Source organism: Myotis nattereri, assembly GCF_964212035.1.
Source record: "Myotis nattereri genome assembly, chromosome: 5".
NCBI classification, from domain to species: Eukaryota; Metazoa; Chordata; class Mammalia; order Chiroptera; family Vespertilionidae; genus Myotis; species Myotis nattereri.
The window spans coordinates 86460454-87023888 of NC_138080.1; the positions used below are offsets into that span (position 1 = coordinate 86460454).

The 563435-nt window shown below is 42.4% G+C and overlaps 4 protein-coding genes across 12 annotated transcripts; 2 read left to right on the forward strand and 2 right to left on the reverse strand.

The window, feature by feature from the left end:
- The first annotated feature begins 10619 nt into the window (after positions 1–10619).
- Positions 10620–70371, forward strand: TCERG1 (transcription elongation regulator 1). Of its 4 annotated transcripts, none has more exons than XM_081091200.1 (22): positions 10620–10746; positions 21130–21355; positions 23974–24126; positions 25021–25492; positions 29681–29923; positions 34539–34601; positions 35776–35976; positions 36705–36817; positions 37603–37691; positions 41843–42003; positions 43634–43690; positions 43839–43905; positions 46365–46500; positions 47312–47401; positions 53030–53148; positions 57373–57523; positions 61759–61923; positions 63310–63492; positions 65728–65907; positions 66452–66535; positions 68062–68162; positions 69315–70371. In XM_081091200.1, the coding sequence occupies exons 1-22, from the start codon at positions 10688–10690 to the stop codon at positions 69514–69516; spliced, it is 3315 nt and encodes a 1104-aa protein (XP_080947326.1). In that variant the 5' UTR covers positions 10620–10687; the 3' UTR covers positions 69517–70371. The 4 variants fall into 4 exon arrangements, with proteins under 4 accessions (XP_080947326.1, XP_080947327.1, XP_080947328.1 ...); XM_081091202.1 differs by having other exon boundaries at positions 10649–10746; positions 29765–29923; XM_081091201.1 differs by lacking the exon at positions 34539–34601 and having other exon boundaries at positions 10629–10746.
- Positions 70372–73738: 3367 nt separating this feature from the next.
- Positions 73739–75007, reverse strand: GPR151 (G protein-coupled receptor 151; the record flags this gene model as incomplete). Its single annotated transcript, XM_081092292.1, has 1 exon — positions 73739–75007. The coding sequence occupies one exon, from the start codon at positions 75005–75007 to the stop codon at positions 73739–73741; it is 1269 nt and encodes a 422-aa protein (XP_080948418.1).
- A 22849-nt stretch (positions 75008–97856) lies between these two features.
- LOC308520299 (mediator of RNA polymerase II transcription subunit 15-like) lies at positions 97857–99526 on the forward strand (the record flags this gene model as incomplete). Its single annotated transcript, XM_081092792.1, has 2 exons — positions 97857–97872; positions 98433–99526. The coding sequence occupies 2 exons, from the start codon at positions 97857–97859 to the stop codon at positions 99524–99526; spliced, it is 1110 nt and encodes a 369-aa protein (XP_080948918.1).
- A 17821-nt stretch (positions 99527–117347) lies between these two features.
- On the reverse strand, positions 117348–480066 carry PPP2R2B (protein phosphatase 2 regulatory subunit Bbeta). 6 transcript variants are annotated; one of them, XM_081091205.1, is made up of 11 exons: positions 479663–479888; positions 479465–479542; positions 338743–338936; positions 196967–197064; positions 193944–194109; positions 186881–186993; positions 159042–159219; positions 147218–147382; positions 125742–125911; positions 119937–120028; positions 117348–118070 (listed from the first exon to the last, which is right to left on the reverse strand). In XM_081091205.1, exons 2-11 carry the CDS (start codon positions 479512–479514, stop codon positions 117791–117793), a joined length of 1506 nt encoding a protein of 501 aa, XP_080947331.1. In that variant the 5' UTR covers positions 479515–479542; positions 479663–479888; the 3' UTR covers positions 117348–117790. The 6 variants fall into 6 exon arrangements, with proteins under 6 accessions (XP_080947331.1, XP_080947332.1, XP_080947330.1 ...); XM_081091206.1 differs by lacking the exon at positions 338743–338936 and having other exon boundaries at positions 479663–480066; XM_081091204.1 differs by lacking the exons at positions 479465–479542; positions 479663–479888 and adding an exon at positions 452025–452483.
- Between the last annotated feature and the right edge of the window lie 83369 nt (positions 480067–563435).

A 563435-nucleotide genomic window follows, 5' to 3' on the forward strand; every position in this document is an offset into this window, starting at 1 on the left:
TGCTAAGTGTCCAACCAGTCACTATGATGCACTCTGACCACCAGGGGACAGATGCTCCAATTGGTAGGTTAGCTTGCTGCTGGGGTCTGGCCAATTGGGACTGGACGAGACAGGCCAGACACACCTGGAGCCCTCCAGCAATCCCTCCCCGGCCCCAATCATGCACCAGTGGGCTCCCTCGGCCTGGCCTGTGCCCTCTTGCAATCCAGGACCCCTCGGGAGATGTCAGAGAGCTGGTTTCCGCCTGAACCCTGCAGGCCAGGCCAAGGGATCCCGTCAGTGCACAAATCTGTGCACTGGGCTTCTAGTGAATTATAAGAGACATACTTGTTGATAAAATAAGGAAAGAGAGAGAGCCCCACCCCCATTCAATAAAAGAATAGTGTTGACTTTACACAATGGATTTGGTTAACTGTTTATGTTAATAGACCAAGAGATTGTAAATGTCTTATTAGATATTTTGGGACAAATCCAAAGTTTCTTACAGTTAAACTAGTAAAATATACACACCATGAACATAGATATAGTCATCTATGTTAATAAACCAAGAGATTGCAAATGTGTGATTGATTGTTCCAGAACAGGGCAAATCAAAATTGGGGTAATCTTAGGGAATACAATATCCTATTAGATATAATCACATGGTATCCTATTAGGATAAAATTGTGGAAACAAAACATAGAAGGTCATCCTAGAGCAGTGTACTCTACTTTCTGGCTCACAGATTCAAGGTGGCCCATGGAATTATCTTAAGGATCTGCAAATTCATGAGCTCATTAACCATTCATTGTTGACTGAATCAGCCAATGGTGTCAATAATAAAAATTCCTTCCTTCCTGTTTGTTTCCTATAGAGCAGAATAGAAAGGAACACACAGTGGGGCCTTGACTTACGAGTTTAATTCGTTCCGTGACAGAGCTCGTAACTCAAATTACTCGTATGTCAAATCTTAAAGTGAACGAGTGAGACACGTGATGCAGGGCTGATGTTATGGCGTTCACTGGGCCAACTAGTGGTGGGGTATCTGAAGCTGGCTTGTAACCCAAATTTTAGCTTGCAACTCAAAGCAAAAAATCGGCCGAGAGATGGCTCATATCTTGAAAAACTCGTTAGTCGGGACACTCATAAGTCAAGGCCCCACTGTACTTCTTTATTTCCTTCTGGCTAGAGGAGTAGGCTTAGCTATGTATGCAAGGGAGAGGTTCTTGGGTAAAGCAGAGAGTTCCCAATGCAAGGAAGGGTAGGCACAGATGGTCAAAGTGGAAGGCATTTCTCTATTTGGAATAGTAAATTATCAGGCTCGCATGACCCAATGCCATTAAAAGTTTAAATAAAATAACTTACTGCCTTGTTCTGCTTTCAATCACATTGAGCTGCTTTCTCATGATTTTGTTTGCTTTGCAAGTTTGCCTACAGAGAGGAAAGGAAGGAATATATGGTCCACCTGACAGTTGGAAATTTTTTTTGTAAATTAATAAACTAGCATTCTGGTTTATAGAGCTGGGTCTTTAGGTGCTCAGTTTAAAGTGAGTGTCCTTGAATTTGGGTCCAGTCTTATTTATTAACAAAATATATTTAGGGGACTGTAGAGCTTGGAGTGCAATTCTTAACCCCATTATTTCCCAAGGTTGAGGGTTTCCCTTGAGAGCTCTCTAGGTGCTCATATAGCTGAGCCTTTTCTAAGGACACCCCTGTGCACTGTTTGTCCTTATCAATGGGTGAGTATCTTGTCCAATCCTCTCATTTTGTAGATGGACAATAAGGCATACATTACAATATGGTAGTGGTTTCCACCCTTACACTTAGCATCATTGAGAACTAGCTATCTGGGAACTTAAAACATATTTAAAATCCCTTTACCTTTAAACCATTTTGGCTTTACTAGAGAGTTGCAAAGTTAGTACAGAGATGCTCTGCATCCAGCTTCTCTTAATGTGAATATAATTACACAACCATGGTACATTCATCAAAACTAAGAGGCAGTTTATTCACATTTTCTCAGGCTTTATCCACTGGTGTCTTTTTTTCTGTTCCAGAATACAATCCACAATACTACATTGCATTACGTTGTCATATTTCATTGGTTGCCTTAAACCTGTGACAGTTCAGCTGTCTTTACCTGTCTTTCATGACTCAGATGCTGAAGAGTATGGATCAGGAATGTTGTAAAATGTCCCTCAATTTGTGTTTGTTTAATGTTTCCTCAGGTTTAGACAGAGGTTATGGGTTTTTTGAAAGAATGCCACAGAGGTGAAGAGCCCTTCCCATCACATCCTTTCAGGGGTTCATGTCATCGCTGAAGATGTCAACCCCAATCACTCGGTTAAGAAGGTGTCCCCCAGGTTTCTCCACTGTACGTGTAAACTCTGCTAGGTAGGGTCACTAAGTTCAACCTGTGATATTGTGATTTATAGAAATATATACTTGGTCACTCAGATTGAAGAACGAGTAAATATAGAGAATATATAAAATGGAGTCATTTTAACCAAGCTATTAAAATTATGAATATTATGAAGGTTGAGCCCTGAGGAAAGACTTCATGCTTATTCTACCTAGCCTGGGAACTAAACTTTTTTGAACTTTCCAGTCCTGTGTCAATGCCTAAATTGGCAGCAAGAATGGCACCAGGTATTAGACCAGTGGGGTCAGGCTGGACCTTGGTTCAGCAACCTCAGTACTTCAGTTCTGGCTAGGAAAGAATTCAGAGCCAAGACTCAAACCATAAGGGAAAGTTTATTTAGAAAGCCACAAAGGTGGAATAAGTGAGCTGAGAGGTAGAATAAATGGGCCCAACAAGTTAGAGTGTTGGGGTCCAACCCCAGCAGGTCCAGGGGTCCCCAAAGGTGTGGATGGAGTCGGTGAAGAAGGAATGACACGGAGACAGTGTTCAGTTGATCAGCAGCCTAGCCAGGATCTCTAGCCAGGATCTCCAGCCAAGTTCTGTCTTTTTTTTTTTTTTTTAATATATTTTATTGATTTTTTACAGAGAGGAAGGGAGAGAGATAGAGAGTCAGAAACATCCATGAGAGAGAAACATCGACCAGCTGCCTCCTGCACATCCCCCACCGAGGATGTGCCCGCAACCCAAGTACATGCCCTTGACCGGAATCGAACCTGGGACCTTTCAGTCCACAGGCCGACGCTCTATCCACTGAGCCAAACCGGTTTCGGCCAAGTTCTGTCTTTTATTGTCTTGTTACATCTGTATTTATACCAGTTGATTTTAATCCTGTCAATTTCTTTTCCAAAGGTTAGGGCATTTCTTATCTCCATTCCAGGGAGTAAAGATTATGTAGCTTAAGGGTGATTGTTTGTAGTTAAAGTGATTAACTACCCGCCTGGCATTTAGTTAAGGGATTTTATTCCCTTCCTAACTTCAGGGAAAAATCCCTACCTGGGGAAACAACCTTTCTCAGAGAGATGACCTTGGTTAAAACACATAGCACCAGGAAAGGGAGCAAACATATTAAGAACAGTATGCCATATACTCCAGGTCCCTTGAAACATATGCTGTACAGATGTTTCTTCCCTGTAGCGACTGTGTCAAGCAGCAAGGATGGACCGGCTTCAGGCACTAGAGAGGCAAAAGAAGGGCCCTTGGCGTTTAGGAGAGATAAAGGTAAAGGTAACACCCTAGCAGTGGTTCTCAGCCTTCTGGCCCTTTAAATACAGTTCCTCATGTTGTGACCCAACCATAAAATTATTTTCATTGCTACTTCATAACTGTAATTTTGCTACTGTTATGAATCATAATGTAAATATCTGATATGCAGGATGTATTTTCATTGTTACAAATTGAACATAATTAAAGCATAGTGATTAATCACAAAAACAATATGTAATTATATATATGTTTTCTGATGGTCTTAGGTGACCCCTGTGAAAGGGTCATTCGACCCCCAAAGGGGTCACGACCCACAGGTTTGAGAACCGCTGCTCTAGATAGACTCTGAGTTTGCTTGATGAGATGACCAAAATATAATTAATTCTCATTTATAACTGGCTCGCCCTGGAACTCTTGGAATTTCTTAAGTGTTGAGAGTGAAGCAAAGATATCTTTTATTATGCTGTTGAGTTGTATTTTGGAAAATACACAGGAATGGAAACTGGTTGCTAATGGGACTGACCATGTAATTAGAGGGTTGGAACTTTCAGTCCAACCCCAAAACCTTGAGAGAGGGGAGAGCAGCTGGAGGTTGAGCCAATAGCCAATAATTTAATCAATGATGACTGTGTGTCAAAGCCCCCATAAAAATCCCAGAGTATAGGGTTCAGAGAGCTCCTGGGTTGGTGAATACGTGGAAATACTGGGAAAGTGGCACCCTGGAGAGGGCCTGGAATCTCTGTGCCCCTTCCCACTACCAGGTCTTATGCATCTGGTTCGCCTGGCTGCTCCTGAGTTATATCCTTTTACAATAAACCAGTGATCTGGTAAGTAACATGTTTCTTTGAGTTCTGTGAGCCGTTTTAGCAAATGAATCAGACCGACGGAGGGGCTTGTGGGAAGCTCTGATTTACAACCACTTGGGCAGAAGTTCAGGTAACAGACTGGATTTGCAAGTAGCATTCTTGCAAATGAGTTGGAGGGAGTTGTTGGAACCTCCAATCTGTAGTCAGTTGTTCAGAAGCACCCAGAGCCTGGGACTTGTAGCTGGTGTCTGAAGTCTGTGTGTGTGTTGGGGTGGGGCACAGGGCCCTCTTGTAGGACTGATTCCTTAACTTATGGAATTTCATGCTATTATCCAGAGTCGACATAAGGAACATCCAAACCTGTAGAAAATTTTTATGAGTTTATTGGAGCCAAACTGACAATTACCGGGAATGGATTGAGAAAAATGCCCCAGAGAATGGCAATTTTGCAGTTTATTCCATACATTATACTCAAAGGAGGAGACCTAAGGAGGGTTACACGGAACCCATTGGTGGTAGATTAGGGGGGCAGCAAAGCAGGGGGACTTCTCTGGGATTGGATTAAAAGGGAAATGGAGAGGCACATACTTCTTTTACATTGGTGGCTGCAGGATAGTGAACAATGAACATTTACAGCACACGGAGATGGTATGTGGGGATAACAGATTCCACAGTCTGTGCTCTGGTGGGAGGCTGTGCCCTGAGGGGTCTGGAAAAAAGGGGATTACTCTAACATTTTAAAGATAAGTTACTGTAGATGCAAAAAGACAATAGATAGGCTCACATTAGGTAAAGATTGGTCTTTGTCAAGGAAAATAACTGCTCAGGACACCATACCTTCAGCGACTTGCTTTCAGTTAAGAGGTTTTCATTTGAGACCTTCCTATGTGGTTACTTCAGGTCTCTGAGATTGTAAGACCCACCATACAGGCTTCTCCTGAGCTTGTTAGGTTTAGCATGTGACCCCAGGGTAGATAGTGTCAGAATTGAATGAATTCCTAGACACCCTGCTTGTGCCTGAGAATTGCCTGTTGGTGTGGCGACCCTCGCCCCACTCTACCCTGCCCCACCCACCCACACACATGTGGGGAATTAGAACTCTGGACTCCAATTTAAACTCAAAGAGAGGGAAATTAAGCTCTACCTTTTGGAGGAAGGAGCATCAAGAAATTCGTGGGCATATGTTGAAACCACTACAGTACTTTATAGATTTTGGATGGGGGTATTTTGCGCCTATGCAATACCCTGTTCTTCCTTGAGGTTTCACCCACTGAATTTAGCATGCATCGGTAGGCTTCACCGCAGCAGTGATTATTGTGGTGTTCTCATGGTGATTTTGTTTTCCTCATTCCTTCTACATTTATCCGAAACGATATTTTTAGTGGATATCTATTTTTACCCCAGTGTGTTTCGTGGCCTGGCTCCTCAACTTGGTCAACCTGGACAAAGCCTTCTCTTGAGAGTATCCTCTTCCCTTCCTTTTGTAGTCATCAGATTTTCTGTAAGTTTTGGCATTAAAAAAAATCACATGTGCAATGGGTTTAAGATAAGCGTTCAAAAATAGTAGATGTTAAGCCTGGCCGGTGTGGCTCAGTGGTTGTGTGTTGGTCCATGAACCGGGAGGTCACACGGTTCAATTCCTGGTCAGGACACATGCCTGGATTACGGACTCAATCCCCAGTGGGAGGCATGTAGGAGGCAGCCGATTAATGATTCTCTGTCATCATTGATGTTTCTATCCCTCTCTCCCTTTCTGAAATCAAGAAAAAAAAATTTTTTTTAATGGTAGTTGTTAAAATGAAAAGCCTGATTCTACATTTGAACCACTTCTCAGGAGTCTCTTCTAAAGAGTGACTTCATGGCCAAGATGATAGTAATTAGTAGCCTTAAGCCAACACTGTTTCTTCACCTCACTTTGATATACCAAGTTCTAGGGTCTATAATTCAATTACCACCAATTGGGCAAGGATGCTATTTATGTTTTTGTTCTGTACAGCTATGTACATTTTTAGTATCCCTAAGAGTTTTCATGTTTTGCCTATAGGAAAATCCATTTGGTTTCTTAAAAGACACACTGAGTCTCTTTAATTCAGTTTTTACATTGATTCAATAAAATGATTCACTATAGGCCCAGCTCAGATCATATATTTGCAGAATTTTTTATATAGCTATTGAGTACAAAATATCTGACTTTCAAGGACATGTTTATGTGAGTAAATTATAGCAATGAAATAACAAAATGACTATATTAATCATACACATATGATACATATCCTATATAATAAAACCCTAAAATCCTAATATGCAAATTGACCGAATGGTGGAACAACCCGTGAAATGACTTAGTTGCTATGGCATGAACTGACCACCAGGGGGCAGATGCTCAATGCAGGAGATGTCTGCTCCCCCCACCCCAAGAGGGAGGCAACCAACCGCAGTGATTGAGGGGCAGGGCGGGCCAGTGGGCGGTGCCAGGCTGCCAGCCAAGGTGGATGCCAGCGGTCCCTCCCCCCACCCCCCACCCCGATTGTCCCGCCTGCCAGTCGCCCCACAGATGGCTCTGATCACCAGCCAGCCCTTGGGACCCTACCCTATATATTGGGAACAGTCTCTTAGATTTAAAAATTAAAACCTGGCAAGGCTCCTCTAACGCTGAAAAAAACAGGTTGATGCAGCAATGACAAGCATGGACTCTGGCTTGCACATTTTGTGGTCATTCCTGATTCTAACACTTATAACTGTGTGACAAAGCCACTTACTTAACTTCTCTCTGCTTCAGTTTTCCACCCATGAGATGGGGAAAGTGGTACTACTGCCTCAGAAGGATCATGTTATGCACTACTTTTTATAATCAGGGCAAAAAAATGTACCTGCCCATACAACAGCAAGATGCCTTTCACTTGTATGAAAAGTATGGTCACTGGTACATGCAGTGTCCCGGATTGCAAGAGGAATGTCCAACTGCTGGTGTAGGCCCGTCATCCCCCAAGGGGTCCCGGATTGCCAGAGGACACAGGCCAGGCTGAGGACCCTTCCCCTGCCTCCCCCCGGCCCCCGTGCACTAATTTCATGCACCAGGCCTCTAGTATATGTAGATATACCTGCTCTATATATTTAAAAATAAAACAATAAGATATAAATATCTTTAAATATATATATATTTCAATGAAACCCGAGGGCCTGGTGGGGCCTGGAGAAGGGGCTGGCACCTTGGCCTGGAAGGAGGCCTGACTGGAAACTATCAAATAAAAACCTTGTATTAAATCTACAAGGAGTTTCTTCCATTCATCCAAACTGACAGTTTGTTTTCATCTTTTATATAAACACCATTGACTTGGTTTCTATAAAGTATTCATTTTTGTTGGGGTCCAGCCCCAGCAGGTCCAGGGGTTCCCAAAGGTGTGGACGGAGTCGGTGAAGAAGGAATGACACGGAGACAACATTCAGTTGATCGGCAGCCTAGCCAGGTTCTCCAGCCAGGTTCTCTCTTTATTCTGTTACATCTTTATTTATACCATTTGATTTTAATCCTATCCATTCTATTACAAAGGTTAGGGCGTTTGTTATCTCCATTCCAAGGTCACTACTCTACTGTTCTGTTAAGCTACAAGGAAGTAACTAAAGGAGATTATCCTAAGTAAAGATTATGTAACTTAAGTGTGATTGTTCGTAGTTAAGGTGATTAACTACCCGCCTGGTACTTAGTTAAGGGATTTTACTGATTTATTCCCTTCCTTAGTCCTGTTAATCCCTAACTCCAGGGAAAAATCCCCACCTGGGGAAACAACCTTTCTAGGAGAGGTGACCTTGGTTAAAACACATGACGCTAAGAAGGGGAGCAAACATATTAAGAACAGTATGCCATATACGCCAGGTCCCTTGAAACATATGCTGTGCAGATGTTTCTTCCCTGCAGCGACTGTGTCAAGCAGCAAGGATGGACCGGCTTCCGGCACATTTTGAATTTTTTTCCAGCAGTGGGAATTAGTTTGTCATGAGCCATCTATGCCAGTATTATTTTTGTAATAGTTTGCCAGGACTGGGGGATGCACACCAATGTTGTTAAAGGGATGTAACCGCCTACTCTTAGACTCCAGTTTGTTTGAATGTCACATATTTAGTGAAATTTCAACCATTCTTTCCTTTACCAATTGATCATGCTCAGAATTTTGTTCAGTTCTTATCACGTATTATCATAATTAATTTTGAATATTGAACTAGGGTTCAATATAGCACAGTGTTTATTGAAATATAATGCACATATGCCCAGCTGGCGTGGCTCAGTCATTGAGTGTTGACCTATGAACAAGGAGGTCATGGTTCGATTCCCAGTCAGGGCACATGCCTGGGTTTTTGGGCTCCATCCTCAGGGTGGGGCATGCAGGAGGCAGTCAATTAATGATTCTCTCTCATCATTGATGTTTCTATCTCTTTCTCCTTCTCCCTTCTTCTCTGAAATCAATAAAAATATATTTTTAAAAACATATAATGCACCTATAATACAATTCATCCTTTAAATTGTATAATTCAATGTGTTTTAGTACATTCACCAACTTTTGCAATCATCACCACTGTCTAATTTTATTTTTTTATTTTTTATTTTTAATATATATTTTATTGATTTTTTACAGACAGGAAGGGAGAGAGAGAGTTAGAAACATCGATCAGCCGCCTCCTGCACACCTCCCACTGGGGATGTGCCCGCAACCAACGTACACGCCCTTGACCGGAATTGAACCCAGGACCTTTCAGTCCGAAGGCCGACGCTCTATCCACTGAGCCAAACCCGCCATGGCACCACTGTCTAATTTTAGAACATTCTCATCATCCCAAAAGAAGTCCCATCGGCTTTAGCAATCACTCTCCCCATCTCCTGGAAAACACTGATCTACTCTGTCTCTAAGGATTTGCCTTATTCTCGACATTTCAAAGAAATGGAATCATACCAAAAAAAAAAAAATGGAATCATATAATATATAGCCTTTTGCGTCTGGCTTCTTTCACTTGCATGTTTTCAAGGTTCAGTATTATAGCCTGTATCAGTACGTCATTCTTTTTTATGGCCAGATAATATTTCTTTGTATAGATATACCACATTTTAAATAGAGTCATCAGTTGTTTGGACAGCTTGGGTTGATTCCACTTTTTGGCTATTATGAGTACTGCTGCAATGAACATTTGTGTATGAGTTTTTGTGTGGATGGGGGTTTCCAATTTTTTCGCATCTTGGTGTTTAGAAATGGGCTATGCTGCCACACTGCCATTCTCAAGCTGTGTGAATTTGGACAAGCTACTTAATTTCTCTGTGCCTCAGTCTCACCTATAAACTGGCTATTCTTACTGTATATGAGGCCTAAAAGACATCGAAATTACTTGGGATAATGCCTGGTATATAGAGTTAGGTCTGAGTAAAATTTATCTATTATTTTAATATTTTGAGCAACTTATTGATAGGGTTCATCGTCACTGTACCTTTGAAAACCCAGAACCTAAAGGTGTTTCTTTTCCTTTAATAAAAAAGAGAAATAAATATTCAGAATTCCTTCTGGGTATCAGGATGTGCTAGTTTCAGACAAATGTATTTTGAAATTGAAGAACAGATGCTTGAAACTGTAAATTGCGAAGGGGCTTGCCTTCCCCAACTTACTTCATGCAGCAATTTATAACACTCATCAGCCTGCAACTAATTATTTAATACAATTTAGAAGATATTCATGTAGCCGGTAATATATTATTTAATAACATGGCTATAAACCGGTGATGCTTTAAAACTTCTGCTTCTGAAAAGCTGGGAAATAGCTCATTTCCACACAAACCCTGTGGTTGCTTGTAGCTCTACGCAGATCGATTTTTGATTGGCTCACGCAATGGAAATGGTCTCTGGCCGAGCCAATATCGCCAGCGTGTGGCCAATGTTCTCCACCATTGCCTTCCTGGAAGCCGGCGGACACGTGGCTCCTGCAGGCCGGGCAGGACGTGGGAGGACCTAGTTCTGGTTACCGCGAGAGGGCGCTGGCGGCTCCTCGCCGCTTAAGTCTCATTTCCCATAAAGCCTCCGAGCGACCAATCAAGTGGCTGTCTCCATACCGCTTTCAAAGTCGGCGGGCCCTTCCACCAATAGTAAGGCAGGTGCCGCCCTCAGCTCGAGGATTGATGGAACGCTTCACCATTCATCTCACAGATCTCTGCTGTCTCCGCCTCTCTCGCTCGAGATGGATGACCTGTCTGACCAATAGAGGACGCCCGGTCGGCGGGTGGATGAACGCGGTCTTCTGTAATGGCGGAGCGTGGCGGGGACGGGGGGGACGGCGAGCGCTTCAACCCGGGGGAGCTCAGGTAAGGGGCGCCGCTCTGTCTTTCTTCTCGGCATGCGGGAGCCCCGCGGGTGGGCCTGCCGCGGGGCTGCGGGGTGGAGGGCGGGCCGGGGCCCCGCGGCGGCCCGGGTCCAGGACCGCATGGGGCTGGGGAAGGGGGAAGGGGAAGGCGGCTTGAATGAGAGAGCCGGCCTGGGGCTGGGCCGCGGCCTCCCGTCCGTTTTCGGGGCGCTCCCAGCGGTTTTCGCGGGGCCCAGCGCCCCTGGCGGCTGCGGCCCCCGGGCCCGGCCGGACGTTCCCGCCTCGGGGCGACGCCGCGGCCGCCTGCAGCCTCCGCCGCGGCCGCCTGCAGCCTCCGCCCCGGCCGCCCTCAGCCCTGCGCCCGGCTGCCCGTCGCCGCGGGCCCCGTTGTCCCCCGGGCGCCCCTCCGCTCCGCAGGGCACTCCCCGGAGCCCCTCACTCCTCCCGGCTCCGCTTTTGGGGTCTCCACGTTCGCCCCGTTCCTGCCCGCCCGTATCGCTTGCTTTTCTTCACTAATTGCGGCCTTTCTCCCTGTCTCCCGTGTGTTCCTCCCTTGGCGTATTTGTGGCCAGGAGCCGTGGCCGCGGCCGTTGCCACGTCCTGGTGGGTGTCGGGAAGCGCGTCCTTGGGGGGGGGGGGGGGTCTGCTCCGTCCTCGTCCCCCGCCGCGGACTGGTTGCCTTTCTCATTGTGCAGCCGGCCGACCGGAACCGTCTTGAGGGAAGCCTCCCGCCCGGGGCGCCGGCGGGGAAACGGAGGCAGGCGGACGCCGAGGCGGCGGCGCGAGGGCGCGGAGGCGCAGGGGGAGCCCCGGGAAGTGGCTGCCGAGCCCGGGCCGTCGGGCTGCGCGTCCCGCCTTCGCCCTGAAGGAGGTCGGTGACCTTTCGCCTTCGGTGTCTGAGTGCCCGTGGGGTTCGTCAGGCAGGTTTTGTCAAGTGAAAGTGTCTTGGAAAAAACACGCCTTCAGTCAGGGAGAGTACAAAGAGGCGCTAAGCTTTCTGGCTACTATTTGAGGCTTTTTTTTTCTTCCCCCTTTTCTGGGTGGGGAAGATGTCATTTCAGATGTCCAGCCCCCGTTCCGATTTGTGCCACGGTCAGCATCCGCGCGGGGGACAGCGCCGGGGCCGAGAGCAGCCTGGGATTGATTGTCTGGCGCTCGGGATGAGGTTGTGTCGGGAGATGGGGGCCGTGGTTTCTCCGGGTTTTAGATTCTGGGTTGTCGCACACAGAAATCCCTACTCGGGCAGGAGCAAGATCTTGTCATATTTCAGAGATGAACCTCAGATCCCTTGCGCCGCATGTGTATGTTCGCGTGGGTCATGAGCGATGAAGGTGCATGGCCAGGGTCGCTCAGCGCCAGTGATGGAAGGTTTATTCCGGCTTCTGATCTCAAGGTCACCCGAATTGATTTGCGTTTCAGAGAGCCTAGCATCTTCAGCTTGACCATGAGTAGCCTGTTAGGTTTTTAGTAACCGTTGTCTGGACGTTGATGCAAAGCTGATTTGAGAGGGGCCTTAAATTCGGGTTTCTGTTGCAAATATGTTATGCCTGGCCTCTTGGGTTGGAAGTTGCTTCCAAAGCATGTTGTACAGACCATTATTTTAGCGCTTTTCATGGTTTAAGATGAATTGGCTGTTTCTGTGGGCTTTCTGATGGCAGAAATCGGGGCTTAGTTTTCGTATATGGATCATGTGTATCATGCGGGCATTTTGCGGTGTGTCTGTCTATCAGTGTCTGGCAAATAAAGTGTTCAGTGGCTGTATGGTAGTAAATGGTATAGGTGATTTCGAGACGGTTCGCTTCTTAGAACCAAAGTTATTGTGCTGTGTGCCAGTCACAGACCTAGGTGCTGGCAGTAGAGTCTTGAACCAGACCAAAATCCTCTAGAGCAGTGGTCCTCAACCTTCCTAATGCCGCGGCCCTTTAGTACAGTTCCTCAGGTTGTGGTGACCTCCAATTTCATTGTTACAAATTGAACATAATTAAAGCATAGTGATTAATCACAAAAACAGTATGTAATTATATATGTGTTTTCCGATGGTCTTAGGTGACCCCTGTGAAAGGGTCGTTCGACCCCCAAAGGGGTCACGACCCACAGGTTGAGAACCGCTGCTTTAGAGCATCCGTACTAATTAAGATCTGAATTTTGAATTAAACTAGCCACATCAAATGAGTGGGAAATGACTTATACAAGGTCGCTGAGTAATTGGCAGAGTCTGGATTTGCCTCCCATATGTATCAGAAGCATCTTTCCATTTTGCCTCTCCTGTTAAAGAATTTGCAGTCTAATCTTCACCAGTGGGGGATTGCATATCTAGATAGAGTACCTCTAGCAGCGGTTCTAAAAACCTGTGGGTCGCGACCCCTGAAAATACATCCTCCATATCAGATATTTACATTACGATTCATAACAGTAGCAAAATTACAGTTATGAAGTAGCAACAAAAATAATTTTATGGTTGGGGGTCACCACAACATGAGAAACTGTATTAAAGGGTCATGGCATTAGGAAGGTTGAGAACCACTGCTTGAGAAATACATTTGTTCTTATAAAAAAAAAAATTGTTTCTATTTTTGCAAGTAGTCTTCTGTTTTCTAAAAGGGTTGAAAGTGGTAGGAATGCAAATAACCTGCAACAGACAAAATTTATTTGGAGATCCAAATGCTATTCATCCCTTTATGTTGAGGACTGTTAAGATAACTTTTAGAGTCATGTTTGTATAGATCAGTGGTTCTCAACCTTCCGGCCCTTTAAATACAGTTCCTCATGTTGTGACCCAGCCATAAAATTGTTTTTGTTGCTATTTCATAACTAATGTTGCTACTGTTATGAATCGTAATGTAAATATCTGATATGCAGGATGTATTTTCATTATTACAAATTGAACATAATTAAAGCATAGTGATTAGTCACAAAAACAATATGTAATTATATATATGTTTTCTGATGGCCTTAGGCGACCCCTGTGAAAGGGTCGTTCCGACCCCCAACGGAGTTGCTACCCACAGGTTGAGAACCGCTGGTATAGATCCTTTACCCAGGGCCTTAGATTACCTATTAATACCTTATGACAAGGTACTTTCAGTCTAAATTTCCTTAATTGTAAAACAAGAATAAGACTACACTGGTGTTACCACTGACTAGTACCTTAAACACGTTATTTTTTCTGTGACATAGTTTCCACTGTAAAAAGGGTGCCAAACTTACCTCAATGTATTGCTGTGAGGATAAAAAGAGTTGGTGCAAGTAATGTCCATGTAATCGTTCTTGGCATATAGGCAATACCCAGTATTCACTGTCATTATTAAAACAATTTTTTCTCTCTTTTTTAAAATATATTTTTATGATTTCAGAGAGGAAGGGAGAGTGAGATAGAAATATCAATGATGAAAGAGAATCATTGATTGGCTGCCTCTGCATGCCCCCCACTGGGGATCAAGCCCACAACCCGGGCATGTGCCCTTGACCAGAATTGAACCCAGGACCTTACGGTCCACATGCTGACGCTCTATCCACTGAGCCAGACCAGCCAGGGCTTCTTTTTTTAAAACTGTATTTTTATTAACACTATTGAAGGTGTCCCCATTCCTTTCCCTCCTTGCCCATCTCTAGCCAGTCCCCACCTTCCTCCCCCCTTCTCTCTGGCCATCAAAACAACAACATTTGAACACTCACCATCCTCTACGCTGGAAAGCTGCAGTATACTAAGGGAAAACTACATATTAGTGGGTATAATACAAAAGTAAGCAAGTGAGAGGTTTCTTAGCATTTATCATGATTTAAAACTCAAATTGGGCCCTAACCGGTTTGGCTCAGTGGATAGAGCGTCAGCCTGCGGACTCAAGGGTCCCAGGTTCGATTCCGGTCAAGGGCATGTACCTGGGTTGCGGGCACATCCCCAGTAAGAGGTTGCAGGAGGCAGCTGATCGATGTTTCTCTCTCATCAATGTTTCTAACTCTCTTTCCCTCTCCCTTCCTCTCTGTAAAAAATCAATAAAATATGTTAAAAAAACACACACACACACAAAACTCAAATTGGGCCCAGCCATTGTGGCTTTGTGGTTGAGTGTCGACCTATGAACCAAATGAACCAGGAGGTCACGGTTCCATTCCTGGTCTGATCACATGCAACATGGTCTACGGGCTTGATCCCCGGTAAGGGGAGTGTAGAAGGCTGCCAGTCGATGATTCTTATCATTGATGTTTCTATTTCTCTCTCCCTCTTTATTCCTCTCTGAAATCAATAAAAAATATTTTAAGAAAACTCGAATTGTGTAATGAGCCAGAGAGGGTCTGGGAGAGGCTGAGGGTTGGGAAGGAGTTTGAGGAACTAAGACTGATATGAAGGAGCCAGTTATATAATGATCTGGGGAAAAGCATTCCAGGCAGAGGAAACAATAAGTGCAGAGGCTTCAAGGTAAATGAACTTGAAGTATTTGACCAAAAAAGAAGGCTGGAGCCCGGTTTGGCTCAGTGGGTAGGGCGTAGGTCTGCGAACTGAAGGGTCCTGGGTTCGATTCTGGTCAAGGGCATGTACCTCAGTTGCAAGCTCCCATCCCTGGTTGGGGTGCATGTGGGAGGCAACCAATCAATGTCTCTCTCTCCCACATCGATGTTTCTCTTTCTATCTCTCCCTCTCCCTTCTACTCTCTCTAAAAATCAATGGGAAAATTCTCAGGTGAGCATAAAAAAAAAAAATTAAAAAAGGCTAGAGTCTATAGACAGGTCAACAAGAGGCAGGTTATGTAGCGCCTGATAATAATTATAGTAATAGTAGCTACACTATCTACACTAATAAAAGACATGCAAATTGACCGTATCTTCGTTATACTGTAAGCCACGCCCACCAGCCAAATCAGAGCGACTATGCAAATTAATCCAACCAAGATGGCGTCTGGCAGCCATGGAGCTGAAGTGAGCAGGAGGCTTGGTTGCTCCAGTGATGGAGGAAGCCAAGCTTACCGGCCAGCTCTGAGCTCCACTCAAAGCAACAAAGTTTCAGTTATAGAAGATAAATAAACCCCAGATACCTGCTTTCAGCTGGCCGTGGCCATGGAGCTGGAGCAAGCAGGAGGCTTCTCTCCCAACCACCCTGGCTGGCTCTGAGCTCCTCAATTATAGAAGGTAAATAAATCCCAGAATTAAAAAAGAAAAAAAAAGAGGCCGGGAGCTTCCATTGCCTGGGGGCTTGGCCAGCCTAAAAACGGCCCTCAGCCCCTCAACCAGACTGGCCAGGCACCCCAGTGAGGACCCCCCCCCCCACCCTAAAGGGGGTGTGGCCAGCCTGAAAACAGCCATCAGCCCCTCACCCAGGCTGGCCAACCCTCCATGGGGTGAGGGTCCCCACTGGGGGGGGCTTGACCAGCATGCAAACACCCATCAGCTCGTCACCCAGGCTGACCAGGCACCCCAGTGGGGACCCCCACCCTGAAGGGGGTGTGACCAGCCTGAAAACACCCATTAGCCGCTCACCCAGGCTGGCCAGGCACCCCAGCGGGACCCCCCACCCTGATCCGGGATACCCTTCAGGACAAACCAGCTGACCCCCACCCGTGCACCAGGCCTCTGTCCTATATAATAAAAGGGTAATATGCAAACTGACCCTAACAGCAGAAGGACTGGGAATGACTGGTCACTGTGACACACACTGACCACCATGGGGCAGATGCTCAATGTAGGAGCTGCCCCCTTGTGGTCAGTGCGCTCCCACAGGGGGAGCTCTGCTCAGCCACAAGCCAGGCTGATGGCTGCCAGTACAGCGGTGGTGGTGGGAGCCTCTCCCCCTGCCTCAGCAGCGCTAAGGATGTCCAACTGCAGCTTAGGCCTGCTCCCTGCTGGCAAGTGGACATCCCCCGAGGGCTGCCGGGCTGCCAGAGTGATGTCTGACTGCCAGCTTAGGCCCAATTCCCCAGGGAGCGGGCCTAAACCAGCGGGTGGTCATCCCCCAAGGGGTCCCAGACTGCGTGAGGGCACAGGCCGGGCTGAGGGACCTCCCCCCCCCCCCCCCAACCAGTGCACAAATTTTTGTGCACCAGGCCTCTAGTTACTAATATTAATATCGTTAAAACTTACTAGTACTATTACTAGACTGATGTTATAGCAACAGTAATAAAAGCTATATTTAGAGAGCACTAATGTGCTAGGTGCTATTCCATATACTTTCTTAGCTCATTTAATCCTCACTGCAGGTTCTGGTAAGTTGCCTGCGATGAAGCAGTGTGTGTGAAGAGCTCAGCACAGGTACTATACACATCTGGCATCAGAAAATGGCAACTTTAAGATGCTGATGGAGGAAATTATGTGAATTCTGTCACTATTTTAATAACAGACTTTTGAAAGACATTTAGTCAAATTGACAATGAAGTGCCTTTAAAAAAGTGTTTTTATTGATTTTTAGAGAGGAAAAGAAAAAGAGAAAAACATCCATCGGCTGCTTCTTGCATGCCCCCTACTGGCAATTGAGCCTGCAACCCTGGCTGGGAATCCAACTGGCAACCTTTTGGTGCATGGATGGATTTCATTGATCCAACCGAGCCACACCGGCCAGGGCCCAAGTGTCTTTTATAGGTAGAGCATAGTCAAGGTTTTTTTTGGGAATGAAAGTAGTGATAGTTAAAGTGGTTTAGTGTGTATCAAGTACTCTAAATGTTTCACAGGGATTATCTCATTGAACAGGGATATGAGACAGGTTTTATTTTTATTCCCCAGCTCATTTACATCTGAGTATACTCAGACTCAGATATTATGTAACTAGTTTGACAGCAAAAGGCAGAGCCATGATTTGACTTTTTCATCATTCTAGAGCCAAAATGCTTAACTTCAAGCTATAACTAAGAAGTGTGAAATTCCAAAGAAACAAGTACTGTCGATTTTTTTTTAAAGGGAGAGGCAGATTCAAAAGAAATCTAAGATTAAGGTACATTATTAACTCAAGGCTGAAATAGAATATCCTTCCTTGATAGTTAACCTTGTTTCTGCACAAAAGGTTAAAATGTTTCTTCAATAATGGTAGCTATGTGTGTTTTAGGAATACATATAATTTGAAAAAGAGTAATTATTCTAATATAATCCATACTCTTTTCAGTCATTGTTTTTAACTTATACTTTGAGATAGGATCATTTGCAAATTTGGTTAAATACAGTTGGTATATGCATTCTGGATGTTTACAATCCTAGTATTCTAGAAGGAAAATTGGTTCTTTATTAGGATTTTTTATGTCAGAATTAACTGTGATATGGAAAATGTAGAAAAACTTCAAAGTGTAATTTTAAGCCGAGAGTTGAAATATAGGAAAGTTGGGAGAGCCTGGTGAGAAGAGAATATAAGAATGATTATCTTTATATATATATAAAGAATATAATTGTTGCCGTAACCAGTTTGGCTCAGTGGATAGAGCGTCGGCCTGCGGACTGAAAGGTCCCAGGTTCGATTCGGTCAAGGGCATGTACTTTGGTTGCGGGCACATACCCAATAGGAGACGTGCAGGAGGCAGCTGATCGATGTTTCTCTCTCATCGATGTTTCTAACTCACTATCTCTCTCCCTTCCTCTCTGTAAAATCAATAAAATATATTTTTTAAAAAAAGAATATAATTGTTGGCCCTAGCTGGTTTGGCTCAGTGGATAGAGCATCGGTCTGGGGACGGACCAAAGGATCCTGGGTTCGATTCTGGTCAAGGGCATATATTTGGTTGCAGGCTCCTCCCGGGCCTGGGCCCTGGACAGGACTCGTGCAGAAAGCAACCAATCAGTGTGCTTCTTTCACATCAGTGTTTCTGTCTTTCCCTCTCTCCTCTCTACTCTCCCTAAAAATCAATGGAAAAATATTTTCCGGTGAGAATTAAAAAAAACACACACAAAAACACACACACACACACAAAAACAACCCAGTGTAATTGTTAATTTTTTCTTGAGCACAGAAATGTACATTTCATTAATCATGGAGAGATTTATAGTAACTACTGGGAAGACTGATAGGTAGGTACTCAATTGATTATGGCAAATTATAGTAAACATGCCAATTTTACATGATAAAAGCCTAATATGCTAAGTGTCCGGTCCACCGGTCAGCTATTCAAACAATCAAAGCATAATATGCTAATGATATGCTAAGGCCAGTCATCTGCTCGCTATGATGTGCACTGACCACCAGGGGGCAGATGCTTTGACCAGTAGGTTACCTTGCTGCTGGGGTCTGGCTGATCAGGACTGATCGAGATGGGCGGGACACACCCTGTACCCCTCCCGCAGTCCCTCCCCAGCCCAGTTGTGCACCAGTGGGGTCCCTCAGCCTGGCCTGCACCCTCTTGCAATTCGGGACCCCTCAGGGATGTCGGAGAGCCTGTTTCAGCTCAATCCCGCAGGCCAGGCCGAGGAGACCCCTCTGGTGCACGAATTCATGCACTGGGCCTCTAATAATGTTTATAAGATTCTACATACCCTATTGTGAGGTAGTGTAGGTACAATATCACCTAGGTAGGTATTCATTGGTTCATTCAACAAATATTTGTTTAGGCCTAATATGTGCAGACCTAACTATGTATAGGGGTTGTAAGGATGAACAGGACAGAATTTCTACTCTAAAGGAGCTTAGTATATACACAGTGTCGGGTAGTGTTTAAGAGATATTTGCTTGTGTTTGAATCCTGGCTTTTCCACTCAACCAGCTTTGTGGCCTTGGGACAAATTATTTGACTTCAACTTGCTTTAGTGTCCTCATGTATAAAATGAGGTTGATAGTATCTATATATATAAAAGCCTAAGTGACAGTTATGACCAGTTGACCAAACGATCAGTCGACCAATCACTATGACACGCACTGACCACTAGGGGGCAGACGCTCAATGCAGGAGCTGCCCCCTGGTAGTCAGTGCACTCCCAAAGGGGGAGCGCCCCTGAGCCAGAGCTGCCCTGGGCTCACAGCTGGCAAGCACAGCAGTGGTGGCAGGAGCCTCTCCTGCCTGCAGTGGTAAGGTGCGAGGGGTCCCAGACTGCGAGAGGGATGTCTGACTGCTGGCTTAGGCCCCATCTCCAGGGGCATCGGGCCTAAGCCAGCAGGCAGACATCCCCCGAGGGGTCCTGGACTGTGAGAGGGCACAGGCCGGGCTGAGGGTCCCCCCCACCCCCCAAGTGCAGGAATCTCGTGCACCAGGCCTCTAGTATATCTCATAGGGTAGTTAATGATGACTAAAGGACTTAAAAAGAGCTTAGAGCACTGCCTGACACATAGTAATTACTTTTAAGAGTGAATAATTTTTATTTTTTTAAAAAGCACTTGTGAGAGGGAGATAGATAATAACATGTAATACTATGTATCTGCTGAAATACCATAGAGAAAATAAGCCAGGGTGTTTTAGCTAGAGATTGAAGGGTGGGGTAGGGTGCAGTGTAGAGAAAGGCTTTCCGTTTAGGTAGAGAATACTAGTAATCTCGTAAGCCTGCTACCCTCCGCCCCTGTATGGAGGTACAAAAAAACTTTGTATTTAGAAGTAATTTCAAACTTACCAAAAGTTGCAAAAAATAAAGATAGTATACTTGGTATTAATATTTTACCTCTTCTGCTTTATTATTTGCCCACATGCATGCTCTGTTACTCTGAACTTTTTGAGGGTAAGATACATATACCATAGCCCTTTGCTTTTAAGTACTTAAGTATGCATTTTCTAAGAATAGAGATACTTTGCCTAAATACAGTTACCAACTTCATAAATTTACAACGATACAATACTTTAATCTGTTGTTCGTATCCTAGTGTTGTTCGTTAATCCAGTGTTTTTTATAGCATTTCTTCCCTTTAGGATAGGATTTGGTTTAGAATTAGTGTTGTGTTGTCATGTCTCTTTAGCTCCTTTAATGTAATACATTTCCACAGCCTGCCTTTGTCTTTTATGTATAATATCCACATTTCTGAAGAATATATCCTCTGCTTCCCCCTTTTAAATAGAACATTCCATTTTTTGTGTTTGCCTACTGTTTCATCATTAATTTGAGAATATACATTCTTGCCTGAAATAGGTGATGTGTTCCTCTCAGTCACATGATGTCCATCTTGTCCTTTTTCGATGATATTAATGAGATCCACTGGTCAAGATGTTGCATGATTTCCCTGTTACATAGGGTTTTTTTCATTTTCCCTTGCAATCATAAGCAGCATGTGAGGAGACATTTTAAGATCATCTGGATATCCTCTTCATCCAGCTTTCCTCCTAGATTTGGTGTCCATGGATCATTCTTACTGATGCACTTTTACTGTGATGGTTGCAAAATTATGCCTTTCCAACTCCACTTGCTCTTAAGGGCCCATTGAATTTGATGTAATTAGAGATCAGTAACTACATTTTTGTAATTTTGAGAAAGAAAAACTAATTCATTGTTTTTCCCACAGGATGGCTCAACAGCAGGCCTTAAGGTTTCGAGGCCCAGCTCCCCCACCAAATGCAGTGATGCGAGGCCCACCACCTCTCATGCGACCTCCTCCACCTTTTGGTATGATGCGAGGCCCTCCTCCACCACCTCGGCCCCCCTTTGGACGTCCTCCTTTTGATCCTAATATGCCACCAATGCCTCCTCCAGGAGGGATTCCTCCACCTATGGGCCCTCCACACCTTCAGGTAAAGAATATAGAAGTTGTCATTCCTTCATTGTTGTTAATATTAATATTGTATGTCAGTTTTGCCTTAAAAACTGTGTTCTTAGTTTCACTTTATAGGAAAATATAATCCATATATTAATTTGTTGTCCCAAAAGCAGTGGTTTTGAGTAGAAATTCAGAATGGGAATTTAGATAGAAAAATATACTTCATAGGAAACAGGATTAAATAGAGTATTTCTTACCTGCCTTTATTTCTGAGAATTGTCTTTAGTAACCCATCTTCTTTATGGGAAATGAAGTTTGAATTTTAAAGGTATAATTGTTTTAGTTATTGCTATTTATTTTTTAATATTTTATTATTCTTAAAATATATTTTTATTGATTTTAGAGAAAGGGAGAGAGAGAACAACATCAATGATGAGAGAGAATTATTGATTGGCTGCCTCGTGCACACCCCCTACTGGGGATCGAGCCTACAATCCTGGGCATGTGCCCTGACCAGAACCATGACTGCCTGGTTCATAGGTCAATGCTCAACCAGTGATACATTTTATCATTAAGTATATATACATACATAATGTATATATGTTCTGAGCAATTCTTGCCACAAATGAAGCTTAGGATAGAATCTAGAACAGGGGTCCTCAAACTTTTTAAACAGGGGGCCAGTTCACTGTCCCTCGGACCATTGGAGGGCCGGACTATAGTTTAAAAAAAAACTATGAACAAATTCCTATGCACACTGCACATAACTTATTTTGAAGTAAAAAAACAAAACGGGAACAAATACAATATTTGTATATGCATGTGGCCCGCGGGCCATAGTTTGAGGACCCCTGATCTAGAACAAATGCATTTTGTAAGCACATTGTTTGAATATTTTTCTTCCCTGGGGGACAAAAGAGGTTATTTTATAATTTTAGAAATAGAATTGTGGGATTTCTTTAAATAAAAACTTTTCTGGTATTTTAACCTGAGGCACAGATCCCTCTCTAGGATATATAGACTCAATTACTGTCTGAAATGAGGTCACGAAGGTGGCCTCTCTCAAATGTCTACTTTTGAGGTTGTATTGTTTTTGTTTGGGTATGTATCTCTGTTTTTCTTAGTTTATCCAGCCTATACTATTCCGAAACCAAATAGATATAGTGGTATCATCTATTTCCCATTAGTTTAAATAATCAAGAATGAACTCACTAAAAATAACAAAAGATAACAAAGTACTACGGGAGTGATGTTAACTCTATTTAGATAGGGTCATATTTATGGAAGAGACACAGGTTTTAATATTTAATAATTTTATTGCCTTCCTAGTAATGAATAGCCCCTACCCCCTTAAACAAATCGTTAAAGAAGTTTTATATTTTCTCTGAGATTAGAATAAGAAATAGATTTTTGACTGTCTCTGGTATAACTTGTTACATATGAATTTATTCTAATTTGGGCCTTTAAGAGTTAAACGTACTTGCAGAATATTATAAAATGTAATGGACTGATGTAACCCTCTAATGGAAATATATCAGATGTTGTAATGGGATACTTTCCAATGTTGTGATGTTTTCTTGGTCTTAATAGATAATTGTGTGGTTTTACATTAAATCCAAGTGATATCCAGTTAATGTGCTTTGGGGTGGATATTTTATAGAATGTGGGTCTGTGTGCTGATGCTTGAAAGACACTAAACTGAATTTTTTTAAAAAAAATCTGAAGTCTGGGAAAGAAAATGAAGTACTGTTTCATATTATTAGCATGGTGTTAGTTCCATTATCCAGATTAAGATGCTTTAGATAACTGAAATTTATTGTTACTTGTAATTAAAGAGGATGTCTTTGAATCCCCATTCAAAATCTGTTGTTAAAATGTTATACCACTTGTCTGCTTTAGTAAGTAAGGTTAGTAGTTACAGTTGAATTGTGTGGCTCAGAATGTTAATGTTGTGTCAATAATCATTAAAGAATGATAGTGATAGGATTGAATTAGTAATAGCTCCAGGAAATTAAATAAAAAAATTGTAACATATACCATTTAAATTCTTATTTTCCACTAAAAGTAAAATGGATAATTATTTTACTATATCTTTTAAACTTAACTGATGTTCATGCCATTGGTGAGCTACTTATTATTACTATTATTTGAAAAATAGAAAATGATGAATATTTTTCTAGCTAATATTTTTTTCTTGTAGGAAAAGGGATTAGCTATATTCAGTTTTTCTCTTTTAGTTGTTGCTATGTTATTTGTAAAATAATGTTTCTCCTTTGCTTGGTTCTTATTGTAAGTGAGAGGTGGAGGCATTGGTGTGCCTGGTATTAAAAAAGATACAAAAGTCGCTTATTTTCTTCTGAAGGTAATCTAGTACCTAGTGTGTGAAATATGCAGTTAAAGTATAAATAATAAAATGAAATTCGCCCATAATGCTATTACCTAGAGATAACTACTATATGTTGATGTATTTCTTTCCAATCTGTTTTGTTCCAGAGAAACTTTGCTTATGCATCCTAGATGAGTGTTTTTGAATGGACTGTAAAGCTACTTTGGTTGCTCTTATAATACTTTCCTTTGGGGTAGAATTTAGTAATAATTTGAAAGGAAAAAAGATAAATACAAGTGACCATTACTGTTCTTGCGAATTAACAGAGACCGCCTTTCATGCCTCCACCCATGGGAACCATGCCTCCTCCTCCGGGTATGATGTTTCCACCAGGAATGCCTCCTGTGACTGCCCCTGGTACTCCAGCACTGCCTCCTACTGAGGAGATATGGGTTGAAAATAAAACGCCAGATGGGAAGGTAAATTAGAAAATATATTTAGGTTATTAACTCCTTAGTGACAGAAGAGTAAAACTTAAAGAGTTCTGGTAAATTGAGATCAATGACAATATTCTTGCCAATTAAGAATGAGCCTGGGGTAAGCAGGGCGTGCGGTGGGACTTGATGAAAGGCTTAGTGGATTGGACTTCCATGCAGACTAGAATGCTTACATCTGTTTACCTGTGATTCTGGAAGCTTGTATTTTAAATATGTATTATGGGTCCTCAAAACAACTCTAAGGTTTAGTATTCACCAGGAGGACTCACAGGACTCAGCATGTAGTTGTACCCACAGCTAAGACTAATTGCAGTGAAGGATACAAAGCAAAACCAGCAAAGAGAAAAAGGTAATGGGACGGAGTCTATAGGAAATGAATCACAAGCTTCCAAGAGTCCACTCTTTGGAAGCACATGGAGTATGTATAATTTCTCCAGCATGGAATTGTGACAACATACGTGAAGGGTTGTCTATCAGAGAAGCTCATTTGAGCTGGGGAGTCAAGGGATTTCATTGGGGACTGGCACCCTTTGCCCGGCACATAACAAAATTCCAGACTTTCAGAGGGAAAGCAGACATTTAGCATGAATTGCATTTTTGTGTAAACAATTTAGGCACAGTGAGCTGCTGTTCTTACCAGTTAGGGAATGGTGGTAACCCTCTCCAAATCCAAGTTCCCAGATGCCAGCCAGGGGTCAACTTTGCAGGACAGCAGTGTTAACTGCACAAAAATAATATATGTGTTAAAAATATAGCATGCTCATTATAGAAAATTTCCCCCAATAACTTAAGTTTAAGGCAAAATATAGTTGCATTATTGGTTTTTAATGACAGTTGACAGATTCTATGATACCAGTGATTTTGCTTCCTCTGCAGGTTTATTATTATAATGCTCGGACACGTGAATCTGCCTGGAGCAAGCCAGATGGAGTTAAGGTTATTCAGCAGTCAGAACTGACACCTATGCTTGCAGCCCAGGCACAGGTTCAGGCCCAGGCCCAAGCCCAAGCCCAGGCGCAGGCCCAGGCCCAGGCCCAGGCCCAGGCGCAGGCACAGGCACAAGCCCAGGCTCAGGCCCAGGCCCAGGCTCAGGCGCAAGCACAGGCCCAGGCCCAAGCACAGGCCCAGGCCCAGGCCCAGGCGCAAGCACAGGCTCAGGCTCAGGCTCAGGCTCAGGCTCAGGCCCAGGCCCAGGCCCAGGCGCAAGTGCAAGCACAAGCAGTAGGAGCTTCCACCCCTACGACTAGTAGCCCAGCACCGGCAGTATCCACTTCAACATCATCATCCACCCCATCCTCTACTACTTCTACCACGACAACTGCCTCTTCGGTTTCGCAGACAGTATCAAGTGAGTACCAGTCAGCATGTGTTTTTATTTAGCAGCTAGGGAAATGGACAACTAGGCACTGCATTCCAAAATGATACTAGTGTTTATATATTATCCTTGATGTTATTTAAAAAATATTTTTGACATAAGACTTTTGGTTAAAGAAGAACAGAAATTTACATTAGTAGAAGAAATTTTTTGCCCAGTTGCAATTCATGAAGCTAAACCGGGGAAGTACAGTTAGCTATTCAACTTGGCAAACAGTAATGCTGGGTGCTGTGAGCTTTGCAAAATAAGTGAAAGTCTTGTTCTCTATCTTATAGAACTTCAGTTTTTCTAATTGAGGAGGCCAGCATAATGCATGTAAAATAGTGTGCAAAATTTACAGCGAAAATAGAAGGTGTAACAATTTGAGAAAACGGAGAGACAGGTTGGTGGATTGCATGGGTATTAAGGCTGATCATGCAGGATTTGTAGTAGAATTTGAGTAAGTTCAAAAGTAAGGAGAAGTCTCTTAAGTAGAGAGGAACAGCATAAAGTTCAGGAAATGAGTGTAAGTGTAGTTTGGGGGATTGTTAAGGTACTCTTTTGAGGTGGGACGGTTTATATTGGTTAGTAAATTGAATAAGAGTGACATCAGATTATGAGTTTTAAGAACCAGGCAAATGGGTGAGTCAGGCAGGTAATAGGGAGCCTGTAGAAATGCAGTGTTCTGGGAGATTTTTCTGATGCTCATTTTTTGGGTAGTGTTGAAATTGGAAACTTACTAGGAACTTTTCAGTACTCATTTAGAGGTGAATAGACCCTATAACGGGACATAGGCAGATGAAATGAGGAGTTGGAAAAGAAGTGGTCAAAAGGGTAAGAGAATTTTCAGGTATAAAGTTATAGAGGCCCAAAGGTTAGATCTTTTCTAAAATATGAGAGGTGCTTAATAGCAGTTTTTAGGGATGAAGAAAAAATAATATATTAGTATGCTTAAAAGATTGCCATTAATATTTATACCACTACTTTTTATTTGTTGCTACTTATTCTACAAGCTGAGATTGAGCCTCAGAATATTTAAATAATGATTTTATTGTTTTGATTATTTATGGTACTGTTATGAAAATACATGTCTCCACAAGGTTATTACAATTTTGGATTATTTTGCTACATGGATAATAGAGATGAAAACAAGAAAATAAAAAATGTCCCTTTCCCCAATATTTTAGGGACTTGGGCATTATTAGTATATAGTACATTGTAAGGAATATGTATATGAGAGAAATTTAATAATAGATTTAAATTTGACTTTATTTTATTGATACAAGAAATAACCTATAAGAATAAGATACGTGTAATGTGGAGGCAGTTTTTTAAAGGCCCTACTTGATAATTTTTAGACGAAAATATACTTAATAGGAAGATAAATTTTGATATGGAAGTATAACAGTGAATTCTTATATGGAAGTTAACAGCTAGCTGTTTGAGGGTCTTTGCCCTTCTATAGGCTAGTGCTTCTAAAACCTATGTGGCAGGGCAGAAAACTGCCAGCTTTTATGGGGTACCTGTGGTGGTAATGGGCGAGGGGGATTAATAAAAGCAGTGTGGTTCTCTGTGGAGGCTCTGCTGTTTTGTTTTCTGCCTTAGGAAGGAGAACTACTTTGTTCTAAGGAAAATGGGTAGCCAAATACTTTATCCTACATACATTCCATTTCTATATCAGGGTGGTCTTCAGGCCCATAGCTATCTTGTGATTATCAACTATTCTTGTCAGAACACTCCAATTTGTCATTTTTTGCACTCCCCTTCAGTTACTGGGAGGCCTTTATTCTAAGGACAGAATAGCAAAATCACGTTCTTTTTACTGCCTTTAAACATCAATTTTGATGTCTTTCTGAGTATTCCTGATGTCTTTTTATTTTACTTGACTCATTGTGATGAAGTATTGTCATGCTACAGTATTAAAACTTCTCCATCTGTTGTTGCAGTCACTTATCTTTTCTAGTTGAGATCTGAGGCTGGATTAATAATATATTTTGAGACCTAGTGTTTCAGTTATTTTAGCAGATAGAATTAGTAGGAATTTATCTACTATAAAGTCCTAGCTGTCATTTTCCCAGTTTCCATTTAATTCTTTTATTGCCTTTATCCTTTTTCTCTCATGACTTATTTCCACTAATCAAATCAGAAAATCCTGTATCAGCAAGAGAAATGGGTTGAATTGAATACTTTTTGCCTTCTCCCTTGGTGTTCCTTTCCACTTGGAATTTGATGCCTTTATAACATTTTATTTTCTGACTACAGTAATTTGTACAAAACTTTGGTAATTATTTCTACATACTATTATCATTATATTTAAAAAAAATGTAATTCTGTGAACTGCAGTATAGACCTGGGCAAATGGAAATAAAAATTAAGATATTTATAATTTGAACTCCAGTTGAGTATAAACTCATTTTATCCTCTGCAAGATTGTGAAAAATGCTAATAAATCCTACTTCTCAGGGAAGTTGGGAAGAATAACTAAATATATTTTCAGCCATTACAATAGATTACAAATGCTAAATGGTATGTGTATGGGACTGGGCAAATGTTGCATGTAATTTGTATTTTTCACAATGTTATAAAATTATATTAATATGATACTGTACCCTAAGGCTAGGTCTATGCTAGACCAACAATTCATTCCTGGGCCCCTGAAGATACTTGTTTGGCCCTGCTGTCTATTTAGCCAAGGTGAGTCCCTTATTAACAAGTATGAAATTGCTCACATCTTCCCAGCCTAAGTGAGTTTTTTCATTATTAGGCGCTGAAAAAGTTACTGACCAATTTTGTTGTCAGTTGGAGTACTGGGTGGTTTGTGTTAAACAGTGTGCTTTCCCTTAGAATAAAATATTAGGAAAGCACTGCTTTATTTTATTTAATTTGATAAATTCTTAGTTCAATATAGGTAGAGTTTGACATTTTTCTTTATAACAAGAGAAAGATGAAGTATTTTTTACCAGTGAATCACCACAATGAATTTTTGTTTTGAAATTATATGGGTTATGAATAAATAACAAAAATGTTTTGTAATATTTGAGAACTGAAACTTGAAGAAATATGAATTTTATATTTAGGTCACAGTTTGATTTTGATGTAATTACTAGGGATAAAATGTTTTAATTTTGATATTTAAAAATAACATATTAGCCAAACCAAATTATCCTGAATTTCTCATTCTCCTGGTCTCTTATACTGGAAACCGGAGTTTTTTGTTTTTCATTTTCTTTTTTCTTTTGAAATAATTATAGAAAAACCAAAGTTGTTTTTTATTCTTTTTGTTTCTATCCAGTCAGTCATTAGTTATTGCATTTCTTTTTCTATCTGTTCTTTTTTGCTTGGACAAAATTCCAGATATGTTGAAATTGGTTTTCCCACCTTTGTTATTTCTTTTCTTTTTCTTATGCATCTGCCAGTTAATTCTTCAAATGAACATTGATTATTCTTCAAAACAGAAACCTTAAATCAGCCTCCCCACACCTTTTTAATATTCACGAAATCATACTAGTAATTACACGTGAATACATTCTTGTTAAAAATTCAAAGTCTAAAAGAAGCATATGTAAAAAGTGAAAGGCATACATACACTGACATAATGATACAATATTTTGGTGTGCATTCTTATAGATCATTTTTCTACATTTATATAAGTTCTTTCCTTCCCCTACCTAGTAAAGTACATACTTTTGTTCAAGGCCTACTTTGTGCCTCTGGCCTACTTTTCCAGCCATAACTCACTAGTTCTGATGGTATGCCTAGTGTTTTACTGGTTGACTGCTTGCCGTCTGTTTTATAAATAGTTCCTGGTTGTTTCCTATTCTTTGCTTTTATTTATTCCCACTACTTATTTTCTCTTTCCACTTTGTCATTTTCCTTGTTGAAATCCTAATCTATCAATGCCTTCCATCACAGCATAACATTTTCTGTACCTCTCTGTTAAAAATGGTCTTTGGGTCTTGATTTACATGCCTATACATTTATTCCATTTCTCTTTGTATTTTAGTTACTTTTTATATTTCTTTTAACTATTTTCAAGCTTCTTGAAGACAGAGACCTTGTTACAAATTTCTTGCAGTGCATGGAATGGGCACTTAAATACTGACTGAATGAGTGAATGATGAATGAATAGAGTAAAGTGGTTTATGAAGGAGTGATACATATTTTTGTTTTATCTTTTATCAGCACCCACAACACAAGATCAGACCCCAAGTTCTGCTGTTTCAGTTGCTACGCCTACAGTTAGTGTTTCAACTCCTGCTCCTACAGCCACACCTGTGCAAAACGTTCCCCAGCCGCACCCCCAGACGTTACCTCCTGCTGTCCCTCATTCAGTACCTCAACCAGCAGCAGCAATACCTGCTTTTCCACCAGTAATGGTACCTCCGTTTCGTGTTCCCCTTCCTGGCATGCCAATTCCACTTCCAGGTAAACCAATAGATTATAATAATATTTCCAGCTATGTTTTCATACTGTCAATTAGTTTGTTCTCATGTGTCTGTTGCATTTGGAATTTGCCTTGAATCTCACCTGTTTGAAACGTTTTTGAACGATTCATGGCTAACTGCAATATTTTTTCTTCAGTTTTGATAAATGTCCTTTTTGTTGTTGTTTACATGTCTTAAAATCAGAGCCACATTTAAAGCTACACTCCATTTTGAATAATGGCCTCAATGAATTAAAAACAATTATCTTGTGTAAATATGTTCTAAGTGCAGTATTTTTAAGGGATTGAATCTATGAAGTTGAGAGATCATAAGTCATTGATAGGTAACACAAGTTCAGTGATTTATTATATATTGTGCATGATTCTGAGCACTTTACATGTAATTAATTTAATTTTCACAACCATCTTTGAGGTAGGTACACAGAACTCATAAGTGATGGTGCTGGATTTGAGCCTGGGCATTTCAGATCAAAGTACCATGCTCTTAATAACTATGCTATACTGGAATGGAAATGTGAGTCACCTAACTGTAAAAAATTTATCTAAAATAGAAATCAGAAGTTTCCCTTGTAACAATTGTGAAGTGTAAAATGCACCATTTAAACATTTAGATAATTATGGTGAATTCATGGTTCTGTGTTGTGTTTTTTTGTCTTAGGGGAAATCGTTACATCTAGAAAAGGAATGAAAAGATTGTGGAGTATAATTCTCTTGTATGAATTAAGCAGTGATAATGTTGGGCATCCTAATTTGAATGCATTTAATCCTTAATCCGAGGTCTATTTTAATATTATAGTTGAAAACTATATGCCATAGGTCAAGTTCACAGGGCTAATTTGTAGCAAAGATGAATAGAACCTAGGGTTCTTGTATCCCAATTTTTCATTTTTCCCACTATCTATTACCGCTTTGTTGTACTAGCTTCTGTGTAAGGATAGGATTGTGATACAGCTGTTTCTTAGACTTAAACACATTTTAATTATCACTCTCTGGTCTTTTTCCTGTGACTATTTTGAAAAGAGCACTTTCAGATATTGCATCTTGCAAGAAAGAAACCAAAAACTTTCAAGAATTGGTGATGTGTGTTGTTTTTTGGGGGGTACTTTTTACACGTTGACAGTGTTAGATAATTAAATGCCCAGTACAATGTTTAAAAAACCAAAAATGTTTTCTCTAATAGTAGGGATTACTCACTTTCTAAATTAAATTTAAAAGTAGTTGGATTACTTTCCTCTTTGGACATACTTTTTGTAGAACACTAACTGATAGAGAATAGCTTGATATTCTTGTTAACATCGTGCAATCTTGGTCTTCTTTAGGGTCAAGGACAGTATTAAAATCAGATCCTGGATTCTGAGTGATGTCTAAGAGCTGGGGTTATTGATTCTGTAGAGAGAAGATTGAGAGGTTGCATAATAACATTATTTGAAAGGCTATCATCTATGAGAGGACTTTTCATTTTGTTTTAGAGGTTTTAAATAGGACCAGTGGGTGAAAGGTACAGAATAGCAAAATTCATTTCTATAGAAAGTGGACTTTTTGTCACAATAAAATTCTTCCAGTTACAGTTCCATTTTGATGTCATGGTCTTTCTCTGACCCTACCCATCAAATGTTAGAACAGATGGTGGTGACCATTTGACCAAATGTGGTACCTGTGAAGTTTGTAAGTAAAAGGCATTTAATAAATGGCAGACACTAATGACATTTTGTAGGTCAATTGGAAGAGAATTTGAGTTACTCTGTAAAATTTTGCTCAAGATAACAAGATTCTTTGGAGAGGGAGCTAGTGTTCTATAGAAAGTATTATTCATATTTATTTATATAACAAGGCATCTTTTATATCAATGTTCATTCATTTTCTCATTTTTCCTTTAATTTGTTCCTCCAAGGTACTTTACTAGAAAAGAAAAAGACTTACCTGGCTGGTGTTTCTCAGTGGTTGAGTGTCGATCTGTGAATCAGGTCACAACTTGATTTCTAGTCAGGGCACATGCCTGGGTAGCAGGCTCAATCCCTAGTAGGGGGTATGCAGGATGCTGCCACATTTCTGTCTCTTTTCCTCTCCCTTCCTCTCTGAAATCAATAAAAATATATTTAAAAGAAAAGACTTGCTTTTCTCTTTTCCAGATCTTTGGTTTTATGTACAATGACATCTATCTCATTGTATATAATAGGAATTATATTAATTTGGCATTAAGGTGAAAAGGGGGGATTTGGATGTAATTTATCTTGGAGCTTTAAATGCTGCTGAAATAGCAATGTGTAATTCTAATGGGGATGATTATAAAGAAGGGATAGGCAAACAAGATGAAGAAAAAGAGGCGAAGAATTAGGGAAAATATTGGTATAAGAGGTGGAAATGGGCATAGTAAATTGGATTAGGATTTTTATCTCTAAGACTAAAATCTTATTTGGAATTTTAAGAAACTTATTGTCAGTGACAGAATTATCCAAAATGCTAAGTGGAATTTTTAATTTCCTAATACAACATAACTTGAGGGTAGAGGTGTATCTAAGTTGAACAGATGCTTTCTTTATTTTGTTTTATTTTACTTTTTATGGATTAAAAAAATTGAGAGCCAGTGATAGAGAGAAACATCAATTTGTCGTTCCACCCATCCACATATGTGTTCATTGGTTGGTTCTTGTATGTGCCCTTACTGGGGATTGAACCCACACCTTGCTGTATTGGGACGACGCTCTACTGAGCCACCCAGCCAATGCTTCCTTTTAAAAGAAGGTTAAAAATTTAGATGTGGGGTTATTTTGTGTCTTCATGATATGCATGTAATAATCACCCAAAGAGAAAACCTTCTCTTTTAGCATGAGAAGAAACACGTGACCTTTCAGTGTAGTTTATATGTTGATAGTCAATAACAAGAGTGTTATGTTGCCCCGATTGATATTTAACAATGACATTTATGCCTAAAATACAAATACAAAGAGATTTTATTTTCTTCTGTTTAAGTCATATAGTTAAAATTACTTTGTGGGGGGCGGGGGTTGGTTTTGGAGAACAGTCTTTGAGGATAAGTTTATATACACAGTAGGGCAAAAGTAGGTTTATAGTTATGAGAATGCAAAAGTTATTTTCTTGTGTGAGAGCCCCAGATCTGAATACACTCTATTTATTAATTATTATATTACTTATTTGTATTACAACTGTAAATCTACTTTTGCCCCCCCACCCTGTATTTTGGGATTTGAATTTCTAGTGCTGACTTAATAGGTTCAGTGGTCCTGCAGATGGCAGCATTTATACTGATTTAAACTTAATACATGTAACTTTTTTACCAAAGGAATTTTTCATTGCTTTCTTTAAGCAGAAAATAAAACTATACATATAACTTTACTCAGCATGCTTTTATGATCAGTGCTTTTTTTGTAGTCGCAGAGTTAGTGGAAAGTTTAGCTTTAATGTCCTTTATTTAAAATAGTTAAAAAGAAAAAAGGCACTTTTTAAAAAACTAGCAGTATTTTTGTGTGTGTGTGCGTGAACATAGGTACATTATATACAAATCCAGGGGTTTAATTTTTGTCTCTGAATGAGGAGAAATTTCTTTTCCAGTACTTTAGTGGGGAAAGAAAATAGTTCGTTATTTTAAATGTTATTGGTACCAAACTAGGTTTCGTTTTTTTAGACAAAACAAATAGAAAATAAAATTAAATTCCCTTTTACTTTATCCTTTAGCTTTTTCCTTTAAAAATATTTTTAATTCATTCTTAATTTTGAATGTCCTCAATTAGCCTTAGTTTTTCAGCTTTTCTTTTCAATCCCTTTTTATATCATCATCATAATGCATCATGGGTCTTTATTCTTCTAAGACCTGTACATAATTTCCATTCTTTAATACAAGTGCTATGTCTTTAGCTGGCTTAAATGATGAGGTTTCTGAAGCAAAACAGCCCATGGAGTTATTAATGAGATTAAAGGGCTGTGTTTTCCTTAACCTGTTAGCCTGCCTTCACAGTGTTCCAAGCCCTTGGCATTGAATAGGGCAGGCACGGAACATGGATATTCTGTCATTAGTTGTAAGCTATCCTACTCTTCATCTTTGCCCTTTTATTTATAGTGGGATATTTGAATTCATCTCATATCCTTTTTTCTTTCTTTCCCTCCCATCCTTTTTGTCCTATCTTATCTTTTTTTATTCTGCATGGTTATGCTCCAGGCCTCAGCTTCTGCTTTAGTTCCCACATAGAAGCAGCAGAGAAAGTGTCTTGTCAGTGTCATGCTGCATCTGCCTTTCACTGGTATCTAAGCAACAGCAGCATGGGTTTGATGTCCTGTGAGAAAAGGTCCCAGTGAGAACCTGTTATGTATTGTAACGAAGGGGCTTTCCTTTGTTGAATTTAAACTCTCTAGACTCCTTCACATATCACAGCTGGTTGATAAAAAGGTAATTGATGCTATAATTTAGAATTATCATTGGATTTGGCGCCACTTCCCACAAAATGTCAAACAAAAAGAAATTTTATTCCATTCTTGGAAATAGCATTCTAAATTGTAGTGGTAAATTATTTTCCTGAATCCCAGTGGTAGCCGACATACAATGGCAGCTTTCCAACATATGCTTGCTTATCCATTTTACAGGTGTAGCAATGATGCAAATAGTAAGCTGCCCGTATGTAAAGACAGTCGCTACCACCAAGACCGGTAATTTTTAAAACCATCTTAGTTTGTTTTGTCTGTAAGTTGGCATGGTAGTGAATGTTGTTGTTTATCCTTTTATTTATTTATTTTTGCCCAAATGAGTGGATTTTTTTATATTTTTCTTTTTAATGAGCAGTATAAATGCAGTTGTCATATTTGGCCAACACTTGATTTTCCCAATTGCCTGTAGTATTAGCTTCTTTGGTTCACAAAAGCAAATAAGGTCAGATCACTTAATTTGTATAATAAGTGTAAACAACTTCATTCTCATATTCATAACATTTAATTTTGTTTTTTGATGTGTGTTTTTAAGTTAAATATAAAAAAATCATTTCCATGTGTAAAGTGATGTGATTATGCTTGCATGCTAGTGAGTATTTGTGTGTACGTGTGTGTATGTGTGTGTGTGTGTGTGTGAATATTTGTGTGTATTGTACAAATTTACATTTTAAAGTTATTGAAGATAACTACCCAAAACCTAAATTCTAGTATAGGACTTGAGGATTTTTGTATTTTAATTCACATATTCTTAATTATATTATATTATGTAATGTCAACTTTTTTAGCTATCTTGTAAAAATACAAATTCTGGCTTACCTTTTAAAAAATAGAAACTTTTTATTTTTAAGGAAAAGTCTAAACTGACTGACAGTTTATAGGGATATTTGACTTAACCACTTAATATTTAAAGTAGATTTGATAATAAACTCAGTAATTTACTTTAAGCTGAGGATTTTATTCATACCTTTTTAGATACCTTCGAATTAGAAAATAATTTTGTCTCAGGACATATACTCAGTTAATATGTTCATTGCCTTTATTTTATTACAATTTGAGAAGTCCTTATAAAATATATTTCTGTTAATAAGTAGAGAATGTACCATGATTTTTATAATTTATTATGTTGAGAGTTCATCATAGGTGTGACTCAAATTTCTGACTATTCTTAAGGTACTTCTTGGGTTGAATATATGCATCTAATTGAATTTAGCCATTAGAAATAAACCAGGGAAGTCGATTTGAGTAATTAAGTCACATTTTATGTGAATTTTTTTTTTATTCCAACTGGCTTATTCTTTTATTAATATTTAATAGAAAGATTTAGCTCATATTTTAAAGTTTTATTTTGAATTGCAATTTGATACTTGGGTCTAACTTTTTATTCTTCTTCTTTTAGGTGTGTTGCCAGGAATGGCTCCTCCTATTGTACCCATGATACATCCCCAGGTTGCTATTGCAGCTTCACCTGCTACCTTAGCTGGAGCAACAGCTGTTTCTGAGTGGACTGAATATAAAACAGCAGATGGGAAGACATATTATTATAATAATAGAACATTAGAATCAACCTGGGAAAAACCCCAAGAACTGAAAGAAAAAGGTATAGTTTAATGACTTGGTGAGACATAATATAAACTATGATATTATAAATAGAAGGCTATTTGAAATTCTGAGTTAATTCCTTTCTAACACATTTGAGGGATTTTTCTAATTGCATAGTTGGATTATTTATTCTTACTGAATAAACATCTATTTTACTTAAAAAAGTTCATCTACTACATATTTGTCCCATCATTTTTCCATAAATTAAATTATACCTATATACAAATACATATTTTTACTATTATCAGGAATTGCATAACTTTGTATAATTATTGATATCATTATTAAGATTGATAGTACTGATCAGGAAGGAATGTTTGTATTGTATATATTCTGAAATACGGTAAAGAATTTAGGCCCTTGAAGTCTTGGATGAAGAAAACTCATAATTTTCTATACCGCAAGTTTGTTTCTGTTCCTAAGTATCTTAATATTTTGTCCCTTTTAGCAAAATGAATGCTACAAACGATGTATGAATGAACTGAAAGACTTTATATCCCTCTGAAATCAGTACTTCTTTTTAGTGACAGTTTCCTGATTGGCATAGCAAGGTATTTGAAGTTGAGCATTATAATAGATTCAAATTAATGATATTATAAGGAAGAACATTTTATCTTTATGGTTAGTAACTTCTAGTTATGGAATATCTTAACTGCTTAGTCTCTGAAAGCTTTTGGAAAATTACATCAAAACCATGGCGTGACATTATCTTAACTTTTTAAATAGAAAAATTAGAAGAGAAGATTAAAGAGCCAATTAAAGAACCTTCTGAAGAACCTTTGCCAATGGAAACAGAGGAGGAGGATCCTAAAGAAGAGCCAATAAAAGAGATAAAAGAGGTAAAGGGCCACAACCTGGTAGCATGGCAGCTGACATTGATTGTTGGGTACAAGTTACTTGTAACTGAAGAATCATTTGAAATAGTTTTAGGTAATTGTTATACATTTGATTTAAGAAATTTTAGTGTTCTTTGAAGTTTCTCATCCAGTTTTTCCTTTGAAAGTTTCATTAAACTACTTATAGTAAATCAAGGCCTGTAGAAAGAAAGGGCCTTAGTCCAGAGCTTGGACCTGATATCCAACCTTCTGACTTACAGACTGGCATGTGTTAAAGTCCTTCTGACTTACAGACTGGTATGTGTTAAAGTTATAAGTACAAATTCATATTTGAGGAATGTTCATTATATTTCATCTGTCCAGGCATGGAATGGTCTCCATACAGTATTAAAAGAGCTCTGGTTTTTAGAAACTTTCTTTGGTGAGGGAACAATAGTAGTCATGTTTTATTAGTAAGGAAGTTAGCAAAAAAAGGAAATGACCTTAAATGAAGAGGTCTCCTTTCATTTTGTATACTGTATTCCCCATTACTGCTTCTAGCAGATGGTTAGTTAATCTGTGAGATAGGACCATCTGCTGTTGCCAGTGTCTGCTCTACTGGAATTTGCCTGTGTCTAAAGGGCCAGGATTTAGGACATTATTAAACATTTCTACTTAGTCTCCCCTTCCTGTGCTCGTAGCAAACCTCCTATTGGTTGCACTTTGAGGTATTTGCAGATACTTGTATTTTTGGAACATTCTAGTAAACTTTTATGGTATTAATAAAGGAGTAATATCATTTCCCATAGGAGCCCAAAGAAGAGGAGATGACCGAAGAAGAAAAGGCTGCCCAGAAGGCAAAGCCAGTAGCTACTACCCCTATCCCTGGTACTCCATGGTATGTACTTGGTTTAATTAGAAAGTATTTATTTATTAAAATAGATTTTTATTGATTTCAGAGAGGAAGGAAGAGGGAGGAGAGAGAGAGAGAAACATCAGTGATGAGAGAGAATCATTGATCAGCTGCCTCCTGCACGCTTCACACTGGGAATCAAGCCTGCAACCCGGGCTTTTGCCCTGACCAGGAATCAAACTGTGACTTCCTGGTTCATAGGTTAGCACTCAACCACTGAGCCACGCCAGGAGGGCTATTTATTTATTTGCCATACTTCTTTGTTACATGGCTTAGCCTATAGAAAGAAAAAGTATATGTCAAATATGTATTTTTATCTACTGAATGTTTTGGGTTTTGTTTGTTGTAAAACTCAGTTGCTGTGGTGTCTTCCTCCCTTCATGGTGCTTTCTGTTAATGTTTATTTTTCTTAATTATAGACTTGAAGCACACTGTGAGATTCTGAATCTACTGTTTAGTGTTTAAAATTGTTTAAATTTGCTTTTGTATATATACCTACATTTGATTATGTTTCTAGAACTATGTAAAATTGTGTCTTTGTATTTAATTGTTGAATAATCTACTTTTTCTTTTGTTTTGGTCTGGTTTTTCCGTTTCTTTTTATATTTTTTTAATCCTCACCCAAGGATCTTTCTTTCTTTCTTTCTTTCTTTCTTTCTTTCTTTCTTTCTTTCTTCCTTTCCTTTTCCTTTTCCTTTTTCCTTTTTCCTTTTTCCTTTTTCCTTTTCCTTTTCCTTTTCCTTTTCCTTCTTTCTTTCTTTCTTTTCGTCTATTTATTTATTTTTAAGAAAGAGAGTGGAAGGGAGAGGGGAGACAGAGAAAGACCCAATGTAAAATGTAAGAGAGACACATTGATTGATTGCCTCCCACATGCCCCCAATTAGGTCTGGGAGCCTGCAACTGAGGTACATGCCCTTGGCTGGAATTGAACCTGGGTCCCTTCAGTCTGCAGGCCAATGCTCTATCCACTGACCCAAACCGGCTAGAGCTGGTTCTCCCTTTTATTTATCTCCCCACATCAGTGCTTTCTCTCCTGTTCTTGCTGCAACTTAATCCATATACAGTATAGTCCTCACATTGCAGTAAGTTGACTTACAATCTGTAGCTTCCCCTCCAACTTGTTTATTTTGCTTTTTCCTCCTTGTTTTTGTTGTAAAAAAAAAAATAAACATGTTTATTCTATAGAGTCCTACAGTTTGGATTTTGTATTTGCATCTATATGCTGTTAGAGTTCTCCATTTCTGAATTTTCTACAAACTAGCAAGCAGATACAGAGATGTGATCGGATTCAGGTTTGATCCTTTTGCAAGACTAGTTCGTAAGTGATGATGTGCCTTTTCCTCAGGGTGTATCTAGGTGTTTCTTTGTGTGATGTTACCAGTCATTACTGATTATTTGTTGCCTAGATCAGTGGTTTTCAATGAGGAGTAACTTTGCCACTCCCTCCTCCCCATCCCCCCATCAGTGGATGTTTGGTAATGTCTAGATGTTACTAGTAACATCTAGTGGGTAGAGGCCAGGGATACTTCTTAAACATTCTGCTATGCACAGGACAGCTCCCTTCAAGAAGGATTATTTGGCTCAAAATGCCAGTAATGCTGAATTGCAAAACCTGACCTAGATCCATTAAATCAATAAGTGGTGGTAATGTGTTTCTATCATTCTTTTTCCAGGTATTAACTGGAATACTTGAGAGATGCTTCCCCTTAACAAATGGCATAGGAAAGAAAGGATAGACCAGTTTCAGAATAATGAGTTGGTTTGAGTATTACAAATTCATAGATTTAAATATATTTTATGTTTCTGTCTATTGCAATTATTATCCTTGTTGATGTACAGTTTCATCTTTGGTTAGGTGAAGCCTCTTAAGATGGACTCTTAAGGTTTTTTTGTTTAGTTTTGTTATAACCCTGTCTTTGATACCTTCCTTGCTTTCTGCTCTTACAAGATGTTCCCAGCTTATCTCATATATTTCCTGTCTCAGATCTAGATTTAGCCCTTTCTCCAGGGAGCACTGGTTTCTTTTTGTGGGAAGTGGCATTAATAGGCCTCATTGTGGGATTTAGAGATGTTACTTTACTGAATTAGTCATTATTTTGTGACCTCTTTGGTAGACACAGATGGAAGATACATATATTTATTTATTTATATATTTATTTATAGGTATGTTTTTATTGATTTTTTAGAGAGGGAGGGAGGGAAGGAAGGAGGGGGAGAGGGGAAAAAACGGGAGAGAGGGAGAAACATCGATGTGAGAGGGAAACATTGATTGGTTGCCTCCTGTATGTGCCCTGACCTGGGATCGAATCCGCACCCTGGTTTGTACTCATACCCTCCCTGGTTATATGCCTTGACTGGGAATCGAACCTGGGATGCTTTGAAGCATTCCATTCCCTTTCCCACCCACCAAAAAGCAACGATATGTTTTTACTGCTTTTACAATCTATCTGAATATAGGTATTCTTTACTTTTTTAAAGTTCATCTTATTCATTTTGCTTTTAGAAAAGATCTACATTAGTACCTGTTTTCACTAACTAAAAGAAATCCAAAGAGGATTTTCGTTTTTTAAAGAAAAAAGGCGAAAAGCAAAAATAGTGTTCAGCATTTGTTTTCCAGCAGCTAGAATGGCCTCAACCAAGTTCTTTCCCTGGGAAATACATTCAGCATCTCAGCATTAAGCTGCCATAGCTTTCAACTGTGCATCTGTGAGCATCTGTAGTATTTGTTTTATGCATCTGTTAGCAAGATGTTTCCTAAGGTGTCAGAAAAGACACTCAGGAGAGCTCATAAGGGTGTGCCACAGCATAAAACTGGATGTAATTAAGGGTTTTGCTCCTGGCGAACAAAATAAAGACCTTGTGTGTATCTTGAATTTTGGGTCTGGGAATGCTCAAAATAAATTCACTGACCTTTAATATTAATGTCTTTTACCAAATTTGGGGAGTTGTTTTTTCTTTTGTTTTTTGCCATTATGCCTTCAAATTTTTTCTACCCAGTATCCTTCTCTTCTTTCGGGATCTTGAGTTTCTGGTTGTGCTGTATATTAGGCATTTTGACATAATTGCCCCGGTCTTCAGATGGGATAATTATTTGTCTATCTTCTGGTTGACCGAGCATTTCCTCTATTACCACCACCCAGAGAAATTTAATTTCAGTTGTATTTTTCATTTTTCTTTTTTAAATATTTTCTATTTCTGTGCTGAGAACGCCTATCTTTTTATTCAAATTTGTTTTTCTTTATGCCATAAAACCTAATTATTATAATTGCTGCTTTAAAGCCTTTGTCTGATTATTTCAACAATAGAGACTTTGTCTGATAATTTCAACATCTAGGTCACCTTGGGTTTGGCAGCTGTTGATTAACTTGATTGTCTGGCCAAAAAGACCTGGTTTCTATTGGAGTTTCAGCTGCCTGTGCTACTGTCATCATGCCACTGTGTGTCTAGGAGCCACCCTCAGGGGAGAGGTTTGAGGGAGGAGAAATGGGAGGTTTATATCCTTGCAGTTGTTTCTCTAAATTTTGACTCCTCTATACTTTTTTTTAACTTTACAGGGTCCTCATGTAATTGTTGTTTTTTTCCTATTTTGCCTGAGTGTCTGGTTGTAATTAACAGGAACAGTGAGCTGCAGTGGGCTACAGTGCCATAGCTCAGTCAGTACTTTATTTTTTTATACTAGATGAAATCAGATATAAAGGCTTCATAGTAGGTTACATTTGAGTAATTCTGGTTTAGTAAGAAATATTAAGAAGTATTATGTAAAGCTATGGTCCTATAGTATGTTGGTTAGCTTTAGAATGCTTAATTGCATTATTGTTGCCATGAAACATATCCTTTGTGATAGTTTAAAATGTAGCATTATCAATTTGAGTGTGCCAGACCAAGTGTCTGAGCATTTTAAGTTGATCACAAATTGCTTTGCTTTTCCTGGTTTTCTCAATATATGAAACTGCTGTTTTAACCTTAGTCAACTCTCTTCTAAAAGCCATATTTGGTTCCCTATAAATAACTATAAGTGATATAAACATGTCCTTCCCCTCCACCACCACCATCCCTTTTGCCAGGATGACAGTGAAAGACGTACCTATAACATGTGTTCCATAACCTAAGGTCATTATGTTTGAATCACTTATTAGGTGTGTTGTTTGGACTGGTGACGAGCGGGTCTTCTTTTATAATCCTACCACCCGTCTGTCTATGTGGGACCGACCTGATGATCTCATTGGAAGAGCGGATGTTGACAAAATTATTCAGGAGCCCCCTCATAAAAGAGGAATGGAAGAATTGAGGAAGCTAAGTAAGTTTTAATTTAGGAATTAAAATCACAGAATGTTAACATTGTTTAATATTTCAACAGAAAATGTTGATGATGTTTAGAAAATTGTTCTGTTTTCAAGGAACATAAGGAACTTGAGAAGTGGAAATTAGATTGCTATGCTAGTTTGAGTTCAGTGATAGAGATATAAAAAAATAGAGAATTTGGGTTAAATTATTTTTTTGTAAAATATTTATATGTAGTTTTTTTCCTTCTTATCCTTGTCAAGATTTCATTTAGTACAGGATGGGTTGGTACCACTGATGTTGTTCCATATTTGCTAGTAATACTAAAACAATCTTCAGTGAACCTTTTATTTTATTTTATTTTATTTTTTTTAAATATATTTTATTGATTTTTTACAGAGAGGAAGAGAGAGAGATAGAGAGTCAGAAACATCGATGAGAGAGAAACATCAACCAGCCGCCTCCTGCACATCCCCCACCGGGGATGTGCCCGCAACCCAGGTACATGCCCCTGACCGGAATCGAACCTGGGACCCTTCAGTCCGCAGGCCGACGCTTTATCCACTGAGCAAAACCGGTTTCGGCCAGTGAACCTTTTAAAAAGCACCTTTTGTAATTAGCAATATATTTTCTGAAATAATCAAAACTCTGTTTTTAAAATATGTTTACTAAATTTTTGTAGAATGCAAAAACACAAGATTTTGTGTACATACAGGAGGTTATCAGTCTTTTTCAGTAGGTGAAATTTAGGAAAGGGTAAGCCTTATGCCTGAGAATATAGAGACACATAAACCTTATTAAGAGATTATCTTTAATCTACCTCATATTTAGGTAGCATTTTAGTATATATAATGAAGACAAATATTTGTAAATAATTTTTGTTGCATATTTTTTGTCAGTAGTTTGCTCTTGTATTGATGTAATTGTGTTTGTGTAGAATCACATGTCATGTAGAAGCATGATGAATGAATCATTTAATACATACTACAGATGAAGCAAACCCTAATATATGTCGTTTATGATGATGGAGAAATCTTCATAAATTGTGTATATGTGATACTAACATTTTCTGCTTATAACTGATTTCTAAATCAGTCAAACTTGCCCTACTTGGTGCTAAAAATACTAGACACCAGCTTTTCTCCTTCACCAATATCTGCTGCATAGCTATGATATTGATAATACTTTATCATCACCATAGTATTGAATCATGCCAAGAAAGTTTTTTGAATCTGTTTTCAAGTACTCAATCCATTTATTTAATAAACTAGAGGCCCGATGCACGGAATTCATGCAAGGGCTTGGCCCCAGTGCTGCGGCCCTCTGCCACCTCTGCCTCAGCCCCCACCTCCTGTAGCTTTGTCCGGAAGGAAGGACGTCCAGAAGAATGTCCGGTCTAATTAGCATATTATGCTTTTATTATTATAGATATGTGCATCAAAGGATCATTTCAAAATGAAGTGAATATTTAATGTAAAGGGGAGGATTAGTAGAGGAGGTATAGTATTACCATGCTTTGTTTAGTGTTTTACAAAGGAGTGCATATCATGGGATGGATATTTTATCTAAACAGTAATTTTATAAAAGTAGGTTGTGTAATATATGCATACAACTATTTTTCTTAATATTTGAAATACTTTTGCCAGGACATCCAACCCCGACTATGCTGTCCATCCAAAAGTGGCAGTTCTCTATGAGTGCAAGTAAGTGAACTGTCAATTGCAGCTTCTTTGTAATAACTGTTAGAGCGAGTATTTGGTAGTGGCTAGCAGAAGGAGTCACACTTAAACATTTCAGTTGTTGCTTGCTTATTTGTATTCTGACAGAGGTTAATTAAATTTTACCCTACAGTTAAGGAAGAACAAGAATTAATGGAAGAACTTAATGAAGATGAACCAGTTAAAGCCAAAAAACGGAAGTAAGTAATACTTACAGTTTATGTAATTCAGGTAGATTGTAGCTTTTAAAAGTTGATTAGGCCACATTCAGTTCGTGATTGGGAACAGGTAATGTGTATATGTTGTCAGGTGACAGAAGTGATTGTGTCTTAAGCCAAAAGGTTTTGCTATAGAATGTAGAAATGGTGTGTGTCCCTTCTGTTATTAGATTTGCAAAAGATTTGGTTATTCAAATACACATTATGAAGCCAAATGACATTTTAGGAATTAGTTGATAAGTTATTTTCAGATATTCATTAGGCCTGTGTTTTATAAAAAATAAACTTCCTCCCTAAAATAGACCCCAACAGACACCATTCCAGGAATCTCATAAATGCAGACACAGACTTCTCTCTCTTTTTACATACTTCTCACTTCCTAGTACTAGTCCTGGTAAAGAGGGAACCTAGGAGCTTAGAAAGTGTTCTGAAAGGAAGAGAGTGCTATTAAGTAGAAGTATTAGCTTGGCCAATGCTCTGGCGTTGGATAAAATATGAATGTTACTATTATAAGGAGTAGAAGGGTGGGGTAGAGGGTGTTTGTGTGTGGGTGGGGTGGGGGGATGGGACCATTAGCAGCAAAAAGGAAAATTTGAGGGCATTAGGGACTAGTTTATCTTAGTCCTTATCTGAAAAGGACAGATTGAATGCAGCCACATTATGGCAAAAAAACCAAAACAAAACAGTAAGGCAGGCCCTATCAAGGGTGTGTGTGTGTTGTGGTGATTTTTAATGTCTTTATTGGCAACAACATTAAAGAAATTAAAATATTAAAGAGAGTCACTTATGATCAACCATACATTTTTCAGTTGACTTTTTAGTTCTTGACCAAATGTATAAGTATTTTTATTAGTTGTAATTAACTGATTTTGTATAATTTTAATCTAGAGTAAGACATTTGTTTTCTTAGTTATTATAAGTGACTGTATTCATTCTGTTTATGTTCCGTAATTTCGGATATTCCTGCAATGTTAAACTTTTAGGTTGTTTTTAATTGTTTGTTCTTATAGACAACTCTGTAAGGTTTTTAACTGCTTTTATCAGGAGAATGTCAAAGAAGTCCTTTATGTGGATTGCCCGAGCTTCTCTATTTAGGTACAAAGCTAAAAGCCTCTTTTTCCTGGCTTAGTTTCTCTTTATTTCTTTTATTGAGATAGATAGTGATAGTTTGTATTGTGACATTTTCATTTAGTAATTCTGTAAAGGTTGTTTTCATTAGTTATATTTCTTGGATGTCTTTTAACTCTATTTAAATAGTTCATAAATAAATTATTATAAGAGGGTATATTGTTTGGCAAATTGCTTTTACCTGTTTGTTTTGTGCATATCTTAGGTCACAGACTATTTCGCTAAGTTCCTGCAGGTCATGGATTATGTCTTCTATTTCTTTTGATTCATTCCCTAAGTTGTTAATTACCTCTCCCTTACCATATTTGAGGGTTAGCCTTAGTTTCATTTAAATTTCCTGGGCTACCTTCACTTTTGAATTTTCTGACGTTCTGTTTTCCTAATTCCCTTAAGTTTCTGTAGGGAATCTGAACCATTATTTTTATATTTAGCAGATCATATTTAAGAAGGAAGATCTGCTCAAACACGCCCAACTACTATTGAATTACTTAATTTTTTATTATTATTCACATGGACGGGCCTTCTTCATAGTGCAGATGTTTGAGAGGTGACTGGATTTCATGTTCACAGTCTCCCTTGAGTACCATTCAGCAGCAGGGTTGCCCTTAGCCCTGAGGTGCATTTTTGGAGGAACAAGTAGTTTAGTCATTGATGAACAGTTCTAATTCCACCTAACTACTCCTGGGCCTATGTTGCTCTCTGGGACCTGTTCTTCAACTTAAATCTCAACTTATCACCCAGAAAGTGAGTAAAAAAAATGTCAGGTAGGTAAGGTATACATCTCACATATCCATTTGGCCAAGTTTGCAGATATTTTAATTTTATTTTCAAAATAAATTTGAGATTACTAAGACTTATACCAACTCTTATTAGATTTAATAAATATTTTATGCATTTATAACATAAAACATTCTAGAAAATGCTATTTTTCCTATATCATTTCAAGAACTAAAAGTTATATTCTATGCTGTTTAATTCTAACACATAGAGTTTGACTGCAATGTGAGATAAGTGGTTTTTTTGTTTTTTAAGTAAGGTAGTTAATTTTGTATATCAACTAGTGTCAGGGAGAGCAAAAGTATATATATTCTCTTACAATGTAGCCTTTGTACATTAGAAGCTTATTGTAACTTTATTATTAAAATGAAAGTTGCTTAACCCTTAGAGTTCATTAGATACCCTCAATATAATTTGTTTTTGCCAAAAATATGCTCCTCAGTAGTGAGTCTTGAACATTCCATTTATTTTAAGATTTTAGTAAGATTTCTTATTAATATTTTGTCAGTTGATGCCTTATCTTTTATTTTTTATAGGAGAGACGATAATAAAGACATTGATTCAGACAAAGAAGCTGCAATGGAAGCTGAAATTAAAGCTGCCCGAGAAAGGGCCATTGTCCCTCTGGAGGCCCGAATGAAGCAGTTCAAGGACATGCTGCTAGAAAGAGGGGTCAGAAAACAATCTTTGGGGGAGATATTTCTGTTTTGTATAAGTAATATAAATATGTCTTGCTAAAAGGTCAAATCTAAGGTTAGTGCTCATGTTGTGGGGTGGGGGGGAGAAGGGAAGCCTATCAAATTACTGTATCTTTTCACTCAGCCATTTTCTTGGCTAATTATATGTTTAACTTAATGCCACTTACTATCCTTTTAAGTACAAATGATATTTAACATTTATTGGGTCATTAAATTTTGGTGAGTAATTTAAGACGAGTATTAACATTGCAGAATGGCGGACTACTCAGGATAGGTAAGGTATATACGATTCTTCCTTTAATATCTTCATAATGGCCTTTGGTTAAAGAACTGGTACTTTATGATCTTATTATTAATGAACCTTGATTGAGAAGGAATTTCTTTTGGTTATATTCAGACTCATTTGAATAACTAAAATTGGTGCAGTTTTAAATCACAATGTTGTTCACAAGATTGGAGCAAACATGGGAAATCAAAATACAGATCTTCAAGGCTTTCTCTGATGTACTGATTTTAAAATGTCACACAGTAGTGGCTATGTTAATGAGTAATTAGGTGTGTCTTATTTTTATATAATATAGAAATGTTCAGAGCCAATTAGTGTGGAAATTTGCTATTACTCACCTCCCACTGCTTGTCATTTATTAGTGATGGAAAATTCAGGGTGCTTTTTATTATGTCTCCTTTTTAAGCAGATGTCCTGTAGATTTCAAGCAAAATTATATGACCTTTATGTTTTTAGAGCCAACTTACTTATGAAGGGCAATACATTTTTTATGTTAAAGGTGTCTGCTTTTTCAACATGGGAGAAGGAGTTGCACAAGATAGTTTTTGATCCTCGATACTTACTTCTCAACCCTAAAGAACGAAAACAGGTAAAAGGAAAATAACATTATTTTAAAAGTGTATATCACTTATAAGTATAAATTTTAAATTGAAAGGAATAATGTATCATCTTTTTTCTTTCCTTTTCCTAGCACAGTGCTTTAAAAAAACACAGTCTCATATCTTAGAACACAGCCATCCTTTCTCTGTGTGGACATTTCTACCTTAGAAGTACTTGGATATTTTTGCCCTTATGGATGTAGCTATTGCCTCATGAACATTTATTCTTATGCCTCATACAAACTGAGGTTATATCTAAAAAGGTTTCAAAATGCATTCATTTCAAATGCATTTATTAATTTATTAGATAAATGATGCAAATTTGGAGTAGAAAAATAGCAAACTATAGATGAAAAAAAGGGGAAAATGACCACTTAAAGTTCTACCTAACAGGCAGGATCAGCATTGAACACTTTGGTTTATAGCCTTCCTGGCTGGTACATACTAATACATGTGTGTGTGTGTCTTCTGAACAGAAAAAACTTGGAGGCATGTTTATGTCTTACACACACTATACACACCAAGTTCACATCTGAGTGGCATCTCTTAAGATGGACACTCCATTGCCACTTAATCCCGTGATGATTCAGTAACACATCATCTCAGGGTGATTTCTTCTTCGTCTAAAGTATTGCACACTTCTAATTTCTATAATTTCTGAATTACCTGGATTACCCCGACACTGATCTCTCTAAAGTGGTGAGTATATTGAACAGATGTAAGTGCTGTTGAGCTACAAGATTTCATTTGGTAACAATAGTGCCATCTTCCATATTTATATCTTAATGGTTGGAATAATTCTATACACATTTTGTGTCTTTCTGTATGTAGGTTTAGTTGTAGACTTTTTATGAAAAGAGGAAAATTACAGTGTGCCAGACATATTACAGTGTGCTTGTAGTAGAAAGACATGGCTTTCTAAATATATTTGCATTATCTGCATTTCAAGCACAGTAGTCTTTAAAAAAATTAAAACAAAACACAATCGATTAGTGTGTGATGGTCTCATTCCCACCTGAGTTATGGCTCTATCAAAACCCTAATTGTTAAATTTGTAAATCAACCTTAATTCTTTACTTGAGACCCAATGTACATTTCAAGTCTATCAGCAAATCTACCTCCATAAAGTCATCTAACTTCAAGTGCCTAATACCCTAATCCAAGCCATCGCCATGGTCAACTTTCATCATTGTGTAGCCCCTCATTGAGCTCCTTGCTGCCTTCCCTTTTTGCTCCTCCGAAGTCAAGTTCTTTTTCCACACAGCAGCCAGGCAACTTTCGAAGTTTAAGCAATAAATTAAGGTAGTATTGTTTTGCTTAAAATCTGTGCTATGCTTCCACTTTGTTTAGCATAAAATGAAACTTTATCATGGCCTATAAGCTTCTACATACACTTAGGCCTGCAAACTTCTTGAAGCTCTTTTCTTAAATTTATTCATTCTAGGCACATTGGCCTTGATATGCCTTGAACAGGCCAGTTAGGTACAGTCTGGCACTTTCTATTCCCTCTGCCTGGAAATTTTTTACCCCAGATTTTTCATGCAGGTACTTGTCCAAATGCCTTCTGATCAACCTATCTCTGCCTTCTTTACTATTGTCATAGTATGTATAGCTCTTATTGTCTAAAATTACATCTGTCTCTTGCTTCTGCAGAATATAAATTTTGTGAGAGGAGGAATGTGGTCTTGTGCATTGCTCTAAATGTAGTTCCTAGAACAGTGGTTTTCAACCTTCCTAATGCTGCGACCCTTCAATACAGGTCCTCATGTTGTGGTGACCCCCAATTTCATTGTTACAAATTGAATATAATTAAAGCATAGTGATTAATCACAAAAACAATTTGTAATTATATATTTGTTTTCCGATGGTCTTAGGCGACCCCTGTGAAAGGGTCGTTCGACCCCCAAAGGGGTCGCGACCCACAGGTTGAGAACTGCTGTCCTAGAATAATGCTTAACCCAAATATCCTTGAAAACTTCAAAATTTTTATGACTTGAGATTATTTATAGCACTGATTGTTAGTTTCTGAGTAAGTGAAATTACAAGTACATAGTCTCATGTTTGGAAATATTTTGTAAGTTGATGGTGTTACCTCTTTACTGGAGTTACACTTAAGAAGAGAAAAAGTATTAAGCATTCTTTTCTTTCTTTCTTTTCTTTCTTTTTTTTTCCTCCTCACCCAAGGGTATATTCTTATCAATTCTAGAGAGAGAGGAAGGGAGAGAGAAACACTGATTAGTTGTCTCCTGCACACACCTTGGTGGAGATGGAATCTGCAACCCAGGCATGTGCCCTGACTGTGAATCAAACCCACAATAGTGCATATTGTTCGGTGCACAGGATCATGCTTCAACCAACTGAGCCACCCGGCCAGGGCAAGCACTATTCTATTTTAAATAAAAACTCCTCTTAGAATTTTTTTCTTACAACTGGAATGTAAGAAATGAGAGAAAGGAGAAGTTAACATTTGAATTTAATATATATATTTTTCAATACTCTGTGTGAAATAATTCTCTTGGGAGTATAAAATCAAGGAGTAGCCAATTAAGTCCTAGATACATACTTGCATGTGATAACTTCATATCTCAAATTTGTGCTTTGATTTGAAAAACCTAACAATTTCATTAAAAATGCCTCAATGTAAATTACATCTCGTTCAGTTTTGTCCTTTTTAGTTACCTGTAGACATATATACACATCATTGTAAAAGACATGTTTTATATAATTATTACCATAAATTTTAACGTGTGATTTTTTTTAATTTAATCTTATTTTTTATTGAATTTATTGGGGTGACGTTGGTTCACAAAACCATACAGGTTTCAAGTGTACAACTCAACAAAACATCTGCACGATGCATCATGCGCCCATCCACCCCAAGCAAAGTCTCTTTCCATCCATTTCCCCCCACCTTGGATCAGGCACAGTTTTGTTTTGACAGATTAAAATGTGTGACATTTTTCGAAAATAACCAGATCATTTCTGTACAGGATGTTAAGCTCGGGTTTAGGGAGAAGTTATGCTAACATTTCAAAATTTAAAATGAAAGTATTTTCATATAGTGCATATTGTTCAGAGTTGCATAAGAGTGACAGTGTTACAATATGGTAATACATTACCAGTATAATTACTCATGATTGTCAACTGTCCATCTATGCCACTGTTCACCAAATCAGTATCAACTTATAAATTGTGTTACATTGATGTAAGAATCAAATAATGGAGATCTATTGAAAAGGAAAAACGATTCCCCTATACACTGAATACTTGGACATCAAATGTGTACATTTTTTTCTCTGAACCAACCAGTACTCCAGCACCAGCTTGGTGTCCTGCAGTTAAATTGAATTCTGACACTGTCTATGAGGAGTTAGCATCAGATCTTACAGATTAAGGTCTCAGTCCCACAAGACACCAGACGCAAGTAGTAGGTCCCCAGCTTACCCACACTCTTTTTTTTTTTTTAAATATATTTTATTGATTTTTTACAGGAAGGAAGGGAGAGGGATAGAGAGTTAGGAATATTGATGAGAGAGAAACATCGATCAGCTGCCTCCTGCACACCCACTCCTGGGGATGTGCCCACAACCAAGGTACACGCCCCTGACTGGAATCGAACCCGAGACCCTTCAGTCCGCAGGCCGACGCTCTATCCACTGAGCCAAACCGGCCAGGGCAACACACTCTTTATCTTGGCTGCATTTCAGGGGTTCCCATGACCCTCTCTTCGAGTTTGTTAATTTGCCATAACAACTCACAGAACTCAGGGAAATGCTTCCTTCTTTTGACTGGATTTTTTTTTTTAGTTAATCCTCACCCTGAAGATATTTTTCCCTTGATTTTAAGTAGAGTGGGAGGGAGGGAGAAGGGCAGGGGAGAGAGAGAGTGAGATGGATTTCTTTTGCTTATATTGCCTTAGGAGTAAGCACTTGCTTTTTACTGAAGTTCAGTAGTGGCAGTGCCCCCAGATACCGTAAACTTGGTGAGGGGGGGAACCTAGTGTTTGTACCACCTCCTAAATAGCCTTATTGTGGCAGTACCCCCACTCTCACTTCCATGTGTGTCTGGTACCACTAATTCCTGAGCTGTGAGGATTCTCTTAAAAGAAAAAAAGTTCCTTTTTCCTCCCTGGCTGCTTGAAGATTGGCCTCATCATCAACAACACAGTAAGTATCCGAACCAAGAAGTTCATGACAAACTGCTTTAGCGGAAACAAATCATCATTGACATCCTTCACCTGGGGATGACAACAGTACCCAAGACAGAAATTCAGGAAAAACTAGCCAAAATATGTAAGACCACACCAGATGTCATCTATGTGTGTGGATTTAGAACCCATTTTGGTGGTAGGAAGATAACTGGCTTTGTCATGATTTATGATTCCTTGAATTATGCAAAGAAAAATGAACCCAAACATAGACTTGTAAGACATGGAACTGTATGAAAAGAAGACCTCAAGAAAACAGAAAGGAATGCAAGAACAGAATGAAGTTTCGGGGAGCAAAGGCCAATGTTGGTGCTGCAAAAAGTGAGCTGGAGATGGGACAAGAAGGAGCAAAGATTATTCAGTGGCTTTATCTGTGGTGATTGTGTACTTTTTTCATGAGAGGATTAATAAACTAAGAACTTAAAAAACTATTTCCTGTTTTTCTTTTGAGTATCTAGTGACTTTAATCAAAGTTGGTAAATTCTCGGTCTTTAAGATAAATTATTTTTCATTAATTCCTTTGTTTTCTTGACTACTGGTTTAGGGTTTGCTTTCTTCTGTCTGCCAAATCCTGTACCACTTGTCCATTTTTCAACTTCCAGCGTTTTTGCCATTTTCCTGTTCTTGTGACTTTAAAAAAGAAATTCCTCTACTGTCATTTTATTAGTATTTGTAGAAGGCAGGAAATAGATGTGTATATTCAGTTTATACTTGACTGTGCATTATTAAATGGGGAAAATATACAGTAGATGTAAAGCATGGTTATTTTGGTGAAAATTATATCTTAAAGAGAAGCACAGAAATAAAATTAAACTGTGGATTCCATACTGTTAATGTTTTATCTAGAAGGCATTTGGGAGGATTGTTAAACATTTCTAAATTGCTTGAAATTTTTTTTTTAATATTTTATTGATTTTTCACAGAGAAAAAGGGAGAGGGACAGAGAGCTAGAAACATCGATGAGAGAGATCGATCAGCTGCCTCCTGCACGCCCCCTACTGGGGATGTGCCCACAACCAAGGTACATGCCCTTGACCGGAATCAAACCTGGGACCCTTCAGTCCACAGGCTGAAACCGGTTCGGCCTAAATTGCTTGAAATTTTTTAATAAACATATATTCAATTTGTAATAAGGGAAAATGGAAATTAAAGGGGCTTTTAGCTTTTTTTTATTCTGGAAGCCTAAACAGAGGGCTGTATGCTACTGTAATACTGTCATGTCAGCTGAAGCTTTAAAATGAGACTTGCTAGAGATAATCTGCATATAATTGCATCACCTATATTTTCTTACTATAGATTGGACTAGATAGGGACTTAGTGTGTTGGTTTTTTTTTAATAGATTCCATAGTTTGGTAGTTAAATTACCTATATGAAAGACTAACTTGTCAAATTGGTTTATTTTTGTGATAGGTATTTGATCAGTATGTAAAGACCAGGGCGGAGGAAGAACGCAGGGAAAAGAAAAACAAAATAATGCAAGCCAAGGAAGATTTCAAAAAAATGATGGAAGAAGCAAAATTTAATCCAAGGTATGTGGTCATTATTGTCAACTGTCAAAATATGTGTGTTTTCTCTTAAGATCGGCTAAAAAAATTTAAATATATAAATGGTCTTTTGGAGATTTGGATATGAAAAGCTTATTTGATCATTGGTTTCTGTCTTTCTAATGTTCATTCCTAATATGTTTACTGAGGATTCCCTGGAGCGCTCTGAGAGGCATTGGTTTTCAGAAGGGCACCTTTGTTTTACATGTTTTCCTGTGGGAACAAGTTTTCTTCTATAAAAACTGGTAAATCATAGAAAAGATGTCCCTGTCTTCTTAGTTTTACATACAATAAATTGCAGAGCAGGGACATTATTTTGATTGAAGTGGTGAAGGGACCTTTCAGTTTTCTAAGTATCTAGATTATGGTTTTGTCCTATGTCTTCAACTAATTGTTGATATGTATTGAATATATGTAATGGGCTAAAGAAAATGAGACATTTTAAACTTATGTACCGAGCATTATAGTAATAGCATCAAATACTGGTTGTTTTTTATGTGCTTAAAGATACATGTATATACTAGAGGCCCGGTGCATGAAATTTGTGCGGGGGGGGGGGGGGGTCCCCTCAGCCCAGCCTGCACCCTCTCCAATCTGGGACCCCTCGGGGGATGTCCCAGGATCGGGCCTAAACCGGCTGTCAGACATCCCTCTCGAAATCTGGGACCGCTAGCTTCTAACCCAGGGGTGGGCAAACTTTTTGACTCGAGGGCCATGATGGGTTCTTAAACTGGACCGGAGGGCCGGAACAAAAGCATGGATGGAGTGTTTGTGTGAACTAATATAAATTCAAAGTAAACATCATTACATAAAAGGGTACGGTCTTTTTTTTTTTTTTAGTTTTATTCATTTCAAACGGGCCGGATCCGGCCCGTGGGCCGTAGTTTGCCCACGGCTGTTCTAACTGCTCACCTGCCTGCCTGCCTGATCACCCCTAACCACCTCTGCCTGCTGGCCTGGTTGCCCCTAACTGCCCCCTGCCACCGGCCTGGTCACCCTCAACTACTCCCCCCCGCTCCCCCCCCCCGGCCTGGTTGCCCCTAACTGCCCCCCCGCTGGCCTGGTCACCCCCAACTGCCCCCCTCTGCCAGCCTGGTCATCTCTAACTCCCCCCCCCTACCCCCGACGGCCTGGTCGCCCCACGCAGCCTGCTGTTCAGTCATTTGGTCGTCCCTTACTAACCCCCCCGCCAGCTTTGTCGCCCCACCCAGCCTTCTGTTCAGTCGTTACTGTTAATGTGACGGTATCCCGAACAATTTGCATATTCCTCTGTTTTTTATATATACACATACATACATACACACACACATACATACACACCTAAAGTGCTTGTGTGTGTATGTAAATATACACACAACACACACATATTATCTCATTCAATCTTTAAAACAGCCAGTATGATTTAGGTACCCATATCATACCTATTTTACAGATAAGGAAAGTAAGACATAAGCAAGTTGGGTAACTTGCCCAAGTGAATGTGGGATTTCAACTAGATTCCAGTGTTACACCAAAGAGCCCAGGCAGGGACAATTACTTTCTTATTTATAACTTAGTTGTTGTAGTAGGTGGTGTGAACACCTCAGAACATGGAGCATTTCTAAAACTGTAGGGTAGATTTAGGGAGTCTCTCAGTTAAGTGGCACTTTTTATAAAAGTTCATCTTGTTTAAACAATTATTTTTGTCAGTGGAGTTATGTTGTTTGAGAAAGTACACTTGGGATTACAATTGTATATTTGAAATATGAAGAGAACACTCCTGTGACATTAATACAAACGTCAGAAAACAAAGCCAGTAGAGGAGTTGTGGCTGTGAAGAAGGCAGTGCTCTTCAGGGGTGGTAGAGCTTCAGACTCTCCAGTGGGGCTCCAGAGGGTGAGTTCATGGCTCGCAGTAGTTAAGACTGGGTTGTAAATAACATTTTTGGAGGCAATTGAGGAAATTAGAACATGGACTGTTAATACAGGATAGAGAATTAGTAATTTTCTTGAGTATTGTGGTTATGGAGCAAAAGGATTTACTCAAGAGATGCATTCTGAAATATTTATAGATGGAGTTCCATAGTGTCTATAGCTTATTTTCAAATGATTCAGCAAAACATAACTATTAAAACCCTTTATGGATCTGGGAATAATTGAGACTCCAAACGTATTTTCCTTTTGTAGGTTTGACGTATTAAGTCTTGCTTTATCTCAGTACCCTCCTGATGTTCTTTTGGAGCAGATAGAATTGTTAGTGATCGGAACTATGCAAGTTACTTTCAGAAAATAAAACCATCAAGCACATAACTAGAAGTTGTAGCAGTTGGGGCATTGTGCTGTATTGCTATATCATTACATTTAATGCTAGGACAAAGATTAGGACCCCTTTTGATTAAGTAGCAGAAAATGAGGAATACTGTCCACTGACCTAAATTTCTCTTTGATTTGGAAAAAAGACTACTATCACCGAATTCTTTAGTAGAGTCTGTAGATTAAAAGCACTGGAGTTTGTTCCAAGGGAAAAATGACTGGGGAGAATTACTTAACATTAGTGCATATCTTTTCAATGCCTTTTTTCTTTATAAATAGAGATTTCAGGTCTACTCCTGATCATTGTAATGTTCCCAATCCCTTACCACCAACCACTATCTACCCCTCTCCTCCTCAAAAAACGCACAAAAACCCAAAACTCTTATTCATATATCACTGCCTCCAAAATGGCTGTCACTGGCTAACTGCTTTTCCTTTATCCAATCAACAGCAGTTTTTCTTTCTTTTTTTTTTTTTTTTAATATATTTTATTGATTTTTCACAGAGAGGAAGGGAGAGAGATAGAGAGTCAGAAACATCGATGAGAGAGAAACATCGATCAGCCGCCTCCTGCACATCCCCCACCGGGGACGTGCCCGCAAGCCAGGTACATGCCCTTGACCGGAATCGAACCCGGGACCTCTCAGTCCGCAGGCCGACGCTCTATCCACTGAGCCAAACCGGCTTCGGCAACAGCAGTTTCTCTACCTCTTCAGTTGTCTGTTAGAAAGTAGTGCTTTTTAGAGTTAAGAGATGAGTCAAATAAAAACATTTCCATGGGAACTTAATGCTAAAACTTCATTTTAGTCTGTTCTGGTAAAACATGTTAATTAATTTACTTATTTTATAAGCAATATAAATAAGTGTAAAATAATTGAGTTTTCATTTTTACATGTTAATTTTACATTTTTTTAAAGGTTTTTTCTTTAATCGTAGTATTGCTTTTTCTAAAATTATAAAGTAAGGTGCTTGATTTATCATGAAGAGAAAAATATATCTAATGGACTACATGCTATGCCTTTTCTGGGATACACTTTTATTTTACCTTAGCATTTCATTATGGTTATGTATCCATTGTTCAAACCAGGTTTACAATATATCCTTTTGTTAGAAATGTTGAATTAATGACATTATATATTGTAATATCAGTTGCATATAAAAGATTATCAGAATCGATAACTTTGGTTAGCAAAGCTTAAAAATAGCAAATGTGCTGAAACCAGTTTGGCTCAATGGATAGAGCAGCCGTGGGCAAACTACGGCCCGTGGACCGGAAATGAATAAAACTAAAAAAAAAAAAAAAAGACTGTACCCTTTTATGTAATGATGTTTACTTTGAATTTATATTAGTTCACACAAACACTCCGTCCATGCTTTTGTTCCGGCCCTCCGGTCCAGTTTAAGAACCCATCGTGGCCCTCGAGTCAAAAAGTTTGCCCACTCCTGCTAACCACTGAGGTTAAGTCTCTTGAAGCCCACACATTCTTTGCTCTCTGATGTGTGGATCTTTCTACCACCATTCTGATATTAAACAAATCTCTAACGACATTTTCGCCCTTTAGCCCAGGGGTTCTCAAACTTTTTAAACAGGGGGCCAGTTCACTGTCCCTCAGACTGTTGGAAGGCCGGACTATAGTTTAAAAAAAAACTATGAACAAATTCCTATGCACACAGCGGCGGCAAGAACAACCGGCGGGCTGGATAAATGTTTTCGGCGGGCCGCATGTGGCCCGGGGGCCGTAGTTTGAGGACCCCGGCTTTAGCCCTTTTTACTCCATTCTGTAGCTCAGTGTTTAAGCAGATATTGGGACTCAGTGTCTTGTTGGCACACATTCTTGCTGGAAAAATGGTATCTTCTACTGTACCTTTCTACAAGCAGAAATAGCTCTGTCAAAGCACACTTGCCATTTTGTTACAGAGCAACTTTTAGTGAATTTGCAGCCAAGCATGCTAAAGATTCAAGATTCAAAGCAATTGAAAAGATGAAAGATCGAGAAGCCTTGTTTAATGAATTTGTGGCGGCTGCAAGAAAGAAAGAGAAAGAAGATTCGAAGACCAGAGGTGAGAAGGTAAGATGGTTTTCGTTCCAGTGGTGTGATTGATAGGAGTGCGAATAGAGAGGGACTAAGCTGGTGCTATGTTTCTAGTTTCATTCATGAGCATAAGTAATAGGACCCACATTTACTGTTTAGCCTTTTAAATTGACTTTTATAATTGTTGATATGTGTATATTCTATCACTTTCCATAATTTTAGTAGCTTCACTAAACTACAAGGGTTGCTTTAAATTTTATTAATATTGAGATGCCCGGTAAACCCAGAACTGGTTGTTAGGCTTGTCTTTTCACTGACCAGCTAAGTGCCTGCTAAGATTCCAAGATTCTTTATAGGTGGTAACATTTAAGTTTCAGAGCCTTCTTTATCCTTTTTGCTCTCCAAAAGCATTTTAGTGACTTTCTAATCTTTTAGAAAACATGTCTTACATATAAATTATTGCTTATCAGAATTAAAGGTCAGCTATAAAAGATTAATGAATTTCAAATGTCATTGATAGCAGTGTCGGGAGTGGAGAGGAGCTCACCACTGGGGAGGCCGACGGGTAGGGAGATGGCACCAGTGGTGTGTGAGCCATCAAAACAAGCAGCCACTACCCTTAGTGCCCTGTGTGCTTTGTGCATGGGCATGGAGGAAAAACCTCTGGAGCCTAATCATTCTTGACCTTTAGGATTGCCTCTTGTTCCAGGAAGTTAAAATATTACAAATTCTATTAAATGTTGTTAGGGAAGTAATACCACTCTTGTTGGGAAGAAGTCTTTGTCATTGAAAATAGCAATAGTATTAGATGAAATGTCTTTTGTCAGAAATCATCTGAAATTTCCTGATTTATTTGGCTTCAAAAGTATGTTTTTCCAGAATTATTTCAGTATTAACAATGTTTGTTTGTAAAGCGATTATGCTTTGCCATGGAAATGTGCAAAGTTGAATTCTACTTAAACATTTTATGTGTTGTGTTAGAAACATGTTAATGAATTGTTTGCTAATTTTGACTTTGTTATAATTTATTTAAGGGAAATCAAGTAAATAGATGATTGATATTGTATGATTTATATGATTGCTTTTATACAAATTGAATGTTTTTCTCTCTGCATTTGTAACTGTTTTTTTTTTACCCTAAACACTTTTTTATGTAACTATTTTATGTATTCTGTTTTATAACAAGTGGATAGACTTTACAGTTTTGTGCTGTGCAACCTGTCAATCAATTCAGTCTGACAGCTGTCAGTCACTGATACGCAAAGTATTATGGGATTCTCTAGTGAGGAAAGAGTTAGTATCTCTCTGTGTGGTGACTTTAGCCTCCTGCAGTTCCGGTACTTGACATTTTTTTAGTCTTTTTCCTTATAAAGTGATGACAGTTGTGCCCAGAATGTGTCAATTAAAATAAGAAATTAAGTAGATATTACATCTAAATAACCCTAATATAGTCAGCTTTATTTTCTTCTGGTTGTAAAATTTTAATTCTTTAAGTTATGGGCTTGGTTCTGTACCATTACTAAATTTTAAAATAAAGTAAAACTTTCTCAGCCAGTTTAAAGAATGCATAATCAATTACTCACTAGGCCATGAAAGCAGAAATCTTTAAAGTAAGGGTTTAAATATAGTAATATTAAATTCACATTCTGAGAAGTGGTTGGCTAATGAAGTTTTATCACATTCTTCATGACTTTCACTGTAGATTCTTATGAAGTATATTGTTTATACTGTTTTTTAAAATCACATTTTAACTGTGTAATTGAAGAGTAAGATCAGTACCAGTATCATGCTGATATGTTGAAGTTGTTCTTTGTTCTTTGGATTCTCTAATCGAATCAGTAGCTGCATGGTAAAAATATAAAGGCAACTACTTGCTGAGCCAAAAGCCTGTGAAGGACATTGACTTTTGGTCAAATACTGTGTTTTCCTTCAGTAGGCGTTTTCAAGCTAAAGGTTACAATTATTTTCATGTAGCCTTCACTGGTAATTTTCCATTTTATTAAAAAAAGGCCCCAAACTCTTCATTTTTTTTTAATATATTTTATTGATTTTTTTTACAGAAAGGAAGGGAGAGAGATAGAGAGTTAGAAACATCGATGAGAGAGAAACATCAATCAGCTGCCTCCTGCACATCTCCTACTGGGGATGTGCCCGCAACCCAGGTACATGCCCTTGACCGGAATCAAACCTGGGACCTTTCAGTCCGCAGGCTCTATCCACTGAGCCAAACCGGTTTCAGCTCAAACTCTTCATTTTTACTAGACTGTTTTATTTACCACAGTAGCTACCCTCACATTTTTTGTTTATTATAATTTATTACTGTAGCCCATTTTTATAAAACTATGGTTCAAATAATTTACTTTTTGGAACAACATATTTGAAGTTATACATAATGGAGTTAGTCTTTTTAGGAAATTGGCATTTTCTCTCTTCCCTGTTTCAAATTTCCTGCTGAACAATTTAAATATTTTTATTACAGTACATCGTAAGGCTAAAGAGACAATTTCCCTATTAATTTAACAGCTTAGATGGGAAGGCACTTTCATATTTGGAAATAAAGTGGGTTTTTTTTTTTTTAAATATATTTTATTGATTTTTTACAGAGAGGAAGGGAGAGGGATAGAGAGTTAGAAACATCGATGAGAGAGAAACATTGATCAGCTGCCTCCTGCACATCTCCTACTGGGGATGTGCCTGCAACCCAGGTACATGCCCTTGACCGGAATCGAACCTGGGACCTTTCAGTCCGCAGGCCGACGCTCTATCCACTGAGCCAAACCGGTTTCGGTGGAAATAAAGTTTTATTTAAAGTTTACTTTGGCTATATATCACACATTTAAAAAACTTAGATGATTTTGACTTTATAGGCTTTGTTTGAAAATGATTTTAAGTTCATGTAAATTCCTATGGCTTAGAAAGATTCGGGTTTGCTACAGCTTGCATGTCTTTATTTATCATGAATTTTATAAATTTCGCCTTTTAGTTTTGACATGCATCTAGGAATTTGGTGTTTATCATCTCAGATACAAAGTAGACAAGATGAACAGTAAATTTATGTCATATTACTACATCAAGTGGTTTCTTTATCACTGTCTGCAAATGCTGGGTTTATGATCTAAACAAAGCCACTGCTGAAATCCACAGCTGATTAGTTCTTGTCTTTTTAAAAATTCTCTAATGTAGACACAGTTTCTTATGATCTTACAAGTGTTTTCCAGAAAGGACATAAACCTCCCTTTTAATCCTTTAATAGGAGAAATGAGGTTTAGGAGGAAATGAGAGGGTTGGAATAGGCAGAAAGAATGATTCATTTATTTTGTGCCCACACATTTGAAATTCTGATTCCATTCCTAATTTATCATTCCCTTGGTCAGGAGGGAATGCTTAATCTCTATGGAGAGAAAAGGTTCTTGACATAGTCAGAATCCTCTGCTGAAAGGACTTTGGCTATCTTGATATCTTTCCTGGAAGGAGCACAGAATAATTTAGATGAGCCTAGTTTTAAAACAGATCCTCAAAAGATCATAAAATAAATGCCTCATTTATCTCTTTCTTTCTATATATATATATATATATATATATATATATATATATATACAGTTTGAGATAAGTGTTGCATATTTTGATACTATAATACCTTTGATATAATGTTACTAACTTAGTACTTCAGTTGTTAAGTATGTTATTTCGTTGATACATATTCTGAGCTGTGTAATGGTGAAGGCATACATGTTTAATGGCTAAGAAGTACAGGAAATCTGAATGCAGGGGTTTTTTTTTGTTTTTTTTTTTAGTAATGATTAATTAATTATGACCAACATAGAAATTCTATAATTTTCTTGTATATAAGGTTAAAAATACCTTGCCTTTCTTTAAAAAACATAAAAATTGGACTTATTTTTTTGTTTTTAGATATTTGATAGTTTCAGGTTTGTAATAAATAAGACTTGCTATTTGTGCTCAACGGTTTCTAAATCCCCCTATTAGTTTTAACAAACAAAAATTTTATTCATCTACTTTTTAAAATAAAGCATTTTTACCAGCTTTATGTTGAAGTATTTTGAAATGACAGCCTATATGTGTGTTGATTTTTATATTTCTCATGAAAGAGTAATTCTGATATTCCCCTTTACTAAAACTTACTGTATCCTGAGTAAGTGCATTTAAAAAGTTATTCTTATTTTTAAGGTAAATGAACTTTTTTTTAGTTGTAAGCATTTAGATATGAGGAATTTCTCATTGTTTTTCCTTCATCTTGTTTTGAAATGTAGATTAGATCGGATTTCTTTGAATTATTATCTAATCATCACCTGGACAGTCAGTCTCGATGGAGCAAAGTAAAAGACAAAGTAGAAAGTGATCCACGTTACAAAGCAGTGGATAGTTCATCAATGAGAGAAGACCTTTTCAAACAGTATATTGAAAAAATAGCCAAGGTAACCATTGGGCCACTTGTCCTTTAACCATCTACACTAATAAAAGAGAAACATGGTAATTGGCGTATGACCGCTACCCTTTTCATTGGCTAATCAGCGAGATATGCAAATTAACTGTCAGCCAAGATGGCGGCCAGCAGCCAGGCAGCTTGAAATTAACATGAGGCTTGCTTGCCTCAGTGACAGAGGATCGCTGCGGCTGCAGGCCTCTGAGAGGGCAGTTTAAGAAACATTGTAACAAATACCGCTGGACTTCAGCCAGCAGATTCACAACATTGTAAGCAAAGGCCAAAAAAAAATAGAAAAAAAAGGAGCAGTTGGGAACTTCAGTCACTCCCAGCCTGAAAACAGCCCTCAGCCCCTCACCCAGACTGGCCAGGCACCCCAGTGGGGACCCCCACCCTTATCCAGGACACCCTTCAGGGCAAACCAGCCGGCCCCACCCATGCACCAGGCCTCTACCCTATATAGTAAAAGGGTAATATGCCTCCCGGCACCGGGATCAGCGTGACAGGGGGCGGGGCCCCAACCCCCTGAGCAGCCCTGCTCTGTGCCTGATAGGGGGGAGCTCCCCAACCCCCCCACCCCCCACGGGCCCTGCTCTGTGTGTGGTGGGGTAGAGCCATAACCTCCCCATCGGCCCTCCCCTGAGTGTGAGAGTGGCGGTGCCCCAACCCCCTGATCGTCCCTGCTCTATGGGTGATAAAGGGCGGTGCCCCAACCCCCTGATGGGCCCTGCTCTGTGTGTGACGGGGGCAATGCCCCAACCCCCTGATTGGCCCTGCTCTGTGCGTGACGGGGTGGTGCCGCAACCTCCCCATCGACCCTGCCTTGAGTGTGACAGGGGACGGTGCCCCAACCCCCCAATTGGCCCTACCCTGAGCATGACTGAGGGTGGCATTGCAACCTCCGAGTCCGCCCTGCTCTGTGCATGACGGGGCGGCGCCCCAACTCCCCAATCAGCCCTGCTCTGAGCCCGACCAGGGGCTGCATCTAGGGATTGGGCCTGCCCTCTGCCACCCGGGAGCAGGCCTAAGCCAGCAGGTCGTTATCTCCCGAGGGGTCCCAGACTGCGAGAGGGCACAGGCCGGGCTGAGGTACCCCCCCCTTCCCCCCCCCCCCGAGTGCACAAATTTTTGTGCACGGGGCCTCTAGTGGAATAATAAAATCCTTAATTGCATTATAATGGTATTCGCTGCTGTTTGGGGTTTGGCATTTTTCTTGTTGATATTCTTAATACAAGAATCTCTAGTTATTGATTTGGAAATGGGGTACAGTGTTTAGGTCTATGGTATTCTTGGTAGGTTTAAAATTTTGTATTTGAAAAACTTTGTGGAAACCTTTTTATGCAGTTGGTAAAAGGATAATGTAATTTCACTTTTACAGAATTTAGACTCAGAAAAAGAAAAGGAGTTGGAAAGGCAAGCCCGCATTGAGGCTAGCCTTAGGGAACGAGAGAGAGAGGTTCAGAAGGCTCGGTCCGAACAAACGAAAGAAATAGATCGAGAGAGAGAGCAGCACAAACGGGAAGAAGCTATCCAGAACTTCAAGGCACTTCTGTCTGACATGGTATTTATTGCTCTTTCACTATTTTCTCTGTAAAGTACTGGATGTTAGAAGTCCGTTACATTACCTCAGAGTGAGCATTTTAATATTCTTTAAGTTGACTGTGAGGGATACAATTTGGTAAATTATTTATAAACTTTTAAAGTTGAGTACTTGGTATGAGCCCTGTGGGAACAGGCAAACCCTAGTTATTTAACATTTTCAGAAGTGAGATCATTTATTTATATGAAAATTCCTAATCTTTCAGTGTCAAAGCTTTATTTTTATTGGTCTTGATAAGTCACCTTAAAGTCACACTTATAGGCCATAGTAAGAAACAAGTGTGCTGAACATGATTTACCCCTAAAAAAAAATTTTTTTTTAAAGTTTTAGAGGAGGGGGGAGAAAGAAAAAGAGATAGATAGACATCAATCAGTTGCCTCGTGTACATACCTGGACCAGGGATGGAACCCACAACTTGAGTATGTGCCCTACTGAGAATCGAACCCAGGACCTTCCACTGATGTTTTTATTTATTTTAGAGAGAAAGGGAGAGGGAGAGAGAGAGAGAAACATCAATGATGAGAGAGAATCATTGATCAGCTGCCCCTACACGCCCCCCCTCTGGGGATCGAGCTCGAAACCCAGGCATGTGCCCTGATGTGGAATCAAACCGTGACCTCCCAATTCATAGGTTGACGCTCAACCATTGAGCCCACATCACCAGGCTAATTTATAATTTACCCTTTTTGTTGATGATTTAGAGTCATCATTGTGATGACCAGTTATTGTCTCTATAGATGGTATGAGAAGTAAGACTTGGGGGGTGCTGACTCCAGGAGATACCCTGGAACTTTCTTGAAAATACTTCTGCATCACCCAGGTTGTTAAGATAAGTAGAGTATGAGTTCCCTACAGAGAATACCCCAGACTGCTTTGCTGTTCTATTGTTTTTTTCCCCTTCTTTGTTGCCATCTTTCCTGCTGTTCTGTCAGTGCGGCTCTTCAGAGCACTCCAGTTGAGTCTTCAGATTTCTTCCCTTGCTTCTGCTGATCAGTTTTTAATTTCCTTCTCTTCTCTGGACAGTCAGTCATTTCCTCATTTCTCTACCTTTTTCTGTTTCCCCCAATTCATCTTTATTACAACAACAGAAATCTTTGTAAAAGAGAGATCTGATTTTATGACTCTTCCCTGTGCTTGCAGAAGATCAAGGTCTTCCTTCCTTTTAGCAGTTGCCTACATTTCAAACTCAGTCTCCTTAGCATGATATAAAAGACTGTTCATTCCTTGACTGCCTCTCCCCCACCACCCATATTACCTTACCTGCTTTGGTTTCCTTTCTTGCCCCCTAATTAGACTCTAGCCTTGCTGAACTTAACCTTTAATGAACCATACTTATATTTAACAAATCCTGCCGTTGCTCATTCCAGTCCTTCCACCTAGAATGCTTTCAAACTTCCCACCATGGTGGTAAACCTCCTCATTCTTCAAGAGCACACTCAAAAATACCTCCTCTGAGGCTGATCCCAGCCCCTCTGGGCACATCTGACCTTACTGCTGCTTTTATTACCCTGTGCTCAGCTTAGACCTCTGCAGCACTCCCTGCATGTTACTGCAGTTGTTGGCTTCCATGCCTGTCTTCCCTAAAAAGAGTGAGCCCATTAAAGGAAGGGGTTTATTTATTATGTATTCCCAGTGCCGAGCATAGTGTTTACCTGACACGTATTTAGATGCTTGATAAATGTTGGTTAAATAAATGTTTTTTGTATTTTTTTTTCTTAACGTTCTTTTCAGCCTCCAAATTTCTTAGCAATTGGCAGCAGTGTGACTTAACTGCTAATGCCATTCCCAGCATTGAAGCATATCTTTTTGCTGGTTGGTGAACCAGCTAGCCCTGTCTGGTGGTCTGTTTTCTAGTCTTCTTAACCAAGTTAATTCTTGCTTATTCTTGGAAGTGTCAAAGTTGGTAAGATGTTAAATAGAAAAACCTAACTATTTACTATTAAAGTGATTACAGACCATGGGTGGCGGGAGATATCTTGTCTTCTTCCTTCTCCACCTCTAAACCAACATTTGACAACTTAAGTGAGGTCTGAGAGGTAAGTTTTCTGGCCTAAAGAAGCAGATTTTCAGTGACTTCTTCACTAAGGTGATGTCACCATCAGCTTCTGTTTTTTAAATGTATGATTCCTAAACAAAGGAGCCTTTCTTGAAGTGTGAACAGGTGGGTCTGGTGTTAGATACAGATCTCTGTTTCAGGTTCGTTCTTCGGATGTGTCCTGGTCAGACACTCGCAGGACCCTCCGGAAAGATCACCGCTGGGAGTCTGGATCCTTGTTGGAGAGAGAGGAGAAAGAGAAGCTTTTTAATGAACACATTGAAGCACTTACCAAAAAGAAGAGGGAGCACTTTAGGCAGCTTCTGGATGAAACTTCCGCAGTAAGAGTTAATTTTCCTATTCTAATCTGCACGGATCGTTGTTAATCCCAAAGTAAAACATGGAAATGATTTTTAGTGTCATGGTCTTTAGATCCATTACTGGAATTCATGCAGTTTTCTAGTTCATATCTGCTCCTGTGGCTGTTCAGAATGTCCTTAGCTGTGTGTGATCATTGGTCCCTCCTGATAATTGATTTAATAAATTCCTTCTTTTGCCCCATTTTCAATTTGGCGCTGTAGCCCCCTTGTTTGGCAGTGTGTACACTCTCCTGTCCAGGTGCTGCTCCTGTTGGGCTGCTTCTGGCTTCTTCAGAAGTTAGGGTATTGCGCCTGGAGGTATAGGGTTGCAGGGCTTAGGCCACTTTGGAAATGTGTCCATGAAAATAACTCCTGTAGCATGAAAGCTGCTTCCCTGTCCCTGACTCATCCAGTTGTGTGTGGGAGCTCGCAGGGTCGTGAGGAGTGCTGTGTGCCATACAGGCTGCAGCTTGACCCCTCAGTAATAACAGCGTATTTATGTTTTTATTCCCTTGTCTTTTCAAAGATTACCTTAACCTCCACGTGGAAAGAAGTAAAAAAAATCATCAAAGAAGACCCTCGGTGCATTAAGTTCTCCTCCAGTGACAGGGTAAGAGGGTTTTGTCTGAGCTTTTTTTAAGTGTATGAGAAATTTGAATTTTAAGTTAACATTTTTTTCTTGCATGTATATATTAATAAGACAGCACAATGGAAACTTTAAAAAGAATCCTTGGAGTTAAAGCTGTGTTTGGGGATTTTAGAGATTTAATAAAGCCATAGGGTTTTGGGTGGTTTTTTGGTTTTGTTTTTTTTTTTACCCCCCCCCCCCCCCCGGGAATCCTTCAGTCCATTACAGCATGATCTCTAGTTCTTACGTGCTTTTGAAACTCGGATGGAGGAATTGCGGATGTGGGAAGTTTGTGAGCTGAACCCTGCTCTGGTGCTCTCTAACTCCTGTTTAGGAACAAACTCAGTTGGGAACTGAAATAGTGAACTATGTCAAGAAAAGTGTTTTAAAAAAAAAATCAATAAGCCCACCTGATGTAGCTCAGCGGTTGAGCATCTATCTACCCAGGAACCAATAGGCTACCGGTTCGATTCCTGGTCAGGGCACATGCACAGATCGTGGGCTCAATCCCCTGTGGGCATGCAGGAGGCAGCTGATTGATGTTTCTATCTCTCTTTCCCTCTTCCTTCCTCTCTCATAAAAACATCAATAAAAACCACCTCGGAGTTCCACTAAATAAACATAAAAAAAGAAAGAAAGAAAGAAAAGTGTGGCTTACTGCAGTCCATTTTATACCTTGGACTTCTATTGTTTTTTTCTCCCCACCATTCATTCTCCTTTCCTAGTCGGTTTCTTTAGTATAGAGTCCAGAAACCCACAGATCTAATATTCTTCCTTTTCAAACCCTGTTAAGTTGTGTTCGGGGTGTTTGGATAACAAAATATACGGGGCTGGGTTAGAGTGGTAGGCTGATAGCTGAGAGATCCAGTTTCAGTTTCTAACTTTTCTGATTATTTAGAATTGATGGTAAAGTCTTTTTTTTTTTTTTTTTTACTCCAAAGAGTTTATACCTATCATAACAATTACTAGAAAAGCTAAATGCTCAGTATAACTAAAGTTCTGAGTGTTATGGTTGGTGTATCCATAAATTATACCACATTAGTGTTTTTGTACTGGAAGATATAAATACAGTCTACAGGAAATACACATTTCTTTATTTCTTAAAAGTGTCTGTCTACCACTTAGCAATTGGTACACAGAAGCTAAAAATCATCCTTTTATGAGGTGTGGAAGTCAGTGACTTTCTAGCAGGTTCTTGTGAAGATTAAAAGGAATAGCCTCATAAACCCTCAGCACAGTGTAGCAGATAGCAAGCCCTCAAGTCTTACCTGTCACTAATATATTATATGGTTCTACGATCTTGCTTTCTTTTTGTCTTGAAAATGTACATTGCAGATTTTCTATTTTAATGAATGTTACACGAACACAAATAAATGTACCTTACTGCCTTTTTCTTTAGAATTTTCTAGTTGACGGTGTGACTCACACATTTCTAGTTTTATAAATGACATTAGTTTTGGAATTAGTGGACTTTTTATTTTCTTTCTAATCTTATTTTCTTTTTTCAGAAAAAACAAAGAGAGTTCGAAGAATACATTAGAGACAAATACATCACTGCCAAAGCCGACTTCAGGACGCTTTTGAAAGAGACCAAATTTATAACATACAGGTGTGTGCCATGGAATGTTTCATGTCAGCAGTTCCTGTCTTTGCTAGTTCTTACTCGAATGGCCAAGGCATACTTTGCATTCACACACATGTTGACATTATTAGCTTCTAAGGATAAGAAGAAGCCAACTTTTATCAAAGACCAGAGACAGCCAATCCATCTCTACCTTACTTTTTTTGTGTGTTTTTTTTTTTAAGAAAGGGCCCAGATGCCAATTCTTATTTTGTGTTACCCACCCATCAGTTTTTTAAACAGACGTCTGTTTTTGCTTCACTGCTTTCTTAGGAGTGCCCCAACTTTAAATAATCCTTCGCTGTCAGTTGTCTTCACCTCCTCTGAGGACTACTCAGTGTTGCTTCCCTGAACCAGCTCGGAAGCTTGAAATCATCCAAGCTCAGTAAAAACATTTTTTTTCCTCAGAGGAAAGCAGTTTGCTGGATAGTTTTAAAGAAAGATTTTAAATGATAAACTCGGAGCTTTAAAACAAGATTTCACTGTAGCATGCCCAGTCGTCCCCACCCCAGCGATTTCTCAGCAGGGGAACAAGTTGACATTGGTTAGTAGTCTGTGCAGGAAACCGTTGTTGGTTCATGCTCCAGCTCTTCCTATAAGAGAAAAATTTGAAGCATTTAATGAAGGGTGTGTGCACGGGAGGCTAGGTAGTGCTGAGGGTGTGGTTTTTAGGTACTTTGTCATTGGATTTTTTGGTCAGGATCCTTAATGTTTTGCATCAGTTTGGGCTTTTAAATTAGATGTGAAGTAAGACTTCTTTCTACATTTTTGTAGTTAATTTAGTGAAAGATGTGAAAGTGAAAGCTTGTGAAAGATGCTGGGATTGGCAGCCCCGCAGACTGAAGTCCTCTGTTCATCCACAGAACAGGTACAGCACGGGCAAGATTCACCCACCCACCCTCAGCCCTGGTCTGGAGGGACCACCAGTAGGGGTGGGAGGGTAATTCAGCTTCTGAGGCCCTTTCACTCCCTGGAGTCTTTGCTGAGGCGACTTACAAAGGTGACCACTGCAGTGAAATTTTTCTTAAAAAAAATTTAAAAAGTGGAAACACAATTAGGAACTAGATGGACATTTCCAGCTCATATCTGAAAGGCCTGTGAACAGCAGTCAGTAATTCTGGACTTCTTTTCTTATTTCAGATCCAAAAAGCTAATCCAGGAATCTGATCAGCACCTGAAAGACGTAGAAAAAATTTTGCAGAACGACAAGCGGTATCTAGTACTAGACTGTGTGCCAGAGGAGAGGCGGAAGCTGATCGTGGCGTACGTGGATGACCTGGACCGCCGGGGCCCTCCGCCCCCTCCCACAGCGTCGGAGCCCACCCGACGCTCAACAAAATAACCCTGCATACTCTTCCATGGGGTATCTATTACTTCAAAATGCTTGCATGAGCCAATTTTCAGGTTTTTTACATGTATGTGCATTAGTCAAACTATTGCAAAACCATCTGACGAACAGAAGGAGAAGCATTCGTGAACAGTTGCTGAACAGAGAACACTTGGAAATATTTATGCTTTTCTTTGTGTGGCATGACTGACATACATACTCAAATATAGGCTGTCTCTAGTAAATCTAAAATCTTGAAGCTAAAAATCATCCTTTTATGAGGCGTGGAAGTCAGTGACTTTTGTTGACGTACTTTCTAGCAGTGTTACACATGCAGGACATAAGAGCATTTGTGGTTTGAACTTGCAAGATACAAATACCACAGGCTCCCAAAAAATCTAGGTTGGGGTTTGTTTTGATTTTGTTTTTCAAAGCGGGTAAAAGAAAAAACACTGAAAATGGAATTCTTATCTTCCAGAGGTTAAGATTATTATAATGGACATACTTTTACCTTTGTCTTTAAAGAACACTTTAGTTTTATTTGTTCACTTATGAGCTTTGATTATCCCCTCTGAATTATAGGCCAAGTCTTGTTTAGCCTAAGAGAAGATTTATTTAGGAATTTCTTCTCAGGTATGGAACCACGGTCATAACTAATATGTTGGCCAGAATAGAACTGCTGGTTAAACACGTTCACCATTAATTGATCTTTATCAATATTCTGGATTAGACAACAGATTCTTTTTGGGTGTTCCCTGTAAACTGTACTCCTGTTTGAATGTTAAACTTTTGTTTCTAAAGTTTAATTTTAAGATGTTTGAATGTTCAGTTTATGTATTTGAACTACAATAAACCAACCCTTTTTCTATATGTGGATTGTATATGATTACGTTACATAATTTATAAAAACTTTTTTAAAACCTGCTCTTAAAAGCAGCAGCAAATGTAATTTGGTACAAAAGAAGGCTGACTTTAAGTCTTGGGGTATCACATAGTTTTGAAAGGCTTGAATATAATAAATTATTTACAGTATAAAAGAGATGGGATTTGTAAAGAACCATTTTGGTGCTCAGTCTCTTAGCAATATCTTACTGCTTTATAGCAAGAAGCTGCTTTTTGTGTTCTTGTTTTTGCCTTTTATATGAAAGGATTTGGTAGTTAATGCTTTTGGCGTCCTTTCAGTGTATCATGCACACCATGCATGGAGCTTCGCCTTGGATGCCTCCCAATTGCTCTGCGTAGCTTGGCCCCCAGTTTAAAAAGACCCTCTGTTCCATCCTTCATAGGTTCCTAGTGTCGGTCGGTGTGCCACATAAATAAAATGTCTAGAAAAATACGTCAATAGGATAATTATTTTCCTGTTAATCTTACACATACTGTGATTGTAGCAAAACCTAAAAAGAGGGCATACCAACAGGTCTGCATTTATATGTTCCGTGCACTGCACAGCACACAGAGACACATTCACATCTGGGCTACTTAGTACGGAGCCACAAAACGTGCATGAATTCGGCATGTAGTGGCCTGGGATTATTTCACTAAGGTCTTACCCTGTAAAATTGCTAATTAACAGGACTTTTTTCTTCTTTTTCCCCTTCTCTCTTTTTGAAGTTCATTTTTATAAATTTATTGAGTGATTTTTAAGTTCTGTGAGGAGTGAAAGGGAAGTGTTTGACAAAAGGAACACAACTAGGATAGAAATGTGACTGTCCTGCAGAGGTGGAGCCTGTGCAGTGTTTTGTCGTTTCCACTTCCACAGAGCATTCTTCTGTTCTCACAGTAGGGAGTGTGAAGAAAATGGTCTGGTGATATCTCACTTCCTACTTTTGCGGTAAAGTATTTGGGATTAAGTGCTGAGCCAAGTCACAAATCAAACTCTTCTATACAGGTTTTTTTTTTAAATAAACATTTATTTTTTTATTTTTTAATATATTTTATTGATTTTTTACAGAGAGGAAGGAAGAGGGATAGAGAGTTAGAAACATCGATGGGAGAGAAACATCGATCAGCTGCCTCCTTCACACCCCCTTCTGGGGATGTGCCCACAAACAAGGTACATGCCCTTGACCAGAATCAAACGTGGGACCCCCACCAGTCCGCAGGCCGATGCTCTATCCACCGAGCCAACCCGGTTAGAGCTATGCAGATTTCTTTAAGGAATCAAGTCAGGACTCTGTTCGGTACTTAATGAAAGGGTTGTTGTAATTACAGTTTCAATATCTGCAACTGGATTTGCTGCTTATCAGCAAGTTCCTTAAAAATTAATGATTCAAGTTACCCAGAGACCTGTGTTAGGTCTGACCTCCCCCTAAAACCCAATGATGATTTTTGAAAGGAGCATTCAAGACAAAGACTGTAATTCTCCAAACTATATGAAGTGAAACAATGCCTTTTATTTTTGTATGTTAAGATATTCAATACTGGAATCTTACATCCTACATTTACTATATATAATGTACATAAAAATCTTCAAATAGTTCACCACAGACAATCTTAAAGGTAATCCCTGTGTATAACTCTCTGATCACAAAAACAATATTTTGGATACTTAGGTTAAGTTGTAATTTGATCATGTGAGCCTTAGAATAAAATTTGTAATGAACCAAGTAAAAAGAAAACAGCTCTATCTTCTGTGTTAAAATAAACGATGACCATTTGTACAAACAAAAACCAAAAAAAATCCAGACAGAACATTTTTTAAAAAATAAAAATTCCATCCACAGTGTATTTTTTGTATTTCAAATACTTCATTGCTTGCCCTAAAGACAGATTTCCCCCCCGAGGGGTCCTTCAGTGAAAATACCCGAGTCCATTACAGAGTAATCAACAATCATGGATAAATGTCCTTATTATATTTCATAGGGGAAGAAATGTATCATAATCATGCCTTTTGGGGTGTGCTTTAACTTGCTGTGAAATGAACAGTCAAGCTATACTGGATGTTTGGGAACACAAAGTTTAATTTTACTGCTTTTCTGCATTGCCCTTGTGTGTGTTTTTTCTTGTTACTCTTGATCATCTTTATAACTTAAAAACAGGCATTTAAAAATACATTTTTTTTTATTGATTTCAGAGAAGAAGGGAGAGGGAGAGAGAGAGAGAGAAATATCAATGATGAGAGAGAATCATTGATCTGCCTCGTGCACGCCCTCCACTGGGGATCAAGCCTGCAACCCTGGTATATGCCCTCCTGGTTCATAGGTCAATGCTCAACCACTGAGCAACACTGGCCCGGCACTCTGAGGCATTTTAAATGTTGAGCAGGGTTCAAGTTCAATGTTATGGGTACATTTAATGCCATTTAACAAGAAAGTTCATCTCTATCCCCCTTTTATAATATTTGATTACTGCCTTCAGTAATTAACTATATCACTAGACATATAGTTTTATCTTGAGAGAGAGGAGATATTGGGAGGAACAGATTGATTTCAACTTGCAGAAGAGTAACTGTCTCCTGTATTTGGGAAGAATCGATAATTGGGAAGAGAAAGGGGTAGTTTTTTAAAGTTCTTTCTCCATATCAGAATACAGAATGTCGTAACTAAGCTGCTAAAATCCTTAGACTTAGAAACTGAGGGCTCAGGTGGCATTACAAAGATCAACCAAAGCAGGGTTTAGTGTAAGGTGAAGTTCGAATTTACTTAAACTTGGCTATGATTTGAAATTAACCCAGAATCGGGATAAGGTTATGTTCCTTATTCTGCAACTTCAGTCGTTTTCATCAAGTAAATGTACTTATTTTAAGCAAATGAAGGTAACTCCTTGAAATGTATTCATTAACATGTTAAAGAACAAATCTCATTCCGTGGATGTGGATTTTGAGCTTTGGTTATGTGACGGGAAGTGAGGGCCAGCAGGCTCAAGAGGAAACTAAAGGAAAGGCTTCATCGTTAGACCAGTTGCACTCCAGCCAGCACAGGGCTGGTCCCCAAGAGAACCCAGTGACTCAGCCCCTGTGAACCAGGACCACAGAGCTGGGCTCTCTGGTCCCTGTGGTAGAAACACCACACAACGCAACCCTTTGGGCAGCCAGGTGTTAATTCTGAGACATAATTACTGCTCCTAATGTCGCGTCCTACTTACCAAATGGCACATTTTGAAAATGCAGACTGTGAAGCAATATTTGTAATTCCTAAATGTAATCATTTTATGTTTTATATGGTAAAGTCAGCCATGAGGATCAGCAGCAGTACAAGTACATACAAGAATCACAAATTAGTTTTGTTTTGAGATGTAATCATTTACCACAGTCTCCTGTCTCTCGATCTTCATGCTCCCAGGGGATAGGGTCATTGTCTTGCTCACAAGGGTTTGTGTCCCTCTCGTGCCAGAACTGTTCCACGTCGGGGAGGATGGGCAGCTCTGCCTTCTGGCTTCTCTCTCTTCTGGAGGCAGGAGAGCCGGTCTCCTCTTTCTCTGGTGTGGATACTGGGGACCCTGGAGAGGGAATGTTGTCAGGAAGGGCCTCCGAGTGCCCGGCTGGTGGTTCCTGAGACTCTGCGGCAGCTGCATGCTTTCTGGTCATCCATTTCCATAAGCCTTTCAAGCTTTCCTTGAACTCCCCTGACATCGCTAGAAAGATGAGAGGATTTGCTGAGGAGATGGAAAACATCAGGACTTGAGACAGGGCTGTAAACCCCTGGGGTGGGGCCGGGCCGCCAGCCTTCAGGTGCCACCTCCACAGCCAGGCTGCCCATTCAGGGAGCCACAGGACAGCCGAGGTGATGGCCATGCTGAGCAACATCACCGTCAGCCGCTTTGAGCGCATCTGGTTCCTAAGATGCCGGGTCTTAGTTCCTCGTCTCTGACATTGCCCATAAGCTCTCCAGAAATAATAGCTGGCAGAGAGTACCGGCAGGCAAAATACCAGGAGAGGGTAGAGCTTACCAAAGATGGACATGAACACTTCAGCCACCGCGGGCACATCCAGGAGGCACATCTCCACGCCTGCGTGCAGCCTGGTGGTGCTGAAGAAGCATTCTGGCAGGGACAGCAGGCCAGCCACCGCCCAGATGGCCGCCAGCACCGACCAGATGGTGCAGCTGTGGATACTGACTTGCTTGGCTGGGTCCCTTGCATACAGGAAGCAGACTTTGGCCATGGCGACAATTGTCAGGCTCTTGGCTGCCATGCACGTGTGGGTGAACCAGTCAGAGGATTTGCAGATAAACCAGCCCAGGTCCCAAACACCTCTGGCGTACGCGGTAGCTCGGACAGGCGCAGAAAACAGCAGGAGAGAGAGATCCGCCAGGCTGAGGTTCAGAATCAGGGAGTGGATCAGGGATGGCTTTCCCTTGCAAGCTCTGTGAAGGAGGATGCCGAGCACACACAGGTTCCCCACGAGGCCCACCAGGCAGACGGCCACCAGGAGAGCCGGGACGATGGTCCTCCAGTGCTTGGAGTCAGAGGGCAGGTACCCTCCGGCAAAGAGGAGGTGAGCAAAGGACACGTTCATGGTGCTGGAGTTGGAGTCTGCAAAGGCGGCCGCAGCCATCGCCTTTCCCATCCAGCGCCTCCTTGCAGAAGTTAGCTTCTCTGTCTTTTTGCCTTGGCTCTTCTGCGTAGGAAATAAATACGCCGTCGGCGCTGCCCAAAGACACCTCTGGACCCTCCCCTTGCTTGTTTTCTGAGAGCAGAAGGTGGGAGAAGGTTGGCTAAGCTGCATGGAATGTACGTTGACTGGGCTGAATGGCAAGCAGCAGGGCGCATGGTGGCTGCTCATTGGCAAGTCTAATATCAAAGTGTCGCTCCGTGGAGAAAACCCCATATGCCCATAAATGATAAATGAGGAGAACATACATGCAAGTGGGGTGGGTTCCTGGGGGGCCACTAGAGCCAGCCAAGGCAATTACTTTCAACCAGCTGTTTCGAAAACCCTGACTGCGGTCTGTTACTCAGTAAACATGACGTCCGAACTACCAGGTCCTTGAAACCGAAGCACGAGAGAGCGCCAGAATCACCCGGAGAGCTTGGCCTAGTGGATCTGGTGGGGTTAGAGCAGATCTTTGCTCTTAGCATGCTGAGCAGCCTTCAGCAGAGGGGCGTTCTGAGTCTGCGATTGAAAAAATAAATGGAACCAGGGAGAGATTGTGGCTTAGAAGGACCAAGCCAAAGGGCAGTACTAGGCAGGCAGGAAGGAGTCAGAATGCTGAGACTCAAAATTTGCTGCCTCTGGTGCCTGGCTTCAGTGCCCTAGCAATAGGGCCGCCCCCACCCCCACCCCCCTCCCCCCACTCCCGCCTACACACACACACACACACACACACACACACACACACACACGCCTCCGCTGGGTCCCAGGCTGCTGTTCCTGACGGGACGGGGACATCACCCATAGTGGGGATGCCAAGGGTACCCCTGCAAACTCAAAAGTATGAATGAAAAGGGGAAATCAGAGCCACAGATCAGATATTTAAAAAATACATTTAAGTTGCAAGGGACTTCCGCCAGCTTAATCTTCAAAAGAACCTAGACCAAGCAAATGGGAGGCCAAGTTTTTAAGTGGCTTCTGATAAAAGCAGCGCTGAATGTGATCCTCTTACCAGGCCTGGGCAGAACTTAAAACCTATAGCTCAGTTCCAGGCAAAGGTGAATGACACAGGCAAACCTCGGAGATAGAGGGGGCTCGGGCCCAGGCCACTGCAATGAAGGATCGCAGTAAAGCAACCATCGTCTATTTTGCTGGTGGGTGGTCTTGATTTCAATTTGTAAAACAAGCAACATCTGCCCTGGTCTGTGTGCTTAGCTCGATTCCCAGTCAGGGCTTGTGCCTGGGCTGTGGGCTTAATCCCCAGCAGGCAGCCGGTGTTTCCCTCTCACATCGAAGTTTCTCTGCCTCTCCTTCGTGCTTTACATCAATAAAAGCATTTTAAAAAGTAACATCTGTGGAGCATAATAAAAGAGGTATGCCTGTCATAACACTCCTATACCCAGTGAGTTCTAAGTGCCCACCTCCGTGCGAAGTGTTCCATGCATTGAATTTTCAGGTTAACTGGAGAGGGTGCTGTTACCACCCCTTCTAAAGACGAGGGCGTGGAGGCAGAGAGGTGAGACAACTAGCCCTGGCTCTGAAGGCCACACAGCCAGTAGGTGACAGGGTTGGGAGAGGGCCCCGTGGGTCTCACCCAGAGTTGGCATCGGTCAGCCGGCTGCCATCCTGCCCGCTGAGGAAGGTGTGGGCTACTGACTGTAAGCACCGCCGGTGAAATGGCTGTATTTCAGTTCAGTGCTCATATGTCGAGACCTTTTGCGCGGAACACAAAGCTACAGGCCCTCCCTCCTCTGCGAGCCCCACGCACGGCGCCGGCCCTGGGAACCCAGCGTGGCACAGCGTCCATTCCCTTGCGGACCTACAATCTCGCTGGAGAGATGACCAACGAGAAGGTTCAAGGACAGTGCTCCCGAGTCCTGGCTGCGGGTGCCTGGCAGAGGGGCCCGGGGAGCAACCCGAGAGCTGGTGGGGAAGCGTCAGGCAAAGGCTTCCTTGGAGGAAGAAATGGGAGCCGAGACCTCGCCATGCGCCCACCTGCTCCCCTCCACCGCAGCCCTTTCAGGATCCCTGTATTCCAGTGGTTCTCAACCTTGGCTGCACATCAGAATCACCTGGGAATCTTTTTAAAATCCTGGTTTCTGGGCCTCATCCTCCGGAAATTCTGTTTCTTTGTTATGGGGTGGGGCCACAACATTAGTAACAAAGAAACAGAATTTCCGGAGGATGAGGCCCAGAAACCAGGATTTTACAAAGATGCGCAGGTGATTCTGATGTGCAGCCAAGGTTGAGAACCACTGCTGTATTCAACGCGCCAGAAAACAGCTGCTGCTCATCAGAGACCTCAGCACGGCTACCCCAGGCCTCTGCAGTTGACCTCTGAACCTTGCAGGTGGAGCTGGGAGAGGGGCCTCGCGGGCCGGGCCAGCTGCGGGCCATCGGCGTGCGGTCAGTGCGCCCTCAGTGCGCAGTCGCGTTGCCTCCCTCACGCCCGTCCCAAGCTGACAAAAGGCCGCGCCGCACGGTCGCAGTGTGCTGCCGTGTCCTTCTCCGACGGCCTGGCTCCGCCGAGGCTGACGGCCCGACCTTGTGTTGGTGGAATATCTCGCTGCGGCGCCTGCCCGAGTGGCGTCTCCCTGCTCTCCGGCGTCCGGTGCCTTGGAGCGTGGTTTCGGGCTGCAGGTGCGAGACAGTCCATCGCTCAGGTAAGTGTGCGGTGGGTCTGCCAGGCCCCCCCTGCAAGACAGCACCCCTCGGGTCCCCACCCCCTTTTCTGCTGTTGGGTCGGTAGCTCTTAAGGCCACTTGTAGGGAAGATGGTGGAGGAGGATGGATTGTGCTGTTCGTTACAAAGTGCCCAGCAAGTCGGGAAACATGGATGGCGACGTTGTCCTGTGTTTGTCTACCATGTGGTTGAGTGTGTTTCCAGACCCCACGGCCATGCTGTGTTTTACAGATGCCACAGGCGGGGCTCAGATCTGCACCCGTCCCGAAAGGGTGAGGCTGGGAGCTCTGGGAGGGGAAGTTCGGATTGTCCGCCGGAGCCCGTTTCCCAGGCGTGGCAGATGCTGACGGTGTGAGTGGCGTGTCCTGGGTCCCTGGTCCCTTGGCAGCAGGGCACCAGCGGGGCTCCGTGAGTCTCGGCCGCCAGCGTGGTGCGTTTTTGTTCTTCACGCGGTTTTGCACCTCTTTCCTGCCGGGTTTTTGCCTTCGTAGCCACGTGTGTTTTGACTTGGTGGAGGATACAATCTGGACATAGGTGTGAAGGCTCCTTGGAAAGCCAGAGGATGGTAAGGACACCAGTAGGTAGCTGCGTGGTGGCCGCTTATGTAGAATTTGCAACTTTCTTGAAAAAAAGAAATCACGGTTCTATCAAAAGACAGCTGTGGTCGATACTGTGCTGCATTCCCTTCTTACCTCTCTCTCTCTTCCCCCCCCTTTTTTTATATGGGCCCCAGATGGTTAAAATCATGCTTTGGACATAAAAACCCATCCCTGGCTACGCTGTCTTGTTTTTGTGGGCTACCATTTGCTTTGGGTCCTTACTGAGTGACATGTGCCATCATTTAGAGAAAAATCTAGGTTTTTTTTTTTTTTTTAAATCAAAGTTCCATTGCCACGATCACCTTGTGGAATACTGTTTTCCATTTTTTAAAAAAATATCTTTATTGAGATATAATTCACATACCATCATCCAATTTTCCCATTTAAAGTGTCCGATTCAGTGGTTTGGGTATTTAATCTTTTCACATTGTTGCCCATCCTGAGTGGCTAGTGACGTGATCCTCTCTTCGGAGCCGCTCCTGTGCTATGCCTGCCAAATCCAGCAGGTGGCGCGGCATCTTCACACGTGTTTCCAACCTCCGGGCCTGGAAGAGTCTGGGAAGGCAGGCAGCAGGCTCAGTGATGAGAGTCCCTCCGGAACCTGATGTCTCGGTGGCCTGTTAGGAAAGGAGAGTACATGGCCTTCCCTGAGTCCCAGACTTTGCCTTCCTTTTTAAAATGGGCGATGCAGCCCTTGCCGTCTGTAGGTTTGCCCTCCATGTTTATTCTTGGGAGGAAAAAAAGAATTGTTTTCAGTCATTCCCTCCAAACAAGACATCATACTCTGGCTCGTGGAAAGAAAAGATGTTTGGTTGGGAGGGAGGGAAGGCCACAAATACTTCAACCTGTGCACGAAATGTTTGTTGATTGGCTTTTCTGCGGAGTGCATTAAAACAAAAAAATGTAACACTTTTCAGTCCCTCATTACAAATCCTTGTTGAAAGTTGAGGAAATTCTGAATTGTTTCTTCTAAAACTGCCTTATGCATTGTTTTACCCCTTCGCTCAGTAGTAGCAATTGAGAAGTTGAAATGTGCAAGTTTGAGTTATTCTCACAAAGCATGCCTATATTTTTACCCTCGTTAAACATGTTAAAATTAGGCAGAGGGAGAATGCCACCATTTTGTAGAAGAAACCCAAGCAGCCAGAGGCGTAGGCTTGCTGGGAGTTACAAAGCTGCCCAGCTGCCGGCTGATCTAGGCCCTGGGTTCCTGCGCTTCCCCGGGTCGGCTCCCATTGGGAGTTGTGTTCAGCTGTCCTGTGTTTGTGTCTATTGCTGCTGTAATAAGTACCACGGAGTTAGCAGCTTAAACCGTGGTCGGCAAACTGCGGCTCCCGAGCCACATTCGGCTTTCTGGCCCGTTGAGTGTGGCTCTTCCACAAAATACCACGTGTGGGCGCGCGCACAGTGCGATTGAAACTTCGTGGCCCATGCACAGAAGTCGGTTTTCGGCCTGGGCGAGTCTATTTTGAAGAAGTACTGTTGATATTTGGCCCTGTTGACTAATGAGTTTGCCGACCACTGGAGCCTTAAAACGACACAGATCGTCTTACAGTCCCAGGAAGAACAGTCCTAAGATCAAGGTGTGGGCCGGCTGCACTCCTGGAGGCTCTTGGAGAGAACCCACTTCCCTGCCTTTCCCAGCGTTTGGAGGCTGCGCCCACACCTGACTCATGGCCCCTTCCTCCACCGGCAAAGCCAGCAGCACAGCACCTCCCCTGCCCCTCCTCTGCTTCCCTCCTCACTTCTCCTTCTTCACTCAGACCCTAGTGTCTCTCTTATAAAGGACCCTGTGACCACATTGGGCCACAGGATAACCTCCCATTTCACAAGCCTTATCTCTATCACATCTGCAAGGTCCCCTTTGCCCATAAGCAAATATTCACAGGTTCCAGGATCAGGGCAGAGACCTCTTGTAGGGAGTGGGGGAGGGGGGCTGTTATACTGTCTCCCACATGTTCTGAAAAAGTTTAGTGGCAGTAAATTTGGGAAATGCTGCACTAAACGAAGTAGGATAGGACTTCTCTGTACTTAAAGAATAATGATTACGATAACTTACATTTGTTGAGACTTTAGTATTGCAAAGCACTTTGCTAAATTTATACCTCTTAATCTCATTTTGTTCTCATGACAATACCCAGGTGTTCTGTTTCCACTTATCAAATGAAAAAAACCTGAAATTAAGTAACTTTCTCAAGTTCTCACCACTAATAAGTGGCAAAACTGGGGTTCAAACTCGGATTTCTCTGATGCTGGAGTCTGAGTCTTGGAGATTTGTAATATTAACATTCTGATAGGTAAGGCAGGGGGTTTAGGATGCAGAATTTTCCAGGTTAATTTAGCCAGGACCATAGCATCCTTCCCAGCTAGTGTTCTTCAGAAAACTTTATGAATGATAAACTCGGTGGCCTGTATAGCAATGTTCTCCAGTAGAACGTGCTGTGATGATGGGAATGTTCATAGCTGCACTGCACTGTCCAACAGGGTAGCCATGAGCCACACGTGGCTACTGAGCACTTCAGCTGGGGTTAGAACAACTGAAGGACTGAATTTTAAATTTAATTTTTAAATTATTTAAACTGAAATACTCACATTGGAAAACACAACTCTTTATTCTTCCACATCTGATGTTGAAGTCTAGCCCAGGCCCATGTGAGCATAGGACTGTATTTGATAATTAATTGCTACCTAATGTCACTTGAAGAATGGTTGTTGAAAGCTTTAGAAAATACTTCTGAAAAGGAGGTGTCTTTGTGGTGGGAGATGGTGTAGAACAGGAGTCCTGGGAGTCACTAGTGGGAGATTGTAGACCGTTGAGTCCTAGACTTTGATGGAACTGTGTGGGGTGTTGGTTAGAGCCTGGTAAACTCCACTGAGGATAGATGTCCCAGTTAAAGAACTCTTCAGTCACTTAGCAAGAATCTATGAAGCTGTTCTAGGAATTGTGGGAAAGCCAAGGAAGTGGGACTGAGGACCTGCCAAGTCTCTGAAGCCACTATTTGGGGGAAATAACACGTGCTTTGGTGAAAAGATCATCCATAATGCTACATAAGAAATGTAAAAGCAAGTAGCAGGTTAATGACTGTTATGGCCAATGGTGTCCACACATGTATTCAGTCGGAGGCCGAAGCTCAATACCAGCATCAGGGAAGTGGGGTGCCTGTGTGTTTGAAGCAGTGTTGGGTGGAATCATGGTCCTATTTTCTGAGACCCCGCCCATCACTTACTGCTGAGGCCCTCGAGGTGCCTCCCTGAAACGCTAGGCCAGGGATCCTCAAACTACGGCCTGCGGGCCACATGCAAATACAAATACTGTATTTGTTCCTGTTTTGTTTTTTTACTTCAAAATAAGATATGTGTAGTGTGCATAGGAATTTGTTCATAGTTTGTTTGTTTTTTTAAACTATAGTCCGGCCCTCCAACGGTCTGAGGGACAGTGAACTGGCCCCCTGTTTAAAAAGTTTGAGGACCCCTGCTCTAGATTATACAAATCACACATGGAATCAAGAAGAGAGTTTCAAAGCTCAGGGGCAGGAGGGTTCCTGGGTTCCTCAGGGAAGGCTGCCGGGGAAAGGGGAGATGGGATACCTCCCAGATATCTCTGTGTATTTTCAAATACTCTTTATACATGTCTGTGATTCTGAAAAGCTCCCACTAGATGCCACTGTAAATTTGCTTTTTCTTTTCATATGATGCCATAACTCTCATGTGTTATCAATAGATCTACATCTTTAAAGCAGCTGTTGAGGGTTCTCTTGTGTATTTGCAGTGACGGGGAGGGCTGTCCTTAGGCTGCCATGTCACTGTCTAAGCCAGGCCATTGCCATTACCTTGGGTATATTCTTTAGCCTTAGCAATTACTGTTTAGAAAACACCATCCTTGCCGATACACTCCAAATGACACAGGGGATACTTGGCGTAAAAGCTGGCTGCAGTATTTTGTATTTGTGTCATGCGGGCACAGGGATTCCATGGATCATTGGATTGGATTAAGTCCTTGTGTGCTTCACGTGACTGTTTCAAGGTCTGTCCCCAGTCAGCGTTTCCTTGCACAAAGTAACTGAGTCAAGTAACATGACTAGTGAGTGACAGGCCTGGAATTTGAACCAGGCTGTCTGGCTTTGACACTTGGCTTCAAAGCGTTGACCTGCTTCCAAACTAGGCTTTCTTTCCAACAACTGTAATGCTAGTCAATGAGTCATCACGGGGAGGTATGGGACCAGCCCTGGTGCGCGGTGAGAATGTGTATCATGGGCACTGTCTGTGTTTCTGATGTGGTTGGTTATTTCTCATGTTATGGACCACAACCCAGGCATCTCCTCACTGGGGTCTTATATGAGCCCCACTTACTATAAAAGTAATTAAATATTGGGTAGACACCCTTCCATTTATCTCTTTATGCATAGTTACAAAAATTAGATACATTATGTAACTTGAATGGGATCCTCCTAGATTCCATCACCAATGAATGCCCTCACTCGCTTGCGGTGCAGTATGTGTACTGCAGTGGCCTAAGACACTGCGAGGCCTGGGCTGTGTGGCGGTGGCCCATGGGGAAGACGAGGCAGAGCTGCTCGAAGTGAAGTCAATAAATGTTATAAAATCCCCAATAATAACCTGCCCTTAGAATCAACATTTGATCTATTTCCTGGAATCAGACACGTCCTAAATTTTATTTTTGTCTTTCTTAAACAGTTGTTGTTTGCCACAAAGCCTCCACTAAGGCCAAATAGTTTTTATTTCATTTTGACATGCTTAATAATGTCTGTTGCTATTTCCATTGTGTTATGTTTGATACCTATACTTCTGGCCACCACCTGCAATTTTATTTTTCTAGTTCTCTATTTTTAGTTTTATTTATTTATTTTTAATATATTTTATTGATTTTTTACAGAGAGGAAGGGAGAGAGATAGAGAGTTAGAAACATCGATCAGCTGCCTCCAGCACATCTCCCACTGGGGATGTGCCCGCAACCCAGGTACATGCCCTTGACCGGAATCGAACCTGGGACCTTTCAGTCCGGAGGCCGACGCTCTATCCACTGAGCCAAACCGGTTTTGGCTAGTTTTAATTTTTAAAAAAATATATTTTTATTGATTTCAGACAGGAAAGGAGAGGGAGATAGAAACATCAATGATGAGAATCATTGATTGGCTGCCTCCTATACGCCCCCTACTGGGGGTCAAGCCCGAACGCTCTATCCACTGAGCTAAGCCGGCTAGGGCTCTCATCCATTTTAAACAATATGTTCATGCAGTCGCAGGATTGCACAACTCTAAGACTGCGGCTGAGAGGGAACAATTGCTTAGCAGGCAGCGCCCCCTGGCGACGACTCAGAAGACTAGTTGTTGTTCTGATGAAGTGTGGCGTTCCAAAGGCAGTTTGTGGGTGTCCGTGACTCACAAGAAAAAATACAGGTTGAGTAAAGATTAGGAACTTTTGTTGACTAGGACGTGGATAAAAATACTTTAATTAGGAAAAGGATATTTGAGTATAGATAGAGGAAAATGAACACAGAGATTAAACAATGGGTTAAAATACCTGTGAGGGGTGAATCTAAAAAATGTGGATCAAGGACCAGCAGCGTGTGCCCTGCTGGGGAGCTTATTAGAAATGCAGAGCCCAGGCCCCCCAGACCTCCTGAACCAGGACCTGCGTTTAACGAGAACCTCAAATGACTCACCTGCTAGGTAGAGTGAGAAGCCTGGTGTGCAGCATCGTAGAGCGGAAGTGTTTGCCTCATGGACTTAAGACTTAGAATTGGGTGAGGAGCCCAGCTCTGCCATTTACTGGCTGTGTGAACTTGACCAAGTAACATTTCTGTGCCTCAGTTTCCTCATCTGTAATCGAGGAATAATCTCAGTGGATCCTTCAGCCCAGGGGATTAGTGTGAGGCACGAGTCACCATCATCATCGCCGACATTAATGAGGGCTTGCCACATTCCAGACACTGCTCTCAGCAGTTTTATTAATTCATTAAGGGGATAATGAAGGCTACATGCCGGGCACATGGTAAACGCTCTTCCAATTAAAAAAATGATGGGCTGTGATGATGATAATCACTATAAAATACGGGCTTTGAGCGAGTTGAATGGAATGGGATGCCTCCAGTGAACTAGTGAAGGCTGTAGGGTTGGCAAGTGGAGGTGGGGATGGTGAGGCCTGCTGGGAGCTTTGAGGGCTGAATTCAGAACCCGTGACCCACTCTTTTGATGAGCGATGCAACAACAGTTATTTAAGATAAAACCCGTTTTCAGAGAGCTTGCTTAACCTTGTCAACGACAGGAAGACTGTTTAAAACAGTGGCTCTCAAACGTTTTGGTCTGAGGACCCCTTTACACGTTTAAAACATTATTGAGGACCTCATAGAGCTTTTGTTTATGTTGGTTCTATCAACATTTACCTATTTTGAAATCAAACCTGAGGAAAATGTAACATATTAATTAGTTTATTTTAAAACTAGAGGCCCGGTGCACAGATTTGTGGACATTGAAAGGAAATTAATTAGAAGAAATATTTTAGAGGATGGGGAGGGACAGCGGGAGGGCTCCAGGGCAAGTCTGGCCCGGCTCGCCCAGTCCTGATTGGCTGGACCCCAGCGCAAGCTAACCTACCTGTCGGAGCGACTGCCCCCTGGTGGTCGGTGCGTGTCATAGCCACCAGTCGAACCATCCCACTGTTGGACACTTAGCATATTAGGCTTTTATATATATAGATAACAACAATCAACCCATTACATGTTACCTTAAGTAATAGTTTCATAAGAGATAACTACACTTTTTAAAACAAAAATAATTAGTGAGATGAGTGTTATGATTCTATGTTTGTGCAAATCTCTCTAGTGCCTGGCTCAGTATCTGCTTGTTCATTCAGTCTGAAGCCTCACTCATCAGGTAGCCTCTAGAAAACCCTGCTGTACACTCATGAAAGAAAGAGGGCCAGGGGGGTGAGGGCATGAGTGGGGAGGATGGGGGGGGGTAATGTAGGGATAAGGACACATATGTAATAACTTAATACATAAAGAAATTTTTTAAAAAAGAGAGAACGAGGGCAAGAAAGGAAATCACATTTTAGTATCATTAGAAAATAGTTTCGGTCTTGTGGGCCCCCTGATAGGGTCTCAGGGACTCCCAGGACACTGGTGTCTTAAAGGTTTAAGGACACTCATTGTAAGCAAATATGTGTAGTTGAAGACGATTATTTATTCTTCTACATTAAGTAGTTGCTTAAAGGGACAGAGCTTTGGGGGAATCCCAAGATGTATTTGATATGCACAAAGCAGAATTTCTGTAAGAATTATACCCTCCATTTTTGCTCATTTGGATCGGTCTTACCCACCTGTGGGTTTTATTGTATTTCCATAGGAGTGTTTGATTAGGAGCACTTGGTGATTACCTTTCAATTTCCAGTTCAGCTGCAAAAAATTGGGCATTTTGCATTCTTTGGCTGTTGCTGCTGCTGGTTGGGAATGGGGTGATTAAGTTGCAGGTGCGATCAAAGAATTGCTTGGCTTTCAAGTCCTATTTTATCTACTAGAGAGAAGACCATGGTGGTAAAATATAAAGCAGTAATCTCTCTAATTGAATGTATGTCTTTCAAAATAGAGCTGTCCGAGTGTGTGAAGTTGGAATGGCTCTAATACCTTTGTATGCAGATAGGGATGTCCTGGGAGGTCTCTCGGCTGGGAGGGCGGCACTTTGCAGGAGCCCAGTGACAAAGAGCCTCTTGTCTTGTTTTGGGCTCCCATGATGGCTAGTGTGAGCGCCATGAGTGACAAGAAGTTTACCTCATGGAAAGTTCAGGACCAAATGAATATGCTTGAATCACACTCAGAAATATGGTGAAAAATGATTTTATAAGCTATTTTTTGGGGAAAACTAAAGCTTTGTTATGTAAATGAAGCAATTCTGAATTCTCTTCACAAGTAAATTGAAAGCATAATAAGAGAAATCTGTATTTGGTGTTGGGCATTCCTGTTCACTTTTTAAGTCACGGTCTGGTAAAGTCAAGTCCAGTTTGCATTTCTTGCATGCGTATCATCTGATGCAGGAGAGGGTCAGGAATCTGGGTAAAGAGGATTTTGGTTTTGAGTGGCTGACCTATTTGCAGGTGGTGAACAGGCTGGCTTAATTTGGTAGTTGTGTGCAGTTTCATGGAACTGCCAGCAGAGGGCGATAAAATAAAGTATGTGCCTTGCAGATGGTAACAAATAGTGGTGTAACCTGTGTGAATTCAAATAGGGAGATGATGTGTAGTGGAGACCTTCGTGACCTGGAGGGGGTTTCCAGGTCTGAAAGCATCCGCTTGCACTCGGTTCCAGCTGATGGCTATTTGTGGAAGAAAGCCCTGGTGTTGCCTAGTGCTCTGATTTTTTCAAGAGAAGAAAGCATTCCAGATTCTCTGTGAAATTCTCTGATTTGAAATATTGCTTGATTTCTTTAAAAGCATCATTCAGCGCCCCCACCCCACCCCATCACATTATTTGAATCCCAGGATTATAAATGACCAAGACTTACTTGTTTTTATAAAAGGAAATCTCTGTAGTCGTTCTTTAAAGGGAGGAGAGCTGTCCAGCTGGTGTGGCTCAGTGGTTGAGCGTCGACCTATGAACCAGGAGATCACAGTTCGATTCCTGGTCAGGGCACATGCCCAGATTGGGGGCTGGATCCCCAGAAAGGGGCATGTAGGAGGCAGCCGATCAAGGATTCTTTCTCATTATTGCTGTTTCTATCTCACTATCCCTCTTCCTTCCTCCCTGAAATCAATAAAAATACTTAAAAAATAAATAAAAGGGAGGAGAATAAAATATTAAAACAAAGGTGGGGTGGCTTTAGTATTTCAAGGGAAAGTCATGCAGTCTCCCTGGCGATTAACATTTCAAGGTGATAATACATTTTTGTTTTGAAGTCCTGAGGTAGGAGCTGACCTGCCTGGTGGACAGGAATTCCCCTTCAAGTTACAACTTACATTTGAGTCCTGATAATAAGTGTCTGTTATCAGTGTTCATGGTAAGCCCACCGCTGTGGGGGTGATACACCCGCCAGGTTTGGGGGGATTGTTTGACTTTTCCACATTCTGCCTTGTTTCCCCCTGAGTGACGCAGAGGCAAAGGGAAGGTTGATCTCACCAGAGACGTGGCAGCAGCCCACGGAGTGGCAGTTGCTTTGGGAAGAGACGGGGTAGGAGGTCAGATCCTGGGGGCGGGGGTGGGGGGAGATGGGCCTTAGATAAGAGGAGGGCAGCCCTCGGCAGTGCTAGGAGGCAGAGGTGACAGATGGGTGCAGACACGGGGACGGTTTTCCATTTCGAGGTGGCAGCTCCTGTAAGTAGCAGGGACAGAGGGTGGAAAGCCGAGAATTAGGATAAACTCGGTTCCTCTGGAACAGCAGAATTGCTGGTCTGGTCCGAAGCCTGTTCGAAATGAGGGGTGCTGACTGACAATGATACCCACCTCCCCCCATCCAGGCTCTGCAGGTGTGGGCACAGAGGATGTGGATGTGGGGCTACTGAGGCCTGGGGGTTTGCCAGATCCGGGAACTGGTGAGGACAGGGAACCGGTGAGGACAGACATGTTGAAAACAGGAAAGGCCGCTCTCCATGTTCCCCCATCGTTGACTCGTCTGGGGTTTCTTGCAAGTAATCTGAAGTCGGTGCATATGAGTTGAATATGGACTTTAAATCTCAGGGACATGCCCCTATCCACCGACACCTGGCTGATTCGCTTCCCATGCCTGCTGTCTGAGGGATGCCTATGACCAGCAGAACACGTTAGTCCTGGGCCCTTGGCCGGCGCAGGATGAACGGCCTGGCGTCACTCGCACCTCACAGCGTCATCGGTCACACCCTGACCTCTCCCTCCTGACTCGGGGCAGTGATCACGAAAGAGAAACCAGTTCCCTGTCAGGGCCAGTGCTTGAACCCGCTCTCCCTTCTGAGCCCTGCAACGGTCTCAGCCGGGGTCCTTTACTGGGGACAGAGCCAGGCTTATGGCCTGCTGGTGGTGCGTGGTGGCCAGCCCACAGGTGAAGTTTCTCTGGAGGGGGTGCCGGGCTGACTGTCTGAGTAAGAGCCCCCCGGGGAGGTGGCCGCTGACACGGCCCAGCCCTGACGTGGGGAAAGCAGCTCCGTGGCCCCTGAGGCCCTGAGCCCCACCAGCCGCTTCCCCGGACCCTCTCCCTCTGTAATTTTGCATGGGTGTTCCCCTTTGTTTTAAAATCAATTCTTAGATTTGTACAAATACATGAATGAATTCTAAAACATTAAATACGAAAGAGCTCATTTTCCTTGGACTTCTCTCTGTAATGCCCCCCCCCCCCCACTTTCCCCAGAGATGATCGCAGAAAGTAGTGCAGTGTGTATCTTTGCAGACTGCTGGACTTTTCTACAGTGTGACTTAGGATTATGTCTGGCCGCATAGGTAGGAAAGCCTCAAATAAAAATAGCTGAAATAAAGCAGAAGCTTCTTTCTCACGTAAGGAAACAGTCCCGGATGCAAACAGTTCAGGGCTGGCCTGGTGGCTCCATGGTGTCATCAGGGATCCAGGCACCAGTGTGCCATTCTCTCCACCTTCAAGGTCACCTCCTGGCCCAATACTTCCAACTTCCTGTCTATTAAGTAATTTTACCACAAACCTTGCTTCTAGTTTTGAATGTAACCGTCTATTTTACATCCACATCTTGGTCACCAGGGGAACAGGATTTGTGTTAATCACGGAGAAGACCTTTGTGTACTGAGGGCCAATACTAAGAGTGAACATTTGTTGAGCACTTACTATATGCTTGACATGCTCACGTCCACAGATCTTTCCCTGTGTTCTTGTTGACTTTCTCGATAGCTAGGCACTATCCTCTCACTTCAAAAATGGAGAAACGGACGCACGAGTGAGGTGAAGTAAACTGGCAAGGGCTGCACAGGTAGGAAATGGTAGGGCTGGGCTAAGTCTGTTATCCATCCTGAAATATTGCATATGCCTATGGTCGTTTAACATTTTAAACACAAACCATTGTTGAGTCTCTCCATATGCAAAGCACTCTGATAACGAGATTGGGAGAAGGGGCAGAGATCAAAGAGTGAATGGAGGGGGGCTACAAGTTCTTATGTGCAGCCTGGTCATTGCCTTCAGGCCTGGCTCCCAGTCCTTGCTATAGCACCTGTCAGTAATGACCTTGTATTTTGTAATGAACACAGTGTGCCACAGGGGTGCCCGCGGTGGGAGGATCCCTTGGCATGAGCAGAGGTGGCTTGGGGCAAGGCCTGGAGAACTCTAGTTGAAGCCACCGTCTGCAAGAGCCTCCTGACTCACCGCCTCCTGCCTTTGTCCCTCTGGGCACCCAGAGTTACCTTTTAAAAATGAAATCAGCCCTAGCTGGTTTGGCTCAGTGGATAGAGTATCAGCCTGTGGACTGGAGGGTCCCAGGTTCGATTCTGGTCAAGGGCACATGCTCGGGTTTGTGGGCTCGATCCCCAGTACGGGGCGTGCAGGAGGCAGCCGATCAATGCTTCCCTCTCATCATTGATGTTTCTCTCACTCCCTCTCCTTTCATGCATGTGTTTGTGGTGCGTTGGGCCCACTGGCAGAGCCCTGTTCACGGTGGCATCCCTGCCAGGAACAGGGTCTGGCACCATAAAGGAGGTTGTGTGAATGGTGAATGCCTCCAAAGCTCATGCCCTACCACTGCCCAAGAACTCAATGTTTCTAGCAGTTTCCTATCTGAGACTCTATGCCAGGGATGGCGAACCTATGACACGCGTGTCAGAGGTGACACGCAAACTCATTTTTTTGGGTTGAATTTTCTTTGTTAAATGGCATTTAAATATGTAAAATACATATAAAAAATATTAGTCTTTGTTTTACTATGGTTGCAAATATTAAAAAATTTCTATATGTGACATGGCACCAGAGTTAAGTTAGGGTTTTTCAAAATGCTGACACGCTGAGCTCAAAAGGTTCACCATCACTGCTCTATGCAGCCGGGTTCTTTAAAGATCCATGTGCAAATAGTAGCCTAAATAAAAGCCAGGATGGTGGGCAGGCTGAGTGTGTCGTCATGGAAACACCTGGGAAACACTTGCACAACATTATTCCACTTTTGGCAAAATGAAATTACTCCCTTCTCCCCGGTGTTTGGATCATAGTCAGTCAGCTATTTTTACTTTTTAAAGAAAAAGCCAGCAAAGCCATCATCCATTCTCTTGGTTCCTTCAGAGTGGGTGGCACAGCTCCCAGGTTGCCCTTTTTTGCCACTAAATTAATTTTTTTAGGCTGGCCTGGCTTGGCAGGAGATCACACATGTTATGTCCGCGCATTTAGAAAGTGGGTAATTCATTTGTTAAATGAATACTGCAATTATTAATTTCAGTTTATCCTGTTTATTGGGAACAGCTGTTCATTAACATTTATTTAACTGCAAATTTTAGAGCCAAACTAATTACCTCCAGCACACAGTGCTGTGGTATCCTGTATAGAGAATCCTCTCCCTGCCCCACCCGCCCCATGCCAGAATATAAAAATAGCCCCTCTCCAGGGTGCTATTCTACAGGTGGCCAGGTGGGGGCTCCCCTCAATTGGAGCTGAGATCACATGCTGCAAACTGGCCTCAGGACCAAAAAATGCTACCAAGCACTCCAAGGCCAGAGTGGCAGACTGTCCTCAGGGGCCAGGCAGGCAGTGAAAATGAATGAAGTGGGAAGGTCTGAGCACTCACACAGCCTTATTGGTCTGAGTTTGTTTCTGTACTTTTGATCGACATATAGTTAAGAGAAATCTTTCTTTACAGTAGAAAGGTCTACTTCGAGCATGGTGCCAAATGGACATTGACCCTCAGCCTGGCATCCTAGGAGGCAGTCAGGAGTGGTGGGACTGCAGCAAATTGGAGAGTGTGTGTTGGAGGTGAGGTGGGGTCAGGGACGCTGCCTCCCAGAGAGGCCAGTGGCAATTGGGAATGTGAGCCCCAAATGGTCAGCTCTTCTAATTGTTCAAGAGAAACCAGATGTATGGGTTTTTATATGAAATCTCCCAAATCTTAAACATTAGCTCAAATGTTAAAAGAATACATCGTGTATCATAAAAGAAGTCATCTGCGGGCTACCCGTGGGGCTTCTGGATTAAAGGTTTCCCGAGATCTGTGTTCTCTGTGGGTTTCAGTGTCTGTGAGGTCTATAGCTAACTTTTATGACCCACACTTTAATATGAATTCACACTATCCGAGAAACACGAATCCTCTAGGGAGTGTTAAAATATTAAAGTGATTCTCACGTGGGAGCCATTTTGCTTTGGACCTCTTTTCTCTCTCTCTTATATAGAGATCTCCAGTTCAGTGTGTGTGAGGATTGCCCAGGGCCCTTGTCAAAAAGCAGATGCCCAGGCCGCTGAGGTCCTGACCGTGTGAGTTTGGCCTCTGGTGGCAGGCACACCAGTGGCCCCGACGCTGAGGGTCTGGAGCACACTGTGAGCATTTGTGCTAGAGCTTGTGTTTTGTACCTAGTGTCTGTTCCCATCACCTTGTATCTTCCCATCCGTGTCCTCCATCACAGGGACTTGAAGACTAAAAACCACATTCTCCTGCCCTTTGGTTAATAGGATTCTGGATGCCATTTAGGCTCTGGCAAGGAGATAATCTTGATATCTTTAAGGTAGAAGGGATGCAAAGACCATTCCTCCCCATCCCCCAGAGCTTTTTGTGCTGCCAATATATGTGAAATATTGGCAACAGCCGAACTCATGTTCACTGTTTATTCTTAGCGTCATGGGCTGAGGAAGCGGTGGCTTCGGCAGTGTGGTAACCATGGAAACAACATCTCACTGACATCTCACTGGCAGTAATAGTTCCTGCCCTCCTATTTGTGGCGGTGGGAGTTTATAATCTAGAAGTCAGAACCTGCTTCAGTCAGTATAGGTGAGGTTCTGCTGGGGTAACAAACAACCTCAAAATCTTCAGTGGTTTATAACAACAAAGTTTCATTTCCTGTGTATGATACGTCCCCACTGTGGATTGCTGAGGGGCTGAGCTTTGTATGTCTTTGCTCTAGGGTCTGGACTGCTGGGACAGCCATCAACCCAATCTTTGCCGGGTGCCATGGCAGAGGGAAGAGATGTGGAGGGCCATCATGCTTGCACTTACGTGCTCTGACCCGGAAGCAATACGTTATTTACTCTAAAAAAGTGATGGTCAGAACTAGTCACAAGTGCCACCTAACCACAAAGGGGTTAGAAAGTGCTCCCAGCAGGTGGAGAGCTAGGAATACTCAGTGAATAGTACTTATGACACCCCCAGAAGCCTGGAGGCAGCCTTTTAAATTCCATTCAGCTAACTCTTCCAGTGATTTTGCAGGCATCTCATCCCTGAATTAAATCCCATTCTTCTCAAGATATCTAGAGTGGGTTTTGTTTCCTACACTAAACTCTGACCAGTAAATAAACATTACCTTAGACCAGTGGTTGGCAAACTGCAGCTGGCGAGCCACATGCGGCTCTTTGGCCCATTGAGTGTGGCTCTTCCACAAAATACCACATGCGGGCGCACACGTACAGTGCGATTGAAACTTCGTGGCCCATGCGCAGAAGTCGGTATTTTGTGGAAGAGCCACACTCAAGGGGCCAAAGAGCCGCAGTTTGCCGACCACTGCCTTAGACCTATTCAATCTCTTCCTCTCTCTCTACACACACATACACATAATCTTGATAATGCTTAACACCATAGTATTCTCATACATGGAGACCTCGCCTTAACATTGTCCATTAGTTAAATGCTATTATCTATGTTCATGTAACTATGGGGTATATGCCACCCATCAAAACTCTGCATTTCCAGACACCTTTCACTCAGTCCATGACACCTTCCCATGACATCGCTCTGCAGAGATGTCCCACTCTCTCTGGCCAGCCAGCACAGTATAATAATTAGAGGATGGCTGCGGGAGCTGGGGTGACTGGGTCTGAATCCCAGCTCTACCATTTCCTGGTATTACGACCCAGGCAAACTTCTTAACCTCTCCATGTCTCATTTTTTCTCATACAATAACTGGAGGAAATACTTTCTATCTAATCGAGATGTTTTGAATATAAAGCTGTGAGAATGGCGACTGGTGCACGCTCAGTAAACTTTAGCCAATTATACACCATCTAATAGTTAAAAAATGTGAGACATATAGGGTACAATAAATTTTTTTGTGTGTCACACAGACCTAACATAGGTAGCATTGAACTCATACAGGTATAACCTCTTTCAATTCTTTTTATCTTTCAAGGACAAAATCCTGGTTAGTTGCTAGTATGTCTATTACCAGCTCTTTTAGAATCACTAACAGTAGTTGCAGAAATATATATATATATACACACACTGAATGGCCAGATTATTATGACCACCCCATCAGTACTTCATTGGACCACCTTTTGCCTTCAATACTGTGGCCATTCTTCTTGGCATTGATTCCACGAGATGTTGAAAGGTGATGTGAGGAATCTGACACCAGGCCTGATGAATAGCACTGACCAGTTCTGTGAGATTTGATGGTTGTGGAACCAGCTGCCTGATGGCTCTTTTAACTTCATCCCACAAATGCTCAATTTGATTGAGATCTGGTGATTGTGGGGGCCACCTAAGCAAGGTAAAGTCTCCCTCATGTTCTTGAAACCACTCCTGCACAATACTAGCACCGTGGCATGGTGCATTGTCTTGTTGGAAGAAGCCATCTCCATTGGGATACACCATCAACATGATAGGATGAACTTGATCAGCAACGATACTTAGGTATGTTGTGCTATTCAGACGTTGTTCCACATGAATTAAAGGGCCCAAATCATGTCAGGAAAACATGCCCCAAACCATAACACTGCCCCCACCAGCTTGAAGGCTTACACTCATGCATGTGGGGTGCATGCTTTCATGCTGTTTCTGCCAAATTCTCACTCTGCCATCTGCATGATGCAACTGGAAACATGAGTCATTGGACCACATGACTTTTTTCCAATGCTCGACTGTCCAATCCTTGTGTTCCTGTGCGAATTGTAGATGTTTTATCTTGGTAACTGCAGACAGCAAAGGTGTTTGAACAGGCCTTCGGGTTCCATATCCCATACGATGCAGTGTACGGCTAATTTGCCTACAAACCTCAGGTGATCATAATAATCTGGCCACTCAGAGTGTGTGTTTGTGTGTGTGTGTGCATATAATATATTTAAAAATAAATAAAAAACTCTGATCCAGTCCATTAGCAGACTTCTGTAATCACTCAGTTGGCAAGCTGGTCTCTAAAATTATGTAGCATCTTCAAGGGAGAACTATTCATACCCATCCAAAGTAGCAAAAAGGCTCAAGAGAGTGAATGTTGCCCTGGCCGGTTTTGCTCAGTGGTTAGAGCTTCGACCTGCAGACTGAGAGGTCCCAAGTTTGATTCCGGTCAAGGGCACATGCCCAGGTTGTCAACTGTCCCCAGCAGGGAGCATGCAGGAGGCAGCCAATCAATGCTTCTCTCTCTTTATTGGTGTTTCTATCTCTCTCTCCCTCACCCTCCCTCTCTGCAATCAATAGACATATGTATATTAAAAAAAAGAGTGAATGTTGATCTAGAAGCACCATTCTGAGGCTGATTTCTAGATTAATAGGTCTTGCTGAATTTTACTAGTTTGCTCCTAGACACATCCTTACCAACCAATTAAGTGGACCCTCCCCACTTCCCTCAAAGCTCAGCTCTCTTTCCTGTCTCCCTTCTTTCTGTGAATGGAGCCACCATCTTGCCAAGCGAGTTTCATATTTCGACTTATTGGGAGCGGCTGCCTGGAAGGAAAGATTCCTGAACTCTGAAGAATTGAATGGAGGTCAGTCATTATTGTCTGCCCGGGGTTCCGGGTGAGCAGGAATTGGTCAACTTTGTCAATTCTTCAGCCACAACCAACCTGGAAATTCTGTCCCTTTTCTCTGACGTTGTTTCCTCTGCTATATCTCCCCGAGCTATCTTTCTTCCCTTTCCCAATAATCCAATTTCTACTTCCCCTGAAGACCCAACGAAAACCCTATCTTTTTTTTAAAGACATTTTTTTAAAAGCAGTTTAAGTGTACAACAAGGTTGAGAGGAAGGTACAGAGATTTCCCACATACCCTCTGTCCTAACATAGTCATGGCCTCCCATTATTAATATTCATCAGAAAGGTACATTTCTCACCAAGGACGAACGTACATTGGCACATCACAATCACTCAATTCTGTTGTACATGTTGTGGGTTCGGACAAAATATATGCCGTGTATCCATCAATATATCACAGAGTGTTCACTGCCTTAAAAATCCTCTGCCTATTTACACACCCCACCTCCCCCACAACCACTGATATTTTTATTATATTCATAGTTTTGCCTTTTCCAGAATGTTATATTGTTGGAATTATGCAGTATGACTTTCTAAAAAAGTAGCCTTTTGGGATTGGTTTCTCACACGTATTTGACATTTCTCCATGTCTTCTCAGGGCTTTATAGCTCATTTCTTTCAGTGCCAAATACTAGTCCATTGTCTGGATATAGCAGTTTGTCTGTTCACTCACCCACTGAACGACATCGCGGTTGCTTCCAGGATGCCTTTGGTTGGCAATTATGATGAAACATCATGTGTAGGTTTTGTGTGGATAGAAGTTTTCTACTCCTTAGGGTAAATACCAAGGTGCATGATTGCTGGTTCCTAGGGTCAAAACGTGTTTAATTTGGTCAGAAACTGTCTTTGAGACTTTAGAAACTGTCTTCCAAAGTGGCTGTGCCATCTTGCATTCCCTCCAGCAATATATCCGAGTTCCTGTTGCTCCATATCCTCGTTAGCATTTGGTGTTGTTGGGGATTTGGATTTTGGCCATTTGTAGTGAGCCCCATTTTTCTTGACCCAAATAATGAGTCTTAGTCATTTTTGTTTCCCACGCAATATTGAGTCCACAATAATTGCTAAATAAATGCTGAATGCATGAAAGAATATGCCTTCTCTCATTGCATTGAGCATCCTAGGTGCTTTTAAAAAATATTTATGCATTTGTCTTGTCTTCAGAAGTAGATTGGGTACTATGGAGGGCAGGGATGAGCCATTATTCTTATTTGTATAATCTTCATTGTCTTGTTCATAGAGGCTTAAACAAGAGTGTTTGACTTGAGAATTTGTGTGCTCTAGATTGTGGGCATGCTGGGGGTGGGTCTGTGGACAGAGTCGGGGTCTATTTCCCAGCCTGTTGTTAACGATGACGTTCAGAGACCTTTGCACTTCCTAGGAAGGAGTGGGGTTACGTAAGGCAAGCTGAATGACTACCGGACAAACACCCTCCTTCCCCCCTACTCTATCCATTCTCCACCCAGGTACCTATTCACATTCGTTGTGTCTCAGCTTGTTTGTCACACATCCTTACTCTAGTAGCTTACCCTTCTGATAACTTTTACCACTTCGCATTTCTTTATACAGCCACTCTTTTCCTTCCACTCCCTGAGGTCCCTGACTGCCTTCATTCTTCATTGCATCCCAGAACTCAGCATGATTTCTGACATATAGCTGGCACTGAATGGATAGTGTTTGGATGAAGGAATGACTACCCAGCACATTAACTTTTAACTACATTTTAATTAGTTAATCCCCATTGCTTAGCATTACCACCATCACAACTTGGATTACAACTTTAATCCAAGGTGAAAGATTTGGTATGGGGGAAATGGAGTTGGGCATCCTATATAATAAAAGGGTAATATGCAAATCAACTGAACAGCAGAATGACTGGTTGCTATGATGCGCACTGACCACCAGGGGACAGACACTCAACACAGGAGCTGCTCCCTGGTGGTCAGTGTGTTCCCACACGGCTCATGGCTGGCGAGTGCAGGGGCGGTGGCAAGAGCCTCTCCAGCCTCCGCAGCAGCTCCCCAGGGGCCTTCAGTTGGACATCCCCCCAAGGGGGGGGTCTCCTAGACTGTGAGAGGGTGCAGGCTGGGCTGAGGGACCCCGCCCCCCCTCAGTGCATGAATCCCTTGCACTGGCCTCTGGTTTCTAAATAATGGTGTACTCTACGTTACCATAACCTTAAACCCACTACTAAATTTTCTATTAATGTCACTAAATTTTACCCAACACCAACTCTGGTTTCTTTCTTTAATTTCTTTTACTGGGGTGGCCCTTCTGAGCCTTCCAAGGCCTCAGGTTCATCATTGGCAAACCATCATGCACCTCGATTGGGAGGAAGGATCAGGCATTACAAAGTCAGCTTAGGAAAAAACAAAACAAAACAAGGTCAGCTGAGGACCGCCAGAGGTAACACACCACACGCCTTTAAGAGGACACTTCTCGTCTCCCGTAATATCTGAATGTCTCGGGACCACAGTTTCCAAGGTCCGATTTCACTTTCGATTTAAGCTCTCAGCCACTGACTAATATGCCTTGAACTTGTGGTGAGAATTCTGCCCTTTAACAAATAAATCCCCACTGTCCGCAGCAGAGAGATGCAAAGACTTAATGGCCACGTCAGGCCTCGTTTTCTGCGGTTACACTGGGCGAATAGTTAGCCTCCAGCTGTCGTTTTGACTCAAACGATGCGCAAGGATACCCGTATCCCTTTTAAATGACAAGGCTTGAGCCTGCGCATTAACCACAGGAGGACCGAGGTCTGTCTTTCCTCTACCTGAGACTTGAGGCAGGTCATCAAGAGGGAAGAACCTCCTGTGTAGGGCCGGCTGGTGGGGCAGGGACACCTGGACAATGGAAGGGAGGCCCTGGCCACAGCAGCAGTTCTGCTGGCGACGGTCCTGCGCCCAGGCTGACAGGGATGTCAAGGGTAGTTCCCCAGTGGCCTTGCATCCTTAGCTGTCCCTCCTCAGAGGCGCTGGCCTCTCTGCTCACTGCCTATCCTTCCTTCTGCCCTCTCCCCAGGATCCCTCATCACGAACTCATCGAAAATGAGTCTATTTTTATCATCTGCCTGTATCATCCCTGGTGGCCAGAGCAGTAGCTGCTAAAAATACTGCCAAGACACAGAACCTGGCTGGAGAGCCTAGCTACGATAATCAACGTTGCCTCTGTGTCATTCCTTCTTTGCCAACTCCGTCCACACCTTTGGGAACCCCTGGACCTGCTGGGGCTGGACCCCAACATTAGTATTTGAGAAGCAGGGCATCAAAGAAAGACAAGGGTCAGCCAGAACAGCCTCACCATGCTGTCCTCGCCGTCGCCGGGCCAGCAGGTGCAGACCCCGCAGTCGATGTCCCCTCCCCCACAGCCGTCCCCGCAGCCCAACTCCAACGTCAGCCCCGGCCCTGCCCCATCGCCCAGCAGCTTCCTGCCGAGCCCCTCACCACAGCCCTCCCAGAGTCCAGTGATAGCGCACACTCTGCAGAACTTCAGTGTTCCCTCCCCGGGACCTTTAAACACCCCTGTAAACTCCAGCTCAGTCATGAGCCCAGCGGGCTCCAGTCAGGCCGAGGAGCAGCAGTACCTGGACAAGCTGAAGCAGCTGTCCAAGTACATCGAGCCCCTACGCCGCATGATCAACAAGATCGACAAGAATGAAGACAGAAAAAAGGACCTGAGTATGATGAAGAGCCTTCTGGAGATCCTGACTGACCCCTCCAAGCGGTGCCCTCTGGAAACTCTGCAGAGGTGTGAGATCGCCCTGGAGAACCTCGAGAATGACATGGCGGTGCCCACGCCCCCACCACCCCCGGGACCACCAACCAAGCAGCAGTCCTTGTGCCAGCCGCTCCTGGATGCCGTCCTGGCCAACATCCACTCGCCCGTCTTCAACCATTCCCTGCACCACACATTCATGCCAGCCATGACGGCCATCCATGGCCCACCCATCACGGCACCGGTGGTGTGCACCCGGAAGCGTAAGCTTGAAGAGGATGAGCAGCAGAGCATCCCCAACGTGCTCCAGCGGGAGGTGGCCAGATTAGACCCCAAGTTCCTGGTGAACTTGGACCCGTCTCACTGCAGTGACAACGGCACCGTCCACCTGATATGCAAGCTGAATGACAAGGACCTCCCGAGTGTGCCACCCCTGGAGCTCAGAGTGCCCGCTGACTACCCCGCCCAGAGCCCGCTGTGGATCGACCGGCAGTGGCAGTACGACGCCAGCCCCTTCCTGCAGTTGGTGTACGAATACCTGACCTCGAGCCTGCTGAAGCTCCCCGATAAGCACACAGTTACAGCCCTGCTCAACATCTGGGCGGAGAGCATCCACCAGGCCTGCCTCTCCGCTCCCTAGCCACCACCACGGCTGCATCTCGGGCCGCCAGCCCACCAGGGACCACGGGTCGGCTGGCAGCCTTGTTGGGGCCACAGAGGACACACACCTTGTGTTGGACCCTTCTAGGTGTGGGTTCCCTAGAGAGCCCGGGCTTCGGTTAGCTTTCCTGCTTTTATCTTCTGCCTTGGGGACCTACCAAGCGTTCCCCGAACTTGAACCAGATGGGACAGGTACCAGATGGGACAGGGGCTCTGGAGTCCGTGGTGGTAGGAGTGGCAGACACGCCCCGGGCCTGCGCTCCTCTAGCTGCCGTCCCTTTGGCACCTGCAGAGCCCCGTCCTCCCTGTCTCCAGGGAGAAGCCAGGGCCCCGCTACAGCCCTTGTGTGTGTGCCAGAAAACACGCCCCCTGTTTCTGTAGGAAACCCTGAGGACACACAGAATTCCCTGCTCAGTGTTGGGTTCATACGGGGCCTGCGGTAGGGAGGCTCCTGTATCCAGGGGCACCCGTGTGTCTCGGAAGGAAGTCTGGCCTGTGGATAGTTTCAAGTCACCACTACCAGCTGGACCTCACACCTCACAGCATGTTCCCTTCAAGCCCTGGGGCCTGCTCAGCACTGGGGTCCTGGGGAGCAGAGGATTCTGGGGGAACCCTGTCCCTGGCACCATGTGTTCTAGCTGGGCTCACTTTTGGGCCAGGGTGCCATCCTCTGGACCTGGTATCCTCAGAGCCACTCTGGAGACGGAGGGCTCCCTGATGAAGCATCAGCCAGCCCTCTGGTTCAGAGGTTCCCTCTTTTGTATGTGCACTATTTTACCTTCTGTGGTTCTTATAATAAATTTATTATTCCTGTTTTTTAAAAAAATATTGCCAATTATAGCAATAATAATAGCTGCCATGTCTTGGCCATCTGCTGCGTTCTGGTAGGTTGCTAAAGGCTTTCTGTGCGTTCTGTCGTTGATTCTTCACAACCCTCCTGTTGTCATAGCTATTTCTTGTTTGGGGGAGAGTTGCCCTTGTGCATAGCATCATGTGACTCTCCCTCATGTGGGGGGCTCCAGGCAGTGCCCAACCTCCGGGGTTCCCAGCTTCCCTCTCCCTGCCTCCAGCAGGCAGGTCAGCAGGGGGGCACTCATGTTAGATTATCTGAGTGTGAGCAAGAGACAAGAGGGCAGAGACGGGGCAGTGGGCTGTGTGCTCCTGCCAGCAGCACTGTAGACAGACTGACTGCCCCCTCGTCAGAGCATGGGGGGAGGGGGTGCTCCCGCTGACCCTCCAGCTGTGCACATCTGTGCTCTGTAGATTCTTCCTGCTTGCAATCAAGCACGCTGTCACACCGATGCACTGAGTACTGTTGTTATCCCTATTTTGCAGGAGAGATGATGCAAACTTACATAAACTAAGTAACATAACCAAGGTCACTGCAGGCTGGGACTCAGATACCGGAATCTGATCCTTCCATTGGCCGTCCACGGCCACCCGAAGGGCCTCTGGCCTCTGGTCCATTAGACGTGGTCACAGCACCTGAGAAAGACAACGGAGTGGCCTACTCTTCAGAAAAAACGTGACTAGGTCTTCCCTACATCTGACAAGAGAAGAGCCTTGGTTGTCTTTACCCGGGTTCATCTATTAGGTTCCCCCCCTCTTTCTTTTACTCCTCTTTTCCCCTTTTGATGCACCAAAGGATTGAAAACCCAGGAGTGATTTTAGTTTATTTATTATTTTTAAAAATACATTTTTATTTTATGTATTTATTTAAAATATATTTTTATTGATTTTAGAGAAGAAAGGATAGGGAGAGAGAGAGAGAGAGAGAGAGAGAGAGAGAAATAACAACAATGAGAGAGAATCATGGATTGGCTGCCTCCTGCGTGCACCCCACTGGGGACAGAGCCTGAAACCTGGGCATTTGTCCTGCCCAGGAATTGAACCACGACCTCCTGGTTCATAGGTCGATACTCAACTACTGAGCTACAGTGGTCAGGCTGTTTTTATTGATTTTAGATAGAGAGGAAGGGAGAGGGAGAGAGAGAGAAACATTAATCAGTCGCCTCCAGGCGGTGCCCAACCTCTGGGGTGCTGCTGTTACTCATATTATCCATATTTTATAGGAGGAACTACCCGAATGGGGATCAAACCCACAACCTGGGTGTGTGCCCTGACCAGGTATCAAACTGGAGACCTTTTGGTGCATGGGACGATGCTCAGCCAACTGAGCCACACCAGTCAGGGCAACCCATGAGTGATTTTAAATTAAATACTAATTATTTTCTTCCTTAGAATTTAAGGCTCCAATTAAGAGAACAAAAACACAACTGCATAAAACTTCACACGCGCCCCAAGATAAGCAGCAGCCATAAGACAGTGACGTGCTGGAAACGAATCACATGCATTTATCAGTAAATGGGGTCGTATATGCTAATGGGTTCGGCTTAGGAAGGAGAGGCCTGGTTGTGTCAGGCTGCTTAAAAGCACAACTCATTACCAGAAGCGGTGAAGGACACACTCGCAGTGTCTCATGCCGGCTGCGGGGCCCACAGGAGCCGCTGGACGCGGGGATGAATTGACTTTGGGAATGAGTTCTGTAGAACTATGGCTGTGAAGGGCAGGGACTGATGGAGAGATGTCCAGGAAAAGACGTCCACGGCAGGGGAACCTGAGACCGGCACTTGCCAGGCTGTCTCTGGCATGCTGGTCCTGGAGCCCTTTGAGAAACCGTCCACGCTGTGGACTTTCATCCCAGAAAAATCCATGTGACTTTAGGTGGTTCATAGATGACCCAGAGCTCATTGGCAGCAATTTCCTAAAGCAGAGTCAGCTCTGATCCGGCCAGGGAATAAAGGAAGTTTGTGTTCTGTTGTTTGGCGATCCCTTGGGATGATGAGCACCGACCCTATCATTTTAATGACTTCAACTGTTGTAAATACACAAGTTGATGGCAACTTTTGGGAGGGGGCACATGTTAGAATTCATAAGCCTACCAATGATTTCCTTCCACCATCTCCCCTCCGGAGGCCCCCCCCCCCAAATAATGTGTTTGAGTTTTGTCACTTAGAAATGCCGTCCAGTAACACGGTTGTTAAGGGCTCCATGCCAAATTGCCAGGGGACAGTGAGCAAGGTCCAACTCCGCTCTGCCACCTACCTGCACTCTTTGTTGGCCTCGCTTTCTTTAATCTGGAAAGCAGGGTTAGCAGAGCATTTGTGGCACGGTGTGAGGAGCACATGAGATAAAAAATGAAGAGCTGCCCTAACCGGTTTGGCTCAGTGGATAGAGCGTCGACCTGTGGACTGAAGGGTCCCAGGTTTGATTCCGGTCAAGGGCATGTACCTTGGTTGCAGGCACATCCCCAGTAGGGGGTGTGCAGGAGGCAGCTGATCAATGTTTCTCTCTCATCGATATTTCTAATTCTCTATCCCTCTCCCTTCCTCTCTGTAAAAAAATCAATAAAATATATTAAAAAAATGAAGAGCTGTACACATAGTGTCTGCCATGAATAAGGATTCAGATAATATTATCTGTCAATTCTGCCCTCATGACTACGTTTCTTAATATTTTGGAATTGTATCAGATGAATCTCTAGCATATTCTCCTTATTTAAAAAATTTTTGCCCTGCCGGTTTGGCTCAGTGGTTAGAGGGGTCAGCCTGTGGACTGAAGGGTCCTGGGTTTGATTCTGGTCAGGGGCACATGCCTGGGTTGTGGGCTCGATCCCCAGTAGGGGGTATGCAGGAGGCAGCTGATCAATGATTCTCTCTCATCATTGATGTTTCTGTCTCGCTCTCCCTCTCCCTTCCTCTCTGAAATCAATAAAAATATTTTAAAAAATAAAAAATTGTTAATTATTGATTTTAGAGAGAAAGGGTTGGAGTGGGGGGTGAGGGAGAGAGAGAAACATGTTGTTCCACCTGACATTTATGCACTCCTTGGTTGATTCTTGTGTAAGCGATCTAATCACCTGAAAGCTAATTGAGAAGTTCAAGATCATGGGTTATCAAGTGGCAAAACTGTAGTTAGAAGCATGTGGTTGGAGTGTTCTTGGCTGCTTGAGGAAATGGGTTTTACAGGGATTCCACAAATGTTCAATAAATTTTATGGAACAGAATAATTATTGCAACAGTAACCTCAATATCCTGTATTCGTACAGGTTGGTCTTTTCACTGCTAAGGAAGCTTTTATTACATTACTATTAAACAAACAGGTTCAGTGGATCCCGTTTATAAAAGCAAGCTTGCTGGGGTCCAACCCCAGCGGGTCCAGGGGTCCCCAAAGGTGTGGACGGAGTCGGCGAAGAAGGAATGACACGGAGACAGCGTTCAGTTGATCAGCAGCCTAGCCAGGATCTCCAGCAAAGTTCTGGTCTGGATCTCCAGCGAAGTTCTGTTTAGGATCTCCAGCCAGGTTCTGTCCAGGTTCTCCAGCCAGGTTCAGTCACCAGGTTCTAGTCAGGTTCTCTTGCCAATTTCTGTAGTCAGGTTCAGTCCAGGATCTTTTGCCAGGTTCTCTCCAGCGAAGTTCTTCTGTCTCTAGAGAACGTTCTGTGTAGGTTCTGTGCCTAGGTTCTGTCTCTCTGTCTCTTGCTGTCTTGTTACATCTGTATTTATACCAGTTGATTCAATCCTATCAATCTCTATTACAAAGGTTAGGGCGTTTCTTATCTCCATTCCAGGAAGTAAAGATTATGTAGCTTAAGCATGATTGTTCATAGTTAAAGTGATTAATTACCCGCCTGGCACTTAGTTAAGAGGTTTTATTCCCTCCCTAACTTCGGGGGGAAATCCCTACCTGGGGAAACAACCTTTCTCAGAGACCTTGGTTAAAACACATAGTGCCAAGAAGGTGAGCAAACATATTAAGAACAGTATGCCATATATGCCAGGTCCCTTGAAACAGCAAGCATGGACTGGCTCCCGGCACAAGCTGAGAAATTTTCTAAAATTATAACGTGCGCTTGTCCTCTACTTGGTCTCATGGTCCTTGAGAATTAAAAGGAGCCTCAGGAATATTCCTCAATACCTAGTTTGAGAAACTTATTCATATTCACATAAGACTTATGGAAAATACCATATTTCCCACATTTGGGAGATTCTCCCCATCTTTTTTTTTTAAAAATATATTTTATTGATTTTTTACAGAGAAGAAGGGAAAGAGATAGTTAGAAACATCGATGAGAGAGAAACATCGATCACCTGCCTCCTGCACATCTCCTACTGGGGATGTGCCCGCAACCCAGGTACATGCCCTTGACCGGAATCGAACCTGGGACCTTTCAGTCCGCAGGCCGACGCTCTATCCACTGAGCCAAACTGGTTTCGGCTCTCCCCATCTTTTTAATTCCAAAGACAAAACTTATTTATATTTTAACCTAAGCAGGCTTCCTAAGCTCAGATTATGTGTAGCTATGGATGTATGTCCATGTATATGTATCCATGTGTATAATTACCTGTGTATGTTTGTATCTTTGTGTACTTATATCCATCCATGTGTGTATGTATCCATCTATGTCTATATGTATGTATCTCTGCATGTGTGTTTCTGCATCTGAATTCTTTCCCCACCATGTTAAGACTGAGAAAGGACACTAAGAAATAAAGACACAAGAAGTCCATTCATTACCAGGATGCTTAAGAGTTCAAACTTGAAATCTAAGGAAGAAAAAACTTGCCCCTGTGGCAAGGCCTCTCTTGGTGGAAAAGTAATGAGAATGAACAAGAGTCCTTTTCTGAGATATCAGCCCCTACCTTGACCAGAGACCCTATATATCCTATGAGATAACACCTGGAATTTGTTTCTTGTAAGGGCTGGGATACTTTCAGATTTTCCTTTGAACTGTGGGGCTACAAAAGGCCCATGCATGCCAGGGAAAGGGATGCTTGTAGAGCAAGCATGTCAAACTCAAAGGCTAACATGGGCCAAATAAATGCGGCATGCGGCCCACGGGCTGCGAGTTTGACATACTTGTATAGAGAGAACAGGAAGGCTCAGAGGATGAGGTGTCAGTGGTTTCTCCAGCCCCAGGGCCTGAAACCAGTCTGGTGCAGAGGTGGTGCTGAAGGTGGACCTCACGTGAGGCAGGTTGTTTGAGGCCAGAAGTGACCTTTGAGGGGAGTTGCCAGGAGTTGCTCCCTTAGGTGGTGGCTCGGGTGGGCCTTAGGCCTATTCTGTTATGAACTTTCAATATCCCATCATCTGAGAATAATACTATCAATACCATAAAGGGTGGTGATAGATATTCTGATGGGATCTGACACATAACTGATGCTTACTGAGCAGGTAATATTGTTATTACTGATACCTGGTCAACTAAAACTCTTAGGATAGCACATGGTGGGTTTGTGGAGAGCTGCTTTTTTTTTATTGACTAAAGTTTTACATGTCTCCTTTTTCCCCAATTGACCCTCCTCCCCCACAGCCATTCCCACCCCGGGCAAGCCCCCACCGCCCCAGTGTCTGTGTCCATTGGTTATGCTAATATGCATGCATACAAGAGAGCTACTTTTACTAAAGTAATTAGAGATATTAACTACTCTAGTGTACTTTTATTTCATAGGCAGCATACAAGCAAAGCCAACAAAAATTATCTTAGATCGCTGTGAACTCTAGAATAGTGGGGTTGGAATGGATATTTTATTCTGTTTTTTATTCCACTGGAGTCACCATTCTATAAGTCTGTTCCTCACCTCAAGGCACCTAGTGTTCTTGCGTTTATCTTTGTTCACGGCTGGGATGTCAGGCATCCTGCCTGGAGCGGGTATGGAGGCCTAAATCCAGAGTCTGCTTACCCATAAGGCCCAGAAAGATGGATGACTTCAGTCACCTGAAAGTGTTATTGGAAAACAGGTGCACTAACCTATCCAGAGAGTGGGAGGGAGGGAGAGGGCTGCATGCCCTGCAGAGGGAGGGAGGACACAGCTTCACGGGGGTGTGATGGATGGGTTAGCACCTGTAAACAAAGATCGGAGCCCCAGGCTCTTCTGGCGGTTGGGAACCCCACCCAGATGTACAACAACTCACTCCATCGCTGTTCAACTGAAGTCCGTGCCATTTGTACATTTGTCGGGATTTTATGAGACATTTTACAGCCGTTCCCTGCCTCTGCTTGGGGAAATAACATCATAGTCTCCAGCCTTCTTTCTTGTTCCATTTTGTGTGATGCTTCCTGCAAAAATAGCTTTTATGTGGCCCGAAGCACTTGGCTCCTGCTGCTTTCTACTAACCAGCACAGGCCGGCCTCCCTGAGCAGGAGGCCTTTGCAGTGGATGTAGAGAAGGAAACGTGCATTTGAAGGCATTTCCAGGCCCTTTGTGCTAAGAAGCAGAATGGGTGGGCCTGAGTGTTCTGGGTGACCAAGAAGATACTCATTCATTGAGGCCACCTTTGTGTTCCGCTGTGTTCCATGGGCAGTTAAGGTGTGGGTTTGGGGGTAATATATATTGAGATTCATGCCTGCCTTTCTGTCTTCCCAACTCTGTCTTGGGCAAGTTAGGGAACCTCCCTGAACTTTTATCCCCCATCTCTAAAATGGGGTGACAATAGCCCTCCTAGGGCTATTCCGAGGGCACTTAAAATATTTAGCAGGCCTGGCACCGGGTTAGGCTTTAATAAATGACATTTATTATAATTCTCAGTCTTTCATCTCTGCCTCCTTTCCTTCTTGTCTCAGCTGATAGTTTGAGTGTTTTCCTTGTCACATATATATTTTTCCCCCTGCATGTATCACTCTCTGGAATGATCTGGTTTATTGATTTATTTGTTGTCTGTTGTGTCTCTCCCACTATGAAGTGAGCTATGTGCAGCAAGCCTATGGGCATCAGCTCACAGTGTGCATGCAGTGAGAGCGCACAGTAGGCTCTCCATATATAGTAGTTATCAACTCACTCTCATCTGTTTCAGCCATTACCCTTCTCTGTGCTCTCCATGATTCCTACAGAAAGAGCCCTTTTATTTTAAGGGTCTAGTTAAGGATGAGAAGGAAAAGGTGATTGTTTCTGTGGATTGGCTGATGGGGAAGGAGGATGAAGACTGGTAGGGCTTTCTTCCCCCTCAGAGACCGGTATGGGCATATTCACTAGGATTCTAGTTTCAAGGCCCATAAAATCGCCTGAGCAAGCTTCAGCAAAAAGCATCACCCACAAGGACCCAGGGATGTGTTTTGGAATCTAAGGGCACAGGTGTCACCGGGTCTCAGGAGTGGGCTGGAACCAGGACCCCTTCTCGGTCATCTGCCTCTGCCGTTTCTCTCTGCAGATCGACTTTGCCCCTCTGAAATCCAGTGTTCCTCAAACTGTCTGTGCTAAAACACAGCAACAATGCTTATACCCAAGTGAAATAAAGGCTACTTTTTAGTATGAGAATCCAGAGTCATAGAATTACTCCGACAAAGTGCTCTAAGGACTCCTAAGAGCTTTTCATTTCTGTACGTACTTCCCCACGGACTGCTAACGCAGCTTGTAAGTAGGTAGGCTGCGGCTCACATGGCAACAGTAGAACACCGCCCCAGCTCTTAGGTTTGCCGTGTCTACCAGAAACCAGACCAATCTGACCTGTGGTCTCCGAGCCTCCAAGTGTGGCTCGGGCTTGGCTTAAGGGGCTTGCACTATGGTCTATGCAGCCATGGCCACTAGGTAGGGGCAAAGAGTGAAAACAGGGCACCCACCCTAGTAGGTGGCCCCACCCCAGACTTACTGAAGCAGAACTTCTGGGGACGGGCCCAGCGTTATGTTTTAACGAGTCTCCAGGTCATTCTGATCCACAGTGGAGTTTGAAGCACCACTAAGATGGACACTTCATAGTAGAATTACCAGGGAGTTCTTTCTTAACCAACAGATGGTAACTTCACTTATTTAAGAAGAAGGAACGCATCAGAGTAATTTTTCAAGGAGGTAGTAATAGTATTCCCACCGTCTGTTAAGAATTTGGGAAGAACGGAATATTGCTAGCAATAAGCTAATTAAATTTTAAAGAAAAAGGAAAGTATGCAGGTTCTTGGCTCATTTGCATTCTGAATTCAAAGGCTCTCTATGAATGTAAAACAAATCAAGTTAATTATGCCATTGTTTTCCCCACAGTAGATTAGGGACCTTACATTCATCAGTGACACTGTACAGTTTAAAGTCTATTAATTTGATCACTTCTGGAGTAGAGGAGAAACTTGTTCTTTTTTGTTTTGCTTGTTAATCCTCACGCAAGGATATTTTTTCCATTGATTTGTAAGAGAGTAGAAGGGAGGTGTAGAGACAGAGAGAGAAACATCGATGTGAGAGAGATGTATTGATTGGTTGCCTCCCACACATGCGCTGGAGCCAGGGATTAAGCAAGGGAGGTACTTGCCCTTGACCACAATTGAACCAGAGACCCTTCAGTCTGTAGCCCAATGCTCCAACCACTGAGCCAAACCAGCCAGGGGGTAAACTTGTTCGTTAGCAGCCTTTCCTGCCTTCACTCATGCAAACAGCATTTATTGACCCTTCGGAGAGAAAAGGTACTTGGTAAAGAAAGGAGGATTGTGGGAGGATTTCAAGGATTTTGTGCAGGCAGTTTAAAGTGTATGGATTTGAAAGGAATGAAGACTCATAAATGAGAAGTTAGAAATGGAGACCGCACATCTAAAAATGTATAGGTCTTTTGGCAAATTTCTTTCCCTGTCACAAACATACACTTAGAGAACATTCACAAAGCTCGTCAGTATTACCAGGGATCAGCTCCTAGAATCCATGACCTCCAGCAGGCATAGAGAGGTTTTATTTCACAGGCGACTTTGATTGATTGATAGGCTGCTTGGGTCCTGTTTCGTTGGGGGTTGGGGGTGGGGCGGGGGGCGGGCGTACATGTCTGTCTTCATTAACCTGGATTCCCATCACAAAATACCGTGGACTGGGTGGCTTAAACAACAGGAATTTATTTCTCACAGTTCTGGAGACTGGAAGTCCAAGATCAAGGTGCCAGCAGGGTTGGTGTCTGGTGAGAGCTCTCTCCTTGGTTTGCAGGAGGCCACCTTCTCGCCGCGTCCTCACTGGCCTTTTCTTGGTGTGTGTAGGTGGAGATAGAGGGAGCAAGCTCTTCAATGCCCCTTTCATAAAGGCACTAACCCCATCACGAGGGCCATGCCACACTCCTGATTTCAGTTAACCCTAATAACCTCCCAAATGCTCTATCTCCAAATGCCGTCCCTGCAGGCGGGTAGGGCTTCAACATACTAGTATAAATTTGGGGGCAGGGGACATAATTCAGTCCATAGCAGAGGCTAGGTGAGAGAAACGCCCGTGGTTAAATGGTGATGTCTGTGACGGGTGCAGAAACGGTGTGTTAGGTAACTGTCATCCCTATCCTGATTCATTAATTTTGTCAGATGAAATAATTTCAGTTATAAGAGAAAGGCAGCTCAAACTGTTTTAAGCAAAAAAGGAATATTATTACTTTATTGTAACTGGATAGCCTGGGCCAAGAGCTTTCGGCCTCTTTTGATCTTGGGCCCAAATGACACAAGACTGGGTTCCTTTCTCAGCACCATGGACCATGATGATGCTGGCGACGGTAAAGCAGTTCACACACTCGGCCCTTCACTTCGCCAGGCACTGTTTTAAGCACTTTACATTTACTAATTCATTGAATCCTCATAATGAGTCTGTGAGGTGGGGTATTATTATTTTCACTTACAGATGAGGAGAGTGAGGCATAGAGAGATTAATCACTTGTTCAGGACTGTGCAAGTAATGGAGCCTATGTGATCTTTGCAGACTCCAACCTCTAAGCCTGGGGTTGGCACACTGAGGCATACCGGCCAAAATTCTGCCCCCACCTACTTTCTAAATATGGTTTTATTGGGACACTATTTCCTTCATTTGTGTATTGTCAATGGACGTTTTCACATTGCAGCAGCAGAGCTGAGTAGTTACAACAGAGACCGGACAGTCTGCAAAGTCTAAATTACTTGCCATCTGGCCTTTTATAGGGAGGGTTGACTGACGTCTGCTCTAAACCAGATCTTTGCCAACACTTGTTAGCGTCAGTCCTTCTAATGTCTCTCATTTTGTGGTTGGATAGTAGTAGTTACATTTCCCTGATTACTAAATAGAGCACATTTTTTATGTTCATTGACTTTTCTGGATATCTTCTTTTGTGAGTCGCCTTAAGTCCATTACCTACTTTCTACTCGGTTTCTATTTTTTGTTTGTTTTTAAATATAGAACCATAGGAACTGTATTTGTCATTGGGGGAACTCTACTCTCTTATCTCCACAACATGTTTTGCCCATGGTTCTTATGACTCCAGTGCTTCCTCCTCTATTGCGTTGGGTGTGCTTACCACCCCCCACCCTGCTCTGATGTGAAACATACAGCTCCCCAGGGCCCTCTCCCCAGCCAACAGAATCTCACTGTCTGTGCCAACTTGTAGTCCTCTGTATAAAGGCCAGAACGCATTGATGACTAATTCTCCATCATATGTAGTGACACGTTGGTCACTGATTGCTCTGGCTCCTCAAAGCCATTATGTCCAAAGTCAGACCCCTTATCTTTTTTTCCTCCCCCTAAGCCCTACTCCTGTCCGTTTAGTCTTCGTCTCTGCTCCTGACATTGCTTATCGTCTTAACTACCCACCTAGGCACCTCCATTAACTTCTCTTTTTTCTCTCATCAAGTCCGTCTCTAACTTACACAGATCTTACCTCTTCAGTGTTTCCTTTATCCCCAGTTCAGGCCCTCATATTCTCTTTCCTGGACCCCTTCAACAGCTTCCTGAGTAGACTGCCTGCTCTCAATCTTGTCCACTTCAAATGTGTCATTTACACAGTTACCAGAGGGATCTTCGAAAATGTAATTCCAACGATGTCAGTTCTCCCGTTAGAAGTCTCCCAGTGGCACTCCAGCGATGTCTGAGCCCTCTAAAAGGCCCTGGGCTCCCTCACCCGCACTCGAGCCTGTCCTCGCCGAGTCTTTGCTTTCAGCGAAATCGAACTGCTGGTAGTTCTCAGGACAGGTGGGGCTTCTCAGCCTTGTGCCTTGGCTCATGTTCGTGCTCACCTGGGTGGACCCTGTCCTCCGTTATGATTGGACTCATTTCATTCTGGAGGGAGATCAGATGCTCTGACTCTATATACCTGTGAGAACCTATGCATACCTCTGCCATTGCATTAACCAGGCTATTTTGAGCTCACCTGTTGGAATGGCATTTCTTATTAGATTGTAGCCCTTAAGGACAGGGCTTGTGCCTTGATTATCTGTGTAGCTTACTGTGTGGCACATGGTCACATGTGAATAACTGTTGGGCATAGAGATCTGCAGGAAGGTAAATATTTAGTAGCATTTAATCTTGTGGGTCAATGATATTGAATGTGGTGGATAACTGCAGTGGGCCGCCTGTGCAAATCTGTGCCAACACAGACGCCAGGGAGTGTTGGCGTGAGGCAGTGCTCCTAAGACCCCTTGCAGAACTGGCTTTGGTACAGAAATGTTGAATTCTCTTTGAGTTGGAATTGACATTTTTTATCAAGACCTTCAGCCTAGGTTTAAGTAGACCCACAAAAAACAACAGCAACAAACAACACAAACCCAACAATGAAATAAGGCTGATCGTAGAGATTTGAAAGACCCGGCGTCAGCCTTGGTCTCGGAGTTACTCTCCATGTAACCTGGGGCAGACTGCATCACCTGTCTGGTGGTGAAAGTGCTGGAATAAGTTGAAATGGCTCCACAAAGAATAATGTTCAACTGTTGCTCATCACCAGGACAGTTATTCCACCCAAAGTGTCATTGTGACTGAGCAATGTAATGAGCAGGTGTAGAAGGAAGTTGTTACAATCTTATGTGGCGTCATGTAACTTTATTATCAACCAAGCCAGCGGGGTGTTCATTTGTAAATGGATCCCGGTCCTGATATAAACTACAATAAGAAATTGACAACCTTTGTTTCCAGCAGGGGAGCAGCCATCATTCAGACAGAAGAGTCACAGAGTCTCTGAGAAAGGAGGGTCTGTTGAGGCCGTGTGCGTGTGTGTGCATGTGTGTGCGTGTGATGTCATGTTAAGAAGAATCCATCTTGTGTTTAATGCTGGAGAACAGGAGGAAGCTATAATCACCGTTCTTGTGGGCGCCTCCCCAATGTCCCTCTTGAGACACCGTTTGAGGCTGATGGAGTTAGTTAACCGTCCCTGTGCCGGTCTGTCCCCGAAATGCATGGTTTTTGTGCATTGGAAAAGTTAGCTTGTGAACTGAGCTTTCTTGTTCCATGATGGACAAATTTCTGAGTTTCTATGACATTTGTCACATCTCCAGTGAATATACCCATCTTCGAGTGTTAGCTGATTTCTTTGATCAAGAAGCATCATAACTATAACTAATTAACCTGTCTGCCTTTTCAAAAAGAACATGAAAAATAAGAGCAATATTCCTCATCTTGTCAGGAAGGAAGTGAAAGGCTGAAGAAAAAAAAAGCCTGCCATTAAATAAATTCACTATGGAATTAGGAAAACATCCCTGGCATCCTTGCCCCGCCTACTTCCTGTTAGAGTCCTGGCACAGGCTGAGAACCATGTGAGGGTGGATTTAGCAGCAAGGCTGTGTGCAGCCTGACCCGCTCCCCCTTTCCCCACTGAGCAATGGGTGGTGTTTAACATGCACTTGTTTGCTGTTCCCTTTGATAAATTCCGGCTGACTATTCAGAAGCCACCTGCACTTAGAGTTGGAAGCCATTGGCTTGAATGAAATATGACCTTCAGTTATGCCACAGTCAGAGAAGCTGAAATAGGAAAGCTAAACTGTGTGTGTGTGTGGGTGTGTGTGAAGTTTCATTTTATTAGAGGGACTTGGGCACATAGAACACAGCCCAGCATCCACCCCTCACACATTCCCCGCCAACCTGGGTGTGTGTGCGGGATCATCCACCCCCCCCTCAGCCGCCCAGAAAGCCTCCCCTTCTATATCGTGGACACCCAGACAAAGTGGAAATGCCAGTCTTCTCGCACCCCTGTCGTGCTGTGTCAGGCCTGGGATCAGCTTCGAGCGATTTCTTGGGGGAACTGGCTTGCTTTCCCCTAAGACTATCCAGGGAAAGGTTCGCCTCCCCTCTTGCTTCCAAGTGGGAGGGTTGAAAATAATAGCTCTTGTCACTCCCCTTAGCCTTGTTATGGGGAATATTTAGTGCTGGAGCGGGATGTGGGGGCAACATCTTGGATGTGATAATGTTGCTCCCTGCATCAGTGAACATGGTATTGATTGTGAGCTGTCAGCCTTTCTGCACGCTTTGCAGGGTCCCAGAAGACTGACTGCTGCTGGGGGTTGTGGCGATGCACCAGGCAGGGACACGTGCTCTATTAACTGCGGCTGCAACCTGAGCTCCGCCGCTGGTTCTTAACACATCTCGGCTCACTGGCGCTCCATTTTTTTTCTTTTTAATTCCTCGACTCCTCTGGGCAGTGCTGTGAGGCCGTATGCCAGGTTCCTTGTAACTCAAACTCCCTGATCATCTTGTAAGCTTCCTGAGGGCAGAGGCTGTGCCTGTCTTCCTCACTCCCTTCCTTATTTGTTCATTCCTTCAACAAATATTGATTGAGCACCTACTGTGTGCCAGACACTTCTCTCTGCTCTGGGGATATGAGAGTGGACGAAATGCTTCAGGCCTCGGGGAACGTAGGGTGGTCAGGAAAGGCTTCTTTGAGGAGGTGACACTGAGCTGAGCTTATTGATACGTCCTCTGCGCCCAGACCATATGCATTTGCTAAGCTATGGGAACCATAATTTCTCAATCAAGCGGCTCATAGCCTGGCTATTGGAGAGCCCTGGTGTGCGAGCCTCACTGAGGCCGTGCATTATTATGTCTCATGTTATGTGTTATTGCCCCTTTACGTCCCCTTCTCTTGGTCTGCAGTCCTGATTTTTTTTTTTTTAATTCTCACCAGAGAACATGCTTTCATTGATTTTGAGAGAGAAAAGGAGATGGATGGATGGAGGGAGGGAGGGAGGGAGGGAGGGAGAAAGAGAGAGAGAGAGAGAGAGAGAGAGAGAGAGAGAAACATTGATGTGAGAGAAAAACATCAATTGGTTGCTTCCTATACACACCCCATCTGGGGATCAAACCTGCAATCTGGGTATGTGCCCTGACCGGGAATGGAACCCCCATCCTTTCGGTGTATGGGATGATGCTCCAACCAACAGCCACACCAGCTAGGGCTGCGTTCCTGTTTTTCCCAGTAAACACAGTAGGTGCTATTTTCCCCTTTTTCATATACAATCTCGGCACCTGGACCGCTCTTTCCCTTTCTCTTCACCTGGATCACGTACTCCTTACTGATCTGTCAGGTTTACCCTAGGAATCGCTCCTCTGGATGAGGGGTGCTTCCTGCTCTCTCCCGGCGCCCGCTGTAGCCATCACAGCACTTACGCCGGTTTACAGAGCTGGGGGAACAACAGCAAGAACACACACTGAATGTTTATTGTTGCCCACGCACCATTCTGAGAGTTCTGTTATATTAAATCACTCAATCTTCACAGCAGTTTTATGATATAGGTGCCATTTATATCCTTATTTTTATCAATAAGCAAATTGAGACCCAGAGAGGTGAAGTGATTTGCCAAGAGTTCAGCGTGTAAGTGGAGGAGCTCAGCGTTCCACCCAGCAGGTGCCCCAGACTCCGCACTGTAACCTTCTCCTGCTAACATCACCTGCATCCCCCATGGCAGTGTACGCCCTGCTTCCCGGACCACCCGGCACAGGGCTTGCAGGTAGTAAAGACTGACCATGAAATGTTTGAGTGAATGAATGACCGCATTCATGAATATCACCCAACCGAGCGATGGTTTGGAGTGCCAAAATACTACTTTTCCTCTGCTAATGAGGCAGCCCTATCCCCTCCCTTCTACTCCAGCTTCCCTCGGGTTCTCTTCAACTCACAAGTTACTGCTCTGGGTGGGAGGGAGTGTATTGTTAGCTGCCCAGAGCAAGAATGCACATGACAGTGGCCGCCCCCACTTTCCTGTGATATCGGTATCAGTACAAGGATGAGCTCTAGAGAAATGCTCCTTCCACTCTCGCTCAAACCTAATACGGCAGACCACATGGGGGGTCCTGAGCTGGGTCAGCAGGCAGGGCTTTAGGGCAGCTGTCTGTCTGAGACCAAGGTTAGCTTTTCAGGGGATGAGGGGTAGGGAGTGGACTGGGGATCTGTCACTAAACCCCCAGTTCTGGCCTGGCAGCGTTCATTAACTTGACAGCGTCCAAGGCCAGAATAGGCAGAGAAGGCAGGTCACCTTGTCCGGCCACCAGCAGTTTAGCTAATGGGGCGTGGAAGATCTAAATTGGGGGATGGTTAAAAGGTAATAAAAAGGTCCAGGTCAGGGGTTAGAGGCCTCTGGGAGCTACTTGACTTCACTCTCTGCTTTGGTGACCAGATTTGTATTCCTGCGCAGCTGTCAGGCAGTATTCGGTCGCAGAGAGACGGCGTGTTTGTGAGTGTCCTCGCCAGTGGAAAGAGACAGGACAGGGCAGCTCTGTGTTACCCATCACTGTGGTGGGAGCAGCACGGACCTGGGAGAGGACAGCTCCAGATCGGACTGTGGCTGTGTCACCGCGACGGTGCCATCGAATCCCTTTCAGTCTGTTTCTCAGCTGTAAAAACGGAATAATGTATTTACCCATTAGGGGGTCGTAATGGTTTTAAAAAGTGCCTTGCTCAGAGGCTGTCACATAACAAGTATATATGGTGTCCCTTTACTCTATTTATTTTATATATAAATACTGTACCTGGGTCTAGGGGCTTCATAACTGTTTGTTATTGGATGCACGAAAGAAAGAGGGGCCAGGCCAGTTCTGACAAATTGAAGTGTTTCTAATCTAATTAGAAACATTCATTTCACGCTGCCGTGCGTGCAGCATCCACGCTTGCTTCAGACCTCACCTGTGATGTTCTCTCTACTAGAAACGCCATAATATGCTTGGCCTGGTGGGCGACCTGCTTTACAATTCTGCTTATGTGTTGCTTATTCTGAGAAACCTTTTGCTTTTCAGTCCTTTGAATTCACTGTGTCTCCTTTCCAGAGGTGTGCCACATTGAACCTTCTGGAAGTTTTAGTTTGAATCTTCAACTTGGGGGAAGGACGAACCAGCCTCCACAGGTTTAAGCCAACGTCACTCTAATGTCAAAGCATCTCCATTCCCCCGGATTCCATTTTTTTCAGATGGTGAGCTTGGGGAGGGTTAGAAGTGCTCAATTAGACTGTACAAATCAGCATTTTTATTGGCTGTATCAGTTCTAGCGACAGTGGAGATCGATGGGTTGTTCCATTTGGTTACCAAACCCAGGAAGAGGGGAGGGGGCCTGCTCAGGGAGCCAGGGCTGGTCCCCGCAGCCTCCAGCTTCATGCAGGACGCCAGCTAGGAAACAACCAGGGCCCGGCCTTTAGAAGTCAATGGAGTAAGTAAGCTGGAAAAGGGTGAAGAGAAAAAGCCAGGGAACGTGTAAGTAGAGGATTATATGGAGCCATTTAAAATGACAAAAAGCAAGAGGAACAGAGCGGCTGATGGAATCTGGCCCCCGTGGCCTTGCCAAGCCAGCCCTGAGAAGCGCCGTGTAGAAGCGCTCCCTTTATGTCCCCTGAAGCACTCGCGGTGCTTCCCAGCCAGATTCTCAGGCTCTTTCTATGGCGCTTACAAATGAAAGACCATAGCGGCGCTGATGCGGTCCTCCCCTTCTCATTCAGCATCCCCTTCACAGCCTCATGAGATAAATCTCTGGCTCAAATGAAATTGTTAAAAAAGAAAATGGCAAAAAAAAAGTGCTGTTGGGGCAGGAGATGCTGACTAGTTCTTTTTTTTTTCTTTCTCACAAAACAAGGAGCATTTCTCTAAAGAGTAGAGTAAACGGTATTTATTTTTTTGTTGAATTTTTCAATCAAAGGGAATTGTTTAATTAAAAAAAAAAACGTATCCCCTTTCACTTTAAATACTACAGACAACCTCATTTTATCTCAGCAGACACCTAGCAACAAAACACGGGACCCACCAGAGAAAACTGGGCAAAGAAAAGCATCAGAAATTCAGGTCAACTATGGAAGAATTACTGTTAGCTGGCAGCTCTCAATTCTAAACAGAAGTGTCCGGGACCTATTGGGTTGGACAAAGTGTCTTAGAACTGGGGATATGGGAAAGTTGGACTCCTTTGAATTCTATCCCAGTTGTTTTCCGTGTAGGGAAATGAAAGTCAATGCATCAAATGAAGACCCAAAGAAACATTTAAAAACGTGTTTGACTAGTATTCAGTATGTGAGATTATTAAGCAATAATAACTTGTCCTCCTAGTTAACCTTGTCCTGGAATATATATAGGTTATTTGTAGCCGCCACTGCTATAATATTTTCTGAAGGATGCCAAGCTGTATGCAAGATCTTTTTGCTAAAGTCCAGGCTGTCGACGCTGATCTCGTCTTTCCTCCGCTTGCCCCCCACGCACACTTTTCGCGGTTTCAGGATAGCCCGGGGTTTGCTGTTTTCCCTCGAGGCCTCCAGGGTGACATCACGCTTCGTGTTTCGGTCAAACATCCTGAAGAAGTTGTTGTAGGAGCCGGTCATGATGACGCTGAAAGGCAGAGAGGAAACGGTGCAACTGAGTGCTGTGGGGAAAGGGCCGTCGCACGTCCCTGCGGTGCCTTTCAAAGCACGCCCCGCCCCCCTGTGGCCTGCTGATGGCCCCACACATTTTATTAAAAACAAACACCCAAACAGGCTCTGATGTCCTTCGCAGTCGCCAAGAGCAACCAGCCTTGGACCTGGAAATAAGGATCGTGATAAGCTTCCTTGTTAATTACTGCTGTTCCCTAGATTCCTTTCTGTTCTGGGGCTCAGTCAGTGAGCCACAGGGTTGTGGGGCTCAGGATTGTGAGGCTGGAGAAGGTGAGGAGAGCAGGAGCACTTTGAAACCATGAAGCATTGTGCATATTTAAAGCTGATCTCGAAGGCCCTCCCCAGCTGGGGGCGTTAGGATGGGCCGGTGAGCTGCTTGCATGGCTAGATGGATCAAACAAGGTGGACAGTGGCACCAAACGGGGCCCAGTAAGTGGCAGAGTCCCATTTTCTAACATTTTTATGTTGTTTATGTTAAATAACATTCTGTTATTTAATCCATGGTCACGATTAAATAACATAATGTGTGTGAAGGTGCCTGGTACACAGTAGGTGCTTAATAAGTGTAGTTTTTGAATCTAGGCTAAGATAGAGGGGAAATGAGAGCAATGACAACAAATACACAATAATATGTACAATTAATAAGTACATTATATATAAATAAGTGATAAAATAACAGGGCTGGCTAGCTTCTTTCCCCTGTAGGAGCTTTTGTTCATATATCACAATTGCTTTGCGCTCTCCTCACCGCCCCCCTCCCCAGGTCCTATGCCAGCTAGATGGTCTGACTTGGGCCCTCTGCCATAAGGTGATTTCTTCCAGGCTACGTGGAGGGCGCTCTGGTTCATTGGCTAAGTAGGCCGAACAAGGGACAGGGACAGCTCCCGCTCACTAAAGGTGTGACTCTCCGAGTGCTTTGCCACCATCGATTTCTGTGCTTCTAGGCCAGTGATGGTGAACCTATGACACGCATACTCATTTTTTTGGTTGGTTTTTCTTTGTTAAATGGCATTTAAATATATAAAATAAATATCAAAAATATAAGTCTTTGTTTTACTATGGTTGCAAAGATCAAAAAATTTCTATATGTGACACGGCACCAGAGTTAAGTTAGGGTTTTTCAAAATGCTGACACGCCGAGCTCAAAAGTTTCGCCATCACTGTTCTAGGCAATACTGTAGTGCTGGTGCCGCCTTCACCAGGGACAGACCCTGGAAGCCTGAGCCAAGTTCTCCTGGAACTCAGAGATTCATCTGTATTTGTCAAACTAAAAATGAACTATGGGGAGGTAATATGAAGCATTGTTGAAATCAAAGGCCTTAAAACAGTAATAAATCACGTAGAGGGAATGTGATAAATGGGGCCGGCTAGCATTCAGCTAATGAGCCGCCGGGGCCTTTGGCCAAGTCTACACTAGCAGCTTCAAGAAATAATTTTCGATCTAGAAAGTTTGCAGTCATGTGAACCATTCGTGCTGGGATTTGAGGGAGGATCATTAGTGCTCTCCATTTTTGGCATGCTGGCCTGGCCCTGGGTGTGTGTGTGTGTGTGTGTGTGTGGGGTGGGGGGGGGGGGGCGGGTCTTGTGTGTAAAAGATCAGATTTTCTCGTTGATGTCAAAGGGTCACCTGCGCTGGTCCTGAAAGAGGAGTCAAGGGTCTCACTACGTCCTTCCCTTCTTCCCAGGCCTGCCCCAGGGGCATCGGTGACCCACAAGGCATCCTTGCCAGGCCTTGGGACCTGACATTGACATCCATGGAAGAGAAACCACCCAGGCCTCCGCCTGGAGAGGACCGGCCTTTGGGAGGCTCCCGGCCACTTACCTGTCTGACCCATTCCACACGCACTCGAATTTATCAAAAATGCAGTCGTTTTCGTAGAGGGAGCACAATTTGCTGCGGAGGTAGTCATGAACCTGAGGAAGAAATACATCAACAGAGTCAATTATTTTAAAAAAGGAAGATGTCTGTGAATACCTCCTCTGTTGACGTGAGCTGTTAATTCTTTCAGTGTAAATGTGCCTTGATCCAGGTGGTCCCGGCCTGAAACCAGGTGCGGCCCTTTCCAGCTGTGGGGCATTAGGATGGGCTGCTTATGTGGCTAGATGGATCAAACAAGCTTGGTAGGTGGGCAGTGGCACCCAACAGGGCCCAGTAGTAAGGAGTGGTGATGATAATAATAGGCGTACATCGTATGTTACTTGTTATTAGCCAGGTGCTTTATCCATAAAATCTCATCTCAGGATGTAGGGACCATCATGCACTTCATTTTAATGAAGTGCAGGGTATGACATCATGTGTCCAAGATCTTGGACACATCACACAGGAAAGAACATGACAGGATGGGAACTGAACCCCTGTATTCGGGTTCCAGGGCACCCACTCTCTACTCTAGCAATCTGCCTCCCCCACTCACTCTGCCTCATTAGCCTCACTGTACTATAGTACACGGGGTCTCAGTCCCACACAGAAGCTGCGATAATGACCTGAGATGAGGCCCACGGGGAGACAGACCTGGGTGAAGGTAGAAGGATGGTAGGAAAAGCATGTGTCACTGTGTTCAGATTTAGAGTGACGGTTCCTTCTCCCTTGTCTTGCAGCCTGGGCCCCTCGCCTCTCCTGAGTCCAGAGTCTAGCGGGATGCTGACCTCGGGCGCAGCTGTGTGCTGAGTACTGGGCAAAGGACTGAGGTAAGATTCATCCCATGTGGCCTTACACGTTTTGGGTATTTACAAGCTCGCTGAGTCATGGGACAGTGTATCGCTAACTGCAAATCAGTTTCCTCCACCGTGGCTCTGTTGTTCCCCCAAGGTTCTGGGCCTTGCCAGGGTGTCTGCTTCAGGGCTGTGGGTGGAGAAGGGGGATGCAAGAATGAGACTTGTGTTCTGTACTTGGTATCTCTGCTGCAAATTAACTCATTCTCTCCCTTTGAAGTGGCTCAGAAGGCCATTTCTGTTTGTAGGGATGAAAATCTTGAGTGATTGTTAAGAATTTTTAAGCATAAAACCAGAAAAGCATCTGAGGGCAAAAGAGGGCTGATTCTGGGTATTGACCAGGGGCTGGCAAACTTTTTACAATATAAAGGGCCATATGGCCTCTGTTGCAACAACTCAGCTCTGCCCCTGTAATGCAAAAGTAGCCACAGGCAATACATAAACAAATGAGCAGGGAACTGTTCCAGTAAAACTTTATTTATAACAGGTGGCAGACAGGATTGGTTTCTGGGCCATACTTCTGTTTACTCCATGTCTTGACTGTTCTCCCCATTCCCTCAAAGCACAGACTACTTTCTATGAAGAAGGTGATGGTGGAGTTAAAGGACTCAGCATGGGTCTCGTTTCTAGAAAGTGTTGATTCTGGCTGTCATCACTGACTTGCTTCTGGGCTGTGTGTAATGCGTGGGGGAGGGAGAGGAGTTGGGCTGGGAGTGAATCCAGGGGGCAATGGGAGCCAAATCTCTGATCCTGACGCTCCAGCTCTCCTGCTGTTGGAGGGGAAAGATGAGCAAAACAGATCCTTAGCCTTCTCTCCTCCTTCCTCTTATCTGGTATGGAGCACTTTTAAGGCCAGGCACAGATGTGAGTATTCTGAGAAGGGGAAGTAAGTTTTGCAAACCCTTGGTTAAGCAGGTTTGTATAATGCAGCACTTCTCAGAGTCCCACAATGGTTAAAGAAATCGTAAGTTATAAAGAAGGGGATAGAATATTCTTTTGCTTCACTATGATCATCAACTTCCTTCCTTTGGTAGGAGAAGTATCAACTATTATCTTTAAAATAATTAGGATTTTGATAGGGAGGGAGGGGATAGAGCAGTAAGGTTTAGAAATAGGGTGGAGGTATGCCTTTTCAGGCCTGACCCAGGCTGTCCTCTCCTTGATGAACTTTTCCTGATCCTTCACCTTTGCTTATAGAAACAGCACAGGTGAGTATTAAGTGTCAGAATGTGTGAGCTTTGGAAGGAAGGGGCCCACTAGTGGGAACCACACCACCAGTAACTCAATAAATAATTTTTAAATTTATTTTTCTGTTACAGTTGACATGCAATATTATATTAGTTTCAGGCACAACACCATGCTTAGACATTTCTATAACTTATTAAGTGATCACCACAATAAGTCTGGTACCCATTTGACACCATATACAGTTATTACAATATTCTTGACTATTTACTTTACATCCCTGTGACTATCCACAGGTAATTCCTGAAGGATAAAAGTCAGGAAGGACTCAGGGGAAAACCTTGTCTGAACTAGTATTTTCTCCTCCCAGCATCGATATTCTGGGAAGCTCCTGCCTGCCTCCAACTGAAGGCATCTGAAGGAAAAGAAGAGCTACTGTGAAGGTATGTTGCATTTATGTTCTGTTGTTAAAAATCTTAGACAAAGAAGATGCATCTTTCTCCATCAGAGGCAAGAATAAGGTAAGATATATACACGAGAAACAGAAAACAGAGCAAGAGAGAACTTAAAATTCATCTTATTCGATGCTCCATGTTCCAAATATTTTGCTTTTGTGCTCATATTAGATTGTGTTTGACCTTTTTGACACTGAGTCTTCCAACCCAGGGGTTCTCAATTATGTACTTGTGGAAGTCTGATGTTGGTAGTTAATGGTCTGCTCATGAGGCCTACCAAGAGCAGACTCTATTGGTTTGTTCTTATATTTCAGGGGTTGACACATTTTTCCAGTAAAGGGTCAGATAGTAAATATTTTAGGTTTTGTGGGCCACATGGCCTCTGTCACAACCACTCAACTTTGCCATTGTAGCATGAAAGCAGCCATAGACAGTATGCAAAATAATTGGGTGTGGCTGTGTTTCAATAAAACTTTATTCACATAAACAGAGGCAGGGCTGGATTTGGCTCACAAGTTGCCATTCCTTCTTCTATAGGAAACCCTGAAAATAGCTCATCATTTTTAAGTCTACAGCTCAGGGCAAGCCTTAGTAATTGATTATGGGATTCTTTCTCGTTGGAGCAGGCCTCACAGTCTATTTTCAACAGTGTTCTAGACCAGCCGTGGGCAAACTACGGCCCGCGGGCCGGATCCGGCCCGTTTGAAATGAATAAAACTAAAAAAAAAAAAAGACCGTACCCTTTTATGTAATGATGTTTACTTTGAATTTATATTAGTTCACACAAACACTCCATCCATGCTTTTGTTCCGGCCCTCCGGTCCAGTTTAAGAACCCATTGTGGCCCTCGAGTCAAAAAGTTTGCCCACCCCTGTTCTAGACACTCAATCAGCATTTATTTACCATCTTTGATATAGTATATAAATGTAGTGGTATTTCATTTCTATACGTGTGCTAAAATATCTATTTCTTAGCTAAACGTGGTTTGAAAACCATGATCTGAAAATGCTGATTACTCCATGTTAGTGGTCAGCAAACTTATTAGTCAACAGAGCAAAATATCAACAGTACAACGATTGAAATTTCTTTTGAGAGCTAAATTTTTTAAACTTTATAGGTAGGTACATTGTTAAGGCTTAGGAAGAGCCACACTCAAGGGGCCAAAGAGCCGCATGTGGCTCACGAGCCGCAGTTTGCTGACCATGGCCCTAGTCAATTCACTCTCTTCATGAGAATTTTACCCTTTTTTTTCACCCTCACTCAGCTGATGACCTTATTTTACTGAGAAAATCGACATAAGAAACTGTCTATAGTCCCATCACATAATTTACAAGCCTACTGCACTCTTCTTTCTTTGATAGATGAATTGACCATCTTCCCCTCTAAGGCCAATTCTGCAATGGACCCTCTTCCCTCAAGGACTTTGTTCCTTTAGCTGTCTCCCTCTCCAATGGCTGCTTCTTCTTGGCATAAAACTTCTTTAAGCCTGTATCCCATGTTTCTGTTCCCCTTCAGAATAAAATTTCTTGAGTTATCTGTATTCACTATGTTCACGTCCTCTATTCAGAGTCTGTCCTGAACCCACTCCAATCAGACATTCATTCATCACCCACCTACACCTCTTTCATGGAGGTTCCCGAGAATCTCTACATCACTAAGTCCAAGGGTCACGTCTCAGTCCTTACTTGATTCAGCAACAGCAGCTGATGACTCCCTCCTCAGGACAGTTTCTGCTCTTGGCTTCTAGGATATTCCTGTGTTTTTCCCCTACCTGCCTGGCCACTTCTTCCCAAGATCTCTTGCCAAATCCACTTTCTCTACCCAACCTCTTCTTTTCTCAGGCTTTGAAAACCTCAATATATTCATGAGTGTCCAATGTTGTTCTCTAGGCAAGAGGTATCCAGACTCATACTGAGCTGCCTACTTGGTATTTCTGGATGTTGAGCCAATTAAAAATGTCAAAGCCAAACTCGTGACTTCCCATCCAAATAAAATGGCAACTCAACTTTGCTCAGCATAAAAACCTTGGGAGTGATCCTGGGTGCTTCTTTTTCTCTTACATCCCATCCTACTGGTTTTACCTTGGATATATACCAAGACTCTGACCACCTCCATTGCTAATACTGTCATCTAAGCTACTTACACCCCTTGCCAGAATGTTGCAATAACCTCATACCTATTCTCTCTGTCTCCTCCCCAGCACAACCAGAATATTTATTTTAAAATGTTAGTCCCACAACTTTGGGCACAGACCAAACCCCTCTGTATTGTACACTATGAAAGCGTGAATATTATGGCATGCACATTATATCTCAAGAAGAAATATGTAAACCAAATTTCTCTGTCTAGAATTTCCCCACTTCTTTTTATCTAACCCAAGAATCTTTAAAATAAGACTAGTTTATTCCTGCCTCTTGACCTTTGCTTCCATTGTACTCTTGCCTAGAATTAGCTTCTGCAAATCCTTTCTACCTCAAAGTCTAGTCTTCCTCTTTAAAACAACAACAGCCAACCATTCTAAACAGTACTGTCTCTTTTTGTCAGTAAGTCTACAAACCTCTACACAGCCTTCCTGACTCCTCTTTCCTCCACACCCAATCAGTTAGCAAACCTCACAGACGCTCCATCCTCCCGCCTTCTCCACCTGCATGCCACCATTGCCTCCGCCCTAAATTCCTTCAATCCGTTTGGCAAGTTGAACTATAAAACACATGGTAAAAACAAAATTCACAATGGCATTTTTAATGGCTCTCCACTGTACTCAGGCTAAAGACAAAATACCCTAATCTACTTTACCAGAGCCTACATCTCCAAGCTCTTTCTGCCCCCGTGTTCCATATTCCAGATGCAGAGAGTACCTTTCTGAACATACCGTGTTCCTCTTGATTCCAGGCCTTTCAACACTCTATTCTAAGAACATAATTTTTCTGGCTAGTTCATGGAATCAAGACTCAGATGAAGGGGTACTTCTTTAGGAAAGCCCTCAGTATCATCACCGTACACTCAATTCCCTGCTCGTCATCTCACTTCTCTACCAGACTGTCAGGAGAGCAGGACCACATCTGAATCTACGGTATCCATCACACAGTAAGTGCTCAGTAGATAAGGATTAAGTTCTAGCCCCTCCATATGCAGCTCCTCTTAAATCCTGTGGTTCCCACAGGATATACCACTTTAATTCTTCTGTGTTGTGATAAGCCCTTGTGGGCAGAGGCTGACTTGGAAGCCCACAATGGAAGTGTGCGATACACCCATGGGTGGAGGGTGGTCTGTACCTGGTAAGTCTCGATGGGGCGGTTTTCCATGTTGAGATCCCAGACTTTAACGGTCAGATAGTCCCTGGTCATGATGTACCTCCCACTGTGGCTGAACTTCACATCCGAAATCGAAGAGATAATTTCAGAGAAAAACGACCGGTTGCTTGGATCTTCCGGCTCCTCAAAAACTGCAGAACAAAAGCAAAAGAAGACAAATTTAGCCCATTCTTACCAACATGTTAGTCCGTTGATAACAGAGAACTGTCAGCTCTTTGGCAGCAGAAAAAGCTGTCACTGGTTTCTGTATTTTCCTTCTGATGGGAGGACTGGCATGGGGCCTGTCCTGTCCCATCCATTTATCTGGCTTTGACCATTTCCGAGCTCCAGGTCTATGCACCTATCTCTGTTTCACATTCCCCCTTGTTTCTGGTGCCACTGTACACACCAAAACCTGGAGTGATCTTAGATGCTTAAATTAAAAAATTTTTACTACCTTATCAAGATATAATTTGTATACCATAAAATTTATTCATTTAAAGATTACAGTTCAGTGGTTTTTTCTGTATAATCATGAGACCATCACCCTAATCTAAATTTAGAACATTTTCCTTTACCCCCTCAAAAAAACTCCATGCCCATTAGCAGTTACTCCCCATTCCCCACCCCTATAGCCCTAGGCCACCACTAATCTATTTTCTGGTTCTATGAAATTACCTATAAATGGAACCATAGAATATGTGGTCCTTTGTGTCTGATTTCTTTTATTTAGCATCATGTTTTCAAGGTTCAGCCAGGCTATAGCATGTATCAGTACTTCATTCCTATTAACAGCTGAATAAATATTCCATTGTATGGACATACCACATTCTCTTTACCAGTTCACTCATTTATAGACATTTGGGTTGTTTTTACCTTTTGGCTATTATGTCCATACAGAAACTTGTACATGAATGTTCATATGTTTTTTATATTTCCTGGATTGTGGTGCTTAATAATGGGGCTTTGCTGTCATTTACTAGTGTGTGACCTTGGGCAAGTTACTAAACTGTGGCTACAATGTCCTTTGTATATAGGATGGGGCAAAAGTAGATTTACAGTTGTTCGTATGAAAAATACAATAAATAAATAAATAATATAAGAATAGCCTGCTTGGAGTGGCTCAGTACACTGAAAGGTTGTGGGTTTGGGTCAGGGCACATATGAAAGGCAAGGGATCAATGTTTCTCTCTCTCTCTAAGCATGTCCTGGGGTGAGATTTAAAATAAAACAAACCTACACAAAAAAACAAGAATAAACTGAGACCTACTTTTGCCCCACCCTGTATGTTGTTCGTTTGCTCCGATACCCAGCCAGGCACTTACCATGTCTTTATTGCTTTAGCTAATTTCCACTTACAGGACTAAAAGACAGCTCTACAGTTTGATATTGAGCCTGTCATAAGCTGCATTACCTTGTCTTTTACCTTGACTTTGAACTTCTCTGGTTCAAATTGAATGTACAGAATATATCTTGTTATCCCATTTCTAAGCTCTGCTTGGTCATTCCTTCCTCACTGATTCAAATGACTCATCTTTTACATATTACTTTAGCCCCAAATGATCTTTCTCTGAAGCCCCATCATGCTTGGTCTGGCTCATTCATCTAGAATGTGCTCAGGGACTCTTGCCTTATTATTTAATAACCCACAGATTTGTCTTACCACAACTAGGATGTGAACTTAAAGGCAGGATTTTGCTTTTTCTTGTCTTTGTACTGAGAGTTTTACTCACAAATGTTCAATAAATATTTGTTGTTTGAGTGGAACCAAGGCCAGCTAAATTAATGAATTCTTTGCCTTCTGAGTGCTTGGCATATATGATGTCAAGCTACACATCTTTGCCAATATTTAATTATTTTGGACCCCCAACAATGGTGACTAAGTATGGCCTACTTCGTAAGTGTTTGGTCCAGCCTAAAATTTTGATACAAACAACAGCCTGCAGGTTACTGAGTTAACTTGTCCTCCAAAACTTCCTCTTTCCTGCCTGCTCAATGCACTCACAGTACCATCAAATTCCAGATAGAAAACCTAAGATATCGAGCTCTCTTTCAAACCTCGCTACATCAACCCACCAGCCGAACCCAAAATACTTCTTTTCACAGAACCATGTAAGAGAACAGCAAAACAAATGATCAATCAGAATTAAACTTGAGATTAAAAGGAAAAAACCAAAAACCATTGAAACAGAAAAACATAAGCTTATTATAGTCTCTGACCCACTGTTTGAGTCTCTGGCATTGTATTTATATCAAGCACTAACGAAGGCCCCTCCCTGGATTCTGACTGGTACCCTCATAGCTGAAACTACATTTTCACATTAGTTTCCATATAAGGCAATCTCATTAGGACTGGAGACTTAGAAACAACAATCACACCCCATACAAAACACATACACATCTTAACAGAGGGCAGTGGGAGCCTTGAGGCTTGGTCACCTGATGTAGTGAGGGACAGCTTGAGGCAGTAGGTGGGAAGGGCTTAGACTGCTCTGGAGTCCGTCAGTTTCTGCCTCTGTAACTTACCAGTGGTTGACTTTTTCTTTACTACCCCGAGCTTCAGTTTTCTCAGGGGCAGAAAGGGGTTGTATGTGGCCTGACACATATGCTTGGCACATGGCAGGTTTTTAATAACTGTCAGTTGATATTTTTATCACCATTAGCTTGTACTCTTCTGCATTGGCCAATCACATTTCATTCATTGGGAATTTTGAGAATTTGGGACTGTGAACTGTTTATAAGGAATCTGTTCTCCAAACACCTGGCATATTGGGGCCCAATGTAGCAACATTAGAAAGCCTCAAAGTGATATCCCCAGAATATGGAGGTGAAATAAAAGGACAGTTCTTTAATCAACCCATCACTAAATATGTATGTGGGACAGGACAGGATATAGATAACATAGCATCACAGCACTTTGCAGTTCATGACACATCTATGCCTATCTGAGGTTTAATATCAACTTCATGAATTCCATTCATTCAGTAACATTTAATAGTGCTAATAACTACTGTCTGTGGGAAGCTTAGTATATTCTAGGCCCTGCATTTTACATGCTTTATCTCATTTAATACTTATAACAATACTATGAAGTAGGATTGATGATTCCTTATTTTATAGATATGGAAAAGTAAGGCACAGAGAGGTTTTGTAACCTGCCCAAGGACACACAGCTAGATCTGCCTTTTGAATCAAGGTCTGACTTCAAAGTCTTTGTTCTTAATCATGATGGAAATCTTCTTGGTACCATCAATGAGACCTTATTTTAGGAGCTATAAGGTGGTTCCAGGTTAGAATCTACACAGAACAATGGAACTGTAAAGTGGAACAACTCCTAATGACTAGATCTACGCTTCCCCTTTTATACAAAGTCCATTTAAACAGACAAGGAGCATGGTTTCTACACCAAGAACTCATGGCGTGAGCCATATAACACCAGTGGCAAGCATAAGGTGGGAACCCCAGGACTTTGCATGCCCTGTTAAGACCCTTACCGTAGAAGAAGCCCAGCCTCCAGGCCATCTCTCACCTCCCAGCTCTAATCCCTGTGGCAAGCAGTGAGGCAACCTTTCCGCTCCCTGTCCCTCTCCCTCAGCTTATGTACACAGACATTTGATTTATTTCACTTAGTTGTCTCCCCTAATAGGATGCAAGCTCTACAAGGGCAGGTTTTTATTATGTATTTTTGTTTGTTTTTGGTCTATTTTGTTCTGCTGTAGTCTTTGGAACATAGAAGGTGCTCATAAATATATGTTTAATGAATGAATATGGACAACCATTTTAATTTTAAGTGAAAATAATATCTATCTAATAATTAAACAGGCCCTGAAAAGAACCTATCTAAACAATGCTTTATTCAGCTCAAATTTGTTTCTATTTAGGCCCTTGAAAAGTATGGGAAAAATTCAGGGTTTTTACTAATTCAGGCTGAGCAATCATTTGTGGGCTATTTCAGTGTATTTTATGTGCATGCACACACATGCACCACACTTGGTATACTACCTAGAACATACAAATAAAAAGTATTTGTTGGATGGATGCATGCCAAACCCTGTACTAATGCCAAGGTTGCAAGGAACAAGACAGATCCAGTCCTACTCACATGGTGCTCACAGGCTAGAGGAAAAGACAAATGCTAAACAATTCTTCACATTTCATTACAGATGTGAAAACGTGAGATTTTACTGCATTAACAGAGGGGAGTGAAGGTGCTGGGGGGCCAACAAGAGGAATGCAAATGGAACATCACCGTGTGTTCCATGTACGTTACTGAACGTGTGGTACAAAAGCATCTACTGCTTGAGTGACAGATCTTGAGACAAATCAAAACTGTGTCAGATTCACCACGAGGGAGCACGTATCTTGGAGACCCCAGTAACAACAGTCAAAAAAACAATGACATCTACCCCATTTCTTGGCCCTCATACTTCGCATACATTATCCCATTTAATGCTCAAGCTTATGAGGAAGGTATGCTTACTGTCCTTACTTGTAGATGAGATAGACCAGAAGAGGGTAACTTGCCCAGGATCACAGTTAAAGAGTAGAAATGGGTTTTTGAGGGACCATGTGTCTGTCTGTGACACTGCCACCACAACCAGACCTTCCTTGCTTTGTCAATATCATCTCTCTGTTTAAACAATCTCGTTAAACTGGGCTCCCTCATGTTCTAGATAAGCGGTTCTCAACCTGTGGGTCGCGGCCCCTTTGGGGGTCGAACGACCCTTTCACAGGGGTCGCCTAAGACCATTGGAAAACACATATATAATTACATATTGTTTTTGTGATTAATCACTATGCTTTAATGATGTTCAATTTGTAACAATGAAAATACATCCTGCATATCAGATATTTACATTACAATTCATAACAGTAGCAACATTACAGTTATGAAGTAGCAATGAAATTAATTTTATGGTTGGGGGTCACCACAACATGAGGAACTGTATTAAAGGGTCATGGCATTCGGAAGGTTGAGAACCACTGTTCTAGATAGACATGGTGCTCTCCCACTTTCATGCCTCAGCTCCTCCTCACCGCCTCCTGTGTCCATCATGGGATACTGGAAAGAACACCAGACTGGGAGTCAAGGATGCTGGGTTGGAATCCAGGCTGGACACAAATTAGCCAACTCTTAACAATACTATCTATTTGTTGAGCACTTATGCTATGTGCCTTACGTGTAGTAACTCATTCAATAGTCATAGATATGATGATTTCCCTTTTCCACAAATCAGTCAACTCAGGCACAGAGGTTTTATAGCTAGTGGGAGGCAAAGCCAGGATTTGAACTTGGTCTGCTTCCTATGCTCTTAACCTCTGAGCTTTTAACTTCTGTCCTACTGTCTTTCATTAGAATGACTGGGCAACTGGCAACCGCCTGGGCCTGTTTCCTTGTCTGTAATGTGAAAGAGGCAGGATTGCCAACCAGGTCCCTCCCAGCTCTTAGATGATAAGATCTGTGAAATTCCACTAGTCTTGTCTTTCAATTTCCCTCTACTGACCCCTGCTACTGTAGGGTAGCCTTCCCCAAGTGACAGCAGCAGCACGCCCACCCCGTGATATGCTGGGCATTCCAGATTCTGAGGCCAACGAACTTGGGAAACTCCTACCCAATTCTGAGAATGCAATTCGCTTATTAAAGGTGCCGGGAAGTCCCACAGGTAAAAACTAACATTCTTTACTCCAGGTTTCTCAGCCTACGCACTGGTGGATTTTGGGCCAAGTAATTCTTTGCTGGTGGGCGTTAGAGGGTGTTTAGCAATATCCCTGGCCTCTACGCAATAAATCCTCAATCTCCACTTGTGATAACCCAAGTGGCTCCAGACATTGCCAGATGTTCCCCGGGGGAATGGCTGCCCCTGGCTTTAATCCCGCTTTCAAGTCTTACTGGGTCACACCTCCTCCCTCTCCACTATTCCGTTTTTTTTGGGGGAAAATCACTTGCAGCCCATTGTTTCTCTAGTTATTGTTGCTTAGAACACACTTGGAGTTACAATGCTCTAGTCAAAAGCAACTGATACTTCCTTTGAAATCCCACAGGCTAAACAGTGGCCCCCCCTTATCTGCCATATTATACTGTACATACAGCATGGATGTGCTTGACAAAGGGATGATTCACATCCTGGATGGGGTGGGTCGGCACAAAGTTTCATCACGCTACTCAGAATGGTGCACAACTCAAAACTTATGGATTGTTAATTTCTGGAATTTTCCATGTAATATTTTAGGACTGTAGTTGAGTGTGGGTAACCAAAACCATGGAAAGCAAAAGCGAGGATGCGGGGGAATACCACATTCAGTGTCCCGAGCAGGCAGTGTTTTGTGTTATAACTTGTGCAAATCTGAATACGACTCTACAGAACTGTGTTTGATGTTATCCTTCCGGGTGCTGGCGCGGGCTATGCACCTGAGAGAGCTCCGATGACTGATGGACTGAATAAGGTCCCAGAATCCTGGGAAAGAGTGGAATTCACAAATAAGAGAAAGGCAGTGTCAGGAAGAAAACTGCTGACTTAGAGAAACCTAAAGCTAAAACTACATTCATTACAACCGGGAGGCAGGGGAGGAGGAGAAAGGGGAGAACAGACAGGAAGCATGCAGTGTGCCTGTCGTTGGGTTGTGGGACAGGAGAAGGGAGGATGGAGGGAACCCATAGGGAAGGCTGTTTCTGGGGAGGCTCCCTTCTCGACCTCACACTGGACACTGCACAGAAACTCATGCCTACGATGAAGAGTCAGGAGGGGACCCAAGGCCACACAGCTGATCCTGACGGCCTCCTCACACTCCGCAGCTTAAGGTACAGTGGCTAAGAGGACAGGCGGCTCTAAGCTTAGCACGCCTGGTTGAACTCCGACTTTGCTGCTTATAAGCTATGAAGCCTTGGGCATGTGGCTTGACTCCTTCCAAGCTTCATTTTCCTTACCTGTCAGAGGAGTTCCTACCTTTTGAGTGGTGGTGGGACAGATGAGCCCTCCATGCCAAGCGCTTAGCATTGTGCCTGCACACCCAGAATAACAGGGAAGGCAGCAGCCGTGCACAGGGGGGTGGTGTTTAAGGCAAACTTGGTGCAAACCAAGTCCCAGAGCCCGAGGTGGGGCCAGATCTTAAGAGCTACCAGTTGTAAATCGATTTCTAGGTCTCCGAACTGGACTGTGGCACAGACACACAATAGCTTGTCTCTGGACTGCCACTTGAAATTCGCCTTTCTTGGTCCAAGTGTCTTTCATTTGGTGCTGAACAATGTCACCACCACCCACCCTGCCTTTGATGACTCAGGCAGATGAGAGGGAGAGTACAGGAAACGAGGCCGGGGGGGGGGGGGGGGGGGGGAGGGGAAGGTTTTTTCCTGATGAAAAAGGAACCATGCACAGGGTTTTAAATTGCTCACTTCCACTGATGTTTCTACTATGGAGAAGGGGCCACGCTTTTTTGTTTGGAGACATGGTCGGCTACTTCCCCATCATGGGGACACAACTGGCAATTTTCCCACAGAGCGAGGCAGATGGCAATTCTCCTTCAGAGATGTGCCGGCAACAGTTTTGCCCCTGGAGAGAAAAGGCTCGGCAATTGAGATGCAGCCAGTGATTTTTACTATACAGAAGACACAGCCAACAATTTTGCCCAATGAGAGAAATGGCCAACGATTTTCCCACAGAGAGTAAGAACTCCCACGGATAGACAATGCTGGCCTCCATCCAGCTGAGGACAGAGAGAGAAGTTTAAGATTTAATTAGTGGCTACGGTACTACCATGGGCCCAAAGACATTGTCTCTGTACATGGGCTGGAGACTGGGAACTTAGATCATATCAAACTCAGAGGGTTCTGAAGTGGGAAACAGTGGTGCCTCATTGCCGAGCCTGTGCTATTTGCTTTTCATAGAGCCCTCCTTAGTTCTGCAAATAATTGTCAGCAGTGAACACTGTAGCAACACACGCATAGATAGTATGATGGAGAATGAGCAGTTAAGCTAGAAGAGATTACATTGGTCTTTGAATTTTGTATAATTATTTTCAAAATACATATATTATACTTCAGAAATATAGCCTCTTCAATAATCATTCAAAGATAAAAAATGAGTCAAAAACATTTTTTTTTAGACAGAAAAAAGGACCAAAAATTCCCTGGGTAGAAAAATGACTAGATGGTCTGGGCTGGGGTGACCAGGTAAGGCTTAAGAAGATGCTGAACCTATGATCAATAAGCTCTGGATAAATCAGAGGTCAGCAAACTTCTCTTGTAAAAAGCCAGATAGTAATTTTTTTAGGCTTTGGGGATCATTTGGTCCTTGTTGCAACAACTCAACTCTGCCTTTGTAAGCAGCACAGACAATATGTACACAGATGAGTGTGTATTTCAATAAGGCTCTATTTATGGACATGGAAATTTAAATTTCATCTAATTTTCATGTCACAAAACAGTATTCTCCTTTTGATTTTTGTTCAATAATTTGAAAATGTAAAAACCTCATTGCAAAGAGCCAAAGCAATCTTGAGAAAAAAAGAGCACTGTTAGAGGAATCATGTTACCTGACATCAAACTATACTACAAGGCCACAGTAATCAAAACAGCATGGTACTGGCATAAAAAACAAACACATAGATCCATGGAACAGAATAGAGACCCCAGAAATAAACCTACACCAATATGGTCAATTAATCTATGAGAAATGATATAAGAAAATACAATGGGGTAAAGACATTCTCTTGAATAAATGGTGCTGGGAAAACTGGACAGATACATGCAAAGAAATGAAACGACCATTTCGTACACTATATACAAGAATAGGCTTAAAATGGATTAAAGACTTAAATGTAAGACTCAAAACCTTTGAGTCTCTGACATCACTCTTAGTAATATTTTTGTGACTGTCTCCTTGGGCAAGGGAAACAACAACAAAATAAACAAATGGGACTACATCAAACTAAAATGTCTTTGCATAGCAAAAGGAATAATTGACAAAATGGAAAGACAACCTATTGAATGGGAGAAGATATTTGCCAATGATACATCTGATAAGGGGTGATATATAACATTTATAAGGAACTCATACAACTCAACACTAAAAACAAACAAAAAACACCCTCAAAACAATCCAATTTAAAAATGGGTGGATGACCTGAATAGATACTTCTCCAAAGAGGACAACATACAGATGGCCAACAGACATATGAAAAGACGCTTGACATCACCGATCATCATGGAAATGAAAATTAAAACCACAATGAGATATCACCTCACATCTGTCAGAATGGTTATCACCAGTAAATCCACAAACAAGTGTTGGCGAGGATGTAGAGAAAAGGGAACCTTTGTGCACTGTTGGTGAAAATGCAGACTGGTGCAGCCACTAGGAGAAACAGTGTGGAGGTTCCTCAGAAAAACTAACAATAAAACTACCATGACCCAGCAATTCCACTTCTGAGTACTTATTAGGAGACAAAACACTAATTCAAAACAATAGATGCCCCCTATGTTCACTGAAGCATTATTTCCAATAGGCAATAGATGGAAGCGCCCTAAGTGCCCACTGATAGAAGACTGAATAAAGAAGATGTGGTACATGTATACAATAGATCTTACTTTTCCATTTGTGACCTCATGGGTAGACCTAGAGCAGTGGTTCTCAACCTTGGCTGCACATTAGAATCACCTGGGAATCTTTTTAAAATCCTGATTTCTGGGCCTCATCCTCCAGAAATTCTGTTTCTTTGTTACTAATGTTGTGGCCTCACCCCATAACAAAGAAACAGAATTTCCGGTGGGTGAGGCCCAGAAATCAGGATTTTAAAAAGATTCCCAGGTGATTCTAATGTGCAGCCAAGGTTGAGAACCACTGACCTAGACGGTATTGTGCTAAGTGAAAAAAAGTGGCAGATGACCACTTTCTCGTTGTGCCCAGCTGGTGGAGAGGATGCGCGCTCTCTGGGTCTCTTCTATAAGGGCACTAATCCCACTCAGAGCTTTCTATCCTCCGACCGAATCACCCACCGAGGCCCCACCCCCTAATACCATCACGCTGAGGGTTAGAATTTCAACACGTGGATTTAGGGCAATGCAGACATTCAGTCCAGAACACCACCTGCCTCTGCTGCCCGTTCCTCTGACTCCTATTCAACCTCCGAGCTCGCTGTCTCCAGGGAGCCTTCTTTGACCACCTCAGCCCACGGCACCCTTTTCTTCCCCTTACTGGTTCATCTGACCGCCCTCTCCATGTCTCCCTGTTATAAAATACATCCATTATTCAGCATTTACAAGGCGCTAAGCAATCCTAGTCCAGGGAACGGGCTGCACAGAATGGCGGGCTGGTGATCACAGCAGCGAGTGGTGCCTGCAGGCCTGGTTCGGGGGAGAATGATCTCCGTTTCACAAATGGGGAAACAGAGGCTCGGCGAGACGGGGTCCCCGGCAACGCTCCGGGAGTGAGGCCAGCATCCCCCAGGCCCCTTAGCTCTGGGGTTAGACCAGCGGTTCTCAACCTGTGGGTCACAACCCCTTTGGGGGTCAAACGACACTTTCACAGGGGTCGCCTAAGACCATCAGAAAACACATATATAATTACATACTGTTTTTGTGATTAATCACTCAACTTGAAACAATGAAAATACATCCTGCATATCAGATATTTACATTACGATCCGTAACAGTAGCAACATTACAGTTATGAAGTAGCAGCGAAAATAATTTTATGGTTGGGGGTCACCACAACATGAGGAACTTTATTAAAGGGTTGCGGCATTCAGAAGGTTGAGAACCACTGGGTTAGACCTTTTCTCCTGAAGACGCTTCAGCTGGAATCTGGGGTCTAAAGAGCTGGGAGGCGGGAACCCGTGTGTTGGCGGAGGGCATCCCTGTCAATCTAAAGGCCGGATTTGGGTGAACACCCACAGACAAGTTCATTAATTGGGGGCCTGTTGTCCTTCCTCAGTGAGGAATAACCCTTTATTAGCCCAGTGGGGCCGGCGTTTCTGAGAGCTGTCGCTCTGGAGAGATACTGATTGAAGAGGCCTCTGCGCACGCCCTCTCCACAGGCGCAGGGAGGGAGGCGGCTGCAGGCCGCACCGATGATGAGTGGCAGTGGGTGTCTCGACAGGAGCCTAATGAAGAAATCTGGCAGCAGCGAGGCCCAGCGTGACAAGCCCTCACATTCGGTCTTTCACTCCATTATATCCGGCTCTCTGTGAGGCGGGCGAGTGGCAAAGGCATGGGGCGTTCTGCTCCTTGGGTGGAATGACACCTTCCTGCAGCCAGCAGGCTCCGGGGGCTTGGGGGCCATGTCCCCAGGCCCACGCTGTACATCACAGGTCAGGCTCTTCGTGTCTCCCTTTCTCTCTCCTCTCTCTCCCCTCCCTTCTCTTTCTCTCTGTTTGTTCCCAGCAGGAAGCTCTGCAGCTGTGCCAAGAGAGGCTCACCTCCCCGGGGAGCCTGGCCAGGTGGAGGAGGCCGTGTGTGTGGCTGTTATTAGGGGTAATTGCTGGGGAGCTGGTTGTCATGGTGCCGCAGAGGCCAGGGCTGCACTCCCAGGATGTCCTGGTTTTCTGGGTTGTACAACAATCACTGCGGTGAGAGGCACACACGGGGAAGGGAGAGAGGAGAGCTCCCTGCTGACAGTCATCTTGCAGAGTAAGGCGAGGGGTCCGAGGCCGAGTAGGAGGGTCCGTCGGGCACAGGCTGAGCACTGCTGGGAGAGGGACCCTGGCGGGGATGGGTCACTGCCTGTTGTCTTCGTGTGGCTCCGGTGCGCTGCTCGTGTTCCCAGCGTTGGCTCCAAACCCACGGACAGTCAGGCCTGCCCTGAGTGCTCCTGGGACGTGCACACGTGGAGTCACAGGAACCGGCTGGAGTGGACGGAGTAGCAGCCTCCCATCTGCCAGGCACTGTGTCGGCCAGACTCCCTCTGTGATAGCCATGCCACCCTCACAACGTGCTTACTTTACAGATGGAGCAATGAGGCTCCGAGGGCATGAGCCCTCGCCACAGGCCAGGAAGGGGCAGAGCTAGGATGCAGGCCCAGCTCCGGCTGCTACCGAGGCAGTAACTGCATCTTCTAAGTCTGCCTGCCCATTGTGCTGACGACACCTTGTTCACATTTATTGACCGATTCCTTGCTTCCTTTGTCTCACCATTTCCCTAAGCTTGATGATCCCATTTTCTCACATGTAACTAACTCTTCAACGACAACTTCACGACATTGTAGGGATTTTCAAATGACACCAACATTTCAGGTCATCCATCCCAGGATGAAGGATCCCCATCCACGAGATAAAATTCTATTGAAATCCTTATGTTCAGGTTCAATATATAAAAGATGACAAAAGCAAGTATCACTATGAGCATCGCGGGGGTGCACTTCCCTGCCCTCCACTGCCCCTGGGCTGCACCTGGTGGTGAGGGGAGGCCAGCAGGTGCTGAGTAACTCAGCAGATAAAGGGACCTACACCGATGGGGCGGGGAGCGTGGGAGTGGAGAGCAGACCTCACAGTTCCGTTACTGGGGCTACCTACCGAGCTGTCACAATGGAATTATATGAACTGCACAGGGGCTCGCATTAGCCGGCATCCTTAGACATGGGCCAATCACACATGTGACAGTCCCCTGCCCTTCTCTATGTTCTAGTGCGGTACTGAGGGTACTCCTATTCATTATATGAAGTAAAACAAGATGAACCCACAGTCTTTGTCAGCGTGTCAGACCTATCTTTTCTGGACCTTGATTTCCTCAAGCTACAAAAAGGAAGAAATACTCTGAATGCATAGGGCTTTGTGAAGATCAATTAAGATAATGGATGAGAAGGGGCTCTGTAAATGGTGATGTTCTAAATAGCAAAAGGTATCAATGTAACCATTTTATGCTTTTACACACACACACACACACACACACACACACACACACACACACACACCCTGCGTCTTTGAGTCCACAGAATTTGTGAGTTTCCTCCCCAAACTGCCACTCCCCTAGTCTTTGCTCATTCAGTGCCCTTCATCCTCGGCATGTGCTCAGGTCAGAAAGCTGGGAGTCTTTCTGGACGCCTTCCCTGACCTCACCTTCCACACCTGGTGTCCTGTTAACTTTACACTCAAAGCTTTGCCCAAACTGGCCCAATATTAGTCTAAGCCACTATCATCTCTTACCTAAACCATTTTGGTAGCCGCCTAACTCTTCCTCCTGATGTTTCATTCTTTACATACTCTGTGTTGTATACTAGTATTTATAAGTATAATCACATTACTCCTTTACACAAAACCCTCCTAGATTTTCCCTTCCTAAGTACAAGAAAGGCCAACTTCCTGACCTTGGCCCACAGGCCTATCATGTTGCCCAACTCCTAAGTCCTTTGCATGGTGTACAATGGGAATGGGGCTCTGGGGTTATGCAAGGTGCCTGTCCTGAGTGTGGAGTCTCCCATTGCCCCTCAGCTGCTCCTTCTCCTTATAGACACCTAAACTGGTCTCCCTTCTGCCCGCCACGCCCCACACCTGCCAGGCACAGTCCAGACTCAGAGCCTCTGCATTTGCCTCTTCTGCTTCTCCATAAACATTTTTCACCAAATCTCGCATTACTTATTTGCTTATGTGTTTGATGTCTGTCTCCACCTACTTGGATTAGACTGCCATGAGGGCAGGAGATACCATCTTCTCAGTGTCTGCAACAGTGCCTGGCACATGGCCCCAACCATAAACATCTGTTAAGTAACTGAATAGACATGGGTTGATTGTCATACTCAGAGACTCCTCTTCCCTTTACTTTGCCTACAAATGCCAGGCATTCCCAAAGCTAGAAATGAGTGAAAGGGCAGGGTCAACCACTCTTTAGTGTGAGCCTTGTCATTGTGTAAAGAGAACTCCCAGGCGCAAACTTGTCAGAGTGCATGACCATTGCTGCTCCATACGCATTCAGTTAGCACCTCCTTATGCTAAATGCAGAAAGGGGAGACTAAAGAGCTTCAGCCACAATGGAAGAATCCTTTAGCAGAAGAGACAGAAATGGAAACAGATCGTTTCAGCCTATAACATCAGGTGCTCTGATGGAGGGCACCTGGTCCTACTTGGCGACACATGAAGGCTATGGTTGGCAGAACGATGACTCAAGGATGTCCGAGTTCTGATCCCCAGAACCCGGGAATATGTTACCGTTAATGGCAAAGGGGAATTAAGACTGTAGATGGAATTAAGGTTGCTAATCAGCTGACCTAAGAAAAAGATTAGTCTGAATGACCTGGGTGGGCACAGTGTGATCACAAAGGCCCCCAAAGGGAAAGAGGCGGGCAGAGGAGGAGAGTCAGAGAGATGCAGCGGGAGCAGGACTTGCCCCACTGCTGCCGGCTTTCACATGGAGAAGAGGCCCTCAGCTAAGGAATGTGGGCAGCCTAGACGCTGAAAAAGGCAGAGTCTCCCCTAGAGCCCCCAGAAGGAACAGGGCTCTGCCGACACCTTGATTTCCGCTGGTGAGACCCACGTCAGACTTCCGACCGGCAGAACCGTAAGATGATACCTTTATGTTGTTCAGAGTCACCGTGTTTGCAGTAATTGGTAGGCATAGGGAACCAACACAAAGAGGATGAGGTGCACTCTCTCTGTCAGCTCTGGTGGGAAGGGACAAGCTATCGTAAGGCCCATCCTGCCCTGGACAGAGCCCTCACTGACAGGCCATGTTCCTCCCTGAGGAAAATTCCTCCCAGTACTCCCTTGACTGGGGTTCTCTCGTACCTCAAATTCAGGATGCTCACCCCGTGCCTACGACTGCTTTGCCAGCGATGGCTTGTCATGGACGATAATGATGGGCAAGTTAGCCTCGATGCGTCCCAAAGCCCAGAGCAGCCAGAGCCACCTATAACCTCATGGCCAACCTTTCCCGCTCCATGCTCCGTGTGTGTGTGTGTGTGTGTGTGTGTGTGTGTGTGTGTGTGTCTGGAGGCTGCAGCCATGTGCCTGAGCTGGTGTCAGCCTCCATGGCCTCCTCATCCAAGGCCCCTAGGGGGGAGAGGGCAAGGCCTGGGGAGGTGTCAACTGCTAATGAATGATACTTGTCTCCAAAATTAATACGCTTCCAGTTCTTAGGAAAATCCACTCAACTGGAGTCAACAGGATGACTAATGGACAAAACTGGTTAAATTAATCAAAAATGGAAATGAGGATGGGGGAATTCTGTGTTCACTCGTGGCTTGGGCCTTGCCTGCTCTGCTGTTAATTGCCGCTGAGCTTGAATGGGGTAGACACTGGGCTGGGGAGGGGGAGGGGCTCAGTGAATTCCACTCCCTGCAACAAGTCTGTGTTTTGGCTTTCCTCCAGGAGGGGTGGGTGGGTGTCTGGGTGTGTTTATAAGCCTGTCACCAGCCAAAAGCCTTTTCATAAAGGGCCTTGCCTTTTTCACCTAGCCAAGCTCCCCTGCAACAAACACTGTTAATGATGCCCCCAATCAAGACTGAACCCCGTTTGGAAGCGGTGCCAAACCTCGGAGGTTTTAAGATTCACTGCAGCTGCCATCTCAGCTGATGTCTTTGGACACATTCCATCAGAGACCCGAGTGAATGAGCCGTGGGTTTATTAAGGGATCCAGCGGCCTGTGGAACCAGGACACGGCAGTTAAGCTTGTAGATGAGGGTGAAGAATAAGACAGTGGGTTTCATGTCTGTCCGAGGACAGGGTTAGTTCTGCAACTGAAACTGTTGGGACAGGGGATCCACCTGGAGGAACTGTCACTCTAGGGCCTGTGCTCTGGATTATTTTCATGTCTTCTGTTAGGGGCTAATTGGTGTCCCCCAAATTCATATGTTGAAGCCCTAACCCCCAAGACCTCAGAATGTTACCATATTTGAAGACAGGGTCTTTAAAGAGGTAATCAAATAAAAATGGGTGGGCCCTAAAGCAACGCGCTGGTGCCACAGAAGGCGAGTTTTAGACACGACGTGTGCAGAGAGAAGATGATGTGAAGCCGAGAGGACAGGCATCAGCAAGCAGAGGCCTGGAATGGGTCCTGTCTTCGTGGCCCTCAGAAGGAACCAACGCTGCTGACAGCCTCATCTCAGACTTCCAGCCTCCAGAACATCAAGTCTTGTTGTTTAGGCCACCCAGTTTGTGGCCCTTTGTTACAGCAACTCTAGTAAATGAATACACTGTCTTCTGTCCGTCTTTCCCCATCTGCCTGTCTCCCTACCGCTGATGTTCAGTAAAACACCCCTCCATGCTGGGCACTAAGCTAGTATTGGTAATTCAGTGGTTGGTAAGGTAAGTAAGGTCCTTGCCCTCATGGAGAGGACATTCCAGTAGGGGAGACAGAGGAAGAAAAGCAAGCATCTATAGGTGAGTGCTGCGGAAAAAATAAAGAAGTAAAATTTGGTGTTAAGATGGAAATAGGGTGCAGAAGGGGTGAACAGAGAAGTCCTCGCTGAGGAGGTGACATTTTCCCAGAGACCCAAACAGTGAGAACAGTCCAAACAAGTGGGGCCCACGGTGGGAGAGCATTCCAGGCAGAGCAAAAGCCTGTGCAAATGCCCTGGGGCAGGAAAGGGCAGGGGTGGTGCAGGAAGCAGGCCTGTGCGGCCAGACTATGTGGAGCTGAGGTTCGAGAGGGGTAGGGATCAGATTCAAACAGGGCCTTGGAAAGGCGTTCAGATAGAAATTTCTCTTTCATTTCCTCGGTTGCCATTCATCAGACCCGGCCAGTGTCTTCACTCAACTCCCAATACTCATGCATTGAAAGGGTAAAGCACGATTCCGACCAGCCAGTTGCCGCTGCCATCAGCACCCTATTGTTTTAGGCGTAAGAATCTCAAACTGCAAACCCACCCGTCACTACTGCCAGAAGCCGTAGGGGGGAAAATAGAGACATGAGGGAGCGAGGCATGCCTTCTACCCCCTGCTGCGTACGCAGAGTGAGGGACATATGGGAATTAATATATGCGGCGCTGATAACACGGATCTCCTTGGCATTTTGATTAAACGCCGGCGGTTATTAAACACCCTCCTTCTCAGAGCTCATCTCCGAGAGCCAATGTTGCTTTTCATTTTGAACTCTGATGAACTGTCTCAATTCCGATCGCACACCTCGGCTGCACCGTGGTCGGCTGGAGGCTGGCGTTTGAGGAGGATGGAGAAAATCAATATGAAATGTCAGGCGAGGGGTCAGATTGAACTTGTTTTCCCAGCTGGCAGGAGCCTGGGGCCACCGCGGAGGCAGCCGAACAAAGGGAGAGGTGCAGTGAAGAAGGTCGCCACTTTGGACGAGTCAGGAAAATGAATTTCATTCACTTCTTAATTAGATTAGGAGGCTGGCGGCTGGCGATTCAGAGCACTGCCCGGGTCGGGATGGGCTGTGGGGAGGCAGGGCTGAGGCAGAGGCCTGCAGGCTGCTACTGAGCTCCGGGGTCTCACTAGGGACTGTCCTCAGGGCTTAGGGTTGGATGGGGCCCAGTCTGGAAGCAGGAGCAGCCGCTGGGGGTCCCTGGGTGTTCAGCTTGGCAGATCTGCTTCTGTGGGCGCCATCACCCTTTCCTGTCCTCAGTCTTTAGGTCACAGTCAGTGGTCACCGCCTTGGGTTAGAAAGTCCTTGCCATATCCCCTCACAGCACCATATGTCCCTCTTTCATACCAATTATTGCACTTGTAAGTAAGGAGTCTTTCCTCCTTAGACAGTGTGATGGTTAATTTTTGGCAGCAACCTCATTAGGCCATGACATGCCCAGATATTTGGTCAAACCTTATTCTGGGTGCTACAGTGAGGGCATTTTTGGATGAATTTAACATTTAAATTGAGAGACTGAGTAGAGCAGATTGCCCTCCCTAATGTGGGTGGGCCTCCTCCAATCAGTTGAAGGACCAAATAGGACAAAAAGGCTGGACCTCCCCAAATAAGAGGGAATATCTTTGAGCCATTGGGACATCAATGTTTCTTTTCTTTTTTCCCCCTGCCTCTGCATTTGAATGAAAACATTGGCTCTTCCTGGGTAATGAGCCTGTTGCTTTCCTGAGGCACTAGCTTTCCTGGGTCTCCTGCAGTCCCACTGCAAATGTTGGGACTTAGCACCGAATCCTTATAATACATCTCTCTCATACGCACACACACGTTTATGTATATGAGATATATATCTCCCATGGGTTCTGTTTCTCTGGAGAACCCTCACTAACACAGACTGTGAGCTCCAGGGGGGAGGACACCAGGCCTGGTTTTGCTCACATTGCCTCCCCAGAGTCCGGTATAGCACCTGACATGTAGGATGTGCTCAACAAATACTAATTAAGTAAATGAACAACTGAGCTTCGTATATCTGGTAAAAAGGCTGGAGTTTCAAGCACCGTATAGCTGCAGGCCTGGCACAGAGGGACTCGGGGAGGAATAACTGTGATAACTGCAGGTGCCATTCATTGACTCCTGGGTCCCAGCAGGTGCTAGGCGCTCGCCCTAGGATGACATTCCCTTTTCGTGGACAGCCGTCCCTGTGAGGCTACGTTTTTTAATTTCTACTTTCAAATGAGGAACGTGGGGCTCACCAGGATTGAATAATCCTGAGGTCACAGAGCACTGAGCTGAGCTCTGATTCCAAAGCTTCTACTTTAAACCATCCCAGTTCTGGGAATTCCTAAGGCCTTGTTCTTTTTCCATCTTGAGTGGAGGGTCCATCAAGCCTCCCATTCAGCTTATTTCTCAATATCCAGCACTCGTGTGGGTGTCTGATCCTGGAGCCCAGGCTGGCGCCTGCCGCACTGGCTGTGAGCACTGGCGCTTCTCGCGCCATCTCTGGCATCCATGTTGGTGACCCTTCGAGCCTGGTTCTGCTTTTACTCACCAGAGAGCCCGACCTCCTTCGTCAGCTCGTCACCTCACACACAGCATGTTCCCAATTGAACCCTGGCCCTTCACTCTCCTCTGTATGGCTTCTGATTAGTCCCCATTCCACGTGCCCATTTATGTCAACCCTCAGGCATACATTTATTTATTGAATACATATTTACTGAGCACCTACTAGTGTCAGGCGCTGGGAATATGATGTGAGCAAAACAGATTCAGTTCTTCAGAGAGTTTATAGTATAGAGGGACGAACACCGAACATGACCTAACATCCATGGCTGGTGATTGCCAATCTCTAATCACATCACCCAGAGTTACCTTATAAGAAAAGGCTCTATTTTCCTTTTCCTTCCTTTCAATTTCCATAGCTACCATCCTTATCTACATTATAAATTTCCATTTATTACTTTCTAATTCTTCTATGTTTCTTCCCACCACTGCCGTGTTAATCTTCCATAAAATAGGAATTCTATAACTCTGTTCTCCAGCCAAATGATCTCAAATTGCTCTCCACATACTAGGAACTGAGGCACATGGATGTATCCTTGAAGGTCAGGGAGAAGGAGGATATGGGGTACATTAAGTGGTACAGGAGGCCATGGGATAAATGCTGCAATTTGGGGGAAAATAAATTTTGCTTGAAATTTGGGGTGGGTAGAAATGTAATTATTACATTAAACAGAAAGTAGGCATTTTATGGGAATAAAATACAGAATTCAGGTGAAATTTTAAGATGGGAAAATAAGTCTGCAAATAAAACCGGTTGTGGGCAATACCTCCCCCAGGGTCTCTGGCCCCTGCCAGGCACACGCTGTCTTTGCTGTCAGGCCAGGCCACCCAGAGCACCTCAGGGGGTTGGACAGCTTCTGGGTGTTCTTCCTCCATGGCAGCAAAGCTCATGCCTGACCTTGGGAGTGCTGTAGTTGGGGACACAGCTGTGAGCATGCCCTCAAAAAGCTGATGGTCTATCAGCCATGGGCAAACTACGGCCCGCGGGCCGGATCTGGCCCGTTCGGCTGTTCTATCTGGCCACGGAGCCGAAAGAGCGGAGGGTTCTCTTGCTCTCCCCTCCGCTCCTTCACCAGCAGCAGTGTTAACATGTATTAGTTCACACAAACACTCCATCCATGCTTTTGTTCCGGCCCTCCGGTCCAGTTTAAGAACCCATTGTGGCCTTCGAGTCAAAAAGTTTGCCCACCCCGGGGATCCACAATATCCAATAGAACTTTCTGCAACGATGAAAATATCTTAAACATCTTAAATCTGCACTATCCAATATGGTAGCTACAAGCCACACGTGCCTATTGAACACTTAGTAGATAATCTGAATGGAAAATGTTTTTGAAGACTTAGTATGAAAAAAATAAAACATCCCATTAACGATGTTTAATTATCTCATCGAAGCCCCATGACAAGCCCATGAGGCGGAGGTTATTATGCTACCCATTTACAGATGAGAAAGCCAAGGTTCAGAAAGGTTAGGGAAAGTTAGACAAAGCAGACAGCTAATCAGGGTGAAGCCTGGCTTGGACCTGGGCCTGTGGGAGTGTAGAAGCCACACAACTTATAAGCCACTATACATGGGGGACTGACCACTGCCTCCCAGGCACCTTCACTCTGGGGAGTTTTCTAGAAAGCCTTCCTGCTGGCTCCAGGCCAGCCTGTCGACCGCGGTGCTGGCCTTGAGTGCCAGCTGACATCTGCTTTACCTGCTCACATCGGTCTGAGCCTCAGCCCCCACTGGATTGGAGCTGCTGTGCTCTGTCCATGCCCTGCAAACTCCAGCGTGACCAGAGGGCCTGTGACTCTGGCTGCCCTTTCCCCTCCGCTTCTCTGAAACCTTCTTCTGGTGCCCACTAGAACCATCGGTACCTCTAGAATGCTGGTTCCCAAAGCCGCAATCTCTCTAAGAAGCCAGGAACCCCTCCCTCCAGCCATTATTCTTTAAAAAAAAAAAAATTGAGATATATTTGACATATAACATTATACTAGTTTCAGGATTTGATATATGTCTATAATGCAAAATAAACACAGTAAGTCTAGTTAACATCCATCACCACACAGTTACCCATTTTTTTGTGTGATGAAAACTTTTAAGATATTCTCTCTTAGCAACTTTCAAATATACGATATGGTGTGGCTACTTAGTCACCATCCCCAGATGCCATTCTTGATTCCTTGTATAATCTCAGCCTCCTGCACAGGCCAGCAGGTCCTGGTAGCTCCTGCCAAGGTCTACCCAGAGCCCACCTGCCCCTCTCCGCTTCCCCGCCACCGCCCTGGTCTGGGCCGTGCTCAACTCCTGCCTGGACGTGGCAACAACCCCCAGCGCTCTCCCCTTTCCGGCCCTCAGGTTCCTCTGCCCACAGCAGCAAGACTGATCTTAAAACATAATTCAGATCATGTCACAACGTTATGTGACAGGGCTCATGCCTTATTCATCTCCGCAGACCACAGCCTGCAGCGATGTTTGTGGGATTGAACGTGAGGTTTCATCTTTATTGAAATACCCACCGTGGAGCTGACACCGAGGCAGGCGGACACTGGTACTTTCTTTGCTCCCAGCGAGTCTCATGTAGGAAAGGAGATCAGCCCCCCCCCCCCCACCCCCCCACCTGTGTCAGGGCCAGTGCCCCGCCCCTCAGCTCTGCGCTGGCTGACGGCTACTCACATTTGGTGTGCCTGTCACACAGGGCCGACGCCCGCATGTCGCACAGCCGGATTGTCCCTTTGCTGCTGCTGTACACGAAGGTGTTGCAGTGATGGGGGTGGAACTCGGCCGCCGTGATCACCTCCGTGAGCTCCTCCATGTTGGCCGGCTTAATATCCACGATGTCTGGCACCGAGAGTCAAGGAGCGGACGGGAGAGGTGTGAGTGGGGAACAGGGGGTGGCGGGGAACAGGTTAGCTTGCACCACACAGGATGGGTCTTCACCAAAACGCTGTGAGCAAACAGGCAGGTATTATTGGTCCCAGGCCGATGAGCCCAGGGTCACCCAGTGGTCGGAGGCAGCACGGGAACTCGGGTCTCCCTGGCCCATTTCAGTATTTCATCCTCCTAACATGTAGAGCGCCCATCAAAGTTACCTGCTCATGCAACTGTGCAAAAACGTGCCAAGCTGCACAGACTTCCATTTCTCCTTTTACAACGGTGGTTACAAACTCGTCCCATTCCAACTAAATCACTCATTTTATTGGAATCTTTACCCAGACTCCTGCGCTATAAGTGAAATCTACAATAGACTGTAAATCATCTATGAAATCTCTGAGATCTTCTTTAATATGATGATGATGATGATGATGATAATAATAGCTGCTACCATTTATTGATCACTGTGCAAAGCACATCAGATACTTTATCTCATCAATTTTCTTATCCCCATTTTCCAGGGGGTGGAAACGGAAGCTCAGAGCATGTAAAGTAACTTGCTAAAGAGTGACAGTTCTAGGATTTTACCCCAGGCGCAAAATTTGTGTTCTTTAGTAATTATACAAAATTTCTCTTATTGAAGATATACAGGGGCTCAAGTCTCCATAAGCTGCGATTTGCTTTAGCGCTTGTGGGAGTTCAAGCATCAGAAAGAAGCCATCCAGTGGTATGGCGAGATAGTTTTAGCCTCCTATGGAATATATACCCTTAGTTTATCATTTGTTTTTTATTTTTCTCAGGTTTTTACTTTCTGGTCAAGAATCAGTATTCATCTATTCATGACCACATCCTTGTATACTTCAATGAAACACTTGGCTTTCACTAATGAAGGTGACTAGCAGAAGCGCCTTCAGTAGGGTGTGTGGCATGCATGAGGTGCGGGTTTAGGCTGATCCCTTCATAGCCCAACTGAGAGCTTAAGAGGGGACCCGGGTGCAGGCTGGGAGGCGCCTGGCCGGGGACCCAGCAGCTTCCTGCGAAGGAGCCGGCCTCGTGATGTGGATGCTGTTGTACGGGAAAGCTGACCAAAAGTGATTCCCACTTTCCCTAGACCTGACAACCTTTGAGCCACCTTTGTGACCTTTGGCCCACCTCTCTATCCGCAGGTTGCATTTTTACATCACACTTTTTCTTCAGATCAACTTACACCGACTCACTTTTCTTTCCTTAGCCTTGTCTAAGCAGTAACTCAATATTCATAAAATCATGGGTGCAATGAGCTAGTTACTTCTTTTTTTCCATCTCCACCTGATGAGGTGCAAGGAGAGAGAGAGAAAGAAAGAGAGAGAAAGAGAGAGAGAGAGAGAGAGAGAGAGAGAGAGAGAGAGAGAGAAAAGAGATGAGAGAAAACATTGATCAGTTGCCTCCTGTACGTGCCCCAACCAGGACCAAACCTGCAACCTTTTGGTGTACAGGACAACGCTCCAACCCAGCCGGGCAAGCTAGTTACATTTTTAGTAATACACATGAAAATAAATGCATAACAATTAAACTCAAACTGTTGATGTGTGCGACTTTATGTATCTGGTTTTGGAAAACACTACTGAATTGATAAGCGATAACTTGATACAGACTAACCTATGGGACTGGCATGGATGAAAGTCCTGTTTTTCCTGGTTAGTAGCACAGCCCCCTCCTTAGAGTTTAGATGAGGTACAAGTAAATGCACTGGTATTGTTAGTTACCCCAACACCAACAAAGTGCTCATCTATTATCAAGCATCACCTCTGCTCCTGCTACAATCCCAGCACGCCAATTTGTTGTAATAAGGGCTTTGTCGTTGGCTCTGCTACTTCCCCTTCAGTGTACCTCTTATAAATCCTGTTGGGTTCTTTCTAAAATTAACTCGAGACTGAACTAACATTATATTTTACTACACTTGCCCTCACCAAACCCAGGTGCAAGTATTACTTGGGTCTCCAGAGTGTGTGGGTCCCCTGGATTCATAAAATACTACCTTTCAACTCAACTGCTGCCAGAGTTATACCTATTATTTCAGTCAGCCCCACACCCTGGGGAGTGAGAGCCCATGCCCCCCGGAACGAGGTCCCAAGCTGCAGCTCTGATGTTCTCACCAGCCCCTGACCCATGCCCTGGGCTTGTGGCCACGACATGGGGTGCCGTGAGCAGAGGTCAGGGTTCAGCTGTTGTCAGATTTCATCTCCCTCCAGAAAGAGCCTTCAGACCCTGCTGTGCCGTGAGCAGATTTCTCCTTTCCCAAAATAGGACAAGAAAACCTGCTGTCCGTCAGCTTTCTCAACCTCCTTCAGGGTAGCTCTAAACACAAGAGGCACTGGAAGGGATCTTTGCTTTGCTGTGTGGGAGGGGAGGGGAGGGGAGGTGCCACATCCATGGTTATTTTTTCTCACCTAAAAATAAAGCCGGAGTCAGAATGTGTGAAAACGAAGCGCTTAGACATATCTGGGAAACCAGCAGCACGCACCACCATCAAGGGCACCCTCCTGGGAGGTGACCACTGAGTCGGCCGCGTCTGGATCCAGCTCCCCGTCCCATCCTGGGCCACAACGTCTGCCCATCATCCCTCATCCTCAAGCATTTCCCTTAAGACTAGAGTGCTTGTTAGGTCTGATTCTGTGGGAGTCAGGGGGTGAACGGTGACTCTACTCCTCTTTTTAACAACCATGACGATAAGGACGAGGAGGAAGAGAATACCAACCTGCAGTTAAAGATGATCAAATGGACTGTCCCATTTAACCTTCATCTCAGCCTTAGGAGGTCAGTACCATTCACAGGCCCATTTCCAGCAGAGGAAATAGTGCTGGAGGTAAATTACTCAAGGCCATCTGACCAACAGGGGGAGGAGCTGCATTTGAACCCAAGTTTGTCCAACTCCAGAACCTGCTTCTGGACCACATGCCCCCTCATCGCTGGGGAATGCCCCCCCGCCCCCCTCCCGAGCCAGCCCTTCGCGTGGTGAGTCTGGCTCTGTTGGACTGCCCCCTGGCTAATCTGGGAGGGAGCTGACTTCTGCTCAGGGCCTGTGCTCTCTTAATTCACTGTCCACTTTGGGGGCCACATTTTTTCAGAACCACAATTGGGACACAGCATCTGATCTAGGATTTTTGTGTCCTATGATGTGATAATTTTATTTTTTTTTGAGCCATAAGTTGGGACAGAAACACGGTAAGGGATTTCCTGAATTGTTTACGAGGGAGAATTTGCTCAGTTCTAGAGACATTTGGGAGAAGGAGCCCAGTTACCAAAAATTCAATGGCTCATGGGGGTGACGGTAGGGCGTCTTTCACCTCTGTCCACCTAGAAACCCTTCACTAGTGTAAAGGGAGACACACCTTCAGTCTGTGTGGCTTTGCCCTTCACGTTGGGGAGGGAAGAGAAAGGACACGAGCAGTGCACAGCTCCCTGTATTATCTGGAACATGGGATGATGCATTTTGACAGTCAATTTTCTCTTCCCCATCGTCTGGAGCTCTCTATCCAAATTATTTCCCTGTTGTCCCAAAGAACTAAACGGCAAAAGCAAAACAGAGCCTTGGCTTCACGGATGATACACAAGGCAGACAGCCAACAGATTGCTATTAAATTAACCCTGGGGCTTGACAGACCTGTTCTTCCTGACCCCGACTGCTTATGGCATTCCGCATTAATGCTGAGCCGGGCAAATTACCTCTGCTAACAAAAGGGGTTAATCTGCCTCTCCACCAGGACTCTGGAGGCAGCTCCGAGGACAGGAGGGGGCACAGCCAGTTTGGCAGCTGAGCTCCATGCTTGGAAGGCAGAAGGTGGGAAGGTGAGGGCACTGCTGTGCCAGGCAGTAGCCTAAAGCATCATTTAAAATAATAATTGAAGACACCGGGAGGTCACCCCTTAAGAGATCGGGTTAAAACAAATAAGAAGCCAGAGCCATAAATCACCTCGGCAGTGGAGTGAGGGAATGGAGAGCGTTATGGCAAGATGCTAAGGGGTAGCAATGGCGCTATGCAAAAGTCATTTTCTTAAGCCCAAATTTGGAGGAAGCTTTCTGTGAAAAAGCCTGCATTTGCAATGCAACATTAAAAAAGATTGACAACAACATACCTATACCTACACACACACACACACACACACACACACACACACACACACACACACACAATAGGGAAATAATACAATTAGGGAATTTTGATTTATCTCACTAAATCATTTATGTAGTGAAATTCCAGGTCAGTTAAAAACATAGTATGAAAAATTCTATCTAAAGTATGATCATAATGTTATTTAAAAATGTATACTCTGAAAATGATGAGTTGAAAGGTATGCTACCAAATGTTAGTGACAGTTCTATTTGAGTGGGTCTATCAATTTTTTCTTTTCAATTTTCAGTTATTATTTTCACATTTCCTTTTAATAACGTTGTAGTGTTTTAGGATGGGAAAATATATTTTCTATGTTTATCTATCCATCTATGTATCTAGCTCTATATAATTTTAGGTGAGAAATGTTAGATACAAAATATATATAGTCTGGCCATAGCCACATAAAAAAGAGAGAGAGTGTGTGTGTGTGTGTGTGTGTGTGTGTGAGAGAGAGAGAGAGAGAGAGAGAGAGAGAGAGAGCAGACAGGAAGGAAATATAGTTATTTCTTATAGGGCCGTGGTTGGCAAATTGCGGCTCGCCAGCCACATGCAGTTCTTTGGCCCCTTGAGTGTGGCTCTTCCTAAGCCTTAGAAGTACCCTAATTAAGTTAATAACAATGTACCTACCTATCTAGTTTAAGATTAAAAAATTTGGCTTTCTAAAGAAATTTCAATCGTTGTACTGTTGATATTTGGCTCTGTTGACTAATGAGTTTGCCGACCACTGTTATAGGGGAATTAGATTCCAAGGTAAGCATGTAAGTTACCCCTTAGTGACTCTAGCTTGTGTCCATTCATTCATTCATTCATTCACTCATTCACTCCTCCTCACATTTCACAAATGTTCACAGAGAATCAGCCAATACTCTTCTGGGTGCAGAGAACATAGCCTAATACATGTAGCCTATATTCTAGTAGGGGACATGGCCACTAAACAAGGTAAATAAATACCATATACAGTATATTAGATAGTGATAACTGCTAAACAGAAAAATAAAGCAGGGAAGAGTGTATGTGTATGTGTGGGGGCAGGGTGTGTGTGTGTGTGTGTGTGTGTGTGTGTGTGTGTGTGTGTCCCAGATTAAACAGGAGAAGGCTTTCTGGGTAAATCAAGAGTTAAAGTTTTTCCTTTTTATTTTCTTATTTTTCTGAGCTCTTACAGTTGATTTAGCTAGATTTTAGTTAACACTGTGATGTCAATTCCCTATATGCATACCAAAACTAGGTGATGAGATTATAGGTCATTTTATAATCCCTACAGTAAATGTATATTATTAAATAAAGACAATAAACATTAAAAAAGTAGTTTCCTTGGCTTAGAACAGTCCATGAGAGAGATGGACACCAGGAGCCTCATTTCTATGGGGGAAAGTTCAAGATAATATTATGATAAGTACCATGATCATAACAAAATGGAGTCAGGAAATTTGGATACAATTTTGATTCCAAATCTATTTTGCTCAGAGAACTTGGGAAATTCATTTTATTTCTCTGGGTTTCTCTCTCTCTCTCTCTCTCTCTCTCTCTCTCTCTCTCTCTCTCCTTCGCTCCCTCCCCCTCTCCTTCTCTTTCTCCCTCTCCCTCTCTCTCTATGGTGTTGCTTCTCTGGTTGAACCCTGATCATTATACCCACCCTCAAGATGACATGGGATATAATAACAGGGGTGGAGTTTTATATCTTGACATTTCCAGTGCACAGTAAATGCTCAATAAATGTTTATGGATTTTACTTTAATTCCTTGTGACTTAGCAGCCTTCTGTAGGGATATGTAAAAATGCAGAAAACCCACAGGATGTCAATAGGCCAACATGCCAGGCCTGTAGAGTGTGACTCATTTAACCTGTGGTTCTCTTAGAAGATAATGAAATCCAAACAGCAAGGTAAGACCAGGAGGCTGGAGAAATGTTCCAGATACTAATTACTGTCACTATCATGCCTTCCCTCTGTGCCAGGCACTCTGCTAAGCATTTTACATGATCACCTCATTTAATCCTCATAACAACCTTACAAGATAGATGGTGGTATTGTCTCCATGAACTGATGAGGAAATTGAGGTTCAGAGAGATGTTAAACAACCTGTCAATGTCACACAGATCTTAGGAGAAGAAGTCAGATGCAAACCCAAGTGAGTCTGACTCCAGAATCTGCATTCCCAACTACTCAGCTATAATGAGCTCCAAGGGAGCCCAACAAGCCCAGGAGAAGTCTGCATAGCCGCGTTCTTGCCCTTTTTTCTGACTCCCTGAGGCTCAAAGGACTGGCCCGGTGGGGTTGGGGGTGGGAGAAATCCGCAGCCTCATAAAGCCCTAGGTCTGGCCTCAGAGACAGTCTCAGCAGCTACAAAAGCAAGGCACCAGGCCTGGGAAAAGCCACCAAAGCTGCATTGAATACGGGGAGGAGGGGCTGCCCTGGCACACACAGGCCACTGTGCTGGATGTGTCACTGGAAAAAATGCTCTCCTTTTATGCTGAAAGCCAGTCTGAGATTGACATGCACATTTATGGATAAAAGCACAGCAGCCACAAGGGAGAGAGATTTGTACTAGGCCTACAGCTTCCCTCAAAGCCTGCCTGGCAGGTTCTCACTGGATTAAAAAGGCTGCTGTCCATGGTACTAAGGAGTGACAGCTGAAAGCCACCAATTGAGGTTACATGGTCCCTTGATCAGGGAATCAACCCACAAAGGGCTGATTCACAGGGCTGATAACAACGAGGTCAAAGATGAAGTACTCCAGTTGGCTTCTCCCAGAGAAATCCTCTTTCTCATGTCCAGAGGCTGGACTTCTACAGAACTCTCCAGTCTTGCTTGCACCATGTTCTACCTCACTCTGTGGCCTCTAGTCACAGTGGCCTTCTTAGAGTTCCTCCAACATGCTGTGCTCCCTCCTGCCACAGGACCTTTGTACATGCTGAACCGATCTCTCCACACCTCTTTTCCAGGTTAACTCGCACTCTTCCTCTTTAAGGTCTCAATTCACTAATCAGTTCCTCAGCAAAGCCTTCTTTTATTCCCTAGTAGGTTTTGAAAAATGCATTCATGGACTTATTTGTAGTTACAGATTCAATAGTCTGATTATTGGCTGCAAGTCATTCTGAAAGCAGACAGTTTGTTTCTCTTCACTTGCATATCCCCATAACTTAGTGCAGTGCCTGTCACAAATTAGGTGCGCAGAGTACAGTTGCTGTGGTCAGTCTTTACTTGTACTCGACATGCATATATTTAATAGGCCCCATATTGGACTGGGGAAGAGCCCAGTTCAACTCATGCTTAGTCCTGAGAAGAGAGTTCAAAGGATCCTAGGTATAATGTAGTTTTCGTAAAGCAGCAATATATTTTAATAGCAATTTTTCTGTACTGTCCTAGAAAATCACTTATCTAGAAATGAGTTATTATTGTCCTGATGTAGTTAACCCAGGAAGGCCAACGTTTGACCACTTTAAACCAGAATCTGTCACGCAGGGACAGACTAACTGTGGATGGAAAGGAGAGAATTCAAGACCAGATGTCAGGAGGCTAAGGATGCCTCACTTTGATATGGTGCTAAACACAGGGCCCTGAACCTCAGAGATCCTGCAAGTACCTGGTAACTAGGGTAGAATGAGCGACACTTTGCAAAGAGCACCCCACTGCGGAACCAGAGGAGATCTAGAACTGAGAACTTGACCCAGGTAATGAATTCAGCAGAATTCACCATTCCAACATTCAACTTTTCTGTTTCTTTGTCCTCTCAATAATAATTAGGATTGTGTTGGTCCCTGTTTATAGGTCATTTCTAGCAAGGTACTGCCCTAGGTATATCAGTATGTGTGTGTTCATATACACACAATCAATCAATCAATTAATATTAAAAACACTCACAAATTCTCACAATCCTGTTTGATAGACCTCCTCTCTACACGTCATGAAGTAGAGGGTTGGATAAGTTAAGGCACATGTTAAAGTTTGCACAGCCAGCAAGTAGTTGAGCTGGGTGAGAACTTTAGGCTGGTTGGACTCGAAGCCTGTTTTCTCAACCATAATTCCAATGTCACACCAAATGCTAGTCACTGGAAGTTAAGACTTACAAAAAAAAATCATACCACAAGATCACTTGTCTTACTTTTCACTTAATGATTTTCTTTACACAAACATACTTTCTAATTTAAAGGGATTTTTCAGTGCCTAGGAAGTCATAGGCTTGATGTATTTTATACTATTCATTATCATAAATTCGTAACTATGAAAACAAAAATAGTCTACCTAGTGCTTAGAACACTGATGGCGAACCTTTTGAGCTCGGCGTGTCAACATTTTGAAAAACCCTAACTTAACTCTGGTGCCATGTCACATATAGAATTTTTTTGATATTTGCAACCATAGTAAAACAGAGATGTATATTTTTGATATTTATTTTATATATTTAAATGCCATTTAACAAAGAAAAATCAACCAAAAAAATGAGTTCGTGTGTCACCTCTGACACGCGTGTCATAGGTTCGCCATCACTGGCTGAGAAGACTGTGCCTACCACCTCAGTGATACTCATGCCATGCTGTGGGAACCCTGCATCACTCCATCCTGAACCATTGGGCATTGGAGAAATGGTGCTAAACGACACAGGATTTAATAAGACCCGCCTGGTGGTTGATGTTTTCCTGAGGCTGTTTTGAAAGGTGGTCACTTCCTACCCTAGAGGTGGCTGCACTTCAGTGACGATGAGCAAAAGGGCCCTCGTTTGTACATTCTGCTCAGTGCTTAGGGTGGTCTGGTTGAAAACAACTATATAGATATCAGTGATCATCACTCTCATGATGACAATGATTATTTTACATATGGCTGCTTTAAGGGTGAATGACACAGTCTCATTTGTATGCTAGCATCTGGCAGGCTGTCTGACATCTGCGGAATATAACCTAGATTGTGCTATTAATATTTCCCCTTTGCATTCTCCCCAAGGCGTCTGTCTTCCCAAATGCCTCAAGAAACTTCCTTCCCCTTGAAGGCCTAGAGGCAAACTTCAGAAAACGTGTCATCTAGTTTGGGGACAGCAGCAGCTCCGAGTGACAGCAGCTGAGCCTGAGCAGATTTCTGGCTCTTGGAATAGACGTAAAGGGAGAAAGGGAACCACCACCCACACTCATTCTATTAGCAGCTGCACTTCCAGGCAAAATCTGTAGGCAGGTTCTCACAGCCTCAGACAGTATGTGGAGGTGGCTCTGTGAGCAGCAAAAGCTGCCAGTCATGGTCCTGGTGGCCAGTTCTCAGTGTCTCCAAAATCACCTCTTCCTGCTTAAAACCGCCTTCCCTGGAAAGCCTTGTGGAGCTACTGAACACTCTTCTGTGGTGCAGACTAGATGGCTGAGTGCCAAAACCAGGTCTTTTCTTCTTGTGCACATGAACCAGTAGCTACACTACATTGTCCAGCCCGCCTTGCCGTTAGAGGTAGCCAGCCGTGTGACTCACTCCTAGCCAGTGGAATGCACACCATTTTAGCTTGGCTCCTAGGAGCCTCCCTCGTGTGGTCCACCACCATCTTCTCCCTTTGCTGTCCTGATGCAGACAAACATGATGACAAGATGAAAGAAACCCGAATCTCTGAACTGGAGGAGTCAGTCTGGTGATGGGGATAATCAATGTTAGACTTTACAAGAGAAATAATCTTTTATATGCTTGAGCCATTATGAGGGTCTATTTTATATCAGAAATTCAAAGCTTTACTCTAATTATTAGAGTCTAATATCTTCTTAAAATAAAATTTCCAGGTTAGATTTAATAATCAGCTATTTACTAAATATCTCCACTTGGAAGACCTACTAATACTTCAAACTTGACATGTTCAACCCAAATGGAATTTCCAATATGTCAGAATGTCCCAGGTACTGGGATACATAAATGGATCATATAAAGTCCCTTTCCTCATAGAATTTACATTCAAATATGGGGAAATACCAAATATATAAATAAAGAAACAATTTTAAATAGTGGTAAGTGCTATTGTGATAACAGGGATAGAGGGTTATTGGGGGCTACTTAGGAATTAATGGAAATACCTCTGAGGAGGTGGCATGAGATTGAAGTCTGAATGACAGATAGTTAGCCATGTGAACTCTGGGGGAAGAATATTCTAGAAAGAGGGGACAGCAAATGCAAAGCATGAAAGTAACAACAAGGTGTATCCAGGAACAGAAAAAAAATTAGTTGGCTGAAGCAGAGTGAATTAGCAAAGAGTGATATAACAGGACACCACAGAGGGGCAGGGTCCAGATTGTGTGGCATCTTCCCGTCCAAGGTAAAGAACTTGGATATTATTCTATGTCAATGGGAAGCTACTAGAGTGTTTTAAGCAGGGGAGAAATGTTACCCAGATTACATGTTGAAAGGTCTCCCCTGTAAGGGAACAAGCATTTGTAAGACAGCAAGAAAGAAGGAGACCACATAGATGAGCGCAGTCACACAGGTGAGAAAACAGTGGACTTTACTAGTGTGGCTGGTAGGAGTGCAGATGGAGAGAAACGAGTTGCTTTGAGATATAATTTAGAGGAAGAAAAGATAGGGCTCAAGGGTAGATTGGGTTGGAGGTAGGAAGGCTAGTGAGCGAGAAAAAGAATATTGACTCCTACATCAGTTGTTCAGCTGTTTGGGTGGAGAAACCATTAACTGAGATTGAGATTTCCAGGTTTGTGGTGGGATGGCTCACATGACACGTACTGAATAAGTGTCTGACTTGTATTATCAAACAGAGGGTCAGTATAGTGCAGTAAAAATACTGGCTCAGACACCCACTCAGCAATTTCCTTTACTTCTCTAAATTTTAACTAAACATGAGCTAAATACTGACCTTATGGGGTGGTCATATCAAATATACCCTTGGTGGATAGAGATGGAAAAGAAGAGTGATGGGGACTTGAAGATTGCAAATAAAGTTTGGTTTTTGATCCTGATGCTGGTTACACAGGTGTGTTCTGTCTGTGAAAATCCATCCAGCTCTAATATTATATGTGCACATCTCCAAATGAGATTCTATGCAAAAAGTTCCCAGTGCAGTGCTTAGAACTCAATAAATGGCAGCCATTATTATGATACAATAAAAATCATGATGCATACCTGCGGTCCATGCTGTCCAGACAGGCCATTGAAGAATACTTCAATAAGAGGAAGAAACCCTTAACTGAAGTCTAGGGTCCTATCTTATAGTTGATAAAGTCACATTTAATTTTAATTCAAGACACACAAATGCGTCTGTATGAAGGAACTGATTCAGAGTTCCAATCCAGAGCTCGTCCTGGCCCACAACTTGTAACTCAATGCTTTCCCAATGTTGTTAGGATGAAAGAGCGTCATAGATGCCAATGTAATTTAAAAGGCGACAGTTTTCCACAAGTGCTAGGTGTTTAGTTATGACAATTCCTTTCATTCCACTTTTGCCCAAGCCTGTTCTTACCTGAATACTCCTAATTCAAGCCAACTGGTTATTGGCCCCAAGGAAAGGATACTAAAACTTTGATTGGTTATTTCAAAGTTCCATAGGTTAATCCTCAGGTCATCAGCTGACATGTAGGTTTCATAGTCGCTGTTGACTGATATGGAGTTGATATGATATGTGTGTGCGTTGGCAAATACTCTTCGCGGGGTGGCCTCCACCATCAGGTCCATGGGTCTGAGGACAGGCACCTGGGAAACAAGAGAAGTACATCCTTTTAGGACCAACGCTCTGCACTAGGAAAAGAGCAAGCATGTTTATGTCCTTTATGTTCACACATAAAACTATAAGCACATCAGAAAGAGCTCCAGGAGAAGGAGACATGAATCACGCTGTTCCTCTTCCCTTCTGTTCCTTTTAATTTTACTCTTTTCAAAAAAATGTCACCATCCCTTAGGCCAGAGAGGTTAAGTAATTTATGTAAAGTCACACAGCTCGTGCTCATGCCTGGCACTCCTCGTCTCTGGAGTCTAAGACCTTAGTTACTCCATATTCTAGGCCCTGGAAGAATGCACTTGGGACATGGGAGACTAAATAGACATGTCATGCCGGGGATGTGTGCTGTGATGGAGGTCAGTAGGCACTGCCCAGGCAGTGTTGGTCAGACAGGTCCTGTGTCAACCTGGGGAGGTCAAGGGAGCTGTCAAAAAAGGAGAGACTACTAAACAAGGCAGGACCTCAGGGTTTGTGGGAATCTACCAGGCAGAAGTGGGGGGGTGGGGAGGAGAGAGCTGTGCTCTAGTCAGAGAGTTCAGCTTGTGCAAAATCTCTGAGGGGAGAGTGCAAAGTATATATGGGTAAATGTGCGAGTCCTGTGTTCTGAGCCTGGGAGTTCGTGATTAATTTTTCACTCAATAAATATTCACTAAATCACTCCTTTGTATCAGACATGATGGAAACCTGAGTTGGGTTAAGGGGGTAGAGAATAGACGGTGTGCTAGTTGAGGTCGGGTGGTCATAGAAGGCCTCCCCGGGTGTGGCATTTGAGTATAGGCCTGAATGCAGTGAGGGAGGGAGCCATGTTGCTCTCTAGGGAAGAGCATTCTAGGCAGAGGAAACAGCAAGTGCAAAGGCCCTGGGGTAGGAGCATGCTTAGAGTGTAGGAAAAACAGTGAGAGAAGCGAGGAAGGAAGGATCCTGGTAGGAGAAGATGTGGGCTCACAATCAGGGCTTGATCACAGATGTTACTGGGAATATAAGGAAGGCTCACGGAGTCGCCCGTAACTGTCCATTACTGACCCCCCTTCCTGTTAAGGCATTCCCTCCTTCTTGTGTCTCTTCCTTACCTCTCCACCCCTTCTATCTCTCCCCACCCCTTTCATTCTTCCTCCCTCAGCTTCTTTCTCATTATCTTTGCTACCTCCCCTCCTGGGAAATCCAAGATCATCTTTCACTTCCCAGAACCTATTTACTAACAAAATGAATGTTGCTGTCACATGGCTTATTTGGTGACCACGCTGGCGATTCCTCACAATCTTCCACAGCAGCTACATGGGTGTCGGCCTTGGGTCAGAGAAACCCCCTTCAGAGACACAGTGAAAGCTGAGCTGCATCATGGAGCCCCCCGAGGCCCCCGGTTTAGATGATGTCTGTGAAAACGCACAGCAGGGAGAGGCTAGAGGTGAGGACTCAAGCGCCTTCCTGCACTGACTCTTCATAGAGGAAGAACAACAGCTGTGTTTCCCATGGCAACCTCCAGTGCCCCAGTTAAGTCCACAGACTCAAGGCAAGACTCAGAGCGGGAAGATGGCCGGAGAGGAGTGAAGAGCAGGAAGAACATGGGGTCGGAGGAGGGAAAGAGAGAGATGGCCATCTGTGGAAGCACATGATGGGTTTGCGGCCGTTCAGTAACCTTGGGCAAACACGGGAAAACCGGGGTTAAGTACCATCAACGTAATCAACATTGTGGGGTCTTTAAAAAAAAATGCTCTCAATTTAAATCCATGCTTGCTCTATAGCTCCTTGTCAGAGTTCAACAGCTCTTCCCCACCACCCTCCCTAAATAACTGAGATTACTTTATATTGAGACTAATAGGATCTGCTAAGGCCATGAGGTTAGGTGGGCTCCATGTCATCAGTTAGGAAATACATACAGGAATGTATGACCTCACAGTGACCCCCAGATAAAACCTTCAGTAAACATTTATTGAGCATTTACTGCATGCGGGGCAGTCACCATACAGAGTATCCTGAAGAAGCTTAGAAAATACACAGCCCCGCCCTAGCTGGTTTGGCTCAGTGGATAGAGCATCGGCCTGAGGACTCAAGGGTCCCAGGTTCGATTCCGGTCAAGGGCATGGACCTTGGTTTCGGGCACATCACCAGTAGGGAGCGTGCAGGAGGCAGCTGATCGATGTTTCTCTCTCATCGATGTTTCTAGCTCTCTATCCCTCTTCTTTCCTCTCTGTAAAAAAATCAATAAAATATATTTAAAAAAGAAAAGAAAATTCACAGCCCACACTTCTTGTTCCTGTTCATAACCAGCCCCTTTGGGAAGCTGCAGCATGGCTGGTTGGTGTAGAAAAGCAACAGGAGAGCTGTCCACCTCCTCCTGGGCGCCAGGAAACCCGGCAGCGGTGCTCTGGGCCCACAGGCTTGAGGCCTGGTGGAGAATATGGGCAGCTCACACCATCCCATCAATGGCCCTAAATGGAGAGCAGGGAGAGAGGCTAGAAAGTTCCGGAGTCCAGCCTCACTTCAGGTTTGCCATCTTGCCCTTCCCTGGGCTTCCTTCAATGAACATCCTTCGTGACTCTCCAATGACAATTACTGTGGTTTGGGATAAAGCCAAGAGCTAAACAGCACCAGACGTCATTGTCAAGGAAGAGGGAGTGAGTCACCTTGAAAATGGGGACAACATCGGGTCCGGCTTGTCAATATCCCTGTCCCAAAGCAACACGCCTCAGCGGTACCGAGCAGCCCTTTCAAACAGGCGTATGTGATGACGTCCTAAGGACTATCTGAAACAGTTTTAAAGGAAACTTTCCCCATTTCTAACTTCTGTGCATGTTCCTTCCTAAAATCAAATCATCTAAGGAGATACCCACAGCCTAGGCCAGTGATGGCGAACCTGTGACACGCGAACTCATTTTTTTGGTTGATTTTTCTTTGTTAAATGGCATTTAAATATATAAAATAAATATCAAAAATATAAGTCTTTGTTTTACTATGGTTGCAAATATCAAAAAATTTCTATATGTGACACAGCACCAGAGTTAAGTTAGGGTTTTTCAAAATGCTGACACGCCGAGCTCAAAAGGTTCGCCATCACTGGCCTAGGTTCTCCTCCCCTTTGCAAAAGAAAGACAGAAGACCGACCCTCACCCATCCTGAACCTTCTACGGTGCCACTGTCCAAGATATAAATACTTTTGGGAGGGACAATTGGCCAGTACTGTCAATCAAGGCCCCACAAATGCCCCTACCCCTACCTCATTATAATATGAAATTCTAATAAAGTTTTACTTTTTATGTTTAATCATTACTTGTCAGAATTATATGTCAGTGTTATTTCAGTGAATTGTGCTCTATTAATTTTAAAGAAATTATATCCACAAGAAAATTTTAAACTCTTATAGTCATATATACATGGGAGGAAATTCTATTTGTTGTAAAAATGATAAAAAAAAGCTTCTATCATTTCTTTGGGGGGAAGTACAGTGGAAATGCATGTTTAAAGAAGAAAAAGGAGGAATATAAGGTTCTTTTAAATAACTTGTTCACATATTTTTTTATAGATATTGGTGGGTATCTAGTTATGATGGTATTTAAATTTCTCTGCATGCATTAAAAGGTGATATAACAGTTTTATTCCTAACTGCCTATGTTCCATATACTCGCAAGACCACATTCTCTGTAACTACTTAACATCACAACGGAAATGCTTATTTGCCTATATAAAAATGCTCAGGAAAGTACATGGCTTTTCAAACTTCTTCTAGGGGGTACACAGGTACAACATGTGAAGCTGTTATGGTGTAAGAGAATTTTTGGAGCCAGCAGAGCTGGGCTTGAATCCTGGCTGGAGCACTTACTGGCCACACGGCCTTGGGGCGTCACTTCCCCTTTCTCCATGTCAGTGTTCCCTTCTGCAATGTTAGAGAGAGCAACTCTCTCAGTAGCTTTGCTGAGAAAACCGGGCACAGGGCCCGATACTTACCATCTAACCAAGAAACACTGATGGAGAACCTACTTTGTGCCAGAATTATGCTAGCGCTTTACCATGTTATTGAATCTCCACAAAGACCTTAAGAGGAAGGTACAAATACTGTTCCTACTTTACAGATGTGGATCCTGAAGCAAAGAAGGTCATGAAACTTGCTCAAGATCATACAACCCCTAAGCGGGGGAGCTGCTCTTGAACTTGGCAATCTGGCTCCAGCGCCTATGATACCGTTATTAGAATTTGTACGATTAACTTCCAATTATGGAGAAATGGCCCCTTTTGAGAGATTGCCTAGGGAAGATTTTTCTGACTTTTTTTTCTATTGGCTACGGGGTTTAGGCACCCCTTCCATCCAATCAGGGAATTCTGACATGATTACAGAACGTAGCAGTAAGTTCTATAACAGCCTCTCCAACATAGCATCCCAGCATTGCATCCCTCAGGAAAAGGGCTAGTAGAATGATTGGTCACTGGGTAGCAATTAGCTACATTGAGAAAAAAAACACAAAGCAAGCTGCTGGCTTTTCTGGTTAGGAAAATAGCTTCTGTCCACACACTGTCATGAAAACCTTGAACAATATGGTCGTTCATCCAATTATCAAACCAACCTGGGGGGCAGAGTCTGGCGTTGCGTGTACCCATTATTAAAGGGTAATTCAGTGTAACAAACCACATCGAGTATGTACAAAGGCTGTCAAATAAAATAAACCACTAACAAATTCAATTACTTCCCATCTTCAGTGGGAAGAATGCCAGTCATTTTTCATTTTTTAAAATATGCATCTTCATTCCATTTTTTTTAAAAAAATCACACACGAAAAGAAGCATTTCAAGGCCTTGCGCTGTCTGTACTGAGGTTGCGTTTCCAGAGGCACATCCCCCAGGTCCTGGGGTGTTTCCTCTTGGGGAATTAATGAAGCATCAGGGAATTAACAAGCATCAAAAAACATGTTCCCTCCATGGATCAATGGTGGATGGAGTTCAAAAAGCAGGCGTGATAGGTTGGCTCCGGCTTCCTGCCACACATCCGAGCTGTTGTTTGCAGAATGAAACTGCCACTCGGCAGCACCGCGCCAAAACACCCGGGGAGCCCATCCAAATCACAGACCTTTCAGATTTCCCCGATCACACCCTTCACCAGCCTCAAGAGGCCCCCGGCTCCTCCTGTTACTGCCTTTGTCACAGAGACGGCAATAAGCCTGAGAGGAAAACCCCCTTCAGACCAAGTGAGGCTTTGTGCTTCAGGTTCTTAAACACCTTACAATGATATTCTTTTACTCGGCAAGCATTTATTAAGGGCCAGTCACTGCTCTAGATGGCACATGACAGAGTGAGCGAAACAGATGAGGGGTGGCACTTATAGTCTCATGGGAGGAAAGGCATTTGTGTCTCAAGGTGGATATATTGTTAGAGACTTTGACTGATGCTATAACGAGAGGTAGGTCCGTTGCTTCAATAGAGGAAAAGATACTGTTTCATTTGAAAAGGTAGGGGCTCTAATTGACATTGGGTGCATTGTTTTGGGAGAAGTGACAACTCACCTTGGTAATCCTCTAAATCAGTGGTTTGTGTTTTTTTTAAAAATATATTTTATTGATTTTTCACAGAGAGGAAGGGAGAGAGATAGAGAGAGTTAGAAACATCGATGAGAGAGAAACATCGATCAGCTGCCTCTTGCACATCCCCCACTGGGGATGTGCCCGCAACCCAGGTACATGCCCTTGACCGGAATCGAACCCGGCACCTCTCAGTCCACAGGCTGACGCTCTATCCACTGAGCCAAACCGGTTTCGGCTAAATCAGTGGTTTTTAATGGGGGGAGGGGGGGAGAAGGGAGTTTTGCCATGTGACAGTCTGGAGGTATCTTTTTGGTTGTCACAACTGGGGGTATGCAACTGGCATCTAGTGGGTAGAGGTTAAGGATGATGCTAAGTGCCCTTTGATGTATAGGACAGCCCTCAGCAACAAAGAAGTATCCAGCCTAAAATGAATGTCAACAGTTCTGAGGTTGAGAAACCCAGCTCGTCTAAATCTAGGGTGGATAAAAGAAACCGAGTATTAACTTACACAAAAGGTAGCAAAAAGTGCCAATTCTTAATCATAAAGATGTTCTGGATTTAAAAGCATATAATACATACATACACACACACACACACACACACACACACACACACACACACACACACATAGAGAGGGAGAAGTAGGGGGAAGGGAGATAGAGATAGAGTCTTACCCCCTATTTCCAGCTATAAGAACAACACACTACCCATAAAAACTGCCTGGGGAATTGATATATGTTTTAAAAACCCAGTGCAAGATGGTTTTTAAGGCAGACTAACAATTTTATGCTCTGTATCTTTGGCTTCTTTTGGCTTCTCTATGGAAAAAAGAGAAAAAAGGCCTTTTCCTCAAAAGATAAACTTGCCATCTAATTAGCAGCCCACAGCAGCCTGCAATTCTGCCAGCTTTATCTTATTTTTTCTCCCAGACACTCCATTTTCTGCCAACTTTGTTATTTCTCAAAACGTGTTTCCCTGTCCACTGCCTTTCCTGTTATTTCCCTTGATGTTCCACATTATGTGAAGCCACGGGAAAAAAGGATTCATCTTAAAACATACCAGTAGAGGGAAATTTTGAGTAATGCTTATAGGTGGGGAAATGGGGTGGGGGGTGAATGGAAAGAGACAGTGGTTTAGTTTTTGGTTAGCTTGGTTAGGATTAATCCCAAAATTGTTTTTGTTTTGTTTTTTTCAACTGCTATTGATGAAAGCATTTCTAAAATCTGTCTGCATACATTTTCCTGTTAGTGATTAGGATAAATATCACTGAAAATTTGGTGACCAGACATGGACAAGACCTCAGAAATAGCATATGACATTGTGTCATTTTTTTTTACTGTGGAACGTACAGAATCAAGAAGATAAATATAGCCCTAGCTGGTTTGGCTCAGTGGATAGAGCGTCTGCTGGCAGACGGAAGGGTCCTGGGTTCGATTCTGGTCAAGGGCACATGCCTGTGTTGTGGGCTTGATCACCAGTGTGGGGTGTGCAGGAGGCAGCCAATCAATGACTCATCATTGATGTTTATATCTCTCCCTCCTTCTCCCTCCCTCTCTGAAATCAATAAAAATATATTTAAAAAGAAGATAAAGTTGCTATCAATTTCAAGAATCTTAGAGATGGAAGTTGTTTAGAAAGTCATTACATGAAAAAGGTGTGGATGCATACAAAGATGCATCTATCTCTAAGAACCTTGAAACATGACCCTTTTTAGATATGAATAAAGCTATATTCATAGCTACATGGTGTCAGTTCTGCTTCCCACCAACAGAGGGCAGTAGTGATTACTATAATCTGATTTAGGACCAAATGGGCATATGAATGGCCTTCCAGATAGCTTGGTCTGGTTCCCATCCCTAGATGCACATTACAATCAAAATGTGGCCTCTCATTAAAAACTATTGCCTGGGCCCCACCACTGCTCTGTTAAGTCAGAATGCCTGTGAGGTGGTACCCAAGTACTGGTACTATTTTGAAAGCCCCCTAGATGACCAAGAGCCAAGGCTGGGAGCCAATGAATCTGAGGGGGCAATGGGAGGGTTTCCATACAGTTCTTAACAGTGGTTATCCTTTGGAGTATGAGATTATATGAGTTTAAAATTATTTTTATAGTTCTGTACTGACTGAGGTTTTTATGTTACGCCACCCATAAAACTCTATTAAAAATAAACATAAAAAGGAAATCATTTATGGACGATAAAAATGACAGAAAAAGGGTTACTATTTATAATATACAAAGAGTTCCTAAAAATTGATAAAAAGACAACTCAATAAAAATATGGGTAAAGGATATAAAAAAAAAATTTAAAGAAAGCGAAACGCAAATGACCAGAAAATATGTAGAAATATGTCCAACCTTATTTGTGGTCAAGGAGATACAAGTTAAGATATTTTTAATCTTAATTTTACAGAAGATTAATTTATTCATCTTTTCATCTTTACTTATTAAAAATTGACTATAAACCAGTCACTGTTCTAAGTCTTTTATAACCATTTATTTTAATACTCACAGGCACTCACATTAAACCTCTTTTTACAAATGAGGAGAACTGAGACACACAGCAGTTATGTGTCTTAGCTGAAAGCCACATAGCTAGTGTTTGCTGGAGCTAAGATGGGTCCTTGTGAATTCTAGACAAGAGTGTCCTTGCCCTTAATCGCTACACTGCTTCCTTCTCAGTAGTGTCTCTGTTTGGAATGGGCAAAATTTACAATGACGGGTAACACCCTATCCTGGGATGAGCATGGGCACTTGCTGGTGGGAGTATGAATCACGGCAAGATTTTCAGAAGGTAGTCTGGAAGTAGCTATTAAAACAAGATAACATATACATCTTTTAATTAAGCAAATCCTATGTTAATGGAAACTATCCTACAAAAATAACACATAAGTTTGTGATAATCCATGTTTGAGAGCATTCACTGCAGCATTGGTAGTTACAATTGAACTGTAGCAAAATCTGGAAACAACCTGAATGTCTCTCAATAGGGGAATGACTTAGTAAGTGATAATGTGCCCATACTTGAGAATATCTGCAGCTATTTCAAAGAAGATGAATTGGCCTGGAGGGATGTTTATATTAACTGAGCAGATAAATGTGTATAGTATGATCTCAATTTTGTATAAATAAGACAAGTCATATTCATCCGTTAATGATAATATGTCTGGGATCCCTGGCAGGTCACTGACTGCCTCTCTCTCTCATCCTTGTGTAGCTGCAGCTTCCAAACCCAGGAAAGTGTGGGATATGTCTTTACCGTTGCTCCCTATAGTCACCACAGCACCTAATGCGTAGGGGGGGCTTGCTACTCAGTCAAGCATGGGACATTATCTATCTCTTTAATCCTCACAACCACCATGAAGCAGGAAGCATCAGTGATGGGGAACTCGTGTATCAGATGAGAACATCAAGGCACAGGTCTGACAGGAGGCCCTATCTACCCCAGAGAGCACAAAACCGAATCCTCAGTCTACCACCCCGGCTGAGATCCCCAAGAAGGCTTTTCTTCCATTGTATCACCTGACACTGCTATTTAAACCCCATTTCCTTATCCTGGTGTGATCAGAAAAGGATCACGTGACTCCCAGAGTAATCTCATCAGCTTCTGGCTATTTAAAGGGAAAATGCGGAGAATGGAGGCAGGTGCAGGTGGGGACTGTAGGACTGAGAATTAAGTGAAATGATAAGCAAAACAAAGGGAGAGAATAAAGAGAAGATTTCACTGGAGGTTAAGAGAAAAACGAGCTCTTTTTTAAACACAGAAGGAGAACGTAAGTGACGAAGAAGGAAGCCAAGCTGTGGAGCTTGGCAGAGGGTCATTTATTGATCGACAAGTGAGAATGTGCCAAAAAGAAACACGTAGAGCAGGAAGATAGTTTGCTGCCGTTTTCACAATGGGGGACGTCCAAGGAGGCAAGGGATGTAAATTTCCCAGGGGAAGAAGAGTATGAAGTAAGATTCTTATCTTCAAGTCCTCAAAAGGCAAAGCACTGTGTTTTATCGGGGCTTTTGTTTTTTTTTAAAAAGCTTTAGTTTTGATGTTGAACTAGGATCAAACCACACCGTTGGCCCTCCATACTGTCAGATATCTGAAGCTGTTTGGGGTTTAGGGAACTGGGACTAAATATTCCTAAATTTCATAATGATAGAGAGGACCCAGATTTCCTCAGGGACTGGGCTCAGTGGGTCTCTGTGGACTCTCCCACGGAAAGGAGGAGAGTCTAGAACTGGGGGCAAAGGACCAGCTTCCCAGCAAGGATATTGCTGGAGTGTGTGGGGGTCGATGCCTCAAAAGACATAGAAAAGTAAGCAGGGTTGTCCATTACCGGTGAAAGTCACTTATCCATCTTGTCAGGGGAAAGCACAGGCAGACACTGAGATAAATCAGGACAGCCAGGGAAAACAGAAACCATATTATGGTTCAGTAGGTAAACAAACAAAGATGGCAGAAGAACCTCCCTTCCTGCATAAGCAGAAGCAGTTTGCAGTGTTCCTTCAACCCTTTCTTGTTAATTTTCAAGTCTTTGAAGGACTCGGACTCCAGCCTCTTCCCAACTATTTATTTTTCCTTCATGAGCACTCTCTTTTTAAAATGACATTCTGTTCAAGATATATCTATGGGAGTATGCAAATTTATTTGGTTATGAATTATAGAATATGAGACAAACCCAGCTCTTGAGTTATGACACCAAATAGAGGGAGTCATTTTTTTCCCTTAATGTTACTGGATTTTAGAGAGAGAGAGAGAGAGAGAGAGAGAGAGAGAGAGAGAGAGAGAGAGAGAGAATATGAATGAATCATCAGTTTGTTGTTCCACTTAGTTATGCATTCATTGGTTGATTCTTGTATGTGCCCTGACCCGGGATTGCACCCACAACTTGGCGTATTGGGACGATACTTTAACCAACTGACCTACCCAGCCAAGGTGGCATTTTCATTTTTTGAGGTTTCGGATTTAGGCAAGCTTAGTTTATAGACTGCTTGGAACGTCGATCTCTCAGCATATACGATACATGCAAATGCTGCTGCTCATCCATTTTTCCTTCTTCCCCAGAAGGGATTGCTGCCAATAAAGCTCATCTGCCTGAGTTATGGCCTTTCCCTTCGGATAATCAGTGAGAATTATGCAAAGGCACAGTGCCGCTATCAAACAGAAATAGAGAACAAGCTAATTCCACCTGATCATTTGGCTGGGCACATCGTTTTGTCAGAATCTCTCTCACCACAGATGCTGGCAGATGGTTTCCATAGAAAAGCAGTCCAGTTAAAGGGGGAGTTTCTGGAAAGTCAATTTGAGTGTCCAATGGTGGATGTGCATTTGCGAATGTCAACCAGGTTAATAATGAGCTTGTGCTGGAAGACAAAAGCGGGACTTCTTTCTTAGTGGTGAAGACAGAGGAGAAAATATTGAGAGAACTTTTTTGGTTGTTTTTATTTAAGGAAAGTGACCTACTTGGATGGTTTTTCTTTAGTGCTAACAGAAAATAAAGACAGAAGGTCTAACATCTGACAGTGGATCCTTTAATCTAGGCAGAGAATTCTGCATTTTTGATGACGAATGGTTGAAGGTAGAGAATCTATAGGGAGATTTGCAACCTGGAGTCCAGAGTCAGTTTTTAACGACTTTCCAGGCAATAATGCTATCATCCCAGAGCCACTCACATGAGACTTGGCCACAGCCTCTTCCCTCTGCAGGAGTTACTACTAATTATATAACTTCTTAGCTCAGTGAGAATGTGAGAGTTCACTGTCTTTCAAAAACAGGCATTGCAGGGTAGGAACACACTCACTCAATTTATCCAGAGAGACTCAAATTGGTGATCTATTCTCCAGTATCTCCTTATCTGTACTTACAGAATTTTATTAAGAACTAGAGGCCCGGTGCATGAATTCCTGCATGGGTGTTCTAGCTGGCCACCCCAATAGGAGCCTATCGGGCTGGGCTGGCCAGGGGTGTGGGGAGGGGATGTGGGAGGTTGGCTGGCCGGTCCCGCCCCTATTGGGATGTGGGGTGGGGCCAGCTGAGTGGAGGGGTCATGGGCGGTTGGTGAGCCAGCCCCACCCCCTGGTTGAACTCCTGGTAGAAACTTCTGATCCAGGGGACAATTTGCATGTTAGCCTTTTATTATATAGGATCATTCATGGGAATTTCCTTAGGTCAGAAATGTGAACTCATTCACTAAAGAATCTTAGATATTAGGGTTAATGTGTTGTAGGCAAATTGGCCACATGATCAAGTTAGAAGACCTTTCTTTCTCCACTAAGCCAAACCAGTCAGGGCAAGACGTCCTTTCTTACTTGTCTTCATAGAACTCTATGCTTCCATGAAAAGAAGCAACTGGGGTCTACCAGTTGTCTCTCTGCTCTGAGCATTCCTGATGCCCAACTTGAAGTCAGCTATCGTTGAATGGTAAGTACTAAAATCAGATACTGTGCTAGTATTATTCTCTGATAAGTCCTATGATGTATGTGCTTTATTGATGATAAAACTGATACTTTGAGGGCTTAAATAAAAGGCCCAAAGTTACACAAAGATAGAGCTGGGATTTGCACTCAGAACTGTTAATCTGGGTTTTTTAACCATCACACTAGACTCCAGAAAGGTTCCAACTGCGGGCTTTCCTCCCTACCTGAGGACAAGGAGAAATAAGCCAGCCTCACACATCTCCTAAGAATAAGAACCTTTTGCTCACACTTTTTGAACAAACAGGAACTTATTTTGTTTATTTTGAAGTATTCATGTGACTCATCCCTTTAGTGCCCATATCTCTCTGGGTACTGTCTTAACTCACATTTTGGGTTTGTTCACATAAAATATACTGTATTTCTCTTCTGGGGAATTTTAACAGGCAGCTGACATATTTTGGGTTGTGCTGTGACTGCAAAGATAATGCTTCCCTTCAAAACACAGGATGGTGGAACAGAAGAAGGACTCCTCTATCAGTGGCCTGGAAACACATGGTTCCCTTTTATGTGGGGGCCACCAATCAAGGCCCCTTACAAAAGCTCTGGGAACTGGGCTTGACTGTCTATCCCGGAGAATGATCGGCTTGCCCATTTTTGTTCACTCTGCCTCCAGTGGCCCACAAGACAATGTTTCTTGCTGCACAAGCTTGTGGTTTGGGTGTACTTCGTACTGGGGCTTCTCCAGCTGGAATCGTCCAGGCTCTCACATTTTCCTCGCTACTTGGTATTTTATTGAATATAAAATGCAACGAAAATTTGGGCATTGTCCAATCAATTTATGCTTTTAAACCTTTGCTGAACATTTTCTGACTTGCTGTCCTTCAATCTTTTTTTCAGTTTCATGATTTTTCAAAAATGTTTTTATTATTGATTTTAAAGAGAGAAGAAGGGAGAGGGAGAGAGAGAAACATTGCTGTGAAAGGCGAACATCCATTGGCTGCCTCCTGCACACCCCCTACTGGAGGTTGAGCCCATAAGCTGGGCATGCGCCCTGACCTCTCAGTGCATGGGACTATGCTCAACCAACTGAGACACACTGGCCATGGCTCATGTTGCTTTTTTGCCCTCAGAAACACCCTCCTACCTTGCACTGTGGGATAGCAGGTTAGCCATAATTGGGCCTTAGCTAGCTCAGAGATTTTTGCCCAATGAAGGGACCCAAAGTGGCAACAATAACAAAGATTACTATGGCGATTACACAAGAGAGGGATCTACGACCACACACAGAGCAAGCCTAATACCAAACACTCCCCTTTGGAGTCTGGGAAAGCTTTGGTGGCTGCTATTGTTAGATCAGTGATAAAAGCCCATCAGCAAATGCCAGAGAAACAAATTGCCCCTTCCTGGAGCCAGTGGGCATTTGTCTCTGTCGTTCCTCTGGGCATGGGGCTCTTCTCTCTGCATGGACAGCACCACAAATCCTGCTTTGGAGCCAAGCATGAGCTCTTTACTTATGGCTCTGCACTGCTAACAAACCTCTGTCACTTCTCTCTCTCTGGCCCAATTCTTGCATGGAAAACTGAGGTAATGATTTATATGTTATAAGCAGTTCTGACAGGTGCACTCTGTCTGGGCTTCCTCCAGCCCCAGGACTAATCGGAAGCTTATCTTCTCCTTTGTGTAATAGGGAGCTGTCAGGTTCTATGACCCTTCGAACAATTCAATCATTCATGGGAGGACTCACCTTGGAGGGAGGACGCCTTGATATTGGAGAAGCTCCGAGGAGGCCATGCCCTGACATGTACTAAAACAGTGGCAGGCAAGGGGGGCTGGAGGGCAACATGGCCACACTGACAAACGCCATTTGCTTCCTCAAGTTAAGCTCTTCATATCCACCGGGAAAGTCCTAGGTTGTGCCTGCAGCTTTTCTGTCTTGGCGTATGTCCTGTCTTGGGCGCAGAACATTGGGATGTCTGAGCAAAGAGGGTCTGTTTCAAAGCAACCAGTGTAGAGAAGAAAGGGCTTGCATTGCTCTTGGGAGAAAGAGCAGGCTCCTCGGGAAGGTCTATGATCCCAGCATGGCCTGGCCATAGCTGCCTGCCTTGTCTCCATCATCTCCCTGTGCCCAGCATCCCAGCCACTCCGGCCCTTGTTCCATCCCCTATTCTCCTGTGTGACTTCCCACCTCATGGCCTTTGTCCATGGCAATTCTTCTGCCTGAAATGCTCCTTCTACTCTTTCCCTCACCTGTCATCTGGCTTCAGCTCAGTTATTAATTGCTCCAAAAATTATTCTCTGTTTTCCATGGATGAATCAATCAGATCATGTGTTCTCCTGTGTACCACACACCTCTCTTTGGCAACCAAAAGAGCCTGTAAACTCAGTGAGGGCAGGAACCATGCCATTCATGCTCACTGCTATTATCTTCAGGGACTGTCACAGTGCCTGGCTTGCAGAGGTACGGTACTCACGAAATACTTGTGGAACTAATGAAGAAAGGAATAAGTAACCTACGTGGTGCATATGTTCTTTAAAAAACATTGTTTGGAGAGAGGGAGGGAGAGAGAGAAAGAAACACAGATTGGTTGCCTCCTGTAAGCACCCTGATGGGATTAAACCCATAACTTAGGTATTTGCCCTGACCAGGAATCAAACCTGCAACCTTTTGGTGCATGGGACGACACTCCAGCCAACTGAGCCACACCGGCCAGGGCATTGGTGCCTAAGTTCTTAACTGATCTGACCATTAAGTAGGGCAAGGGCACATTTCAACAGGATTGTGACAGTCATCTGTGAATTCATCTACAGAGATGACTTTACTCTGGGAAGGAATAATGCCGGGGTCCAACCCCAGCAGGTCCAGGGGTTCCCAAAGGCGTAGACGGAGTCGGCGAAGAAGGAAGGACATGGAGACAGTGTTCAGTTGATCAGCAGCCTAGCCAGGATCTGCAGCCAGGATCTCCAGCCAAGTTCTGGTCTGGATCTCCAGAGAGGTTCTGTGTCCATGTTCTCTTGCTAGGTTCTCCAGCCAGGTTCTGTCCAGGTTCTCCAGCCAGGTTCAGTCACCAGGTTCTAGTCAGGTTCTAGTCACGTTCTCTTGCCATGTTCTATCCAGGTTCTGTAGCCAGGTTCTGTCTCTAGGTTCTGTCTCTAGGTTCTTCAGCCAGGTTCTTTCGCTAGGTTCTGTCTCTAGGTTCTGTGGCCAGTTTCTGTCCAGGATCTTTTGCCATGTTCTCTCCAGCGAAGTTCTTCTGTCTCTAGGTTCTGTGTAGGTTCTGTCTTCTAAGTTCTGTCTTGTTATGTCTGTATTTATACCAGTTGATTCCAATCCTATCAATCTCTATTCCAAAGGTTAGGGTGTTTCTTATCTCCATTCCAGGGAGTAAAGATTATGTAGCTTAAGCATGATTGTTCGTAGTTAAAGTGATTAATTACCCACCTGGCACTTAGTTAAGAGGTTTTATTCCCTCCCTAACTTCAGGGGAAAATCCCTACCTGGGGAAACAACCTTTCTCAGAGACCTTGGTTAAAACACATAGTGCCAAGAAGGTGAACAAACATATTAAGAACAGTATGCCATATATGCCAGGTCCCTTGAAACAGCAAGCATGGACCGGCTCCCGGCAGAATAATGGTAACCAAGTGTGGCCTTGTTTTGACACTTCTATCTCATTATGTATCCTTATACCTCCTGTCTTATCTGCATTGATAATCTTATGCTCCCCACCCCCAGAAGGTTTCTCTCTTAGGTGCTCTTTGAATTTGTAGAACAATTTTTTTTTAAAAAAATCAAGCTTTCAGAGTTCTTAAACATCTGCATGTTTGGTACTGAAATAGCAGGATAATTGGATGAAGTTTTCACCTTATGTCTGGATGTTTTGGCATTAAAGAGACAATGTCTTTATTTAATTAAAAGTTGCAGAACTCTCCCTCAAACTAATTATAGAACGTGGAATCACAGAGCAGAGAAGGAAATGTTGAGAAGGCTCTCAGGCAGTGATGAAATACACAGCAGATTGACTGTGATGTCTGGCATGGGTGCACGAAGTTGGTGCAATTGCTAGTTTCAGATAAAAGCTCATAACCAGCTAGTTCCTCACTGGCTTGTAAGCCCCATGAGTATACATATGGAACCTTCCTCTTATAAATGCAGATTAGATAGATGTTAGGCTCCACATTTATAAGCAGTGAAAGCTTTCAGATTGGCTGATGGGGGAGTATATGCTTCTAGAAGTCTCTGATAGTAGGATCAAACCTCCATTGGCTCCAATGGTTGAACTCCATTGCTGTTGAGAAGCCAGGCAGCATGGTGGTTAAGAGGGGAGGTCTGCAGTCAGACAGCCAGGGGTGAATGCTGGTCCTGCCACTTGCTAGCAAACAACCTTGCACAAATTGCCTCCTCCATGTAGAGCACAGTTTCTTTATCTGTGAAATGGTGGGGATGGTTTTAAGCTTACGGGGTTAAGGTGAAAATTGAACGATGAAATATGCAGAGTGTCCGGAACAGTGTCAGGCACTGGTAAGTTCTCAGTGATCGTTAATGAATTGAATGTCAAGAGGGAGGTGCTATGAAGGGTCCTACACCATCATGTGATTCTGTGCCTGGGTGATTCTGTGTCTGGAGGCAGTAAGAGCAGAGTGAAAGTGGTATCAGGCTACCCCTTCCCCCTTCCCAGATCCGATCCTTCAGCCAGCATTTCTTAAAGTGAGGTCCATGGCTGCACTACTCAAAACAACCAACCCACAAATTCTTTGTTAATGGTCCATGACCAGATGAGGAGCCCAAGCCAGATTCAATGCATTGCTTCATTCATTGAGAAAAGACTTGCTATGACAAATACAAGCGTCAGCTGAACTCTACAGTGGCTTAGTGATATGAATGGTTCATATTCTCATACAAACTCATTATCTGGTTGTAAACTGGCACTGAGCCAAGGACCACGTGTTGAGCAGAATGTCATAAAAACCAGTAATCCCATGAGAAAAGGGCTTTCCCCGGTCAAGTACGTTTGGTGGAAAAATACTTCATGCCATCTATCTTCCCTGGAGTTTGCTATCGGATATTAGTATACGAAAGGTCCTGAGAAAGCCTGACGTACATAAATTTGTTTAACTGTGTTTAAGATGGGGTTTCCCATATGTTCCCCAGCAAGAAACATTTGTGAGCGTGTATGTGTGTGTCTGAAAAGAACTGAGCCCAATTGATCATCTGATCGCAACAAATAACAAGAATGTGACCCAGTTTCCGCCTCTTGAATACATACGAATCCAACACCTTTTAGTCAGAAAATTCCTTTCCTTCTGGCTCAACCATTCTGAGGAAATCAGAGAATTAAATACTATTCCCGTTGGTAATAATTTCCTTGAACATAAATATACTCTTATAAAATGTTTTCCTCCAACCAGTTTCTTATTTTTATGGACTACAGAAAAAAGAAGGTATTATCCTATATACTAACCTCTAGGGAAATATCAAAAATGTATTTCTCTGGTAGAGATGGGTCCTGAAAATACGTATATCCATGCATCATTGAAGCCTGTTTTGCAATATACTAGGATCAAAGTGATCGTTTCCTCTACTGAATTTGATTCTAAATCCATTTATGTTAATTATCTTCTACAAAAAAATAGTACGTATAATGAGCAGAGTTCCTCTCGAGGTTTCAAATAGTTATTGGAATAACTTGGTAGCAAAAGGGATCTAGGCATATATTTTTGATTTCCTGTTGTCTAATTATAAACCAAATACAAATCAGTTCTAGGCTTTGCCAACATCCTATGTTTTCTTGAGCCATGCACTACTTGAGAACTGCGTGCCATGTGCATGCCTGCACACGCATATACATACATGCACAGTGTCAGGGGCTGGGACTCGCACCCTCACTCATGCAGCAGGGAGCTCACATTTCAGATCCCAGCCCTGTCGGGGAACAATGTCTCTCCCATTACACTCATGATTCAGACAATTCCATCTGAAAGATTCAGAGAATGGAGGTACTTTTCCCCCTGAATCATCCAATTACGTCTGGATTTTCCACTTACTTTAGAAGTGCACAGACAGCCCTTGAAAGGGAAAATCATACTATTAACTTCTCTTTTGAGAAAAATCCATCTGGGCCAGTATGAATAAGGTCTGACACAGTGACAAGAGTCGCGCCTGCAAAGCCCGAAAAGGGCCGGCCACCTGCCCTGGCCGGGCCCATCTTCCCCATCGGCAAAATTCAGACCATTTAATGACCAAAGAGAAAAGAGAATGGGTTATGGTCTAGAATACTGTCCTCCCTCATGATAATGAATGACACCAAAATAAACGACACCAGAGGCCATGGAAAAAGCGAGATTTCATCCTCTAAAATGATTCTTTTCCTTTCTGACATGGGTGGACTTTTCAGCTTCCCGCTGTCACTGAGTGTGCATATAGGGGGTGTCACCTACTAGTCCCTGTCACAGTTCGGGGCCACAAATCCTCTCAAAGGGGTGGGGAGCAAGAGACAAACAGAACTTGATCTCAAACCAGGTACGGGATTCTGCTTCTATTTCCATTTATGCCGGATCTAATTACTGCATGGTAAATGCAGCACAACAAAGGGCGTGTGGAGATGAATGAAAACATTTTATTGTCAGTGTAGACACTCTGAATCCAACCCAGATTTGGAGAGCCAGGACAAACACACATTCAAACGAAAGAAACACAATGAACTGCTGGTCCCCAAACACAACACTGCTTTGAACCTTTTCAGTATATTCATCAGACCTTCCTGAAACTCCTGGTGTCCAGGTGAAAGACAAGATGGAAAGGGAGAGGAGAACGGTAATAATAGCACATACTGGGCATCTACTATCAGAGTGGGGCTCTGTTTTGTTAGCCTGACCTCTGTGGGAAGAATGTACAGTGGTCATTTCCATCTTACAGGTGATGGCTGAGACGTGGTCAGAGACATGGCCCTTTCCTGGAGCTCTAGGTCACGGTGTTAAGATCGAAGTCTCTGGAGTCAGACAGAATCTGGTTAAAAAAAAAAAAGTGACTCTGCCCCTTAGTGTCTGTAGCCCTTGGGCCAGTCACTTCAGTTTCTGAATCAAATGTCCACATCTGGAAAATGTGGATTAAACAGTACCCACCCCGCAGGGCTGCTGCCAGGCCACAGTGAGATGGTACTTGTAAAGTGCCTAACAGAAGGCCTGACACACAGCATGTGCTTAATTGATGTCTTCAGTGTTGTTAACGTTACAGCACACTGGCCATTGGGTAGGCTGGCCCCGATTTGAGGGAAAAAGAACTTGAGTTGTGAAGGGCGGAACCGCTCACACACACAACCTAAACGTGATTGGCTTGCAGACACTCACTCCAAATCACATCAGTCACTTAGTAGACAGGCAACCATGTTTCGGTAATAAAAGTGCCCTCAGATTATTCTACATAGGATCGTGACCAGGAGGAGGGAAGAGGACAAAGAAAGAGCTTACAAAATCCAATCAGAGAGCCTCTCTTTTGGAGTGAACCTTGCGGTCACTGTTTCAATGGCTCTCAGACCCAGCTGGTCTCCAGGAAGGCCTGCGATACAGCTGAGAAACCTGGGTAGATCCCTTGGCCCTGCTCCTAGAGATTCTGAGTCAGCCAGTCAGCCGGGGACGACTTAAGACGTGCCCAGAGTCTCAAGATCACCCATGACCTAGTACACCATGACCTAGTTTCCACGCGTCCTTCTGGTCTACCTACCCCCACACAAAGTAGAAAACCCACCTGTGCCCAAGGCAAAGGAGCGCCTACCGTTTACTTGGCAGGTTTGTCTCTAGTCCCTGCTCACTCATATTTTGGTTTACACTGAATATTCAGATGAATATACCCGACATGCTCTTCTAATACGAGAGGCAGGATAGTAGTATGGATTTTTAGAAGCACGAAGACATGACTTCAAGTCCACGCATTCCCACTTACTAGCCATCTGACCTCAGCCAGGTTACTTAACCTCCCTGGCTTTAGGGCCCACATCTCTAAAATGAGGTTTATTTCAATCCCTACCTTATAGGTTTACTTTGAATATTAAATTAGCCAATAGGTGCCCTGTGTCCCCGGGACACAGCACATGCTCAATAAATGTTTGCTGCTCTTATTATTTTATTATTCCAACTGACTTAGTTCCTTTGTCTGACACTGAACCAGCTGACACTGTCTTACTGAACATGAGCCAAAGAACAGGATGGGGACATCCACAGCCCTCACCCTCAAGAGGCGACACGTGTCAAACACCGAGGCTCGTCAGTGAGGGTAGTGCCTGAGGTTCCTGTGGAGCGCTTTCTGATCCCATAACTGAAACCCCATGACGCAGACAGATACAATCAGATAATGATGGCAATCAATAACGATAACATAAATTATTATTTATTTTCATAACCACAGAGTCCGCGCGCCCCGCTGAGTTACACACATCACACGCCAGCATTGCCTTTCGGGGCAGTCAATCAATGGGAGATCTCAATATCCACCCGCCGAGGCAGGCGGGGAGGGAGGGAGCGGAGGTTGAGAAATTACCCACACCAGAGTGACACAGTCACAAAGTTAATCTAATCCAGGGGGCCATCCGGGTGCCATTGTGAGCCTGTGAATATGGAACTGGCTTGATTGATTTTTCACTGCAGTAGCTAAACACTTCATTGTTATTTGCAACAAATATAAGATGAAACTGTAAAAGGAGTGGCTATTAAGCCCCCAGAGCAGCCATAAATCACAAAATGAATTCTGGAAAAATTAAAAAATGGTAGGGGTAGGCTGTATTGATATCTTAAGAGGCCTCAGTTATGAAAGCATAAACCCCAAATTAAAGCCTGGGGCAGCCACGGACAAACCTGACTCAGCCAGTAATTTGCCCGGAAACTGGCCTACGGTTACCCATCCTCCAAAGTGAGTATCACCATGTGGTCACCACAGAGGCAGCAAGAAGGATAGAGACAGAAAGCATTTGATTCTCAGTTCTGCCTCTCAGGGCTTCCATTTCCCTTATTGTACTGGGGGTGCCACATTCCTACTACTAGAAAGAGGGAAATAGCAATTCGGGTCCTACTTGCCTCCCAGGATCCTCGTGAGTATCAGATGAGGACCCCAGCATGAAAGACCACCTATCCTTCAAGATGCTTCGTGATAACTCCTTCCTGGCCCTGCATCTCGTCCTTCTCCTCTTCCTCTGAACTGCGCGGTGATTTGTGATTTGCTCTGGACACATGCCCTATCCAGGGTTTCTCAAAGCCTGGCCCAGGGACCACCTGCAGCAGAACCACCGGGGAGTTTTCCAGGAGGGGTTTTGTCAAAGGTGTCACTGGGACAACACAGACCCTCTAAACTGGAATCCGTAGAGATGAAGCTGATGATTATGGTCTAAAAAAGCACTGCAGGTGACCATGGGGGCACACTTGGAGAACCACTGATTAAATTGATTTCATGTTGCAGTCCTTTGCCACTTGCCCCGTCCTTGCCCCTTGAGGACAGGGAGTGTGTGTCACTCATCTTTGTAAGGTACACTTTGTAGTACATACTTAGCACAGTGCCTAGCATGCAGTAGATACTCAATAAATTAGATAAGCAATGCTCTGGAAAGTTCTGCATGTCAGAGAACAGTGTTATCCTCACTGTTGTCTAGGTCAGGGACCACAAAACACATAGGCCTGTATCAGGGTGGCGGGCAGGGGCTATGGGATCAAAGAGACCTGGATTCCATTCTTGGCTCTGCCACTTATCATCTGTGAGGCCTTAGGCCAGTGCTCACCTTCCTGAGCCTCTGTTTACACATCTGTAAAATGGGCATGATGCTGGAGTTACAGGACTGTGATGAAGAAAGAATTAGAAAATGTCCATAAAACTGCTCAACCCAGAGCCTGTCACTAGGGGTGTCTGATTAAACATAGTGGCTATTATTAGTAAACTGAAACCAGTGGTCTGTTTAATCAGTTCTTTAGAAAACAGATCAGGTGGTTAAACTTGTTTTTTCACTAAAAGTATAACTTTTGGGAAAATAGCTAGTCTGTTTTATTTGACCTGCCTAATCCTATGACCCGTTAGCAATGATCCTTAAGAAGTCCCCTCAGAGCTCAGAGTTGGAAGCACTCTGGCCGGTTTGCCATGGTGTCTTAGACTATGGCTGGGGGGTATGTGTGTCTAAATTGCCACCAGTGGGATTTGCAAACATGTTAATTAACATGTGGAAACATGTTAATTTGGGAAAGTCTTGGGAATGTGTGTGTCCTGAGTTGAGAGGAAGACAGAGGTGGTCACCAGCAGAAGGCATGTGTGTAAAAACATGGTGAAATGGAATCTTTTCTCTAAAATCAGTGCATCCATTGTGTGCCCACCCTGGGCAGAAAGGCCCTGGCAGCCCTTCCCCCTTGCATTCTACTCACCTCCAAATCAAGCTCATACATTAAGAAGGCTTTGCCAAACAATTCTGAGAGACACAAGTGATGAAAGTGCCCTACCCTGCGATCATGAATTATTTTCTTAGAAAGTTAAGGCTGTAGGAAGTCATAATGAAAAGCATCAGATTTGGGGTCAGATGGACTGGGTTTGAATCCCAGCTCAGCCATTTCTTAGTCATGAGGAAAATCCCTTGCCTGCTCTAAACCTGTTCTACTCTTATTCATTTGACAAATACTCCTGAGTGCCTACTGTGTGCCATGTGTTCTAGCTGCTGGAGCTATGGGAGAGGACACAGTGTTGTTTCTGCTTTCATGGAGCCGACACTGTCGTGGGGGGCAGGCAGCGGACACATGATGTATCAGGCAAGGACAAAATCTAAGGAGAAGGGGCAGGGTAAGGGCACCGAGAATGAATGAGAAGACTGATGAGAGAGAGAGAGAGAGAGAGAGAGAGAGAGAGAGAGAGAGAGAGAGAGAGGGAGAGAGAGATGTTGTTCCATTTATTTATGCATTCATTGGGACAAGGCTCTAACCAACTGAGCTACCCGGCCAGGGCCAGCAGGCTCTTTTCTCTTGGGCATTCCAGGAGAGTTTCTCTGAGAAGGTGGCACTTGAGCAGAGACTTAAATGAAATGAGGGAATAAAACCTAGGACGATCCAGAAAGAATAACAGACCTACATGGGAGCGGTATTGGTAGAGGAAACGATGTAAGGATAGAAAATCCAGCACCTGGCCTATAGCAAGCACTCCATAAATGTGGCTATTATTATTAGCAGCTGTAAGGAACGTCTGGATAAAATACATGAGAACGTGAGCTCATTACATCCCCTTCATTTGGGGGGAGGTTATGACACATCACAGCTTGGGAGCTCACACCTTCTGGACTCTACACGTATAACTGATTAAAAGCAAATTTCAACCTGGCCTAGGATCCCACGGCACTGGCAGGCAACCATAATGAAGGAAATCATAACTCTAGGCTCAGTGTGCCAAGTGCGATTTCCCACCACCCAGCTCCCTTCCCAGCTGATTCAATTACTTGAACTCCGAGCTTCCTGAACTAGAAAGAGCTCCGAGGGCCTCTTACTTCTGGGAAAGGGAGGCTGAGAAAGAAGAGGATCTTGCTCAGTGCCTCTACATAAGACCTCAAGGCCTTTGTCTGTCCATGCTGCTGTCAGGGATCCGGAAAGTCAAGGCGGGCAGAGGGGAGAGGGAGAGGGAGAGGGAGAAAGGAAGAGACACCCTGGCCTGGAATAATAATGGCACTCATTTTAAGAAAACCATTCCAAATGCCGATGTATGTCCAAGCTGAAGAACCAGAGCTCTTGACTTTTAGTCCCAGCTCTAGAGTAACCAGTTGATGGCTGTTGGGCAAGTCACAGTCTCTCTGATTCTGCACCGTGTTTAAGGGCTCAGATCCCAGAGCCAAGTCAATCAAGGCTTGATTCTTAGCCCTGCATGATCTGGGCATGTGACTTACCTCCTCTGAGCCTCATCTGTGCAATGGGCATTTTAACAGTGAACTACACGTCATGAGGTAGCTAATGCAAACAGTGTGTCTGTCCAGCATGGAGCAGGGAATATAGTAAATGCTCAATAAATACTAGATGTCGGCATTTTCACCTGCCAAATACCTGTCCTGCCCTTCTCAGTGGCTGTTCCAAAGCTGAATTAGGGATGAGGTAAGAAAATACTTTGTGATATCAATGGCACTTTATAGCTGTAAGGTGTAATTTTTCAATTATCATGATTGTTGCTTTGAATATTATGATACTGAGCAGGAGATACTGTTTTCATAGAAGCGCTTCTCAGATTCTCTCTGGGTAATGAGGGATTGGATTTGAAAGGCTACCTTCCAGGAAAAAAAAAAAGGAAAAAAAAAGCCACATTCTTGCTTTGAAAAGCCGAGCCTCCCAGCACTGAAACAGAACAGGTTCATTACTCAGTGAGGATTAATTAGCTGTCGGGTATTATTAAACATTCTCACTCTCAAGATCCACATAGAACTGGAAACTCTGAAAGGGAGCGGGAAGCAATCATAGCACAGGGAAGAAAAAAAGCCACAACTGCTGGCAATGCACATTTCAACGCAGAGCATGTTAGTAAATCATAGTCTGATTAATATCACGTCAGCCCATTCTCTGTTTGGAGTCATTGTTCTGAATCTGGGGTCTGCAGGTAGCCTGGCTGTTTCTTCCTCTACCACTGGGAGCAAGAAGGAAAGGAGGCTCTCCTTGTCAGTACTCGCCTGGAAAGGATGCTGGGGTGTGGACATTTACACGGAGAAATGGGATATTTGAGAGCCTAGGAAGGTTGAGGAGGTGAAATCAGATGCAAGTATTTACAATTTTATAGCAAAGGTGTCTCCCAAGCTGGTACAATATCTGTTGCAATGATTGGAAAGTAACAGAGGCTCATAAAAACAACAGCTGGAAGGAGGCTGAGAGATGAGAGAGCCCAGTGACCACAGCCCCCTTGTTCCCACCCTCAGGGGCTCATATCCATCATGCAGACTCCTAGGGCCTCTCCACTTGCTGAAGAGAACCCCTGGGGCTGGGTCCTGGGAACCTGTGTTTGTAACCAATACTGTAGTGGCAGAAACACTGACTCTGTCCCGTCCTCTGCCACTCAGAAAGTAAGCCTGGAGAGAGCACATGTGATTCATTGGCTCAGGATCACCCAGCTGGTTAATATGGAAGCAAGAACCAGAATTGGGATTTTCTAACTCGGCCCCACCTCGGGGCTGCCTTCCTTGTAGGATACATATAAGTCCACTTTCCGACATCACTGTCTTACTTTGGGGGCAATCTCAGCTCTCGTGGACACTTACAGATAGGCCTTCTCTCCTCTTCATCATGGGATGGCATCTCCAGGGCAAATGACAGCTATAGGAAATCCCACAGGATGCCAGGGACAATGGGCATTCATAGTATGAGAAATCCCCTCCATGTAGCAAACAAGAGCAAGGGAACACATGGGCAGAAGTTCATGTTGTAAATTTCCCAGTGGCACCTAATCCACCTGTTTCCCTACAGGATAGTCAAGTCCTGGGGTCTGAAAGTCTATCTTATATCTTATTCCTTTTGTATCGCTTGCGTAGCGCTTGCCGCTTAGCAGACATCAGTGACCAGTTTGTAAAAACAACAATATAAAAAAATACATGACAAGAAAAATGAGTATGAATTTTTCTCAGATGCAGAGGCCTACTAACAGCAGGGAGTAATAACAGCCATACTAATGATGATAGTAATGCAAACTAGCAGCAGGGAACCGACTTTCTGTGAGATGAGGCATAGGCTAAGCTCTTCATCACACGCCATGCAGCATTGAATCCTCACAACTGGCCCAGGAAGTAGTGACCACCATCATCCCTGTTGCGCAGATGCGACATTAGAGGCACAAGGAGTTTAGGTGTCGTGTCCAAGGTCACTAGACGGACAGCAATGGGACCACAGTTCCAAGCCAGCACAGACGGATCCAACCTTCATATTCCTAGTTGCTCTACCCTCCAATCTCCCAGCCCCGAGCCTTCAGACTGCAGCGGTTCTCAACCTGTGGGTCGCGACCCCTTTGGAGGTTGAATGACCCTTTCACAGGGGTTGCCTAAGACCATTGGAAAACACCTATAGCATATCAGATATTTATATTACGATTCATAACAGCAGCAAAGTTACAGTTATGAAGTAGCAACGAAAATTTTATGGTTGGGGGTCACCACAACATGAGGGACTGGATTAAAGGGTCGCGGCATTAGGAAGGTTGAGAACCACTGCTTTAGAGCAACGGCCTGGTCTGGTGGGGTGGGCTCGCTGGCAGCTCTCCAGGCTGAACGCCCAGGCTGACAAGAGGGGGCGGAGCAGCCAACGCAGAAGGAGCTCAAATGAAGACCAGGTACTCATCAGTAAGTACTAAGTTAACGTGAGACCGCCCAGTACTGCGGCCAGCGAAGAGTCTGTGCTCAAACAGCGCCCGCTCAATAAACAGATGAACAACTGAACGAACAAATAAACGGGCGAGCTAATCAGATACACAGCCATCATTCAATTCCCATCTCTGCTTCTAAACCCGGGGCGACAACCTCTCTTCCCCAGATGTGCTTCACCGTCTCCGTTCTCACTGCTTGGCTGCAGCGGAGCAGCTGCTGGCTGGAAGCGCATATTTCACACGTTTGAAAAGTCCCTTGGGGCTAGGGCTGGTCCTGACATGTGCTCGCTTTCCTGCTCACATTGAACACATCTAAAACTAAGCTCATGACTCAGGCTTGAACCAATTTAACCTAAATCTGGAGAGCCTTCCCTTAAAAGTCCACTTTTAGAAATCTATTTTTAACACCACTTCCCTCGGCGCCCTTTCCCGGTCTCCCGGAACCAACGTAATTTCGCCCTCCTTTGATCAAATGGCAACTCCCTCCGACTCACACTGCATTTATCTCCCTCTATTTAGTGCCATAACCATTTGTGTATTAGCCGATGAATCCTCTTTTCTTACCAGACTGTGCATTTCTGGAGGGCAGGAAGGAAGCCACTCAGACGAATAGTAGGGATCGTTTATGGAGGCCCAGCCATGGAGTCAGGGCTTCCCACCCCCATTGCATTTTATCCTCATAAATCCATGGGCCGTAAAGGTTAGGTTCACTGTCTTGCCGATGGAGAAACTAAAAATCACTTGTGTGACTAAAGCTCAAAACGTTGAGTGACTATGGGAGATTCTGGTAAGTGGCAGAATTGGAACCCAGTCTTGTTAGATTCAGACGTTCATGTGTGTGTTATTTTGTATTTTTAAAATAGGTTTTTATTGCTTTCAGACAAGGGAGAGGGAGAGAGAGAACATCAGTGATGAGAGAGAATCGTGGATTGGCTGCCTCCTGCATGCCCCCTACTGGGGATTGAGCCTTAACTGGGGCATCATTGAACTGTGACCTCCTGGTTCGTGAGTCGATGCTCAATCCCTAAGCCACACAGGCTGGGCTGGAGGTTCATGTTTTGAATCGGGTCTTCAGCTTCCCTTCCGAGTAGTCCCATCCCCTGTATCTTGAGGACAAAAGATGCTCAAGATGTTTAGGTAATGAGGACAGGCAGAGGCTAAGCATACAGTAACACATGGCACTGGCCACGTGGACCAAGGAAATGCACGGACTTGTGGTCAGTGGAGCTTGGCACCTGTCCCGCTCCCCCATCTGCCACCGGAGTCTCGGGTAGATGAGTCTCTGCTGGGTCTCCCGCCCTCTCACGTCACAGTTGCAACATTCACAGCGGCCGGCATGTGGCCGACCTCAGGAGGCACCAAGGCGGTGGCAGAAAAACAGCCTTTGGACTCACCCGCAAGGTTGTGATGGTGGCAGGATCCCGCAGCCGGCCCTCCTCATCTTTCAGGTTGTAACCCTCCGGCCGTTTATCGCGCTCGCTGACTTTCCACAGCTTCACAGTTTTATCTGTGGAGGGCAACCAGAGGACATCAACGTTACAGTGCAGGAACGCTGGGAGAGGAGTTTTCTTCTGGGTCGGGCGGGGGAGGATCGGGAGAGGCGGAGGTACACATGGAAGAAACTGCCACAGAAGCTGGCTCATGTCAAGGGCTTCGGTGCATAAATCTTGTGTCACTTGAAGGCAGAGTTCACGTTTCAAAACAAAACACATCTATCATGTAGAGACAGATGGTCTTCCTGACAATGGGCTGTTAAATCTACAGCTTTAGACATTAATTTTGTTCATTCCATAAAAATATTTATTGAACACAGAATAACAAGAGTAGCTACATATATAAAATTAACGATGCTAGCACTTTGCATGGAGAATTTATTGAATGTTCACAAGTACCTTGAGAGGTAGATACTATTATTATTCCCATTTGTGTGTTGCATTTCACTAAACACTGCCCTTCCCATGGCCCAAGAGGCTCTCCATGACCTGCACCCCTATTTCCTCATCCTTTCTGATCTCACCATCCATCCTACTCCCTGCCACATGGCTTCCTTACAGCTCTTGGTACATGCTAATCTCATTGCTGCCACAGGACATTTGCACAAGCTGTGCCTTCTGCCACGGGAGCCTTTTACCCTCTCTTGCACGTTATTTTTTCTTCACTTTGCTCTCTCCCTATGCCTCAACTCCAGTGGGGCCTTTCCTAACCAACCTACATAAAAAGGTTTTCTTCATTATTCTCTAGCCCAGTGGTTCTCAACCTGTGGGTTGTGACCCCTTTGGCGGTCAAACGACCCTTTCACAGGGGTCGCCTAAGACCACCCTGCATATCAGATATCTACATTACGATTCATAACAGTAGCAACATTACAGTTATGAAGTAGCAACGAAAATAGTTTTATGGTTGGGTCACAACATGAGGAACTCTATCTAAAGGGCCAGAAGGTTGAGAACCACTGCTCTAGCCCCTCTTCCTCCTTTGTCTTTCCTCTTAGGACAGTGGTCGACAAACTGCGGCTCGCGAGCCACATGCGGCTCTTTGACCCCTTGAGTGTGGCTCTTCCACAAAATACCGACTTCTGCACATGGGCCACGAAGTTTCAAACGCACTGTATGTGTGTGCCCACACATGGTATTTTGTGGAAGAGCCACACTCAAGGGGCCAAAGAGCCCCACGTGGCTCGTGAGTTTGCCAACCACTGTCCTAGGACACTTCACTACTGGAAAACTTATTATGTCTCCCTCACTAGAATGCAAAATCAATAGAGAGGCAGGGGTTCTGACTGTGTTGCTCATTACTATGCCTCCACACCGATAACAGTGCCTGGGACAGAGCCGTTGTTCAATGACTACGAGTTGGATGGATGAATGAATCTCACCTGCACACTGCTTGTTGCTAGCAACCCAGGGAAATCAAAGTAAGGAGAGTCATTAAAATGCTCCTCCCCTTGCAGTCTCCTTGGAGTCCCCACCTGGAAACTACCTTTCTCACCTTTGTGCTGTCCCCACACTTTATTCCACTTGCTGACACTTGTCATTTTCTACAGCAATAAATCGTGGTGAGAAGTCCAATGCCTGGAGGGGTGGGGCAGGTCAGGAGATGAGTGACAGGAGCAAGGGGTTTGGGGGAGGTAGAGACTACATGCCCCACCTGCAGAAGCTCAATTCCATTTTATAAAGAAACATGTTCGGGCCAAACAGATCATGCCTGTGGGCTGCGGGCCTTTGGGAGTCTTCCTTATCAGATCCTGCATTCATAATTTGTACTTGTTCTAACTTCTCTTCTGGAAGGCAGGGGCCCGGTGCCTTCTCAAATCTTTCTCTATGCCTGCACAAGGTAAGTGTGGAAGCAGACAACCTCGGCCCCGTCCCCACGCCAACTCCAGCCAGCCACATGGCCCAGCACTGTGATCCCCACCCAGCAGGCGCCTAACTAGTATTTCTTGAGTGACAAACAAATGGGACTACCAGATTGAGCAGAGAAACAACTACAGAACACACAGTTACATCTGAATTTCAGATAACATGTAATTTTTCAGTACAAATATGTCCCGAATACTCTAACCTTATGAATAAAGAGACTTAGCTTCTCTGTGCCTCAGTTTCTTTATCTGTAAATTAGGGAAAGCCAGGCCTTCCTCACTGGGCTTTTATGGGGATTGAATGAAACACTGTGGGTACAGTGTGTACCGAGTTGCGGGCTTCTAACAGTGGTTCACAATGGCAGCTGTTATCAGAATGAGCAAGTTGGGCAACTATTCTGCAATAACAACTTGTTGCGCTGACGGTGTTAGCTTCCCCCAGGATGATGTCAGCACATCCTGCATCCTCTGTGTAAGACTGTCTGGGGAGAGAAGCCGTCCTCTCTCTGCCTTCACTAGAATCCCCCCCCCCGCCCCCCCCCTCCCCCGCTCCGTCTCCCCTCACCAAAGCCTTGTCCTCGGAGGTCTGAAATGCACCCCATGGGGAGGTGGGCTTTCTGCAACAATTTGGACAATTGAGCAAGTAAGTGCCTCTGTTTCCTGAGGTCTGGGGGTCACTCGGGCTGGTCATGCTGCTGGCAGCCTGGCCAGGCTGCTCGTGTGAGATCTGTGCACGCACCCGGCTATCCTGGGGCGAGGGCCAGGAAGGCCTTCCCAGGCGCTATGTGCCAGCACTCCTCTAGTCCTGCCCTCTGTGGATAGCCTGCTACACACTGAACTGTGACAAAAAGGAAACATGGGCCATATTTATACAATCACTTGATTAGGTGCTGATCAGCTGTGACTTAGAAGAATGCAAATCAGTGACTTTTAACACCAAATACTTCCAATTGCTTGCCTTTGGAATGCATCCCATCCCATTTGCAAGGCAATTCTTTCCTTACATTTTTCTTGTGAGTGATAATAGCTCTGTAGAGAAATAGAGAAATCATAGGTAAAGCATAAAGAATAAAAATCACCTATAATCTCTTCAGTCAGGGACAATCATTGTTAACATTTTGCATAGATCCTCTTAGTATCTTTTTTTCTATGTATTTTTTGGGGGGAGAAATAAAAACCAATAATATTACATGTATATGTTTATTTTCTCATTTTAATTCCTTCTTTTTATTATACAAGTGTATAATTATTATATAACTAGAGGCCCAGTGCATGAAAATTCATTCCCTGGGGGGTGGGGGGGAAGGGTCCCTCAGCCCGGCCTGTGCCCTCTCGCATTCTGGGACCCCTTGGGGGATGTCCACCTGCCAACTTATGCCCACTCCCCTGGGGATCAGGCCTAAGCTGGCAGTCAGACATCCCTCTGGCAGCCAGGAGCCCTTGGGGGATATCCGACTAACAGCTTAGACCAGGGGTGGGCAAACTTTTTGACTCGAGGGCCACAATGGGTTCTTAAACTGGACCGGAGGGCCAGAACAAAAGCATGGATGGAGTGTTTGTGTGAACTAATATAAATTCAAAGTAAACATCATTACATAAAAGGGTACGGTCTTTTTTTTTTTTTTAGTTTTATTCATTTCAAACGGGGCGTAGTTTGCCCACGGCTGGCTTAGACCCATTCCTAAGCTGCAGTCGGACATTCTTAGAGCTGCCGAGGAGGTGGGAGAGGCTCCTGCCACCACCGCTGTGCCTGGCTTGTGGCTGAGCAGAGCTCCCCCTGTAGGAGTGCACTGAAAGGGGGTGGGTGGGGTGAGGCAGCTCCTGCATTGAGTTTCTGCCCCCTGGTGGTCAGTATGTGTCATAGTGACTGCTTGTTCCAGGTCGTTCCACCATTAGGGTCAATTTGCATATTACCCTTTTATTATATAGGATAGGATTGTAGAAAATAAAAATGAGCATAAAAGTAAAAAAATGAAAACCTCCCTCAATTCCACTAGACCAGCAGTTCTCAACTTGTGGGTTGTGACCCCTTTGGCAGTTGAACGACCGTTTCACAGGGGTTGCCTAAGACCATCCTGCATATCAGATATTTACATTATGATTCATAACAGTAGCAACATTACAGTTATGAAGTAGCAACAAAAATAATTTTATGGTTGGGTCAAAACACGAGGAACTGTATTTAAAGGGCCAGAAGGTTGAGAACCACTGCACTAGACAGAGATATCTAGTTTGAAAACCTTAGTATGTCCTTTCATTTCTGTGAGCAATCACATAACTGTTTTAAATAGATGCAACATGTTATACATGGTTTATGAGTATGTTTTTTTCTAATCATATCTATCTATTCCAACATTTATTCCTATAAATATATAATTTCTAATAGTGAGAATTTAATAATTAAAGGTCTAATAATGGGAGATATTAGTAAACTATAGAAGAATCATACAGGGGAATGTTATGCAGTCCTTGAAAATGTTATGGAATTTTAGAAGAATATTTAACAGTTAGGAAGATATTCCTGTTATTAAGTATTATATAAAAAAATCTGGTTGCCAAACAGTGTACAGAATATACCACATTTCTGCTAATAAAAGACAGATTTATCCATGCCTCTTTGCTGTTTTCTTTAAAAGACACAGTGGTTCTCTCTGGATGGGAACACATTATTTTCATTTTGCTTCTCTATCTTCTAATGGTTTTGCAATGAACACCTAACTATTTTCATAGCCCATCTATCAAGTAAAATATACCTTCCCTTCTCATCATAGGTACTAAGACAGAAATAGAAAGCTAGGCAAGGCAACATCTTTTCATCTCGCAAATAATTTTAAGGTCTAGATTCACAACCGAATGTTGGTTTATTTTTCATTAGAAATTGTGAAGTTATATTCTAACGGAAAGTAAAAACTGTATCCAATTATAATGAGATAAGCACAGTTGTGTTTCTTTAAAAAAAGATAATTGATGGCGAATTCAATCCAATTCCCCATGGTTGGGTTGCCTGGAGTCATTCTTGACTTTATTATCACACAGTGTTTCTTGACTCCCTATCTGAAAGCTTTGTGGATAAGGATGTCTGAGGAACAAACAGGTGGCTGTTACTATGAGTAATGACTTTTTCTATATTCTGGCTGGCTCTCTGCGTAGTTTATCATTACTTGTGGCAGCTTTTAAACACAATCTTATCATCTATCTTCATTTTCTCTTTTGTACAGTAATTCCAATTGTCTCCCATTAATTTTCGCATGTTAACCTACTTGGCTTAAGGGAAATTTGCAGCCTCAATATTAGTATAAAAAAGAAAATCCCAGGAGAACGTGGGAATTTTTCTTATAAGAATCATTTGGAGATGCTGTTGGCATATGAAATAGCATCCCAAATGGGAAGATAATATCCTTGTTAATCAAAAAACTATTTAAAAACTCAATTAACAGAACATTATGCTATATAATTAATCTTCATTGCATTTCACTGATTTTTTCCCATCCCCCCCCCCCACAAAGGAGTTAATGCATCTTTGAATTTTATTGTAATAATCAATAGGCTAAATTTCATAATATAAAGTAAGCTAGCTAGAGCAGATAATCAGACACTTGCTCTGCCCAAAGTCATTAAGTCAGAATCATCAGAAGTCTTTTTTAATCTAAGTCGTGTTGAATCTGCAGAGCCTTTGAGTGAAATTTCAACGGTAAAACTAAGAGGGAAGACAGTGAAACAAATTCATATGGTTTGGCTTTCAAGAAACACAGTTCACAAAAATTAATAGAACAATAAATACAGTTATGAGAAAGAATTAAATTACTTGGAATCTGGAAAAACAGATGACTGGAAATCTGGACATGTTGAGATAAGCCATGCGTGAATAACTCCAAACTGGCTGTTTCAGAATTGCCATTTTTTTACAGTTGTACACTGGTTTCATATTTGAGGGATTTTTGGTTCATATGCATTAAGAAAACCCCTCCCTCCTTTTAAAATAAAATATAAAACTCATCATCAAAACTTAGAAAATAAAAGTGATAAAAAGAATAAATTTATAAGAAACCCATAATACATAATCAAAAATTAAGCATGATAAGCCTTTAGGTATGTTTCCTTTTAGTGTTTAAAAATGTTAATATACGTCTGATCATACTATATACAGTATTTACATTTTTTCACTTGACATATGCGTACTTCCCTTTTGTAAATGCTGGGGATGGGCAAATAGCGAATTCCTCGCTTTCTGACCCATATTTAAATGTACACTCCTCACAGACTCACACAATGAATCAGGCGCCAGCTTATTTGCTTGGGAGAGGGTGTTTAATTTGTATCCACTAATCCTCTTAATTGCTATGCTATTCAATTAGCACCCTTTAGTATACGCTTTTATTCTAAATCGTTTCAAGCATAGGTGGGCTTCTGTCAGCAGTGGCATTGAGAAACGCTAGGGTAGGTAATTCCACTGAATTAGCATGGAATTTGGCTCTCTAGTCAACCCCCAACCACCTCTCTCCTGGACCTATTTATAGCAACTCTCCCACAATTGCTCTTAGAAGAGCATGGAGGGAGAAAGAGAAAGAAACCACTTCTTTTTTTTTTTTTTTTTTTTTTTTAGAAACCACTTCTTAATCATCCTTTGGTAGGGTCCCTCTCTCTCCTTGACTTGTGCTCAGAGAACTTGATTGTGTCAGAGAGAGAAAAAAACCCCAAACACATTCAGGGATTAATAACTTCTAGTCAGTATGCCAGACTCACAGGAAGGCCTGTCCGGGGTTCCTGAAATTCATTCCCAGAAAAACATTCAATGAATCTTAAAACAGGAAGTCACATTCCAGAAGCACCTGGAAATAATCTGCATTAGTCAAAAACTGCAGATACTGGGGCTCACATAATTGGGTCAGAAATGTGTAATATTTGAAAAGAATCACTACTATTCACTGAGGGCCCACTCTGCGCCAGGCACTAAGGTAAGCGTCTTGCAAAGATTGTTGCTAAGTTTTTTTGACAGCCCACAAGGTTAAGAAGGAAAACGGAGTCTGAGAGAGACTGATACATGATGTGGCTGCTTCTACCTCCGACAACACCAAATAGGAGCAGTCCCTTGTACGCACCGTTAGTAGACAGAAGGAAGTAGGCTGCATTCTGCTGGGGGAGCCATCTTATTTTATTGATTTTTTCTTCTATTTCCAAACTCTTCAGGTAATCGAACTCGGGTTCATGGCTCTGGAACGTGCTGTAAACATTGTATTCACCCCTACGATGAACCTGATTTTTACTCTGTAAAAGAAGGCGGGGGGAGGGGAATACACGAAAGATTAAATTACATAGGCCACCTGTGAATTCACCAATTTCTTCTTCTTCTTTTTTTTTTTTTTTTGAGCAGAATCATTAGGGATGGATAGGCAGGCCATCAGCGTGGGATGAGGGCAGGACCATGAGCGCCACAAGTTTTGCCTTAGCTCACAGGCCTCCAAAGCATCTGATCTTGCAGCTGTTGGTGACTATCAGTACCTCCAATATCCATATAGGCATAAATGATATACAAAATTCTATAAAATATGGTATACATCGTAACATATACATAGAAACAGAAGTTAAACTAGGACATGATTTTAAGATGAATATACATTTAAAAATCAATATAAACAGAAGTTCTAATATTTTCGTTCTGCATTAGTGGATGTCTTGAACACCCTTTGGATCCATGCTGATGTCCATATATACGTCTATCAATCCCTTACAAAGAGTGCAAAGCTATGGCATCTGTACCTTTCATTGGCCTTTTAAAGTCTCCCCAGATTCTCAGAGAATCTTGGAGACGTGGGAAGAGCAAGGAAATGGACAAAGGAGGCTCAGAGATATCCTCCAAGGTCACAGGACTTCTAAGGAGCAGATCTGGGCATCAGATCCCTCCCCACCCCTTTTTTTCTAACATGGGAAACAAAACAGACAGGAGAACAGGGGTGACACCTCACCCCTGGCTGTCTCCTAGCTCTGATTCTGCAACAGGCAAACAGCAGGAGCTAAATAAATGGTGAGAGAATGAAACATCAGGGGAAGGGTCTGCAGAAAGGGGCAACGGAAAGAAGAAAGGCGGAGAAAAGAAAAAGAGGGCGTGAAACAAAGAAAGAGCAGAAAGGAAAAGAGGGAGGGGAGGTTTCGTTTCAGGCATTTTAGAACGTGACTACCAAGAGTTTTAAGGGTCAGGCTTTGGAAAACTGTGTTCAAAAATTCCAATCCAGGTCTTTATAGACATTTGTCACAAAAGCTTGACTCGTAATAAAGACTCAATTAAAAAAAAAACCAACTAGATTTCTGGATAGATACTGAATATCCAAACCAAAATCTTCACTTCCTGATGGGTGCTGACACCCAGGTGTTCCATGTATTTGTGAGGGCACTGAGGTTCCTTCCTACAGCAAGCCCTCCAGGACTGCGGCTCTTGAGAAGTCACTCACGGACACGGAAAACACCCCTGACCTCGGTGTTGTCCCATGGCTCCGTTTCTGAGGCTCTGTCCCCATTTCAACCCCACGCCTCCCCACAGAGCTCAACACTTAACTGCATGCTATTATACTGGACATTTATTTTTTATTGAACCAAATCACTCTTCTTGGGAAAACGTGTCCCCCTTCATTCTACTAATGAATCAGGCTTCCCACGTATTCCAGTAAATTAAAATAGGTGGAACCTATAAATAGCAAAGGGAAAATGTGGTTTGGAATATTACTGGCAACACGCTGCCCTGGGTAATTTATGCTAAATAGCTCCTCCGGTTCCTCTTTATCATCACCATGAACCTAATGGATTTTTTTTTTTTTTAAATTGAAGAAGAAAGTTTGAAAATCAGCTTGAAGAGGACTTGCCACGCTGACTGACAGACATGTCACCAGCCTGCCTACCGCAGAGAGCGCCAGTCCACCTTAACAATAAATTCATCCGAATGTTGATTTGGTACCATCCAAATCAGACTGTCAAGTGTGTGCCGTATGTGCCAGACCAATTAGCACTCGGCAGCTCTGGAAAAGCAGGAAAAATTCCAGGTCACGGAGAGCTATTAGTTCCTACTTGCCAAGCCCATTTCCCTGTTTCCAGGACCAGTGGAACAGGCTGGGTGCCTGACTTCATGCTGAACACTTGAATTTCTACAGAACCCCGAGGGATTAGGATGCCCTTATAGAAATTAATTGCAAATAATGTGCAATTACCAAATACATCACCTCTAAATGAGGCTTTCCTTTTTTGAGGGGAGGTGGAACATAAATGGCTTGGAGGCACAAAGCAGGCACTCAATTGCTAGGGAAGTCTCCGCTGAACCCTTCCTCCTGCACTCGGCCTCCCCACGCTGTGCTGGGTGAGTCTCGGAGGCAGACGTAGCAGATGGGAGCGTTACTAGCACACAGGCTGGCCTGCTGGGAGCCCCAGGACCAGGCCAGGGGAAGCCAAGGCAATCACATCGGGCCATGCTTCCCTTCTGACAAAGCAGAAGCAGACACCCCCAAACGCAATTTATATGAAAAAGAGACACAATTCCTAGTGGAACCCAAGTCCCAGGAAGAAAGGGGCTTTTTGAGATTCAGTGGAAATTAAAACTCCCACTCAGAAAGCACACAGCACTCAGCTCCAGGGACCTTCGAGTCACCCACAGTAAAGTGTGTGCCCTGTGCATCGCTCAGATGTCATTATGTGGGACTGCACTCCCTTCGGTGGGGTGAGCTACCATTTTCTTCTCCACTGACCCAAGTTGTCCCTTTCACAGCTGTGGACAAAGAACCGTTTCTTCCTCCTACATATTCTGTGAGAGCCCTGAAAGGAGTAGAGGCTTCATTTTAATCACTCCAGGATGAATTTCACTCCGAAGGGAGGAGTTATGCTCAAAAAGCACCCGTGGCATTTTGCAGGTCAGATGAGACGTGAGAACCTGAAAAGATAAGGCCGTGCCCAGGAAAGGCTCTATTTTCAGGTGCTTTCATGAGCCGGAAGGTGGAACGGTTGATGTTAATGACTTCTTGGCAGTTTTCAGTTAGCTAGCAAAGCAGCAAGGTGAAGGGGGACACGTGAGGATTAAGGAACAGCAGGGGGCCTCCGCTAAAAAGGGAAGGAAAGGGGCATTTTGCAGTCACTTGCCACTTACCTCCTGCTCTCGTTGAAATATTACAACCCGACCCCCCTTGTCCCCCGTTGCTAGTAATTCTCCCGTGTGGTTGAATTCTACCGTAGAGATAATGTCAGCTGAAAAGAAGACAAAGGCAATTTAAGTAACTGCACACTTGCTTTGAAACGACAGATAATAGACACACTTTTCTGCGCATTTAAGGGCTCAGGGCTTTGTCTCTGCAGTGGAATTTACAAGGGCTTTATGTTCTGTATTTTAAGTGCCGCGAGAAGCGGCTCTTGGGAAAGTACATCTCCTAGATGCCCACACTGCGCTGTGGTCTCCTGGAACATCTGGCGAGAACAAAAGGAAGAAGCACATTCAGACCCTTTTATGTTGGGCAAGAGAAAATGCGTTTCCTTAAGGCTCATGGAAATGGCCATACTCTTTGATAGTTCCTACCAGCCGTGGAGCCTGTACCCACTCCTGGCCTCTTTGCATTTCCCTTTCTTCTATACCGAGGCACTTCCCCACACAGGTTTCTTGCAAACGAGGGCTGGGGATGCCTGAAGCTCAGGCATGGAAAAACATTGGCAACCTTTGCAAGTTGGAAACTCATGGAAGGACCCCCACAAATGCTCCAGCTTGACCCCGTGGTACCTCTTTTTTTTTTTTTGGTGAGCCCAACACTCCTTTCTGGAAGAGCATGCCTTATTCCAACCCCAGGTGAAAGGTGCTGGGGAAACGGGCATGAGTCAAAGGGCAAGTCAGAGGGCAATTTGTCCTCTGTGTTTCCCAACAGAGAAAATACACAGGCGCCAGGAACTCAGATCACCGATAATTGCTGAGCGAACGCCAGCCTGCCAAGTCTTTCTTCGACGCCGGTTACCCCCGGAGGAATACGGACAGGTAAATTACCTATGATGGGATTTATTAGGGCTATTTTTAGAAACATGTCAAAGGTTAATTCTTGTGCAATTATTCCCTTGCAGGGCTTCAACAACTGCTCCCGAGAGTTCAAATAAGTTCTAAAAAAAGGGGTGGAGGTGGTGGTGGTGGTGGTGGGGGAATTATGACCATGGCCTTTGACAGAGGAACATTCGGAGGATTACGTCCATGTGAGAAAAGCAGAGGGGAAACAGTGAGCTGGAAAACGAAGGCAATTGCCCCTGAATAATTCACATCTCAAATCTTACATTAATATCATCGTTTCAGGATTTCCTTGGTATGCCTGATTTATTCAGGTAAGTAGTGTACAATTCTCCACTTTGCACATAACTGTCATGTTCCACATATGACAATGCTCTTAATGGTCATACTTTGTGTAGAAGGAAAAAGAATAAGGCACAAACCATAGTCACTTTCAGGCTGGGCACATTTAAAAGAGCAATTCATGATTGCTTTTTTTTTTAAAAAAAAAAATCCTCACCCGAGGATACGTTTTTTATTGACGAGAGAGAGAGAGAGAGAGAGAGAGAGAGAGAGAGAGAGAGAGAGAGAGAGGAAGGGAGAGAGAGAAACATTGATGGGTTGCTTCCTGTGTGTGACCTGACCTGGGATCGAACCTGCAACCTTTTGGTGTATGGGACACTCCAACTAACTGAACCACCCGGCCTGGGCCAATTCATGATTTGTTTGGGCCTCTTAGGCGACTGACCCCAGGACAGCAAATTCAAAGCTCTACAGGAGCAGTAGGTAAAATGGAGTGAAGAAAACCAGATGCAGTAGGAAGCTTGTGTCCTCTCTTAGGGGACAAGTGGCCGCTCGGCTTAAGCCAACTGTGGCCATCAACTACTGCGAGCATTGGCAGATATTCTGATCTTTTTCAAAGAAGTTGGAAATCAAGATTTTTATGCAAAATTCTCTTCAATTTTATATATGGACAACTAATTCTTTTTTTCAACACCAGGACATTTAAAAAAAGTGTAATCTTGTCTGTGGGCTGAATGTGGTGTGTGAGTCACCAGCTTGTGCTGCCTGGTCTATAGTCTTCCTTCAGAAAAGACCACCCCATTCCTTCCTGATGATCTCAACCAGAGATCTAGTCTGTTCCCTCAGGAAGAGCCCTCCAAATGAATGCGACCTCAAGGAAACATGAAATACGCGAGTGCTTATCCAGTTCCTAATGCAAGCGGAGGAGGCCCATTTCTCAAAGAAGTGCCCACTGAGGAGGAAGGAAGCCCAGCAGGGCTGGGGAGCCAACCACCTCAAGTGAATTATTTGCCCACGTTTCTTTGTCACAGTTGGTGCATCTTAGCAAAGCACGCTCATGTACAGAGGAGGGAAGGCGGCTGCTTAGTGTTTGCACTGCCTCCGCAAAGCACTCGAGTGCTAGGATACATTTCTTAGGGACTGCTACTGGCTTTGCAATGAGTGGTTAGCAATGGGGTTATTCACGGAGATTCCTGACTTGGGTGGAACCTAATGAAGATGAGGCCATTTCTTTTTTCTTTCAGGCTTCTGTGGGGTACTATGGAGTGAGTCAGAGCCCTCAAACTGCTGAAGACACAAACGCGTTCTAGAGAAAAGGGTAGTGGGGAATAATGAGAGGGTGGTGGGGAGACCAGGCCTGGGGGTTAACAGCACCCCACTCCTGTCTTTAGGGCTAAAGGCTACTTAAGTGCAGTTCACGTCCTTCCTCTCCCAGCAATGTTAACACGGAGTTCTGGGTGGGTGGCGGGGTCCACGCATTGAGGACTAAAGGATGGGCTTTTCCTTTTGGGAAGTTGGGTATCAGAAGAGTCAAGCAGCTTTTCCCAAGGTCAGCCTCTGGCTCAGTTTCCAAGAAAATGTCACTCCAAGGAAAACAAAATTCTCTTTCTCAGTTGCCGTATACATTGCCTTTTTGCCCAGACTCTGTGAAAATGTCCTCCTTCTCCCTTTAAGATCCACACAGGTCAAAACAAGGTAGGATATATTTTTTAAATCAATAATTCTCAGGCATGGATCTGTTTATTTATTTAAACTACTCATCACTGCACCGGATGCATAAAGCATTCTTCCAGGCTCCATGGAGGACACAAGCTTCAAGGTCCCTGCCCTCCAAGTCACTTCAACTAAAACGTGCACCACTCCACCCCACTCCATGGTGTTTCTATCACCATCTTCAAAAATAATCATCTGCACTCAAGCCTCTACAAATAAATTCTGCCTGCTGCATCTATTTTTACTCTCTATTCCCTCAGCCTTTAGAAAAGAATACATTGTTTTTGTATTTGCTAAAATGTTCTTTCACATGTGCATGCTATCCATGTTATTTGCAAACTAGAGGCCTGATGCATGAAATTCGAAATTCGTGCAAGGGGCTTGGACCCCACAGCCGTGACAGCTGCCTCTGCCATGACCCCATGGTGCCACAGCTTAGTCCGGAAGGTCGTCCGGTCTAATTAGCATATTACGCTTTTATTATTATAGATTGTTAGGAAAGCCCTAGCTGGTTTGGCTCAGTGGATAGAGTGTCCGCCTGTGGACTGAAGAGTCCCAGGTTTAATTCCGGTCAAGGGCACATGCCCAGATTGTGGTCTTGATCCCAGTGTGGGGCATGCAAGAGGCAGCCAATCAATGATTCTCTCTCATCATTGATGTTTCTGTTTCTCACTCCCTCTCCCTTCCTCTCTGAAAAATATCAGTAAAAATAGATTTTTAAAAAATTGTTAGGAAAGACCACTGGGCCTCAACTACCATGATCCCGACAGCCCCTACCATGAGAGTAATACCTTTAGGTTAAGGCCGTGGTCGGCAAACTGTGGCTCACGAGCCACATGCGGCTCTTTGGCCCCTTGAGTATGGCTCTTCCTAAGCCTTAGGAGTACCCTAATTAAGTTAATAACAATGTACCTACCTATATAGTTTAAGTTTAAAAAAGTTTGGCTCTCAAAAGAAATTTCAATCATTGTACTGTTGATATTTGGCTCTGTTGACTAATGAGTTTGCCGACCACTGGGTTAAGGCATTGTCCCAAGACCCTTCTTAAAGGCAATTATTGCTCGGAAGCTATAGTACTTTTTAAAAATACATATTTTTATTGATTTCTGAGAGGAAAGAGAGATGGAAACCTTAATGATGAGAATCATTGATTGGCTGCCTCCTGCATGCCCCCCATTGGAGATTGAGACTGAAACCTGGGCATGTGCCCTGATCCAGAATGGAACCATGACCTCCTAGTTCATAGGTTAACACTCAACCGCTGAACCACACCGGCTGGCTGGATGCTATAGCACATTTTAAACCATGAGGAACCATAGACATGCACATAGAATATTTATCACATACAAAAATGTGTATCGTGGAAGGAGAAAGATAAAAGGAACAATGCCTACTAGAGAGCATGTGTCCAGGCAACATGGTGCAATGGAGTCTGTGACCCAATCAGAACATAACACTGAGGCCAGGTGTGGGGATTTGGAATAGCCAGGCACAGGGGAAAGAAACACAACACACACACACACACACACACACACACACACACACACACACACACACAGAGATTCAGGCTCAAGTCTAAGCCACATGATCCAAGACAGTATTTATGGAACATCAGGCATGGTTTCAGCTAATAAAAATGTCTCCCTTTTTTCCAAGTGTTATCATTATTGGTGTTATGCTGCCCTCAAGAATCTTTTAAGAAAATGGGTGATTGGTACAGCAGGATTCTGAAATTCCTTAGTCCTCTTGCTAAGTCCTTATCTTTATTTTAATCCTGCCAGTCCTGCTGGTCTATATAGTAGGTTGTTTATATCTAGCAACTGTCTAACTCACTTCAGAGCCTTTGCCATTGCAGCTCGAGTTGATGCCTGTTTTGAACTTCTGGTTTCCTGACTCATTTATCACTGCTAAGCCAGTAGGTGTAACCAGAATACGTTACTGCCCCATCCATCGCTGTGTATCTTCATCTATGACTGTTTAATAATTGATGCAAAACTCATGAATCATCCACATTCCAGTTTCAAGATACTGAAACTTCTGATACAAATTCTCCTGTGTTCGCATCATGTTCTTTGGTAGAGCAGTTAAAACTGGAAAACTTGGGCTGCTCAAGGCAAAATGATTTTATAGAAATAGGATGTGGCGAGAAGAATAAACTAGAGGACTTACACTTCATCTGAAATCATGGTCAACAGAAATCAACTCATCAAATTCAACATGATTTTGGTTTTTAAATGACCAGTTCATATGACACAATTTTATTCAATGCCCAGCCTTTCACACTGTTGAGCAAAAAACTATAAACAAAGCATTCTTCCTCTGTTCTGTAGACATGTAGACCAAGTGCACATTTTTTACTAAAAACAGAGAACAGAAGCCAAAACAGTTACAGAGGTCAAGTGTAGCTGGTGATTTTTAAAGGAAGTATGACATTTGCCCTGTTCTACATCTACTTGTGTTTATTTAATTTCCAGAAAATGGTGGCCTGGTAACCCCATTTCAGGTTCAATGAGCACTGCTAAGATCAACTTTTTCTTTAAAAAATCATTCTCAGGATCCCACAAAGGTCCAAGATTGGTAATTCCATACATATAGTCTCCATGTACCTGAATAATAGAAGTTAACTTGGCAATTATGTTGATGTGATGGGGAGACAGACGGAGGAGGGGATCCATGGCCTAGCTGCCCACAGTACTGTGCTAGGCTGGAGTCTGAGGTGGGCCCGGGATTATGGGGCAATGTACAATTCAAACAGCAGGTTGACTATTTTGACCAAATGCGGACACAGTTTAAAATGAGAGAGGACCTAAACCCAAATCCTCTGATGGGACAAAATCTTACTGACCAGGTCACTAGAACTGGCCTTCTCAGCATCAATCACAGACACAGGAATTGAAATGAGAGGGTAATGCAACGTGGCCTTCAAAACCCATTAAATATTTTACCTTTCATCTAAGAAACATTTGGTAGATAATATTATAGTCTTTGACCCTACTTGTATCAGCCGACTGATTCTACCTACTCACCTTTTGGCTTTCTTCCTGATGGTCAGGTCAACTCTGGGGAGAGTTTTGCAGTCGTTGGCAAATTGCAGCTGGCGAGCCACATGCGGCTCTTTGGCCCCTTGAGTGTGGCTCTTCCACAAAATACCACGTGCGAGCGTGCACGTACAATGCGATTGAAACTTCGTGGCCCATGCGCAGAAGTCGGTATTTTGTGGAAGAGCCACACTCCAGAGGCCAAAGAGCCGCATGTGGCTCGCGAGCCGCAGTTTGCCGACCACTGAGCTAGGGCAATCACATCAGCAAGGATGGAAGACAGGTGTCACAGAGGATGGCAATGGTGAAATAGGGTTAGTTGCCAGAAAGTTTGTGTTGAGAAGGATTTGGAAGGTCCCTTCTAGCCTGAAGGGCCATGATTATTTGGCAACGGGTCCTGCTGTGAGGGGAGGTAGCATGTCTGCCCTTTATCATCCCTACACAGGGGCTTCTAGCTAGATTGGCAATGACTTTGTGGATTAAACAAACAGAGGATTTTTAGGCTTCCCAGGGGGAATTAAAAATACTCTTTTCAGGCACTTAAAACTGTGGACTCCTTTCTGAGTTCTGATTCACAGTCCATTTTCTTAGATAAGGTTTTTGTTTCTGATAAGTTTTCATAACTGAAATAGTGTGCTGGAGCTATTAACTACCAAAATAGAAGGAAAAAAAGTCTGATTATGGCCAAGCAAGATATGCCCAAGTACTGCTACTGGATTGTGACAAAAGGGCCTTGTTGATGTTAATATATTATAAAATTAAAAAAAAGAATCAGCCAGCCCTAACTGGTTTGGCTCAGTGGATAGAGCATCGGCCTGTGGACTGAAGGGTCCCAGGTTTGATTCTGGTTAAGGGCATGTACCTTGGTTGTGGGCACATCCCCAGTAGGGGGTGTGCAGGAAGCAGCTGATCAATGTTTCTCTCTCATCGATGTTTCTAACTCTCTATCCCTCTCCCTTCCTCTCTGTAAAAAAATTCAATAAAATATATTAAAAAAAGAAAAATCAGCCAATAAAAGTGTATGTAATATTCTTACAATTTTGTTAAAGTACTTTCATTTCAAAATATATCTTTTTTTTTAACTGGTAAAGTAATGCATACTTACTAAAACTTCCATCAACACCAAGAAGATGCTTAAAATATAAAATGAAATTTTGCTAACAATCTGACTCTCCTGGACTTAACAGTTAACTCCTGTAAATCCATAAATATTCATAGGAAAAAGATCTGTCAGGGAGAGTTCAAAATGACAATGCTTTGGTGTAGAATGTGGATGGTTGATTTATTTTCTTATAGTCTTTTGTCAAAATTTTCAGTATTTTCTAATTTTTAGCATGATCATAAATCTTTGTGTAATTCTTACTGCAAACAAATTTAATTGGTTTTCAAACTGAATAAGAGATTTTGGCATTTATCTCAGTGACTTTTTAAACTTTTAAAAAATTACCTTTTTAATTCCCATGTGGCAAAATTTGTATGGGTTTGGACAAATGCAGGGATGTGTGTCCACCACCACCACCATCATGATCCAGAGCAGCTTCACCACATCCAAAATGTGCCTCACAGTGCCCCTTTTAGGGAATGATTTTTCAAAAGGGATAAAATTATGAAAATAAAATGAGCTGACAGGTATAGAGAGCTTCCAAAAGTTAAAAATGCTATGCAAATACAGAGCCTTAATACGCCTAGTCTTTACAGATATGACTCAATTCAATTTGGAGCCAATGGTCACTTTCTCACGACTCAAAGATTTTATTATTATTTTTAAAAATGTTTTTTTTTATTGATTTCAGAGAGGAAGAGAGAGAGAAACATCAATGATGAGAGAGAATCATTGATCAGCTGTCTCCTGCATGCCCCCAACTGGGGATGGAGCCCACAACCTGGGCATGTGCCCTGACTGGGAATCAAACCATGACCTTCTGGTTCATAGGTTCATAGACACTCAATTACTGAGCCATGCTGATTGGGCCAAAGATTTTATTTTTTAATCTTATTGCTTAGATATTATCACCCTTCTGGTTTTAGAGTGGTGGGGATCTCAATTAATCAATATACCTTTATCAACTTGCACCACAAGCTTCAGATGTTCTGCCCTTTGATCTTTGCCCTTTATCTTTCAATGGGGCTACGTCTGAGTCCTTGGTTCAGTAGCATTGCCTTTTTAAGTTGACCCTATTTCTCATATTCCTTTAGCTTGATCCTAGTGACAGGAGTGGTAAATATGAAGTTCTGAGTAGTGATAACAAACAGATCTAATCTGGCTTACAAATTTTGATCTACGGGAAGGCGCTGCCTATTGAGAAGAGTTCTGAGGTCAGAGCCAGGCTTGGTGGAAGAGTGTTGTGATCAATTAGTCATGTCTACCAGGGGCATGGACATAGGCAGCACACATGCTACCTGCTTGCTCTCTTGACCTTCTGTGAGTAAGACACTTTCTGATCCAGACTTATTCCTTTGTCACCCAACCAGTGTCTGGTATTTAGATACCGAATCCTCTCTTTTCATTTGAATACAGTTAATTCTTTGCATAGTCGTTTAAACTTGAACCTGGTGCTGGTTCCTCTTGTATGAAAGAAGGCAGGTAGAGGGGTCCAACAGCCCCAGTTCCCTAGATCTTGTCACAACTGCTGCTTCCTATTTAACCACAAACAAGTGCTAGAAAATGGGTACTGTTTACATGTCAGTCTGCTTCTGCCAACCAAGCTCATTACGGGCAGATAGTGTGTTGTGGCAGAAACCCTTGGTGGGCTACTCTAGCCAGTGCCTGTTGTGCTTGCCTGCCTCCTGCCGTAGAAGCTGAAAAATGCAGATACTCCCTTCCCAGCCTCCCCTGTAGCTACGTGTGGCCAAGTGACCCAGATCTGGCCAACGAGACATATAGGAACATCTTCTGGGGGACAAGGAGGCAGAACTTCCAGGAAAAATGTTCCTTCCCTGAATAAAAGGAAGGAAGCAAGTAATGGGACACCTTCTGGTGGCACTGAGTACTTCGTGCTTCCTGCCTTTGTATGTGGCTATCTGTGGACTCGATATGTGAAGCTGTGGCAGCCATCATGTGACCAGGAGGTGATAAGTCTAAAGACTTAAAAAAGCCAAGAGGCTGAGTATGACATGGAAAAATAGGACAATGTCCTTGATGATAGCACTGAACTACAAAATCTACCTCAGAGATGGCCTATGCTTGGACTTGTTAAATGATAACCTGTGGTTTAAGCCACTGCTAAACCACAGAGTTTTTGTTATTTGCATCACATGCAAACTAATAGGCACATATTTCCATCTTAGTTTTCCTCTTAGCTCTTTGCACAAGACCAGATTATTAATGCATGCTGAATTGGAATTTCCACGCACAAACTCGCACATGCACATTTTCATTTCACTCTACCACACAACCAGTTTTTTGGGGATTTTTTTGCACTTGTTTGGTTCCCAGTACAGGTATTGAGGTGGCTTGTTTATCTCCCTATCCTTGAGTGAAAACGGTACATTACTTTTTGATCATTCAAATATGAAAGCAGCTTATTGGGACAGCATACCAACCCCTCCCCCCATTAATCATGGTGCCCATCATACAATTATGACTTCAAAGGGACCCAGTCATGCCCTCCTTAGGAGCCACGTTCTCCCTGCTAATGTGCAGGAAGCCCACCATGCTTGCTGAGCTGTGAAAATCCAGATGGTAGGAAGCAGGTGAGTAATGAATGCCATGCTGTTCCCATTAAAATGCACACAGCTTCCCCACGCTGACCGAATGCCCAGCACTAACCAGGGCTGAGGCAACCCGGGCCATGTGGGTTGATGGGAGATTTCCTTTCATTCAAAACATGTTTCTGCAACATAGAAGCTGAGAAGAGAGAATTTTCCTGTAGTTGGAACAAAACTTGCCTAAAGGGCAAAGTTTTAAAAATTATAAATTGTCTAAGTAGGCAAAAATCCAGTGGGAAATTGGTTGCAGTCCAGACTTGCCTACAAACCCCACGCCTGTGTGGCTTACGGTGGAGTCTGCTGTCGAGGTGTCTACCATCTGTCACCCACTCTTTCAGAAAGCAGAGGAGTAATTAACTGCTCGGGCAATGCAAACCCTGTCAGTCATGCAGGTCTATTATCTACACAACATGGGGCATCTACCGCTGACCCCACAGTCAGCGGGACTCCGGGTCCAAGTGGGCAATCTCATCACATCTGCAGGGGACTAGGTGCTCCAAAGCAGGTAGTCTACCGCCCAGGCACGCTTAACCTGGAGTCTGTTTGGGACGCCTTTGGTCAAAAATTTTGTGGTGTCGCATGCTCTGAAGTCAGTAAGGCATGGCATCTGCGCTAAAATTCCCCACGTCTGTGGGTGGGTTCTAATATCACTTCCTTAGTGAAGCCTTGTGTGTCCTCCCCCTCCAGCGGTTCTCAACCTGTGGGTCGCGAACAATGAAAATACATCCTGCATATCAGATATTTACATTACGATTCATAGCAGTAGCAAAATTACAGTTATGAAGTAGCAACAAAAGTAATTTTATGGTTGGGGGTCACCACAACATGAGGAACTGTATTAAAGGGTCGCGGCGTTAGGAAGGTTGAGAACCACTGCCTCAGACAGTCCCTTTATGATGCAGCCTCACTGCCCGCACATCTCCATCACCACAGCTATCACCACTTACTGTTAGCACTTATCCCAAAGGTAACGGAATCAGTTTACATGCCTATCGCAGTCTTTAAATTCCATATAAAATGTATTCATCATTGAACGTTCAGTGCCTAGCTGAGTGTCTGAATGTGTAACAGATGAGTCTTGATTTTTTTTTCTTTAGAGATGAGAGCCAGAGAGATCCCACACCAAAGTGGACCAACACAGACAGGCTGGTTACCTTAAACAAAGTACCAGAGAACAAAATATTTATGCTGGTTGAATATAAAAAAGATTTTTAGGGGATGTGAGGCAAGGGCAAGTTCTTGTTTGGAAGGGTATTCATGACTTTAGAACCAGATAGATTGATCCTAAAAAGACTTTATAGCATTGGCAAGGAATTAAGGGTCCTATGAATCATAGGGAAAGAAAAGAGCAGATGGGCTGGTGACGAGAGGGTACTGGAATATAGTGCTATTTGGGAGTGGGCATGGAAGTAGCAAGGAGACAATCCAAAATGTATTTTAAGCAAATAGGCCTGCAATTCCAGGAATCTCTTTAGTGGATACCTATTATGTGCATGTCTTAGGACTGGATGCCAAGGATATGCTAATAAACAAGTGAGGAAGAAAGAGGGTGGAAGTGCTGAATGAATGAAGGAATGAGTGAATGAATATATGAATAAAGAAGCAAATACATGTATGGATAAATAAACCAGTAACCAGGACGGGTCCACCATTAATAGCTGAAATAAAATCTGTACAAATTCAATTCCTACCCTCAGCCAAAAGATAGCTAGGAAGAAAAATGCTATTGAAATCATATTTTCACAGAATTTTCAAATTATCTAGTAAGAGTTTCTCCCATAAGTCACTATTTCAGAGATCCATGTGGTTTTATTTTTCTTCTTCCCTCATCTCTTTCCCCTTTCCCTCTTTTTCCTTCTTCCTTCCCTTTCCCCTCTCTCCCTTTTCACCATCCTTTCCTCCTTCCCTTCTTTTTCTTTTGAAGCTGAGAGCAGCAAGTACTCTATCCCTCTGCCCCCAGGTCAAGGTTCATTACCTCCTATCTGCCTACCAGGCAGAAGGCTGCTCACCTGTTTACATTTTAGAAATGATGAGTAAACTACAAGATTACTTCCCAGTGGGCAGCCTGACCTCTTTATGGCCTTTCTTGGGTAACTTTCACCACCACTCCTATTATTATTATACAAAGAAACAAGTCTGTCAGAGGGGAAAAAGATACCCACACTGTCATCCCACCCGTGGAAGATTTATAGACACTTTGCAAGTGGCCAGACCCAGGTGATGGTGCCAGGAACTTTCCAAGTGATTTGTAGATCTCCCTTCCAAGAAGTCAGTCTTCAACGGAAAAGTCTTCTAGCTGCACATTCCTTTGTTAAAGTGCAGCTACAGGGAGAGGATTGAAATTGTGTTGCAGAAGACTCATGAAATGAACTTGCTATTAATATGGCCTCAAGATATTTCAGTCTCAGAAAAACACCAGGATTGCAGTTTAGAAAAGCACAACTTTCCTTTTTCTTTTGTGTGTGATTTAATCACGACTTTATTCACTTGATATAACTGCACTCAACATAAAGTAATTCTAACCAGAGGATCAAGAGATTTACTCAAAAGAGAAAATATAATGTAATTTTCTTTACAAAATGATTCACAACAGCTTTGAAAAATGACAAGTTCTCCAACTGCCTTTAAAATGGGCAATTTACAAAAACAAATATTTTTCACATATTTCAGGAACATTTCTGTAATGGAAGTCTCCTGGCTTTAGGTACCATCAATATGCTAGTAACTACTAAGTTCAAATCTCTGGCTCAGATGACTCCCCTTAACAGGACACTTGTATATCTATTCCTGGGCAAATATTTTTGAGCTCCACTAACACTATGCTGGATCTTGGATCAACAGAAAAACACAAATTTTCTTTGAGACTATTAGTCATTGAGTTGGCCTATGCATGCCAAGTATAGTACTCGCTCTTTACATATACTCTCTTCCTAAATCTACATTATCATCTTCATTCACTGAACTCCTACTTTGGCCAGGATCTGTGCTTTGTCATTTAATTTTCCAAATCCATGATTTCAGTATCTTCCCGTTTTTTTTTCAGATGAAGAAATGGTGGCTCCGAGAAGTTAAAGAACTTGCCCAAATTTGGGAGGCTAATCGTGCAGCTGGGACTGGAACCCAACTCTAATTTTAAAGCCCAAGTTTCTTGACCTGCCTCTGTTAAGTCTCATTTCTTTTTCCTCTGCCTCCTATTATTTCTTGTTCCCACTCTCTTTTGTCTGTCACTCCCCCCCCCCCCACCCCCGCCATCCTTTCTAAATCTTTCACACGTAGATACAAGCTTTATTTCTTAGCACAGCAGAGGGGATCTGGGCTCAATGGTAACTTTCCATCCTATCTTCTGTTCGTCTTACCACACACCTGACACTTTAGCCCGGTTGAACTCTTTGGATTTCCTAAGCAGACACGGTCTTTGCTGACCTCTGTCCATGCCATTTCACTTCCCTAAGACTTTCTGTCCATTACCTATGTGTGTGGACCTCTTCTCCTCCTAGAGAGCATGCTCCTTGGGGGCAAAGTCTTTACTATTTTAGTCTGGGGACCTCGCATAGGAATGGGCACTTAAGAGGTTTGCACAAATTCCTACATTCCTGTTGGATGGCTGAATGAAAAAAAGGAATGCATGAAAACTTCAAGGCCAGGACCAAGCTTTCCACGAGCTTCCCTAGTTGAAAAACATCCTCCCTCCTTACAACTCCTACACTTTATACTTTTCATCACCTGCTACCTGTGACATTTTCAATGAAATGTATTTCCTTAAGGGCAGAGTTCCTATTCTACTCATCTTTGACTCTACCAATAAACTCTTCACCCTGGAATTTGTTCTCACAGTATTTATCCCCCTTCCCCTCCCTTCCAAGGGGAAATTTAGTTGGAAATTAATATCTTTTAGAAACCAAGTAAGGACAGTTTCCATGTGAAACTTCACTCACCGAGTTGGCATCTTTTTATGGAGAATGACTCATTTATATTGGATTATGGTGCAAATATTGATAGACAGCTTGAATATAGTGTATGCGTATTGTCTCCTTAACTAGATTATAAATTCCCTGAAGACAGAATCATATTTATTTCTTTAATAGACCGCATGTTTATCTGTATCTAGGATCTCATTCTGTGCAGAGCAAACATGACATAAATGGTCCACACTTGGAGATTTAGGATTTTCATGGGACAGCTGAGTGTTGGTCTATGTAATACATGACAGCTTTCTTCTAAACTTAAAGTTATAAATGCTCCATTTTTGCCTCCAGCTTATTTTTTAAAGTAGTTCATTACTACATAGGCTCACAGCCTGGGACATCTCTGAAATAAAACCAGTATTTGAGGAATCAAGTACCAAGGCCAATTTCAGAAGCATTTCTTCTGCACTAAGCACATGGGTGAGGAGTGGGAACAGGGTCATATTCCTGCGTCTCTAAGGACTCTACTTTTGGGGACATTTTAAGTACTGATTCCAACAACCTAAGTTACTGCCTATGAAGAGTATACAAAAGCTTAGGGTGTGCCAATGACTACAAAAGCCAATGACTACAAAAGCAGGTTTTTAGTTGTGAGGACCTGAAACACAGAGTTTATACTTGTTTTATTATCTATTAACTAGAGGCCCGGTGCACGAATTCATGCATGGGTGGGGTCCCTCAGCCTGGCTGGCGATCAGGGCTGAACAGGGCGTCTCGCCCAGTCCTGATTGGGGCTGATTGGGGTCAGCCGGCTGGTGGGAGGGACCACAGGAGGTTGGCTGGCTGCAGGAGGTTGGCTGAGGGAGTGCACTGACCACCAGGGGGCAGTTCCTGCATTAAGCATCTGCCCCCTGGTGGTCAATGCGCGTCATAGTGACTGGTTGACCAGTCCTTCCAGTCGTTCAGTTGTAATGGTTGCTTAGGCATATTTATATTTATATATTTTCTATACAAACAATTGTAAACCCACTTCTGCCCCACCCTGAATTAACTGCAGTAGGAAAATTCCTCTCTCTCCAACCCACAGTGTAGCAGGCTCTTAGCTTTGATTGTAATCCACTGATTATTTCCTGCAAAGTTCCCGGGAAGAATGAAATGTCAACATATTATCAGGCAACAGAAGGAATAAAACCTTTAAACACTAACAGTACAGACACAACCCTGCCCATAATCTTGCATACACAAACTCTTCTTCACAGTAACATGTACCAGTAGCTGTTTTGAGGAAGTTTTGGGCTAATACAACCTTTCAGTAATTTATTACTAAGGAAATGCTGTGAACTGGCCTTTTCCTACCTCTCAAACCTCATCTTAAATCATGTCCCTGACCCCCTTCCCTATGTTCTCACCCACCAGCTGCCTTAAAGATCTCATACATGCCAGGCCTCTTCTGACTTTGGAGTCTAAAAAACGAACATGCTGCTTGCTCTTTGCCTAAACGACTCTCCTTCCCCCCGCTCCCCTTCCCTTGGCTAACAGCTATTCATTTTCACATTTCAGCTTAAACAGCACTTCCTGAGGGAGGCCTTCCTGGAGTCATTCTGCATTGCTCCCCACAGTACCTATTCTTTTCCTCCTTTAAAGCATCTATCAAAATCCATCATTACATGTTTGTGTGTGTGTGTGTTTATTGTTAATTTCTACTTCCCTATAAGACTGTAAATTTCACCAGGGCAGGGATCATAGCTGATTTTTTCACTGTAGTATTCCTGGCTCACAGCAAAAGGTTTGACACATAGTAGACACACAATCAATGTTCAATGAAGTCTAGTTTTTGAGAATTTTGTTAATAGTTGTTGCCTCGTCACTTGGGTTGATATCCTCTTTCTAATATTGTTCACACACACACACACACACACACACACACACACTTGGTTTTTCAGTCAACTGGGTGGAGCAGCTGTATGAGATAATGAAAAATTTAAAAACCAATGAAATCTGCCTTATTCTTTTAATTGTCCTGAGCTAATCCTATACATGAGTGCACATGCATTGTAAAATGTACACACGCCCTTCAAATTCAAGCCCCTGTCTCAGCCAGTCTCCACCCTTTCAATTCTCAGGAAGAAAGAATTCTCAGCCTGGGTGGGAAGATCTTTCTACGCCAAGAGGTCTGACCCAGTGAACTATTTCCGTCAAACGCACGGTTTGCATTGGATTGCCGGGTCGCTGGAAAGGGATTTCTGGATTAGACAGTTCATTAGTGGTGGAGCCAGCATCCAGGGCCTGTCGGTCGCTGCTCTCCATGCCTGGAATTAGCAAAGTGACATGGCGGAAGCTGCTTGAGTGACTGGAGCCAGTGAGTCACACGGAATAATGGCTGAAATAGCAGCTACCCAGAGGCACCAACCACACCCTGAAGGCTCAGGATCCCCAGAGTGTACACAGCTGAAAACGAGGTTCGGTGTTGGCTGAAAATGACTCGTGAGCACCGTCTATGTGCCTAACCTAGGGTGTGGTTTTGAGAAGTAACTTTAGGAGGTAGTCAATAGCAGTCTCCCAACAATCAGTTTAAATTCCAGCATCGCCACTCACTAGCTGGCTCATCTGGGGTATATTTCTTAACCTTTTCCTCCCTGTCACTTATCTAATCTGTACATGGGGAGGATATTACAGCAAGGATTAAATAAGGAAATGTGTTTAGTGCTTATGTGTGTCAGGCACCATTCTGAGTGTTTTGCATAAGTGTTAGAATAATGCTTTCCCTGGAAGTAAGATAGTGAATGGTTAGCAACATCCCTTTAGATGTCAGAGAGGCACCATTCAGCTCTGTCATTTATAACGGATGTGCCTTTGGACAAGTGAGTTGAATTCTCTGAACTTCAGTTTTCTTCTCTGTAAAGTAAGAACACTGGTCCCACTTTGGAGGGGAGTTATGAAGATTAAATGATAAGGGAGGTAAGGAGCTTCCTGGCACATTGGAGACTCAGTAACTACGGTCAATTGTTATTTTACAAGTGCATTACTCCTTTGGATCCCAGAGGACACAGAGCAAGTCTTCACAACGCCACTGTGTCGGACCGAACAGCCCAGGGGACACCGTTACGGTGGCTGGTCACATCTGACCCCAGAGTTGGTTTACTTAGCACTGCATAGTCAGCCCACGCAATTTTTCCAATTTTTTTGAATAACTTGCCAACATTGAAAAGTTGTGAGTTTCACATAAAAATATCCAGATTTCCAGTTTCTTTAGAAAAATAACAAGATGGGCACCATGGGACCGGCACTCCCACTCCTGGCTTGAGCGGGACTGCCCCTTTAGAAGGGAACACGATCTTGAATGTACCTCCACTCTCCCACTTCCTAGTGCACTCCAACCTTGAGGCTGAATGTCAACTCCATTCATCCTCAGGAGGCTTCCCTCTATCCCCTGCTTCATCGTAGGTGTTACTTGGTCTCTGGGGGCATTGAGTTAGCAGCTGCTGGTCTTGACTATTGTCAAGAAACTGCTGCCTCTAGAAACTGCTGCCTCTACATGGCAGCATGCAAGGAAACAACCCTTTATCCACACAGCCTCAGGCTACTGGACTGCACTGACAAATGAAAGTGTAAAATGAGTCCATTCCACAGCCAGAGGCCGGCCTCTCCACGGAGCTTAGCACGGGCTTGGCGAATAGCCTCTCACCCGAAAGTTGAACCCATAAATTCACGACTTACCCTGAATCCTCCAGTTCCATTTAGACCAAGGGTGGAGGATACGGGACAAAGGATAGAGGATCTATACAACAACGCATTAGAGCTGAGTTCTCTAAATATAATCTATGGATTGCTGTTCCTTAGGTAAAAAAAAAAAATCACTTTTTGGAAATAGCTAGTACATGATCTCCCATCTTGGGGACTCATCTGGGCAAATTAAAGTCTCAAAAAACCTGAAAAAAAGAAGTTCACTCACAATTCATTCATTTAACAGATGTTTATTAAACACCAACTATATGCCAGGCACAGTTCTAGGTGCTAGGATTTCAGCATTGATAGACAAGAACCCTGAACTCAGGTAACATTTTAGCTTGGAGTAAAGAAGAGTGCTTCACTTTGTTTCCAAATTTCTGCCTACATAATGCCACTGAGAAACACTGCTGTATGCTTAGTGAGTAGCCCTTTGCAGAAACTATGGCCAGAGGCTGTTCATGATAAAGAACTGAGAGAGATCACCCCCACTAGTGTCTAACAAAATAAGACCACTCCAGAACCCTTTGTAGAAAAACACATAATTTACTTCTTCAAAAGTCAGTGAGCGCACTAGGCCAGCCTTAGCTTGGGAAAAAGACCACGGCCTCACCTGGGACCTCAGATGCAGTGAAGGTTTTGAGACTATCAGAGGTTAGCTTGACTTTCACCTCCAATGTGGAGCTGTTTTTCTCTGCATCTATGCTGACCCAGTTGGAAATGTATTTGTTTTTCACTGTTTAATCTTCTGCATCACCCACTGTTGATTAGATTGAATTAATTTATGTTTTTAATGAATTTAGAAACTCACAGTGCTGCAGCAGAAAAGACTTCAGACAGCATCTGGCCACCAAATGGATTGATTACCTTGTCTGCAAAAGTCTTTCAAACATCTGGGGCCTGAGTTGGTGAAACGTCCAGAAGCTCTTTCAGAGGCAAGAAGTGCCCACCGAAGGGAAAGACAGGGTGCTGGAAATAGGTAGGGTTTGCTTTGATTTCTAAATCGGGATCCTGGCACGACCCCAACATGCAAGCACATTTTGCTGCTCATTGGCACAGTTTCAATGGCGCTGAATAGATTGATCCGAATCTGTTTTGTTCAACATAATCAGAAGCCACCGGGCCTGAGCCCTGGCTGCCGCCCCGTGAACTTCCTTGGCAATTCCTTCCCTGTGGAAGCTCCCACTGATCGTTAAGATGAAACATTTATAGGAAACATTTAGAGAGAAGCACTTGGCTCTCATTCACTCAACAAACAATATTGGGGGCCCACTGTGTGCCTGGCACTAAGCCACGTGCACCTCTTCATTAGCTACTCTTGGCAACAACCCTACAAAGTAGGCAAGCACTGCTCCTCCACTCTCAGAGATATGGTTGAGGACTACACAAAATAATAATTATTAATGTTAGTATAAACATGACTAATAAAGGATATAGACAGACACACAGGCACACACATGTGCACACATAAACATGCATGCACAAACACACTTGTGCATGCACTCAAACACACACACACACACACACACACACACACACACACACACACACACCTGACTCTCTATATGACGTTTACATGCATTAAGTCATTTAACTCTCATAGTAAAACTATGAGGTAGATGTCACTATCACCACCCCCACTTTACCGATGCCAGCATTGAGGTACTGGGAAGTTATGTGACTTGCCCACAATAACCCAACTAGCCCCTTTGGCAGAGCCTTCTAACATGGGCAGCCTGCCTTGAGAGCCTTTGCTCTTGACCACTCTGCTTTCCTACCTCTGGATAACATTTAGGGAAGACATACTATATGTCAGTCACTATCCGAGGGGATTAGCTTCATTGGACTTTAATCATTCACACCTTATACCATGGGTATTATTATTCCCCGACGTGGAAGCTGAGGTCTAGAAACATTAACCTATTGAGGTCACAAGGAGAGTTAGTAACAGCGCTGGGCCTCACTCAGGTCTGCAGGGTTACAAAGGCCACTTTCTTCTTACTGAGTTACCTGCTGACAGGTGAGAGAAAAATGGGTGGTGTGAACGCAATAGCTTTCTCAAAGCTGCACCAGGAAACCTGTTGGACTGGTCAAAAGAGAGGGTGCTCTGGCTGCTATCTACGCACAGCCAGGAACACCCAGAAAAAGAGGAGAATGTACAAAAAACAAGAAAATAGCTTCATCTTAAAGAGGGAGGGGAAAGATATTAGAAATCTCATTGCCTGACTGGTTTTTCTGGTTCAAGTTCAGAGAGGAATGACTGACAACCAGGTGGGCTGCTTACATTAAAACGACAGTGCAAAAGCCTGTCTCACGGAACAGCTGTAATTTTCTGAACAATGGATGCTGACTGTTGCACAACCAGGTTGCCACAGGTGCACACTGGCATTGAAAAACCCACGTTGATATGGCTCCTGTGGCACATCATCATGTTCTCAGTCTTGCTACTTCTCGCATTTGAAAAACCCCTTATTTCCTTCCATTCTTCCCTTGCCCAAGCCTCTACTTAACGCAGCCATGCCATCTGCCTTCTTTGGACCTTTGGACCTGTTGCCTCCCTGCTTGGAAGCTTTTTCATCTAAATGGTCTGGCTAACCTCTCTTTGTCCTTAAGCCTCAGGTTCGACATTCCTTCCTCCAGGAAGCCTTGCTTGATTTCCCTGTTCTGGGTTTGGGGGCCATTTTAAGTGAAACCTTTTTCAGCACTTCTTACAATGGATCCACGTTTTAGAACTCTCTGGGTCCACGATACAGTGCAATCCTATTTTTTGGTCTCCTCACTGAGAAAGCATATCTTGGTTACTACTGTATGCATTGCCAATGTATAGCCTGGTACATAACATGTGTCCAATGCATACTTCATTGAATGAATGGATGGAGGGACTGTGAACATTATAACATCTTCTTGACTGGTCTCTCTACTTCAAATCTCTTACCTCCACACTATATGCTACAGCCTAGAAGTCACTAAACTTCTCTTTAAGCTTTCATCATGTCATTTGGTTCTTATCACTTCCCCTTGAACATGCACATGGAAATCAGTGTGTGAGGAGCAATTAAGTGACAGGGGGCATGGAGTCCTAGTAGTGTCCTATATCTTGATCTTGGTAATGGTGACCTAGGTATATACATATGTAAAAATCATTAAGCTAAGCATGTAAAAAAAATGCACCTTACTCTAAGTAATTAATACTTCTGTCTGAATAAATAGATCCTTTGCAAGCTCATTGTGTTGATAGCATAAAATCTGCACTTCCTTGTGCCAGAGTTCAAGGTTCTTCAGTCACTGGCCCACTGGCCAACTTACTTGTTCAAACTCACTTTTCTAATACACACACCCTGATCATCTCCTAGGTCCTCAGTCTCTTCTCACTGGCTCCCATCTCTATGCCCCAACTCATACTGTCTTACCCTAAGTTTCTATTCCTTTCTTTTTTACGGGTTGGGAGTTCCTCCCATTTTTGAAGGACCACAGATCTCATTAACTTCTCTTTTTGAACCCTATTTTGTCTGGTTCATTCACTCATGTCAACATTTCTTGATAACTGTTAAGTGCATTGAAAAGCAAAGACTTTATCTCATTTTCAATGTTTATATTTAGCACAGTACCCAGTACAATGGTGGACTCTAAATATATATTTGTTATGGATATAATGAGAGCCAACCTATGTGCCCAGACCCCGGCAGCCAAGGGCTTGTACAGAGATTAAACAGCCAGGTTGTCTGTGTCCTCTAGGAGGAAAACCCAGTGTCAATGTTAAGACCACAGACTTAGGATTCCTATGTGGTTTCATATCCAGGTCTTAGGACTCTCTGGCTCCACAATCCAGTGCAACTTGGGTTGCCTCATCTGTAAAATGCAGACTTCCCCTAGGGCTGTTGTAAGGATTACATAAGAACTTAATTTTTAATTTTACTAGTGAATACTTGTTGCATTTGCCATTTTTCTTAAATAAAACACAGTCACATCCAAATAAAAGTCCATGTTCTTAATATTATGCAAAGGATTCAGCATAGTGGCTGACTCACAGGAAACACATAAAACATGGTGGATATTATCATCAGAGCTATTAAATATAGATAAATAGTTTCAGAGAAAAGCCTATGAATTGATAAAATTGTAGAAAGCCAGAAGAGTGGGCATCTTGAGAGAGATACATGTGCACTTAAACACTGAATGATTTCATTCACAAGAAACTCCTTAGGGAAATTTCATCACATGCCATTAACATGGTCCCACAGGCAAGAGCTGGCCTCTCCTCTTTACATATTTAATATCTTTGCAAAAATCCTGAAACCATCACCATCTTGAAATATATGAAGGCAAGCGTATCTGGGGGGTACATGCAAACACATTCTACTTTCGTTCTAGCTGACATACTTCTTTAATCATCGTAATTCCTGGCGCTTCTCTGAAAACTTTTGACCTTAGGATAGCTCTTTGATTGCTCAATAAGCTTCTGACAGCGAGCGAAGGAGAACACGGAGGAACAAGTCGCGGTGTGTTCTTACACCCTCATTTAAAAGACAACAGTTTAATAATTCTAATTCATACACACTTCTATTCATGCAATCAATAATTCACGGCAGGTCCTCTGCGGCATTTTAGCGACAACAGAAAGGGCAGGGTATGTCTTCTCTCCCCTTCGCCTTCCTTTCTTCACGTCGTCATGCCTGGAGCCTGCAGAGTACGGGATCTCAAGGAAACAGTTTCCATGGTGATTCTTCCTTTGAGTACCCGACTGCATCTCACTCTTTCTGGAGTGAATGAATGCTTTTTATTGCTTTCATGCTAAATATATGGAAGATTAGATTTGATTTCCTCAGCAGTGATAGTTTTATCAGGAAAATGGAAAGGAAAAACACAGCATGAAGAAACTGCCTCTCTTTTGCCACTGCACTATCAGAAAGAAAAGCAAAGCATTTCAGAGGAAAAAAATAACCAGCCACGGGGAGATGGATGCAGGTGTCTGGAAGCGAGGATGTGCAAGCATGCATCTCAATGTTAGAAAGCCTGCCTTGGGAGGAAATGGCTTTAATCCTCCAGATGTTGAATGTAAGTTAACCATAAAACACCGAGTTACAAGAAATAACCCGACTTTTAATGGACTGCCCTCTTCTCAGCACAGAAAATATGAGATCATACAGAAGAAAATCTTCAAACACACAGTACCATCCCTACTTTATATTTTATTAAGGAGAGTTTTGCTTTCTTTCTACTAACACTAAATACTTAATTTTCAAAATAGTTAGGTGATGCCCATTGGACTCCCACAGGACTCTGGCTTTCTGGACACAGACCTCATCATACTAATATCACCCACTTGTTCACCTTCCCCACTAGGACCCTAAAAGGGAAGAGCCTATGTCTTTCCCATTCACTGTTACACCCTTGCTCCTGGCACAGCACATAGAGGAAATGGACATTATGACCAGGAAACTATGAAAGGGTCACTTTGACTCATTCAGGTCTCCCATGTAAAGCACCAATAGACTGTTGCATGGAGAGGGATTCATGTAAGTAAAAATCTCAGCAACAGGGACTGTTTTCAACGGTCTCTCTTGCCCTGAGCCCTGCTCTCTCCCTATCTTGGAGGCAGTTGGGTTAAAGGGAAGAACTGGTGGTGGGAGGAGAGGGCAAAGATTGTATCACCCAGTAAAGCCTCCTCCATATTACACACCCATTCCACAATGCCCAGAGTCAAGTCAGCACTAGGCACCAAATAAACAGAAGAAAACTGGGATCTAAAACCAGTATGAACCAAGGAGTAAGCATTCAGCATCTTTGCCAAACCAGGTACTGTCCCAGGTGCTGATGGAGACAGAGCTGAGCACAAGAATGTTTGCCCCCAGGAGGTTTAGAGTCCAGCAGGTTTGGGGAACATGTGGAAGAGGGTGGGGCCGAGCACAAACACAGACATTCTGATTATTAACAACAGCTCCAACAACTGATATTTACTGAACAATGTGTTAGGAACTCTTTTAAGCACCACATATGCATGAACTCACTTGATCCTCATAACATATCTATGGTCGGTACTATTATTTTTATTTGACATATAAAGACTCAGAGGCTTCAACAGACTAGGTTACTCACCTAACATCCTAAAGCCAGTTAGTGGTAGAGCCAAGATTCAAACCCATGTAGTTGGTCCTTAAGTTGACTGACGCAATTCTGAATCTCAAGCTCATGGGATCTCATCTGAGAGAACCACTCTACAAAGGCTTTCCCACGGTCTCCTCTGCTGTGTGAATTACTCAAAGCCCATTAAGTTCATAAATGCCTCTGGCCAATCCTCAGGATGCAGAGAGGGCCCGATAAATTCCAGATTCCAAAAGGCAGAGCAGTTCTGTGGGTAAGTAGATGTTTGAACAGAGCGTCTTACATGTCCCTCTAACTGTGACATATACTATGGCAGGACTGCCTCTGGTTCATACAGACATCTCCAAGGGACTCTCAGAAGACGGTGTTAGCTTTCACTGTATAGAACTGTCACACTCCAGTGTTTTGAATGGAGGGGCTCTTTTGGAACTCAAAACGAAACCACCTTGCAAGAAATGCAAAATTCATCAACTGTATCCTGAATGCCATGTCCATGGAGAACAGTGGCAAGAATAAGATCTCAGAGCCCTAACCGGTTTGGCTCAATGGATAGAGCATCGGCCTATGGACTGAAGGGTCCCAGGTTCGATTCCGGTCAAGGGCATGTACCTTGGTTGCGGGCACATCCCCAGTAGGGGTGTGCAGGAGGCAGCTGATCGATGTTTCTAAACTCTCTATCCCTCTCTCTCCCTCCCTCTCTGTAAAAAAATCAATAAAATATATTTTTTTAAAAAGATCTCAGTGTATGAGCTCACAGACACTTCCCTTTATCTAAAAAAGCATGGATCCCCTTAACTATGTCAACACACGCATTAAAAAAAATAGGATAGGAAAGAAGTGTATTAAGGCTTATGGGCAGGATGATGAGGCTTTAAATTTTACTATTGTTTCATTGAGACACTTCTATCTCTCAGTTTTCTGTAAGGAGCAGCTATAATTTTAAATTCTACAAAATAGCTCACTTTAAAAAAATACTATGACTCTTCAAAAGGAGAGCAAAGACAGGAACAAGAGAGACACTGATTTAGTAAGTGCTACCTATCAGAGCTCAGAATCAGAAATGAAAAAAGAAAGGTTTACTCTGTAGCATTACCTACCCTACTGTGTGACTCCTATTAATGGGATATTTTAACAGAAGACTCTTCGTCCATATTTAGGAATAAGAATTTACTTATTGTTATGGAAAACAGTATGGAGCTTCCTCAAAAAGTTAAAAATGGAACTCTCATTTGACCCAGTGATCCCAGTTCTAGGAATATATCCCAAGAAACCAGAAACACCAATCAGAAAGGACATATGCATCCCTATGTTCATAGCAGCACAATTTACCATAGCTAAGATTTGGAAACAGCCTAAGTGCCCATCAGCAGATGAATGGATTAGAAAATTGTGGTACATATACACAATGGAATACTATGCTGCTGTAAAAAAGAAGGAATTCTTACCATTTGCAACAGCATGGATGGAACTGGAGAGCATTATGCTAAGTGAAATAAGCCAGTCAATGAAAGAAAAATACCACATGATCTCACTCATTTATGGATAATAAAGACTATTATAAACTGATGAACAAAAATAGATACAGAGGCAGAGCAGCATCAAACAGACTGTCAAACTGCAGCAGGAAGGCCGGGGAGGGTTGGGGCGGGGGAGTTAAGAGATCAATTAAAGGACTTGTATGCATGCATATAAGCATAACCAATGGGCATAAGACACTGGGGGGTAGGGGAGGCTGGGGGAAGGTCAAGGGGGAAAAAAAAGAAGACATATGTAATATTCTTTATAATACCTTAAGCAACAAAACAAAATTTAAAAAACAGAGAATTTACTTATTGAGCAGGGAAAACCTGAAGTATGTTTGTTTCTCCAAGGGATCGTGTTCTTGTCACACCCAGGATCACAGAGGTAAGCGATCCCTGAGGGTCTCTGGGACTCCTAGCCTGCTGCTTAACACTGCTCTCCTGTCCGTTCCACCCGGACAAAGTAATGCTCCCACACCTGGGTAAGATCACACACATATCATTAGAAAGCCTGAACAGTCACAGGGAGTCTGATCAGGACGCACAGACAGAGATATTTTTGCATTTTCAGAAGAAACTGATGAGGTCTTTGAGGCACTTAGTGGAAAAGAGGAAGGGGAAGGCTCTAGGCGCCGACGAGGTGTGAGTTTGGAGAGAAAAACACAGATTAGATGTATCTTCCTGCCGGAGGTACATGTGGCATGCCAGCTGGCTCCTCTTCCCATCGCCTCTTTATTAGCAAATCCAACATTCATATTTTGCTAATCTTCTCATAAATAAATCATTATACACATCACGAAGACATTCCTGATGGCAGACTGCACTCCAAGTAAGCTAGAATGGATGAAGCTGAAAATGGGGCATTTTTCAGTATGTACAATTATTGCAATTACTGGCGTTTAAAATCTGCAGTACTGCTGGGTCCCTGATGTTAGGCGCATCGGCAGGAACCCATCAGCTGCTGGGACTTTTTTAGGGTCTTCAGATATCTGTTTAGGAGCTTTCTGTTTATAGTACTGGGCAGAAATTAAATTACTTTGTCAGAGACGGTGACCATACTGTTCCATATCTGTTGTTAAATAATCAGCATCTCTGTAGCAGAGAGAAGGCCAACTTGCATTTCTGTATATTCATATTGCCCTGGCCTCCCATAGAGTACACACCACGTAGTAATTAAGAGCTCAGGCTTTGAAGTCAGGCAGATCTGGGCTCAAAGCACAGTTCTGCCACCTATTATGTAGAAGATCTTGAGAGAACCAGTCACTCCCATTCCCAGTTCCCTCTCCTGTAAAATAGCAAAGAAAATCTTTCTCTCTTCATAGACTAGTTGTGAGGATGCGAGGAGATAGTGCAAGCCAAGGAGCTAGCACAGGCCTGGCATCTGAAAGATCCTTTACAGAGGCTAGAAAGCTGGGGAAATGGGACATGACTGCAAGCATTTGGGGCACAGGAGGCACGGACACTGAAATGTTGTTGCCTTTCCTCTATGGGAAGTGTATCATTTCACAATGAGGTCCAGCCAACTTCTCTTATCTATATTGTGGGCTAGGCTTTTCTTTTCAACCCCAAAGTCAGAACCATAAATATCTCCCATGGACTTGATGATTAAGATAAGGTCCAAGGACTCTTTCCTCATTTACTGCTTAAAAACAACCTTTTGTGGGGATTCTTGATGGATGGCAGCTATATTTATGACTCAGGCCTCTTGGCAAAGTCCCTGATGCTGACTCATCGGTTACCCCAGGAGGAAAAAAGGCAGCTGAAATCATCATTAATTTATTCTGCTTCTCAGTTGTGGAGAAAGGTCAGAGGTAAGGGCTGAGTAGGAGAAGCAGAATTTCAATTACACCTTCTTAACCACAAAGAAAAGACAATTTCTACCCAGCGGACACGCTTAAAAATGTTTGCAAAGTTCTCCCTTAATACACATGCTGCTGCACTGCTGACTGATAATATTCTGCCTGATGCCTCGGGCTCTCAGCTCCAAACCCGCAGTAACTCCAGGTCCTGCGCAGAGCAAGTGAAAACCTAGTGACAGTTGATGGAAGGGGAGTTCGGACAGAAATAGAAAGGAGGCATGATTTGGAATTTCCACTGTGACTATGGCCTTGGAATTAGGAATAGAGGGCAACCTTGCAGAAGCGTAAGAGGAAATATAAAAGGTTTCATAAAGTAATAAAGATAAAATGTCTGATTATTACCATGGACCATCATAAGACCACAATGTTAATAAAATTTACTGACTCTAAGAAGTTTAGGAATATGCAAACCAGTAAAGAGAAAATAATAAGAGCAAACACTTGAGTATGTGTGTCAGGCACAGAGCTACAAAGTCTAAACATATTTTTTGCTTCAATCTTCAAATGGTCAAACTATGAAATTGGTTCTACTTCTACTCACATTTACAGCTGCAGAACTGGAGGCTGTGAGAAGTAAACAACTAGCTCAGGACCACCCAGTTAGCTAAGAGGAGGGATTCTGAGGCCCATTTTCGGCTATGGGTGCTTCAGCAAAGGAGAGTAGTGTTGAAAGCAATGCTATCCATTGCCTATAAATCACTGACAGACACACTGCAAAATGTATTTGAAATACGCAACTTTACTCTTGGCTCTAAGTATAGGTTATGGGAGAACATCTGGGCCAGATTTGAGCTTCTAGGCCAGGGTGAGCTCTGGGCATCACTTCCTTTCCAAATGTAAATCAGTGGGAGTGCTTTATGGAGGCTCTTACATTAAACTATAAACATTCAAGTAGTACGTTCAGCGCAACTTATATGGGAACAGGAGATAAAAATTTATCGTATTTCCAAAGCACAGGGCTGGGTGGCTTAAAATAAAAAAGGCATTTATGGGATTGCTAAAGGTTACTTGAGGTTAATGTCACAGAAAAATTTTTGCAAGATAGAAAGTTGTGTGTGTAGGGAGGGACTGCTGTCTAGTTTCAAGGCAGCAGATGCTCCCAACAGAGCTACCCGTCCCCATATTTTAAATCGATGAATATGATCTCTAAAGCCCACCCATCAACATTTGGTTTTCAGCAAGAAACATATGGCCTCATAAAGTAAACTTCCTAAGGTTTGAGATTAGAGAGAGAAGACGACAGGATGTCGAGTTCCCGAAGGATGTTCTTTCTAAGCTTGGGCTAGAGCTTCAGACCAAACCTCCCTCAGGCAGGCCTGGAGTTGGCATCCGGTTTGAGAAGGGTATATAGATGTGAGGCAGGGGACGTGAAACAGATGTCATTTTTCTCACAGTGGTATAAGCTATAATCACTATCCTGGGTGATTCCTGCTTGCCAGGGCCCTGCCTTGCGTTCTTTGCAACCTACTGGTTGGATAGTACCTATCCCCTGTGCTGAATTTTAGTTTGCATCATGACAACAGTAATGGTAGTAACAGTAGTAGTAACAACAGCTAACGTTTATGAGCATTTCCAGGCACTATTTGAAGTGCTTTATCCATATGGTTGTTGTGAAGGTAAAATTATTATTATTGTTATTATTATTATCGCCTTTTTACAAACGGAGAAATGTATGGAGTACCCACGTATGCTGTTTCATTCAGTACTCAATTACCTAGGTAGGTACTTTATCATTCCCACTTCACAGACGAGGAAACTGAGGCACAGAATGGTTAGATACTCACATTCCCTAGTTAACAGGTGAAAACTCGCATCACCTCCAGGGTTGCTTGCTTTCAGAGATCACGTTCTTATCTGCTGCATCACAGGTTTTGATACCAGCCTTTCCTCTGGTGATACGGTGTCCATATCCCACCCCTTCCCTAAGTCCCGATCCTTCCTTCTCCCCCGCTGACTGTTCTAGTGAGACTGAGACACAGCCTGCCTCAGTTTCCTCAGCTATCAAATGGGATGAAATCAATGTCTACTTCGAAGGGCTGGTGTGACCACAGAAATCCTGTAATGAATGAAAAAGGTTTCTAGGGTGCCTCCCATATATAAAGGCCTGATACACACATGGGAATTAGACCATGGCTCTCATTACCCTCACCTCTCCTTGCCAATGACATTTCCTTCCTGGACCCAGAAAGAAGCTGAGGATGAGTTTCCTAGGAGAAGAGGTAAATGGGCTAAGGGTTAATGTGTAGGAGATGAACTGAGCCAGATGAGAGGAAAAGGAAAGGGGGAATTGCTTTGGATCTCCTCGCTGGGAGCCCCCATCTTTTTCATTATTTGTATCAATCACCTGACTGAAGGCACCACAGGCCAAGCCTTTGAATGTGCCAATGATAATAAATTGGCTAGCATAATAAATGATGGGGAAAACCAGACTGCCAAATGAAGAAGGATTTAGATCATTTAAATCCTAGGCTATGAGTTGTCAAATCCAGTTTAATACTGATAAGTGTGGGATAATAACTCATAGCAAACATTCCTCCCCTCCTCCTCCTAAAACCTCAACCACAGCGCTTCTAACCCCTTCTCTCATACCCTGAAAACAGAAAGAGAACCCCGAGGGGATTTGCAGAATGAAAGGGATGGTATATACTGACCAGAAATGAGCCCAAGTTATTACATAATAATCCCAGATGCCTCAGGATGGGCTTAGAGCAAATACAGAGAGCTAACAGAATGCCGCGAGGTTCGATTAGCTGCAAAAGTGATTCTAAACCAGAGCAGGCTTTATTCTATTAAATTGGATGGGGAAAAAGAGTCTCACAATTGGGCATGATGGAAAAATGCAAAGGATCAGGGAAGCATAAAACCATGGGCATTGCTGGGTGGCTAAGAAGTGGCCTGAGGGTGGAGTTAACTCTGAGGGACACTAATGTCAAAAAACAAGAGCTAATTTAGTCATCAGAATGGCCAACTCTTAGAAGCTGAGGCTGTCCTTACAGGACACATCCATACTCAGAGGCATGGCCTAGAGCAGTGGTTCTCCACCTTCTGGCCCTTTAAATACAGTTCCTCATGTTGTGACCCAACCATAAAGTTATTTTCATTGCTACTTCATAACTGTAATATTGCTACTGTGATGAATCGTCATGTAAATATCTGATATGCAGGATGGTCTTAGGCGACCCCTGTGGAAGGGTCGTTCGACCGCCACGGGGGTCGCGACCCACAGGTTGAGAACCGCTGGCCTAGAGGATGACAGAAGCAGGGTCTTTCAGAAATTGGAATTATGTGTCATTGCTTGATTTTTTTTTTTTTTAAATATATTTTTATTAATTTCAGGGAGGAAGGAAGAGGGAGAGAGAGATAGAAACATCAATGATGAGAGAGAATCATTGATTGGCTGCCTCCTGCATGTTCCCCACTGGGAACTGAGCCCGCAACCTGGGCATGTGCCCTTGACCGGAATTGAACCTGGGACCCTTGAGTCCGCAGGTCGACACTCTATCCACTGAGCCAAACCGGCTAGGGCGTCATTGCTTGATTTAATGAGGAAGTATTTCAAGAAGTATATGCCAGGCATTGTTCTAGAGCTGAGGGGACATCATTACACAAAACAGATGTGATGGTGACAACTACTAGTTAAGTGTTTACACTGTGTCATATTCTTTGCTTGCTTTAGCTCCTTCAGTCCTCACAATAATCTAACAATGTAGTTTCTATTACGGACTGAATGCTGTGTCCCGCCCCTACCCTCCAGTTCATATGTTGAAATCCTACCCCACAATATGATGGTATTTGGAGATGGGGCTTTTGGGAGGTAATGAGGGTTAAAGGAAGTCATGAGGGTGGGGCCCTCATGATGGGATTAGTGCCCTTATAACAGCGGTTCTCAACCTGTGGGTCGTGACCCCTTTGGCAGTCGAAAGACCCTTTCACAGGGGTCGCCTAAGACCATCCTGCATATCAGATATTTACATTACTATTCATAACAGTAGCAACATTACAGTTATGAAGTAGCAACAAAAATAACTTTATGTTTGGGCCACAACATGAGGAACTGTATTTAAAGGGCCAGAAGGTTGAGAACCACTGCCTTATAAGAAGAAACACCAGAGGGTTTGCTTTCTCTCTGCCATGTGAGGACCCAGTGAGAAGGTGACTGTCTGCAGGCCAGAGGAGGCCTTTCACTAGAGAACTAAATTAGCTAGAACCTTGATCTCGGACTTCAGGTCCATGAGAAATAAATTCCTGTATTTAAGCCACTCAGCTTCTGGTATTTTGTTATGGCAGCCACAGTAGACTGAAGTGGTTACTATTATCACCATCATTTTATACGTGAGTAAACTGAGGCTCAGAAAGATTAAGTAACTTGGTCAAGATCATGCTGATCTTTAAACCCCATCTATTTAAAGCCCAGATAATTTACATGGCTTCTAGATGAAGAAGTACATCTAGGGGGTATGAGACGTGAGGACATCTCTGCTAGTTTGCCTCACCCCAACTTCAACCCTTTTCCTAGAAACACACATAAAGGTACAATTCACAAGTGGTATATGAAGTTAAGTGAATTAGTGTTATCTGGTGACTATCAATGTCATTTTATAGTCTCTATACATAATTTGAAAGTAAATTACAGAGTAGTATCTACATTCTACATGGGAAACTCTCGTGTTCCCAACAATAGGTTCTTGAAGGAAGAAATTCACATATCTTTACTCCCCAAAGTATTTTGCAAAGTGCTAAGCAAATGGCAGGAGAACATCTCTTAATTAGCTGGTCTGACTCTGTCCCTGCTTCTGTGTGTACCAAGTAACCAAGAATCAGACTCACTGTGGGCAAAGAGCAGCTTGGTCACATGTTGTCAAGGTTCTAATTATAGACAGTTCTACTCAGAGAATATAGAAGTGGAAAAGCTTTTCATTTTGACTTATACTTGAAAGTCTTAAAACGAATTCTGTTGAGAGTTTTTTTTATTAAATTAGTAAATTAATTAATTCAAAGATCTATTAACTATTATGCATTAGCTAGTATGACTAGAACTGTGAACATGATAGTCCCTGAAGAGGCGATTGTGCTATAGTCTGATAGGAACTAAGACAGGGGTAAGTACCAAGTGCTATGGTAACTTTAAAGAGGAGCATCTATCTTGAACTTGGGGAAATTAAACGAAGTTCCCTCGAGAAAGCATCCTAGGTCTGTTGTTAAAGGGCAAATGAAAGTCAGCCTGACCGAAGTGTGAAGAATGGGAGAGGGAAGTATACCAGGCAGAGGGGACAGCTTATAGAACATGTCACAGTTGGGGACCAAAAGAGACTCAACATGGTAGGAGCATGAAGTGAGAGAACTGGGCAAAAGAAAGAGGCATGTCCAGATGATAGTGGAGAATAAGCTTGAGGTTCACGATGAAGGTCTTCATGGTTGACAGGAAGAGGAGACATCAATGGTTTAAAGAGAGAAGTGAGAATTATGTTTTAAGAACAGTTTGTTGTAGCCCTGGCTGTTTCCTTATGGTGCTTATCACACTCTATGATCCTGTTTCTCTATCTTCCTCTATCACTATACTGAGATCCTTAAGACATACATGGCTTCTGCCTTCTCTGTAACTCCAGTGCCCTGGTGCAGTATCTGCTGGATAATTGACACTCAATACTTATTTTCATGAATGATATCTGTGGGAATCATTGGTAGATTTGAGGAAATTTAGTCTCATGAGGATATATTACCAAAGTTGTCCTTAATTTAGATTCCTTGGTCCTCCTGAAATTACATGCAAACATTGGGGTGTAAATATGTGCATTTTTCAGGATTAAGGGATCACCACTTTCATTAGATTTTCAAAGGATCTAAGTTAAGACCTCACAATGATTAAGAAGCACTGAATAAATGGGGATCCTTGGGAAATATAGTTTTGAAATCCTCTCTTAGCTAGGGAGGACCTCTCAGTGGTAAAAATCTAAAGGACAGTCCAGACCAAAGGTAGCAAAATGAATTGTCAAATGTGGGTGTGACCTAAATGTTTCCAAGTGAAGGAGATGGAGAGGTGGTGAAAGAGAACAGCCCTCTGATGGGGAGGACAAGGTTGGCAAAAAAAGGGGAGAAAACCTTAGAGATGGTGCAGCAATTTCACTCGTGTCTCCTGCATTGGAAACTAATTAATAGCTGCCCAGTCCTTAAAGAAACATGTCCTAGGTAGAGCTATAGGAGCTTGGACATCACCACTGGAAAAAGCCTTGGTAAATGAAGTGGCCTGAGAGTCACAGAACCCAAGGAAGGAAAGGCTGATACTGGCTATTGTCACTGGCAAAAAAGAAGATCTTGTGAATTTGGGTCTGCAAACTGAAAATAATATTTTTTAAGTGACAGAGATTATACATACACAGAAAGAAAAAAATGTTCTTGATGGATAGCCATTAAAATATTTATAATTCTGTCTCAATAGTAGAAAAGTGATGGTTGTTTACTTATATTGTCTTAATTAAAAAAACAACAACAATGAGCATGCTTTGCTGTTATAGGCACCACACATTTAAAAAAATTCATTTTGAAGAAGTGATGGTCGGGAAAAATGCAAAAATTAGTGTTAATTCGTGTTCCAAAAGGAAGCGGACCACAGGGGAGTGCAGTGCTTCTCACGCTGTGTCCCCTGGGCCATGAAGCTCATGATCTCTGGGGACACATAAAAAGTACAGGTTCCTGAGCCCCACCTTTGTTCTACTAAGTCAGCCTCTTTAGGAAGGAGACCTGGGGCTCTCAAATTTGAAAAACTCTGAAGCTCACCACAGGGGTTTTGAAAATACCTGCTTGGTAAGGAGGAGGCACGCTCAGGAAGGAAGATTCAAAACTAGCAGGCCACCTTTCGGCTCCCTTTACGTGGGGGCTATAGACTTAAGAGCGTGTGAGACAGAGATGGACTAAATACCCCTTCTTAACTTGCATTTAGTGAAAGTAAATTTTTTCACCTTCAAAACATTTTCATGTACACTTTAAAAAAATGTGTTTATAATCTGAAATTAGAGAAGGGGCCGGGAAGGGGGCTGGTCTAAACTGTGAGCTGACAGTGTTGCATAGCCACCTAAACCCCAGTCAGCATCCTTCCTTTTGGACACCTGAGACTACTCTGACTCTCTTACCTGTCTAGAGGCCAGGCTGGAATCAATAGCCAGGGCTAATAGCAGCCATGCCAGGGGCAGCCTCTCTCCGCAGGAGCTGAGCAACCCCCAAGGCCCCGAGGATCACGTTAGATCAGGAAGAACTGGGTTGCCATGTATCAGGATTTCCAGAGATGCCAGTCCTGCCTGTGCTGAAAGGCAGCTTCCAATATTGAGAGACCATGATTTTAGGTCACCTGATTTTTAATTTATTCTATCATGTCATATCTGATACACCCTTGTATGTCAGCCTAAGCGCTTTTGAAATAGAGTGGAGTAAAAATATTCCACTTCAACAACCCTGTTTGGACAGATCAATATCAGCCTAGTTTCCAAATATAAACAGGTGGACCGAATACTGTTTCCTTCCATGCTTCCAGATAAAAAATTGTATTTTTTTTTTGTAGGGGGCGACTTGTCTGGCTTTGCATCTCATGTTGATTCTTCATGGAGGGAATGGGATTCCCTTAATCGAGCCCATTAGACTATCTTCTTGTAATTATCTCAGGGGCCAATCTGTCTATGTAATGGGCTCTGGAGGAATCAAACCTTCACGTTCTTACAAAGGAAAATGTTGTGTACGTGTCAGAAGAAAACCGTTTTGAAGAATTACTGGCTAACCATTTCAACAACAGCCGGGGGGACTTTGCTGTGATGCTGCAGAAAATTGCTGGATTTGGGACTTTATTGCTCCAAAGGGTATTTCTTTTTTTTATGGGCGTTTTCATAAATCTAAAACGCGCATGACGCCAGTGGCACAGGGGACTCCACGCCATCTGCTGAGGCTGGGCAGGCTGCTGCCTGCCTGCTCACTGTGGGAGGATCCGAGCATCTTAGGGTTGGAGAGATTGCCAGAACTCTGATGGCTCTGGGTGTAACTAATGATGAGCCCTGCTGCCTGGCTGATGGGGCTGGCCAACTGTCCTGGTCCTTTGACCAGGACCACGAATGTCCTGATATAGTGGGGGTAGCACTGTAATTATTCAGCCAGTGTGCTCCTTGAAGATATTCACACTATGCAACACATTCTCATTTCATTCCCTTTGTTGCAAATTTAAAAATAGACATATTTTTATTGATTTCAGAGAGGAAGGGAGAGGGGGGAGAGAGAGAAACATCAATGATGAGAGAGAATCATTGATCGGCTGCCTCCTGCATGCCCCCCACTAGGGATCACCCTGCAACCCGGGCATGTGCCCTGACTGGGAATCGAACCATGACCTCCTGGTTCATAGGTTGATGCTCAGCCGCTGAGCCACAACAGCCAGGACCCTTTTTTGCAGTGTAAAGAAGATAGAGCCACAGTGAAGAGGAAATCATGAAAAACTAAGGATTGCATCATATCTATAACCAAAATAAACAGTAGTAATTGTTATGGGTTGAACTGTGTGCCCCTAAAATTCCTATGTTGAAGTTCTGACCCCCAACACCTCAGAATGTGATTTTATTTGGAAACAGGATCATTGCAGATGTAATTAGTTAAGATGAGGGTGGTCTTTGGGATCCAAGAGGACTGATGTCCATATAGAAAGGAGAAATGGGGACAGAGACATGCACACAGGGAGGACACTATGGGAACATGATGACAGAGGACAGGGTGATGCACCTACAAGTCAAGGAAAGCCCGAGACTGCCAGCAAAGCGCAGAAGCTGGGAGAGAGGCGTGAACAGTCCCTGCCCCCAGAAGGAACTCGCCCTGCCGACACCTGGATCTCAGAAGTCCAGCCTCCAGAACATCAAGACAGTAACTTGCTGTTGTCTATGCCACTTGTTTCATAGGCCTTTGTCACAGCAGTTCTAGTAAACTAATGCCGTAGTACATGAGCCAGGTTCTATGCTAGGCATTTCGTTTATATGTTTAACCCTCCTTACCAATAGTCTAATGGGGTGCAGACTGGTAGGAAATGAATGGGTGGGTGGGAAAAGAATTACTTTTCTTCCCGTTTTGCCACCGGAAGGACATTCTAATAGGGTTTTCAATGTATGCTGGTCTGAAAGGACTTGGGGAAGGATGTAGGATTCACAGGTTCCCTACATATGTGACTTTGCCAAAAATTTATAAACTATCTAATAAGACTCTCAGAAGGCATCGTGTATGGGACTCTACCCAGCTGTGACACATGTGTGAGGCCCTTTTCAAGAGAAAGAAAGGGTGACATAGCTCCTGTATGCTGATGAGAAGGAATTGTTATTAATTTTAGTCCAGTGTCTCTGATGGCATTTATACATCTTAAATGCCTCCCCCCCCCCCCCCCCCCCGCCGCCCCCCGTCTAATCCAATTCAAATCTCTCAAACACCTTAGTGCTTTATTTTTTATTTCTTTTTCTAATTCTATTTAAAACTTATTTTCAATTCTCTTCCCTGGCACATTAATTTCCCCCAAGTTTCCTCCCAATAGGCCCTTTGCAGTGCAAGGAAAGAAAAAGGCACCCAACTATGAAGCTCAAAGGAGAAGAAACTGAACACCAAGTCGTAAGTTAAAATGCAGCCCCCACCCCTGCCCCCAAATACGGTCTCAAATCATCGAGCAAATACTGCTGCCAAGCATTCTGCCTCTGTACTGAGTGGTGTGTAACCAGGATTACCAAGATTAAACCAGGACCGACCGAAGACGTTCAGAAGTGGGCCTGACTGATCTTATTGATCCTTCCCCCGAGAGGGAATCACAGGTTAGCAGGCAGAAATCAATTCAACTGCATTAAGCTAAGCCAAGTGTAGATTTATTCACACCATGCTCCGAGTGATCTTTGTAAAAATGGCAACAATTTTAAAAATCTATATACAGATACATACTCGCTTATAAATAAATGCTTATCCGTTTCCATAAATAGATACCTGCTCCTTCTTCCTTTTGATCATATTTAAAAATATGAAACAAAATAGTACAGAACATGAAACTGTTCCTACAGTTCCTCCCACCTCCAGTTTTGGTTCCCTTTTTAAAAATAAAAGAAGTTATTTGTGTTGAGATGTTGTCAACGTGGCTACTTTAGCCGCACCCCCCCCTCCCTCCTACTCTCCCCCCCCTTCCCCCCTGCTCCCCAACCCCAATTTCAGGATGGAACAGCAGAGTAGATACAGAGATTCTGCAGCCCAAGAGGCCACGGAAGCCATTTGCTCTTAAGGAAATCGTGATTCTTGGCTCCGCGGATGGAAGGAGCCTGGCCCTCGGGCTGCCATGCACCACAGGAACACGGAATCCATTCTCTTCCCTCCTCCAGCGACTCCGGGGCTGGGGCTGGGGCCGAGGAAGGCTTTCAGAATGAACAATGGGTGGAAAACACTGGCCTCCCAGCAGTGAGAACTGTGACATTCCACTCCTACCCTCACGCGTGTCGCCAGGGAACCGGCCTGTGTGCCCCCTCAGTGCTGGGACACCAGCCAGGCAGATTGTTTATACTCGGGGCTCAGCCTTCATCTACAAAAAATCGTCAGAAGAGCCAAAGAGGGTCCCTCCTCATTCCTCATCTCTAAGAAACAAAGAACAACACATTTTCCTGCAAGAGATTGTTTATGGCTCTGATGGCGAATAGTTCAGAGCTGTTCCTCCTTTAGGCCGGCTGTCTATCAACTTCTGAGCCTGCCTGGCCCGCTGAGGCATGCATCCTCTGCCTTCGTGGCCATCCACAGCCACGCGGGCCCTCTCAGCGCAGTGCGGGCCTCTGGTGGGTGACCTGTAAACCAGCAGAAGCACCTTCATCAAACACACATGGCCAGCACCACGGAGATGGGGCAGTGGAGAGACCAGGGGTCAAGTTTATATTCAGCTTAGAATATAAACTGCCCATTTCCCCAATTCAGTAAGAAAATAAATTACAGGTCACCCACCAGAGGCCCGCACTGCACTGAGAAGGCCCGAGTGGCTGTGGATGGCCACGAAGGCAGAGGATGCATGCCTCAGCGGGCCAGGCAGGCTCAGAAGTTGATAGACAGCCGGCCTAAAGGAGGAACAGCTCTGAACTATTCGCCATCAGAGCCATAAACAATCTCTTGCAGGAAAATGTGTTGTTCTTTGTTCAAAGCTGGGCACTGTGGCGATAGGAGACATCTGTGTCATTGCCACACCGAGGGCTGCACTGCCTTATTTCCCCACAACTCTAAAATACACCTTGCACTAGAGCAGTGATGGCGAACCTTTTGAGCAGGGGTGTCAGCATTTTGAAAAAACCCTAACTTAACTCTGGTGCCGTGTGACATAGAAATTTTTTGATATTTGCAGCCATAGTAAAACAAAGACTTATATTTTTGATATTTATTTTGTATATTTAAATGCCATTTAACAAAGAAAAATCAACCAAAAAAAAATGAGTTCACGTGTCACCTCTGACACACATGTCATAGGTTCGCCATCACTGCACTAGAGACATGACAGAGCATGGCATGGTGGGTAAAGAATGCTGGGTCAGAGGCAGCCGGCCCGGGTTCCTATCCTTCCTAATTCTACCACGTGGTAACCACAGGCCCTTGATGAAGTGATATAACCACCAAAACCACAGTTCCCTCAACCCTAAAATGAGATGCAGGATTTCTACTAATATTCCATGGTTTTGAGGGTTTTGTATGCATAAAAATGGGACAATAAAGAGCTGATTCACAAAGTTACCAGGAAAGATAAATAAGAAAATGAATATAATAGCATTCTGTAAACTTATAAGTGATTAATACATGTTAGCTACCGCCATATGGACAGCAGACATTTCTTTAAGTGCTTATCTTTATCATGAGCAGTTGGCACCATTACTGGGGTCCTATCATTTGGGATGTCACTGAATCTCTCTGAACTTCGGTTCCCACAGCTGAACTGCTAGCCTTCCACAGGAGGAAAAAAATGAGATGAAGGAAAGGCAGATGTGCTTTAGAACCAGAAATTGTCCTAGAAATGCAATTCTTATTTAGAGAACTCGTTTTGACTTTTGGCATCCTGAAGCACGCACTGTTAGTTCTTGGCTCAATGACAGATTTTAATTGGCCTGGCTATGAAAACCTTATAGAGCTATTATGTGTTACACCTGTGATGGCCGTGCAGCGTGCTAATCAAGACAATTAGGCTGGGGACCCTGAGAACGGCTTTCCACCACTGTGCATAATCCTCCTCACTTGGAGAGGGAAATTAACAGCTGTTTTATGGTCTCTCCCATCATCTCACTTTCTTGGAGAGAGATCCCAGTCAGACCCACCTCGACTAAGCAACATTTATCACTGGTGCCTGGAACGACACAACATCTGTGAAGAAACACTAACTTTGACTTTGAAATGGCATTTGGGCTGGGAGTAAAAAAATAAAATGTCACAGGTGGCACTGGCTGAATTAAACAGTCGCTGGGTGATGGCCATAATGTGGGGGCACAAGTGATATACTTGAGAGAAAAAAGGAACAGAGGGGACGAGCAGGTCAATTTAACTCTCAAAGCATTTATTCTCTTAGTCTGCAAAAGGAAAGGGAGAAGGAGGCAAAAGGGAGAGAGAGGGGGAGATTTGTTGTTCCACATTTATGCATTCATTCACTGGTTGACTCTTATATGTGCCCTGACCAGGGGTTGAACTTGCAACCTTGGTATATGGGGGTGATGCTTTAACCAACTGAGCTACCCGGCCATGACTAAAGATTTGTAATTTCAAATCACTAAGTTTTGTGACAGCAATTGACAACTGGCATACATTTACATATACATAAATATTAAAAAATTAATATGTACACAGAGACAAATACGCAGAGAAAGGTCTGGAAGGAGATATAACCAAGTGACTGTAATGGTTACCTCTGAGGAGTGGGATGGGGCCAGTGAAGGTGAAATTAGCTTCATCTGCTCTGTCTCTATTTTTGTTGCATGGGACTTTATAAATGCATTACTGGCATAATTAAAAAAAAAAAAACAAACACTGAAAGGGAGGAAAGATGATTTTAAATTCCACTACTCTGAAATTTCATGGTAAGTCAGATAAGGCTGAGGCTCGCCTTTGATCATCTCCAAGAAAAAAGGTTGCTTAGCAAACCTGTTTAATAATAAACAAGGTGATCAGTGGCGCTCTCCAACTTATTAAGGAAGTCAACTCCTGTCAGTTTTCCTTAAAAATAACCTCAGCGCAAGTCATATACAATAAGCGATTATTTTTATGCATGTTTCTTATCTATTGAGAAGGCAGGTCAAAGAGACCTTTATTTGCACAACACTGCTTAGCAATATTGTTAGTTTCAAAGGAGTAGCAAAATTCTTTTGAAAGTGACAAAGGTGCCTCCTTTGAAAAAGCCAGGTTATATATTAATTCACGCTGGTTTTATCAAGTAGTTTAAAATCAAAGGGTTTTTGTTGTCGGGAAAAGGAATTTTTTACAGTAACTTGGCATTGGATTTCAGGCTTGTGCTAATTCCTGTTTCAACTTTGAGCCTGGGGGGCTGCATCATTTACTGGGAGTTGTGTGGCAAGGACCTTGATCCCTGGCTGTGGCAGGCTGGCTGCAGGCACCAGCGCTTCATGCATTTTCAGTGGAATTGGGTCCAGAGCTTAGCGCAAAATGCCTTCTGGGTGACTGACCAGAAATTCAATCACAGCACATTCATTTCAAAAATCCCTTTCATGTATCATTTAAAAGCAGCCTGCATATTTAGATTTGCGTATCTCTGACCCTGGATTTTTGGAAACTCAGGGGAAGAAGGGATTTCTGCTTAGTTTTCAGGATGATGGGAGGGAATAAACTGGAGGCATTTCCTTTCCTTGACTCCTGGGTGCATGTGCTTCTGAAAGACTGAAGCAGCAGTTCTGCAACATGAACCACTGTCCCATGCAGCTCAAAAAATAAGAATAACTAACAATCTTAGAGCATTTTACACTCTACAAAGCGTGTTAGCATTCACGGCCTCATTTAATGGGCAGAGAAACTCCCAATTACGCTTTCTGAGGAGGGGACAATGATTCTTTCAATCCCAGCATCTGCAGAGATGACTCTGGTTTCCCTTTCAGATGGATACACTAAAGAAATAATGATGCCTGCTCTAGCCTCCCAGGCGGGGAAGGAGTACACTGTGGCAGGTGTGAGACTGGTTAATTTCCCCATGCTGCCGCAGGTCCAACTTTCTATCCATGAATTCAAAAGACTCTTGGCTCCAGGCAGACAGTAAGGTTAGAAGTGACTGCAGGGGCGCCAGACCCTGGATGCCTGCCTCTGCATCTGGCTCTGTCATTTTCTAGCTGCATAGTCTTGAGCAAATTATTTATCTGTTACAGATTTAAAATTCTTTAACTTGTCTGTTTTCTCATCTGAAAAATGAGGCTGGTCACAATCGTACAAACTTCATGGGTTTTCATGAGAATTAGGTGGGTGAGTTCATGTAACATGCTTAGAAGTGCGCCTGGTGCCTGGTGTACAGTCAGCACTTACTAACCGTTGCTCTGGTTATTGTGTAGGTTGGATGGATAACAAGACACATCCATCACTTATTCATTCAATGTACTATTGAGTGGCTCTCTGCTGGGCACAGTACATAGTATCTAAGGGTCTATCAGGGGTGTCCCTCTCCTCAGGAGGCTTACAGGAACAAAATTAAATAAAGGCTAAGGAAGGGGTAAAGGGGTTAAATACTAGTATAGGGAGTCAAGCTAGAAAATGAAGGGCTGAGTGGGAGGGAGCAGGGTATTCTTGATTTTAGGATGAAAAAGCCAGTCTTTGAAACATACGGGAAGAGCTGCCCCAGTGGAGGGAATAGATGAGTGAGGGCCACGAAGAAGGAAGGAACTTGAGGGGTTTGAGAGATTAATGGGCAATGGGGGAGAGAGGTAGGCTGGGTACACAGGCCACGGTCAAGAGTTATGGTTTTATCCTATGTGCAAAGGGAAGCCATAGAAGGGTTTGAGGCAGCGAAGTAAACATGGTTTTATAGCAATGTATGGCCTTTAGTATGAACTGAATATACAGTGAGGCCTTGACTTACGAGTTTAATTCGTTCTGAGACCGAGCTCGTTAAGGAGCTCATTAAGGAGCTCATTAACTCAAATTACTCTATCAACTCAATGCAAAAAATCAGCCGAGAGATAGCTGGTATCTCAAAAAACTCGTTCGTCGGGACACTCGTAAGTCAAGGCCCCACTGTATATAGTTATATCATATATTACATAGGCATATACACTTAAAGACTAGAGGTCCGGTGCATGAAATTCACGCACTTGGGCGGGGGGGGGGGGGGCGGTCCTTAAGCCTGGCTTGCGCCCTCTCACATTTCGGGAGCCCGGCGATTGATTGCCTTGCAGGGGGAGGCCCTGCCCATCGCCGCCAGCTGGGTAGCTCTTTGGGGCAATTGCAGAGCCCCTGGCTGGTGGCCTGGGCCTCCCTCTGCAGGGAGATCGTGGGGCAATGGCGGGGCCCCCCGACCAATCACATTGCACCCGCCTTGGCAGCAGCAGTCAATGCTAGGTCGCTGCAGTGCCCATGACCCAGGAGGGACCAAGAGGTCAGCAGTTCAGCCTGCTCACCAGTCCCCACCCACCCAAGCCTGCTGCGTGCACAACCTGGCGTTTGGTTGTCCGTTCATTCATTTTGGATGTTACGGACCCTGGCTCTTTATATATTAGGATAGTAGTGGTGTAATGTGGGGTGAGGATTGTGGAACAGAGTGTTTAGAGTAGGAACATAATAATAGAAGAGACATGTACCAGCAGAAAAGAACAAAGTGCCATTGAAGTTCCCAGGGAAGATGAGGAGAAGCAGAGCATCATTTGAGGTGACCTTGGGGAGAGTATTACTTGCGGACATTCAGGGTGTCTGGAAAACATAGGTGGTTCCACTAATGATTGTACATCTTACAAAGGGGCCATTATGAATGTTCCCTTGAGTGTCCAAGATTTAATGTATCAACATCTGAAATCTGTATATATGTGTGATATGGGGGAGGGAATGTTGGAATATCTCCTGTATCCCAAATTACAGTGGCCCTTAGATTACCCTGTGGAATCAAGTAGCAAGCAAGTTCCTCAAATAACCATGACTCGATCGGTACCCAAGTGGAACCCTTTGCCCAGACCTCAGCGTGGCTTCTGAAGGCCAAGGGAACCCATGGAGCCCAACTTCCATTTTTCACACGGTAAACAGAACCCTCCCATGTACTGAACTGAAGCTGAGTAAACGCAGGCAGACTGATGTCCAAATGAAAAGGACCAAGGGAGGACAGGGCACTCCCAGCAATAGCTGCACAGACAGGTCCTCACAAAGGGCTGGCATCATGACACTATTCCAGCTTGTTCTGCCCACATCGTAGTTCTGTTTATGCAATAGTTCTACCCTGTAGATTGCCCCCACCTCTCCATAGTAGTGTCAGTGATGTCAGCATTTTCTGAAATTGCTCATACTGGGATTCTCTTTGGAATAGAGCTTTACAACGATCAGATGACTGCAATGCCAAACAACTACCCAAAAGCTTCAACCTGCTGCAGCAAAGGCACATGCAAACTAGCCTGAGAGGAGCGGGATTCAAGTCCGGGCTCTGCCATGAAACGGCTTTGTGACTCTGGGCAAGCACCCTTATCCTTTAAAATTTCAGTTTTGTCTTGGTGAAAAGTTACCAACATCTGCCTCAAAGATTTGCCATGAAGATTAACTATACTGTATGTCAAAGATTTTATCAAATTAATAAAATACAAATACATTATCATCATCACCATCCTATCTAATAAAGATGGAATATGCAAATTAACCATCACTTTGCAACAAAGATGGCGGCACCCACAGCCAATAAGGAGGGAATATGCAAATTAACGTGACAAAGATGGCGGTGGCCGGCCCGGAGTGAAGGCGGGAGGTGGCTCCTAGCCCTGGAGCAAAGGCGGGAAGTGGCAGCCAGAGCAAAGGCCTGGGTCCTGGGTGCTGGAGGGAAACCCATGCTGGCAGCCAGGGGAAGGAAGGCCTATTCTTTGACGAACCTTCATGCATCGGGCCTCTAGTCATCAAATAACACCAAATGTTTACTCAGCATTGAAAAATATTTAAATATTTTCATTTGCTGTATTTAATTAGCCAATTACCTAATAATGAGTTCTGCACTAAGTTGGCTCCATGAGAGGCAAAACCCCTGGTCTGATTTTTGCTCACCCCGACTCCCCAGATCCCAGCAAAGTACCAGTACTTAGTAGGTGCTCAATACACGCATGCTGAATGGAAGAAAGAAGGAAGGACATCAACACACCGCTCTAGGGAAACAGATGAACACCTGTGCCTGGAAGCAGACCGTCACTCCCATCTCACAGGTGTGAATTCTGAGCAGCAGACAGGTTTAGTTGGGCCGCAAACTAAAATTTCACAGCGAAATTTATGGTGAAACAGGACCTAACCCTGCCTCTCCAGCCTTCAAATTTGTCCACTTCCAATCCCTGCTTTCTCCTACATCAAATGTTTGTTGTTTTTTTTTCTTAAAAGCCCAACGCTTTCCTAATGCAGCCTTTCACTTCTCTTCCTTAAGCCATCTGCTCTTTTATCTGTCAAATGTATTGATTTTATTTGAAACATTTAATTAGAAGCGTCCAGGCAGTCGCAGAGTTAAGTTTAGAAGCTCCCAGCTTGTCTCATCCTCAGCAGCTGCAGTAAGGCAATGAGGCTTATGATTTAAATTCATTATCATCTCCACGTTGATGTCATTTTCTTTTCCCTGGCTGCTGCATTGTTCCAGGAAGTTACATAAGGCTTAAGAACCACCAGGCTAATACTTCTTCTTAGAAATGACCTTTCAGGGAATTTTCCTTCAGTGATCAGATGCTCGTAAAGCTATGATCATAAGTAATATAATTCCCTTCTACCTCACCTCTTACACAAACATTACTGAAAGCTTTACAAACATTAATTAAGCTAACTTCATTACACTAAAAAAAGAAAAGGAATTTATCCACTGTACAAAACTGAAACTGAGTTGAAAGGCACCTTAGTGACACATTTAGAGTTAGCTAATGAGCAACGGAATTATATCAGTTTTATTCTATCACTGATGAACACCTTCACTCCACATCCTCATGGGCCTGGAAAACTCCTACTCACACTACAAGACCCTGCTCAGGCATCACCTCCTCTAGAAAGCCTCCCTTACCTCTACCTTCCAGGTCCAATTAGGTATATCCCTTTCCTTTCTACCTCCAACATCCTCTCTATGTCTCTTCATACGACCTTTATTAAAATGTTTGCAGTTTGTATTGTTGCTTACATTTTTTTCTTAGACTTCAGTTCACATAGGATATGCACTGGTTTTTCTCACAGAGGACATGCATAAATTATTTTGGTGTCGCCTGAATCTATTCTAATATCTGGCATATAGCAGATATCCAATACATATTTGTTTAGCTGGGCAGGATTCCTATCTTTTTATTAATAGGCTTTATTTTTTTGGGCAGTATTAGGTTCATAGGAAAATTGACCAGAAGGTAGGGAGATTTCCTATATATTCCCTAACCCCATTCATGTGTAGCTTACCCAATTATTAACATTCCTCACCAGCGGGATACATGTTACAATTAGTCAACCCCCCACACACATCACTATCACCCAAAGTCCACAGTTTACATTAGGGTTCACTCTTGGTGGAGTATTTTCTATGGGTGTAGACAAACGCATAACAACATGTACCCACTGTTGTAGGGTCACAGAGAGTAGTTTTACTGCCCTACAGATCCTCTGTGCTCTGCAAGATCCCTTTCTCATTCATCAAAGCACATTTTTTTTTATAGCACAGGCAGAAAACTCTTAACTTACAATTTAGCACCAAATTGGTAAAAATAAAAAATTTATAGGGCAAGGCTTTCACAACCCAACCTGCTGTAATTTCTCTGTAAAGTACACAGACTGGTAACACTGAATAACTTATGCTTTGTCCTGGTCCAGATCACGATGAGTAAAACAGCTTTGCAAGGGTCTCAGGGTCCTTCAGGAGTTAGTGCTACACATGGTGCCCGGACCACTCTCACCCTGTTTTGTACAGCAACGTGCGTTAATGATGTGGGATGCTCCGACTGGCAAACCCATTTCTCCCGACTTTCCTCTTTCACCTGACAGAGGGCACAGGGATGGAATTGAGAGGGACTGACAGTATCATAATTATCTTGAATCCACTTAAATTTGTATTACAAAAAAAAAAAAACCCAAACATTTGTCAACTCCAGCCAGTTAGCTGTTGTTAGTAGTTAATTATTGTGCTAGTCCTAACCTTTACCTTGGCACACTCAGCTTGTGTCACAATACCGTATTTGTGCCTGGCTGACCTGCCACGTGACCCCAGAGACAGTGAGCAAACCCAGTGTTCTTAAATAACTTTGGGGTAGAAAGGGGAAAGGCATGTGTTTTGCAGCTGACAAATCTTTTCTATATTGTGTGAAAATTAAATGAGATAATTGCACACAAAGCATTTAGCACAGCACAGCATGGAACACAGCAAACACCCAATGAATTCAGCTGTTCTGTAGAAACAATAACATTAATAATTACTATTTATTGAGTGCTTATTACGTGCCAGGAACTATGCCAAGTGCTTTATATGTATCCTCTTTATAGTCCCAACAACCCTATAAGGTATTGTTTTATCTCTCTTTTGCAGATGAAGTGTGTGGAATTTATTTTCACTGGGTTGCACAGCTAATAAGTAGAAAATGGAGTCTGTCTGCCTCCAGACTCCAATAAGCAACCCTGTCACTCTGTAAGCAAACAAGTGGCATTTATTGAGCGTCCATGTGCCCCACAATGGGGTAGGCAGCTGCTATTTGGGATGAACGAACTCTCTGCAGTCTAGTTAGAAAGGACAGGCAAGATACCAAGTGTAAGATGAGAGGCGAGAAGACATGATGAACTGTCAACTAAGTATTTAAGCGACATATGCCCTGAGTTTAAAGAAGGAAAAGATGGAGGGTGGGAGGGGTCAGGAGAGACCTCAGAACTTCAGCTGCACGGCAAACTGTCCGTAGGGTCTGCAGACTCTGCTGTCAGTTGGTGGGTGAGCGATGGACTGGACACGCCTTGCCGTGGGGACTTTCTAAACTTCACTCCTCCCACCCATACCACACAGACCTAAAGAACTGCTGTTGACGCCTGCTGTGGGGAGTGAAGAAGATATTTGGAGGACAGTAATAAGAGTCTGGACTCTGCAGTCAGACTGCCTGGGTTCAGATTTTGGCCCTGTCCAGTCTCTCTTTGAACCTGTTTTCCCATCCATAAAATGGGAAATAATAATTACAGGAATGAGAAAAATGCTTGGTGCCCAGTGTGTAGTGAATGTTAAAGGCATGATAGTTAATGTTAGTTGTGTTTCCTTGGCTTGATGAGGGAGAAGAAAGTGGGAATGAATCACTGATCTAAGATATATGTCAGATAGTAAACTGCTCTGAGCTTTCGGCAAAGAGCTGGTGTTGGACCTATGGCAGGGAAGGGATGGAGGAGGGGCTGACAAGCATTACGTGTTCAATTTATCTTGGGACCAAAACCTTCCAACCTAAAGTCATCTTAAACAGCTCTCCCTCCAAATGGGCACTTAAATGTAATGGAATAGTGTGATTTCACACAAGATGCTCTAGAGCAGCCGTGGGCAAACTACGGCCCGCGGGCCGGATCCGGCCCTTTTGAAATGAATAAAACTAAAAAAAAAAAAGACCGTACCCTTTTATGTAATGATGTTTACTTTGAATTTATATTAGTTCACACAAACACTCCATCCATGCTTTTGTTCCGGCCCTCCGGTCCAGTTTAAGAACCCATTGTGGCCCTCGAGTCAAAAAGTTTGCCCACCCCTGCTCTAGAGACTGGTAGAATTCCTTAAACGGATAAACTGTTAAAGACAAAAATGTTCATGATGTTGGCTAAGACACAAGAACAGTGTACTGCAGGATATTGAATAATCTATCCTGTGGGAGATTTTAAGAGACAATAAGAAGTTCTGAACTGTGTGGGCTCACTGGCTCCTTCTGAATTCACTCAGTCAAACATTTCCTGGAGGACTCAGTTTCCCCATCTATTAAATGGGAATAATAATAGTACTAATATCTCCATATAAAGCGGTTGTGAGGATTAAATAAGATATGAATCTAAAACATTGAGCATAGTTCCAGGCAAGAAGTGCTTAGAGTTCTTATTATTTCTCGGAATAATTCATCATTCTAAGATTTTGGGCATCAGAGATGAATAAACTACCTAAGAGTTCTTATAATCATTTATTAGTTGTTTCTTAAATGTCTGCAAACTCTCTGGGAACAGAATTCTGGTCTAATCCATTCTATTCATCTCCATCTATCTGGAGTCAGGCACAAAACTTGAAGCTCAATATGAGCTTAATAATTGTGACTTGAATGAATAAATGGATACATGAGACCCAGACCCTTGTGTGTAAGAAATTCATCAGAGAGAAGAGAGATGTAAACAAGAAACTCCCATGCAGTGTAATTGTTGTGGTCAAGGTGCTCTGGGCTCACCGAAGGCCTGGGCGACTAGTGTCATTGTCCTGGAGTCAAACCAGACCCAGTGCAGGCTGGCAGGTGATCAGTAAATGTGCGGAATAGCACCAACGTCTGACTGAAGTCACTTAGAGTTCTCTAGTTGGGCCTCTGTCATTTGGCAAATGCTCCCCACACATCAATGCGGTGACCTGTGACCCTCCTGGCCCCAAGGAGCAGCTCTGTGAGCCTGTTTTGTTACATTTCTGCCCGGAGGACTTGGCCGGAACAAAGTGGAGAGGGGAGAAATCAATACAACCTGAACACACACTTAAAACATCAGCCTTCAAGTCTGGAATCACGCCCTCGTCACTAACATCCACAGTGATTTGGCTCCATGATCTGCCCAGAGTCTGGTAAGCAAACAGGAAGGAGGAAATGGAAATGGCTCCTGGGCATAGGCCGGGAACCGCGGTAGATTATAAACGGGAACGCGCGCAGCGAGGCCTTCCCGGTGGGGTGGTGGAGTAGAAAGAACACAGCCTGCTGAAACGCCAGCTGAGGGTCCCTGGGTATGCTCCTCAACCTTTCTGAGCCTTAACTTTTCTTACTTGTAAAGCATAGTGACTAAGAGTGGTAAGACTGTTTTGGCGATTCAGTGAGCATTAATGCAGGTAAAGCGCCCAGCACAGGACCTGGCTCTTGGCTGATGCTCAATAAATGGTCGTTTATGGGAACAGCTTTTCTGCTGTTCATAAGCGGGGAGCAAGGCCAAATGCAATGAAAATCATTTACTAACCATGCAAATAAGTGCTGCAAGGATGCAGGTTTCCATAGTTCTGTGCAAAGAATCCTTACTGAACGCCTATCATGTGCCACATACTGTGTTAAGGGCTGGAGACCAAAATTGAATAAGAAAAGGACCTTCCATACAAGAATATAAACCACTTAAATATAATTCTTAAGAGAGTCTTTATGGAAAAGAGACTACCCAAGGCAGGAAGATGCGCAGAGTAGGGCAACCAGCTCAGCATGGAGAAGACAGAGCCGGTTTGAAGGATAAGCACAGAGTCAGCCTCTGAGAAAAGGTAGGAAGGGCATCCGAAGCTAAACGAACCACATTGAAGAAAGACATACATACAGACAGACAGACAGACTAGAAATAACATGGAGGGAGCCTGTGGGGTGCAGGGACCTGAGACTAGCGCTGTGGGCAGGCGCCAGGTGACAAAAGCCTCATGGTTCTACTTTTGAGGCAATGTCCCCTGGGAAGAGGTGAGCCACCAAAGGTGTTTAAGTAGGAACTTTGGCTTCAGGATGGACTAGAAAAAGCTACTGTTCCATAAAAGTATGTAGGGTATTATTTGCTCATTCCTTTCCAAGCAAATACAACAGCCTCTCCTGGGTGGCCAAATCAGTGATTATACAACCAAGGATAACTTCAGGACACTTAATCATTCCCTAATGGATAAACTGTTTCAAGCAGGCATCTCTGGGCTCTCATTTTCCCTGATCCCCCAGAGTTCCTATTCCTTGATCACATATTTGTCCACTTCTGCTACGTCTGCAAGATGGAGTTCATTATTCTCCATTATGCATCTCTACTCAGTAAGTGACCTTAACGCAGAGGTCATAGGTTCTAGCCCTTTTGGTGTCTGCTAAGGTTAAGATAACGAAAGACCCTCTAATCTCAAGAGATGATCAACCATGCCAGTAAAAAGATGTCTGTCTGCCTGGATCATCTCCAACCCGCTAAAGCAGCGGTTCTCAACCTGTGGGCCGCGACCCCTTTGGGGGTCGAACAACCCTTTCACAGGGGTTGCCTAAGACCATCAGAAAACACATATAGAATTACATATTGTTTTTGTGATTAATCACTATGCTTTAATTATGTTCAATTTGTAAGAATGAAAATACACCCTGCATATCAGATATTTACATTACGATTCATAACAGTAGCAAAATTACAGTTATGAAGAAGCAATGAAAATAAATTTATGGTTGGGGGTCACCAAAACATGAGGAACTGTATTAAAAGGTCACAGCATTAGGAAGGTTGAGAACCACTGCTCTAAAGAAAGGGACAAAAACAAAACAACAACATATGTACACACACACACACACACACACACACATATATAAATATACACATATGCATATGTTTGTACTCTGCCCTAACTAAACCTAATAAAGATCTTCATAGCTATTAATAAAATATTAAGCTACATTAAGCTACTTTATTTCATTGCAAACTTCATTGCAACACAGTGAAGAATTCTATTCTTCTCGATGTAAGAAGAGCTAATGAGGCCACTGATTAAACACTTGGTAGAAAACACATAGTTGTAAATACAAGTTTGAGAAGGACCAAGTAGATTTTGTCCAAAATGTGTGACCCATACTATTTTATAACAAATGGCCTTTATAAAATTCCAAATAGATACTGAGGATTTTTAATATGTTGTAAAAAACCTAATATTAATTTTTAAAAGGTTGCTCAGACACACAGATGTAAATAGTAACTATATGTCATCTGCCAATGTCCATACTTATAAATTAAAATACATTGTTTTCATGTGGTATGTGAATGCTTTCACATTCCTTAGCTAGAGTGAGCACAGGAAATCCATGTTTGACACAGTACTAGGATAATTTTCAGAATTACTACCATTCTGGTAAGAAAAGCTTCATAAGGAAGTCAAACATCATAAAAGAAATAAAGTAAATGTATTCTCATTTATTCTGAGCCTTAAGGTCAGGCTTGAATTTGAAGGACTGTACCCAGAACATGGAGAGAAAAATATACTCTGCAAGAAGTGATCAAACCCCTTTTGTTGGCATCTGACTTATTACTGATGCCAGTGGTACTACTCTAAATTGTAAAAAGTAGTTAAATTGTGCCCAGCCCAGTTGGTTGTGCATCATCATGCACTGAGAGGTCGCTGGTTCGATTCCCGGTCAGCATGTGCCCAGATTGCAGGCTTGATCCCCAGGAGGCAGCCGATGGATGTTTCTCTCTCAGGGTTTTTTTTTTTTTTTTTGTCTCTCTCCTTCTCCTCTCTCTCTAAAAGAAAAACAACCCAAAAAAACCAAATCAATAAATTGTGCCCAACTTGAAAACATCAAGACCACACATTCTTTCTTTACATCCCATGTGCCGGCCTCTATGCTGTCATCCAGATTCTTCCAGCCCTGGATCCATTCATTTTAGAACTTGGTTTCCTCAGATTTATGGAGAAGATAGTTCATTCAGGTATTGCACCACAGGAAGTGCTGGGAATTAACCTGATGTGAGAAGACTCATTAGTTCTCCCACACGGCCACCAGGAAGACTTTCATTAAGTCACCCTGACACACAGAATGGCCTCAACTGGGTCGCCATTTCTCACATGGCAACTTCCAAGTCCAGCAGGCACCTTGGGAAAGTGCCTAGACCAGCTGTTTTGGACAGATCTTTTTTTTTTTTTTTTTGATTCTCCATTTGTCATAATCTGGTGATTAAAGAATTAAGATGGTAGGCCCTAAACATGCCTTTAAAAAAACATGGAGTCAGTAATAATGAAATGAAGAAATAAGAACCAAGGAGTCTCCTGAAAAGCCTCCACTATGCTTCCGGAGACGGGCGCCTTGCTTAAAGGCAGAAGGATGTCTTTGCTAACTATCTGCTCATGAAAAGTTGCTCTGCCTCACTCCAGTAGTCTTGGATGTAGTCTTGAATGTATTTCGCTGATGATCAAAAAACAATCAAATTCCACTATCCCCCTCCGCCCCCAAATTTCATTCTAGTATTTTTAGATTTAAACAAGATGTCTGGGGGAAAATATAAGAGAAAATTTCTCTCAATTAGTATGTGGTTAGCAGGGGTGGGCCAACTTTTTGACGCAAGGGCCACAATGGGTTCTTAAACTGGACGGGAGGGCCGGAACAAAAGCATGGATGGAGTGTTTGTGTGAACTAATATAAATTCAAAGTAAACATCATTACATAAAAGGGTACGGTCTTTTGTTTTTAGTTTTATTCATTTCAAACGGGCCGGATCCGGCCCGCAGGCCGTAGTTTGCTCACGGCTGGGTTAGAGAAAGGACCATTTATTTTTTCCAAAGAAAACACTCCCTGCAAAATTGCACCCCAAGAAGAAAGAACTGAGTATATAAACCCCCCAACAAGCAGCAGGTGGGGAGGGGCCGAGGGGTCTGGGGTTTCCAGCAGCTGAAAGAGCCAAGTAACCATCTGACCAAAACCGAGGTGGAAAGCACATCACTGCTTCTAATAACGACAGCAAGATGTAACAGTCGCTCACGTTGTGCTACATTCTTTACCTGAAGGACTTCATTAATCCTCATGTGCACTTCCTGAGGTGAGTGCTGGTGTTTCCATTTTTTTTTTTTTTTTTTTTTTTTACAGAGAGGAAGGGAGAGAGATAGAGAATTAAAAACATCGATGAGAGAGAAACACCGATCAGCTGCCTCCCGCACACTCCCCACTGGGGATGTGCCTGCAACCCAGGTACATGCCCTTGACCGGAATCGAACCTAGGACCTCCCAGTCCGCAGGCTGATGCTCTATCCACTGAGCCAAACCGGTTTCGGCATGTTTCCATTTGTGAGTGACAAGACTGAGGCTCAGTGAGATTCAGTCCTGAAAGTCTCACACACAGTAGGTTGTGGAGCAACGAGGTAGAAGCTACCGCACGCACCTCCCCTCTGCCCTGTGGCACCCACACGAACTCAGCAGAAACGGCGACAGCACAGATGGTCGTAGGTAGGTAGTGTTCCTGAGGTTCCTCTTTCATATGTCAACCATCACTAAGCATTTAGGTTGAGGTGGTAATCACAGAACAGGCATATTACATAGTGCGGACGTGTCTCATATCCTCAAGGTCTGAACCTCACGCGTACTCCCCTGGTCTTACCTGTTGGAGGAATCTAAAGAACTCAGGCTCTTCAGTCATCTAGTCATTCATGTAATTCACAAGTTGCCTGGGGCTAGCAGGCCATGTTACAGGTGCTTCGGGCATCAGGCTCCTAAGATGGGCTCGACATTAGCTGGGAAAGTGATGGCTGCCCTGCTCTGCAGCTCATTCTTGAAGGGTCAGAGCGAACCTTCCTTGGATGACTGCGCCACTGAGGCCAATAGAGGGCCAGAGCCTTCAAAATGGGGGGGGCAGAGGAATGCTTCAACCATTATTAACAACCAATGAAATAGTCATCACTGGAGGTGCTCTGGGAGAAAATATCTTAGAGATTTACAGGGAACATTTCCATTTTAAAGGCTCTGAAAAGTCCAGCAGTTGAGAACTGGTTCTAAATTTGTGACAGTCTGTGCTTTACAAACATTTTTGGGGTGGTGGTGAAACAGTTAGAGCTGCTCTCCCTCCCCTTCTCCACTCCCACTGTCATGCTCTAGCTCATGACAACCTCATCTCTCACTCAAGTTCACGGTCGTGACCTCCAAATCTGGTCTTTCCACCACTCCTGCTATCAACTTTCTATTGTTTCTCCTCTCAACAGACAGAGTGATGTCTTTAAAATATGAACTGCATTTCATTCCTTCTCTGCTCATAATTCGTGTTGGCATCTCGCTTCCTTAAGGTACAATCCAAACTCCTTCTCACGGCCTAAAAGGCCAGACACTGGCTGAGGCTGAGCCCACTCCATGATTTCACTTTTTCTCATTCTCTCCCTCGGTACCTTCCAGCCTCACTGGCCTCCTCCCAGCAACTAAACAAGCCAAGCCTTTCCTGTTTCTGGACATCTGCTCTTGCCTCAGCCTGAAATACTGTGTCCGAAATATTTCATCCCACCCCTCAGGTCTCAGCCTAGCTATCCTCTCTCAGACAAAGCATCAGCAAGACCAAGGGAACTTGTTAAAAATGCAAGATCTCAGTCGCGCCCCCCACCTCCTGCCTCCACCCCTGGACCTGTAAAATCGGAAACTCTAGGGATGGGGGCCAGCCATCTGTATCAATAAGCCTTCCAGGTGATTCTGATACACCCTAAAATTTGCACTGTCCTATAACAGTATCCTATTTATTTCCTGCATGGTTATCACAAACTATAATGATTTCTTCTTTGTGTAATGTTTTGTCCAACTCCCTCAGCAGGACATTTTGTCAGCAATCACTGTTGTAGTTCAAGACCATAGCTGAGTCTAATTAGTATTTACTGAATGAATGAATGAATGAATGAATGAATGACATAGAACACACCTTGGGAAATACTACCTTAAATAGGATCTACATTAGCTTATTAACTTCAAGTGTCATGAGCCACACGCCAATTTTCCCCTCTATTCATTGATTCAATAATGGCATCTGTTATAGGTCAGGCACCGTTTCAGACAATATAAACTCAAATACAAGCAAGTCCTTGTTCTGAAAGAATTTATAGCTAAGCAGGATAGACAACAAGTAAACACAACTATTTCATTCTGATAAGTGTTATAATAAAAACCTGGCAAAAATCATCAAAAGCATTAGAAATACATATATATGTACTTGTGTTTGACTTAGTTACTCCAGTTCTAAGTTAATTCTAAGAAAATAACCAAGAATGTGTCTGACTTATCAAAAAGGATGTTTTTCACAGCAGTATTTATACTAGCAAAAAAAACCCCCACAAAAACAAAAATCAGAAACAACCTAGATGTAAAAGTATGGAGAGTAATTAAAAAATTATCCTAGGCATAAGATAAGAATACTAAAAAACTCAATTATAATTTAGAAGAATTCTTAGTGACATGTGAAATTGTTCAAAATATACTGTTAAATAAAAAAACTGTATAAAGTAGTTTTATACAGTATATATATATAGTGTATATATGTATACATGTGTGTACATATGTATAAACATGCTGTAAATATAGTGAACATAGAAACATACTGAAATATATTGGAAAGGTGTATACCTACCAGAAGTTACTAGGTAGTCTGATAAGTCATTTAATTTTTCTCCTTTTATACTTTTCTGTATTTCCAAATTTTCTAACACTATGATAGTCAGAGGAAAATGCAAGGGCAACAGGTCAGAGTAGGGGAAGCAAGTATGTGGAGGAGAAGGTCTCCACACGGAGGAGGTGTCATTTGAGCTGGGGCTTGAGAACACATGGGAGCTGGTGTCAGAAAAAGGTGCCGACGCAAGCAGGAGTCAGGAAAGCGCCGGAGTGTTTGGGGGACAAGGAGCAGCTCAGAGAGGCTGAAGCAGTGGTAGGGGGGTGTGCAGAGAGTAATCTGTTTGTTTACCTTCTCAAAAGAAAACAAGGCCCCATATGGACAGTGGCATTCTTTATTAATCAAAATCAGAGTTTACTTATGCATGAGGGGCCATCCATGCTCCACAGGGCTCTCTTCTCAGCATTTTGAAAATCCACAGATGGCTTTCCCGTCGAGTAAAGGATAATACAAATAAATAGAAACCATACCAGGGTTTCACTCTGGCTGGGTTATTATGAGATAACATCAGATGGAAGAGGAAGGAGGAGGACATTCAAAGACATCCTCATATCTTAGGCCTAAAGCTCCCAGTGCCAGAATTCTACAGGCAGGCTTAATCCCATGGTCTGGCCATCGTCAATGGCCAAGATTACTGAATGAGCAGTAAAATACCTCTTTGATGCTCATTCATCGCTCAGCACCAATACAGAAATTTCAAAGGCCTTGATAAGTGACTTGACAACCTGGAGACAGATGATAAGGTCCCAGCTTCTGATCACTAAACACAATAAATCCCTTGTGAACAGGTGCTACTAATTTTTTTTTTTAAAGATCCATCTTGTGCTGCCAATCATTTTCAAGTCAATTACACGAGAACCTGTTGACCCGAAGCATACTCAGATTTAGCTAAAATTCAGTCAAATGCAAATTTTGGGAAAGTTCCATGTTTAGATAGAGAGGATTGCCCTGAAGATGATTTATATCAGAGGATACAAACTCAAATGTCAATAGACCAGTGGCAGATGAGTTGTTTACTGAAATCACACCTTCCGTTCAATTGGAATCAAATTTTAGTTGGGCACAGAGGAGGTACAAACAACCTTTTCCAGCGCCCCTTCCTGTGACAGACAGGCTAGAAGCTCACCAAACTATCTCTCCATTTTTCTTGGGCACATAGCTAAACATTTCCCAGTTTCTCTTACAGTTAAGAGGCCATGTGACTGAGTTCTTGCCAATGGAATGTGGGTGGAGATGATACACCTCAGATCCTGGCTCATAAAAAACCCCCAAGCTGAATTCTATCTCTGTTCTCATTTGCCAGGAGAAAAGAAAGGATTCCAAGAACCTATCCACACGAAGTCAGAATGTGCATTCCCTCTGACCCAGAAGTTCCACTTGAAGAAGGCCACCCTGCAGAAGCTGTGGCACGCGTACACAAACAGTCGTTTATATGAACATTCACTGCAGCATTGCTTATCGTAGTAGAAAACTGGAAACAACTAGAATTACATCCACGGGGGCGGGGGGGGGGGGTGGTGGTGGTGGTGGTGATTAATTCTGGAACATCCATACTATAAAATACAATTTGATCTTTAAAAAGATTGACATGGAAATATCTCCAAAACCTACTGCTAAACACCAAAGAGCAAGTTGCAGGCTAATTCAGTCTCGAGTCCAACGAACATTTATTGATGGTTTATCTGCCAGGCACTGTTTTGAACACTGCGGATAAATATTCAATGACACAGACAAAGGCCTTTGGCCTATGAAACTTAAATGAATAGAATGTATATTTCAATCCCCCCCCCCAACTACATATTTAATTATATACATATATTTATTGCTAAACATAAGGCAAAGATCCATACTGAGACCACCAAATTGTTCATGGCAGTGAGCTCTGGAGGAGAGGAGGTAAAGGGGGAGAGTCGCTTTTTGGTCTGTAGTCTTCCATGTTGTCTGAATTCTCTTTATGGAAATGCATTTGTGCATTTGATTCTTTTTCGTGAAATGCATTCCAATAATGGAACCAGAAAACTGCTCTTCTGAGGCCTAGTCCTGAAGCCCTCAAGGGCCACTGGTAGAGAAGAATGAGGCCTCCTCCCCCTCCCCCAGCCAGCGCCTTCCTCTGTTTTATTTATTTATACCCACAAGTGAGCGTCTTTTGATCAAAGGCTTCTGTGGCAACCAAAGTTTAGGAACAACCAACTTTGCTCATTATCGAAAGATCAAAATACACAAAAGAACAAGGATGGGAACCTCACTTAGGAATAACATTAGACCAAGCATGTCAAACTCGCGGCCGGTGGGCCACAAGCTTGACATACCTGCACTAGACTGATCCCAGGTCATTTAAAGGTTTGGATGGTCCAGTTCTTTTACTGCCAAGGCTCTTCAGCTTGTAAAGAACAGGATTTCAGCTTTTCAGATGTCAGATAGCCCTCAGTAAACATCACACGTGAGTTCTGGTGTGAAAAACACATTTTCAAACAGATTCTTGTTTTATTTTATTTTTAAATCATCTTAGCACCTAAAAGGCCCCTGAAATTGTGAAGATAAAGTTAATCCAGTAATGCATTTGCCATAGTAAACCTCCAGAATAGAAATGCATTACTTCCCTCTGATGGAATTTTAAATCAGCATCAGAGATTAAAGAGTATTATCCAGCTGATGGAGAGAGACCTGGAAAACACGATGGATTATGGGAAATGACCATCATGTGCCCCATCATTTGTGTTTCGGGAACTCCTCAGCACCTTCCATGATAATATGTCTGATATAATTCTGAGGAGGTGGTGTCCTTTCTTCTTCAACTGTTCATTTCATCTTTTCAAAAGGTCCACAGAAAGCAGAGCCAGGCTTTAGGCTCTTCTCTGTCTGTGGTTTCCACGATCTGGATTTGAATTAAAGCTGTGGAAATGGTCTCCTCTTTTAGTGTGTGGTTGATGAGGGAAACCTGGTCACATTCTCCCTTGTATTAGCACACTCACCAAAATCATGAATTGCAGCCAAACTATAAAAATAAATGTCTGAAAAAATAGAGTGGACTGAATGACACACAACTCAGAAATAATCAAAGTTCATTTCTTCTTCTTTTTTTTATCTTCCCTTCAGCTTGTTACTACATTTGGGTAGTCTCTTTTAAGTTTTGCTTTATATATATATATAAATTAAATGAAGCAACTAAACATGTGTTTTAGGAAATATTGTCTCCCCATTGATCCAGCTTTGCCTGATATATCTTAACCATAGAGACCAACTTCAATTGCTATGATATTTTTTTAAAATGTGAGTTATCCAAATAATGTTTCTCTCACACCCAGTGACAACCTGCCTGCACAGACTATCTCCTCCCCCAAATACCTCATCCTTCCACATTCGCCTGGCCCTCCCCAATACAATACTGTAGTAGTAGCCTGTGGGAAGGGCAAAGCCAGCCATAAAAGGAACATTATAGGAAACTACAGATCAGTATTCTTATGAATACTGATACAAAATCCTCAACAATTATTAGGAAACTAAATTCAACAGCATATTACAAAGATTATACACCCTGACCAAGTGAGCTTCATTATACTATTTCAAGGTTGATTCAATGTCTGGAAACCAATCAATATACTACACCACACAATAGAATGAGGGGAAAAACACATGATTAGCTCAGGTGACAGAAAAAAACATTTGACAAAATCTAACACCCTTTCACGCAAAAAATACTCAATATATTAGAAACAGAAGTTACAAAAACTTCTTCAACATGATAAAGGCCATGTTAAAAGATAAAGTCCATGTTAAAATGCATACATAAGATCATCCTGAGTGGTGAAAGACTGAAAGCTGACCCTAAGATCAGGAACAAGACAAAGATGTCTGTGTCATCATTTCTATTTGACAAAGTATTAAAAGTTTGAGCCAGTGCAATTAGGCAAGAAGAAGAAAGAAAAGGCATTCAAAGTGGAAAGGAAGAAGCAAAACTATATCTACAGATGACATGATCTTATACCTAAAAACACCTAAAAAATCCACAAAAAATGTGTTACAGCTACTAAACGAAGTTGCAAGATACAAAATCAACACACACACACAAAAATCAGTTGTCTTTCTATACACTAGCAATGAGCAATCCCAAAAGGAAATGAAAAAAACAAAAAAAACAAACCCAGTCCCTTTTATAATAGCATAATAAAGAACAAAGTACTTAGAAATAAACTTGCCCAAAAAGGCTAAAGACTAGTACAATGGAATATTATTCAGCCATAAAAAGGAATGAAGTTCTAATACAAGCTACAACATGGAGGTACCTTGAAAACATTATACTAAGTGAATACGGTCAGACACAAAAGAGCAATTATTATATGATTCCACTTATATGAAATATCCAGAACAGGCAAATTTACAGAAACAGAAAATAGATTAGAGTCTACCAGGGACTACGGGGAGGGACATGAGAGGAATTACTACTTAATTGGTACAGAGTCTCTGGGCAATGAAAATTTTTGGAAATAGTGGTTACAGTTGCAACTGTGAATGTCACTAATGCCACTAAATTGTACACTTAAAAATGGCAGATTTTGTGTTACATATATTTCATTAAAATAGAAAAGGTAAATAAAACTTACAAGTATCATTGTTGAAATTAGTAATAGCATCATGCTATTAAACTCACAAAACCACTCAAATTTTTTCTATGCATAATTTTGAAAAGAAAAGGTACCCTTTACATGTTGAAATTTAGGTGTCTTTTTGACTAATATAGCTAGAACATGTAAAACTTAATTGGTTAAATTACTTTCACCAGTTCTGTCTAATCTATAATAATAAAAGCATAATATGCTAATTAGACCGGACAGCCGAATGACCTCCCGGATGTCTTCGGAAGACCTTCCAGACGAAGCCAGGGCTGCGAGGGCCAAGGCAAACTGCCACAGCTGTGAGGGCCGAACCCCTTGCACGAATTTTGTGCATCGGGCCTCTAGTATATTAATAAAAACATATACCTGTTGAAAAAATATATATGCACTGCTTTGAGGAATTGAACTTTCCAGCATTGAGGATTTTTATGAAAAATTGGATGATCACTCAGCAGAGAGATCCTAGACCAGCCGTGGGCAAACTAAAATGAATAAAACTAAAAAAAAAAAAAAGACCGTACCCTTTTATGCAATGATGTTTACTTTGAATTTATATTAGTTCACACAAACACTCCATCCATGCTTTTGTTCTGGCCCTCCGGTCCAGTTTAAGAACCCATGTGGCCCTCGAGTCAAAAAGTTTGCCCACCCCTGTCCTAGAAGGAGTTTATACAAATGGCAGGATGCTGGACAAGTTGCGGGTCCAAACTCTTTGCGCTTTTAAGAGTCTAATATTCTAATAGAATTGCACACAACCAGAAACATTCCCAAAGTGAAGCCATTTCTTTCCTTCCTCGGGCAATCGCAAGCCTTTGGGTTCTAGCATTTCAATAACAATTTACTTTTCTGGTCTGATGATGTCTCCACTGAAGATATTCTTGGCATCAATTTCCAGCCTGACAAGTCCACAGAGCTTATCAGGTTTTATAAAGCAGATCACCTTAAAATAGTTTTCAAATTCCAGAGTGAACCCGATTTCTCTCTGAAAGTGCAGTGTCGAAAATAAAGTTCTTCTAACCCTAAATGTCTGCATTAGCATGTTTAAATGAGAATACCCAGGGACATGACGTGATTAGGAAGGCCATAATAAAGATGCCAGTGTAATTCCCCATGTGCTGCCAACCTCAAACACGCAGCCTACTCTGAGGCAATTTGAGTAAAAATTGTCATGACTATTGTCAGTGTTGTCACTTCTTGGTTTTCTTTCTCCCGGGACTGTACCTTATTCATTCTTGGTCTCACTGATGGCGCACGGCACCACCTCTTCAGGCGTTCAGTCAAGATCTCTCCAGTTCAATTTTCACTTCTTCTAGACTTTCCCCACCCTGAGAGTCCTACAACAAACAGGACTGCGAGGCCAGGAGATGGGTCTAGTGGTTCCAATGAAGAAAGCAGGGGCAAATGGCCCAGTCGCCAAGATCCGGAGCTGGGCCACAGAAGGCGTGTTTAAGTAACGATTTGGAAAACTCAGAATCTAATCAAACACATCTGTGCCTTACATTCTCTACCTGCTGTCTCCCCCGAAACGACGATGCTTAAATCTCCATTAGTGGGGCAGGGCCACTCATCTATGGAAATCCAGGGCTGGACTGCAATCTGCTGCGTGGGTCGTCAGAATGGGGGCCAGCTGATCGGAAAACAGCCCGAGTGGGAGGTTCAGTGCGGGGCAGGGCGAGCACAGCTGGCTGACACAGCAAGCCGGTACAAGCAACAGAAATGCCATTTGATTCCTGGGCTGAGCCAACCCATCTGGGAAATCGCGCAAAGAAAGTAGCTGGGAATGACATTTCAGTTCCGAGTTTCCTAGTCAAGCCTGCACTTGAAGCCGGAGACTCAAAAAATAGCAGTCCCTTCTGGATGGTGTCAGCGCAGAGCCACTCGGATCGCTTTTCCTTCGGTCTTTTGAGAGTGATTTTAGCTCATTGGGGATAACCCGGACCACGGAAGGGGCTGGAAAGGGGGCTGTGCCCACCTCTCGTTTCCAGAAAATCGATTCTTCTGCTCGCTGCTGACGCTTGGCTTTCCTATCATGAGATCTGAACCCGGGCATCTGCAGAAGCCTTTACTCCCACCTGCGTTTCGCGCGTGGTGTCAGACAAAGGAGCGCAGTGAATGGCTGCCGGCCTGGTGAGAAGGCCGGTTATTATCGGGTGTAGTTTCCCCAGCTCTAAAGGCTCATAGTGGTGGCACTGAGGCGTGCCGGGGAGCAGATAAAATGTAATTAATAATTTCCGTAGAGGCCAACAGTCTATTACTACTATGTTCCTTGCTGTTTTCTGCAATGACCTTAGAGCTCATAAACATCATGGACGTGCACTTGGTCATAGTCTCAGCCTCAGGTTCAGTTGATGGCTCAGGTTGCACCGCATAATTAGCTAGACCAAAGGAAGATCTCCAGCATAAGGCCGGGGGTGCCTCCCGCCCTGTTCAGTCCAACGCCTGGAATAGACAGTAAATTTCCTGGATTATTAAGATGCAAACTGGACACAGCTGAGGATAAAGGTGAAGTCTGCTTCTGAGTTACAGTGGACACATGTTGGTTTCTGATAGAATCCAAGAGTCTGGACACTAAATCAGGTAGCTTTTTTGTATTGCACCGAGTGGCTCCATCTAATTGTTCTTAGAAACCCAACATTGCAAAGAATGATGTAACTGAGGGTAGACTTTCTCTCCTGCAGTAAAACACTGGCTCCTTTAATATGGAACTACAATTTATTTTGGACCTATTATGTGCCAAATACTTTGTAGAGCTTTGGAAGAAACAAATAAAAATAGTTTTATTTTTTCCCCCAAATCTTAATTTTCTTGGGTACCAGTGCCTAGCACGAAATCTGAGAAACAGTACATGTTTAAGAAATATCTGCTGAATGAATGAATCAATGAGAACCAGTGTTTGCTGACTGACTTCTGCCAAACCCAAGGGTACAGGGGTGAGGGGGTGTACAAAGGATGCCGCAGGGGTCAGACTTTAAAGGCCAGCTGCCCTTAGCAAAAGTGACTCCCCCAACTTGCCAGGATGAAACCCACACTCAAACCCCCCAAAAACAGCATTTTCTGTCTTTATATTTGGCATATTCCTCTCCCCATTCTATGCTACAGCCGAATTAGATTACTCTTCATTTCCTCCCAACATCCCAAACTTTGCTCTATGCCTGGCCTGAACAGAATCTCACATGCTTGCTGAATGCATGAAATAAAAAGAGAATTAATTACTGGTTCTCAATTTTAGGAAGGTAAAGACTACAAATTTTAATCGATTTCACTGTTATTTTCCTGACTATATAAATATTGTCCATGATTTTAAGAATTCAAAAGGTAAAATATCCAATTGATTCATTTATTCAGCAGATATTTATTAAACATGTGCTGTTTCTCAGATTTTATGCTAGGCACTGATCCCAGAGAAAAAGATTTTTGTTTTTTCCAAAGCTCTACAAAGTGTTTGGCAAATAATAGGTCGAAAATAAATTGTAGTTTCACATTAAAGGAATAAGTGCTTTACTGCAGGAGAGAAAATCTATCCCAAGTTACATCATTCTTTACAATTTGGGGTTTCTAAAAACAATTAGATTGAACTACCCTGTGGAGACAAAAAAAAAAAAAGCCTTTTGCTGTGGGCATTCTCTTCAGTTAGGTGTTCTTTCCCAATTGCTGGTCCATTAAAACTTTTTCTCTACCTGTTCTTCAGAGTCTACCTCAAACACCATCTGGAACACAGCAGTGCATTGTTGGTGCCCATATCTCATTCAGTCATTCAGTCAGTCAGTCAGTCAGTCAGGTATATCTCATCTCATTTAAAATAGTTAAGGCATCACATGTGTTGGTTGAACTGCATGGAAGAGGAATATTTATGGTTTTGTGAGGGTCTAGTCTTTAGTGTCAAAGAGAGCAGTTAACACTATTGACTTTTTAAATTATTTGCTCTGGACTGTATTAACCTCCTCATGTACAGTTACCTCACACACCATCACCAGGATATAGGCGTTATTGTCCTCATGTTGCAAGCGAAGAAAGAAGGGAGGGAAGGGAGAACACTAGCCAGCATAAATGCTAGAGAGGGGAAGAAGGAGGAGAGAAGAGGAGGCAGAAAGAGAGAGAGAAAAGGTGGGGGGATGTGGAGATAAAGTGTCAAGGATAATTTATCAATTGCTTAAAACTGCCATCACATATTCTGACTCAAATGTGTCTTTTAGGAAATTTCCCCCCAATATGCAAAATTATGCATAGCAAAGGTTATTAAGATAAGGAAAAAGTGGAAACAACTAAGTGTCTGAGCATGGAAACGAGGGTAAATTAAGGTGCATTCATATGGTAGATTACACAGCCACTGGAAGTCGTGTGACAGAAGAATACTTAATGACATGTGTGTGATCTCTTCCCATTACAGATACACATATGGCCACAACCTCATCCCCAGGTTTAATTTTAATGGCTCAGGTTGCACTATATAACCAGCCTGACATGAAGAGTTTCAGTTGCTACTGCTGGAAATGTGACAGGCTCCATACCAGGTGTTTTATATTATAGCATAAGCCCTGATTTTGTTAAACTATATATGCACAGAATAAAGAGTGAAAAGTTACCCCCCCAAATGCTTACAGAGCATATCTTCAGTGCCTTAAGGATCCTTGTTTCTGACCTATCGTTTTCTCATCAGTTATTGATTAGATAGCATAAGCAATTAAACATTTTTCCATGTACGCTTTCCTGCATTTTTCCTATTTTCTACAGTCTAATTACAAAAATTATGTGAACACCATGCATTTTTAAAGCAATTAATGTCAGGAAATGAAAACGTCTTCCTTATCAGGATGGGGGATAAGCAGGAAGGTGCCAACTGCATAACTGGTACGTGGTTGACCAATTCTGAGGGGTAAATGGGTTTCAAAGACATTTCTCTAACACAAAAGGATTTCTTGCAGGAGGCGGTCTTTCTTTGCAACTCAAAAGACAGGACTGCAGACAACTCATATACAAGTCCAAAACAGTGGTATGATGGTTTTCCAGGGATAGGAAAGCAAGCCTCAGAACCAAGTCACTAAACAGTAATTCCATGCCAGGGCTTTGTAGAATTTTTTTCATTATCTGGTTGGGAGATAGGGATAGCAAGAAGCCGAGTTTCTCTCTTGCTGAACCACATCAGTAACTTATCAAATTACATCAAGAGGATATCAGGCAGAAAGAAGATTGAAGTGTGTCTCTGTGTGTGTGTGTGTGTGTGTGTGTGTGTGTGTTTAGCAGGTAATTCCTGGATATATAGAATTTGACTCACAAAGAAAGAAGATATTCTGCAATGGTAATTAGAATACCTCAAAACTTCATACATCGAGGAGAACAATAGGCTGGTTAACAATTTATCCTTCTTTAAATGAAAATAAGGCCCAACTTCTAGTTTTGTCTGTATTATGGAACTACATGCAAAAAGGTTCTCTCACTGATTGGTCAATCAATCAATCACACATCCATCCATCTGGAATTCCACATGAATTCTCAGTAATTAAAACTAAAAATGTGAGAAGAGTACAACCTCAATCCCTAAAAGAATGCATTTTGCTGCATCTGTATTAGAAATATGGTCATTACTTTTATGTCAAGGATATTCCCATATCACCCAGAAAAATTTGTTGTGAATGAAAATTCTTCCAGACCTATTTTAATTAAGTAAGAATCACATCAGCACTAGTAACCCTGTTGGAAAGCTGATTCCAGACAGCTCTCCTTAGGAGTATTGAACATTCCCCAAATTACCTAATGCTAAGACTGTAGGTTTCTCTACCCAAACTCAATCCACGAATGCAAAGAGAGAAGCAAATAGAAAACAAAAATCATGTAAGAGTGTGTAGAATACTTTTGAGAACAACTGTCCCCGCTTCCCTGCCCCCCCAACCACCACCACAAGGGTTACTTCTGAGCTTCAGGGTGACTCTAGAACCACCCCCACCTCTCTCCACTTTTCTGAGGCACACGCTTCAGTAAACACTACTTTAAATGCAAGACTGAGGGTCACCCAGGTTGTCAAGTTAAGTGCTCCCAAGACAGTCAACCAGATACCAATTATGAAGTTGGCAGCTTCTTGTTTATCCCACATCCTGATAAGGAAGACGCTGCCTGTTTCCTGAAACTCCTGGCTGCCACAGCCCTCTGTCCACCTAGGAGCTATGGCTAACCATGCCACAGCGCAGTTCTGGGTGGGTTACTGGCAGGCAATTGAAGATAGTTATATTGCCCTCTGCTTTCTCTGAGCTCTTAGTTTATAGCTCTTCACTGTCTTTTTTAACCATCTGTTTTATTCCTTTACCTATGTTAATGCTTCTCGGTAACAGCCAAAGGGGTGATTCCAGCTGATTGTCCCTGCCTCTCCCTGCAGCCCCCCAAAACTGGCAGAGGGAAAAATGAAGACCCCTTTTAGTATGACACAACCTAGCAAGTTCCTGCTTATTACAAAGCCATCTTCAGAGAAAGAGAAAAGGCTCCTAAAAACAAGAAAGGGGGAGAAACCTCTAAAATTTTCTGTAACTTTTCTTTCTGACCAAGCTAACCACAACAATACTTGTTATTGACTTTATGCTTGTTATTATTCCAGTCTAATGTGTATTCGTCACAGCGTTTGTCATGTGAACACAACTCTACAAAGTAGTTACCATACAAACACCCATTTTTCAGATGAAGAGACTGAAGCACAGGAAAAGGGGCCACATACTAGACCTGACAGGCTCAGGGGAGACCTGCATGGAGGCCTTACAAACTCAGAGACCTAAAGTAACCACACAGGATGGTCTGAAATGAAAACTTCCTAATAAAAGCGAGTCATAGCAGGTAGTCATGTCCTAGGCTGGTATCCTCCCTGACAACGGGTCAATCTTAATCTTAACTGAGCCTGTCTATTGTCTTTTTGCATCTATGATAACATACCTTTGGAATGTCAGGGTAATTTCCTTTTTCTGGACCCCTCACAGGGCCAAAGCAGACACCACAGAACCCCTCACTGTTACTGTTATTGTCTTGTTAACTGCTAACTATCCTATACCCACAAATGTAAAAAAAGTATGTGTCTACTCCATTTCCATTTTATCCAATCCCAGAGACTTCCCTCCTTTGCTTTCTCTCACCTCCCTAATCTACCACCAATGGGTTTCATGTAACCCCTTTACACCTCCTCCTTTGATTGTAATGTATAAAATAAGGTGCAGAACTGCCATTCTCTGGAGCATTTTCTCAATCCAGTGAGATTTTGCTTCCCAGCAATAGTCATCAGTCTAGCTCAAATAAACCCATAAAAATTCTCTACAGGTTTAAAAGCTTCTTAGTTTGAAGGCCAAAGCCACTTGGCTCTTTAGTAGCAGATTTAGGATTTGACTTTAAGGGATGTTAAAAATCAAACAAACAAAACCAATGCTTAGAACCACTCAGTTATTTTCCTTCCCGTGGTCTATGTTGGAGATGTAAACTCAGATGGCAGCCATGTCATTTCTAAGAGTGGAGCGGGCTGGGCAGGGACTCCAGAAGCCCTGGGATTCTCAGACATCATCTCCTAAGGGTTTTGCTGCCCCTCTCAAGTGAGCCATGACCATAAAGGACTTATGCGCTCACTGTAGCCAGATTTTTCAAGACAAGATGGGAATGTGAATTGGCAACTCATTAATAATCTTTAAACATTAGCCAACTCTTTGCTGGCCAAACAAGTCATCTTGAGGCAGAGTTCAATTTAGGGGCTACTGGTTTCCAACCTGTGTATTTGTCTTTAAGCTCAAACCTGGGCAGATATAATTGTTATTGTCAAAATTAGCTACTTTATTAATATTAATAATAGGGAGAGAGCGAAAGGGAGGCCAGACATTATAAGCATGGTCATCAGGGCAGCTTCACCAGGAAGCTGCAGCTTCACGCTCCGCAGGGAACACCAGTCCATTCCCTGCAGATCACTGGGGAAGAGATCAAACAAAGAGGGAGATGGGTACCTGCGCAGTGAAGTCGGGGTGGCGTGGAGAAGGTGCTTGCCTGTCAGTCTAGCCTGGGGAACCATGGGTTGGCTAGGGGGTGAACCCCATCAGAAGCATGCAAAATCTTGGAAAGTTAAAACCCGCAAAGAGTTCCCTCCCTCTTGTTTCCTTCACTTGTTCTCTCTTGCTCCGTGACCCACACTCACCCATGTGCTCAGCTGTTCTCTCTCCATAGTAATGTGGCCTTAAGCAGTGGCATGGCAGTGGCTGTGTGGACCCCACATGCAATGTGCAGCAGCTGGGAACCCAAGCTAAGCCAGCCAGATGCTGGACTGGACTTCAAAAACTCTGAGCAGCGGCCTTCATTCTGGCCCTGCTGAAGACAAGATTGGACTTTTTTCACGGTGGGACAGGTAGAGATAGAACCTTGGAGGGGGAACTCCTTAATTTTACATCATCCATAAGCTTCCCACAAAACCCCATCCTCCAATGCGGGGCTCGGGGAATTCTTTTCCTCAAGGTGCCCACTTCCACTGATAACACAAGAACACCCTGCTTCAATAACACAAAACTCCTCTGGTCCAACCACTAAATGTCTTCTTACTCTATCCGCTGTGGCAAGGAGCTGAGTAGCAAACTCTTTTCTCATCTCATCTCTAGGAGGCAAAGTGAAAATGGAGCAGGCGTGACAGAGCCTGATCTTCCAGCTGGCAATGGGAATCTGTCTTCTCCCCGCTCCAGGCTGTTGTGTTAGCAACTCTGGAGCTGCCTGCGGCTTTCTCATGTGGTTCAGCTACAAACTGGCTTCCACTGAATTGGGCTATATTTAGTGCCCTGGAGGAGAAAGAAAAAAATCCCTCCAAAGCTTAGAGAAAAAAAAGTAGTTCAGCTTCCACTTTCTCTATCCAAATTTTAGAAATGAAGGTAAATTCCACAACCACATTTTTCTCTTTAGCTTACCCTGCTTTGGGGGGGAGGGGGGGAGTAATTGCTCTCCAAAGTAAGGAGGTTGAGTTTGGCAGGTAAACCTGCCATCTTAGCATTAGGTAATTTGGAAAAGCACTTTAAAATCTGCGGTGCAGGCTACTCTTTAAATACAGTCCTTGGGTTTACAGTTAGACCCCCTGCAACAACTGAAGCACACCTCTGCTTTGGGGATTGGACTCACACAAACCTCTCCATTCATTCACCCCCTGAGTTCCTCCCAGAGACCTTTGCATCAGCAAATCAATCTTGCTTACTGTGTAGCCCCAGCACCTGGCACAAACATTAATAAGTATTTGTTGAATAAATGAATAAAATGAAAGAAGGGCTTGGATCAGTTGGGACCAAGATAACATCTATGTTGTGATTTATTCATTCAAATATGTTGGAATGAACTCAGATCCCTAAGGAGTGTGTGTGCTTGAGGAACAAAAGGTGGCCGCTGTTTCAGATGACTGTGAGACTTCTGTGTGGCTGTGCAGGGTGGAATCTGAGGGCAACAGCTGATTTTCTCTGAATAAAGGAGGGGAAAGAGGATTTCTGAGTGGATGTATGGGTAAAAAGGAGGGAAGGAATACCTGAAACTTGGTGGGGAGGGGAGCGGGGAATGGGGAAGTCACCGGGGCAAGAAAAAAACCGTGGAGTGTGTGGTATACCCCCAGCCTCCCCATAAAACGTTCAGTAAAATATTCACCATCGTCAATGATTTGGGAGTGAAGTTACACAGTCAGTATTAACAGTCTACCTAGACTGCCTGTTCAACATGGAAAACAAATGTGAATGCAACACATTCCTTCCTGGGAGAAGCAAACAATAACACAGCCAGAGAAACAAAACCTTACACTGCAACATGAGAAACTACTCTAAGATACTTGCAAAACACCACTGACTTATGCAAAGACATGTATTGCATTTACTGTGTGCCAGGCATGTGCTAGGTAGGCCCTGGTGATCTGTGTGCCAGGCATGTGCTAGCCAGCCATGGGCAAACTACGGCCCGCGGGCCGGATCCGGTCCATTTGAAATGAATAAAACTAAAAAAAAAAAAAAGACCGTACCCTTTTATGTAATGATGTTTACTTTAAATTTATATTAGTTCACACAAACACTCCATCCATGCTTTTGTTCCGGCCCTCCGGTCCAGTTTAAGAACCCATTGTGGCCCTCGAGTCAAAAAGTTTGCCCACCCCTGTGCTAGGCCCTGGTGATCTGTGTGCCAGGCATGTGCTAGGCCCTGGTGATCTGTGTGCCAGGCATGTGCTAGGCCCTGGTGATCTGTGTGCCAGGCATGTGCTAGGCCCTGGTGATGTGGCGGCAAAGAAGACAGGCAAGGTCCCCTACCCTCAAGGAGAGAGAAAGACAATAAACTTAAGGAACAGGATGGTATCAGTGACGGGAGCTTTGAAGAGAATAAAGCTGGGGTGATATATGATAAGGATGGATGGGATTTAACATTAACTAGGTAGCCAGGGTTGGCCTCCCTGAGGAGGATAGTTGAGCTGAGATCTGAAGGGGTGGCGAAGAGGCCAGCTATATGAAGATCTGTGGATAAAGCTTTCCAAAAATTTAAATGGCCCACGGTGGTAGAAGGCAAGTGATGGGGAGGAAGGTGTAGAAGAGGGTCAGAGAGGCAGGCAGGGGACGGATCAGGGAGCTAGAACATGACTAGGTCTGCAAGGATAACGGGTAGACTCGCAAAGTCTCAGAGAGGATGAGTGAAATGCCAAGGCAAAATGTAATCACAACACAAGGGCCTTGCAAGCACCATCTCTGGGGGGCCCTTCTCAAACACTGGCCCTCCAGGGGGCAGGAAATAATGTAGTCTGGCTAATTGCCCTTCGGGACTGCTCTGTGTATGAATGTAAAACTAGGGATTATCCAGCCCAGATGCAAATGAAAAGGGCACAGTGGGTCACTGGTTTTCCAGAAGACTCTTCTCACTGGAGGTAGGATGCCAATTACCCTATTTCTATGCAAGGGGCCTGGGAGAGGAGAAACACCCAGAGAACTGTGCTTCCGATTGGCTTGCAAATCATAACAATCACCCCAAAATTAAGAGAACAGAGAAAAAAGCCCCTTTGCTCTTGGGACCTTCAGTGATTAGAAAGAGTTGTTATTTGGCTGATTTTCACACTTCATTAGCATATGCATAATTTAACAAGGGAACATGCTGGGGGCTGGCAGGGTGAGGGCAGCTCTCCACACCCACGGACTAGAAACTGGAGCAGGAGCATTGGGAGTGCTTAATTACGCCATCAAGGCAACAGAGATCAGCGTGTGAAGGGGGATGAGCACATGCCGGAGCCTGGGAAACAGCATAGAGAGATTCCCCCCACATCTACTTTCACCCAGGAGCACACTGGGAGCTGTGAGGCAGCCCTGCCTGAATATTCCTCCCAAGGACTAAGTCACCATGTTCATCCTCATGCTCCCCACTTCTCTTGCCATCAACACTTCCCATCAGACAGCCTCATTTTCTTCTCCAAAAGTCTGGTGATGCCAAGAAGAATGAAGTATTATATTATGGCTGTCCATATCACAATCTACTTGGCATTGAAGAGAAGGAAATGAAGTGATGTTTGGGGGGGCTGAATAAAATGCACTCATGCCTTGGCTGGTGTAGCTCAGCTGGTTGAGCATCGGCCCATGCACCAAAAGATTGCCGGTTGGGCCCTAACCAGTTTGGCTCAGTGGATAGAGCATCTGCCTGTGGACTGAAGGGTCCCAGGTTCGATTCCGATCAATGTCATGTACCTTGGTTGTAGGCACATCCCCAGTAGGGAGTGTGCAGGAGGCGGCTGAATCGATGGTTCTCTCTCATCGATGTTTCTAACTCTCTATCCCTCTCTCTTCCTCTCTGTAAAAAAAAAATCAATAAAATATATTAAAAAAATAAAAAAGATTGCCGGTTGGATTCCCAGTCAGGGCACATGCCAGGGTTGCGGGCCTGATCCCCAGTAGGGGGCGTGCAGGAGGCAGCCGATGGATGTATCTCTCTCACATCAATGGTTGTCTCTCCCTTCGTCTCTCTTTAAAATCAATAAAAACATTTAGAAGTAAATAAATAAATAAAAACGTCGTTTTAAAAAATGAACTCTAGGACAAGGGTCAGGCTTTCAAATTTTAATTTTGAATTCACTGAGACTCACCCACACGCAGAGCAGCAGAGACAAAAGGCTCAATCATTGCTTTAAATTAGATAACTTTTCGGCTTTCTTTCTTCCACTCAAAACAATATCCTTTAAACCCCAAAAGAAAGACGAACAAAAGAATAAAAGGCCACCTGCACTAGGAAGACTCAACTATGCCTGGTCACCCGTCTTTCTGGACTCGTTTCTCTGCCCACTGGAGGGACACAGGTATAACTCAGAAATCAATGAGAGGAACGGTATGGGTGTTCCTGAAAAGATGTGGCAGGGAATTTTACAATTCTCACACCATATCTCACCTTATCACCACATTCAATGTCATGTAACTTTAAAATTTTATTAATATCTATCGGTCTGTCCTGAGATGATTGGTAGATCTTTTTCTGCTCCTCAGCATCAATTCTCCCTTCTTCTGTTAATAAAATCCTAATTTCCCCTTTTCTCAGTCTAATCTGGTATGTGTATGTGTCTTTAAGGCCTGAGCTGTTTGGCATACTCCATCCCCCTAGCAAGAGCGATTGGTTCAGGCATAAAAAAATAATACAATTTGGACCAATGAGAGATCCAGACTTTTGTTGCTCCATTAAGAAGACTCAAATATATTACTCTTTCGCTCACTCCCTTCACACCAACTCCTTGCAACTCTCCAAACATGTCAAACATTTTCATACCTCTGTGCTTTTGCAGATGCTATTCTACTTCGTGAATGAATGAAGAAATCCATCAGTTCTTCCATATGTTATTTTGGCTTGAATTCCCAAACCGTATGCTGTCATATTCAACTTAATAAGCATATACTCACTTCTGTTATACCAGCAACAGTCTCAATGGCTGTCTTATCAGCAACCATTCTTCCCTTCCTCTGCCAACAGTCCCCTGACTTTCCCTTTGTCATCCTCAAGTAAAATTTGGGTAGCACTGATTCCCCCTTCAGCATGAGGGTTAGGACCTAATTGGCTTAAGTTCATCAGGTATTCCATCTCACCAAATATAGAAAATAGGTTTTGGAGTGGGCACAGAACCCACACAGACCTCATGAGATGTTAGGAGATATTTCCTAAGGATTTCAGGAGCTGGGAAGCTCTGCACCAGGGAGCTAATTTTCCTCTTCAAATAGAGAGTCTAGAACAGCGGCTGGGTCTACATAAAAAGCAAAAACAGAGAGACTATCAACATAGCTGGGCTCTGGATCAAGCCGTACCTGAAGCTAGTATTCTTTTGAACTTTTATGTTGTGTGTGTCAAATTTTTTATTAAGCAAGTTTTTAGCAGAATGTGTCAGCCCTTCTAATGAAAGATTACTGACTAATACGGTGACAAAAAACGTGAAACAGCTTGAGCCAAGACAGAAACCTGTGGGAAATTATAAACTAGGTTCTAAGTCAGTTCCAAATTGTTTATGCATTCATCCATTCAACAAATACTCAAATACTTATTATATGCCAGGTACTGTTCTAGGAATTTGGGGGGTATAGCAAGGAACAAAACAAATATCTTTTCAGAGTATAGATTCTAGTGGAGGGAGATATATAATAAATGGCAACATTGATAAAGTATATAGTATGTTATAAGATGACTATGAGAAAACAATAAGATCAGTTAAGGCAGATCAGAAGATTTGAAGGTGGATGGGAATTGCACTTTAAAATAGGTAGCCAATGTAGGCTTTATTGAAAACATGACACTTGAACAAAGACTTGAAGGAAGTAAGGAAATTGCCTATGCAGGGAGAAGAGCAGTCTGGGCAGAAGAAAGAGAAGGTGCTAAAGCTTTGAGGACTAGTGAGTTTAAGCACCAGCAAGAAGGCTGTTAGCAGTGAGAAAACGTAGGAATAAGGTCAGAGAGGAAACCGAAGGGCCGATGGTACAGGGCCTTACAGGCCACCATAATGACCTCTTTGCACTGAGTGAGATGGGGAGTTGTTGAACATTCTAAACAGAGTGACATGATCTGACTGAAATTCTTACAAAAATTAGTCTGGCTACTGTATGAAGGGGGTCAGAGGCAAGGGTAGAAGCAGGAGGCGGTTACAACAATGCATGTTATGGGTGGCCCAGAAGGGTGTGGTAGCAGTGGAAGTGGCAAAAAAGAGACTGGGTTCTGGAGAGATTTTAAAAATGGAGCTGACAGAATTTCCTGGTGCATTGCATGGAGTGTGAGGCAAGAGCAACTCCCAGGTTTTCAGCCTGAGGACTAGGAAGAGCAAGTTGCCGGGAGAAGAGCTTTGTTCAGGAGGTGATCAGTTCAGTTTGTAAATACTAAGTCTGAGATGTTTTATTGAACACCCGCGTGGAGCTTCTGAAGAAGCAGTTGGATAAATAATTCTGGAGTTCACGAGAGAGGACTGCATTAAAGATATGAATTTGAGATTTGTCAGCACAGAACAGTGTTTCAAGCCACAAAACTGGATGGTATAATGAAGGGAGTGATTGTAGATAAGATGAGTGGATCCAAGGACTCATTCATTTAATCAACTAATTTAATACCCATAACAACCTTATGAAGTCAGTTATTATTGCTATCCTCATTTTACGGTTGAGGAAATCAAAGCTTAAGGGTTGTTAAGATCACACAGCAACTGTCTAAGAGCACATGTGCTCAGCTGTGTGTAAACACATAAGTAGCTGAGCTGGGACTGAAACCCAGGCAGCCTGGCTTGAGAGCCTGTGCTCTTAAGTATCACTCAATACTGCCACCTGTTCCCAAGTTTAATCAAATGATGGATATTTAGGATTAGCGATAAGGAGAGTGTACAGGACATAAGAGTGGCCACCTGAGCTAAAATAATTCAGTTTCCTGCCTCCAGAGCTAGCCTGGGCTGCAAATACAATGCCCAGATAAAGGTAAGAGCTAAAGTCATTGTATTCAAACACAGGAGATCAGTTTGCTCAGGGGTCCTCATACTTCGTCAGATTCACTTGGGGGTCCTGTTAAAAGATGCAGGTACTTAGGAGACCTTACTAGACATTGATTCAGTAGATACTGAATGGAGCTTGAGAATTTCATTTTGACAGGTGTCTCAGGAAATTCCGAACACCCTTCTGTGCAATACTGCCACAGGAAATCTATTTTGGCTTATCTCTGTCCAATAGCTCTCCACCCCAAAAGACTAATGAAATTGGACTTTAATTCACCTTAACTTCACCGATAGGACTGGGACAAAAGGATGATCTCTGTACATGGATAATGACTGCAACCCACCTTGAAAAATAGTTTGATATTCTCAAAGATCTTTATTTTTTCCTTTTAAAAATTTCATTTGGGTGACACTGGCTTACAAAATAAAATAGGTTTCAGGTGCACAATTCTACAACCCATCATCTGCACACTGTCTTATGTGTTCACCTCACCAAGTCAAGTCTTTGTCCATCACAATTTGTCCCCACTATACCTTCTTCTACCTCCTTCCCCCTCCCCCCAGCAATCACCAATGAGTTCTTTCTGTGCCAATGAGTTCTTTCTCTTTTTCATCTTTTTTTGCTCAATCCTTCCACCTTCTCTCAGCCCCCCTCCCCTTTAGCTGTCAGCCTGTTCTGAGTCTGTCTCCATTTTGCTTGTTAGTTCATTTTCTTCATAGAGATCTTTAGTCTTCTTTTGTTAACCGGTAATCAATTTCCTACTTAAAATAAATTGATCTTCTTTACTTATTCATATTAGTAAATAAAACAGAGCTGGAACTGTGCACAGAAAATAGTGGGCCTTTTCAAAATACTCATTAAAATGAGATATGTGAGAAATTTATATCTTGCATTTGTCAGTGGAGACCCACGCTTTGTCAGATATTTTCACCCAATGACAGTTGCAGACAAAGTGTAATAGCATTTAACTTAAGCTAACAAGTGAGTAGTCATTATAAAAACCTGCCAAAGCAGAGCTATAAATAAAGTGGGCTGGTGTGAATGCCCACTTCCTTTCTAGCTCTAATCAGATAGACAAGTACAGAGCTTCCCAGAAATGTACATAACTCATGTATTTCAGCAGTTGAGTAAGCCCAGAAAAATATGAAGAAAATAGCTAATATTTGCTCCCAATTTGGTTAAAATCAAAAGGTAGTTGCATAAATGATTCCCTCCAATACCAAATGCCATTGCCAAATGTTTGCACACAGCCTATTGCTTTCTGTTTCTACTTAGGTTTTTGAAAACAGTCCTTAAAAATTGTCTCTTTTTAGTGATGTGACTAATCACCACATTAATATGGTGTAGTTTCATTTTAATTTTAGAATTTTTTCAGAATCAATGACTCATCCAATTTATTGGTTTCACGGGGAAGCCACCAAATGAAAGCGAGTGAATTTCTAAAGCAGGAACACTGAGAAAACAAACAGTGATTTCTATCTCTCCCTCCCCTACACATTTTTGTGTGAACGAAAATAAGGGGAACAAGAAGGAATGATTTCTCATTTCCATCCAATCAACTGTCCACTGACATCCATTCTTCTAACCAGTTGTGTTAAATATACGTCACAATCTAGTGTTAGTGATGAGGATCATGGACTCTTAGCGGCATGGTCATGAGCATATTTTCCGTTTCTTCATCTGTAAATGGGGCCGTGAAAGTACCCCCTTCATAAGGACTGTTAAGAAGAGTAGATGAGATAACACACAAAGTTACTCGCACAGTATCTGGTACCCCATAAATGCTCTGCCCGTGGTAGTGATTGTTATTTGAATCTATGCGCATGCTCATCTGGGTATAAACATGCACACAGGCTCACCCTACTTCCTACCACTCCGCATTTCACTATGACACTCAGCTGCCTCGTTATTGCCTAATAAGCATCTCTATTTCACCTCTTACACTGCAGCCATTCATTCAGTGGTTTTTGCTGCTGACTAAAATGATGGTACACCAATGGGTGACAAAACCCCATAGGAATGGCATTGCAATGATCTGACATCTGAAGAGGATTTCAGAAATACAGTGGCATCATCATCTTATTAATTGGAGAAATGAAAAAAAAAAAAACCACCACCAAAGGTCACCCTTTGGGTCCATATGTGCTGGTGAAGTGGGTGCACTCAAGTGGTCTGCTTCCATGCTCCCAAGTCTAAACATAACCGTCCCTCAGCCAAGTCACTTTAAAAGACAGTCATCATAAAGAATGGAGTGAGCAGAACTGAACTTACCCACCTGGTCTCACTAGGTGCAATGCAATTGTTATTAAAGGCTTGGTTTTTAAGTTATTAGGAGATAAAATGCCAATTTACTGGCACTTGACTACTCTGGTGGCTGTAAATAGCAGAGTGCTCCCCCGACCCCCACTTTACATTCATAGAATGCCCCGTATGTGCCATACATTGTGCCAAGTGCCTCCGGGGAAAACAGGCAAATAAGACAAGATCCCTGAGGTCAAAGTAATGATAACCCATGGAACACACTATTTCTCCAACAAATGCTTAGCAGAGGACCTGGCCTATAACTGATACTTAATAAAGATTTGCTGAATGAATGAACAGATGTACAATTTGGACAGTCCCAGCAACAAGCCCAGAGCAAAAATGAAACTAATCAGGCCACAATTAGGAAGCCTCTGGTGGTAGCTACTATTGCCAAAGGGCATCTTTCTCTTACAGTTTCTAAGCCTGGACAGGAAGGAAGCACAAGCGTTTTTACTTGGTTAGGTCATTGATTCCTGGTGAGTACACTCACCTTGTGCTTACTGCCATTACCCAAGATGCACTCTGGCCTTTTGTAGTAGAGATAGTGACTTGATATAAAACCACTGGCAATTGGGACAATCCATTTGACTTTACCAGCCCATGCCCCCATCCCATAGGCAGAAGTATGAAATCAGCTAAAATCTTCAGAAAATTTTGAGTTTTTGGAGTTAGCTCTTCATTAACTCAACATCCCTGCTGTGTGTGTGTGTGTGTGTGTGTGTGTGTTTTAATTGATTTCAGAGAGGAAAGGAAAGGGAGAGATAGAAACATCAATGATGAGTGAGAATCATTGATCAGCTGCTTCCTGCACACTCCCTACTGGGGATTGAGCCCACAACCTGGGCATGTGCCCTGACTGGAAATCGAACCGTGAACCTCTTGGTTCATAGGTTGATGCTCAACCACTGAGCTACACTGGCCGAGTCCTGCTGTGCTTTCACAGCATGGACACAATCCACTAAGATCCCTAGGATAACAGGCACTGTTCCAATGCAATCGATAGAATAAAGTGCTCCCACACACATCCTTGCCGGCTATTATTTGTAGTGTGAATATGATCCTGCTTTAAAGGTTTTCCAGACACTCAGGAACTTGAGGCTGCACCATCTGTGGATTCTTGTCATTACATAAAGCAAATAATTGCCTTTTAAAAAATCCATGCCACTATCGCTAATTTTTTCATTTCCACAAGCTCCTCCACTAACAGCCTCTGGGTATTTACACAGTTTATTTAATTATGCCGTGGTGTTGGTTGTGTGTACTGAGCATTAGACAGTGGGTCTGTGTAGATGGAACTCACCATCCGGATTTTTAAAGCTTTGTTTCTTTTCTCTATTTTTAGCAGGAGGACAATCACACCCGGCTTTCTGGCCTCGGGAGGGATTACTGTTTATAAGAGCTGTAAAGCCGAAAGACGCTGCCTGCGTGCTGAGTATAACAGGATGTGTTTGTGAGCGCGTGCTTAGAGAGACCTATCTGCTGGGCACCTCCTGCCACCAGCCATTACTGTCACCAGGCAGTAGCCTTGTATGCTCCAAATTAATGGGGGACTCCCGAGAACCTAATTTCAAAACATTATCCCCCTCTTTGTTATCTGTATTTGTTTGTTTCAAAGCCTGACACTTTAATTGGACTCCAACGCACAATGGCAATTTTCCATTTGAAAGCTTAGAAAGCTGTTGCCGGAAGATGCGCGGGTTTAGCTCCTGGAGTTCAGACGTTGGCAGGACCTATGCAGCCACAAGTGCCAGTAAATGCCAGGAATATGGAAGAACACCAGAGCTTGTCTCAGGTGCAGGCGAGGAAACAAACAAGCCATTAACCTGCCCTCGGAGTCACCCTTCCTGTAACTACTCCATCCTAGAGCACGAAAGTGTCTTATTTTTAGTCGCCTTCTATTTTTACCTCCCCCCCCCCAGTTTCTTCAGGGGCTTGGTGAGTTTGGCCTTGATCCTCTAATTGGTTTTTACCCTCCAATCCTTCTTGATCCCCCCAGAAGGCAAATTGGCCAATTCCTTGCCCACGTTATCCTGACTTTTTCTACTCTGTTGCCTTCATGTGGCTTCTGTATTTCATCTTCCAATGCAATTTAACCTTGTTAAGCCTCTTGTATAACCCCGGCTTCTCCTACCATCCCCCCAAAAAGCCTTCCCCAGTGGTCACTTATTTCTCTTACCCACAACTTCCAGTCTTTGATTTGCATCTTCCCTACAACACGTTCTGTGGTATCTGTGCCCATGTGCTCCTTATTGATGGAGCCGTGTGGGAGGAAAAATCTTCACACTCCATACAACACGCAAAATACTGAACCCGGAGCAGGTGCTTAGGGAATATTCTTGTACAAATGAATGCTTGAATTAAATTATTTAAGTAGTTAGAAAAGTTCCACTGATGTTAAAAATCAACGCCTAACATAATCTAACCATTCCTCGGTACTAAAAACAAAAACAATAACAAATAACAGAACAACAAATATTGAGTTGACATTTAACAATGTGGCCGGTGCATGGCTAGCAGCTCTGCCTGGGTTTTCTCTCTGAGCCTCTCTATACCTTTATGAGGTAGGCACTGATATTATAGATGGGAAACGGCAGCTTTGAGAGTGAACTTTTTCAAGGGCATCCAGCTATCACCGGGCAGATCTGGGATTCAGGTCCATGTCCGTCTTACCCCTGAGTTTGCTCTCTTGGGAACTGTATTGCACTGTCTTCTTTTTTCCTGGTGGGCTCATTTAGAAAGATCTATTCAGGCTCAACCAGAGTGACATTGTCGGAGACTTTATAAAACCTTATCTATAAGGATGGGTGATGGACACACTGAACACTCAGAGGTGACTTTCCCATTTCTGCAGGGAATGTCTGCGGACGCCCATTCCATGGCACAAAGAACAAAGCTATGGCTAAATAAAGGTGACCTACTCCCCAGTTTTTAGGTGGAATAATGTTTCTTCACTAGACAGGGAGGTGGCTAGTCTAGATTCTTACATCAAATCTTGTTATCTGGCAATGTCCATATTTCTCCTGGTATTTGTTTTAGAGGTTAATTTTTGCACCAGCTAATTTAAATATGAACACAGTAACATTTTTAACAGAGAGAGAGAGAGAGAGAGAGAGAGAGAGAGAGAGAGAGAGAGATATTTGGGGTGGTGTTGGTGTTCAGCACTATTTACTCTTGGCTAAATGCCAGCCCTGCAAACGCCCAAGGTCCACAAAAGGTGTGAAACCAATTAGGGTTTCTCACCTTCTGGCTGCTTGAGGCTATGCATACTGCATATGGAAATAGATGGTTTTGCAGGGACCATGGCTGAGCTACAGTTACTCTGCTATGCTGCAGAATGGCACAGTGCTAACTTAGCCTGGGACAACATATGTCCACTTGCCAGTTCTGGGTTAAAGTGCGGTAACCCAGAAGAACAGAGGGGAACAAAAGAGATTCAGCAAGAATGGGAGTAAAGCATGGGTCACAGAAAGAGGAGATTACCATCAAAAGCTTTAAAAAAAAATCTGCCAAAGCTATATAGCTCTCTGCTAATGACTGTGACTGTAATTTCTGCATATTTTAACAGATGTTCTGTTTATAAAACTGCAAACGGATTTAGGGGTTATGAATAAAGCCAAGAAACCCTGGAGATGTTTCTTTGTATGATTAACTGACCACAGGCCATTTGTTTTACAACAAAGATGCTCAATGATCCATAGTCCATGATTTATATCAGCCCGTGTATACTAATGGCTGATGTCTCCATGGTACTTCTCATTAGCATCTGAAGGGGGATTGGAAGAAAACAGATTATGGGAATAGCTCCCCATTGCTCGACATGATAGTTCATTAGTGGGTGTGGAATCGATCCGAAGGAAAACTAAGATAATCATAAGCTGAAATTTGAATTATAAATTATAACAAGGAATCCAATTCAATGATATAAGAAAATACATAGCTTTTCATAAGCCTAGCTTCATGCACCTTGGTAAGCTGGCAAAGAGAGATTGTTTTGTATCTTACAAATAAAAGACAAATCACATTAAAATTCTACTAATAATAAACATAATAATAGTGCTGACTTGTATTGATCACTTAACCACACATCAGGCATTCTGATGGGTGATTTACATAAATTATCTCAGTCCACCCTCATAGTTATATAAAGTAAGAATCCCCATGCACTGGAATCAGAAAAGCATCCAGGTTTGAACATCCATGGCTACTGGTTACTGGCTACATTTTTCTTTTCTCATGACCCCTCTGCTTCTCTATTTGTGTACTGAGATGCTCTCTCAACCATATGAATCGCTCTGCTTACTCTTATTCACTGCTGCCCCAGTACTTCATAACCCCAACTTGATCTCATGGTTTCATTTCATCTTAAGCTCTCAAAGTTAAATAGCTTGATGGTATTTATCAGTCTAAATTTCCAAGAGAAGGAATCTGGTAGGCTTAGCTCTCTCTTTTTTCATTCATTCTTTCTTTTGGTGGTGGTGGTGTGGGGTGGTGGTTCTAAGCCATATCAGCAGTCACAAGCCAGCCTTTTGGTTGGCTGTGTTTATATCAGTTGTATTTGGATTGGGTGGGGATGACACAGGGCACAAAATAGGGCCCCTACAGGGACCTTTGAGCAGGGCAGATTCCCTCCCATTGGGAAGTCAATTTCAGCTCTGAGGATGATGGGGGAAGGCATTGATTGTAGAGCCAGGCTGTTTGCCTCTGCCTCTTATTAGGTGTTGGACCTCATGAAGTGATGTTGTAAGACTGAGCTTTATTCACTCCTCCCAAAATGGGAAAATTATGATTTTCTCCTGCATAAGGTTGTTCTGAGAACCAAAGGGATGCACAGGTGCTTAGCACAGGGCCTAGTAGAGAATTCCCATTTAATCAATGTCATACTATTAACACATATTATTAATAACAAATTACAATTACAATAACTTCTCTGTAGATAAGGCCGAATTCGAAGATTAGTTAGTGCTCCAAGCAGCCCCCATAAACCATGCTAGAATGAGGAAGGAGCAGCTGCATGTGTCTGTCATTCAAGCCAACAGGATAATTTTTATTGTGAACAGACAAAAGCTGGGTCCTCAACTGGTTCTAAACTATGAAGTTCTTTGTGTCTAACAGAGGTCGGGGACCTTCCTCAATGACCTTCACAAATGCCTAGTGGTTCTTGGGGCTTAAGGTTTACCATCTGGCTCTGAGGAAATCACAAATTTCAAGCTGCTCCCCCATTCCCCCCCCCCCAATTTCATGCCTCTTTTTTTCCCTTTGAGAGTCCCACCTCTCAAATCTGCTTTCCCTGCTCTCTCTGGGATGCATCGGATCCTTCCATCTGAAATGTCTGGGTCAATACCCAACATCTGGCACAGCTACCCCCAAATTTGTTGGATAATTAAATTCTACCCGAGAACTCAACAGGGGGTGGCAAATGAATACCTGAGGGCACTGCCTGGCTCTGGAAGTTTCATTTGAGTGCAAATGATCACTATGTGTGTGTATTTGTAAGCACAAAAGAATTAGTAAATGCTCCTGGAACATCATCTCATTCCATCTGTTGCCAAAGTTCATATTAAGTACCAAATTCAAGGGAAGATAATGAGTTATGTGAAAATGAACTTGGGGTTGGAATTTCAATATCCCCAGGTGATGCAAATAGGCACATTTGAACTTGCTCTGAAAAAAAAAAAAATCCCAAGCTTTGGGCCCTGAACATATGGTCCCAGTTATTTAGCCAGATAAGACATGGGACTTCTACAAGTAGGGCTCTGTCAGCAGGCTGGTAAACTACTGTCCTTCAGCTTGGACACTCCAAGTCATGGTGGGGGTGGGACAAGTCTGTATCAAGGTCATTCCTCAAAGGACACACACACAAAGAGACCCAGCCTTCTGTTATGCCTCAAGGCTCAGAAGCCAGCATGAGTTATGCAAGTGCTTTGAACCCAAAGGACTTCTGGGAAACTGGAAGGAGTCCAACCTATTACTAGTAGAATTAAGCCTCAGATAAATTTTACTCCTGTCTTCACTATCCCCATCAATAAAACCAGAGCCATAGGAATGCTCATGCAATAGCAGGTAGGATACAGAGAGAGTTGGAATGAACTTAGCTCCATATGACACAAATGCTACCTCGCAGAAACATTTTTACACCATAGACCATGCCTAACACTGTCAATTCTCTAAATGTTTTACAGCTATTATTACTTAGCTTGAATTAGAGCACTTTTAAAGTTTTTATTGGGGGACCAAATCCCCAGGCAATTTGTGATGCAAAAGTTTCCTACTTTGTCTATTTGTCAGGGATGCATAAAACCCACCTTTAAAAGGACGCAAACCCCAGCAAACGCCTTGTGTGAGGGAACGTTCCGGTGCTGAGTACTATCAGCTACACTTGCTAACTTTCGTACAATGGAGACACTTTTAAAGATAAAGGTCATTAATATTTCAACACATCATTAAATTTAAATTCAGAACTGAAAACTGTTATAAGTGAGAATCCAACCAGTTTTAATTAGGCATTTAATAAAAATTCTCTATGTGAGGAGAAGAACTCACTGGATACCAGGAGGAAAAAACTGCAATAGAATGAATGTTTGAAAAATGTTGTATTCCAGCTAAGTCACGTGGCTTAATTTGAGTCATCATTAACAGAAATAGCAAATTTTCTCAATAACCTCGTGATATATGTAGCTTCTGAAAATATAAGGAAAGCTTAGCTCAGTCTGCCTGGGGTAATGGTAAGAAATATTAATGTAATGTTAGGCACTCCTGTGTTTAAGCCTGCCACTTGTAAGCTATGCGACCTTTGGCAAATTATTTTGCCTCCGTTTTCCCATCTGTAAAGTGGGGGGAAATAGAGGACCTGGCTCATACAGTTGTGAGGATTAAACAAGGTGGCAATTATAAGTAACATTTATTGAGCACTTACTATGTGCCAGGCATTGTTATAGACATTTTAAAGTACATCATTTTATTTTATCCGCACAAAACCCAAATGAAATAGGCATTTTTATTTGTATTTTTGAAGATGAGGAAACTGAGGCTTAGTGAAGATCAGTGACTTGCTCAGGTGTCATGACTAGCATTTGTAAAATCGGAACGGGAACCCAAGCCACCTGTGTACAAAGTTCAAGGTCCTGCCGCTGGCCTTCCTCCCACCCCCCACTCCTAACCCTTGCCTTTTAAATGGGCTCTCTTCCCAGTTACACTCGTAAACATCTTGACAGCCAGGGTTGTGACTAATCACTCAATAAATATTTGCCAAGTGAATGAAAGAATCTCCTCATGTTTAGAAAGCCAAAATCAGGTCTGTGGAGAAGCAAACCAAGTCCCTTAGAAAGGCTGAGCTGAAGGTAGGGCAGAGATTGTGGCCTTTCCAAACTGAATTCTTTATGTGATGGACACTAATCTCTTCAAACTGGAACAAAAAGGGGCCAACAGAGCAATTGCAAAGTGTGTGCTAACGGCCTTGACAACACAAGCAGCAGGTTGCTGGAGGAAGAGCATAATGTGCAGCGAGGTTCACACCCCCTGCTGGGCTCCGGAGAAGAAATGAGGCTGGGCAGGAACAAGGCAGCCTGGTGGGGGCGTCTGGAAGGGAAGAAAAGCATTGTCACACTTGAAGTCAGGGAGGGTGCCACCCCCCAAGCCACAGGAGTTGCTCCAGCCTTCGGAACAGAGCTCTCAGGTCCCAAGATGGTAGCAAAAACAACAGCCATTCTCCTCGCTCCAGCTGTGGGGGTCAGGTTTTATGTGTCGGGAAGAGATTAACTTTATTGCAAGGAGAAGGATTTAATTGCAGACAGTGCTTAGGCAGGTGATTAGATCAATAGAATGCAGGTCAAACTGTGTGCAGAAATATCCACGTTTCTCGTTACAAGGCAACTTGAAGACTGGGAACCCTATGGGGACCCTAAGTTATCTGAGCACGAAGTCATCTGCGGACCTTTCCATAGCCCACAGATGCCCCCAGCGATGATGGCATGCTGACTCAAGGAACATTCACCCGCCCGCCCCCCTCATCCTTGGCACTGGCGAAAGCCCATAAAGCAGCTGGGATCCTTGAAGGCTGTTTTTAAAAGCAGGAAAGAATCTTGCCTGGCCTAGCTCTTCATTCTCTAATTGCAGCAAAAATCAATGGCTTTGAAAATGGAAAGCAGATACATCTTTTCCATTTATCTAAGAAGATAATTTAGGCAGAAGATGGCAAAGTGACATCATCGACTACACTTCAGTTTTTGTGCTAGTCAAGGCCATCCTATTCATCAGTCCTGTGTTGGTATTAACCTTGGTAAGGAATGTATTGAAAGCAATGGAACATGGTTAAGTTCCATATGACTGGAGAAACATGAATTGATTTGAAAGTGGTACTTTATTTAAAAGATACCTTACTGGCTCACCAAGCATCCCAACAAATAGATTATGCACAGTGGACGTGTCTCAAGGGGAAAGCTTTGTTAGTGGGCTCACCCAAGCTGGGACCCCAAAATATGTAGCTTTGGGACCTAGATCTGATAAGCAGAGGCCACAAATTCATTTCACTATCAGCAGCTCCTGTATGGGTTTAGGTACACAACAGGGTCCATCTTCATATGAAAAGATACTACACCAAGTGATGTAAGACAGAACTGTGCTTGCAGATTGTATCTCATTTAAGATGTAAAGCAGCCCTGGGAAGTAGGTTCTATTTTTAGCCTCATTTTACAGATGAGAAATGGAAATCTGGGAGAAGTTAAGTAACTTGCCAAAGATCACACAGCTGAAACTTGGCAGAACTGGGGTTTGAACCCAGAGATCTCACACACTGGAGTATGTGTACTCAACCACCATGGTACATGCCCTCCCAGCCACTTGGTTAAAACCCCTAAGGTACCTTCCCCTAGGTATTCCCATTCAGCCTTTTTGTCCTGCATATCAAAGCTACTCTTCCTCCAATCAGACTATGCTCCTCTGCTGCCCAAGGTGGTCCTCAGCAGCCATGCAAATTTAAATTAAATTAAAAGTTCAGTTCCTCATTGCACTGGCAACATCACCAGTGCTCAGCAGTTACAAGTGCCGAGTGATTACCATGTCAGACAGCTCAGACATAGACTATTTCCACCACCAGTGCAAATTCTACAGGATAGTGTTGTTTTAGAGAATCAAATTGCTGAAAATTATTACTCTGTCATTGGCTTTGTCCCTCATTTTACTACTTCCGAGTACTGATAAGACTCTGAAATGCACACTCTTAGAAGAGCCAGCTCAGCACCCCTCCACTAAGGGTAAGAGAGGCCCTGTCTGTCCAATAAGATGAGAGCCCGAAAACTTGACCCTGATTTCAGGTTCAAAGACCACATTCACAGGGAGAATCGGGCTTTGGTGTGCGGTGCCAGCTTTGCAACCTTGGCCTTTATGATTCATCATGACAACTCATTTCTGTCAGGAGAAAAAAAAAGTCCAACCAGCAGAGTTTTATGTCCTCCCTGAAATAAAACAGAACTGACTGGCCAAGGTATCTCCAGGGACATCCGCGAGGGGCCTTAAATTACCCGGTAACACTTCTCGTCGATCCCACTTCCATGTTGGAGTTTGTAATCAACATTTATCTCTATTGGACAGGCCATCTGCAGGTTTCTAATACCGCTTTTATTATTACCTTGTAAATGTAAAATCCTCGAGGCAGAAATACCAGCTGCTAACGCACGAATGTGTATGAGCACCCACTTCTCCAGTGATGAATGTCCCTGGGTCCCCGAGTCTCAGAAAAATCATACCGAGGATTTGCCTGGAAATGGTGTCATGTACAAATGCAATGTTGAGGGGCTTTGGGGGCAGTTCCCGCCAGTGGTACCACTGACACAGTATAATCATCCCCTTTTCCATCAAGTAAAAGCCTTCTGCTGGGCTGTCAGCCTTGGAAATTGAGGCAATGAATGGGGACAGAAATAAATTCTTAGTGAATGCTCATAAGACACACCGTAACATCCTCTCTGATGGGTATTAATGAACAACAATAGCTACTTTTTATTGAAGGCTCACTTACATTTCTCTAATCTAGACAATGTTTACCAAGTGCCTAGTTGGTGCTGGACAGGTGCTATGATCCATCGGCTCCCTAACCGAACAATTCGGTCTCATCGCACTCTCAGCCTAGCATGGGAGCTAGACAATCTAGTAAGCACCCAAAGACACATCTAATGGCGAATTGTAATAATGGCGGAAATGAAAGAAATGAGGTGCAGTGGTAGAAATTAGGATGGAGGGCTTTGTTTAATAAGTGGTTGGAGAAGCCCCTCTCTGAGGAGGAGGTATGTCAGCTGTGACCTGAGGAGGAAGCAGCTGGCCAGGGTAGGCAGGGATTGTGAGGGAGGAGTGGGAGATGGGCCAGGAAGCGGCCGGAAGCCAGATAGTACGGGGGCCAGCCTTAATAGGGAGTTCAGGTTTTCTACTAAGAACAAGGGAGGGTTTGAAGCAGCAATATGACATGTACTGCATGTTTTTAAAAGCTCATTCTAGCTGATGTGTAAAGATTGAGGTCGGGGTGGAACTGTGAGTGGAAGCAGGGAGAGTGGGTAGGTGCTGTGTTCTCAGTCTAGGTGGGAGGTCAGGTTTGGCTTGGACTCACACTGTAGTAGTGCAGACAGAGATAAATGGAGGAATTCGCAAGATATTCTGGAGGAGTACAGAGAGGACTTGCCAGCCGACCTGTTGTGTGGGGCTGGGGTAGGAAAAAATCAGGACTCAGGTGACTCCCATGTTTCAGGCTGGAGCAGCGGGTGGGCAGTGTGCCTTTTGCTGGGACTAGGTTGAATGCTTTGCATTTAATATTTGCAAGCCTGATGATTAACCTGGCAACCACTTACAGTTACATCTCCCTTTGCAAATGGGGAAACTCAGAGACATCCAAGAGAACGCTCAAAGCTGCACAGCTTGGGAAAGCTGAAGCCAGTATTTGAACCTGCAGCTGTCTGCCAAGCAAGGTGTATTGATGTCACTGTGGAGTCGCCCCAATTTCTCAGCTGCTGGCCTTGAATCTCTAGGGCTCTGCTGGATTAGTCCATATTAAGTGTTGTCCTTGGCTCATCTGTCTGCTCAAAATATTCCTCCTGTCTGTAAAACTGTCTCTACCTCCACTCCCACCTGGCTACCCTTCTCCTCTAGAACCTTAGACCTGCTTTCCATCCTCCTGCTCCCTTCAGGCCCATCAAACTTTACAGCAATTCTTGTCCGATTGTTTGATTTCCCCACTAGACGGTAAGTTTATGATCACAGGACAGATCTACAATGACCATCACTGCCTTGCTACGGCCTGGCATAGTTCCTGAAAGTATTCAGTAATAATTCAGTGAATATTTGTTAAATGAATTTCTAGTCAGTGGTGAAGCTGAGATGAGGAATTGTCCAATTTAACTGCAGGGATCAGAAATCAACCTTCTCGTCGGCATGAAGCCAGGAACTGGGACGTAGGAGGCCTGGGCTAAGTTTAGGCTTTTATTACTAACTCGTTAGCTCTGTGATGTTTGAAAGGTCTCATTGCCTCTCTGGATCTTAGTTTCCTTTTAGCTCAAAACAAACCTGACTCTCTGGCCTCACAAGTAGGCATAAAATCCAAATATAGGTGAAAGGGTTTGAAAAGGTCTAAAAACTACATATGTGGTGTTTCACTTGTCAGAGCAGGGGTGGCAACGTCCAGCCCGTGGGCCATGTAATTTGGTCTGGCCCTGCCCAGGCATTAGGGGTGAGTTAATTGAATATTTGACCAAATATAGCAGGCTCATTTTTAACTTGATAATTTTGTGTGGCCTGTGAATGATGTTATAAATACCCAAATGGTCCTTGGCAGAAAAAAGGTTCCCCACCCCTGTGTCAAAATAACCTCATTCCTCTTCATCCAGGTGTAGAAGTGAGCATTATGGAGTCCAGAAGACCTGAGAAGCCTTGGTTCTAATACTTAGCTGAGTATGTTTGGGTAAGTCATCTTGTTTGAACTGAACTTATGAGAATAGCAATAATTTCACAAGGGTCTTCTGAAGATTAAATAAACTCTAGTATATTGCAGTGTGTGTCTGTGTATATATGTATATATGCACATATGTGTATATATGTAGCAGGATAGCAAGAAACTAGAAAAATTTCTGGGCAAGTGGAATAGGGAAACTGAGACAAGAAAATTAAACAAGACCAAACAGTTTGGGCAGCTTGCAGCCAGCTTGTGAATCACAAAATCTTATCGTTCTCAACCCATGTCACTTGAGAGCAAATGATTAATACCTTTCCTCCTTAACCAGAGAATACATAAATCACCCTGGAACTGCTAAGGCAGGGGGCAGGGGAAGGAAAAAAAAAAGGAAGAGTTTTATCTCACCCACTGAACAAAGAAGTTGGCCGTCTCAGGACTTGCCAAACAAGATGACCAGGTATATGTACAAACATTCCAAGAAAAACTACAACAAAGTATAAGAGGGAATTTGAAACCTAATCTGCTACCCAAAATATCTGGCAGAGGAACCTTGAAACCTATAGGAAGAGGGGTATAAAACCTCTTGAGCCCCCACTGGGCACACACTCAGATTAGCTGGGTGGCCCACTTATGCTATATGCCAAATGTATTTTTAATAAATTCACTTGCTTTGTTACAACGCTATTATCTGTCTGTCATTTACTTGAAATCTTTCTCACGAGACTGACAAGAACCCAGGAGGGCATAGCCCTCTCCCTCCAACTCCGAGGACTGTCCAATAACATCTTTTCTGGTGTCCAATAGCATATAGATGTATAGATATAGATAGTATGGAACAGTGCCTGATGCATAGAAAACACCTAATAAATCTAGCCATTTATTTTTTTAAAACACTCTCTGTTTATACACACATGCAGAGTCCACATACCAACTCAAATTTGACACCAAGAATTTGGGGGTCTAATTATTTGAAAATAGATTTTGGAAAATGTCACTAAGGATGAATATTATGTCACAGCCGAATTCAGGAGCAGCTACTCCAAGCACTATTTCCTACACCTTTATTCCAAGTATCATGTCACTCCAAAAATGAGATGCCTTCTGGGTGGAAGAGGCAGCTATGCTTAAGAGGCTAGATTCACTGTGTTGTTCTGTTCAGTGGGGACAAATCCGACTGAGTGCCAGCAGCTGCTGAGTCTTCAGTGGGTTGAAAAGAGCCATATGGGAAGACAATTTTTAAAACTTCTCAGCATCAATAAAGCACTTCCTTTAAAAAATCCACCTCCTAATTCAAAATCAAAACCTTCCATTTTCCACTGCTCTGCTCTGCTGCTACTCTGGTTATTAGAAAATCTGCCACCTGAATGTATTTGGCTTACAAATAGCTGAATAATCAAAAGATAAGGGGACTTGTTTATGCAGCAGGAAGGAGAAGTGGTGGGTAAAGTGCGTCTTTCTCCAGCCGCAAGAAGAGCAGAATTCAGGAGTGAGTAGGGATAGAAATGGAGAGAGCCAGAGGGAAGAGTCCTGGTAAGATGGGACCAGAGTGGCAAGGGCAGAGAAGACAGGACATGACAATCAGGAAAAGGCGCAGACTATGGTGGTTCAAGCCCTAACTTGGAGCACACCGAGCACAAGCTGGGTTCACTCTCTGAACCTCGGTCTCCTCCTCTACAAAAGCGGAGAGTGCCATGAGGTTGAATGGACTTGTTGTACATAGAGCACTTAGCAAGAGTCTAGTCAGCGCAAAGCGTACACTCAATAAATGCTTTCAATTATGGGTAACAGAATTGAAATATACACTGAAAGAAAGGAAGACAGGAAAAAACCTTCTAAATTCTTTAGTTCCCTTTTTTTTGGACAATGTTAATTTTATAATTGATCAACCTTTCAAATGCTGTTTGCTGTCTTTGAATGGAAGACCCATTCTTAGTTGAGTTCCTATAGTCCTCTTCTAAACCTTAGCCTTCCAACACCACCCCCTCCCACCAGCTCTCACAGCAAGCTGGTTGAGGGAGAAGATGCTGGCCAGGTTCACTGTTATCTCCAGCAGCTCACACAATTGTCAGCACACAGGAGGTGCTGAATCCATAAGCATTTGAATGAATGAATGATAATCATAGCATCAAAGGATCCAGAGAGTATCCACTAGGGGTGGTAAACTCAAAAGCCTTCCGGAGCCCAGGCAGGTAAAGTAATGAGAAGGGGGGTGGTTGGTGGCTAATGAAGGAGCAAATGTTCTGCCTAAAGGCATTTGAATTCAAATTGTTTTAGAAAAGTCCATTAGCTGAACAAACCCATTTACTGTTGTGTTGTAGGTTGGGCCATTGGAGTTTGCACTTCTTTTTAAACCCACTTTCTCACCCTGTAATAGAAATTTGAATCTCCTAATCTCCTCTATTACTTCATTTATAAATTCTAACTCACCCTCCAGCATCCCCAAGAGTGGGGTAGGCAAGACCTTCAAAACGTAATTATTTGAAAATTCATTACCTTCTCCTAAAGCTGCTTCCTTGGAATTTCATCCAATTGTCCCTTTGAGGCTAGCAAAACAAATTGAATTCTTTTTGTTTGATTTCCCTGAAATATTTGAAAATATTTGCTACACCACCCAACCCCACAAAATATTACTCAGATTACAGTTTTCAGCTGTTCCTTACATCAAGATTACAAAACTCCCACCAATCTGGCCACTCCACTGAGTCAACAATATTCCTCTTCAAAGTGTAGTACCACACACACTGGTACGTTGTGTTTAATAATGGTGAAATAATTGGGAAAAGATACACAATAATGGGAAATTGGTTAACTTTGGTACATATCCTTATGGACAGTTTACACGACTATTACAAATCACCTTGAAGAACACAGAAAAATGTTCCTATTGGAATATCAAATGAAGAAGTCACATTACAATACATTGCATATGACACGATCCTAATTTTAGTTAAACAATTCTATTTAAAACCAATTTGAATAAGGTGGCAAATTGAAATGAAAACTAATATTATCCAAAAATTACTTCCATAATCAGAAATAAAAGCACAGGCTATTATTTTCCTTTAACATGATTCTCAAAAATCACTAAAAATTGTAGATCCTTTAATATGATAGAGTCTGAGATGGTCCCTCCCTTGATCTAGATCAATTTTGAAAAATCAGAGGCCTATATGGGGTCAGCATATCCAAACTCCATGTGCTTAGTCCAACCCTTCCTCCCCAGGGACTGGAATACAGTCAGGCTGGGGTGGGGTTGGGACTGAGCATATGTGTAAATAGACTCATGGGTGATTTTGATGCATACCACCGGTTAAGAATCAAAGGACAGATTTCTGTTAATGCTGCCAAACACACCTTCTCTTGGCAGCCACAGAATTCTTTTTGACTCACTCTTAGAGTTAACTAAGACCCTGAAGGCTTGTTCTGATGAACTGCTCTTCAGGGCCACTCCCCTCCCTGCCTCCTTGCAGGTGGCTCTGTCAGACTTCAGGGAAGCTATTGCAGCGATTCCCATGCATTCGTGTTATTTTTAGATTTGGCCCATCAATCTAGACTGCCAAGATCTTTCAGTTCTGGCTCCTCCTCCCAGCTGTGAGTCATCTGAAAACTCAATCAGAATGACATTCAAGGTACCTAATCTTGCAAACGTTGTCTTTCCCAAGGTAAACATTCCCAGTATCATCAACCAGAAAGCCTAAGACATTTTTTCTTCACTGTCCAATCTGGATATCCTTTGATACAGAAGCTCATAGTGTAGCCTGGTCACCACTAAGGACAGAGGCAATCTTTCCCTTCTACCTGGATACTGGAACATGATTTGCAAAGGTCATATTTTGTTGCTTAAAAGTCTCTCTAGCCCTAGCTGGTTTGGGCTCAATAGATAGAGCATCGGCCTGTGGACTGAAGGTTCTGGGTTTGATTCCGGTTAAGGGCACATGCCCAGGTTTGGGGCACAATCCCCAGTATGGGGCATGTAGGAGGCAGCTGATCAATGATTCTCTCTCATCATTGATATTTCTATCTCTCTCTCCCTCTCCCTTCTTCTCTGAAATAAAATATATATTTAAAAAATAAAAATAAATAAGTCTAACTAGGGTTTATGATGACTAAAGCAATGTTTGCTTATTGTGAAACATGTTTTAAACATATGGAAACATGTAAAATAAAAGTCTGCCCCCAGCCCCAAGCTCACTTCTCCAGAGTGATTATTATTAACAACTTGGTGTATACAGAAGGTTCTTTGTGTACCTCTGTGTGGTTTCATCTCTTGAATACATAGTCAAATGTTTCTGCCACCCGTTTCATAATAATTTATGTTAGTGTCAATTTTAAATGATCAAATAAGATCATGGCTTTGGCTTCCAAGAGCCCTCTAAAGTGACCTAGTTCATGACCATGACAGGCACAGAAAGACTTTGCTGGTACTTTCAGCAACTTGACTGGCCTAGATGGTTGCTGTGAGGCTTGGCTTGCATGTAGAATGGTATAGAAGGGTGGTTTCCAAATGTTGGCTGCATGAAGATCAACTAGAGAGCTTAAAACAAATCCAAATACGATAGCCCCATGCATGCTCCTCAATGACTGGAGTGGGACTCAGGACTATACTAATACTCTAGGCCAGTGGTCGCCAACCTTTCGGACCTCATGGACCACAGGTTGGCGACCACTGCTCTAGGCTATACTTACGCTTGGCAAGATCTGGGCTCAGTGGATTCAGACCGTGGGCTTGGTGCTCATGTGCCATCCATCTCCCACTCCTCACCCCCAGCTGCTTCCTCACCTTTTAATCACACCACTTCCCAGTTGAAAAGTGCATACAGCTTCCCATGTTTGAAATCCAGGAACTCTGTTTAGAAGCCTTTGCAGCTTCTCACACCTGACCCTCACCTATCTTCTAAGACCTTTCCTTCACAGAGGTTAAAAGTCAACTGGACTTTTTATTCCATTCATTCTATACTTCCTCTGTCTTCACTCTCATTACTCTCTTTCCCTGCTCTCCCCCCATCTGCCTATTTATTCCTGCATCCTTCAAGGTTCACATCAAATGTTGCCTCATCCATAAATCCTTTCCTGATCACTGTCCACCTCTGGCCCCCTCCTAACAAACTAGAGGTGATCCTCTCTTCCTCTGAAACCTCTACTCCATTTCTTATATTTTATGGTATTCACCTCCTTCAATCTTGTAATTTATTGACTATATCTTATATCTCTAACTAGATTATAAATTAACTTATATGTTGGATGAATGAATAAGTGAGTCCACAAATAAGCATATAAAAAGGGAGAAAACTGTGGCAGAAGAATCCCACTGTGGGAAGCAGGATCCCACCCGCTCTCTACTGCTTCTAGGAAAACACTGAAAGCATATAAATCCACATGCACAGGCACAGCTTGCTTGGTGGGTTCCTATTAGTATATTTGATCTTGAAGGAACTGTACTCATCTCCCTTGCTAGTCACTCAGATTCATGATTCCTTAAATCCTTCCCTGTGGCCTTGGAGTTAGGAGATTATTGCCTAGAGCAGCGGTTCTCAACCTGTGGGTCGCGACCCCTTTGGGGGTCGAACGGCCCTTTCACAGGGGTCACCTAAGACCATCGGAAAACACATATATAATTACATATTGTTTTTGTGATTAATCACTATGCTTTAATTATGTTCAATTTGTAACCATGAAAATACATCCTGCATATCAGATATTTACATTATGATTCATAACAGTAGCAAAATTACAGTTATGAAGTAGCAACGAAAATAATTTTATGGTTGGGAGTCACCACAACACGAGGAACTGTATTAAAGGGTCGCGGCATCAGGAATGTTGACAACCACTGGCCAAGGGATAGACTGAGTCACCTGAGTTGTGTACATGCCCCTTTAGGTGGCTATGCCATCATCAAATCCGACACATCCACACCCTGCTTAGAACTTCACAAAAGCTTTTCCTGCCTGATTCGGTCCCCACTTCTCTCCTGGCCGCATCTGATGCCATCCTCCCACTTACTCATGCTACTCAGTCCCACTCCAATGTGATGGTTGCCTTTCTACCCCATGGCCTTGATTTATGCTGCTCCTTCTATCTGGCATGGCTGCTTTACCCCCAAGCCTTAGTTTAAAGGTCACTTCCTCAGGGAAGCCTTCCTAGATTACACAAGGCTAAGCCAGATTATCCCAACACAGCTTAAGATAAGAGGCCTTCAGACTTGGAAGTTTATATTCTTTCTGCAATATTTGATGAAGGTTTACCTTTCCCACTGGATTTCAAAGTACATGAAGGCAGGGAACAAAGCTGTCTTGTTTAGCTGCTGTATATCCCTAGTACCCAAAATCACGTCTGGCACATGAGATATCCAAATAATATCTGTTGAATGAATTAATAAAGTGAAATCTAAGGACATCTATCTGTGCAAAAAAAAAAAAAAAATAGGTGCAGGAAAATCATGGAGATTTTTGCAGTGCTTCCAACTCAGTCTGTGCCTCCCTTCACTTGGTTGATAGTCTAGATTTTCTCCTCACTCTCATTCCACATAGACACTCCTGAGATTTATAACCCACTACAGTTTTATTGAAAATATCTTTGAGAGGCATTAGCAATATCAGCCCGGCTGGTTCAAGGGAATTCACATATTCTGAGTACCTACTATATGCAGATACTTTCCCTGTGCATCTTAGGTTATTCAGTGTTATCAGTGACACAAAGTTGTTTTTTCATTATTCCTATTTTTCAGGTGAAAAATCTGAGACTTAGAGAGACTAAGTGAGTTGGCCAAGACCATAGAGCAAGTAAGGCAGCTTGACATTGTTTAACAGGTAGCCAACAGAAAAGATGCTGGCCTGGAAGTCAGGGGATATGGGTTTTAGTCCATCTTCTGTCACTGATGCCTGGGGTGACCTTGAGCCAATCATGTAATCTTTGAGTTTTGAATTCCCTGTACATAGGGATAATATCTGAGATTGGATTGGGATCATACCTTTAAAAGTGTCTGAACAGGAATAAAGTACAGTTTGCTGTAAAGAGTGATTATGTCATCTCATCCCCCCCACTCTCAAGAACCCACAGATGGCCTTCTCTTCATTTGAAGATCGAACACTCCTACCAAGGTCAGTTATGCCTACAAATCAATGTAGGCTTTCTTCTCCTGCACAAAACTCCAGCTGGAAATCAGCTCTAATTCTTTCTCTTGCTCAAGCCTTGCTCTGAATAATATATTTTGAAAAGGAACTATTTTGGGGCCAAAAAAATTCTGCAAGTCTGGGCTGATTCATCACTTTCAGCATCAAGCGCTTGCTCTCCTGCTTCTTCTGTTTTGTCAGATAAAGATCTTTTGTCTCCATAATTTTCCAGTGGGCTATGTGGAGAGGTCTCCTCTTGTCACAATAAGATTCTTTGCAAATGATTAAAAACATAAAGATTGGCAGAGCCTCAAGAAATAAATCTGAGCCTGGCCAGTGTGGCTCAGTGGTTGAGCATTGACCTATGAACCAGGAGGTCACAGTTCGATTCCCAGTCAGGGCACATGCCTGACCGTGCTGGATCCCCAGTGCGGGGCATGCAGGAGGTGACCAATCGATGACTCATGCTCATCATTGATGTTTCTATCTCTCTCTCCCTCTCCCTTCCTCTCTGAAATAATAATAATAATAATATATATATATATATATATATATATTACCTAACACCTAGTCACACCTAATCAAATGCCAACCATTATTATTAAACCTATGTAAATCACTGGTGGCCCACACTTAACACATGCTTATTGCATGAATGGATCTAGCTTCTGGCCCCTTCAATTTTGTAAAAAGCATATTCAAGTATACTGTCACACCATTTATGAGAGGTAAGCAAAGTAGGTACCAACATCCCCATTTTACCCATGGGAAAATGCAGATTGAGAAATTAAGTAGTTTTGCTCAGCACACGCAGTAAGTCAGTGGCCCGGGTCAGACTAAAGCTTGGCCTTTAAATATTACATGACATGTAAAACTTTGTTTCACATGTTAGAAAATGAGTCCATCCAAAAATGATATGGCTGTCCAATCATTTGCACTGTGCTGGGTACTGTTTAAAATATGCTTATTTTACAAGAAGAGAAGTTTGTAAAATCACAGGTCAGTAAAATGCCAGAACAGGTCAGGATCCCCAATTTAAAGCCTTGCAGATGAGAACACAAATTTGAAAGCGAGATCTTTTGGAAAGCATAAATCAGATTATGTCGTTCCCTGCTTCTCAGCCCTCCAATGACTTTATACTGCCTCTGAATAAAACCACTCTCCTTGTCACCGCTTCTAAGCCTCTCTGTGGTCTGTATCCTGCCTACATCCCTTGTCACTCTTTCTTTTTATTCATTATGCTCAGGTCTCACTGGCCTTCTGCCCCTTATACTCCAAGCACATTACTGCCTCTGGGTCTTTACATGAGCTAATTCTTCTCTGAGAGTCCTCATTCCCTAGATTTCCCCCATCTTAGTGCCATTCTGTTATTTGGGTCTTGGTGTCAAGCCTTTCACTGTCTATTCTACTTAATGTGGACTCCCCACTGCCTGTATTCTCCATTCTATCTTGAACTTGCTCTAATATCTCCATAGTAAATTTCTTATTTCTTTTTATCCTTCTTCCCATGAAAATATAATGTCTATGAGAACAGAGAGAGAATTTGTTGATTTTGCTCAATGGTCTATCTCTAGCACTTAGAACAGTGCCTGGTAGACATTCAGAAAACATTTGCTAAAAGGATGCATGAATAAGCTTCCTTCATCACCAGTAAAACACCCACAGAAATCCTATTCATTTGCAACCTAGACTGATAGAACATCCTAGAAACTAAAAGCAATACAGCCCCCAAAATTAGAACTCATAGGAAGAAGTGAGACAATACTAAACACCATTCATATATCTTTGAGAACAAAGGAGTTGCTTCTATTTATCTCTAAGGAAAGCTGAGTCTTTTGGCAAAGGAGACTATTTGGAGACACTCCCTCCATTTGAACCAAGAGGTCACACATGCTTCTTCTCCAACTTGGAGCTCAGCCCTCCGTTCTGGTTTCAATCTGGAGATTTTATCTGACAGCCGGCACATCACTGCACACAGTGGACTCTCTCTCTCTCTCTGTTCCCAGAGAGTTAACTTAGAGGATATATACATAAAGAGTAAAAGGTGAGGAAGAGGAGAAGAAGAAGGAATCTTTAAAGTAGTTTAATTTCCAGGATTAACTTTAAAATGATCTAGAAATCTTGTTTCTAATATCACAGTGCCTAATATCCTTGAAAGTTAAAAATTCTGGAAATGAATTCAATTAGCCATGCTGCATACACATTCTTTTCAAGCCGAAGGTTGAGATAGTTTTACTCCCCATCCTCCTGAATTTTCTGCCTAATCATGCGATGCAATAACAGCATCCAGAAGCCCACCTGTAATCTAGGAGAGTGACTCTAAAACCCAGTTGAATAGTTGTCTCTACTGCCTCATTTGCAGTTAATTGTAGAAAGTAAAATTGGAAAAGATTCAGTCAAACTTATGCTACAATGCCATCTGAATTAGGGCTGGGAACCCATTCCTGCCTGGCTCTCTGGTGGTTGATGGTCCTGTCAAGGAAATCCAGGCACAAACTCCAAGCTCTCTCCCAATGAATTCATTTTTCCTCTTTCTCATTTTAAAACAGCTGAGCCACAGATTCCCCTTTATCCAATGCCACAGGAAGTTACAGAAAGCAGGATTCGGGTTGGATATATGTAATTATGTAAAATCTGATAACAGCATAATTTACTGATGATTAAAAAAACCTTATGGAATGTGAGGTTAAATCTATTACAAAAGCTTAGACCATCACCTCCCCAGCCTCCTATATCTGAATGGGTCCTCTGGATGTGGGTTAACTTAGAAACTGGCACTAAAAATCAGAGATCCATTGCATGAAAAAATGACTGTAGGAACGGTGCCCAGAACTCAAGCTGCCTCAGTTTATGTTCCTCACGATACCTTTCTGGTCTTCAGGCCGATGAGGGAAGATATAGCTTGTACAACAGCAGTGTTCTACTCTCTCCAATTTATGAGTCAGCTTTTTGTCTCCCTAAAGCCCCTTCTTCAATAGCTACAGGATTAGTTAGCATCTATGGATTTCCATTTGGTCCTTTTCATCACAGAGGAGGGGTAGCCACACACTGAATAGCTGAGTTTGAGAAACAGCACTGGAGGAGGATTGTGCACTAAAGCAACTAGATTAATGAAACTCCGCTGTGGTAATTATTGACATGGGCTTTAACAGAGATAGAGAGAAAGCGGTGCAAGGCACTTTGCAGTAATTAATTGGGCCTCTCCCAGTTCTAAATTGAGAAAAATAAAAAAATCAATAATTTCGAATGTGTCATACTTATTGACACTAATGAAACCTCCTGAATAAGCATTTAATGCAACTCCAATGCCGTTTTAAATTTACGTTCCTCTACGAGTGAGCATTACAAGGTCAGGTCGGGTCCCCTGGGCTTCACAGAGCTGATGCTATCACATCGACAGGACTTTGTTCAGGCTGTCCATGGAACAACCCTTTAGCTGCTGAGCTGTCCATGGTGCTGGAAAAGCAGCTCTTTTCCCCTTTGGTTCCGGAGACAGGCACGCATTCAGAAATTACCCGCCACGTAGGATTTCCTAATATTCTGGTATCCTAGAAAGCTTGCTTTAATTATGCTATCTCCATAAAGTCTCTCATTTTACTCTTTGTACTTTCAGATATTTCTAACCACACTGAGGTATATCAATTTGTACTTGCTTGCATTTTTCTTTGTAATGTAGGAAGACTGGAAGTTCGAGACGTATGGAAATACTAATGGGCTTGTTGGACTATTTGGATTCAAACTTAGGCTCCATCACTTATTAGCTGAGTAACTTGGGTTGAATCAAGGTACTCACTGTTGCCTCCGTTTTCTTATCTGTAAAAAGAAGTGATTACCACCCAGTCACCAATTTGGGGGAGGGTCAATTGCAATGGTATATTTCAGAGTGCTTTGAAAACTGTAACATGCTGTAAAATTGTAAGCATTTACCATATCCATTTTCTTTTTTACATCACATGGAGTAAGATATTCTTGACACAGCAGTCACACAGTTTTTGTTGTCTTCTTCAATTCAGAATAGACCTTTAATAATTAAGAACCCATCTCATGCTCAGGGAATCTTAGAAGGTTATGGATGTAAGGAGAGATTAACTTGGCGGAAGGCAGAAAAAGCTGGAAACTATAAAATTCAGACCCACAGAATCATCACAAACTAAGATCCAAACTCTAAATTATCTCTAGGCTCATCATCATCTCCTTTTCAGTTCTTGGCATTCGTTGAAACAATACCCCAGTCAGCATGCTATGTATACACAGATTATCTAATTTATTCTGAACAGTCTCATTCTGCAAATAAAGTAACTGATTTGGGAGTGATTCAATAACCTGCTCCAGTCAACAAAGAGTGGCAGAGCCAAAATTTGAAGGCAGGTTACTCTGAATCCAAAGCTCATTCTCTTAATCATCACCTCCCCAGCCTCCTATATCTGAATGGGTCCTCTGGATGTGGGTTAACTTAGAAACTGGCCAGAATTCCCTGCGTCTCTTCTAATGGAGTGTATACTTGAGAGCACATTATCTAGCATGTTAGAGGCAAACACGAAAACAAGTTCTTTGGGGACCAGTGAGATAAAGGACAATTACTATAATCTTTGCCTTGTGAATTTTTAAAAATTTTATTGAATTTATTGGGGGTGACATTGGTTAATAAAATTATATAGTTTTCAAGGGTACAACTCTGTAATACACCATCTATATATTGTATTGTGTATGAATTCTAACCTAAGGTAAATCCCACTTGACGCAACAAATCAGGAAAATAAAATGAAATCACTAGTGCACCGATTTAAAAATGACCAACTCAGCATCCCCAATCCAAATAGAAGTGATTTTCCTGCATCATAAAGGGATTCAGGTAAGATGTATATTGGCGGGTGTTTCGTTTTCTATTAAAACTCAAAACTCAGCAACTTTAGCAATTATTTTATTTTTTGAAGTTAATTTTTTTTTATTTTTATCAAATTTATTTGGGTTAATAAAATAACACTAAATAACACTGGTTAATAAAATGATATAGGTTAATAAAATGATATAACACTGGTTAATAAAATGATATAGGTTCCAGGTGTACAATGCTATAATACATCATCTGTATACTGTATTGTGTGTTCCCCACCCAAGTCAAGTCTCTTTCCATCACCATTCATGCCTTTACCCTCTCCTACCTCCCCCATGCCTTTCCCTCTGCAATTGTTATTTTAAAATTGCATTTATTGTGAAATTCCTTTTCTTTCTATTTAAATCCTTTCCATTCTTAAAGATCCAGTTGATATTCTCCTTCCTCCATGAATAGTCACAGATGATTCAACTCACAGAATTTTTCTCTACAGTCATATCACTCTGCCTACACCACATTTCTCAACAAACCGCCTATTGTCCTGGAATATCTTTCCATTTTCTCACATAGCTATTTAGTATATCCTAATAATACATAGCTATTAATATATGTATACCTCATTTCTTCAACCTTACTGGAGACTGACTCACAGTAGGTGCTCAATAACTGCTTGAAATGAGTTTGGCATTTATTACATTTTATTGAAATTGCTTAAATTTCTGCTTTCTCCCCATTCTCTCATAGACTTCACTAGGTCCACAAAATCAAGACTATTTCTTTTCTGTCATATTCACTATTGTTCTTTGTGCCAAGCACGTCATAGGGGCTTATGTATATAATCGGAATAAAGGAAGGAAGGAATAAACTAGCTGTGTTTTCAGAGATCATTATACTACACTGAATGCCTGCACTTCCACCCCAACCGTTATTGGTAGGAAATGTCCAATCTAGTTCAAGAGTATAAACTATGTTCCTATATGAATTATTTTATTTGCCATGAGAATGACTTTCCAAATACCACAGATTTGTGTATGGAAATTCTGTTTACAGGTATATGTATATGAAAAAAAGGCAGCACGGATCATAAAAACTGACACGAGAATCAAAGAGAAAGGGCACAGAGCTAAAAAGGAATTTATATGAATCCTTTTCAAGAGCTTGCAGGCTGCCTTAACTCTGCATATTTATGTATTTATTCAAAGATATTTACTGTAGTAGGTGCTGGGGCTAGAGAAGGAAACAAAACCAGTGTGGTCCTGTCTTCATGGAACCTGCATCCTAATATAATGAGAAAATAAAGGACATCTCTCCCTTTCATTTATACAAGTATTGATAATCAATTCTATGCACAACATTGGGTTTTCACTATCCTGGCCTTGCTGCATTTCTGATATTAGTGAGTGTGGAACAGATGACACAAGCAGTTAATCTGATTTAATAAATCCTTTAATTCTCTTGGTAAGTACTGGGGAAGCAAGGGGATCATGGAGAAAGAGTGTCCAGAAATAGACTTTAATCCCTTTTTCCATCTTCCTTCTATACTGTTAAATAGAAATACTAAGACAATTCCTTGAGAGGAACCAGTCTCTACCATGCTTAGGGGGAAGGAATTGAGAGTTTCCAGGAATATATTTGGAGTATCAGAGAGTGTGAGTGTGAGTGTGTGAGAGTGTGTGTAACAGTCAGGATGCTTTCTTCTATGATGGGGCCCTGGGCCCTGCAATGGTCACAGTTCAGGGAGTTAAGGAGCAGCCCTCTCCTGAACAGACATGTACATCTTCATGGATTCTACAATCCATGAGGCACATTTTTTAGTTTTTCCCCCATTTTTCTTTGTTGTGATGGAATTTTCTGGTGTTCTCTCAAGCTCAGTATTACTTTTTTCTAAAACAAGACATTCTCTTGCAATTTTACATAGTGTGTTTGGATTGATACTACAGACCTACAGATCATAAAAGAGAACCTTATGTATCAAGGACCAAATCAATAAGTGATGTCCACAAATGAGAACCAGGTGCTGGTGTATTGCTTTTTAAATGGTCCTTATTTATAGATGGCTTAACTGCATTAAGTGCCAAAGAATGGACTGCTTTCTTTGTAATGAGTTTCTAAGGTCCCAGTCTTCAGAAGCTCAGATTCCATCTGTGACAGCAGACTGTTGTAGAATTCAGCTATTAATAGCTGCTGGTACACACTTAGTCAGAGCTAAGAGGCCCAGGGCTGTAGAGACAGCCAGATGGAGATAATGCCAGAGGGTGACTATATGGACAAAAAGATGATCTATTTTTTCCCCCAACACAAAACAGACAACACTAAAAACATGACAACCCTGTTTCATTGCAAGCCAAAGTCTCTGAGGATTTTTTTTTCCTTTGGAATTCTCAGGTCTGTTTTAAATAACTCCTTACAAAGGTTACAAAGACAAAAACATCCTGATGGGTTAACAACCTTGATTTAGTAAAACAAAATCCTCATACTGAAATAGGGAGTAAGACAATTTGGCAATTACTCAAGGAGAAAAATAAACTTTGATACTGGACAGTCTTCTAAATTAGACATATATTCCCTATCACAGAGAAAAGGGGACAAGAAATAAACTGATTAACACATTAGACATTCCTTTATAGGAAGACAAGAGAAAAAAAAGCTTATTTAATGTGACTTAGTATGATTAAGGCCTTAGTTCATCTTTATTCTAATGAGAGTAAGAAAAATACTTTGCAAGACCAGAGTGACACAGCTACCACTAAACTTTGAGCCAAAGGTGTTTTTTTTAAATGTATTTCTTTAACAATTTTTTCTAGTAGTTGATTTTTTAAATTTTTTTTTTTTGTGATATAAGAGAGAGAGAGAGGTAGGGAGAGAAAGATTAGAAACATTGATTCGCTGCCTCCTGCATAGCCTGCACTGGTATTGAGCCTGTAACTGGGGCATGTGCCCTAACCAGGAATCAAACTGGCGATCTCTTGGTTCATGGGTCGATACTCAACCATTGAGCAACACTGGCCAGGCTTGAGCCAAAAATTTAAAAACACCAATCCTTCTTTTGTTTTGTTTTTAAAATTTATAATCACCTGGCAGGTGAATAAGGGAAAACTATTTTTAACATGTGATTCAACAAACGGGTTGACTAAATTATAGTACGTATTTTGGCTGGGATCCTTTGTGAACTGCACAAAATGAGGGTCGTATGGTTTTTTTTTTAGCACAGAAATCTTAATGGGAATGCTTGTCTACGATGCATAACAATATTAAAAATTGGACAAGGGATCAGCCTATCTTCCTGCTTGGTCTGCAGTATGAGTAGAATCACACACTGTTCTTGTGAAGCCAAGCACGGCTAAAGGTGAGAGCGACAGCCTCAGCTAAGGCACAGGGGCTGTTATGGGAACTCCGCTCTCACACTTAAAGAAAATTCCAGGCAAACTGAGGGATGGTGTGTTAGCACCTGTGACCTATTTCACAGAGATACCATAGAAAAAGTCCCGAAAATAAAGCAAACAAAACCAACCAAAACGAAAGAGGCAAAGATGACAGGTTCAAACAGATGGGTAAGGAATCTGAGATGTCTCAAACTACCCAAAGAAACCAGGTCTACCCTCATGAATCTCCATTTATTTATGTAGCTATCCTTACTTTATAGGGAAGCTCTCCCTTTTCCTTTTTTTTAAAAATGGCAGTCCTGAAATTATGACGATCTATTTTGTTATAGGCAAATCAGTTTAATAGTTTAGGTTTTAGAGTCATACTAAACTGATCTCACAGTCGTTGCCTGCATCTTACCAGTTGCATAAAACTGGGCAAGTTCTTAAATGAATAAGCCTCTATTTTCTCATTATTAAAATAAGTGCAGTACAATGGTGAGGTATATATAAGATAGTCTTTGAAAAACATATAGGCCAGTGCCTAGTATAGTAAATACTCCATAAACATTTCTTTTTTTTGGCATCCTTGTCTTAAAAAAATTATTTTTATTGCTACTACATGCACAATACTTCTAAAAGTTAGAAAGATCTCGGTTGTATATGGGATGGGAGACTGATCAACAGTTCTCTGTTTACTCATCTGTAAAATGGAGCTAATCATAGCTACATTATAGGACTGAGAGAACTAAATTAGATAATTTAGATCAGATGCTTAACACGCTAGCTGACACAGGCTAACTCCTGTATGCAAATTAGCTATTATGATCATATCCACTCAATAAGGTTGAGTGAGACTTAAATGCAACCAGCACAGTGCTTAAACCTTAACAAACATTACTAACTCACTCTTATTCCAGCTTGGTTAGCCAGGCTGCTTGTATCACACATGTATTATAATTAACCAATGACATCTCCTATTACTGGCTTCCATATTCATTGTCTCCAAGGTCAGCAGGTGACTTGCTACCATGCCATCATTTCACAGAGTAATTGAGGTGCATGCATCATACACTCTCTGCAAACTAGACAGAGGAAGCACATTCATTCTCATTGTCATACTTTTGTTAAAATCGGAGAGCCAACTATTTCCAGATACTCCCAGCAGATATTTCCTAGGCTGCTTTTGAGTCTTACTTCATTTCTGAAATGTCCATATTAGCTCATCACTTTAAAATGCTTTTAACACCAATGTATCAAGCTCATCCTCAAACAGAACACCTTACAGCAGCGGTTCTCAACCTGTGGGTCGCGACCCCTTTGGCGGTCGAATGACCCTTTCACAGGGGTCGCCTAAGACCATCCTGCATATCAGATATTTACATTACGATTCATAACAGAAGCAACATTACAGTTATGAAGTAGCAACGAAAATAATTTTATGGTTGGGTCACAACATGAGGAACTGTATTGAAAGGGCCAGAAGATTGAGAACCACTGCCTTACAGTATGTGCAGCATGTAGGACTTTGAATGAGCACATTCTAGAAAGGGCTTTTTATCTATAGTCATAAGTGGCAGAGATTTTTTTGCTACTTTCCTTCTCATGGAATGTTTACCAACCAGCTAATATTTTCATTGTCATCTTTAAGCCTTCCAGTAATCACAGCAAGAGTACATGCAAGGATCTAAGTAAGCAAAGTTCTTAGGCTACCTTGAAATAAAACCTGTCTGTACGGTCCTCCCAAATTCCCCCAGCCAGTCTGAACACTGACAATGGAAAAATATGGCATTTTCCACCTAGACTCTGTTTCAGTGTGACAAGGAGGTGTCTAACTCCAGGGCTTTCAAAAGTTATGAAATCCTGACACCTCACCTACTATGGGAATGACATGTTGAAACAGTCGCTCCATTCTCCCAGGCATTTTCATATTAAGCTCTGATGAATGGGAAGTAATGAGATGGACCACAAGCTCTGTGTGAATGTGCTTGTATGTGTGTGTGTCTGTGTATCTTGTCTGTCTGTCTCTTTGTTCCTATCTCCTCCCTGCAGCAGCACAGCTGACGTCAAACATGCATTAATATCGATCCCCTTGCCTCCTAACAATCAATAGGCAACATCCAAAGAACCAAATACTATTCAATGTGCAGAACTGTATTTATTTTCACATATTATTGCAGAGAAATTAGAGATGACTCATTATATGGATCAGTTCATTTCTTTAAGATTAAGAAATGACTGCCATTTCTATACACATCCCAGGGTTTTAGCTAATGTGGCTTTAAAATAGCCCTGGTGAAATGCTCTTACTACATCTTTGGTTACATTAAACTATTGCCTAATGATTTCCTTGGTAAAATATAATTTATGATAGCCAGAATTTTAAAAAGGATACTTGTTATACATGGTAAATTACTTGTCTTCTAATAATATAAATAGCTAACATTTATTGAGGGCAATGTACTAGTGCACGGTCTTAAGTGTTTTACATACATAATCCATTTTGTTCTCATAATAACTCTATATAGAGGTAAGTCCCATTATTATTCATGTTTTATACGGATGAGAACATTGACATTTTGTTAGGGTGGGTGATTGGACTAAGGTTATAACTAATTACTGGCAGAAACAAGAATTTAGAATTAGTTATCTTTGAATGAAGGGCCAAGTGTCTTAATTAGTATTTTACATGCCTTTGGTCAATTAAATTATTTAAAACCATTTTTGTTTTGGTTTAGCTATAAACATTTCACTTGTGTCAACTCAACTAACATCCCTATTATTCGTGTTTCATCTAGGCTCAGACCACTAATTGGTGTTGTACTACTGACTGCACTTTCCATATGAAAATTCATACACCTTTATGATTTTTCGGAAAGGTCAAACTCTTTAATGAGTGACCACAAACTGGATTTTAGAAATAAAATCAGGATAAAAGGTGATCTCAAAAATTTTGCAAGAATCTATTTGCCCATTTGTAGTTATACTCTGGCAGAAAAAATTCAATGACTAAAAACAATTCAATTTAGTATATTATTTTTTCATATATTTGGCGAGAAAATAACATTAAAATGTTCCTTTAAGAATCTATCAAGAAACTTACAGAAAATTGTGCAACGTGGGCAAGTCAAATAGAAGTTTCAGAGACGGAGTTCACAGGCTACCACTTTATGAACTAAAAACCAAGCCCATGTCAGCAGGTGATGTGCCTGGGCCCCACCCTCACGAGGCGGGTTTACTGTCAACTGCACACACTAAACCTGGGGTGGAATGTCCACTGCTCATATCCCTTTTCCTCAAGTTTGTACGACTTAGAGACCTCTGCATCTTCCCCACACACATACCCCTCACCCAGGCGAAGTATGAACTCCTGTGAAACCACTGACAATATGTACTTTGGCTGTGGCCCACCACGGACTTCTCAAGGCTCTTCTCTGGGAAATGTGTCTGACTAATGCGGTTAAGAAAGGCCCATCTATAACGATATGGTAGTGATGTGCTGGCAAGTAGCTCACACAAAGGTATTGTGTCACGATGACAGGATCAGGATCCATGGCAAGGATTGCATTTATTTTCTGATGCCCTTTGTTTAAGATGCTGAGTCAGAATGAGAGAAGACACCCAAACTCCAGCTAACTGGACTCCACCCATATCTTGTCAAGTCAAGATGAACTCCTAGGACTGCTGGTTGCCTGCTGTCCTGAGATGAATCCTTTAGAGGCTGCTGCTCTCTCATTTCTGGATTCTTTGCCTAATGAGTGACAGTCATATCTCTGTCATTTGCAAAAATAAAAACATTTGTGCAACTCCGAGAACTCTTCCTTATAGAAATAAGTCATTGCCATAGGTCACAGAGAAAGCTTCAAACACAGATGCAGGACATACTCATTAGCCTCTCTCATGGATTGGTGAGATGGACTTTTTGACAATTTGTAGTCATTGCCTTGCCTTCTACCTCAAAGACATAAGCAAACCATGTTCTTCTGAAGTTCACAAGGTCTCAGAATATAGCTCCTATCCATTCACTCCATCTACTCATCTATCCATCCATCCATATATCTATCCACCTATCCATCCAACTATCCAACAAATATGTGTTGAGGACTTGGTGTGATGTGCATGACAACAAATAACATCAATAATAATGGTAAATAGTGTCCTGGAGGAGTTTATAACTTAGCAGCAAATATAATCCATATGACAAATATAATATGTTAGAGAGTCATTTGGCGGAAGGGGGAGGAAAATGATGTGGCTATGCAGTGGCTTGGGGAAGTTCAAGGACAGCACAGTCCAGTAGAAATAAAATGTGAGCTACATATATAATTTAAAATTTTCTCATAGCCACATTAAAAAATTTAAAAAGACAAGGTTAATTTACCTTTTATTAATTTTATCTTTTCATTATTTTACATTTTATTTAACCCAATGTATCCAAAATATCATTTTACTGTAATCAATATTAAAATATATTTTACATTTTTTGTCAAGTCTTTGAAATTTGGTGTGTATTTTACACTTAAGCACATCTCAAGTGAATTAGCCACATTTCAAGTCCACAACTGCCACTTGTGTGGTGACCTTATTGGATTGCATATTTCTAGGAAGTTCAAAAAGCAAACGGTTGCTTCTAGGAAAATAGTATGTGAGGAGTTCATTTATGAGGGGTCTGGATTTTGAGCTGATTTCTGGGGTATGTTTGCTCACCAGGACCTGCAGTCAGAGAATGCCTTTCTCAGTGTTTCATGAGCCCCTGATGAGAAGGTTCTGTGTTCATGTCCCTAAAAAGTGAGCCTAGCATATACCCATCTTGGTGTCACAGTCTTTTTCTTTTGAATAAATACATGCAAGAAAAATAAAAATAGCCACCCACCGCTTGCCGACCCCGTGTTGGTGTTTTGCATATATTCCTCTCTAGCACAATGAATTGCAAGGAGCCACTAACATTTGTTTTATAGGAGAAGGAGCTAAGGCACAGAGTAGTGATTTCCCAAGGTCCTAGAGCTAGAAAGAAGGGAGGGGGCAGGGGGAGGTGTGGGCAGAACAGGAGGGAGAGAATAAAGAGGGAGGGATCAGGGTAGGTTAGATCAAAGGGTGAGCCCTGCATGGAGTTAAGGTGAGTGTGGGAACAGGACTCAGGATATGTGAAGAGTCTGCCCTCTGCCCCACCCCTCATCCATATATATATATATATATATATATATATATATATATATATATAAAATATATATGTGTGTGTGTGCACGCGTGCGTGCCCATGCATGTGTGTTATTCATTCACATATTTATGATTGTACATTGTTTAACAAATCTCAAACAATTCATCATACATCTTCCCTTGGATGCCCATTCTGTCTCTCCTTATACAGTTTAATTGAAATAAGAAACAAAAGCAGATTACTAGTTTCTATAGGCAAAGAACATTTTGGGATGTGAGAATCAGAGAAACTTCCAGAAGAGGCCTTCGAGGTTGAGCCCAATCTTCTTTACTCTACCCTCTTCAACATTTCTGAAAAATGGGTATCCATCCTCCCTGTGAAAAGACCGTCTCCTGAGACCTAACACCAAAAGATTAATCCACATACTGATCTCCAGTTTCCCTCCCTCTGACCTCTAATTAGGAGCTGGCTCTAATTTTGCTCTACACAACACTCTTCCTCAGAGAGAGTACCAGTATGGCCTCATCTCTTTGATGACAGAAAGGGAGGCAGAAAAGCAAACATTACTTTTGCAGTACTCCCCCAAAAAGTATAGGTTCAAATTGAGCCCTAAAATATAGATGCAATTTCTAAAAGAAAAATTAAAAATCATGTATTTGTGTCAGCTGGGAGGTAAGTATAAAAACTAGAGCTTGTCCCTATAAAACGGAATACTGTCTCATTTTTACTATAGCTTAGGGAAAAGACTTCTTAAATCTGCTGACAATGCTAAATGGTCATGAGTAATTTGGAAAGCCAGACTCCATTAAAAACAAGTCTGCATCAGTTTGTTCTCTGCTTCTATGAGACTGTTTTTATTTTGTTTGTACTGGACTTAGTGATCACATCGTAAGGTAAATAAATGCTGAATCATGTTGTACACCTGAAACTAATATAATATTGTATGCCAACTATATTTTAATTTTTTAAAAGTCAGCAAACCACAATGATAAAACATGATAAAGTTCTGACTTGCAGAGTTTTTTGCTGTGTTTGGACAGCCACTAACCTCCCACCCCAGTGGGGAGATGGGGGTGGGAGGAGAAAGAGAATAAAATGCAAATAGTGTCACCATTTCTGCAACTTTATTCACCCTTCTTTCCAAATGTTTATTTTTGCTTTCTTAGGGTATCAGGAAGAGCGTGTTCTAACACAATTGTTCTGAGCTGTTGCCAGGAAGTCAAGTTTATCTTTAGCATCATCTCTGGGCAAAGAGCACAGACAGAGGAAAATGATGTTTGGGGCCAGATGTTGAAAACTTGAGTCTCGTGTAGCTTGAGCTGAAAGAGCAAAGAGCTAAAATGAAAAGCTATGAATGTTGGTGCTTTTTTTTTTTTTTTTCTTTACATCAATTTCTATTTAGAGGAGAGGCGGTGGTGGAAAGAGAATGGGTTTCAAGTACCAACAGCTTCAGGTTCAAACTCAGCCTTGATCAACTGTTGTCTGATTGAGTCCACTTGGATAAACTTAATTCAACAAATAGTTAATTGAATGACTCCTCAGTGCCAGGCACTTTGCCTTCACAGAGTTTAAGGTTAGTTACCTCTCTGAACCTGTTTTTATATCTAAAGGAAGAATATACATTACTATTTTCAAGGCTCTTATGATAATTAAACTAGTTAATGTAAAATTATAACACTCAGTGCCTAGCTAGCCCATAGTCATTGCTTGACAGTTTCTTTTGTCTTCAGAGTAACCAAATTAATCTCTGCTTTGAGTTAACTTGTGGTTGAAAGTACAACCCCAGAACACAACTAAAAATAAAGCGAACAGACAGTTCCATAAATCTAGACACTTCCCAAGTACCCCAAGTTTTGGGGTTCCATCAACTCTGACAACCAGATACTAAGACGCAGCCTCAGACACTGCCACTTCAAATAGTCCTACTTTGACTCCAACTTGGTTTTATGCAAAACAAAAACAAATCGGTTTTCTTGTCAATTACCAGCAGGTATGGTATATGTAAGCATAACAAGCAGAGCTATAAATGATTCTGAAATATTAGAACTGCTTATTTAAAATTATCTATGGATTGCCTGTAATGTGTGAGACATTGTGATGGGATTAGCAATAAAAAAAAAATGTGTCCCTGACCAGATTGATGGAGCTAACTCTAGTCGGGGACATGTAATGTCTGTCCTCAGGGCGGTCACAACTAGGAGAAGAAACAAGACGGACATGCATTAAGCAATAATGTTCAATATGCTACTGTACAAGCATTAAACTATGAACTAAAGTCTCTAACACAAGCATTCAGAAGAGATGACATTGTCAAGGCAACTTTGGGGGAAAGTGATTTGAGATGAAACTTCTGAAGGTTAGAGATTCAAGGTCATTTTTCCTCCTTACACATAAAGGTCAAATGCACCCAAACTCAAAGCAGAAGCCAGCTTCAGTAATGCCTGAACTTTCTGAATGCATATAAGCCTCTCTCAACTCCTTAATTATTCAGTGGTACCAATTCTACCTGGGTTCCATCTCAACCAAAAGGCAGCATTAACTACTCCTGGGTAAAAATAATTGGTTTAGATTTCACTGTAGCATTTTTAAAGGAGCTGTTCAATCCAACTGACTGCTAGAAGGAAGGAAAGGAGAGAGAGGAAAAAGGAGGAAGGGAGAGAGAGGAAAAAGGAGGAAGAGAGGGAGGGAAGCAGGGAGGGAGGGAGGAAAGAAATGAAGGAAAGAAGGAAAGAAGGAAGGAAGGAAGGAAGGAAAAAAGGAAGGGGAAAAGAAGAAGAAGCCGAAGTTAAATGCATTTGGGTTTGTTTTTTTTGGCATTTTCTTAATTATGAAAATCCCCCAAACTTCCCTATGGGCAAGAGGTAATCACAGCCCAGACAGCTGGAGCTACCCCTCCTACTAGCCAGGAATGGCATCAGATCAGACTAGTACTAAAGAGGTTTGACGTGAGAAAGCTTTTAAAATTCTAAACCTATTTGGACTGGACAAGCTTCAGAGGCGAGCCCTCTGAGACAGAGCTTCATCCATATCCCCTACCCACATCATTCTGAAGCCAGAACACCACACTCCTTCCTTGGCAGCAATACAACCCCCTCCCTTTAAAGCACTGCATATCTGTTCACCTTAACTTTTGATTAGAAATGCTTGATCAGCCATTGAGGGATGAACTTCACAGGAAGAGATGATCTCTCTGAAACTATATGGCTTTGTATGATTATGGCTTTTTTAGTATTTTTCCCCTGTGGAAAGGAGCCTCAGCTTTCATCAAATTTCCAAAGGGCATCATGAGGACTCCTGAGTCCCACATCGTTCCTGCCCCACCCCCCAAAGTTTCAGTACTTGTATTTTAAATTTCCCACTCAAATAGCAAGACATGACTGTAAACTTCTAAAAAGGTAGCATTACTGCCTTATTCACTGCTGTATCCCAAGGTTAGTGCTTGGCATATAAAATGCACATGTTGGCTTCCCATTGAGTTTTCCCAATAATTTTAATTCTGGAAGGGACTACAGAAAAACGTGCAAATGTTACCAAACATGGATCTCAAAGACTAAAATCCCAACAGCTTATGCGGGCAACCACGCAAGAGGATGCCTTCACAAAGGTCTGATTTAAGTGTGTTGATTCAACTCTGTGAAGGGAAAATGACAGTAATACATCTAAGCCACGCAGGAAGGATTCAGGCTTCCCTGAAAAGGATTCAAGTGGCATCAAATGGCTTGTTTCTCCGCAGCAATTTACATGTATTAAAATAGATAATAGGCATAATCATTGTCAAAACAGAGCTTCCACCCTGGACGATGTCTTAATATATTTTCCAAGTTCTTGACGCACAGGCACCAAGCCATCCACGGCCGATTAGACTCTAAGTGGGGGATCATGCTAATCGCGTGGCAGAAAAACCAATCGCACACTTCTGGGGAGGAAAATGAGACCCGAGAGCAGCCTTTGAAGGCAAAGGGGAAAGCACACAGGAGAAGGTGCTAAAGTGACACACTGGCTGGAAGGGGAACCGGCTGGAACGTGGCACTCTGCATTAATGACGCTAATTTATGTCTGGGTAAGTGTGTGTGCATGACACGGAGGACATTTGAAGAGGTCTCTATTATACCATGGAGGAACTCATCTTGAATCTCTTGCAAGGGTGCGTGCTTTATCTGGGGACTGCCTCACATGGGCGTATGTTATGTCGGCTCTGTGTCAGTTTCCTATGAATAAACCACTTGCCTCCTTCTATCTATTCTGAGTCATTTCCAGTCTGTTCTTCACACTGTAGCCAGGCTGATCATGTTCGGAAACAAATTTGGTTGCTGCTCTTCATTTTGCCCTCATATTTAAACATGTTAACAGTTTCCCTTCACTCCTCAGATACAAAGCAATAACGGCCTCGTATATCCTCAAGGATCTGCAAGGTGTGGCTTTCGTCTAATGCCCATCCTGTGGGAACTCAAGTCACACCAGCCACCTTTGACTCCTCTGACCACACACTCTCTCTCCTGCTAATACTATAGGGCCCTGTACACACAGTTCTCTCTGCCTGGGTCAACCTTCCATCACCTTCTCCCACAACTTCCTGATTTAGCGCAGTCACCCCTTCACCAGGGAAGCTTTTCAGGTCCAATCCTCTTACTCATGCCCAAGTCACCACAAGTGCTTATCACAGCCACAGTTGTACATTTATCTTTATTATTCTTTGATTCTTTATTTTCCCTGAGCGCTTTGTTACTCTATATACCTGGCACCTAACCCCATGCCTGGCACACAAGAAGTGCCCAATATATATCTATTGAATAAATGAATGCAAAATTACTGCACCATCTACCCACACTATTGTCAAGGTTTTCCCGAACATTACACTTCTTTGGATTCAGAAGAATATGTCATTTCACACCAGAAATTTGATTGGTCACCCTTGTGATAAGTAGAAGAAAGATCACTGCTAGGCATTAGTAGTTTCCAAAGAACCAGGAGATCCCTTTTGTCATATTGGCTATTAATGCATAGCAATAGATATTACATGGAAGGGGACATGAAAAAAAAACCTACCCAGAGGAAGTTAGCTATGGTGCTGACCATCTACTAGACCTAAACCTTAAGATCCCTATTATCAAGTAATTTTGCTTGAAATCACAATAATCCCGAATGCTACTATTGGTTTTCAAGCTCTCATCAGTGTGCCTGCATTTCATGCAACAAATATTACTGAGCATATTTATTACATGCCAGGCACTGTTAGACCTTGGGATACATGCTGACCAAGAGACACAGGCACTTACCCTCAAGTGGAAGAAAAAGCCAACACTGATTAATAGGCATTTCAGATTAGTGCATTTCAGAAGTGTGTGATTAGTGCTGAGAAGGAAAGAAGTTCTGTTCTATGTGAGTGAGATCATGCTCATTGTTTCAGCATGAGCTTAAGTGATCCAAATGCCCCACCAGGATAACCTGTAGCATCATCGCTCCATGGTATCAAATAGGTCACAGCATTTTCACTTGATGAAGGATTAAAGGATTTTATGTTCTAATGTCATGGTCCCTCATAAGGATTTAAATGTATCAACTCCCTCAAATGAAATGAAAGACCAGGCAAAACACAGGTATATCCTTCCCCAAAAGTCACAATAATCTCTCAAAATCTCTACTGTCAATTTTGATGTACCCCAAAGGATCAAAGTGCCTTGTTCCCTAAGATGCATATCTCAGAAGAGTATCTGTTTCATGCTAAAGACTTTTTAAAATACATGTATTTTTTATTGATCTCAGAGAGGAAGAGAGAGGGAGAGACAGGAACATCAACGATGAGAGAGAATCATTGATGGCTGCCTCCAGCATACCCTCTACTGGGGATTGAGCTTGCAACCCGGGCATGTGCCCTGATCAGAAATTGCACCATGACTTCCTCATTCATATAGGTCAGTACTCAACCACTGAGCCACATCGGCCATGCCAAGAGATTTTTCACTTGGTTTTTGTGATAAGTAATACAAGGAGCAGTTAGTGGGAGAGAACATCTTAAAAACATCGATTGTGAGCATGTAAAATTTGCAAATATTGAATCAAGCCTTGCTTGATAACCCTTATGAACCTTAAGGCCTAGGAGAGTTTGGAGCATAACTGGCCCTCAATAATTATGTTACATATGTGCTGACTGAATGGTGATACTTCGAGAATATTAGCCAGTTGAAGCATAAGACCAGAGTAGAGTGGAAGAAGAAAAATTAAAATTGCAGTGGCTTGCTTATCAAGAGGAAAAGCCAGAGAGAAAGGGCACCAATATCCTCTTGGTCCCCTTTTGCTGAAGACGGCACTTATGACAGGTTAGTGGACAAGTTGGGAGAATCTCAGCAACTGATGATGGCAGCCCCCAAGGTGTCACAGCTCAGGACGAATACTGCAGCCTACAGTCTCGTTTCCAATGGAACAATCAGCAGATTGATAAATTCTTCCATTTATGCTCCTGAGCAAATAAACGAATTATATCTTTGTTTTTAACCTAACAAATCATAGTTTGATTACAGGTCATTAGTGACCATTATTACATGAAACGGTTTGCATTTCACTAGTATATCTGAATTACACAGTCCTGCCTTTCACACTAGCTCAAATCCAGCCTCCAAAGAGAGTCCTCCTCCACCCCACACCTAATCAGGTCTCAAGTGGGACTTAAACTAACAATTAGGTTCCAGAACTGAATTATGATGCAAAAGAATCCATTAATTTGGTTTGCAGATCTCCCTATTGTCCAACTGCCATTCCCTTTGTGGTGGCGTCATGCTTTTTGTGCACAAAGAGTATGCAACCGCCTCTCCCAACTGTCTCAATTATTCCCAATGGTGTTAATGCGCTGGCCATCAATACAGACCTGCTTGTGTGATACTAGCAAAGGCAGACCTAAATTCACAACACACTGGCTGATCAGTGGGCCAATAAATGCAAGGAGCATGCTGGGGAGTGTTAGAAACAGTGAGGTGACAGGAACAGAGTCTATTTGGTAAAAAAAAAAAAAATGGAGACAGGATAGAGATTATAGATATGTACAGGTCAACTGGATAGGCCAGAATTTTAAGTCCATTTGAGGCTTTGTATTATCCATGTTAGAAGCCAAGGGTCTTGGGGGGTGGGGGGTGGGGGAAGGATTCTTGCCAAGCCTCCCTTTTGTTCTGTGCTAAGCAGTCAGGGAATGTTCAACAGAGATGAACAAGCTCAGAAATGTCAGAGGACTTTCTAACACAGCAATTGCCATTTGGGAGCAAATCCATAGTCCATGTCATCTAACATTCTCTTGCTTCAAAAAATGTCCCCAGGAATGTCACTTTTGACTTCTAATGTGCGGAGGCCACAGAAGTCGAGGAGTTGGTAACAAGGCAAGTACTGGCAGCCCACAGATGGCTGAAACCATTTTTACTTTTGTTCCAGGTTTGCTACCGAGCACATGACTTGTGCCTCAGCTCAATGAGCACAATGACAGTACAGAGTTCCATGCAGTTTCAAAGGCTCTTGCAGGTGAGATTGCTCACCTTTGAATCAGCCCTATGAAAAAGTTAGATTATTCAGAGCATAGTAATGGTGGAAATGCAGGCTCTAGAGCAGTGGTTCTCAACCTTCTGGCCCTTTAAATACAGTTCCTCATGTTGTGACCCAACCATAAAATTATTTTCATTGCTACTTCACAACTGTAAAGTTGCTACTGTTATGAATCGTAATGTAAATATCTGATATGCAGGATGGTCTTAGGTGACCCCTGTGAAAGGGTCATTCGACTGCCAAAGGGGTCGCGACTCACAGGTTGAGAACCACTGCTCTAGACTCAACTCCTGTTTTTGAATCCTGGCTTTTCCACTTACTAGCAGGTTGGCTTTGAACAAGCCACTTAACCTTTCTACATCTGTAAAACAGAGATAATAATGGTAGCTACCTCATAAGATTACTGTACAACTCTCATAGTAATGAATGCATGCCAAGTGCTTAGTATACTTAAACATGGCACATAATAAGTATGCATTAAATATGAACTGCTATATTTATCTCTTTTCCTCCTCCTCCTCCTCCACAGCCTCCACCACCACCACCACCCGCCATCTATGCCACCACCATTATCACTATCCATTATCCCCCACAGGAAGATAAGAACACCAAATTTTCAAGACAGACGTTTTCCTGAAGTCATCTAACTACTAACTCAGGTAGGACTGTCATTACCTGTGGACTGTACCATTCTCCCTGCCTGGAACACGTTTCTTTTCTTTTTCATTGACCTGCATCCTCCTGCTCATCCAGGTCTCGGCTTAGCCATCTCCTTCATGAGCCCTCCCCTGAGCCTCTTAGATCATTTCACAGTCCCTTGGACTTTCCCCATCACAGAACTTCTCACACTTCATTATAATAGCCTGTTGTTCTGTCTGTGTCCCCCACAACAGGCCACGAGTTTCTTAGTGAAAGGACCAGGTCTATGTTCTACACCTTTGCATCCCCACTGCAGAGTACAGCACCGGGCACATAGTGAGTGCTCAGTAAATACTTTAATAAATAAAAAGATGGATGACAGGCTCCTTTCATACCAACCTGCGGCCACATATGAAAGTATTATTTCTCACTGGAGCACTTTGGGAAATCAGAGATAGTCATACATGACTTCATACTTCATAGTGCTATTAAATAATCTTAATCTCGTGTTGAAAACTCAAGGCAATGTTAACCAAATTCTAATGAATTCCATTCCTGAAGAAAGTAACATGTGAAAATAATGCCTTGAAGTGACACATAATGTTAACGCACACGCTCATTCATTTTAGACCTCACACTTATTCATGAAGCTATGCACACTGCTTACACAGTTACTAACCCCTTAGCATTTTGAAAAGGACACCTTCTTCGTACTTCAAAAGGATTTTTCAAAAACATGTGCACTTGATGACGCACAGTGAAAAGCAGATATTCGTCCTTGGCATTCTTTCTCACAACAGGCTCTTCAAATTCTGATCTGAACTGTCTCTCACTTGCAGCTTTTGAAAAATTTGAGCCAGACATGACAGACCAGAATAACACAACAAAGTAACAAACCCTTCAGTCCTTCCCTTAGCCCTCCCTCTTGGAGGAGGTAAAGAGGGCATACAAGTTGGAAACTCCAGGGAAATTCATCCAAAGTCTATCGAGTCTCCTCCCATTAAAGTAGCGTTACTGAGGGCAAACCAAAGAAAAACTCAGACCTCCAATCAGTATCACCTCAGGATGCATTAAAAAAGGTTACTTGATTGAAAAGAATGAAAGAAAGGTACTTTGGAATTACAACAGATGTAAATCCTTTTTAAAAATAGGTCAGAAAGAAAAATAAATTTTCCATAGCAAGGAAAGAGCTGAACTCTACATTACAAACACCTCAGGTATAATTAAAAGCAAACCCTGCTCCTCCTATAATCTTATGTAAAAAAGTACGTGAAGACTATAACCTGTATGGAATCTATAGACGTGTAAAAGCTAAGGTTGCACAGTTTCCTCGGACATCAATGCCTGAAACATCTATAGCCACAGGCTGATGGAGAATATACATAAACATGTATGCATATACATCTACATGAATATATGCATCTGATCTTTGTTTTATTCTACTTCAAAGTCTCCGACCACCTATTTAGTTTCATTTCCCTATGGTAAATATTTCCTTCCCAATTCCTTTTTAAAGGGAACTCTTCATTTTGAATGTTTTCCTCTTTGATCACTCTCCAAGCTCTTATCTACCTCTGTTACAAACTCCACCTCAAGGGAGAATCTCTGATGATTCTTTTTCTTCAATAAAAATATGTAGTTCTAGTATATTACATTTTATTTTCCAGGGTTCCTCAATACAGCCACAGGTAAAGGCTGTAAAGCTAAGTAGCTCACCACACAGGTTCAAGAACTGAATTGTTAACAGCTAGCAGAACTCTTCGGGGTGCATCTTCCAAGTCAGGTGGGACTACTTAAGGGTTATGTTGAAAAGATGTCTGAACATTTCGTACAGGTTAGAAGTTATTGCACAGAGATTTCTATACCTGCTTTCTAATTCAAAATTCCCCATGTGGTAAGACCCTTCATTCTTCATTGTACACAAAATAAGAAGTTCATATGGTCTCCTTCTTCACCTCCTGACCCCCAAACCTTTTTCTTTGTTAAAGGAGTTAATACTAGTATATCTATCTGGTCCACTGATCTAGTCCATTCTCTAGCATCCACAAAGCAGGGTCTGCTCTCATCTAGACTAATCTCTCTCTCTCCTGGTCCTTTACAGCGGTTCTCAACCTGGGGGTCGAACGACCCTTTCACAGGGGTTGCATCAGACCATCGGAAAACACATATATAATTACATATTGTTTTGTGATTAATCACTATGCTTTAATTATGTTCAATTTGTAACAATGAAAATACATCCTGCATATCAGATATTTACATTACAATTCGTAACAGTAGCAAAATTACAGTTATGAAGAAGCAATGAAAATAATTTTATGGGTGGGGGTCACCACAACATGAGGAACTGTATTAAAAGGTCGTGGCATTAGGAAGGTTGAGAACCACTGTTTTATAACCAGTCGTAATCCGTCACGGCTGTGTCGCAACATGTTACATCAAAACGTGCTCTTAGTTCTGAAAACAGTAAACCAAACAATGCTTCCCATTTACACTTTCTATTTAAAAGGTGACTTAATAGCTTTGGGTTCCACAGAACAACTTTAAGCACTTGAGACTAGTCAATACTTCCACATTGCTATTTTATTAAGAACAGTAGGTATAAATAATGATATTAATACCTTTCTTTCCATAGGTGCTTTCATCTGGATAGTTCATGCTTCATAATTGTGCCACTAGCCTCTGTCTTGGGCTCTCCCTTGGCTCCTGTGACAAACACGGGGTTCAGATCCAGACGCCAGGAGGTGGTGCCATTCGGGTACATAGTGAGGTGGCTCCTGGCTGTCAATAGCCAGGCTAATAAGGGGACACAAGCAACGCTACACAACCTCCCTGTGCTCCAGTCTCCTCAACCGGAAGGGGGCTGCCTTCCGGTTTGGAGAGCTGTGGTTCTTAAAGGGCTGCCTGGGCCAGCACCTGGGAAACCCATAGAAAGCAAACGTAAGGGCCCATCCCCGGCCTCTTAAATGAGAAACTCGGGGAAGGGCCCAGCAGGTTCCAGTTGACAAACACTCCAGGTGATTCTCATACACGTTAGAGGTGAAAACAACTACGACTGGGCAGCTGGGGCATTGTCAGGAGGCTGGAGGTGTTAGGAGAGCGATCTTCATGTAGTTGGAGAGGGGATATGGGTGTAGGATACGGAGGTTTTGAGGTAAGGCTTCAGACTGTAGGGCTAGAGCAACGGGTAAAAATGGGGACAATGCTCTGGTACACAGAACAACTTGGAAGCAGTGTAAGCATTTCAGAAATAAGAGCAGGTCATTTCATGGATTGGAGGGGGCTCCCTCCCTCTTCAGTATTCAGCAGTATAAGATTATAACCTAGGAGGATCTATGAATAGGGCAATACAAGAAGAAGTGCTAAAAATAAAAATGCAAGATTTAGAAAAAACACACAAAATGAAGCCTTACTAAGAGGTTTCAACATACCACTAATATAGAAAAAGAGACTTATAATTAATCTGTTACCATTAACTTTTTAATAGCTCAAAGGTATTATCTTTAAAAACTATCCTGATAGTACACAGAATGGATAAATGGATGTTAACTTCCTAATGCTTTATTTCATATTCAGAAAAGGGCATCAGTTGGCTTAGGCTCTCGCAAGGCTTCATTTACTATTATTTGAGATTATATTTATTATTTAAAAGGGATCAATCACTACCAGCCAGAACTGATATGGATCATAGATTAAAGTTGTGGTCTTATTTCTCCTTGGTTTTGTAACCAAAACAACTGTCTTTTGAAAGTAATGATTATGTTTTAGGACAGTGGTCAGCAAACTCATTAGTCAACAGAGCCAAATATCAACAATACAACGATTGAAATTTCTTTTGAGAGCCAAATTTTTTAAACTTAAACTATATAGGTTGGTATATTGTTATTAACTTAATTAGGGTACTCCTAAGGCTTAGGAAGAGCCTCACTCAAGGGGCCAAAGAGCTGCATGTGGCTTGCGAGCCGCAGTTTGCCGACCACGGTTTAGGACATACAGATAACTGCACTAATATTCATGGAGCTACAGCCTAACATGATTGAGCAGTTACTGCATACTGTGTACCAGGGACTGTCCTGAGCACATTACATACACTGTCATATTTAATACAGGCAAACCTCGGAGATATTGCAGGTTTTGTTACTGACTACCGCAATAAAGCCATAGTTACAATAAAAATGAGTCATAATCTCTTTGCTAGTGGAAGGTCTTGCCTTCAATTTATTAAAAATGTAACATCTGGGAAGCTCAATAGAGCAAAGTGCAATAAAACGAGGTATGCCTGTACTCACAACCACCTTAGGAGGTTATCATTGTTATCCTCAGTTTACAGAGGAGGAGCCTGAGCTTAGAGAGGTTAAATAACTTGTCCAAAGTCACAGAACTAGCAAGTGATGGAGCCAGGATACAAACCTAGCTGCTTCCAGAGTCAGCACTCTTAACCACTTCAGTACAGGCACATTTTGTCCATTGCACTTCGCGTTTATTGTGCTTCACAGATGTTGCAGGTTTAACAAATTGAAGACAAGACGTCCACCAGCAAAAGGATTATGATTACCTTTATTGCAGTAGTTGAGAACTAAATTTGCAATATCCTCTGATTTAGGATTATATATTAGTATAATACTAAACTCTAGAAATTTGGAGGGCAGAAAGATCCAGTGCAAATAATACTTATGACCACTTAAAGCTTCCAGAAATACTAAAAACAACCCAGCAACCACTTATTGAATGTTCAACCTATGTCAGGTTCTGAACTAACCACTGTACAAGTCCTCTGACTAAATCCTCACAACAATATAGAAGGTGGTTATTATGATTGTTCCAATGTTAATAGGAGCAATTACAGTTAGAGGACTTAAGTTCTTTTCCATCTTCTTGGTAAAGAACTCACTGCTCACATAAGTGGAAATGAAGCGAAAGATGTACATAGTGCATAAAAACCGCTCAGTAAACATAGTTTTTCTGTCTTCATATTATTGTTCCAGAGATAACAATGATTCTGGTGATGATCAAGCCATTGTCTTCCTTCCCTGTTCTCTTACTTGTTCCACAAGACAGGTATTTGTGAGTTAGATATTTGGGTATAGAGTGCAGTTGTGAAATGGAGCTAAGTTTACTGGCTTTTCCACATCTTTAAAATCATCAAACCCTATTTCTTTAAGGTTGTGCCAATAGCCAGGATTGTGGCCCCAGGACACTTCCATTTGGCAACAGCAACAATGAATGGACACATCTCACACCCAAGCCCAACAATACAAGGGCTATGGTACTTGTTCTCCCCTAAGAATTAGTACAAAGGATGTAGGTGGCCAACACCTACAGGCCATATGATGTCACCTGTATGTGGAATCTAAAGAGCAAAGTAAATGAACAAAGAAAATAGAAATAGACTCGTAGACTCTGAGAACAGATTGATGGTTACCTAGAGGAGGGAGTGAAAAAAGTGAAAGAATTAAGAAGTACCAATTGGTAGTTGCAAAATAGTCATGGGGATATAAAGTACAGCATAGGGAATAGTTAATAATATTGTAATAACTATGTATGATGCCAGGTGGGTACAGGAAATATCGAGGGGACCACTTTATAAAGTATATGATTATCTAATCATTATGCTGTACACCTAAAACTAATCCTATATAATAAAAGGCTAATATGCAAATTGTTCTCTTGACCGGGAGTTCAACTAGGAGTTCGACTAGGGGCTGGGCCAGTGGCCAACCACCAGTGGCCACTCCCCCCAGCCAGCCCCACCCCATAGGCAGGCCAGTGGACCCCACCCATGCACGAATTCATGCACCAGGCCTCTAGTACAAAATAATATTGAATGTAAACTATAATTGAAAAACAAAATTAAAAGAAAGTTTATTTGATATTCTAGTATCATGGGAAGATTCTATCCTAGGAACCAGAATCTATGGACCTCAGTCTTGTCTCCACCACAAACCACCCATGTGATCATGGACAAGTTGATTAGCTTCACTGGATCTCAGTCTCCTCCTTGAGGAAATGAAAAAGAAACAAAACTTGTTCTCAGATTTGTTGTGCATAGTAGATAAAAGCTGTGAAAATACTTTACAAAAATATAAAACCCTGTCACAGTATAAGATTATTTTACATTATGTAAGTTCTTTCATGCTTAAAATTTGCCACTAAAATATCAACCTCATCAGCCAAGTTGGTTTACTGATAAGCTAATTTAAAAGGCAAGAGGAAAGAGGATTATTTAAAACTGGTGATTACCAAAGACATCCGTGGAACTCTGCTCAGTTGTTAAAGGGGATGTTTCCAATGACCTCACATCCCTATAAGCCTGGCAAATCCCCAGATCAGTGGATGTTGGTATGCAATAGCCTGAGAAACCTTTCTGTGTAAGCAAAAGGAGTATCACCAAACTACTTTGGTACTAAGCAGGTCAGAGACACTTTCAGTAGCTCAACAAAGGGGCTCAATGCACTTCGCTAAAGATGACGTTGGGTTCCTATTCAGATTTCACACTGCCATGTTTTCTCCCTTGCAGGTCCACATTAGAGAGTAGAGTTTGGGGGATTAATGGAGAAAACAGTGAAAGGGGATAGTGCTAGGACATTTTTATGCAGGGAGGGGTAGAAAGAAATTCCATCTGGAGTTAAACTTGGAGAGACGAATAAAAGTATTTAGAGTATGGAGTGTTTTTACATCTCATTGGAAGAGTACAACCAAAAGATTCAAGAGCAAAGATGAGAAAATCAAGGAAGCATTCCTTTGGTGCCTTTGCATACATCTTGGGCTACGTCGAACGACCCTTTCACAGGAGTTGCCTAAGACCATCGGAAAACACATATATAACTACATATTGTTTTGGTGATTAATCACTATGCTTTAATTATGTTCAATTTGTAACAATGAAATTGGGGGTCACCACAACATGGGGAACTGTATTAAAGGGTCGCGGCATTAGAAAGGTTGAGGACCACTGCTCTAGACCATCTTGCCAAGTTTACCCAAAATAAAAAAACAAACAAACAGAAGTTATGAAGGTTGCTTAGAGACCACAATCAATGACTGCAGAGGAAATCAGGGCTTCTCAAACATGAAACATGCCACAATTTTCAAAGTCAAGAACATTTCAAGGTGTTGTATTTTCTTGCCTATGTTACTCTGATAAAACATACCTACGGTGTGTCACTAACAGTCACATTGCAATGTATATACTTGACCAGCTGCCCCCATGTGCAGACCTTTCCAGTATGTCTGGTTGTCACTAATCCACTGATTAAACATCTTAAGACTGGCTTTGGCAAAACATGCCAGAAATTCCTTCAGGGTAATTAAAACCACCTTCTGTGTCAATAAACACAGATTGTGAGATCCTTCATGTGCAGAGGGCCTGGCTCTGACCCATGGGCTCTAGGACGTTTTTTCTGAGGTGGCTTTTCCATCATTGCACATTTTTACTGACTCATCCAGACGCTTTCCCAGCCCCCTTATGAAATGATTGGCTGATGTCAGAGATACCTCTTCACTTTTATTGTTTCAGCCAAGACACAAAGACTGAAGGGGCTCTGAACCTAAGGGCCAAGCTCATTGCCAAAGCCCTTTCACCCAGACCTACAGGTAAGAGCTTGACAGGGACTCTTGTTACATAATTTGACAGTTACCAGTGCCGATTTATCTCTGTTCTTCTAAGGTTCAAACTGATTTTTATTTGAAAAATTACTAATGTGACTTCAAAGTAAAAGAAAGAACTCAGGTGAACATTTACTACATTGATACCCAGAGATTACTTCTCTGCACATAGTACACGCCCATGAATTATTTTTCACCATAATGACATCTTATGCAAACAATCTATATGCTTATTTTACAACTACCATATATTATAGAAAATATAAATAGTAAAAATTACTTAAAATCCCACCAGTCCGAGATAAACATCATCAATATTTTGGTAGCCATTTTTTAATGGAATTCTTTATGTACATACATAGCAGTTTGTATAAGAAGAATCATACCCTTTTTCTCATGGATGTGACTATCTTTAAGTTTTTTAGTAGTCTTATTTTTTGCTTGCTTCTCCCCTCCTCCCATAACCAATGTAATAGGCTTTTATACATTTTTTTCATACTGATATCATCGTATACTAGCTTGTATACATAAATGAGGTTTCAGTTGCTCAATCAATACTTGCTGGATGGTTAAAGAGTATAGTGAAAGAACCAACTCATAAACAAGTGAATGGATAAAAGAATAAATAATGCCTTCAATTAGCTGGCAGTTTCCAAGTGATTGCAAAAATAATACAGCACATCTTTTGCCATCTCCCCTTTATCTTTAAACTGTAGTGGGAGTAGGAGAACCTCGTTTCAACATGTTTAGAGGGACCTACAAGTTTAAACTCCCAAGTAGAGAACATGTAACTGGCTACTGTTCTAACTACAGAGATGGTACCAATCTACTCTCAAACTCCAGTCAAGTTCAAAAACCATTCACTAAGCACCCATGTGCCATGCACTGCACTGTCCCCTGCAGAATAGATGAAAGGAGCAGAAATATGATGACTGCCTTCTAGGAGTTTCTTTCTTTCTAGTTGGGGAAACATATTCAAGTCTGCCTCTTTCTGGATGGCTGCCTGAACTTGGACCTAAGTTTTCATGTTTGTGAAATGGGGATAATACCTATACCTCATAGGACTATAGTTACCGAGATGAAAGAATCTGAGGAATTCAGGAAAAACTTCATGGGAAAATGTATATTTGAGGCAGGCCTTGTAGGCCCTGGGAAGACGAAACAGCACACGGGGGCAGGGAAGCAGGAATGGCCTGGGGCAGTGAGGACCCAGCACACACCAGCCTGGTTAGTTTGAAGATCAGTTTTGAGGGACTGAGGAGATGAGGGGACAGGTAGAAAACATTATAAACACAGGAGAAAATTATGACCAGACTAATCTCCTTAAAGGGTCAAACAAGAGGAGGAAAATATTTTTTTGCCTTTTCAGCATGTGCCAATGTCTAGATCAAGGCCATCCATATGAGTGACTCAAAGGCAACCTGCTTGTCAAGTAACTGGAACAAGAAAAAACCTGGCCTGCGCAACGGGCTCGAATCCAAGTTTCTAAGACTTGTAGGAAAAATTCTGATCGGAAAATTTCCATCTCAAATTGTGCTGAGGAAGCTTGGGGTCTGAGTAAGCATGTTGGCAGCCACAATATGATCTTGAGATTGCTTTTGCCTTTTTCACAGCGGAGCACAGAGTTCTTCAGGACCTGGGGAGACCTTAGCAAGTGTTTGATCGCTGACCCTGCAAGGGATCAGAGAACCTGTAGAGAAATACACTCTGTTCACAAATAGAACTGCACCCAAAACTTTCCTCTACGTCCTGTGAAGTGACCAGAGGGTTCTGACTCCCAAAGCACAGTACATCAGTTTCATCCAGGCTAATCCTACAGAACTGGATGGAATTAGATACCCTTCATGGCAAGAGATGTCAGTTGGAAGCACTGAACTGCCCCAGTCTCTTCTGTTAGCTCAGGGTTCCAGGAGAGCCCTTCTCCCCTCTGTCACATCTTCCTTTTATAATCTAGCCCTGTTGATGAATTCCTGGAGGCATGTCTCTATGGATCTGCACTGCCCTAATTAATGTTCCCATCCCATCCTACCTGTCATTGACTTCCAGACAGTGGAGAAAGGCAATGACAGGTAGATTTTAATATTAAAATTCCAAATCATGATTGAAACTTGATGTTTCTAGAAGATGCTTTACACTTTTAGTCCTCTGAGGAAGCAATAGAATCTCCTACTCACCACCCAAATCTTTATCAAATTAACTGTCCATCCATTCACCATCCATCCACCCATTCATCCATCCATTCATCCACCCATTAATTAATTCATTCATTCATCCATCCACCCACCCACTCACTCATCCATTCATCCATGCATCCTTTAAATTTTTTCTACTGAACACGTAGGTACTAACCTGTGTATCATTTTTAGTACCTCATAACATTTTCACATGAAAAATGTCTCAAAAAAACTTAGTATTCTCATCTCAGTGCCTCAAGACACTTCAGAGGGAGAAAAATGTCCCCAAATACTCAAGCAAAATGAGTTGAGACTTCAGACTGACTCCCAACTATAATCCTCAAAGACTGCTGAAATGCAGATAGCTAATATACTTTGAAAAGGGACTAAAAATTATGCACTAAAAATATAATCCCAGTGGTAGTTTATAAGATTTGCACTTTTCATTTCCATTAAATCATGCTCCCAATTTTTAGGGAAAACTAGAGAAGGCAGGACGTGTAAAGCCAATGATATAGAGTCTGTTTTTTTTTCTGATTTGCTTGGGTTCAATTGCATTCAACCACACACAATATTAGCAAAATAAGTTAACATAGCTATTTTGAAAACCCTTCCCCCAGAGACTAGGTCATTAAACAAGTATTACTGGTTGTCATACTGGGTCAGTCATTCTATGAAGTTACCTACTCACCAGTTTGAGAAAAATTAACATTTCTGGGTCACTAGGTTCCTTATACTTATCTACAAATGATGCCCTGGAACCATGAATGTAATTTTATTTAATATAGGTGGGCACTCAATCCCAGAGACGAAGCTACGCACCCATGTATTTAATGGCAGCAGCTGAGAACTGAGTTTGACTCACCCTCAGAACAGGTAAAAGTACCTGAGGCTTTGGGGAAGAACAAGGGCAATGAGATCAAATTAAAGTTCCATGGCTATGTCTTTATGAATTTTTTCTAATCTTCACCCCACATAAGTTTTCTGTTCTGAACCTCAACACTGTAAATCTATGACAATGTGAGGTAGAAGCACAATATAGACCAGACTAAAGGGGCCAAGTGCCACGGCCATTGTCAAGGCGAACTTGAGTATGACTTTTTTAGAAGGCAATTTATTATTATCTAGGAACTTAATTGCTTGTACTATTTAGCCCAGTAATCTTGACATTAAAAACTTGTTTTGCCCTGGCTGGTTTGGCTCAGTGGATAGAGCGTCCATCTGTGGACTGAAGGGTCCCGGGTTCTATTCCAGTCAAGGGCACATGCCCGGGTTGTAGACTCGATCCCCAGTAGGGGGGCGTGCAAGAGGCAGCCAATCAATGATTCTCTCTCTTCATTGATGTTTCTCTCTCTCTTCATCTCCCCCTTCCTCTCTGAAATCAATAAAAATATATTTTAAAAAAAACTTGTTTTAAGAAAATAACTAGAGAGATGATTTAGGATTCAATTATTTATCACACAATTATCATAGCAAAATATTGAAAATAATCTAAACTTCCTGCAGTAGGTGATTGGTAAAATTATGGTTTAATTATGGTAAAAAATGCTCACTGCATCATTTGGGACAAAAATAAAAAAACAAGGGATACAATACTATTTTATATAATTCCAGCATTCACCTCTCTCTCTCTCTCTCTCTCTCTCTCTCTCTCTCTCTCTCTCTCTCTCACACACACACACACACACACACACACACACACACACAGTGTGAAAGAAAATACTTTAAAAAGTGTTTATAATAATTATGTCTGACTAGAGGTAGATTTGATTTTTTTTTTAAATCCTCACTCAATAGTTTTTTAAATTGATATTAGAGAGAGGAAAGAAGATAGAGAGATAGAAACATCGATGTGAAAGAGAAAGATCAATTGGTTGCCTCCTGTAAATGCCCAGAACAGTGATCAAACCCACAACCTAGTGCCTGACAGGGAATCAAACCTGCAACCTTTTGGTGTAGACAATGCTCCAACCAACTGAGCTGCACCGACCAGGGCTTCATTTTCTATTTTTTGCACTTTTCTTTAAAGGGCAAGTTTTCATTATTGAACATATATTTTATTCTCTTATAACCTCTTATTTAATAAGATTTATAGTTATAGTCTTATGTTTGTGTCTATTTAACATACATCTTCCCAATAGAATACAAGAACTATGAAAGCAGAGTGTATATCTGCTTGTTTCTTTTTCATTGTATACCTGTTTTTTTAGCATGTTTTTTATTTAGTATATAATAAATATTTTCTAAATGACTACCAAGTAAACAATTGGGGACACTACTTATAAAAGGCATGGTTACACATGGGGATTCTAATGAGCTAACAAATAGTTTGTTATACATCTAGTCTCCAGCTCATTTGCTCAGACAACATACAACTTCGTTTGCTTATTTTGCCGCCTTTCGTCACACAAGGCTCCATTCTCCATTAGGAAGGCTTTTGCAATTCCTCTCCACCTGTCAGAATCCCACCAAGGCCCGTCTTCACCCACTAAGCCATTCCTGTTCAGTTACGCTTCCCTCTAGTACTTACTGCAAACACTCACTTAGAAGAGAAACATTTTTGAACTTCTATTGGGTTTCAAATGCTTTTTTAGAATAGGGATCAGCAATCTATGGTCCATGGGCCACCACTGGATTTTGCAAATAGTTTTGCTAGAACACAGCCATCCCCACATGCTACATTGGCAGAGCTGAATAGTTGGGGCATAGACTGTGTGTGATCAGCAAAGCCTAAAAGATTTATAGGAAGTTTTCCTAGCCCTGTTCTAGAACATTAATATAGTTGTACAAAGTAGAAATGGTACCAAATTTTTATCTTATTAAAAAGTTGTTCATAGGGCAATATGGGATTCAAGAGAAGGTACTAAATTTTTATCCTATTAGAAGGTTATTCGTAGGGCAATATAGGATTCAAAATATATGACCAAGAGCTTTGTAAATATTATTGTAATATGCCTAAATATTTTCTTAAGAACATACATTTTTGTGTGTGTGTCAGACATACTTGCATGCATTCAAGTCTAGGGTCTACTAACAGATTACACCAATTCTCTAAGTCTCAGTTTTATCATCAGTAAAACGGAAATCTGTTCTCAATAAATATTTAATGTGTGCTGTTTCCCAGGTGGGCACCATGTAAGAAGATGGACAAACAATGGTGAAAAAGACCTAAAGTCTCACTTAATTCAGATTTAATTGTAGTACTTCTGATAGCTGTTGTGAGGAACACATGATACAGATACACACATATTCATGTATCTATATCATATAAACATACATCAGTCTAGTTCACCATACATAAATAGAGAGGATATCATATGTAGTACATTCAGAGTACTTAACCTAATTCCTGGTTCACAGCAAACACGCAGTATATGGGAGCTCTTCCTCCTCGTTATAATTACAACAGAAGCTCTTTTAACAGTCCTCTAAGTTAGAAGACTCACTGGATGAAAAATGCCTTCCATTCTCTCTGTAAAATGGGCCTACGGTTTGCTCTATACACTAACTAGTACGCTAATCTCTGATACATGGGCACCCTGCTGCTTCTTCTGGTTGGAGCTACATGTTTACTGAATGTTTACTGAGAAGCGGTGTGTTTGTTCCCAAATCTCCTGATGCCAGTTATACTTGTTATTTAATTAAATATCATGGAAGGTGACAAAAAGAAGGGTGTGAACAGAAAAAGAGTGACTATTTCACATGAAAACAAAGCTGAATGCTTTCAAAAGATGATAAAAAAGGTAAAATTAAATGTAGGAGAAATAAACAATTGGGGACCACCATAAAAATCCAGATGGGTCTGTAGTGAGAATGCTTCTCAGGTATGTATGCTTTCACTCAATCTCAGTACCAAACTCAGACATGGTCTTTCTCGTTCTGGGTGTGGTCTGTGTATGGAAAATATTATAATCCCCAAACATCAGACCCATGCTAAAAGATTAAGCCTTGATTTATGAATAAGCCCTAAATAAAAAGTAGAGAATGCTGTTTAAAATAAGTTTACCATTTTATATAATTATCTGCTTTAAGTTTTCCAAATTACTATCAACCACTATTGGTCCCAAATGCATGGAACAAGAGAGGGCTTCTTTTGTACTTATTTAATTCGCACATATAAACAATAACGTGTTAGCAGGGGGCATGTTGCCTCATCTCCTTTATAGGTAAGAACTCAATCAGCCTTTCTGGGGGTAACAACCTCCCCAGGAAACCATGCCTCTTGCTCAGGATCTCCTTCATCCCTCTCCAGAAGCAGATAAGAGAAAACACAAGAATAAGTGCCTGGTGTGAAGACCCAGCCCCTACTTCATGGGTGTGAAATGCCCAGGAGGCTATAAAATCACCACTCTCTTTAGCCAGGCACAAACTGTCGGTGCATGTGTTGGCCGCTCCATGGTCCTCTATTCGCCTTCAGGAGGAAGCCCCTTGAATCCCGATGAGTAAGGAACCATCCGAGTGAAACACATTTTGAATAGATAAAAAGAAAGAAAGAAAACAATCAAAGATGTGGCGTGATCTGTCCAGGCCACAGAGCCAACACTGCTGGAAGTGTGTCTAGAGCTGGGCAGGCTCTGATTCTACCACTTCAGCCACCTGGTGATAACAGACAGGCGAACACCGCACAGACTCACATGGCCTGGCACAAGGTTAAGTAATTTCAAGAAAGGCCAGAGGGTCATCTGCCTGAATAGATGGAAAGATGCTTGAGAACAAGAACTTACACTTCACCCTAGTCCCCAGCACAACCTGCACAGCGTCTGGCGCTAACTACAATGTATGGATTTTGTTTGAATTGATGAATTTCCTTTCCTACTTTGGAACAGTGCAAGACATTGGAGCCTTCTTGATTTCTGCAAGAGCCAGGTTCACGTGGGTTTATAACCCCCTCCATGGAGCACACAATAACAGCAAGGGAGAAATGCCACTGAGCCTGTCAGATCGTGTCATTGAGAGCTCAGCCTCACCGACTGGCACTTGCTCTTGCCTGTCAGTGCGGCAAGATGAGCAGTGCCCTGCTCACCAGATGGCTATTTGTTCCACCAGCCACCTTTGCCGTGTCGGCCGCGTCCCTGATTCACTCCAGCCCAGGACAGTCTCCAGCACTCATGCTGCAAGACAGCTCCTGCCAACAACTTTGCCAAATGGCTCCTCTCAAAGTCAGGGGCCTCCCAGACAGACTGGCTCCTCCATCTGCAGTGGCTTTTGGCAAAGAGATGCTTCCCTTTCTGGCTCCGCCTCTTGGCTGCACCGGAGCCTACTTGCCAGAAGGATGAGCTGACCCATCAGTAAGAACAGCCAGGCTTGAAATTCTGGGACCATTTAAAGCCGATGCCTGTGTCCCCCAGCCTCGCCCCTGAACACGACATCAGAACATACCAAGGAGATCTACCCAGATGGTCACAAATACAGATGGAGTGCATCACAGAAACTTCCAACCAGGAAAATCTATAGAGAGCACGCCTCCCCTCCCCCATCTTCAACCTCAATTTAGTAGATTAGGAAAACTGAAGCCCAGAGAGTAAAAGTGACTAACTGTGGTGGCAAGTCTGGGGAAAATACCCACTTAGAATATAATCCACTGGAGAGTTTAAAATATTGAGTTTAAAATAAACCATTGCCTTCCAATTTTCCCTCCATTCATTTCCAAAGTCTTGATAAATAATGGACCCTTTGTACTGGTATTAATTCAAAAGCACATTTCTTTACGGAAATGAAAAATCTTTGTTCTGTGTCAACATCACGACTTTGGGTTTACACAGGTGTGTCCATACACTACCCTGAGACGATCTGCTGCAGTTTCGGAATATGAGCCTGACAGTCAGACAGAGCTGGGAGTGACTTCTGTTCTGCTGCTCACTGTTGGGTAACCTTGGACAAGTACTAGTTGCCTTCTGCTTCAATTTTTCAGATAGGGCTAAAAGGACAGTATCCACCTACAGAGTTGTGAGGACTAAATGAAAAAAAAAATACTTTAAAGACCAAAGTCCATCCCTGGCACATTGTAAGCTTTCCACAATGGCCAGCAGTCATCATGATTCATCACTAACATTCAAATCTGCAATGGTTTTGGTATAAAGAGGTATGCCAGATATTCCCATGTTCTATATTAGGAAATTCAAGTTCATGAGGTTAAATGACTTTTCCAAGGTTACTTAGGGAATAAATGGAGGACCAGAGAGTCCTTGCCATTTTGCTAAGAAATGAGAACCTACATCTTGACTTTAAAGATGACACAATCAGGAAGAAGAACATTTGAACCAAAGTATATGTACACGAGTAAACACTGCAGTATCTTATGTAATATAAAAAGCTAGGAACAATTTTCTATCCATCCACAAGGGAATTACTAAAGAAACTATGGTACAGTCATATCATGGGCACTACAAAGTCATGGGAAAGAAGGCAGATGTAGGTGTCCTGACATGAAAAGATCTTTTAGACATACATCACAGAGTGGGGGGAAGAACGCAAAGTGCAAATAAACTGTATGCATTCAGCTACACAGAGAAACCATCCCTCCCCCAATGTATATCTGTTCAGGTCTATTTAAATGAATTGATAAGCACATGAAGGTGGCTCCAACGATGCATACCCAACTGCTGACAATGGTAGCCCCTGCACAGGGAAGTGGGGTGGATGTGGGGGATGAAGGGTGATTCATGATTTGCTTTATCTACTTGTATAATGCTCAAATCCTTTCAAATAAAAAGGCATTTATGTATTATGTGCCTTAGGAATAAAGACATAAAGGCAGAGGGAAATGTGAAGGATGACAATACAGCTGTTGTGAACCAACAGGCCCTTCCTACCTTGGGTGTCCAACTTGACTTCTGCAATGTTCCATGAGCCAAGTTAACCACCTTGAGTTTTTGGTGCAGCTATCCCCTTTGGTAAAACACTTCTTGGTGAAGCACTTCCTGGTGATATTTTGAGCTCCTGCAAGTGCTGAGCATCTTGCTGCAATAGTCCCTTCCCAGCTTTCCCACCCTCTGCACCTGGTGAGGGTCACAAGGCTGATCCCCCTCCATTATTGGAGGAGGTGGCCTGCCATTCTGCAACTACTTCAGGTTCATTACTTAACGTGGATTTATAGCAGCAGAATCAGCACAGCATGATGGAGGAGGCTGTCAGTCCCCTGGCATCAAGCCAAATATACCTGGAATACATCCTCTCATAGGTCCGGTTCTTTTCAGCACATTCCACCTAGCAGACCTCACCTTTCTCAGGTTAAAAACCTGCCTACAGAGGCCCCTCCAGAACCTTAGATTCTTGCATCTTTTGGCCCCTTGCCCACAGAGTCCCCTATTTTCTCCACATTTGCTGTAAGAAATCACGTTTCTTTCTTCTAAAGCACCAGCCTGATTTGTCCCCTTTACAAACCCATCTTTTTCCATTACCCACCACGATCCCTTCTCCAAAGAAACCAATTAATACTAATTAGTTTTCCATGGATTTCACACATGCATATCTTATCATCGTCACTCCTAATTCTTTCAATGGTGAACTCGGAGCATAAGAATGCAAGGGTTCTTGAATTACTTAAGACAAAGCTCCCAGTGGTCTTGTAAAATAAACCTGTTTTTCCAGTAGGATAGTTATGTCAATACTTGTATGGGTATATCAGAGCTGACTTTCAGCCTGACTCTTGAGCTCAACTAGAAAGGCAAAAGAAGGACAATTGTTAGAAAAGATGACAAGTTTGGTGAAAGCAAACTCATTTTATTAATGGGGAAAGAGGAGAGGAGCATTAGAGACTGTTGTGGCCAAAATGAGGCCTCAGATGCCTCCACATTAATGTGCAAAAGAGCACTGGCCATCACATAGCTGCCTCTGTCCCACTCCTTTGCTCTGTTCCAGAAAATTCTGTTGTCATCTGCTCGACAGAATGGGTGCCTAGATGGCCCAGTGGGACCATCTCAGCTCAGCCTGGGTCCTGCAGTGGGTGTGAGGGACATGGAGAAGGCTATAAAAACCCAGCTAATTTTCACATTTTGGTTGCTCGATTGCATAGACATTTTCCTTCTTTTCTTATAGAGTGGAATAAATCTATAGGTGTAAGTCAAGTAAGGATTCTGGCACTGGGTGAGGGAGTTCAGCTCCCTCCCTGCGGGACCAACAGGGAAGGTGCAGGCACATGCCCTGCAGCACTGAGGAGAAATGGGCCAAGTGACTCGAGCAGCACTGAATGGGCACCATGGCGTTGGATGCCGGTGGAGGACAGACTACAACCTGCATTTCTCCCCCTAAAATCTGACAAGAGGCAGCAGGGATGTGCAAAGAGCCCATGCTTGAAGTCCTCGGTTCCAATCTGGTTCTGCCAGTTCCAAGTATGAACCTTAACACACGTTTCTTAGCTTCTCCAAACCTCAAAATTTCTTCTTCTGATAAGCAGGGCTAATGCAACCATTCTCTCAGGGCTGCAGAAGGTGATTAAATGAGTAAATAACGAGAAACACTTAGGAAAATGCCTGGAATACAAACAGTCCTCGAGAAATCTTAGTTCTCTACCCTCAGCGAAGTGTGCAAATTGGACCCTTCATTTCCTCATAAATGCAAATGCCAGAGTCTAGGAATGTCAGCCTACAGCTGTGCTTTTTTCATGGAGCATTACCAATATTTTGACAGGACTGGTCTAATATTATTCACCCCAGGTTCATTGGTATGTTTCTGACCAGCCCTCATAAAGGGCTAGGGATTGCCCCTGGGGACCTGGATGCTAATAATGAATACTTGCTAGTGATTTTCAATGCACTCTGGTTATTATGTTTAGTAGCGGAACATTTCCCGTCCCCAGAAAGGTCATTTACAATAGCATACGGCAGCCTCTGCCCACCTTCCATTTCATATTTTTCTGAGAATAGCAGAGAACTCACACATTCATCCATATGCATTGGAAACACTATTCTGGCCTGGCATTTGCATACAAATATATAAAGCAACTTAGAGAACTACAAGGCAGCTCTCCATCACCACACCACCTCCGCTCATTTTTCAAAAGCCATTTTTAAGTGGCTTCCAGTTTTATTCATCATAGATTCTCTCTTTCTTGAATGTGTTCCGAGGGGAGGGGGGCCAGGGAATTTTACTTCTTCACCTTTATTCTTATAGCACTCACGAAGCTGTAACATCTGACAGATAACAAGTTCAGAGACCCTCTAAACTCAACCCACTCAAGATTGGACTTTTCTTCAATGGCCATGTAGTGTTATTGGAATAACTTCAGTGTGTGAAGTTATTTAATTAGCTTACCAAGGCATTCCATTGGAGGTGCTTTTTGTTACAATTTCTTTACATCAAACCAAGATCAATTTCCATGTAATTTTTCATTCTTTGGCTCAAATTCTGCCATAGGTGCTCTTCTGCCAGGCACCTCATCTATTCACACAGCTTTAGATCCCTTTAATATACGTGATGTCCCAAATTATATATCCAGTCTAGATCTTTCTTCTGAGCTTCAGACCCAGATATCCAACTGCTTCTTTGAGAGTCTCACTGTGAGACTGGATGTCATACCTGCCCCTCAAACTAATCAACTTCCGGAGTCTTTCTCCACTTTCGGGGAAGTGCCTCATTATGCATCCATTCTTATAGCAAAATCCTGGGAGTTGTCCACGACACTATCTCCATCTACTTCTCCATTTTTCCCAATCTAACACAACAAGTAAGTCCTATCCATTCTTCTCCTACAGAATATCTCGCATCTCTTCCTGGTTGTCCCCAGCTCTACTGTTGCCACTGGCCTAGAGAGTACAGCCATGACCTCCTAATCATCTCCTTGCTTTCACTGCTGTTCACTTCCTGCCCTGCCCGATGACCCCACCACCCTGCAGAACAGCCAGATTGAGCTTTGAAAAAACAAACCTGATCATATCTTGTGTGCCCCCCCCCCCCCAATCAAAATCTTTTAATGGCTTTCGATCCATCTTTGGATTAAGTCCAAACTCCTTATGTACAACAAGGCTCAATGTGACCACATCCCTAAATTCCTCCCCAGTATTTTTTTAAACATTTTATTATGAGAATTTCCAAACACAGTTGAAAAAAATTACAGTGAATAGCCATTGACTGACCACCTGGACACTACCATTTTCTACTTGCTTTATCTTCTCTCTATCCATCTATCCATCCCTCTATCCTTGCCTTAATCTTTCTTGGTTTTGGTGCATTCAAAAGTAAACTGCAGACTCCAGTCTCATTTTCATCACACTTCCTCTAGTTCCCTACACTCCAGCCATGGCATCTTACCATTCCTTGGATCTGTCCAACTATTTTATATCTCTGAGCTTTGTACAGCTTGTCCTTTTAACCTGAAATGCCTTTAGCTCTTGTTAATTCCTGACTCAGCCTTTAGTTCTCAGCTTAAACTTTCTCTGAATCCCCAATCTAAATTAGATCTGCCTTTCCACCTTACATATGACCTCAGGCATCTTGTGCTTTTCCTGAAGATCACTTACTACAATTGGTAACCACATACTTATTTGCAAAATTATTTCACATCTACCTCCTCGGCTAGACTGAAGGCACCACGAGGACAGAGATCATGTCTCGGAGTGAATCTGCCTTTAATTATTGGAAGGAGCTACATGGAATAATTAGTTCTTCCTTTAATACACACAAACAGTATGGGTTTTTAAGGCCTCCGAGAAAAGACAGAACTTATTTGCTACCAGAATATAACTAGCAAATACATTAAGGCAAATTAATAAATGGCAAGATCCATGGTTAGTGGCTGAGCCCAGAAGACATGGTGGTGGGTTTTAGTGTGACCTCTCCCCTACTTCCACCAGCCCTTCCCTTTAAGATAAACGCAAATCAAACAATTCAAGGAAAAACAGTGCTTGCTACGAAAATGCAGCATAAGTAATAATAACAGCTATAATGTATTGAGGACATTTATTGAGGTCTGGCTTTCTATTAGGCACTGTCTTCAGTGATTTTCCGGTATTAGGTTTTTTCTGTGGCATAGGTTCTACTTATTCCCATTTTATAGGTAAGGAAACCAAAACCAGAGCAGTTGTTTTAAAATGTGTTTTCTGACTTCCCCTTCTAACCAGATTGCCATTCCTATAAACCCCACCTATTCCCTCTGTGGCCTCATTTGGGAGGAGGAAGATTGAGCTAGAAAACTTTCTGACAGCTCTAATGGAGAGGGATTTTCAGTTGGTTCTGACAAGTCTAAAAATATAGAAGGAAAGACACATGTAGATCAGATAGGTTTGAGAGATGCGCCACTGGTTAGGGAACTCAGGGTTCCACATTGGGGAAAAACAATAAAACCAGTGTGTGTGTGTGTGTGTGTGTGTGTGTGTGTGTGTGTGTCTATTCCAACCCCACCCATGCTTTTCCTCATATATAACCCCTATACACACTTTCAAATGACCCCTGCTTTTCCTCACATCTAACCCCTATACACACATTCAAATGACCCCTGCAATGAATTCTACCCCAGATGAGAATACAGTTTATACATAAAGACAAAACCACTGTGATCTTCCCCATACCAGTAGCTCACGGTTAAAGAAAATTGAGGCTGTGCAGAACTTCCTAGTGCGAGAGGCTGTGGTGGGTCCTCCGACAGTCGTGAGTTTGAAGACAAGCTCTTGCCTTGATTGTCTGTGTGACCTTGGCAAACCAGTAACATCTCTGGGCCTCTGTTGCTGTTTCATTATTTGAAAATGGACATAACAGCACCCACTTAGCTGGGTTTGGCTATAGTAAAATGCTACTATAAAAAAGTCAGCACTGCTTGGAACAGAAGATGCTCAAAGATGGTAATTTAAAAAGGGGAGGAAAAATAGAAAATGGTAGGAAAGGGTGGTAACTTTAGTGGCCAGAATAAAAGAAGAGGCATAAGAATGTCTTTAATAAATATACCTATGCATTTCTGGAGAGAGAGAGAGAGAGAGAGAGAGAGAGAGAGAGAGAGAGAGAGAGAGAGAGGTGGTCTTGGGTAAAAGTGTCCTTTGGCATTTTCATTGCTCTTAGCGAGATAAACTTGCAGGCAGCTACCACTTACAATGCAAATTGAGCTTATAGTCCTTCACACTAACTACACAGCAAAGCCCTTTCAGCTTTAAATAGAATACTGCAGTGTGGAATGATCCGAGCACAGGGAAGAAAGCTCAGAGACAAATGGGAAGGAGATCTTGGAGGAAAAAATCTGACATATCTTGGCAGGTAGGAAAAATATCGAGAGAGAGAGAGAGAGAGAGAGAGAGAGAGAGAGAGAGAGCGCAAAGTCTACAGAAGGACCTGGATGCTAATTCCTCAGAAAGTGGGTTTAAGTTAACAAAGGGGAAGAGAACTTTGGGAGCAAACCCCCAATAAAGTGGATTTTAACGAAGACTATTTTCATCTGGTGCTCTTTTAAGCTGTACCAGCGCCTGTAAGGTATTCATCAGGAGAAGAGGGCCTCTTCCCCCTCTGGCCAGCATGACTGCATGGATGTTCCCTAAAATGAACAGAGTAAGACCATAGAGAACTTCCTGCCCTACCTAACTCCTGCTTTTTACAATGTCGAGGTCTAAGAGAGAGACAGGGACAGAGAGAAATCTGGGAGGTTGAGTTAGGAAGGTTTTGGAAAGCTCTTTCCCTTATTTTGACTAAATAAACCCAGACATTTTGTTCAGAATCAATTTACCAAAATGCCATGACATAGGAACAAAGATTAGGTAGCATCTAGGGCCCTTGTGTATTCTCTATACACAAGGCCCCAATTTGCTCATCTTCTCAGCTCAGTAAGTTTCCTTTGCCTGCACTCGAAGCATTATGCAATACAGCGGAAAACACGGAGGCAGCCATTTCTTTGTTGCCACAAACAGAAGTGGTGTCCCCAATAAAGCCAACAGACCCCAGGCCAACTCCTCTCTTGGATGCCATGCTCAGACAGAGAGCTAATAATATTCTACCTGGTAACTGAGTCAGTGACAAAGCACTAAGACTGAGGATGGACACCTTACATCCACATTGTCACCATGCAAATGAAAAGAATCAGCAAGTATGGTGCTTGGTATGGGGGAGGGACGGGCTGAACGTCTTAAAAGCCATTTCTAAGCTCCCGGAGGCCAGAGCTCATACAACTCTGCTTAATCTGCTAGCGCCATGGAAATATTAGGCTTGCTGTTCTCCAATAATAAAGATGAACAGAGAACATATTTTCAATAGCGCCAGACAGTTTTTTTTTAATCTAAAACTTCCAAGGATATTTATAGAAAATGCCAGCTTTCCACCCCCCCCAAGTTGTGTTTTTATTTTTTTTCAGAGCTTGAACTCTTTTACTGCCCCATCACATTTCTCTAGTTATCTTGATTTGTTAAAAAATTATAGATACTTTAGCATCCAAGAAGAATAGCCTTAAAGTAACACACCTTGCTACATTTTCCTAAAGCGCTTTCGCACACATTTCCTCACGTGGATATGACCATGTGATAATGCAACACTTTGTATGAGTGGTTGAGGATAAAGGCCTCCAGGTAGAAAATGAAAGCAAAAATACAAAAGTTTTTGGTATTAAAAAACACACACACACACACACAAAACACCCCTCCACTCTATTCACACACAAAAGGCAGAATGAGTTCCACCTGCTGACTTTTCCCTGCCCGCGTGCACAGCACCAGGCTAATATCAGAACAAGCTGGGAGAGGGAGAGGCGACAATTTCACCTCTTGGCAAAGCTCAGCTTAGCTAACCCTCTTGCTTTCTGCTGGCTGTTGATTCAGCAGAAACTACTGCTGCAGAATTCATAATGGTGATTTTTAAAGGCCCCACTGATCGCATTGCTCGCCCCACGTGTCACACGAATTCGCTCGCCAGAACACCGTTTCCCCAGCCACCTTTTCATTTCTTGCAAATGCACTTCCAAGGGGAGAGGGGCCCGCCCTTCTGCAAAGGGCCCTTTGGGGGTTTGATTGTCTGAGCAGGTAACCGGGCCAGAGATGAGCCGGCAGGAAATGAAACCATGCCCTCCCTGCAGCCACTGAGAGATGCATCACTCGGCTCAGGGTGGGGAGGACCCACGGTCCTCGGGGCCCCTTCCTTCTTCTCTCCCCACAAGACCCCCTGCAAACATCCTGGGGGAGAGGTCATCTGTTTTTGGGGGGATCATTTTTCCAGCCGGGAGCCCCACCCTGAAAAATCCCCGAGGGCCATTTTAACTCCCGTGGGCGCCGGGTCCACCTGCTGCTGAACGCCGGGCTCGCCTCGCGGAGCCCGGATGAATGTGGGGCGCTCCGGCGGCCGCCCCAGCGAGCCGAGCCCCCGCCCCAGCCCCGGAGGAGTCTCCGCCACCACGCGCCCTGCAGCCCGCGGAGCACAGCGATCCGCAACTTGCGCCCGGCCCCAGCGGCGGAATGCGGCGGGGCTGGCGTTACCTTCGGTCGCATAGCTGTGGTCGCGCAGGAAACTGTTGTTGATTTTGCGGGTATCAATGTCCTCCTCCATTGACAGCAGGCTTACTTGCGTGGGAACCAGAAGCCGGCAGACAAGTATCCATGATCCCTCCCCGCAGCCAGTCTCACAGGAGAGGGGGGCAGGGGAGCCAGTGGGACTGCACCATGGTCCGAGCCTGAGGAGGAGACGGGGAGGCGGAGAAAAAATAATAATAAAAACCCGGCAATGGAGCTGTCACCTCCTCCACTCGGGATCTCCGAGGCTGTGGCGGCTCCTCCCGCGGTGCGCTCACTCCAGCTCCAATTCCCAGCGAGGATGCTGCGCCTGCCTCCGGTGCCAAGATGCGCCGTGCCCCAAGGGGTCTGGTCCCGCCCGCCGCCCTGGAGGCGCTCACAAGCCGGGCTGGGGAGATGCCCAACAGGTTCTCCTCGTTGGCAGCCGCTCCGAAATGCAAGGGGGTGGGGGGGGGGGGGGGGAAGATCCCTCCTCCCCTCGGGAGAGGGGGCAGCCGCGACAAAATGGTGCCTTTCTGGACCCGAGCTGCAGGGCGAGATGGCAGGGGCAGGATTCAGGCTGGCCGGGCCCGGGAGAGGGTGCTGGTCCCACGGGAGGGCGGCTCCGGCGGGCGGAGGCTGGGGAGCCGGCGGGGCGCTGGGCAGGGCGCTGCGGCCGGCGCCAGCGCACTCACCCTCACACCCACACGCGCGCACTCGCAGCTGCAGCTGCTGCCGGCGCTGCTGCTGTTGCTGCAGGAGGCTGGAGGCTGGAGGCTGGAGGCGGCTGGTGCATTAAAGGCGAGGCTCCTCCCAACCGCGTCAGCAGCCCAGGACTCCCAGTAGCGGTGGTGGCCGAGCGGAGGCTGCGGCTGCTCTCTGCGGCAGTGGGGCGCACGCAGCCGCGATCCGGCACCTGGGCAGCCAGCAGCTCGCTTGCAGGCTCAGGTGAAAAGCATAGGCGCGCTCTCTCAACCTCCCCCTTCCCGCGCCACGCAGCCGAGGGCGGCGTTTACTCTGCCGCCCACAGCCCCCCCAGCTTGCAGCCTGTCTCCCGACACCTGCGCTTCAGGACAGCAAAGAGAAAGGGGTGGGCTTAGGTAGGCAGGAAGTGGACATCCAGGTCCCTTTGCTCACCCCTATGTGGTGCATGCAGTCCCTTGATGGAGTTCAAGGGCAAGGCCTGGGATTCTAAACCTCAACAGAGAGGACAGAATGGGAAAAGAGCTTCTCAGCGCCCAGCTTAAGCCCTCTGTGCTAGGAATAGAAAGGGAAACAGCGGCCAGAAGTCTTCTGCCATCACAACTGATCTCTTCATTCAAACAGCCATAACTGCAGGCGTTTATGTCTACACAGGCAGAGGGAAGCAGAGGGCTGAGTTGTGTATGAGTCCAGTCAACACAGTCAGTCTGAACAGTGCCCCTTCCCTCGCCCTTTGCATTTTGTTTTGGGGAAGTGCTGCAGGTCTTCCTGTGGGTTTTGCTTGTGAAGACAGGACACTGCGGGGCCGGCTTACATTTGCTCTCAACATGCCTGGTCCCTCGGAGCCCTGTGCCCGCAGAGAGCCACTGCCACCCTGAGGGAATTTCAAAGATCCAGTGAATACAAAAAAGAGGCCTGTCTTTCTACTTCAACGAAGAGGAAAATACCGAATTCCCTACCACCCCTACCCTGCTCCCCCAAATTGCCAATTCCGTATTTGAAAGCAAAATTCGATCATTATTGTTATGAAACCAAAATCATTAAGTCACTGGAAAGCCAATTTGAAAAGACATTTCCCCGGTTTCGTCTTGTAGCCGGGATTCCGTTTCCACGGGTGTCATTGTAGGAGGAGACACAAGCAAATGTCTTGCTCAGTTAAGCTCCTGGAGTTTAGCTAGATGAGCCCAGAGGGAACTGTGAGTTAATTATATACATACAATGCTTCGGCTAACACCATTTAGAAAGTATTTGAAGTTAAAAACAAAAAGGGGGGGAACAAGTCCTCAACTGAGGCTTGGAATTGCCAATAGATTTCCATGAAGAATAGATGCTCTGGCAGGTGGAAAATGGAATTGTCCCCTCCTCCAGGAAGCAACAGCATGTCTCCAGAAGGACAGAGTAGGAATATCCTTTGATATGATTGGAGGGAGTTCAGCTTGCAAGAGAGTCCAAGTTATCCTCATCAGGTGGTTAAGTCTTATGTGCTTGTTTGACTATTTGTTCAAAAGTCACCTAGGACATTCCAGTAACAGATGAAGATTGGTGCACGTTGATTTAATCCTCTTCAGCACCAGTTGCTGAGCTGGGTTTTCCATGTGACAAGCTGTGTCCATCACCAAGGCTGCAGTGGTCAGCTCATCAGTAGTTGTACACTCTAGTTTCTCTTGCAGATTGCCACAACGGGTGACGGGGAGAAGGGGTGGAGTCGGGGAAAGCGAAGTTCATCTCAAAGTGGCGAGAAGACATCTTGCTGTGAGTTGAAATGAGCTTAAGTTGCAACAGGAAGCCTTGGCAAAATCGTATTTGGGAAATTCTCCCTGTCATCTTCCTGGAACATGTGCTGGATTGGAACAGAGCTGCATGATGAATCAGGTAGGCCCAGGCTGTGCTTGAGGAATTTTCCACTGTAATCAATGAAAGGAACGTCCCCTCCATACATCCAGCCTCTGGGCTTACTGCATTTGCTCTTTCATGTTCCCTGAAAAGTTCCTCCTGCATTTATTCAACACTACAGCCCACCCTCCCTCAAGACAAAAGTTTTGGATTAAGTAGATTCAAAGGTTTCTATTTTGTGGATCATACTTTTCTACTATGAACAACAGGGAACTAGCCCCTCCACCCAAAACCAAGAAAAATAAAGCTTTGGCTCAGGGCTTTAATACAATGACATGTAGTAAAGGAGGTAAGAGTCTGAAGGAAGCCCTGTACAATCCTTTAGTTTGGTAAGAGGATGGCATAGACCAGTGGTCAGCAAACTCATTAGTCAACAGAGCCAAATATCAACAGTGCTACGATTGAAATTTATTTTGAGAGCCAAATTTTTTAAACTTAAACTATATAGGTAGGTACATTGTTATTAACTTAATTAGGGTACTCCTAAGGCTTAGGAAGAGCCACACTCAAGGGGACAAAGAGACTCATGTGGCTCACGAGCCGCAGTTTGCCAACCACTGGCATAGACCATTTCTCAGAAGACCCACTGACCTGCTTTCTATTCCTCCAACATGTCAACTTCTTTCCTAAAGCGTTTGGCATTTGCACTTGTCACCCCCTAAGCCCCTTCCTTGTGTTCTTGGCATTCCTCAGCATCTCAGCTGAACTGTTCCTATTTTATTGAGAAATACTCTGACAACACCTTGTCCCTGCTGCTGTTTTCTGTCTCTACATCTACTTGGCCTTCTTCATGGCACATTGCATTTGGCAATAGCTGTTTTCTTATTGTTGTTTATCATTTCCTATACATCTCAGATAGTAAGTGTCTAGCACGTAGTAGATGTGCAATTATATTTATTGAATGGAGATAAATATTTCTTGAATGAATGAGTAAATTACTGAATTTGTTAAAGTGGTATTTAGGTTTAGAGTTCTACCCTTACTAAAGTGCTTGCAATAAAAAAAACCCAACCCTGACAACAAAACCTGTTGTAAATCACTAATTTCTAGCTTGTAACTCCTATTCTTATTGAAATAATTGTTCTTACCCATTTTGTAAGCATATGCACACAAAAAAATTTACTGAGCATTTAGTAAATGCCAAGAGTTGTTCTAGGTGCTGGGGATGTGGTTAAAACAAAAGTTTCTTCCTTCACAGAACCTAAATTCTGTAATCTGAGTTTAATATGTGCTTTCTTAGAAATATAACAAATGCATATCCATCAATAACTATAGCTATATGTTACTATAGCATAGTGTTCACTGCCAAGGTTCCAATATCAGGCAAAGCTGATTTTCAGCCACTTATTGTGAATGTGAGCAAGTTACAAGATCTCCCTGAGCCATGTGTTGTTGTGGTGTGTTTTTTTAAATCTATAAATTAGGGAGACAAATACAGGGTGTTCCAAAAAATGTATACACACTTTAACAGCTGATAGCTCCCACTTTTGAAAATGAAATTTATTTTAATAAACACTGCCTTTAGAATTATTCTTAGTGTGTATATACATTTTGAGGAGACACCCTATACTTCATGGAGTTACTGTAAGGATGAGATGAGATAATGCTTGGAAAGAATACATTACTATTACTCATTGAGTATTTACTATCATCACCACCATCAATAGTAAACCAATATTTAAGCACCTACCACATCAGCTACCGGGATAGGACTGGAGGTTCAGCAACATCGATGCATAAGACGTATGATCAGTCTCTGCTATGTCATGGAACTTAGCGTCTAATTCACAGTTTATGTAAAGGGGGCCACAGGCTTCAAAAGGGTCAGCAGAGGACGCTCTGAAAGCCTGACCTAATTCAGGCTTGTGCTTGACACAGAAAAGGCCAATTACAAATACACAGCCTTCTTACGTTACACTATTCAGCATGACAGCACGTGGACACATTCTTTTTTATCACCCTTGTCATGGTCCCCTTCCCCCAACACTCCCCAATACCCTCCCCCAAGTTAGATTAGTGCTGCCCACCCTGGAACCTTTCAGGTCATCCTGTCCAATTAGCACATTAAATATCTACAATTTTATTAAAACCTTTGACCTCAGCCAGTCTGGAGATTCTTAATATAGGCTTTAGGTGTCAGACAGTCCTGGTTTGTGTCCCAGCTCAGGCATTTATGAATTTCATGACCTTTGGCAAAGAATCTAACATCTTTGAGCCTCTGCATTTGCAAAATGGAAGAAAAAATAATAGGAACTACTTCATAGGGTTGTTGAGTGGCTTCAGGGACCATGTAAGGAAAGTGCTTACTATAGGCTTGGCCCATTGCCAAGCCTCACTAAAATGTCAGTTCTTCTTCCTAGCAGTGGCTCACTGGGGTCTCCATCTGCAGAGAAATGGAGAGACGCACAGCAAGTCAATCATTCATGTGAACAAAAGTGACCCAGAAACCTGAATTTTACTGCCTATCAATCCATCTTAATGAGCAGCTAGAAACTGGATGCATGAAATTTTACCCTTTTGCAAAAAGCCCCGTGTAAGCCACAAAGTCCTGTGCAAATGGAAGGAATTAGGATGATCCTCACTTGATTTTCACATTTTGTATGTGCAGAACTAATCACGTGTCTCTATTGGGGAATCTCATGGGATCCCTCCCCACCCCACCCCCCCCCCCAGGATCACTAAGCACCGAATGCACAGCTCTCTGAGTTGGTTTGTGTGCTGAATGCCCAGAGGATGACCTCTAGAATTTCTAGCAAGGTTTGCAATTCCTCTGTGCATGTTACAGCATGTAATGCCACATGAGTGATCCTTTAATGTGGCATTTAATCTAGGAAAAGAAAACAAAACAGAATATCTTGCCCTTAAGATATTGTATTGAGACTCTGGATTCTTAATGGACTTCATCTAACAAAATATTCCCTCAATATAGGGTATTGATGCCACAGGAGAAAAGGTATAGCAATCCAAGTGTCCAGATCAGAGAGCCTGAGAGAAAATCTTCTCTTGTACCTTTTCTCATTCAGTGGTTTTAGAATTAAAGTTAGGCTGTCCTGCCCAAGACGGTCTTATTTTGCATTATGTTTGTAAGGTACAAGATGAAGATTTACAAAACCAGTTTAACAATACTGTCTAGTACCTGATTACATTTTCCAAAGTAAAATTTCAGTGTAAATTAAACAGGAATATACATTGGGGAATGTAATCAGGTACTAGCCAGTACTTCTTTAAAATGCACCAAACAGTAACACTTTACAGAGTTCATCCAAGGAAAACAATCATGGATGTGGGCAAAAATCTAGCCATCAGGCTATTTCTCAGAGCATTGTTAATGATCATGAAAAACTGAAAACACATCCGAATGTCCAACAATAGAACTGCCTAGGTAAATGACAGTGTGTTCATATAATAAAAAATTATTGAGCTAATACTTGTTGAGTGTCCATTATGTATAAGTGCTTTAACTAGCATTATCTCATTTATTTTATTTTTATTTATTTTTTTAGCATTATCTCATTTAATTCTAACAAAAGCCCTTATAAGGTAAGTACTATTATTACATACATGCTATTAAGGTTAATCAAAATAAATGACATACCCCAAGTCAACTGAATAGGAGCCTGGCTCTGTGTGTTTTGTGGTGTGTGTGTGTGTGTTTTGAAGTCACAAATAGGATTTGAGGGTCTTTTCCAAAGTACCCACCACTAGATTCTGATTTGTCCCTCTTAGGAATGAATATCCTCTCAGTTGAAAAATCACTGCTATTGTGTTGGTTGAGGATGTGGCAAACTTGGAATTTTCACACACTGCTTGTGGGATTTTCATAATGGAGTAGCCACAAATAGTTCCTCAAAATGTTAAACAGAGTTACCATATAATGGCAATTTCAGTTCTAGGTATATATGCAAAAGAACTGAAAACACATATTCATCCCTAAACTCGTACACAAATATTTATAGCAACATTATTCATAATAATCCCAAAGTGGAAATGGCCAAAATATCCACCATCTGACAAATGGATAAAACAAAATGCAATATATCCATTGTATATGATATACATGAACCAAATGTATATCCACTGTATATATATTATTGCTACATCATGTATTATTCAACTACAAAAGGAAATGAAGTACTGATAGATGCTACCATATGGACAAACCTTGAAAACATTATACTAAGCGAAAGAAGCCAGTTATAACAGACTGCATACTATATGATTCCAATTATCTGAAATGTTCAGAATGGACAAATCCATAGAGACACAAAGTAGATTAGTGGTTGCCAGGGGCTAGGGTGGGAGGAATGGGAGTAACTGCTAATGAGTTTGGGATTTCTGCTTGAGTGATAAAAATGTCCTAAAATTAGATAAGGGCAATAGTCGTACAACCCTGAATATATTAAAAGCCACTGGATTGTATATTTTAAAAGGATGACTTTTTATGGTATTGTATTTCAATAAAGCTGTTATTACAGATTAAAAAATTACTGCTACCATATTTACAATAGCCAATATATGGAAACAACCCAAGTGCCCATGAACAGACAAGTGGATAAAGAAGCTGTGGTTCATACATACAATGGAATATTACTCTGCCATAAAAAGGAATGGACTCTTACCATTTACACAACATCGATGGACCTTGAAGGTCTTATGCTAACTGAAATAATTTAGTCAGAGAAAGACAAATACCATGATTTTTTTTTACACACATGGACATTTTCACTTAAAGGAAACACTTTATGGCTTCTCTTTGGCATAACTGAATTGCCAACATCACTACTCTTGCACTTTGAAGTCACTATCAAGTAAAATAAGAGTTACTTGAACACAAGCACTGCGATACTGTGACAATCAATCTCTTAACAGAGATGGCTCCTAAGTGACTAAAGGGTGGGTAAGTGTCTACAGTGTGGAGATGCTGAGTAAAGGTATGTTTCACATCACCTGCGGATTCCCTATGTCCAGTACAAATCCTGCCTTCGTTAAATGGATGCATGAATTAGAAACTCAGCATCTCATCAGCAGTTTGTTGGGTTATTTCGGCACTCTGCATATTATGGGGCTCAATAAGTAGTAGTTGTTAAATTAAAGACTAGACGTGGTTTTCTTTCCCCAGTGTATAAGCAGGTGTTAGATAGTATGCTCACAGTAAATACATTCATTCCTACAGATTTAGCAACATTTGCAAATTTCTAGTAACACTTTGTAATATGCTGATAGCGTCCCTGGAAACCAATGTGAATGTTATCAAAAGCACCCCATCTCCGCCCGGCTTCTGGACCCATCTTATTAGGCAAATTGGGAGCTGCCAACTCCATCTCCACCACAGAAAAGGACAACAGCTCTAACTCATGAATTCCATAATGTGCACATAATTGGGAGACGTCAAAACCTGTCATGTCATAGATTAGTCAGTGATTCTTCAATAAGGAGTTATTAAAATGGCAAAACAAACAATCCCAAGGAGTCATTACTGTTTGTCAGTTCACTGGGTTAAATAATATTGGCTAGGTGATGGCCTGACTCAATGTTCTAATACTCCTGGGGCTGAGCGAAATAGAATAAGCTTACACAAAGGTGGAGGGGCTGAGAGGCAGTAAGGAGAGCTAACTCCCAGCCTCGTGGAGCTACACAGCCTTTACTGTAGCTACCATTTGATGGGTGCTTTCCAACTGCCAGACGTTGTGCTTATTCCTTTATTTACAAATTACTTCTATCGCTCGTGATTACCCCACGAGGGAGGGATTATTAGTACCACCTACCATGGAGGCAACCAAGACTCAGAGAGATGTTCACTATCTTAGAGCAGGTAGAAGGGGCAGATCTGGGTTTGAACCCAGTTTTACTGGACTCTTAACCAGCTAGTCCATAATGGTTCCACTTAATTTTCCCATGAAAAGTTCTGTTTAAGGTCCTTTGCCCAGTAAGAACATACGACATATTTATTAAAAGAACAGAGCTATAATTCCCATAATTTATTGAAAAATACCTAAATAGTCACTGGAATGATTTTTCTCTCAACAAATTTGTTCAGTCTAGAGTAGTGATGGCGAACCTTTTGAGCTTGGCGTGTCAGCATTTTGAAAAACCCTAATTTAACTCTGGTGCCGTGTCACATATAGAAATCTTTTGATATTTGCAACCATAGTAAAACAAAGACTTATATTTTTGATATTTATTTTATATACGTAAATGCCATTTAACAAAGAAAAATCAACCAAAAAAATGAGTTTGCGTGTCACCTCTGACACGCGTGTCATAGGTTCGCCATCACTGGTCTAGAGTGTCCTGTGAGAACTTATGAAACTGTAAAGAAATCCTTGGATTTTTTGTTGTTGAAATGTTTTATAAAGTTCATTTCTGTGTTTTTTTGTGATTCACTTGTCTGTTACTCAGAACATTATACACCTACACATAAAATAAACATGAATATTTCAAGATTTAAAAGCATAAGAAGGAGTTATCAATACCTCCAAGCAGAGAAACTTGGTATAATTGGAGGAAAGTGGAGGATTAAACTTTTAAAGAAGATAGCTTTTCTTTAAGACAGATCTTCAGGATATAGAAGCAGGCCAACTAAGAGATGTTGGCTTTGCCCCTTAAGAAGGTAATGGTCCTCCTTGATTTAGGACAAGCAGAGAAAGAAAATTAAGGGTAACAGTGAACTAAATAACCATTTATCATCTCTTTTTCCCAAGAACTCTTTGAAATTATAGTAAAGGAGCAAAGCACATGGAATGTCACAACAATGAAGAGAATGTAAAGGGCAGCTATTAAGTGGACTATGAAGCTCATGTGTTTCTGGAAGATGGAGAGTAGATGGGTGGATGATGACAGATGAAGGGGAGAGATGAACAGCCAAAGACAGCACTCAGGTACCTGCTGACACCTGGAGAGGTTCTGGACTTATAAACACTTAAAATGACACAAGATAGGGGCTAGGACTGGAGAGGGTGCTAAAATGAAATCCATAGGAAGAAATATCAATTCATTTGCTGTCCTTTCCACTGTTTAACTCCTCTCCCTACCCAATCCTGAAAGTATATAGTAGAAGGCTCCTCCTTTTGCAAAAAAATTTCTATAGTCTTGAATGGACAAAGGTGTTAAGTGTGGAAGTTGGGTCTCCAAAGTGAAGTGCTCTGCATGCTGACACTTAGAGATTCCAAAATGCAAAATTATCTTCTGACCTGCTCATTCTACTATGAAACCAGCCAGTGATAAGCCCCATTGATATTCATTTGACTGTTCTATTTTTTAATATATTTTTATTGATTCCAGAGAGGAACAAAGAGGGAAAGAGAGACAGAAACATCAATGATGAGAGAGGATCATTGATTGGCTGCTTCCTGCACACCCCACACTGGGGATCAAGCATGCACACTGATCAGGAATGGAACCATGACCTTCTAGTTCATGGGTGGATGCTCAACCACTAAGCCATGCTGGCTGGGCTGACTGTTTTATTGATTCAGTCCCACAAGAACTGGGCAAAGTAAGATCAGTTAGATGATTGAGTAAATCCTACAATGTTAAAAAAAAATCAAGACAAACCAAAACATACTGTAAGACAGATATAATTTTAAAAACATAAATAAATTCTAATTAGCACATGCAGATATATTTGAAAAATACATCTACAAATCAAGAACAAAATACTATTAAAAAGGAAGAAGTAGAGAATAATAAAATCTCATGAAATTAAAAAAATATGGCTAATTTGTTAATAAATCATTACAAGGTTAAAAGATATAGTTTAGGAAATGGACCAATGGAACACAATAGAGAACCAGAAATAACAAACCCACACATATATGGTTCACTAATTTTTGACAAAGGCATCAAGAACACATAATGGGAAAAGGATATTCTCTTTAATAAACGATATTGGGAAAACTGTATACACACTTACAATAGAATGAATTTGGACCCTTATCTTACACCTTATACAAAATGAACTCAAAATGGATTAAAGACCTAAACATAAGATCTGAAACTATAAAACTCCTGGAGGAAATCATAGGGGGAAAGCTCCTTAACTCTGATCTTGACAATGATTTTTTTGATATGCCACAAAAGCACAGGCAACAAAAGCAAAATTAAACAGGTAGGACTACATAAAACTAAAAAGTTTGTGCCTAACAAAAGAAACAATCGAAACGAAAAGGTGACATATGAAATGGAAGGCAAAATTTGCAAACAATATATCTGATAAGGGGATAATATCTAAAATATATAAGGGGCTCATAACACTCAATAGCAAAGCAACAAATAGTTCCATTAAAAATGAGCAAAGGACTCAAATCTTTTTCCAAAGAGGACATGCAAATGGCCCACAGGTATATAAACATATTAACATCACTAATCAATGGGGAGATGCAAATCAAACCACAGTGATATATCACCTCATACTTGTTAGGACTACTATTAGCAAAATGTCAAATGATAACAAGTGCTGGTGAGGTGAAGGGAACCCCTGTTACACTGTTGGTGGAAATGTATATTGCAACGTAAGATCAGTTAGATGACTGAGTAAAGCCATTATGGAGAAAGTATGAAGGTTCCTTATAAGATTAAAAATAGAACTACCATATGACCCATTAATTCCACTTCTGGGTATATATATCCAAAGGAAATAAAATCACTATCTCTAAGAGATATTTGCACTCCCATGTTCATTATAGCATTATTCACAGCAGCCAAGATATGGAAACAAATTACTGAATACATGGATAAAGAAGATATGTTTTAATGTACATATACAATAGAATCTTGTTCAGCCTTACAAAAGAAGGAAACTAAAATCAAGCAACAACTTCAAATTCCCAAGAGAATGATTTTCAAATAAGAGTTCTATTCTATTAATTAAGTGACAGAATGCCTGGGAACCTAAAATTTATTGAACAATGCCATTCTTTTACTAGCTACTTTACTGGAAACATCAACATTTCTTTAAGCCTCATATTATTTTCACCATTCACGGATGAGATCTGCTAATAGGTCAACCTCATGGTTAAGTGACAGATTCAGAAAATATACTCAGATCTCCTGCTCTTCTTCTTCTAGAATATGTCACGGGTCCTCTAACAACACAAAGACAGACTAGCACACAGGGTGAAGAAGCTGCAGTGTGGAAGCAGGGAGAGACATCCTTTACTGGGATTTGAGGCAAGGGGTAGGTTGTTGCATTTGTAAGGCAGCATTATGTCATTGTTAACTTGGCAACTTTCAGAGGTTAGTGTTCCAGTTGACCACATGGGTAAATACAATTGAAGAGATTTCATTAATGGAGGCACATACAATTTTGAAGTAAAAGGTGATCAAGAAGCTCCCATTAAAGACAGCTGGCTTATTAGTGCTAATTTAAAATATCAGCACACAAAAATTCAGACCAAATACAGATTTTCCTAAATTTTAATGCCCTCTTTCTATTCCTGTCTTCTGGATCCTATTTACTCACTCATGAAACAAATATGCACTATATCTGAGGAGGACCCTCCCTAAGCACCATGTCAACAATAATGAATGAAATACAAAGTCTCTGTCCTCATGAAATGTTCTGTCTATGAAGATAGTGAACAAGATGGGGTGAAAGAAAAGAATGCGAGGGTGGAGGGAGGCTGACTTGAACAGGATGATCAGGGAAAGGCTCGGTAACATTTCAGTTGACCAAAAGATCCACTGGGACTCCTGTCAAGGGCACATGCACGGGTTGCAGGCTCAGTCCCCGTTAGGGGGCGTGCAGGAGGCAGCCAATCAATGATTCTCTCTCATCATTGATGCTTCTGTCTCTCCCTACCTCTCCCTTCCTCTCTGAAATCAATTAAAAAAAAATCCAGCCATGTGAAGGGTTGTTGTGATGGGTGGTGCATTACAGGAAAGGGAACAGTAGTGCAAATACCCCAAGGTGGGAAACAGCTTGCAGGGGTCAGGAACTAAAATATTGAGCCAAAGCAATGGAAAGGGAGGGTGGACAAAGATGAAATGGGAAAAGTAATTAGAATCATAACACATTGGGCCTGTAGACTATTGGGAGAAATTAAAATAAAATCCAAGGTGGGATGAAAAACCTCTGAAGAACTTAAAGCACAGGGGGAACATGAATTGATGAATGATCTTGTGCTTTACCTGCTTAAGGATCTCATCGTGTGTGTGTGTGTGTGTGTGTGTGTGTGTGTGTGTTCTATGGGCATCATAAAACCAAAAACCTCAGGCTTCATTTTCCTTGTCCCCAAAGGGTTCACTTCTTTTCTATTTCTCCCCTCTCCTTCCCACACTTTTAAATACTTATTGAAAGTCAATTCTTTGTTAAAATAACTGCCTGGGGCCCTATGTTAGTCAAATGGCAAAATATCAGTATCTTAACATTTTAATTTCCTCACCCCCACATCTAATCAGCAACAGCAACCTATGAACTTTACTGTAAGATGTCTCTCTAATTCTGACAAGTTCTGGCTTTTATTACTGTCTATTTAGTATGAATAATAATGGCAATGGCACTATTGCTACAATAACAACTATTATAAATTCTAACACAGTGCTTACTATGGAGCAGGCTTTGTTCTCTGCATTTTATATAAATGAACACAATTATTTTTCTCAAAATCCTAAAAGGTCTCCAGACATAGTATAGTACATTGCCCCTTTATAGGCTTCTTACTGGGTGCCATTACTTACAATCCATCCTGCCAATTTTATTTTTTATTTTTATTTTTTTTAATATTTTTTATTGATTAAGATATTACATATGTGTACCCTCTACCCCCCCTCTCCCCGCTCACCCCCTCACCCCCCCCCCCCCCGTTGTCCGTGTCCATTGGTTAGGCCTATATGCTTGCATATAAGTCCTTTCGTTGATCTTTCCCCCTTGCCCCCACCCTCCCCTACCTTCCCTCCAAGGCCCGACAGTCCAATCAATGCCTCTCCGTCTCTGGATCAGTCCTTGTTCATCAGTTTATGTTGTTCATTATATTCCACAAATAAGTGAGATCTTGTGGTATTTATCCGCTCTCCAGTTCCATCCATGCTGTGGCAAATGGTAAGAGTTCCTTTTTCTTCTTCCTCTTCTTAAAGAATACCTTTCAGCATTTCATATAATGCTGGTTTGGTGGTGATGAACTCCTTTAGCTTTTTCTTATCCGTGAAGCTCTTTATCTGACCTTCCATTCTGAATGATAGCTTTGCTGGATAAAGTAATCTTGGTTGCAGGTTCTTGCTATTCATCTCTTTGAATATTTCTTGCCACTCTCTTCTGGCCTGCATGGTTTCTGTTGAGAAATCAGCTGACAGTCGGATGGGTACTCCCTTGTAGGTAACTGACTGTCTTTCTCTTGCTGCTTTTAAGATTCTCTCTTTATCTTTTGCTCTTGGCATTTTAATTATGATGTGTCTTGGTGTGGTCCTCTTTGGATTCCTTTTGTTTGGGGTTCTCTGCGCTTCCTGGACTTGTAAGTCCATTTCTTTCACCAGGTGGGGGAAGTTTTCTGTCATTATTTCTTCAAAAAGGTTTTCAATATCTTGCCCTCTCTCTCCTTCTGGTACCCCTATAATTCTGATGTTGGTACGCTTGAAGTTGTCCCAGAGGTTCCTTACACTATCTTCATATTTTTTGAATCTCTTTTCTTTTTTCTTTTTCGGTTGGGTATTTTTTGTTTCTTTGCATTTCAAATCTTTGACTTGATTCTTGGGATCCTCTTGTCTGCTGTTGGAGCTCTGTAAAGTATTCTTTATTTCAGTCAGTGTATGCATAATTTCTAATTGGTCCTTTTTCATGACCTCCATGGTCTCACCATACTCCTTGAGGGATTCATTAAATTTATCGGCGGTTTCCATAAAATTCTTGACAAACCTTATAAACGTGGCCTTGAACTCTATATCCAGTCGTCTGGCCTCCTCCGTTTCTGCCAATTGTGACCTGTTTCTTTGTCTCCGCATTTTGGCTGCTTCCCTGTGTTGATAGAGTGGTCTGCGCGCCAGGTGTCCTGTAGGGCCCAGTGGCTCAGCCTCCCCAGTTACCTGGGGTGGACACTCTTGGTGCACTCTTGGTGCCTCGGTTGTTGTAGGATCACTGGGAGGAATTGACCTCCAGGCCAATTGGCTGTGGGAAGCAGCTGTGTCTGAAGTGGGAGAATGGTCCCCCTCTGACCACTGGGTACAGTGGCTCCTGGATCTAAGGAGGTGCTAATTCAGCCCCTGCCTGAGGCCACACAGCAGGAACTACGAAGAGGCTCAGCTGTGAAGCATTGCAAGCCACTGCAGGGCCTTGGGCCTTCTCTTGGAAGTTCCGGGTCTGGCTGGCCCGGCTGCAGTTAGGTAATTATCAGGTTGCAAAGTTCTGGGGCATTCACATGCAAAAGCCTCTGCCGAAGCCCGGGTGGGGCGGGGTCTCAGGGAGTCAAAGGGCGTAGAAAGAAGCTATGGCTGATTCTCCGTGCCCGGAGTCGCGCGTCTCAGTGTCCCGGTAACGGCTGCAAGCACCTCTGAGGGAAAGCGGCCCTCAAGTTCGCCCGCTGCCGCCTGAGAGAGCCGCCTCTCCCCGTATGAGACCTGGGTCCCCAGAGACTTCCCGGAACTGGAGTTCAGAGCAGTTGGGAGCTTGTGATTCAAAAAGACAGCCGCGTCCTCAGGTGCCACCCCCTTTCCGCGCGCGCGAGCCGCCGCCGTACCTCTGCACTCAGCCTCCACAGCTCCTCTGGCTCTCAGCGTGCTTTTCTTTTCTTCTAGTTGTAGAAATTACACTCAGCCAGCCTTCCTGTTGTTTTGGACGATGTTTGCTCCGTCCTTTGGGCTAATTTTCAATTGTTGTGGGAGGCGACTATTTCCCGGTGTTTATCTATGCCGCCATCTTAGTTTCTCCTCCAATTTTATTGATAAAAGAATCTCTCCCCCGCCACACACACACAAAGCTCTGATCAAGCTGAAAGCTATCGATGGTTTCTCAGTGATTCAGAACAACATGCAAACCTCTTAACTGAGTAATCACCCTCTGATGATCTGGTCCTACTCTACACTTCCCAATTCATGCCCTACCTCTTCCGCCTACTAGCAGATTTTTGCCACACTGGAATCAATACATTTGTAGTTATCCTAACACAGCAATTTTCCAGTTGCGATCTGGGCACCTCTAGGGACCCTGAAGCCCCTTCTGGGGATCCAGATCAAAATGGTTTTCATCATACTAAGATTCACTGCCATTTTTCCTCTCATTCTGTCACGAGTGTACAGTGGTGTTTTCCAGAGGCTACGTGACGTGTGACATCGGTGCAGACTGAATGCAGCTGTCTTCCATCCCATCAGACAGCAGTGGTTCTCAACCTTCCTAATGCCGCGACCCTTTAATACAGTTCCTCATGTTGTGGTGACCCCCAACCATAAAATTATTTTCGTTGCTACTTCAGAACTGTAATGTTGCTACTGTTATGAATCATAATGTAAATATCTGATATGCAGCATGTATTTAGGTGACCCCTGTGAAAGGGTCGTTCAAACCCCAAAGGGGTTGTGACCCACAAGTTGAGAACTACTGCATTAGAGAGATATATAAACATATATAGCATTACTACTCTTCTTACTAATATTTTGGGAAAATATAGTGATTTTTTCATAAAAGTATGCTATTGATGTTAATATGTAATAGGTTTATTAACAAGGAGTTCTAAAATCTCTCAGTTTTAATTTCTAATAGAGTAAATAGAAATCTATATTACCTACATAAATTAAAGCACTTTGGGGTCCCCAATAATTTTTAAGGTTGTCATGGGGTCCCCAGAGAGTTTGAGGACTACTGCTCTAATGCTTAAGGACATGTGCTTTCAAATCAGATTGGCCTGGAGTGTAAAGCCTGGAGATGCTAATAACCTTTGACCTCAGGAAAGTCAAAGTCACATCAGAATCCTCGATAGTAAAAATGGGGATAATGATTATCAACCTCATAGGATAAACGAGTGACACATAGTATACCCACAATAAATGGTAGATCCTGCCAATATCATGATCAACATAAGAATCATTTATTTTATGTCATTTTCCAAATTTCAAGAGGCTTTTCTGTCTCTTATTAGTGATAGCCTTGTCTCTGAAGGGACTGTCCTCTTAGAGACTTCGTTAGCTACTGAGAGCCAATTGCAGTAGGATAATATTTGGTAAAATTAAGAGGTAACTCACTCTTCCTAGAACCCAGCATTGGGGCCTAAGAGATGGTTCTCTTTGTGCCCTCAGCTCAGAATGAAGGCAGAAACAGAAAGACGGAAGTGTTGTATTCTTTGTTTCTTAGTTTCTAACTAGAGTTCTACAACTTATAGCAGGGATATTAATCTTAGAGTCTGGTGCCTGAGCGGGGAATAAAAAGGACTTTTGAAGATCAAAAGCTTGGCTTTAAATACTGAGCACCAATGCCTGGAAGATTGAAGGCTTGGCTTTTATCCTATAAGGAAGGAAAAAAAGGAAGAATGCAGGTTGATTGCATAAGAGCATGGTTATGAAAGGAGGCCAAAGTCTGGCCACGTGGCAGGAAGCAGGAAGATCAGAAGGGCAAGTCTCCAGCTTGGATGTGCCCTGAGTCTCTGACAAGGCTCATCAAGCCCAGTCCTGGGTTAGGCAGGTGAGTGATAGAAATGACAGATAGGTTGTGGGAAATCTCACAGACAGCAATGGGACCTTGTCCCTCAAATTCTAAAGTAGAGCCCAGAGAGGTCATAACCTTCTTAGAGATGAAGAAACCTCATGTCTAACTACTGTGGCGCCCGAGTGACAGTTACAACAATTGTTCATGTAGACCGGCTGAGTACATCTGCCCGGAGACCTGCAACTTCAACAGAGGGTGAAAGAGACTGCCAGAAATTCCTACAGGTCCCTGAGAGAAATGCAGGAATAATTAAGCACACACTGGTGAACCCAAAGGGGCCAGGAGTCAAAAAGAGTAAGCTCTTTCACTTTCGACTCCTTTGAAATCCTACTGCTTTGTACCATAGCAATTATGAGGTGTTCACTGTTGCTTCATCTGCGCTTAGCCTGTCTCCCCAGCCTCATTGTGAGCTTCTTGAGGACACGCTTCATCCCTATGCAGCATTCCTATGCAACACTCACACTGAACGATCAGATGTTGGCAGCACTTAATTCCCTAGGAGGAAAAACCACATTTTTCTTCCTTATACATGTGATCATAGAGAAAATCTGTAGAGCAGAAGAACATCAGCAGGTAGCATTTTATGAACTTGCCCAAAGTCAAGTTCTTTATAGACATGCCCACATCCTGTCCTCTAAAGTCAAACTATATAATACCTACAACCACGGTACCCAAGGTGACATCAGGTACCTCAGGGCACTGCAGCAAACTCACAGGGGTGCTGTGACAAGATTATAAATTTCAAGGGAAAAGCGCGGGTCAGACACCATGCAAACTATTAGCTTGAGGTAGATCAGTTTCAACGTTAGATTGTGCTCTTTGTCATGTCTTCACAAAGCTTGGTTTTCAGCAGCTGCTGTGATTAAAACCCAGTATGGTGGGGAAATCGATGTGGAAGAGCAAATCTGATTCCAAGGTTCAAGAAAGTGTGCTGTGCTCAACGGCACACACATCCCATGAACAAGTATGTGTGGTCACTGAAACATTCAATTAAAATACATATTTATCCTCTCAATATCTATTTGTTCAACATTCTACTGAATTGTTTGGGTCTGAATATGTGTTAAGTTGTTTGGACCTAACTACATAAGAAAGGAACTACTGGCTACTTCTTTTGGCATAGGATCTCTGAGAAACAATTACTGAAACAATAAGGACTCTGGGAACTAAGAGAGTCCAGAGATCTCTGCCACGTAGGATTCACCTTGTTGTTCCCATGTTGTAGTTGAAGAAGCGAATAACCTAGAGTGTGGAGGAGTTCACCAGGGGCACATACTTGTAAGTGCCAGACCTGGCATTCAATTCCAGGTTTCCCCAATGGGAAACTCATGCTCTTAACCTGCTGGGTTTACTGTAAGATCCTTCTGTTCAGCTCCTGGAGACTGTCACCAAAGGAAAAGCAGATGGCCCATGAGAAGTAATAGTGGGAGAGGTGTTCCCTTGGGCGTAAGCGAGGGCAAGGAAGTCACAGAAAGAAGCAGGGTCAATGACCCCAGCTGTTTCTAACCACCGACTCTTCCCACAATCGAAATTTACACTGAGAGATTAAGTGACTTATTCAGGGTCCCATGAGGAACCCATTCATCCTCCTAGAATATGATGTCCTACCTCCCTGAAAACCAGAGGAAACGAGTAACTTAGTATTAGGTTGAGCAGTTCTTGAATTCATTAGCTTCTGGGGTGTCCCAGGATTTTAATTCTAACCTCAATACACTTCTAGCACTTCAAAGAATGACAATGTGACCCTTCTTTTATCTTGATGATCTGGGAGCATTTCTCTCACAATTATGCATGTATTACTATCCTCTGAAGAGGCCAGCGAAGGATTTCATTTAAAAATCGGATTTATTGGCATCCATAATCTTCCTGTTAGTTAGACAATCTGCATACTATCCTGGCATGAGAGATTTTAACTAGGCTTTCCGAAACATAGAAGGAAGCCTCCTTAATCACGGAAGGCATTAACTATCTTAAACAGGAGCCCATTTGCAGATTAAATTTGCCAATAGGTCAGCTTGCAGCTGCCACTGTGCTGCAAACCGCACGTGTCCTCTGAGTCACATGCTGTGACATATCTTGAGAGGAGTCAGGGTCTTTTCCAGGTGGCTGGTTCTCTGTTTCAATTAGAATAGATTTAAAAGTCCCCAAGCTCTGGTTTCTAGGTGGCCTTGCACAATATTATTAATAATTCAATCATACCTGCGCTGATAACAGATTATATTTCTACCACCCCACACAAAAAAAGCCCAAACAGATTAAGGACTACCCCCTGACTCATTTCTTTAGTAGTTTCATATCTGATTGACATCCATTTATCTAATTGCAGCTAGAAGATTTAATTTTCATTTTGTTGGCTTAACATTAATGGGAAAACCCTGTTTACTTTTAAAATATTTGACCCATTCTTTCTCATCTTCTGAATAATGTTGAGATAGTCTTTTCCATGGATTTAAACTCACATTTTATCAGTTTTCATTCTCTGAATTCATTGCAGCTGAGTCTAGCTATTTACAATTGTGGAGCCTAATTTAATCTTTCACCACAAAGAATTTCATTTTTATGGGAGTCCCAAAATGAGAAGGGTAGCAGAGTGCTCATCTGGAAATTCAGAAAATTATTGAGATAGAAAATCATTTAAAGAACTCGACAGCCCTTAGTTCAAAACCTAGTTTGATCTTTCATGAAAAGGGTTCCTTAAAGACGTGAGGCAGCGTGAGGCAAGTGAGGTGCCTACTGTGCAAAATGTAAAGTGCTCACTCTGAGGATTGTGGCAGGAACCTATGAGGGAGTACCTCCTTCCCAGCTTGCTTCACTCCAGTCCTAGCCCTGACCCAGGAACATTAGTTGCTTTATCTGCAAAAGTGTGCTGATACTAGCAACCTTCCTCACGGCGATGTAGTGAGGATGTAGCCGGGCACACAGTAAGCATTGATAGATGTTCAATGATGCTACTATTAACAATATATTGCTGTTATGGACGGAATGTTTGCAACCCCTCTTCATTCATATGTTAAAGACCTAACTCCCAAATGGGATGGTATTTGGAGATGAGCCTTTTGAGGTGATTAGGTTTAGATGAGGTCATAAGAGTGGGACCCCCCAACATGGGATTACTGTCCTTATAAAAAGAAGAGGTAGGAGCTCACTCTCTCTCCACCACGTGAGGACAGCGTGAGAAGGCAGCTGTCTATAAGCCTGGCACAAGGTTCCCACAAGAACTTGATCACACCAGCACCCTGATCTGGGACTTTTAGCTTCTAGAACTGCGAGAAAGAAATTTGTTCCTTCTGCCACCCAGTCTATGGCATTTTATTGTGGCTACTGAGCTGACTAAAACTATTATGTTGTATTATGCAAATTGATTATATTACCCTCAGTGATGAGAGCCATAAAGGTGTCTTATGCTCTTTTAGAATCTATAATAATAAAAGCATAATAAGCTAATTAGACCGGACCTCCTTCCGGACGAAGCTGAGGCTGGGAGGGAAGCCTGGGTCCTGGGTGCCAGAGGGAAGCCGGTGTCGGCAACCCGGGGAAGGAAGGCCTACTCTTGCACAAATTTCGTGCATCGGGCCTCTAGTAAAAAATATAAAATAATTAACATGTTCCTAAAGCCTAGCATGGTCTGGACCCTGCATATCTCTCCAGCAATATCTCCTAAGGCTCTTCTGAAAATTCCTGTAGTCCAATCACACAGTCTTCTTTTGAGTTACTGAATGTACCACCCTCCATATCCCTCTGTCTGCCACAGGACCTTTGCATAGGCTGTTCTCAGTCTAAAATGTATTAGCACTCCTTTCCACATAGTTAACTCTGCTTCATCCTTGTTATTACACTTCAACAATTATTTTCTTACTAGAGGCCCAGTGCACAAAAGTTTGTGCACTCAGCGGGAACGGGGGTCCCTCAGCCTGGCCTGTGCCCTCTCGCAGTCTGGGACCCCTCGGGAGATAATGACCTGCTGGCTTAGGCCTGCTCACGGGTGGCAGAGGGCAGGCCCAATCCCTAGGTTCAGCCCCTGGTCGGGCTCAGAACAGGGCCAATTGGGGGGTTGGGGCACCGTCCCCTGTCACACTCAAGGCTGGGTTGATGGGGAGGTTGCGGCGCCACCCCCTGTCATGCACAGAGCTGCAGGGCGATCAGGGGGTTGGGGAGCTCCCCTGTATCAGGCACAGAGCAGGGCTGATCAGGAGGTTGGGGAGCCTTCCCCTGTCACGAACAGAGCAGGGCAGATAGGGAGGTTGTGGCCCCACCCCCTGTCACACACAGACCTGCAGGGCGATCAGGGGGTTTGGGCGCTGCCCCCTGTCACACTGATCCCGGTGCCGGGAGGCCTCTCAGCTCTACTGATCCCGGTGCTGGGAGGCCTCACGGCTCCGCTGATCCCGGTGCTGGGAGGCATATTACCCTTTTACTATATAGGATAGAGGCCTGGTGCATGGGTGGGGCTAGCTGGTTTGCCCTGAAGGGTGTCCTGGATCAGGGTGGGGGTCCCCACTGGGGTGCCTGGCCAGCCTGGGTGAGGGGATGATGGCTGTTTGCAGCTGGTCACACACCTTTCAGGGTGGGGGTCCCCACTGGGGTGCCTGGCCAGTCTGGGTGAGGGGTTGAGGGCTGAAGCTTCCAACTGCTCCTTTTTTTTTCTTTTTTTTTTTTATTCTGGGCCAGCTTTAGCTCTGAGGCTTGGCTCCAGCTCTGAGGCCCCTGCTGCTGAAAGCAGGTATCTGGTTTGTTTGTGTTCTATAATTGAAACAATGTATAACTCCAGCTCTGAGATCCCAGCTCGCTGAAAGCAGGTTTCTGGGGTTTTGTTTAGCTTCTATATTTGTTGCAATGTTTCAAACTGCAGGCTCAGAGGCCGGCAAGGCAGGCGGGGAACGTTGGTTTCCTCCGTCACTGGAGCAAGCAAGCCGCATGTTAGTTTCAAGCTGCCTGGCTGCCGGCCGCCATCTTGGCTGGCAGTTAATTTGGGTATCTCGCTGATTAGCCAATGGGAAGGGTAGCAGTCGTACGCTAATTACCATGTTTCTCTTTTATTAGATAGGATGGCCCAGATTAGGTATGTCAGACAGTTTCTTGGCTTTTAAAATAAATCACAGGTGAGCACTTATGCATGTATTTGTCTGATTATTTGGTTACAGTCTATTTTCTTTCACTTGATACTAAACTATAAGAGGAAAGGGCACTTTCTGCTTTGATTGGCAGGTTATCCTCAGCATAGTAGCTTGCAATCAATTATTCCCTAAATAATTGTTTAATCAATGATATAAAAATAATATTGCCACTACCCCATCTTTGATAGGGCTATGCTCAGTTAGTACACAGCAACATGAACTACCTGACAAGGGAGACCATGGGCTTTGTATTAGCAGTTCTAAAAGGTTCTGGGACCAATTCCAACTTGTGTGTTGGGGGACAAAAGTTTCTTCATGCCAAGCAATGCTTGGATACTAGCTTGGGTGTCCAACAATTCAACTCAATTCTGACACCATCTTCTCAGAGATAGCATCAATTCCACAGGTTCAGGGCTTAGTCCTACAAGATTGCCCTACCCTTCCCCCGACTTCAGATGCCAACCTCAAGTCCAGGTTGTCATCTGGGCTTCTGACTGATCTGTGCATTGAGGCTCCAAAGGCCCCCTCTTAAGGTTTGATTAAGTTTCTAGAGCAGCTCACTGAACTCAGAGAAACATTTTGTTTACTGGACAACTGGCTTATTATAAAAGACTAGGAGCCCAGCACATGATTTGAAATCATGCGGTGCTGCCCACCCTCCAGTCTGGCCCTGCCTCCCTCTCTGGCCCTTGAAGCAGCCACAGCCACTGCTGATCAGGTTCTCCCCCAGCACAGGTGCCCAGAGGCCCCTGCCACCCCACCCCCGACACTGCACGTGCAACCTCCTCCTGTCTGGTTGACACGTTACAGCATCCCGGTTAATTAGCATATTTCATATATATATTATATTATAACTCAGGAACAGCCAGATAGAAGAGATGCATAGGGCAAGGTATGGAGAAAGGGCATAGAGCTTCTGTACAACAGTCCCCAAATCTCCACATGTTTACCAACCAGGAAGCTCTCCAAACTATGTTCTTTTGTGTGTTTTTTAACAGAGGTTTTACCACAATAGCATGATTGATTAAGTCATTGGCTATTGGCGATTCAAATCAATCTTCAGCTCCTTCCCTCCTCCCTCCCCAGAGGTCAAGGAGATGAGACAGAAAGTTCCAGCTCTAATCACATACTTGGCTCCACTGGTAACCAGCCCCAATCCTCAGGTGCAGTTCAAAAGTCACCTCATTAACAGAGCAAAAGACACCTTTACAGCTCTCATCACTTAGGAAATTCCAAGGTGACAGAAATGGAGATGAAGACCAAATATATATTTCTTATTTTATAAGAAGACATGTCACAATATCACAAGTTCTTATTACTTGTTTTTCCTCATAGTGAGCCCAAATGACTACTCTCCTGAATGGCCACACTTAGGTCCTATTTTCTTCTATGTGCAGTCACCTTCTTTGCATACTAATTAATTCATAAATGGTTGTTGAGCACTTAGAATGAATAGCACACTAAACTTGGATGGGTGTATACAACGAATAAAGGTATACTCTCTGCACGTAGGGTTCACTCAGCATAGCAGGAGGCAAATCACATGCACAAAGCTCTGATTTAAGGAAGTGGATATTAAGTTTCTTCAGAGAGGTAATGTACAAGATAAGGAGAATGATCTGGACATTTGAGGAATCAGTAGTTACTTCCTGAATGCAGTGACTTTGTGATCTAACACTGGAGGGTGAGTAGGAGTTGTACACATGAAGAGTGAAGGGGAGAAAACCAATTTTTCAACGGCTGAGAGCAAGGATCGGGACAGATGTTGAGGCATTCTGCACATTTGCAAAGAGATGATACAGTCCACAATCTCTTTTGTTCTTCCAGCTCTTTATTTTTTCATTCATTTATTAATTAATAACAAACACTTAATTAGACCCTCCAATATGCCAAGTACGACCTTGAAATGGAAATATCATAGGAAAAAAGACAGGTTCCATGTTCTTTTGGGGGTGATATACTGGTATGTTTAAATCTCTTTTGTATCCAATAAACTATGACTAAATGTGCAAAAAAAGTTGCTAACCATACCATGTGCTCAGCTCTGTAGACAGATACCTGCCTAATGCTTCATTGCAGGCCATTCCTAAGATGCAGTTGTCCTGTGGCAAGGCAGTCAGATGTTTTGGAGGGAAGACTGAGTTTAAATTTGGCTAAAAGTGTCTGTCTATTCAGAAGCACTGAGATACCCAAGTTAAAAGAATAAAACAGCCGAAACCGGTTTGGCTCAGTGGATGGAGCGTCGGTCTGTGGACTGAAGGGTCCCGGGTTCGATTCCGGTCAAGGGCATGTACCTGGGTTGCGGGCACATCCCCAGTGGGAGATGTGCGGGAGGCAGCTGATCAATGTTTCTCTCTCATTGATGTTTCTGGCTCTCTGGCTCTCTCCCTTCTTCTCTGTAAAAAAATCAATAAAAATATATTGAAGAAAATTAAAAATATATATATATAAAAAAGAATAAAACAACATTAAATACATGATTTTTCTTATTATTATTTAGGGTGGTAGGAGAAGGCAAAGAGAAAGAAGAAATGGGGTTTTGTAAAAGTCTTTTTCATATACAACTGGCTGGGAGGTGGGGCCCTGTGTTTGAGAAAGACAGGGTGGAATCCTTGGGACTGTCTCCCATTAGAGTGACTGGTCAGTTGAGCCCAAACTTTCAAACTAGCCCTATCCGCAAGAGGGAAGCATCGAAGGGAGATCTCTGCTTAATAAGAATGGAAAGAAATAGAGGCCAATATGTATTTTCAGGAAGACTGAACTTTTTTTCGCATCCTAGGCCTCTCTATTTCTGATTTCCTTGTTTTCAATGATTTTTGTAAATGTCATATTAAAATAACTCTTTCAGTTTCCCAACCTCCTATTTACCTTTACCTAAGGACCCCACACAAGACATGGTCCTTGAATTATATGATTATCTCTATTTTGAAAAGATGAATTTAAATTGAGACATGGAGAATTTGAGGAACTTGGCCATAATCTCAAATAAACACAATAAATATATTTCAGTTACCAGTTAGTAATTCAAGTTCAAGGACTAAAAGCTAAACTCAAATCCCTTAATGAATTAAACTGTAAGGAGAGATCCTTAGAAGCCAGGGGACTATTTATGCTTCATTTACCTCCTATGTTCTACTGAAATGAAATTAGCTCACAATTTCCACTATCCACTTATGTGGTCTTTGGTATGATTTTCAATCAGGACCAACCTAACTCCAAATCTATGGGTTATAAAGAATCAGTAGAGAAAATAACATATGGTGGAGAGCAGGTGGCTTTGAGAGGCAATATTAACTATGTATATATGAAATCACAACAAATATAAATATTTAATTTCCAATGTTTGAAAGAGAAAAGAGGGTTTCCTTGAAAGTGGACTTTAATGCATATGTAAATTAATTATAATTCATGACATTCCTCAGACAAATCATTATTTCAAAAAATGATGCAATCATTTTAAACCAATATTGACATTTTGAGTGTTACAATACTTTGAAAGATTTCTTGCAGTATATTCCATTTGTCCCCTAAAGAGGTCCTTCTATCATGAGCATATAAAATGCAAAAGAAGCCACATGGTTGTTTTTTTAACTCCTCACCCGTGGATATTTTTCCATTGATTTTTAGAGAGAGTGGGAGAGGGAAAGACAGAGAAACATTGATGTGAGAGAGACACATAAATTGGTTGTCTCCTGCACGCACCTTGACCAAGGCCCAGGCTGGGGAGAATCCTGCAACCAAGGTAGGTGCCCTTGACCAGAGTCAAACCCTTTACCCAGGGACCCCACACAGGACATGGCTGATGCAGTCTGCAGGCTGATGCTCTATCCACTGAGCCAAACCGGCTAGGGTGCCACATGGTTTTTATTCGTCAAGCTTGAATGACATGGGCTCAAAGAAGACCACCATGGGGTCCTTTAGGAAGCAATGGTGGCAGTTGACACAACTGTTCCACTGGATTGTATCCTGGAACCTCATTATAACCTGTATAAAGGTCACATCCCAAAGTTAATGATCTGTATGTTTCCTGGCACCATTTCTCAAATCTGCTGATCTCCAACTTCCAGATATATTCACAACCATCTCCAAATTTAATCTCATGGCACAACTGCTAAACAAAGTATAGTTGAGCCTTGAACAATGTCGGGGTTAGGGATGCTGACCCACCATGCAGTCGAAAGCCAGCTTGGATCAAAAATACAATACTCCACACCTGGGAACCAATTAGGCAGCCAAACAAGGCAGTGAAGCTGTTGTTACTGCAAATAAATGCTGTTGGTCAGGTTGACTCTAATTTAAGGATGAACCACCAGTGGATGGGGACAATGACAAATAAAGGTCATGTTCTGGTGAATAAATATTACAGGATTGGGTTTTATAAACAAAGCCACCCTCTTTGGCTGCATGATGATGCAGAAAATAGGTGTACTGTTCCAAATGGGAGCTCCAAGGAGCCCTTGTTGGAGCTGGCACATCTCGTGTGGTACAGTTAGGGGCCAAGATACGTAATGTCCCTCTCTAGCTCAAAAGTACCTCCTTGACTAGTCCACCACGCTCAGCCCTGAAATCCATAGTGGCTTCCACAAAGGCTATTTCACCCGGATATTAAAATGCACACATTCTAGATCTAAAATCCAGGGTGGCATTTCCTCTTTTCCACCATATCTGTTTTACCAGCAGATTCTACTTTCTACATAGCTTTCAAATAAGTCCTTAATCTATTTTCACTGTCACCACTCTGGTCCAAGTCTCCATCACCATCACCATCACCATCCCCATCCCTTTTCCTGCTTCTACCATTGCCCCTTGAAATTCTTGCTTTGCCAACTAGCTAGAGAAAAGCATTTTTATAAATGGGAATCAAATCATGCCATTCTATTTAGACTCCTCCACTGCCTCCCCTTTGTGCTTAGAATAAAATCCATTTGCTCATCCTGGCATTCAACTGAAAACATGCTTCCCACAGCTCTTTCATTCATCTCCTCCCCTCCTTCCCAGCAAACTGAAGTAGTCATCCTACACACACACACACACACACACACACACACACACACACACACACTACATACTTCCTCCCCCATTACTATTTTTTCAGTACCCTGGGCATTAAGGCTGTGTCACAAAGCTGCTCTTCCTTTACCCTGAGTTTAGCTGTCACCTCCAGGTACAAACTCACAGGAGGAATCTGCCCTCATCATTATACTTCCTTAATGACTGGCTCTTGAATTAAGTGCCCTTTGTCTCCTGCCAAGATGCCATTTTCTTAGGTCCATATATCATGCTGTATTTTGAGCCACTATAGCAAAAAGCAACTGCTGTTGGCTTCTTTCCCTCTGCCCAAATTCTTGTGCATGTTGTCTCCTTGTGAATATGAAAACAAAGGAAGCCTCCTTCTCAACACTCTTACCACATCATTCTCTTCTCATCCCTCTTTGCAGTCAAAATCAGATTCTTTCAGGAAAACTTGCACCTCACTACCCAGAATGCCTTTTGCCCTTCTGGGAGAGTGCTGAAGTCCTGCTTTTAGAAACTGGGCTTTTCAGATACATGACTTTCACTTCGGGGCCAGCTATGTTTCCCTATTGAAAGCTTCTAACAGTGCATGAACATAACATCTTCAAAGGCCTTCAATGGTTTTTCACGTCGAAATGGTTTCTATAGCATCTGTTAAAAACACATTATCCACAACAAAAAGATGCAAAGGGTTAATATGTTCAAAAGGTATTTGAGCTATGCAAATTCTTTCCAACCCAGAAGAATACAAAAGGAAATTCTAACCAGATGTCACCTATTTTTTTTGACCATTCAGAGAACGTTCTACCTCTCTGAGGGTAAAGTGTGGTCTCCTCAATATGCGTAGTTAATCAAATGATTACAAGTATGAACAATTGACAGAGAAATGAAGCAAGTTGTTCCCTTTCTTCTCTTTCTGTTGTGGTTGCTATTGTACAGCCATAGCCAAATCTAATATTTGACATATGACTGGCACCCAAATATACGGAATAAATGAGTGAATGCATGCAGCTAGTTTGTGACAGAGCCAGTAATCTAAGCCAGATTTGTCTGATTACAAGACCAGGCCCCACAGCTACACTGTATTGACTCCTTTTTGTCCTTGACATTCTTTGAACTGTATACAGTTCTAGATGTCATTACCTATGTTTGTGTTTTTCACGACAGGTGCCGGTAGGTGTCTCATTCCTTGTTTCACAGTTTTCAGAGCCATCCCCCCAAAAGTGTCCTGCACAATGGTGTCTATCAGTTATTCTGCATGCAATTAAGAAATTAAATTCATTTTGTAGATAAGAATCCTTACATAAAGGTTCAAAGTTATTCCAAAGACATATAATTAAAGGCAGGGTTGGTTTCAGAACCTAACTGACTCAGCCCCTTCACACTCTTTTATGAATGAGGAGGGTTACAAATCAATCATCTGTCTCTGGCTCCCAGTCCATCTTGTCCCTAATGCAGTGATTGTCAACTTCAACCATGTCAATCCTCTAGCCCTATCTTAGTTCAAAACCCAGATGTAGCGAGATCAGAGGAGAAGGAAAGTGAATAGTCCAGTGAACTTAGGACTGTTATGTTCTTCTTTCCTCACTTTTACTGAGCCCTGCCATTATATTTGCTACCCAAGGATGCAAATTATATAACAGTAAAGCGCCAAGCAATGTAACATCTCCCCTCAGTCAAACAGAGATTATTTATCTCAAACACATACAAACCCGTGTCATCTGGCCACCTACCTGTGCTTTTCACAGGTGCTCTCTCAATGTGCCTTAGAATGCCACCCCCTCCCCGCCTGCTCTTGAAAAACATATAATCCGGTCCACCTGCATTTTTGTTTCGGGCTCTGGCAAAGAAATCATTATTAAAATGACAGGACTGCCAGGAAGAGTGATGACTTCACTGCCTAAGAAGCACGTGAACGCACTGCGGAGGCAGTCACACACAGGAGCGGAGGACACACAGGATCGGGAGCACAGATGAAGAGAAATTTGCCTTTGGGCTTCTCATGTCTTCTGTCTTTTGTCAAAGATGGTTTTACTGGCCTTTCAGAATTAATGCTTTTCTGTAACAAATTACCCAAGTTCTTTCTGTAATATTTCTATAATCCACGGCAGGATTTGTGCCTTTTAACTAAAGTTGGAAATACTAAGTGTAAGAAATCCAAGAAAAAGGAGATGGTGATGATGATGATAGCACCTACCATCGATCGAGCAGTCACTTGGTACTAACAATATGCTAAGCCTTTATGTACATTATTTATTTAATACTCATAACTCCTCCACATATCACTCCATTTAAATCCTTTAAGGACTCCGCATCGCCTTTAGGATAAAGTTCAAATGTCTTAACAGAGTTCATGAGACCCTCTAAGACTTCATCAACATGTGCTTCTCTCTCAACCACACATCGTACTGCTCTGCACCTCTCTTAAATGGCCTGGTCTCATCTATACACAAACACATATGGTTCTTCCTATGTTTCTATGGGCCTTTCAATATGTTCCCATGTGGCCACATTTCTTCCACTGGCTAACTTGTACTTTCCTTCAGATCTTTAATATCTTTTTTGTGGGGGAAAACCTGACTCCAATTTCACCTAAATTAGTTTGGGTAACCCCTGCTGTTTGTTTTCCATGATTCACTCAATTTCCTCTTTCATAACTCCATACCTGTAGTAACCTGTAGTGAGATATGTATCTTTCCTGCCAGATTTGACCACTATGAAGGCAGGCAGGCCCCAACCCTTCTCATTCTCAGCCGTTTCCCTAGCATCTAGCTGAATGTCTGCCACATGAGTAGCTCCTGAGTAAATGAATGGAAACCACAATATGCAAAATCTATAGATGAGCATTTCCATTTCATAGATGAGGAAACAGGTTAAGAGGGGTTAAATAACTTGCCCAAAGACATAGAGTTAGCAAATAGTGATGCCAAGCTTTGAACCCAAGACGGATTGCCCTGCTCATATTCATAATCACTCTACACTACAGCATGGCCTTCTCAGCATTTCCTCCAGTGCCAATAGGAAAAATAAAGACAATTACTATGGAATATTCCTCTTAGGAAAAATGGAGTAGAAAATACTGCTGGGGTTCAGGGAGGTGCCCTTTCTCCCATCTGATTTTAGAGCTTCATGAGAGAGGCTGGGAGATTCGGAATCCTAGTGGGCAATGATGGTGTGGTTTCCCTAAACATTGTGGCTAACAGGTGATGTATAGCTACATCTTTCGGTCCTTGCCACAGATTGACATGGAAAAAAGAGAAAGCGAGTTTCTCACATTCTGAGAAAGGTTGCCCAGGCAACAAAGATAGAGCTAGAGCCACAGACAATGCAGCTGAGATGTGCTGCAGCCGTCTCTGCATTCTCCCAGACCCGTGCCCACTTCTGTGGGGCAGCAGCCAACTGTGTTCACACACACTTTTAATGAGATGTCGCTGAAAGATCCACTCGTCCCAACTGGACACAGTTGATAAAGGTGTTCCCATGGCCAGCCAACTGATAGCCCCACATTCTTGTTAGGTGGTTAGGTAAAAACCCAATGTTTACTCTGTAGACCATGCCAAAATAGCAACTCTGAGAAAAGTCAGTAGTCCCAATTTTGTGGCTTGTAATAAGACAAAAAAAGAGCCACTGAATTAAACATTGCTTTTCAAAATTAAGTTTGTCCACTCTTTATATAATGGCAGCTCCAGACAACCTCTGCCACTTAATAGCCATGGGATCTTTGATAAGTTACTTAACATCTCTGTCATGAATTTCACCTATAAAATGGGCTTATAAATAGACATAATTGCCTAATTGCCAAAACATTTTTTTTTTGTGAGGAGCAAGTGAGAAAACGTATGTAAAAATGCTTAGTATAATGTGTGGCACATAATCAGCACTTAGTAAATGAAAGTGATAGTAATGAGTAGGGTTTACTTGAGTTCCTGAAAAGGTAGTTGGACAGAGAGATTAGCAGGCTCTTCCTTGGAGTCTATTTGCTGGCTTGAGTTTAGTGCAAAAGCAAGACGGCGTCATGCCTGCTTCTGTAATACGCAGCAATAGGAGCTGTAAACCCCTCCTGGCACAGGCTGTCTTCACCAGGCACTATAAAGCCTTCACCAGGCCTAATGCAGAGTGAGGCACACAGTGGGTGCTCAAGAAATGCTTGTTGAAGCTGTCGACAATGGGATGTGAGGCAGTTCAAAGCACCGTGGGCATCTGGGTCTTGAAAGGAAATGGTACCCTCCTAGGAGTCATTAAATGAGTTCTTCAGGGAGGGCGGTAACAACACGCCACCTGATTGCTTTGTTCAGAAGTACTTTCCGACTGAGTCGCCCCAGAAACGAGGCTGTTCTTTGCTACATAACTGCATGACTGCCAGTCCCTTCTAGGAAATGGCTTTTCATGATGGCTTGCTGGTGTCTGTGTGTGTGGAGGAAGAGGCTGGCCATAGGGGTGAGAGCCACGGAGCAGGATGAAACCACGACCAACCTGTTCCCAGCCTTTTGCTCACGGTGTATCCAATTACACTGTGTGTGTGTGTGTGTGTGTGTGTGTGTGTGTGTGTGTGTGTGTGTTGGTGTGGGAGTGGATACATCAGCAATACCCATCTACCTCCGAAAAGCAGGTCCAAATCTCATTTAACTCTATTACAAAATTATTCTTCAGGCATAACTTAGAGTCTCTGAAAGTATTTTATCCCTTGAACACCAAAACCTCTTTGGAGAGAAGTAGATGGAAAATGTGTAAATGAGAGCTTCCCTAAATGAAAGAGTGTCTGGCTGTGCAGAACAAATGGGCCCTTTCTGGAGTGAAGAGTACGAGACAATGGCTCTGGTCTTTGTTCTCGAGTAACAAACCTGTGAGAGGACAGCCATTCTAGAATGAATAATCTCCAAATGCTAATTTTGCAAAACTCATACTTGTGACTCATTACGTCATCTAGTTTTTGCTATTTTGAAAAACAAACCACATAAAGTACTAATTAATAAAAGATATCATGTCTTATTAACGTTTATATAGTAATTACCCAAATCACAAATCCATCTGCTAAGTAGTCTGCAAACAAGACAAATGAGTGTGCTCAGTTAAACAGATTATCAAATGCCTTTGGGAGTATAATCTAATAGCCCCAGCGAAGCTATGAATCAAGCAGCTACCCCTTTGGCCACGTGGAAAAGCCATGACAAGCCCATCTCCCCAGTGAGGCAGGACGGAGCAGTGGAGACATCCTTCAGCTCGCTCTCTGGAGAGAACGTGCTCTTGTGCACGTGTCCATGTTACTCATGTAGCTTTCGCTTGCAACCTTTGTACTGACACTTAAGATTTGGTTTCTTTAACAGACATAAGAGGAAAGGCCCAAGAGATGTCACTTTAAGTTAAACACAATCGCACTAGCTTCTGCATGTAAAATGCCCATCACCGAGGCTTCTGGGCTCCCAACACAGAGAAGAATTTCATCTGCCAACAAAGTGCTATGCATTTCATCCCCACTTCTTTTCCAACATTCCCTCCCTCTATCCATTTCACATCTCCTCTCCTAGACAGGCATCGAAGTCACAGGAACTATGTCTTACTAATCTTTCAAGTGCAACAATGACAACAACAACAACAACAACTAATAATAATAATAATAATAATAATTGTGATTAAGATGTTTACCATTTCTTGTGCATATAAATGTGCCAGTCACTTGGGTGAGTGCTTCAATCTATTTAGTTTTTGTCATTTAATATTCATAACAGCTGCTTAAAGTAGGTACATCCTCACGTTACAAGCACGAGGCGACAGACTTGACAGGCTGAGTGACAGAGCTGAAATTCATTTTTAGGCCTGAAAGGCTCCCAAGCCTGTGTTCTGAAACACTATGCTGAACTGTACCCATCTTAGGCAGTGCCTAAGTCAGGGCCAAGTACATAGTAGACATTGATAAATGTCAATGGAATAAAGGAGTATCTTTATAGCAATTCATTCCTGCTTCCCATTGGTAGTTCAGGTTCAATCTTTGCAGTCTCTGCTTCTCTGTGTGTTTTTCCCAGGTGTGCATGATGTGGTGAGTTATTATTAGTGCTGGGCATCCAAAAATGTCAATAAAAGCTCCCCCTTACCTTTTTTGTACATCAGAAAATATACACTTCTCCAGGACTCTACCTCCTAGTTCAGTGTCAGGATGATATTCACAACTGGGCACATTCGGTGGTTTTTCATTTGTATTGGTGTTACTCACATGGTGGACTGCAGGCTAGGTGGTAGGAGGCAGCCCAGTGTTCTTGGCACCTCCTTTCAGCTTTCTTCAACATCCTGGGCTCTACAGTCACATTGGGTGGGGGGAACTCAGGGCCTGATGGCTACTGACTTCACAATAGTCAATGCTTCCCATTGGTGGGGGTAGTGCAGTGGGCTTTTGCTGGCTTAACACGCTCAGCACATAGTATTTCCCTCCATCCAGGACCAGTACTTCTAGCACACAGCCCATGTGCTTGGAGGAAGTACACTCTACCCCCAGTTCGAGAACAGAACTCTGGTTGGTCTGAGACAATCATTACATCGGGTGGCTTTGCTACAGTGATTAGTACAAGTCTTAAGTCTCAGTTCAGGACAGTGAGAAACAAGATATCTGCTAGGAGTTCTGGGGAAAATGCTTCCTGTCTCAGAGGGGAAAGAAAATGTCTTTCCTTGTTGAGCATTTGTGTCGAACAAGATCCAGAAGGGAGAGAAATCATTCTGGAACTGTGATGGAACCCAGTTTTAGGATTAAGCAAGATCCCATAGAAGACCAAGAAGAAAAAATGGAAAGAAGATTTTGATGACATAGCTGAGCCACTTAATCAAGCCTTGCTTCAAAGACTGGACTATTTCTGGATTCTTTGGCTATATGAAAGCCTAAAGTCCCTTTTTTGAGGTAAGCCAGTTTAGAGCCAGATTTTCTCTAATTTGAAATTAAACCGTATGTAATATATATGGGTGACAACTTTGTTTCCTGTTCACTATCATATTCACTTTTTAAAATTTTTCTTTTTTAAATTAAATCTTGGTTGTTAAAAGTATTACATATGTTCCGTTCCCCCTAGCCCCATTGACCCCTTCTATTTTTTTCAGAACAGTAAGTAAAGACAGTGGTTTGAAGGATTATAGGAGATCACCTAAAAGCTTATCACAAACCTGAAGCAGGCAAAATTTACCTGTCAAACCTAAAGAGACCTGGCCTGCCTCATTTAGGGCCATGATGTCACAGAGTGCTGTCAAGTGTCGTTGGCACTAGTGAACTATGTCCTGGTCAATTCTGTCTGTGACCATCATAAAGCCTAATTATGAAGAATGATGATATTGCCGCATAAATGGACCAAGAAGTAATGGCTAATGCAACAAGCAGATCTGCTCATCCCAGCACAATTCCACAGATAGTGCAGCTACCCATAATTCTGTTCCCCCCCACCCACCACCCTTAAGCCAATCAGCACATCCTAATGGCCACAGTGATTTAGCATAAGTTTTAAGACTTGGTTCAGGACAGTGAGAAACATTTGGGTTTCATAGATATAAAACATTTTTGAATAAGTTAATACATACCAGCTTCTTAGAGAATGATGCTCTACTCTGAGACCTCCATTCTGCCTTGCTTACAAGGACACCTGCCCTTGAAAATCACGTGGGCACACATAAGAAAATTGCGGGTTTTAATGCAAAACAATCTGTAGCAAAGTGTAATCACAGCTGCCTCCTGGTGATATGACAACGCAAATCCAAACTCTTGGACTTCTAGTTGTGAAGCACGGAAGCTTCCTGAACGCTGGAGATTTTAAATGCAAGGGTGGGGAGGAAGACAACTGGGAGAGACTTAACCAGAAGGCTCTGGATCCCCAGAGGACATTTCTTGAAAGAGTGGTAAAATGAGATATGATGTCCTCTTGCTATTACGGCCAGCTTCATGGATGAGCATTTTACTTCATTTTTTTCCCCTCTCTGTGCTTTCGATTGGGTCATTTTTATTGATTTATAGTTCATGGATTCTTTCTTCTGTCCTCTCAAACCTGCTGTTGAATTTTGTTAATTTTTTTAGTTATTATACAGTGTTGAGTACACAAAACACAGTTTATTCTCATACTATTATTGATTGATTATTGTATTATTTTCCATACAAATTAACTGTAAACCTACTTTTGCCCCACCCTGTACTCTTTAGCTACAGAATTTCTACGTGGTACATTGAATAGTTTCTATATCCTTATTAATAATTATTTATTGCTCTATTGTTGTCACGCTTTCCTTCTTTAAATATGGTTCCCTTTAGTTTTTAAAATATTTGTAATAGTTGCTTAGGAGCCTTTGTAGCAGATACATGGTATCACTAAGAGACAGTTTCTATTAACTGCTGCTTTCTCCCCCCCTGCATATAGGTCACACTTTCTTGTTTCTTGGCATGCCTCATAATTTTTTTCTTAAAAATGAGACATTCTAAATAATATATTGCTGCTACTTGTAATTCTGGTATTTTTTTTCCCTTGAAAGTGGTTGTGGCCGGTATGTTATTTGATTGGTAACTGCCTGGGTTAAAACTGTGAACTACTAGTATGCATCCCCTGTGGTCACTAATGCCCCTGCTGGGTTGTGATTGTTGTTTTAAATGCATGTCCTTAATTTTATTTTAGAAGCTGGCTTGCTAGAGACCGCCCCTGTGTCTATCTAGCTTATTGGCCAGTGAATGATTGCACAAGCGGTGCTCCAACCTCAACCAGTAAGGCTTCCATCCTCTGCTGTTGGATATGTTTTAGGGTCAAGGGGGCACATTTCAAGTTCAGGCTGTTTGCAAGCCTCCCTGGGTTTTAATATCTGCCAGGCTCTTTTGAATCTCCTATGCACTCCGACCTAGGATTAGCTAGAATTGTGTGAAGGGCTCCTGCCTCTTCAATCTCTACTGCCATGTACACAGCTTCCTCCAGGAACATGCTGTCCCCCACCACCATGGCAGCCTTAGGCTGATGGAGCCCACGGCTCTCCCCATTCACCCACCTCCAAGATGACAATTTCTACTGACAGCTTTGCTGAGTGTGTGCATTGCCCATCCCTCCAATTGGGTGAGTCACCATCCCACAACTGAACACCGACTTCCCACCTGGGATCTCTTCCACCCCTCCTAGGTTGTCTCCATCTTGATTGACATTAAATTTATTCTCTTAGATGCTCAGACCAAAAACCTTAAAGTCATTTTTGATTCTTCTTATTCTTTTACACCATCAAAAAATCCTGTTGGCTCTATCTTCAAAATAAATCAGCACTGTAATCTTCTTACTACTGTTACTGCCACCAACTTGGTTGGAACCAAACATCTCTTACAGGATTAGGGAAACTGATTTCATTATTTCTAACTTCATTCTTTTATAGTCTACTAGAGGTCCGGTGCACAACATTCGTGCACTCGGGGGTGGGGGCAGGGGCAAGGGGGAGCACTCAGCTCGACCTGTGCACTTTAACAGTCCGGGAACCCTTGGGGGATGTCCAACTAAGCCATCAGTTGGACATCCTTAGCACTGCTGCAGAGGCAGGAGAGGTTCCCACCTCCACCGCTGCACTCACCAGCCATGATCCTGGCTTCTGGCTGAGTGGCACTCCCCCTGTGGAAGCACAATGACCACCAGGGGGCAGCTCCTGCATTGAGTGGTCAGTGCACGTCATAGTGACTGGTCGTTCTGCCTTTCGGTCAATTTGCATATTATCATTTCATTATATAGGATACTCAACAAAGCATCCAGAGTGATCCTTGATCTCTGGTATTCTATACTCAACACAGTAGCCAGAAGAATCCTTTTTAAAAGTAAGGCTGTGTCACTCAGAACATTCCAGTGGCCTGCCATTTCACTTAGTATAAAGCCAAAGGCTTTTCAATGTCTTAAGATACCTTACAGGGTAAGTCCTACCACCCCCTTTTAATTCATTGAACTCATCTTTCACTACGTTGGTGAGCGATGGCTCTTACTAATCTTTCTGGGTATGCTGGTGGTCTTGATGCTTCTTAAAGACACCATGTCAGCCTTTCGGGGTCTTTGCATTGGAAATTTCTTCTTTCTGAAATGTTCTTCCATCAGATATCTATATAGCTAATTCTCTCACCTCCTTCAAGTTTTTGCTCAAATGCTACTTTCTCCATAAAGCCCATACTGACCACCCTATTTCAAATGGCAAACCTCTCTTTGCATCTGTTTCCCTTACTGCCATTCCATCTCGTCCTTCTTCCACATCCCTCTCACCCATTTTCACATTCTTTTTTCTTTTTATAGAATATCACCTTCGACTGTATAATAAAATTTACTTATTTGTTAACCTTATTCTTTATTATCTGTCTCCTCCCTCTCTGGAATGTAACTCAAAAAGTTCAGTGACTTGTGTTTTGCTCACTGACATATCTTACAGCTGCAGAAAAGTGCCTGCTGTATAAAAGGCTGTCAGAAAACATTTGTTAGATAAATGAATCAGAGGTGGATCTATGGTTCTGATATATGTATGTGCTTTTAAAGACATGGGCTGAATGTGAGAACAGTTCCCAGAGAAACTTCAGGGCAGCACAATTCAAAGAAATATCAAGATAATCTCCATGAAAAAAATGGAGACAGTGGTTTTAAAAAAAGAAGGTTGGGATATTATATTCTCATTTTGGCTCCTGGGGGGCACATTAGCATATTAAAGGTCTGAGAAGTCCTACAGGCAAGAAATGGACTTAATTTTATTTTTTCTTTGACTTCTTTCAGGGTTATTTTCTTTATCTTTGAATTTCTGTAGCTTGAAAATGATATCCATGTAGTTTTGAAAATGGGTTTTGTTTTTATTTTACTTTCTTTGCATTCCTCCTATTTGGTACTATCTAGGCTTCCTGGTTTGGTGTCTGACATTAATTTGGAAAAATTATCAATCATTACTATTTCAGATATGTCTTCTGTTCCTTTCTCTTTCTTCTCCTTCCAGTATTCACATTATGCATATTCTATTCCATTGTGGGTTGTTGTTTTTTTCTTCAGTTTTTAAAAATTCTACAGATACACCCTTTAGCACAAAGATCTTCATCAGCTGTGTCCAGTCTACTAGTAAGCCCATAAAAGGCATTTTTCATTTCTGTGACTGTTTTTTGTTTTTATTATCTCTAGCATTTCTTGTTGGTTCTTTCCTTAGGATTTCCATCTCTCTGCTTACATTGCCCATTTAATCTTATATACTCTACCTATTAGCACCATTAGCTTATTAGTCATAGTTTTAAATTCCCAGTCTGATACTTTTAACATCCCTGCCATATCTGGTTCTGATGCTCTGTCTGTTAAAATTGTGTATGTATTATTGTTGTTGGGTTTTTTTTTGTCTTTAGTAGGCCTCATAATTCTTTCTTAATAGCTGGGCATGATGTGCTGGGTAAAAGAGCTGCTGTAAACAGGCCTTTAAAATGGTGGTAAAATGCAGGGGGAGAAGTGCCTACAGTCCTATAATTAGCTCTCAGTCTTTCAGTGAACCTGTGACCCTGAGCTGTGAGCTTCTTAAGTGTTTCTCAGTTTGTCCTCCCCCACCTTAGGTGGGACAGGATGGCTAAAGCTGACGGGAGTCAAATATCTCCCTTCCTCCAGGTCAGTTAGGCTCTGGTTAGCTCCTTTATTCTGAGGGCAAGTCTTGCTAAGAACAGAATGCACTGGTGTATTTTAAAAAGGAACCCAAGTACACTGCTGGTGGGAATGCAGACTGCTGCAGGCATTATGGAAAACAGTGTGGCGTTTCCTCAAAAAATTAAAAATGGAACTTCCATTTGACCCAGTGACCCCATTTCTAGAAATCTATCCTAAGAAGCAAAAAACACCAATCAGAAAAAATATATACAACCCCTATGTTCATAGCAGTATTATATACAATAGCTTATCTGGAAATAGCCCAAGTACCCATCAGTAGATGAATGGATTAAAAAACAGTAGTACATTTACAGAATGGAATACTATGCAGCTAAAAAAGAAGGCTCTCTTACCATTTGAGAGAGCATGGGGGGAACCGGAGAGTATTATGCTAAGTGAAATAAGCCAGTCAGAGAAAGACAAGTATTACAGGATCTCACTCATATGTGGAATCTAAGGAACAAAATAAACTGATGAACAAAAAAGATCCAGAGACATTGAAGCATGCAAAAGACTGACATATTTCAGAGGGAAGGGAGGGGTGAGCGGGAAGAGATTAACCAATGAACTTATACGCATATATACATAGTCCATGTAGTCCATGGACAGACAATAGTGCAGGGAAGACTTGGGGAGGGGAAGGAAGCCGGGTGGAGGGGGCCAATGCAGGGAGAAAAGGGGACATCTGTAATACTTTCAACAATAAAGATAAATTTTTAAAAATGGTTCTGCTCCCCTGTTCCTGCTGAGAGGACCAAGTTTGGCTTCTGAAGTTAAATCTCACAAAATTGTGCCCCCTGGTCCCTCATGATTGGCTCTTCTGGGAGTTTTTAACTTTCAGAGGTATCCACACTGAGCCTCCAGCAACTTGTCCACTACAGTCAGGTTTTCCTACCCTGGCACTGGTCCCATAGTAGTTTCCACTCACGAGTCTTTACTCTGATGGCCATATTTGCCTGCCTGTCTCTCCAATCTTGGGGGCAGCAGGTTTGCCCTGTGTCCTTCCCTTTCTTGCAGATCCAAGAAGAGTTGTTAATTTTCAGTCCGTTCAACTTTTTACTTATTGTTAGGATGGAGTGGCAGCTTCCAAGCTCCTTACTTGTGGAACCAGAAACCGGAAGTCTGTTTGGATTGTGTTTGGACACAATCTCAAACTTCCAGAAAGGTTTATATATTATAATGTGTAAGTAAAATGAGTAGCAGTCTAAGTGTGGGTTCTAGAGAGAGACCATGTGGGTTTCTATCTTGGCTTTGCCATCTATGAGTTATTTCCTGTCTCTAAGCCTTAGCTCTTTGTCTGTCAAATGGGAATGGTATCTATATCATAGCTTTGGGTTAGGATGAAATAAAATAATGTAAGTAATGTGTAGTACATAATAAGCACCCCCACAATTTTTTAAATTAATAACTATTTGAATGCCTAAGACCTGCCAGGTATTATCCTAGCCATCGGAGATGTAGAAGTAGAAGGCCCTGGCCTCATAGAGCTTATGTTCTATAGACAGAATACAGGCTAGAAATACATAAACTGGTAAGTGAACATTTTCTGATGGTGATACTGGAAAAAATGAAATAAGGGTTATGTGATAGAGAGTGGGGAATGCAGGGTTGCTTTAGATTGGATAGCCCAGAAGGCTTTTCAGAGGAGGGGAACAGTTGCACTGAGAACTGAACAGCAAGGAGCCAGCCAAGCAAAGATCTTTCTGGAAAAACAGCACCACAGCAAAGGGAACAACAAGGATAGAGGTGTAAAGGCAGGCATGAGTTTGGCTTGGTCAGGTAACTGGTCATGAGGAATACATCTCTATTGCTTTAAACAACACCAAAACCTGTGGACTTGATTTATTGGGTGACCTCTCAATGTATAATCCTCTTTGGGGGGGGGGGAGGCGATACAACGACTACAAAGGGATTCTAGCAATGACCCAGTAGTCTGGAGAGGAAGGGAGATAAAATTAGCAGAGTCCTAGGTTTCAGGAGGACTTGACCAACTTGTTTTGAATAGGTTTTCCGGGTTGGGGTGGTGATCTTCCTTCTCTACTACCCACAAAAAAAGCAGTCAAGTTCAGGGAGATAAGAATGATCAACTGAGAGGATAAAGGGTTATGAAATAAAAATGAGGAAATGCATGCATGGGTGTTACTGATACTGTGGTTTTTGCTGACCCCTGATGCTCTCACTCTTGTTGAAGGCTATGCTTCCTTCTCTTAGTAGACATCTTTAGTCTAAAAATTCTCTGTTGTGTAGTTTTCTCCACTTCCCTCTTTCTGGAGGGCGGAAAAATTTCTTGGGTATAACTAAACATCCAAGAAAATGCTCAGCAAACACCACATGCTATTACTTTTCACTTGTAAAAGCTCAATTACTCACCATGTTATAATTAAGTCCTTTCATGCACATAAAAATGTCCCCACATGCCCAGTGAATATAAATTCTCATTGATGTTCATTTGACCTTGCCAAACTAGCCTGAAAATTTTGTTCCCTATTGTGCCAAAGATCATTTTTTCAGTGTTCTTCTCATTGACGACAGTAGAAAGGAGGAGAAAGTGATATCTCTGTAACTCAAACCAGAGCCTTCTGCAATAATACATTGGCAAGTGACAATGTGCTGAAATTGTTTTTATGTGGCCAGGCTTTTGTCTCCTATCTTAATGTTTCTGAATGCAGAACCAACTTGTTTATATTCTGCTACACAAAGGGACAGGGGAGTAAGAGGATGGCTGACCTCCCTGCAGCTTCAGGACAAAATTTCTTAACAAGAACCTGTTCCCAACAGGTCTCCTTGGAAATGTCTAGTAACAGCACCCGCTCTCATTCTATATGGGCAGTGTTTCCTTGACTAACGCAGTCAAGGGTACCCTATGGAACCATTCAAAGATTCAGGGGTTGTTTGCCCACAGGGAGTTACTCAGACTCACCTTTCTTCTTTCTCAAAATCTTGGTTTTTGAAGCATTTTATTATTCTTAGCAACTCTAGAAGCGGGTAAGCAAGAGGTATATGGGCCAAAATGCAGGCTGTCTTTAGTTCCTCAGTAGCTGGTATGGAAAACTCCTGGGTGGGTGGTAGAAAGGATTGAAATCGTCCAAAGTGAAGTTTGAGGATTCTCTACAGGTTTTCATTAGCTCCCACCTTAGTTTGATCTTTCATGGAAAATTGAGAGTGGACCATAAATGAGAAGCATGCCTTAATTACCTTAATGACTGACTAATAAAGAAGTAACGTCTTCAAATCTTTAATGTAGACCATAATTTACAAGAGAATTATGTGTGTGAGTGCACATCTGGGCAACCCTGGATATATGTATGCACGTGTGTATGTGTGTGATTTTTGTTTTTTAATGAGGATATAAATGGATTAATCTAAACTCTCTTCTCCAACCTCCAGCAGCTTATCCAGGTCTGGTCATTAGCAACAATCTGATACATTTTCCATCATTTTCCCCAAGGCATCAGGAAAGGCCCAAGCCTGTTGGACCTTCCTTAGTACATATGTTCTCAGCTATTTAGACTGGCTCGACCCACTCATTCAGTCACTATTCACACCATGTCACAGCCGTCTCCAGGGAATCGGGATTCCCAAATGCAAATCCTTATGTGTTCTGGAGTTATCAAGGTATCAGCCCATCCCTCAGTTTTCTATTCTGGATTGAAGGGATCAATTGAGTTACCTAACATATGAAATCTCTTTACAGATGCCGGGAAGAGACTGAAGAGTCTAGTGGTCCGGTTGACTAAATCCTCTCCTTCCAGCTGAGGGTTTCTTTACGCACACCACATTTGTGTTTGTGATAAACAAGGTGACAGGAGAGTGAGAGAAGAAACACTACCACCTAGTGCATGCCAAGAGATAACTCATGCTGAAGGCATCAAGGGAAACGCCTCGGGAAGGAGGGAGATAGAGAGAGCTCCATCCATCAGAGAGATTACAGCTGTGCAGGTATGAAAGCGGCCTTGAGCACCTGGAAGGACAGCCTGGGAAGCTGTGTCTTTACCTGAACCAGCATCAGGCACACTGAAATGTCCATGTGCGAATTATACTGAATGCTGCTCTAATTAAACCCGTTTGTATCCTACCTTGGAATTGCAACTAATTCTATTTGTTCTTTGAAAAGTCTGAGTTTAAAAAAATAGATTTTTTTTGCTTCAGTGGCTGCAATTTCAAGGGAAAGGGTTTAGAAACTAATCCCATGTGTTTCCAATTGGGTGAATTGTTTGTGTGTAAAGTTATTTCCTAAATTTTTTTTTTCAATTAACATATTGGGTCCTGGAGGAGTACTCTGGAGAAATGCCCAAGTTGCTCTTTGGTTAAGTAGGAGAGCACAAAGCCTTGTCCGGGGAACCCGATCCTCTGATTAGTGAGCAGGTCAAACCTCACTTTAATTATTTCTTTAAAAAAAACCCAAAGGCCTTTTTATGATCATTTGAGAGTTTTTTAATTTTGTGGGGTTTTTTTCCCATTCTCAATCAGATAAGCATTTTGGCTTTGGTGCTTGATTCTTGAGGAAAAACAAAAGAAAAAACACACCCTACTATCAACCATACTTGTGATGTTAATGATCACTTTGTTTTTGTTCTGAAATTTCCACTTCAGGCAGATTTCTAAGCATCCAGACAGAAACAAAATGAAACCCAGGTAATCTAGGACCTTGTGGCTTATTGAGACAAATAGGACCTATGAGGAATTAGAAGAGTAATCTTTTACAAATGAGGGACCTGGGTTGACAAGGAGAGACTTGGTCCTTAACCCCTAGAGTGCCGGGGAGCGCAATCGGGCTCCTCCTGTCTTTCGCCAAAAGTGCCGGGAGCACTATCAAAGCTTCGAAATGGCGTCCAGTTCTAAGTCTGCTTTTATTAGTGATGATGATATTGCTAAATATGCCAATGCAGTAAAAGTTTCCTTAAGTTTTTGAATATGTAACTTCATTTACTTGCAATTCATAATTTTTTTCCTAAACTGCTGTAAAATCAGCAAAAATGCCTTGGCAATTTTATCATAGTTCCTAGGATATTGGTTGGCACTCAAAAGGTTAAAGAATGGATGTACATCTTCTCTAGGTCTAGCTGTAGCTAAAACCTTCAAACCCATTATTTGAAACTTGAATCCTGTTTCTCAAAACTGAAAGAGAATTTGGAGAAGAGAATAAACATTTTTAAAGAAACACAGGTGTTGTTAATGTGAACTAGCTCGCAAAATGGTAGTGTCTGTCAAAGGGCCGGGCTGGTCTGGATATGGAATTATGGAGAAGGCAGGACTTGCTTTGGTGTAGAAAAATAGATGGGAAGTCAGCACTTTCCTACTGCAATGCATGCCTATTGTATCCGTTATTGTTGATTCACTTATGAATTTATTTATTCACTCCATTATTATGTCTTGAACTTCTGCCAGTTGCCAGGCACTGAAGATACAATAGTAAACCAGACAGTTTTATACCCAGTCCTTATGCTACTTATTATAGAAAAAGAAGAATGCACACAATTACACAAGACATAACTATGCCATATGATCCACACTATTGTAAGGGAAGGCCAAGTAGCTCTGGAAACACTAATGGGGACACCCAACAATATTTGGGGATGGCCTTGAGCTGTCAGCAAATGAATTCCCAGAGGAAGTGGCATTTTAGCTGAGACATGAAAGTGTGAGCCAGATAAAGAAGAACTGAAGGCAAAGGGGAGGGAGAAGAGAAAAGAAACTTCTGATGATATATTGGAGGAACTAGAAATTTGTTATGTCTTTGGTATAAAGCTTGGAAGAGGCTGTAGAAAACATGGCTGGAGAAGTGAGCAAGTCTTGAGCCATGCTGACCTGAAACCTGACTCCTGAGGCCTCCGCAGGCTTAGAATCAGATGGAGCTGGTTTTCATTTACAGGTCTGATCGTTTCCGAAACTTGGGCAAATCACTTCTGAGCCTCATTTTCCTTGTATAATGGGTATATTCCTACTTTATAGGATTGAATGGTAAGTTAAAAGACAGAATATGTCTGTACCTGGAGTATCAGAGGATTCATTAATTGGGAGCTATAGCCATTCGTTTTATGATGGTCAAATACATTGGAATTCCAACAAGCAACAATATCTCAGAAAAAGTAAGCTCTATTGCCATCATTTTAGGAATCAGTAAGGCTAGCCATGCAGGTATTTTGGGCTAAAGTAACTTCTTGATATGTCTCAGTTACTTATTCTCTATGAGCGGCTAATGCTGTCTAAATATCACACAAGAGAGCAAAGATTTCCCAATATAAGCAGTGGAGTCACTTGATAAAATATCATTTTAGGCATTGTGTCCATCCACTATTACACTCATTGTCCTGGTCATTCATGCTGCTTATTCTCAAATTACCATCACATCCCCCTGTGAGTGTACCCAGGAAATAAATGAAATAAATGAATGACCATATGCAAGGGTTGCTAATACATGAGATACCTTCTTTTGTTATCAACCTTAAGACTTATGATAAGCATAATTAAAAAAAGAGAAAAAAAAAAAAACAAAACAGGAAAGAAACAAACACCCAACACTGTTATTATTGTGGATAGTTTCTAAAAAAAAAAAAAAAAAAAGTGGCTCTATTGATCTATTGATATTCCTACAGTCCTTTTGATTGCTAGATGCAAACATTCAAACCTCTCTCTATGGACAGACAGACAGTAGGAGGGCACTCACAAACCAAAAAGTTTTCCTGAGCCAGAAAGCAAAGCTCATTGTCTAATTTCCTTTGGGATGGGGCTTGGTTTTTCTGTATGAGCGCGGTATCACACCTGTACGGGGAATTTACTCCATACGAGGAACCTGGGATCCTAGGGATAAAACATATGCCTTATGTCCTCCCGGAGGCCCTCAGTCTGCTGGGGAGACAGCCAGCCAGTGGGCTAGTGCTTTTTTACTCATTATTTTCCAATGTCCAGTACCTGTGCTAAGTGCTTTATATGCTTAGAGTTGATCCTCCAAACAACCCTTTGAACTTGGCCATCTTGACTTCAATTTGCAGATAAGAAAATTTATGTCTGGAGTGGTTACTCATGACTTGCTCAAGGTGAGCTAGGTAACAAGTGGTAGAGCCTTACCTGAGTTTTGGACTCTAGGCCAAACCACCCCTCATTCCTATGGCAGGAAAACAGGTCACTCCGCTGTGTGCTATGTGATGTACTAAGTGCTGTGGAAGCAATAATGACAAAAGACAGGGGAGAAAGACGGAGCCAGAGCAACTTTTCAAAGGAGGTGGCCTCTGCACCGAGTTTTGAAGGCTGAGGAGTTGGTCAGGTGAAAAACACCAGGAAAGGAGACACTGTGTGAGTGAGAGTGAGCAGCGTTTCAAGAAGAGAATGGCTGCCTGGCTGGTGTGCTCAGTGGTGGAGCATCGACCCATGAAGCAGGAGGTCATAGTTCAGTTCCCAGTCAGGGCACATGCCAGGATTGCAGGCTTGATCCCCAATAGGGGGCTTGCAGGACACAGTCAATCAATGATTCTCTCTCATCATTGATGTTCCTTCCTCTTTCTCCTCCCTTCCTCCCTCTGAAATCAGTAAAAATATACTTAAAAAAAAAAGAAGAGAATGGCTTCAAGGAAATATATGTAGCTCAGAAGAGCCCTGGGTTATCTGTGCCAGTAAAGGAACCACGTGGGAGAGATGATCTAAAATTCATGTCTCTTTGGCTTCTGTATGGATAATGTTTTTATTTATTTATATCCTGCCTTGTTCCACAAAGGTTTTGAGGTAAAATTCATTACGTGGTTTTTATGCAGTGACCTTTCTAATTAAGTTTTTCTCGGCACTGTCATGTTCGTCTTTGTATTCCCTGAGCCATATGCGGAGAGATGTGCATAAAAGTTGAGTTGAATTTACATACTTCGAGCACACTGCAAGTAGTTAGCAAGGGCAACTGGTCCCAGAAGCTTGGTGGGTGGCAAGAAAAGCTGGGCCAAACTTAAAATTGCTTAGACTGACTACCGTATTTCACTGAATATAAGATGCCATTGATGACAGGGCATGCTGTTACTTTATGGCTACTAAGGAAAAACAGAATGCTGCAAATTCAACTATAACAGAATGTTAGATGCCATCTGATTTCAGGTATGTTAACATAACAAAAATGTGTCTTTAAAGAAATGATATATGGTGATGCTACTACCCTCCCTCATAGTCAGAAATTCTGAAAAGTAGTGATAGTCTGGTTCAGTGAGAGAAAATGAGAAGTTTTACACCTTCTGATTGGCAATTTGTCGAACAATCCACACCCTAAAGATTCTGCAAGCACTTTGACCCAGCAACTGTACCTCTAGGAATTAAGCCGAAGGAAATAAACTTAAAGGTTCCTAAGGATGTCATCACAGAACTATATGCAGTCATAAAAAATGAAGAAATAACCTAAAACCTTCATTTTATAATATACATAGGGTGACCCCAAAATGTATACACATTTTAATAACTGATAGCTCAGTTTTGAAAATAAAATATATTTTAGCAAACACTGTCTTTATAATTATTCAAAGTGTGTGTATACATTTTGGGGGACACCCTATATATTATGTTAGAGTTATATAATATATTAAAATGATGATAGAGAAATATATATTTAAATGGAACAATATGTTATAATATATTAATCAGGTAATAAAGTATTTGCTATAGGGCAACATTACTCCTGTGAAATAAAAATACATTTATACTTCATATTTACATAGGAATAAAGTCTCAAATGATATATAGCTAAATGTTAACAAGGGTTGTCTGGGTGTAGAGAATTTAGTTCGTCTTTTTCTTTTCTCTATGTTCTAATTTTTCAAAACTTGGAAAAACCAAACACTAGTCAGATGGACTTTAAGATGCATGTGGATGATGGAAAATTAACTACCTTGACTTAGAATTTCATTTTTTTACAGAGTAGGTACCTGAATCTTTCCTGCTTCATAAATGGGCATGGCTGGGCTGGTTCCAACAGAGGGTCCAACTACCTGCAGGTGGTTCCAAATAAGTCTCAGGTTATAAGGTGTAGATAAGGCTGATTGATTTTTAATGGGAAATACAGCTTTATCATCTGAAATTTCCCCTGAAAAGTTGGTACCTAACATGGGAAAATAAATACCACAGATCCCACTATGCTGAAGGGTCTGGGAAACTCCACCTTTGAGGTATAACCTTAGTCTGAGGCGAAGTATGAGACCCTGAGCTCAGAGAAGGCAAATTCCAGGTCCTACAACTGGGACGGAGGACAATGGTCACAGTCAAGGGTGACCTCAGTTTTTACATTTACACGGCTAAATGGTAGGTTCTTGGAATCGGCCTCTAAGCACCACACCTGCTACAAATCCACTTTTTTGCAAGTTATATAATTCTTCTTAGATAAAGTCATTTTCTATTAGATATAGTTTGGTAGCCTAAATCCCACTTTCAGGGTGAAGTCCAACCTTTTGACTGTATCTATTTATGAAGTGATCTGGTTCTCCCAGAGTTCACAGGAGACAGTGTTTGTGTGACTAATCATAGAATTCCTGCTCGAATAGGCAAGACTGTCACGATGCATTCGACTTGCATATTTTATCCCCAACCACATGAGTTGCCTTTTGATATATTTTTTTCAATCTAGCGGTATGTTTATTTATAGCTTGCTTAAAAAAAATAAGCCGTCCTTCATGCTTTTCAACATTATGTATCTCACTCACCCATAATTTAAAACTCAGTTCATATAAAAGTTTTATTTTGCAATCAATTTCCATTTACTTGTTTATAGACTTAGGTTTGTCATTCCATTTGTCAGCTCTGCAAGGTTTGATCCTTTTGCAATATATTTATCAATCACCCGTCTTCCTTTTATATAATATTGGACAGTTATAATCTAAAAAGGTAAAACATAGATTTCAAGTGACATGGAAACCTAGGTTAAGGGGAGGGGGGATGGTATTTGGGGATCGTTTGGGTACTCTAACTGGCATTCACTGTTTGTATTTCTTGCATTACTTTTCTCTTCTGGATAAAAGGACCATTGCTTCTTTGGGAAAACAATCTTTCCACTTCATGTTATCTTAATGGGGTTCCCAATCCCCATGCCTTGCCTTCCTGGCTGCAGCTCTAGTCCTGCTAATCAGCGTACCTCATCCACCTGGCCAGGATAATTGACTTAGGTATGGACACCTAATCCAAACCCAACAATCAGAGAACTTTCTGGAATTATTTCTCGATGGACACTAAAAAAGGAGCATTTTTATCTTCTTTTACATCTTGGATTGAGAGCCATGGCAACATAAGTCTGGAACTAAACCCCACTTGTTCAGGCCATGTGGGAGAAACTCATTAGCAGGAGGGAAAATAAGGCCACCATCCAAGGAGAACCAGAGCTGAAAAGGAGCACAGTGACAGGCAGACACATTTAATGATGAGTCTTTAGAAACAGGATGTCACCTCCACCCTTTGATTTCTCAACAAAATCTTTTCTTTTTTTTTTTGGCATGAGCTTGTTGGAGTTATGTTGCCAACATTTCCAACTGCCCAAATTCTTAACTGATCCTCTGATTACCTTCCAAATCACACTAGGTACATACATATGCTCTCTATGCATGTAGAATTGGCTTTACCCAGTTGACTTCTCTATCATAAGAGAATCCAAATAGGCATCATTTTCTTAAACTAGCATTAGAGCATGGTTGCACTAAAAGAAATATGAGTGACAACAGCCCAGTGCTATATTTTCCATAAGCTGTGGTCTGACCATAGATATGTGCCTTGTCCATTGATTCCCTGGCCCTCTTCAGACTTCAGTCCTGAACTGACACATTTTCCCAATCCTGATGTAATTCCTTGTAAAGACCCAGCACAACTCAGAAGACATGGGTTTCCTGGATTGTGACTTCTTGGTTCTCAAGATTATCGAAGACCATTTAGAAAAAAAAGATTAAGAGGCTTCATAAGATGCGGTGAGATTTTGCAGACATCCAGGCTGACTTTAGAAGGCAGCTGGAAAACAGGACACTCCTCCACCCACCCTCTCCTTTCCCAAACAAATGCCATATGTCTGTTCACGATGCATTCTGGCTCACTGCTTTGTGGTTGACCTTCGATACTGAAAAGATGCCAAAACACTTGGGACCTAGTTTTCCTTTCAGCTCATTGTTACAGTCATATTTAATATGGTTGAGGGGAAAATGAACATTATGATAAGCAGGCCTACAGTTTTTAAAGCAGTCCATCAGTGAGATAGCTCTCTAGTTAATTCAGGATATTTATAATGTTCACTGAAGATGGAGCCTTTTGGGGGCCTTGGAAAATGATGTTGCTGTTATCTGGGGGTTGGGGAGGGAGCTGTTCAGAATCACTTCAGTATTTGTATCATCTTATAACATCTAAGAAGTAGAACAATTTCACTTCCTTTTTCTAAGTACCATGAATTCAATTCCAGATTAGTATGTTGGATGCAGAACTGTTGACAGCGGGTTTGCTGTTCCATGTGTGGCATGGTAGAATGATGAATCTTCTTACTGCATTCATAGAATAAGAAGTTGAAATGGCTTTCCTATTGTTTCCTAGGGCTGCTAGGCAAGTACCACAAAGTAGGTGGCTTAAAACAACAGAAATCTATTGCCTTGTAGTTCTGGTCGCTAGGTGTCTGAAAGCAAGATGTCAGCAGGACCATGCTCCCTCTGAACCTAAGGGGAGGATCTTTCTTTGACTCTTCTAATTTCTGGTGTTTCTGACAATACTTGACAGTCCTTGACATGTAGGTATATCCCCCAGTCTCTGCCTTTGTGGTCAGATGGCTGCCTTCTTCCCGCATGTCTCTCCTCTGCTTACAAAGACATCAGGCATTGGAGTTGGGACCACTCTAATTCACTATGACCTCATTTTCATGTGATTATATCTGCAAAGATCCTATTTCCAAATAAAGGCACATTCTGAGGTGCTGTGTGTTAGGACTTCAAAATATCTTTTGGGGGAACACAATTCAACTCACCACAGTTGTATTGTTCCTGTTTATAATACTAATACATACTTGTTGTAACATAGTAAAATTATTAAAATAAGTATAGAGATTGTTAACAATTTGGTGAACATATTTTCAAATATTCCTCATACAAACCAAATGGTTTCTTTCTTTACTACCAGAAGAAGTCAAGTTGAAAGACAGAGTTAAAGATGTCTGTAGGTTTATGCAAATTATAATAAATGATGTGATATACCTTCCCCCCTTCTTTTTTGGGGTCCCACTTGTGCAACTACCTCTTTGGGATAAATGCTTATGAATAAAATGTCTGGATATAATGAAAATATATATATTTTTATTCATATCACCAAATTATCCTTCAGAAATATGAGCCAACTTTTACCAATGATGCATGAGGATTCTGGTTTCTCCCTCCTATTTTGCCCTGTTGATTACAAGTATTATGAGTATGTACATTTAAAATTTTAAATTTATGACTATTATAAATATGCCCTTCTTTATGGAAGTCTAATCTATGGCTCTTCTTTCTTTTTGGGTAACAAAATGAGTCCATAATTTTATCTAGTATTTTCATAATTTGATTTTTTAATCTTTACATCTTTGACCAATCTAGTGGTGTTGTTTTTGGGGTGTGTGTGTGTATGTATGTGTGTGTGTGTTGGGGAGTTGTAATCCAGAAATTCCATTAGAGTTGCCATTTCATTTCTTTGTTTTGATTTTTAATTCAGTCTAAAAATGTGTATTGCTTAAGGATGTCAGTGGAGAAATTCAGCGTGTTTCCTGTCCCCCTTTCCAAGGGATCAGGTTTATTTAATAAAAGACACTAATTCACCGAAAAATGCATTTTCAAAAAGCAATCAGGACATAATGTCAAGCACATAGTAATAAGCAGTACTTTTAGCCTCAATACTCACAGTTAATTGAATTTCTCAGCACTCTTGCTATAAATATCCCCTTTCTCTCCTACTGAAAATAGCTTATGAGATTGTAAGACTAGATGACACTCTAGGGTTAATATTTCATCCATTCTAATTTGTTTTCCTTAAGTTGCAATATTGGCAAACTTGGGTCTTTTAAATTACTATTAATTCAAATTACTTGCAAATCATCTCCCAACTATCCATAACGGGCTGGAGGTTAACCCCCCTGGTTCAGAGAAGCACTGAACATTTTTGATGGCAAAAAAGCTACCATTCAGAGGGAAGTATGTTGTTCCCCAGAGAAAATCTGTAGGAACCCATATGAGAGGTCCCAAATCAAGGTTACCCATACAGTGTCTTCAGATAAAGTAAGACAACATCTCTGAGTCTTTCTTTCTCTTTCTCTGGACACTCTCGCGGATTCATCATTGGCCCTTTACTGTTAACTGACCATTGGGCTGGCAGGTGACTCTGTTCAATCTTTCAAGGAGAGGCAGCCCCAATACCTTGTCTCAGACGGACAGCATTTTGTCAGTGACTTGCTATTTAGCTGCATAGGTCAGCCTTACCTCTTTAAATGAGTAAATGAGTACAAATTAAAGTCTTAGTCTCAGAATGTAACATCAATGGTATTTTCACTACAAGTAGTTTCATAATGGTCTCATTGCTGCTCCTTAGCACAACACTGAGATGTTTAGATTGCAGGATTGCTCCTATGTATATTCTTTGAAAACAGGTACCCAGGTAACCATAGCAATGGTGTCTCCAGGCAGGAAGGGAGTGGGGTGGGAAACTATTTCATTAATTGAAGGAAAGAGATTGAAAAGAGGTTTTCAAGCTGTAGATCAGAGACACACATACAGAGAGGAAGAAAAGAGATTTCACAATCTTATTTTCCTTATTAAATTAGGCAACTCAGAGAAACTTCAAAGTATTAGGAGGATTTAAAGAAATAATAAGGTGAAATAAAGGAGCTTTCTTAGCCTTTCCATGTTATTACAATGATTGCCCTGCAATAGATTTTATTTAGTTGTGTTTTTATATAGTTGGATTGAACCTCAATGTATCTCCTGAGAAAGCAGAATTGTGTACTGTGATTGAAGATGAAAAAAAGGAAGAATAGTCACGTAGGCAAAAAAGCTATGTAGGTAGAATAGGAGTTCTATTTATTTCAAGTTGATAGCACCCGAATAAGCTAATTTTATCAGCAAAACTCATTTTCAATTATACTTTTCTGCCCTCCCCCCACCCTTGGTAGTCTTAAAAATTTATTTGAAGGGTAAAGAAATATTGTGGAGGAAAGGGGGCATTTGGACTGATATAAAGAAAAAACCGATTGTCTCTCAGAGGAGCCTAATGTTTTGCTTTCCTTTAAAAGGTGCTGCAAATTAGTGATCAGATCCGTTTCTGTTATTTAACCAAATGTGCCTGTGTATAACTGGCTGCTTCGACTGTCTGACAGAAATGTTCTAACAGGCAACATAGGATTCGTAAAAACCCAATTACCCAGATAGACAACCTGACTTCTAATATACATCGATCATAGTTTGCAGAATTTCTTTTCAAATTAGGCCAACATACAGCATGTGAGCGACCTTGTTGATCTCTCTAAGGCCGGCTGGATGCCCACTTCGGTGCTCCCCACATGCCATATCATCTAATTAATTCAGGAAGGAAAGCAGCCAGAAAACATTCACTGTCACCATTACCACCAGGGAAACAAGGACTTGGCTATTCTTTTAGGGTCTGTTCCTCAAAGGGTAAATCCATTTTCATCAATCCCTGGGAATTTTATTTACAGAATTGTAGAAAGCAACCTAAAACTGGGTAGCTAATTATTAACTAAATGGATTTGATTGTAAAACAAACATTTCTTTTTTTTCTGCCAAACAGATTTCTATCTTGGAAAGCAACTAATCCCCAGAATTAGGCCAGAATTCATGGTCTGAATGACAATAGCTTTTTGGGTACATCTAAGTCCAATGCATTGAGGACCTTGCTCCCCATTGCAACCAAAAGGCTTTTAGTTACAAGGAACTGAAGTTGTGCAGCTGCAGCTGCTGTTTTTCAAGGGCTGTGTTTCCAGGTTGCACCCATTGGAAAAAAACAGTTGGAAATAAAATTTTGTTTTCCTGAAGGTTTTGAAGATAGTGGGGCAGGCATTTTCAGCCTTGTCATCATGGATAACATGGTATAATGTTATGCACACATGAGTCTCCTTTTAGGAGGCAGAAAATCATGCATGGAAATCTAATTTGAGAAAGAATATTGCTGATAGAATGGAAGAAGAACCATTGTTTCCAGTAGGAGCTCAGGGATAGAAAGGGCAGTGACACAAACTGGTGTCAGATCTTTTAAATGACAAGGTGCTACGATGGACCCCTGCCACATGGCCAGCACGTCATCAGCTGCTGGGATCTCTTCCCATACAAAGACAAGTACTGCTGGGCCTGTGCAGTGGCTGGAGGTTGACCAGAAGGCCGAGTGGGATTTCTTACATTTGTGTTGTTAATTCTAATCCATTATTTAGTTTTTGAGGCAATCTAGTTCTTGTCATTTGGATTCTATGAAATGATTCATCCAAAACCTCTTTATTCTTCTCCTACACTATAGCCACTTAAGCAACAGCCTTATACAAAAGGGCATACAATTAGCAAATAGCTAAGATAGCACAACTCCCCCAGTACAAACTTTAGCATTCAACTTGGAGGCGGTACCAGATGCAGAGAGACAAGTCCTTTCTTTAATTCCTTCAAGAAGGGGCTTTGGATTCTTTTGCATGGAGTGTAACACAACACCAGCAAAAGCAAACACTCGCATGCTAAGTGGTGCTTGAATTCATGTGGCAATTGGTTCCTCCTTTCCTAGTTTCAGGGTGTAAGCTAGGATACCCCATTCAAAGTTGTCCCTTCAAAAGACAATGTGATCGATGGTTTTCCTTTCTGAGCCCCATGTCTGTTGCTTAGTCTTAGCATCTTAGATGACTGTGGGTCTGTTAACATTAACTAGAATGATAAGTGGTGAGTATTTTTGTTATCCAAAATCACACAAGAACTGCCAGGCCAAGAGATTACAATTTGTCACTGAATGTGGATGTATGGAGGATTGTATGTAGAATATATAAAACCTTCTCTACATCTGATTTGCATTGCAAATGGGAAGTTAACCAGCTGTCTTAAGGAAATAGCATTAATAAAACATGGCTTCACTACTGTAAATGCTCCATTCATGCCAGAGGAGGCCAAGGCTATTACAGAAGGATTGTTTCCATCTAAACAGTCCCCATCTCAGGCACTTCCCCTCAAGAGTGGCTGCCAATAGGATGGGGGGTGTTTCAGGCAGTTTTGGCAAATAGCAGAAAAAGGCTGAGAAGAGGCTTTCTCTAGAAATCCAAAGCCTGGTTCAGAATCCCACATTTTGTTCTGTGTTGCACATCCTTGCAACAGGAGAGATAGAAACCTGCTCTTCAACTCCACCTGAGTCCCAAAGAACAAACCAGAGCTCTCTGCATGGCCAGTGACCAGACAAAACTCATTGCTTGAGGCTGAGAAAAATACTCTGTGATATGATGCAAAAGAGCCTTAGTTGGTTTACAGACAACATTCAAGACTTCTGAAGATCTGAAATGTTACCCTCCTGGACATTTGTTGTATTTCCACCCAGCATTGACTCTCTGTTCTGTGACAGCAACGCCCCAATTCTATTTGGGGGCATATCTCTTCTCCATTCTCTGCCCATGTGCTCTGTGACTACTTCCTGACTTTCAAAAGCAGAGCATGTGACTAAAGCTATATCAATCTGTGCATTCCACCCTCTAGTGACTGGGTCAGGGCCAGCAGGGACCCGCATGGTCAATGGGGCTCAATGAAATTCATTTCTGTGGGGTTTCTGGAACTGTTGGAGAGATGGACTCTCAGTTGCTGAGCTTAGTGTTTGGAGCATGAGTTGATTGCATCTTGGAGCTGCAGCCAGGGAAGGGAGCTAACAGCCAAGAAGTAAAGTTGAGAGATCAGGAGAAAGAAAGACACTAGATGCCTACGAACATGGTTTGAGGCCTTATACCCCATGCCCAAGGCCAGCCCTATCCTGCTACTCTGTTTAAGGGGATAATACATTCCCTTGTTGCTATGTCAGTTTGGATGGGACTTTCTGTGAGAGCCCTAATGGCTATGCACATCTTTCCTGTTTTACCTCCCACCACTGCAGTTGTCCATCTAACTACCATGTCCTTCTTTGGAGCCATCATAAGTACACTCAGCTTATCCACATATACCTTTGGCCATGTGTCCTTAGGAGTACTCTATGGATTGCACCAGCAGCAGAGATGTATGTACTTCTATAGGAGTTAGGCCTGTGTCTCACTCCAAGAGAGGCCAGGTCTCTTGCTTGAAGATATGTCAAAGGAGGGTGGCCAAAGTTATAATATATTTCAGAGGTTTACATTTAATAAATAAATGCTTTTAGTGTAAGACAGGCCACTACATAGGTGTGCCATGTATGACATAATTAACAGATTTAACAAACAGTTAAATCTCAGTGCCAAAATATTTAGGGAGTATGGATACAGCATTAAAGGATGTGAGTGTTGTCATCTTTCAATCCTGGACAGTAGCTCTGTGATCATATACAACCTCATGTGGAGATAAGGCCGCTCATTGAAATTTGAGATGCCTCATGATCGTGAGGCCCAAGTGAATGACTCGTCTATCTGAGCTTGGCAGTTGTTCAGATTTACTTCTGGGGATGGAGTCCAGATTCAAATACAATATGGTATTTGGGAGCGGGACTCTGGAATCACTATGCGTTTAAAGCGCCCAGGTAACTTAATACAGCTGGTCCACTTGGTGCTTGAGCATCACCAAAACGTATTATCTTTAGCAATTTTCTAATTTAGAAGTTCTAGAAATAAAACTCTGCCTACCTGAATAAACTAAAAATAGTATCATCATGATATTCATTATCTTCCCAGGGGAGGAAGGGAATACTAGTAACTCTCTTTTTTCCTATTCTGCCCTTTGATTTTATTTTTTTCCTACTCTTGTGTGTCTATATTTTCTATAATAATCATTTTTTTTATATATAAACCAGGTAAACCACACCATAAGGTTTGGTTTTCCCTCCTTTCATTCCTGTGACTGGTAACAGCTCTTCATCATTGTCTTAGCGAGACTGTTGGTCAAGATACCTCACATGTGGTCCGAGCTAAGATAATCAGGTTTTCTCTCTTAAGAATGTGGACCTTGAGCTGAGCAATGCAAGTACAGAAAAAAGTAACCAGGGTCAGGCTGATTCATTCTGAATAGCTTCCAAATGACACAGTCAGTTAAATACCTACATACTCTGAGTTGCCCAGGCTCCTGCCCTTTCTCAGCTAGACTTGGAATTTGCTGAACTACTCACGTTCTGCCAACAATTTCCTATTTTGCTAAAGTGAGCCCAAGTTGGTTTCTGTTGCTTTCATCTGAAGGTCTCTATAAGGTACAATGTCACGAGCAGCCCTGTCCTCTGGACTGGTGGTAGAGGATAGCCAGGGTGGAGGGAGAGTGTGCGAGTGACTATTATGTGACTAACCATGGCTGTTATGTGTGTGAGTAACAATCTTTAGCAACAGACTGACCTGGAGACAATGTTAGCAAGTGAATTGGTCCCAGCAGATAACAGTGAGAGGAATGGGAGCTATAAACACAGGATAGAGGTACAGCTGCAAAAATAAAAAAAAGCCCATACCTGAAGTTAACAGATGAAATTTATAAAAAATTAAACACTATTTAGAAGCTCTGGCATCACAAGCCAAAAGCCAAGTTACATGCCTTCCCACTTGAGACAGATCTCTGAGTTATAACTTAGAAAATACAATAAGAAATGTTCATGAATCCACATCTGAGGAGAACTATTGATTATGAATAAATAAGCAATATGGCTTCTGATAAAGTATTTACTTCCTCCATTTACTTGACCTATTGCTGTTTCATTAAAACTACATACACATAGCATAGCTAGATGGCTCAGTTGGTTGGAATGTCGTCCTGAACACCAAATGGTTGCAGGTTCTATTCCCAATTAGGGCACATACCTAGGTTGCAAGTTTGAGCTCTTGTTGAGGCAGGTATGGGAGGTAATTGACTGATGTTTCTCTCTCATATTGATGTTCTTTTCTCTCTCTTCCTTTCTCTAAAAATAATAAAACAAAATACACACACAAAACATATCCTCAGGTGAGGATTAAAAAATACATGCACACACATTTACACAGACATATTTATATTTGCAAGTTACAATAGGTCTGAAATACAATACTATAAGTCATTTGCAAAGCTGTTACCAAGGCATTCTGGGTATAGTTTTAACATCCAGGGAACAATGGAAACAGCCAGCTGCAAAACGGGAGCTCAGATGAGCTGCCACATATTATGGTGGAACAAGAATTGTACTTTGAACTGAGGGGGACTTCACATCGATGGGGAAAAGCAAAAATGAATTCAGAGAGGTTAATTCAGTTGGTGAAATACTTGCCATTTAAGAGATACAAAACTGAATTTGATGACTTGCCGGAGGAAATGAACTCCAGCTAGTGAAGTGGTGAACATAGTATAATGACCACCATTTATGGAGTACTTAGTCTCTGTTAAACATTGTACTGAGCCCTTTAGTAAATACTAACTCCATTGTTTCTACAATAAACTAGAGGTAATTATTATTCCATTAACTCTTAAAAACAGGCTTATATGACAACAGTTCCTGAGAGTGTGTCCAATGACAAACCCCTATGTAAAATGCAAACATGTAGAAACTTTTGTCTTTAATCCTCACCCAAGGATATGTTTCTAATGATTCTAGAGGGAGAAGGAGGGAGAGAGAGAGAAAAAAAATTGATGTGAGAAACATCGATCAACTACCTCTCATGCACCCTGACAGGGGATCAAACCCACAGCCTAGGTATGTGCCCTAACCTGGAGTCGAACCTGCAACCTTTTGGTGTACAGGACAATGCTCCAAGCAACTGAGTGACTTGGCTGGGGCAAGTGTGGGGATTTTAACAAGAACACTCAGAGTCAGAAAATAGGTAGAGATGAGTTCCGAGAGAATTGCAGAAGCTCTGATAAATAGCATCAACGAGCTTGCTCAGCTACTAGAGGATAATTTCAGTGTTTTAAAATCAGGAGTGAGTGCTCTACTAGCTGGTATCTCTGTGTTAACTAGGGTGTGTGTATGTGGGTAATTTTCTTTTCCCTAAAATGCCATGCTACCTCAGCATGTCCTGAAGAGAAAAGGTAATGTCATTCACTTTTAACCAGAGAGATTTTGTTTTTGACTTGGGAGCTAAATGGTATCAATTTCTCTCCCCTCTCTGAATACCTCACTCTTTCTGGAAGGTATTATCTTGGTCTTAATTCTCCAGGAACCCGAGTGGATAAGAACACCTCAGTAATGTGGAATGATAAATGCTGGAATGAATTTGGCATTTTCAGATAGCAGATGAGTTAGACCTCTGGCAATCTCATGAGTTGAGAATAGAGTCCAGACCTGCAGAGAAACCCAAGCGTCAAGTGCATCCGTGTAAACACATGTTGAGGGAATGGTGGCAATTGAGCTACTGTGTGTTTCCTTCACTCAGCTCTCACCCAAGGAGGCTTGTTTCCTCAACAGTAAAATAAACCAAGTTCATTGCCACAGAGTGGTGTTTCCCAGACTTCGCTGACCATCAGAATCAAAAGAGCCACCATTTCTTCGATTGCTTGCTATATGCAAAGAACCATGATAAATGTCTTATCTTCCCAAAAAACCTGCCAAGTAGGCATCATTTCTCTTGTTCATTGATGAGGTAACAGACCCGGTCAGGCTGGATTGTTGGGCTGTACCACATCTAGAAAGAGGCAAAATCATAATTGAAACCTAAGCAGTCTTCCCCAAGAGCTCCTACTCTTACTCATTATACTAAAATATAACACACCAGTGGCTGGAGCCTGGGAATCAGAGTAATTAAAAGCTCCCAGGTGATTTATGCATCCAGCTAAATACCAGTCAAAGCAGCCACTAGAAAGTCTATACTGTGCATATAAATCATCAAGGGCAGCGATTTTCAAGCTTATCATCTCATGGCAACATAAACTAACCACTAAAATTCTGCAGCACAGATATCTTTTTTGCCGATGTTACCAGAAAAATAGGTATAATTTGGATCCATTCACACTGGACAGCTATTGTGTTGGCTGCTGTCATTTTTAAAAAATTTGACAATCTAAGGGAAAAGAAGTCAGTGCCCCTGACGACATAGTTGGGTGTTGCATGTCTTTAAAATCCTTGTGGCACACCGGGTGAAAATCTGTGACCTAGGATTGGGTTAAATAGTGGAGACTGATTCATTAGGTCTGGGTGTGGACCTGCGTGCCTGCATTTCTAACAAGGGCCAGAGGATGCCAAGGCGGCTGGTCCTGGACCACATTGTGAGTAGCAAGTCCGTAGAGCACAGCACTCGGTTATACAGCATAGCACTCAGTTATACAATGTTTTCAATTGTTCTCTAATCAATCACGAGTCCTTGTATCCCCAGACAAATTGTAAGCACCTTAAGTAGCTTGTAACTAGACCTGTAGAAGTAAAGCCATTCAATGAGAGCTTGTTAAGTAATTCTTCAGAGAAGTCTTCTCTTTTCAACTCAACACAAGATGAAATGGAGCAAAGAAACCTGTTCCCAGAGGGGAGGCACCTTCGTTTACGTCTGCATGGAAGAGGTGACAATAGTTACCCTTCCAAGGAGTCCTGGAAAAATGGACTCTAAAGAGACAACCACAAAGTCTTTAGAACTCAGAACAAAGGGGAATTACATGTGTTCTTCAGGACTTACCAAATGATTTAACTCAAATAAAACAGATTCTCTGGCATTGAAAATTCCATATATTGGTTGTTCCGAATTTTCGATATTAGTTTTTACAAGGTCCTTGCACAAATTCATCATCTAACGCAGTGAACGGAAAAGCTCTGCCTGAATTCTTGACTGTGCTCTTCATGTTCCTATCTGATCTGCAACTATGTGGAGCTGTCATCACAGAAAACTAATAGCCCTGGTCACTCCCCAAAGAGCTTGCTCATGATTTTATCAACCTTTATTTGACCAAAGATTAGTCTTTTGATCTTGGAAACAAAAATATGTCTAACTCAGTCAGCCAGCTTTTAAAATAACTCAGGATATTGTCATCATGTTTTTTTTTTTCTTTGATAACTACTTCAAACTCGGAGTGGTTTCCATTCCTCTCATTAACCCACTGCATCACACACACACACACACACACACACACACACACACACACACACACCAGTTCATAGACTTTAGAGTTAACCAATTTCCAGAAGACAATGTAGATATGTATGTAAATATCCTAGAGCGGTGATGACCAAAGGGGAGAGACAGGGGGAGGTGGAAGAGGGTGAAGGAGGGATAAATGGTGATGGAAGGAGTCTTGACTTGGGGTGGTGAACACACAATACAATATACAGGTGATATATTATAAAATTATACCCTTGAAATCTATATAATTTTATTAACCAATGTCACCCAATACATTCAATAAAAAATTAAAACACAAAACAAAACATTTCTTATTGGTGAAATATGAATAGCCAAGGATTTCAAGTGGAACACATGCCCGATAGCTCAAGGCTGGCAGGAAAGATGTGTCTTGCTGTCTAGAGAAGTGAGCTTTGACATTGAGAGGACTTGAGCTGCCCAGGTAAGTCTTATTTAGAAACACAGTTTTCCAGATTCCTAGCCCAGCCATTCTGATTCCAGAGATGAGGAGTCAGACTCTGGGATTTGCATTTTCATAAGCAACCCAGGTGGTCTTGCTCTAGAAGCTATCAGTTTAGAATGGGAGTCAGTCATGTAAACAAATCATTGCAACCCAACACAATAAATCCAGTGACAGGATGAGTACCATGCACAGCGCTAGTAGCGAGGAGGGCAGGATGTTAGGGATGGCTTTTTTCAAAGAGGGTAAGTAAGTGGAGTCTTGAGATAAAAGTATGAGTGTAGCAGATGCTGGTAGATGGGCTATAAGCAAACACATCTTCTGAGGTAGGATTGGTAAAGATAAAGTTAGGGGGCAGAGGGAGAAGGTAGAGGCAGCTGACATATAACCTTGTGTAGTTTATATGCTACTCAACCTTGGGGGCACCAATCACATTATAGTCATCATAAGCTTGTGTATTTATTGCAAAGTGTCTGATATATGGCAACAAAATATCTTGAAGAAAGGGTGTTTTTTTTTATTTGTGCAAAAACTAGTGTGCTAGTGGTGGGGGAAATGCAAGGACTATATTCCTTGTTTATTAGTTTTCACTCTAAAGATGTACATATCCCTGGATAAGGAACACAGGAAATCCTGGAGGAAAAGCTACAATCACACCCTATGGTATTGACTGCATGTCCAAGTTTACACACCTGCTCAGAATATAAAGGGAACTTCAGAGAGGGGGAAAGTGTCAATAATTGCAGGGGTGGGAGAAGTTAAGCTAGGGGATGGTCATCAAACATCTTAATATTTTTCTTTCTCCAAATGTTGGTGTAAAGACATTAATCAAACAATCAATATCCAGAGGTCCTCAGCTAGGACACCAAGTAACCATTAGCTACAGATCTCCTGGGGCCTCATTCTTTCAAACTCCAGACACCATCTATAAAGATATAAAGAACACACCTTCTATCTCCCATGAAAACCCTCAAGTTGCACTGTCACTAGCCCTCACCTGTGTCTTTTCCAGCCCTTCACTCTGTGGAACTGAGTCTTCATATTCATCCCTAGAACTTCAATACCAGAGCTATTTCATTCCATTTTTGAAGAGAATACCACTAGTTGATTTACCCATATGAGTACTTCCCAAGTATGACATGTTTTCCTTCTAAGGAGAGATGAGGTATCTATAGTTGCCTGAACTTACTTCGTAACTATGAAAAATAACCATCTCCCTTAATAACTATTAAAAATAACATTTCTTCATCACTTTCCATGCGTCCACTAATTGTCCTAATCTTTATATTCAAGATTCTCATTTAATACTCGCAAGAATTCCGTGATGCAGCTCTCACTAAACCCCATTTAGAAAAGAGAACACCATGGTCCAGAGAGGCCAATGAACTTATCCTGAATCACACAGTTAATAAATAGCAGAGCCAGGATACAAGCTCAGCATTGTCTGATTCCATAGGGCACAGTATTAATCAGTACATAATACTGCCCCTGTCCCCTTTGCTTCAAATAATGAGCTATATCATCACCATCACCATGGCAGCTAACCTTTTATGAATTAAGCTCTTTATAAGTACTGGCTTATTATTTAAACCTCATAATAACCTTTTGTGGTGGGTGCTATTACCCCTATTTCAGAGATCAGAAAACCAATGTACAAGATCATCTAATTAGTAAGTGGTTGGAGGTGAGACCCAAATTATTCATAATAGCTGTTGGAATATTGTTTTAAACTGCCCCCAACTTTGCATTTTGTTCTTACATAGCAGTCTTAATGCAGTTAATCCTAACATTTGCAACATGTTCTAACAAACACCTAGAAAATATACTAAGATATTCAGGTTTGCATAAGATCTTTGCCTTCAATATAATCCTGGGAAACTAATTAAAATTTTGTAGCAAATAGTCCAAATCTGCCTACCTAACATGACTTGTTGGCATTAATTTTTTTAGTGATTGAGAGATGTTTTCTGAGTGCCTGAAGTTCCTGGGACTGAAAAATCAAAGTGGGCTGGGACATGATTGCTGAATCCAAGAAGCTTAGTTTGGTCGAGATGACTCAAAAGGAAACCAATGATTGCAGTATGGGGTGTCAAGTGCTGTGACAGAGAGGGAACTCCATGAGAACAGGCTTTCTGCCTTATTCTGCTCTTCTCTACTCAGCTCCTGGCCCAGCGTGTGGCAGAGAGTGAGAACACGCATGCGTGTGTGAATGAGCAGATGTAGTGTTGAGACCATGAGGTGTGGGAGGGGCTATGTCAGCTGGTGATGGGGCAGAGAGGACAACAGACTGGCTTCTGGGTCCTCGAAGGTGGTACTTGAACTGGATTATTGAAAATTGAAGAATTAGTAGGAGTGAGCCCTGCAAGGGAAGGGGATGTGGAGAAAGGGAGTAGAGGAACAGACAAATGGACAAGAGCACTGTGAGTGAGTTGTGATGCTGATGATGGGCCTATCAAAGGCTTCCCAGGTCTGGCTGGGAGACACACAGAAATGTTAAGTAGCTGACATACTGAGGAAGAACCAGGAAGACGAGAAGCAGAGGGTAAAGGCAACAATGAGAGAGAGAGCTCAAGAGGTCAGCTGGAGCCAGATGGTGCTTCTCCAGCTGAGGATTTTCAGCCTGAGCCTGAAAGCCATGGAGGAGCCATTGACAGGTTTTATGCAGGAAAATGTCACGATCCATTTTCGCTGACTGTAAACGTTTTTCCTAACTCTCCATAGGAATGGCTTTGTGAGATAATGCTACAGACTGTGTGTCAGGACTTAGCGAACCGTGGTTGTCACCTCCAGCGCAGTTCTAGACCGGATTGACTCTATATCTCCCGTCTTAGGTTCCCTTCTACTACAGAGGGCATTGCATCTATCAGGTCTTGTCTCCTGCCATACCTGCAGAAGCTACTTGGAGAAAAGACAAGCACGTGCTCTTTTAAATGAAAATCACCCAGACTCTGAGCAGAGCAGGAGAGGAATAGTAATTAGAATGGAAAGCTTCCAGACCTAAATGGAAATGGACCAGGTAGAATAGACAAATTTAAACAAATTAGACTCTGAGCTCAGGTCAACATCTTTCAAGCAGGGCATCAGCCCTAAATCCCAGGCAACAGCTTTTCACATGTTTGAGGAAGATAAGCAGTAACTTTCTTAAGTAAAATGACAGGTTTTGTTTCTAGCATGTAGACACTGCAAGCCCTTTTGTGTCGTGTGTGGTATCCCCCAGGACACATGCCACGCATTATTCTGTTATTATTTCTGCCTTATTTGCTATTATCTTATTATAAAAGCAATTTATGCTCATTGTAAAGATTCCAACAACATAGAAAAGTAGCTTTAAGTAAAAATCATTCTTCATGTCATCAACCAGAGTCAGCCGGGCACAGCATTTTGGTGCAACACTGGCCCTGGCTTTCGTCCTATGAGTAATGGTGTTATTGTTGTTATTTTCTTACTGATGTCTTTTAAAAGAATATTATTTGTACAATTTGCTTTTTTTCTTCTTAAGATGCTGCGAACCTGTATTTACATCACGATTTCCAATGCCTGCAGAGTATTCAGTTACTTGAATGTCCTATAATTTTGTCAATCTTCTCTTTATAGACACTTGCATTATTCATAATAACAAACAAAAAGCTTAGGGAGAGGGCCTATGACGAACAACCATGTAGCAAAATCTTCTTGCGTTTGGGCTTCTATGATTATTTACTTAAAATAAAGTTCAAGAACTGGAATTGTGGAGCTAAATGGTATGTCTAAAACTTAGGCTGTGTATTGCCAAACTGCCCTTTGAGAAAGGTGGTATCAGGTACAGCCTCAACAAAAGTGCCTATTTTACTCCATCTTTAACAATTTTAGGTATTTTCATTGGTTCTAACCTTTGCCTATCTGATAGGTGAAACTTGGCATCACATTTCAATGTAAATTTCAGTGTTATTTAAATTTTATATTTCATTGAATACCTTTATATATGATTATTAGGCAATTATTATTTTTATGAAGTGTATTTTCTTGTCTTTTGCTTCTATTTCTGTTTGTTAATGCCTTTTATGTATTGAGTATTAACCCAATGGAAACCCACTTTTTTTAATATATTTTATTGATTTTTTACAGAGAGGAAGGGAGAGAGATAGAGAGTTAGAAACATCGATGAGAGAGAAACATCGATCAGCTGCCTCCTGCACATCTCCTACTGGGGATATGCCCGCAACCCAGGTACATGCCCTTGACCGGAATCGAACCTGGGACCTTTCAGTCCGCAGGCCAACGCTCTATCCACTGAGCCAAACCGGTTTCGGCGGAAACCCACTTTATAGACAGAAAATTATCATTTGGTCCAGTCACCTACAGATAGCTTCCAACTTAAACCCTGCCCAGTATCAGTTCTAAGACATTTAAACCTTAGCAATCCTCAGCCAGGAAGATAGTCCCTCGGAGAGGAGCTCTTTTCAAAGGAAATGAAACATCAGCCAAAGGGGACTTCCTGTGGTGGCCCAATTAGTACAATGATCTGGTCTGTGACCCACTTTAGCTTCGGCAATTTCTGATCATTGACAGTGTGTGTCCCTTGAGCACCGAGTGAATTACGGAGTCACCATCTGAGGTGTTTCTGAGAGAAAGAAGTTTGGCAGAAGTTTACTCAGCTAACTTGAGATTCACTTGCTTAGATAGCCTATCTCCTTTCTCAAGGAGAAAGAAAAGGGGTAAGAGCCCCACCCTGCCACACCCCCATAGCCTCATTCCAGGTCTTTTGAACCTGGTCCTATGAATCTGCACATGGTGAATGCTCTTATTTTTTTATTTTTTTTATTGAATTTATTGGGGTGACATTGGTTTGTAAAACCATACAGGTTTCAAGTGCACAGCTCAATACAACGTCATCTGCACACTGCATGTGCGCCCATCGCCCCAAGCAAAGTCTCTCTCATCCGCATTTCCCTCTACCTTTGCTCTTCTTTATACTCCTGTGCTCTGACGCTATAAGCACTGGAGATGTGAGAGCACTATGCTTGTTTTCTCCTTGGGGTCAGTCCAGGGTTTTGCTTATGCCAACCCTTCTCCATTCCCTTCTCTTCCCTTTGCTTCCAATGCTTTCCTGCTTTGTTTTTTGGAGAAGGGAGAGGATGTAGCAAGTGTGTGTGTGTGTGTTTGTGTGTGTGTGTGTGTGTGTGTGTCTATGTGTCTAAAGCCTTAGAAGTCCATATCACTGGAGATCCCATCAGAGATACCATTTCAGAATTACAAGCATAATCTTACTTGATCCTGATCACCCTCGTGTCACAGATGGTAAGGAACTTGCTGAAAGCCACAAAACTGGAGTGGCAGAGCTGGGATTGAAACTCGGGTCTCTAGGACTCCAAACCCACACCTGTTCCCTCTGGTTTCCCAGGTGAATGAACCAAGGCCCAGTCAGCTAAGCAACTAGCCCAAAGCACTCTGACTTCCTTGGCAGAGCTGACGGGCAGGTCACAGCTGGTCCCTTCACGGTGCTGACTCATCTTTGAGATGGTAATGCAATTTAATGAGAAAACATTCCATGTGTACAAATTGGATTGGGGCAATCACTCAAGAACATGTTGTATAAAGTGAACTAAGCGCCAAGCTCTTTGCATAGCTCCTGGTTTAGGGGTATTTCCTCTGAGTCTTTATAACAGCCCTCTGTGGTAGTTATAACACAGTGGCAGTTGCCTTCAAAGGGTAAGTGTTGCTATCTTCACTGAGGTTCTGGGGGGTGAAACCTTGGGTTGATATCACAAAGGGAATTTCATGTGAAATGCCTCCCAGACATTCTTTTCACAGAGTTCTTCCTCTTAGCACCACAGGGAGTGGGACTCACCCAGTGGGCTGAGTGAGATTTCCCTCTCTCCCCTTCTCCTGCCTGTTCCCTGCCTTACCTCTCGCTGGCCCCTGCCTCCTCTTCCCAGCCAGTTCTCCACCCACACTTGGATTTCCTTATCCTTTCACTATTCAGAGCAGCCAACTCAGCATGTTTTGTTACTCTAGCATTTTCTCGAGGCCCTATAGTTTGAATAAATATGATGCCCTTCATTTTTACTGCAATCTTCTCCCACAGGTAGTACAATTCCCCTAATCTATGTATATAAAAGCCTAAGTAAATGAACAACCAAACGACAGAATGACTGAACAACCAGTTGACTGGTCACTATGATGTGCACTGACCACTAGGGGGCAGACACTCAAAGCAGGAGCTGTCTCCTGGTGGTCAGTGCGCTCCCACCAGGAGACAGTTCAGGTGACCAACCCATCCCTGCAGCCCACCAGCCCCGTGGCAGCCACTCACTCCTTCAGTAGTCCTGCAGGTCCAATCTCCAGAGAACGGGCCAGACACTGACGGACCAGCGCCACCAGCCGGATCCCGACAGCACCACCGGCCTCCTGGAAGCTGGCCTCAGGCACTGACTGCTTCCCCTCCCTAGACGCTCCCCAAGGAAGAAACTATATAAAAGCAGCCGTTAGGTGGCTCCCGACAACCAGCGCAAACATCAGCGGGACGGATCTGGATCCCAGGCTGGCAAGGGCATCCCACCACCTGCCCTGAGGGCCTATAGAGTCCTGGGCCCCACCCACACCCCCCTCGGGATGGGCGCCAGATGCAGGGCTCATGGCTGGTGAGTGCCGCTGCAGAAGCGTGAGCCTCTCCTAATCAGGACTGACTGGGCGTGAGCCCGCAACAGCTGCAGTAGATCCGGGATGAGAGGGAGCGACAGGCAGGAGCAGCAGGCAGCATTGCACTGCCGGTTTTGGCCCAATCCCCACAGGCCACACCAAGGGACCCCACCCGTGCATGAATTCGTGCACTGGGCCTCTAGTTTTTATATAATATAACTAGGGCCCAGTGCACGAATTCATGCACCGTGAAAGGAACTGTGGCTGGGAGGCTGCGGTGGGCACAGGGGTGGGTCTTAGTCCATCCTCCGTGCCCCTGCCCGGCCCCTCCCACTGCAGCCCTGGTCCCCTGAATGCCAGCATCCCCGCTTCCGCTGCCGCCACTCGCACCTGCTGACAGTGTAGAGCAATTGGGGCCAGTGCCAGCAGTGGGTGCGAGTGAGGCTGGTGCCGTCAGTGGGTGTGAGCGGCGGCTGCTGCCCTGACCGCCCCTCAGGAGCAAGGGGAGGTGGAGAAGCCCTCGGGGTGATCAGGCTGGCAGCCACCGCTCACACCCCCACCTTCCCTCTGAGATTTAACATTCATCTCCTGTATTCAGCAGGGAATTGGTAGAGGGCCCTCTTTAGGGAATCTAGGCCTGATCCTGTCATCCCTACTTCAGTGACTATGATCAAGTCATTCCTCTCTGAGCCTCAGTTTCCCTACCTGTAAAATGAAGGCATTGTACCAGATCATCTGAAACTTCCCTTCTGGTCTAGCATACCATCACCTAAACATGGACTTGGTGGCGCCACAAATCAAACGCCATGATAAGCTATTTACAGATCTTTAATCTGAGTCACAAAATTATGGTTATCTTTTCAAGCTATAGAAATCTTAAACATCTAAATATGATTTTGCCTCCATCTCTAGGAAATCACAGAAAGTAAAGTAGTCTCTGGAATTGCACAGTCATTTACTTTTTTAGAGCTTTGGGGTTCTATTTGATCAGCCATTTTCCAGGATAATGAGAAATCTGCCAGCTTCTCCAGAGGGGTTCTAGTGAACCGCTGTGGGACCTTGGGCAGCAACTTTACGTCTCTGTGCCTTATATTCTTTATCCACAGAAAGAAAATAATGAGGTTTGCCTTCATTCCTCTAAGACATCCCGTGAAGACTCAGTAAAAAGACTCTCCCTCGGGCTATATGCCTGCCACTGTCACATGTTCTCAGAAGCCTGCCTGGTCCCACTCCTGTTCTTCCATTTCAGAGCTGGGTGGGTGCTACATAAATACTCCCGTTGAGATTATGACTTAGTATTGTATGGGTGAGAATGTGCTGTCTTAATATAGAAGACAATTTACTGTTTCAACATAACTTATCTTAGTAATAATAATTCTTCTGAAAAAACAGAGCATGACAGTGTGATGGTAAACAGCTGGACTTCGACATCAGACAAACCTAGGTTTGAACCCAGCACTGTCATGTACCAGCTGTGCATCCCTAGGCAAGCTGCTACTCTCTGACCCTCGGCGTCTGCATCTATAAAGTGGGAATGATATAACTCACTGCAAAGCTGGTGCAACAATGCAATAATTCTTGTAAAGCTCTTGGTACGGTGCCTGGGCATGTGTGTGCTCAGTTATATCAATTTAAAACATTATCTATTTATTTCAGACATAGAATGAAAGGAGATCCAGAAGGAAAATTGTCACCGTACCAAGGCCAGGAATCCTGCACAGCCGTCAGGAAGGATAACTGTAATTAGTGCTCGCAGCAAATGTTCATTAGCTGGCCTATATTATTAAAGTTGGCCTGAGGCCCTCTTTAATTAATGCTGTCATTGTTCATTATGGAACACTGCCACCTGGTGGAAGAATAGGCCACATGCAGGCAAGGAAATTGCTGAGATTATTCAAGGAAGAGGCTGCCCTGTCCACCTTGTCCACACTGGTCTCAGCCTTTTGATGTGGAGCGATGTCCAGGGGGAAATCTTGGAGTTCCTGCTTATGTAGACACCCCCCAAAGTCTTCACGCAGTTGTCAAACTGACACAAAGATGTGGGAACTCTGTCCTATCACTGAGGCTGGTGTTGGCTATGTGACCTGAATTGAAGATCAGCCTCCGACAACACGATCTAAAGTAAACCCTTCCCCTGCCATGCTCACCATCATACCCTTTTGTTTTCTACATAAAGCATATTTTTATCTAAAAATATTTATTTGTTTATTTATTTTTTATTTCCCAGCCCCTTCCCACCAACTGGAATGGAAGGAAGCTCCCTGGGTACAAGGCCACACTGTATTCCTCTGTGTATCTATCCCTGACACCAACCACAACCTGGCACATAGTAGATGCCCACAAATTTTGTTGCTTATAGAATAAACATAGCGATAAGAAAGCCAATAATCACAGAATTACTGTTTATGGGTCTTTATTTTCCAGGCACATAGCCACGCTCTGTACATAGATCATCTTATCTAATCTTTATAATCACCTTGCTGGGTGGGGTAATGTCATCACCCACATAGAGTCAAAAATTTTGGGGCCTAGAAGTGATCTTTCCAGATCAGTAACCACAGCACCTCTTTGCTCTGCGTTATGATTCCAGATCTTATTTAATCCCCTCTCTTTTGTAATCTGTACAATAGTTTCACCCATTTTACAGATTTGAAAGCCAAATCTCATAGAAATGAATCAGTTTTCCCAAAGTTACTCAGCTCATATTTAAAACCCAGATCTTGTCTAATTCTAAAGGTCCTGCTTTTATCTCTACAACATACTGCCTTCTATTGGAATCACCGATGGAAAGGGCTTTCTTAGGTCTGTCCTAGAAACCCAGACCTGAGTTTTGGCGAAGCATCTGAAACAAGCCTTGCTCCTAAGCCAAATATCAAGCTGGACTTTTCCGTAGCCAGGTCTTCGTTGACCCATAGAGGTCTCCTGCATCCTCACTTCAAAGGTAACAACTAGCTAAGATTTATTGAGATTTTATTATCTGTCAGGCAGGGTCAAATGACCTCGTTTAATTCTTATAACAGCTCTGTAAAATAGGTTATATTGATAGTATTCCCATTTTACAAATGAGGAAACCGAGGCAGAGCGATTAAGCCACTTCCCCTTGATTACCCAGGCTCTAAGTCAATGTCCTGACTTGAAGGACACACTGCTCAGCACCAGTGGCCTCTCCTGGGTGCTCATCCTGGCACAGTCCCTCTGCTGTGGAAAACCTCTGGGCCCCTCCCTCAGTGCCACACGTCCTGGAATGTTTCACCTCAGAAATTGTGCAAAAGTTGTAACAGACCGGGACACCCAGATATCCTGCAGCTGCCCACTCCTTTCTGTTTGCAGACCTGGCCTACCCTTTAATGAGTTGCCATCTGTAGGAGCAGCAATTCCCTAGGGGCACCTGGGTCAAAAAGAGAGACCGACTCAGCCAAAATCCAAAAATACCTTCACTGCTGCAAGCAAACCAGTGAATATTTCCCCTCCCACTTCTGGATGTTTCTCAGGACAACCCACTCAGCTCATGGAAGTGGCCTTCACCACATAGGAAAGCAACCAAGGCCTCACGCATCTTGAACAATCCTGCCAAAGAGTGTTAATGAGAAGTTACTGAGGCACTTTGGGAAATGTGACCCTGAGCTTATTGAATTGTGTGTCCTGGCTCACCCACCTGGGCAAAGGGCTCAGGCAACAGCCCAAGGCCAGTAGCAAGGTCAGTCCACGGTCTCAAGTCAGACAGCTTCCACTCTGCCTTGAATGTTCCTCCAGAGCTACAGGCAGTGATAGGGTTCCGGGAAATCCTAGTCCTCCTTATATTCATTCATTCATTCATTCATTCATTCATTCATTCATTCATTCATGTCATCATATACTTATACCTTTGCAATACATATCTATTAAGTACCACCTCTGTTTTAGGTCAGGTGCTGGGAACATCAAAGTGAGCTAGACACAGTGAGTCTAGACAACTGACAAAACTATAAGTCAAGCCCTGGTTTGTATCACTTGCCATTTTCATGTGTGAATATGTCCATCATGGCCAATGTCAAGCTACCAATATTTTGTCACTGAGCATGGAGTTGGGAAGAGATGCACAGTCTACAGAACCTAGATTATAGTAAAATGTGGTAAAGTGATTAGGAAGGAATGAGTATGAGTATCTATTCTTTTCATTTTAAAAGGCATATAATTACTTGAAGCTTTTATAATTTGACTTCTGGTGATGGCAGTGTTTACCACCCAGCTTGCAACAACCCCGCACATTCCACGGCTGGCTCTTGCAAGGTGGGACTTGTTAGCTCCAGGATACCACTGCTTAGACAGTCTCCAACTTTCAAAAGTTGATAGCTGAGTTGGGGGGAAACTAGTGAAGAGGATTAAATACTTTGTGAGAAGGAAGTACAAGGTGTTGTGGGAGCATTTGGGAGGCAGATCCAGCCAGGAGCTGGGTTTGGGAAACTTTCTGAGACAAAGACATCCAATCTGAGACCCACAGGAAAGCAAAGATTAAATATGTGAAGGGTGGACAGTGGCTGCCAGATGGAGGAAGCAACCTGTGAGAGGGTTTTGAGTGAAACCGGATAACAGAACATTTGAGAAAAATAGAGTCTTTCATTATGGCTGGAATCGAGTGTTCAAGGTACGAAAGTGACATGAAATAAGATCAGGGAAGAGAAGTACAGAGCCAGCACCTACGAGCCATATTAAAAGAGTTTGCTCTGAGGTGGGAGGGTTCTCATTGACAGTTTGTGTAGATGGGATGCCATGATTGCTGCTGGAAAGATCATTCTGCCGGCAGGATGGGAGAGATACAGGATGGGGGGAGACCAGAGGAAGCTGTCACGTGTAGGAGAGAGGAGAAGGTTGCCTGCATGGTGGCAGTGAGGATGGAGAACAGACGAAATCAACAGTCATTTAGAAGGTGGAAAGTATCTTTTTCACTCAGTGTGAGATCTTTCTGGGTGTTTGTATGATGAGTGATTTTCTATCGAAACCTAGAGATTTGGGTGGTTTGTCATGAGCCTCCAGATCTTCTTGAAACCTTCTGCTCTAGCTGGCTTTTATAGACATTGCTCTGGAATGGGGATGGAGGGGGCACACAGCCTTGGCACTGTCCGTGGGGGTTAAAAGTCTAGGTTTCTCACTGGGCCTTCCTTGACAGCTGAGAGGGAGGCTTTTCATTATTATTGGGCAGGAGGGGAGGAGAGCTGAGGAGGTTCTTTCTCCTATAGACCCTCACGGATGCCCCACTGCATGGGAGGGCTAGAAGTTCTTTGTTACTGCTTCCCTTCAAAGACACCATGTATAGGGTATGGCCTTGCTTCTGCTGGGCAACTGTGAAAGGACTCTTCACGAGGCATCCTATGATGCGCCCCCAGTGGGGGGGAGGCGGGGCGACTCGACCTCATCACTGCCAGGTGGAGGGAAATCCCAGGCCTCCTACACATCTCCATTGGCCCTGCAGTGCAGGGGTCCTCATTACCGCCTTGGTCTTCTCTGTTCTCACCTCGGTGGGGATGTTGAGAGTCTTCATTACAGACTCTTCAGGTTAGAAGCCTAGGCCTCCCAGTCAGCCTTTGCTGCACGAGTACAATACTACATAACATGTGATTCTGAAGTAAGACCAAGAAAAGGCAGCTCTGTCTCCAGGAACCTTTTCATTATTTGTCCTTATGATGGAGGATCTGATAAGGATTACACGGAGGATGGGATTTAGAACATTTGCAAAAAGGAGATAATAACAATGACCGTATAGGACTGTTTGGAGGCTTTAGATTAGTCATATATACAAAGTTCCTAACACAGAGCAGGGGTTCAAAATATGACGCTTGCTGTTATCATCATCATTAATGTCATCATTGTCATTGTCACACTAACTAGAAATACACACCCTAGTTTGGCATGAATTTAACTCATACTCAAATTCTGGCTCCCTCTGTGAAAACACTGGGATGGTCAGTGGCCATCCTCTATAGCCCCAAAGCTTCTATTTAAGCCAGGAGGTAGGCACAGGCCCCCAAGCTATGTGTGACCCACAGGAAACTACTTCTCATTAAAAGCACTGTGTTTACCCTCCAGGTAAGGACCCACTTTGGGAATAACTGAGCAGATTTTGAGTTCTTGAGGTCAAGACAGTAGTCAGAAAATCTCTTCCAGCCATTTGGCTCATATTCTGTTGTGGCCTAACGGGGTTAGATGGGCATGTGAAAGGGCAGTAGTCCATTTCAACAACTCAGTACAGCTCAAGCAGGCTTTTCATGCACCATATGTCACTGGAGCCAAGTGGCGATGGAGGGAAGGCATTTTGCAGAGGAGGGAAGACAAAGGTGAAGGCTGAGAGCGGGAATAACTTGCCCAATAAAGCAAATGCTAGTAAGTGGTTGAGTCAGGAGAGGACTTAGTTATTCAACACATATTTGGTGAGTTATCATTTTAGTTGGGGTTCCTCTAGAAGCCCACCCTGAGCTAAGGATCTGAGTGTGAGTGGCTTATTTGGGAGGTGACCCAAGGAAACATTGATAAGGAAGTGGGGGAAGGAAGAAAGGAAGAAAAGGCAGTCAATAAAGAATGCATTTTCAAGCAATTTAGTGCTGAGGGCCCTGGAGTATAATCCTGCTGTGAAATATATACCTCTGAGCTAGCCCATCTGAGGGGCAAGAACACTGCTCTAGTGTTTACCCACCAAGCCCAACAGTTCTTGGCTGGAGCCCTTGGGAATGATAATGCCTTGGGTGCCTGCTCTGCCCACACTTAAGGCACTGATGGTTGACAGACAGGTAGGTGTGCATGGCAGTGATGAGTGGTAAGGCTATGTACCAGGCATTTACATCAAGATGTTCCATATCCAGCTCTGTGCCAACTGCAGGTGATACATTCATGGTCAAGACACATAATTCTTGGTCGTGTGGATTTATTACTTAGTGGGAAGGACCTACAAGTAAATAGGTGATTGCCATGCAGAGTGATAGGCCTGTGATGATGGAAGTATAGAATGCTTAGGAACGTACTGAAAGGGCCCCATCCCAGGAGAGGGAGGGGTCAGGAGAGACATCCTAAGGGCCATGGTATCTCAGTGATTCAAGTCACCACTCTCTGGACTCTGAAATTTCTACAATCCTGTTGCCTTTGCACAGAATACCATTCCCTCTGTCTTCAGCTTGGTGTCTCCTACACACTCTTCATGTCTCCACTTATATGTCACTTCTACAAAGAAATTTTTCTGAATCTCCACACCGGGCTGTGCTTCCCAGCAATATGTCTCCATAGTAATCAGTATTTAATGTTAAATACGTGGAGTGCATGCCCTTCTCATTGTGTCCCCAGTACTTGGAGCAGTTTCTAACACATAGGAAGTGGCAATCATTATCTGTTGAATGAAGGAATAGATGATCAGTCTATAGAAAAAGCCACACTCTCTGCTGAGGCTGGGGCCACAGGAAGTAGGTACTATAATTGGAGGTGGAACCAGTAATGGGCTCTGCCTTCTGAGAATGAATTCCTTAAGGCTGAATGTGTAGGTTTGAATTCAGAAATGATGCAGGCACTTTCCAGTTCACTAAATCAAATAGTTATACTCTACCCCAAAGTGGAAAGGAAACTGGGATTGTCTTGGTTACATACCAGCCTTCCCACAAGTTCAACTCCACATTTACTGAGTAGCTACTACATGCCAGGGATCATCTTCTGGGGACTCAGGGGGAAATGCAGTGTCCATTCTACTCAGAAGACTCCAAGCTCCAGAATACAGGAGAGAGAAAGCATACCCAAGATGACAGAACTAAGGCAAGACTAGAAGAGATGTCAGGGATCATGACAGGATGGACAGGGGCACAGAAGGGCGAGATTTTCCCTTCTGGACTTTATAGAAGTGGGAGAAATGATGTTACTGTTGGATGGATAGAACTGTCCTACACTCATAGATAAGCAACAGAAATTGTCTTATTTCAATTTTCTCTGAGGCAAGGCTCAACGAAAATAATTTTATGGTTGGGTCACAACATGAGGCACTGTATTTAAAGGGCCAGAAGGTTGAGAACCACTGTCCTAGACCCTCCTGGATCCCTCAATCTACTCCCCCTCCAGGTCTTTCTTATTTTTGCAAAAACAACTATTTTTCCTCATACTTTAGACAGTCTGGCTTTATGGCTTTAGGAAAAAACAACCTCTTTGAACTTCCATTCCACCTTTTCAAATTAGAAACACAGGATTGCACCCACTGCTAGAGTTCTATTTTTTTTCCAATTACTTCTTCTGCCAGGACCAAATTGTTCAGTTATTAAACTTTCAGGGCATTCTCCTCTTTCTACTGGTGTTCAAACAAGGTGCAGTGCCTTACATAGAAACTTGGCAGGAATGGCAGGATTTCAAGCAGCAGCCACAGAGGTCAGTCTGGAAAGGAGACTTGGGTTCAGGGGAGCAATCTGACTTTCAGATCCATTCATTAGCTGTTTCCTGCTCTGGCTCCCAGTAAAGACGCTAGTGTCTACCAGCAGCATCCACAGATGACTTAGTGGTGAATGAGGGCATCAAACGTGACCACTGTCTGCTCAAGGCAGCCTGTCTTCCGGATGGGCCCTCGGAGTAAGACCGAGCAAGCATGCGCACTGACCCCCAGGATGTGGCCTTTCACCAGAGCCTTCCACATTCTGACAACTCCATTTCTACTACCCTTTTGAATTAAAATAGGCTTCTCATGTGTAGACCCTGAACCAGCATCACCTAGAAATTCATTAGCAATGCAAATCCCTGGCTCCACCCCAGACCCACTGAATCAGAAACCTGGAGTGGGCCCAGGGGTCCCTGCTTGAACAAGCCCTGCAGATTCTGGTGCACGCTAACATTTGAGAAGCAATGAATTAAAAGATGGAGAGAAAAAGGAAAAATGCATTACTATGCCTAAATAATACATGAATATATTTATTATTTTGAGCTGAAGGCAGACTCGGTAATATAATGCGGTAAAACTTTTAGAATGAATGGAATTTAATTTTTGTGAATAAAGGAGCCACTTTAGTGAAACCTAGCAACATCTCCATGGACAAAGGAAGAAATTACCCAGGAGTCTTAGGTCCAGGATATTCAGTTAATTAAGGCAAATAAGTGCTGGTTTTTTATTTGCAGCATCTAGATGCCTGGGCTCCAAGCCTTACTCTTCTTCTTTTTCTTCTTTTTTAAAAGCTATATAACCTTTGATTTAAATGAAATCTAAACTGAAATCCCCAAAGTAAAACAGATAATTGGGTTGTCCACCAGGGAAATGAAAGGACTCAGCTCTCTGCCTCTTGTAGCAGCCTCCTCCATGTCTCCCGCCTTCCTCCTCCTCTCTCCTTCCCCCTCCAGGGCTCCAGGCAGGGCCCATTACTGCAGGAAATAGCTTTAATTCCCCCTTCCCATTGCATACCCAATGCAAAGGCCTCAGGGAAATTCTATCCTATTCCTGGGACAGGCATTTTAATTAATGCAAAAAGAAAATTTGTTTTTGTTGTGATGGTGTTTTTCCCTAAAGACCAAGTGGGGGTGGGGGGAGAAGGGAGGGGAACATCAGCCTGGAGAGGCTCTTTCAGGGACCAGGTGAGCACAGTGAAAACGCAGGTGCTTCAATCAGCTTTGCAGCCCGGAGACTGAGCCACCTGCCCAGGAATGCGCGCCCAGTAAGCACCATTGATTGAGCCCCATAATCTGGGAAGCCTATTAAATTGTCAGCCCAGGAAGTGGGAGTGACTCAGCCTTGTGTCTGCCACCGTGTTTTGCTTGGGCAGATGGAACTGACTGTACTGGCTTCCTTTCTCCAAGCTTTTCCTGAAAAGAAAAACCCACCTGTATTTGTGTGCACATTCCCAGCCTCCTAGCAAAACAGAAACCTGGCTGGGCCAGCTACTCAGCTGCCTCAGAACGTTGTGTGAGTCAAGTCTCCTTGGAAACCCCCAGGGTCACCAAAATGTTCAGCCAGAAGGCCTTCAATCACTTTCTACTACAGTTGTTTTTGAACTATTGTTCCTTTAGAAACTAACTTTTTCTTCAAAATAAATGTTACCCAGAAATGGATAAAAAGGAGATTCATTCCACTTGCCCCTTGAGCCTTCCTCTTTTTCTCCTCCATCACCGACTGGCCCTGAGGGATGCAGCAAAACCTAGTTTAAACCCACTGAACCGGTGCCAAAAAGACTGAGCCCAAGAAGTAAAGTCAAAGGTCATAGGGCTAGAAAGAATCAGAGCCTGGAATAAAAGTTAAACTCTAGTTCTGAGATCTTTCCTATGCAATCCATCAAGCCTATACGATTATTCCTTCAGCTATAAAATCATTCCCTCAGCTGGCATAGTTTCTAGACACTCATTCATTCATTCATTCATTCATTCATTCATTCCTGGACCAAATTGTTTGTCCTCCCCAGGAACTGACTTTTCAGGTCATTTCACTATGGACATTCCCTTTGTTGAGACCACATTTCACTTGCAGTGACCACATTCCATTAGCTCCCCTCCAGGTATGCATAAAGACTCCACCCAGAAAAAGCACCCCCCCCCCCAAAGTCCTTTAAAAGCCACTGATTCCCGTCACTGGAGGCTAGAGCCATCCAGGCTCAGCCACCTGGTGTGTGGATGTTCAAATAAATTCATAATCCCTCACCATTCTGGCCTCGTGTGTTCCTCCTTCGGCGATCTAACACAAATGTTTATTAAACACCTGCTATGTTTCAAGCACTGGCTAGCTGCTGTGGACTCCATGGGCAACCAAAGAAGATGAGGCCCCACACTCACAAATTCTATTACAGGATAAATATACGATGAAATGGTCACACAAATAAATGTAAGATTACACCTGTTATGTTCATTGGGGCGGGGAGGCAGGCAGTACTCTAAGAACTATGCTTGTCTCAAGTGAATGTCAAGTCCCTTCGCCATTTCCTTGTTCTTTATGGGACAACACAGTTACAGAAATTATGACAGCAGGATTTTTTCCTTCTCAGCGAGGTCAGGGAAGGTTTCCCAGAAGATGTAAAACCACATCTGAGATCTAAATGTTTAGTGGTTAAGAAGGGAAAGATGAGAGGGAAGAACATTCCTGGCAGAGGGAACAGCATGTGTTAAGGCCATGTAGCAATTATATGGCCAACTGAGAGAGTAGCTGAAACAGAGTAAAGACAGGGGGAAAGGAGGGGTGGCCAAGACCACCCACGACCATGTTGCGCATATTTAAAAGTCTGTCTCACCCTGGCTGGTGTGGCTCAGTTAGTTGGGTGTCATCCTGTGCACTGAAAGGTTGCAGGTTGGATTCCTGGTCAGGGCACATGCCCAGGTTGCAGGCTCGATCCCCAGTAGGGGGCATGCAGGAGGCAGCCGTTCAATGTTTCTCTCTCACATTGATTTTTCTCTCTCTCTCCCTTCCTCTCCCTCTAAAACAATCAATTTTAAAAAATCTTTTAAAAAAAGTCCATCTTATCCCAAGAGATAAAACTTGGAAGACCATGAAAAGTTTTTCAAGTTGGGGAGGAGGACCACCTGTATAGTCAAATTGTTGCTTCAAATGATTTCTCTGATTCCACTAGGGGGCACAAATACAAGAAGTGCTCAAGAATGGACAGGAAGTGCAGTTTGGGAGCCAGAGACAATGGTGGGTTGATCCTAAATGAGGGCAGATGGGATGGAGAAGTGGATGAATTTAGGGCTAAGTGTGCATTAATGGGACAGGACTCAGATGTGGAGAGTATATAGAGGATGAAGACCAGGGAAATGGTAAAAATTATGTCTAGTTTATGGTTCATGAATAGTGACAGTGAATATTGCATTAGCTCCAGTTTGGCTTCTTCCATATATATGCAAGGTTCTCAACCTTGGATGCACACTACAATCATGAAAAAGTAAATATTTTTACTTTTTTTTTAAGCTCTATCCCCAGAGATTCTGGTTTATGTGGTTGAGGTGAGGTGGGCATTGGTACTTTTCCCAAGCTACTAGGCTGACTGTAATATACAAGTTTAAAAACCACTGCTCTATCCACCTACCCAGGGGACCTTATATAGTTCCTTCTCTATTTGTATATGAAAATACCAATGTTATCCCTAGGATTGGTTTGCCTCTCAAGAATAAACAGATTCCCAGAAAATCCTGGCAAGTAAGGCAAAGGACATGTGAGGAAGTAGTCAACCATACATGGTTAAGGGCAGTGCAGTAAAACAGAAGGGACCTCAAACTCACAGAGAAGTCACAAGCTCTGCCACGAAAAAGCAACTTTCTCATCTATCAAATAAAGGCTGTATACTAGACCCATGGTTCTTTTTTTTTAAAAAAAATTCTTTATTGTTTAAAGTATTACATCAGTCTCCTTTCCACCGCCCCCCCTATTGACCTCTCCCCCGCCACCTCCTCCCCCAAGCACAAACCGTCCCCTCCCCTACTGTGTCCATTGGTTTTGCTCACATGCATGCATACAAGTCCTTTGGTTGATCTCTTGTCCCCTCATCCCCTCCTTCCTTCATAGGTTGTACAGTTTGTTCCATGCTTCTCTGTCTCTGGTTCTATTTTTGTTCATCAGTTTATGTTGTTCATTATATTCCACAAATGAGTGAGATCATGTGGTATTTATCTTTCTCTAACTGGCTTATTTCACTTAGCATAATGCTCTCTAGTTCCATCCATGCTGTTGCAAATGGTAAGAATTCCTTCTTTTTTACAGCAGTGTAGAATTCCATTGTGTAGATGTACATGGGAGAACATATTTGCCAATGTTATATTTGATAAGGGCTTAATCTCCAAATTTACAGAGAACTCATACAACTTAACAAAAGGAAGATAAGCAACCCAATCAAAAAATAGGCAAAGGACCTAAATCAACCCCTTTTGAAAGAAGACATACAAAAGGCTGAGAGACATATGAAAACATGCTCAAAGTCACTAATCATCCGAGATGCAAATCAAAACAACACCTGTCAGGATGGATATCATCAACAAATCAACAAACAACAAGTTCTGGCGAGGATGTGGAGAAAAAAGAACCCTCGTGCACTGCTGGTGGGTATGAAGACTGGTGCAGCCACTGTGGAGAACAGTATGGCGTTTCCTCAAAAAATTAAAAATGGAACTTCCATTTGACCCGGTGATCCCACTTCTAGGAATATATCCCAAGAAAACAGAAACACCAATCAGAAAGGATATATGCACCCCTATGTTCATAGCAGCACAATTTACCATAGCTAAGATTTGGAAACAGCCTAAGTATCCATCATCAGACGAGTGGATTAGAAAACTGTGGTAGACCAGTGGCTCTTAAACTGGAACTGACATCACCTGGAAGCCTGGTTCACACACAGACTGAGCCCCACACCCAGAACATCTGACTGAGCAGCTCTGTGGCGAGGCCTGTGAATCTGAATTCCTACAAACCTCTGGTGTGATGCTGATGCTGCCCTGCATCGAGGCTGGGACAAAGGTGTCATTAACAGAGAGAGGGACCCCAAGGGAGGGATCCTTTAAGCCAGGGATCCTGTTTCTATTTACATTTTGATCTTATTTGCTGTAACTTTTTGCATTAATTTTAAAAATATTGCATTAAAATATCATTTATTTGATTATTGAGTTTCTGAGTGCCCTTTTATATTTTGCACCTAAATCAGGTGCATCATTCACTTGATTTTAATTCCAACTGGCCAAGGACCACATGTGAGCACCACCAAACTATAGGACTTCTAAGGGCCTTTTAATGTTTCATTCAACAGAGGGGTAGTAGAGGTAAAGAGAAGGAGCTTTGGAGCTAAGCGGCCAGTGTTCAGCCTGTGCTATTTATAAGCTGTGCAACCTTGATGAAGTTGCTAAGCCTCTCTGGGCCTCCATTTTTCCATACCCACAAAATCAAAATAATAATACTGATCACATAGGTTTATAGTACCTGATTGAGATAACACCCATAAAGCACATAGTATAGCCAGAGATCATCAGCAAATGCTTCTTGTTTAATGGTCTCTGAAGGTTCCCTTCTGATGAGCTTTACCCTGACTTCTTTGAGATCTGAGAGGAAACCTTTTTTTTTTTTTTCAAGTCTTCATATGATTTACCCAATCATGCAACTTCTTGTTTCTCATGATTGTCCAATTTGTCCCTTGTGAGTTTGCATTCCTTTTTTTACTAAAAGGTAGTTCACATGGTTAGTGTGATAAAAGGCAGCATCTTAAATGAAAGTCTTTAGAAAAATCAAGATGAATCGTTTGGACTGGTGCTCATTATTTATTGAATATCAATAAAATAAATGGCCAGTAGCTTGCAGAGTCCAAGAATCCTCCCACTTATGTGGTGGGACACAGCTATTTGTATAAAGGGGACATGGACGGTCATTGGCTCCTAGAAATGCAGTGAGCACTTGTAATAAATTCGTGCTCCCAACTGACAGATTCTTGGCAGGGCTCCAGTTTCTCTAGAGAGCCAGGTGAAGTGAAGGTAGGGTTTTCAGACGAGGAAACCCAGGGCTCACAGTGTCCATTCAGGTATCCTCACGCTGGATCCCTGCTATCTTTCCAGCCTCACGCCTGTCATTGCTCACCACTTGTTCTCCCCGTAGGACTTCCCACTGTGTGCCCAACACTATGTAAACCCACTCCCTTCCTGAATTGACTAAGTTGTTATGCATCTGCCATGGCCTTCCCTGTCTCTCCACAGCAAAATTCTATTCACCCACTGAGAGGCAGCTCAAGCATAACCCCCTCTCAGGACCCTCCACAACCTGCCACACTCCATGTCCCTGTGGTTGTTACTGTCAGTCCCTGTTGGAGCGTATCTCAGAAGTCTGGTGTTTTCCATCCGAGCACGCCCTCCTTGGTACGTTGTTTATCCTCCGTAGGAGGAGACCAACTCTAGCTGCTGTTTGATTGGTGTCAAAGCAACTCTGGTGGATTGTCAGACTTTAATGAGCAACCAAAATAACAGAACCTCAGGTTCTACCCAGAATATCAAATTTGATATTTTGCTGCTCAAAAGCATGATACATTATACATCTGAGTCAGATTCCAAAGGGATGTCTCCTTAGATGACATTGGGCCTCTTGACTGATATATGCTTTATTGTGCCATCTACATGAACTAAGAAATATTGTAAGAATGATCCTGGTGAAACCCGTTGCTACATCACTGTCAGAAAGCTCTTAGAGAAAACCTGCAGTGTGCCTGTATTCCTGCTGGAGACATTGTCCCCGTGACTGAGGACCAGGAAAAAATGTATTTCTTCTGAGCAACTGGGGAGCTTTCATCTTGTTGGTGGCAGTGAATTCTGTCCTCTTTTCTCTTTTGCCCGGGCTGGGAGAAAGCCCCGAATAAACATTGTACAGAATGTTTTGGTGTGCATTTTTTATATTGATTCTACTCCTGGTTTCACATTATTTTCCTAACTTTATTTTTTATTTTTACTTCCATTTATTTACCATTTTTTTCCATAAGACACTTCAAATCCTTTTATAAAATAGGTAAGATAGATCCTTAGATAATGAATATTTCCTTGAAAGCAGATATTTTTTGACTTTCCAATAATTAACCTAGAACTTGACGTATTTGTATGCATTTTTAAAGGAGAAAAAGAAGAAGTGTTACAAGGGGAAAGGTGAAATTAAAGTTGGTGGTAGAGGTATCGACTCTCTACATCTAGATGAACAGTGGAAACAGCTCAAGAAATATTTAAAGACATGTAAGCCACACCCAATATTTTAGAACATCTGAAAATCTTAAGATATTGATCTGCATGTTTCCAACTGATTTTAATGTTGTACAGGTGATTTTTAAGGCTGCATCCCGATATTTGGCATATATAGGCACAGCCAACTTAACAACTACCAATTTAACAACTACCCCAAGTATGAAATTATTGCCTAACTTTCTAAAGCTTGTTTGTATACTCTTTTGGTTCAAGATATTGAATCTGGAGATAATTTCATGCACTTGTTTTATACTCAGTGTAGCCATCCTAATACAGAAATGCTGTGAGTATAAAATGAGAGGAGAAAGCACTTTGCAAAGTGAAAAGTCTTAGTCAAAAGCCATGTCGTATGTATTTATTCATAAGCACACACTTTGCTAGGGTATTCATTTTCTGTCAGAAGGAAACTCTAATTTTGTGGCCTATTATAAAAGAGCTATAAGTGTGGTGTATAAAAAGCATATGTACACCAACACTAATCCAGCAACACATAAAAACAAATAAATCATCATGGACTCCATGGAGTCATCCTGGACTCCTTTCTTCCTCTCATACTCACACCACTTTCAATTGGTCAGCACATCTGGTCACCACCAACTAACCCCATAGCTGGCACCCTGGACTAAGCCACCAACCTCCACAACTGCAGTAGCCTCACAACAAAAGTTCCTGCCATTGCCCTTGTCCCATTCAGATATGCCCACACAGAGGCCAGGGTTCTCTTAGAGCAGCGGTTCTCAACCTGTGGATCGCGACCCCTTTGGGGGTCGAATGACCCTTTCACAGGGGTCGCCTAAGACCATCGGAAAACACATATAGAATTATATATTGTTTTTGTGATTAATCACTATGCTTTAATTATGTTCAATTTGTAACAATGAAAATACATCCTGCATATCAGATATTTACATTATGATTCATAACAGTAGCAACATTACAGTTATGAAGTAGCAACGAAAATAATTTTATGGTTGGGGGTCACCACAACATGAGGAACTGTATTAAAGGGTCGCGGCATTAGGAAGGTTGAGAAAAGACAACCAGACCATGCCACTCCTCCACCCAACAGTCTCCACCAGCCTCAGCCTCCTCTGGACTCCCATTTCACTCAGAGAGAAAGCCAAAGTTCTTGCAATGCCCCTTTCTTAACCTCTTGGAACACTTTTCATAATATTGTTCCTTCCTCAGTCCATTCTAGCCACTTGGACTCTATTCAACTGTAAATATGACAGGCAGGTGCATTCACTTTGATTTTGTTTTTTGTGCCTGGAATGAGTTGACCCCCAAGTTTCCAAACAGTTCAATTTCTCAACTACTACTTCATGTCTTTGTTCATATGTCATCCTGTAGTAAGGCCTTTACCCACCACCCTATAAAATTGTAATGCCCTCGCATTCCTGCTCAGGAAATTTCTATCTCTTCTCTTGCTCAGTTTTTTTCCATAACATTTATTACCTTCTAGTACTTTCTAATTCTCATTTTTTCTCTCTCTCTCCATATATATATATATGAATTGTTGATGCTTATACATAGCTATGTATGACAATTAACAAACTATATCTAACTATATGTTTATATAAGTATATTTTATTTAAGAATATATATATTCTTATATATATATTCATGAGTGGGGGTGGGAGTTGGGGGTTAATGAGGGGATGAGGCCACATTTGTAATACCTTAACCAATAAAGAAATTAAAGATAAAAAAGAATATATATATATATATATATATATATATATATATATTTGTTAATTATCTGTCTCCTCCAATTAGAACTCCATGAAAGCAGAAAATTTTATCTGTTTTGTTCACTGATATTGCCTATTATATAGAAGGTGCTTAATAAATGTTGAATAAATCAATAAGTCATCTCCAGACCCTCTTTATTCCAACCAATTTTAAAGGCTTTGGTGGGATTAATCTCATATCATTGCTCTGTTCTAAAATTATCATTGGCTTTCTATGGCTCCAAAAGGAAGTTCACATTGCACAGTAAGGATAGTGTGACCTTCTACTATCATTTCAGTTAATATTCTCCCCACTCTTGTTTTCTCTGACTGCAATGTCCTCTCCTTGCCTCTCTGAAAGTCCAAATTTACCTCAAAGCCCATTGCCTAGATTGAGTGCCATCTCCTGCATGAAGCCTTTGATTCCCTCCAGGAGAAAGCTATCTGTCTCACCTTTCTTTGAGTCTTACTGTTGACTGACTCTCATGACATATCACTTCATCTTGAAGAGTACAACAAAGGCTTAAGAGTTTTAAGTTCTTGAGTGTGGCCTTGAGCATGTTCCTTTACTCTCCAAGTCTTGTTCTCTCATAATAAAATGAGGATGGTATCAGCTTATTACAGTATGATTATGAGGTTATATAAGATAATGGAAATAAGTCAGATTTTCTCAATAAATGTTACCTATTATCATCATCACCAGCATCATCATTTCTTCACTGAAATACAGTTATGCTTTTTTTTCCCTGCTAAACTGTAAGCTTTTTGAAAACAGAATAAATATTTAATTTGCCTCTATATACACCTGGGTACTCAGTAAATATTTGTTGAGTCAAATGAGACTCAAGACCATAACTTTGTCCTCTATGTTAAAGGAGAAATACTTGCTAAAAAGATGACAGCATTTTTCTTTTTTTTGCAATCATTTTGTAGCAAGCAAATCCATTCCTATCCGACTTTATTTTATTCCTCAGATATTGTTAGCTTAGAATTTGAAGCTCACAAGCATTCGGTTTTCTTATTATATTTCCTAGTGTATATAAATAATTTATCAGTTAGGAAAATATCAACCTGCACCTTTCTAAAATAGCCCAAGAAAAAAAGTTCAAGGGCAAAGATAAAGTTCAGTAAGATGTGGCCCTTGCCACTGGGAACAGCCACATCTACAGATACCCTGTAGAGCTAATATACATAGTGAGCGCTGTGGAAACACAGGGGAGAATATTTAATCCTTTGTGATATTTGGGGAATATTTCATAGAGGAGATGACATCTGAGCTAAACTATTAGAAATGAGTGAAAATTAGTCAAGAAAAGAAAAGTGACATAGGCATTCCATCCAGGCAGAAAACATGGCACACACAAAGGTAAAAAGACTGGAAACAGCATGATGTATGCTGGATTCTACAGCATTTTGGCACGACTCCAGCTTCTATTCCAGGGCAGGAATTGGAAAATATAAATTTAGAGAGTTGTGAGTTGAATCATGGAATACCCTCAGCGCTGCACTCGGGAGCTATATTTTGCAGCTGAAGGGGGGCTCTAAAGGATTTCAAATGGGGAAGGAGTATGATTACATTGATGTGTTAGATTTCTCTGGCTATCGGTAAAGGCTAGACCTGAGGAACACAAGAATCAAAGAAACAAAACAAAAACAAAAACCCAGGTCAGGAGGCTATTGAAAAACTCCACACTATAAACTGGACCACTTAACCAGGGAAGTTGGGAAATAGAAGAGAGGATGGAATAAAAACGTATAGGTAATAAAATCAGTAGGATTTGGTGAGTAGAAGGGAGGAGGGAGGAACCGCGGCTTCTATTTGGGTGACTGTGCAGGAAGAAGGTGATACCAATCACTGAGCCCGGACATTGATGACAAGGAGAGAGTAGGGGCTGGGCAAGTGGGAGGAAGATGATGAGTTTGGTGTTAGTCACCCTGGAACATCAGTACACGTAGTCATACACTTAGGGAAGAAATCTGAGCTGCACATAACATTTTAGTGTCATCAGAATATAGTGTGGTTAACCAGGGAGCGCATAAACTCACTCAAAGGCAGAGCCCAGAATCCTGGAGAACACAGCATAAAAGGTAGAGGAGGAGGGGCCCACAGAGGAAGCATATTAGGGATGTACAGAGAGAGAGAGAAGAAACAAATGAAAATAAATTTGTGGAAGCTAAGGGAGTAAAAATTTCAGGAAGGAAGCACTGATCAACAGTGTCCGATACAGCTGCAATGTAAAGTAAGATAGAGACTTTTAGTGGTTCTTAGATTTGGCAAAAGCATTTAAAATCAGATTGGAAGCAAGGAGAACAGCAAGAAAGGGTGAGGCCTGCTGTTTGACAAAGAAGATGGAATGGTAACAGATGACAGTGAGAGAGGAGAAGCATCTAGCACAGTGGTCGGCAAACGGCAGCTCGTGAGCCACATGCGGCTCTTTGGCCCCTTGAGTGTGGCTCTTCCACAAAATACCACATGCGGGCGCACGTACAGTGCGATTGAAACTTGGTGGCCCATGCGCAGAAGTCGGTTTTCGGCCTGGGCGAGTCTATTTTGAAGAAGTGGCGTTAGAAGAAGTGGGGGGTGTCGGTCGGGGGACAGGAGATGCGGGAGACGCAGTGTGGGGGAGACCCGCGCGATTCATGCACCAGTTGAGTGAGCCAGTCAGTCAGCAGTCTCATTGTGCAGTGCTTAGTGCTTAGTGCTAGTCGCGTCCGCAAATCGCGCACGGGTGACAAAAGTACCCACTCGAAGCATAAAGTTACCTGTACTTTTCCAACCAGCTGTAGTGTCGAGGATTGAGAAAGGTATGTTGAGATGGTTTGGACATACAGAGAGGATGAACGAAAGGAGATAGACTAAACAAGTACACAAGACGAGTGTGGATGGGAGAGTTGGAAGGGGTCGACCTCAGCGAACGTACCTCAATCAGATTGAGGACGTTTTTAGCAAAGGCCAGCTTAGGAGTACCCTAATTAAGTTAATAACAATGTACCTACCTATATAGTTTAAGTTTAAAAAATTTGGCTCTCAAAAGAAATTTCAATTGTTGTACTGTTGATATTTGGCTCTGTTGACTAATGAGTTTGCCGACCACTGATCTAGCATGTCCATTGCTTACCTATCCCATCAAGGAGTATGATCCCCAAACTGGAAAGGTAGAACCAGTGTCTTTAACAGGGAATTCAAGTCCAAGATAAATTAGAATATGGTAAAGACAGAACTATATTGCTTTATATATAAGGATGTATTTCAGGCCTAGACGAGTTATACTAGTATTCTAGTGCGCGCGCGCGCACGCACGCACACACGCACACATCCCACAGTTATGGCTTTAGAACTTCTGTCAGAAAAAATTTTTTTTTTAATATATTTTATTGATTTTTTACAGAGAGGAAGGGAGAGAGATAGAGAGTTGGAAACATCAATGAGAGAGAAACATCGATCAGCTGCCTCCCGCACATCTCCCACTGGGGATGTGCCCGCAACCCAGGTACATGCCCTTGACCGGAATCGAACCCGGGACCCTTCAGTCCGCAGGCCGACGCTCTATCCGCTGAGCCAAACCGGTTTCGGCCTGTCAGAAAATTTTAAGCATCATAGATAAGAATATTAAAGATACTAAAAGACTGAAGGCTAACAAAAAGAAAAGGGAACTCAGGAAAATTATCTTTAAATAGATCAAGCACTATCATACAGAATGGGAAAGAGATTTATTTCTTGGGATCACAAAAGGCAGAACTAAAATCAAAGAATAGAAGTTGTAGATTTTAGCTAATTATATAGAAGGACTTTCATCATCTAGTGACATGAGCCACTTTGAAAGACAGTGTCTTCCTGGCTTAGAAGTCTATGAACTGAGGTTCATGTCATCTGTCAGGATGGACAGTTGAACTCAATTTGAAGGGCTAATACCTGGCCTTCACCCCCTTTAAGAAACATCACGTATTGGAAAAGACACTTTTCCCTATTGGGCTTAGAAAATAAAATATATTTTATTTGTCATCCTGGATTCTGTTACCTCTAAGGTCCCTTCTAAATAGGAAATCCCGTGTATCTAGATTCTAGAGACTACAGTAAATGTAGTTTCCACAGTAAATGTGGAAATGATGATAAAAAAGAAACAGATTAGTTAACTAAATTATTTGGGACCTGGAATATGTTTCATTTCTGATGGGACTCCTTGAAGGAGAACCAAGGTTGTGGGTTGAATTAGGCAGAGTTCCATGCTGGCTTCAGACTATCAGATTTATAAACAAATATTTAGTGATGTCCTCCTGGTGCCAGACACAGTTCCAGGGACAACTATTGTGGAGAAAACGTGTCAAGGCAGACACGAGGCACACTCTGAACAGAAGGTGACGATGCTGTAAAAGACTTCTTGCATCTCCCTCCTTGCCAGTTAAAATTAATTACAATGATCACAGGCATCAGCATCGCATTCTTGCTTTGTATAGTTCAGCCTACAAATCAAATATTGTGCTCTGTTTATTACTGCAAGACCATAATTCACAGAGGAAGGTTCAGAGAGGTCAGTATTTATGACTACCCAAAGTGTTTCATTTGCAAGAATTATAAATGGGAAATCTGGCACATAGTTAGAAATGTAGATCTTCTGATTCATAAATTTTCCCCATTGACATTTATGTATTTCTTAAACTGTGCACCACCGCTTTCAATATTGTTTTGGAACAGAATGACCATAAATATTTAAATAACTGCTATTCGACAATCAAAGCTACTTACAACAGTGGCTGTGGGAAGATGCAAATGTCACCACCGAGGTCAAGAAAATCAAGTAAAACAGAAAAGATTCAAAGTAAATTATCTCTGGGTTCTGTTCTAGCATCCTAAGCAAGAGAAAGTTCCTAAGATAAATCTTGTAATATATTAGTTACTCAATGAATATTTTTGGAATGAGATGTATGCCTAAAGGTATTTGTCACTAACATGGGGATGGGTGAGAGGAAGATTTAGCTTTCATGATGGCTAAAATGATGGAACTTCACAAACATGGTGAAGTCAGATCTAATGCTGGTGAAGTCAGATCTAAATACGTTCACTTTACTTTTTTATCTGTCCGTTAGTTTGAAAGGAGATACACCAAAAGCACAGAGTGATTTAAATTCAAGGTCTACCACCAGGATCCAGCAAAGTGGCTCTTGTCTCAACAACCAGTCTAAGAAACATTCTCAGTATGTGACTTTATGTTGTCACTTAAACATTGTTTTAAAATGTCCTAGAGAAGCCCTCTTCAACTTCCTGGGCTACACCCAGTTGTGCTGTATGGCAACTATGGGAGTGGTCTGCCCAGATCTTCCTTCAGGGAAAATGTGCTGTGAGGCAGGTAGTTAGCTGAATCCTCCAACTTCCTCACCTTCAGGATCCAACATGGCATCAACACAAAGCCATAATCTCCCTGGGTTGCTCCCAACCAATAACCAGGCACAGCATGCGTGCTATATCTGTTCATTCTCAACCAAGAGAGGATTCCTCTAGAAGGCAATTTTTGCACTGGTGCTCCCATTAATCTGGTCAAGGCTTTTTGAGAGCTCATAACAGTCTCATGTTCTTTCTATCCAATCTTCATTCCTTTACTCCCTCCTCATAAAAGTGTCAGGTTTGCATCATTATCTACATCTCTCCCAGTCCAATGATCTCTCTCCATTCCCCTCCATAAGTATTTTTCCTAATAAATCTCTTAACATTTTTAATCTACCTTGGCATTTGCTTCCTGGAGAACCCAAACTGATATACACAGTGATATACTCTCAAAGTACTGTTCAAAGCACATATCATATTGGTCACTTTATTTACAGAGGTATTTGATAAATGTTTCTCCTCTCGTAGGACTTATAATTTCTATTGGGGATAAGAAACATGACTACTTCATTCCTAGAATCCATCAAACAACCTAAAAAATGATAAGTGATTTATAAATTACTTATTGAGTAAATACATGAATAAAATAAATAGTGATGGTATCATAACATCATGAAAGATTTGGGGGTTGCATCGAAGAGGGTGAAACAAAGTATTCTGTCTCACAGAAAATTCAAGGTCTAGCACCTTGAATGAGGAAGGGTGGAGAGATAGAAGAATGATAAAAATAAGCCAACAGTATTATAAATTTACTTAATAATATCTTTTTGCTTATGGAGTTTTGATAGAGACTGAGAGAGAAGGTGCAATCAATACAACGAAGACCTCATAGGTCATATTTACAAAATCTGGTATTAATACACTTATTTTCATTCCAAATGATTCAAGTAATGATGTCATATCATTCTAGATTGATGCCTCGTTGATATTAGTCATATCTTTGAAGTTCAGACATATGTGTTCCTAACTAAAAGAGGAAGAAATTTTCTAAACCAAACTAAGGAAATTCCCATGAAAAGTGAGAGTTTAGGAAAGGCTATGTAACTAAAAGTTTCCATAATTATATTATGATCTTCCTAATGCCATATCGTCATTCATTCTTATAGTCCCCACAAAACTAGCGCACTGCACTCCCTTCTGCACATAGAATTAGAAGTATATGTTATCAAACACAGAGCTAAAAAATAATTTCTGACTTTGGATTCTGGTTATGATTGGGCAACTGATACCAGACAAGCCCTTCTACTGTAAACAACTAGAAACCTGGACAGAATGTTGAGAAAAAAAACAATTATTTTTAAATATCAAACAATTAAATAAGACAGAATTGTAATCCCTGAATGAAGGGAAACAAGCGAGCAAAGCCTTATCAATAGATCAGTTTGACCAATCCAACATTTATTCATGATAACAACCATTCAGAATTGCAGAAAATATCCTCAAATAATAGAGTATCTACAAAAACCTATAGTTTACATCACATTTGATAGTAAAATATTGAATATTTTTCTGTAAGATTAGGAACAAGGCAAGGGTATCTACTCTCACTATTTGTATTTAACATCATAAAAGAGATCAATATGGAAAGAAAAGAAATAAGGAATAAAGATTTCAAAGGAAATAATAAAACTGTCTCTGCCTGATGATATGATTTTAAGTGTAGATTGTAAGTGTAAGTCCCTAAGGAACTTACCAAAAAGCTGGTAGAACTAATAAGTGAATCTAGCAAGTGCTCACAATTTAAAATCAAAACATAAAATTTGATTTTATTTCTTACACTAGCAAAAATTATTTAAAATAGAAAAATTTTAAATGCCATTTATAATTGCAGCAAACATATTTGCAAGATAAATTTAAGAAATCTGAATAAATATGACATATTCACAGGTAAAAGACTCAATAGGTTTAGATGTGAAATCTTTCCAAATAGATCTACAAACTCATTACAAACCAAATCAAAATCCCAGCAGCCTTTGTTGTAGAAGTTGACAAGCTGATTGTAACATTCATGTAGAAATCCAAAGGACTCAGAAGAGAGAACATTATTTTGGAAAAGAAGAACAAAGTTGGAAGACTAACAGTACCTGATTTCAAGTCATAAAAAAAAGACAATGACTTGAAAAAAATTAAGAACTTCTGTCCTCTAAAAGATACTGTTAAGAGAATCAAAAGATGAGTCACAGCCTAAGAGAAAATTATATATTTGATAAGAGACTTGTATCTAGAATTATATAATAATTATAAGAAAGCAATCTAATAAAAATGGGCAAAATATTGAACAGACACTTCACCAAAGAAAATATACAGATGACAAAAGTATCTGAAAGGATGCCCAACTTTATTAGTCATCAGGAAAATACAAATTAAAATCTCAGTGAAATACCACTCTATGCCTATCAGAATGGCTCACATTAAAAAGGTTGACTTTGCCAAGTGTTGGGAAGAATGTGGAGGAACTGGAACTTTTATATATTGCTGATGGGATGTAAAATGATACAACCACCTTATAGAACCATTTGGCAGTTTCTTAAATTATCCTCCTATTGCTCTATCCAGCCATCCCATGCCTAGGTATTTGCCAGCAAAAAAGAAAGCATATCTCCATAGGAAGATGTTCATGGCTGCTTTATTTATCCCAAACTTGAAACAACTTAAATATCCATCAATAGGTAGATAAAGTATGGTATATCCATAGAATGATCAGTTCTCAGTATTAAAAATATTGAACTGTTGATACCACAGCAACATTGATGATTCTCAAAACGATGATGCTGATTGAAAAGAACCAGAAAAAAAATACATACTGTCTGATTCTATATACATGAAATTCCAGAAAGTTATGATTCTATATACATAAGATTCTAGAAAGTACAAACTAACCTATCATGGCAGAAAGCAGATCAGAGAAAAGAAGGGATTACCAAGGGGCACAAGGAAACTTTTTGGGGGTGATATTTCTATTTTCCTCATTGGTGATAGTTTCATAGCTGTATACATGTCAAAACGTATTTAATTGTGTCAATTAGGCCGCAATAAGGCTGTAAAAATAGGCAAACTACTTGAATAAATATTTCTCAAAAATGTACAAATTGCCAATAAGCACATGAATAAATGCTTCACATCTTAGCCACTAGGGAGATGAAAATTAAAACCACTGTAAATTACTACTACACAGCCAGTAGAATGCCTAAAATTAAAAAAGATTGGTAGTTGCAAGTGTTGGCTGGTATGTAAAGCTACTGTAACTTTTATATGCTGCTGATGAGAGTGTAAAATGATACCGCTACTTTGGAAATCAAATCATGTGTCCACAAAAAGCTTTTGTAACAGAGTTGTCGCAGTAGCTTTATTCACTAAATAGTCAGAAACTGGAAATAACACATATATCTACCAAGTTAATGAATAAATAAATGTGATGTACTTAGCTAATGTTTTATTTGTATTTTTTTATTGGAGCTAATAATACTTCTTAAATATGTAGTCCAATGACTTTCATAAATTTTAGAGAAATTTCAGCCAAGTACTGAGTGAGCCCATTCTCTCTTTCTCTTCAAACTTCTGAAATTAATTATAAATGTTAAACCGAAATACCATGTCTCCTGTATCTTTTAGGTTATTTTATTATTTTTCATACTTTTTTACTTAATTGTTTAAGTCTGGATATTTTTTTTTATTGTTGTTGACCTGACTTCCTGGGAGTTATCAGCTCTACTACGCTAGTATAGTAGCTCTTAAATCCATTAACTGAGTTTTTCACTGGAATTACTGAACGCTTTATTCTTTTAGCCTAATATTTTCATCTGTTGCTATGATATGACTTCAAAATTTACCTTTTTTCCCACTCTTCCTCCCCCCTTCAACCTCCACCAACCCATCTGTCCTATATATGATCATTATAATATCTGTGTTGTTACAAGAAGTATGAGATTATCTAGGTTCTGCATAGCTGCACTGTCCCTAAAAGCTTTCCCTTGTTGTTTGTATTCCCCTAGAAAAGAGCCCATTATGTTGCCTGGTTGGGATACTTGGATGTTGTTGGCATATCAGATGCCTCTCTGCCAGCTTCGGAGGGCACCACAGATTCAGATGTCCACTGGCTTAAAAGAGGGGAGATCACAATTTATGTCAGAGCTCCCACAATGCAGGGCCTTGTCCTGCCTTCAACAGCAAAGCAATTACTCATCTAGATGACTTGGGCTGGATGAATTCTGATCTCGAGGGTACCACCCTACATCAGCAAAGGGCAGGGTCACAATGCTGGACCCTGCCCAAGTTTCCGTTGTATACATTAAAGGCAAAGTCATTATCTGAAATTCCCTAAGGATGAAGGGCTAGAGGGAAGAAGATGGGGGAGAGGGCTCAGCTTATCGACTCAGTCATGCCACAATCGCCTGTTTTTACCTTTAAGTCTGGCTGTTTAGGTCTCTTTAGCTGGTCCTTCATCTGCACAACCTATAAATATTGCCCCCCCCAAACAATTATTCCAATACAGTAAACACAGTTACTAATGCATCATTCTGTTCTTATTTTATCAGCAGTTGTTTTAGATATCCGATTCTTTATTATATTTACTTATTATTTACAGTTTATTTCCTCCCATTAGAACATAAGTTCCATTAGAACAGAGATATGTCTATGTTTGACCAGTACCCATAGCTTGGTCCAGAACATAGTAATAGAGGCTGAGTGGCTATTTGTAGAATGGATGGGAGAAGATATCCATAGTTAGACTGTGCCTCTTTTTGTTGAGATGGCATCTGGCCAGAGTGGAGTTGGACGGGGTGCGAGTTTGAGATTTAATGTTTCATCTTCATTCTTTGCTACACTAAATCCTACACAGCAAGTCAACATTCATTATAGGGATGCCACTCAGATAGCCCTCTTGTTGACACTCCACTTACTTACTCAAACCACCAATAACCCTATCAACTCTAGCTCCAAAATAATTTATTCCAAATCTATTCTTTTTTCTCCATTACCTCTGCTGCCTCCTAATTCAAGCCTCTTTCCTCTGTTTCTAATCAACTGTGATAGGCTTCCTATATGATCCACAGAGCAGCCAAAAACAAAGAATATTATGTCCCTGACCTGTTGAAACTGTCCAAATTACACTTAAATAAAACCAAGCTCCTCATCATAGCCTTGGTGGCTGTACATGGTCTGGCCCTGCCTTCCTTTATGACAGTGGGTCCCAGCACTCTCTCCCTTGCTAACTAGGCTCTGACCACATTTCCTTGCTTTCTCTTATGGTAAGGAGAAAGTTCATTGCTCACAAGTTCATTGCTGCGATGGTCCCTTTTGCTTGATATTCCCTGTCTGGAGGCTCCTCTTCCCTGGTTTTTGTGTGACTGATGACCTCACATTCTTCCAGACTCAGGTTTGCCTGACCACCCTACCTTTCATGATCATGTTGCCCTGTATTATTTTCTCCACAGTTCTTACATATTTGATTTGATTTTTTTTCTTTTGATTGTCTGTCTTACTCACTACCATTTCCCCAGCATCTAAAATAATATAGGCCACACAGTAGGTGCTCGTTACTTATTTGTGGGATATATAAGTGAATGTATGTGTTAAAGAGAGATGCTCTCAATCTCTCACACCATTGGCAGTTTCAAATGTTATTTATTTGGGATGAGTCCTTGTTTATTCTTTCTTTACTTAAAAAGGAATAGAGCAAGTAAAGTTTAAAACCCATTATTTTCCCCCTTGCTTATGCTCTCTCTCTTCTTACAGAATTATTACTAACTTCATGTAAGAAAAATGATTTAACATATTTTGGTGCCAGACAATGTGCTGGATTATCACATTTATTTATTACATCAACCATCTGTATTAAATGCTATTATAACCCATATAATAATCCATTCACTGTGAGGTTTGGAACCAAGGAACAATTCTATGGTTGTCACTGATGTAGAAGAGAAAGAGAGAAAGAAAAACAGAAAGAGAGAGAGACAGACACAGAGATAGAGACAGAGACCGAGAGAGAATGCAACCCATATCATAATGACAGGATAAATCTTTGATAGCAAACTCTGAACTCAGCTAGTTCAACATCATCCCCAGAAGGAAGGACAAACCAAAGTCAGATCATTGTCTGTGAATCTCTTCTTTGGTTAGAAAACTCTCTAATTAGTGGACTCTCAAGGCTTTGAGTTCAGAAAGGCTGACTTTGCTTGACCAATTAATCTTGGGGCCTAGCATGACCAATTCATTCTGCTTTCCAAAACAAAATTACATGTGAAGTAGAAACTAATTTACATACTGTCAAGGAGTGTTCAGTTTGAAATAGGAGAGGCTAGGGAGAGAGGAAAAAAGTTAAGACAAATCTTAGGAAGATAAAGGACTGTCCCCATGCAATCTCAAATGTTCTGGTAAAAACTGAAGAAAATGGAGAGTTTAGATATCTAGATAATTGGCTAAAATTTAATTTTCTATCTGGTTATTTTGGCATCATGAAGATATAATCATGTTGAAGAATTTTAAAAAGTATTTTAATAATACTTTAGTTCTCATTAATATGGTTCTCATTTAGTTCTCTAGGGGTATAAAGATATAAAAAGTGGCTATTTTGATGTATTTGGAAGATCCAACTCAACCTTAAAATCCATCATATCATCAGGAAGGCTGCCCTTTGAATCAGTAACAATTTAGTGATGACTTACTTTCTGTCTTGATCAGCCAGCAGTGGATGCAATGGAAGGTAAATAGCAAAAAGAGCATTAGCAGATATTATTAGGCAAATTAACTGTGTCAGGAATTTTGTTAACCACTTTCTATTAATTAGCTCATTTAATCCCACACCAGCCTTCTGAGGAAGGTATTATTATGAGCCCAGTTTTATAGATGAGCAAACCATATGTCATACGGGTTAAGTAACTTTGCTCAAGTTTGCATGTAGTAGAGTCAGATGAACCCAGCCAGTCTAACTTGAGAATCCAAGCATGCTGACACCCAAGTCTTGAGCGAACCTTCAGTTTCTTTGGGGAAACAATATAAAGGTATGCATGAAACAGCTAAATCCCAATGAAAGGGGATGTAGGGTTAACAGTTTAAACGAGTTTATACCACAGGCTAACTTAGGTTAAAATCAGACCAGACTCAAGATAGAGTAACTCCTGACATCATGATTCAAGGGACTGAGCTCCATGTGAGTAAATTGTCCACGAAAGCCTAAGTAGGATGGGAACTTATCCTTGAATCTGGGAGATGATATATATGAACTCAGCTCCTCTGCCACTGAACACTCTGACATTTCCTTGTGCAGAAGGTGCCTAAGCCTCCTTTTTAAAATAAAAAACATCCTCAACACAATAGTTTGTCTTGCAAACAAGCAGCTGGCAAACTGAGGGTGTGATATTGCATGCTGGGAAGAGGTGTCAAGGTTGGCAAGTTTTTATTCCTATCTACCTTGGGCTCCTTGTGCCTCTTGGGATTGTATTTTCAGTTCTTCAGGATGGGTTTTTGGCGTGGAAGGAGAGTTTTATATTGGGTAGCGTGTGTTTGTGCTCACATGCGTGCACGTGGGTGCAGGGCGAGAGAGGAAGCCTGGTGTGCCATGGGGAGATGTTCATGTGCCCCATCTGTCGAACTGCACTGCAAACCACCCGTCCCCAGGAGTGGTGTGAGGAGGGATGAGTCAGGCAGGGGATAGCATTTCCTAACTGCCCACTCGTGGACGCAATGCCAGAAGGTTTTATTTTATTCTCTACGCTCTACTCTTCAGACTTACATAAAAAGACGAATTGCTGAAGCTGGTGATAAGATACTTCTTATAAGAATTATAATGACTGTCCAGCTTGTGTGGCTCAGTGGTTGAGCATCAACCTATGAACCAAAAGGTCATGGTTTGATTCCTGGTCAGGGCACATGCCCAAATTGTGGGCTCAATCCCTAGTAGGGGGCATGCAAGAGGCAGTGGATCAATGATTCCCTCTCATCATTGATGCTTCTCTCTCTCCCTCTCCATTCCTTTCTAAAATCAATACAAATATTTTTTAAAAGAATTAGAATGATTAATGACAAGACTAAACTTCTGAGGGTAGGGACCATGGCGCTTTTATTCACCAGTGTATACCAGCATCTAATACACTATCTGGCATGGAGTCAGGACCTGGTAAATATTTGTTGAATGAATAAATGAATAATAAATGAATGCAATATTCTGTATTGATTGGATCAGATCCTCCCAGTGAATCATTGCTCCCCTGGGTCATGGAGAAGCTGACAACTCAGATTGCATTAAAATTAGGGGCTATTTTTAGAAGCTAGGCTCTTTGACCCATTAGCATCCTGGACCCTGGTATTTCCCTATGTGTGTAGTAATATAATTCAGTCAATAAGTATTTTTTGGGTTCTACGGTTTGAACACTATTTAAAAAAATTGGGGATGGTGCCCGGAAGAAGACAAACGTTGTTCTCAGAGAGCTTACATTCTTGTAGGTTAAGCAACATAATAAATAAGTGTATAATTTGACTAGTGGTGAAAAATGCTATGAGAGGGAGAAAAAGAATGATGGAGGAGCACTATTTATATATGGTAGTCCCGACCACCTCCCTGGGGACAGCATTGTCCAGAGCCTAGAATCAATTAAATGAGGATGATATGAGGGCTGCCTCTATGAAGTTACACTTAAAAATTTTTAAGGACGTCAATGGCACCCAAATCATAAAGATTTGGGGAAATTATTTTTCACTAGATTATTCAGAAATCTTTCAACCTATTTTCCCCCACCAGAGCATAAGGTCCATTAGAGGAAGGACCCACCTGTCTTCATACCCACCGAATACTCAGTTCTAGACCCATGTTAAACACATAGGAGGTACTCAAGAAAAATTTAATAAATGAACAAACAAAGGAGCCAACACTCAGTTGTGTCTGTAGACAAAGGCCAATGGAAAGAGAGAATGGAGCAGACGTTTATTGAGTTCCTGCTAAGTTCCAGGCACCAATTCAGCTGCCTGGAACGTACCTTATTTCATTTGTTTACCCTGTGAAGTTACAAACTTTGGGAGCTTAATTTTTAAGGAGCTAAAATCTCTATAGAGTGGACGATGCCTTTCTTCTTCCATGTTTTAAAATTGGGTTTTGCTAGGAAGTGGTTCTTTAAATGAAGGTTGTGTATCATTGGGAGCCTCAAACTTTAATCACTTCACTGAGGTCTATGCTATGACCTGATAGTACTTATCCAATACATAACTTTGTGTGCTGCCCAGCACATATTGGAGGATCCAATACATAACTTTGTGTGCTGCCCAGCACATATTGGAGGATCAATAGAGAATCTTAACTAAAGCCTTGGCTACTGCTTCATCTATAGAATCATTTGCATTTATCATCTCAGTTTGAATTTATCTGAATCAAAGGCAAAACACAATTTCCAAACAAGACTGGACTTAAGTTCAAATGAAGTGAATTTGGAGGAGGCTGCTTCCAGCATGCGCAGCAAGCTTAGGCTGGGCCAGTTACATGGGGGAGAGGAAAATGAAATGCAACTTGGCACAGTAGTGTGTTTGAGATTGGAGTAGGAGGAATTATGGGAAAGCAGTTTAGGCCATATCTGGCTGCCCCATATCCCCATCCAACATTCATGGTTGGCCCATTGCTTTGAGGCATTAAAAGAGGCACAAGGCGAGGAAATGCATATCATATACCCTGGTCCTCAATTACCTTGTTAGGCACCCAATGTGTGAAAGATAGCACTTATGAGAACATTGTGAAGGTTTAATAAAAGGTAAGAGTCTTTTGAGCACATTCTGTGTGTAACTAAGGCCAATTTCAAAGAAAAATGAGCTTCTCTTAAAAACTGTAAAATAATGGTGCCATTGCACATACTTGGCTCAGCCATTGAAAAGTACCTGGAAGCTGGTTCTCTCTGCAGGGTTTATCAAGACTCTGCAGTGCAAAGGAGGCAAACTCTTCACAATGTGTCCTTGAGGGCTTCCCCCCAACTTCTAGAAAGTCTTCACTCAGGCCAGCATTTCATTGGAACACATTCACAGGATTGCCAGGAGCAGCCAAAGCGCTTTCAGAGGGTGCGAGGCCAAAACACCCCGGTGAAGCCACAGGCTGGGTTTCAGGCCCAGCCCTTACCCCACTAGCTGTGTGCTTTGCCGCCGTTCACTGAATCTCTCTGCAGGGTGCAGGGCGGGGCTCTCAGCAGGGCTTCAGTGCCTCACTGAGCTCTGGCTCTCTGGTTTGATGCAAATCCCCAGGACCAAAGGGGTGTCCTCCTGGATTCACAGACTGCAGCAGCCATTCGGAAAACTGCTCTGCGTACAGGCAAGGGCGGAAGTTCATGTTGCCCTCTGCTTCTGAGTTCACGTCTAGGACCCTTCCCTTCCCAGGTCTGCAGCCACACCATCTCCGCTGGACACTTAGGGCCAGGGTGTTTATGCACAGTGCACCAACCCCGTATCGCCATCAGCATCGCTCTCAGGTGCTACGTCTAGAGTTCCCGCATCTTAGACATGGAGGGAGGAAGGAAACCATGCAAAATTCGCTGCTGCTGCTGCTCTGTTGTTGACTTTCTGCTATTCTAGCACGGTGTTTCTTGAATACTGCCCTGGGTGTTCTTTCCTCAACAGGCGCTGGAGTGCTTTGAAAGTGGGTGTTCTTGAGCTCCGCCCAATATGTACTGATCAAAGGTTTTAGGGAACAGTGTGTGAGTCCACAAAGCTGCATTTCAAACCAAGCGCTGCAGATAAGCCTTGTGTATACTAACACGTGGGAACCACTGTCCTAAGAGAAGGCAAAACTCTTGTGGGTCACCCCACTTGCCTGCTGTTGCTATGAATCATGACCATTCACCATTTATTCAACAAAGATGTATCGCCACCTATTACGTCCCTGATACAATGGTGAGCAAAAAGTCAAAGCACCTGCTCTCATGGGGCTATTGTCCAGCGAGGGGAAACAAGTGCAGATACAGAACACAGGAAGCAGTGAGGAAATCCACCAAGCCAGATGGTGGGCAGTGCTGGGGAAGTGCGCCCTTTACAATTGGGTAGGCAGGGAGGCCCAGGGGAAGGATGATATCTGTGCAAGGACTAAAAAGATGGGAGGGAGAGAACCATGTAGTTGGGGGAAGAACATTCCCAGCAGAGGGAACAAGGACCAAGGGGAATGTGCTTGGTGTGTGTGAGGAATGTGAGGAGGCCACTGTGGTTCCTGAAGAGGAAAGTTACAGGAGATAATCCCCTAGGACTTGTTGGCCATGGAAGGACTTTAGATTTTACTGAGTAAAATGGGAAGCCATTGGAGTGGTTTGAACAGAGAAGTCACATAATTCACATGACGACTACCTAGTAGCTTATTTGCTTTATTTCTAGGCTGCAGGATACTCTAGACTCTGGACTGGAGGGAGGGAAGCAATGCTTTGTGGTGATAAGGTATTATACTATTATCTTTATTTCAGTCGATTGTCTTTTGTTGATGTGGTGACTCCCTGTTCCTGGCTGACCTCCTGAGAGCAACATAAAATGGGTATTTTCCTTGAGAGCTGGGGCAAAGAGTAAGAAAGCTTTGCCAGGGAAGTCAGTCCCAGAAAGTCTTCCTTGGTTTATTCACACATGGACTTCCTGAGTCTTAAATGAGAGTGTAGTATGTGCAAGGCACTGCTTTGCATACGTTATTTTATTTACTCTCCTCATAACCCTGGGGTAGGGTCCATGATCATCATCTCATGGATGAAGACATGGAAGCTTAGTCTTGAGCAATCAGTTGGCCATGGGAAGATTTGGGACTTGGATTCAAAGACAAGACTGTGACTGCAATGCCTTTGCTTTTCCCTCTATATCAGAGGAGCCAGCCTACCCGGGTTCAAGTCCCACCTCTGCTGCTTACTAACTAACCGTGTGATTTGGGGCAAGTTATTTCATTTTCTGGGCCTGCATCTGTAAAGTGGGGATAATGAAAGTTTCCTCTTCACTGGATTGCTATGAGAACTAAATGAGCTAATACATTAAAACACTTAGCAATGGGGCCTGGCACCTCTCAATGTTCCTTATTATCACCCTGGCTGTCGGTGAAGTCGTAAGAGGCAGCTTGAAGGAACTTGGGATCTTGACTCTACATGGGGCATGAAAACCATTCTCATACACATCTAGGACTGTTATGAGGACAAAGCCTCAGATTTATGATGTGGTGACTCTAAGAAATAGATTCAAGATCTAGGCACAGTCAGCATTGTCTGGAAGGAGAATGGCCACCTTTGGCAGGGAGCTAGCGCTCCATCACTACTTTGTTCAGGAATGTTGCCAGGGGTTTTATGGACCCTGGATGAGGTGGTTTCAGAGGTTTTCTTCCAGATAGAAATTCTATGATTCTTTCCCATAGGATGGACACAGGTAGCCTATGTCTTTAACTGAGTTGTGCCACTTTTAGGCACACACAATTTCATGATAGCCAATATCATGCCCTTTTGGCCAATGGTACCTGCTTGGCTTCCACAGAGATTTACATTTGAGGTTCCCAACCACCTGCTTAGACATAGATTATAGAACCCTGAAAAAAATGAATTAATAATTAGGTAGCACATGGCTTCCTAACCTTTGCTCATAAAGCTGATTTTTGATTGACTTTCTCCTGACAGGGCCACCTTGCTGCTTATATGTGAATATACACCGCAGAGCATATGTACCATTCAATCTAGACGCTTTGATACAGCAGCTATTTCTTGCCAAATAAACATGAGATGAAAGCATTCTCAGTGGTTTTGTCCTAAGCTTTTCTTTTCCTTCTAAATATCGTGTTTTGCAAGTGCTGTGCCTGAAAGAGCAAACTCACTCTACTTTTCAAAGCCGCGAATGTTTACTGCCTCCTCCAAACAGAGCATAGAGTGTTCCTGCCGTTGCTCATTGAGAAGAAAAATTTCTTTGTCTGGATGTCAAAACAATGGACAGGTTTTAGCGCTTAAAAGATGGTTCTATTCAGATGCAAATACACCTTGAGGAGTTCTGGGCACACTTAGCTCTGCCGCCTATGAGTCTGCTGCAGTTTAATGATAAGGACTGCTTCTAGCAAGCACATAGCCCTGCTTTGAGTGGCCAACTCGGTGAAATATGTCCATCCACCTCTTAGCTCTTCTCATAGTAGTCAGAAGAGGCTTCTCATGTTGCAAATATGATCAGTTTCTTCTGCAAATTTATACCCTTTGATAAGTTCCAGTTGCTCTTTGGATTAAGACCAAACTCCATAGTTAATATCACAGAGACATGCAGGGTCACACCACTCTCTTGTCTCATTCTTTCCTGTACTCCCTGGTCTCATGCTCCAGCCACACTGGCCTCCTTGAGGACCTACCATTCACTATAACCCTCTGGCAACAGGGCCTTGCAAACACCCTCTCCTTCCCCTGGAAAATTCTCTCATTCTGCCCAGTTAAGTTTTAGTTATCCTTCAGCTCTCAGCTCAAATGACACTTCAGAGAAGACCTCCTGACCTTCATTGTCATCCCCAAACTCTCTCAGACCTTGTCCTAATACATATCATGCCCTCTCTATTGCAGGACCAGCCAGTTTTCATTAACTTGATTAACTTAATTGTCTTCCAGCAGGTCAGGAACCATATCTATTTTGACCACTGGTGACTCCATTGCCTAGACCCGTGGTTGGCAAACTGCGGCTCGCGAGCCACGTGCGGCTCTTTGGCCCCTTGAGTGTGGCTCTTCCTAAGCCTTAGGAGTACCCTAATTAAGTTAATAACAATGTACCTACCTATATAGTTTAAGTTTAAAAAATTTGGCTCTCAAAAAGAAATTTCAATCGTTGTACTGTTGATATTTGACCACTGGTCTAGGCCAGTGGTCGGCAAACTCATTAGTTAACAGGGCCAAATATCAACAGTACAACGATTGAAATTTCTTTTGAGGGCCAAATTTTTTAAACTTAAACTATATAGGTAAGTACATTGTTATTAACTTAATTAGGGTACTCCTAAGCTGGCCTTTGCTAAAAACATCCTCAGTCTGATTGAGGTACGATCGCTGAGGTCGATCCCTTCCAACTCTCCCATCCTCAACTCATGCATGAATCGCGTGCACGCCTCCCCTCCGCGCCCCCCCCCGCCCCCCGCACCCCGCACCCAGGCCGAAAACCAACTTCAATCTCACTGTACGTGTGTGCCCGCACGTGGTATTTTGTGGAAGAGCCACACTCAAGGGGCCAAAGAGCCGCATGTGGCTCGCAAGCCGCGATTTGCCGACTGCTGGCCTAGACCATAGCTGATACATCATAGAGATGTTCTTCAGGGTGTAACTTTTTGAATACGTGAATAACTTCTCTTTCAAGGAGGTTCACTGACTATTCACTTGGCTCCTAAAAATTCTAGAAAGGTGACACTCCCATGTATCAACAATAGGATCCAGAGGTGTTCATGCACATCTTTGAAACCAGGATGCTCTTCCGACTAACTGCTTTTGCAGACACTTGTGAACATAAAGGCCCTGGCCATTTCAGCCCATCTTTTCTCCCAGCTCAATCTGCCAGTGAAGAAACAATGACTCAGAAAACTAATGGGCCAGTCTCTAACGATGCTGATGATTTCACTGCCGGTGATTTTTCTATTAGATTTCTAAAATTGAGTCAAAATGAAGGAATTGCCTTGGGGCACAAGTACCCAAGACAAACAATAAATTCAGAAACACAAATCAGAGCAGCACTGACCAGTGCATATTATGAGCAAGCACCAGAAAAGGTGATAGAGGTTGAAAGAATCAAAGAATGAAAAACACAATGTCTTTTTGATGGGAGCATGATGGAATGCGAGGAAACCAGGAACTGCAACCAGTCCAGCTTGGTGGTACCACTGTAGGACCAGGACAAAGACATTATCACAATAAGTACAAGATACCACTCACTAAGCGGCTACTAGGCCCATTCCACTCAATGCCTTTAATCCATACAATAAACACGAACACAAAGCAGTGTTACTTCCGTTTTACAGTTGAGAAAACAAACATTTTAGTCACATTTGGAAGTCTGGTTTATCTGATTCCCAAGCCAAAGTCTTTTCCAACCAGATATTTTGTCTCTCCAGTCCATTCTCAGTATCTTCACCTGTAAATTGTGGTTGCGACCACGCAGCATTGTTGCTATAATGAACCCCGGGTGGTAATAACGCATGGAGAGTGCTTGGCTCTCAGTAGACTCTTTTCAACATTAGTTTCTGTCCTCCTTATGTCTTATCAGCTGCTAAGTTCCTTATAGATCTCACTAGGACCTCCTAAAAATGGATTATCCCGTCCAGCTTCTGATTTAATATGGGAAATTCAAGAAGGGGACTATCAGGAGGCACTATCACTTAACTCACACCAACGCCACTGGCTTTTATGATATTCTCATTGAACTCCAAGGCCCAGCAGGATTAGACAGTTTCCCAAGGCATAGCGATGTCAGAGGAGAACCAGAATCTAGGTATCTATCTGTTGACTGGCCCAGGATTCTTTCCATCATCAAGCGTTCAAAGTACACAAGGCAAAAGTTGATTTCTGGGGCCTCCACCAATAAGCATCACATTAGTAATACCACAGCTATTATTATATTGAGCTTTTAATCTGCACTGGGTGCTACACTATATACTTTGTATAAATGATCACTTTTATTCACCAAAGCAACTCTTTGATATGTGCATCATTTTTATTCCTCGTTTTATAGATGACAAAGCTAAAGCCCAAGAAATTTAATGACTTTTCCTATAGTCAAGTACTGGCTAAAATGTCTACCTACTATAGGAAACAAATAAGTAAATGGATATACAACATGTCAGGTAAAGATGAATGCTATGGAGTAAAAATAAAGCAGGGTAAAAGTAAATGGGGATGGAGAGGGAGGGAGGTGGGGAAGAGAGAGAGAGAGAGAGAGAGATTGATTTTAGGTAGGAAGGCCAAGAAAGGCCTTTCTGATAAAGGGAAATTTGAGTGATGGATATGATTAGACATGACTGGATTCTTGATATGTTTAGATTAGATCAGAGGCCTGGAAGAAGGATATGAGAGAAAGAAGGAAATGAAGGATGACTCCAAGGTCTTTGACTTGAGTAACTAGGAGAATGTAGTTCTCATTTAACTGAGTTGGAGGCGAATGCTGGATAAACTGTTTTTCCTGAGAGGAAACCAGTTCTGTTTTGAGATCTCTATTGTGCATTCCAGTGGGAATGTTGGGTAGGTAGCTGGATGTACAGTTTACATTGTAGGTGAGAGGTTGGAGCTGGATATATAAGTTGAATAGATGATACTTAAGACCAGGGGACTAGCTGAGCTCACCTAGGACAGTGGTCGGCAAACTCATTAGTCAACAGAGCCAAATATCAACAGTACAACGATTGAAATTTCTTTTGAGAGCCAAATTTTTAAAACTTAAACTATATAGGTAGGTACATTGTCATTAACTTAATTAGGGTACGCCTAAGGCTTAGGAAGAGCCACACTCAAGCGGCCAAAGAGCCGCATGTGGCTCGCGAGCCGCAGTTTGCTGACCACTGACCTAGGAGCAAGCAGAGATTAAGGAGAGGACTGAGCCCTGGGCTCTAATATTTACAATTCAGGAAGATGATCAGGAATCAGCAGGGAAGTCTGAGAAGGACTAGCCAGTGAGGGAGAAGGAAACAGAGAGAAAGTGTGGGACCTGAGACCAAGACAAGAAACTCTTTCAAGAACAAGACAAGAGTGATCATTGGTGCAATGGCAGTAGCTGGAGAGGGACATAGGAGCATAGCATGAGTATTTACAGTGAGAAGATATACACGTTTGTGGATTGCAAAAATGATTCTGTAGAGAGGAAAGACTTGGTGACAACAGAGACAGGGGTGGGGAGGATCAATTGCAGAGTGAGGAGCTTGAATAGGGGTCCAGGGGTGGGGTCCAGCTCACAAGTGGAGGGTTGGCCTTAGATGAAAGTAGGGACAATTAATCTATTGTACATAAAAATGTAAAAAAAAAAAAGGCAATGTCAGACAATGTAAGATTTTGTCTCAATCCTTACAACAACCCTTCCAGTGGTATAATATTATCTCCATGTGACAGATGTGCATTAGGAAAGACCTTAAATGCTGCTGTATGTTTGTGGTGATGAGAAAACGAGTAATCAAGGAAAGCTGTGAGTGAAGCTGCATTTAACATGGGCCTGAATACTAGATTGGTTCTAAATACATGGAAGGGCTTGAGTAGAGAATTCAAAAAATGTGAAAAATAAAAACTCCATAAACATGTACCAAGGCACAAATATAGTCATAAATTCTTTCTTAGTATCTACCTCTGAACCAGACTGCATGAGTTCTAATCCTAACCCTTGTGCTTAACAGCTGTGTGACCTTGGACAAGTTACCTAACTTCTCTGTGTCTTGGTTTCCTCATATATAAAATGAAGATAATAACAGTACTGACCTCACAGGATTGTTGTGAGGAACATATATACATACACACAGTGCAATTGTGCTTAGCAGATAGTGAGCATTGTAAGCTTTACTTATTATTTTTTATTATTATTTATGCATAATAATGAGTTAGAAAAATGTGTATTTTCCGTGTGTGTGTGTGTGTGTGTGTGTGTGTGTGTGTGTATGTAGACTTCCAGCAAACCTGCTTTTGGGTGTCTTTGGAAAATATTCTGCCTCCAGAAGTTTCCCCCTCTGGAAGGAGCATGACTGATAGAGACAGATGAGTTTGTGTATTCACTCTCTCATCCAATCCTTCATTTAAGAAGAATGTCTTGAGCATCTGTGCAGAATACAGCTCTGTGCTAAGCAGGATGCAGAAACAGAAAACCAACAGGGTGGAATCCCTGGGCCCAGGCTGCTCCTGGCCACCAGGAGATAGACATGTAAATAGACTGTTTCGATATAATCCGAAGGCTGTTTTCACAGTAATACTCAGAAATAAATGTTCAATGTAAAGGTTAAGGGCATTGATGTTTGATTCAGATAGTTTGGACTGGAGTCTTCCCTCTGCCGCTTTCCTAACTGTGGCTCTGGCAAGTCAGGTGTGTCACGTGGAGATGACAGCATCTGGTACAGACAGACATTGTGTGAGGAGCAGATGAGACTGCACAGGCACGGCCCTCAGCCCACAGCCAGGGACCCACGAGCCTGGTGGTGCTTCTCTGCTTCTCCCTCACATTTCTTCTTCCCACTATGACTGTGTGACTCATCACAAACACTCCATCTTTGGCGCTGCAGAGCGAGGCTTCCTAGAAAGGCTTGAGCTGAGTTCTAAAGGTCAAGTAGGGGGTCACAGCATAGAAACACAGCAAAGATAATGCAGGGAGAGGAAATGGGACGTGGCCAGGCACATCACCCTTGTCCCTTTAGGACAAGAAAGTGCCTCTAGTCATCTGTTAGCTGGCCTGCAAGAAGGTCTGGTGCCAAATTAGGCCCACTGGTCAGTATCAGGCAAGGTTCCTCAGACTTCACAGCTCTCTCGTTGCTTTGGGTTCCCTGTCCTGTCCTTTTTGGCTGTTCTTTGAATCCTGAAATCATTTTGCTGGTTGAATCCTTCCCCGCCCGGGGAAGGAAGTTCTGTGCTCCCTTAATGAGGTCCACAGAGAAGGAAGACAGGCCAAATGTCTTCCCAAAGCCCTGTTCGTGCATTAGCATGATCTAGTTTTCCTTTCTTTTTTTTCTGTTTGCGTCTTTTTATTTCAAGTTAAAATAGAGCATGGTGATAAAACCAGTCCCCTCAAGTATGGCCTCAGAAAGTTCCCAACCAGCAATGGTTGAAACAACTGGCACTCACGTAGGAGCTAACATCTTGCAGAATGTTTTTCACATTTGTTTTTAAGTTTTCCCTACCCACAGCCTTGGTATTTGTCATCTTCTCATTCAATAAAAATGTCTGAAGTGCTTATGAACTACTTGGTGCTGTTCTAGTGCTGGGGGCACAAGAGAGAGCAAATTTACATGTGGGTCCTGCTCCCATGAAGCTTTTGGTCCAGCAGGGAGATGGATGTTAATGAAACGGTTACATGAGTCTATTCATAATCAACAAACTAGAGTAGGTCCACTGAAGTAAGCAACCCAGTTCTTGAAGAGCTGTGATCGGCTGAGGGTCAGGGATGGCTTCTCAGCTTGAGCTAAGAGTTCAGGGCTACAATTAACAAGAAATGGGGCTGCGGGAAGAGAGGAGCATCTCCAAAGACTGTGGTTGGAGGGAAAATACTGAGAAACCAAAGAAGGCCTGTGTGGCTGGAGGCCAGGCAGAAAGTCAGGCAGGGGCCAGAATATGCAGGGCTTGGTAGGTGATGGGAAGCCATGGGGAGGTGCTAAACCAGGGGTGGGCAAACTTTTTGACTCAAGGGCCACAATGGGTTCTTAAACTGGACCGGAGGGCCAGAACAAAAGCATGGATGGAGTGTTTGTGTGAACTAATATAAATTCAAAGTAAACATCATTACATAAAAGGGTAAGGTCTTTTTTTTTTTTTTAGTTTTATTCATTTCAAACGGGCCAGATCCGGCCCGCGGGCCGTAGTTTGCCCACGGCTGTGCTAAACGCAAGTGTGTTTGTGTTTGAGGGGCTGAGGTGGTAGCATGATTATATTATTAAAATCATTTTGACTACAATATGGAGAATCAACTCTGTATCTGACAGATGAGGAAACAGGCTTGAGGTATGAGAAAAAGAACTCATGCTTATAGACTCCATATTGTTGATTTACCCTATGTACAAATGTGTCACTATATATGACATGCTTAGATCATGTCTTGGACACAGTACGTACTGTACAGTGAAGGCTGATCATCATCATCATCATCACCCTGTATCATATAAATGTGAATGTATTTCTTTGTAACCACCCACTGGCGTATGATTACCCGTGTATTACAAATGGAAATCTGAGGCACCGAGAGGGTAAATAACCACTGGCCATCACTCAGGTGTATGTGGCAGAGCTAGGATTCAAAGCCTGTAACCTTCCTGTGTTGGAAAAACAATGTCAAGACAAAGCTGAGAGGACAACCCAAGTCTTTTAAGTAGGATGTTCCACCCCCTAAGAAACCCAGGAATTGTGGAAGCTCTTAAAATTATTCTAGAATTACTTTTAAGATTGTTTGAGTCATTTGTACTTATTTAATTTTCACAGGGATATATGCAAATCATTCTCCACTTCTTCAGTTAAATAAAATATGAAGTTCACAGCTGTAACTGTTCCAGCATAGACTACACAGTGACAAGATTGCTAATAACATGAAAAGAAAAATGCAAACTCAGATTCATTCTGACATATTTTCCTCCTCAGACAAACTCTAAGTAAGTGTAACTAGTTTCTAGTGACACTGTGGTGTATTTGAGAAAATGACTCATTGCTAAAGATAGTGTAATAAATAAAGAAAACAGATATCTAAGAAAATGCATGGGGCATGGGACTCAAAAACAGGTAAGCTCTATCAGATGAGCTCTATGGAGAACTTTTATCATATTTAATTCTCAGCATCCTGCGAGTAGGTCTTTTTATTTCCATTTTATGGATAAAATTGGGCAGAGCCATTACATGACTTGGCCCTGCTTGCCTGGTATTTACCTCATGCCTTTCCACTAAGCCCAGGCCTCCTCCATGATGTCAGTGTTTGACAGATGCTATTACCCTTGCCTATAGCCTTAATTGGGTTTATAACAAATTTAAAGACATGTCCCTTCACTTCCCACTCCTAAATCTGGTGATAGTTGTTGAATCAGAGGTTGTTTGTTTTGACATGAATAAAATGGAATTTTTATTTTGATGGAATAAATCAGTTAAATATGATTGAAAAACAGTCCAAGAAAGTTCTTACTGTGGTGTTTTTGTCTCTATGAGGGATGATCTTTAGTTTGGTTAATATCCAAAATAGCAATTGAGGAGACCATGTGTTTGGGTTCTCAAAGTCTACACTGGGAGGACAGGACAGGGAACTGATCAGAAACAGCAGACAAGTTATCAAGGTAGCTCCCTACATGAGTTTAGATCTTTCGTATTTGGAAAGCTCCCCTGGAGATTTCTACCCCTGCCACCCGCCACCTTTCCCCAAGACTCATAGGGACTTACTAAGTTCCTCTCCATGGGGGAAGAAAGATCTCCCAATGGATCATTTCCTTTAGACACCAATAACATTTTTAAGGGAAATATCGAATTGAAAAAAAAATCTATGCAATAGCAATGTTTATGAAATACCATCTTCAGCCTCAATTTAAGGATGATCCCAAATGTCTACTGTCTTTTCCTGGGGGTACTGATTGAAAATCACCTTCTGGTATAATAAATGCTCCTCTCACTTTATATACAAAGCCCCCAACCCCAGGCTCCTGCTCTGTGGGTGACAACCACGAGCTCAGTTTCGGAGGAGTGTGGCAGCCCCTCACCATCACGGGTCGGGCCTCTTCAATCCAGTACCTCTTGTAGGACAACCCCCACGGCTGAAAAACAGCCAGCCAGTTGCTTATCTTGAAACTGCTCTTTTCCCAGGGATGTGCCAGATCAAAAGAAACAGGAAAATCATATACACAAGATGTACGAGCAGCTAATGACTCTAGAAATTCTGAAACCTGCAGTGCTCAGTGCAAGGCGAGTGGCCAGAATGTATACAAGATACAGAGAGAGAGGGGGGGGGGGGGGGGGAGAGAGAGAGAGAGAGAGAGAGAAAGTGCGTACACACACACACACACACACACACACACGCATATCATGCTAGGTTAGAAGGCAGCAGGACCAGGTAAGGGGGACCGTTTGCATAAGGCTCAGTTCATCCTCATGTTAAGGCCCTAACTCTGGACCCCCCCCACACCCCCCCAAACCACATTCCCAGCAAGTGCTGAAAGTGAGCTGTGTTCTCCCTGCTCTGCAACCCAAGTACAGACTCGCAGCAAACCAATCCGACAATCGGCACTCCACAGTCGTGGAGTGAGCTAATTCTATTTTGCTAATTGCTTTCTTGGGCAGGCACCAAGTTATTAAACAGACAGTGACAAAAACAGAGAGCTTGGATAAACATACGTGGCAGTACCTACAGCAAATTTTCCCCCCTTAACATTAGTTCCAATTACTTGTTTGCATGTTAAGTAGAACAAGGGAAACTGGCAGAATGTTTCTGATTATTTTTCTCATCAGCTGTATCAGCTTTGAGATCACCTTTGCAACATTATCCTGCTCTTCAGAAAAGACTCCCCTTTCCTCGTAAGAAGACAGAGTGATTCTAGAAGCAGATCTAAGCTGTCAGCTCCCAGCTTTTGCCAGGAACGACAGTCATCTAGTAGCTACAGAAAACGGCATCGGCAGAGCCTGTGGGAAGTCATATACCAGCCCACTTTTTCCCACCCACCCAGACGCTCTCCCTCTCTGGTCTGTACCTTCCGTGTGGCAGCTGGAGGAGAGGATGGTATTCGGAGGTCTGAAGATGTAAGGCAGGTAACGAGAGAAGCATTTCATCTTCCAACAAATACAAAATAAAAAATAAAAAGCTAAAGAACAAACCAGTCTCCCGAATCCATCAGGATTCTGCTGGCCTTTAAAGCTGGCTACATCACCAATATGTGTATGTAGGTTCTCTCCCAGATCTGCAGAGCTGGGCAGCCCGAGGAAGGACTGGAGCTGGGTCCCATTTTGCCATCAGCGCCAGGAAGCACTGCCTTACATTTCTGCATGCAGCTCAAACTCAGAAGCCCCCAAGCAAGCCGGGATATAGGCTCTTCATTGGCCGCAGCTCCTCCGAGCAGGATTTGCTGAGTAAGTCAGTGCTGCCTGTAAACACACGCGGAACTGCCCTGCCTGAAGCCTCTACCTTTCCCCGTGTGGTCAGTCTCTCTTCTAGCAATAGAAATCCAGCAGGAGATGGGAGTCGTGAGGATAAGTGACCATCTTATTTAGCGGAAAGATCAGATGAAACAAAGACAGCACAGTGTTCTGCCCTGGAGAGGGATGGCTGTTAAAAGGAGCCACCCGCAATGCCATGGGTCTCAGGAATATTAAAGTACAGCGCAATGAAATGGGTCTCTGTCCTTGCCTAATCTAGATTTAGCTCTATTTTTTTTTTAATACGAAACCCAAACAATAGGAGCATTTATCATTTAGGTGAAGCCGAAAGCTGGGTTGAGTAGCCGGTGACAGAGGGCTAACACAGACAGATTCTGTGTTCCACTACAGCTTTTTTTTCTTCCTGCTGACCCTCACAGCAAGGAAACCACTTGGTTCTGGGTTATTTGCTGTACAAGTTTAAAGACACAGCACAACAATAGAGACTAAATCCAAGAGAACTGACCCTTCCCACACTCCAAGTACCCTGATGGCACATAGAAACATGGAAAAAGTAAGTTGATCAGGGATTACACAACTTTAACAAAACTCTGCACTGAGATTGCAAATGAGAGAGAGACTCCCACTGAGATTGCAAATATGTGAGGGAGGGAGGGAAGGAGAGAGGGAGAGAGGGAGAGAGGGAGAGAGAGAGAGAGAGAGAGAGAGAGAGAGAGAGAGAGAGAGAGAGAGAATATTAAAGGACATGAACCATCACCAAATGTGAGTAATTTGGATTGGGAAGCAGGTTTGGTTTTGACCCATGAGATAGTAATGACTTTGGGAATGTTACCACTGGAAGGTGAGCATGAGGCTCCCTCGGGTTTGGGATTTATAAGTGCTGTCAAAGGCCCTGTTGTATATGATGAAGAGAAAGAGGCAAATGTCTTCTGTGCTGCATTTAGGGCCCCAAGGAAATGATTTAAATGTCCTGTAAAAGAAAACCAATATTCCCTGGAGTGAGATTTTTAAAAATAAGATTTAATTAAAAAGTGTGTCTTGAAATCTTAATAATTTGTAAGCCTTTATAATATCTGCTCTTTACAAAAATACTTGCCAGTATTGCATGTGTTGGTCTGCCTAAGAGAGCAAGAACTTAGAGCCATATAAATTAACTCTTCCACCAATATATTCTCTCTCTCTCTCTCTCTCTCTCTCTCTCTCTCTCTCTCTCACTTCTGGACCATTGTGATATGATGACAACTGCTGGTAAGGAGAGGGCATTTAACCCATTGATAATCATGTAACTCATCACTTCCATAGATCCAAAGACCTAGCAAGGGTGGGCCATCCCAAATAAGGTGCTGTTTAAATAATGCCTAAATGGTCTGCTTGGTTGTGTAAATTCAAACTCATGACAGAAGAGCACAACCAGAGGTGTTTTCTGAGAGATGCTGAATGGTAGACCTCTGATCAGCAATCAAAGTAGGAGTGAGGGCTTCGGGGTCAATCTGACCCAAGTTTGAATCCCAATGCATTCGATTATCAGTTGGGTAGATATGAACAAAACTTTAATACCTATGAGCCTCAGTTTCTGCATCTATAAAATGGGAACAACAACAAGGTTTTCCTCATGTTCTCTTGGGTAAAGTGAGACAATAAGCACAGGGAGCACCTGGCACATTGCACACACCTGATAAACTGTCACCACCAATGTTGCTCTTACTCTGTTGGCCTTCTCTGAGCTATGGCCATACACCAACTTCAGTGCAGGAAAGAGAAGGTGTGATTAAGAGGGTGGTGCTGCAATTAGCCAGGGGGTAAGCCTGCCTTTCATATTGACTTACTGTGTCACCTTGGGCAACTTACCATCTCTAAGCCTCATTACATCTCTAATAAAAATAATAATAGAATCTTACACCATATTTTGAGGGGAAAGTAAGATGGTTCATATGAAGGGTTTAGCACAGTACCTGGCATAATGTAAGTGCTTCCTTTAATTGCTATTGTCTGGAACAGTAATATCAGCCCTTAGTCACAGTATCTAATTGCATTTACTCACCTATCTTGTCCAAATAATGAAATTGTAAACTTCTTGGGAGTGTCATCAATGTTTAAATTCATCTTTGTACCCCAAGTGCCTCCCCCAGAACCTGGCACAAATTCGGTACTCAATCAATGTTGGTTGAATGAGTAAGTGATTGAATGAGTGAGTGAATAGAATATATGGGAGACAGCATCTGATAGATGCTTTGCGCTTTTGTGGACGTCCTTTTCAGCAAAAATAATATATCATTCAAGCAAAGATATGGAACTCATGAATAGACATTCTTCAACTTTGCATATTTCAGCCCTAGATGACCAATAGGTATTTAGTAAATATCTTCTGAGGCAATGGTAGGTGTGTAATAAATACTGCCTGAGGGGGGAAAAAAAATCACTGATGCTCCTGCCCACAATTATCTTCAAAGAACTCAGGGAAAAAAAATCCCCAAATCCTAAAAACAAAACAAAAAACCTTTCTCCTCCATTAGAGAGTAAAGAACAATGGGACTAGCACCCAATTTCCAAAGGGCCACTCCAAACCAGCCAGTACTTCTTGACTTCAGTGAAAACATCTTCTCCAAACCCAACTTAAAATGACAGAGTTAGTGCCAGGCCTAAGTACCCATCTACCTGGATGCACAATGGGCAAGGGGCAGAAAAAACAAATGGGAAATCTCCTCGGACAGGCGATTCTGGTGCAAATGGGCTGCCCTGTCCCGTTTTTACTGTTTCAGTGTGCTTCTGCATCTTTTTCACTGCGATTCTCGGAACAACCCCATTTTACAGAAGAGAAAATGGGCTAAGAGGATATGATCATTTATCCCAAGACAAACAGCCCACAGAGGAGGTCCAGTGTTTTTGCAGACTCAGTTGATGAGCTTGTAAAGAATGCAGGTTCAAAAACAGACCCAGAGACAGAGAAGCATCGATCAGACCGTCAAACCTCAGAGGGAAGGTAGGGGAGGGTGGGGTCAAGGGGGAGAGATCAACCAAAGGACTTGTATGCATGCATATAAGCCTAACCAATGGACACAGACAACAGGGGGGTGGGGCATGAGGGGGAGGGCAATGGGGGGATAGGGACACATATGTAATACCTTGATCAATAAAGAAAAAAAAAAGAATGCAGGTTCATAGCCTTCTCTGGGGATAGACAAGGAATCTGCATATTTAACAACCCACGTGATTGCACTTTATAGTTAGAGAATCTCTGGGGGGAGGTATTTAATGTCATGCTTTGGCTTGAAGTGTCAGGGTAACAGAGTTTTCTAAATATCCTTGTCCTAAATCGTTTGCCTCACCACTTGTGTCCACCCATTTGTAGCCACCCTGATGTTATATTAGGCATTAGGCTAAGTGATGGGGACAGAGGATATCAGGCCCCCTCCCTGCTCTAAAAGAGTGCAGGCTCCAGAAAACAGGAGGACTAATGAACTATTTAACACAGCATCAGAGGGTCTGGGCAGCAGGAAGAGATTCTGAAGATTCAGAGCCCCCAAAAGGTCATTGCCAGAGAGCCCTGCTTTTGCATTAGGCATTACTTACAAAAAGCTCCTGTTAGAAGGCAATTATCCTACTGGGAGGTATAGCAAATGAACAGTTAGCAGTCATTACCCCCATACTGAAATGAGACGCTCATATACCTAATGCCATCCCAGATAGGAGCCAGGCCCCAGGGAGGCAGGCTCTTTCTAAGGAGAAAGGAGTCTCCCGGGCAATGGCATGAGGGTCTGGAGAGAGGCCCGAGAACAGAACCAGGCCTCTGAAAGGGAAACCAGAAGCCTAGGAGGAGGGAGAGATAAAGGTGACCCACTTTAGGTGCCATGCGAGAAGGGCCCTTGAGTCTGCAGGGTGGAGTCCAGAGACAAAAATTTCCCAAATCACTTCCACATGCCGGGTTCTGACATCAAATGGGAAAAAAAAGAGAGATCCTTGAGCGCTGCACTATGGACCAGGCTGTTCCAAGCTTTTCTGTAGACTGACCTCCTGGGAGATCACAAGCAATCACTTCTGTCCTTCAAAGTCCCAGCTCGAGCCCTTGCCCCAGGCCACAGGCATCACCATCTTCCAACAGCCCCTCCCACTGGTGCCAGCCATTCCTGCTGCTTGCTCTCACCCAAGTCTGGTTCTTATGAGAAAGTTACTCTGATCAGTTCCCTTCTGCTATGTTCTCACAACCCCCTTTGGGGAAGTTTCATCATCAGTTTTTCATTTTGTTAAGAAGGCAACTAAATCCCAGGGGGGAAAACTGTAGCTTATTTAAGATCAGTCAGGATGAGGCTGCCCAGGCTTCACTCTCATCAAAGCAAAGCAAATTTTTATTCATTTTCAAGTCTTAAATAAAATCTCACATCTTCAGGGAGGAGTTTCTGTCCTTAAAATTCAAATCATTTTTTACTTTTCAATTACAGTTGACACACAATATTAGTTTCAGATGTATACCCAGTGATGAGACATTATATAACTTACTAAGTGATCATCCCAATAAATCTCGCCCCCATCTGACACATACCTAGTTATTAAAATATTATTGACTATATTCTCTTGCTCTATTTTACATCCACATGACTATTCTGTAACAACCAATGCATACTTCTGAATCCCTTAATGCCTCAGGATATGGGTCATATCCCCCTGCTACAAACTCTCAAACACCATCCTCCCCTTTCAAAACACTCATTCATTATTAAATCTATTGATTGAGCATCTACTTATGCCAGGCACTAAGCAAACCATATACAAAAATATAAAAGAAATACATGGTGCTAACAATACATAGTAAAACAGGTAGATACATAAATACCCATCTTCTTCTTTGGGTACAGTGATCATTTTTAACAGATCGGGCTCTGCTGACTCCAGAGTGTGAGGCTCACTGCCTGGTGCACAATAGGAATCAATAGCTCTGTGCCAGATTGAATGGAGTCGAACTGAACAGGAGAATTCTGACATTACTTGTATCATTCTCCCACCACTCTCCAGCCAGGCTGTGAAATTCACAACTTGGTACATTCTGATCTGGATGAAAAGGAGCCTCTTTTTGGTGAGTTCTTCCACCCATTCACACTATGTTTTTAGTAGTTATCAAACGCTTGCTTCTTGATATTGGAGATACAGCGGTAAATAATAGATTGACATTTAGCTCACTGAGTTTATATTCTACAAAAAGGATATAGACACTCAACAAGTGAACATTGCATCAGCAAGGCTTTTTCAGATGGCAGTGAGAAAATAATGATCCAGCAATTCAACTCCTGGTTATTTATCTAAAAAACCCCACAAAAACACTAACTCAAAAAGACATAGGCAGCATGATTTACAATAGCCAAGATATGGAAAAAAAACTGTCCAGTAATGGATGAATAGGTAAAGAAAATGCATCATACATATAATGGAATATTATTCAGCCATTAAAAAGAATAAAATTCTTCCATTTGCTACTATCTGGATGGAACTTGAAGGTGTTATGCTAAGTGAAATAAGACAGAGAAAGATAAACACCATATGCCCGTCTGGGGTAGTTCAGTTGGTTGAGCATCGTCATGTTCATGGAAAGGTTGCCAGTTCAGTCCCCAGTTGGGGCATATACAGAAGGCAACCAATTGATATTTCTCTCTCACATTAATGTCTCTCTCTCTCTCTCTCTCTCTCTCTCTCTCTCTCTCTCTCTCTTTTTCTTCTTCTTCTTCTTCTTCTTCTTCTTCTTCTTCTTCTTCTTCTTCTTCTTCTTCTCTATCTCTTTCTCTCTCTCTCTAAGCATGTCCTCAGACGAGGATTTAAAAATATATATAAAAAAGATAAATACAATAAAATCTCACCTATATATGGAATCTAAAAACAATAACAAAACAAAGACACTCAAGCTCATAGATTCAGAGAACAGACTGGTGGTTTTCAGAGGCAGGTGTGAGGGGTGTATAAAATGGGTGAAGGAGGTCAAAAGTTATGAACTAGTTATAAAATAAATAAGCCATGTAATGTACAGAATGGTGACTACAGTTAATAATATTGTGTTGTCCAGCCTTGGCCATGTAGCTCAGTTGGTTAGAACCTCGTCCCAATATGCCAAGGTTGTGGGTTCCATCCCCAGTCAGAAAACATACATGAATCAAGCAATGAATCCATAAATAAGTGGAACAACAAATCAATGTTTCTCTCTCTCTCTCTCTCTCTCTCTCTCTCTCTCTCTCTCTCTCTCTCTTCCTTCTTCTCTCTCACTAAGAAGCAATAAAAATATTTTCTGAATTTCAAAAAAAGTAATATTGTATTGCATATTTGAACATTGCTACGAGAACAGATAAAAGTTCTCATCACAAAAGAAAACTATATATAATGATGGATGTTAACTAGTCTTATTATGATATCACTTCACAATATATACAGACATCAATTCATTATATTGTACACCTGAAACTAATATCAAGTTATATGTCAAGTATACCTCAATTAAAAAAATAAGTTGAATAAAGAAAATAAAATGGGGGATGTGGTAGAGAGTAACTGCTCTGATTGGATGGTCAGGAAAGGCTGCTCTGAGGAGAGGACATTGCAGCTGAGGCCTGAAATATCAGTTTCTGGCCAAGAAATGGTTTTGGTCTCCTCATTCAACCCACCGCAGCCTGCAATTTACCTTCAGAGTAATTTCCTCTTCTAATTTAATTAACTATTTCATTATTCTACAGCAATAATTACCTAATATTTGCTTCACTGATTTACTCTAAATTCAGTGGGACACAGACGGTGTTGCCTTGCTCACTGTTGCATCCCCAGACCTAGCTGAGAGGTCAGTAGAGATTTGATTCTCGTTTCTTTTTTCATTAAGAGTTGAAAATAAATTGGTAAATACGTATAAATAAAACCTTGAATCCAAGATATAGAGCAAATACATATCAACTACATATAGGAACTATCACAAAATTGACCATGTATAAGGCTAAAAAGAACATTCCAATAAATTCCAATGTAATAAAATTAGAAACCAGTAATAAAAGCCCAGGTCCCCAAAACCAACCAAGTAAAAAATAATTAATTTTACAAAACAATTAGAAACAAAAGGAGCTTCTATTAAGCCTTTAAATTTTTTCTACAACTTATGAAAGCTGAAAAGCTATCCAATTCATTTTAAGAGTCTAAAATAACACTGAATTGAATGGAAATAAAATGTCATATTACTTATGAATATAAATGCTAAAATTCTAAATAAAATTTTAACAAGTTGAATCCAGCAGTGCATTACAAAGTCATTTTGTGAGTAGCATTTGCACAGGAAAGCAGGGATGACTCAATATTAATAATTCACATTTTTGATTGGCAGTCTGGACTGATCGCTCAGCCAGCTCTCCTGGCATACGACGAAAGCAAGTAAGAAGTGGGTAGCTACAGATAAGACTAAAAAGAACTTTGAGGATGAAGAACGGGCTCAATGTAAGCAGATGGTTCCATGCAACAAACGAAGAAGCAAAACCTAGTTGGTTACAACCAATTTTGGCTCTCATTGAAAAGACTGTGATCTGAAAACAAAATAAGCCAAGCAAGTTTTCTACCAAATTTTGTATACTAACGCTCACAGTGCCTCCAAAAAGGAGACAAATTTATAAAGAGATGCCAATAGACAATTTATTTTTTTAAGAGTCTACGACATAGAAATATGACTTGATTTTAATAGATGGTGGCAACAATACTAATAATAGTAACTACCAAATCTGAGTTCTTACTAGCTCTAGTCACTCTGCTAACCCCTTTACATAAAGGATCTCATTTAATCCTTTTGTAAAATTTATAATAAGGTACATATCATTTTTATGTTTATATATGATGAAATTTGCACAGAGATGTTAATTAACTTGTCAAGTTCAAGCAATGGAGGAGCTAGGATTTCAGTTCAGACTCCTCACTCCTGCCCCCACACTGAGCTCTTTCTGGGCTACTGGATATATATATATATATATATTTGATTTTTTACAGAGAAGAAGGGAGAGGGATAGAGAGTTAGAAACATCGATGAGAGAGAAACATCGATCAGCCCCCCACTGGAGATGTGCCCACAACCAAGGTACATGCCCTTGACCGGAATTGAACCTGGGACCCTTCAGTCCGCAGGCCGACGCTCTATCCACTGAGCCAAACTGGTTGGGCTGGGCTACTGGATCTTGACATTCTGTCCCCTGTAGTGTAGGACGGAGCACTTGGAATGAGACTACACGTCTGTGTCTACTTATTTGGAACTTGTAGGCATTGGATTAGGGCTGGCCAAGTTCACTTCTGAACTATTTGAAAGAAAGGTTTTGCTAGTGACTGGTATAATTATGAGGGGGGAATTCTAACCAAACCCATGCACCTACCTATCAATGCCTCTAGAAACTCACTATGCATTGAAGGTTTACTACTTCTAACACACAGCGCCAAGGACTATGGGGGTGGAGAAATGTAGAAGGCACAGCATATAAAGGTGAGCAGGGAGGTAAGAGATAAAAGAGTGAATGGGCCATTGGGTCAGATTCCAAGAAGACTTCTAGAGGTGGTGGCATTTGAGATAGTCTTTGAAGGACAGGGAAATGTTGAACCTGTGGAAATGTGAGTGGGGAGCACATTTTGTCAGGAAGTAAGAGTACTTCAATTTATTAGTCAGTCTATGTAACTCCTTGTAAGATGTTTCTTAATGCTCCTTGATGAACATGGAAACAATAATATATTTTCTTCCATTTTTACTGTATTCAACTCAAATTCACTTTCTCCCCTATTTACTCTAGATTAAGGGAATCATAAAACATATTTAAATATATATAGCAGCCCTAGCCAGTTTGGCTCAGTGGATAGAGCGTCAGCCTGAGGATTGAAGGGTCCCAGGTTGGATTCTGGTCAAGGGCATGTATCTTGGTTGCAGGCTTGATCCCTGGCCCTGGTTGGGGTGTGCAGGAGGCAACCAATTGATGTGTCACTCACATCAATGTTTCTCTCTGTCTCTCCCCCTCCCTTCCACTCTCTAAAAATCAATGGAAAAATATCCTTGGGTGAGGATTTACCAAAAATAAAAATAAATATATAAAGCAGATTCCTGTATGTCTTTGGGATATGCACTACACAGCTTTGATTTGGAAATGGTGGACTTCGACGTCTCTTGTTCAAACTGGACAAAGAGCAGTCCATTTTTTTCAGTCTGTTTAATACCTTTAGGCCTTTGCAAGAAGAAAGAATTTCCAAGTAAGTCCAGAATGTATTACAATTCCTCAAAAGGCTTCCCTCCTGCTCCTCTCTGGCTTTTAATTAAAGCGTGAATGATAGGAAAAGGAATCAATATGCTGAGATAATAACAATACATTTTTAAGGATTTCTCCGACCATGCTATCTATTTTGGCTCTATTCCCCACTACTTGGCAGCTATTCTGTTTTGGACAGATGAGAACATTGGAGGATTGTAAGGCAACCCGGTGCATAAATCCAGGAGGCAAGATTTCGTTTTCTGACCCTTTGGCCATCCTTTAGCCATGCAAGAAAAGGCCCCTGAGTGATGGGGTTTAATGCCTTCTCTGGAAAACACTTTGAACCTACATTTTCCCTTGATTCTGAGAGGCCGTCCTAGTGAATCTCTCGGGAGGCAGCAGCGGAGAAATGTCCTACCCGCTGTCCCTGAGGTCTGGGCAAGGCCTGGCATTCAGGGGAGACTGGGAGGCCCCACCGCACCGCAGCCTGCGGAGTGCTCATTTTTAAGTTCAAGCTCATGCCTTTCACCGGCTCTGCACTCACTAGTGTCTGCATCTGGAGAGACTGGCACTCACGCTCCTCCGGGCTGCTTCAGTCCAGGAGCTTTGCTTTACAGCAGTGCTTCTCAGCCTCAGCACTATTGTCATCTGGGGCTGCATAATTCTTTGATGGTAGGGGTGGGACTGCCGTGTGTACGTGGGGAGGGGGAAGGATGGGGTGGAGTCTGTCCCATGCATCCCAGGAGGTTTAGCAGCATCCCTGGCCTCTTCTACACACTAGATGCCAATAGCAAGCCCTCCCCACCCTCGTTGTGACAATAAAAAATGTCCCCAGACATTGCTGAATATCCTCTGGGGGCAAAATTCGCCCCACTCCCCACACACAGAGACAATCGCTGCTTTATAGGAATAAGGCCTCAGAGACCAGCACTGGGGGAATGGCCACATTCATTGTACATAAACCAGCAAGTAATACATTGGTTAGAAGTAAGGAGAACTAAGTCCTCACTGTAATTCTTCATGTGTCAGTTTCCTCACCTCACCCACTGAGCTGGTGTATGAATCCTCTGAATCAATATTTGAATAAATATAATGTTGCTGCCATCTGGTCTAGCTTAGGTCTTTAGGCAATCAGTAACACTGAAACACTGAACAGTGATAGCATTATTCTGCAATAAGTAATTTAAACTTAAAAGAATCCCATCAACCAACTTTACTGACAGGGAGTTGAACTAAGCAGCAAGAAATGCCACTCTAGCCACTAGAATAAATTTCCTGAGTCTTCTGTCTTACTGGTCTTTGCTGATTGGAAAGCTGGTGTTCATTCATTCCCGCATGCACTTGTTCAATGACTATTTGTCAAGTATCACTATGTGTCAGGCATTGTGCTGGGTATTAGGGATTCTTATACAACTTGTAATTAGTTGTAATAAGAAGTAGCTGCGGTAGACACATTAGATATGGCCCTGTCTTCAGGAAGATTATGTTCCAGTAGAAGAAACACACAAGGAGCAAGGATATTATCATGTGTTTGTCAAGGGCCATGATGGATAGTGTCCAGGACTTTCTAGAAGGCCAGCGTGTTTAGAGTTTATGGTTAGGGAAGTCTTACTAGGAAAAGCGAAACCAAAGCTGAGATCTGCATGATGAGTAGGGGTTTGCCGGGGAGGGATAAGGTGAACAATATTCCTGGAAAAGGAGACACATGTGTGTAGTGCTGGAGATGAGGGAATATGGCATGAGAAGGAATATGGAGTGCAGATTACACAAAGGAAAACAGTGAGTAAGGCTGGGAATATCCTAAGAACAATGAAGGCCACTGAAGGCTTTAGGGAGGTAAGTGACATGTGTGCCCACTAGATATATTACTGCACATACGGCATGAAGACCAGACTGGAGGTGGTTAAGACCAGGCGGAGGATGGAGAAAACCCAGGAGGCTGCTTCAATATCCAGAGAAGAGAAGATGGCCTCCAAACTAGGATCGTGGGGATGGGTTGGAGAGAGGTCAAGGGACTCAAAAGGCTGAGCTACTTAGGAAGAAGGATGACATAGGCCTTACAGTAGATGAGCATGTTTGCTGAAGGAAGATGGGAAGGTAGACACAGGGTGACTCTAAGGTGCCTGGGTGGGCTTTTGAAGGAAGTAACTAGAGTTGGCAAGGGCCACTGCTACTAGTAACAAAAAAGTGAAGAATGTTTATGGGGATCCTGCTGAGGGCAGGTCCCTGAGCTAACTGCTAACAAGCATTATCTCATTTACGTCTTGCAACATCCCTGTGATACAGGATCTATTATCCTTAGTACCTCAAGGCTCAGAATAACCTGCTCAAGAGCACACACTGGTAATGACAGCCAAGATTCAAACTCAACATCCTGATTCCCAAGTCTGCTCTCTGAACCACCACATATAAACACGAATTCACTCTCATGTTTACCTTCTGGGTTTAAATCAGAGGTCTCCTGGCTACTAACAATAACTTTGGAAGAATCACTAAGTCATTTAAGCTTTTCCAATCTCGATTTCTTCAGCCAGAATTTGAGTATTAGAATACCTCCTTCATGAAATTGGTATAATGATTAAACGAGTCCTGCTACTAATAATGAGAAAGCAAGCATGTATTGAATGCCAATTAGATTCCATGGTATGTTGTAAATACTATATATATTAGCTAATTGCATCCTCACAAGTGTCTTTGAAGTAGCTTCAATGATTGCTCCTATGTTATAGATGGGGAAACTGAGGCACAGATAGACTAAATGGGGTGCTAACCTGCATGCGCATTTCTGGAGCTTGTGCTCCTCGCCACTGCGTCATGCTGCGTCTTCTAAGAAGTGAGGTCTTAGAAGGTAGCTGACAGACCTTGAGCCTGGGATATTGTACGTGCTGGTGCTGGCTACAATTTTTATGCACTTTGCAATTTATCAAATTTTCAAGAAGGGCCAGGCACTCTATTAGGCAAACAAGCTAGACAGCCATTCTCCTAATGCCTTCATTGGAATTCAGGAAAACCATTCCTGGGCATGATTTTTTCCCATTGCCAAGCCACCCCTGCCCATGAGAAGTTGGGGCGTGTCAGTGGGATATTTGAGAAGATGCTGAAGATGGGTGAGGAGCGAGTCATCAGGAGCTACAGAGCACTGCACGACACTACCAAGGCCATTACCCTGAGTGTCAGACAAGAGCCACACAGAAGCCTTTGGGTGGATGGGTGGGGGGCTGCCTTCCTTCCTTTGATACCTATGCACCTATTTGTAAGCAAGGAGGAAGGATTTCAGCATCTGGGTGAAAGAAAACAGGCTGATACAATGCAGTCAGAGAAATCTAACAGATGTGTGGCGGCCAAAGGTCAGGGGCCCCAGAGGCATGGTACTTCTTAACTCGTAGGGATATCAGGGAGCTGATGTAACCCCACAACGTCACAGGGGATCCTGGGTGGTGGAGACCTTGAGTGGTAATGTGAATGAGTAAGCTTTCCTTGTGTCCATTTTCCTTCCTGTATCCCAGTTCCTCCATCTATAAAATGGGGAGATTAGAAATAATCTTCCAATTTCCTTCAAATTCCAACATGCTATGAATGTAAATGTTCAAAGCATACAGTTTCCTATTTTATTAACGTCATGTGGACAAATAATTCTTTGATTGGGAGTAATGAATATTAATAAATTGCTTGTGTTTGTTGATGATGTAGAGGCAATTAGCTCTCTACAGTTTTCTTTTAACTGCTTTGCATTCTGTTGTAGAACCCGAGCCTAGAATCTTCTATAGATGTCTATGGTTCTTCCAAAAATGAGACTTGTCTTTGCACTCAGGTGTAGATAACCCTTTTAGTAAACACACGGGTTGGCTGAACATTTTAAACTCCTTTTGAAACAAATTGATCAAACTTATCAAATATTAAACATTAAAAAGTTATCAGACCATCAAACCTCAGAGGGAAGGTAGGGGAGGGTGGGGATAAGGGGGAGAGATCAACCAAAGGACTTGTATGCATGCATATAAGCCTAACCAATGGACACAGACACCAGGCAGGTGAGGGCATGAGTAGGAGGGTGGGGGGCAATGGGGAGATAGGACACATATGTAATACCTTAATCAATAAAGAAAAAAAAAAGAAGTAATCATCTGGGCGGTGGAGTGACAGGCTAATCTCATTTCCTTGTAATCTCAGCCTTCAATCAGCAGAATAGCTAATGTTTACTTAGCGTTTCCTCCGTGTCGAGTTCTGCGCTTTCTGTGGATTGTTTGTGTTTGCTCACAACAAGTCTACAAAGGAGAAACTATTTCCCCCTATGCTACAGAGGAGGAAATTCGAGTTAAATCAAAATAAGGTATGTGATTTATTCAAAGTGACATAGCAAGTGGTAGCCGCTGGGATTCAAACCCAGAGTTGATGCTCTTAATTACGGTAAGTTCGTTCTTCCTGGTGCCCCCAGGTTTCTAATAGGGTTACAAGGTATGACTTGTGGCTCAGTTGGTTCGATTCCCAGTTAGGGCACATGCGGAGTTGCAGGCTCTATCCCGGGTAGGGGGCATGCAGGAGGCAGCTGCTCTCACACCATTGTTTCTCTCTCTCTCTCTCTCTCTCTCTCTCTCTCTCTCTCTCTCTCTCTCCTTCTTTCTCTCTTAAAAAAATCAATAAAAATGTTGTTGTTTTTTTTAAAAATATGACTTTATGTGAAAAGATTTTTCACATAAAGTCATAAAGTAATACTAATTTTTTGGGATAAATTTTGTGAATTAGGTTTTCAGTTTTAGTTTCATGAATTTATGAAGTTGCTAATAAATAACAGTATATTTTTAAACATAGCTTATCTTCAGCTGAAAATTACTTAAGACACATTCTCAGGTATATCTGATGCAAAGCTGCACTCTACATGGCTCACGGAATAATAAAGAACAACAATGTAAATTCGGAAGCATATGTGAGTGGTAAGTTGTAGAAAACTGCCATCAGTTTTCATGGGCACTTCCTATCAGTATGTGGAAACCATTACTGTTTAACTATCGCTTGTATAGATCTGTCAGCACTGAAAGTCCCTGGCATATCTGATGAATGATGGAGAGGAAGCAGCACACCCTGAGAAATGGCTTGTGCCAGAATTTGGGGAAAGTTTGCTTTCAATTGTAATAAAAAACATCAGTCCTGAAACAATAACAGGTAATAATGATTCTTTTTTTAAAAAAAAGCTGACAAAATTATGGAAATGCCATGCTGAGGTGAAGTGTAACATTTTAAAAATAGATCCCACATTCTCCAAACCACAACTGGAAGCACACGGCCAGTTCCATGGGCTCCTGAATGTCAGTGGTCCCGACAATGCCTGGCACTGACTCAAACTAAAATTTTACAAGTTCCTGTTGTGGTCCTGGGCAAAGATACCATGGTGAGTGCCAGACCACATGCAATTTTTAAATTTTATTTTCATTTTTTACTATAAGAGATGAGGTACGAAGATCTCTAGGTTGGAAGCAAAAGCACAGAATAATCAAACAGCACAAAAGTAAGGAAGGTTATGTTACTGAAGTTCCCCCTGGAGGAGAAATGCCCTAGGCTACTGTTTGAGTGTCAAATGACCAAGTCCTCCATTTTACTATTTGTTCTTAAAACATCAGGGTGCTCCAGGCTTCATTAAGATCCTCTCTATTGGTTTCCCATTGCACCCAGAATGAAACACAAATAACTGACTCCAGCCTGTAGAACGTCACCCAAGCCCGCCTCTGCTTCCCTCTGCACCCTCATCCGTCTATCACCACTCCAGTCATTCTGGCCTCCCTCCTGATCACGCCGATATTGCCTCTGCCTCAGGGCCTCACTTACTGTTCTACCGAGTCTAAACACTATTCCAAGTCTCTTGAACCTGGCTTCTACTCATTATTTGAGTCCTGACTCAAATGCGACCTCTTTGGAAAAGCCTTTTCAGAACAACTGTCTAATGTAGCATCCCCCATCCCCTGCTCAGCCACCACGTTTATAGTCTTTACTAGAGGCCTGGTGCACAGGATTTGTGCACTGGTGGGAGGTGTGGCCTGCATGTCAACCGAGTAGCTGTGGACCCACCCTCTAAGCGGCTGCTCCCACTACAGGAGCAGCCGCTCATCCTGGTCAGCCGAGTGGCGCTCCCACTGTGGGAGCACACTGACCACCAGGGGGTCGCTCCTGAATTGAGCATCTATTCCCTGGTGGTCAGTGTGCATCATAGCGACTGGTCGACTGGTCGACTGGTCGTTCTGGTCGGTCTGCCGTTCGGTCGCTGGGATTTTATTATATAGGATAGCCCATGTCACCCTTTGAAGTTACCTGGTGCCTCTGTAAGCTTGTGTTTTTCATTGCCCATCTCACCCACTAGACTGTCAGAGACCTTGGTGATTTCAAGTGTTTCCAACACCGCCCAATACATATTCACGGAATAAATGGATAAGTAAAATTCCATATTCTTACCCCAGGGACATTATTAGCTACCTTCTCCTTTTTTTAAAAGAAAGCTCTACACAATTAAAAATAAACATGCTGGAGAAAAAGGCATAACACTTACTTGAAACCTTGAGCACAAAACCAGAAACCACCCTGCAGCATCCATGTACTTAATTATTTATTCTCAGCTTTTAAATTCCATTAACAAAAAACATAGGCAATAAGTGGGATGATGCTGAGCCTGCTTAATTAGCACCATAAAAAGAAAACAAAAGGCAAGTAATCTCACACCCCCAGACCCCAGCTTCAAGGCGGTCCAGGGAAGCTTGGCAATGGGCTTGCCTGAGCCAGATGTTCTATGTAGAGCAAGCCAATGAACCGCCTCCCTTTGCCCAGTGCTAGCAATAGGCTTGGTTAAGCCACCTGTGCCTCTTCCTGTAGTGAACGCTCTTGTTGGACAACTGGGGATTGCTTCCCATTTCTTACTGCAAAGCCCAGATTTTACTGTGTTATCCTCCACTCAGAGATGGCAATCCTACACCAAGCTTGGATGCAGGCCAATGTGTGTAAGCCACTTCGGCTAATCCTAACCTCCTTGTCAACGTTGGTTTAGCGGTGGGCATATGACCCAGACTGAGGTCAAGGGGACATGTAAAGAAATTTGCTGGGGACACTGTGGGGCGGGGGGTGGAGGGGGGCGGGATGTTCCTTGTTTTGTTTGTTTGTTTTAAGTCCCAATGTCCCTTCCCTGGGTATTGCTGTGTCTGAGTGTGATACCCACAATGGCTGTGGTTGTTTTGAAGCAAAGTTGAGATCCCAAAGGCAGCAAGGCAAGAAGGTGGAGAGAATCTGAGCCCTCCCTGCTGTTCTTCAGCAGGAAATTCATCAGCTTTGCGGGGGCTCCCTGCCTCAAGAGTTATATAAAAAAACTGGGTTAGTGCAATAACTGCTTTGCTGGGCTCCTTGCTTCTGGCCTTGGTTCCTTATCATTCATGATCGACCTGCTTCGAGAAAGTGTTTTATAATCAGTGGCTCTCTGCCTCACTCAGGTAGAAGCGCAATGGTCTTTACAACGGTCTGTAAGGCTCCTTCTTGCATCCACCTGCCATCATCTTTCTGTCTCCATCTCTCACAACTTCTCCCTTTGTTCACTCAGCTAAAGCCCCACTAGCCTATGTCTAGTCCTTGAACATACCAGATAAGCTCTTGCCTCAGGGCATTTGCACTGGCTGTTACCACTACCTGCAACGCTTTTCCCCAGGCACCAACATGACTTGATCTCTTGCCTTTTTCATATCACTGCTTCTGAGCATTATTTTGCATGAAGTCTCGAACATCCTATTTAAGAGAATACCCACACTCCTGTGCCCCCTATTGCCTTAGCTTCCTCCATTGCATGTACATCTTTATATTTTATATTCTACTAACTTATATATCTGTTGTCTAACTCCCCCCGCTGCTGCATATCCAATGCCTAGGACCCAGCAGATGCTTAGGAGATATTTGTGGAACTAAGGAAGGGATAATCATTCTTTTGCTGTTCCAGATATTTTGAAATGAATCTTTGTGTTGCAACTGAAAGCATGTTGAGTGACGGGCTTCTCTGTGATCGGGGCCCTGTGACAGGTGCCCTGCATTTCCCACCATGTTTGAAATTCCCGGTCAGTGCTTCCGGAATGGAGTGTTCCCCACCCCAAAGCCATTAATCCATGTTGTGTAGTGGAAGGTCCCCAGTAGAAAAATCTCTGATCCTAAAGTTTGGTTTCTGTTCTCTATGAGACCTTGGGCAATTTAAAATGATTTCTATATATCTTAATCTCCTCGTCTCCATGAGGACTAACCTACCTATTATCTGTGATATGGAAACTATCTCTTTTGTATCTGCACTGTGGGGTTATAAACCTGTTCTGGTTACCTCCCAGGGGGCTTATAATACATGAATGACCCACATGTGCTAAAAGCAGAAATGTGCTATGTATGTTTTAATGGATTGTCTTGAATGGGCTCTTTTAGTCTCTAGAAAAACATTCATTATTGTATTAATGATAGTTTTCTTTTTAGTTTGTTGACATTACTTACTTACTGAAGGCTATTTCATTCAATAAATACTCACTGAGCCCTTACTCTGGGCCAGGTTACTTTGAAGGAGTGCTCTGTCACCATGGTTAAGAAGGGAAATGCTGAGGTCGGACAGGTGTGTGACTGGGGTGAGTTGTTAAACTTCCTGATCCTCAATTTCCTCTGCTGTAAAATGAGGTAAAGTTGTCTCATATCTTATCACTGGGCAAAGATGAAATGAGAGGATACACTAAAAGTTATGTGTATGGAATCTGGCCCAGTGATGCTTGAGGAAATAGAGTTATCAAAATTATTATTCTACCGCGGTCAGGTATTATTTAGTTCTTTCAATGATTTTATTCACAAAGCCTTTCAACATCATCTCAAGGTAGCCCAGGGAAGATGAGTAATTTGCCTAAAGGAACAATTGAACCCTAAATAAAACCTGGGTCCATGGCCTAAAACACCTGGCTAATTCCTAGTTCTCCCTTAGGTCTCGAATTGGCTGCCAGTTACTCAGTAGGCTTCCCCAGTTCCTGCCCCAGCCCGCTGTGCATTGGGTTGGTTGGCTTACTCTTTTTCTAGCACTTTCCACACCCACACTGGATTGTAATTGGCATCCACTTGTTGATATCCCTCCGAAGAGGGTAAATGCTTACAGGAAGGGAGTGACAGTGTCGTGTTCACTCAGTCCGGTGCCTGGCACATACTAGGTGCTCCACACTAGTAAATATTTGCTCATCAAACACATTTCAAGTGATTGGCATTAGGGCCAGGGTGAAATAAACAGCCATGGAACTTTTTCTCTTCCTTGACTTGGAAACGTTTAATTTCCTAAAGCTTCCAGAGAGAACAGGATGACTGACTTCAGCGCCGTGCACAGAACCTGCTTCTCTCCCCGCCACAGAGCCCCGCAGCTTCCCATGCCGACACTTCCCACCAGGCCACCTTCAGAGCACAGCAAGCCCGCAGCTCTCGTAGCAAGACATCCTCCATCACAGCCCAGAGAAATGCTTTCATCTCCTGGCAGCTTGTTCATAATCAGACCAATTTTGCTTCTAGCGGACTGGAGCCCCGTACAAAGGAAAGTGGCTGGGAAATCCCTTTGTAGACAACAGGATGGAAAGAGGAGATTGCGGGCTTCCTTTTGACAGGCAGGGGAAAGCTTTGCTCTCACCCCCTTCAGTGCCTGGGGCCCAGAATAGGGCTGGGTAGTATCTTGTATTCATTGGCATCCTGGTTTCCTTTAAAAGCACTCAAAATGGGCTCAGATGTTTTATGGGCTCTGCTCGCGCATAGCCCTCTGATGTAAGGAAAGACAGAACAGAAATTCTCACTGTCTCTCGTGGATTGACCTGCGTTAGGATCATTTGGGATGCTTGTGAAATTAGCAAGCTCATTGACGCCATCCCAGACCTTCTGAATCAGACTCTCTAGGGATAGGCCCTGGGAATATGCATTTTAACATGTTCCCCAGGTGAGTCACATGCACAATAAGGTTTGAAACCCATTTGGTGATCTAAGGTCACTAACTGGGTTGCTGAACCCAGTTAAAGTTAGGAGTAAGTTGACTTCAAATTAATGCCTGATTAATATCCCTATGTTGGTGGCTTGAGGTTGTAAATCCAGAAAGCTTCTACCCCAGAACAAAAGTTTTTCTTCCTGAAACTGGAGTTCTTATCACAGCCACCCACCAACATCCAGTGAGAGCAAGGCAAGTGAGACTCCACCTTCCATCTCTAGGTCCAAGATCTGTGGGGTGAAGTTAAATCACCCTGTGCCACTTATGTAGCATAAACTTCTAAGAATGGTTATCTGTCAGTCGCTGACTTTTCTATAAAATGAGAAAGGTGATAGTTTTTACACTGCTTTGAGACAACCCAATCCATATATTTCTTTTTCTGGTGATGGTAAAGAGTCATAATCATGGAAGGAAAGCTAAAATATCCCCGCATTTCTGAAACATCAGTGAAAAGATCAGATAGCCTGGCCAATGTTTTTTTTAAAAATATATTTTTATTGATTTCATAGAGGAAGAGAGAGGGAGAGATAGAAACATCAATGATGAGAGAAAATCATTGACAGGCTGCCTCCTACACCCCCACTGGGGATGGAGCCCACAACCTGGGCATGTGCCCTGACCAGGAATCAAACCATGACCTCCTGGTTCATAGGTCAACACTCAACCACTGAACTATGCCAGCTGGGCCTTGTAAACGTTTTAGGTATAGGTCTCCTCTTTGCTAGGAGGCCACTCACCACCATCAGCTTTTAGTTTAGGGTGTATGGCACGCACCTCACATCACAACCAAATTGATATTTTTCTCTCATTAGAGAACTGAATCAATACACGGCCCCGTGCTTCTCTGGACATTATTTATCTTTTCAGCAGTAGGGGGAGAGAAGAAGGTTATGCCCATGGAGCAAAACAGAATACATATCACAGTTATTTCCTACAATTAAGACTGCATGAACTATGTTGATAGATATGGAAGAACTATAGAATGTGAAATTGTAGTCAGGAAAAAAGTAAAGATGATATGCTGTAGCTGAAAAACAAAACAAAACACAAAACAACCCACCCAAATCCCATCAGATAATTCTGACTTCTTCCCATGAGCAGAATCATACACCATATCTGAAGAAATTGTATGATGTCCAGAGTAGGCAATTTCTATCATGTAAAGCGCTTCTATGCTGACATAGTATGAAACTTCATGAGATGAAATCATATATTATGTGAAATGTACATGCTAGGCAAATCAAATGCAAGAATTGCACATGGTGAACCTTTCCACATGCCTTCCAAGAATTAAACTACATGAACGATCCCAACCACAGCAAAATACTCAGCTTGAGCCTTGGACAAGTGGTCTGTTGGCTGCACACCAATATGGTCTGCATGACGTAGGTGACCACGTCCAGTTCACTGGTTCCAAGTACCATCTATGTGCTGGTGCCCACGCCCTCCCCCAGTTTCTCTCTCCATCTCACGTTCTCTCTCTGAAGCATACACACTCATATATATAATGTCCTACTGGGCATTTACACCTGACTATCTTGTTACCATTTTACCCTGAATATGCTCAAAATAAAGCTCATTATTTTTCTCCTGGAAGGAGTTCAGGACAGGCCACCCCAAAATATGCTGTTTTGGTACATTGATGATTTAGAGCTGAGAGCACTTGTAAAACAGCAAATGCAGGGAGAGGCTTTCTCCGAATTCCCCCATTACCTGCCTAAAGGCAGGTCCTCCGAAAGGAAGTCAACTGTCATAAATTCTCTCCTCCCGAATTTCATCAACCAGGGAAGATGGACTTTAAAGCAGAAGAAGAGACTAGAGGTAGACACCACACACAGACACACTTTGTCACAAACGATCACATCACCCATCTATTTTCCTAAGGGTTCATTCATCTTTCCTAAAAACCACTGGCTTTCTTCCAACAGGCCTACCTCCCTCCTTCCTTTCCCCTATTAAGATGGTATGTAAGCTCTCAAACCTCACTGCCTTTTTGAGTATTCACTCCCCCCCCCCCCGTGATGCCTCCATGCATGTGAATTTTAAAAATAAATTTGTATACCTTTTCTGCTGTTAATCTGCCTGTTGTCCGTTTATTTCATAGAGCCAGCTATCAAACCTAGGAGGATAGAGGGGATGACTTTCCCTTTTAACATCCCGAAATAAGTCTTTCCCAGGTTTCCCAGTCCCAGTAACTGTGCCCACAGACCACCCAATTGCTCAAGGCCAACAACAAGTACTGTCTTAATTCACTCCTTTCCTTTCCTCTGTGAGCCAGTCCATCATCTCCACAAAGGTCTGCAGTCCCTGCTTTTCCCTTCATCTGCACCTTCTCCACTCAGACAAAGCCTTGGTGTTTCTTATCAGAATCCTGATAAGAACTTATTTTAATCGTTAAGCTCCTTCAATGGCAAGGAGCCCCATGATTCTCAAAATAAATTCCAGGCTATGTAAAGAGACCTAAAGGTCCTGTCCGATCGAGCCCTTCCCCGCCTCTCTGTCTCTTTTCAGGCCACACAGCTTTCTCACACCCAACTCAAGCCACTCTGGGCTCTTGTATGTGCTTTGAAAATACCACCTCTGTCCCCTGGCACTGGGTCTGTACAGTGCTTGTTTTATTACTACCGACAATGACCCAGGTAGGGTTCTTTGAACACTGGCACATTCCCATCCTTCAGGCCTTGGCTCAGGTGCCACCTCCTCAGAGAGGCCTTCCCTGGTGCCCCACACTGAAGTGTCCTCCTCCAAGAAGTCTCTGATGCCACCCTGTTCATATCGGTCTTAGTATTCATTAAAACCTCAGATGACCTTCTACTTTTCTACCGTTTTTGTTGCTCAAGCCTCTCATTAGAGAATGATTTTTTTTATGTGTATATCACATGTCTTATTAACCTGAAACAGTGCCTAGTTAGCCAGAAGCTAGTTGATAAATATCTGTTTAATACTGAAATGGATGAATAAATGAATTTGAGTGATAGTACTTTCCCAATAAACCAGTTGCATCACCATTGCCTGAAATGAGCTGACATGACTTCAGTTAGGTCTGTGTGGCCCAGAAATAGCTTTTCCAGGTCCCAGCAATTGCAGTGGCCCAGGATGTAGAGTTTCATTTGCTGTCATTCAAGCACCTTACAACCTGGGTCCCACCTACCTTTCCATCTTAGTCTTTCACTTTGATTCTGCTGGTACTCCATGCCTCAGCAAAATAAAGGCCTTTCTTTTTCCGAGTGTACAAACCTCAGGACCTTTGCACATGCTATTCACATCACTTTAACTTAGCTCCTCTTTATGTCTCCATTTCTGCTTCATGTAATTTTCTGAGACACTTGAGTAGTCAAAGAAGTGTCAATTATGTAAAAGTATCAAATCAACACGTTGTATACCTTAAATTTATAAGATGTAATATGCCAATTGTATCTCAGTTTTAAAAAAAGAAGAAAGAGAAGTGTCAATGAAAAAGATACTGTAAATCCAAATTTTAAATGTCTTAAATTGGAGAGTTTGAGAAATAAGTTTTATTATAAATTATATTGAATATGTAAGTCATTAGTTTCTCTAAAAGACAATTGATGCTCTGAATTTAAAAAATTAACTAATTGTAACTACTGAACATTTCCTATGTGCTCTGTTGTTTAAAATATCTGCCTAATTATATTCTTATAGCAGTTCATTAAGGTAGAGTTTATTATCTCAACTTTACATATCAGGAAATGAAATCATAAAATATTTGCCGTGATTTGCTTTGTGCCAATAAGGAGTGAGGCCAAATTTTATTGTAAAACATGTGCTCTTGATACTCTACCACAGTGGTTCTCAACCTTCCTAATGCCGAGACCCTTTAATACAGTTTCTCATGTTGTGGTGACCCCCAATTTCATTGTTACAAATTGAACACAATTATAGCATCGTGATTAATCACAAAAACAACATGTAATTATATATGTGTTTTCCGATGGTCTTAGGCGACCCGTGTGAAAGGGTCGTTCGACCCCCAAAGAGGTCGCGACCCACAGGTTGAGAACTGCTGCTCTACCATATAGCTTTCCTGGATAAATGCAGATGAGCTAATAGGGATGTTCCTAAAAGTGCTGTTATAAATCTTGAAAACTTGGATAAAGAAATTAGGATACCTACTGTTCATAATATGAAAAGTGATCACTATATACTGTTAAGTGAAAACATCTATTTACAAAAGAGTATTTCCAGGATGACTTGCCTTTGGTGGAAAAAAAAATCATATTGACTTTATTCATTATAAACTAACCACTCCCTTTCACAGTATCAGGTACATAGTACTTATTTGTTGACTGAATTAATTGATGAAATACACATAGTCAAGAAGTTAGAAAAACGTATCAAAAACTTTTACCACTGTTGATTGGTTGTGGAATTATAATTACAATTGATTTTCTGATTTTTTTAAAGTTATATTTGAAACTTTCTACACTGAGGACATGTTGTTTTAGTAGTCAGAAAAGGGAAAGAATAAATATTATTTTTAAAAATCATTTAAGTTCTATCTTACCTGCCTTCTTCCCATTAAGTCCATCTTTGTCCCCCCCCCCCAAATATATGAAATTTCTACCTCTTTTGTATTCATGGAACTATAGTCTCTTGTCAAGTACTTTCTCTTTAGCTCACCTTGCTTTGTATTATATTTATTGATGTAATGCCTTATTTTTATTATGACCCATTCCTGTTACCCTTAAATGGTGCAATCCTTGAACGCTTAAACTATGTTTTATTTATCTTTATAACTCACTTTCTGGCAAAGTGCTTTGGATGTAATAAGCCCTCACTAAATGTTTATTGCTGAACTCATAGTGTAATTCATCTAATGTCCTATTGAATAATTTGGGATGTGAAAAATTCTAGCCTACTAATTGATACCCAAGACATGCATTGAAGTAAATTAGCATTAACAGTGCCACACTAAGCCATACTGGAACCTGCAGCAAAAGGAAAAATAAATCAGTAATCCTGGTCTTGTCTCTATTTAACATTTCAATATTTTGTTTATCATGGATTCATTGCATACATTTTGATTTTTTTAAAAATATTGCTTTAAAATATTTACCTTTTTGTCATGTCACCTATCTCATCCCTGCCTTTATAATACAGTAAATACTATTTGAGCATCTTATAACAACCTAGAGATTGTTTAGTGTGTGTGTGTGTGTGTGTGTGTGTGTGTGTGTGTGTGGTTTTAAAATTTCGCCTAGCCCTTACAGCCGCACTAACGGACACCTGTATGACTATGTCCATCTTGTAGACGGAAAGGAAACTTAAGCACACAGACAGTAAGTGACTTGGCCAAGGTCACTGCCTGGAAAGTGGTAAAAATGGAATGAAAAAGTCATTAATGAAAATAAGTCAAGTGGAAGGCAAAAGTGAATAATATTTATTGACTTTGATCAGTACAGAAAACCAGCTTGGTTAAAGCAGGCCAACTTAAAAAAGAACCTGATTTTTTAAGAACCTTGATTTTTACCAAGTGAAAGTCTTTCATTCATTCACTCAACAAATACTCAACTGCCACTGGGACAGTATGAGTGCAGGTTCAATAATGTCAGGAATCTAGACGCCAGGGGAAATGTGTTAGTTTCCAACCTGATTTACCCCTTAAGCAAATCCTCCCTTTATTCACCCACTTTGAACTGGTTTTTCCAAATTCAGGCTTGATTGTCATTGTGACTCTGTGACTCAATTCACAATTAGTTCAAACAGGCTACTTATTAATCATGTGCAGTAAACATTTAAACCCATCTTCAGTGCATCCATGAGGATCATTTGAGAGCATGTATAAAAATTCAGGTTCTTGGGCCCCATTTCAAACTACTAACCGAGAACTCTGTCTTCAAAACAATACATAAAGGGCTGGGGCTTTGAATCCTATAGACTGGGGTTGGAACTTAGCTCACCCATTTATTAGCTACAGACCCTTTGGCAAAGAACTTAGCCTTCTGTTTGCTTACTTATTTGTTTAGCTTCAATATCCTCATAGGTAAAGTGGGAATAAATAGACCTCTCATAAAGCCTTTTGAGAGGATTAAATTAGAGTGAAGATTTAATTATAGTGATATTTATAGTAGCTTACACATACTGAGTACTTACCAAGTGTCAAGCACTGCGGTAAATGCTCTACCTACATTGCCTTAACTTGTCTTAAGCACTCAGTAAGGTACTCACCATGTGGTAAGTCCTCAATTGCTAAGAGCTATAGCTGGAGTAGACCTTCAGAATCCTATTCCCACAGTTGGTGGGGAGCCAGTCACAAAGGCAAGATTTAAGTCCAGAGTCTGAGAGTAACTTATACCCTGGAACAAGTCATCTAACCTGGTGGTCCCCAAAGCCAGTCCATAGCATCAGAATTGTCTGGGTAGCTCATTAAAACACACTGTGTCACCCAGGTTCTCAAACCTCTAACTCAGTAGTTCTTGAGGGATCTGAAAGTCTCTATTGTTCAAAAAGTGCAAGTGATTTTTGAATTGTGCCCAAGATTTAAAACATGATTGACTTGAGCTTCAGTTTTCTTAAGATTCATGAGGTTAGGGAGTAAGTCATTCCCCCCCCCCCCCCCCATTCCCATCTTGAATGCCCAGGACAGTACTACCATATAGAAGTCACTAAAAAGTATTTTTGGTTAGATGAGCATAAAATGGGCCCAATAAAGCCTGCTCTGTCTACTTTGTAGGGGCTTTCTGAGCACCATTCATTTATAAAGCTCCACTGATAGAGCATCTGAAAAATAGTGTCATACAAAAGGATAATTTTATAGATAGACCTAGTCATTAATTCATTTTAGTGGGCTTTCTCCCACTCTTTACATATAAATCATTTGGTTTTGGGGTATCCCTTATTATTTTGAACATCTAAAAATGAATTCTAAGAATGCATATAAAACACCTCTTTCGAATTACTCAAAAGAGTTTTTGCTCAAAATATGTTGTACTCACAATTGCAATGCTATAGAACGACCCCCAAGTCTACATGCATTTATGCATGTTAGTTTCCATATTAAAGTCCAACTCTGTCAACTGTTCACCTCCTCACTCATTAAAATAAGTTTTAGACCCACGCTATCCCACATCTGGTATCTACACCGACCACCAATGTGGAGAAATATGTTTCAGACAACCTGTACCATGTTCCACTAGAACAGCTAAACCTTGATTTAAAACACCCAGAAGTGCTCTTCTAGTTCCTCCCAACTGCCTATCATTCAGCTCTTTTGAAATGCAGACATCCATTGAGGGAGTCATGGAGGTCTCCGAGCTCAGACTTACAAAGGAAGAAAATGAAGAGAATTAAAAGCAAGTTTTTCAGGAGGAGGAAGAGGAATGCATTATCCCAGGTAAAGCGTCCTGGTACAGGAATATATCTCCTGAGAGTCAGAAAGGCAATTATATGCTGACTTGGGGACGACCCAAAGTACCCATAAGTCATACAACTAGACTCAATTCTTCATTCTCCCTGTGTGCTTCATGTGTAGTAGGAAGTGATCTTCAACAGAGAACAGAGGGAGAGCTTAACATCTCTCTGACTATCTTGAAATGTTTGGACTCAGAGACCATTCTAAACGAGACTTGCCTAGTTTTTGGTCTCTCTCTCTCTCTCTGCAAACCTAGTCCACAGGAAGTTCATTTCAGTGTGAATACAATAAACTTCAACAGGAAAAAAAGGGCAGAAAGAACTCCGAATGTTACTCTGGAATGTGTTGCGATTTACGTTTATGGACACAAGGATGAAACTTTTAAAATCTGGACCCAGCACAAACCCCAAGGAGGCAAGGAGAAGAGGGAGGGGGGCTGTCGCCTACCTTCTGTGGCTCCAATCTCGATAGTGCCTTTCACTTGGCTGAAGCACCATAGTGTGTCCTGGGTGAGCGTCTCAATTCCTGAAAGTGACACAAGGAGACACCTCAGGTTAGGTAAGAGTTCCCCGTGGTTCTTAAAAGGCCAAGAAGAAAAGAAATACATAGCGTGATGCATGCATTTCTAATAGGAGACTTGCACACCAGGGATCATCTTGCACAGAGGAGACTCTAGTGAGGCCTGGGAGAATGGTCGGTCTGCAAGTACCACGTCCTGCCTGTCCCCTCACGGCTCTGTCTCCTTCCTCTGACCATGCCAGGCCTAATGTGAGCTGGAGCAATTGGAGTGCGTCCCTTCTCAGTCCCTGGCAGCATCCTAGAGCAGTTCCAGTGGGCCTGCAGTCACAGCCCGTGTGACTGCCCTTTTCATGGGAATAGTAATGCTTGCGATTGTTTTCCTTCTGTGGTGATGGGGAGGAGAAAGAGGCAGTTCCTTAGAGGGGTGAAAGGAAAAGAAAGGCAACATTTAAAAAACAACAACTAGTTTCCCAGCTTGCATGGCTGAATGGCCAGCAAGGGGTCAGATACTCAGAGAGCTTCCATCTCTCTTGTTCACTTCTTGACTGCTTGCCAAAGGCAGCGCTGACTGGAGGGTAGAGGAAAGCAAAACGAGGTTGGAGATGGGGGCGGGGTGGCTAACACAGGGTTGGGGGGTCAATTGCTGACAAATGGGGTCTATTTCATTCCATGGGGATTTCTGTTTCAAATTTGAATTAGACCTCGGCAGGTTTAAATTTTTTGGCTTATTATGACTTCTGGCTTCTACAAATATATGCATCCAATACTAGTACATATACTAATATATATACTAGTATATTTACTAATACATGTGTTCAAGTTCAAAAGGTCCTTTTCAGAACACTTCTGGGTGGTACTGGTGCCAGTTTGCCCCTTTTAAAAAAAAATATGTTTTATTTATTTTTTACAGAGTGGAAGGGAGAGGAATAGAGAGTTAGAAACATTGATGAGAGAGAAACATCGATCAGCTGCCTCCTGCACACCTCCTACTGGGGATGTGCCCGCAACCAAGGTACATTTCCTGACCGGAATCAAACTTGGGACCTTTCAGTCCGCAGGCCGACGCTCTATCCACTGAGCCAAACCAGTTAGGGCACCAGTTTGCTTCTTAACAGCATGGTGGTTCTCTTTAATTCTCCTAGGTTTTATAGGTAAGGGGAATATTACATAGTCAAATGTTGGGAGAAGGTACAAATTTAAGGATGATTACATTAGTAGAAAAATCAAATATCAAAACCAAATTGACCCTTTAAAAACATACACAGATCTGAGTAGCCATTGTCACTGGCAGCACAGACTTCTGTGGAATTCCTGTGCGGAAACCTTCATTCATTCAACCACTTAGAGTAGAGCTGCTGCCCATATGCCTTCTCGCTGGTGTTGACAGCACATTGAGTGAAAGTAGCACAGAGTCATCTTCAAGAGCAGACACTTTGCAGTTAGAGCTTATAGTTTGGCTCTGACCTGAGACAAGTTCTGAAACATGATGAAATTGTGTCTTTCCATTTAAAAGTGGTAATCATAATACCCATCTGTATTATTTTGTGGATATTGAATGTGCTTAGAATAGTAAGGCAACAAAGAATATATTATTATTATTGGCAAAGATTCTAAAATGTTCAATAGTAATAAAGAAGAAGGACATTATCTGAGAAATTTTCAGTTATTTGCTATGAGGCAGGCATTGTGTGAACCATTCTATGTGGATTATCCCTTTCTCACACCACTCTATGAGGAGGGCACTATTACAACCCCATTTTACAGGTGAAGAAACTGAGACTCAGAAAGTCTTGGTAACTCATGGAAGTTATACTTAGGATGTGGCAGAGCTGGGATACCCACACAGGCTGTCTGAATTCCCAGTGTGCTGAGGTCAGCCTGCCCATGAAATCCCAGTATTCCCAGTGTGCCCAGGTCAGCCTGCCCATGAAATCCCAGTATTCCCAGGGTACCCAAGTCAGCCTGCCCATTTTAACAGTGAGGGCCCTTAGGCCCAGAGGGGCTACACAGCTTGAACTGGAATCTCATTGGGAAGGCTGAGCTGGAACACAGTTTCAGATGTCAATTATTAAAGTACCTATGTCTCCTCTTAGACTACCCAAGGCTAACATTTCCCAATAAAGTCAGCACCTAGAGGGAAGACGAAGGCATTTGGCAGCATTTATTAGTGCAGAGAAAGACCACAGCTACAATCCTATTGCTGATCCTTTCTCATACTTGTTGCTTTGGCCTTGGGTTTCAACATCAGACTTTTTTTTTTTTAAACTAGATCTCACTTTTTCCTGTGAGTTATCACTGGCCCTCTTTAAACTGCCAATTCTGCCATTGATCCAGAACTGCATCTGTCTCTTAGGGACCATTGGCTACAGATGAGGTCCTCTCTGGTTTTTGTCCTGGCCCAGTTCCTACCACTAGTTATGACTCTGGGTATAGACTTTGTACTTACTCTCTCAAAACAGTACTGTAAAGTAAGCAGACATACAGAACTCTGAAACACACACACACACACACACACACACACACACCTAGCAGCTTTAAATATGAGCCTTTGCAGAATTCTTCATATTGCTTCAGGGACTTCAGAAGGAACCCTGTGTGAAATCAACCCATTTCATATTTGAGAAACTAAGTCATATAAAATTACCGACTTGCTGTGAGTCACGGAGCAAGAGATCACGTGACCAATGTACTGTCAGTGAGAGTTCCAACTCCTAGATATGGTTGCCTGGGCCTGATTGATTATGAGTGTGAGAGACTAAAGCAGCCAAAGTTTTGTCAGTTTCTTGTCCAGGGAAGTATTTGATTGGACCCAGTTTCTGACTTCTACCACCATCATTGCCAAATGACTACATTCATGATGTAAAGAGAGTTAGGGCCATCCCATCTCTATCCTGCAAGTGCTAAGCATTTGCTCAAAACACAGAAATGCCTAGATGGGTCAGGATGTAAATGAGCAAAGCTGGCGGGGCGGAAGGTGCTCAGTGGAGTTGACACTTGCCCTGAGCTGGTGATCGGCTCTAGAATAGAGATGACGAGCCCTGGAAAACCCAGACCCAGCTGAGGCTTGCTACGGGGGATTTCAGCTCAGCGTCATCAGACTGACAAAACAAGCTAGAAATCTGGATTAGTAGGTGAAAACTCCAAATTTTTAAAACTTGTCCATCAATTAGAATTAGAATGTTCTCTGGCTCACACAGACAGGGCAAACATACCACATCTGCGGGCTGAATGTGGTCTTGGTGCCAACAATTTGCAAACCTCTGGCTGGAATATTGGAGCTGAAGGCCACTTTAGAGGCCGCCTTGTCCATCTTTACCATTGGGCAGGTCAGGAAGCAAGGCCCCAGAGGGGAAAGAACTCACTACAGGGTAGAGTTACTTTACTTTAGACTCCAAGGTGACAATAGCATATTCTCTCTGACCATCAGGCTGCCTCTCACGGTGCTGGATTGGTGAGCTATCTGTCTAGATTTAATGAATGCCCTTTAGGGACGTGTATGTGATTGCTAAAATGGATAACTGGGAGAATTAGCTGACATCGTGGAGGAATGAAAATCTGTTTCTCTTAAATTATAGACCTTGACAGCTTCCCTAAACCCCAGTGCCAAATGACACTCCGGTTGCTATGGTAACGATGTCAATAAGGAACAGTGTCTACTAGGAGGCCAGTGCAGATCCAGTGGCTAAATATCGCAGAAGCTGCTCATTCCTCTCTCCCCCCAACGATGGCTCAGGCAGGTCCTGAGTCGCACTACTGAAAGGCTGCAGCCAGCTCACTGATGACACTTGCCTAGTATCATGTAAGAGCCGATTTCGGAATCTGGTTGGCCCTTGGAGATCATTTGGTCCAATCGCCTCATTTAAAAGCAGAAGACGCTGAGGCCAAGTAGTGACTTAACAGCAGAGTTGGAGCCAGGCCCCTGAGCTCCTAGGCCCAGCGCAGGCTCTCCCTGCAGGGCCCGGTGGCGTTGAGGCTGGTCTTTGTGCTGCCTTTTCTGAGCCAACTGGGCTGTGTGGACACAATGAATAGAGGGTGTGACACACAGCAAATAAAGCTCCTTATTGATTGGGAGGCCACTATAAAGAGTGATTTTCATGGACTTGGCATCAGCAATGTGCTTCTCTCTGGAGAGAGAGAGAGAGAGAGAGAGAGAGAGAGAGAGAGAGAGAAGGGAGAGAAAGAGGGAAAGAGAGAGAGAGAGGGAGAGAGAGAGAGAATGAGAATCCTTGCCCAGAGAAATTTTCTCTGAGAAGAATCTCTTTTGCAATCGGCTGTGAGACAGGCTGTAGATGTGTATTCAACTACATAGAAAGGGCCTACAGCGGCGCGATCCTCTCTGAGTGTGCTGTGAGGATACTAGGATCACTTAAGGCAGGCACTCAGTGTGAATGGCTATCGTGTTAAAGCACATGCACCACTGGGTGTAAAAGCCCTCCTGTCTAGGATGCCAGATCTCAAAGAGGAGAGACACAGCTGCTCCAGAGACAGCTACAAATAAGGGGACTCCAGACTTAATAAAGGAGAGCACTTTATTTTTTAGTCCCTACCTCAGCACCTTGTGTATCACCTGGTTATACAGCAATTGCCACTGTGTTTAATAAAGACAGGTCACTTATACGTCCCAAACTTGCCAGTGAGCTTGTGAAGAACAGGGACAAGCAGGGAATATAGGTATGTCAGTTTTTTAAATCAAACTTTTCCTTTGCACTGGATTAACCCTTAGAGATATTATAGTGAAATCATCATTGGATTGATTTTGCTGCATTTCATTCACTGAATCATTTCCATTGGCAATTAAGAAATTTGTTAATTGGCTGGACTGGCTGTCACAACAGTTCCACTAATCAACTTGAGTCTTTTTTAATTTCTTCTATGTCTCAACTTAATTTTTGAATGCATGTAATAGAGTTATAATGACAGTTTTTTTCCTTTCATGTCCTTGTCTGCTAATTCTAACATCTGTCTCAGTTCTAGGTTAGTTTCAATTGATTAATTTTTCTCCTCATTATGGGTTATATTCTATTTCTCCTTTGCATGGCTGGTCATTTTTTATTGGATGATAGACACTGTGAATCTTACCTTGTTGACTGCTGCATATATTTGTTTTCCTATTAATATTTTTAAATCATTCTTCAGGGAGGCAATTACATTACTTGGAAATGGTGTGATCTCTTCAGGACTTTCTTTAAAGCTTCATTGAGTGGGACCAAACTCAGTTTAGTGGAGGGCTAATTATTCTTACTCTTGAGGCCACACCCAGCTGTGTACTATACAGGATGTTCCATGAATGATGAGACTGGTGGGTGAGAACAGGCACTCCTCCTGGCCCCATATGAGCACTGGGTACTGTTCTTCTGCTCTTTGGTGGTTGCTATAATTCCCCACATGTATCACCAATCAGTATTATGCTGCATACTCTCTGTGGAGCCCTTCAGCATCTCTGGAGTTCTCTTTCTGTGCTGATCTCTTATCTCCAGCTCCTGATCCTACAAACTCTAGCTTCCTTGGACTCTCTGTCTCTCAACTCCATCTCCTCAACCCACGGAATCTTCTGGGATCTTCCTGCATGCCCCTTCTTTCTGCCATGGCCTAGAAACTCCCAAAGCAGTAAGATAGAGGCCGTTATGGCAATGACATCATTTCCCCATTTCTCAGAGATCCTTGTCCTTCATTGTCTGCTACCCAATGTCTTGAAATCCATTGCTTCATATGTCTTATCCTTTGGGTTTTTATTTGTTACAGGAATAGGGTAAATCCAGTCCCTGTTTTTCCATCTTAGTCACAGACCCAAGCATCTCACTTCAGTAGATCTGCAGTGAGCATTGATCTGATATCTGGACTGGGTTTACCTGTTCCCTCCACTCTTCTTTAACCATTAGGTATTTTCTTGTACAGAACTAGTCCTTAGTGAAAGAAACAGCAGCAACACCCTAGGCTTTGTTTACATCCCACACTACTTTGCCATTTTATCAGGTGCTTCCAGAATTATTTTTCTTGCTTTTGTTTCCAACCTATTAAAACACTTATGGGACTTAAGACATTCTTGGTTTCCTAATGTGACATCCTCACTACTGTGGCCTCAAATGTGTCTTTCTTGAGTTCCACTCCCTCAGACAATGTTCTCTGCAAAAGGCACAATTAACCTGTGAAACCAATTGCCCTAAGCCACAAGTTACTATTGTATTACTTCTTTTTTTAATATATTTTATTGATTTTACAGAGAGGAAAGGAGAGGGACAGAGAGTTAGAAACATGGATGAGAGAGAAACATTGATCAGCTGCCTCCTGCATGCTCCCTACTGGGGGTCGAGCTCGCAACCAAATTATATGCCTTTGGCCAGAATTGAACCTGGGACCCTTCAGTCCACAGGCCGTCACTCTAGCCACTGAGCCAAACCACTTAGGGCCTATTTATTACTTTTAATAGTTGTGTAAGAGATTCTTTAAAAAGTTCTTTTTTAAGTAGAAATTTAAGTCACTTTACAAGACTATTTCTGGAGACAATAAATACTGTGTTTCTCATCATATCATACCTGTCAGTTGACTAGAATATTTATTCCTATAGAACTAACTTTGAAATTACATGCACATTCAAAACCATTTATAATTAAATTCTGGCTTCTAATGAGACTGTTATTTATACATCAAAACCCAGTTCTGGTAGCAGACTGTCTCCTCAGATAGTTAATCATACTCCTTTCTATTCCTTTCTATTTCTTTCCCTCTCTCTCTCTCTCTCTCTCTCTCTCTCTCTCTCTCTCTCTCTCTTTTTAACCTATGATAAATGGTGTGTGTCAGGCACTCCTGATTGACTATGCAATATCTATGCTTTCCTTTTACCTTACCAAGAGATTCCTGATTTTGTTCATTGCTACACACTGCACTGTTGTTAAAAAAACAAACAAACTACCCTTGTAATCCCAGACTCCCTTGCAGCTAGGGCTGGCCATGTGACCCCTGCTTCTGCTAGGAATGTCTGGAAACATTTTTGGTCTCATGTTACAGATGCTACTTTTTTCCTATTTACCATTACTTCTCTTTTTTCTAAAATAGTATGTGATGACAGGAGCTAATGCAGTATTCTGGCCTTCAAAAGAGAAAGGAAGACACTAAAACAACACAGAAACTGCCTGCCTCTGGCTTTTCATGGTAGAAAAAAACCCAACTTAATTTGTCAAAGTCATTGTATATTCAAAGCCCTCATACGTTGAATCAAATCCCTCATACACCAATGGAGAAAGCAAAGTTATCTTTGCATAATTACACAACCATTTTTATTTCTTCAGCAATAAAAACAAATAGCCATTTTTAGATTTTAAAAGGTAAGTCAGGTCAAAACAATCCATTTTACTCATCTTCTGGCTCACTACTTTCAACCTTTTGCCAAAATGTCAAGTATCAAAGCACAAATAGCACTGTGTTATAATTCTTTTTTAAAATTGGATTTATTGGGGTGACATTGGTTAATAAAATTATATAGGTTTCAGGTGTACAATTCTATAATTCCTTATTTACATATCTGTTTATAGACTCTGAATTCTTGGAATCCAGGACTTGTGTCTTATACATCCTTTCCCCTTTAGAGTTTAAATACTTCACTTAATTAAATTAAAATAAAAGAAGAAGACCTTTAATCCCATGGTGGAAGCTGTTTCCACAGGGAAAAAATCAGTGCTCAGGTACATGATATGGTAAGCAAGTAGGCACGAGTCAGAACATAGGGCCAGCATTTTGTCACTGTACCACTGTCTAATTCCCTACAATACCGAGAACACCATGTGGCCCTACAAGGAACAAAGTGTCTTCTGGTGTCCTGAAGAAAAACATCTTGAAAGAAAAAAGAAAAAGAAGCCTTGATAGATGCTTTAGTAAATACTCCTCCATTTTCAGCATATAATTACATTTCACCAAAGAGGGCAATCATATTTAAAAATATTATGCCAAGTGAAATAAGCCAGTCAGAGAAAGACAAATACCATATGATTTCACTTACATGTGGAATCTAATGAACAAAACAAACTAACAAAAAAAATAGAAACAGAATCATAGATATAGAGAACAGACTGAAAGCTGTCAGAGAGGAGGGGTGGGAGGCTGGGTAAAAAAAACACCCCAAAAAACGGTGAACTGATTAAGCCAAAACAAAACAAGACAAAACAAAAGCCTCAGAGACAGACAATAGTCTAGTGATTACCAGAGGGAAAGGGGGTGGGGAAGCAGAAGAGGGTAAAGGAGGGATAAATGATGATGAAAGGAGACTTGATTTGGGTGATGAACACACAATACAACATACAGATGATGTATTATAGAACTGTACCCCTGAAGCCTATATAGTTTTATCAACCAATGTCACCCCAATAAATTCAATGAATGAAATGTAAAAAAATTAAAAGTAGCTAACATACTTACTACATTGCTTCACTTAAAATGTGTGCTGAATTATAAAGTAGAATGGCTACCCTCTGGTTCCCTTTCCCATGGGATCTGAACACCGATCTTGGTGGTCGTAAAGGAGGAAAAGTAATACTGAAGCTGGCCTCACAGTGCTTGTAGTCTGTGGGCTAGCTTCAAACAAGGTTGAAATCGCTTTGAGCTTGTTTCGTCCTCTCTTGTAAAATGAGACAAAGGGAGGAAGGATGTATGTGAATCTGGGCAGTTGATGTAAAGATTGTTGACTAATATTTCTGCCTTTGGAAGGGCTCTTAAAAGTGTCATCCTTTTTTTTTTTTTTTTTTAGATCTCTTACCAGTAAACTATGTTCATTTGTAATTAAGGATCTACAAGATCTACAGCATTGGGAGAGCTCTACATAAGAGGCGAGATAAAAGATAAGTTTGTGAAGGAGACTGACTGTTCTTTGAGCTAGATCCAGGCCAGAACAGAAACTTCAGAAACAAAAATCCCCTCAGCTCCTCCTCCATGCTCCAAGGCCTGCTGGTTCTTGAAATAGGCCTTTGCCCATCCCTTATTGTGGAGCTGGTTCCTTATCCATCCTGCCCTGCAGCATGGATTGTCTTGTGTGCTACATTCCCTTAAATTCTTGATGTAAAAAATAGATAAATAAAGCAGAGTGGATAAAAGCCAAACAAGGGCCTGCTCATTTAATTTTGTTTTCTGCTGTGCCAATTATCTACTCATCATTTGCCTGGGATCTGGGAGGCATGGTTTCCTCTGGCCCATGGGATCTGAGACCAACAGGAACCCGCAGCAGGTCAAATTGGATTTCTTCTCAGGCCTGCACGGAAAGGTCAGACAAGTTGTCAAGGCATGAAACTCTCAAGTCTGAGTTACTGATGACGGAAATTGATGAAGTTTGAGATCTTATTTCCTCCTGAAGACTTTGCAAGACCATCTTTGGAGTGGGTATAGGCTGTGATGGGAAGGACAGATAAGATTCAGCCCAATGGGAGTGACAATTTTGATATTGTAAGTTATTTTGTAATTTTATGTATTGGAAGTCATTCTATGCAAATCCACAGGCTTGTAATCCCAAGAAAGGTCACTCCTGGTGTGGAGCCTGGAGTCTGTTGAATAGATCAGGAAAGTCAGGATTGAAAAGCCCACCTTTCCTGCAAACTGGGGGATGGATGTCCACTGAGGATTTTTACATGAAGGTTGAATTTGCAACCCTTCATTTGAACAGGCATGCCTAGACCACCTGATAAATAATACATTTCTATTATGCTTATGAAATATGGAGATGGAGTCCACTTTGCAAATAAATGCCTTGAAGAATTTTTTAAAACTTCAGAAGTAACCTAATCCTAGGATTGGCTGTATTCATGTCTGTGAGGTTTTTATTTTATTTGGTGACAGCTACCATAAATTCAATTAAATTATATGGCCAATGGGGTTTGGGTGGTTGTTTTTTTTCTTCTTGGTGAAGGAAGAAAATAATCAAAAAGTTGGCAAGATGGAAAGCAAAGAGCACATTTGCACACAGGGTAATCAAACAGCGCCACATCAAAACATCAAGGAAGGAAATCCAGCCAAGCAGGTACAACCTTATTTATCCTTGTCCTCCACTCCCTTCCTGGACATTCTTTCCTTGCTCTGGAAAAAGGTAGATGAAGCAAGAACCTGCAAAGTTAGAAGCTAAAATAATGCTCTGACAGGAAACAGAAAGCGAAAACTTAGAATCCGCAGGCATGAAAATACTGCCAGGGACGGTCATTTAAAATGAGTTCCAGGATCCTCCAGCAGCCCCTGGCAGCAGCCCAGAGCTCAGCAAGCTCGCCCAATGCTGGCTTCTTGTACACTGAAATCACAAATCGCCCCCAGGAGAACCATGCATACAATCATGCATGAACATGACCACTGGTTTCTCTTTACACATTAGACATTGTTTTTCTATCCTTAGAGCTTCTGATTATCTTTTGAGGTTCTGCTTTATGCTGGGCTCCAAGAGAAGCAAAACTCATAGAGCAGCTGAAACCGGTTTGGCTCGGTGGATAGAGCGTCGGCCTGCGATCCGAAAGGTCCCGGGTTCAATTCCGGTGAAGGGCATGTGCCTGGGTTGCAGGCACATCCCCAGTGGGAGATGTGCAGGAGGCAGCTGATCGATGTTTCTCTCTCATCGATGTTTCTGACTATCTATCTCTCTCCCTTCCTCTCTGTAAAAAAAAAAAACACAAAAAACCAAAAAAAACAAAACTCATAGAGTCCTCACAACCCATTAGATTAATTGGTTCTAAGCAAAGAAATGAAAGCACAGAGAGTTTAAGGTCACGTGGCTAAGGGTAGCAAAGCTGGATTCAGAATTCAGGCCTCCCTCCTCGTGACATATCTCATAGGTGCCTCTGTTGTAAAAGGCAGATGGAATTTCTGCAACCCAAATTCTATCCTGTATGTACGAGGGAAGCTCTCTGGTTAAGAGGAAGCATCTGTTAGTAATGGTAGATTAGTAAATTAAGATTTTTCTTAAAACTCTCCATACATGCCAAGGACAAAAGGTGGCAGGAGAAGGCACATTGAAGAGGTAATGCTGTGGGTTCCCTTTTTGATGATCTGACTTTCCCCCTGTGCTGCTTCCTCTTTGAGATCACACAGTTCGCACACATAGGATGACATCTTCTCTGGCTGGAGCCGAGGCCACTAGAATGTCTCCTGAAACAACCAGGTGTGGGGAGAGCCCCAAAATGACTAGACACAAGTGGCTCACCTGTTGAACTAACCCCATTGAACTAGATTCAGGAGCTTCGTCAGGAGAGGAGCTGCCTAGGAAAATGCCACTCTACAGGGCATAAGCTACTTTCTGCCTCCTAATATTCTATGCAAAAGAAGATGCATGAATAAGAAGTAGGGAGGACAATTACATTGGCAGGAGGGACAAAGGAGCTGAATGTCATTGGGATTAGGCCATTTCTCCCTCCTTTAAAGCTGGGGTGATGCTATTGCTTATTGCATCATTCAAGTCTGGAATCTGGGCACAAAAACCCAGTTGCTGGCTCCTGTCAACCCAGGTGCTTCACAAAAGGGAGCCCCCGGATGGACTCATTAGAGTAGGGGAAAGGCCTAGGAGGTAAGGGCGGGGCTTTGGAGTAACCTGCATCTGCACTTCCCACCAAGCAGCCTGCCCTGGTGTGCCCACTGAACTCTCACTGCTGAGGAACCCCAGGGGTAGGGGGGTCGGGAGACAGGACCGAGGCACAGACACAGGAATGAATCGCCCTGTTGGCCCCTGCTGTCCCCAGAACCCAGTCAAAGCCCATAAGCAGGGGCAAGGAGGTGTAAATTTCCTGAGGCTGCTGCTCCGATGAATACAGACCTGCCTAAACAAACAGGAACACAGGCTCTCCCCAATCAGGGGCCAGAATCTGAAATCAGGGTGTCTGGGGCTGTGCTCCCTCTAAGGGCTTCAGGGCAGGTCCTTCCTGCCTCTTCAGCTTCTGGGGGCTCCTGGCGACATCCCTTCAATCTTCATGTGGGCCCTCCTCCATTCTCGAGGAACTTCTCTTGAATAATCACATGACCCTGCCCTCCTGCTCACCTGCCCACCTGCCCACCTCTTCCTGATCAGGAGCCCCTGTCCCTCTGTTCAGGTGCCCACTCCTGGCTGGTCACATACCCCTGCCCCTCTGTTCAGGTGCTCACTCCTGGCTGGTCACATACCCCTGCCTCTCTGTTCAGGTGCTCACTCCTGGCTGGTCACATACCCCTGCCCCTCTGTTCAGGTGCCCACTCCTGGCTGGTCACATACCCCTGCCCCTCTGTTCAGGTGCTCACTCCTGGCTGGTCACATACCCCTGCCTCTCTGTTCAGGTGCCCACTCCTGGCTGGTCACATACCCCTGCCCCTCTGTTCAGGTGCTCACTCCTGGCTGGTCACATACCCCTGTCTCCCTGTTCAGGTGCCCACGTCCGTCTGTAACCATTTCTTCAAGTGTTCAACATGTATTTATTGAGGTCTGACTCTGTCCCAGTCTGTGGAAATATGGAAAGCAAGGTTGCTTTTCTCATCAACTTGCATTCTAGGAGATGGGAAAATAGATAATAATGAAATAACTAAACACATGATGTGTTAAGTGTTGATAAGTTCTATGAAGTAAAAAGAAGCTGATTGTAGGGAATGAAAAGCTATAGGGGACACTAGTTTATATAAGAAGCTCAGATATGTCTCCTCTAGCAAAGTGGCATGTGAGTGAAAACCTAAAATAAGTGAGTGAGTAGGCCAGATAGCTAGGAGGGATTGTTCTAGGGAGAGGGCACAGCCTTTGCAAAATCCTTAAAGCTGGTAAGTGCTTGGCGTGTTGGTGGGAAGTGGGGCCCTAAGGAAACCAGTGTGGTTACAGAGGGGAGTAGTAGGTAACAAGGACAGAGTGGCTGATCATACATAGGCCTTAAACACCTAGGACATTGCCAGGACTCCTACCTTATACTTTGAATGAGATCAGAAGCCACTGGAGAGTTTTAAGCACAGAAGTCACAGCAGCTGCTCTATAGAAAAGAAAACAGGAAAGCAGCCATTTAGGAGGCTAGTGCACTACCATAATCTAAGGCAGAAATAGGCCAGAATGCAGGTAGTTAAAAGTGTTGAATGTTGGGTATGCAAGAAAGCTCATCATAAAGGACAATGTCAAGATGCTTTTGGCCTCAATGACTGGAAACATGGAGTTTTCATTAACTGAGATGGGAAGGAACAGATTGGGAAGTGTTTTGAATGTTATGCTTAGATGCCCTTAGATATTAAATGGGCATTATATACCATCATCTTTCTTTGCTATGACGCTGTTACTCTACAACTATATTATTTAACTAGAGGCCTGGTGCACAAAATACGTGTGCTGGCCGGGAGCAGCCAGCCCTACCCCCCATCGCCCTGCCGCCACCCGTGGCCTCCCTCTTTGGGAGGTGACCCACGGGGCCATCGGGGGACAGTGCCAGCTGGTGAGCGGCTGGCCCCGCCCCCTGAGCATCACTCCACCACCACAGGCCACCGCCACCCCCTCTATCCCACCCTCGATCGTTGTCCCCTCCCTCTACCCACTGGCACCTGCCTTGGCTGGCCTGGCACCACCCACTTGCCAGCCCTGTCCCCTGCCAACCAGTCGTTCCACCGTCCGGTCAATTTGCATATTAGGCTTTTATTATGTAGGATAGGATGGTAGCAGAGCCTGTATTTATCTTAATCCAAATCCCTTGCTCTCAGGCACTGTTCCTGGCTACTCTAAACAGGGGGTGCTGACCAATGGTGGAATAGAATCCTGGAGAAGACAATGAAAGTAGAGCTATTGTTTATTCCATAGCAAGATATTTTACACACAATAGAAGCAAAAGCAAGTTAGATCTTTAATTTACAGAGGCACAGAGAGGTTAAGTAACTTATTGACATCTGCCTTCTCCACTGGAGTGAAGTCCCTTGAGAGCAGTGGCTATGTCTATCTCTCTCCATCATATTCCTAGAACTGAGCACAGTGCCAGACTTGCAGTTGGCATCTTGTAACTAGCAAATGGGTGGATGAATCAAAGTATGAAGGAGTCCTCCCAACACCTCCATGTGGTAGGGACTGGGCCAATGAAAACTCTGCTTCCATAGGCCATCTGGACCAGGTCGAAGAGCCAAAGAATTGCACCACTGGAAGGACCCATGCAGATACCACCAGAGTCAATGCCTTCTCTTTCCCTTTGGCTCATGTCATATGCCTATCTCAATTCAAGCTTATCAAGGTAGCTGATGCTCTTTTACTATACAATTTAGGAGAATACAAAGAAAATATATTTCCAAAATAAAACATTGTAGATATTTCCTTGATTTTAAATGGCACTATGGCTATCTATTCTTAAGTTTTTCATACATATTAACTTGAAACTTACCTAGCCATCCAATTTGCACCCTTGATATCACCCCTCGAACATCCTAGCCATCCAATTTGCACCTATGACATCACTCCTTAAACTCCCATCCTCGTGCTAGCTTCATCTTCAGTCACAGAAGGTCGTAGCCTACACCTGAGCACCAGGAAGACCCATTCCCCCAACACACAGGCTGATTTTTGTTCATAAAATTCCACCATTAAGAGGCATTTCTCTGCATTTCCTTTCCCCCCATAAACCCTTCAATAAGCTGGGTTAATGAAGGAAGCCATTATTTTCTATTAATATTTTATCAGGATAGAATGGTCTCTATGTGACTCACTGCACCTGGAAGAGGATGGATCACATAAGATAGAAGTTTGGAGTGGGATTCTGAAAAGGTAGTGAGAGAGCAACAAAGAGAGACTTCACGCCTTCCCCAGTTGGCAGCTCAGCAGACATCAGGTCCAGGTGTTAGGCAGCCAGTGCAAAAGCATAGGAGGAAAGCCAAATCTATGGTAGATACATTGGCCATCCTTTATCTGAGAAAAAAAATGGTTCCATAGTCAAATAAGTTAGGGACATTCTGCATATCATGGCCCTTTCTTAAATATTTACAATGGGGATTAACAGGACAGGTGCTAGGAGAAGTCTTAGATTCTAGAAATCTGCTTAACCTTGTATAATATAGCATTTGACAAATCTGTTTTTATTTATTGCTAAATATCTTCAGAAAGATTGTATTCTGTGGAACATAACTTGTAAGACACAGAGCTAAATTGATTTTCCTGTGAGTTAATAGTATGGAAAAAAGGAGGCTATTTAACATACTGAAGAATAAAGTATTTGACCAGGTTCAGAGACCCAGGTTCAAATCCTTCACTAACCTACTTACCAGCTTTGTGGACTCAGTGAGTTACATAACCTCTCTGTGCTTCTGTAAATTAAAGACCTAATTTGCTTTTGCTTCTAATGCATGTAAAATATCTTGCTATGGAATAAACAATAGCCCTGCTTTCATTGTCTTCTCCAGGATTCTATTCCACCATTGGTCAGCACCCCCTGTTTAGAGTAGCCAGGAACAATGCCTGAGAGCAAGGGATTTGGATTAAGATAAACTTAGTTCAAATACAGGCTCTGCTACCGGTATTTACAAGCTGTGTGATCTTGGGCAAGTTAATTGACTTCTCTTCGTTTCTTTATCTGTGAAACAGAGCTGTTGGGAGGATCAAAATAATAAAGTACATACTATGTCCAGCCAAGGGCCTACCTAGTACAGAGTAAATGGCACAATCAAAAGCTGTTACAAATGTTCTAATTTTTATTTCCTGTCTCCACACTTTTTACCTCTGTCTCAGCTATGGTCTCTCCCCTTAATCTCAATGCTAAATGCTTTTGATCCTGCTAGCCAACAGTCTTGACAATGAGGTCTCCCAAATGGCTCCACCACGCCCTTTCCCCAACTGTGTCTTCCTACCTGGGGCAACTGGTGCTTATAAGCAACTTACTTCCAGATCCCTGGCCCAGCTGCAGGGAAGGAGAACAGACAACAACGTCTCTTCCCAAACATAGGTCTCCCTGCACGTCTGGCATTTGACTTCTAACTCCCCTTGGGCTGTGATTACTCAGGCAAAGTGAAGTGGACAGATGGAACAATTATTTGGAAAGCTCAGCCAATGGAAAACAAAACAGCAAGACAGAAAAAGAAAACCATACACTGAACCCTGCAGTCGCGGGGAGAGAGTTCATTGGTTTAAATTATTCTTATTGCCTGCTGGCATTGACTGCATTTTCCAGGTAATTGCTCAGCACTCCCATTAGTTTTCCCAAGTAGAGAAGTGATATATCTTCTAAGATACGTGCTCTACAGATAGCCCTCTCTGGAAGGAACAGATGCATTTGGGCCAGGCTTGTTTCCATGGCAAGTTTTTGTTAAGTGACTCCTATCAATTCATTGGATTTCATGATAAACACAAGAGGTGCTGCAAAGGTAGGAAGAAAAGGTGTCTGTATGTGATAATAAATATCACTTTAGCCTAAAGCATACTTGTAAAATCATTAATTTGAAAACTTTCTGAGAAAACTGTAGTTAATGTTTCAGAGGTATGGAGCCAAATAGTCTGTGTTCAATTCCTGGCTCTGTCATACTTTTGGGGTACAACCTAGTGTAAATTACTTAGTCTCAAACCTCAGTCTCCTGGTTTCCCCAATGGAGATAATAACATTTACTCAGAGAGTGACGATTAGATGAAATCGTGACATACTTGATATATATATATATATATATATATATATATATATATATATATATATGACTTTAGCATGGTGTCTGCCACATGGTAAATTGTCAATGAGCAGTGGCTGTTATTAATGAATTATGAACAAATAGACTTATGTTTCAAGCTATAAAAGCTAATTCTGGAGAGCCTAGCCGTCCAGATGATGGCAGCTCAGGGCTCCACATCTATGAGTTTTGAGCTCTTACTTGTCCAGTTTAATTCATAGACTTTCCCAGTTTCTGGTGCACATTTCTGTTCATTGAGAGGTACCTGTATACCTGTATATGCCTATGTACAAGTAACTAGCACACAGTGTTTGTAGTCCATTATTCACAAATATAGTGAGAATCTGGTTCAATTTCAGCCCAACAGAAAGTGTAGATTGGCTGGGGAGGCTGCAGGCCCTCATCAGCCCTCTGGAGAGGAGAGCAGGGTGCCTGCTTTGGTCTTTCCTGGACACCATCCTGCCTAAGGTCAGGGAGATGTGCCACAACCTGTGGTCATGCAAACTGTGTTTCAGATTTTCTGCTAACCTGGGACAGAAATCAAAGGCACACTTGGATGCCTCTAAGCGTACATATTTTTCATCCTATAACAGGGTCAGCCAAAGATGTCAAAGACCTTTGCTGAAAGATAAAAAACAACCACGACCACATTAATAATAACTAGCACATATTAGTATTCAATATGTCAGGCACCACTGTGGTATATTGAGTACTATAATAACAGGAGACAGAGGAATTTGCTCACATGGTTAGGAAGGTGGAGAAGTTCCATGACCTGCCACTTGCCATCTGCAGACTAATTCAGTCCAAAGGCCTGAGAACTGGGGGGCGGACGTTAGCTTCAATCTGAGGGCAGAAGATGGATGCCTCAGCTCAAGCAGACAGAGTGAATTAGCCCTTCCTCCAACTTCTCACTCTATTCTACCATCAACAGACCGGATGGCGCCCACTTGCCTTGGGGAAGCTGAACCTCCTTACCTGGTCTGCTGATTCAAACCGCGATCTCTTCCAGAGACACCGTCACAGACTCACCCAGAAATCCTGTCTTACCAGTGATCCAGACAATCCCTTAGCCCAGTCAAGTTGACACATCACATTAACCATCACATAAGCCCACGTGGCAGGTGTGGAAACAGAGGTTATCTGACTTGACCAGACCACACAACTAGTAGCTGGTAATCTTCTGATTCCCAAACCAGAATTGACTGTTCTATTGCCTTTTGTGAAAGTTAGTTTCTATTCTGGGAAAAGTCAGATTCGCCTGTTTCCCTGGAAAACACTTTGGTCTAAATTAGAGCCACACACCAATCCATGACAGCCTGTAATAGGTCTGTCCTAAACAATAACAAAGACAATTGATACTGATTTATCAGATAATAATAGCCAATACAATTTAGTGAACAATACTGTGCCCGCCACCAATCTCAGCACTTTAAAATTAACATAAACCCTCACAGAAACTGCAGCCCTGGTGTCTGATTAGCCTGCCTTAGCCTCTAAGTCTGTGTTTAACCAGCTGTGGGATTTTCAACAAGGCATTTAGTCTCTCTTTGTCCGTCTCCCTCTAAATTGCCTTACTCTAAAAATAAAATTTGCTGTGAGAATTAAATGAGATAATGCGTGATAAACACTTACACCATACCTAGAAGGGAGCAGGCCCCAGTAAATGTTAGCATTACTATATCCCTTTTCTTCAAGATGAAGAAACTCAGCCCCTCAGAGAAGTGGATAAATTGCCAGAGGCCACAGACTAGCAGAGTCTGAGCTCTGGATCAGTTGCATCCTAAAGTCAGATGGCTCTTTCCACCTGTCCAGTGACGCTCATACCTGGCCGCATGTAAGGAGCAACTGGGCAACTTGTTTAAAATACAGGGTTTTTGCCTGCATACTAGGACCGGGCTGTTGCAAGGCCAGGTTGCGATCCACTGCTCTAGCGCGTGCCACCACCTCATTCTCCAGGTGCCTTCTCCCCCAACCACGTGAGAGAGTATGCCTGTCTAAATAACTGCACAGAAACTCCTATCTTACAGCTTGTGTTGCCATTACAAAATACCATAAACTGAGTAACTTAAGCAAGAGACATTGATTTTTTTATGATTCTGAATGGTGGAAGTGCAAGATCAAGGTGCTAGCATGGTTGAATCCTTGTGAGAACCATTTTCCTAGCTTTTAGATGTCTGTCTTTTTGCCGTGGCCTCACAGGAGAGAGGGAGGGAGGGAGAGAGGGTAGGAGGGAGGGAGGGAGGGAGGGAGGGAGGGAGGGAGGGAGGGAGGGAGGGAGAATGGCCTGGAATTTCTTCTTATTAGGGCACTAATCTCATCATGAGGGCCTCATCCTCCTGAACTTATCTAAAGTTAATTACCTGCCAAAGGCCACATTTGGGTCTGGTGCTTGCCAAAAGCTCCCTTTGGATATGCCACTTGTGAAGCTAATTGGATCCTCCTCTGATGTTGTCTGAAACTGGTCACTGGATATGTTGGTTCTGGGGCTTCTTGGGAGGGACTCTGGTGCAGGCCAATGTCAGACGCTGCCTATGGCTGGCCCTGGGCAACCTGTTTGGCACTACAAAGTGAACCACAGTTTGTGGATGCTTCTGCTGTGCCTGGGTGTGTGCAGGAAGGACCAAGCTGTATACCAATGCTGGCTTTTACTAGCCGCAGGCCTGGGGGCAGGCCAGCAGAAGTCCCACAGCACCCCAAGATCTGCCCCTGCCTGCTTCCAGCTGCTGGCTGCCTGGTAGGCTCAGTCACTGAAAGAGTCTCAGGCCTGGCCAGTGTAGCTCAGTAGTTTAACATTGACCCATGAACCAAGAGGTCACAGTTTGATACCCGGTCAGGGCATATGCTCAGGTTGCGGGCTCCATCCTCAGGAGTGGGCATGCAGGAGGCAACCAATCAATGACTCTCTCTCTTTCTCATCACTGATGTTTCTCTCTCTCTCTCTCTCTCTGAAATAAAAAAAAACACATTTTTTAAAAGAGTCTCAAGTAGTACTCAAGTTGCATGAGGTGGGTTCTCAGTGAGTCACCAAGTAGGGACAAGAGGTGTTCACCAGACGGATCAGCTTCAAACTTGGTGCCAGTGCTGGGTCTGAGGTCACGCAGCAAATGACCTGGGGTACAGCAAGTCTAGCTGCCACCCACCAGGTGCCCATAGTCCCCAAAGGCCACATTTCTAATTACACCACTCCGGGGATTAGGGCATCAGAAATGAATTTTGCGTGGTGGCGGGGGGGGGCGGGGGTGGATATAAGTCTATAGCACCTTCCTAATTAGGTTGAGATGTTCTCCTTTTTTATTCCATTTCATTGGCAAAAATCTTTAAAAAATTTAGAAGATACTGGCTGAGTGTTTGTTTGCTGGGCACTGTACCCAAAGTACTATTCATTTATTCACTATTTATACTTGGTCTGCTTTCAAAAGGAAAGAAAGGCAATCATGCCTTCTGGAAGTTTTAAACCATCACAGGAAACACTGACAAGGACACACAAGTTCCCAGGCTACAGAAAATGGTAATTTTCTTGGTTGTTGTTTTCACTGCCCCAGTTGCTATCATTACTCACACAAATGTGGGCATCTGCTCCTGCGGTCCTATCTTTCACATCCTCAGTCACCCTCCCTTCTCTGCCTTCCCGCATTTCCATGCTGGGTACAGTGAGTAAGTCATCAGTTGGCTCTGGCCTTCAGGTGCCTCAGCAGAAGCAAAGGCAACATTATTGTATTAAGTGACAAACTGAAAAATTCTCATCCCCATGTTCCTGAAATAGAAATAATGATAATAGCAATTAATTTTCACTAATGACTGTGTGGTAGGCATGATTTCATTTCATCTTCACAGTAACCCTGAAGGATGGGTACTATGATTCCCCCATCCTGCAGAAGTAGAAACTGAGGCTGAGAGAGGCTAGGTGTCTTGCTCAAGGTCATACAAAGCTAATAAACTGGGGAGTCATAGGGCCATGAACATTCTACCTTGACCTCTGCCCAGATCATTTTCATCTCCTGAAATAGGCGGCCTCGCTGGCCAAGTTTTGCACATCATGGAGATGGGGTTACCACATGTCGGATAGGGAGCATGAAAACCCTCACAGTCAGCAGAAGAGTGAAACAGGTTCCCAGGCCCAAGTCTCATTACTGACACCTAGAACACAAACTGATTTTAAGAGACAACCACTGAGGTAGCTGGGCAACTGCAAATCCAATTTAATAACCTCTCTCTGATTTTACTCGTCAAACACTAGACCTGGATTTAAGACAAAATCACCATGAAACTGGAAAAGCTGAATAAGCAGGAGACCTAAAGTAAAACCCAAAGGTGCAATTCCATGACAATTTAAAAACATGGTTTGGTTAGAGGTGTTTTGAAAACCCCATTTCCCTCTTCAATGTGCAGATACCTAGTAAAACACATAAAATGCACGCTAGAAAGCATTCAGATTTAAAAAAGAAATAAGTGGTGAGCCATTTGTCTATACTTGTACCCAAACTTATTTTACATGGACGCTTCTCATAGAGTATTCAATGCACATATTAAGAGGAAGAAATCAAGATTGAAAACCCATTCTCCAAAGGAGACTGACTTGCTTGTCACTAGCAGGTTCCCCTTCCCGGGACCCCCTTCCCGGTCCCCAGGACCCTGGCTGGTGGCTGGTTCCGTAGCTGCCCCAGATGTAGCCTATAGAAGCCATCTCAGGTGGTTTCCAGCTGAGGTCCACGATATTCTATGCACCTTTACAGGTGTGTATACACGCACAGGATATTCATTTTTTAGAATCAGAAATAGGACAAAATGTGTCATGGTGAAACTCACAAGCTCTGAGATTAGATGTGTATGGATTTCAATCAGGGCTCTGCGACCTTGACCCCAACATTGCATCTCTCTGAGTTCTGGGCCTCACATACAAAACGAAGAAAATGATGGTACCCGCGTCCCAGGGCTGTCATAAGGGAATGCATATCCATCATTAGCAAAGCCACCAGATAGCTAGTGTGAATCCAATAAATAAGAACTAACACTGTCATCACTACCACCACCACCGCCGCCATATTACTATGGTCATCACTGGTACTGTTACTACTATTACCTCCAACTGCTACTGGTACCAAGACTGCTATCCCCACTATACTATTACCACAACTATTGTATCCAGATAAATGAAAACACTGTCTTTTCTATCCTCCCTTTCTCTTGTGTTCTTTCACTCCTATTTATTAAGGGGAAGGAACTTGTTTTTCCTGCCCAATGAGTCCCTTGAGAATTGGGATTAATTGATTTGAACAGATGTGTGTCAGTGCTGCTCTGAATGAAAGGGCCCGTGTGCTCTGCTGATGTATTTCGTGAAAAAGTGAAGTCTGGGTAATACATACATTCATATTGCATCTCAAGCCCCACCTTCTTTCAAAAGTCTTTGGCTCGAATTGATGTCTCCCTTCTCTGAAAGAATCATCATGCTCTCTAATTCTTTCACGCTTGTGAGACTCATTTCCCCAATTAATAAACTACCAAAAACGTAGTAGGCATTAAAAAAAATGACTGATACAGGAAGACGGTACTGAATGAACCAAGCTTCTGAACCCAAGAGAGATATTTAATTGCTCATGTAACACAGAATCCAGGGTGAGGTTAGGGACAGAGGGATCCAGGGCCTCAGAAGATTCTATGAGGGTCCAGTCTCTCTCTATTTCTCAGTTCTGCTTTGCTCTGTCCCTTGTGTTGGGAGCTCCATGTTCACATCCTTGTAGCAACAAGTCCAGAGAAATACACTGCCTTTCCCAGCCACTCCTACATATGTCCCAGGGTAGATGGCTTTGCATTGAACAGGCTTCAGTCATGTGCCTACCCTGACACTGCAGCCCCATCCAACCACCTGAGCCAAGTGAGGGGGAGAGAAGGTTTTCTGGAAGGAATGTTAGCATAAGGGAAATGGGCTTTAGATAGAAAAAACCTTTATCAATAGCTCACTTTAGCTCTAACCAGGGTAGGTACTCAAGGTAAATTTTGAGATTGATAGATTTTTATGCATCAGGCCTCCAACCAAAATGCTCATCTGTTTTTCCTCCTGCCTGATGACACTTCGTGGCCAGATGCTAAACATATGGAAATAGTTCACTCAAAGTCAATGCCATTACAAAGGTGAGATCAGTTCATGGGTGGCAGGTTCACAAAGGGCTGGTGTCATCCTCTATCCTTAGTACACTGCCTTTTTTTCTCCTTGCCTTGGGCAGAACAATCCCTCTATTCCATGAGCTTCTGCTTTATTTAACCCATATATCTGTTATGGCACTTGCCACCTGGTCTCTTTGTTCTTATGTATACTAGTCAAGACTCTTTAAATAATAGAAATCCTAACTCAACAAGGGTTAATAATAATAAAAAAAAGGATTACCAGCTCAAAAACCAGAACAGTTTAAGAATAATTTTTCAAAAATGGTTTGATCCAAGGTTCATATGTTAGCAGGATGGGGTTTTGCTGTTGTTTGACCTCATCCTTAATATTTACTCCATTCTCAGTCCCACTGCTCACAGAACAGCTGCCGCAGCACCAGCCCTCTTCTCTTGTTTACTTCTAGTGAAAAGAGATAGAAGCTCTTTCTCAAGATTCTCATGGCAATCTCATTGCTTCTTGTGGGCATTAATTGGGGCTGACGCTTATTACTGAACCAACCACCGCATACAGAATGGGCTACACTGATTGCTTGAGGCCTAGGTCTTATGCTCCATCCCAGGACTAGCTGTGGAGTAAAAACCAATTCTAAAAATGGGCAAGGGGTCATTCCCAGGAATCTTCAATCTGAGAACAGGAAGGGAATTGCATACAGGCGCCACAGAAACAACAAATGTGAAGCCTGGTGCTCCTTTTAGGTAATGTGTTTATTCACACTCTGAGTCACAATGTGTGGTATAGCGAAGGACACGTGTTAATAGGGGGCTTAATAAATGTTACTGGAAGAAAAGGCTGGATGAACCACTGATTAGACATTTTCCTAACATTTTCACAGTGCTGCAGTTAATACCACCTTCCTTGGGAAAACATATCTGAAATGGGATTCAGAATTTTGGAATATAATACAGTTACTCATCAGTTTAATTAGCTCTAGCCTGTGCCAACTAAAAGTTTTCCATAAGCATTAGCTGTTTGCTCCCTTACTTAAAATGTTTCTTGGTAAAAGTACCAGGGGGGGAAATAATTCATGACTTAATGAGGCCAAATTCTTACTTGTTGGCCCCTGGAATTACCAATTGGACCCTGGAGCCATATGATGAAAGAACTACTGCCCATTTTGGACAGAATTTTGAATTGCCACTTACGGGACCAGTAAACTGATTTAGCAGTCTGCCTTATGAGGTCATTTACCTTACTTTCTGAGCTTCACAAGGAGGGTTCATGGCAATAATGGTATCTATGCACAGGGGTTAATTACATGATGAAAATAGAAACTAAATCAGCATCAGTGTTGCTTCTTCTAAGCCAGGGGTTCTCAACCTGTGGGTCGCGACCCCTTTGGGGGTCTAACGACCCTTTCACAGGGGTCACCTAAGACCACTGGAAAACACATATATAATTACATATTGTTTTTGTGATTAATCACTATGCTTTAATTATGTTCAATCTGTCACAATGAAAATACATCCTGCATATCAGATATTTACATTACGATTCATAACAGTAGCAACATTACAGTTATAAAGTAGCAACGAAAATAATTTTATAGTTGGGGGTCACCACAACATGAGGAACTGTATGAAAGGGTCGCGGCATTAGGAAGGTTGAGAACCACTGCTCTAAGCAGATGTCATTGATACAATATGGGAGGGGGGTCCTTCTTTTCTCACTTTCCCTCAGAGACCAGGTTATCTGAGCATGGACATGGGAACTGAAAATTACAAATTCAGAACCATTGATTTCTCTTATATCCCTGTCAAAGCCACTCAACTCTTCTTGGCTCCTAACCACACTGCTCATTTCTTTCATTAGCTAAAAAGGAGAGATGGGCTTAGGGTCCTCTGATGAGAATGAATAAATCAATACCTATAAATTCCTTCAAAGTCTGAATTCTCATGAGCTCAACATTTTGTTTTTCTTTTTTGTTTTAAAATAATTTTTTTTTTAAAAAAAATATATTTTATTGATTTTTTACAGAGAGGAAGGGAGAGAAATAGAGAGTTAGAAACATCGATGAGAGAGAAACATCAATCAGCCGCCTCCTGCACATCTCCCACTGGGGATGTGCCCGCAACCCAGGAACATGCCCTTGACCGGAATCGAACCCGGGACCCTTCAGTCCGCAGGCCGATGCTCTATCCACTGAGCCAAACCGGTTTCAGCTAAAATAATTTTTTAAAATATATATATTTTTTTATTGATTTCAGAGAGGAATGGAGAGAAATAGAAACCTCAATGATGAGAGAGAATCATTGATTGGCTGCCTCCTGCACGTCCCCTTGGGGAGAGTCAAGCCTGCAACCTGGGCATGTGCCCTTGGCCGGAATCACACCTGGGACCTTTTAGTTCGCAGGCCGACACTCTGTCCACTGAGCCAAACTGGCTAGGCTGTTTTTCTTTTTTTAAAATATATTTTTATTGATTTCAGAGAGGAAGGGAGAGAGAGATAGAAACATTAATGATGAGAGAGAAGCACCAACCAGCTGTTTCCTGCACACCCCCCACTGAGGATGGAGCCCACAACCAGCATGTACCCTTGACTGAAATCGAACCTGGGGCCCTTCAGTCCACAGGCCGAAGCTCTATCCACTGAACCAAATAGGTAAGGCAACATTTTTGTTTTTCTAAAGGGAACCTGACCCATCTTCAGTATACTTTTTATTTAAACTATCTTGAATGAAATCTATTTCATGAAGTTGGAAGCTAGGAGAAGGTGCATAAAGATTCAACAAAGGGATGTTTCAGAATTTTCTGTTACTGGTAGGTAAAATATTCTACTTGTTTGATTAAAAACTCAACTATGGAGTCTCAGTATGGGTACCACCAAATTTCTATGAATTTTTATTTTAGGCTCCCTATCAAATTATTATTAGTCACTAAATGGTCTGGTGACAGGGTCTTAAGTAAAGAGGCTGGCCTGTTTATGTGGTACCAAAGAGAAACAGATGGGAAGTGGGGAGAGGGAAATGACAGAAAAAGACCCAAAAGGAAGTTATTGGCTGTTAATTTATTCTTTGGCTGATGTAACTTCATTAGACACGGGACATCTCTCTGCTAAAATATTGTCTGCCACTATCAGTTTTGGGGAAATTCAAATTTCCTAATCAATATTAAGGGGCAGAAGCTTGAACCAAACCACTATAATTAATTTTCAATATATTTAAAGTTTATTCAACCAAACCACTATAATTAATTTTCAATATATTTGAAGTTTATTTCTGGCTTGATGTGGAGAATTTAGAAGAGTAATGGGTACCATGAGATGTCCACTGAAACAGAAGAAATACAAACAAATTTTATATAAAAATCAGTTTCAAGATACAGTAGGAAATAATATAAGCATATTTCAAAGTATCAGATTCTGAAAATTGCTATAAGCACATATGGGTCTGTAGAAAAGCAGAGACTAAAATCTGAACAGAGTATACAAAAACAATTTCAACATTTAAAACAGATAACATTTTCCTAATTTAAGGGTAGTAAATGCTCATTAAACAAATTTTGGAAAATTCTTAACATTTTAAATAAGATTAAAATGATCTAGTTTCATTCAGAAATAGTTACTTGAAGTATTTCATTATTTTTTTCCTCTTGTCTTACCTTCATTTCTTTCTTGCTTTTTAAAAATCCTTTTTTCTAAATCTAAAAATATTTTATAGTTGTTAGGAAAAATTTGGAAAAAGGTTTTAAAATTATTTGTAAATCTTTCAGCAAGCAGGAACCACTATTAATATTTTGGATATATTTGTTTCTAGTATCTTACTGCAGATTTTTCATAGTTTGCACATACGACACTGTAGCTCCATTTTTGAGCACTTATTGTAGAGAAATGAAAACTTATCTTCATCTAAAAATCTATACATGAATATTCATAGCAGCTTTATTTGTAATAGCCAAAAGCTGGAAACAACCCAAATGTTATTCAATGACTGAATGGTTAATGAAATTGTGGTACATCCATGTCACAGAATACTACTCAGCAATATAAAGGAAGAACTATTTTTATATGCAAAACCTTGAATGAATCTCAAGAGAATTATGCTGAGTGAAAAAAGCCAATCTTAAAATATTATATATATTTATAAAAATTCTTGAAATGATAATATATTTATAAAAAATTCTTGAAATGACAGAGATGGAGAACATGTCAGTGGTTGCCAGGAGAGATGGTATAAAGAGGGGCCTCTCCCTACAGCCCAGCCGGCATGACTCAGTGGTTGAGCATCAACCTGTGAACCAGGAGGTCATGGTTTGAATCCTGGTCAGGGTGTATGCCCTGATTGCAGGCTTGCTCCCCAGTGTGGGGTATGCAGGACTAGCTGATCAATGATTCTCTGACATCATTGATGTTTCTCTCTCTCCCTCTCCCTTCCTCTCTGATATCAATAACACAAATATATATTTTAAAAAGGGTAGCATGAAGGACCTTTGTGATGGAACTGTCCTAAACCTTCACTGTGGTGATGGCTATGTGAATATAAACATGTTAGAAAATTACATAGAATTAAACATGTGTGTGTGCATGTAAAACTAGTGAAATCAGAATAAGGCCAGTGGGTTGTGTTAATATCGCAACTTCTTGGTTGTGATACTGTACGCTCTTGTGCAGGAAAATGCCAGTGGGGGAACTGGGTGAAGGGTACAGGCTCTTTCAGTATCATTTTTTTACAACTGCATGTGAACCTACAATTAACTTAAAGAGTTAAGACAAAACTAAAGAAAACAAAATATAGCCTAAGCATTTTATTATGTAAATATAATTTTAGATAGGGAAATTCTCTGTAAACATAATTTTAATGCCCAAATATTATCCTATTATAGAAGCACCATTTATCTAACCATTTCTCTAGTATTGAATATTTAACCTAGAGCTGTGTGCAATGTTTACCTGTTACAAATAATAGTGCAAGGACGTTTTTGTGCATGGAAGTGTTCTATTTCAGAGTATGTCCTTAGAAAAATATTGCATAAAGTGAGTGCTATAGGGTATTAATAGTTGTAACATAAAAACAAGAGTCTATGGCTAAATATCTCTGGCCAGTCTTTGTTCATTCTGGGAATCCTTGCAGTATACTTTGTGAATCACCCAGAGGTGAGGATATAATCAATGTTTCCAAAATGTATTTTCTCTGGAAAACCCCATGATGGATTAGAGATGATTGCCAATTCTTTCGCTCTACTCCCTAAATCTGGCGCGGGTGGGGGGGGGGGGGGGCTGTATGACTGCTTTGCTCAGTAGAATACAGTGGAAATGATGTTGGACCAGTTTCTTGCACAAACTTTAAGAAACTGTCCAGTTCCACTTCCTATCTCCTGAAACACTCCCTTTGGGGGGAACCCATCAACCTTGTAAGAAGTCTGAATACCTTGCAACTGCCCTGTTAGCCCACGTTAGCCATGTGGTCAGGCTGTATAAAAAGAGGGAGATAGTTGGAAGAGCCCCAGCTATTCCAACAATCCCAGCTCAGGTGTCAGACTTGTGAACACCACCATCTTGGAAATTGGAGCCCCAACAGAAGCAAGTGGAATAAAACCAAGGAAGAAGGAAGACACTCCCCCCCCCCCCCGACACACACACACACACACATACACATACACACAAATATATGGTAATAAGAAAGCCTTCTCAGACATCTCCAGCCATCTGAGAAAACTAGCTGATGCCACTATGGAGCAGAGATGAGCCATCCCCACTGTACTCTGCCCTAGTTCCCAAACCATAAAACCATGAGCACACTGCAGTGGTTGGTTGTGGGGAGCCAGTATAGGGTTAAGCCTTGGACTGACCTGTTAGCAAAATCACAAACAGGTCTTCCGAGTCTTAAACAACGTAATCCAAGAGGTGGCCGCTGATTTACATGCGCTGTCATTTAAAAAATAAAAATGGGGGAATTTGCCAGAAGCCAGTCCACCCTTGCTGCTTGACGCAGTCGCTGCAGGGAAGAAACATCTGCACAGCTTATGTTTCAAGGGACCTGGCGCATATGGCATATGTTTGCTCCCCCTCTTAGCGCTATGTGTTTTAACCAGGACCACCTCCCAGAGAAAGGTTGTTTCCCCAGGTTAGGGGTTAACAGGACTAAGGAAGAGAATAAATCAGTAAATCCCCCTAATGTTACAGAAATACCATGTACTACTTACGAAGAACTTGGACTAAGACTGTTGGCAATAAATTTGGGACTTGTTGGGCCCACATCCTCAGGGATCTGCCCATCAGGGAAAGCACCAAAGCCTATAGCCCTGAAGACCCACTGCCACAGGGCAGTCCCAGGGAAGACAAGCAGCGAGGCTGGGAGGACATAACCTTTACTGGGTAGGATAATTTCCTTCAGTCACTTCCTGTAGCCTATCAGTAGAGCAGCGACCTTGGAATAGCCCTTGTAATGGAACACAGAGATTAACCTAGACAAGATTAACATCAACAGAACTAGATAGAGACAGGATTTTTGGCTAAGGTCAAATAAGAAACAAGGAATTGTAGAACGTGACCCAAAACATACCATGATGTAATTATAGAGGCATGCTTATGGGATCAAATAGTATACATATAGATGTAATAGGACAATAAAGAGAGAACCTGGCTATGATGATCAACTGAACGCTGTCTCCATGCCATTCCTTCTTTGCTGACTCCGTCCACACCTTTGGGAACCCCTGGACCTGCCGGAGCTGGCCCCCAACAGTTGGTTATACCACTAAGTGCAGGTTTGTGTGTTACGCAGCAATAAATAACCATTACATCTCTCTTTTATTGCCCTTAGATGGTGACACATGATGCTTAAGGTCATTTGGCTTTAGAATTAGGATAACAAAATAATCTGTAATTTACAAAGGATGTGACCTTGGGAAATTAAACTCTGCAAAACTGTCTTCTTATTGGTATATATACCTTAATAAAAATGACCGAATGGCTTTCCAGAAAGCATACACCAGTTTACACTCACTTGTATAGTGTGGAAGCTGAGCAAACTTTTTATTCTAGAGCAGAGCTTGACAATCTTAGTCTGGATGAGGCCAGACAGTAAACATTTCAGGTTTTGTGCGTCATGTGATTTCTGTCACAGCTACTCAGCTCTGCTGTGGAGGTGTGAAAGCAGCCACAGACAATCTGTAAACCAATGGACATGGCTATTTGCAATAAAACTTTCTTTAAAAAAATTGAGGTGGGCTGCATTTGGTTTGCAGAGCTTAGCTCGTCAACCTCTGTTCTAGACACTGCACTCAGAGTGTTTGCACCCCAGGGATGTCTTCATGAGTGCTGAGAAAATGAGAAACCAGTAAATCCTGGACTCCAGATGCCCTTGTGGGCTTTTCTTATTCAAGACAAATCGGCTACTTTACTTGGCACAAATATATGAGTAGCCAAAGCAGGGTAGCTTCAAGTTGCCATATTATTTCCTGTGAGATTAGCTACATCAGCTGCTTCTAGAAACTTTAATTGGTACTGATCTATATACAGGCATATATACTCTAGTACTTGGTTAAACTTGCAATTAGGAAAGTCAGCTGTTTTCTTGAAGCAAAAGTGATTTGGATTCTTTTTTAAGCACAAAGTAGATATTCACAGTTAACTAAGGCAGTAAGCATAATCACTAAATATAGACAGTGGGCTTTGACAGAAAAAGGCCTTGGTTAGCAAAGAAAAGGCCCAAGTTCTGCTTCCAGTTTTAGCTAACTAGCTGTGTGACTTTGGGGAAGTCATACCCCTGGGCTTCAGTGTGTTATAAACTTATAAAAGTTGGGCTAAAAATTGCTTCCTTGGCTGCCTTCAAACATTTAGAAAAGTTTAAAATGCCACATAAGATATACAAATCTCATATTTTATTATAGATAACTGTTTATGTGTCATCTCCCAAATTAGAATCTGAGCTCCTTGGAGACAGGGGCGATATTTGATGCATTTTGAAATCTCCATTTTTTTGGCCCAGAGCTTAGCATACTGAGCAATCAATAAATGCTTGCAAAATGAATAACTAAATAGATAGATGAATACAAGACTTGCCAACACCACAATGATTAAGAGCAGAAATTAAAATAAGCTTTATTATCATGAAGCAAATAAATACATTTTGAAAACATATTTGAAAGAGAGTGGGGTAGTATTTACACCAGGAGTTGCATTGGGCCATCTCCACTGAATCCCTGAGATACGAAAAGACTTTGTGTCTTAGGTGACTCACTCTGTATCTAGCTGTCAGTCAACTTTTGTTCCAAGAGTACATAGGTGTAGATGTTAGTTCTAATTTTTTATTTTTTTAAATATATTTTTATTGATTTCAGAGAGAGGAAGGGAGAGGGAGAGAGGGAAAGAATCAACGATGAGAGAGAATCATTGACCAGCTGCCTCCTGCCCTACTAAGGGTCCAGCCCGGAACCCAGGCATGTGCCCTAACCGGAAATGGAACCCTGACCTCCTGGTTTGTGGCTCAACACTCAATGCTCAACCACTGAGCCACACCTGCCAGGCATTAATTCTATTTTTAAATGAAAAATGACTGCTTTGTCCAAAAACTATATACATATCTTTAATTTGCAGCCTTTGAAATGGGAATAAGAGAAAAAAATCAGTTTTTTTAAATTGTTATGATTAAAAGTAATAATGTTGCTTTAAGAAACCCAAAGTGAAATTAAAACGGATGTATTAGATAAGAACCTATAAAGGTAACTCAGTACAATTGATTCTTTAAGACAGTATCACTTAGAGCAGTGATTTTCAACCGTTTTCATCTCATGGCACACAAACTAATTACTAACAATCTGCGGCCCACCAAAATATATTTTTTGCTGATCTGACAAAAAATAGGTATAATTTTGATTCATTCACATCGGACAGCTATTGTTGTGTTGCTGTTGTCATTTTTTTTTTTTTAATTTGATCATCTAAAGCAGTGGTTCTCAACCTTCTGGCCCTTTAAATACAGTTCCTCATGTTGTGACCCAACCATAAAATTATTTTCATTGCTACTTCATAACTGTAATGTTGCTACTGTTATGAATCGTAATGTAAATATCTGATATGCAGGATGGTCTTAGGCGACCCCTGTGAAAGGGTCGTTCGACCGCCAAAGGGGTCGCGACCCACAGGTTGAGAACCGCTGGAAAGGAAGAGAGGTCAGTGCCCCTGACTAAAAATTCAGGAATTGCATTGCATGTTTTAAAAAGTCGTGCATCATACCAGTTGAAAATCACTGACTTAGAGGAGCAGAATTGTTTATCTTTTTGCACATGTGATGCTTTTCTTCTCCTTCACTTGTCAAATTGGCCACCCTTGAAGGAAACTCTTTGAGCCTTAGAAAACGTTGGAATTCTCCACTTGGCAAACCCTGGGACTGGAGTACCTGATGCCATGATATCTTATACCCAGTCTGATGAACTGACCAACAGCTTGCAAGTAAGTGTGCCTCCCAAAAGATCTTTTATAAAGAAAAATCTCCCTGGATGTGACTGCTGAATAATGGATATACTTAAAGGACTGGACCCTAATCTGCATTAAGCAAATGCTTTCCTTGGCGATACTGTGGATTTTAGTGTCACCAAGAGAGAAGGAGATTGCATTAGCCCTCCTTATCAGGGCCACACCGACCTTCCTGCGGAGGAACAGATAGCCGGGATCTTAAATTAAGGATTGTTAGAGATCCCTATCGATCAGCATGTTTGTTTTCCATCTGAAAATGCAGGAAAGGGACCTTATTCCTTTCTCAACAACTCCTTGTTACGACACAAGCTACCTTAGGAAAGAGGATTTATGTAGAATCTTGCTTTCCTGATTAGCATACTTTTGCATAATTCTGACTCTAGGTATCCCAACTCTTTTCCTCCTTCGAAAGAGACTAACCATCAGATAGACTTGGTGGTGCCCTTTGGTGTGTATATATACATCAATGTCTCCAGGAGAGACTTAAGGAAACTGGTCTCTCCCATCTCTCCTTTATCTGAATTCACATAATTCTGATAATAGGAGGCATTTTACTTTTTTATTTTCTTTCTTCTTCTTCTTCTTCTTTTTTTTTTTTTTTTTACCCTGGAACAGTTGACTTTTATGAAATCTAAAATGTAGATAGTGTATATGACATCAGCCCTACTGGCAGAAGTGCAAACGAAGAAGGTGAAGTGACTAGAAGAATCTATAACTATTTTACCACAACCTATAATTCTCTGATTTTAAGTAAAAACTTACTGACTGGCTTTAAGTAATCAAAATTTATTATGAGTTTACAGCAGGTCGTTGAGTATCACATATAGTCGCTTCTTTATATTCCTTGCTCAACTACAAGTCAATATTCTCCAGTCATATGCTGTGACAGCTGCAGCACAGAACAGCAAGTCAATACAATGGTGACAGAATCAGGTAACACTGCCCCTGCATTTAAATCTACTAATAGAAATCACAGGCTTTGTTTCCTGGTATTGTAACAATTTTCAAATACACAGAAAAGTTTAAAGGATTTTACAGTTAACACCCATGTGACCACTGATAGACCATCAACATTAAATGCTATATTTGCTTTAACTTATCCATCCCTCTATCCAGACATCAAACCATTCCATTCTTGCTGGGAGCCGGTCCATCCTTGCTGTTTCAAGGGACCTGGCATATATGGCATACTGTTCTTAATATGTTTGCTCACCTTCTTGGCACTATGTGTTTTAACCAAGGTCTCCTCTCTGAGAAAGGTTGTTTCCCCAGGTAGGGATTTTCCCCTGAAGTTAGGGAGGGAATAAAACCCCCTCAACTAAGTGCCAGGTGGGTAATTAATCACTTTAACTATGAACAATCATGCTTAGGCTACATAATCTTTACTCCCTGGAATGGAGATAAGAAACGCCCTAACCTTTGGAATAGAGATTGATAGGATTGGAATCAACTGGTATAAATACAGATGTAACAAGACAGCAAGACACAGAACTTAGAAGACAGAACTTAGAAGACAGAACCTACACACAGAACCTACAGACAGAAGAACTTCGCTGGAGAGAACATGGCAAAAGATCCTGGACAGAAGCTGGCCACAGAACCTAGAGACAGAACCTAGCGAGAGAACCTGGCTGAAGAACCTAGAGACAGAACCTGGCTACAGAACCTGGATAGATCATGGCAAGAGAACCTGACTAGAACCTGGTGACTGACCCTGGCTGGAGAACCTGGACAGAACCTGGCTGGAAAACCTAGCGAGGGAACATGGCTACAGAACCTGGCTGGAGAACCTGGAGAACCTGGCTGGAGAACCTAGCAAGACAACTGGACACAGAACCTGGCTGGAGATCCTGAACCAGAACTTCGCTGGAGATCCTGATCAGAACTTGTCTAGAGATCCTGGCTAGGCTACTGATCAACTGAACGCTGTCTCCGTGTCATTCCTTCTTCGCCGACTCCGTCCACACCTTTGGGGACCCCTGGACCTGCTGGGGTTGGACCCCAGCACATTCTGACACATTTTAAAGTACATTGCAAACATTAGAACCTTCCTCCCTAAATATTTCAGTATGCACATCATTAACTACATTTTAGTATTCAGTTTTTTCTCTTGATGTAAAACGTACATAGCAAAAAGTACAAAAATCTTTACTTTCCACTTACTGAGTTTTGACAAAATCATACACCTGCATAACCCCAAACCCTATCAACATGCAACACATAACCCTCACCCGGAATATTTCTTATCACATAGAGAACTGTGAGTAAGCCTTTGCAAATAATTAAATGATTTGCAGGTGGACCACAGAAGCATATTTCTTGGTTTGCTCTCTTTGGTTTTTTTTGCATTAATTTTGGGTAGTTTCTCATGCAGAAGCGGGAGATGACCTGGTTTGGGTTTCTGTGTGCGTTTGTGCTGTAGTCTGGGATACCAGTGGATAGCTGATTGGGTCAATGGACAGATGTCTTACTAGCTGTGTTGCCAGGGGAAAGGTACCAACCTCTGTGCCTTGTTTGTTCAAGTATGCAATGAGAATGATAATAAAATCTACCGCAGAGGAGGGTTGAGAGGATGCCGTGAGTTAATTTCATGAGTCATTTCACAGACCAAATACTGCCTGGCATGGAAGAAATGCTCAGCACATGTTGGCTTTATTACATGCCAGGCTGGTGTGGCTCCTGGTGGCACAGTGTAGAGCGAACACCTCATTCAAAGCTCTGCCATGCTCTAAGGGAGGCCAGAGTACAGAATTCCTGCCTCTGTGTCTGGGCAGTTAGAGGCCCCTCAGTGGCAAGTTGTGGGGACAGCGGTGAGGTCTTAGGAGGCCAGGCCATCCTGCCGCTGAAAAACAAGCTGGCCACTCTTCCTGTCAGCTCCGGGGCCTTCCCACACAGACAGCTGCCCTTCCTCGGGGCACTGCACCCGGAGCTGAGCATCTGGAGAGCAGAAAACCTAATTAACTTTAAGCAAGGGGAGTACAGAGGAAGAAATAATGGTCAGAAGTGCCAAACTTCCTAATTAAAATGCAGAAGGCACCGTGGGTCACACATACAGCTCAGCAGCCTCATGCATGGACCATGCCTTCCATTGGAGTTTCCACAGTGTGTCTATGCAAAACTGATCCTTGACCCAAAAAGCAAGACAAAGGGAAGGGGGAGCAAGGCTTGGCGCTGCGTGCATTCAATGCATCTTCAAACCCACCAGGGAACTCTCTCTTTCTTTGATCTCATGAAGCTTGGCCTGGGCTTGCAAATTAAATGCCTTTCCATTCAGGCCTATAAGAAGCTTTTTCCAAAGATCAAATATGTCTGCAGACTTGATTGTTCCAGGGGACCAATGGGATTTTAATGATATTTTCTGGCACATATTGTGAGCTGAGACTCCTGAAGCCAGTCCCCAGGCAGGTCAAAGAGTAGAATAGTTGGATATTTTTAGCCTGTCTGCATTCCAAGAGATCTTTCAGATCTGAAACGTGGTGCAGAAAAGGTCCGGCTGACACAGGCAGACGGGCTGTGATATTCCTGCAAAGAACTTGGGTTTCAAAGTCAGGCAGGTCTGGTTTAGAATGCCAGCCTGAGCACCTACCAGCTATGTGACCATAGTGGTCACTTCTGTCTGAGCCTTCGTTTTCTCACCGGTATAATGGATACAACAACAACAACCTCGGAGAGTCCCATCGAAGATTAACTGAAATAATGCATAGAACACTCCTAGCACATGCCTGGCTGGCAGTAACAACAATAACAATAGTAAACCAACATGGTCCAAGCATGTCAAACTCATAGCCGGTGGGCCATGTGGCCCTCCAGCCACAAGTTTGACATGCTTTACTGTCCAGCCCTACAAAGAATCACAGTAAGTCTGGAATTTTGTTTAGATCTAACTAGGTGTTAAGGTGCCCATTATTAAGTATTAAAATAAGCTATTTATTCAGTTATTTGCCAGCAAAATCTGCATGTAAAAGTTTGTCAAGCCTCTTTTGAATGCAGGAAATTGCATCAGCCTCTAGACAAAGGGAAGACAGACATTTCCAGGCCTTTCCTTGTGGAACTTAAAATCCTGTTGCTGAGTAAATGACATGCTCCCAATGTTTCTTACATAGTCTGAGCCATTAGAGCTTTTAGAGTTGAGGCATAAATTCTCATGCTGTTTGTGTAATTTTGAAATGCACAAAATGAAATGTAAAAAAAAAAAAAAAAAAAAAAGAACAGCCCTCACTCTTTAAAAATGTCACGTTATATAACTAATAAGAAAACTAGAGATGAGAGAATTTTCACATGTCATTTAATTCTATTCACAGTGGAAACAAATTTAGTCTGAGTGAGCCGAAACATGAATATAAAAGTGCCTCAGCCAAGAAGGATTTAACAGCTGAAAGGGGGGGAAATCACACGATGGGTTTAGAGAACTTTAAAGCTACCCAAACAATGACATTTGCCTCGTTTGAATGGTTTTCATTTTCCTTATTCTCTTAGGTTGCATCTATATAGACAAAGAGGGAGGGAGGACATGTATCATGCAATAATTTGATCTGCTTCAGATAAATTTTTCCGTAATTATAATAATGATGATGATGATGATAGCAGTTAAAACGTAAGTATTTCTGTGATCTAAGTACTTTCTGAACATTTTCTTTCTGAATCCTCACAACAACCTTGATGGCTAAATACCTGTCAAAGCCAAATGATTAGGAAGAGATGAGGTAGGATACAGGAGGATTATATCCTGTTGCAGAGAATGCATGTGTTTTGTTTCTTGAAAATACAAGAGAGACAAAGAGTCAAAAACTAGAACAATTTTTTCAGATTCCTAAATATGTAGATTTATGTGTCAATGTTTGGAGCCTTTTTTAATAAGAAAAGTGGCTCTGAGTGAAGAACTAGTGCTATTTCTCAGCCTCTTTGTGCTTCAGGGTTGGGCCATGCACTCCTAATACGAGTTCCTGGATTCTTCTCCTCCTCTTTGTAATTCCTGTCCCTGGTCCTATGAAGAAACAAGCCTGGCACCCACTCACTGAAAAGCAGGCCTGGGTTGAACTCTCAAATACCATCTCCAGCAGCCTGTCTTTCTCCTTGGAGAAGATGGAGATAAGAAGGCATAATGGGCACACTTGTCAACGTTCCAGATGATTGAAGGCAAGCAAAAATGTTTTTGATGCGGTGGAGATGGGACTAATATTCCATCATTGAGAGCTAATTGAAAAATAAATCAGAGCAAAGCGTTGGAAATGCCTTTGTCTGCTACACAAGAGGGATTAATTGGAATGAGGCTAAATGAAAAGGGAATTGTGTGTAGAGCGGTTCTCAACCTGTGGGTCGCGACCCCTTTGGCGGTCAAACAGTCCTTTCACAGGGGTCGCCTAAGACCATCCTGCATATCAGATGTTTACATTACGATTCATAACAGTAGCAACATTACAGTTATGAAGTAGCAACGAAAATAATTTTATGGTTGGGTCACAACATGAGGAACTGTATTTAAAGGGCCAGAAGGTTGAGAACCACTGGTAGAGGAACAGACAGAAGAGATTTTTAAAAATAAGGAGGGAAGACAGTGATCAACAACTGTCTTTTCTTTTGGAGTTTACTTCACAACCTATTGTAACTAGTGACTTTGGTGACTAAGCATTACCCACCCCTGCGTTAGCTTACTATTTCAAGCTACCTCCCATTGATAAAAAAAAGAAGTGATCTCTATTCTAAGAGATCACAAGAGCTACATTAGGGCAATCAGCAGTATAGTAGCTTTGACATCTGACATGTTTGGCTTGGCTACATTTTGGCTCTGTGAGTCAAGCAAGTTACGTAACCTTGATGAGCTTCAGTTTTCCCATCAGTAGGAAAATAGTGACTAGCTAGTAAGTTTATTATGAGTATTGATGATCTACTATATTTAAACTCATAATAAAATGCCTTCCACAGAACAGAAGCTTAGTAAATGATAGTTATTATGGTGATTATCTTGTACTTTGGAGTTAGCAATTTGTCTCCTAGAATGATATATTTAGTTCAGAGATTAGATTTTAGCAAATACTAAAATAATGTTATCTTTTATTGTTGTTGTTATTCAAGTCATAGAACTAGTGATTTTATGTTATTATTATTGTTATTATCATTATGATATAGGGTTATACCAACCATTGGGGATGACAGAGGATACATAGAATTCAATGGTTGGTATTAATTCAATATAAAAATGTGCACGAGATATGGATGGTTAAAAGGTGAATGATTGCCAAGGTTTATTGTGTGCCTACTCTCTACAAGCATAATACTAAAATGTCTTTACATTATCTCATTAATCCCTAAATAACCTCCCAAAAGAGTATTATGTCCATTTTATAGACAAAGAAGCTGAAGCTCTGAGAAGTTAAGTAACTGCTCAAGGTCCACACCAGTTTGTGGGGAAGTTGTGATTTGAATTCACTCCAACTTGCCTGAAAAGTACAGGCCCTTAGCCTCTAAGCTACTGACTCAAAGTAAAGCCACTTTGACTTTCCCCCTGTCAACCTCTGTGGGTTCTTAGGAAGATATAGGAAGATTACATACGTATATGCAGCGATCCTCCAGAAATTGGAAGGAATGCTGAACACTGAGATATTATCATTATTCCTTTTATAATAGACTCAGATTTAGACTGCAGTTTGCTAAGACAGCCTATACTTCCCATGAAATAAGAATCAAGTTTGATTACAGTAGACATTCATTCATATTAGAAAAACAAATCCAGAAACAACAGAATAGGAACTCAGTAAAAATGTTGACTTGTAATGCACACACAGCATGAAGGGGCCTGCCTTCTTTCATTGTCACACTGCTTCCTTTGGTTGAGTTCCTCCAACGGAAATCTGTGTAGTGGCAGCCCACTTAGTGATCAGGAACACAGGCTCCGGAGATGGGCAGATCTGAGTTCCAGCCCCAGGCTTGACACTGAGCATATAATCTTGAACCTCTCGGGGCCTCTATTTTCTTATCTGTAAAATGGGGCTAATAATCTAATGCAGGTAAACCACTGGGCACCATGCCTGGACCATAGAAAGCATTCCATGTGGTAGCCGTTATCAAGAGAAATGTCTTTCACAGAAGAATGGTTTCAACTGAGAACAAACAAATACCTAGTTAAAAAAGGCACACTTGAAAGTTAAGTATTAAAACTGAAAAAGTAAAATGTCCAATGTGAGTTTCTTTTCTGTATATTCTGTGCTTTGCAGAAGGCCTCTGAAGATTCCTAATTAGGGACAATAGGGGGAGTTGGTATCTGTATTGGGGAATCTCATCTCCAGTAGTGGTGGGAGCATGTCCACGCCCAGGACCACCCCTTGGAGACCAGCACAGGGTGGCTCACAAAGCCCCTGAATGCTTAGCAATTTTCCAAAGCCTGACAACAAACCAGAAAAAGAGATACAACTGGATCTGGCAAAGCAGGGACCCATGGGGCTGTGGTGTCCAACCTAATACTGAGCAAGTCTTCAGTAATTTTATCTGCTGGGCCCCAGCATCACTTCTCTTGTTAATAAGCTGTCTGGCAAAAATAATGCTGTCAGCACATGTGGAGGGAAGCAAACCCGATGCAAAATAATGATTCTGTTCTCCTAAAGGCGCGTGATCCTTTGCAGTCATTGTATACCACCTTCTTTTGAGGGCGGGAGTTGACAGGTAACTTCAGAGGGAGGACAAGAAAATAATTTGCTCAGCCTGTGAGGCTGTACATAGGGAAATAAGCCTGGACCCCATGTGAGAAGCTGGGCTGTGGAGCCAGCTCAGCTGCAAAATGAAAATGTCATGTGTACAAGTTTCATCACCGCTGAACCCCCGGCCGCATTTTCTTCACCTTTTAAAAAAATATTTTTTTTTATTGATTTCAGGGAGGAAGGGCGACAGAGAGAAAAACATCAATGATGAAAGAGAATCATTGATTGGCTGCTTCCTGCATGCCCCCTACTGGGGATCGAGCCTGAAACCCAGCATGTGCCCTGACTGGGAATCCAACTGTGACCTCCAGGTCATAGGTTGACGCTCAACCATTGAGGCACACTGGGCGGGCAATTTCTTCACCTTTGAAAGGAAGGAGTTCTAAAGGGAAGCAGAGCCCCCTGAAGTCAAAAACTGCTAAATCCTTAGTACCCAGAGCAGTGCCTGACACACACATACTCTTGCTGTTGAATTAGGAGAGTTAATCAGCTCTTTTACTTTATGAAAGGGACTCCATCCTAAGAGCCTGTACAAGGAGCTCTGATTCTAAGACCAGACAGTGACTCTCTTCAAAGGAAATAAGGCTCTCTCTCCAAAGCCAGGCTCATAGTGCATGCTGACTTCACCCGGGGAACGACGCCCAGCCCAGAGCTCGAGGGAATCCTTCTCAGAATCACAGGGCTCTGAGGGATAATTGAGGGCTTCCTTCTCTGAATCACATCACAGCATCTCCCCTGAATGACAAAGCAGGGATGTTTGGAGGAAGGCGACTATCTGGGAAACAGCAATACCATAGCCAGCCCTCCGCCGTTTAGAAAGCACCTGTTACCCGCTGTCTTATTTGGAACTCACAGCAGCCCTGTGGGGAGGGCAGGGTCTGGCTTTGCCAATGTAGGATGGTGAGACTGGAACTCAGACAAGGCATCCACTTGATCAAAGTTCATTCATTGTTGAGTGGAACATATGTTTTCTTCTATGTGACTGACTGTTTGGGATCTTATATTTAGGTCTTGGACCTTGGTCATAGAGAACATTTTATGAAGTTGACCCCAAAGGCAAGGGAAGTAAAGGCCAAAATAAATGAATGGGACTATATCAAACTAAAAAGCTGCACACTGACCACAAAACAAAGAGGCCGCCCACCAGATGGGAGATGATATTTACAAACTGTAGCTCCGGCAAAGGTTTAATTTCCAAAATATATAGAGATCTCATAAAAATCAACACGAAACAAACTACCCAATCAAAAAGTGGGTAGAGGACCTGAAAATGCACCTCTATTTCACTGCCGCATTTTTTACGGTGGCCAAGGCAAGGAAACAACCAAAATGTCCCACTATAGAGAACTTGCTAAAGAAAATGTGATATATATACATAATGGAATACTACTCAGACATAAGAAAGGATGAAATAATGTAATTTGCAATAACATGGATGGGCCTTGAGAAGAACATTATGCTAAACGAAATAAATCAGTCAGGAAAAGCTAAGAACTGTATTATTTCACTCATAGGTGGGATACAAAACTGAAACTTGTGAACACAAAGAGCAGTGTGGTGATTGCCAGAGAAGAGGGGAGAAGGGGGTTCTAACGTGAAGTGACAGGAGAAGATCTGACTTCGGGTGGTGGGCACAAGGTGCAATATACAAATCTTGTAACATAGAAAGCCACACCTGAAACCTATATGTTCATGCTGATCAATGTCATCCCAGTCAATTCAATAAATAAATATTATAAAAAAGAAAAAGTGGAACAGCCAGGAACTGAACTTGGGTCTTTTAACTCTAAATTCCAAGCGATTAAAACCATTCTGTAGTAAAAGATTGTACAATCCCCATCTGTTCCCAAACAATGCCCAAAGGTCCTTTGTCCTAAGCAGAGTATCTATACAGATAAAGAGGTAATGTGCAAATTAGGCTGGGATGCCGTAACAGGTCACGACCAGACAGGAGGAGGTTGCGTGTGCAGGTGAGGCCTGGAGCGGAGATGGAGACAGACACAGGGGGGCCTTCCCGAACCAGCGCCATGGCTCCGGCGGCCCAGAGCAGACATAGGCAGGGGGCCCGGGGGAGGCGGGGGCAGAAGTGAGGCACAGGTCCTGGCTGCCCAAGGTGCCAGTCAGGCCTGACTCCCGCAGCGGTCCGCAGGGAGCTTCCTCACGCAATTTCAATCACACGCTGGGCCTCAAGTTAGTAATAACCAGTATTTATTGGGACTGGTTTATATGTGTTGACACATTCAATTGTCACAACAATGCTTGGGAGGCAAGTACTAGTTTTACTCCCACTTTAGAGGTGAGTGAGGCACGCAGATTGGAAAGTAACTTCCCCAAGTTTACACAGCTACTGAGGGAACCTGTAGATGGATGGCAGGTTAAGTCCTCCCCTTCCCCCAGGTTGAGAACTGGGGGGAGACTGTGGTTGAGAAAGAGCTCCTCTGCCTTGAATGAGCCTGCAGAGCCCCGAGATGGCTGCCTGTGGCTGGGGATGGAAATCTGCCAGCACCTGTCATCCCGGGTTTGTGGCTGTCCCCACCAAAGGGATCTTTTCCCTTTCCCTTTTGGGACCAGGGATCGGGTTCCTCTTCTCTATTTCCAGCAGCTGGGCCCTTTCGTTTTGCCAAAAGGTTTCTCGATGACGAAGGCAGGGCTGAGAGCAGAGTTGCCCTGGTAGTTTTCAGGAGTCCCCTCTGTCACGGGTTTCTCTGAGGGAGGATTAGACAGCGGAGGTTGGGCAAGGAGGGAGGCAGGGCCCTCAGAACCTCAGCCAGATTCAGACCCACCTAAAGTTTTCAAGTGCCCACCATGTGCCAAACCCTGCATCAGCTCACTCACTCAATCCAGATGCACTTATTGAGTTTTTTAATATTAATTCATTTTTAAAGCACCATTGATCATCTATAAATATCAGGGTCTATGATAGGCATTATGAGCATGAATCACAATGGTCGTGATAAAATGAATATTTATTGAGAACTCACCACTAATATAAGCACATTACATTTAGTAACTCTTAATCCCCACAGCTCTACAAGACTGGTACTATTACTATTCCTACTTTATAGGTCATGAAAGTGATGCCATAGAGCTTTAATGAATCAGGCCAAATCACCCACATGGTAACTGGGAATGCCTAGCTATGAAGATACCTCAAGCTCAGCCCCAACATTAGGGAAGGCTCGGTTATTGTACCTTGTTCACCCCTTGCAATCATCCTTTGGGAGGTAAGTAGTATTACTCTATAGTGGATCATACAGGTTTAGTTTCTACAATTTCAACTCTCAGAACTGAGTGGGCAAACCACATGTGAAACACACATTTTTTCACAGATCATGACCTCTAGTGGCAAAGTGATTTTCATCACATATTCAATGAAACGGGCCTTTCCCAATGCCTAGGCTTTCATAAAACCTTCCCCAGTCCACTTTAGAGGTGATTGCATTTTACTGTGCAAATGACAAAGAGCTTATGTGACCTGCCTAGGTCCCATTGCTAGCACGTGGTGAGGACTGAGCTCTTTCTAATAAACCACACTTTTTGCAAATAGGCCTGTGGGAAAGCTGCTTGTCTTCTGAGGGATCTACACTGCTAATAGCAAACCTACCAGTTATGACTCTCTGGTTTCTCAACAGTTTCAATATGTGTTTCACTGTTGTCTGACCAACTCTGAAAAACTGCCAGAGCCAAACCCTTTTTTTGGTTCCTGTGTAAACATGGACAAAAGAAGTGTGCTTGGTGTGTTTGCTAGAGGCTGGGGGTTTAGGGTGTGTCTGGGGTTCAGTTTTGGGTACCTGAAGTAGAAAAATCCAAGTACAATGGAGAAAACTATTATCGGTACCGTAATGTCCTTGCAAAGAAGAAAATCAAGATGCTCTATATGAGTAGGTTTCAGAATGACAAATTATGAAGGGAACTTGCAAAACTTCAGAGATGTTCTCAACTGTCAAGAGATATATCATTATTGGAAAATACTCATAACACATTTTTTGGATGGAATTTTTGAATGGATAAACTCGTCCCCTGGGATATGGCTGGCACTCAGAACGCAGACATGTATCTGAAGTTGTAACTTTGTTTCCCCATTTTAAAAAAAGAGAAATATGTAGAAAGAAATCTTTTTATAACTGTTTTGGGTTCACAAGCCCTTCAGAAAAATCTAATGATATTTCTGGTATCCCTCCCCAATAATATGCAAATTTTATGGTACATAAATTTACATATACAGTAATGGGTCATCCATTTCAGGGAAACGCAGTAATGGGTCCCCATATAATTATGGATCCCACGTTCAAAGACTTTAGTCTAATTTATCTCTAAATTCAATTTCTTATATGCCTAGGCAGCCATCTATTCGTGCTATTCAATTGCCATATGATTTAGCAGCTTATGCCAAAGTTCCAGAAGAAGTCTTTAGGATTAATAGATGTGCACCCAAGACCAACAAAGAGCCTATATCCTTCAGAACTTCCCTTAATTATTTAACTCTGTGAAGGGATAACCCTTTCAGTGAGAAGAGCTACTCTAGCAGTCCCAGACAGAGTATAGGATTACTAACCTAGTAACTTCTAGGGGTAAGGTACTCCTTGATACCAACTGATTGTTGCTGGGAGAATGTAATTGACCACAGTCTTCTAACATTCCTTACACCTTTAATTTTGTTGATCTCTATTAGAGAAGCTATCTGGTTTTTTTTTTTCATTCAATCAACTAATATTGCTTGTGTAATTACTATATAAAAGTACTTGGAAAATTTTAAAAAATGATTTACGCAACCACTTTAAACATACTAGAAAGAGTTCTTGTTTTACTTGCCAAATTAAAAATTCCAAAATCATCCAAGACTTTACAAGTATTATTTTGTTGCCTGCTATTTCTTCTAGTTCTTTTTCATGTTGCTCTATTTCTTGTGTATTTCATATGTATACATGTGTGCATGTGTGTGTGTGTTTGACTGTGAATTCCTGTTCCTTGGAAATTCATCTAAAGGGACTGGGGGAGGGATTAACTTGAGGTTGCATTCCTTCAGAAATAAACTGTATTTCTTCTTGTGATCACCTGGGGACACTAACAATCTGAGACTTCTTTAATCAAAGTCTCCAAAAATTTTGAGGTATTTTGTAGCCTACAGGTAATGCGAAGCTGTCTGCAAACCCACCTAAGGACCAACTTGGCGTTATGAAACCTCAGGTAATGTTTGCGTATTCTGTTTTCCCGCTTCATTTAGTGCTGTTCCATCCTGAGAAGTTGATTTATTTCTCTTAGTTTGAAGCTATAGGCTTTTGGGGATCCCAGGAGTGGAGATCTCATATTAAATTCCCAACGTTGGGAGGGTTGTAGGTCTCCTCCTGTCCCTTGTGTAACCTTCAAAATGGAAGTTCCCTCCTGGGGTTGTTCTTGCTTGCCTTCATTTCTCCTGGCTGCAGTTTCCTCCTGTCCCGTTGTCTGTAGTTCACTTGCAGTTACTCCAGCAAAAGAAGGGACGTAGGGCATATTTGCATGTGCATCCGTTTTTATTCACACCTCCAGAATGGTTAGATGGCATTTAAAGACTCCTCATCTTAAAAGTACAATCCAGAATTGACTTCCACGAGCACCTTAATTATTCTTAACATAATGTCTGCAAGGGCAAGGCCACTCAAATTTAGCATCTGGGGCCAGGAGCATCAGCACCCCCTAACAGCTTGTTCGCAATGCAGATTCTTGAGCCCCATCCCAGAACTGCTGTATCAGACAGAATGTCTCAGGCGGGGACCCAGGAATCTGTGTTTTAACAAGCTCTCTCCTGAAAACAGAGAGTCATGAAAGGCAGAGAAAGGGCTGAGCAAACACCAAGGCTGAAGGAGGCAATTAAGCCATTCAGTTTGGTAGGAGTTTCCCTTTGGGTGGGCCAGACAATTGAGCCAAGTTCATTGACGAGGTTAAAATTCCATAACATTCTTTTTTAGTCCCTCCATATTCTATAGGAAAGTAGAAAGTCATATAACAGGACAGCCTTGGGATAAAGCAATGAGTTTTTTTTCTTAAGACCCGTGGAAACAACATAGAGCAATACCTTTGTGATGAGCCCGAGAGGTAAGTAGCATCCAGAGAGGCTGATGCTAATATTAGCCCAAGGCTTAAAATTCTACTGATGCGTTTTACAGCCCTGTGTTGGCAAGGAGCTGCAGGGAACGCATTTTCACAATTCATATCAGAAGGCGGTGGGAGAGGATTGCCAAGTGCACAGATGCAGAGGATGTTAATTACTCTCGTGGACAAAGCACCTGAGAACTTGGTGTGAATTATTAAAATGCTGTGTTAAGTTATTGCATTTGAATGTCATTTTAGTGTTAATAGATCTTTACTCCAGGACTAAATAATAAAATTTCTACTTATCCCCTGCCTCACAGAGCTGCTATTATTGTTGGCTTTTATTGAATTACATGGTGTGGAAATTGGAATGGTAATATGTCTGTGCAAGTACAGACACTGCAGGTTTTAAGAGATAGATGGAGGAACAAAGAGGCATTAGAGTTTGTGTCAATGACTTTACTCCTTGAGGAAATAATGTCATAAATTTTCCCAAGAAATGCTACCCTGATGGTCTAATTGCACAACACCAACAAAGAGAAGCACATAAACAGTTAAGAGAGGGCTTTCCAGGAGGAGGGATGGGAGCATGGGAACAGAGGCGTGTTCAGAGCTGCCAAGAAATGACTTGCTGATGAATTCCTCATAGGCTTCTCACGTAAATTAACCTCTTTGGCTCCTCTGGAAAATGTGGACAGTGAACATCTCATTTGTGAAGATTACAGGCAAATGGGCTTAGTGTATCCCAGAAAATTTCTGCCACATAGTAGGTGCTCAATAAATAGAAGTTTTTGTTCTTATTGAGGAACCAAAATGGACCAATCAGGAGCCAGATTCAGACCATGTGACCAATCGGCCCAGTGGCTAGCCCTCCTTCTGCTAATTACTTATCAAGTCTATTTTGGAGATAGCTGTAATGCTTTCCAAATTATACAATTTTGGAGGATGTCAGGTCCTTGTCCTGTCCAGGCTAAGCCAATCCGATGCTTACTTGCCTGATGTTACACAAAGAATTGAACACAGGCCTATGGCTCAAAGGAACATTAGACACTGCTCCCAGATCCCAATTATATAACTGGGAAGAAGTTATCTCTAAAATAGACTTGATAATTTTGCAAATTATTCTGGATCAATACAGGTTTTCATTCAGTTAGTAACTGCTTTTAAGTCTGGCTGCCTCTTTTCCCTCTTTCCTCTTCTTCCCTTTCTTCTCCCCTGTGTAACCACACAGAAGCTTCATTTCTTTAATACAGCGGTTCTCAACCTGTGGGTCGAGACCCCTTTGGGAGTCCAATGACCCTTTCACAGGGGTCGCCTAAGACCATCGGAAAACACATATATAATTACATATTGTTTACAGTAGCAAAATTACAGTTATGAAGTATCAATGAAAATAATTTTATGGTTGGGGTCACCACAACATAAGGAACTGTATTAAAGGGTGGCAGCATTAGGAAGGTTGAGAACCACTGCTTTAATATGACCTCTTCTCCTTTCTTTCCTTTTGATTCACACTGGCCATCCAACACACTGAGTCACCTGCCTCCACTCCCTTAATCATTAAGCCCTGAGGACAATGAAGTTCTGATCTGTATCAAATAATCTTAGGAACAAAGTCTCAGGTCTGTGGACCCCAGGGACAGAGTTCCCGTCAAACCAGAGATGACACCTAGGCCTCATCTGTGTTTCAGCTCCAAGCCCAGAAAAGTGGCAAAAACAGGTGAAGCAAAAGTGGCAAAAACAGATGAAGCAACACCATAGCTGGCATCAGGACCAGATGCAATGACCAATGACCCCCTGCTCTAGCGCTGACCAATCAATAGAGACCATGACCCTGATAAGACCCCAACTCCCTTAGTCAGCATGATTAATGACTTTTCCCTATATAACCCTCCCCTGGAATCGATTGGGGAGCCAGGCCTTTAGCATTAGCTCACCTGTCTCCCGGGGTGGGCCCTTACTTTCTTTGCTGCAAGCTCCTGTTCCTGTCTTACTGGGCTCTGCTGTGGGCAGGCAGACGGACCCTTTAGTCAGGCAACAATTCCCTCCCTATCTTTGATTATGATTTGGTTTCTCTCACCATCTACACACCTCTGAATATTTCCCTACTTTTAAGCTCCATTAGGAAAGGATGGGCAGGCGAGGGAAACTTGCTCAGCAAATCAATGTCATTTTTTTTCTTGAGGGGCTACCTTTAAGATGGAAATGACTACACAATACGCTGCTATTAAGGTTTTATGACTTTAAAAACTTGAGTAAATGGTAATTGTTGGTGAAATTATATAGTGCCCTGCAGCAATGAACAGGCCAGGCTCGAGAGGCAGAACACACCAGCTAACACCAGTCCTTCCATCACCGTGTATGTGACTGCACACAAATGGCACTTCCGTTCTAAGGCCTCCATTTCTTCATCTCCAAAGGGGATTATAAAAAGGGTATTTACCATGATAAAAAGGTTGGCTGTCTAATAAAACTTTTTATCTCAAACTTTTTGTTCCTTGCTCATATCTATTTGAGGCAGAAAAGTGAATTAGTCTTCCAGTTTCTTTTGCAGCTAGGGTTGGCTAGCCATGGGAGATGAAGTTAGATTTCTGTCCTGTGAGATAAAAGTAGAAATCTTCTGTGGAATTCCAAGTAAACCCCCCACTCAAAACAATGATGACTGCCCTCTTCCCTTCGTTCTTCTTGCTTTAAATGAGGATGTAATGGCAGGAGCTGAAGCTGCCATCTTGTGCCCATTAGGAAATTAACATGAGAGTCAGAACAAGATAATCACTGAGATGCTTGCCTTGATAGTGAGCTTTTGACCCAAAAGTAGTAGCTACTAATCTCTTATTTTCTAGTTATCTAAGAAAAATAGAATATATTTAAGATACTGAGGCCAAGTGTTTTGTTAATATGTGCAACCATATGAAATTGTCAATAGTCAAGCATGTTTAAGTTATCAAATGAGCAATTTTATGTGGTTCAGCCTACTATTTGCAGCCAAAACATTTCTAATCAATTATTTGTCCCACAGTATTATAGAAAGATTAAGCTATATAAAGCTCTTCGCACACTGCCTGGCATGTGCTCAATAAATGTTAGTCACCACATTTCCTCTATACGATGATATACTTTTTTCACATTTTAAATGTCTCTGAATTTAGAATAAAAGGTTTGCAATCTATGTAGCCAATTAATGTGATAGTGTTTCCTTTTTTTCTCAGAGGACGTTATTAAATAGTTGTCCTTATTTATAGTAAAGAGTATTTAAAAATTTATTTAATATTAAGCTATGGAATTATTAAGCTATGGAATTAACAAGCACTCCATATTAATTAGTCAATTTACTAATTTAAGCTTATAATAGGTACCTTCTTTTAGAAGGAGTTTTCTTGGTTTGTTTGTGCTTTTGTTTTCTAGCAACTGGAACAAAAATAGCTTTCTTCTAATAAAAGACTGTTTTATGCAGCTGACTTCCTACCATTATTTTGGATCTGCTGATAAAGAGAAAATAAGAAATTAACTCTGTCAACCCTTCCAATATCTGTGAATTTAAGCCTTTATGCAGAAACCCGCTGTTACTAATGTGGGAGTTGATAAAAGAGCTCTTTTTATCTGTCTGATATTAGCCAAGGGGGGGGGTTCAAGTCATGTTTCCAATATATCTGGGGTTTCCCCTAAAAGATTGCTTTGTGCCAACCAGACTTGGGGTAACTATTATCCCCAAACCTGGCCAAACACAGCCATCTCCTTCCTCTTCTCATTGAAGAATGGCCTCACTACTGGGAACTAGTAGTGTATAATCATTTTTACAAAACTTCAGCCTCCAGCTTGAGTGCCTAATATATTCCAGGAATTGTCTTAGGTCTGTGGTTTGTAACCCATAAGTGGGTCATGGCCAACACTTTAAAAAGAAGAAACGGAATTAAATAGAATAGAAAATGCCACAGTGCACCGCAGGTAGTAAGAGTATTGTTTCATGAAACCTTTCGCAGTTTTATATAAGCCTTTGATTGCAGGTTCAGGGTGTTGCTGCGGAATGTGGTCAAACATTTAAGTGGCATTGTTCTGGAAGCTAGTAATTCAGCAGTAAAAGGAACACTTTCTGTTCACACAGGGCTTTCATTCTGGTGAGGAGGGCAGACAGAAAACACAAGCAAGCAAATAACATACGGGGAAGGGATACACATTGTGAAGAAGATTTGCAGGTTAAGGTGTAGAGCGATAAGGCTCGGGGTTGCTGTTTTAGATAGTAGTCAAGAAAGGGCTCTCTGATAAGATGACATTTGAGCAGATTCCGGAGGCATTGAGAGAGCGAGTTGATCAGATATGGAGGGAAAGGTGTCCCATGCACTGGGCAGCAAGTGCAAAGGTCCTGGGGCAAAGGTAATATGGGTTTACTCTGTTTTTACCCTGAAAACAGAACAGTGGAACATGGGTAGGAGATGAAGTCTTAAAGGCCCGGCCAGCCTTAGCCGGTTTGGTTCAGTGGATAGAGCGTTGGCCTGCAGATTGAAGGGTCCCAGGTTCGATTCTGGCCAAGGGCACATGCCTGGGTTGCGGGCTCGATCCCCAGTAGGGGGCGTGCAGGAGGCAGCCGATCAATGATTCTCTCATCATTGATGTTTCTATCTCTCTACCCCTCTTCCTTCCTCTCTAAAATCAATAAGAATATATATATATATATATATATATATATATATATATATATATTTTTTTTTTTTTTAAAAAGGGGCCAGGCCATATAGAGCTGTGTTGAATGGAAAGGACTTTGTCTTTACCAGGTGAGATGCGGAGCCTTGAGAAGCTGCCCAACGTGACTGAGAATAATAGCCACTACGGAGTCCTCTCTGTCTGAGACACGATAGCTATTAACACCCCTCACTGGGTTCCCATTGCCTCCCTTTGCTGCATAAGTCTCTCCATACCCAGGCTGTCAATGTAGGCTTGTGTATAAGAGTTTGACCATGGAGATAGACAGATGTTAAAGCACATGTGACTTTGTCTCCACTATTGTGCATAACACAGTACCAGGCACATGGTAAACTTGCTACATATAGTCCAGATTTATTAAAAAGATGGCCATAGAATTTCTGCAGTCACTGAACAGTTCTCGATTCAGGCCCATACATTGAATAGGATAGAAATATTGGCTACTATTTCCTGTGCACCTGCTCTGTGTCAGAGCCATCACACATATTATACACACTGTGGACAGGCTTCCCTTGTCCTGACTCCTCTCTCCTCGTGCCTGCCTGGAGTCCTGTTCTGCCTCAGAACATCTTTGTGCCTCCCGTACTATTACACACACACACACACACACACACACACACACACACACACACAAATTGCAAATGCATTGGTAAATAATGGGGGTTTTATAAAGGTTTTATATAGAACAGATATGAGTGTTACTCCCTATTACATACAGCAAAATATAAATTAAGTCCACTATCAAACATTTCAGTCTTCTCGTCCAATTTTCTCTACTTGCCTGCCTTATTGCTGGTCTCTCCTCTTATGTTCTCCCTATAGCTCAAGCATGTCAAACTCAAAGGCTAACACGAGCCAAATAAACAGGGCATGGAGCCCGCAGGCCGCGAGTTTGACATGCTTGCTAGCCTCTAAAATGTCCATTAAAATGTGCAGTAACCCAAGTCTGCCCCTTAGATTTCATACTGCATCAACCAATGAAAACCCAAGAGAGAATCTATGTATGATTTTCCTTGCAAGTTACCATTGATTGTAACCCCTTCCAGTGTCCCTGCAAGGTTGGACTTATTATCCATCAGAAGTTCAGAGAACTCTGGCAACCTATCAGGGCTGTTGCTAGGAAGTGGCAAAGCCAGGGTCCAAATGCACATTCTTCTCACTGTAAAAGCCCATGCTCCGTGCACTGGGCATGCCCAGTAGATGGCATCCTTGTCCCAGGGCGAGCTCCTTGCCTGAGGTTGCACTGCTGCTTCAAGAGCCGCCTCACTCAGCGCTACTCACCCTGAAAACCATGATCTGCCCTGAGATCCGATGACTCGTTAGACCTTGTGCTAGTCATTTTTCCGCTGAGTTTCCCATCTATGACAAGTGGGCTTTGCATGGGCACTTGAGATGCGCTATTCAATGGCTAAAGAGTAGGCTGTGCAGAACAACACAATCAAAGTATGTGTTCAAAAACCCTCAGGGGGTTATGATTCAAAACCTGATCCCTGTGTTACAAAGCAGTGTTTCCTGTCTTTCCCTTTCTCTCCTCACTTCCCCAACTCTGCTCCCTTACTCTGTGCATCTTCTCTCGAGGCTTTGGGATGCTCACACAATAACAATGTAGTCATGGGTAGCAAGTGAGCTGTCCCAGTGTGACGTCATCAGTGCATTACCTAGGATTAGTATACATGAGTAGCCTGTAGGCGCGTATTCACACACCCGGGATACATGAGCTGGCCAAAACTGAAACCACAGAATAGCCAACAGAGGGACTCAGAGACTGGATCTTCCTTTCAATCAATGATTGCAAAATTTGGAAATGAAAGAGGCCTTGGGAGATGGGAGGACAGTTCATCAGGCCTCGATGGCTCTCTCTGAAACAAAAGGAAAAAACGAGCCTCCGTGAAGTATTGCGTGCATCCTGAGTTAGTCTTCCAAGTACTTTGCTTATCATTAAACATTAACTTCCCCTAGAAACTGGAGCTTGGACTTCTGGTCGCTGCAGCAATTAAGGGCAGTTTGGGCTGGGCAGCGCTGACTTCCCAGCATGGCTGTGAGCTCCCACTGTGGCCTCTCCTCATCGCAGAGCTTCCTCGCTCATTTACAAGCCTTGTTATTTTTTTCTGAGAAACACAAGACGAACCCTTCCCCAATGCCGTAACCCAGGTCAGACCTGTAAACAAAATTCTAGTAAATAAATGAGCTGTGATTGTCAAGAGGAAGCTCCAGCTATTGATGAAGCTCCCCCTTTTTGTTCCCAGGGAGGGCATCTCGTTATCTCCCCAAGTGTTGTTTTTGCTTTTTAAGCATCTGCACGGTAACTGAAAGTGGGGAACACAGCAGCAAGCGATGCTCCCATTTCTGTGGCGCTGATACTCCAAAGGGCCAGGGGTGCCTGAGGCGCGTGGTTCCATTCCTACTGGCACGACTCTCCCAGGAAGGGGGCAGGAGTCACTCCTCAGGGGCCCAGAAACCGCAGTGGCTTCACTGCAGTCCCAGAGTGAGCCAGGGGCTGCGTCAAGAAAATACTAGTAGCTGTCTAGTCCCAGAGTCCAAGCTATTTTTTTTTAAAAAATATATTTTATTGATTTTTTTACAGAGAGGAAGGGAGAGAGATAGAGAGTTAGAAACATCGATGAGAGAGAAACATCGATCAGCTGCCTCCTGCACATCTCCCACTGGGGATGTGCCCGCAACCCAGGTACATGCCCTTGACCGGAATCGAACCTGGGACCTTTCAGTCCACAGGCCGACGCTCTATCCACTGAGCCAAACCGGTTTCGGCCCAAGCTATTTTTTTATTCGCTGTTTGCCTGGCCGTCTCCACAATCATCACCCATTTAGGTTTTATAACGAAAACACACTGAGGGCGCTTCAGCCCCTGTGTCATTTGAGGCACCGAGAGATGATGAACCCGCCGTAGGCGGCCTGGGACAGGCAGGATCATTGTTCTCCAGTGAGGGCCGCTGTAGCTTCTCAGTTACCCATGCAAATTAGGGGGACAGAAAATTAAAACGCAAGGTAATCAGGGTCATTAATAGTGCCCAAAGATTTGTCTCCAAGGAAGTCACTGAAGCGTTTTCACAGGGAAAAAACTGATTTCTTTTCCCTCAAGGGATTCCAGAACTAAATAGAATAGACATTCTTGATGAAAGGCAGCTAGTTGGGTTTTGTTTGTTTGTTTATTTTATTTTTTTAAGGAGAGCTGCCAAATATTCTTTTCTGCAAAAGGACACCAAAGATAAAGCCTGGAGACAAAGGACCCTGCACACGCTCTCCCTCTGAGGAGCAGCCCCTGCCATCTGTTCCCCTCTTCTCCCGCTTTTCCCCCACAGGCGTGCATCTCCTAAACGCTAACGGACCCCATGAGACTTGCAAACTGGGGTGCAATGGACAGTGGCAGCTCATCCAAGGTTAGCCCTCTGAACCTGTTCCCAAGGCCCCCCCTTCCTCTGACTCCCCAGAGAGCTCAGCCTAGGCTCGCCTATTACTTCTTCTATCCTAAGCCCTTTCTTGTTTTACTCTCTCCAGCTTTAGTAGACGTTCCCTCATAGTCAAAACAAAACAACAAAAAAGGACACCAGAGATATCAGGAAGATAAAAGCTGACAAAGGACAGTGCTACAAATTGTATGCTGATGGAAGGGTGGGATGGGCCTTTGTAAACAGCCTGACTGAAAGACAAGGTCAAGGTCATTCCAAGTTATGTTGAAGGGCCCCTGGAGCAGGGAGGAGGGAAGGAGCAAGGCTCCCCCTTTCATATCTGAGAGGCCTCATCATGAACACCCTAGGCCTGGAGAGTAGACAGGGACACACACCAAACTAGTAAGAATAAGACCTAGTTACTGACACTGTATTAGACCCTGATTCATCAGGTAAAAAAAAACACCAGACTGTATGGATCAAAGTAACCCAACTAGAAATCTTACTGATGCGCAGCAGGGAGCCAGTCAAGGAAACCCGCATTTTAGAATAAGCTCTTGCAATAACGAGCTGGGTGACACTGGGAGACATGGGCCAGGTCACTTCTCTGAGCCTTGGCTTCTCCTCACGCCTGTTGTAAGGATGAAATGAGTTAATATGTAAGAAGGGTTTAACATAACCATTAGCATATAATGCGCCCCGAATTCATGTTTACAAATATTACTATTACAGTAGGTCCTCGGGTTACGTCTGTGATCCATTCCCACGGCGCAACGTAATGCGATTTTCTGATTTTCCCATTTTCCCCGCAAGTCGGAACCCACCTACGTCACTCACAGGGAGCACATACACAGCAGTAGTGAAGTGAAACAGAAAAAAAAATTTAAAGGAAAGATAACAATTCCTGACCTTTACTTGTGGTAATTATAGTAAATAATAAAAAACATAAAGCACATATGTACAGATGTCGAAATGACGGAAGTTTTTTGTTTTTTGTTTGTTTTTTTTTTATAAATAAACGGGAGATGGCGACGTAACCACGAAACGACATACGTTGAGTCCGACATAACCCGGGGATTGTCTGTATTGTTATTGTTGATATTATTGCTGTCTTATTTCAAAAGCTGTTTCCCCCCCTTCTTATGTGTAGGCTACACTCAGTGACTCCCTTGCAAAGACTGTATGCAGGGGGGTGGGGGAAAGAGCAACCTTACAATGAGAACTTGACACTGTCTCAGCCGGGTGATCAAGGTCGACATCAACAGTGGTAAGTGATGTTGATAGCATGTACCTTCGAGATGAGGTGATGAAAATGGCTCTTTCCTCTGTGGCATTCCTCCCCAAACCCCTCCAGTCTAACCAGGAGTGAATAATCAGACTAATTTCAATAAGAGGGACATTGCACAAAATACCAAACTAATATTCCCCCAAACTGTCAAGTCATCACAAACAAGGACAGTCTGAGAAACAGTCACAGACCAGAGGAACCTACAGAGACAGGTCAACTAAGTGTAACGTTGTGTCATGAATGGGATCCTGGTGCAAAGATGATCATTAGAGAGAAACTAATGAAACCCAAATAAAGTGTGACATTAAATTAGTAATAATAACATATCAATATTGGTGCATTAGCTGTGACCAAGGGGCCGTGCTAAAGGAAAATGTTAGCACAGGGGAAGCCGAGGGCAAGGTGAACAGAAAGTCTCTACTATCTTGGCAACATTTCTGTAAAACACTTCCTCTACAACAAAGTTGATTTTTTTTTTTTTAAGATTTCTAAATTGATTTTTAGAGAGAGAAGAAGGAAGGGAGAGAGAAAAAAAAAATATCGATGTGAGAGTGAAACATCAATCAGCTGCCTCCTGCATGTCCCCTAACGGGGATCGAGCCCACAATCTGGGCATGTGCCCTGACAGGGAATTGAAGCAGCAACCTTTTTGGTCACAGGATGACGGCCAACCCACTGAGCCACACAGGCCAGGGAAACAAAGTTTATTTAAAGAAATTAACAAAAGAGGCTGAAATGCCACTAGTTCAAGAAATATTGCAAGTGGCTCTCTACAAATCAGAAGTGAAAGGGGCAGAGAGGAGACTACTGCCTCTGAGACTGACATTTAACTCGCCTGGGGTCACTTTTCCACTGGAAAAGGCCCACCTCTATGACCCACCTCTATGACCCACCTCTATGTTCTCAATGGTTGCCATCCTACCCCCTCTGCTGTGGGGTCTCACCCCCTAAAGGTCGCCCTCTGATGTCAGCTTTGCCCTCTTTGCTGCTTTGAAGACAAGAGCCCTCCATAACTCACATCTTTTCATTTCAAATGTTCGGCAGGGAAGCAGAAAGCAGGTAATCAATGCAATCAGCAGGGGATTTCACACAGGCTTATGATCAAGCTCAATTCTCTTTCTGAGACAGTAATTCTAAGGTGACCTAATACTTACTGAGCACATAGGTATCAACTCCAAACACTAGTCTCAGCGTGTCACAAAACGACTGCACTGAATTCTCACACACAGACTACAAACAAGTTACTATCAGTATCCCCATTTTACAGGTGAGAAAATTGAGGCACAGATTATTTATGTGATTTTTGCAAGGTCACACACTAATTGTGGCAAACTTGTACCTGAGCTGTTCTATGCCCAGAACCCAGTAAGAATGGAATTCTGGAAATGTCCTCTCCATCCTGCACATCCAAGAGCTAGACATAAAATTCAGTGAGGTTAGAATGATGGGTGTCCAGTTTTCCCCTTACTGCCAATGCATGTTTCTTAATTTAGAGCCTTCCAGACAATTCAGGATGTAGCTGCTTCAACTGTAAAAACACATCTTTACTAATAGATCATTTTGTAAATCAACTTACAACCTCAAGTTCATAAATTCCTCCAAAAAGTTAAGACTCAAACGTTACACTAGACATATACATAAAAGTGGCGTGTTATTTTTCTGGGTTAGATCCAAATGTGAATTAATGTCAAGTTCAAGTCTAGAGTCTGATCTCTAACCTCCATACATCCAGCTTCCCACTCAGGTGTGAAGCCAGCGCCTGGCAGGTGGGCCTGAGCTCCGCCCCCAGTAGCAGAGAAGAAAAGTGTTAGAACCAGCTTGCTTCCTCTCTTTCTCTGATGCCCTCTTCATAAAGTTCAAAACCTTCTCTTCATACCTGTCTTTAAACCAAATCTTTTTCTAATCTTCTCTTCTTCACGAGCCCTTTACTCTCACTCAAACTCCCCCTTACTACTTGCCTTGCTCCTCCGACACTGGGCCTATTGGGAAGTCACACTCTTTTGGTCTTTGGTACAAATCAATAGTCCATCTTGGGGAATGATTTTCTCTCCCTTCACGCTTCTGTGTCTGTAATGAGCTTCACACTTTGGAATGCAGAAAGGCTGGAACCAGGATTGTCTGTACCTTTCACAAACAGAAAAGTCAGCCACGGCAGCCTGCGTGCTAGGAGGGCCCTGGTGCAGAAGTTTTGTTTCATAGCAGCACAGACCCTGCAAGGGGCGCAGAATAAATCATTAAAACCAGCAGCCGCGGGTGCTTCGTTTATTTCCTAGGAATGCAATGGCCATGGCACCTGAACAAAGGAAGTGTCTTGGTCCAACAGACACAGCAGCAACCTTGAAGCCTGAAGGCCTGGTTGGCTCTGTCTCTTGCCAGGTACACAACCTCAGGCAGGTCATTTCACTTCTCAGAGCCTTAGTGTCCTCAGACATAAAATGGAGCTAATAGCCCTGGCCCATGTGGCTCAGCTGGTTGGAGCTTCATCCCACGCACTGAAAGGTTGCTGGTTCGATTCCCAGTCAGGGCACATGCCTGGGTAGCAGGCTTGATCCCAGGTAGGGGGTGAGCAGGAGGCAGCCGGTCGATGTTCCACTCTTACATTGATGTTTCTCCCTCTCTCCACCTCTCCTTTCCTCTCTCTCTAAAAATCAATAAAAACATCTTTAAAAATATATTGTTGTAAGTATTACATATGTCTCCTTCTCCCCCCCCCCCACCCCTTGACCTTTATAGCTCACCTCCACCTCTCACCCCAGGCCTCCACCACTCTATTGTCTATGTCCATGGGTTAAAATCTTTTAAAAAATTGAGATAATATTCGTTCCTTAATGGTACACCATCCAGACTGTATATCAGCCAGAAATCTAAACGCCATCCTTGGTTTTTCTCTTTTCTTTATCCCCAACAGTCAATCTGTCTCTGAATTCTGTCTCTCCAACCTCCTTGTCTCCACTCCCGCCAACTGTGTTAATTCAGGCATCAATCTTCTCCCTATGCTAATGCTAAGTCCCTAAGCCATGTCCCTTCCTAGTCTAGCACCATTGTCAATCCTTTCTTCTCATGGCAGCTGGTTGTCTTTTTTAAAAAATATATTTTTTTATTTATTTCAGAGAGGAAGGGAGAGTGACAGAGGGATAGAAAATCAATAATGAGAGAGAATCATCGACTGGCTGCCTCCTGCACGTCCCCCACTGGGGATCGAGTTCGCAACCCGGGCATGTGCCCTGACTGGGAATCGAACTGTGACCTTCTGGTTTATAGGTCAATGCTCAAATACCGAGCCACGCAAACCAGGCATGGTTATCTTACTAAAGTGTACTGCTCATCATCTTGATCCTGATTAAAAGTATTATATGGGTACATATTTGCCAGTCTAGGGTCCTAAGTTCTCCAAGACTTTGATCTAATCTGCCTACAATAGTTAGAAATCTTTCCAATGCAATCGACAGAAGCACCTTTCCTAGAAGCTTAATTGAAAAGGAGAATGTACGGCTTGTGAAACTAAAAAAGCCTCAGCAGACCAAGAACACAGGAGTCCAAAGGCTCCAACAGGTTCAGTAGGAAGCTCTCTCTCCATCCTCGCTTTGCTTTCCTCTCTAGTGCCTTTATTCTGGATAAGGCTCTCCCCCCTCAATAACAAATTTGTTTCAGGGTTACCTAGTGCTCATTAACAACTCCCTAAGAGAGTATCTTTTTCTCACTAATTTCAACAAGTCACAAGGCAAAACCACAATGGTCAGCTTTGGGTCCTCTGCCCCACCCTTTACTAAACACTGTAGCTAGAAGGAATACCGTGAGGAGGAGTATCAAATTTATAGCTGCAATCATTTCCTATTTTCCAGGGGTTGGGGGGTAGGACGGACGCCACCTGAACTACACGACTTAAGAATAGTGTTACCAACACAAAATCAGACTGTTAGCATCAAAATAAGAGGAAAGAAATGCCAGGCTGTTATGAATGACAACCATTTTATAACCCCTACCCTCCAGAACATCTCTCCTACTCCAGGCTCAAAATTTTAATGACGTAAAACTGCCATCATATTTTGGTTGTGACCTAGTGGAGGTCAGGAATCCAGGGGAGCTCAGCTGGGCGGCTCTTGCTTGGGGGTCCCTCATGTGGTTGCAGTGAGATGTCTGCTGGGGCTGTAGACATCTACAGGCTCCACTGGGCTGCGTATCCCAGAAGGCTCCCTGACGAGATGGATGTCTGGAGAAGGCTCAGCATGGCTGTCAACTAAAGGCCTATACATGGCTTCCTTGGCATGAGAATATCCAAGGAGACTGATTCTTTAGAGCTCAGGGCTCCATGCAGCAAAGAGGGAGAAGCCTCATTCACATTCCTGACCTAGCCTCAGAAGTCGCACAGTGTCACATTTCTGCATTCAATTGATTAGAAGGCTTCCAGGATCAAGAGGAGAGGACAACACCCAGCCAGTGTGGCTCAGTAGTTGAGCTTCAACCTATGAACCAGGAGGTCACTGTTCAATTCCTGGTCAAGGACATACCCAGGTTGCAGGCTCGATCCCCACTGTGGGGTGTGCAGGAGGCAGCCAATTAATGATTCGCTCTCATCATTGATGTTCCTCTCTTTCTCTCTCTGTGAAATCAATAAAAATATATTTTTTTAAAAGAGGAGAGGACAAGACAGCACCTCTGGAGAAGGGGAGTATTAAATTTATAGCCACAATTGTTTCCTATTGTTCTGTGAACACATTCCCATCATTTCAACAATTTTTGCCCTTATGGATGCATTTCTTTGTCTAGAGTATACTTTTTTCTCTTCTTTATCTACCAAGCTCTGCAATCCCTACAACATCCCCATGCCCGCCAACCCCCACTGCAAAGCTTCTGCTCTCCTCTGCAAATTGTGTTGGTCACTTCCTTTTTCCTGATGTTACACGTTACCTCTGTCTGTATTACTAGGCCATGAGCTTTCTGAAGGCAGGGACAGTCTTATTTGCCTCTATACTTCATATATTGTCTCTCATAGGCCCTCAGCATATGTTTGCCAAATGACAGAATTAGACTATATAGCCAAAGAGCTTTTCAAATGTTAGAGTGCTATTGAAACAGAGGCTGTCATTATTTGCAAGATAAGTGAGCCTTTTACTGAGGAAAATGTAAAAGCTTCGGATGATAGCTTTTTGCCTGACAAATTCTAAATGGGTAACCCATTTGATTGTTAAAAAATTCAAAACATTATATGAGTATTTCTTCTCTTTTCTTTTCTTTCTCTTTCTTTTTCTTTCTCTAGCTAGTGACAACTACCCGTTTGTCCTTTACACTTTTTCTGGTATTTAGATCACTGTTCCCCAGATTTTATCAGTGAGCCACCTTTTCATGAACCTGTTTTATCAGGCCAATCCTTCTCTACCTCCTTTAAAGTTTTTCTTTTCCTAATTTATTGGTCATCTCATTTTTCTGGCACGCTACTTATTATCTTTAGTCTTTTATTTACTCAATAAATATTTTCTGAGGATCTGAGGACCCTCTATGGGCCAGGCATTGCATGGACCCCGGAGATCCAGTGAAAAGCAAGTGACAGTCCCTTGTTATTAACAAGAAACTCAATGACTGCTGGAGAACGAAAATGTCAACAGAATGTGATAAATGCTAAGACAGAGGCCTGCAGAGAGGAGGACGGGGTGGGTACCTAATCCTGTCCGGGGCGGATAAGAAAGTGTGCAAGAGGGAATAGCAACCCACCTACAAAAATGAATAGTAACTCGACAAATAAGCAGGCAGCATCCTAATGAGAGAGAATATCCTGGGCTAAGGTTGGAGATAGGAAAGAGCAAATGTGTGGGAGATCAACAAACAGTTTCATGAGAGAGAAAATGGTAAGTTTCTGGAGCTTCTCGCTGACAAAGTTGTGGAAACTGCTTTGGTTAGAGTCATCAGAGTCTCTGGAAATCTCTGACTAACTGGAAAGCTAGTTACCAAAAGAGGTCAGGAAACAATTGTGGAAAAATTGAGAAATGTAAAAAAGAAAAAAATAATAATGCAGCCATTTATCTCAGCCAAGTGGAATTAGCTGCTTAGAATATAAAATCTAGTCCAAGCTCTGCCTTTTACCACCTGGGATTTGGGGAACGATTTATTCACAGATCTTTATCTGTTAAGCAAGAATACATGATATTTCTGCCTATTATAGAAAGTTGCTGGGAAGATCAGCAATGATGGCATATGCAGAAGTTCCTTTTGTGGACAGTGGTTACTTTTGCCTACCCAGGTACTTTGCCATTTTTACTGGTAAGAGACCCCTTCTCTTTCCTTCTTTCTTGGGGACCACACCTCCCCTGCTTCACTCCATTTGTGAGCATGTGACTTTGGTCTGACTAGTTAGAACCCATTAGCCCTGTCCATATTCAACAGTGCAGGACTAGGCACATGTCCCTGTTTGCTTTATGGATGACCAAGTAGTTCCACCTGGTTCAATCAGATTAATAATCCTATGATCCGCAGAAAATTTGAAAAAAAGAAACTCTTTTCAATGCAGATGCTAAGTCAGTCTAGTTCAAACCAAAAACCACTGAAAGGCCATAAGAAGTAAAGAAATGAAAATAATAAATCCCAAAATTAAATTTCTAGTTATTTTGCAGGTAGTAGAGGACATTCAACCAGTTTGGTTATGACATTTTTAAAAAATATGTCTTTATTGATTTCAGGTAGGCAGGGAGAAAGAGAGAGAGACAGACAGAAACATCAATAATGAGAGAAAACCATTGATCGGCTGCCTCCTGTACTGCCCACACTGGGGATCGAGCCCTCAATCGGGGCATGTACCCTGCCTGAGAATCGAACTGTGACCTCCTGATTCATAGGTCATACTCAACCACTGAGCTGTGTAGTTACGACATTCTTTTAAGTGGTAGTAGATACTCAGTGTTATTACACTATTCCTTATGCTTTTTTTTGTATATACAAAACAGATTATAATTATAATTTTTAAGGGGAAAAAATCTCACATAATCATGGAAAGATATTTAGAATATTTCATAAGTAGACAGCAAATATACGTAAACATCTACATATATCCACAATCTATTTAAAAAAAACAATGCTCATGAAAACATATATAGAAAGTAGGAGTGGAAAGATCTACACTATAATGTTAACAGTAGTTAGCAGTTGGTGTTGGAATTATGATTGTTTTTAGTTTGTGTTTTCTGCTTGCTTGTTTCTAGTAAACATAACTAGCGCTTAACCCATCTGTTGAATTAATAAACAGTTTTTAATGTCACAGTTGGAATAAATAGTGACAATCAGCACACTGATATGTCAGATATATCTTTAAGAAGCAAAGTAATCAGAAAAATATTTCAGAGCTGCACTTACACATATAGTATTTTATTTTAACTAGTTGAGAAAAGAACTTTAAAACAGGACAATACTTCAGTTCTTTGTGAGTTTATCAATTAAAACCAGATGACAAAAATGTGAAACAGGCCTACAAGTTGAGCATAAAAATACTGCATTTGACTTTCAGTGCCCTTTGACCTTTCAGACATATGGATGGTCTCCACTCTGCAATTTGGTTCTGGAGAAGAGCTAATGCCTTTGACAGAGTGGGAAATAGCTGTCAAACATGTCTTTTTCACCATTGCCTTTGTCACACCAAATGTTCTACGTTCTTTCTCAGACAAGGAAAGACTACCACCACAACCTTCTCCCGGCTATGGGAATTGGATATAATTGAAGCATGATTTGTGTGGGGGTTTTGTTTTTAACTCACCTCCTTGGGGAAGCTGCCTGCTCTCCTCAGAGCAGCTGGCTCCGTGTGGGTGTGCAGAGCTTCCGTAAATTGCCATCCTGCCCAGCCTGTGATAAAACAGAAATAAAGAATATGTTGCACGTTTTCCTGCAGGATTTAACTCCTAACAAAAAAAAAATATATTTTAAGGGCATTTCACCATATGTAAAGGCAAAGGTTCTAGAAATATGGGAACAGTGTTGGTCTGGTTGCTCATTTTACAAATATTAGGAAGCATTGACCATCACACAATCTACGCCACCAATACTGAGGGACCTTGTTAACACACGATCAAAATCCAACACTTAAATCTTATTTGGTGTTCACCTGGACAACTCTATCAGGTTGATTCTATCTTATAAGCCCCATGTTACAGATGAGAAACCAAAACTCAGAAAGGAGTTAATGGCTTGCCAAGGCCATGAATCCAGTAGATGATGGAGCTGGGATTTGAACCCAGGTAGCCTGTCAGGTGCCCCAACTCTTAACCTCTATACATCTGTCTTCTGAATCATTCAATGAGTCGGTGTCCATTTTAGTTCTTCTCCAACAGCCATTAGTGGTGGATATTTTAATCCCACTCACTGATGATGTAATTGAGAGATCAAATAACTTGCCCAAACAACCAGAGCTATCTAACTTCAACATCTAGGCATTGAACACTAGGCCATGTTCTCTTTCATAGATCCACAACCAAGACACAGTTCCTTGACCAAGTCCCTCTAACTGCATCTATTTCTCTATCTGCAAAAAAAAAAGAGAAAAAGGTGGGGGAGTCATATTACTGTCCTTGAAAATATCAAAGGTTTTATGGCATCAAATGAGATTCATTGTAAAAGAACTTTGAAAAGTATAGACATGAAGAATTCAAATCTGCACCTCTATTTCAGCTAACTTTCCTTATCAGGTACCAACTATTAGAAAAGGCCAACTCTCTCCCATTTGTGTTTATAATGCTATGAGAAATAACACATCCCCCAGGTGGAAGAGTAGGTAAATATTGTTCTTGCCTCCTACGATGACCACATCAAAATTATAACCACCATCATTCAGAACCACCTGAAATCGCTGACCAGAAGTCCTACAACTAAGGATATAAAGAAGACACATTGAGATTCATAGGAAGTGTGGAGACATGGAACGGGTGTGTATATACTATGGATATTAGTCAGCAATAAAAAATAATGAAGTCTTGCCACTTGGAACAACATGGATGGACCTAGAGAGTATTATGCTAAGTGAAATAAGTCAGACAGAGAAAGACAAATACCTTATGATTTCACTTATATGTGGAATCTACTGGTAAAAAACAAAATAGACAAACAAAACAGAAATAAACTCATAGATACAGAGAAGATTTTGATGGCTTCCAGATAGGAGGGAAGTTGGGGGGGGGGGGATGAGTGAAAAAGGGGAAGAGATTAACATGTGCAAATTGTCAGTTATAAAAATAGTCACAGGGATGTGAAGTGTGGCATAGGGAATGTAGTCAATAATACTGTAATAATTCTGTATGGTTCAGATGGGTACTAGACTTATTGGGGTTATCACTTCATAAGTTATATAAATGTCTAATCATATGTTGTACCTATAAAACTAATAGAATATTGAATGTGAACTGTAATTGATAAATAATAAATTATTTTTAAAAAATCACATTCTAGTACCAGCCAGTTTTTCTCAGTGGTTAGAGTGCCGGCCCTCAAACCGAAGGGTCTCAGGTTCAATTCTGGTCAAGGGCACTTACCTCAGTTGCAGGCTTGATCCCTCGCCCTGGTTGGGGCACGTGTGGGAAGCAACCAAATGGTGTGTCTCTCTCACATTGATGTTTCTCTCTCTCTGTCTCTCCCCCTCCCTTTCACTCTCTCTAAAAATCAATGGAAAAAATACCCTTGGGTTAGGATTAACAAAATAAAAACAAATCATATTCCCTATTTTATAGTCATAGATCGTTACAACCTTTTTCCAGGGAGACCTGTATTTTGAAGCTAAGCTGACTTCATCTCCAGGTCAAAGGTAGGCTCTGTTAGGCCTAAACCAAAATAATCTCAGTCCCCTGAACATCTCGATTCCTTCAGGTAACTTTGACTTCAGACAAGCGGCACATGCATTCCCCTGACTATGAGGTTTGACTAAGTTTGGGTCGGTGAGGTGTGTACTGATGATACAGTACAGATGTGAAGCTGAAAGCCATGGCAGCCAATGCCCACCATAAAGGAGGCTGGTCATTGGACATTACTGACACCAATAAAAGTGGCAAGAATTTCATAAATGCTACTTCTGTTATTATCCTAAGATTCTTGACAGTTTCTTTCAAAAGTCTGATGGGTCTATACCCTTCTCATAGGTAATTATTTTTAGGAGATCTTTATTTAAATTTGCATACTCAATCTCCAAATTCATCCCTGCCATAGAAGTCACCAATATTTCTTCATCCAACTCATTTGTATGATAGGCAATCTCCTCTTTACTTTCTTGACCCTATTATGGTTTCATTTTCTAAGGCACTAACCCTTTATGTCTATTACAGGCAGTGGGGGGTGAGGGTGATTTCCTGGCACAGGTAATGAGCACCTAGTTCTTTTTTCTCTTGGAAAAGTCACTCCAACTGCAGGTGAACTAAGGTTCATTTCACCAGCTACCATCTGCTAAGCATCCTTCCCTGAAACTGGCTTCTTCTAAGTTTCATCTGACTTTGTAAATCCCAAGTATCTTTTCCTTCATTGGGAGTGCCACTGACTTTTTAAGCCTCTATTTTTCCATGTAAAATAAGAAATGTTGTCAAAATCAAACAACTTGCTTTTTTGTATTACAATGCTGTTGTCAAAGAATTGTGCGCCGACACCCACAAAAGAAAAGCCTTTCTTCACTCTTCTTAAAGAGGAGTTATGAGATGGAGAATGGATAACTGAGAATGGTTTATTCCATCTCTCACAGGAACATTGGGTTTCTCCATGTGCGCTCCCCCCCCCCAACCCCCCACTCAATTTTGTATTTCCAGGTGGCCAATTTTTTGTAACCAGGAAAAAACTAATTTGCATAACTAGCTCCCAGCAAATGTGTGTCCTTAAATGCTCTCAAATCCACTCCTGAAAAAGGGGAAGGGATTAACATGTGCAAATTGTCAGTTATGAAAACAGTCGCAGGGATGTAAAATATGGCACAGGGCCTAGGGAATGTAATCTTTACTCATCACAGCAGCTCCAGGTCCAGTTCAAGGCCCCACCCCTCTCACCTAGATTACTTCAACAGCCTTCTCACCATTTCCCCCCTCTGCCCTATTTCTCCTTCTGCCAGTTTCTAGTCTTGTTTGCTGCCAGGGCTCTCCTTCTAAAAAGCAACGCTGATAATCACATCACTCTCCTATGTAAAGTCTCTCAAAGGCAGTCCATTTATCCTCATGATAAAATTTCAACTTCACTACCTAGTGTTTAAGACCCATTATGATCTGGCCCTGACCCAGGACAGCCATATCTGGCCACTCCTGTCACATATCTCTGCTTTACTATACTCATTCATTGTAGTCATAATATTGCAGCTCTGACAAACTAGAGTGGGACCAAATTTTAAACGAAAAACTTTTCCATAAAATAAGTGATTTTTCCTATATAATTTTCAAGCAGTTTTTCTTTTCACATGGTCTTTTTAAAAATCCCTAGCATTGATCTTTGACTTTATTGTTGTTCATATGAGAAACTAGTTGTCCCGATGGCATATAAACCAATCAACACATTGCAGACCAGTAGTTTTATTGCTAGCTTTACCCAGTGGCCAGATAAGTTTCTATTGAATGAGTACAAAAAAATGTTTTCCATAAATGTTAAAGGCACGCTTTAAAATTAAATACCCATTGCATTTTGAAGTAATTTATTACATGTTCTTACAAGCTCATATCTTTTTAAAGTATGATACTTTGTAAAACACTGCATAATACGAAGCAAGGATTCTCCTGATCTGTCCGCAATGTGTTAATAGCCTTAAGGTGGGTGTTGCCAATTTTTGGAATTTTATAACTAAGAGATCTTAGAAACTTTTTTTTGTGGGGAGACATGCAAAATCTCTTTAAAATTTGACTCCACCCATTTTTCAGTGTAGAAAAACATTCTTAAACAAGATACAAAGAGCACATTTTAAAAAATTATAGATTTACACATTAAACTTCATTAATTGGTCCCATAAAAAAAATGAAAAGATCAGCCATAGACTGGAAGTATACATTTGCACACATATAATATCTAGGACATATAAAGAGCTCATAAATCAATAAAAAGAAAGAACAAAAACAGAAATGTGGCTAAAAGTTTTTAAATAGGCCACCCACAGAAGAGGAAACTTAATAAACCTGTTTAAAAATGCTAAATTTTCTTAGGAATCAGAATATCCATGATAAAAACACAATAAAATTTACTGTACATTTAAAAAATGTTAAGAGGGTAGATTTCATCTTATGTGTTTTGTTTTGATACCAAAATTAACAACAACAAAATGAAAAGCAGCATCACACCCACCACAATGACAAATAAGATAAGTCTGTGGATACCAACTGAAACATTGGTAAGGGCAGGGCAATGGTAACCCTTATGTCCTGCTGCTAGGAATGTGGTACAGAATACCTCCATTGTATGAATGGATCATTTCTGGGGCTGCGAACCTGGTTTGGGGTTTTTGCTTCCGTAGCAAGATCCCAGTTTACAAAGTGAGCAACATGTGAGATGGAAACGGCTGTATCCAGAGGAGGCCCTAGAGAAAGAGTGTTGAGAAGGTCATCAATCCACAGGGCTCCACAGAGGGCTGCGGACCAGGAATAGGCCAAGAGAGGTCTGGACAGGTGATCAGAGGGACAGAGCCTAAGGTTCCCAAAGGAGGAGGGAATTCCCAAGGCTCTCTCCAGCATGGCTATAGGACTTCATAGAAGTGTCTGCAGCCTCTCCCCAGGGCGGGGGACAGTAAGCCAATTTCAAGGAACCAGAGAATTCCTTTATACTGGATCCAGAATTTATACCCCTTCATGTGGGAGAAGGAAAGTCAATGTTCCCCAAGGTCCCACAGCCAGGTGGTGGTGGGGCCAGGATTCGCAGCCATGCCTCGCTCGTGGCTTAAATATTCATTGTTTTGTTTCAAAAACGAATCTTGCCCATTTTTCCTTTCCTCTTTCAGACTGAAGAAGAAAACTGACCACGCAGTATTGATTGAGCTACTTCTCAGTTCTGACACCATGGAGAATACAATCTAGCTCAAGGCACTGTCCCTCCTACCCTCAAGGCTGGCAGGACACTATTGAAACATTAACATGTGAGGTCCTGCCCCCGTTCCTTGGAGACAGCCAGGACCTTTGTATTTCCTCTTCCTAGGACTTGTTGCAGGGGTAAAGTAGAGGTCAATGGTAGGCAGCTGTCCTCTTCCCCATCCCTTCTCACTCTCCTTTTCTCTTCTCTCCCGTGAGTGAAAATGTGAGCTCATGAAAGCCATCATGATAGGGAGAGAGGAGCAAGGAGAATACCTTGTGGCAGCCAGAGAAAGGCTTCACTCTCTAACCAGCTCTTCTGTCTTTGGTCAAAGCCTTTCTTGAGACCAGCCAGAGGAGTGGTGTGCCTGGTTCCCTAGTGTCCTCCAAGCAAGAAACACGGCAGTATTTGCCAGAACTCCCAAGAGCTGGCACCCCCTTGACCCTTGGGCACTCTGTAAGATGCCTGGGACTGTTAGGCAGTTGAGGGTGAGGACATTGGTGGGAGGAATCCCAATAATGACAGAGAACATTTCTCATTTGTCGGGCAGGGCGGAGACTCAATCATATTTAATTCTATTTATTAATAACAGTAACAAAAACAAATGTGATATTTCTTACATATCCTTGTTCGTACAGTGTTGAGACTCGTATCACTTTCTACATTAGAAATAGTAGAATGTGGGGTTAGAGTCATCTCTAAAACTGGTCCACCCTCATCATCCCGTTATGTAAATGAGTCTGATCTAGTGGACCCACGTGATTTCCAAAGATCATTGAGTCACAAATACAGGACCGCAGGTAAACAAGAACCCTGGCATTTAATCCACAGCATTTACCCTGCTTAGTTGGAAAAGAATAATCCTCTGAAAATCTGGGACATCTTGAAGCATTTTAAAATTAGACACGAAGGTGGAGACCCGGCAAAGTTGACTTCAGAAACAAACTCTGCCTCACACTGCCCTCTAGTGGTTTGAAATAAAAAAAAGTCTCTGTTCAGTTTAAAGTGAACATGAAACTGACTTTTAAAAATGAGGGGAAAAAGCCTCCTGTTCAAAATCGGGTCATATCAGGGCAGCTCTATAGTTATAAATCCTTTGATTACTATGGCTATTGCCTGAGAAAAAAATAGTAAAGTGTAGACATGAAACGTGCATAAAGCAAAACTGAAGGTTAAGTACCAGCTCTGGAACTCAGGAGGAACTGCTCAGTCTCTCTGTGACTCATTTTGCTTACCTATAAAGTAGATATAGTAGTAAGTCCCCTATAAAGTGTTGTGAATATTAAAGAAGAAAATCTACATAGCAATCTGTAGACTAGTGATGAATGTGTAAGAGCTCAATACAGGATGGGGCAAAAGTAGATTACAGTTGTTTGTGTGGAAAATAATAGAATAATCCTATATAATAAAAGCCTAATATGCAAATCAACTGAACGGCGGAACGACCGGTCACTATGACCTGCACTGACCACCAGGGTGGGTGCCAGCAGGGGCCCCCATATCGCCCCGCCAGTCACCCTGCAGGGGGAGGCAACAAGTGGTGGCGGGGGGCAGGGTCGGTGAGCAAGTGGCACCAGGCCAGCAAAGGCAGCGGGGCCCTCCCTGCCCCAATCACCCTGCCAGTCACCCCACAGATTGGCCCTGGTTTCTGGTCAGCCCTAGGGACCCTACCTGTGCACAAATTTCATGCACTGTGCTTCTAGTTAATAAATAATAATACAGAATAAACTGATTCATGCACTCGCAACTGTAAACCTACTTTTGCCCCATCCTGTTTAGAAGCTATTCATATTTTTCTTCTTGTTACTTTTATTATTACCACCTTGATAACTCTGAAAAAATAAACTCATAAGCACATCAATAAAATCTTGACAATTAGGAAAAATGCACACAAAGTGTGTTTTTAAATATGCTCTGTGACTTCTGTAAGCTGGTTAAATGGCCTTTACCTTGGCTTCTGCCTATTTCCCTTAATGTCTATCCCACACTTTAACAAAACACCCATAATGTGCTCTCACTATTGCTTTTCAGTTCTGTCCATTTTGATTCAGTGACAGTTGAATAAAAACTAAAGCAGAAGAGTCACTTGCTTCAGTTCTTATTTGTGGAGAGAGAATGCCTAGTTGAAACACCCTCCCTCCTCCCCAGGAGAATCACTGCAGGATCTGTTGTGTGGGGGGCATTCTAAGCCTTTGCCTCCCTCTTAGTTCGCTATTGTGTCTAAAAGCCAGACTATACTTTAGTGGCTTAAATAATAACTTACTTCTGATTTGGAGGTCATGGGAGCAAGCTGTTCATCTGATCCACCATCTGTGCTCCCATGTCTGGGCATCCCCCTCCACAAGGTCACGCATCCTCCAATGGGCTACAGTTACATGGTGGCTGAGGGTTTCCAGCAGCAAGAGGGGAGGGACCCCAATGCACAAGCACTTTCCAAGCCTCTGGTTTGGACACATTCTCCCCAAGGCCCATTAGCCAAAGCAAGCCCCATGGCCACACCCAGCTAACAGAGCTCCTGGTCCTGTTCAGAGGAATGGCAAATTCATACCACAAAGGGATGTGCACACTAGCATGCAGGAAGTTAGTGGCTATTTTTTACTTATTTTTTTTTGCCATCTATACTACCTCCTGAGTCTCCAAAAAGTGCTGGAGAAGCTAAGCCAGTCAACAACAACTGGATAGCCTTAATGACAGTAGCTGACATATATTGGGTGCTTTCTATGTCACCCTTCAAAGCCCTGTGGGAACCAGACTACCACTGAGGGCAAGAGATAATTTGAGAGGGGACTGTGGGAAAATGTAGCTCACACGCCCATTTCGCTGCTAGGCTCCACTCAGTTGCCATCACCGGGAATACAGACTCAAATGATTCTAGATATTCTGATTTTCTGATGACAGAACACTGGATTGTTATATAAACTCTCCTGGCAGTTTAGTGCTGACAACTAATTTAATTACTTAAACTGTGCAGGAGCAAGCAGACCCTTCTTGGGGACAGTGGAGGAGTCTGAGTCCTCGAGCTCACTGGGGCTGGAACTCATGGTGCACGGCAGCATGGACTTGGGAGCACTGTCTTCCTTTTTAAATGTCTGATGCACAAAGTGGGAGGAACCCCAGAGCAACAGCCGCATTTGCTGTGAAGAGGAGGAAAGTGTCCCAAGTGTGAATGGGGCTCATGTGTGGGTTTCAGGGTCAGATGGACCAGCTCTGCTGATTACCAACTTTGCTCTCTCGTTTACCTGTCAGCATTAATTCTCTTTCAAGAACTCAAAAGCACATACTGCCCAGGTTAGGATTTCACCTTTGCCCTTTGTCAGCCTTGTGAACTTGCCATTGTCACTGCCTCCTCCAAGCACTTTGTGTATCAAGATGCAAGGCCATTCTCTCTGGGTTATATTAATTGTATGCATATCTGCTTTCCTCAACACACCAGATCACCTAATAATATTGCCAATACTAGAAAATATTTGCAGAGATTTTATCTTATCCTTTTTCTATGAGGTTAGCCATTTAAAGGCCTTGTAATCACTTAACACTATAGCAACTCTAGGTGAACAGCATTCTTTTTATTCCTGTTATACAGATGAGAAACAGAGAACAGTTAATTAATTGGTAAGTGTCATCATTTGACCTCAAATAGATTGATCTGTAGATAAGGTTACTCAACTGAGATCTGCAGATCCTTGGGGTGTCCAGAGACATACTTTTGAGGTCTGAGTTCTCTAATTTTTTTAAATTTTGCATTTATTTTGATACCCTAAACACTATCAGCATTTTAAAAAAATCTGGATGACCCCTGTAAACAATCATATAAACAGAGTCATTTTAAATGGAGCTGGAGCTGCCTTGTCAGAAGAGCTGCCTTGCATGTCTTATTTCTCAATCCTCAGGATGTTAAAAACAGGGCAAACTAACCTTTAGACTGGCCCTAAGCAACCCTGTTTCCCAAAAAAATAACAAGAAAGCAGTTATTGTGACTATTGGACTGAAGAGTGAAAACATTATTTAGAGTGAACATTACTATGCTATTATCTACACCGATAGAAATTCATTCCTTCTACGGATGCCATTGTCCCCCTTCCCTTTCACACAAGTACCCATTGCCCTTGTCACTTTATCGGAAGATTCCCTGGGCTTCTGCCTGAATTCGTGATGCCCGAATAGTTGTTATTTAACATCAAATAAATGCTGGTTGCCTCTCACTTTGAAAGGCCTTTTTCTTTTTAGGTTAGCAAGTACTGCTGCGTGATTTCAGCACCTGTATTCACATCTGTACTTATGCTCACATTGGCACTTGGTGGCATTGTTTTAATTGTCATAGGCTAATGAGAAAAGAACAGAGGAATAGCCAATAGGCCAATGTCATGCACAAGCCATGTAAAGGCCAAATGATCCTCACAAACAATGGTGTCGTGGTGTTTTTAATGGAGAAAGGGGTGGTAGAATTGAGTTATCGTGGCCTGCAGTACTAGAGGCATGAGGAATCAAAAAGAATTGCTACCAGAGTCACTACTATGTCCCTGTTGGGAGTGGCAGTTTAGTTTCAGTAAAGCAAGATTCATTTCCCTCATTAAATTGTGTTAATTTGAATTTGGTTGGTTTGTTCTTTGCTTATGTTTAATTTAGAAATATATTTTGGTTTTATAGTTTTATATGAACTGTAAGCAAAAGAAATATATACCTAGATTTATGTCCTTACTTATACTAAGCCACATTATAATAAAAAATACATTAAGTAAACTAGATGACTGTAAGATTTTTTTTTTCATTTGAAAAGAGTCAGCACATTTCTCAACTGTGAGAACACAGCATTATTCTACAGCGCTCCTTAAGAGTAGGGAATGGAATGCAATGGTTTAGTTTGGTTTCTAAAGTTCCACCATATGGGACTGAATCTCAGCTCTAACACCTATTAGCTGTATGACCTGGGCAAGTCACTTCTTCTAAGATTCACTTTCAGAATTAATTAAACAGGAGTAGTATGGTTGTTGTGAGAACAAAAGTAGATAATATAAGCAGTAATTGTATCTGACACAACTCAACTGACTAGACTGGATAATATGAACAATAGGATATATGCAGACAACTCCTGCCCAGTGAATAAATGGATCCATTTGTGGACTTTGATACATGGCTTGCCTGCTACGATTCTGAACTAAGAATTTAGTAGATGGAGGGAGGGAATTTACCTCTTATACAACGGAGCCTGTCATTCTTGAGATGAGAGGTGAAACGGCTGTGGTTTCTTTGCAGCCATTTAATTTCTTAGAGCATCTTCCTTTATTTTAAAGAGTAACTTTCAAAACTCTGGGATCACTTCCAATGAAGCAATTAGATTGGTTTCCCAGAATTAGTTTCTTATTTCCAACCATATGCATTTTTTTATTCTCCTTGCATGTCTTTGTGGTCTGGAGTGTAGGAAATTTACTGCAGACATTGCTTTATTTCATTAGGGAGTAAGCATCCTGCTGACCCATGTTGTAGCAAGTCACTTGGAATAATTTCAGAGGAAGAAAGGTAATATTTATGAGAAATAATGTGGTTTTCAAACACCATGAATATTCAATTGAAGCGTGATGACACTTTAAGTAATTATGTGATAATGTTAACCACTGTGCCTTAGACAATGTCTTAAGTGAAAGAAACCTGGCCACTTTATGGCCAGTGCTGTACAGTAAAAGGACCATGCATTTTAGAATCAGCCAGTTTACATTTGAATTCTAGCTTAACCTTCTTCACTCTTGATAGTCTCTTCTTCCAATTGACAAAGAGTTATCATTTTGAATGCATGAATTTCAGAAGTTTGACTCCTTTTCTTTCTACTTTTCCAGAAGGATCATCTGACCCAATAACTTGTCATAACTATTTCAGAGTTTGGTATGGCACAGTTAATTCATTTGTTTATTCCTTCATTCAGCAAATAATTATTGAGGGACTACTATTTGCCATGTACCCTAATAGCTACTGGTGACTCAGTGGTAAAGAAAAAAAAAAAAGCAGACAAGTTGCCTGCTCTCAGGGAGTTTATCTTTCATTGAAAAGGTTTGGAAATGAATACGGAAACAAATAATTTAGCAGGACAGTTTCACATTTAAATGAGTGCTAATCATGGTGCTATGATGGAATAAAGCAAGTTCGTGGATAGGAATGTGGCCTGTGCTGGACAGACACTATATTCAGGATGCCCATGGAAGTCCCTTTGAATCAGAGGAATCAAGAGCTGAAGAATGAGAAGCAGGTCACTGTGTGAAACCTGAGCAGAGAGGTCCTCGGCAGAGAGGACTGCAAATATGAAAGCTGTGAGGGATAAAGGAGCTTGGACTCAAGAATCAAGTACAGAATAGTCACGGGGATGTAAAGTACAGCACAGGGAATATTGTCAATAACACTGTAATAAGTATATATGGTGCCAGGTGGGTACTGGATATATCAGGGGGAACACTTTATAAAGTATGTGATTGTCTAACCACTAGGCTGTATACCTGAAACTAATACAAAATAATATTGAATGTAAACTGTAATTGAAAAAAATGTAGACACAGACTTCAAAAATTTGAAGATGGCAGCATAGTTAAACACCTGTACTCTCTGCCTCCCACAACCACATCAAAATTACAACTAAAATACGTAACAACCATCATCCAGAATTGCCAGGAATCTGGCTGAATGGAAGTCCTACAACTAGAGGAGTAAAGAAGAAAGCACACTGAGGCTGGTAGGAGGTGCAGAGGCGTAGAACAGGCTGGTCTGGCACCCACGTGGGCCACTTTTTTAATCTGGAGGGAGATCGTTGCTGGGAGGCCTCCCAGAGGAGCAAGGGGTCCCAGTTCCTCACCAGACCCCAGCCCAGGGTCCCAGAGCTTGGAAAAGAAGTCCCTATGGGCAGTGACAACTACAGGCTGTAAAAACCAGTGCAGATTGGGGCTCAGTAACACAGAGGCTGCTGGAGACCCAGTGCTTCCTCTTAAAAGGCCAGCACCAAGAACTGAACTTACAAGGTCCTGCTTCCTCTGAACTCCAGCTCCAGAGTGAGGCTCTGGGGAACACAGACATACAAGGAGGAACTGGATTGTCTGGCATCGGGGCAGGAACTTGGGGATGCCTTTCTCCCAGATGGAAGTGCTTGCAGGGATCATTGTTCCTATGCTGGGACCCCCCTGGTTGCAGGGCTGACTGGCAGCCATTTCTGTTTGCTCCATCCTGGTGATTCCCTAAGACCCTGCCTCATCCGATTTACAGCCCCTCCCAAGCTGCATGCAGTGACTTTTGCATATGAATGGCCAGTCCTTGTTCAGGCTAAAATCTCTCAAACAAGCTGCAGTTGGATCAGGGACTCCCAAACCTATCAATAAAGGGCCAAAGACCAAGACCCAGCACCACCAGCAGCCTGATTTGCTTCACAGCTGGGCCTCATATGGGCACTTTCAAACCCCAAACAAAGAGGAGGAATCTGCATATCTCTCTGTAACTTCTGCTGTGTGGCCCCAGGCAGTGGCTGACTTTGCATCTCCATGGAGACCCAAGAGGCAGTGTACCAGTGGTCAATGTCAGACCATACCAGATTACAACTCTACACATCCATAAGTGACACACTTAAGGGACAGACACAGTGAGCACCAAAGTCACACTAAAGGAAGTCATGCTCCATAGGTGTTTCCTGCACAGCAGCTCTCCAACTGTAGTCACAGCTGTTCTTCACAGCCAATTGGCCTGGAGGTCAATTCCTCCCAGTGACTCCAATAGCATTCAAGTCTCAACTACAACAAGGCTGTGCTCACAGCCCACAAAGGGGTGCACCTAGAGTTCCAAGCTCAGGTGAGTGGGGAGGCCGAACCACTGGGTGCTATAGGACACCTACTACACAAGGCCACTCTAACCAACTCCAGGAGACATAGCAACTCTACCCAATACACAGAAACAAACACAGGGAAACAGCATAAATGCAGAGACAAAAAACATGTCACAAATGAAAGAAATGGAAGAAAGCAAACTACTGGATATAGAGTTCAAAACTATGGTTATAAGGTTACTCAAGAATCTTCTAGAAAACTCCAAAAAAGAAAAAATGGAAAAGGACTAGTCATAAATTAAGCATATACTGACTGAAATAAAGAATAATATACAGGGATTCAACCGTAGAATGAAGGATTCTGAGAATCAAATCAATGATTTGAAATATGAGGAAGCAAAAAACTCCCAACCAGAAGAGCAAAAAAGAAAAAAGAATCCAAAAATATGAAGACAGTATAAGGAGCCTCTGGGACAACTTCAAACATACCAACATTTGCATTATGGGGGTGCCAGAAGAAGAGAGAGAGCAAGATATTTGAAGAAATAATGACAAAAAAACTTCCCCTACCTGGTGAAAGAAATACACTTACAAGTCTAGGAAGTACAGAGAGTCCCAAACAAGGGGAACCCAAAGGGGACCACATCAAGACATATCACCATTAAAATGCCAAGGAATAAAGACAAATAAAGAATCTTAAAAGCAGCAAGAGAAAAGCAGTTAGTTACCTACAGGAAATGCCCATATGACTGTCAGCTGATTTCTCAACAGAAACTATGCAGGCCAGAAGGGAGTGGCAAGAAATATTTAAAGTGATGAATAGCAAGGACCTACAACCGAGATTACTCTACCCAGCAAAGCTATCATTTAGAATTAAAGGTCAGATAAAGAGCTTCACAGACAAGAAAAAACTAAAGGAGTTCATCACCACCAAACCAGTATTATATGAAATGTGGAAGGGTATTCTTTAAAAAAAAAGAAGGAGCCGAAACCGGTTTTGCTCAGTGGATAGAGCGTCGGCCTGCAGACTGAAAGGTCCCAGGTTCGATTCCGGTCAAGGGCATGTACCTTGGTTGTGGGCACATCCCCAGTAGGAGATGTGCAGGAGGCAACTGATCGATGTTTCTCTCTCATTGATGTTTCTAACTCTCTATCTCTCTCCCTTCCTCTCTGTAAAAAATCAATAAAATATATTAAAAAAAAAAGAAGGAAAAGAAAAAGGTAAAAAAATATGAACAACAAAATGGCAACAAATACACACCTATCAACAATTGAATCTAAAAATAAAAATAAATAAGAAATCTAATGAACAGAATAAACTGAATAAAATAGAATCAGAGCGATGGAAATGAAACAGACTGATGATTCTCAGATGGAAGGGGGAGTGGGAAGAGATTATACAAAGATCTTATATGCATATGTGCAGTACCTATGTACACAGACAATAGTGCCTACTACAACACTTTGAACATAAAAGGTACTTAATAACAATTACGTATTGAGTGAATGAATGAATGAATCTATGTGCACATAGCTAATATCATATTCAATAATGAAAAATGAAAAGCTTTTCCTTTAAGACCTGGAATAACACAAGAATTCCCATATTTACCACTTCTATTCAGTGTAGTACTAACAGTACTAATTAGAGCAATTAGGCAAGAAAAAGAGGAAATGAAGACATCCAAACTAGAAAGAAAGAAGTAAAATTATTTCTGCTCACAGAAGACATGATCTTATAAATTTAAAAAAACTAAAGTTTACACACAAAACAATCTGTTAAAACTGATAAAATGAATGCAGTAGAGTTGTAAAACATAAAATCAATATACAAAAATCAGTTGCATTCCTAAACACAGCAAACAATTTGAAAAAGGAAATTAAGGAAAATGATCCCATTTATAGTAGCATCAGAAAGAATAAAATAGGAATAAACTTAACCAACATGGCAAAAGATTTATATACTGAAAACTATAAAATAATGCTAAAAGAAATTAAAAAGACACAAATGGAAATATATCTCATGTTTAGCTATTGGAAAGCTTAATATTGTTAAAGCAGCCACACTACCCAAAGTGACCTATAGATTCAATATAATCCCTATCAAAATCTCAATGCTGTTTTTTACAGAAATAGAAAAAACAATCCTGAAAGTCATATTAAACCCCAAAGTACCCTGAATAGCCAAAACATCTTCTGTAAGAGCAGAGCTGTAGGCTTTACACTTACTGGTTCAAAACATATTACAAAGCTACACTAATCTAAACCATATGGTACTGGCATAAAGACAGACACATAGCTTACTGGGGAAAAATAACCCAGAAATAAACTCTTGCAAATGATCTTCAACAATGGTACCAAGACTACATAATGGGGGAAAGAAGTCTCTTCAAAAATTGGTGCGGGGGAAAGTGTATATGAAACTGGATCACTATCTTACATCATAAACAAAAATCAAAGCAAAATAGATTAAAATCTTCAATGTGAGACTTAAAACTATAAAACCCCTAGAAGTAAATCAGGGGAAATCTTCATAACATTGGTCTTGGCAATGATTTCTTATTTAATGACACCAAAGAACAGGCCATAAAAGCAAAAATAGACTTAAATTAGGGACTGCATCAAATTTCAAGGCTTCTACACAGCAACGGAAACAGTGAAAATTCCACCCATAAAATGGGAGCAAACATTTACAAACTAGTTCCCTGGTGCACGGATTCATGCACATTGAAAGGAAATTAATTAGAAGGTGGCTGGCGGGGCGGGGCAGGACTGGGCCAGACAGGCCGGACATGCCTTGGAGCCAACCTCCTGTAGTCCCTCCCCAGCCTGCCACACCTGGGGCAGTGCTGAGGCTCGAAGGGCATCTGTGAAGTGAGTGGGGTCCCTCCAGCAGGTGGGGTCTTTTGGCCTGACCTGAAGGGATCGAGCCGAAACCGGCTCTCCAACATCCCTCGAAATGTCCGGGATTGTGAGCGGGAGGTTCTCGGGTGACACACCCCAGAGTCGGGCTCCCTCCTCTCTGGTTCTGGGGTGCATCACCAGAGAACTGCTGCTGCCAAGTCACCACAGCTTGGCAGCTTCTGTGTTGAACGTCTGCCCCCTGGTAGTCATTGCATGTCATAGCTACCAGTCAGACGGTTGCTTAGCCTTTTATATATATAGATCATTTACCTGATAAAGGATTCGTATGTAAAATATATAAGAAGTTTCTACAACTTAATAGTGGGAAAAAAAATAACCTGATTCTTAAAAATGGTAAAGGACTTGAGTAGACATTTCTCCAAAGACATACAAATGGCCAACAGGTATAGCAAAATATTCTCTACATCACTAATTATCAGGAAAATGAAAATTGAAACCACAATGAAATATTACCTCACACTTGCTAGAATGGCCATTATCAAAACAACAAACAACTACCCCAGAACATAACAAGTATTGGTGAGGATATGAAAAAATTGAAATTATTGTACACTGTTGGTGGGAATGTAAAATAGGCTGCCACTATAGAAAACAGTATGGCTTTTCTCAAAAAAAATTAAATATAGAACCACCATATGACTCAACAATTCCAATTCTGAGTATTTATCCAAAATAATTGAAATCAAGATCTTAAAGAGATATGCACTGTGTTCACTGCAGCATTATTCACAATAGGCAAGACATGAATACAATCTAAATGTCCATCAACAGATGTATGAATGAAGAAATTGTGGTCTAAACATACAGTCAAATACTATGCAGCCATAACAAGGAAATCCTATCATATGCTACATCATGGGTGAACTTTGAGGACATTATGCTAAGTGAAATAAGGGCATAGAAGAACAAATTTTGCATGATTTTACTTATATAAGGTATCTAAGCTAGTTAAACTCCTAGAAGCAGGAAGTAAAATGATGTGTTGAGAGAGGAAAAAATGGGGAGTTACTTTTCAATGCTTCAGTCATGCAAGATGAAAAAGTACTAGAGTTCTGATGTACAACATTGTGTGCGCAGCCATCAATGCTATACTGCACATTTTAAAGTCTGTTGAGGATGGAGCTCGTGTTCCTTTTTTTTAAAAAAAAAAAAAAAAAAAAAAAAAAAACAAGCACAAAAAAACCCAAAACAAACAAACAAAATAAACTTAAAACTAAGATTTCAAAAAGACATTTACCCTGGTGTACAGTATTAACTTTCTAAAAAGAAAAATCAGGAGGTATTGAATTTTTAGGTTTATAAAGAGAGCTGTTATGTCTCTTTAGCACCAGAAAAATAAAACCCATCACGTGTCCCCAAGCCTCTGTGGAAAATGATCAGCCCTGTACAATTCGGCAGTGTCAGTGGGAGTCTTGGAAGGGAAAAAAGAAGTGCACACTGGCAGTACTGTATTCACTCCAGCAAATGGAATGCCTCTCTTCGTTTATAACATCATTTTCTTTGACTTTCTGGTTGCATCTGGGATGAAAGGGAACTATTTATAACACAAAGGTTATTTGTGCCATCGTATTAAGTTAATACAGAGAAAGGGCAAAGGATATTTTGTTCTTACCCAACCAATAATTTGGAAGAATGTAATTAGCAGATAATTATGGGCTGTAGGAAGAAAAGTGTGTCTGTTGTAAATTAGAAGTAACAGGGGGAAATAAGCCTCTTTGCCATAAACCGCAAGTAAGAATCATGATGGACCAATGTTTATTATCATAATTTTATATACTATTGCTATTAACTGAGAAATTACAGTGAAGCACACAGTATGTTTCTTCTTGAAGCCCTCTGGTGCCCAAAGAGATAGATATACTTTATGCCACAGATAAGAAAAGGTGTTGACTATAACAGCACACAAGGCAGAGCCTGAATAAAAACAAAGTATCTTTGTTTTCAATTATTTATTGTTTAAAGTATTACATAAGACTCCCTTTCCCCCCATTGACCTCTCCCCAGCTGCCCCCACCCCCAGCACATGCCCTCACCCCCTTACTGTCTGTGTCCATTGGTTATACTCGTATGCATGCATACAAGTCCTTTGGTTGATCTCTTACCTCCTAACCCCCCATCTTCCCTCATAGGTTGGACAGTCTGTTTGATGCTTCTATGACCTAAAACCAGGTATCTCGAACCTCTGATTAAAACTTCAGTTTTCACTTGGATATGCCACTTCTGTACTTTTCAAAGGCTTTACAGAAATATCTAAAATTGGGAACAAAGAGAAGGGGTGCTCTTTAGAATTCTTAATCTGCCTTTGTATATGTTCAGTCTCTGCTGGTAACCAACTTCATTAGGACAGAAGCAGTGCTGAACATAGAAACGTGGCAGGTGTAATTCATGATCACATAAATTGCGATCACTATGCTCATGGGCTGATCACCAGACACAGGCTGAGGTTGATCCCTGAAAGTCCCTCACGCAGGCAAACGGAGATGGTTGGTCACCTTAAGCTTAGGGCATAGGGTATGTCCACCGTCATAGAGCAGCAGCACTAGAAGGGACCACAGAAACCACCCAGTCCAACCTCTTTGTTTAACAGATGGAAAGTCATATCACAGGTATGGCTAATGAAATCTCCACAGGGCCACAGCTAACCCCAAGGAGTGTTTAAATGACAAGTGAACTCCACTATTCTAATTCCAGATTTGTGAATGTCATTACAGGAGAAAAAATTCTGCTGTGGTGAAGGGCTAGACTTTGATCCCAGATTTCTTGGGCTTCTATCCTGCATCTGACCTCTTTAAGCCCCAGTACTCTTGACTGAAAATTGATATTTTTAGCATTGAACCAGACAGTGCCAATAAAGTATTGGGCTGAGTGCCTGGCATATAAAAAACACTAAATGGCTTTTATTATTTTGGGGAGTTTTCATCAATTTCTCTTCTTTATATTATTACTAGAGGCCTGGGTGCACAAAAATTTGTGCACTTGGGGCGGGGGTGTCCCTCAGCCCGGCCTGTGCCCTCTCGCAGTCTGGGACCCCTTGGGGGATGTACACCTGCTGGCTTAGGCCTGCTCTCCGGGGGCCTAAGATGGCAATCAGACATCCCTCTGGCAGCCCGGTAGCTCTCGGGGGATGTCCACTTGCCAGCGGGGAGCAGACCTAAGCTGCAGTCAGACATCCTTAGCGCTGCTGAGGAGGCAGGAGAGGCTCCCATCACCACCGCTGTACTGACAGCCATCAGCCTGGCTTGTGGCTGAGCAGAGCTCCCCCTGTGGGAGCGCACTGACCACCTGGGGGCAGCTGCTGCATTGAGCATCTGCCCCCTGGTGGTCAGTGTGTGTCATAGTGACCAGTCATTCCCAGTCGTTCTGCTGTTAGAGTCAGTTTGCATATTACCCTTTTATTATATAGGATAGAGGCCTGGTGCATGGGTGGGGGCCAGCTGGTTTGCCCTGAAGGGTGTCCCGGATCAGGGTGGGGGTCCGGCTGGGGTACCTGGCCAGCCTGGGTGAGGCGCTAATGGGTGTTTGCAGGCTGGTCACACCCCCTTCGGTGTGGGGGTCCCTACTGGGGTGCCTGGCCAGCCTGGGTGAGGGGCTGATGGCTGTTTGCAGTCTGGTCAAGCCCCCCCCCGAGTGGGGACCCTCACCCCATGGAGGTTTGGCCAGCCTGGGTGAGGGGCTGATGGCTGTTTTCAGGCTGGCCACACCCCCTTTAGGTTGGAGGGTCCCCACTGGGGTGCCTGGCAGGCTGTCCAAGCCCCCCGGCAACAGAAGCTCCCAGCCTCTCCTTTTTTTTTCTTTTTCTTTTTATTCTGGGATTTATTTACCTTCTATAATTGAAACTTTGTAGCCTTGAGAGGAGCTCAGAGCCAGCCAGGGCAGGTGGGCGGGAAGCCTCCTGCTCAATCTAGCTCCGTGGCCACAGCCGGCTGAAAGCAGGTATCTGGGGTTTATTTACCTTTTATAATTGAAACTTTGTTGCTTTGAGTGGAGCTCAGAGCTGGCCGGCAGGCAGGAAGCTTGGCTTCCTCCATTATTGGGGTAACCAAGCCTCCTGCTTGCTCCAGCTCCATGGCTACCGGCCGCAATCTTGGTTGGGTTAATTTGCATATAGTCGCTCTGATTGGCTGGTGGGCGTGGCTTAAGGTGTAGTGAAGGTATGGTCAATTTGCATGTTTGTCTTTTATTAATGTAGATGATGATGATGATGATGATGATGATGATGATTGCTACTTAGAGCAAGACAGACACCACCAAGGATAATAAGACCCTTTCTTGGGTTGTCACTAAAATCATGTGGACTTTAAGTACACCAAAGGACAGTGTTTCACATTTGGAAATTTCTTCAAATAAGTTATTGTGAACAGTGTCATGCTGATCTGAACAATTTACAGACACTTTTTGAAAACACACTTCTTTGACTACGACAGGTACACTCAAATTGCTTTAGTGATTCACTTCAAGTTATTCCATCTGGTTCTTCTAAAAGGCTCCTTTCAAAGTGCTGGATCTTCATCACCATTCTGTAAGTCCCGAGCCATTTTCTATAGAAGCCAATTTATTAACAATTTCTATAGAAGTACTCACCAAAAGATGGGCATTCTAAAATGAATATATTTTAAATGACTTCAAACCCAAAAATACAACAACAGGGTTTACACAACAGAATTTTGATTCAGAAGTTAGCTTCATGCATTTAGCATTCAGCAGGTTTGGCCTACTTTGGGATATAAGAACACGAAATGCACATTTTCTATTTCTTTGATTCGTTTTTCATTGTTCAGTATTGTAATCTGTTAAAACGCCAGCCCATACCCAGGAATGTAGAAAATGATAGATTTGATAGAATTGAGAAAACCAGGACAGGTGTTTCTGAGGACCGCCAGTATCCTTTCTTGCATGAG

Coding starts and splice junctions, on each gene's coding strand:
- TCERG1 (XM_081091200.1), top strand. CDS start 10,688: ATGGCGGAGCGTGGCGGGGACGGGGGGGACGGCGAGCGCTTCAACCCG. Junction 43,691..43,838: donor GCAGTTCTCTATGAGTGCAA/GTAAGTGAACTG, acceptor TTTACCCTACAG/TTAAGGAAGAACAAGAATTA. Junction 68,163..69,314: donor ACCAAATTTATAACATACAG/GTGTGTGCCATG, acceptor TTCTTATTTCAG/ATCCAAAAAGCTAATCCAGG.
- PPP2R2B (XM_081091204.1), bottom strand. CDS start 452,098: ATGCTTCTCTCGTTACCTGCCTTACATCTTCAGACCTCCGAATACCAT. Junction 338,937..452,024: donor CTCCAGCTGCCACACGGAAG/GTACAGACCAGA, acceptor TCTCCTCCTCAG/GCTCGGACCATGGTGCAGTC. Junction 159,220..186,880: donor CCACCATCACAACCTTGCGG/GTGAGTCCAAAG, acceptor CTTGTTTCCCAG/GTGCCTGTCCTCAGACCCAT.